The 576,716-nt window shown below is 39.0% G+C and overlaps 1 protein-coding gene and 1 long non-coding RNA gene across 2 annotated transcripts; one reads left to right on the top strand and one right to left on the bottom strand.

The window, feature by feature from the left end:
- Positions 1-229,301: 229,301 nt before the first annotated feature.
- LOC149249744 (uncharacterized) lies at positions 229,302-233,159 on the top strand. Its single transcript, XR_016266797.1, has 3 exons — positions 229,302-229,436; positions 231,872-231,939; positions 232,521-233,159. It is a non-coding gene; the product is annotated as an uncharacterized LOC149249744 (long non-coding RNA).
- On the bottom strand, positions 229,430-501,410 carry LOC149249743 (DNA (cytosine-5)-methyltransferase DRM2-like). The gene is made up of 11 exons (XM_089458777.1): positions 501,309-501,410; positions 501,149-501,195; positions 500,860-500,956; positions 500,691-500,737; positions 500,313-500,409; positions 500,143-500,189; positions 499,923-500,042; positions 431,016-431,118; positions 390,327-390,442; positions 229,812-231,309; positions 229,430-229,677 (listed from the first exon to the last, which is right to left on the bottom strand). Exons 1-10 carry the CDS (start codon positions 501,352-501,354, stop codon positions 230,020-230,022), a joined length of 2,010 nt encoding a protein of 669 aa, XP_089314903.1. The 5' UTR covers positions 501,355-501,410; the 3' UTR covers positions 229,430-229,677; positions 229,812-230,019.
- Positions 501,411-576,716: the final 75,306 nt, after the last annotated feature.

Genomic DNA, 576,716 nt, shown 5'->3' with positions numbered 1-576,716 from the left:
CGCTCTGTTTTTTCATCTATCTTCACTTTGACATGAATCTGTATGCTTTGTAACTGTCTTCCCTGTTGTTTGTCTTCATGCTAGCTGCTTTACTTGACTTGGTCTTCAATCTAATACTCTTTAACCCTGATACACTTTGACTATTATTTACTGTGTCCTTTTACCTTCACTATATATTTTAGGTTTTTACTGTCTATTTCAACAGTAAATCATTTAATTTCATGTTTCCTCTACCTGTCTCTTAAATGTATGTTTATTTTCCATCTTTGTTTGAATAGATTTGGTAACAATCTCGGAGTAAATGGGTATGATGACTAGTATTAAGACTGTTTATCCAAGGTTGCGGTCTTTTGATCGCCTGTAAAATAAAACAAACTATTAGGAAAATGTTGGGTTGACAGGGAGGGTCATTAATGGCTTTATCGAGCTTTATAGGTCTATGGAGTGAGTCCAAAGTGCTTTTGGGAGGTAAACCATGCTTGAATTGGTTAGCAGAGGCTTCAGGTGGCACAAAAGGGTTACACATGATTTTACTGCACAAACAGGCGAAAATGAGCAAAACTGGGGTTTTTGTGTTAAACGGGTAAAGGTTTGATTTTTTTTAATTTTGGCGCAAAGTGAATAGTAGATGGTTTTGTCATTTAGCGAGAGGGAGGTAAGCGGTTTATTTCGCACCACTTTTGTGGGCTTGGTGGTATTTGGGAGTGGTCGCTCGATTCCATTCATTGGATGACACGTAGCATTGGGGGCTCGTGGACAAACCACTTTATCAGGCAGGTATCGTTTGGTGGATGGGTTGGCCCAATATGGATAAGGGCTGTCGGATGTGGAGGGGAGCGTTTGCACAGTGATCGGGCGGAGAAACTGCACGGAGGCTAGTGGGGGGCCCAACAGGTGCTTAAGTGCGGCGGTATCGAGGTTAATGATGGATTAAGGTGGGATTAGGCCATCAGGGAGATTAACGGAGGGTTTAAATGGCGCTTTGCCTAACATAATCGCAGATCAATTAATTAGTGAGTTTTCGGTCGGTGTGACTATATATTATAGTTTATATTTAATCTAAGGTGTGTAGGGTTAATTAATATGTAGGAGTTATATATATACGGGGGAATGGGTTTTATTATCGGGATTTAATATAATAAATTAGTAATTAATATAAATGGGCAGAAAAGGGACACAACAATAAGTAAATGTTCTTTTGTGAATTTGATGTTTTCACATATTAACATTAATACTTAGGGTAATGTGTTTTTGTGGGTTTTCGGGAAAAAAGAGATTTTTCATGGGGGTGATTACTTTCCCTAGGAAAATAGTGTTTTAACCTTAGGAAAAGGGGTTTTATTAGGGAAATGAGGGGGAATGAAGGGAGATGAATTTTTGATGAGGGGGAATCTAGTACTTGTTGTCCTTAAGTCATTACGCTGAGCGTCCGATTCCTCCAAAAGTCAGAGAAATGCTCGTAGCCTCTTTGACTTAAAGGCTTTTGAGCACTTTGAATTTATTTATGGGAAATTAGTAAAGTAAAGGGGTGAAATGAATGGGGGAAGTTAATTAATTGACTTTGTAAACCTTATGCATGCTTAATTTCCCATTCACATTTGAAGTATATGTTGAAAGATAATAAATGTGCTTTTGTCTAATCAATCAACATACTTCTGCAACCTTTCTTCTACTTACCCATCTACTCATCCTACCATTTTTTCTTCATTTTATTTGGGTGCATTTAGGCTAGCAAACCCTTATCCATTTTCTTTTAAAGTAGGAAACTGTCTAATTCTAACCTTATATCATCCAAGGGCTTAGATTAAACTGATGAGCTCCTTTTATTTACTCTACCTATCTAATGATATGCCAAGATTAAATAGTTTGGTCAGATTTTATTCTCTAACTATCAACATGAAATTTAAAGCATTGCATAATCAAGATTAAATGGTTTGATTATCATGGATTGTGGCATGAATAACACGCTGTACACAATCATTATTATGCATAAAAGTAAATAGTAGTGGCATTTTGACTTGCACACTTTTATGGTCTTTTGTTCTTGGGGTTCATATTTTTCACTTTTTTGGACCTTTTCTTATTCTTTTTTGTCCTTTGATTTTTCGTTTAGGACATACCCTCTTTTCATTTTTTGATTTTTCAATATGGAAAACATTTGCAGAAAGCAAAGGTATGTGCATATTACAAGACTTAACCTTAGCCATTCAAAATTATGACTCCTATTGGTATAGGAACCTAACACCCCCAACTACCCATTGGGGTATATTATTATCTCTACAAATTGAAGTTCTAATTTTTTCCCTTAAACTCAGTTCATACACTTCTAATACCACAGTGGAAATGCCCCAACAAGCTTCAATATCAACCAAAACACTAATTATTTGATTTTTCATGCATAACAATATAAACTATCAAATGGGAACTGTACCGAATACTCGTTTTTTTGAGGTAGCAAAAAATCATGTGATTTTGAAAAGCGCTGATTCAAAATACACCTTTTTTTAGCATATGTTTGATAATTTTAATTTTCTTATATATCAAGTATGAACATTTTTTTTTAAATGTTAGTGATTTTCATGTTGATTTTGAAAAGTGTTGATGTAGCATCAACCATTTTTTTTAGAGGGCTTATTTTTTACACTTCAAGTTTTCTTATGTATCAAGTATGAACATTTTTTAAAAAAGGTTAATGATTTTCATACTGATTTTAAAAAACATCCACACTATTTTTTTTAAGACATATTTTTGACACTTTAAATTTTGTGTAGATCATCTTCTGGATTCATCTCACATTAGGCTTGTTTTTATCGACGTTTTGAACAAGCAACGGTGGTTCATCTTCAGGATATGAAAGATTTAGTGGAAAAATGGTCTTCTTATAAATGGATGTTTGAGATGCACTGCCAACTTTAAATTTTCTCTTGTCTCAAGTATGAATACATTTTTTTAAATGTTAGTGATTTTCATACTGATTTTGAAGAGTGTTGATGCAACATCAGCGCCTTTTGTTAGAGGGCTTATTTTGGACACTTAAATTTTTTAATGTATTAAGTTTAATATTTTTTTAAATATTGGTGATTTTCATGCAATTTTTTTTTAATAGTAATGAGTACATTCCACTAGACACAATCAGCAACTTTGTAGAAACGGCTACCACTATTCCAGCATTAGAAGAACTATTTCATAAATACCGCATGAGCCAACATGTCTTTGGAGACTTGAACCCATGCTACTTGGGACACAAATCGTGAACCATACCACTTGAGCTAAGTTCCTTTGACTAATTTTCATGCGCATTTTGAAAAGCATCAACATTTGTTTTTTTTAAGCCATATCTTTGACACTTTAAATTTTCTTACGTCCTAAGTACGCACAATTTTTTTTAAAAGTTGATTATTTAACTATTTTTCAAGTTATCTTATTCCTTTTCTTGTTTTTCGTCCTAAATGTTTGTTTTTCAAGAATTTTCCAAACTTGTGTTTTTTGTTTTTCTTTACAATGTTTTTTTATAATAAAAATTTTAAATTTTTTTGCAAAGTTCAAAAAAAATTTAACATTAATATTTTGAGGTTATGATTTTTTATATATTTATAAATAAAATAAATAAAAATTAAAACATCAACAAAATAAAACAAAATAATAAATAAACATATAAATAAATAAAAATGAAAAATACAAAACAAAACAAAAATTAAAACATTCAAAAAATTTAAAGCTAAAAAAAGACAAAAGAAAACAAAAATTTTAAAAAATAATAAATAAAAAAATATATTAAAAAAACAAAAAAAAAACAAAATTAACTAATAAAAGATACAAAATACCAAAAAAAATTAAAAGAATAAGAAATATACAAAATAAAAAACAAGAAAATATTTAAAAAAACATAAATATAAGATTTCATTTCATTTTGATTTTTGATTTTGATTTTTGATTTATTTTTTTAAATTAACATAATAAAAAACAAATTGAATAGATTTTTTATTTATTTTTTTAAATTAACATAATAAAAAACAAATTGAATAATAATAATTATTATTTTTAAGTTAAAATAATAAAAAAAAAACATTAAAAAATATTAAAAAATTAAAAAAATCATTAAAAAAATTAAAAATAAAAAGAAATCGAAATAATTAAAATAATTAGTCCATGGGGTTTTAGATAGACGTTCATAAGGTGTTTTATTAAGACACTCCTTGATGTGAAGTTACTGGTTCAATTTCTAGCCTTGATCAGGGTGTATTGGACATGATGAAGATGTAGTACTGCCAAGCTTACAAAAAAAAAAGAGCAAAAAAAAAAAACATTAAAAAAAATAAAAATAAACATTAAAAAAATTTAAAATAAAAATACATTAAGAAAATTAAATTAAGAAAATACATAGGCATTGGCTCGCAACCCCTAGGGCACCTTGGATGAGCCAGGCCCACCCAGGGGGGCCTGATGGGACATGGGTCAGGGCCCTGCCCACCTTGGCCAACGACACCTCGGGCCCCCTAGGCAAGCTTGAGGGGGTTCTAAGTAGGGCATACAAGACTCTCGGAATCAGCAAGGTTCGCCGAAGGGGCTTGATGGACCAGTGTCCATGATGGGTGAGGCTGCATTGGACAGGCCTAGCCAGGGCAGGCGAGGCCCTGGCCTATGACAACTTGGGCCCCCTAGGCGGTCCACCCTGATTCTGGGAATCGGCCAGGCCCGCCTTGGGGGCCCGAGGGGCCGCGAGCCAAGGCTTGTGTAATTCTTTTTTCTTTTTAATTTTAATTTGTTTTAAATGTTGTTTTTTTATTTTTTATAATTATTTTTAATGCTATTTATTTATTTTTGAATTTTAATATATATATATATATATATATATATATATATATATATATATATATATATTTAATTAATGTTTAAAACAAAATTTATGTTTTTTTATCATTTTTTTTTTTTTTTTAATTTTCCGATTCATTTTTTTATTTTTGTTTAATTTTATTTTTTAATTCTTTTCTTAAATTATTTTTTTTATATATATATATATATATATATATCTTATTTTTATTTAATGCTTTTTTTGTTTTTATATATTTTTTATGTTTAATTTTTTTTGTGTGTTTTTTTAATATATTTTATTACATTTGATTTCTTGTAGGGTAATTTTTTTAACATTTTAGTATATATTTTTATTTGCTTTTTATTATTTTTTTAACTTTTTTTTATAGTTTTAAATTTTTTGAATATTTTACTTTTTGGTTTGTTTTGTATTTTTCATTTTTATTTATTTATATATTTATTATTATTATTATTATTTTTGCAAGGTTCATGTCAATCCTCGACTAACATTCCACTCTGTCAATTTGATAGTTGATTTTAAAGTTTTCATTATAATGGATTAAGTCTGCCCCTACAATTTGTCAATTTTATAGTTGATTTTTAAGTTTTCATTGTAATGGGTCGAGTTTTCCTACACTTCATGTCAATTTGATGGTTTATTTTTAAATTTTGTTGAAATATGTCAAGTTCTCTTAGACTGTGATTTTAAAATAGCTATACTTTTAGCATTTAAAAAATAAATTACCCTTGGTATAATGACTCTTTCATTCAAGTGTTCATTTTTAAAGTTTTTTAGCCATATAATTTTTCTATCATGCCATGGTTGAAATATATTGAAAACTTAAGGTTTTCTATAGTCGTAATCTTCGGTTTTAATTCCATGGTTGAAAAATTGTCAAAATTTTAAGGTTTTTTCTAAATCATGATATTTTATCTTTAATGTTATGGTTGAAAACAGTTATAAATATTTTATCTTTAACACCATGGCTGAAAATTGTTGGAATTAGACGTGATATTTTATCTTTAATGCCATGCCTAAAAATTGTTGGAATTTTAAGATTTTTCGGAGTTATGATATTTTATCTTTAATGTCATTGCTAAAAAAATGTTGAAAATTTACCAAAAAAATGACATTATTTCAGCATCAACACTTTTTTGTTTTCATGGTGTTTTTTGCACCAAAAAAAGGTTTTTATTGCCTTTTACTGTCATTTTAAAAAAATGTTGAAAATTTACCCTTAAAAAAACATTATTCTAGCATCAACACTTTTCATTTTCAGGTTGTTTTTCATGTTTTTTGGGGGTTTTTTTGTTAGAGTTCTTGTTTTGAGTTTACGGTTCTCGTTTGATAGTTTACTTTGTTGCATGGCTAGTGCATACTATTATGCAACATGTACATAACCATAAAATCATGATAAACATATATAAACTCATTAACCTTGTACAACACATAAATACATGAAGTAAACGCAATATTAAACATTAAACATAATAGGAAATACACATTTTTTAAAAGAAAAACTAACTAGATACAAACCTTAAACATTCCCCCTTTCAATATATTGGAAAATATAACTAGATTATGTCTTCATAATGACTTTTATAATCATGACATTATATATTTTATATATATAAAGAGAAAAATACTTTTTATTTATTCAAGCATGGGTTTCATGTTCAAAGTTTAGGTATGTTCTTCATGCTTCTAAGACTTGTTGAGTCAAAGAAGAATTTTTATCATGTATTATAGTACTATTTGGACATGTTGTAACAAAAGAAAATCATTATTTTTTAGTGTAGAAACTCAATTTGTCCTCCGAGACCAAGTCGGCCTTACCAAGAAGAAGTCAGCCTAAAAGAGGCTTATTCGATCTCTTGAGAAGAGTATAAATAGAAGGGACTTCGACTCATTTGAGAGAATACGCACAAGTTCAATCTATAATAGAAAAGAAGGAATTTCAAGAGTGAAATTCGAGGAAAGAAGGAGAATTCAAGCACAAAGGAAGAAGACCTCAAAATCATATCTTTTATGTCCACATGTGCGAGTTCAATAGGGCTTATGTGTGAGTTGCAAGGCTAAAAATTTTGCACGCCAAATTGTAGACCTGAAGTTGCAGACCAAGACTTTGACTAAGGAAGATTTTGGAGAGTTTCACCTTCGTTGATTTTGGAAGACTTTGACTTTTTTAGAGGAGATCTGATTGGAGGGCTGAATTAGTGCTTAGGAGGAATCTTGACTTTGGTATTTGGTTCTTAGAAGTCTCATTCTATTTTGATTCTATAAAAAGAGAAGTATTCTTTATGGGTTTTTCCTTTGGAGGGGTTTTTCCTTGGCTTGGAGCCTATATCTTGTGTACTTTGTATCTTTGCGATCTTCATTATTTTGGTAATTGCATGATGAAGAAGAAATTAAAGTAATAAAAGACCAACTAATATCACAAGTAATTATCAAGTAATAAATTCAAATCTAAATTACTAATACTTTTATTTTCCAACATGGTGTCAGAGCTAAGGTTAAGGAAGGAGATTGAAATATCATGTCTTTGTTGGTAATTTTGTTGAGGAGCAATCTAGAAGAAAGCATCTACTCTTTTTTCTCAATGGAAAGCTTTATGAAGAAAGGTCTCATGAATCTTGGTAGCCTCCTTGTAACTATCAAATGATACATCTTGAAGTACATTTCCAAGCTAGCAAAAGAAGTGATGGATGGAAGTTTCTTCTCCACTCTCTCAGAAACTTTTAAGGATGATAATATATGGATTATTGATAGTGGAGCTTCCAGACATATAATAGGTGTGTGCAATCAACTCCAAACTTTATCAAAAGGGATCTATTCTCATTCAAGCAAACTTGGAGACAATAAGAGATACCCTATGAAAGGAGTTGGATCTACTTCATTGGAGCTAGAGACCGGTGGAAGCATTCATCTCAATAATATACTCTATGTTATAGGTTTGAAGCAAAATTTGTTTTCTATTTCTTGTCTATAAGATAAAGGTGATATGATTGCTTTTGTTGATGGCAAAGTTTTGGTTCTGAGAAAGGGCTCCAATATTGATCATGCTATGATAATTGGGATTTATAAGGGGACTTTGTATAGACTTCTTACACCTCTTCCTCAAGCTCTAGTACACTTCGATGTTAGCCATTATGAATTATGGCATAGAAGGTATGGCCACCTTCACTACAAGGAATTTCCATCTCTGAATCAAATGGTCACTGATATCCATGAATTAAATGAAGAACATGAAGAAATATGTAAGGGATGTTCTCTAGGAAAGAATGTGAAGAAATTCTTTGCAAGAAGTGATACAAGATCCGAAGAAATCTTAGATCTCATATAATCTGATGTGTGTGGACCTATGGTAGTAAGATTCCTTGGACGAAATAAATACCATGTAACATTCAATGATGATTACTATAGGAAAACATGGATATACCTCCTCAAGAACAAATATGAGGTATTTGAGAAATTTCAAGAATTCAAGAATGAAGTAGAAAATATGACAAAAAGGAAGATAAAGACCCTAAGGTTTGATAATGGTGGAGAGTATACCTCTAAAGAGCTTATATCATTTTGCAAGGAAGCAAGAATAAAGAGGGAGCTAATTTTTCCTTATAACCCTAAAAAAATGGTGTGGCCGAAAGGAAGAACAGATCAATTGAAGAATATGTTAAATCCATGCTTCATAATCAAGATCTCCTTAAATTCTTATGGGGAGAAGAATTTGTAACAACTGTCTACTTGCAAAATTGAAGTCCTCATAAAATTCTCAATAACATGATTCTAGAAGAATCATTTACAGGAAAGAATCCTAATGTGGATCATCTTCGTATATTTGGATTTCCAGTTGACATGCACATTTCAAAGGACAAGAGGAATAAATTGGATCCTACAAGTACAAAAGGCATAATTTTTTGTTATAGTTCTTCATCAAAAGTATACAAAATCTACATTAAATAAGATCATTGCATTGAAGTAAGTAGAGATGTCATATTTGATAAAAATGTAGCTTATAAGAGATCCGAAGATATCCCTATTGGTTATGATGAAAAAGAGATGCCCATTTTTGAGGAAATATGAAAGGATGACAATGTTTAAGATCCTACATCTATTCATGAGGATGTTGAAGGACCTAGTGAACCTATGCAACCTATTGTTATTCCAAAAACTTGTAAGAGACATGTTAGGTTGAAGACAACACTACAAGAGGTAAAGGGACATGCAACAACAAAGGGAACTTTTAGAGAAAGTAAAAGACCTAAAAGGTATTCTAGTTATGCAGTTTATATGACTAAGCTCATTGAGGTTGAAACCTCCTGCTATGAAGATGCAGCTAAACATCAATAATGGGGGAATCCATTGCAAGAAGAATATTGATCGATCTTGAAGAATGATGTCTAGGAAATTGTTCCTAGACCAAGTGGAAAATATGTTGTCACTTCCAAATGTATATTCAAGATCAAACATGCAATGGATGAGAGATTGATAAGTATAAAGCTATATTTGTGACAAGAGGATTTTCACAAAAGGAGGTATCGATAATGAATAAACCTTCTCTCTTACAACAAGATATACAACTATTAGATCATTCGTCTCTTTGGCTTCCATTATGGGATGGAACATTCATCAAATAGATGTTAAAATGGATTTTCCGAATGGAACCATTGATGAAGAGGTTTATATTGAGGAACTTCAGGGATTTGAAATCCATAAGAGGGAGACACACATATGTAGATTGAAGAAGAATTTATATGTCTTGAAACAAGCACCTAGAGCATAGTATGCTAGGATGGATGCATACCTATTGAGACTTGGTTTCATCAAGAGTTCTACAAATCCTAACCTCTACATCAAAATGGTCAAGGTTTAACCTGTGATCATACTTTTATATCTAGATGACTTACTTGTCACAGGTGTGGAGAATCAGATACAAGAATGTAGAAACAATTGACATTCAAGTATAACACGAAGGATCTTGGGCTTATGCGTTCTTATTTGGAACTATAAGTTTGGAATAAACTTGGTGAAATATATCTTGGTCAAGGAAAATATGAGATCAAGATATTATAAAAATTTGGAATGATGGATAGTAATCCAATGAAAACTCCTATGATTACTAATCTAAAGAAGTTGAGGAGTTCAAAATCTAGTTTGGTAGATCCTACATGCTATAGATAGTTGATTGGCTCCTTAATGTATCTCATGAATACTATACCTTATATTTTTTTTGCAATAAATTTACTTAGTCAATTTCAGATGTATCCAAAGGATGACCATTGGATATGCTGGTAATGAGATTCAACTATTGGGATATGCAGATTCTGAATGGGGTTGCAGTGAGATAGATGTTAGAAGCACCACAAGTGGATGCTTTATTTTGGGATCTTCTATGATCTCATGGATGGGAAAGAAGCAAGATATTGTTGCTTTGAGTAGTGCTGAAGCTGAGTATGTTGATACAAGTGAAGTTTTTAGAGAGGTTGTTTGACTTAGAAAGTTGTTATCATATTTATTTGAAGGATCATTAAACCCTATAGTTAGACATTGTGACAACCAAAGTTGCATAGGGTTGATTGAGGACCTAGTTTTTCATGCTAGGAAAAAGAATATTAACAATAAGTACCACCATATCAGAAGCTTGGTACAAGATGGGGTCGTGAAGCTACATTATATTTCTATAGATGAATAGGTAGTTGATGTTCTGACAAAGGAACTTCCAAACAAGAAGCTTGAGTACTTAAGAAGCAATCTTGGTTTGGTAGATATCTCCTCCCTGATTGAGAGGGAGTGATGATGGACATTATATTCTCTTATTTATGTGTCATGCACTAGGCCAAGACTAACAACCATATGTCTAAGTGAAGGCCATAAAGGGAGAATGGGGTCAAGAGGATTGGATAAGAATATGATATTAATACTTATTTAGGATTGGGAGATCTAAGATAGAATTAATCTCATAGACAAATACTCCTTGAGGATGAGGTAGGGAATCTAAGACAAGAGAAGTCGAAGAGGACTAATATTATTTGAAGATGGGTAATCCAAGATAAGAATAGTCCTAAAAGGACATACCTAGTGAACATCTAGATGGGGTATGTGCCTTAAGAGGTAGTGTGGTGTCTCACGTAAATCATCCCAACATTATGCTCTAATATAGATAGAGCTTTTCAGTTAAATACCTTGCTATGTTGACAATGTTGGTTATGACATTGATGCTTAAAATATGGCTTATCAATCAAACTCTTGTTATGAGAATACTTCAATTTGAGAATCCTTGTACCTCATGATGGGATTATGAATACCTCCCTACTTAAGAGGGAGTGTTGGAAAATGTAACTAGATTCGGTCTCTATAATGATTTTTGTAATCATGACATTGTATATTTTATATATAAAGAGAAAAATAAATTTTATTTATTCAAGCATGGGTTTCATGCTCAAATTCTAGGTCAAAGCATGTCCTTCATGCTTATAAGGCTTTTTGATTCAAAGAACAATTTTTTGTCATGTATTATAGTCCTATTTGGACTTGTTGTAACAAATGAAAATCATTATTTTTTAGTCTAGAAATTCAATCTATCCTCCAATTCCAAGTTGGCCCTGCCAAGGAGAAGTCAGCCTAGAAGAGGCCTATTCAACCTCTTGAGAAGTGTATAAATAGAAGGGACTTAATCTCATTTGAGAGAATACACACAAGTTCAATCTACAATAGAAAAGAAGGCATTTCAAGAGTGAAAGAAGGAAAAGTCAAGAGTGAAGGAACAAGACCTCAAAATCAGATCTTGTATGTCCACACATGCGAGCTAGCTAGGGTTTTTGTGTGAGTTGTAGGGATGAAAAGTTTCACGCCAAATTGCAAACCTGAAGTTGCAGGACTGAGACTTTGACTAGGGCAGATTTTGGAGGGTTTAACCTTTGTTGGATTTGAAAGACTTTGACTTGTTTAGAGGAGATTTGATTAGAGGACTGACTTGGTGCTTGGGAGGAATCTTGACTTTGGTATTCGGGTCTTGGAATTCTCATTCTGATTTGATTCTATAAGAAGATAAGTATTATTTATAATTTTTCCCCTTGGAGGGGTTTTTACCTGGCTTGGAGCCTATATCTTGTGCACTTTTTATATTTTTGATCTTCATTATTTTGGTAATTACTTGATGAAGAATAAATTAAAATAATAAAAGGACAACTAATATCACAAGTAATTATCAAGTAAGGAAAGTTAATTGTAAACTACAAATACTTTGATTTTCCAACACAATAGACCACACTACTTATAATCTCTAGGCAGTGGGTCACCCTAGAGCTGGGGTTATGACTCCACCAAGGAAAAAGGATTCCTAAGCCCAATTAAGATCTGTCGGTCACCAAAAAAAAGATAAAGGGCCAAGGTACCAAAATAAAGTAGCATGCAACTTATAATCTCTCATCCTCCATTAACTCAACCTAAGGTAGTGTACCCTCTTCTATGGATGTGCAATCCCTTAGGTTGTTCCACCGCACTTCTAGGGATCTGATATAGGTTGACGAAGGAGTCTTAGATCCCTATGGATTCACGAGTTCCAACTATCCTTGAGAATCTCTAAGTTCCCTCTAGGCCTCACACTAGAGAAACCTATCCCTACACTTCTCCCTTTAGTGCTTTAGCCTAACCCATGGCAAAGTGTACACCTAGATCGTGTAATGATGTTCATAAGGCCACACCCTTATTTTCCTCTAGGAAGTGCAGTAATCCCCATGGTAAGAATGATGGAATAACACTAAATCTCCCACGTTTTATGTGCATTTGCCAAAAATGACAAGTGGCTTAATAGAAGTTACTTTAAGGACCAAGGATAAAAACATGTTTTATTTTGAATTTGGGCTCCTTTTAATAAGGTCTCAACCTCCTAGGCTTAAGCCCCTCATCACTTAGTCCTTAACCTTTTTTCCACTTGTGGAGTCCTACCCCCGCCCCATACTCTCTTTTCTAAATCAATCAACAATAGTGATGTATTATTATTAATATGAGTGTGATTGCATATTTTTATAACCAAGCTTGTTCGATTTTTAGCATATAAGATCACCAACCTACATTCACATAAGCACTCCAACCTCAAAACATATAAATATAGACATGTTGGCTTGAACACATATGTACATGGACAAGTAGGCATCAAAATATTTCCTAGTTCGTTATCCCAAATGTGATATATATAGATACATTGGGGGTATGAAATTCCCATCTTCCTTATTTATGCACTATCCTCTATGCATTGTATACATGTCTACAATCATTAATATTCAAAAATATGAGGGTACTCCTCCTTCATGATGTCTTCATGCTACAATGTAGCAAAATTAGGATTGAAAGGCATCCACTACACCTTTACTATGGTGATGGCTTAGTTCTCAAGCCCTTGATGTTATTATCGAAAATGTCCACTTCTTGACCCTGGAAGTCTCCTTATGGCTCAACATGAATCATATTCTAATTAATGGCATGATTGTAATCAGGAACATAATTTTTATGTAAAACAATATGAGACACATTATGAACATGCATGGATGTTGGAAAAGCAATCCTATATACAACTGGCCTTTGATCCTTTCTAAGATTTGAAATAATAGAAAAAATCTAGCTGCCAACTTTGAACATCCATCCAATTTTAATGAAATCTTCCCAACCTTCACTTTTAGGAAGATATGATCACCAAATTTGAGTCCCCTATTTGTCCTACTCTTATCTGGATAGTTTTTCTACCTATTTTGGTAAGCATTCAAGTTTTTCTTGATTTTCACCGCTTGCTCTTTCATTTCCCTAGAAAATTTAGCCAACAATGGCCTTATCCATTGGTGTTTCCAATTCATAGGTGTGTTTCATTTCTTTCCATAAAATGGCTCAAATAGGCTCATATCCAAAGATGTTTGATACCCATTATTATATGAAAAATCCTCCACGTGAAAATACTCTTTCCATTTTGATGGTTTGTCCATCACAATATCTATATAATATCTTCAATCACTTGATTCACCCTATTTATATACCCATTTAGATTTGGATGGTATGTTGTACTGAAGTTCAAATTGGTTCCAAATCCATGAACAAACCTTTCCAAAAGTTTGATGTAAACTTGGGATCTCTATCTGAAATAATTGCTTTAGGAACACCACATAGCATGGAAATTTCATTCATATATATTTTAGCAATTTTTATTTTCTTGTGTGTTGACTTCATTGGAATAAAATGGGCAACCTTAGTGAGCTTATCCATCACTGCCATAATGGAGTCATGTTTCGTTACAGTCCTAGGAAAAATTGTAATAAAATCAATTGAAGCAATTTCCAACTTTCACTTTGGAATGGGTATTGGTTGTATAAATCTAGATGGATTCCTATGCTCAAACTTCACATTTTGGCATTCCAAACACTTATTTATGTATTCAGACACTTCCTTTTTCATATCTAGAAAAAAATATTGACATTTTTAGCTAAAATTGTTTTTCAGTACCTTGGGTGTCCAGCATAGGGTACATTGTGCATTTCACTCAACACTATATTTTTTATCCCTCAATAATTTTATGCATAACCCTAACCTTGTACACAAGGATTCCATTTTCTTTCAACCTATAGAATTCTAATTTTTAAATTAGTTACATGCATTTATGTCTATAACATGCATTTCATGCCTCCTTTCTACTGATTGCATCAACCATCTTGTTTTCCTTCCCCTTGATGTACTTGATTTCAAAATCCTAGTTAGCTAGAAATTCAAACCATCTAATTTTCCTGGAATTCAAAATTGGTTGTCCAAATAAATGCTCTAGACAATTGTGGATTGTTCTCAGTTTAAACCTCTTTCCCATGAGTTAATTCCTACACACTTTTAAGGCATGAATGATGGCTACCAACTCCAAATCATGAGTGGAATAATTCCTCCCATGCTCCTTAAATTTTCTTCATTCATAATATATCACGTGCCTATTTTTCTCGACAACTCCTCCAAGCCCTTCCTTATATGCATCTATGTACACAACAAAATATTCATTTGGATTAGCTACCCTCAATATTGGTGCACTTGTTAATAATTTTTGCAAATGTTGAAATGCTTCTTCACATTCATGAGACTATTCAAATTTCACCACCTTCTTTTCCAAATATGTGACATGACATGATATTCTTGAGAGCCTCTCAATAAATCTTTTATAGTAGCTTGCTAATCCCATTAAGGATATGGCCTCTATCACATTTCTAAGTGTTGGCCACTCACTAATAGAGTTGATTTTCTCTAGGACCATCACCACACCTTCCTCTGAGATGATATGACCCAAATAATGAATCCAATTTTGGTAAAATGAGCATTAACTTAGCTTTATTTTCCTTGAGTACCTACATGACCATCCTCAAATGTTTCTTATGCTCTTCTATAATTTTTTAGTACAAAGGACGTTATCCAAAAAGACAATGATGAACTTGTCTAAGAAAAAATTGAAAAATTCTATTCATAAGGAACATAAAGACACTTGGTGCATTGAATAGTCCAAATGGAACCACTACAAACTCATAATGACCATATAGAGTTCTAAATGTTATCTTGTTGATTCCCACCTTAATTCTCACCTAATGGTGCCTTGACCTCAAGACAATACTAGAGAACACCATAGCTCCCCTCAATTGATCAAACAAGTCATATATCTTGGAAAATGATACTTGTTCTTTATTGTCACCTTATTTTGTTTCCTGAAGTATATGCATAATATCAGTGTGCCAACCTTATTTTTGACACAAAGCACTAGGCCACCCCAAGGTGACACACCTAGGCATATGTACCCATTCTTTAAAATCTCTTCCAATTGTATTTGTAATGCCTTAAGATTTGGTGTGCTCATCCTATGTGTTGTTTTAGCTATTGGGGCAACTATATGTACCAAATCTATGGATAAATCAATATCTTTCTTTGGTGGTAATCCTAGAATTTCAATAAATACAACTTCAAATTGCTTTAATATTTGGTAGTCTTCAAGGCTTGGTACCATGTCCTTAGTTACCTCTTCCATGCAAGTTCCACAAATTTGACACCCTTTCTTAAATTCCTTTTCAACTGCATGGTTGATATCTTCCCAATATAAATTAGCCTTTGAATTCCCCCCATTTTCCTTTATTTCCCTTCTTCATCAAGGAAAGTGAATGCCTTGTTATAACATTCTAGTACAACATGTGGCTTGTTCAACCAATCCATATCAATTAGGTAATCTAATGAGTTCAAAGGTATTATGTTTAAATCTTCCATTTTGCATAACCATTCATGTCAATTTGACATTCTTTCACTAATTTAGTTATGCTTCTCTTAGCCCTTGTAGCTATTTGAACCAATGAAGTACTACAATTCTTGGTTCTTGTTACGCCTCCTCCCACATTTACCCACTTTTACAAGTTCTACAGGGTAAACATGAGTTGAGTGTCACTATGATATGAATCGACCTCCAAGTTCATGTTATGGAAGTGAGGTCTACAAACCAAAACACATATTGACATCCCTTAGAGACTACAGACCACTCAGGAGCCTCAAAACCACCCTAGGTGGTCAATCCCTAATATGGAACTCATTTTATCTAGCTTAACTCCACAACCACATGCATAACACAACATCCATTCAGTTGGGAGGCTATAACCACACCCACAGGCCTATCTCCATGTGGTTATGACCCAACATCCCCAGTTTTGTGCATGCCTTCAGACCACTACCCAAAACTATATATGACTTTATAGAAACATAACTAAGATGATACCAATTACAACCATTCAAAACTTGAGCAATATCTTGACCTAGACATGCCTAATACATGATAGAAATTTCTTCAAACATATGATAAACATAAAAGCTATAGGTCATGAATGCATATCTGATCATAAAATTTTGAACTTCATCTTAGAATCACCAAGAGGCTCAATTCCCTCTCGAGCTAGTTACAACAACACTTGTTAGCCCATGCATTCATCAACCATCTAATAAGTTATCAAATCATGAACAAGAGCCATAGCTAGAGCACATCATAAAAACATGAAAATAACCAACATATAATCATAATAGAAACCATGTCAAATCAACCATAAAATCACCATAATAACTAGTACAAGTGCTCATATATCAAAATAGGAAAATAACTCATATTAACATATGAAAATTCCAACCAACTCAGGGACTTCCATGCACCGCCCAACCATTGGGTTGAACCACATCTCTCTTTCAGGCGACCACCCCCACGGCATATTCCAAGCATGAATGTGGTATCATAAAGGTTAAACCAAAATAAAACTAACTAGGGATTCTAGAGGCCAAACCCCGTCAACCCTCAAGCATAGTGATCTCACCTATACGGTCTAGAAATCACTAACATCAACCAGATTGGTCTTTACCCAAGTGGTCCAGGGCTCTAGGAACTAGTAACTCAACCCACAACCTCCAGGTAACCCAAGTTGTTACAGGGCTCTAGATATCTCCCATCTCAACCCACGACCTCTAGGGATCCAAGTTGTTTCAGGGCTCCAGAGAATTTTTCCCAACCCACAACCATAAGAAACCTGAGAACCAATAAAAAAACCAAGTGGGAAACCCACTACATCATGTCTATCTAGGAAATGGCAAGAAAAGGTTGAAACCAATATCAATCTATGCAAATCTCCATGCCAATGAAAAAACATAACCAAGGAATCACATGCATATACCATGCATCCAAAAACCAACAAGGAGATCACAAATGAAACATGTTACCTGCAAAGTAAGCATGTTGTAGCTGCTAATCCAACTGTCTCCTTGCACTTTCCTGGTTTCCTTTGTTTTCTTTCTCCAAATCCAAGTGGAAGCTAGAGTGCTTCAAAAATACTCTAAGTGTGAAAGAGTGTAAGAGAATGAAAAAGAGATAAACTCAAAACTGTAAAAAAGATAACAACTAATTCTATGATGCCTTTTTATCATTGATGTCTCATTTTTTATCATTTTCCTTCATTTTCCCTCTAATTTCCCTTTCATGGAAATTTGTGTATCTTCACCTTCCTTTTCTCCTATTTTCCTTTATTTTCATATTTGAATGCCATTTATTGCCTCTTTTCCTTTACCAATTTCCATAGTCATTATTAAATAGCAAGTGATTTCCCACTCTAATGTTTGCCCACCATTCAACTTGGAATGTGTGTCCCATGACCTTGGTCTTATTTTATTTACTTGGAAAATCAACTAGGGGCTATTACAAACCCCTCCCTCTTTGGGGAAGACTGTCCTGATGTTCAATGACTCTTATAACCAAAAAAACATGTTACCCATGGAGCTTTATAACACAACTCAATGGAACATTTACATCATACCAAACTATTGAAACCATGAACATCGTACTTCTTATTGGAGATTTATAAACCCAGCTCGATGCAATATTTACATTGAAGACACATGTACTTATGCAAATTTTCTTCGACCAACTAATAATCATATTGTCTATGCAGATTTATAACACAACTCGTTACAATATTTACAATAATATACACATGCACATTTTCTCTAATAAGAAAATAAAAGGATATGATGCTCAAATTGGCAACAAGGGAATCTAGAGGCTCACAACTCCACCCTCAAAGTAGTACTAGGATTCACCTACTTCCCAGGAAATAGAATCCACTGTTAGAATCAAGTCTGCATCCAATTTCTAGTGCTAAAATCCTTGTGCTACTTATTCTCTCAATGAACAATTACTCTCTCATTATTCCTGGGCACACTCCCAATTTGCTTTTGATTCCATTTGGTAAAGCTAATGACCAAAAAAAAGCTATTCCCTGGCCTTCCCTTCTCTTCTTCCCAGTCCCTTGGGCAATCCAGTCACCCCCCTTTCGTGTAGTCAGTCACCTTTCAAGTTCCCTGGCATCACCTTCTCGGGCGATCCATTCCTTGGCAAGGTTTCCTCGCATCAGAAGATAAAAAAAAAACAAGGCTTATCCTTGCCTCAAAACCATAATTTTGGTCATAGCATGCTCATGGAAATCAATGGACACTATTGGGTACTATTGTTCCATAATGGCCCTTCTCCTAAAGTGCTTTACCAACATATTGTTGCATGTTCCAATTCTTTTTACTGTTGTTGCTAATTCTCTTGCAGTTAGTTTCAACCACCCAAACTGGGCATTTTCATGCTTTCTTGTACCAAACACATAATTTCCATTAGACTAAAAAAGAATTGAAATTATTTCAAATCATATCTTATTGGTATCTCATAGATAAGGTACACTTGCAATTTTGTTTACTTCCTCTCACAACAAGTCAAATTAGCTTTTTAATCAAGTCATCATGTATAAACATATCACATCTGGTTAGCTCAAAACTCAACTATCATAAATCATAATTCTAGATTGTGTGCATAATTAAAACTGAAATAAAATATTGATACTTATATTTCAAATGGTTCTTTGCTTCTGCCTTTGTTCTTTTTCCTTTCTGTACATAGACTGGATTAGTTTTCAAACCCAGAAAACACACATTACCTTATCTTCTCTTAACCATGTACACACACTAGATTGGTTTCCAAATCCGACAAGAACCCAATGGCTTCTCTTCCATATGTAGTATCAGCAAAAAGGGTATCCAAAGACTATACCGCTTCCACCCTCAATATCAAGAACTCAAGATCGGTCTGATCCAAACTGTCTAGGGCTCCCAGGACTACTATCTCAACCCACAACCTCTAGGAAATCCCAAGATGTTACATACTCCACCCACAGACTTTAGGGGACCCAAGTTGTTACAAGAATCCAATGCACAACCTCTAGGGCACCCAAATTGTTATAGGGCTCAAACCCATAGCTTCCAAGAAACCCAAGTTGTTACAAGGCTCTAGCCCACAACCTCCAGGGATCCAGAGAACTAATCCCCAACATGTATGCATACACATAATGTACAACACAACACATACACCTACACATGATGTACAACTTAACACATACACCTACACATGGTATACAACTCAACACGTACACCTACACATGGTGTACAACACAACACATACACAATATACATGACACAGTACCACATGTACACAACAAAACATGTATGACATGTATACTACACAACATATACGCAATAGTAGTACTGGAAATCCAGATGCCACACCCTCTCTACCAAGAAACCTTGCCTCTAGTTTATTTCCCATGCCTTACTACGTGCATCCGCAACCAAAGTCCTAGGTCTGTGGCTCTTTCCACTATCCATGTTTGTCCAACATGTCGTAGATCACATTGCTCTCATTCCACTAATGTACTTCAACATTGACCGCCATAACATAAACATAGGCATAGTTATAAGCACATAATATCAGAATCATATCCACATGATGCTAACCTCATAGGTCTTCCAAGGTTACTCTTCCCACTTGATTCCTCATAAACAGGAACCTTTTCATGCCATTCACATGCATAAAGAAATCATTCTTCCACAAGAATGATCTCTGACGATCCCGTCAGACAAAGGCATACATACATACATACATACATATATATCATGATCACAACACAATTACCAGTGTTCATAAGGTCAAGGTTAAGAGAACTTCCTTTACCCATGCACAATGCACACAAAATTGAGAACAATAATTCCCAACATAGCCAAGGCGTCTGATGCCTCAAATCCATTTACTTTACTTTTCTGTTACCTTTCTCATGATTGTTCTGCCACTATCCATTTACCCCAATGGACTCAACCAACCCAACTGATTACCATATTATTTCCTTCAACTTCCCTTTATTCATGCACCAGGCTTCATCTGAGTCTTATATTACTTGTTGGGTTTCATTCAACTCTCCCCAAGCTCCATTAAAATTCCTCTTTCCCTAACCAATTCCCAAGGCCCTCAAAATATAAAAGGCAAGAACAAGAAGGAAATATAAAGAAAACATGGAAAACCAAACAACAATACAACACCACAAACAAAGTGGCATGGCCATGCACCAAACACAATCAAAACCATAAATTAGGTACAATCAAATCAAAAAACACCAAAGGCAAAAAGCTCTCAACAGACATCACCCCTATGGTTCCCAATGCTTTGAAGGGAAAGCTCAACTTGATACTTCTTCAAGATTTCATGGAAGTTTCTTTTACCATGTAATTCCTTGTGTCATATTGCCATAAATACATAATTGTCAGTGCAAAAATAAATATAACAATATACCAGTTACCTTGCCCTGTTGTACTCAACACATTGCCCTGCCATTGAGAACTTGTACATATCATCTCCCAAAGGATTATGATTCTCTTGATGAATCCAGTTGTAACTAGAAACCAAATATCATACCGACATCTAATAAGCCATCTTCCACATAGATTCCTCGGCCCAAAGTTCCCTCACACACTTTAACTTTCTCTATTACTCGATCTTGAAGCATGAGCTCTTTCCACTATAGGATGCATTGAGACTCTTCCTAGAACTCTCCCCCTGGTTCCACCTTCCATCTCTATTATGTGCAAAATTATCTTCTGTGGACAAAAGGGAACTCTCTAGATCTAGTGGCATGATCTAGAAATAACGAGGGAAAAAATATCTATGTTTTCCTTAGAGAAATTGGAGTATGAAAGAAAGACATACCTAGAATGTATAGAAAGCCCTCCTCTTCTCCTTTCTTGTAAGCTCCAAATCTAGCTCCAAGTGTTATAAATGGAACCTACAAAATGACTAAAACAAGCAAGAGAACTACAATATCCACATAGTATAAACTAATGTCTCTAATCAATGAGTCAAAAGTCATTGAAATACATAAGCATCAACGCGACATAAGTATAAGAAAACATAGTGCTTTTTGTATTAATAAATGAAGGAGAGATTTACAACCAATTATAGATGCTTGACTTTATACATGTCTCCCCAATTATCTTGTCCTTCCTTTCCAAAAAGAAAATCTTCAACATCAACCCTAATGCATAAATGGATGATGATTCCTTAAGCTCAAAGTTAGCAGCATGAGGGCACTAATAACCGCCAAAATCCAACACAGACTCTATGGGAGGCAATGAATTTATAGGGTAAAAGTGGTAGTTTAGGATATACCAATATAGGCTTGAGATCCACATATGAAGGAGGATAAGCTCTAATAATAAGAGATAAGACCTCTATAGTGGGAAATCAAGATCTATCAAAGGTAAATGGTTAAAACCACCTTAGAAGCTTCTGGAAGGAGAAGTTTCGTAAATATTTTTTATTTTTCCCAAAATTATAGAACCATCGCACCTGCAAAGGAGAGAAACTTGCATTGGTCAGTGCAGGTGCTCAGTTATGCAACTTACAACCATTGCAGGTGGACTGAAGTGCAGAGTGCAGTGAGGCCAAAAACATAGTTTTTGAGTTGATTGACCCAAAAACTCATAATTTTTGGAGAAGTAATTCTTATGGATTTTCAAAGGGATAATGAAAAATTGTTAAGGATGTTGATTTATTTGGGTTTTTAGGCCATTTAATTGGATGCGACAAAATGACATGTAACAGATTGCCCTGTAAAGTACAAAGTTAGAAGTAGTGGCTAAGGACTGAAGTGCTTTACCTTGTGACAAGTCTGTATCAAGAATAGATTGGTCAATATCATTCATCTGTTACAATACATATTATCATCATCGTATCATTGTTAAGGGAGGCATACCCATACTCAGCATATAAGCCAATATACATGTACAATAATCAATAAGTCCCGTCCACCGATGGAAAAATGCGGAACTATGTTCGGATGACTATATGAATGATCATAGCCATCATACTTTGTAATCTTGTATGAATCCTGAAATCGTAGCCCAGATGGATGAATCTCGGTCCAAGGTCTTCTACCTCGTCACTCGATAGTACGATTCTAGCCATGCAAATAAATGAGTTGGAGTTGAACATGGTAGACACCATCTGATTACCTGCCAATGATGTAAGCCATTAACAAATACGAGATAAACCACCAATAATGATAATGGGTCTCAAGTTACTATAGTACAATCTATCTGGTGTGAATGAATGAGATGAAGTCTAACACCGCACAAAATCTCTTGGTTGAAGGCCAATGATAAAAACTTGTCACCGAAAGTGAGGAAACTTGCTATTGAGTTATGCAAGATCCAAGGAATTGAAGGGAGTTTCTAAGTCAACTTCCTAGATAATGAGCTGATGTTGACAGGAAGTGACTCATTGTAGGATGGCCTTGTTGTATCCCCCATCAATGACACAAAATGGGTATCAAGATTTGAGACAAAATGATTCTAATTCAAATCTAGTTCAAAAATGGAAGACATGAAAGAAGGCTTAAGAGTATTTTAATAAATGTCAACTGAAGGACTTTTCTTGAACATATTGGCATCACATTATGGAGTTGGCAACATTGACTCAAAACTGATTACAAGGGCTTTTAATATGGTTTGATTAACCAAAGAGACAAGCTGATTTCCCAACCCAACAGTCACGACGGTGGAGTGAAAGAGTTTCATGTTCACGAGTGACTCACTAACATTAATAGGTTTAGTACCCTATTTTCCCAATTTCCCAACCATTTTTGGCTAGTACCTCTTTATTTTTGATAAGCTTGAGGAGGATAACATATGCTTGATTTATAATTTCATCCTTTAGATGATTCCTTATGAGTATATATAACTAACCCTGAGAAGGAGTGGTTCGGTCTCGTCATGTTTGAAGAGTCCAACATTGTTTGATGATCTTACGAGTCTAGCGAATGTGTACTTTACTTCTTTTTCATGTTTAGAGAGTTTGAAAAAGAGGCAGAAAAGAAAACTCCAAAGGGTTCCTTTTCATTAATTTAGTCTCGTGAGTCCGAAAAGGCATAAAATGATACTTAGGAGAACCTTTAAGTTATGTTCAACTAAAGTATTCATTTTTCGCAAATAGTCTATCCCAGACTAGAAAAGGGTTAAACTTATATTGGGTAGACGTATTTTCATTTACTTTAACGAGTTCGAAAAGATAAGTGCTCGAAAATATTTTCATGTTCTGGGAGTCTGAAAAGAGTTGAAAGAGAACTCTAGGGGGTTCCTTTTTCGTAAGTCTACAAAGCCCAAAAAAGCGATAAAAGTGTGCTCTTTCATCAAAATGACCTGTATTCAACTTAAAATCTGCATTAATGTCAGGAAAAATACTGAGAAAGGGGGGGGGGGTGAATCAATATTTTAAACTCACTTCAACTTTTAAATTTCTTATTTTTAATTATGTACACTATTGTTATTTAAGAAACCAATGTATGTATGCGACTTCACTGAAAGACAACCACGTATATACAGTTAATCAATTCTTCATAAGTTCCATCATGCCTTTATCTTTAACCAATGCATTATTAATTTCATCAGACATAAGTATGAAATAAAGAGCAGAATGAATCATCACAAGTAAGTAACACAAAAACACATGAGGAAACCAGGATTTTTAGGTGTAAACCCAGTGTGGAAGAAAGCCAACATTGTCGTCATCTATGTCTTCTTTCTTACTATACGAAGAAATTATTCTTACAATCTTATACTAGCACAAAACTTTACCAGTATGTAGGAACCCACCTGTAGAAGGCTACAAACTTCTCTCATACTCCATCACCCACTGGAAGGGAGCTACAACCCCCTGATCTCATTTACCAACTCCTACTGGAAGGGAGAAACTACCCCCTGCAAAAATTTACTAGCTACCATTGGAAGAAAACTCCAACCCTTAGCACCTCATATGGACCACGTTTCATAATATCTCATACTAGATCCACCTTAATCAAAACATCAAACATGTACGCCACTTTTCATCATATTTTGATAATGGACCCACTTCCAACATTAATTCCAAACCAAGTAAAAACTTTGAAACCAAATACTAAAACAAATCATCCAATCACTGAACCAATTGAATCACTATAACATCAAAAAACTAGTCACTGAATCTCAACCAACTATCGTAACCAAATCAAACAATCATAACTAGGCCATACAAATGCACAACCATTCATAAATATACCAAGCCATACTCTATTCATCACATAAACCAGTTGTTGTCATAGCAAACCCTAATCAGACATACATCAGAATGTATACGCTATTTTTCTTAAGCACGCCGGTGTATATACATGTTTCCTCTAAAGAAGACCTATATACAGATCTCAAATCACTGACTGTTGAATCTAAATCACAGTAATACTGAAAAAATCATTGCATCATGTACGAAATCAATCATATATCACTAAACCAATTATAGATCACCATATTGTAGCATCATTACTAATCAATATTCCATTCCATAACCAATTCAACCCAATCAATAATGTTAAACACAGATTATCATGATAGAGACTTCATCGACAAACAACAACAAACAAAATAGAACTCGTCAAATTGTTGAAAATAGCAACAAGAAATGATAAAAATAGAATCCAGAATATTCCAATTTTAATTTGTCTTTGAATTAAAATTGTGAATTAAAATTCGAATTTAGTCTCACCAGCTGCTTGGAATTAAGTAATTAATTCATTATGGATTAATTAGTTGGAGAAATTAAAGTTAGAAGTCTTTCTACAGTAATGCAACTGTTATCCCTTAAATTAAGGAGATTATCCCTTACTTAAGGAGATAATATTGAGTTATATTTGAGTTGTAATTAGTTAGCTCAGTTTACTGAGTTAAGTCCAGTTAAATTAGTTCCAAACTATTTGAAGAACTTATTGTGAGTTATCAGTCAGTTCATGCATGCATGCGCTCAACAAGTGTACTCCAGATAACTGAAGATTCTCTCATCAGAAACTCATGCATGTCTATTCTAAGAATGACCCATTTGAGCTAAATGTCAAGGACAGGTTACTATCAGTGGCATGTGTTTTCCTATAAAGGAAACTCATCCATGCGGTCAAGGTAAGGTTTCTTAAGGATTGTACAGTTTTGACAGTGTGTTAGAGCAGTGTGTGACAAAAGTGTTACATTGGGTGAAGGAGATCATCCCAAAGGTAACTGCTCAAGGATATAGGAGCTTGTAGGGCAGAGGAGAAGGATTGTGAGAAGCTTTGTATGCCTGTGAGCATCCAGGAGGATTGTACTAAGAGTTGGCTAGCTGTGAGAGCTAAGGCTTTGTATAATTCTGATGTATTTCCACCTTGTATGATAATATAGATAGTGGGGATTTTAGTTGAGGCTTTTCCCTGAGTATTTTCTGTGTTTCATGTGTATTGATTCTTCTTCTTCTGGTTATAAGTGTTCTGCTCTAATTCAGCTTGATCTTTCAGTTTCCACAAGTTTGATAGTAGAAGTAGATTATAGTATTTTTCTTTGGTATATTACATTATCGAGTTAATCTACAGTCAGATTTTCTACATAGATCTCAGAGGTAGATTTGTAGAGAATTTGTAGAATTTCTACATGGTATCAGATCTAGCTGATCTATAGAGAAATTTCTACATGGTATTAGAGCTAGCTGATCTACAAAGAAATTTCTACATGGTATCAGAGCTAAGTTTATCGGAGCTGTGAACAGTATATAGAGAAGAGAATTCAAAGTTTGAAGTTTGGGGTTGTAGGTTCAAATCGAATTCTTATCATACTTCAAGGTTGGCCAATGGCATTCTATGGCTTGAGACTCAAGTATGCCTTGGAAGGAAGCTCCAATTACATAGCATGGAAAGATCGCATGGAGGCTGTATTAGAAGACAACGGCTTGAAGGATTTCTTTGATCAAGAAATCCTAAAGCCAGGTTCAACTAATGCAAAAGAGTTGGCTGAGTGGAAGAAGTGTGTGGTGAGGGTGAGACGGATCATCCTTGAGGGAGTTCGAGACCATATTGTCTCAAGTCTCCATGGGAAGGATACTCCATATTCGATGTGGAAGACATTGAAGGACCTCTACCAGAACAATAGAAACCAGAGGAAATTGGCGCTCAAGGATAAGCTTCGAAGAATCAAGATGGAGAACGGTGATATTATTTCCACATATCTGAACAAGCTCACCACCTGTAGAGATGAGATTGGAAGTGTGGGAATAACTACTGCTGATGATGATATGGTGAGCCTTGCTCTCCTTTGCCTTCCAAAGAGCTGGAATAGTTACCAGGACTTTGTGAATGGAAGGGAGAAACTACCAGATTGGGAATGATTGTGGTCAGATCTCATGCAGGAGGAGATCAGGAGGAGCACATGAGATGGTTCTTCATCCAAGGATGATGATGAATAAAATCTAGCCTTAGAAAGTAAGGCAAGGAAAGGGAAGGGGAAGGCATCCCATTCCGAATCGAATTCTTCTCATGGAGGGAATAAGGTTGACAAGTCTAAAGTGAGATTCTTTAATTGTCATGAGATGGGTCATTATGCGACTAATTTCCCATCGAAGAAGTCCAAGAAGGGATCCTCAAATGGATCGAAAGGTGAGGTATTAGCCTCTCAGTTCGAAATGGACTTTACCCTCATCACTTGCATGGTGTCATTGATAATGGGTTGTGGTTGGTATCTTGACAGTGGAGCTTCATTCCACATGATCAGTGATAAAAGTTTATTCAGTACCTTGGAGGAGAAAGACCTCAAGATGCACATAGAGATGGGTGATGACGAAAGGTTTAGTGTTTCAGGAGTGGGCATTGTTTCTTTTCAGAGGGAGCATGGAGCTTCTATCACCTTGACAGATGTGAAGTATGTGCCTGGACTGAAGAAGAACTCGGTATCGGTCGTGATGTTAGAGCACAAAGGCTACGATGTTGCCTTTAGTAAGGGAAATGTTTCCTTAGACACATCACCACGAGACAAGTGAAACAGATCGGTTCACGAGTCAAGAAAATATATGCTCTTGAGGTTCAAGATGCATGCAAAACCTTGAGGAGCAAGGAAAATGTTAGAGACTTGGTGGTTGAGAGGGAGAGTAAATTACCCTCTCAACATGTAGTCCCATAAGAAGTCTCAGACAATTGTGGAGGAGCCACAATTGGAGAAGTGGGTAGAGGGATCACATGCAGCCGTACCTCCAGGTGTGAGGTGGGGTGATATGAAGTGATAGTCTCAAGAAGGCTGAAATTGGGCAGGGTCCATTGAGAGGTTTTATCTCATGGATCGTACCTTGCTACGGAAGCCCAAAGTATATAGTAGTGGGAGGAATCAGTGGGATTGATGCAGTCAGAGATCAAAGTGACAGAGGCTAGAGTAGTCAGATACTGAAGAGTGCAGAGAAGGATTGACAACAGTGCAAAAAGGCAGAGTCAACAGAAGTGCAAAGTTTTTAGTCGATAGAGGCAATAGTAGTCAGATACTTTGATGACAAAGGCATCATTCTGATTCAAGTTAGATGTTCTTTTTGTTTCTGGAGTTGCTAGAGCAACAACACTAGAGAGAAGTGCTGCATGCAGAACATTCCAAAGGTTCAGGATCAGGATCGAGTTTAATTCCTTTCTTGTTGATCCAAAATAGATTTTGGATAGACTCCTAAGTCTAAGTGTTCCTCATAGAGGAAAATGAAAGACCAAGGAAGTTCTTGGAAATAGCCCCATGGCAGAGATCTTTTCATTCTGAATCTACTGCAAGTTGAATGGGCTAAAATGGACTTAGGATGCAGAAGTTATCGCATAAAGAAGATGCCCTTTGTTCTTTGGAAAAAGAGGCCAAAACCCCTAAAAATGGAAAAAAACCCTTATAAAGGGAAATCGCATCAGAGAAAGGCAAAAGGCCCAACTTAAGAAAAGGTGGAAGAAACCCTGATCCAATGTATCGGATCGGAGGCAGACATATATGCGATATCGAGACCTTGGACCTTGTGATTACGATAATGCGATACGCCGATTGCCGATGATCGGATCAACGAATCGGCATTGGCGATGGACAGAACCCCTAGGCCGTGCCAAATGCGATGTGCGATAGTGATTGCGACGAGCAATCTCAGCAGTTGGATCATGAAAGGAACAGACGGCCAGGATTAAATCGACGATTAGCGATTTCCGGACCCGATGGATTTCATAAGTGCAATTCATAAAATTTGAAATCCGATAAAAGGGATTTTTTGTGTATTAACATTTTTCGGTGTAGAAACCAAAATACAAAGGAAAATGCCTGAAGGTGATAAAACAGACCCGAAGGGGAATTCTAAGCCCGATTGCATAGATTTTGAGTTCCGTAAAAGGTGGATTTCGGGCGGGCCTCAAGCAGTAAATGGTTTTGGGCTGGCTTTGCCTGATCCCACACACTGGTCGACACGTGGTTGGCAGAGGAGAGAGGAAAACTGCCTTTTCAGGTGGGTAACCTCTGTACTCCTAAGCCACCCGAAAGTGCATGATGACCATTGGATCAAATATTAGATCGATGGTGGAGATTGCGATAGCAGCCAAAGGTGGACCCGATGCGATATTATGGTGGATGTGATAAGTTTTCAAGTCCGATAAAAGGATTTTGTCGGGTTTTTTAGTTTTTCCCATGTATTGGGGATTTCGCCCAATACGCTAATGCGATGCGATATAACGCCTAATGGCGGACCCAATAGGGATTTAGGGGCGATTGAGTGGAGTTTCACGTCTGAAAAAACATGCCCGATAGTGTATTTTCCAGAAAATGCCTGTGTAATGGGATTTTCTCAATTTTTCGGTTATTGCCTGGAAAATGGCCTTGATCCCTTGTAACAGCTCCTAATCATCATTCCATGCTACAAGCGGGTGTTTTTGGTAGACGATGAGGCGTTTGAAAGCCACAGAGCTACAAAGCCAGATGGCTAGTTGAACAGACAGCGCAGAGAAGCGACAAAGCCGCAGGGGAATGATTGAACGTAGGGAAACGATTGGGGAAGCCGAAAAGCCAGGAAAATGCCTCAAAGGAGACCAGAGAGCTCAATTGAGAATAGAGGAGAGCAAAGGCAGAAGCAAGAGAGCAAAGAGAGTGAAAAGCTACTGCATAGAGCAGCTGAGGGAGCCTTTGGGATCACGTGGAGATCAAGTGAAAAGCTAGAGAGCTAAAGGTTGCAGAAAGCCAAAGCTAGAGCCAAAGAAGCCAGAGCTGAAGAGCCAGAGCCAGACTGAGAGCCAGAGCCAGAGCCAAGAGCCAGAGCCATGAGCCAAAGCCAAGAGCCAGAGCCAGAGCAAGAGCCAGAAAGCCGAGAGCTTCAGAGCCAAGGAGAAGATGGTGTTCTAAGCCCACTGAGTTCTGTGTAAACCAATGGAGTTGAGTGTGGAGCTTGTAAAAGAACTCAAACCATAATCCCAGAGAGCCTAGTTGAGTTGACTAGAGCTCAAGGAGATGTAGCCCAAGAGTTTTGGGTAAACTCCATATTAAATTGTTGTCTTATGTGTTTGTTAGTTGCTGCACTGTTTCACTGTTATATGTTTTATATCAGTTTAAGAAAATCAATTTACAGCACATAAACAGTTTAAAATAAACACAAGCATACACTTATCTTCAAGCATATTTAATTCTGCATTGGTTAATCATTTGTGACTTGGGAATATATAATCTTTGGAAGTGGGAGAGGTTCTTGTAAGTTAGACAAGAAGCCTAAGAGCCCCATTTTTTGATCAGGTGGTATCAAAGCCTGAGATTGATTAACCACACCTTCAAAGAAGGTTACATCAGAATGCTTAATTGATAGAGAAAAGGTTGCTTGTTTTAAAGGTGTTTAAACAGTCAGAGGTTGATTGTATGCTTGTTTGCAGACTGACTATTGTTTGAGTTTGTAGAGGAAGAAGGGTTGGAGACATTCTTCTATCCCAAAGGACCTCAAAGCAATCCTTGGAGCAAAAGAGGTTTGTTGCAAAAGGTTGCTGAATAAGCTCTTTATTAATCTTGTTTGAAGTTTTTTTTGTTCATTGGCATAATGACAACTTCTACGAGTGAGCCCTCAAATTCTTCTTTCTTCATCACAGGACTCTTTGATGAAGACATGAAGCAAGACTTGTCCACCATGATGGATATGGTGAGAGAAATGTATGAGGATGGAAGGAAGAGCAGCATACTTAGAGAGTAGTTGAACTCGATGAAGGAAGAGAAGCAGTTGCTTTCTGACAAATTGAAGGAAATGGAGTGGCAACTTCATATTGCAAATATGAACCTGAGAAGGATGCTTGAGTTGGAGACACAACTCTTTGTTTCCCAAGAAGCCTTAATCAAGTATCAGCTTGAAGAAGAGGTAAACCATTCCAGTTTGTCTTCAAATTCCTCTGAGAATGCTTATATTGGTTCTTTTGAAAAACATACTAGAGGCATAGGTTCCAAGCTAATGTCCAAGATGGGCTATGAAGGAAAGGGCTTGGGAAAGCATGCACAAGGTATTGTTGAACCAATAATGGTTGAGGAAAGGCCAAAGTATTTGGGTTTTGGCTCTGGACAGTCTTATGGAAAGAGTTCCAAAGCTACCATGAAGGCCATTGAAACAGCTCCAAGAAGGGGTTGCATTGCAGAGTCTGAAGATTATATTCAGGAGGAATGCAATGGATTGAAACATTATTTGCAGGATGCAGGGGTTCAAAAACACACACTTGAACCAGAGAGTTATGGAGACTATGAAAGCCTTGAGGAGATTGATGGTGTTCTAAAGGGAGCCACTTCTTCATTTGCTTCACCTCCTCATGAAGGCAATAAAGGTGAAAGAGGCAGGTATAAATCTAGTTCTAAACATCTTCCTTTTGATTTTGCGAAGCATGATAAATTTCCACATAGATATGGGAAAAGAATTGCATGTTCCTTCTATGGTTTGGATAACCATAATGTTTCTAGATGTTGGAAGAGAATGGCCACACACAAGAAACTTTTGAAGGAAAAGAAGCAAGAACCCAAAGGTCCATTAGACAAAGCAAATCATGCTGTCAAGAGGAAGCACATGTAGTGTAATTACTGCCATAAGCAAGGGAATCTTGCTGAAAAGTGTTGGACTCTGAATCCAGCCATGCTTCCACAAAAGTTGAAGAAAGTGGAAAGAGAAGATGGCATAAATGGAAAGGAAGATTCCATGAATGATGTGTCTTAGGATGATTCACATGGTGATGCTGATGTGCAGACAAAGGTAGTACCTTTGAAAGGGATTGGTAGGAAATGGTTAGAGTTCTTATCTGATTAAGATTGCATGTATATTGATGCATCTACATTATATTTCATTTCATCTTCGAAAGTACAGTGTGCTTAAGTGAAAGTTTAAGGATGAAATGCATGCATAAGCTTGATGTGCATGAACACATGGATGTTGATGATTTCCTTGTTTTTGAACATGTATTGATTGCTTTGACATGCATGTGATTCCATGTTGACTTGGAAGAAGTTAACTTGGTCTCCAAATGGAGATAATGATGAAGTGTTTCATCTTTTGAAAAAGAGTCTTAATGGTCTTTTTCTACATGCTTGACTTGAAGGGTCATTTGTTTTAAAAGCATGTTTTGTGGGCTTAGTATCTAGTCCATCATTTGTATGCAGATGTAAGACATGGAGGGGTTCACCAAATGTGGAATCTGTTTCTTTGTTGAAGCAGGAGTTTAAGCCATCTAGTTGTTGTTTGTATTTCTGTTGTTGTTAACAGTTGTTGTTGACAACTTGTCAAACAGGTACAAATGAAAGTTTTGTGAAGCAGATGTACTTCACATTTGTTTGAGTCACCTTTGATCAATGATCAAGGCAGAGAAGTTCAAACTACCTTATGTGACCGTCTCAGTATAAGTTCTGCATGAGGTCAAGAAGAAAGACAGGTCTTCCCAGGAGAACCAGCACATCCAAAAAGGAAAGTGGTCAGAGACTTCGGTCCAGAGGCACTATGCAAGGCAAGTGTATGGAAGCTGAAAGAAGAGGGTGTTGTTACTCTCATTTACTATTCAGATCAGTATATTAGTCTTTTGGAGACCAAAAGTTCTTTAGTGGGAAGGCGTGATCCAAAATGGATTTTGGATAGACTCCTAAGTCTAAATGTTCCTCATAGATGAAAATGAAAGACTAAGGAAGTTCCTGGAAATAGCCCCATGGCAGAGATCTTTTCATTCTGAATATACTGCAAGTTGAATAGGCTAAAATGGACTTAGGATGCAGAAGTTATCGCATAAAGAAGATGCCGTTTGTTCTTTGGAAAAAGAGGCAAAACCCCTAAAAATGGAAAAAAAACCCTATAAAGGGAAATCACATCGGAAAAAGGCAAAAGGCCAAACTTAAGCGGAGGTGGAAGAAACCCCGATCCACTAATCCGATGTATCGGATTAGAGGCAGACATATATGTGATATCAGGACCCTAGACCTGGTGATTGCGATCATGCGATACGCCGATCACCGATGATCGGATCGGCGAATCGACATCGGTGATGGATAGAACCCCTAGGCCGTGCCAAACGCGATGTACGATAGCGATCGCGATGAGCAATCTTAGTCATCGAATCGCGAAAGGAATGGATGGCCAAGATTAAATCAACGATCGGTGATTTCCGAACCCAACGGATTTCATAAGTACAATTCATAAAATTTGAAATCCGGTAAAAGGGATTTTCTGTGTATTAACGTTTTTTGGTGTGGAAACCAAAATACAAAGGAAAATGCTCAAAGGTGATAAAACGAACCCGAAGGGGAATTCTAAGCCTGATTACATAGATTTTGAGTTCTGTAAAGGTCGATTTCAGGCAGGCCTTAAGCAGTGAATGGTTTTGGGCTGGCTCCGCCCGATCCCACACACAGGTCGACACATGGCTGGTGGAGGAGAGAGGAAAACCGCCTTTTCGAGCAGGTAACCTCCGTACTCCTAAGCCGCCTGAAAATGCATGATGACCATTGGATTGAAGATCACCCAGATCCACAGTGGAGATTGTGGTAGTAGTCAAAGGAGGACTTGATGCGATATTAGGGTGGATGCGATAAGTTTTCAAGTCCGATAAAAGGATTTTGTCAGGTTTTTCAGTTTTTCCCGTGTATTGGGGATTTCACCCAATATGTTAATGTGATGCGATATAATGCCTAATGGCAGACCAGATAGGGATTTAGGGGCGATTGAATGGGATTTCATGTCCGAAAAACACGCCTGATAGTGTATTTTCTGGAAAATGCCTGTGTAATGGGATTTTCTCAATTTTTTGGTTATTTCCTGGAAAATGACCCTGATCCCTTGTAACAGCTCCTAATCATCATTCCATGCTACAAGTGGGCATTTTTGGCAGATGATGAGGTGTTTGAAAGCCACAGAGTTGCAGAGCCATATGGCCAGTCGAACAGACAGCGCAAAGAAGCCACAGAGCCACAGGGGAATGATTGAATGTAGGGAAATGGCCGGGGAAGCTGAAAAGCCAGTAAAATGCCTCAAAGGAGCCCAGAGAGCTCAATTGAGAATAGAGGAGAGCAAAGGCAGAAGAAAGAGAGCAGAGAGAGTGAAAAGCTACTACACAGAGCAGCTAAGGGAGCCTTTGGGGTCACTTGGAGATCAAGTGAAAAGCCAGAGAGCTAAAGGTTGTAGAAAGCCAAAGCCAGAGCTGAAGATCCAGAGCCAGAGTGAGAGCCAGAGCTAGAGCCACGAGCTAGAGCCACAAGTTAGAGCCAAGAGCCAGAGCCAGAAAGTCGAGAGCTTCAGAGCCAGGGAGAAGATGGTGTTCTAAGCCCACTAAGTTTTTTGTAAACCAGTGGAGTTGAGTGTGGAGCTTGTAAAAGAACTCAGACCATAATCCCAGAGAACCTAGTTGAGTTGACTAGAGCTCAAGGATATGTAGCCCAAGAGTTTTGGGGGAACTCCATATGAAAATATTGTCTTATGTGTTTGTTAGTTGCTGCATTGTTTCACTGTTATATGTTTTATATCAGTTTAAGCAAATCAATTTACAACACATAAACAATTTAAAATAAACACAAGCATACACCTATCTTCAAGCATATTTAATTATGCATTGGTTAATCATTTGTGACTTGGGAATATATAAGCTTTGGAAGTGGGAGAGGTTCTTGTAAGTTAGATAAAAAGCCTAAGAGCCCCATTTTCAGATCACATGTTGAGAGGGAGTGTTGAAAATAGCAACAAGAAATGATAAAAATAGAATCCAAAATATTCCAATTTTAATTTGTCCTTGAATTAAAATTGTGAACTAAAATTCGAATTTAGTCTCACCAGCTGATTAGAATTAATTAATAATTCATTATGGATTAATTAGTTGGAGAAATTCAAGTTAGAAGTCTTTCTGTAGTCATGCAACAATTATCCCTTAAATTAAGGAGATTATCCCTTACTTAAGGAGATAAGATTGAGTTATATTTGAGTTGTAATTAGTTAGCTCAATTGATTGAGTTAAGTCCGGTTAAATTAGTTCCAAACTGTTTAAGGAAATAATTGTGAGTTATCAATCAGTTGATGCATGCATGCACTCAACAAGTGTACTCCAGATAACTGAAGATTCTCTCATCAGAAACCCATGCATGTCTATTCTAAGAAAGACCCAGTTGATCTAAATGTCAAGGACAGGGTACTATCAGTTGCATGTGTTTTCCTATAAAGGAAACTCATCCATGTAGTCAAGGTAAGGTTCCTTGAGGATTGTGCAATTCTGACAGTGTGTTAGAGCAGTGTTACACTAGGTGAAGGACATCACCCCAGAGGTAACTACGCAAGGAAATAGGAGCTTGGAGGACAGAGGAGGAGGTTTGTGAGAAGCTTTGTTTGCCTATGAGCATCTAGGAGGATTGTACTAAGAGCTGGCTAGCTGTGAGAACTAAGGCTTTGTATAATTATGATGTATTTCCACCTTGTATGATAATACAGATAGTGGGGTTTTTAGCTGAGGCTTTCTCTTGAGTATTTTCTTTGTTTCATGTGTATTTATTCTTCTTCTTCTCGTTATATGTGTTATGCTCTGATTCAACTCGATCTTTAAGCTTCTGAAAGTTTGATAGTAGAAGTAGATTATAGTATTTTGCTTTGGTATATTGCATTATCAAGTTAATCTATAGTCAGATTTTCTACATAGATCTCAGAGGTAGATTTGTAGAGAATTTGCAGAATTTCTACACAAATGTCATCAACAAGCCATACTGGAAAACCCTAGAATATATATACTTGACTTAACAGCCGCGTATAGATCTTAACATACAGTATAAATTCACAGAATTTATACGTGATCCTGTAGAGACAGATTTGCGTATGTACATGACCATTCAAAGGAAAAACAATGTATGGATCTAAAATAACTGAATTATACTTTCATTGCATAACACAACATCTGAACCCAAATCTCGGAATACATATTTTTACAGTCACACATCATTATATGTAGTGTCATACCATCATCATATATCTATTAAAACATAAACATATCAAGAAATATGTATTCATTTCAGATCTATCAGATCCGATCCATCTCCATGCTCCCTGGTGCACACTTGTTTCAGATCAAATTACTCTTGTATAACTCATAACTTGCACACTTAATACCTCAATCTCCATCTCATATAGATATATCCTTAACCAATAACTTAGGAAAATCCCTTGGTAATGTTAAATAACTATTGTCGCACCAATTACTATGGGCCAATACCATGGTAAAGACCCCTGGTAATCAAATTACCATGGTGTGGATTTTGCATGTGACTTTCCCTTATAGGACCTATATATGTACGCGACCTTACTTCTCATGACCCACATATACTTTCTCAAACTTTACCTTTACCATCCGTCTGTTTATGAACTAACATTCCTTTTTCCATATCACCTGTAGCATATGTATCACTCTGCATAAATGTCTTGTTATCACAATGTTGACATATTTATCGAGTAGGTTTCCATCAAGGACAACACATTAGCCATAATGCCAACAATATCCCCCTCTGGACTTTATGGAAACCACTTTGTTGTGTGGTCACCACCTATAATCACTTGCAAACACACCTACAAATACCAAATCTTCTCACCAAGAATTCTTCTCAAAACACTAAGCTTCTCGCCCCCTTTGACATCAAGGACAAAGGGTTGAACAATACTGAATGAAGGCTTCTTTCCCCCTTTGTAGAGAGGATCACTGTAGGTCTGATCTGCTGAATATAAAACATGAAATCTGCATATTGACCATGGTCCCCCTGAGCCTATGTTGGACCCTCTAAAGATATACAATAAAAGAACAAGGATTTATGACTCAAATAATTATGACAATTCCTATCACCAATGATTTAAGATTACATCAATCACCCAACACAGTCGGGTTACATATTTGATCCAACTTTACATCAATTTCCCAAAATAATGGGATGACATACATAGCCCATACATGACTAAATTTTACAATGACTACAACATGGGTCTTTTCATGACCATTAAATTAAGATACAGATAAGACACTTGTAACCAAAAAAAGGAAACTCCACCATGAGGTAGCAAGACCATGATAGTCATCAACAACCACCATACACCATATAGGAACCTGCAACATGAACATCTGATCGCAGCAACATAGAATCAACATGAACATCCTCATCATCAAGAAGCTATGTAAGATAAGGAAATGTAGCATCAATATTTCTAGCATTATCAGGCCGTGACCAAATATGAAATGCTTCTAAGCATCACCAAGAAACTATAGTAGAAGCATAAGATAGTGCAATAAAGTTTTGTCAGAAACTCATCCCATTGACCTCATATCATCGAGGTCAACATGCTCTTTCAATTTGTAGGAAGATCCACAATCCTCAAGTACCAAAGACATATCAATTTCTTGTATCACAACACCATAAGTAGCATATACATATTCTTTCAATGCACCAACAACATATGTGAGAACCAAGAGTACCTTCAACATCACAAGACATAGAATTGAGCAGAAACATCATCAACTAACATCTTCAGTGACATATGTATCTTTCTTATCATTGTTTGACAACAACAAATTTTCACATGTAGCTCAAGCAACATATATGCATCATCCATAACTTCACCACATGCAACCCAAGCATCATTGATGACATAATGATAACAACATATAAATGTCAACAAACTGTGAGTGAGTCATAAACTCATCACTATCAACCAACAACCATATCATACACATCATCTTCATCAAGTGTATCAAGTAGGATTAACAACTTGTTGTAGCGTCTACAACCACCCTCCAAAATTTTTCCTTAGCCTTGTTTTGGAGCCTCCCTTCCAACCTTACACAACACGTTGTATTGCTTTGTCAAGTACTCAAGCTTCAGCGTTTTCCTCGCACAAAAGCAGCCTGTCGATCATAGTTGATCAATTCCCCTTACAGGATGCTTACTTGGACTTGGTCCAGCTACAGGCTGAGCAACTTCCCCTTGAAAATTGTGCATTCTTGCAGGGAAACCAACCTTCCCTCCAGGAATTGTGCAATCCTCTCTAACAACTTCCTGGTCTCTAGGATTGCGCAATCTTGCCAGCCAAACATCCCAGCAGGATTTGCACAAATTTTCCTAGCAGCAGGCTGTTCAACCCAGGATTTGCGTAAATCTGGGCAGCGCTCAGCTGCTCTGGCCAAAAATTAAATAATACCCTTGGGCAGTTAGCCTAGCTTATAGTCAGGAATGCGTATTTTTCCCAAGCAGTTGAGCACTGGCATGCATGGACAGTCCGGTTGACGAGTTCCGCTTGGGACCAAGGAAACTTGATGCATGCATGCCTTGATATTCCCGGAATAGCAACTTACAATATGAAAAAGGCATCCCAAGATTCAGGGAGCTATTTTTAGTAGCTGGGGGTTACATGCAAAGTTGTTTTAGAAGTTTCCCTCCAAGTGTCACTTTTTCCTATATTTGTGGTATGCACGTCTTGAGAACAAATTTATTTATTCGACGCATCAGAGCTCATTCATTCACATTAATCTTGGAGCTCTGACATCCCACAACACATCCAGGAGTCTCCGACACACTCGGCTCAGCTATTCATAGGTAAGTGGACTCAACTTGTCTTTTTTAGCATTTTTGTCGTTTTTTGTGTATTCACTTGCATAAGTGTTGTTTGCTTGATTTATTTGAACGCATACTGTCATTTATGTATATTCTAGCTTGTCCTAGATCTCTTTCAATTTTCCTTGCTATCTCACTCCTCTCGCATGCATGAAACTGTTTTGCACGGACATTCGCCCAACCGACGAACGGCCTCACCCACATGCATGTTGGTTTGTTTTCTCAATCTTCCATTCATGTTTTGCATGCACTATTTATCACTTCTGATATCACATAGTGTTGCCATGCATTTCATCAACATACTTGCTTTTAGTTGCCCTTTGGCGAGTCGGGCCAACCTTGGCCCGGTCTCTACCTTCACCAAGGTTGCATTGTGCAATCTAGATAAGGAAGGCTCACCTTCCTCTCCATAATTATGCATTCTGGCCTAGCACTGGCCTCCTGGACTGAATTGCATATTTCTGGAGGTCAGTGGCTTCTTGGCCCAAAAATTTGCGCAAATCTATCCCTGGGCCAGCAGTCTTTCCCAGCTAGAATTACGAATTGCGCAATCCCAACAGCCAACTGTCCAACTGGATTGCACATTTTGTAGATCAAACAGCCAGTCCAGCCTCCCAGATAGCCCAAACTTCCTTTTTCATAGTTTTGGAAACCATTCACTCAGCCTCCCAGTGAAATTTAGATAATCTTTCTCATAAGTTTCCCAGGTATGTGTTGTGTCCTTCCCCCGATTTGCTTTGTTTTCAATGACATATTTCTTGCCATGCATGATTCTTGTTTCCAGATCTTCCAGGTGTTCGTCTATCTCAATGGCTTCTAAGAGAGCACGATCCCAAGACACTGATGGTTTTGCAGTTGGAACAACTGTTGAACAGGTGTCCTCTAGCATGCCAATCTACGAAGATACAAAGTTGTATCTAGACAAAGACATCAAACTGAAGTTGCAAGAGGTGAATGAAACATTCGCAGGTACTTTTAGGGAAGACCTTGAAGACCATTAGGTGTACGTGAACATTCATAAGTCTGGCCTGTACCGGATTTCATGCAGATACCCCGTGTTCCCATGTCCGGATATGATTCACTGGATTGTCTCTCACACTGACATCGATACGATGACCTTGAGCAGTGTCAGTGGGACAAAGCTTGCAACCTTTTGGGCACGAGAATACAATGATATGTATCAGATGAACGAGCCCATGACTCTCATGACTCCTCCATTAATCTTTCCCAACAACAGAGGTCACTCCAGAGACATTTTGAAGGATTGGGTAAAGGAGAAAACTCGTTTCAAGATGACCCCTAATCGGATCTATAAGACGAAGATATTGAGGAAGGCATACCAATAATTGGTAGTATTTGCATGTCGATTGAGTGGCCAAGTGAGAACTTAGACCTTCCCTCAAAGTTGGGTGGTCGCGCTGGACCAACTGGCTAGAGAAGGAAGACCATGCAACTGGTGTGGCATACTGGCTCATTAGCTGCAGGAGCAAGTCATGAAGGCTCGACAGTCACCCAAAGGCATGAATTCAAAGATTTATATGTCCGCCTACATTCTAGATGCAGTTTGCGATCGACATAAGTTCGCGGGCTTAGAGTGGGCATGGTCACTGACAGAGATTGTTGTGATCACGTATTTCAAGTTATTGTCTAAGTGCAGCTTCAGAGGAGTGATCATACGACTGTCTGACCATCTTGTCACCCCAGTGTATAGGTTGATATTCGAACATGATCCACCCTGCATGTCAAAAGAAGTGATGAAGGCATTGTTAGGCATTGCGGATTGGTATGCCTCACTGGACAACATGTTCATCAGAGTGTTCAGTCCGGAGAAGCCTTTGCATGTTCTGCCAAAGTTTGCTCTAAACGTGCTTGTCATGCATGAAGTAGAGTATCATATCTCAACAGGATTAACAGCTAGGCTGCAGTGAAAGAAGAAGGCACCTTGGCCCACTCTTCCATTGAGGATTGGGTTATATGAGATCTGGAGCATCAATCAAGCAATTTTCGAAGCTGAATAGATGAAGAAGTACCCATTCAACCTCCGAAGCTTCAACCCGTATGACCCACATTACATTGTGAAGGATCACTACATGAGAGTTCAATTCAATTGGATCCATGGGGTATGTCATTGGGCCAAGGAGGACTCATGGAGGTATTTCTTTAATTCCTCCAGACCCAATGAACATGTCGGTTTCACCGTAAAGTGGTTAGCACAATATCATGAAGCAGCATCACGGATAACACTAGTAGCAGCAGTGGAAACAACATAGCCAAGCATAACTGTACGCGACAAAGGGAAGAGAAATATTGTCGATTGAATGGAGGAGGAACAAAGCTACAAGTTTCGAGTAGATCCACTTGTAGAACAAGCATCTAAGGCTATTCAGGCAAAGAGGTAGCAGCGCAATAGGCGTATCACACAAAGGAAGAGGGAGAAGAAGAGAATGGAAGAAGAAGAGAAGGAGTTGCACGAGCTGAGAGAGAAACTTCAGAGAGAACAAGAGATGCGCCAACAGGAGAGTGAAGCACATCAGTAGCAAACATCGCAGGGGGCACATCATGTGTAGAAAAACGAAGCAGCGCCTGTACAGGTAGTTGATTCTTCTGAACAACTGGCATTAGGTGAATAGGGTGAGCCCTCACAGGGGCAAGACTTTGCTCATGAGATAGAATAGGCTCTTGAATAATTGGATGCAGACATGGAGTAGTAGCAGTTGGAACAAGATACCGACCTCATGCCTCACCACAGAGAGGTCGACTTGCCCACTTCAATTCATCCTGATGATGAGCAAGTTTAGAATGACCAAGGAGGCACTGAGATCCTTGGTGGTCAGCCAGAAGCAAAGATGCACAATATCTCCTTTGATGAGTCTCAACACAAAGTTGTGCAGCCTGACAAAGTACCAACTCTGGAGGACCAAACATCCCCTACACAAGTTGAAGAACAAGTGATCGTGACCGATGTGCACAAGGACCTAGCTACTTTGGCCGATGCAACTAGAGTGTATGCCAAAGCCACTAGCTCTAGTGTTCGCTTCCTCATAGCTGAGAATGAGTGAATGGCAAAGAACTATAGGTGGCCAAGTAGGGAGGTGACTTGGTGACAATGTTCGCCCGAGTTGAACTGAAGAAGGAAATACTAGATGAAGTATTGTCCCTTGACACAATCATGCGAGCATTATACTCCAAGTTCAGTACCATGCATCAAGCAGTTGTTCATCTTCACGAATGGCATCATCGATGTGTGAGAAGAGCTCGCATCTTGAAGAACATACATGTTGCTGTTGACAACATGCAGGCATGGACGATGAAGTACAAGGGAGCCCTACTTCATTTTCCCAAGATGATGAGGGCCAATGTAGTTGAGTTTCAAGCAAGTATCCAGAGTCAGATCCAGAACTATGAGGACCTACCGCAACTCATCACGACATATAGGCTTCCCACGCATGAGTATTCAAGAGCATGGAGGTTGTGGTGCACACACATGTGATTCCATCACTTGGGACTCTCACCCAAGTGAAGGCTAAGAAGCATGTCCAACAGGAGTTTGACTCGTAATTCGATGATTTGAGGAATGTCGCCACTAGTTTAGACTTGCCTATTAGTGCAAACATCATGCACAAGTATGTTGCTGGTCCAGCCACATTGAGGACAATGATGTGCATGCTTTAAGATGAGTTGAATAGAGGAGCCCAAGTAGTGTACCCGGATGCCATGGAGGCAAGGTTCAGGTTCTAGACAGATGTCACAGCAGAACACACGGACAATATCAGAGACTACCAATCTTGGCACCAATATGTTACTGATGATCAACATGAGGATGTTGAGCAGTTGGACTTCTATAGTTATCTAAGTCAGATTGGTGTCTAGTTTGGCTTGTTCAAGCGTTGTTCATATGGGTACATGTGCATTGTAATGTTGAGTCATGTCAAGTGTAAGTCAAGTGTCAAGAGTGAATGTAACAGCCATAGAGTAGGTGAAGAGTCATGAGGGTAGTTGAACGGTCACAAAGGGGAATGTCAAGGGTCACCCCACCCTTTTCTATAAATAGTCCCTCATAACTCATTGTATAGGCTTTTGGTCAGCCAAGCTTCCACTACGACTATATTGAAGAAGACTTGGACAGTATTGTAATGCTCCTTGGCTAGTACATCTCTTTGGAGGAGCAGGTGGATGGCTAGTACATCTTTTCATGCATATGTTGTTATTGTAGTTGCACTGTTCAAGTTGCCTTAATGATATATGTTGTTTAACTTACGTACTTGTATATGAATTGATTTGTATGTAATTATATGAATCTTGTTGTTAATGTTGTCACCGTCCGTGTCAACTACTCTTCTGGACATAAGATAGACCTTTCTCATGAACCTTGCTATATCAACCATCACACTCATCTCGAACTGATCCATGAGTGTTGTTCGTGTTATCTTACCTTGTTTTTGTGACTACTGCATCTGAGTGGACTGCTCTACCGGAAGCTGTGCATGTCCTTTGTGTGGTGTGTTCCTAGCTGAGTTGGGACTGATCCCTTTCAACCTAGAACTCACCTTCACCTTCCTCTCCCTTTGAAGTGTTGGAACCTCTCATACACATTCCTTGACTCTCTGCATCAGTCACACCCTTGCTACTGACAAAGTTATCTTACTTGCCTCTGTGCGACATCGCGGTCAAGGCATTACCTTATGACCCACTGCTGGGACTCCTACACCAAATGGTTTGAGGTCTAATTGGGACTTCTTACCGGGGAGATCCCCTTGACATGTTGGCGAGTCCAGCACCGTCAACATTTCTAGCGCTAGAAGGAGGGCCTGATGACAAGCAGTGTTCTCTCATCCAGTTTTGAACCTCTGCATATCTTTCATGGAGTCTTGCATTCTTCTTCCCCCGAGGTGTTTTTCGAATCGTGAATATGTCTCCATCTCGGGTAAGCTTTTCAATCTCTTATCCACTCACACGTATGATGGTGAAGGTGAAATGTCCTGGCCTGAGCACTTACATAACTTTCTTTCCATGATTTATGAGGAAGATGAGTTTATTGACGAACAGGCTGGGTTGCTGCTTGCATACACACTTCACGAATCTCCATTTCGTTGGGTGCTCAACCTACCGGCTGACACTATGCACTCATGTGAGCACTTTGCTGATCTTATTGAAGACACACTCTATCATTTTGATCATGACCATCTTGACCGGAAATTGTTACATCAATGGAGGGCTCTGCATGAATCTATTATTGACTTTTGGCAGCGCTTATGTGACTTGCAGTTTTAGGCTCTAAGGAGCTAGATGAAGTTCGGTTATCTTTGAGACTGTTCGAGTATTGTCTTAAGGAATCTGCTCGTCCCAAGAGGAAGCTTGATGTCAAGCCTCGCTCAACCTTCTTCGTTGATGGAACTGCGCAATCCCATGTGGGAATAGGCACTGTATCAATAGACTTTCTGCCTCCCTCTCATTCAATAGTTCCACCATCGCTCAGTGATGTTGAGGATCATGTCCGCACATCTGTTCACCCTTCACACCCTCCCAACATCACTTCACTCAATTTTCGTGCAAAGTTGGTTGTAAGTCCTTTGAGTTCCCATATGCATTATTTTCTTTGACCTCCGTCTTCACACCCAGTTGTTCCTCTGGATGATGTTGTCTTGTCTTTGTCCATTCCGAACTCTTCACTTTTTGTGAACGAGGAACAACCCACTGACGGAGTTGGTGTTGCACAACCAACATGCATCATCATTCATGAAGAGTATGAGTGGGATCTTGAACATCAAAGCTCGGCGAAGGATGACTCCCTCCCATCCAAGCCCCCACTGTTCCTTCCTAGCTTCTTTGGTGAACCTATCAGCCATGATTTTTCATGCGTGTCTTCATCCATGGATGCACCCATTGTTGATCACTCGCAGGACTCACTAGATGCTAGTCCATCATTCGACAATGGAGAGGATAAGTTATTCATTGAAGATCCACTTGATCCTTCATCTATCTTTTCTGGAAACACAGAGGATGAGTTCATTCGCTTTTCATCTACCCCTCTGTTTGATTCATTTAATCATGAGGATGCCCTAGAATTCATTGATTCTTATGATCGTGGTGGTCGTGATCCATTTGCTTCCAATTTTTATCACAATCATGAATCTATCGCAATTGATTTTTTGAAGCCACTAATTTATGATGATCTACTTGATGATGAAGTTGAGACACCCAAGACTATCAAGGCACTTTAGCTCAAGCTGATGGTTATGTCAAGCCCTCACTCTCTTGGGGTTAGTCTCACTTCCGTTCATGAAACTATTCAATCACCCAAGGCTCCTCATCACTCATCTATATGCATTGAAGATCCATCTCACACACAGATCACACTTCCTCCACTCAAACTGCATGATCCCATTGCTCATGCATTGGACGAGTTTTACATTGCAAGCACTCATTCACGAAATAAAGTTATCTTTGTTTCTTTCGTTTGCTTGCATGTCTCAGTCAAGAGTGTGATTTTGCTTCAAAGTTGCACGTAGTGTCACACAACACCATGATAAGTCCACAGACTGTCTGTCATGCACATGCACTCACTTATGTCCCGTGGGCACTTTGAAACACAAAGTGTGATTGTCTTCACTGTTATATCTTTCTTGTATGCTGGTCCGCACAATTGGGTTACTCGCGGACCAAGCCTTCACCCACATGGGTCTACCAATGCGCTGGTGGTTGCATTGGAAGTATCACTTCACGTGATCAGGCCCATGCACCGTTAGTGTAGGAGTAGGAGTAGTGTTTGCTTTCAGTTGTTTGCTTGCATGCTTGTTTTCTTTCATGCTTTGTTTGCTTGCTTTGCTCTCATTTTTTCTTCTGCTTTTGCTTGGATTTATTGTTAGTTCATTCGCTTGTTTCGTTCATAGGTTAGTTCACATGAAACCATGTGTGACTTATGAAATGAGCTAGGTAAAGTATAAGAGGGTTTATACAACTATCGCTACTTGGTTATCTGTCATCTTACATCTGTATGATGAACTTGTTACTCTTAGTCCATGATACGTCAAAGGAAAATACATACTCTTTGCAGTGAACCTTGGTGTAAACACAACGCTTGCACACTAAATAGTGTCACCTTCTCTAGTCAATTTTTTTTGGGTTAACCCTTGTCAGCTCAGTCAAGTAGAGTAAGGTGAGGAGGGAAACCTTAACAGGCACGTTAGAGATATAATAAACTACTTCTCTACTGAAACAACCTCCTATGCTCTCAATAAGTTGAGATCCCTCTTTTGCCTCTGAAATGAATAAGTGATATGCATAGTGAAAATGAAAAATGAAAAAAATAAAAATGTCAAAAAATTGAAAATGAAAAATGAATAAGGCGAAAGAAGAGAAAGGGTTCCTGCGTAGGGAGGTGATGCAAGAAACTCCACCGAGGTGCTAACTAGGCTTGCTGGTAGCGGAGCCATTCTTGTGTTCCTATGTGACTCCACCGGGATACTGTCCAGGCCTGCTAGCAGTGGAGCAACACCAGGGATGAAACTAAGACTCTGACGACTATACTGCTTATGCACCTATATACCCCTCAACCCCGATCGAAACAACTGTGTTGCCTTGGCTTGGAATGTGTGTCAATCGCCCAAGAGTCTGGCAGACGCTACATCTTACATCAAGCTAGTGTGAAGCCAAGATGAGCTAAGAACTGAACAATACTTCTGGAGGTGTTAGACTCGTTTTCACGAACAAGGTCTATGTAGAGAGTTTGAGTTCTACCAGTGTGTTTCCAAGTGTTGTAGCGGCTACAACCACCCTCCAAAATTTTGCCTTAGCCTCATTTTGGAGCCTCCCTTCCAACCTTACACAACACTTTGTCTTGCTTCATCAAGTATTCAAGCTTCAGTGTTTTCCTTGCACAAAGGCAACCTGTCGATCACAGTCGATCCATTCCCCTCACAGGCTACTTACTCGAACTTGGTCTAGCTGCAGGTTGAGCAGCTTCCCCTTGAAAATTGCACATTCTTGGAGGGAAACCATCCTTCTCTCCAGGAATTGCGCAATCCTCTCTGACAGCCTGCTGGTCTCCAAGATTGCGCAATCCTGCCAGCCAATGCTCCCAGTAGGATTTGCTCAATTTTTCCTAGTAGCAAGCTATTTAGCCTAGGATTTTCACAAATCTAGGCAGTGGTCAACTTCTCTACCCAAAAATTGTGCAATCCCCTTGGGCAGTCAACCCAACTTATAGTTAGGAATGCGCATTTTTCCCAAGTAGTTGAGCACTAGCATGCATGGACAGTTCGGTTGACTAGTTCCACTCAGGACTGAGGAAACTTGACTTGCATGCATGCATGCCTTGATCTTCCTGGAATAGCAAGAGAAAACATGCAAAAGGCATCCCGTGATTCAGGGGGCTATTTTTAGTAGCTGGGGGTTACATGCAAAGTTGTTTTAGAAGTTTCCCTCCAAGTGTCGCTTTTTCCTAGATTTGTGGCATGCGCGCCTTGAGACCAAAATTATTTAGATGCATCAGAGCTCATTCATTCACATCAATCTTGTAGCTCTGACATCCAACAACACATCCAGGACTCTTCGACACACCCAGCTCAACTATTCACAGGTAAGTGGCCTCAACTTGTCTTTTTCAGCATTTTTGTCGCTTTTTGTGTATTCTCTTGTGTGAGTACTGTTTTCTTAATTTCTTTGAATGCCTACTATCATTTACATATATTCTAGCTTGTCCTAGGTCTGTTTCAATTTTTGTTGCTATCTCACTGATGTCTCATGCATGAACTTGTTTTGCATGGATGTTCGCCCAACCGGCGAATGACCTCACCCACATGCATGTTGATCTGTTTGCTCAATCTTCAATTCATGTTTTTCATGCATTGTTTATCACTTCTACTATCACTTAGTTTCGCCATGCATTTCATCAAATTACTTGCTTTCAGTTGCCTGTCAATGAGTCAGGCCAACCTTGGCCCAGTCTCTACCTTTACCAAGGCTGCATTGTGCAATCTGGAGAAGGAAGGCTCACCTTTCTCTCTAGATTTGCACATTCTGGCCTAATATTGGCCTCCTGGACTTAATTGTGCATTTTTGGAGGTTAGTGGCTACTTGGCCCAAAAATATGCGCAAATTTGTCCCTGGGCCAGCAGTCTTTCCCAGCTAGAATTGCGCATTGTGCAATCCAAGCAGCCAGCTGCCCAATTGGATTGCACATTTCATAGATCCAGCAGTCAGTCTAGCCTCCCAAATAGCCCAGACTTCCTTTTTCACAGTTCTCGTAACCAGTCACTCAGCCTCCCAGTGAAATTTGCGCAATATTTCTCATCAGTTTCCCAGGTATGTGTTGTGACCTTCCCTAGATTTGCTTTGTTTTCACTAACATATTTCTTGCCATGCATGCTGCTTGTTTCCAGATCTTATAGGTGTTCATTTGTCTCAATGGCTTCCAAGAGAGTAGGAACCTAGGACACTGATGGTGTTGCAGTTGGAAAAACAGTTGAACAGGTGTCCTCTAGCATGCCGATCTACGAAGATACGAAGTTGTATCTAGATAAGGACATCAAACTGAAGTGGCAAGAGGTGAATGAAACATTCGCAGGTACTTTTGGGGAAGACCTTGAAGACTATCAAGTGTACATGAACATTCATAAGTCTGGCCTATACCGGATTTCATGCAGATACCTCGCGTTCCCATGTGCAGATATGATTCACTCAATTGTCTCTCATACTAACCCCGAGACGATGACCTTGAGCAGTGTTAGTGGGACGAAGCTTGCAACCTTCTGGGCACAAGACTACGATGATATGTATTCGATGAACAAGCCCATGACTATCATGACTCCTCCATTTAGCTTGCCCAATAGCAGAGGTCACTCCAGAGACATTCTGAAGGATTGGTTAAAGGAGCTAACTTGTTTCAATATGAACCCTAATCGGATCTATAAGATGAAGATATTGAGGAAGGCATACCAATACTTGGTCATATTCACATGTCAAATGAGTGGCCAAGCGAGCACTGAGACCTTCCCTCTAAGTTGGGTGGTCGCACTGGACCAACTAGGTAGAGAAGGAATACCATGCAACTGGTCTGACATACTGGCTCATGAACTAAAGGAGCAAGTCATGAAGGCTCGACAGTCACCCAAAGGCATGCATGCAGAGCTTTTTATGTCCACCTACATTCTCGATGCAGTCTATGCTCGACATAAGTTCTTGGGCTTAGAGTGGGCATGGTCACTGATGGAGACTATTGTGAGCACGTATTTCAAGTTATTGTCTGAGTGTAGCTTCAGAGGAGTGATCATACGATTGTCTGACCATCTTGTCACCCCAGTGTACAGGTTGATATTCGAATAGGATCCACCCTGCATGTCAGAAGAAGCGATGAAGGCATTGTTAGGCATTGCGGATTGGTATGCCTCACCGGACGACACATTCATCAGAGTGTTCAGTGTAGAGAATCCTTCGCATGTTCTGCCAAAGTTTGCTCTGGACATGCTTGTCATGCAAGAAGTAGCATATCATATCTCAGTAGGATTAACAGTTAGGTTGCAACGAAAGAAGAAGGTACCTTGGCCCACTCTTCTGTTGTGGATTGGGTTATACGAGATCCTAAACATCAATAAAGCGTATTTTGAAGCTGAACAGATGAAGAAATACCTGTTCAACCTCTGAAGCTTCAATGCGTATGACCCACATTGCATTGTGAAGGATCACTGTAAGAGAGTTTAGTTCAATTGGATCCCTGGGGCATGTCTGTTAGGTTTTAACCCCATACAGAAATTACCTACATACGAATTCTAAAACACAGAAAATAAAGAATGCGAGAAATAACACATAAAACACATATACACAAAGATTCTCCCCTGGATCCCAAAACTAGGACTACTAGCTTGATTTTTCATTATGTTCCTTTCAATGTTACAATACATATTTATACATGTCAAAGCATCCAATACCATGGACCGAAAACCATCGCATCCAAAACCATGGACCAAAAACCATCGCATCCAAAACCATGTGCGAAAAATCATGCAAAACCCCCTATGACTCCCCTCTATATGCAAATGGCGCAACGAAGGGGGAGCTCCACCCCCCTTCTAACCCCTCGGTTAACTATGTGGGCTAGTCGTGGAAAGAATATAACACAACCCAACATTCTCACACTTGTTGTTTTCTTTCCATAGAGGGCCACAAGAGAGCTTAGTCATTTATCCATCCCTGCAACGCCCATTGTTTCTCTACACCAAGAGAACTTCTCAGAGCTCACAGATTTTGTCAATGCATCTGCAGTATTCTTCAAAGTGTCCACCTTTACCAGCAACACCTTTTTGTCTTCTATCATATCCCTCACAAAGTGATACTTACATCAATGTGCTTTGTCTTTGCATGATATGCAGGGTTCTTTGCCAAGAAAATTACACTTTGGCTGTCACAGTCTATCCTTATAGCTCCCTGTACTAACCCCATACTTGAACACAATCTCTACAACCAAACTGCTTCCTTGCTTGCATGAGTGACTGCCATGTATTTTGCCTCTATAGTTTATAGTGCCACTACAGATTGTTTCTTACTCATCCAACTGACTGCACCTCCAAATAAGTCAAACACATACCCACTTATAGATCTTCTTTGATCCAGATCTCTAGCCCAGTTTGCATCAAAAAATCCACGAATATCCAAAACTCTATCCAATCCTGGTCTTCCTTGGTAGCACAAACCATAATCACTAGTGCCACGCAAATATCTGAAAACCCACTTCACTATTGTCCAGTGCTTCTTCCCTGGTTTTGACATAAACCTGCTCAATACTCCCACTACATGTGCAATGCTTGGTCTAATACAGACCATCACATACATCAGGTTATCGACTGCACTTGCATATGGAACACAGGACATTTCCTCTTCCTCTTCTTATGTCTTGGGGCATTGTTCAACAGATAAATTTACACCTACAAGAATAGGAACCTTCACTGGTTTACTATCTTGCATATTAAACCTCTGCAATATTGTATCAACATACTTCCTCTGGTTTAACCAGAGCTTCCTCTTTGTCCGATCTCTTTTAATTTCCATGCCCAAAATATAGTTTGCAGCACCAAGATCTTTCATGTCGATTTTGATGGACAAATGGGTCTTCAAATCCTGGATAATTTCTTTGTCATTTCCAACCAGCAATATATCATCCACATACAAGACTAGATAAATAACACGGTCACCAATTAATTTAAAATACACACAGTGATATGCTTTTCTTCTAGTGAAGCCAAATCCTCGTATAAATGTATCAAATTTCTGATACCACATCCTTGGTGACTGTTTTAACCCATACAGAGACTTCTTTAACTTGCATACAAGTTCTTTCTTACCCTTCACCACAAAGCCTTCAGGTTTCTTCATGTAGATCTCCTCTTCCAAATCCCCATGAAGAAATGTTGTCTTCACATCCATCTGTTCTACCTCAAAATCAAAAGCAGTAACAATAGATAAAAGTAATCTAATAGAAGATACCTTGGCAACAGGGGAAAAAATATCACCAAAATCAATTCCTGGCACCTAGGAATAACCTTTTGCTACCAACCAAGCTTTGTATTTCTCCACCTTTCCTTTTGCATTTGTCTTCTTCTTGAACACCCATTTGCTACCAATGGGTTTCCTTCTAGCCGGCAACTCCACCAGATCCCAAGCCTCATTTTTGTGCAAAGATGCCATTTCATCAACCATGGCCTCTTTCTAGAGTTTTCCATCCTCTGAATCTACTACTTCCTTCATAGATCTGGGATCATCACGAGTAATAGATAAAGAAAACTTTGAACAGAAAGTAGATGGACTATACCTTTCTAGTTGCCTTCTTTCTCGAACTGATCTTCTCACACCCAGAGTTTGTGGCTCTTCATCTTCTGATTCCTCCTCTGCTGTAGAGTCTGATTCTTCCTCCTTTAGCTCAAACTCTATCTTCTCAGGTTCCTTTGGTTGGACTTCATGTTTAATAACATCTTTCACCTCTCTGAACACCACATCTCAGCTGTACACAACCTTCCTTGTTACTGGGTTCCAAAGCTTATAACCCTTTAAACCATCCTTATACCCAATAAAGATGCACTTTTTAGATTTACTATCCAACTTGGTTCATTTCTCCTTTGGAACATGTACATATGCATCACATCCAAATACCCTCAAATGTGAAAGAGAGGGTTTCTTACTAGTCCATACCTCTTGTGGAGCCTTATCCTCCAACACTGATGAAGGTGATCTGTTGACTAGGTAACATGTTGTGTCCACCACCTCTTCCCATAATTCTTGTCCTAACCCGGCACCACTGAGCATGCTTCTTGCCCTTTCCATCAACATCTTATTCATTCTTTTTGCAACTCCATTTTGCTGAGGTGTATATGGAGTAGTCTTCTGCCATGCTATACCACACTTCTTACATAATTCTTCAAAATCCTACTGCAAAACTCTCCGCCGTTATCTGTCCTTAGTACCTTTATCTTCTTCTCTGTTTGGTTTTCCACCAAAGCCTTAAATTATTTAAACCTGTCAAAGACTTTAGATTTCTTCTTAAGGAAATATATCCATGTATTCCTTGAGAAGTCATCTATAAATGATACATAGTACACAAACTTACCCAGTGATGGAACCTTCACAGGTCCAAACACATCACTGTACACAAGCTCTAATATCTATCTCGCCCTCTTACCACTAGAGGGGAAACTCACTCGATTCTGCTTCCCATATACACAATTTTCACATAAATCAAAATCCAAAGAGATATTACTCATACCTTCTACCATAGGTTTACCATGAAGTGTTCGAAGGCCCTTCTCTCCAATATGTCCAAGACTTTGATGCCACAGCATGGTCTTCTCTCCAGAGACCACTAGATTTTCTGCTCCACTTTTAGGAACCATGAAACTGTTGCACCCATCAATGACAGTGCTACCTTGCAACTTGTACAAAGTTCCAATTCAAACTCCCCGCATCAATACTAGTGCCCCCCTAACCATCTTGTAGGTATCCTTCTTGAACATTGTTTTTACACCTACATCATCTAGCTTGCTTACAAAAATCATATTTTTGGGTAATGCAGGAATATGTAGAACACCCAAAAGTGTTCTAACCCTTGCACCTTGCAACTTCAACTTTACTTTTTTGCGACCAACGATTCTAGCCTTCTTGTCATCCCCCAAGAAGACATCACCACCATCATATTTCTCATACTCGTAGAACCACTCTCTGTGGGGAGTGAAGTGAAAGGATGCACCTGAGTCAATTAACCATGCCTCATGATCTACATGTGTACTTGAAGAAGCCAAGTACACATCCCCACCTTCATCTGAGTTGGTTTTTGCCTCTACAGAAGGAGCATAATCAGATCCCTTTCCTTTATCAGGAGATTTAGATTTACAGTCCCTTTTGTAGTGCCCTTCCTTTTCGCATTTCCAGCACACCACCTTTAAAAGTTTTCCTGGAGATTTAGATCTCCCTCTAGATTTAGATCTCCCACTCAATGACTTATTTTTGCTTCTATTCTGGGACCATCCTTGTACAGACAAGGCATCACCATTCTATCTTTCCATATTTTTCCGTCTCATCTCCTCCATCAGCAAGGATGAGACTATTTCATCAAACTGCAAGGTAGTTGTATTGCTACCTATTGCAATTACCAGCTATCCCACGAATCTGGTAGAGAACACAACAAACTAATGCACTTATCTTCATCTGAAATTTTAATATCAATAGATAATAACCTACTTACCACAATATTAAATGCATTCAAATGCTCTGTCACTAAGTCTCCATGTTTCGTCCTCAGGTTATATAGCTTTTTCCGCAGGAACAATTTATTCACCAGAGACTTAGATTGGTACAAAGTCCCTAACTTTTCCCACAAAGCCTTAGCCGTAACTTCCCTTGATACATTCAGCAATACTGAATCTGAGACACAGTCGTATTGTGCTCTTTGCCTTCTGATCTAACTTCTTCCATTCTTCATCGGACACTCCCATTGGTTTAGTACCTGGATCTACCATGATCCATTGATCTTTATCCACCAACATATCCTCCATCTTGAGTTTTCACAACTCAAAACTCTGACCATTAAATTTCTTGATCTCTATCTTTCCACTGCCCGCCATCTTCTTTCACCACCAGAATCGATCTCGCAGATCTCCCAGTGAATAGGGTCTACCACAGGCCCAAGCGAAACCCCTCAGCAACAAAGGCGTCCCCTTGAAGCCAAAACAACTCTGATATGAAATGTAGGTTTTAACCCCATACAGAAATTATCTGCATACGAATTCTAAAACATAGAAAATAAACAATGCGAGAGCATAACACATAAAACACATATACACAAAGATTTTCCCCTAGATTCCAAATACGAGACTACCAGCTTGATTTTTCATTATGTTCCTTTCAATGTTACAATAAATATTTATACATGCCAAAGTATCCAATACCATGGACCGAAAACCACCGCATCCAAAACCATGTGCGAAAAATCATGCACAAAACCATAGGTAGGTCCGCCCAACCTAATATAGGGTCCAAAAGCAAAATTTTCTGGGGAGTTGCCCCGGACCCCATAAAGTGGGTTACCTGCAGCCCTCAAAACCCCTGTGACTCCCCCCACTACGCAATTGGTGAAACGAAGGGGTAGCTCTGCCCCCCTTCTAACCCCCCAGTTAACTACGTGGGCTAGTCGTGGAAAGAATATAACACAACCCAATAATGTCATTGGGCCGAGGAGGACTCATGGATGTATTGCTTCAATTCCTCTAGACCCAATGAACAGGTCGGTTTCACCGTAGAGTGGTTAGCACAACAACGTGAAGCAGTATCACGAATAACACCACCACCACCAGAAAAAACAACAGAACCAATCATACCTGCGCACGAAAAAGGGAAGAGAAAGATTTTCGACTGCATGGAGGAGGAACAAAGGTACAAGTTTCGACAAGATCCACTTGTAGAACAAGCAACTAAGTCTATTCAGGCAAAGAAGCAGCAATGCGACAGGCGTATTGTGCAAAGGCAGAGGGAGAAGAAGAGAATGGAAGAAGCAGAGAAGGAGTTGCATGAGCTGAGAGAGCAACCTTGGAGAGAACAAGAGTTGCGCCAATAGGAGAGAGAAGCGCAGTAGCAGCAGACACCGCAGGGGGTGCATCATGTGCATACAGATGAAGCAGCGCCCGTACAGGTAGTTGATTCTTTTGAACAGCTGGCATTAGGCGAATAGGGTGAGCCCTCGCAGGGGCAAGACTTTTCTCATGAGATAGAATAGGCTCTTGAACAGTTGGATGCAGACATAGAGAAACATGAGTTGGAACAGGATATCGACCTCATGCCTTGCTACAGAGAGGTCAACTTGCCTGCTTCAATGCATCCAGATGATGAGAAAGTCTCGAATGACCAAGGAGGCACTGAGATCTTTGGTGGTCAGCCGGAAATAGAGATGCGTAACAACTCCTTTGATGAATCTCAACACAAAGTTGTGCAGCCTAACAGAGTACCAACTCCGGAGGACCGAACATCCCTTGTGCAAGTTGAAGAACAAGTGATCGTGACCGATGTGCACAAGGACCCAGCTGCTTTGGCTGATGCAACTAGAGTGTATGACAAAGCCACTAGCTCCAGTGTTTGCTTCCTCATAACTAAGAATGAGCAAATGGCGAAGGAACTACAGGTAGCCAAGCAGGGAGGAGACTTGGTGACAATGTCCACCCAAGCTGAACTGAAGAAGGTAATACTAGATGAAGTATTGTCCTTGGACACAATCATGCGAGCATTGTACTCCAATTTCGATATCGTGCATCAAGCAGTCATTCATCTTCACGAATGGTGGCATCGATGTGTGAGAAGAGCTCACATCTTGAAGAACATACATGCTGCCATTGACAACATGTATGCATGGATGATGAAATACAAGGGAGCCCCGCTTCATTTGCCCAAGATGATGAGGGCCAATGCGGTTGAGTTGCAAGCACATATCTGGAGTCAGATATGGAACTATGAGGACCTACCATAACTCATCACTAGCATACAGGCTTCCCATGCACAAGTATTCAAGAGCATGGAGGTTGTGGTGCACACACATGCGATTCCATCACTTGGGACTCTCACCCAAGAGAAGACTAAGGAGCAAGTCCAACAAGAACTTGACTTGTACTTCGACGAGTTGATGTGCATTGCCACTAGTCCAGGCTTGCATATCAATGTAGACATCATGCGCAAGTATGTTGCTGGTCCAGCCACATTGAGGACAATGATGCACATGCTTTCATATGAGTTGGATAGAGGAGCCCAAGCAGTGTACTCGGATGCCATGGAGACAAGGTTCAGGTTCCAGATAGATGTCACAGTGGAACAAATGGACACTATCAAAGACTACCAATCTTTGCACTAATATGTTACTGTTGATCAGCATGAGGATGTCGAGCAATTGGACTTCTATAGTTGTCTAAGTCATAGTGGTGTCTAGTTTGGCTTGTTCAAGTCATTTCTCACATGGGTACATGTGGATTGTAATGTTGAGTCATGTCAAGTGTAAGTCAAGTGTCAAGAGTGAATGTAACAATCATAGAGTAGGTGAAGAGTCGTGAGGCTAGTTGAATGGTCACAAAGGGGAATGTCAAGGGTCACCCCACCCTTTGCTATAAATAGTCCCTCATAACTCATTGTATAGGCTTTTTGGTCAGCCAATATTCTACTAAGACTATCTTGAAGAATACTTGGACAATATTGTAACACACCTTGGCTTCTCCACTGCACGGAGCTAGTACATCTCTTTGGAGGAGTAGACGGATGTGGCTGTAACATTGCACTGTTGGGGCTAGCAAGTTTACATGGTGTATTGTATGATTGTGACTTACACTTCTTTAATAATAAGAGCCAATACATTTTCATGCATATGTTTTTATTGTAGTTGGACTATTTCGGTTGCCTTAATGATATGTTATGTTTAACTTACGGACTTGTATATGAACTAATTTGTATGCAATTATATGAATCTTGTTGTTAATGTGTTGCATATGTTGTTAATGTTATCACTGTCCATGTCGACTGCTCTGCCAAACATCAGATAGACCTTTCTCATGAACCTTGCTATATCAACTGTCACACTCATCTCGGACTAATCTGTGAGTGATGTTCGTGTTATCTGATCTTGTTGTTGTGACTGCCACATCCGAGTGGACTACTCTGCCGGAAGCTGTGCATATCCTTTGTGTGGTGTGTTCCTAGCTGAGTTGGGATTGATCCCCTTCAACCTGGAACTCACCTTCACCTTCCTCTCCCTTCGAAGTGTTGGAACCGCTCGTACACATTCCTTGACTCTCTGCATCAGTCACACCCTTGCTACTGACAAAGTTAACTTACTTTCCTCTGTGTGACATCGCGATCAAGGCATTACCTTACGACCCACTACTGGGACTCCTACACCAAACGGTCTGAGGTCTAATTGGGACTTCTTACTAGGGAGATCCCCTTGACATGTTGGCAGGACCAACACCGTCAACGCAATTTCACTATGTGCAACTCAAGCATCATCCATGACTTAATGATAGAATGAAAACAACATATGTATCTTCAAAAATAACAACAGCAACAACTATACAACACAAATGATATGTACTCATCATAAACTGCATGCAATAAGAAATGCTCAAGAAGCCATAATGCCAACAATGGACCATTAGAGGCAAGAAGATGCTCCCCATGAACCTATGCCAACTATTCACTTTCAAATATGATATTATATCCATCTCATCAATCAACGATGACATCAAGAATATTTTCAACAACAACAATATAGAATTTTGCAATTACTCATAAACTCATCATGAAACAACACCATTCCTAAGTAACATTTGAGCACCATCAATATACTGTAACCAATCAATGTAGGAACCAAAAAGGCAATAATAACTAATGGAAGCATATAAGAGGCTCCCCCTAAATTTGTGTCATCTTTTCTTCATCTGAGAGAAACATACACAACTGTCTAGATCAAAGATCATGTATATATCCAACTTTCCTTCATGGGATCCATGTACAGAAAGTAAAATATTGATTTTTCATAACTACAACTCCTCCTGAAGATGCCCTACCTATTTCCTATTCACATACTTTTCATCAAATGCACTATCAGTAATATAAACATCACCAAACATCATAGAGAATCATAATCTAGATACACACGCATAACATCCCCTGAGATCATACACCAATGATCCTATGGACCTGATAATTATCACTTGTTCTCCATGAGGTTATGTACCTCACATTAGCTTTTGCAGTCACTATTAGAAGTATGCTTTTAAGAGCAATGGACTGCAGTAGAGAAATATTCCCTACATCTTTGATTGTTGTTCCTTCCTCAAAATATGCTTGCAATTTCTAATCATGTGATGAAACTTATCCCATATTCTGTTTCTATTCAAAATTCTTGACCTACAATTATTGACCTTATGCCCAAATGAGTTACAAGAGAAAAAATATCCATGAAACCATACATTATGCCTAGGAACTATTATGAATTATTATGAATTATGCATGCTATTGTTATTTAAGCAACCAACATATGTATGCAATTTCAGTGAAAGACAATCACATATATCCAGTTAATCAATTCTTCATAAGTTTCATCATATATTTATATTTAACTAGGGCATTATTAATTTCATCAGACACAAGTATTCAGTAAAGAGTATAATAAATCATCATAGATAGGAAACACAACAACACATGAGGACATCAAGATTTTTAGGTGGAAACCCAATGTGGGATAAAATCACTATTGTTTTCATCTTTGTATTCTTTCTTATTATATAAATAAAATATTCTTACAATCTTGTAATGGCAGAGGCTCTTACCAGTATGCAGACACCCACCTGTGAAAGGCTACAAACTTCTCTCATTCTCCAACGTGCACTAGAATGGAGATACAATTCCCTGATCTCGTTTATCGGCTCCTCCTGGAAGGGAGCACCTACCCCCTACACAAATTTACTAGCTACCACTACAAGGAATCTCCAACTCCCTTACTGAAGGCTCCAACCCTCAGCACCTCATGTGGACCACATTTCATAATATTTCATACTGGATCCACCTGACTCAAAACATTAAACTTGTAGGCCATTTTTCATCATAATTTCAGATTGGGCCCGCTTCCAATATTAAGCCCAAACCAAGTAACAACCCTAAAACCAAATAGTGAATCAAATCATCCAATCATTGAACCAACTGAATCACTATAATATAATCAAACCAATCACTGAATCTGAACCAAATATTGCAACCAAAATCAAATCAATCATAACTAGATCATACCATTGCACAACCTTTCATAAATATACCAAGCCATAATGTGTTCATCACATAAAAACCAATTTTTGTCACTACAAACCCTGATCAAACATACATCAGAAAGTATATGCTATTACTCTGAAGCACACTCACATATATACATGTTTTCTTTGAAGAATGCCTGCGTACAGATCTCAAATAACTGGTTGCTAAATCTGAATCACTATAATACTGAAACAACCACTGAATCATGTATGAAATCAATCATAGATCACTAAAACAATTACAAATCACCATATTGTAGCATCACTACTAATCAATATTCCATTCCAAGACCAATTCAACCCAATCAATACTTTCAAACACATATTATCATGATAGAGGCATCATCGGCAGAAAACAACAGATAGAACAAAACTGATCAAATGTCATCAAAAATCCATACTGAAAAACCCTAGTATATATATACGTGGCTTCCACAAAAGATATCAATGTATGTACGTGAATACCATGCATAACACCTGCATATATGTCTGAACATACAATATAAATTCACAGAATTTATATGCGACCCTATAGAGACAGATCCGCATATGTACACGGCCATTCAGAGCAAAACTAACGTACAAGTATAAAATCACTTAATTATACTTTCATTGCATAACACGACATCTATAAAACCCAAATCTTGGCATACATACTATTACAGTCACACATCACTATATGTATTTTCATACCATCATCATAGATCTATCAAAACATAAACAGATCAAGAAACATGTATTCATTTCAAATCTATGAGATTTGAGACATATCCATGCTCCCTGGTACACGCATGTTTCATATAAAATTACTCTTGTATAACCCATAACTTGCACGCTTAACACCTTGATCTCCATCTCCTTATATAGCTTTAGCCTTAGCCAATACCTTAGGAAAATCCCTTGGTAATGTTGTTAGTATTCTTTGATGGGATCAAACAATCGTTGTTGCGCCAATTACTATGGGCCAATACCATGGTATTCAAATTACCATGGTGCATATTTTGTATGTGACTTTCCCTTATAGGACCTACATATATATGCAGCCTTGCTTCGTAGGACCCGCGTATACTTTCTCAAACTTTACTTTTACCATCCATCTATCTCTAAACTAACATTCCTTTGTCCATATCACCTGTAGCATCTATATCACTCTGCATAAACATCATGTTATCACAATTTTTACATCTTTACCAAGTAGTTTTCCATCAAGGACAACACATTAGTCGTAATGCCAACAATTATATCCTTCAATTAACTTTTAATCTTCTCATAAAAACAAAAAAAGAATAAAGATATATGATATATGGTAAAAATTAGGTCAAAATATTAAAAATATATTAAATAATGACTAATTGACCATAGATAGGAAAAAATAAAAAAAAAATCTTACTATTTTTATTTTTACCTCTTTTGAGTGAGCTCGGAGTGCATTTTACCCTCAATTTTCAATAGGTGATTGCAGCCAATCTGGTCGACCTTTTCCAGTGCCATCAGTTCTAGGTAGAAGATCTATCCTTTCTCTTCTTTTTCACGGTATTTTTTTCATTTGGTGAAAGATCTTGAGAGTTTTCAATGGTTTGGGGTCTAAAATTTTTCCCTAAGCCCATCACACTCTCTCTATATCGAAAGGTGCATTGGGTCTGCCTAATATACACTGGGAAGAGAAAACCAGCGCACCTACCAAGAAGGAAAAGTGTGTTGGGTCACTTTGTCTATTGAAAGGCAGGTGTGAAGGGCACCGTTTGGGAAAAAATATTATGTTTTTGAGTTAGATTTCTCCCAAAATTTTCAGAAGGAATATTTTAAGTGTTCTTCTTGTGATTTTGCAGTTATTCACAAGAGAAAAAATGGTTTTGAGTTGGAGAGAAGGATAATATGAATCTCAATATTCAGTTGCTGCAAATGACCCAACAACAATACGAGCTCTAAGGAACTTCGAGCTCTTTAAAATTTTCTTGATTCTAGGCATAAAATCCCAACTTGATTTACTGGAATAATTGGTCAGAGCACGGGATATTCAAGGAAATTTCTTTGGGATAAAAGCACATAATGTCACAATAGAGGTGGAGTATATATATTTCTTGATAGGGATTTCTTGGAGAGGAGCTCCTATCTCACTAACTGGCATGACAAGAGGTGGTAAAACTGAGAAGGACTACATAGCTGCCCATTGTAGGTCTCTTTCTCAAGAAAAAAAGGATGGGAAGATATAAATCAAATATGTCATTCAAATTCCTCTTAGGAAAATCCTCTTTACTATCACTCAATTGGCTGGTAGTGCCACTTTTCATTTGGCTACCAAGTCCCAAGTGCAATATGCATTGGAGTGCATAGAACCTACTGTCTTCAATTGGTGTGAAGGGTATTGAAAAACCTGAAGGAACAACTCAACTGAGCAAAGGATGGATGGTTGAAAAACTTTGGGTATGGTTATATTCTAGTATCTCTCGCTCTAGAGAGGATACCATTACTTCATCCTCAACGGATCTCTTATGAAATTCTGGGACCTAGGGTTCCATGGATGAGGAAATGGTTAGATCTCATGTCTCATCATGGGGGTGCACCTTCGATAAGTTTTACCCCTACTTTCTTTCGATGGTTTTGGGTACAAGTTATCATGATCGAAGACTATCCATACGCTGAAGTTGATTTCTGAGGAGACCTAGAGATTGTTTTACCTGAAGGCGAGCAATGGAGTGATGCAGGTATAATAAGGTCACTTTGATTTTTTTTTGGTTTTTTTGGTTTTACAATTTTGTTTTTTTTGTTTTGTTTTTTTTTTTTAATTTATCAAAGACTAACTATTGGTTTCACATGCATATATTGGACTTGTGCAACCAGTAGGTTCATCATATCTTCAAAGATGGGGAAAACCACAACTTACACAGATTAGAGTTGTTGTAGGGGCAAAGGAGGAGATTGATGATCCCAAAATCGCTGAGACTCTTGCCGAATTTGAGCATCATGTTGAGGGTTTGACCCATAGCATGTCAAATACCAATATCAATGATATCCATATTCGATTACAGCGGTACACTATTGGAGTGTCAGAGTGCATCAGTCGACTATTATGCAAAGTTTCTCGCATGATTGTGTGTTATCTTAAACATCATCCGGATTAGTTGATTAGGAGGCCTTTGAGCCATATTTTGTCTACATATACATTTTATATTATAGATCATATGGCCATATGTGTTTCGGACACAGTTTTTGTAGAAGCAAACTCTATAGATAGTTATCTATCGATGTTTCCTATTTTCTTTATTCTCTTGTTCACTCCATGATGTTGATTGCATTATTTACATGTGTTGCAAATTTATGCCTAAAACATAATTGGCTAATGCCTCAGTTAATGTAATTAGACTTATAGGAATATGTTGATATTTAATGTAAGCAAAATGTCGTTCTATAAGGCGAACCCTTAAAAACCTGTGTAGTATAGTTGGACTTTGTACTGAATAAATGTTGTTTAGATGTAGTACTATGAGTTGTGAATCAATTATGACTACTAAATGGTGAATTCCATGATAAATAACATCGGGCAATAATTCGATCAATGCGCTATACTCAATGATATTACTAGTTGAGTTACTGATACAAATTCCTTGTAAACTCACTAACTTTCCACTAGGAGCATAGATAGCCCACATTGCGAAGGAAAGGTTTCAAGTACTACAACTAGCGCCATCAGCATAACCAATATATGGCCGAGGGAACATCGACATCTACAAATCAAATGTAATTCAATATTAGTAGAGGCAGTAGAAAACTCTAAAGGAAACACATTACAAACACACTAACACACCTATGTAGTATGTACATAGTGACTATGCAAAGGAAATCTAGGCATAGTATTTTTTCAGGTACATCCCATTTTTGGGCTATGCCAAAGGGATTCCTTTGAAATAAATGAGCTCACAAGGCCCTTTTTCAAGTACACATTTGACTATATACAGGCCTATCCACATCAGCTTGAGCTTCCCAGCTCCTAATTTGTTAGCTTCTTGATCATATAAAAGGACCATATCGCCTTTTGAGAAGGCACAAGGTTTAATATTTTTTTCATATTGTGATTTGATGCATTTCTTGTGGGCCTCATTGGCCCTTGTGACATTGTGTTGGGTCTCATATAAGAGAGATGGATGCAAAAACACTCTTATTCTACGAAAGTTACAGAAAGAAGCTCGATGGCAAGCTTTAAAGATGTAATCTCACATTCAATCAAGTGAAGTGCTTCTATACGATACAACAATTGAAAGGGTGTGAATCCAATTGTAGTTCAGACAGATGTTCGATATGCCCACAAAGAAAAAAAAAGAATGAGGTGCCAATTCATCTTATGAATCCCTATCATCCATTGTAGCATCATTTTCAAAACCTTATTAATGGCTTCTACTTTCCCATTGTCTCATGGGTAATAGGGAGTTGAGTTGTCATGCTAAAGGCCGAACTTGGCAATAAGTTCAGACATCATGTAATTTCAAAAAAATTTACCATGGTATGTAACAGTGGCTTGTGGCACACCAAATATGGAAATAACATGGTTGAAAAGAAATAATGCAGTTGTTTCATCATTGTTGTTGTATGTAGGCATCACTTTGGCCCATTTAGTAAAATAGTCTACAACCACAATAATGTAGCCATGCCCCTTGGCTGAATGAGGGTTACAGGTCATGAAGTCAATGCCCCATTTCACAAAGGTCCAACAACGATAACAAGATGAATAGGAGTAGGTGGAGCATAATATTTACAGCTATAAACTTGGCAAGTATGACACTTTTGGATTGCAAGAATGCAATCTTGAAACATGGTTGGCCAAAAGTAACAGGGTCGCAAAATATTTTGGGTGGCAACATAGCCAGACATTTGTTCACCATATGCTCCAATGTGACATTCATTCAAATATTTCTCATCCTCCTCATGAGTGAGGCACCTTCTGAATATCGTAATGACACCATGACGATATAAGGTGTCACTAAGTATAATGTAATTTCAAGCCTGGTATCGAATTCATCATTCATCAGAGCGAGAGGTGCTAGGCTGGATAATTTGGGTCTAGAGATAGATGATGATATCTCCAAACTAGGGATCACAGGAATCAATCATAAAAAAATATTCATCTAGAATAGAATCATCAAATGTTGACTCAGTTTCAAATGAGGGAAGGTCGCAAATCAGTTCAGTGAAGACTAATGACTTCTTAGATTTGGATTTGAAAAATTCCAAATCAAACTCTTTAAGAATAATGATCCATTTAGAGTATTTCCCCCCTGGCAATTGACGTGACAAAATGTAAGCCATTGGGTTACAATTAGAAACTACCATTGTCTTCTGAAGCAGAATATAATGGAGAAATATTTGGACAGCTTGTATAGCTTCCAAAGCTAAATTTTCGATGTGAGCGTATTTGATTTCAATGTCATTTAAATTTCAACTAAAATAATATATAGGATGTTTGTCTCCTAGGTCATCTTCTTGGACTAGCACCATATCAATGGTGGTAAAAACTACAACGAGCTATAGGAAATGGTCTCGTTGATAATCATGGGGATACAATAATGATGCTTGAACTATGACATATTTCAAGGAATAAAAATCCTTTTGGGCTATTGTTGTTGCACTAAGAAGACTTTATAAATCAATCTTAATCCTACATTAATATGTCAACTTGGGATTCATCTTTCTATTTCAAGGTCGTGAGCACTGTTTGTGTGATAACAATTGGAGATTGGGATGCAGGTAATTAATCCTAAATCCTAACCAATCGTTGTAGAGATAAGAAATTTCTTAATAAACTCATTGAATTTGGAAATTTAAATGTAAAACAAAAATTATTCTATGGTTTGAAATTGGAAAGATAAATCAATTGAAAACTACTTTCAGACAAAGATCTCAATCTAATATTCTAAATTCCAAAAAGGAAATCAACTGAATAATCAAATCCATGCATATTAAAGGAAACTACTCAAATCACGCTAATCACAAGGAGCATCCAAATATAGAAGTAATTGTAGAAAGCATACACGGAGAGAAAACAACAATCAAATACAAGACTTACTTCACTAAGAATTATAAAAATGACATTAACCGAGATATAAAACTTAATCTATCTCAACCTATAGAAGGAACAACAATATAAATCTTAACAATGAAGAATAATTAACATAATACAATGAGCAGTAGATCTTCCAGTGACCAGGCCCAAAGCCTCTCAAAGGAACCACTATAGAAGCTCAATACACAGATTTAATGTGAAACTCCAAGTTTTTCATTAACTGTCAAAAAGAAATTACAAAATCACTACAAATGTTAAGGTTGAATCTGCATTCACAGTCTTACTGGAAATTAATAATGATTACCAAATTTACAGTTCTTTTTCATCTACTAGCGTTATATATTCTCTATGAAATGCTAGAAAAATCAGAGCTTATCCTAAGGATTAGAAGATCCTCAGGATTGCTTGGCTAAATAATCAGATTTTCCACATCAATTCCGTGTTTTTCCTCCTATCTTTAGCTTGGCCCGTGTAGCTAGAATAACGAGATATTCCTTTCTTGGCATTGTTGTATTATCCAAAGGAACAACAGTTGTCCAATCCAATCATCCTATGGCATAAACAAGCGAAAACTTAGGATTTTAATGCTAAAATCATGTAACTTGTTCAACACTTCTTTTTATTCGTTTTTCACGGTATTACTTTGAGAATATGTTTAAGACGAGAGAAAATTCATGAAAACCATATGATTAATCAAGTAAATGAGGAGGAAAAACATACCTTTTCCATGACCCAACATACTCCCCAGCTAACCTTTTTTCATGTCCTCATGCAATAAGATAATTAAGATGCAACTGAGTCAGAGAATATGTAGGATATGTTTCTTTGTTGTAGAACCAAAAACCATTTTTATTTTTTAAGTACTGCAAAGGCTCAACCTTCCTGATATTCTAATAGCTCATAATCACAATGATACCCATCAAGAGGATACCAAATAATAGGGGTTCTGTAACGACATCCAATCCAAGTAGGACCCTCACTTAGGACAATGTTACCATAATAGACGAGTCTAGTTGCAGCTAATTTAAAGTTTCTATAACCAAAGGGTTCTCAATTTCTGACACTATTGGGAGAAGTTGTCCACCTTTGCTTTGCATCCAGGAGATCTGATTCTCTAATGTCCTAAAAATATTCCAAACCTGACTTGATAATGTTTGTGTGGATGGGGCCCAAGGTAGACACAACCCCTTCCTATTCCATGAACCTTTTATGTTGTATAAAGATCTGCAGGGGCCTTGTAGGTTCACCTCTTACCCAAATATCCAATCCACTTTCTCTCCTCTGGAAAGTATCATGGGCCTTAGCCCATTTGAGTTGGTTTTTGGCGAAGGAGATGAAAGCCTAGAACTGGACATCCCCGATGAAGGGGCTAGGATTGGCATCCCTTTCATCTTCCAGAAAAAAGTTGTGCAAATATAATTCACAGAGAAAATGTTTTACATCCTCAGTCTGTTTTTGGCAGCATTTAATAAAATCAGGAGTAGAACTAAACTCAAAAGGTTGACCTGCTCTAATAGCCTTAACTTTTAACAACAACTATCGTTCAAGCAGAAGAAGTGCATAGTTTGTAGTAGGCGACCTACAAGCTAATGCAATTGATCAGAACAAATAATTTTGATTTTATCCAAGGCTTTCTGAAACTGTCCTTGTACTTCCTCCACTTTCTTTCGTTCTACTCTGAGACTAGCATAGGTCTCATCCTCTATTGTAGTTAAGTCATTTTATTTTTTCAGTGACTCCTGGTATTCATTTAAGGGCACAACTTCTTTTTGATGTTGTTGTAGAACTTGTTGTGACTCTGCTAGTTCTGTCTTCAATTTTCAAATAATAGCCTCTACTACCAAAGGGGTGTAAGGAGGTATGTCCTCCATCTGAGTAGTCTTGTTGCAAGTTTCTACCGAATCAGTTTGAATGGCTATTTCCATTGTTGCCACAGGAACACAAAGGTTTATTTGAAGATCTGTTTGAACAATTGTTTCCATTATTGACACAAGAACACAGAAGTTTGTTTGAAGATATGTCCGAGTAGCTATCTATATTAATTCTACAGAAGAACAAAAATATGTCTGGGTTTCTATAGAACTAGTACAAACATACTCTATTTGAGTCCCTGCTGCACAAGAACTAATGTTTTCTGCTAGTATTCCACTAGAATTAATAAAATTATCGCTTTGTTCCTATTGATTTTGACTCTACTTTGTTCTTATAAGTTTTCTTAGAGTCTTTTAGCCATTTCCTAAGCTGCTTGATTTTTCTTTTCAGTTTCTTATTTTCCTTATTCATTAGTTCCAACTTATGATCATCTCTCTTCTTTGTTCTTACAATGGGTTTCTTCACTGGGGAAGAAGGACCAACAACAACATTTTCAAAAGTAGGAGAAGTTTCAAAATCGTTAGGATCACGTTCGAGTAAGACTGTGTCTCTTGAATTGGCTTTTTACTCCTCAACAATGTCAAGGTCTGGTTCAAGTAATGTTGTGTCTCCTGAATTAGCTTCCTGCTCCTCAACATTGTTAGGTTTTTGTTCAAGTGAGGTTGTACCTCCAGAATTAGCTTTGGGCTCCTCAACATTATTAGGGTTTTGTTCAAGTGAGGTTGTATCCCTTGAATTAGCCTTAGGCTCCTGGGTTTTAGCTACAGAAAAATTTTGTCCTTCCAATTCCTGTGTATCTCTGTCATTTCTGGAAGAAGGTAATATTTCTGTTTGGTGAGAACTATGAGGAGAAGTAGAAGGGATAGGAGTAGGGACTTGTTCTTTTGGATTCTCAGATTGGCATATCTCCTAAAAAAGGGTTCCCAAATTTTCCAAGACCCGATTCGCTTCTTCATAATCATGAGGAAAATTGACTCATTGGCTATTAGGGGACCCATGGGGTGATCTCATCTCATTTGTGGATACATTAATTCTTCTCTATTGGATTATTCACTTAGACCATCTTCATTTAATAGGAATGGATGCCAAGACAGGGGCTTTCCTTTTTCGTCTCCTTTTTGGGGCTTGTACCTCTATAGTCTGATGTTCTTCCTCAGGCTGGGCATTTTCAGGGATTCCTTCCAGGGGTGGCACATTAGTACTTATAAAATTGTCTAGGTTAGTTGCAACTGAGTTAATTCCTTGGTGACTATAAATTTGATCAAACCATGATGACTAACTGTAGCCTGTGGGTTTTTAGATTTCCTCACTCTACTAGCAATTTCATGTAATAACGAGTTCAGGAAGAATGGAAAATTGATTACTATAATTTTTTTTAATGTTTCTAACTAATTAAGGTTCCTAGGGCTTACTACGTCATGGTGGTCATCACATGTGATGTATTTCTGGATGACCTTTTCTAGTTCACACCATGGCTCGCTCAGAGATGCAGGACAAAGACCTTTGCCTTTCCGAACTAATTCCTCACCAGGATCCTTGAATAATTCTACAACTTCATGGAGTTCCATGTGATTTTCTACCCATTTTATGCCTTCTGTCGGTAGGTCTGTGACCTCTGCCAAAATGGATTCAATTACTACTATGGTCCTGCCTTTGACAGTTGTGCTCTTGTTCTGTAGATTCTGCAAGAATTCCAGAGCGATATCATCATTAAACCCCTACAGTCGAGCAAGATATTGTGCCCATCCTGCACGTTCTAGAATATCTTAGGCTTGCGTGGTGATTTGTAATAGTGTAGGCTCACTACGAATAGAGGTGCCACCCATACCTGCTATTTTCCTGAGAATAACTGCAAACCTGCATGCAGTATTGAGTCCCACACTTCTCGTAATGAAACAACATACGTTAAGATACATGTAGGAGTATAAGGAACGAAAACTAAGTACAAACTCTTAGTTATAATATCCTATAACATCGACAAGTATGGCAGATATTCGTTAATCGTGCACTTTCACATCATCATAATGTATGACTGCCCCCCTTTAATGAGAAAAAGGGCAACCGCGACCTTTGAAGCATGTGGAAGGGAAAAGGCATGCGACATCAACATAAAGTTTATGCTCATATTGCCGCGAGAACGGAACAACAGGGTCAGCTACCTGCCCAACCCCAGAATTACATGTCGTTACTGTATTAATAGATCTTGTAATGAGAGTATTTATTACTTAATGATTCAAGAGTAGAGCTGGAGATGGTAAACCGTACAAGTTACCGATAAAATACTCATCTCATATTTCGGAAATGAATAAAAGGTCCAGCGTATAGAGAGGACCTTACCGTTGGAGAAAGAACCATAGAAACGATGAAACCCATGATTTTTTCTCATTCTCAGTACAAGGTCCCAGTCCTTGCCTACCAGGAAGATGCCTATCCAAAGGGAATTATGGTTGGGAAGGTTGCAGTAGCAAAAGCCATTGGAACTTTTATTTTCTAAATAAGAAGAATCAGTGTTATTCTCAATGGACCAAACAAAACAAATGACTAACCGAGAAAAATATTAGCGATTCATGAGAGTAAACTTCAATGACCAGAGTGAAACATGGATATATAGCTCGAAAATGTCGGAAAAAAATTCTTGCATTTGTATCAGGCTCTCGAGGGGCCCATTCGAAACTTTTTCGAACTGCTAACCAACGGAAAGCTAGAGCCTTAGTTTCCACCCACCGAGATAGAGGTAAACACAAGAGAGATCTTCGTCATTTGTGGATTACTCGGATCAATGCAGTACCTTGTGCCAATGGGGTTTCTTATAATAGATTCATCCAATATTTGTACAAGAGGCAGTTGCTTCCAAATCGTAAAACACTATTAATATAGCAAAAAGTGGTCAAAGCAGTCATATGGAAAGAATTAAATGAAATTAATGCACAACCATATGATTGGTCAAAAAATATCGTAAAAAATAAAGCGTATGAAATATACATCATGGAAATTGATTTGCCTTTTGGAGTATGTGCGATGAAATCTGACGAAGCGTTGTTTTAAATTTATTACTACTAACGTCGGATGATCGGATAATGATGACGTGGTTCACATAATATAAATATTCTGCCCATACGAGTTATTAAGGATATAATCACTAATCAAAGGTGTTTTCTCCCTTTTTATTTAGTAAATAAGAACTAAGGACATAGTAAGAGTTTGGAAACTTCAAAGTATACTTCAATACCATAGGCAGACTTGGTTTAGCTGGGGGATACAAAATAATATTCTTCACAACATCTCCTTGAGTGATAGTCATGCTACCTGCATGAAATCCTATATAAGCATGTGTTGTTGCTAACCAAGGTCTACCCAATACCAAAGGATGTCCATCTAGCCTACTTCTTGGGTTGATGAATAGAAATTCCACAGGCTATTCCTAGGAGTTAATAGAAACAGTCACATCTTGTAAGGTTCCTTCAGGTCTTACTATTGATCTGTCATCAAGTTCTAATAAGGTTGAGGTGGTTTCTAAAGTTGTAATGCCCAGAACCTTGTAGGTTTCAAAAGTCAGAATATTAATGGCTGCCCCAAGATCTACTAGTGTGTTTGGAAAGGTGCAACCTTGTATCTGAACTATTACTACAGGATTTCTTGGGTCTTTATATTTAATCGGTGCTTTTTCAGGTAAAGTTCCTACCCCATGTACTGTTGGTGGATTTTTAATGTCTTCCCAGGCTTCTTCCCAAATAATTCCTTAATTGTCTTTGCATAAATCGGGATGTCCTGTATGGCCTGAAGGAGCAAAACCTTTATATACAAACTTTTCAATTCCCCAAAGATATCAAAATCAGGATAGACTACAGGTTTAGCAATCTCTAGTCTCTCAGGGAATGAGGGAGAATAAATTATAATTTTGTTAGGATTCTGATGCTTGACTTTGTCTTCTCCCTGTTTTATTTCCATGGTAATCACAATTGAAGGATTTAATGCGGGTTGTTTTTCATTTTCAGTCTCTTTATTTTCTTATGTAGTAATAATGCACCCTAACCTTACCCAAAGCTCATTGCATTCTATTGGTTCTGTGTCATTATCTGAATTCTCAAGAATATGTACATATTGAACTGGTCTATTATTAGGATTCATATTTGGTTGAGCTAGCAACTGGGGGCGTACTGAAGGTTGAGGGTTCTGAAATCAACTTGGAAATGTGGGTTGAGGTTGATAACCCATTTCCATGGGTAGATTTGTCATCCCCATAGTGCGCTGCCAGTTTTGAGACCAATTCGGGTTCTATGAGGTGGAAGTAGCCCATTGTGAAGGTTAAGGATTACTAGCTGAATTTTTATAGAAGGGGGCAGAGCATGGTGAATTTGGCTAGCCAGCTCCTGGGAAGGGTTGGTTTGGCTAGGGTGACATGGAATACTGTTGGGATTGTGTTATAGCTCCAAATCTCACTCTTATGGTTTGTGATGCTGTACTCATGGCCTAGGGCAACCCCTCCTTCCAGACCTGGTCCTAAAATTTTAAAAACAGTGTTTTATTCCTTATACGCGACATTGCCCTGAGTTAAATGCGTGTATACGCGGGTTTGTGTATATCCAACCCGCGTGTATGTATTAAAACACTTAAAAAAATATAAAATTCCTTCTTTTCGGGCGGAGATCGTAGGTTTTACCTGCTGATCACCTGTTAGTGCCCGTGGCCCAACTGTTCCCAACCAACTCCTAACTAAAAAACTACTTTGGAGATGGTATAAAAAGACCTCAAAGGGAAGGCCTAAGGAGGAGAGAGGAGGAGAGAAGAGGAGAGAATAGAGAGAAAGGTTATTATGCTGAGATTTTCCCCTTGACCAGGTCTGAAGTCCCTTGTGCCTTCTGCACTTCCCCCATTTTGTACAGGAAACCTTTGTTTCCTTGTGTGTTGATGTTCATCCACCATTTATGACATCATGGAGAGAGTCATGGAAGGAGTTTTGTTAGAGGCTTGAGGCTGGAACGGATCCGGAAGGAAGCTTTGCTTGGAGCCTGCTGAAGGTGACTCAGGTGAACATATTCCTTTTTATGTACTTTATTTGTCTATAATAAAAAGAAACACATGTCTTGGTTCACGAATTGAATCTTCTTTATGTTAATGATATTCATGTTTTGAATTCATGTGTAAATGGTTTTTTGGATTTCATAACTAACTCCCTTTCTTTATAACATGAAGATGGTTTCTTTATGAGTTTTTGTCCATGTACTGCTGTGTTCTTTGAATTGTTGGTTTTGCAGGACAAAAGAGAAGAAGGGAACTCCAAGAAGGGTTTGGACCCTAAAGGCCTTCTCGAACGTAGGACTGAAGGTACGTACCCTTATCACAGTATTTGCTTATAATAGCATAATGGCTGTATGAATGCATGTTTCTTTGAATAGACAACTTTCAGTCTGCTAGGGTTTCACCAAAAAAGCCCTAGGGGAGTAATTCCCTCTATCAAAATTGGCGACTCCACTGGGGACAACACTCTTGTTGTTCCTAGTTTGGGTGTTTTTCAAGCCAATCAGGGCTTAGCTGCCTTGTCTGCTTGCTGTTACTGTCTGGTCTGTTCTTGAACTTTAAGCTTTGCCAGTTTCTTCAGTTTGTCTTTTTTATTTTTCTTGAAGCTTTTCATATACGTTGTTTTTCTTAGATACAGTAGCGTATATACGCTTGTTTCTTTGAGTGAACCCGCGTATACGCAGGTTTCCTCAAACACAGTCGCGTATACACGCAATCTGTACTACAGTACAGTCGCGTATATATTCCAATTTTCAAGATTTGTAAATCTTTTTTGCCTCTGAAGGTTTGTCTGGTGGTTTGAGTCAGTATGAAACAATCATTTTCCAGTATCAGTTATTTGTTTTATAGCGAGCATCTCGTTCTGAATTCTCTCTGATTATAAGGAGTGTTGGTCTTGTTTTTTGTTGATTGCAAGCGTCATCGTTTTTGGCTAAAGCACGCAAGATTTCTTGCTATGAATCTTGGCTGCTCTGTTTCATCAGGATAGGAAGATTGAATTCAATCTTTGTGTTAATCTTGCATTTGGTGACTTTTTGTTTGCTTGACAAAATCACTTTTTGTGACCATCTACTTCTTTGTTTCATGAAAGTTGTTGTTTGACACTTTCTTGGAATTTGTCTTTTTGATCATTTAGGCTTTCATTGCTGCTTTTGATTGTTAAGAGTGATTTTAAACACATTTATTTTTGTTGGGTTTTCATCCATTAAGTGGTGTTGATTCGCAAAAGTGTTTAATTGCCTATTCTTCAATCACAAGTTTCAGTGTTGTTGAGAGCATTTTTTGAAAAGACTTTTTTGTTTGTTGCTTTGAAGAAAATCTTTTGAAAATCCTAGTTTTGCTTTCTTGAACTTGCTTTTCATTTGGTTTCCTTTTAGTGAAGTGAAAGTGCTTTATGTTTGTCTTAGTACTTGTTTTTAGTGTTTAGACGAAATGGATGGTAACATCTCATATTCCATCTAGGCATTTTAAGTGGCAAGATAGAGATTGATAAGCAAGCAACTTTCATTTTTTGCATCAGCATATAGTTGTTGCATTAGGATAGATTTGCATCCCTTTTTAGGCATCCATAGTTTTGTTAACTTTTGTGAGTGTGGAGTTTGAAAAGAAAAGAAAAATTTGTTTTATTAGAAGTTCCTCTGAACCCTATAGAAATTGCTCTTCATCGAAAAACAAAAAAGTGCATGTGCATGTAGTTAAGTTTTTATTAATTTCTTTTGCGTCAAAAAACACCACTAGTTTCACTTCCGTTACCTTGTGACTTAAAGAACAGCCTAATAAAATCAAGCGCTAACTAAAATTCACTAGAACTTTTTGTTTTAGTCAGTTACACCAACAAGATTAGGATTTTAGGGCCTTGGATTAGGCGAGTGGAGAGTTAACTCTCCAAGGCCATATAAACGTCAAACATAGGAGTTTGAATAACGAGAGAAAATCCAATAGCGTTAGGAAGACCAGGAAAGCTCCAGATCTGGAAGTTAAGCACGAGGGTCTGTGAAGACAGGGAAGAGAGATACCCCCTATTCTACTTGTCTGAACTTACCTCACGACTGTTCCACCTGGCTTCTGCGACGAGTTGGTATCCATAGTTGTTGCTCCTAGGGAACTACACAGGTGGCTGCGGAGGGGAATCCCGTGGCACCTGAGGTTGACGTTGCATCACTCTCAACGGTACTACTGGAGGGCACCCTTGCGAAGCTTGGGGGCTTGCACCAGCGCAGGCTGTTGTTAGGAGGTCAGCGTAACTTCCTCTGTTACCTTCGCTGATAGGACTGAGTTGTCATTATCCCAGACTATCTTCAGAAGGCCCCTGACTCCACTTTCTTGTATTTTGGTGTCCGGTCCTCATCACCCGGAGCGGAAATACTTGGAAGTTGTTTGACTGGCTGATATCTTTAGGGACTTTTTAGTGAGTGCTCTTTTCTCCTTGTATATAGTTGGCTTTAGGTATTTTTGTCTAGTCACGTTTGGACTTTGTGTTCTGAGTGACTGGCTTACCACTCTACCGATCTTGAAAGGCTTTTGGTTGTTCTTTCAGAAGTTGTGGAGTTGCCTCCTCAAGGGCAAAGGTTTTGATTGCTTATCCATATTCCTTTAAAAGTTATTTCTATATTCTTGTAAGGGAAGGGTCTTTGGATCAGTTAGATATGGCCAATATTCCCGTGGAAACCAACCAAGGTGCCCTCCCGAAAGGGGATCCTTGTGCTTTTCCTTCCTTTGGAAACGTTGGTACTCCCTTGATGGCCACTTTGAATATTCCTGGGTTGAATGTTGGACTACCCGTTTGGCTATGGTCCACTCCGAATATTCCAAATGCTCTTGAAGCTTCTCAGTTGAATGCTTTATTTCAAGGGCATCACATGGGTGCTCATTGTTCATCTTCTCTCACAGAGAAATATGGGGTTCCTTCTTCTCCTCCTTCTTGTCACAAGAAATCTAAAAAGAGGAGAAAGAGGAAGTCAAAGAAGAAGAATAATTCTGTCCCTTCATCTTCAACCTCTGCAAGTCATGTTGGAGATGAGCCTTCGGCCACTGCTAGTCATGCTAGGGGCACAAGTCTAGTCATTGCGAGTCACACTAGCACTTCACCATCAACCTCTGCGAGTCATGTTGAAGATGAGTCTTCAGCCGCGGCAAGTCATGCTAGGGGCACAGGTCTAGTCACTACGAGTCATACTAGCAAAGAGTCACCGACCTCTGCAAGTCATGTTCAGGACTCTCCGCAAACCACTGCTAGTCATGTTGGTGGAATGGAGGTTGATAAGACACCTAGACGTAGAAGTTTTAAACCTAAGTTCCCTTGTAAGATATGCAAGGGAGACCATCTTACTCATTTATGCCCTAGTATTCCAGAGGTTCAAAGGATATGGTCTGAGTCTGAAAGTACTTCTACTCCTAAACCTGATATGGTTTCTCATCAATCCCATCAACCATTGATTGATAATGTGGTAGAGCCAGTGCAATCGCTGGCTGATTACACTCCTCTTTTGGGGGGTGAAGGGCCTAACAAAGGAGTTTGTTTGATCTCTAGTACAGAGTCTTCTAGTATAGGGGGCATTTCGATTACTTCGAATGTTCCCCCTCCAAGTGCTAAGAGTGTTTCCTTTGATTGGGATAGTCTTGTTGAGCCTCGTCTTCCTTCCGCTGCACCTTTTCAAATAAAGGTCAGGGTTAATTCCACAAATGTCTATCGATGTATGGTGGATGAAGGATCCTCTGCAAGTATTATATCCTCTTTGACTTGGAAAGCTTTGGGTTCCCCAAAGTTGTTGACAACTCAGAGTCAATTGTTAGCCTATGATAGAAGACCTGGTAAATCTATGGGTGTTCTTCCTCAATTGCCTATCACTTTAGGTGGGAAGACTGTCTTAATCGATATGATGGTGGTTAATAGCCCTTTAGACTTTAATATGCTACTTGGGCGTGATTATGTCTATGCTATGAATGCTGTGGTGTCTTCACTCTTTCAAGTAATGTGCTTTCCTCATAATGGTAGTATTGTCACTATTGATCAACTTGCATCTAATAATCACCACCCTAATTCGACTTTATTACAGAATGCCCCTTGGTTTGTTCCAAGTGTTCAAGTAGACTCTACCCTGCCACGGGTCAATTATGTGGCATTGAATCCTCAATGTTCAATCGCTTCTAAGAAGAATCCTTTGACCTATTATTCTCCTTCTTGGGACTTGGTCTCGGCAGTTGACCGAGAGATTCTTCCTATAGGGACATGGGACCCTTTAATTCCCTCTTTCGATCCTTGTAGTTCTCATGATTTCTCAGATCTTGTTTTGCCTTCACAAGAGGAACTCTTTGAAGCCATGAGTTATGACTACCAAAGGAGTCCTTGGCCTGAGCCCTGCAAGGGGTTTGTTCAGCAGAACTATTATGCGTAAGCCGCAAGGCTACGTGGTTCCCTGTACCATATTGTATATATGAGGTACGCATTTTCAAGTCTTGTATTCTATAACACAAAAATTTTATATGAAGTTTATGTGTGGGATGTATTAACTTCGTGTCTAGTGTTCCTATTTATGTTTACAAAACTTGGAAGATGTCTCCTTTGGAAGTTTATGGTTGGTCCGTTCTGACAGGTATTGGTTCTCGAAACTGGCATATAGGTTAGGTTTTTTCGCCTGCATTGTGCACTTATCAGTTTCCTTTCCCATTTGGCCCTAGGATCGACCCCACCAAGTTATGGTGCGGAACCTTCTCATTGCTTAGAAGTATCATGACTTGTGTGGTAGAGCCTACCTTATCATGGGTGCCCTAGTTAGTACCTTGTTGTCACTTGGCACTCATGCTGATTTTTTGTCCCTAGGCTCGGGATTCCTCTGTAGTCCCGCCATGACTTAAGCGTTGAAGACTCATTCCTCTTAGATTCTCCGCTTTGTTTTGGCCTTTTACCCTAGAGGCTCCTTTGTGTTGAGTTGTACTACTGCATTGCATGTTGACCACTTGCACCTTTTGGCCTGGAGCCGGCTTCACTTGGACTCGTGTTTAAGCCAACTTTTGACCATGACGTCTGCAAAATCAACCTTGACCCGTGGAAGGAACATACCTTTGAGTGTCACTGACCAGTTTTCACCTCCCTGCATTGAGCATAGGAACGTTCCTTTCCCGGGAACTAGATCATCTGTTTCACCGACACTCGTTCTTTCCACTGTACCATAGCATTCTTTTATTCTTTTTCCGGCTTAACAGAAAAAGACAAAAAAAATTAAATATTCCAAAAAGAGCGGGAACGGGACATTATTTCCATTTATTGTTGGCAGCTAGAGTCAGTCGTGTCGCCCTTGAACAAAGCACTCAAAACAAAGTCTCCTCCGCATGGGTGGGATTTAGTTTGACTTAGGTACGCCATAACCTTGTTATTGAGTCAGTTCTCCCCCGATTGGTTATCTCTTCCAATCATATGGAGGGTTCGTTTGTGCCTCCTGCATGGTGAACTTATACAGAGTCATCATATGCTGCCACACAGTCACATTTGAGTCGTGCTTTTGTTCAAGGGAAGTTAGCCTGATTCGGCCTCTCTACGGTGTCTCTTGACTCATTTTTCAGTCGGCCATCCCTGGTTGTCAGTGTCATGTCTATCATCACATCAGTTATATTGGTCCTTTACTCGTGCCGATTTGAGAAGGTCCCCATTGACTTCTTGCTGGCGGGTCTTGTCCTTATCGACGACGACACCTTGCTCTGAGGACAGGCCTAGAGCTGCACCCTGGCCCTATTTTCATTATTGATAGGTTACCTTGTGCTCAGCATCGATCAGTATCATGGGTCTTTGACTGAGTGGTTTCCCTTGTGTTCGACATCAGCTTACATTATCACACATTGGGATTCGTGCAGTACCTTGGTTTCCATTTGACCCTATTGGTGGATACCTCGCCTCTGTGTCAGCTTTCATTATTGGTTGGTTCAGAGGGTTTCTGTCGTGCGCTAGCCACATCTTGTGTACGCTGGAAACGTACTTCGGTTGGGTTACTACATCTTTTTTCGTCCGATTCCTTCCACATTATTGGCCTACGGGTTACACTCGCGCTAGATTGATGGAGGATGCCTTAATGCCTTCCTTCTAGCGGATCTTTCCCTATCGACTCCGACTCATTGCTCTGGGGCAAAGATCTAGAGTCCATTTGGCAGTACCTTGGGGTTTGCAGTCATTAGTGGCAGATCCTTCGCTATCGACAGTGGGAAACCATCATTGTCTCCTAATCGATAGATTCTTACAGGTGTTCGACTCCAGCTCATCTTTTCACACTTGTTAGATTGTACTGGGTACCTTGACGCTCATTATCATTATCGGTGAGTAGTCTCGCGTTTGTTAACGGTATACATCAATGACCGGTAATCAAACGATTTCTCACATGGTCGACTTCAGATCATTTATTCCCATGGTGTAGAAATGTACCACGGCGGTCGGTTAAGACCTCAGGTTGTATCAGCATTCATTGGTTCACTTGACAGTTGCTCCTGTTGCTGCTAGTTGATACCACTCCACTTTATATGTTGCAGTCAGTCATGGCGACATTCTATATGCTGGCACCTGAGTTTGCAGTGTAATACCATCCTATTCCATCATGTTCAGTTGGTACCTTTTGGGATCAGTTTTTGATATCAGTGATCCGTTGCATCTTTCAGCATCATTGACAGTCTTATATGTGATATTCAGACATGTACTTGTTCATTATGATCAGATGATCCATTATGTATCTTTCAGTCATTTATACTTGTATACTTAGTGGACCCGCTTGTATTTGATATGCGGACATGCTTTACTTTTTCTGAGCATGGGTATGCCTGCCTCAGACAGTGTTTCTTTCTGATCTCCTTTGGTGGCTTGGCAGGCTGAATTCTGGTGAAGTCCTCCTCAGTTTTTGACAGACTTCCTTTCCATGTACTCGCATAATATATTTCGGCCATCATGTACCCCTTCTGACCTCATATATTAGGGGGCATCTGTTATAGCTCCAAATCTCACTCTTATGGTTTGTGACGCTGTACTCATGGCCTAGGGCAACCCCTCCTTCCAGACCTGTTCCTAAAATTTAAAAAATAGTGTTTTATTCCTTATACGCGACATTGCCCAGAGTTAAACGCGTGTATACGCGGGTTTGTGTATATCCAACCCGCGTGTATGTATTAAAACACTTAAAAAAATATAAAATTCCTTCTTTTCGGGCAGAGATCGCGGGTTTTACCTGTTGATCACCTGTTAGTGCCCGTGGCCCAACTGTTCCCAACCAACTCCTAACTAAAAAACTACTTTGGAGATGGTATAAAAAGACCTCAAAGGGAAGGCCTAAGGAGGAGAGAGGAGGAGAGAAGAGGAGAGAATAGAGAGAAAGGTTATTATGCTGAGATTTTCCCCTTGACCAGGTCTGAAGTCCCTTGTGCCTTCTGCACTTCCCCCATTTTGTACAGGAAACCTTTGTTTCCTTGTGTGTTGATGTTCATCCACCATTTATGACATCATGGAGAGAGTCATGGAAGGAGTTTTGTTAGAGGCTTGAGGCTGGAATGGATCCAGAAGGAAGCTTTGCTTGGAGCCTGCTGAAGGTGACTCAGGTGAACATATTCCTTTTTATGTACTTTATTTGTCTATAATAAAAAGAAACACATGTCTTGGTTCCCAAATTGAATCTTCTTTATGTTAATGATATTCATGTTTTGAATTCATGTGTAAATGGTTGTTTGGATTTCATAACTAACTCCCTTTCTTTATAACATGAAGATGGTTTCTTTATGAGTTTTTGTCCATGTACTGCTGTGTTCTTTGAATTGTTGGTTTTGCAGGACAAAAGAGAAGAAGGGAACTCCAAGAAGGGTTTGGACCCTAAAGGCCTTCTCGAACGTAGGACTGAAGGTACGTACCCTTATCACAGTATTTGCTTATAATAGCATAATGGTTGTATGAATGCATGTTTCTTTGAATAGACAACTTTCAGTCTGCTAGGGTTTCACCCAAAAATCCCTAGGGGAGTAATTCCCTCTATCAGATTGCCAGGAAGATAAGGGTAGTTGAACTTTCCATTATGTTCTAGGATTTTGTTGTTGATTATATTGCATAGGAAAGAAAAAAGAAGGGTCTTGTGGCATACCTGAGGGTCGTGCTTTCCATTGTCAACGTTGAGCCATTAAGTATGTCGGCTCTATTCCTTCCTCGACTTCTTTGAGCACTCTTTTTAATCCGGGAAGTGATGGACATTGATCTGTTGCATGGTCCTTGGTGCATATAGAGCACGTCTGAATCATGTCCAAATGGCATTCTCTTTGACTATGCTTCTTTTGACAGCATGGACAGAATATGGCTAGCATTTGTTCTACCTCAACTTGTCTTTGTCTGGCATGTAAGACATCTAAATGTGTAGTCAGTGTGCCCAAGATATCTGTCTTGAAATATTCCAAGAGGCTTTCAATCTATGTTCTCGTCACGCCTCCGTTGGGAGGTATGCTTCCTCTATTCATGGAATCTCTCCTTCCTAGTCCAATGTGTGTACTACCTCGTGAATACATGATGCACAATCAAACAATTTCTTCATATTCCTCCTGATAAATGTCACCTTTCCGCATCAGATTTAAAGTTAATACCCATTCTTCTCTCATTCCCTTTATCAAAATGGCTTTTAAGACTTCTTTTGGTAATGTGGCGTGGGGGGATCTCTGCAAATTATATTGAAACCATTCAACATATTATTCTAAAGTTTCATTGTCCTTCGCAGACATTTTAAAGATTGCATCCTTTAGATCCCTAGTCCTGCAAAGTCCTAGTACTTGGTGAGAAAAGCATTCTTCATTTCATCCCAGGAGTTAATGGTACTTCCACCCAAACCCATAAACCATCGCAAAGATGCTCCCTTTAAGGTAGAGGGGAACAAATTCAATTTCTGAGGATCAATGGTGTAGTCATATCCTCTACACAGGACATCAAACTCAAATAGAAAAGCATCTGGATCCTCTGAGGTCATCTCATGAAAGGTTGGGATATTTTGTAAAGGAATGGCCTTCATCGGGGCATTGGCTACTGGGTCGACGATAGGGTATTCCAATGTTGAGGTCTAACCTTGATGTGGTTGATTTTCCATTTGATCAAAGATTTGCAATAATCTTCAGGGATTTCTTGGTTAGGAGATGTTATCTGGGCGGATGGAGTATTTAAAATTCAAAGGGGATTTACTTCATTACTAAGATCTAGGATATTAGGTACTTCTTTTTCATCCAGGGTCACAGGAGATTCTAATTTAGATGGTTGTGGGTTTGCTTTGGCATCTCCACTACTTTCTCCCTCTCCTTCTTTCAAATTACACGACTTTCCCTCTTGTGAAGGACTAGAGTGTAGATTATTTGTATTTTGAAAACTTTGCTCAGATCCTTTAGTTTTGCTATGGATCTCGGCGTAAGATGCAGTTGGTGATTTTACTGCTTGAGGGACCAAAGTAGAGCCCTTTCCATATATTTTCTGGGGTCCTACTTACGCCTGAGATTCAGATCTCCGAATGATTTTTTCTATGAAGGTTGGTCTCCCAAGGGTAGTTGATCCCTGGGATTTGGTGGTTTTCGGTACTGATTTATGATCTATTGGTGTCTTTCTTCTCCTAGTCATTCATACCTACACAACCTCTGCGTATCTACTAAGAGCGGGCACTAGGAACAAGATTTTTTCTTGTTGTGTACGCAAGTTCTTACCTCTCGTTTTCAATACCCAATTCTCTTTAGAGATACAAATTAACTATTATCCTGATAACCTCCACGACAATGGCGCCAAAATGTTGGTGCACTAACATGACTTTATAAATCAATCTTAATATTACATTAATATGTTAACCTGGGATTCATCTTTCTATTTCAAGGTTGTGAGAATTGTTTGTATGATAACAATCAGAGATTGGGATGTAGGTAATTAATCCTAAATCCTAACCAATCGTGGCAGAAATAAAAAAATTACTCAACAACTCATTGACTCTAGAAATTCAAATGCAAAACATAAATTATTCTATGGTTCGAAATTGGAAAGATAAATCAATTGCAAACTACTTTCAGACAAAGATCTCAATCTAATATTCTAAATGCCAAAAGGGAAATCAAACTGAATAATCGAATCCACATGTATTAAAGGAAACTACTCAAATCATGCTAATCACAAGGAGCATCCAAAGCTAGAAGTAATTGCAAAAAGCATATACTGAGAGAAAACAAAAATCAAATACAAGACTTAATTCACCATGAATTATAAAAATGACATTAACCGAGATATAAAAATTAATCTATCTCAACTTGTAGAAGGAACAACAATATAAATCTTAACAGTAAAGAATAATTAACATAATACAAATGAGCAGTAGATCTTCCAGAGACCATACCAAAAGCCTCTAAAAGGAACTACTATATAAGCTCAATACACAGATTTAATGTGAAACTCCAAGTTTTTCATTAACTGTCAAAAAGAAATTACAAAATCACTACAACCCTTAAGGTTGAATCTGCATTCACAGTCTTGCTGGAAATTAACAATGATTACAAAAGTTACAATTCTTTTTCATCTACTAGTGTTATATATTCTCTATGAAATTCTAGCAAAATCGGAGCTTATCCTGACGATTGGAAGATCCTCGGGATTGCTCGACTGAATAATCAGATTTTTCACATCAATTCTGTGTTTTTCCTCTTGTCTTTAGCTTGGCTCGCACAGCTGGAATAACAACATCTTCCTTTCTTGGCGTTGTTGTCTTATCCAAAGGAGCAACAGTTGTCCAATCCAGTCATCTTATGCATAAACAAGAGAAAACTTAGGCTTTTAATGCTCAAATCATGTAACTTGTTCAACACTGCCTTTTTTTTCGTTTTTCATAGTCTTACTTCAAGAATATGTTTAAGGCAAGATAAAATTCATGAAAACCATATAGTTAATCAAATAAATGAGGAGGAAAAACATACATTTTCCACGGCTCAACAACTATATCATCGTAATGGAAGGGAACCCTTTTTTCAATAGGCAAGCAAATCCTTTCGTAAGTTCTACATAGTTTGGGACAAATCTTTGTAGAAAGTTAGCCTTCCCTTGGAGGTGTTGTAACTAAAAGAGTGAGGAAGGTGCAGGAAAATCAAGAATCGCATGTACTTTGAGTGGATCAACGCAGATTCCTTGTTTTGACACAATAGACCAAGAAGTCTATCGTTTTGGACACAAAATACACACTTGCGTGGATTTAACATTATGTTTTAATGTCGAAAACATAGGAAAATTTCTTTAAGATGCATAGGATTATCCCCACGATGTTTTGAGTGGGCAGGTAAATCATCTAAGTAAGCTTGTACTATATGCTTCATATCATGGAAGGCATAATTCATGCCCCTCTGGAAAGTTGCACCAACGTTCTTCAGACCAAAAGGAAGTTTACGATAGGAAAATGTGGCCCATGGAAAAATAAACTTAGTCTTATGTTGGTCTGATGGGACTATGCTAATTTGATTGTAACTGGAAAAGCCATCCATAACTTAAACAATTTCGCTTCCGACAGAGTCATTAACAATTTTCTCGATGAGCAGGGTTCGATAATTATCTTTAGGACAAGAATGATTAATATCCCGATAGTTGACACATACTCGAATCCTTCATTGTTTCTTCATCATAGGGACTATTTTTGAAACCCAATCGGTGAGAGGAATAGGGTAAATAAAACCAATAAGTGATTTTTTTTCAACTTTTGCTTTGATTGCAACAACTTTCTTAAGGTTAACCAGATGTAGGCAATGTCTAACTAGCTTAACATTTGGATAAGTTATAATTTCATGCACTACGATATTCAAATCAACACCTAACATCTCCTCGTATTTCCAAGAGAAAACATCACAAAATTCTTGAAAAAAGGCTTTATAAATCTTAATCTCATCGGAAGAAAAAGATGCACCAATATGGACATTTTCAATAACTTCGGGTTTAATTGAAATATTGAGAGGAATGGTCTCTTCAATATTTACTAAGTTCTTCTCAGAATTGACATCATGGATGCATATGGAATCCTTAAATGTCTTAGTAATATTGGGTGAATAAACATCTCCAAGATTATTTTCAAGAGTTTCGGGTAATGAGGAGCGATGATGATTATCGTCCCATGGTGCTTTGTTTGACATCATGATCTCCATGATGCATTCATCAGTGGAGAATATACTGGTGAAAGGGTCAAAAGTCAAACCATAATCTTTGGAATGATCAGCCCAATTTATTGACGAATTGTTATCAGAATTTGTCGAACAAGCCAAATAAATCACTTCATATTCAAGCTCAATGGGACTGAGCAACATATGGTCACCAAATGTATCAATGTTAGAAATACCAGGTAATATCTAGGGATCTTATGGAATAGTACAAGATGAAATCATATTAAGGGAAACTGGATTAGGAGTCTCGGGAGGAGGGAGCGAAAAAAATTCCCATTAAGGATTGTTCTTTAAGAAATCCTATTCCAACATGTTGATAAAGATGTGGGGATTCACCCACAAGTGGAATGCTTCCAATAATTTGAGAATTACTAGAAAAGAAGGCAATTTCATTGATGGCCACAATGCCCCCCTCGTGAGGGAAAGAAGCCATCCTAAAATAGGTTGAAGCCATGGCTACCATGGCATAAATCCATGTCCAACCCAGTAGGAGGTTATAATCCAAAGGTTGATTTATGACTTCAACCTCTACTGAGACCATTTTTCTAGCTAATTCTACTTGCAATGAATTCAAAATCCCATAAATATTGAAACCTCTTCCATCAAAAGTATTATGAGTGATGGGTGACTGATTAAGTTGTGGAGAACCAATATCCTTCCAACATGAAAGTGTCATGATATAAGTCAATGCACCTTCATCTACGATTGTTCAGTTAATAGTTTTACTTCGAATGACAACTTGGATCATGAATGTCAGTTGGGGAAAAAGTTTAGGAGTATGATTCTCGTGATTAAAGAAGACAAGATTCAAATACGAAGGATATATCCCTCCAATTGTTGCAAGTAAATACCTCTTTTGAGTAGGAAAGTTTTGTAATACCTTGGGAATTGACATAATAGAAGGAGCTTGAGCCAAGTCCTCAACTATGTTGAAAAATGTAGCAAGAAATTCTCAATTTGATTTTGCCTTGATTAAATTGAGAAAATTCAAATTTCCACATCAACGGACAACTTGGATGCAGTTAACTTGTGTGACATGACTTGTCTCACCTATTTTACTCAATAAATTCGAGTTGGAGGATTTAGAGTTTAGTTAAGCATGTGTGATTGCTAATTTGTAGCAATCAAAGTCAGTTATATCAAGTTGTTTTCAACTAAACTAGTTCCAATTGTTGGAGGAACTAGTGGAAGGTAAGTTGTGTAGTGGGAATTCATTCAAACTCGGTGATCATCCAGTTAATTGATCAACCAACCCAAAATAACTAGTGCATGGCAGAATTCGAGTTACCCATTTGAGGTGGAGATTCCAAGGGAGTGTAACATTAGTTGTAGATTATTCCAGAGTGTATAGGTATTGCATGCAACCTAATGATCGACCTGAGGAATTGCGTTTTCCATTTTGAAGAAACTCCTAAATAATAGGGGCCTAATTTCTCAAGGAATTACGCAAGGAAATAGGGGCTCAAGCAGAGGCGGAAATTGACTAAGTCTGGGTCAAGGCTTCTCAATGAGCAGAGAGATAGGTTATGCACTTGCAAGTTGTGCTCAGTTGAGCAAATAAATTGTAATGCATCTTTATTCATCATATTAATGCAAGCAAGCTTTAGGGTTTTAAGAATATTTCTTTCCCCGGGAAAGATATTGTGTGCATGCATGTTATTTCTTATTTCATGTCTAATTTTTTTGTTCTAAATTGTGAATTAACTTCCATAGAGCAATAGAGTAGGTCTGTGTCTTGTGATTTAAATTAAAACTTCATGAGTAGGTGTAAATATACACCATAATTTCTACATGGTATCAAAGCAGGATTCAAATTAGAGTAGGAATTCTAAAATTGTTTCTCGGGAGGTTCGAATTTGGAGTTAAGTGTAGTAGGATCTCTTCAAAGATGATAAGATGGCCTTCAATGGACTAAGGCTAGAGTATGCCTTGGAAGGCACCTCTAAAGTTTTTGCACGGAAGGATCACATGGAGGTGGTATTGGATGACAATGGATTGCTAAAATACATCAAGACAGGTGTTGCAAAACCACTAGAATCTGATGCACAAAACCTTGCTCATTGGAAGAAAGATGTAGCCAAGGTGAGGAGAATAATATTGGAGGGAGTATGAGATCACATTGTCTCAAATCTCCAAGGTAAAGAAACTTCGTTTGTAATGTGGAAAGCACTAAGATAATTTTTCGAGAATAATAGTGACCACAGGAAGCTAGTGCTCAAGGATAAACTTTGAAGTATCAAGATGCAGAAGAATGACACTATTTCACAGTATTTGAGCAAGTTCACACTATGTCCTGATGAACTTGGTGGGGCCAGTGTTAATGTTATTAAAGAAGAATTGGTAAGCCTAGCCCTTCTTGGCCTTCTCAAGAGCTAGCATAGCTATCAATATTTAATGAACAAGAGGGAGAGACTACAGAATTGGGAGCGCTTATGGTATGATTTGGTATAGGAGGAAATAATGCAGAATACCAAAGATGGGACTTCATCCAAGGGTTAAGATGAATAAAAATTTGCATTGGTTGGAAAGGAAAAGAAGGGAAAAGGGAAGAAATCTCAATCCAAACCAGAATCCAGTCAAGGGGGCAAGAAGAAATATTTGTCCAAAATTATAGGCTTCTATTATCATGAATTCAGGCACAATGCCACAAAGTTTCCATAAAAAAGAAAGCAAGAATACCTTAGGAGGAGCAGCAGGTGAATCCTTGGCTTCATAGTTTGAGCTTGACTTTACCCTTATCGCATGCATGGCCATCACAGTGATGGGGAGCGTGTGGCACTTAGACTCAGGTGCATTGTTCCACATGACAGGGTGTAGATACTTTTTTAGTGACCTGGAAGAAAAATATTTGCAAATGCACATTGAGGTGGGGGATGAAGGAAGGTATAGCGTGATTGGGATTGGTACATTCACCTTTCAGAGGGATTCGGGCTCCTTGCTCAGGCTCAAGGATGTCATGTTCATTCCGGGCCTAAAGAAAAATATCGTCTTTGTTGCAGTTTTGGAGGACCATGGTTATGATGTGATCTTTAGCAAAGGAAATGCATTCCTGAGACACATAGCCATGGGAAAGGTGAAGCATATCGAGGTTTGTGTGAATAACTTATAGAAGCTAGATGTGGAAGATTGTGCTACATTAAGCACTAAGGTGGAGAAAGTGCAAAGTCACGACGTCAGTGAACTTTGTCACAAAATACTTGGCCATTTGCATCATGGTGCCTTGAGGATTATGAAACAAATAACCATAGGCCTCCCCAAAGGATCACTTGAGAAGAAGGATGTATGCAAAAGATGTACTTCTAGGAAGTACACAAAATCCACATTCCATGATCAGGAAAACAAAGCACATGCAGTATTGGAAAGGATTCACTCTGATGTTTGTGGACCTTTCTTAATAGCCTCCACTTCCAGACACAAATATTTTGTCATTTTTATTGATGACTTCACACGGAAGTGTTGGATATTCTTCATGTGGAAGAAAGATGAAGCTTTCTCCAAGTTTGTAGAATTCAAGGCACTGGTTGAGAAAGAAATTGGCAAGAAAGTGAAGTCTCTTAGGAGCAATAATGGAGGTGAGTACATGTCAAATGAATTTAAAAACAATTGTGCAAAAGAAGGCATTCAACGAGAGTTGACATCACCCCACAACCCACAACAGAATGGGGTGGCTAAGTGAAAGAACCGTAGCATTGTGGGAGAAACGAGGGCGATGTTGCATGACTAAGGCATACCTCTGCACTTGTGGGCTGAGGCATGCAACACAATAATCTATTTTCAGAACCAGAGTCCTCATCAGATTCTTGGCATGATTCAACCGGAGGAGGCTTTCTTCGGGAGGAAGTCAGAGGTGTCACACTTTAGGATTTTTGGAGCCTCTGTTTACTTCCATGTCTCCAAAGAATCAAGGAAGAAGCTAGAGCTGACAATAGAATTGGGGGTATTTGTGGGTTACAAAGAAACTCCATACAACTACTATGTGCACTTTCCATCCCTGAAGATGATATTTGCGCGAAGGGATGTAAATTTTGATAAGGAGAAAGTGATGTAGTGCTCTCTTGATGTGGGTTTTAACCCTATACAATAATTACCTGCAAACAAATTCTTAAAACAGAAAATATACAAGCAAGAACATAATACATATACACAGAGATTTTCCCTTGGATCCCAAAACTGGGACTACCAAATTTATTTTTCATTATGTTCCTTTCAGTGTTACAATATATATATATACACACACACACACACACACACACACATGTCGAAGCATTCATAAACCCCAATCAATTAACCCTAGATTAGAACATAATTGTAGCTCCCTTGATTGGATCTACAAAATACCATAGGAATAAAACTATCATGCCCAAAACCATGTGCAAAACCCATGCACAAAACCATAGGTAGGTCTGCCTACCTATTATAGGGTCCAAAACAATTTCTCGAGGCGTTGCCTCAATGTTGGGTCCCTATAATACTAGTGATTACCCCATTACTATTGTAGTTGTATCCCTTATTAATATTTTTTTGCCCCTATTGTCCCCATATTGTTATTACTGTGCCCCATAGAATCCCTCTATTGTTATTTTTGTGGCTTTATATTGTTATTGTTAGGTCCGCTGCGTTATATTGTGATTCCTTAGACTCCTATATATAGAAAGGAGGTTTTGTCATTTGAATCATCCAAGAATTTCTCATTTATGTAATGTAAAGGAGGTTTCCCCCTTGAAGAGGTTGAATTATAAGGCGTGGATCTCTCTTTTCTATCTTTTTGTGAGCTGGTTTCATAACATTTGGTATCAGAGCTTTGGATTCTAGGGTTTCGCTGCTCCAAATAGGTCATCGTGGAATTTTTGCTATAACTTTTTTTCTGTGATGTTTCAGAAGCTAAAAAAAAACCCATTTGAGAAGAAATCGTGTTGAATCTCGAGTCCGAATTTCAGAGCTTTTTGCGCTATATTTGCAGAGATATGATCTGAGGAAGTTGGTCTTTTTGTAGACTCCTGAATTACATTCCAAACAGGTGACCTGGGGAAAATCATCATAACTTTCTCTCTGAGCATCGGATTGAAATTTCATAAGAAGGTATAGAAAGAGGAAAGACTATAGTTTCTTGTATATCATTTTCAGATCCAAAGGTCGAAACAGTGACTCATGGCACATCATACAAGTTCGCTCTACTGAACTAGTCTATAATCGGGTCATCTTGGGAGATTGTGCATAACTCTTCCTTGGAGAATCCAACTTGGATCATACTAGTGGCATTTAAGAGAGGACACAAAGGGATACTACATATCACAATTTCAGAACTGGATGATTCGAAATTGCAGAGATACATCAGATTCAATATCAAGCTTCTACAAATTGAAAAAAGGTGTGTAGTTTTTTTTAAATTTTTGCATAAGCTTGGTTTGAAAAATTAGTTTGAATCGGTAATTGATGCCCCAGGGAAAGAACATGCAAACACCTAGTAGCAACCTGAAAGCTCTAGCATGACTTATGAAGAAGATGAAGAAATGCAACATGATATATAAAAATTACGAGACCAAGTGCAACATGTGTCACTTGCACAAAAAGCAACAGAATCTAAGATGGATGGTTTAAGGAAACATGTAGAAGCTAAGATGGATGGTTTAAATAAAGGTGTAGAAGCTAAGATGGATTGTTTAAAGAAAGGCGTAGAAGCTAATATGGATGGCATGGAAGCTAAGATGAATGGCATGGACGCTAAAATTGATGGCATGGATGATAAGATGGAAGAATTGAAGATAAATATGAATAAGTTGCTACAGGAAATGGTCACTAATGGTGAAAGGGTAGTAGAGGAAACTCATGATGAGAACAAAAGAAATGTTAATCATGATTCCATAGACTCTAATGTTGGATTGAAGACCCACCATATTCCAAAAATCGATATGAGGAATTTTGATGGCAAGGATCCCGCAACATGGATATTATAGATGGAGAAATTTTCCGATCTCAATAATGTGCAAAACACATAAAAGGTACGTATTGCAACTTTATATTTGGAACCAAATCAGTTTGTATGGTATCAATGGCTTTGCTCTCGTAAACAAATTATCACTTGGGCAATTTTTACAGAAGAATTGACAGCACATTATGAGGATACAAAAAGCAACACTTTTTTTAGCCAATTGATAAGTCTCAAACAAAAGGGTTCAATAATGGAGCACATTGAGGAGTTCCAAAAATTGAACATAAGGGTAAAAAAATATTCCAGAGGAGCATAGGATTGATGTGTTCATAGGGACTTTAAACGATAATATCCAACATGATGTTTGCCTTTGGGAACTTGATTCATTAGAGAAAGCATTTAGGTTAGAAAGAAAAATGGAAAGCAAAATTATGGCAACCAGAAAGTATACCACTCACAACTATGAAGATGGAAGTGTTGTTGCCCCTAGTCTTCCACAACCTATAAGGTTGACACCACAACAATTGGAAGAAAAGAGAGCAAAAGGGCTTTGTTACAGTTGTGATAGAAAATACACTAAAGGTCATAAGTGTGATGAGAAGAAATTATTCTACATAGATTGTGAAGTGGAAGAAGAAAAGGAGCAAGAAAGGTCAAAAGAAGAGGATATACTCCAGGAAAAAAGCCTAGATAAAGAAGAAATGAATCGGACCATATCTTGTAATGCATTGGCAGGAATTACCACTCCTCAAACCATCAAGATAGAAGGACAAATCAAGAAGAAAAAGGTAATAGTGTTGATTGATTCAGGAAGTACCCACAATTTTATTCATTGTAAGGTAGCAAAAGAATTGAATTGCTTCTTATATCCAGCACCAGAGTGTCAAGTGATGGTTGAAAATGGAGGAACAATAAATTGCTCTGGAAAGTGCCATAATATCAAGCTATCCATGGGAGAATATGTAATGACTAGCCCAATGCTTTCCATTCCAATGGGAGGTGCTGATGTTGTACTAGGAGTCCAATGGCTACAATCCTTGGGTACAATAGCTTTTAATTTTCAAGAACTTTTCATGAAATTTTCTATGGAAGGAAAGGAAGTTGAATTAAGGGGTATTGTAGGGAAACTGGGAAAGATAATCAGCTCTAACGGTATGACAAAGCTTCTAGAAAAGGAACAAAGAGGTGTAATTACACAATTATGTTCGCTAGATGTTTCCACATTGGAACCATCTATTTCTCTAGATCTCCAAAAAGTCTTGGAAAATCATTCCAAGGTATTTGAGACTCCCAAAGGTCTCCCACCTATTCGTGATCATGATCATGCTATTCATCTGATTCCAGGAAGTGTTCCTCCAAACATCAGGCCGTATAGATATCCCTATGCCAAAAAGAGTGAAATTGAACATATGGTTGCAGAAATTCTAGAGGCTGGTATAATTCAACCGAGTCAAAGTTCTTTCTCTGCTCCAGTAGCATTGGTGCACAAGAAGGATGGATCATGGCGCATGTGTCCGGATTATAGGGAGCTCAACAAGCTCACTATTAAAGATAAGTTTCCCATTCCTGTCATTGATGAATTACTGGATGAATTGCATGGATCAATTTACTTCACCAAGTTGGATCTTCGTTCAGGATATCATCAAATCAGAATGAAGACTGAATACATTCCGAAAACAACATTTTGAACTCATGAGGGTCATTATGAATTTTTGGTCATGCCTTTTGGACTTACCAATGCACCTTCAACATTTCAAGGTTTGTTAGTATTTTTTGATGATATACTAATCTACAGCAAATCTTGGAAGGATCATGTTGAACATGTTGACAGGGTGCTACAATTATTGGAGGAGAAACAATTGTATGCAAAAAGATCCAAATGTTTCTTTGGAGTACAAGAGGTGGAATATCTGGGTCATATTTGATCTCATGAAGGAGTTAAGGTAGACCCTAGCAAAATTAAAGCCATTAAGGAATGGAAAATCCCCACATCCATAAAGCATCTGCGAGGATTTCTCGGGTTAACAGGGTATTATCGCAAGTTTGTTAAGAATTATGGGAGAATAGGAGCACCTCTAACAACATTATTGAAGAAAGATGCATTTTCATGGACTCCAGAAGCAGCAAAGGCCTTCAAGCATCTTAAAGAGGCAATGTGCCAAGCACTGGTCTTAGCTACACCAAACTTCACAAAAACCTTTATTGTGGAATGTGATGCTTCAGGAAATGGAATTGGTGTTGTTTTAATGCAAGATGAAAGACCCATTGCTTTTGAAAGTTGTCCAATCAAGGGAAAGTTTTTACACAAAGCTATTTATGAGAAGGAAATGTTGGCAATACTCCATGCACTTAAGAAATGGCAACCCTACCTAATGGGAAGACACTTCAAGGTAAAAATGGATCATGAAGAGAAACAAAAGTGGGTCACAAAGATGTTGGGTTATGACTTTTAAATCATCTACAAAAAAGGGAAGCAAAATGTGGTGTCAGATGCACTCTCAAGAAAGGATGAGGATGTGGAAGCATTGTTGTGTGCCATTTCTATTATCCAACCAGATTGGATAAACGAAGCAAGGGAGGAATGGAAGAATGACGAAGAAGTGTGGGCACTTATTCGAAAGTTACAACAAGACTCCAGTACATCTGATACATTTAGCTGGCAAAATGATTCGTTATGGTACAAAGATCGCTTATACCTCTGTAAGAATTCCCAACTAAAACAAAAGATTCTTATGGAATTGCACACTTCTCCCTTAGGAGGCCACTCAAGATTTTTTAAAACTTACCACAAGGTTAAGAAGGAATTTTTTTGGGAGGGCCTTAAATTAGATATTCAAAAGTTTGAGGCAGAATGTTTGGTTTGCCAACAAAATAAAGTTGAAACAATTAAGACACCGGGTCTATTACAACCTTTATCCATTCCAATCCAACGTTGGGAGGAGGTTTCAATGGATTTTATCAAAGGTTTACCCAAGTCTGAGGGAAAGAGTGTCATCATGGTGGTAGTTGACAGACTTACCAAGTATGCACACTTTTGTGCATTATCACATCCATTTAAAGCCAGTACAGTTTCTACTGCATTTATGGAAACAATTCAAAAGCTACATGGAAACCCAAAGATTATTGTAAGTGATAGAGATCCCATTTTCACTGGAAATTTTTGGACAGAATTATTTTCTTGTCTTGGTACTCAGTTAGCTCATAGCTCATCTTATCATCCTCAATCTGATGGGCAAACTGAGATAGTAAACAAATGCTAGGAAGGATATCTTCGTTGCTTTGTATCTGATAAACAGACACAATGGGTCAAATGGTTGCTTCTGGCTGAATGGTGGTATAACACTTCCTTCCATACAGCAACAAAAATGACCCCATTTATGGCACTTTATGGATATCAGCCACCATCCATCACATCATATTTAAGAGAAAATTCTAAGGTTCAAGCAGTGGAACATCACATTGAACATCAACAACATGTCCTCCAACTCTTAAAGGATAACCTCGTGTTGGCATAGAATAGAATGAAACAATAGGCAGATGAACATTGCAGCGAAAGAAGTTTTGATGTAGGTGATTGGGTATTCCTACGGCTACAACCATATAAGCAAATGTCTCTCAAGCAACCTAAAAAGGATAATAAATTATCACCAAAGTATTATGGTCCGTACAAGGTGTTGCAAAAGATTGGTACTATGGCATACAAATTGGAGCTTCCTGCAGCTTCTCGATTGCACCCAGTTTTCCATGTTTCATGTTTAAAGAAGGTTATAGGTGACAAGCTCCCAGTTCAAACAATATTGCCAGAACTTGACGAGGAGGGAAAAATTATATTGGAACCAGAAGCAGTCACAGAAACAAGAACTCGACAGTTACGAAATCGATCAATTTCGGAGTATCTTATCAAGTGGAATAACTTATCCGCTGAAGATTCCACATGGGAGGATGAGAATTTTATACAGAAGCATCCAGAACTACTGAAGCGTTGAGGACAACACTTTTTTGAAGGAGAAGGGCATGTTCGGTCCCTATAATACTAGTGATTACCCTATTACTATTGTAGTTGTATCCCTTATTAATATTGTTGTGCCCCTATTGTCCCCATATTGTTATTACTATGCCCCATAGAATCCCTCTATTGTTATTTTTGTGGCTTTATATTATTATTGTTAGGCCGACTGGGTTATATTGTGACTCCTTAGACTCCTATATATAGAAAGGAGGTTTTGTCATTTGAATCATCAAAGAATTGCTCATTTATGTAATGTAAAGGAGGTTTCCCCCTCGAAGAGGCTGAATTCTAAGGCATGGATCTCTCTTTTCTATCTTTTTGTGAGCTGGTTTCATAACACTCAAACCCCATATAGGGGGCTACCACCCCCCTGTTATGCCCCACACAAAGAACAAGGGGGGAAAACCTCCCCACATCAATGCATCTGCAACATCCTTCAAAGTGACCACATTTAGTAGCAACAACTTTTTGTCATCAACCATATCCCTCACAAAGTGACATTGAACAACAATGCGCTTTGTCTTCAAATGATAAACATGGTTCTTTGCCAAGAAAATTACACTTTGGCTGTCACATCCTATCCTTATATCTCGTTGTACTAACCCCATACTTGAACACAATCTTTGCAACCAAATTGCTTCCTTTATTGCATGAGTGGTTGTCATGTATTATGCCTATGTAGTTGAAAGTGCCACTTGTAGATATTTTTTTATCCAAATCTCTAGCCCATTCTGCATCAACAAAGCCACAAATGTTAGAAACTCTACCCAATCCTGGTCTTCCTTAGTAACATAGACCATAATTACTAGTACCATGCAAATACCTGAAGACCTACTTCATTGTTGTCTAATTCTCCTTCCTTGGTTTTGACATAAACATGCTCAACACTCCCACTACATGTGCAATTTCTGGTCTAGTATAGACATTTGCATACATCAGGCTATCGAATGCACTTGCATATGGAACACAAGACATGTCCTCTTCCTCTCCTTTTTTCTTGGGACATTGTTCAACATATAACTTTACACCTACATGAATAGGAACCTTCATCGGTTTACTATCTTGTATGTTAAACATCTTCAATATTGTTTCAACATACTTCCTTTGGTTTAACTAAATCTTCCTCTTTACCTGATATCATTTAACTTCCATGATCAATATAGTTTGGAATACCAAGACCCTTTATGTCGAATTTGGAGGACAATTGGATCTTCAAATTCTGGATAATTTCTCTGTCATTTCCAATCAACAACATATCATCCACATATAGTACCAAATAAATAACATGGTCACCAATTAATTTAAAATACACTTAGTGATCCGCTTTTCTTCCAGTGAAGCCAATTCCCAGTATATATGTATCAAATTTTTGATACCACATCCTTGGTGATTGTTTTAACCCATACAGAGACATTTTTAACTTGCACACCAGTTACTTCTTACACTTCACCACAAAGCCTCTAGGTTGATTCATGTATATCTCTTCTTCCAGATCCCCATGAATAAATTCCATCTTCACATCCATCTGTTCTACCTCAAAATCAAAAGCAGCAACAATAGATAAAAGTAATATAATTGAAGCTAACTTCGCAACAGGAGAAAAAGAATCACCGAAATCAATTCCCGACACATGGGAATAACCTTTTGCTACAAACTGAGATTTTTATTTCTCCACCTTTCCTTCTACATTCATCTTGTTCTTAAACACTCATTTTCTTCCAATGGGTTTCCTTCTAGCCGATAAATCCACCAGATCCCAAGCCTCATTTTTGTCCAAAGATGTCATTTCATCAACCATGACTTATTTCTAGAGTTTTCCATCCTCTGACTCGACTGCCTCCCTGACAGTTCTAGGATCATCATCGGTAAAAGAGAAAACAAAATTTGAACATAAAGCAGATGGACTATACTTTTTTGGATGCCTTCTCTCTTGAACTGATCTTCTAAATGCTGGAGTTTGTGGCTCTTCATCTTCTGATTCATGTTCTGTTGTAGAGTCTGATTCTTCCTCCTTTATCTCAAACTCTATCTTCTCAGGTTCCTTTGGTAGGACTTCATGTTTAATAACATCCTTCACCTCTCTAAACACATCTCAATTGTACACAACCTTGTTTCTAGGTTCTAAATCTTATAACCTTTTAAAACATCCTTATACCTAATAAAGATGCACCTTTTATATTTACTACCCAACTTGGTTATTTTCTTCTTTGGAACATGTACATATGCATCACAACCAAATACCCTCATATGTGAAAGAGAGTTTTTCTTACCATTCCATACCTCATGTGGAGTCTTATCCTCCAACGCCGATGAAGGTGATCTATTAACCAGGTAACATGCAGTCTCCACCGCCTCTACCCATAATTCCTATCCTAACTTGACACCACTGAGCATGCTTCTTGCCTTTTCCATTAACATCTTGTTCATTCTTTCTTCAACTTCATTTTTCTTAGGTGTGTATGGAGTAGTCTTTTTTGGGCTATGCCACACTTCTTACATAACTCTCCACCATTATTTGTCCTCAACGCTTTGATCTTCTTCTCTGTTAGATTTTCCAACAAAGCCTTAAATTCTTTAAACCTGTCAAAGACTTCAAATTTCTTCCTTAGAAAATATATCCATGTATTCCTTGAGAAGTCATCTATAAATGAGACATAGTACACAAACTTACCTATTGATGGAACTGGCATAGGTCCAAATACATCACTATGCACAAGCTCTAATATCCCTTTCACCCTCTTAGCGTTAGAGGGGGAACTCACGTGATTATACTTCCCATATACAAAATGTTCACATAAATTGAAATCTAGAGAGTAATTAGACATACCTCCTACCATACCATTACCATGTAGTATTCGAATGCCCTTCTCTCCAATATGTCTAATCCTTTGATGCCATAGCATGGTATTTTCTCCAGAGACCACTATGCTTTCTGCTTCACTTTCAGGGACCACAGAATTGTTGCACCCATCAATAATAGTGCTACCCAGAAGCTTGTGCAGAGTTCCAATATGAATTTTGATGAGTCTCATCATTGAGTAATTATATGGGCCTTAATTGGCCTTCATTCACCCCCTAGCTTAGTCAAACCAACTATTCTTACAACTTATTGCATACTTTTGATTATATTTTTCTTATGAGTTGAGTTAGAGTTGGATATTTTTCTTTGTGGTCTAATGTGCATGTAATGCAAGGTTAAAAGGTAAAAGCAAGGAACTATGGTAAAAGACCTTGGTAAAAACTCGGATGAGACAAGGGAGAGGAATTACAGGAGGTAAACCCTCCTCATTTACTGCCCATCCATTTGAATATCCCTCCAACAACTAAAAGTATACACAGCCAAATTAGGAGTACTAAAAGACAGCCAAGCAAGTGGATGTACAAGCAGCCTCCCTACTAGAAGGCAGCTGAGCTAGTGAAAGTGAAAGGACAAGTTATCGTTAATTTGGGAGCTATACCTCCCTAATTTTGGGGGAAGTTGTTGAGACTTCAGATGTATAAATAAATAGGCTTAGGACCTCAATTTTTTTAGTTGGTTAGTTACCAGTCAGCTAGATAGTCAGTTAGTGAGTAGTAGGGATTTGAACTTCTAACTTGTAACAATTTTGATGTAATGTAGTTATTTAATTATGAAGACGAGTTTTGATTTGAGCCAGCACTAAGTTAACTTAGAGGGCTAAAGCTCTTGGGTTAGGGCCCAACCCTAGCAGCCAAAGCTCCTCTTTCTTGTATTGTATTCTAGCATAGAATCCTTCTTTCTGTTTATTCACTTAAGCATTTCATTTCCATTACAACACTAGCATAGATTTATGTTTGATTGCTCATTTGGTTAAGTAGGTGCATGTTCATTCTAGTGGTTCAACATAGCTTTCTGGTTTCCTGCTCATTGACTCAAGAAGTTTCTTGTTTCCTGTTCATTTGCTTGAATAGTTGCAGTCCATTACAGCAGGGTAGAACAGAGTAGTTGTATTTTAGTTTGTTCCATTTATGCTTTCATTAAATCAGTAGGTTGGCAAGAAAAAGATCCACAAGGTTTCTCACAGGTGTCTCGGCCTCACCTCCTCCCTCTGGGACCATGGTGTGAGGAAGAAACCCTGCAGCAACCCCAAAAACACAAGGTTTTGATTTTCATGGAATTTTGTCACTTAATACAGTCACTGAAGTCATTTTATAGTGCTCTGCCCTTTAATGGTCATCAACTTGTTCGCTATCCTTATGTCTCTCAGGCCTCACTCACATTCCCATGTCTTTTTCTTTCAACCTGAAACACTAGGCAAGAGTTGTGAATTCGTGTTTAAAAGGTTTTACCAATAAAGCACCTTTCACAAGCTAAATCATCCAATCACCACTCAAATCCACTTTTCTCATTTGACTTTCTGCCTTTTTAAATCTCTACTGTCGATCTGCCTTGTCAGATCCGATGGTTATTGTGCACCCGCTCACCAACATGCTCGGTCACCTCTCCATCATAGATCTGCTTTGCTAGATCCGATGACCTTCACGTCATATCGCATGGATTTTTGTCCGAACATTATCTAGCTCAGAGCACGTGAGATGGGCAGTTTCCCCATGCTATGTGTCGGTTGGGGAGGCTAATCGTGTGAATTTTCAAAATACCATTTATGACTTTGAGGCCACATGAGATACAGCTTATTGCCCTCCAAACCTACTCGTCATTTCCGCACGTTTCTTCGCGCACTCCGTTCTCCACTGTCAATTTTCCCTGCCAGATCTGATGGTTGTCACTTCACCCGATTGCCAATCGGCTTAGCCGATCTCTGCCGTTCATCTTCCGATTGCCTCCACAATATAATCCCAGTCGTCCATCCTATTAGTCCACCATGTCCGCCCATTTGCCTATGTACACTCCTACTGTCCGATCTCAACCATTTGTTTGCCTTTCACCCGCCTGATCTAATGGTCCTCAGGCACTATTTTTCCTTCACGTCCTCTTCTCACCATTTTAATTCCCGACCCTTCTTCCACTTAGAAACAGACCTAGCCTAGTTTCCATTGTTCAACCCTTAGCCTAGCTTTGATGCTTTTTGCCTTTGTAACTTAGATAGTAGCAGTAGGTTAGTGTTAATTTCTAATTCTGCGTAGCATAGTTGTGTAATTAGTTAGCTAGGGTTTAGTGTGAGTTAGGCTTGCATGTTGTTTTCTTCATTTCTATAGTAGAACAGCTCTCCTCTAGACTAGGTTTGCTCTCCTTCCATCAAATCAAGCTTCTTCTAACCCTATAGAAGTCTGGCTTGGAACCCCTGGGGTCTCTTGCTAGATGAGCAGTGACAACAAGTAGTACCTTCACTTCTACTTGTGTATATGGCATAGTCCCCTCCAAGTTTGTACGAACCCCGGGTTGATAAGTAAAGCTGGTAGCCCTGGGAGTTGCAACATTCTTGCTGCAATACCTAAGCTCATTACTTTTTGGCGTTGTTGTTGGGGAGGGGTGAGAGTAGTAGTGCTTACTGCTCTTTTCTTCTATTTTCTAGTTTCCAACTTTCTTCCATTAATTTATTTCTGCAAAAGTAATCTAGTTTCTTTCTTTCATTTTGTCATTTATCTGCTTTCCTTTCCATTCTGCAAGCTAATCTAGTTTCCTTTCCTGCAAATAGAATTTCGATTCAGTAAGTAGTTCTCTTTCTTCTGTCAGTAGTCTCTTATTCAGCAGTTTCAATTCAGCAAGTAGTTTCCTTTTGTTTGTGGTTTTCATTCAATTCAGCAAGTTCATTTTGCAAGTACTTCCTAGCTTTCTAGAAAAATCTCACCAAAACTCAAAAGAATTTCCTTTCATGCCTTGTAGGATTAGGGATACTTCAGGAAAATTCTTGCCAAACACCCCCACCTCATCCAACTGTCAACCTCCTTTCTTCTTCACTGACAGTGAATTGGAAGCCCCTTGGGTTGAGAAAACTGACATATTTGAAGAACCTATAGGGGAAGAAGAAGATGAATAACCCATTCCTACTGAACCAATGGCTGAAAACTTAAATGACAGAGGAAATAGAGGGAGAATTGGGAGTGCCTTCCCCATTAGGGAAACTAATGGGGACACTAAAATGAAGAACATAAGCCCCTCTGCTCTACCTAATTTCCATGGCTTGACCACAGAGGACCCTGACACTTTCTTATTTGAGTTTGTTGTTGTCTATCGAACCTATGATTACACAGATGATGAGAAAAAGTTGAAACTGTTTCCATCTACCCTCAAGGATGCAGAATTGCGCTGGTTCATGGGATTACCTGGAGATAGCATAACAACTTGGGCTCAGATGCAGCAAGATTTTAACAACAAATATAGGGATTACTGTAGGTCAAAGGACACTAAAGATGAAATTTTCAGGATGACCATAGGCCATGATGAATCCCTAGAAGACTATGAAGAGATATTCCAGCTCAGTTACAAAAGGGCTAGGTGCACACTTGACCCTGAGTCACTGAAGCTAGTCTTGCTTAGAGGAGTGAGGGAGGATATCCTAGACACCTTACATATGTTATCAAGAGGAGATATCTACCAACTACCCTATGAGGACATCAAGACTATCTTTAGAAACCATTCTAGGGTAGCTAGAAACAAGGGTAGAAGTAGTCAACCTATGGCTAGTACATCGTCCTCCAACTCATCCATCAAGGGTGAAATTGGAAATATGTTGGAGGACTTCAAAAGTGAGATGATGCAAACCCTTGCCTTACAATTGGATACCATGAATATCAGAAGAAATCAAGAGGAAGCAGAGAGAGCCCTAGCCATCTTCTATCCTAGGTGCACCAGAAGGCATCCTAAGAATGAATGCCCATTAAACTGTATTGAGATTTTCTCAGTCTGTGAAGAAAACCACTCCACAGACAAGTTCCCTTCCTTGCTTGGACTCAAAGTTGTATATCAAGGATCTGAAGGGGTCACTGAGCAACTTTGCTACATTAACCAAAGGAGACCTCTTGGGCCTAGACCATACCAATAGGGTATGTGGGGATCATCCCATGCATATTACAGACCCAACCAAAACACAACTACACCTTCTTGGGGACCCCCTGCTGATCCTTCCTGGTCTACACCCCCTCCTTGGTCCTATGCATCTCAATATCATTCCCAGCCACCTAACCAGTCATTTCAACCTTACAATCATCCACAACATCAGTGGAATACGCCACCCTAGGGGTGGAGGCCCCAATTCAATATTGTTCCAGCTCTATTACCTCCATCACCTACCTAACCGCAACTCCTGCACTCTGCTCCACCTAGGAAACCCCAAATGCCTGCCCAGCCAAATCCAAACGCAAACAATAGGTAGGCCCAAAAAACTTATGGTGGAGAGACATGATACCCAACTTATGTTGTTGAAATTCAAGAGATCAACCTATGATCTGGGATAATTCTCCCAGAAAACCAACCTCCCTCTCCACATAAGGAGGTTGAGGAAGAAAAAAAGGAAAGAAACCTTAAAATCCACTCTTTCCTGAAAGGATAGCCCAACCACACTAGCCTACCCCAGAAGAAACTGAACTTCTGGGGGAACTGGAAAACCTATGTGTAAATATCCCCCTTCTCCAAGCAATCAAAGATGTGCCTATTTACAATAAACTGATTAAGGAGAAGTGTTTAAAGCATCCAGGAAGAAGAAAAAGGGATGCCCCTACCATTAATGTCATTAGGAAGTTATCTGACTTAATGTTGGGGTAGGCAATATGTCCAAAATACTTAGACCCTGGAAGCCCTATAGTCGATGTCCACATCAATGGCACCATTGTCCCACACACCCTGATTGATCTTGGAGCTGCCATTAATTTGATGACCAAGGACACCATGCTCAAGGTTAACCTCCAAGGGTCATTAAGAAAGACCACAATAGTGTTGCAACTTGCAAACCGTTCCACAGTCACCCCTGAGGGAATTGTGGAGGATGTGATAGTCTCCATTGATTCATGGGAGTATCCAGTACATTTCCTAGTTCTCCAGCCCAAAGCTAAGCTTACTAGTTACCCTCTCATCCTTGGGAGGCCATGGTTGGCCACAACTAATGCCTACATTAGCTGCAGAGCTGGGAATATGACCATAAAAAATGGGCATATGTACAAACAATTAGTCCTATACCCTCTTGCTCAACCCTCCCCAGAACATGAATTACCTTTATGGTTGGAGGAGGAGGAAGAAGATGAGCTTTATTCTGTAGAACTTCATACTTTGGATGCCATCATAGGAGGAGGACAGTAGGATGAGGATGATTTAATTGAACACCTACTCCAAAGTCCAAATCCTAGTCCTTTATCACTAGAAGAAGAAGTAAAAGAAACATTGAACAATCATCAAATTGACTTATTCTTAGCTGATTCCAACCAAATCTGAGTCAAAACCATAGAATTTGGGCCAGAGAAAACCTTGAAGATTAATTCATCTCTTTCTACTTTAGAAGAGGAACAACTATGCAACTTGCTGAGAGAGAACCTAGAATCCTTTTCTTGGAACTACAAGGAAATGAAGGGGGTACACCCCTCGGTGTGTACTCACCACATATACATCAAGGAAGGTTGCAAGTCAGTCAAGAAACCACAAAGGAGGATGAATCCAGCCCTCAAAGACATAGTCAAAGAAGAACTGCAAAAACTATTAGATGCAAGGTTCATTTACCCTATCTCTGGCAGTGAGTGGGTATCTCCTTTGGTGTTAGTGCCCAAGAAAAATGGTAAGTGGAGGATTTGTGTCGATTATAGAGAGCTAAACAAAGCCACCAAGAAGGATCATTTTCCCTTGCCCTTCATTGACCAAGTGTTAGATGGCCTGGCAGGGAAGAAGTTCTTTTCTTTCCTAGATGGATTCAGTGGGTACAACCAAATCCCAATCTTCCCAGAATACTAGGATAAGACCACTTTCACCTATCCTTGGGGTATGTTTTCCTATAGAGTCCTTCCTTTCAGCCTGTGCAATGTTCCTTCCACTTTCCAGAGAGCAGTCCTAAGTATTTTTGCTGAATTAGTTCATGACGTTATGGAGATCTACATGGATGATTTTACACCTTATGGCTGTGAATTCCAAGAGGCCTTGACTAACTTAGGCAAAGTATTATGCCAATGCATTGAGATCAACCTATCCCTCAGTCCTAAAAAATGTGAATTCTTAATGACCAAAAGGACTGTGCTAGATCATTCCATATCTCAGTAAGGACTGCAGGTGGACCCAAACAAGGTAGCCATCATCCAAAGCGTCCCACCTCCACAAAAGAAGATAGATGTTAGGAGTTTCTTAGGGCTAGCTGGATATTACAGAATATTCATAAAATACTTCAGCAAGCTAGCCTCTCCTTTGCTTGGTTTATTAGCCAAAGATTCTAAATTTATATGGTCAAAGAACTGTCAAGAAGCCTTGGACATTTTAAAGGGTAAGGTAACCACTGCACCAATCCTTAGAGGTCCAAACTGGGCCCTACCTTTTCACATCCATGCTAATGCCTCACATAAAGCCATAGGAGCAGCCTTAGGACAGGTAGAAGAGAAATTTCCTTATGCCATCTACTTTACCAGTAAAAACCTGTCAAAGGCTGAACTAAACTATACTATGACAGAAAAGGAACTCTTGGCTATTGTGCATTCATTGAACAAGTTTAGGCATTACATTACAGGCTATCAGACATTTGTGCATACTGATCATGCTGCAATTAAATATTTAATGAACAAACTAGATGTAAATGCTAGAATCATCAGATGGTTACTTTTATTGCAGCAATTTGATTTAACTATTGTTGATAAGCCTGGTAAAGAAAATGTTGTTGCTGAATTTCTGTCTAGAATGAATCTTCCTGCAGGTGAAGAAGGAATGGTGGATGATCAATTCCCAGATGAGAATTCGTTTGCTATTTCAGTGCTCTCCCCATCGTTTTCTGATATAGCAAACTATTTGGTGTCAGCAGAGTTCCCACCAAACCTACCCTCCAGAGAAAAAAGAAAGATAATCAAGAAAGTGCCCCCTTCACCTGGATTAGGGGCAATCTGTTCAAACTTGGTCCAGATCAAATCTTGAGAAGATGTGTAAGGGAAGAGGAGGTCTTTGACATCCTTCTGACCTATCATGTTGGGCCTTGTGGAGGTCACTTTGCAGCAAAAATGACTACATTCAAGGTGTTGCAAGCAGGCTATTATTGGCCTACTCTTCATCAGGATGTGAAGAAGTATGTTGGTCAGTGTGATCGGTGCTAGAGGATGGGAAAGCCTACTCCAAGGGATGAATTTCCCCTTCAGCCTCAAGCGACTTTCGAGCCATTTGACAAGTGGGGCATTGACTTCATTGGACCCATCAACCCTCCTTCCAAGCAAAAACATCACATTATTGTGTGTGCCGATTACTTGAATAAGTGGGCAGAAACCAAAGCAATCAAGGAAACAATAGAAGAAAAGGTGGTTGAATTCCTAAGGGAAAACATATTCTACAAATTTGGTTACCCTAGAAAATTAGTCACAGACCAAGGCAACTAGTTCACCTCCAGCATGATCGAAGAACTGCTCAAGCATCACAAGATCAAACATGGGACCTCCACTCCTTATCATCCACAAGATAATGGGCAAGTGGAGGTGACCAAAAGAGCACTAGAGAACATCCTGACCAAGGTAGTGAACAGCAGCAGAAAGGACTGGGCTGAGAGAGTAGTTGAGTCCACTTGGGCCTGTAATACAACATGGAAGACCACCACTGGGTTTACACCCTATGAGCTGGTCTATGGGAAAAAGGCTTTGCTATCCACTGAATTCAAATATAAAACATTGAGGATGGTAGCCCAACTAGATCTAGATCTCAGTCATGCACAAAAGGAAAGGTTGTTCCATTTGAATGGCCTAGATGAATTCAAAATGCAGGCCCTCCTTCATACAGAGATAGTTCAACTTCAGAGAAAGATCTGGCATGACAAGCACATTAAGGAGAAGTTGTTCAAGAGGGATATTGGGCCTTATTATATGATTCAAGGTACAAAGACTTCAAGGGAAAGCTAAGAACAAAATGGCTTGGACCATATGTGGTGGAAATATGCCATGACAATGGTTCATTGTGAATCATGACTATAGATGAAGAAGCCATTCCATTGCTAGTTAATGGACCCAGATTGAAATTATACAAGAGGCATTCATCTAAACAAGAGTTCATTGACAGCATCAATAAGACAGTGATGATGGTGGAGCAACTTTCAACTCCTCCCTCATCAGGTCACTGAAAAAGAAAGAAAAAAAAGAATAAGGACTCAGGTGAAAACCTCCATGAGGTGCCTGAGTCCCATCTTTGGGTTGAAAACCTCCATGAGGCGGCCCAAGGATGAGAAAAAGGACAGAAAAAGAAGATCCCTGGGTGAAAACATTCCTTGAGGCGCCCAGGGCAGATACCTAGGGTGAAAGCCTCTCTGAGGTAGCCTAGGTGTTTTTCAAAAAAAAAAAAAAAAAAAAAACAAAATTGTTGTTTGCAGAAGGATGAGAAAGACAATCAAGGAGCAAAAAGAAGATCCAAAGGGGGCCCCGCCTCACATACGTTCATCTCCCCCACTCCTTACCATACATCCCTCCATAAATTGCATTGTTTTTCACTTCACTACTTCAATTTAGGAGAAGATTATGTTTTCCACAGCATTGCCTCATCCATTACCATCATCCCTGCCTTCACACACACTTCCACTCCCTCTGTACATGCATCAACATCTAATCTACAGTCGCAAACATCATCTGCAGATAGTAGAGGAAGAAGAAGAATAACCATCAACAACACCTCTGACATTTGACACGTGCAGCGTGGCATTAAGGCCACAGGTAAGTATCCTACTCACTCACTCATCTGCATCATTTGATCAAAAGTTGTAAATGTTAAGTGGTAGTTGGTTTGTGAGTAAAAAGGTGGCCAATTTCCTCTAAAAAGGCTATGCCCTCCAAAACCTCAAGATCCTTATAACATGGACAGTCTTCAATGACTTACTAGCAAAGGATGGCATCAAAATCATCCATGATGTTAGTCCTTCTGTTAGTAAGGAGGAGACAAAACAATAAAAAGAAGATACAGAGCTATATGGGGAGGAGATGGATACAAAAGAAACTAACACAGAGGGACATGATGAAAGAGAACACAAAGAAACATGATGCTGAAACATAAGAGCAAGAAGGCATTGAAAAAAAAAAGAACAACAAGAAACAAAAGAGCTAAGTGGCCTCAGGGACAGAGAAGCAGCTGAGCAGTCAAACCCCATGGCCCTAATCAACATCTAATTGCAAGTAATCCTCAGCTAACACTTAGATATCTTGTTGTCCAAGGGCAAGCAAGTACATATTTTGAGGATATGTTTAGGCTGGTAAGAAATGATAATATACATGCCTGCTAAAAGAGATGAAACATTGCCACATAGCTTGAAGATCAGAGAATATCAGTAGGAAGAAGAATAAAGGAAAGCAGGCTGCTATAAACAAGAATAAAGACCACAACAAAAGCATGAGATGTCAGAGAGGTTACAAGAGCCACTAAGTTGCTCAGAGGATGAGCAACATTTTCAGTAGGGGGGTGATGATGAGTCTCATCATTGAGTAATTATACGGACCTTAATTGGTCTTAATTCACCTCCTAGCTAAGTCAAACAAACTATTCTCACAACTTATTGCATAATTTTGATTATATTTTTCTTATGAGTTGAGTTAGAGTTGGATATTTTTCTTTGTGGTCTAATGTGCATGTAATGCAGGGATAAAAGGTAAAAGCAAGGAACTATGGTAAAAGACATTGGTAAAAACTTGGATGAGACAAGGGAGAGGAATTACAGGAGGTAAACCCTCCTCATTTACTGCCCATCCATTCAAATATCCCATCAACAACTAAAAGTACACACAGCTAAATCAGGAGTACTAAAAGACAGCCAAGCAAGTGGAAGTACAAGCAGCCTCCCTACTAGAAGGCAACCAAGCTAGTGAAAGTGAAAGGACAAGTTACCATTAAGTTGGGAGTTGTAACTCCCTAATTTTGAGGGAAGTCGTTGAGACTTCAGATGTATAAATAAAGAGGCTTAGGACCTCAATTTTTTTAGTCAGTTAGTTACCAGTCAGCTAGATAGTCGGTCAGTGAGTAGCAAGGATTCAAACTTCTACTTTGTAAGAGTTTTGATGTAATGCATTTCTTTAATAATGAAGATAATTTTTTATTTGAGCCAGCACTGAGTTAACTCAGAGGGCTGAAGCTCTTGGGTTAGGGCCCAACCCTAGTAGCCAAAGCTCCTCTTTCTTGTATTGTATTCTAGCATAGAATCCTGCTTTTTGTTCATTCACTTAAGCAGTTCATTTCCGTTACAACACTAGCATAGATGCATGGTTTGATTACTCATTTGGTTAAATAGGTGCATTTTCATTATAGTGGTTCAGCACAGATTTATGGTTTCCTACTCATTGACTTAAGAAGTTTTCTGTTTCTTGTTCATTTTCTTGAATAGTTGTAGCCCATTACAGTAGGGTAGAACAGAGTTGTTGTGTTTCAGTTTGTTCCATTTATGCTTTCATTTAATCAGTAGGTTGGCAAGAAAAAGATCCACAAGGTTGCTCACAGGTGTCTCGGCCTCACCTCCTCCCTCTGGGACTATGGTGTGAGGAAGAAACCTTTGTAGCAACCCCAAAAACATAGGGTTTTGATTTTCATGGAGTTTTGTCACTTAATACAGCCACTGAAGTCATTTCATAGTGATTTTCCCTTTAATGGTCATCATCTTGTTCGCTCTCCTTCTATTTCTCAGGCCTCACTCACATTCCCATGTCTTTCTCTTTCAGCCTAAAATTCTCAGCGAGAGCTGTGAATTCATGTTTAAACAATTTTACCAGTAAAACACGTTTCACAAGCCAAATCGTCCAATCACCGCTCAAATCCACTTTTCACGTTTGAATTTTTGCCTTTTTAAATCTCCATCCTCAATTTGCCTTGTCAGATCCGATGGTCATCGCACACCCACTCACCAACCTGCTCAGTCACCTCTCCACCGTAGATCTGATTTGCTAGATCTGACGACCTTCGCGCCATATCACGTGGATTTCTCTCTGAATGTTGTCGGGCTCAGAGCACGTGATATGGGTGGTTTCCCCATGCTATGTGTCGGCCGGGGAGGCTAATCACGTGAATTTTCAAAATACCATTTATGACTTTGAGGGCGTGTGAGATATAGCTTACCACCCTCCAAACCCGCCCGTCATTTCCGCATGTTTCTTTTCATGCTCCTTTCTCCACCGTTGATCTGCCCTACTAGATCTGATGGTTGTCGCTTCACCTGATCGCCAACTGGCTTGGTCGATCTCCGTCGTTCATCTGTTGATTGCCTCCATGATATAATCCTAGCCATTCATCCTGTTAGTCCACCATGTCTACCCATTTGCCTACGCACCCTCCTACTGTCCGATCTCAACCGTTCGTTTTCCTTTCACCCGCTTGATCCAACGGTCCTCAGGCATTGTTTCTCCTTCACATCCTCTTCTCACCATTTTGATTCCCAACCCTTCTTCCGCTTAGACACAGACCTAGCCTATCCATTGTTGAACCCTTAGCCTAACTTTGAAGCTTTTTGCCTCTGCGACTTAGATAGTAGCAGTAGGTTAGTGTTAATTTATGATTCTGCTTAGCATAGTTGTGTAATTGGTTAGCTAGGGTTTAGAGTGAGCTAGGATTGCATGTTGTTTTCTTCATTTTTGCAGTAGAACAAATCTGCCTTAGGCTAGGTTTTCTCTCCTTCCATCAAAGTCAAGCTTCTTCTGACCCTATAGAAGTCTGGCTTGGAACCCCTGGGGTCTCTTACCAAATGAGCAGTGACAATAGGCAGTACCTTCACTTCTACTTGTGTATATAGCACATTCACCTCCAAGTTTGTACGAACCCTGGGTTGATATGTAAAGTTGGTAGCCCTGGGAGTTGCAACATTCTTGCTGCAATACCTAGGCTCATCAAACTCCCCACATCAATACTAGTGTTCCCTGAACAATCTTGTAGGTATCTTTATCGAACACTATTTTTACACCTGCATCATCCATCTTGCTTACAGAAATCAGATTTTTGGCTAATGCAGGAATATGCAAAACACCAAGAAGTGTCCTAATCCTTGCACCTTGCAACTTCATCTTGACTTTCCTATCATCCCCTAAGAAGACATAACCACCATCATATTTCTCATACTCGTAGAACCACTCCCTATAGGGAGTGAAGTGAAAGGATGCACTTGATTCAATAAAAAATTCCTCATGATCTATATGTGTACTTGAAGAAGAAGCCAAGTACACATCCCCACCTTCATCTAAGGTTGTTTTCACCTCTGTAGAAGGAGCATCATCAGATCCCTTTCCTTTCTCATGAGATTTAGATCTACAATCCTTTCTATGGTTCCCCTCGTTTCCGCATTTCCAACATACCTTTACAGGTTTTCATGGAGATTTAGATCTCCCACCCGAGGACTTATTTTTATTTCTGTTTTGGGACTGTCCTCATACAGACAAGACATCTCCATTCTAGCTCTCCATATTTTTCTATCTCATCTCCTTCGACATCAAGGATGATACTATTTCATCAAAATTCAAGGTAGTTGTATTGCTACCTATTGCAACAATAAGACTACCCCATGAATATGGTAGAAAACACAACAAATTGATGAACTTATCTTCGTTTGAAAATTTTATATCAACAGATAACAACTGGTTTACCACATTATTAAAGGAATTTATATGCTCTGTCATCGAGTCTCCATCCTTCATCCTCATGTTATACATATTTTTCCACAGGAATAATTTGTTCACCAAAGACTTATATTGGTAAAAAGTCCCTCACTTAACCAACAAATCCTTCATCGTAGCTTCCCCTGATACATTCAACAATACTGAATCTGAGATACACAACTCTATTGTGCCTTTTTCCTTTCAATCCAACTTCCCCCAGTCTTTTGCTAACATTGTCGTTGGTTTAGTACCCGATTCTACCATGACCCACTAATCTTTATCCACTAGCAGATCCTCCATATTGATCTTCCACAACTTAAAACTCTCACTATTAAATTTCTCAATCTCTATCTTTCCATTTCTTTCCATCTTCTTTCACCGCAATAATCAATCCCATAGATCTCCCACTAAACAGGGTCTACCACATGACCGAAAAAAACCCTCAGCAACAAAGGCATCCCCTTAAATCCAAAACAACTCCGATACAAAATGTAGGTTTTAACCATGTACAAAAATTGCCTACAAATGAATTCTTAAAAATGAAAATATACAATGGCGAGAACATAAAACAAATACATAGAGATTTTCCCCTATATCCCAAAACTAGGACTACTAGATTGATTTTCCATTATGTTCCTTTCAATGTTATAATACATATATATACATGTTGAAGCATTCGTAAACCCCAATCCATTAACCCTGGATTAGAACATAACCATAGTTCCCTTAACCGTATTTACAAAATACCATGGGAATAATATAACACACACCCAACACTTGAGAGGGAGCTTTAGATACCACTAGAAGAGGAGAGTTTAGCTCCAAAGGAGGAACCTCAAGAAGTTGGGGAGCAGTCACAAATTGAGGAACAAAGAGTGGATATAACCACTTAAGCAGAACCATCCAAAGAAGGCACAAAAAGAACAAGGGAAGTTAAAACACTTGTGCAGGATGTGAGGGAGAATGTGGGTGCTCCTTCAAATCAGTGTAGACAAAGAAGGTTACCTGATTGGTACCCTAGCTACATGGCTCTAATGACTGAGCTTGTAGAGACTAAGCCATCCTCTTTCGAGTAATCAATAGAGAAACATGTATGGGTTGATGTAATGGTGGAGGAATATGAATCCATTGTAAAGAACAGTGTTTGGGAAGTGGTCCCAAGACTAGTAGATAAATTAGTTGTGGGTTTGAGATGGATCTTCAAGGTAAAGGATGTAGAAGATTGAAGAATAGAGAAGTATAATGCCAAATTTGTGGCCAAGGGGTACTTTCCAATTGAAGGGATTGAATATGAGGAGACCTTTGCTCATGTAGCAAGGTACTCATCCATTAGATTAATTCTTTCTCTGGCTACACAGATCGGGGGGAAGATCCACTAGATGGATGTAAAAACAACATTTCTCAATGGAGTTATTGAGGAGAGGTGTACATCGAGAAACCAGAAGGTTTTGAGACATTTGATTGAGATTCTCATGTTTGTAGACCCAAACGAGCATTGTATGGTCTCAAACAAGCACCCCGTGCTTGGTACACTAGGATTGTTGGCTATCTCACCATTTTGGGCTTCACCAAAAGTGAAGTGGATGCAAACCTATATCATATCTTTGTAGAAGGTAAATTGCTTATTATTGTCTTATATTTTGATGATTTGATTTTTCCTGGTGATGAGAAGTTGATCAGATCTTGCAAGGAGCACCTTGCAAGGGAGTTTGAAATGAAGGACATGGATCTCATGTGCTACATCCTCAAGTTGGAAGTATGGCAAGGTGATTGGGAATTATTTGTATCTTAAGGCAAGTATGAAAATGAGATACTATATAGGTTTTGCATGGAGATTTTCAAAACCATGGAGACACCTTTAGCAACCAACTGGAGGAAGGAGGATGCCGCTTTAGGTGAAGAAGTGGATGCTACCATTTATCAACAACTAGTGGGTTCACTGATGCATCTTGTGAAAACATGACCAAATATTTTCTATTCAGTCAACCAGCTGAGCCAAGCTATGGTTTGGCCAACCAAATTATTTTGGAAGGCACCTAAGCATTTTTTACGGTACCTTAGAGGCACTACCCAGTTTCGACTATGGTACAGATGAACATAAGGAGTGAAGTTGTGTGGATTCACAAATGTAGATTAGGTGGGGAGTCCATCAGGCTGAAAGAGTACATCAGTTGGGATTTTTAGTGTTGGGTTCGCAATGGTTTCTTGGTACAACAAGAAGCAAATATCTGTGGTGCTCAGCTTAGCAGAAGCAGAATACATGGCTACAAGTCAAGCAACATGTGAGGTGATCTAGATGAGAAAGATAATTGTTGGATTATTTTGTCAGATGATGATCCAACCATGATCTATTGTGATAATAAAAGTTGCATAAAACTCTCTGAGAATCTTGTATTTCAAGATTGATCCAAGCATATAGATATCTAGTATCACCATTTATAGGACTATTTACAGAGGCAAATAATGTTGCTTCAGTACATTCTGACAAAGGAACAAGATGTTGACATTTTTTGTCCAGAGGGAAGTTTGAGTTCCATAGGTGTAGGATAGGGGTGGTTGATAATCCCTTTCTTGCTAAGAAGGAGTGTTGAAAAATGTAGCAAGAAACTCTCACTTTGATTTTGACTTGGTTAAATTGAGAAAATTCGAATTTCCACTTCAGCAGACAACTTGGATGCAGTTGTGTGACATGGCTTGTGTCACCTAGTTTTCTGAGTAAATTTGAGTTGGAGGAGTTAGAGTTTAGTTAAGCATGTGTAATTGATAATTTGTAGAAATCAAAGTCAATTATCTCAAGTCGTTTTCAGATAAACTAGTTCCAACTATTGGAGGAACTAGTGGAAGGTCAGTTGTGCAGTGGGACTTCAGTCAAACTCAGTGATCATCCAATTAACTAATCAATCATCCCAAAATAGCTAGTGCATGTAGAGAATTCAAGTTACCGAGTTGAAGTGGAGATTCCAAGGTAATGTAACATCAGTTGTAAACTATTCCAGAGTGTACATGTGTTGCATTTGACCTAATGATCAACATGAGGAATTGCACAATCCATTTTGGAGAAATTCCTAAATAATAGGGGCCTAATTTCTCAAGAAATTGACTAAGTCTGGGTCAAAGCTTCTCAGTGATTAGAGAGATAGGTTATGAACCTACAGGTTGTGCTCCATTGAGCAAATAAATTGTAATACATCTCTATTCATCAAATTATTGCAAGCAAACATTAGGGTTTGTAGAAAATTTCTTTCCCCAGGAAAAATGTTGTGTGCATGTGTGTTATTTCTTATTGCATGTCTAATATTTTTTTTCTAAATTGTGCATTGACTTCCGCAGAGTAGTGGAGTAGTTTTGTGTCTTGTGATTTTAATGAAAACTTCATGAGCAGTTGAAAATATACACCATAATTTCTACAAACTATGTGTATTTTTGTGCATCTCTTTCACGAGGATTAAATGTCAATTATGAATGAATCCTTTAGGAGTTTTAATGGTTAATTCAACTGGTATTACACTTGGAGGATGATTCAAGGTAGATTAAGTGGAGCTAGAAGGTTTATCATTAGCCTTTCCAGTCGAAGGATTCAGGTTACCATAGTCTTTATTCCTCGTAGCCACCATGACATCGTCCTTATGTTTGGTAGAAGATAACATCATTACCTGGGAAGGAGAAGCTTGATATCGTGCAACCATATTTGTCTCCTGGTTTGGAAAGGGATCTATTAATATGAAATGCATGTTAGATGATTATTTTAGGAACTGATTAACTTCTGCCTGATGTGGGCAATCCCTAGTAAAATGTTCCTCATTGGAAATAAGGTAAGGATAACGAGGCTTACATTTTTCATTAGGAGATTGATTAGTTTGTTTTTCCTTTGATGAATTATCTTTATTCTTATTTATTTTACCTTTATTCTTAATTATAAATTGTTGAGACTTTCGTTTCATAGATTGAACAAAATTAATCTTGGAAGTAACTACAAGAGTAGTAGAGGATGGGTTTTGAGTAGCCATAATAGGAGATGAACCAGATAGTTTACTCAATTTCTGTTGACTAGTGGAACCAATCACACCATCAATGAAATGTGATTCATTAGTGGGAGAAGGTGGAAGAGTTATGGATGGTATTAGAGCATTAGGTATCGTGTTGTAGAGCGTGTCAGTTTGGGTATAAAATAAATCGAGATACTAAGCATGAGTAATTACTTTCTCTTCAGTGACAACGTCGCCCTTGGAAACATCTTCAATTATAGGAGGTAGTAAGGATTTAGTGAACCATTCCTCCAATAACTTATTAGGGATATAGGTTTTGACTAATCATCGACGACATCTCCACTCATGTATATGATCATAAATATGAGTAAAGTTAGACTGCTTTGAGGTCAAAATCTCGATACCTGTTTCATAGCAAATGGGTAGTTGAAATGGGTTAAAAAGGTTGTTTCCAATGCGCTAAAGTTGTTATATGAAGGTTTGGGTAACTTAACATACCACTTTGTTGTCATACTATTAAGGGTTCTTCAGAAGAGCTGCAAATGAATAGAGTCATCATTTAAGGAGTTGGATGAACATCATAAATAATATGTCAGAATGTGGTTCAACGGATCTTCGTTGAGATTTCCATTGAATTTGGGAATTTCACTTGTTAACTTGGATGGAATAACTGGCCACCAAGGATAATGTTGGATTGGATCATTGGTGAGCCAGGTTAAATCTAGTAATTCTAATGTTTCTATAAAAGGAAACTATCTGTTGAAGTCCGTTTGGGGTTGTTGATAACCTTGTGATGGAATGTTAGTTGTTGGTGCGAGGTATCTAGGATAGTATGGGATAGGTTGGGAAATTGGTATTTGCATCTCACCATGATACAAATTGTTTTGATTATTAGGATAATCCATACCAAGTTGTCTAGTCCCAGGATTTTTTTGATAGTTTGGGTAGACTTGATATTGTTGGGAATTTAGACCTTGGAAATACTGGCCTAGATAAGGTTGTTGTATTGTTGTTTTCTGACCAACAGGAGCTTTGGGTATTCCTTGTAAAGGTTGCCCTGATGGGATTTATGTCATTCCTAGAGTAGGATGGCCAATTTGCACCTGTGGAATGCTATAAATAGGTTGAATTACTTGCACCTGTGGAATGATTTGACCAAGTGGATTAGATATAGATTATGATGGACCCTGGATAGGCTGAGAGGAAAATATTTGAGAAGCTCCATGTACTGTTGATAAGGCCTGAACATGTTGACTTGTTTGCAATGTCACTTGGGCAGGTTGACTAATTGGGACAGGTTGGAAAGTAGGAAATTGTATCATAGTCTGATAAGGTTGACAGGTTGGAATTTGATTTGCACCCAAACTAGGTTGAATAGGAAAAGTATGATTCCAAGGGGTTGAAGCCATTCCTGGAAATGGAGGACCTGTAGGAAGAGGACTTGCATATGATGGAGCACCAAACTGTTCCATTTTGTTAACATATGGGAACATCCCAGCAACAGGTTTCCCCCCAACCGGAGGATAAGAAGGAAGAGGAGGCAAATGCCCCCCAGTGGGAGGGTATCCAGGATAAGATGGACCTGGTTTTTGTGATTTTCCTTACCCATTATATTGTTTTTCTCAAGGAATTTGAGGTGAAACAGGTGGGATAGGTTTTTGGATGCTCGACAAAGAGATACCAAATAATATTCTAGCAGAGGAAATCAAATGAGAGGTCCCAGGACTAGTCGACACACTAGAAAAAGTCCCAAACAATGAATGATATCTAGGTGGTATAGATGGACCACCATATAGGTGCATTTATGGAAAAGTAGAAAACATAGAAATTGTTTCCACTTCAATTGACTCACTCATTATGGAAGATATGGGTTGAGAAACTATATCCGACTCAGTCATGGTTAAATTACTCCAGGGGATACATGATTGTGGAGGATTTATAGGTGAAGTATAATGAGGTGTTCTATAAAAAGGAGCTCAAATTTGAGTACCGGGGATAACAAATGAGGATATTGGTAAATAATAAGGCCTCTCAAATGGGTAGGAGTTAAAGTCGCTCTTCTTTAGTAATCTCCTCAATATATATTAATGAGCTTGATGGAAGTTTTCCTTCATCAATTCTTGAAGATGACGGAAATGGGTGAGATAAAGGTAAAGAAAAATAGGTGATAATTTCTGAAGTTACTGGTTCATCAGGTTGAATCACCTTATGTTATAAAGTCTCCGAGTATACAATTTTAGGTTCAATGACTATAGCCTCTAATGTTTCAACTATTTCAGTTTCAATTTTACTAGTCTCTAAGGATGTGACTTCAGGTTTAGTACTAATAGGAAGTGACAACTCTAGTTGATTAATTTCGTATGTGGTTCCAGAAGGGGTAACTTCCAATGTACTAGCCTCGGTAGTTTGCGTTTTATTGTTCTTTCGATGACCAGGTGTTGCCTCAGGATGTAGAGGAGGTAATATTTTCATTCTATGCAAGGGATGAGGGTGTTGTTCCATGTTGATAGATTAATTTTAGAAATTAAAGACAAAAAATAAAAAAAAATGGGTAACTAGGCAGATAAGGATTACCAAGTCACTGTGAACCATGGAATACCATTTCCAGTACATGTAGGAAATCTTCCTAAATGTTGTGTTTGGTGTATTACAGATAACAAGGTGGCCGACTTGGTTACCTATAGAAAGATAACAACCTATAGGGGACTTCCAAAATATACCCAGAGGTACATGGAAGCATAGTCCATTGTAGTGTTTTCTAATGCATCATATACGATAGGAAGTATTCCAATATACTTTTCATATGTGGAGCACCATCTAATATAACCAAGGGTACGTGGAGAATGATCTGATATACTTACGTATGTGGAATACTGACTCCCCCGAGAATGTAATACAGACAAATAATGACAAATCCTACGTTTAAAGGCATTGGAACATGTCTCTAGCATAGACCTCTATGTCTGTCATTAATGTTCCAAATTCTCCTTAGGTTAATTGAATCAATTTTAAAGTTGATCTTCAATTAAGTTTCAATTTCAAGGCTCACTGTACAAATTCACCTAAATTCCCTATTATGCAATTAGCATGATAACAAGAACTCTTTCACTTTTTGATGAAGATCTATCTACAAGAAGGATGAGACAAACAATAATGCAACAAGAAATGACTAAACAAACAAAACTTCCTAATCAAATCTTTTGATGCAACTGCTCCAATTTAATTCAAAACCTTATATACAATGCAAGTAATGAAAAATGTTCTTTTCTTTTCTTTTCAATTTTCAAATGTAGAAAAATGAAATGTAGCTAAATTATGGATAAAATAATTCACACAGACTAGAACTATAATATGAAAATTCCTTTTAACCAATCAACAATCAATCCAAGTGTTCACAAAACCTAATTGATAAGAAGAAAGAAAAAATTAAACAAACTCTCATCAAAGGAAATCAAACTCAAATGTGAACATAATGATGGATTTACAGAGACACAAACAAGTTCAAAGACTCAAGAAAACTTTATGGATCAAATTAGAAATCAGAGCAAGTCATAGAAATGCAGATTTTTGCATCCTATAGGACCATCGCATGTGCAAATGGTTACCAGTGAAAATGATCACACTTACAGAGAAGAGAGACTGCACTGGGTCGCTTTGTCTCAGAACAGACATTGTGTTAGGGATAATTTTCTTAAAATATGACACAAAAATCATGCCAAGGTTAGAATTATGTTTTATTAAGGCCAATTACCGTCTAAACAAGTCAATTCTAGTCACTTTGAAGGGTTAAAAATGAATAGGCCAAGGAAACCTTTAAAGGGAAATATCGATCCTCAAAAGAGTCGCCAAGTTGTTATGTGGACAAATATCTTCTATGGAAAAAAGGGAACTCCCTAGATATAGTGGCCTATTCTAGAAACCACAGGGGAAAAAATATCTATGTTTTCCTTAGAGAAATTAGAGTATGGAAGAAAGACCTACCGGGAATCTTTAGTAAGCCCTCCTCTTCTCCTTTCTTGTAAACTCCGGCTCTAGCTCCAAGCACTATAAATGGAACGTTCAAAATGACTAAAACAAGCAAGAGAACTACAATATCTACATAGCATAAACTAATGTCTCTAATCAGTGAGTCAAAATGCATTGAAATACATAAGCATCAATGTGACACATATTAATTTTTCTTAGGGATATATTGTTCTTTTCTTTGATAAATTCATTTCTTCATTTTACACATTAAATTCACCCCATAACATCATAAAATTATTTAGATTTACATCATTATTCAAAAACATATGCAACTATGTAGAAAGAAAAATATCATCATCACCAATGTAGCAGAACATAAAGGAATAATAGAATAAAATCATTCACACATAGAGATACCAAGATTGGTCGAAGACCAGGGAAAACCCCACTATGGGGGAACCCTTTCAAATTCTTCTTATTATTAGGTTGTCATTGAATGATTAAGAAAAATAGAGTACAATTCCATATCTTCATCCATACAACTATCCAAAAAAATCAACTAAATAATATCCATGAGATGAACCCAACCATTCTCATACTCAAAAACCCTAATTCAGAATCCTGTAATGAACTATCATTGTTTGCGGTCAACTGTTGAACACTACGGTCAACAAGCAAAAACTTCAGTCAATAGAAAAACACAACTTTAGGTTCCAGTCATAGGGAGGAAGTGGGCATGTGAGCGACTGGGAGATTTCAGTTGCTCCCTTGAGCCTACAAGCCAGCAACCAATCAAATATATCCTTTGGAAAGTCTGCATCTGAGAAACAAAACCATAGAAAAAATACGCTTGAGTTGGAGACGCTGCAATTTCACCTTCGAGCAAACCTATTTCTTCGCGAACCTACCTTAGACCTTTGCAAGCCAAAAATAAGAAAGAGAATAGAAGAATGATCCATGATGATGTCCAAATGAGGCATAGGTCACTTGTATTTATAGCCTTCCAAGGGTGTCTAATTTACTTTAGGGTTGACCTGATCAAATATGCACATGTGGGATCATAATTCAAAAATATACTTTCCCTTATCCAAATTTAATGATATTTATGTTAATTTGGTCCTCTCAAAAAGAGGAATTCAATACAATAATAATCTCCATCAAATGAGTTGTCCAAAGTGGAATGTTTCCCTAGTTTCCATTTTTAACACTCCCTCTCAACTAGGGAGAATTCCGCCTGCATCATGTCATGTGTATCCTATCATCAAATCATCCAATCTCAAGTATCTCATCATCACTTATTAACTATTAATTTTGTTTTATCTCTTGCTTATTCTTTCTTATCTCTTGATTGTACCTCCTCATATGATGAAGATTCTCAAATCTAAAATAAGAATAATTTAACATCGGAGGGGAGCTCAATCTACCACCCTCTATCCATTAGGGAGCCACTGCTACCACCCAGAATCTCTGCCAGTGGGGAGCCCAATGCTACCACTTGGGAAACATCAATGGGGAGTCAAATATATGACCCACATCAACATCAGAGAACTTAGCTCAATCTAGAACAACATCAGGGAGCTTAATCTCAACCTGGAATCTCATGGGGGAGCTAAACATCTACAACTCCATATCGAGCAATAGGTTATATAGGGGAGCACATATCAACCCATCCTATTTCCTACTGATGTTCCCAACAATGAACCTCAAGATTCATTTGGTAGAACATCTGCATCATAATCAACTTGGGTTGTACGCCCCCAAGTACACTCTCAACCTGTTGGCCAGATGATGAGCGGTATTACCAACAAGCCCTACTTGTGGGTATGATGCCAACTGGGGTATACTATGCAAAGACCAATATAGGGGAGAAACATCTCCAACCATATGGGTAACATATAGGGGAGAAACATCTATGACCCTACTATCCAAAGATCCCTCAAACCTAGGAGCCTTCCATCTCAATTTCACACCCTGGGAGCTCAAACAGGGGGAAGAGTTGGTTCAGTGTCCTCAATCGATGATGCTCTTTGTATATCAACAACATGTTATTATGCTCATATCTAGTAATCATCATGTATCAATAGCAGCTATCTCTTGTTCATACAGGACATCAAATCAAATATCATATTAGAATAATATATATATAGATATATAGATAGATATATATATATATATATATATATATATATATATATATATATATATATATATATATATATATATATATATATATATATCATAAAAAGGATACCATATTCATCCTCCCTCTCACAGAGGTAGCAACCACAAGCTAAGCTTGTCTTGTAGAGCAACACTGTCTCAATATATGAAGGCATCTAAGTCCTAGTTATATACAAGATTATTTACCAATCGGTTTCCACTCTTTTTCATCACAATGTATCCATGTCATATCCAAAACCTGCTCAAACATCTCTCTAAAGAGATTCTTCATCCCGCCTCATAGCTAGCCATGCTAGCAACATCGTACTCAACCTCGGTCGTGCTTAAAGCTATGGAATTCTCATCCAAAACATCATGGTAGATCTCATACTAAGGAAACACCCAAATGTGCTTATCTCATCAACAAAGATCCCAAACAACATCAGTACATCCATGCAGTCACATATCACAGGAAGAATGTCTCAGACCAAAAATAGATCATCCCATGCAAATATCTCGAAGTGAGCTTGGCGGTAAATCAATGTGTATGAAGCAACTCAATCATGCATTGACTTAGAATATATAGATGGATGTTCACATGGAACATAAATGCCTCAATCAACTATCAATTTCCAAGTTAGGTTCAACAATACCTTCTTGAAGTTTGATCAGAGTGTACAAGGATTTTCATTTCCACTTTCTTTACTAGCTTCACTATATAGATTATCTTTTCCCAACTTCAAGACGTAATAAAGCATGCCATGATCCTTCATTTCAAACTTTAGAGGCCATCTGCCTCTTACTTTGATCATCATAGGCTCATTTCTTGTTAAGAATAGATCATCAGTATATAAAACCAAAATGAAATCCATATCTTGGACCAATTTTGAAGTAGAGGTTTGGATAGATACATCATCATGGCTTCACCAGATAACTATTAATGTAGACATATCAACATCATAGAGATTGCTTCATACAATTATTTCTGCAAACATAACACTTGACCAAAGCAATACATTTAGCCTTACACAATACAATATTGTGTAATCAAATCAGCTAAGTAAGCTTATCAAAATTTAGATGCCAGATCAAAACTAATATCAAACTCATCAATATCACTTTAAAAAATTATTTGGACCAAGTGACCGGTAGAGCTCATATCCAAATGTCAAGTTACAACACCTTTTTTTTTACCAAGCACTATCCAATCAAACTTTATCAATCCATACTCATGATCATAGCATGAGTCATTTATGCTACTAAATATGAATGGATACATCAAGGACAAGTCATATAAGTTTCATTTTCATCCATTCATAGTGAGACAGTTCATACTAAATCACAACTATTTAGTCTTCGACCAATGTGTCAAAGCTAAGGATGTCAACACATAATACCAATATAAGCCACTAAAATTCACTATGCGCATATAGCATTGTTATCAAGGAAAATAATCATTCATCAAATCAAATCATTAGTCATCAGCTAGAAACCCAAATTTTCTATCATAGTGAGATCTATAGCCCAAAACGTATCTCAACATCAAGTCAAAGTTATAAATCATTATCAAGCATCATGTCAAAACTCCAAACACTGCTTATCTATATCAATCAGCCAAATATAGTCAAACCCTTGCAACTGTTATCAAATACTATCATACACAAGATTCAATGCTTATAATGACATATTGATACACATATTATGGTCCCCTGCAAACACAAATTTAGTCAACACATTCGCATTCTCTATAGTAAGTCAAATATTCAAACTTCCCTGCTCATAGAACTTTTAGTTGGCAGCTCCATGTTTTTTATTTCTGGTAGCATCGGATGTGATATAAGCCTCCAAATTTGTAGGGAGGCTTAGACACATGTATTCCAGAATACCCAGAAATTATTTTGGGAAATTCCACCCAGAGATAGTTTTATTAAAATAATTAATTATTTTTAATGGGTGCCTAAGTCTAAACTTATGAAATTAAAATAATTAAAGGGTATTAATCAAACTGGGGGTGAAATTTATAGAAGAAGACGAGGATCAAGACAAAATGATCTAAGCCATTAATTAGAATCTAATATGGGTTGTTGGTTCATAATGAGAAGATTATAAGAGGAGGCTTGATGGGAATTTGAAAAACACATCGAGTGAGAGATCAGAGATCGAATTTCTCAAGAGAGCAGCGCACAGTAGTTGCTGGAGAGAGAAAGAAGTTATTTCTTGCAGTGAGGTTCAGGATTAGTTTCCAGAGGAAGGGTTCCTGGTATGGGAATACATTGTAGAGGAGGCAGAGAGAGATCTAGAAGAGGTAGTGCAAAGGCCACGCTGGGCAGCGTAGAGCCACGCAGAGGTAGCGCAAAGCCTAAGAGGGATCCGAAATTTGCTGGAGAGTCAAGTTCTAGAGTTAGAAGCCAGGGTGTGAGACTGGGAGGGCATAATTCAAGTTCCAAAAGAAAATCAACCAGCTAGAAGGAGTGACGCAAACCTTAGAAGCTGTGACGCAAAGCAGCACAGTGATTGTGCAAAAATTGCACAGAGGGAGCTAGGGGCTAGCCATTTAGTGGTTGGATCAGTGCTGGATCCCCAATGATAGTGTGAGGTATATCTCACTCATCTCTCTGTCAGTCAGATTCTCTGTATTGGATAGCCAACAAGGCATCCAATGATTTTATTTAGAAGTTATTGCTTAATAATACAAACCCTCAACTACTACACCGATTTTCCCACATTGGGTTTTTCCAAGGACATTGGTCCAAAAATAATGGTGTCACTTGTGTGTTATTTCTTTTTTTCTCAGATTCTTGTTTCCGCATATTAATTTAATTAGTGGAGGCTACAATGTATTAGTTTCTATATTTACTATAGAACACAGTAAATAATTTTTCTAGTTATTTGACAAATAGAAGAAACTTACTCAGTTGCTGCAGTAGAAATTTGGGTCTTCCAAATTTTCACATGGAATTAGAGCATAGGTGAATCAAGGGAGTAGACCAGAAGAGTGAACACTGAAGAGAAGGAGGGATATCAAAGTGTTTCGTAGGCAGCAAATCGAATCCCCAGATGGATTGTGCAATCCAAGCCAAGAGGGCAATATTTTCGTGGAAGATCTCTCTCTCAGTGAGTCGATAGAGAGGTAAGTTATCCATATTGAAATTTGTCAACAACAGAGGGAGAAATGCAACAAAAGATTTAGCACAGAGCAAAATTTGGTAAGACGTGGTTTTCTGCAGCAATTGCTAGGGTAGAAAAATGTCAGACGAGAGAAGGAGACACTATTTTGAGGGAATTCTTCCTCAGAAGACTTCCAACCAAGAAGTTTGAATTCTCATTTTTTGAGCAGAAGTAGAGAGGAGTAGATCTACTAACTACAATAGGGAGTGTGTAGGCCAGCCCAACAACAACGTAGAGAAGAGAGGAGGCAATTCGAAATTTTGTTGGTAGAGATGGCAGCTAACAAGCTGAGAGATCAAGATTGGTTGGATGGAGCATCCAACTATGTGATCTCGAAGGCTAGGATCTCATGCCTTCTAAATGAACATGATCTGAAAATGTACATCGATAGTGTGGTAGTTGTACTCGATGATGCAAATCCACTAAAAAGTACAAGGCCGAGATGGCAAAGGCCAAATGGTTGATCCTCGATGGAGTGAGGTATGACGTTGTATGTCACATTACTGGTAAAGGGACAACCAAGGAGATGTGGGGTGCCTTGGCTACATTATATCAAGGATCTTCCGAGCAGTGGAAGATGTACTTGGAGGGGAAGCTAAGAACAACTAGGATGGAGAAAGGAGAACAAATTGATTTGTTCTTGTCAAAGAGTCAGGAAGTCCGAGATCAGTTGGTAGCTGTAGGATCAACACCTCAACCTACAGAGATGGTAAGGTTAGCCTTGAATTCAGTTTCAAAAGAATGGCAAGTATTTGTCATGAGTATCCTGGGTAGAGAGAAATTTCCAGATTGGGAAGGAATGTGGGCCACTCTTTAGCAGGAAGAGATGAGGCAAGACTTAGTCAACTAAAAACTTGATGGTAGCAACAACAGTAGGATGAAGCCCAAGGAGGAGGAAGAGAATGCATCCCTTTCATCTAAGGGGTAGCACGAGCAACAAAGAAAGAAGAAGGATGTCTCAAAGATCAAATGTTTCTGATGTGGTGAACTTGGTCACTACGCTACGTAGTGTCCTCTCAAGAAGAAGGAAAAGGATGCGAAATATGATCTGCACGCTGCAGCCGCAAATATTGAGGACGATGAGTTTTCCATGATTTCCTAGATACCTCCAGGGGAGAGGTGGGGTTATCTAGTATTGTAGTTCGAAAGAGCTGCAGACGGGCATGATCCTTGAGGAGTCCACCTCTTGGATCATTACCTTGATACGGGAGCCCATATCAAAAGTAGAAGGATGAACCAAGATTAGTTGATGCAGAGGAGTGTCAGAGTGACAGTTGTTGTGGCTAGGAGCCCAAGAGTCTGAACAATGCAGAGCTAGTGTTGGCAGCATTGCAGTTGGCACAGAGCAAAGTTAGTAGCAGCACAGTGGCTTTGGTAACATCGTAGAGACTAGTAGCAATCAGAACTCTAGGAATAGATACATCATACTAAACACTTGTTCAGTAATTTTGGATGTTTTTCCGTTGTTGAAGCAATAGAAACAATAGTTGGAGAATGTTTCAATTCAATTGCAGCGTTGGCAGTGGTAGGGCAAAAAACAAAAAAGTTGCAGCATTTACAAGGGTTACAGTACAGATGTAGTGTTGGCAGTGGCAGGGTCAGCAGCAGTACAGATGCATCATTTTCACAGTAGTTGGTGGGCAGTGATGTCAAACATCAACAACATAGAGGGAGATGTTACAGAGAAGGTTGATGCTTCAGCGGGTTGCATTACAAGAGCACATTCCTTGCTAAGAGGAATTATTGATTTATGGTAGCATTAGATGTGACATAAGCCTAAAAATTTGCAGGGAGGCTTGGACACATGTATTCCAAAATACCTAGAAATCGTTTTGGGAAATCCCACATGCTTATTAAAATAATTACTTGTTTTTAATGGGTGCCTAAGTCTAAACTTAGGATATTAAAATAATAAAAGGGAATTAATCAAACCGGGGGTTAAACTTCTAGAAGAAGATGAGTATCAAGCCAAAATGATCTAAGCCATTGATTAGAATATAATTTTGGTTGTTGGTTCTCAACGAGAAGATTATAAGAGGAGGCTTGATGGGCATTTGGAAAACACATTAAGTGAGGGACCAGAGATAGAATTTCTCAAGAGAGAAGCACAACAATTGTCGAAGAGAGATCAAAGTGATTTATTGCAGTGAGGGGAAGGGATAGTTTTTGGAGGAAGGGTTCCTAATCCGAGAATACATTGTAGAGGAGGTAGAGAGAGATCCAGAAGAGGCAACGCAAAGGCTACACTGGGTAGTGTAGAGCCACGTAGAGGTAGTGCAGAGCCTAAGAGGGATCGAAAATTTGTTGGAGAGTCGAGTTCTGGAGCCAAAAGCCACGGTGTGAGACCGGCAGGGTATAATTTGAAGTTCCAAAAGCAAATCGATTAGCTAGAAGGAGTGACACAGGCCTCAAAAGCTGTGATGCAGAGCAGCATAGTGATTGCATAGAAACTGTGCAGGCAATTAGGGCCTAGCCATTTAGAGGCTGGATTAGTGCTGGATCACCAAAGATAGTGTGAGCTATATCTCACTCATCTCTTTGTCAGTCATATTATCTGTATTGGATAGCCAATAACGCATCCAAATATTATATTTATAAATCACTGCTTAATAATACAAACCCTCAGTTGTTGCACCGATTTTCCCACATTGGGTTTTTCCGGGGACATTGCTCCAAAAATAACAGTGTCACTTGTGTGTTATTTATTTCTTGCTCAGATTCTTGTTTCTACATATTAATTTAATTAGTGGAGGCTACAGTGTATTAGTTTCGATATTTACCATAGAACATGGTAAATAATTTGTTTAGTTATTTGACAAATAGAAGAAACTTAATCAGTTGTTGCAGTAGATATTTGGGTCTTCCAAATTTTCACACACGTCTGTAGGAGTACTTCCATCCTATAGGTGAACTTCTTATTTCATGCAAAAAACTTCACCTTTTTGTCCTATAGTTCTAAGCCTTCCTCTGTGCGGTTGAGGCTTAGAGTGAGGAAAGCTCTTTCTTCTTAGACCTGAACTTTGCTACAGACCAACAATATCAAATATTTGTCTATTCATGTCCATAAATCTTACTTCAACAATAAATAATATTCTATACATATAATACAAATGATAATAGGTGTAAGGATCTTATGGAGAGTTTCTCCCTCTTAATGAGTAGCCTCTTCAGCAATAAGTCATCAACCTGTCTATAATATTGTCATGCATCAATAGAACTATTAGATCATGTAATTGAACTATATCAGGTTCTAAAACATATATCCATCATATTCATAACATGTTAGCATCAACTACTTCATCCTTGCATCATGACACCAATATTTCATCAAGGGTTAGTGTCAAATAGCTAATAGGAGTATACTTCAAGAATCATGATCACAACATCACTTCTTTATTACATAACTCAATCCATCAAGTCAAGGCATTCAATTTTACCATATGTCATAATTACTAAGATCATCAAAACTTTACCATGGTCAACAAAATAACTTGAATATCAATACTCTATTAGCATGGTTATCATGCTTATCACAAGCATTATCAATAAAATCAAGCTACCATATATAAGAACCAATGTGCAAGCCTTCTTTATGGGATCATGATTCATCATGTCTAAAATGAAATATGCATGCCAAATATAGAGTATATAAAAAATCAATGTAGCTTTACCATGACTAGGATGTAAAATACTTGTCCAATACCAAGTGCACCATCTCATCATAAATATCGTGAATCAAACTTACCTTCATATGCATGCATGAGCCATTTGTGAAGGTGATATACTAATCATACCTTAGGGCTTACCTTTCCATCCAATATTGCAGCTAAAACATAACATTGAAACAATACACCATGCATACCTTTACAGTATTTAGATACTTGTGTATCCTTTTATTTAACATTGGATGTGAAGCACTTTGTCAACTTCCTTGTCTTGGGAAACTATAGCTCTTCTCTTTCCACATTAGTCATACTTTCCTACATCTTAGATGATCCTCAAGAAGGATCCACTTATCACATCTCATAAAGATGTTAGAAGTATCAAATACTCAAATATACATGCAAGAAGTATAAGTAATAATCAAAACAATAATCATATCAATAAGTCTAAACAAAATTAAAGACATAAGGGAGCACCATAAATAAAAAATACTTATTTTCCATGAGAGGTAATCATCTCTTTCTTGAACCAGCCTTCAAGAGCCATCATTGTCCATTGTCCTTCAATATTTCCACCAACTTTATTAGCAACCAAGCCTAATAGAGACTATCCCATCTAGGGCTTCATAAAATTTGTCACAAGTACTTGAGCATCTTCACATTTACCATGCTAGGGTTTCTAGATTTCATATCTAAAATGCTTTCCATAAACCAAGGTTTCTCTCAACCCATAACCTCATAATATCCATCAAACCCTAATACACAAAGTGCCTAAGGTTACCTTCAAACCTTAGTATTCTTTTAGGTCCCCACCATATTTTCTTGCTTCCATCAGAGGTGTCTCCATGGGGGTGATATTCAATGACTTTTATTTAGCCCATCTCTAATACCATGTTAATTTCTCTTAGGGTTATATTGTTCCTTTCTTTGATAATTTAATTTCTTCATTTACACATTAAATTCACCCCATAACATCATAACATTATTCATATTTACATCATTATTCAACAACATATGCAACTATGTAGAAAGAACAATATCATAATCATTAATGCAACAAAACATAAAGGAACAATAGAAGAAAATAATTCACACATAGAGACACTAGGATTGGTCGGAGACCAGGGAAAAACCCACTATGGGGAAAACCCTTTCAAATTCTTCTTCTTATTAGATTGTCATTGAATGATTCAAAAAAAGAGAGTACAATGATCCATATCTTCATCCATATAACCATCCAACAAAAATCAACTAAAAAATCCATAAGATGAACCCAACCATGCTCATACTCAAAACCCTAATTCAGAAGCCTGTAATGAATTGTCATTGTCTACGGTCAACTTTTGAACACTGCGGCCAACGAGTGAAAACTTCAGTCAACAAAAAAATACAACTTTAGGTCCCAGTCACAGGGAGGAAGTGGGAATGAGAGTGTTTGGGAGATTTCAGTGCTCCCTTGAGCCTGTAATTCAGCGACCAATCGAATGTATCATTTGGAAAGCCTACAACTGAGAAACAAAACCATAGAAAAAATATGCATGATCTTTAGACCCTGCAATTTCATCTTTGAGCAAACTCATTACTCTGCGAACCTGCCTTAGACCTGTGTGAGCCAAAAAAAAGAAAGAGAATAGAATAATGATCCATGATGATGTCCAAATGAGGTAGAGGCCACTTGTATTTATAACCTTCCAAGGGTGTCCAATTTGATTTAGGGTCGGCCTGATCAAATATGCACATGTGGGCTCATAATTCAAAAATATAATTTCCCTTGTCCAAATTTGATGATATTTAGGTCAATTTTGGTCCTCTCGAAAAGAGGAATTCAATGGAATAATCATATCCATAAAATGAGCATCCACAATGGATGTTTTTCCGTAGTTTCCAATTTAAACAACACAAGTATAGGAAAACATAGTGATTTTTGTATTAATAAATGAAGGAGAGAGTTACAACCATTTATAGATGCTTGACTTTGTAGATGTCTCCCTAATTATCTTTTCCTTTCCACAAAGAAAATATTCAACCTAAACCCTAATCCATCAATGGATAATGATTCATTAAGCTCAGAGTAGCAACAAGTGGGCACTAGTAATCTCCAAAATCGAACCCAAACTCTATGGGAGGAAGTGTATTTATAGGGTTAAAGTGGTAATTTAGGATTTACCAATATAGGCTTGAGATGCACATATGAAGGAGGATAATCTCTAATGATAATATATAAGACATATAGAGTGGGAATACAAGATCTATACCAATGTTAAATGGTTAAAACCACATTAGAAGCTTCTAGAAGGAGAAGTTTCGTAAATATTTTTTATTTTTCCTAAAATTATAGAACCATCACACTTTCAAAGGATAGAAACCTGCATTGGTCAGTGAGGTGATCAATTATACATCTTGCAACCATTGCAGGTGGACTGAAGTGTAGGGTATATTGGGGCCAAAAACATATTTTTTGAGCTAATTGACCTAGAAACTCAGACTTTTTGGGGAATTAATGCTTAGGGCTTTGCAAAGGTATAATGACAAAGTGTTAAGGATGTTGATTGATCTAGGTTTTCAGGCCATTTAATTGGATGCAAAAAAATGATTTGTAACAATATTGATAATGGATGCTTGATGATCTTCCTTCTTGTTATCCACCGTTGCAATGATATGAGGAATGTTCTGACCTACATCCCCAATTGTTTGTGCCTCCTACGCACTATAGATCTGAGGCCTGTCATGATCCCATTGTGCCACTCTGATACAAAAGGTAATCCTTCCTCTTATGATCTCCACCATAGGTCCAACATCACAATGGTTCTATGTCATTTCCTTTATATTTCTTCTCCACATGATAAGACTCATATCCTCTCTCATCCGCATTGAATTTCTCATGATGTCCCACATTTCCCTGTCACCTAAATCTTGAGATAACAAAATTCCTTGGCCTTTCCATCATGATATTTCTCAAACAGATACTTCTTCCTAAAGGTTAATTCAAACTCATCTCATGCAGTCATGCTTTTTGCATCATATGACTTAGTCAACTCACCATCAAAAGTAGAAGGCTTGGCTTTATTGAACTCTTCTAGCAAGTATCATCTCACACTCCTCCTATACAGATGTTGGTGGTAATGACAATGATATCTCTTAGAACTGGAGCTAGAATAAAATCCATGAGTGTTATCCTGTCTGTTAGGTGTATCCAAAGATTTGCCACCTCTTATTGTGTCATCCTTGTCTAACCTGTGTCCTCTATGAGACCTGCTGCCATATGCCCCATTTGCCTTTTCTTCCTATCCATAATTGATTCCCTAGTTGTCCTTACTTCTACAAATCTGTAAGGATATGAAGAATCACTGCATTGGCTTCTACTTGATTTAATCTTTAGAAAGTCTTTCATGTGCCTCAATCAATCATTATTATTAACTACCTTGCAACTTTTAATTTATGCCTTCAAACTTCTTAGAGTATATGTTGAATCATGAGAGTATTCTTCTCCTTGTTTCTCAACTGACCTTTCCCATTCCATATAATTCACATCTGACCTGTAAGGGGATTCATGTGAACTGTAGTACACCATTCTTATATTCATCCTTAGTCTTCTATTGTCTTGCAACATACCATGTTAGATAAACCAAATAGAAGACATAATCAAGATCATACTAAAAATGTATCTCAGGGGAGGATATTACATTTACACAAGTCAATCCATACTAGCACGATACATAATAATATCAAGAACTTAACCGTAATGGAAACACTCATCATGCATATGACCACAATGCATATAACAACAAGTTAACTACTAGGCATGACTAACCGATGCACATGCATATGTACACACTAATCAAGTAGCAGCTATCATGCACGTAACCCTAACAACAATAAAATGACAAGCATGCATATAATTTTGATGCATATAACAACCATTAACCATCATACATGCATGCCAATCATATAAACCTGTATTATGATATGATTTTATCTTGAGGTCCAGTGCTGTAAGCTCTCTTTGATATCACCCTGTAATGCCTCCTCCCGCATTAACCCACTTTTACAAGTTTTTCAGGGTAGACCTGAGTTGAGTGTCACTATGATATGAACTGATCTCCAAGTTCTAATTATAGAAGTGGGGCCTACAAATCAGAACACATACTGACATCCCTTAGAGACTACATACCACTCAGGAGCCTGAAAACCACCCCAGGTGGTCATTCCCTGAGTTGGAACTCATTTTCTCTAGCTTAACTCCACAACCACACCCATATCACAACATCCATGCGATTGGGAGGCCATAACTTCACCCACAATATTTTCTCCATGTGGTTATGACCCAAAATCCCTAGTTTTGTGCATGTGGGGGCGAGATCTATGCCACTTTTTCAAGCTAGCCTTCATACCACTACCCATAATTGTCTATGACTTTCAAGAAACATAACTAAGATGATAACAATGTTGGCATTATGGCACAGGTTTGGAGCTATGGCACAGGTGTTGTCCTTGATGGCAACTCTCTTTGGTAACAGATCTCAGTACAGGCTCTCAGAATGAAGGAAAAAGATATAAACGCATGTTCACCTAGACGAAGGAGCGTATACACGTGGGTTAGACGTTACAAAGGCGTGTATGCATATACACACACTTTCACGCAAGGAAAAGCGCGTAGATGTTGAGAACTTACTTTTGGTCCGTGGTAGTTAGTCCTTGGTATTTGAACCTATGGTTTTGGACCATGGTATCTCGACAGAAGTGTTGACCCCATGTATTGGGTCCATGGTATTGTTTTATTATGGTTTTGGACCGTGGTATTGTGAAAGGCCTAAGACTATAAAAGAGGAAGGAGATCATTTGGCAAAGGATTATTTGAATTAATTGAATATCTAATAAGTGCTAGATCTGAAATATTGGTGATTGGGTTATGGTGCAGATCTGGATATGAATGAAGGAGGAACCTTAGCGCAAAGATAAGGATAAGTTCTATTGATGGGTCATAATCTTTAGGCTTGAATGATAGTATCTTTGTATGATTTTGATCTGTTATATGTGGCACATGCTTGATCTATAAATCTGATAATCTGGGTTAATCAGTGTCTGAATATTTTAAAGAGTGAATTATCCTTTATAGATCTGTATGCAGGTTCAGTGAAGCGAAGGCGCGTATACACATTGGTTCAGTGAATAAAAACAACATATATGCAGGTTGGTCCAAACACAGATGCGTATGAACGCAGGTTTCAGGTATTGAAGGAGCCTACATATCTTGGTTTGGGTTCTAGCTGCTTCTGTTTATTGTTGTAGTGTTCTGGGTTTAGAATTTGGTGTGTGGTTACTGTTAATGTGCTTTGGGTACAGCTGTCAGAGAAGTATCTACTTGATTCAGTTATAATTGGTGAAAAGGAGATTGTTTGATGCAGAAATTTTTGATGAATGATTGATGTTCATGGATCCAGTCTGAAAATTTATGAAACGTCGTCCCTGGAAGAAAGAGAAGATTGTAGCCTTCTGTAGGCCAACACCTACGTACTAGTATCTTGGCTAGTGCAAGAGCTAAGGGGGTTGTAGCTCCCTTCCAGGAGAAGCTGGAGAACGAGAGAGGGTTGTAGCTCTCTACAGGTTGCAGCCTGCGTACTAGTAAAGGACTGCACCGGTACATTGTAAAAAGAATTTTCTAATTAAAGGAAGATAGAGATGAATTGCAGTAGGTGGTTTTCACCCACATTGGGTTTCCACCTTATATCTTGTGTTCTTGTGTGTGATTGTCTTCATATCTGTTTTACTGTTTCTGGTTACTGTTTATTTGATTCTAATACACAGATTAACGATCAACATCTGTAAGATAAATTAAAATTATAAGTCTGCATTGCATACGCAGGTTTCCTTCTCTGTAGTTGCGTATATACGCGATTTTATCTAACTGAAGTAGCATATATGATCTGGGTTTGGAAAAGAAAATAAGTGTCTTGATAATACTGATTCACCCCCCCCTTAGTATTATTTTCAACAACTGGTTTCAGAGCCGGTCCTTCTGGAGAAGCTTGATCGCTTGAATGAAGATCCATCATCATGAGAAACTACGAGAGAGAAGCATCAATCAGGCCACCAATTTTTGATGGGACCAACTTCGTCTATTGGAAGGTAAGAGTTACAGCCTATCTTCAATCTCTTGGTATAGAAGTCTGGGATATCATAGACACAGGGTACACTTTTCCTTCAGCAACTCCTATAGATCCGGCTGGTAAGAAGCAATATGAAACAAATGCAAAGGCTGTCAATACTCTATTAGGTTGTCTATCTCAATCAGAATTCATCAAGGTTATGCAGTATAAATCTGCAAAAGAAATATGGGACAAGATTGTTCTAAGCTATGAAGGAGATGAACAGGTAAAACGAGCAAAACTTCTAACCCTCAGAATTCAGTATGAAAATCTCAGAATGCACAATGATGAAAGTGTGGCTAACTATTTCCTTCGTGTAGATGAGATTGTTAATTGTATGAAAAACTTGGGTGAAGAAATAAAAGAGGTTGTTTTGGTTGAAAAGGTTCTAAGATCTTTGTCCCCTAGGTTTGAATCTAAAGTTTCTGCAATAGAAGAAAAGGAGAATCTACGAAACCTTACCATGTCACAGCTGCACGGAATTCTGACTGCTTATGAAATGAGGAAAGGAGGACCATCAGACAAGAGAGAAGCTGCTTTCAAGGCTTCAGGCAAAGGAGATTACTATGAGTCAGGACACATGTCAGAAGAAGAGGAAGAATCAAATTTTGTCAAGAACCTTCAACGGGGTGTTGGAAGATTCAGAGGTAAGTTACCTTTCAAATGCTTTGCTTGTGGAAGAGTCAGTCACTATGCTGCCAAATGTCCTCATAAGGGGTCCCTATAATACTAGTGATTACCCCATTACTATTGTAGTTATACCCCTTATTTATATTGTTGTGCCCCCATTGCCCCCATATTGTTATTAATGTGCCCATAGAATCCCTCTATTGTTATTTTTGTGGCTTTATATTATTATTGTTAGGTCGGCTGGATTATATTGTGATTCCTTAGACTCCTATATATAGAAAGGAGGTTTTGTCATTTGTATCATCCAAGAATTATTCATTTATGTAATGTAAAGGAGGTTGCCCCCTCGAAGAGGCTGAATTCTAAGGCGTTGATCTATCTTTTCTATCTTTTCTTGAACTGGTTTCATAACAGGTAAGTTACCTTTCAAATGCTTTGCTTGTGGAAGAGTCAGTCACTATGCTGCCAAATGTCCTCATAAGGATAAGATTGACAAGGGTAAGGAATCTGTTAGATGGAACAAGAAACAGAATGTAAATAAGAAAAGCTATTACACTCATGAAGATAGTGATGGACTTTCAAATAGTGACGAATATGAACAAGGTAATAAATACAAACTCTTAATGGCTTTTGAAGATGGTGATTTTTTTGATGCTATAGATGAAGAAAGTCTTTATGAAGAGATTTCTAGACTCAAAATTTGTTTAGAAGAGAAGAATGTGATCATAGATACTCTACAATTTCAACTTGCTGAAAAGGAAAACATCATGAAAAGCTGGAATGTGAAATTGTGGGAATGAGAAAAGAGATTGAGAAAAAAAAAAGCTCTTAATCTTAGATTTGTTAAAGGATCTGACACGTTAGATGAGATTATCAAAGTGCAGCGCTCTCCACTAATCAAGACAGGTCTGGGATATAATGAAGAAACAACTCAAGTGCAGAAACCATCTACCTCCAAGAGTTATCTTGATGCCGCAAGGAGAAGTGAACAAAGACCCAATGAAAATCACTAGGTAAATCAGGGACAATTTACCTCAAGAATGAACAAAGACTACCAGGTAAATCGGGGGCAATCTACTTTAAGGACAAACAAAAGCTACAACCAGCCACAGGTAAAACCTTCTCAATTTGCCTCAAGAATGGATGTCAATAGGAACTACAATCATTTGGCTGGTAGATTTGATAATCACAAGAGTTTCTTCAATGGCTAATGTTTTTCTTGTCATAACTTTGGTCACAAAGTAGCTCAATGTGTTGCCTATAAGACAATCATGACTAGAGAAGCTCATAAACAGAGGAGTATGATTGGGATAATGAAAAGGAATTACAACAACTCTGCTCTTGAAAATGAAATAGAATGTTCTATTTGTAACAATTTCGGTCATGAAGATTCTGAATGCAGGAGCAGGTTTCGGCAGACAAATCAGAAGGAGCAAGCCTCAAGTGCCAAATCATGGAGAATAAAAGAACCCCATCCAGAAAGATGTGGTATAGCCCTATATGCGGAAGGGCAGGAAAATCAATGGTACATCAACAGTGGATGTTCGAAACATATGACAGGTGATAAAGAAAACCTTCAATCCTATAGTGCCTTAGAGAAGGAGAAGAAGGTTTCTTTTGGAAATGACACCCCTGCTCTCATAAAAGGTAAAGGTTCTGTTCAGTTGAAAGAAAAGGTCAAAGCTGGAAATGTCATGTATGTTGATGGCTTAAAGGATAATCTATTAAGTGTCAGCCAGATGTGTGATCAAGGAACTGAGGTAATATTTCGATCAAATGGATGTAGTGTTCGTGATCTTGATATAGGAAAAACAGTGATCAAAGGCGTAAGGACTCCAAATAATTTATACATATTCAAAGAAGGACAACATCAATGCTATCTGAGCAAGAATGATGAACACTGGCTATGGCACAAAAGATTGGGGCATCTTAGTTTCTCACAGATAAGGAAAGCATGCAAATACCAGGCAGTTCGTGGTCTTCCAGACATCAGAATCCCAGACAATACAATATGCAAATCATGTCAGTTTGGTAAGAAAACCAAAACTAACTTCCCTGAGAAGGAAGGATCAACCAGCAGGCCGCTTGAACTTTTCCATACTGATGTATGTGGTCCAACTAGGAAAAGGTCACCTCGAGGAGAAGAATACTTTATATTATTCATTGATGACTATTCCAGGATGTGTTGGATAGGACTTATGAAGCACAAAGACGAAGCCTTTGAAAAGTTCAAATCATTCAAAGCCTTGGTGGAGAACGAATCAGATCTCAGAATCAAATGCCTCAGGTCTGATCGAGGAGGAGAATTTACCTCGAATGAATTTTTCGATTTTTGTGAAGAACATGGAATAAGAAGGGAATTCTCTACAGCTAGGACTCCTCAGCAAAATGGAGTAGTGGAAAGGATGAACAGAACGGTTCAACAAATGACTCGTGCAATGCTTGATGAGTCTGGAACTCCTGAAACTTTATGGGGTGAAGCCGCATTTGCTGCAGTTGTTATTCTCAACAAGACAAATTTCCGGGTGAAAAACACTCAAACTCCTCATGAGCTCTGGTATGGTGAGACTCCTTCGGTAAAATATTTCAAAATTTTTGGAAGCAAATGCTATATTAAAAATAATGATGAAAATCTTGGCAAGTTTGAACCTAGAGCAGATGAAGGCATTCTTCTTGGTTATTCTCCCCACAACAAAGCATATAAGTGTTACAACAAAAGACAAGTTGTTGACAGCATTGATGTAGTGGTTGATGAAGAAGGAAACATTCCTAGGCAAGTGAATTTTGAAGACTTCGAAGATGATGAGGACTATCCTTCAACATCAAATCAAAACTATGATGAAGAAGAAGCTCAAGAGGCACCAGAAGAACAGATAAGGATAGAAGATAAGACTCCATCCAGGTACGTTCAGAAGAATCATCCAGAATCTCAAATTTTGGGGCAGAAAGAGGCAAGTATACAAACAAGAAGAACAATTGCAGAAGCCTCAAGCTATTTGGCTTTGCTCTCCTCCACTGAACCACAAAATGTAAAAGAGGCATGCAAAGATGAATGCTGGGTCAAGGCAATGGATGAAGAACGTGAGCAGATCGAAAAGAATAACACTTGGGAGTTGGTTCCTAAACCAAAAGATAAGAATGTCATAGGGACAAATGGATCTTCAAAAACAAGTTGAATGAAAATGGGGAAGTGATTAGAAACAAGGCCAGACTTGTCTGTAAAGGGTATTCTCAACAAGAAGGAATAGACTTTGAAGAAACCTTTGCTCCCATTGCTAGACTTGAGGCCATCAGAATGTTCCTTGCTCTCTCTAGCTTTCAGAAGTTCAAAGTATTTCAAATGGACGTGAAATCAGCCTTTCTGAATGGAGGCTTGAAAGAAGAAGTGTACATTGAGCAACGAGATGGTTTCATTCTTGGGAATGATCCAAATATTGTATGCAAACTCAAAAAGGCTCTCTATGGTCTTAAACAGCCTCCAAGGGCTTGGTACTACCGTTTGGACAAATATCTTCATCAACAAGGTTTTTCAAAAGGATCAGCAGATAGCAATCTTTATATAAAAATTGAAAATGACAAATTGCTAATACTTGTTGTGTATGTAGATGATATTATCTTTGGCAGCAATGAAGAAGCTATGAGTCAAAACTTTGCCTTGGTGATGCAGAAAGAATTCGAAATGTCATTACTTGGAGAGCTGACATATTATCTTGATCTACAAATCCAACAAAATGAAGGCGGTATATTTTTGTCTCAAACCAAGTATCTCAAGCAGATCTTGAAGAAATATGGCATGGAAGATTCGAAACCAGTATGTAACCCTATGGTTACAGGATGCAGCCTCAGTGCAAATGATGAATCAGCAGCAGTACATCAACCAACCTATAGATCCATGATTGGAAGTCTGCTTTATTTGACATGTACACGACCAGACATCATGCATGCAGTGGGAATAGTTGGAAAATTTCAGGCAAATCCAAAGGAAACTCATCTTCAGGCAGTGAAGAGAATTTTCAAGTATCTTCAAGGAACTCAAAACTATGGCTTATGGTATCCTAGAGATACAGATCTCACTCTTCATGCTTATACAGATGCAGATTGGGCTGGAAGCGTGGATGACAGAAAGAGCACAAGTGGTGGTGCATTCTTTATGGGTTCCAAATTAGTATCTTGGTTCAGCAAGAAACAGAGTTCGATTGCTTTATCTACAGCTGAAGCAGAATATGTGGCTATTGCATCTTGCTGCACTCAACTCCTTTGGATGATGCAAACCTTGCAGGATTTTCAAATCACTTGTACACCACCTATCTCCATCTTATGTGATAATACAAGTGCAATCAGCATTTCAAATAACCCAGTCATGCATTCAAAGACCAAGCACATACCGATCAAGTATCACTTTCTCTGGGAACAAGTGTTGGAACAAAAGGTCAAATTGGAGTATGTTCCTTCTAAGGAACAAGTTGCTGATATTCTCACCAAACCACTGCCCAGGGAAACTTTTCAATACCTCAGATAGAAGCTGGAAGTAGTTGATGCATCATCTTGCTGTTAAAACTTGTCTGTTTCAGAGAAAAATGGGTGTACGCAAGTTTCCTGAGGAGGATCCGCGTACATACACCGGTTGTGCAGAGACAATCGCGTATATGGAGGCTTGATGGATATCAGTAGGGAAAGGCTTTGGTTGAAGATATTCTGATATGCTGACAGAGACCATCCGGCACAGGTTCAGGGGGAGAAGATAAACTTCTAATGATGCATTGTTGGCATCATCTTAGAAGCTTTTGGTTCAAGGTCACAACTGTTGTTGGTTTCAGGTGGAACAAATGCAGAGGAAGAATAGAAGAAAAACATGGCTGCTGATCTGAATGGCGATTGATAGATGTTGTTGATATCAGTTATTGGTGACTTTCATAAGTCTTGCTCTAGATATTTCGTCTTTATGTCATGTATCTCTTTTATGGTGTCAAGGTCATGTAACGGCCTATTTTGGTTTTCCCACTATGCCTGGGATGAAGATGTAATGTACTTGGTTGTCATATGTAAATTTCTGATGTATCCCCACTTGGTTGGGTGGATGATCCCCACTTTGTTGGGTGATGGATGTATGTATTGAGTCTTTTGGTGATAGGAAGGTCTTTTATGATGTATAAGTCATGGTTCTTCTTGAAGAACATATTTTTGCAGATCTTGCCTACAGTCAAGGGGAGCATGGTTAGCACAGCAGGGCAGAGATTTCAGCATGTACTCAGGGGGAGCACAACCCTTTGCCCTTGATGACAAAGGGGGAGAATGACTTTGAGGATCTTGGGGTTGCCATCAAGTCCAAAGGGGGAGATTGTTGGCATTATGGCATAGGTTTGGAGCTATGGCACAGGTGTTGTCCTTGATGGCAACTCTCTTTGGTAACAGATCTCAGTACAGGCTCTCAGAATGAAGGAAAAAGATATATATGCAGGTTCACCTAGACGAAGGAGCGTATACACGTGGGTTAGACGTTACAAAGGCGCGTATGCGTATACACGCACTTTCACACAAGGAAAAACACGTATATGTTGAGAATTTACTTTTGGTCCGTGGTAGTTAGTCCTTGGTATTTGAACCTATGGTTTTGGACCATGGTATCTCGATAGAAGTGTTGATCCCATGTATTGGGTCCATGGTATTGCTTTATTATGGTTTTGGACCGTGGTATTGTGAAAGGCCTAAGACTATAAAAGAGGAAGGAGATCATTTGGCAAAGGATTATCTGAATTAATTGAATATCTAATAAGTGCTAGATCTGAAATATTGGTGATTGGGTTATGGTGCAGATTTGGATCTAAATGAAGGAGGAACCTTAGCGCAAAGAGAAGGATAAGTTCTATTGATGGGTCATAATCTTTAGGCTTGAATGATAGTATCTTTGTATGATTTTGATCTATTATATGTGGCGCATGCTTGATCTATAAATCTGATAATCTGGGTTAATCAGTGTTTGAATATTTGAAAGAGTGAATTATCCTTTATAGATCTCTATGCAGGTTCAGTGAAGCGAAGGCGCGTATACACGCTGGTTCAGTGAATAAAAATAGCGTATACGCAGGTTGGTCCAAACACAGATGCGTATGCACGCAGGTTTCAGGTATTGAAGGAGCGTACATATCTTGGTTTGGGTTCTAGCTGCTTCTGTTTATTGTTGCAATGTTCTGGGTTTAGAATTTGGTGTGTGGTTACTGTTATTGTGCTTTGGGTACAGCTGTCAGAGAAGTATCTACTTGATTTAGTTCTAATTGGTGAAAAGGAGATTGTTTGATGCAGAAATTTTTGATGATTGATTGATGTTCATGGATCCAGTCTGAAAATTTATGAAATGTGTTCCCTGGAAGAAAGAGAAGATTGTAGCCTTCTGTAGGCCAGCACCTACGTACTAGTATCTTGGCTAGTGCAAGAGCTAAGGGGGTTGTAGCTCTCTTCCAGGAGAAGCTGGAGAACGAGAGAGGGTTGTAGCTCTCTACAGGTTGCAGCCTGCGTACTGGTAAAGGACTGCACCAATACATTGTAAAAAGAAGTTTCTAATTAAAGGAAGATAGAGACGAATTGCAGCAGGTGGTTTTCACCCACATTGGGTTTCCACCTTATATCTTGTGTTCTTGTGTGTGATTGTCTTCAGATCTGTTTTACTGTTTCTGATTACTATTTATTTGATTCTAATACACAGATTAATGATCAACATCTATAAGATAAATTAAATTATAAAGTCTGCATTGCATACGCGGGTTTCCTTCTCTGTAGTTGCGTATATACGTGATTTTATCTAACTGAAGTAGCGTATATGATCTAGGTTTGGAATTGAAAATAAGTGTCTTGATAATACTAATTCACCCACCCTCTCAGTATTATTTCCAACAATTGGTTTCAGAGTAGGTCCTTCATTACTTGGAGAGCTGACATATTTTCTTGGTCTACAAATCCAAAAAAATGAAGGCGGTATCTTTTTGTCTCAAACCAAGTATCTCAAGCAGATCTTGAAGAAATATGGCATGGAAGATTTGAAACTAGTATGTACCCCTATGGTTACAGGAGGCAGCCTCAGTGCAAATGATGAATCAACAGCAGTACATCAACCAACCTATAGATCCATGATTGGAAGTCTACTTTATTTGATAGGTACACGACCAGACATCATGGGTGGATGATCCCCACTTGGTTGGGTGGATGATCCCCACTTTGTTGGGTGATGGATGTATGTATTGAGTCTTTTGGTGATAGGAAGGTCTTTTATGATGTATAAGTCATGGTTCTTCTTGAAGAACATCTTTTTGCAGATCTTGCCTATAGTCAAGGGGAGCATGGTTAGCACAACAGGGCATAGATTTCAGCATGTACTCAGGGGGAGCACAACCCTTTGCCCTTGATGACAAAGGAGGAGAATGAATTTGAGGATCTTGGGGTTGCCATCAAGTCCAAAGGGGGAGATTGTTGGCATTATGGCACAGGTGTTGTCCTTGATGGAAACTCTCTTTGGTAACAGATCTCAGTACAGGCTCTCAGAATGAAGGAAAAAGATATATATGCAGGTTCACCTAGACGAAGGAGCGTATACATGCGGGTTAGACGTTACAAAGGCGCGTATGTGTATACACGCACATTCACGCAAGGAAAAGCGTGTATATGTTGAGAACTTACTTTTGGTCTGTGGTAGTTAGTCCTTGGTATTTGAACCTATGGTTTTGGACCATGGTATCTCGACAGAAGTGTTTATCCCATGTATTAGGTCCATGGTATTGTTTTATTATGGTTTTGGACCATGGTATTGTGAAAGGCCTAAGACTATAAAAGAGGAAGGAGATCATTTGGCAAAGGATTATCTGAATTAATTGAATATCTAATAAGTGCTAGATCTGAAATATTGGTGATTGGGTTGTGGTGCAGATCTGGATCTGAATGAAGGAGGAACCTTAGCGCAAAGAGAAGGATAAGTTCTATTGATGGGTCATAATCTTTAGGCTTAAATGATAATATCTTTGTATGATTTTGATCTGTTATATGTGGCGCATGCTTGATCTATAAATCTGATAATCTGGGTTAATCAATGTTTGAATATTTGAAAGAGTGAATTATCCTTTATAGATCTGTATGCAGGTTCAGTGAAGCGAAGGCGTGTATACACGCTGGTTCAGTGAATAAAAATAGCATATACGCAGGTTGGTCCAAACACAAATGCGTATGCACGCAGGTTTCAAGTATTGAAGGAGCGTACATATCTTGGTTTGGGTTCTAGCTGCTTCTGTTTATTGTTGCAGTGTTCTGGGTTCAGAATTTGGTGTGTGGTTACTGTTACTGTGCTTTGGGTACTGCTGTCAGAGAAGTATCTACTTGATTCAGTTCTAATTGGTGAAAAGGAGATTGTTTGATGCAGAAATTTTTGATGATTGATTGATGTTCATGGATCCAGTCTGAAAATTTATGAAACGTGGTCCCTGGAAGAAAGAGAAGATTGTAGCCTTTTGTAGGCCAGCACCTACGTACTAGTATCTTGGCTAGTGCAAGAGCTAAGGGGGTTGTAGCTCCCTTCCAGGAGAAGCTGGAGAACGAGAGAGGGTTGTAGCTCTCTGCAAGTTACAGCCTGCGTACTGGTAAAGGACTGCACCAGTACATTGTAAAAAGAAGTTTCTAATTAAAGGAAGATAGAGACGAATTGCAGCAGGTGGTTTTCACTCACATTGGGTTTCCACCTTATATCTTGTGTTCTTGTGTGTGATTGTCTTCAGATATGTTTTATTGTTTCTGGTTACTGTTTATTTGATTCTAATACATAGATTAATGATCAACATCTGTAAGATAAATTAAATTATAAGTCTGCATTGCATACGCGGGTTTCCTTCTCTATAGTTGCGTATATACGCGGTTTTATCTAACTGAAGTAGCGTATATGATCTGGGTTTGGAAAAGAAAATAAGTGTCTTGATAATACTGATTCACCCCCCCTCTCAGTATTATTTCCAACAAACAATGCCGACCATTCAAAATTTGAGCAAGATATTGACCTAGACATCCTTAATACATGATATACATTTTGTCAAACATACGATAAACATAGAAGATACAAGTCATGAATGCATATATAATCATAAACTTCTGAACTTCATCTGAGAATCATCAAGAGGGCTCAATGTCCTCTCAATCTAGTGTGACAACACTTGTTAGCCCATGCATTCATTAACCATTGAGTAACTTATCAAATCATGAATAAGAGCCATAGTTAGAGCACATCATAAAACCATGCAAATAACCAACATATAATCATAATAGAAACTATGACAAATCAGCCATAAAAACACCATCATAACCAATACAGGTGCTCAAATATAACAATAGGAACATTGCTCATATTAACATATGAAATTTCCAACCAAGTCAGGGACTTCCACGTACCACCCTACCATAGATTGGGTTGAACCAAATCTCTCTTTTATCCAATCAGCCCCACACCATATTCCAAGCACGAATGTGGGATCATAAGGGTTAAACCAAAATAAAACCAACTAGGGATTCGAGAGGCCAAACCAACTCAACCCTCAAGCAAAGTGATCTCACCGATACAATCTAGAAATCACTAACATCAACTAGATTGGTCTCTACCCAAGCTGCCCAGGCCTCCTAGAACTAGTAACTCAATCCACAGCCTCCAGGGAACCCAAGTTATTATAGGGCTCCAAAGATCTCCCACATCAACCCACAGCCTCTAGGGAAGTCAAGCTATTTCAAGGATCCAAAGAATTTGTCCCAACCTACAGTCATAGGAAACCTGAAAGCCAATCATAAAACCAAATGGGAAACCTACTCCATCATGGCTATCCAGGAAATGGCAAGGCAAGATTGAAACCATTGTCAATCCAGGAAAATATCCATGCCAATGATAACACATAACCAAGGAATATCATGCATATACCATGCATCCAAAAACCATCAAGGAAATCACACATTCAACCCATTACTTGCGAAGTAAGCTTACTATAGATGATGATCCAATTGTCTCCTTGTGCTTCCTTGCTTTCTCCAAATTCAAGTGAATGCTAGAGTGCTCCAAGAATACTCAAAGTGTGAAAGAGCATAATAGAATGAACAAGATCTGAACTCAAAACTATAAAAAAATATAGAAATTGATTCTCTAATTCCTTTTTATCATTGATGTCTCCTTTTTCTTCATTTTCCTTCATTTTTACTCTAATTTCCCATGCATGCAATTTTTTGTCTCTTCACCTTCCTTTTCTCCTATTTTCCTTTATTTTCATAATTGAATTTCATTTATTGCCTCTTTTCCTTTGACAATTTTCATAGCCATTATTAAACCATAAGTGATTTCCCACTATAATGTTTTCCCACCATTCAACTTGGTATACGTGTCCCATGACCTTGGTCTTATTTTATTTACATGAAAAATCAACCAGGGGTTGTTACAATTCTCTTCAAATTAAATCTTTAAACTAGTTTAGGATCAATATAACTATGACTATCTCCATAATCAATTAAAATGACAATGAGATGATTATTTTTCTTTCCTTTAATTTCAATTATGTGAGCTTGATGATTAGCTTTCCTATTATGCAAGGTTGCATAAATTTTTGGCATACATTTGTCCATGTTCTCCATCGTATCGTCTCCTTCGTGAGGGAATTATTTGTACATATGATCTCCTTCACAATCCTAACACCTAATGAGATGAAATATTGGTCTTTTCCCCAATGAATCTACTCTATTTGGTTTAATTTGGGATGGTTTAGCTTGCTAGTTTGTTTGGGAACTAATTTTGAAAAATGAAGGTTTGTATCCCTTCTTCCTTTGCTCTACATTGGCTATATTCTTATCATCCCAATTTTCTAGATGGATGGATTATTTTTATTCTACTCATAGAGGTACTTTTCCTTCCTTATAGCTTCCTCCAAATTCTTGGGCTCATCAAATTTTATTTTGTCACTATAAAATGATGGTAAACCACTTTAAAACCTTTCTATTTTGATCTTCACATACTTAACCAACATACCTCAATAGTTTAAGGGATTTCCTTTCATACTCCTCCATTGTCATTCCCCCCAACTTGAATTCAAATAAATATTTCATTTTGATGTCATAATATTGCTTAGACAATTATTTCTTTTGAAAATACCTCTTGAATTTCTTCCATGAATCCTCTTACAATCCAAGTGTTTGACTTCTTTGATATGATCCCACCACATGGATGCTTTTCCCTACAGGTGATAAATTTTCATTACGTCCTTAAAGTTGGAAGAGTAGTTGTGCAACTAAAGACACTTCCTCATCCAAAAAAACCAAGGCTTAGCTTCCTCACCCATCTTATGCTCACCATCGAAGGTAGGAGAATTAATCTTCCAAAGTTATCCTTGCAAGTCATTCAATTCAGACCTCCTTCTTTGATGTTTAATAGTTGATATGATTAAACTACTTCAAAAATAAATAATCCCTCTTGGTTGAATTTCTTTTCAAGTGGTGACGATGCCTACCAACACTCTTAGAATCCATTAAACTTCTAACATCCTCCCTCTTGACTTAAGAGTTATGTTACTCATCCTGCCTTGAATTAGTTCCCTTGTCTATTTACCTCCACAAATGATTTAATATTTTACAAAATATGAGTATTAATATGGTGTTTCTACTCTTGGGTCCTGGTCAACCTTTTCATTCTCAGCCTTATGGCTAAGCACCTCCATTATGAGACTCCTCATGGTCTCCACCATGTTTCTATTCTCTAATATTCCCCTTCATGTCCATTTTATTTTTCTTATCATTACCCATGATAACATTCATGTGCTTAACTTACTCTTCATAGTTGTAGGACCCCTGAGAATCTTCCATACTACTAGTGCCAAAGTTGAATCTACTCCTATAGGCCACCAACGACCTTCTTTAAATTTCCTGAGAATATGTACTACCCAATTTATAATTTTAGGTTAGTAGGTATATTCTCCTCCTCCGTAGCTTTATGTTGACTATTCATTTTCCCAAATACGATTTTTGGGTTGAAAGTTATGGGTTATGGAGGTTTTGGCAAATTTCGATTTGCCCCTATTCTACTGCAACATTTTTCTTCTAAATTCCTAAGATTTTGTATACAAAAATATTAGTTATGATTCCATGACTATATTCTATTACATAATAATAAATTTCTATTGACTACTTATGTGTCCCAATTTGAGTTCTAGAGAGGGATTTGTGCCTCTTGGTAGTAAATTGGTGCTTGATTTATTTCATTTAGTATTTAATACATAACTCTCACATATTGTCTTTTTTTTTTGCATTTGTGATATCTCATTAGAAAGCTCTCTTCGATCTCTTTCATTTAAGCTACATATATTGTGTGTACCATTTGTACACATGGTTTCATCAGATTTCGACACCTAAAAATGTTGTTTAAGGCCTAAACAATTCCATACAAATTGATGACTTGAAAATTACGTAAAAATTCTAAGAAATTATTGAGTTTTTCTACTAATGTGGCACCTTAAACTAGTTAAAATCCCTGCAAACCCTAATTTGTAACTAATAGTAGGTATATTGGCTATCTTTATATGCTCCCCCTATTAGATAATAAGTACAAGTATATACATCCTTTAGTTTGCGTTGCACATGAACCTAGCATGCATGTCTTTCCTTGGAAACTTGGTACCCATGCAACTTATTTCATGCCCACTTTCTCTCTCTTTCAACCCCATACAAGCCCCATTGTGACTTGAAACCTTACTAACCTTTCCTGAGATGGTAGTACATGTGACATCCTTTCATTATTTATGATGACATACATGGTCCATTCCCCACCTTTTCCATGGCATGTGACTTGCACACTTGTAATATCTAATGGTCGAACTGTAGTGAAGATCAATAATCCATGATCCATGGTCCATACAAAATTGTAATGTTTTACAATAACTTTCTCTTTCTATGGATTAAACGGTTAACATAAATGCATATCAATGGTCCACAATCCATATTGGAAATGAACATGCAAGTTTTTACTTATTCACTGGTTATTTTAATGGTGCATGATGATCATGATCCAATAACCCAAACTAGATATCAAACCCAAACAATCTCACCCATTAGCACTCATCCATACTTCTGATAGGCCTAATGGTTGATGTTGATCTTATATCAATGGTCGAGATCTCATATCAAAGATGAATTTGGTTGTAGTTTATCATGAACATATGCATCTGATGGATCTAACAGTTAGCGTTGATCTTTGATCAACATATATGAATGCATATCAGATCAAAAGATGTGAGGGGCTTAACAAACCATCAATTTTGGATGAAATTCAATCACAACACTTTTCTACCGCTTGTCCTCCTCCACATTTCAATTTATTTTCCACTTGGCATCCCCATGTCATCACTGACATCAACAATTTAAAAATCTCAAATTCTTTCTTAATTACTAACTTGTCATGAGTTTTAGTTTCTTTAATTAAGTGATTGATTCTTGAAATTGTTTAAAATGCCTTCCTATAATTATTTATTTTATTCATTATGATAAAATGTGTTTTTAACTATTAATCAACCAAGAAATTTCATCTTTAATTTTTCCCACCTTTTGGTTGGAAAATCATATTTAGTTCTTGACATATCATTTGGAATGGACATTCATATTATTCACACATATGATTATCTATTTATGATGTAATTTATCTAATTTATCTTATTAACGAATAAACATCTTCTTAGAAAATTAAATATGCCTAACATTAGTTGTGATTTTATAATAATTATCTTAATCGAAGCTATACAATTTCCTTAAAGACTCATTTTCCAAAATATGTCATATTCTCATCTAAGGGAAGGGATCCCATAGAAGAGTTTTTTGTTTTTTGTTTTTTTGTTTTTTGTTTTTTTGTCTGTTTTTTTTTTTTTTTTTTAAGTCAATATTTATTTTGGAGTCATGATTTTAGAATAAAATTGCCACCTAAAGGTTTCATGTCACGATCATAGACTAGCCTCCCTTTCCTTGCAACAAGCTTCAAAAAATTTTCTTGAAAGAGGTTAGCATGTAATCCAACACACAAAACTTTATAGGAAAATTGATGGTACATATGCCTCCAGTGAAGGAATATATATGGACCCGCAACAAAACCTCAAATATGAGAGAAACACAATTTCTCATGTGACCAAGGGTTCATATTAGCTTAATTTTATAATCTATGGCACCACCAACTTACAAAATTTATTCTCATTTATATAACATAATTGATTAAAGCATGCCATTGATATGTTATTATAATAATGAATAACATATGAGGGATACTACTGTAAGCTCATGCTAAATTTAACAAATGTTATCCATAGAAATGTTCTAACAAAAATTATCATTTGTATTAAACAAAATTATTGGAGATGTGGCCATGTTTATGCAACTTGATCCAATGTAAAAGGGATAATTATTTTCTTATGATCTTTGACCTTCCACCCTTGATATAAAGTGGGGTGGGAGGAAATCACTTCCTTTCCTAAGCTTCTTACATTTTTTTAAACCATGATGAATTGGTAACTCGTCGGAATAATATGGGCAAGGCTCGGGATTAAACCTAGTGGCTTCCACTAAGATTATTACAGTGATTGACATAACAATTTCAACAAATTGGATATATAGAAATATGCATCGAAAGAACATAATTTTTAGATGGACCTTGTAAAAAGTAACCATATTTGGAAAGCGAACATTGTGAACCCAAGACTTTGTTTCATTCAATTTCTATTTCATATTCTTCCTTTTGGTTTTCCTATCCCTTGTCACTAATGAAGAGTTGCGCATTTGTTTAAAAACAACAACATATGAAGGAGTTTAGGGTTACCCTCTCCTACCTACTTTTCGTTTTCATTCAATAATTTCTTGTTCTCTCCTTTTTTCATTTCCCCCTCTTCCTTACACCTATCCCTATTAGCACAATATTCATGGGTCTCATCATGTACATGCTCTTCTAGTTCCTTTTCACTTAATACCTTAGAATAATTTGTGGAGGACTTGGATGAGGGAAGAGTGGGACCTTTGGACCAAATGAGAACATACGTAAATTTCATATTCTTCTTTTTATTAACGATTTGCATTGGTTGTTTAGGAGGATAAACAAAGGGTAATGAACCTTTCTTGTGATCTCTAATAAAGTGGCCTTACTCATGGTAGATATTGCAGGTGAATGAGTGTTGATCATATTCGAGCTCCTAGATATGAAACCGTCCATCCATGTTTGATGAAATGGATTCAAATAGCCTTTTCTGGAATTCTATTTCAACACAAATATATGTAAAGTATCCCATGGGATGATTCTATCCAAAAAAATTCCAATGTTGCTTCCTATGCACTAAAATATTATACAATAATAGAAGATTGGAAACAAGTGCTAAAGATAAACCCACATTAGAACTACCTTAGGAATGTATTCCTTAAGCTTGAAGTTGAGTATCCATTGGTTCAAATACAACATGAGGGAAACAAAGTATAGACCACTTCTTAATATAGTATCTATGTACTCCCTTAGTATGAAAAAGAAGGAATGTAACCCCATTCATTGATGAATAGTTTTATTGAGCCCTTCATAAGAGGGAACCCCAATTCTTATGCATAACTCTAAGACATTATTGCTCAACTAATACTTCATAAAATTATCTGTCAAAACTTTATTGATGAAGAGAAGAACCTTACACCTAGGAGATGAAGTAGTGATCTATATTTATGGGATTTCTGGGGGATTCCTCATGAATGAAAAATAGTCAATTTTAGGATGATATTTGTGCTTTCTAGTCTTGGTGATGAGGGCTCAGAATTCCACGAATTCCATTTCCAAGCTTGGATCATTTTTCAAATTTTCCATGGAGACTATCTTTAATTTGGGATGGGATTCATGTCTAGGGTCAAAACCATAGCCATATAAATAAGCTCGACGTCTCCATAGTTTCTTACAAAAAATTAAATTGCAAGCTCAATTTGAAAACAATATTATTCAAAGGTTATTGTCACCACCTTCCCTAGTTAATGAGAAATAGTAAATAGTAAAGGTAGTGCAAATGTAGTTCATGGTGACTATTTCTCTACCTTGGGCATACATTCATAATTTGTATACATACAATGTACACACACACACATAAGTAGAATCTTTTCTATGAAGATTAATCCTTGTAAAAAATAGTTCTCAATTTAAAATGCTTGTATTGATAGAATTCATCCATGGTATAGCTCTTCAAACTAAGGTTAAACTAAAATTAGGATCTACTATCAAATATCCATGGGGCTAAAATATAAGTACTTCTAGATATCACATGAGCCCTCTATAGTAGCCATAGTAATGACTAGATGAGAAACTTCATAGCTAGTGGATACTATTCATCAAATGAAACTAGTTTTTGGTCATAGGGTATGACCTAAAGCTACTTTTGATCTACTAAGAGCTTGTCTTCCTCAAATGTAAGAATACTAGTTAATGACTCAAGCCCGATAGGAATTTAGGAGAAGTGGAGGTCTATCCCCTTACAAACCACAAACAAGTTATTTTAGGTGGCCAAGTTTTGTCTACACATAATAATGTTGCTAAACTTTTAGGTTTTGAGATTGTATTAATAGAGGATTAGCCAATAGACCTTGTTTAGGAAAATAGGGTATTCCATACATGATGAACACCTTAAGTAACCACTCACAAAACCAGATCAAAGATCATAATGCTAATAATTTTAAATGGTTAAATCCCTCTAAAAGAATAACAATCCACTACCCTAGCCAATGTGGCCACTTCAGGATATTTTATTTATGAAAAGTAATTTTTTTACATAACAGAGTTCTCACAATCGATCATCGACCATGACCTTCCATTCTCTTTAGATATTATGGACCAATGAGGAGTTAAGCCATAGATCAATAGCCGTCAATATTGATGATAATATGATTCATCGTATCATTTTATGTCTAGAACATATCGTGACTGTCATATTACAATGCAACTTGCACACTAAAGAAACATACTAAGAAACACACTTTTACCTAATAGACACATTATACCAAGTTGAGATTAACTATATCTTGTGTGTCTAAATGTCTTAATATCACCTCTTACGAAAAACTTGGTATAACATTGAAGGATTTACAAATGTGACACAATAGGAGAAGGAAGGAGGCATAAGAGCCTATCCTAATGATAACTTCTAAGCTTCTAGCATAGATTGAAGTTTAAAAAACTTTTCTTATGCTGGAAATTTTGTGAAAATGTTTGCAACTTGATTATTTGTAGGGAAAAAAAACTAAATCATGAATGAGATTTCTAATGTAGCGTATTTGAATCTCATTGTATTTGTTGCACTGATGTTGAAATGGATCTTTGGTAAGCTTTATGGCACTTTTATTATCACACTAGAGGGTGGTCAAATGCTGCTATTGGAATCCAAACTATGAAAGAACCCATTGAAACCAAAATACTTCTTGACTTGCATTAATTTCTACTTGGTTCTCTAATTCTATCGAAGAAATAGTAATAAACCATTGCTTCTTACAAGCCCAATGATAGTTCTAGAATCAAGATTGAAAACATAGCTTGTAGTATACTTCTAATCATCAAGATCATCAAACCAATTTGAATTAGTGAAGCCAACCAACAAATGAGAGTCCCCCCTACATTATAATGTATCCAAAATTGAATTGTACCTCAAATATAATGAAGTATCATTTTTTTTTCTTTCCAATGACTTCCATGGGGTGTTTGCATATTTCGAATAATAAGACCAACAACAAAGGAAAAATTGAGATGGTTATGAGTCAAATATAAGAGGCTACAACTAACTAATGATACAAAGTAACATCAAATTCGAGTGCAGCACAAGTGGTATCAAGTTTTACTCCTTGTGGAAAGGGATAAATGATTAGTTTATAGTATTCCATGTGAATTTGACGAAGAATGTCACATGCATACTTAGAATGAGAAAGAGAAATTCCTTCCTTAGTTTGCAATACTTGAAGGCCAAGTAAATAATGAAAATAGCCTAAGTCTGTGATTTCAAACTTCTTCTTAAGGCTTGATTTCACATGGGTTAAAATTTTAGGGTCACTATTAGTGGGGATAAGGTCATCAAAATAAACAAAAAGGATTATGAGATGGCTTCCTAATTTCTTTGTGTAGACATTGGGGTCATCATGACATCTAGAGAAGCTATTATCAAGAATAAAGATATCCATTTTGGCATACCAAGCTCAAGGATCTTGTTTAAGATAGTAGGGATATTTCTTAAGGCAGAAAACAAGGTTGGAGTCACTGTGAACATAGCCAGGAAGTTGTTCCATGTATATTTGTTCTTGTATATCCCCATGCAAGAAGGGATATTTAACATTTGTATGATGGACCTCCCATCCATGTGAGGCAACATGAGATAGAACAAGGAAAATGGAATTCATTTTGGTGAAAGGGAAAAGGTTTCACTGTAGTCAATTCCTTCAAATTTAGAGAATCCTTTAGTAACCCACCCAACTTTATGTCTTTCAAAACGCTATTTGATGCATACTTAGTTCTATACATCCACTTACATCTGATAAGTTTTCTTCCTTTTAGAAGAGGGATAAGTTCCAAGTATCTGCCATCAAGGAACAATATTCTTCATGCATTGTCATTTCCTAATATGGAAAACTGAAGCTTTTGCAAATGCTATTGGATTACGAGTCTCTAAAACTTGAGACAAAGAGAGAGGAATCTTACTAGAACTATGAATGAGTACAATGTTGATATGTAGGATCATTAGCAAGATCACCAACTATTTCTCATGTTGAATTGATCCATCTAGGAAGCTATGGTGTTGGTGCAGGTTCATATTTGGTGGAATAATATTGAGGAAGGTGAGTAGGAAGAGGTGTATTTGCATCCTCATTTTCGCCATCAAAAGAAGAAACCAAAATATGAATAGAATGTGGCACAAACGCAAAATATGGTTTGCAGTCTAAAGAGGGAACAACCACTGAATTAGGCTCATAGGCCAACGGATTTTCATCAAATTTAGCATCTCCTTTAATTATTAGTTCATTGGATCAAGGTTGAATAAGTCTATATCCATTTACATCTTTAGAGTACCCAACAAAAGTACACCTCACTTTTAGGATGTAAAGATTTCCTCTTTTCATTTGGAATGTGATCCCATGCTAAACTACTAAAGACATGAAAGTGGTTTACATTTTGCTTAATGTTAGTCCATGCTTATTTCGATGTTATATTTCTTTAAATACCTTTTGGGAGTGCCATTTACCATGTAATTTGCATATTTTATTACATTTTCCCAATAATAAAGATTTAATCCCTTAGAATGAATCATATAATTAACAATTTCCTTTAACACGTGATTCTTTTTTTCAGCGACACCATTTTATAGTGGTGTATATGTAATGTAACAATCCCTTTTTCTACCCCTCTCATAAATGTCACTATGAATTGTAATTCATGTTAATAATGTGGAAAAGTAAATAATGAACGGGTTGGAGGAGTGGACACAGATTCAAAGGTTTGAGGTGGAGGAGTTACTTGTGTTGAGTGTACATGTAAGCCACTGCATTTATTTTACCACCTATATCCCTAATTAATTTATGGCCCTACTGGTGCAAGCATTGAAGTTTTTTATGGGTTGCTTGAGTGAAGGATGAGCCCATATTGTCCCTATTCTTGTGGGGAATGTCGGTGTGGTCAATATGCAAGAGAAGGGATGTGAAGCAAAGGATATCATTGAGAAATAGAATGTGGGAGGTACACAGAAAAAGAACACCAAGGGGAGATTTTGTAGTAGGAAGGCATGGAAAATGCATAACACAAAATAAAATATAGCATGGGAGTGGTAGTAAATGAGGATCTTCAAGGGAGAAATGGCATTCTCTAGCTAATGCTTTGTAATTGGGACAATGTTATCAGTGATTTATTTAGGCTGGTGGTGTGTGTCTATGATTGATTAGCCAATGAAGGTTTAGTGGAGGGTTGAATTACTTAGTGCTTGCTCATGGAGTTGATAAACCACTGGGGTGCTTGTTGGAAGGTTGATAAACCACTTGGTAGGATGAAAATCCCAAGTGCTTGTTGAAAAGGGGTTGATAAGCCACCAAGTGCTTGCCTTGGGGCTGATAAATCACTTTGCTCAGTAAGTTGATAAACCACCTAGATAGTGGGCTCTTGACTCTTGCAGTGCTTTCCTATAAAATTGAGCTAATAAACCACTTATATAGTGTATTCATTCTCCTAGAACTGAATAACATGGTAAATTTTAGGGGTGAAATTTAAGGAGTTTTTCATTTTAGAGGGGCGAAATTTTTATAAAACACCCATTTCATATATGTAGCCCAACTTTTATTTAAAAAATAATTATTTTTTTCATTTTAGCCCAAAAAAAGGGGTGGATAAACTATGAAAAGACTCATTTGACCCAATTCGCCTGGTTTGGGAGGTTATATTCCATTGCAATCGCCGGGATTTTTGCTTTGCAATGTTAAATTTGTTTGCAATCACCCATTTTCTGGTTTGGGAGGTGGTTTGGGAGGTTGTATTTGGTCCCAATCGCCCTAATTTCTTCTATGAATGGCTCCCTGTTTTCAAATCTGGTTTTCATCTATAAATAAAAATATAAATAAAGTGGAGGTATGGTAAATAAATAAAACCTCTTTTTATACTTACTCCAAAGGTATGGTAAATAAATAAAAATATAAATAAACTAGAGGTATGGTAAATAAATAAAACCTCTTTTTATATTTAGTCCATAACCTTCTTTCTATTTAAGAAGGCTCAAAAAAGAGGTTTTATTTAAGTGAATCCTATGGGCCAAATACCATATTTATAAAAGAGGTATGGTAAATTAATAAAAATATAAATAAAAGAAAGGTATGATAAATAAATAAAACATTTTTTATATTTACTCCGTAAGTCACCTTATATTTACGAACACACAAGGGTGTAAATAAATAAAAATATAAATAAAGTGGAGGTTTGGTAAATAAATAAAACCCATTTTTATACTTACTCCAAAGGTATGGAAAATAAATATAAATATAAATAAACAAGAGGTATGGTAAATAAATAAAATCTCTTTTTATATTTAGTCCATAACCCTCTTTCTATTTAAGAAGACTCAAAAAAGAGGTTTTGTTTAAGTGAATCCTATGGGCCAAATACCATATTTATAAAAGAGGTGTGGTAAATTAATAAAAATATAAATAAATGAGAGGTATGGTAAATAAATAAAACATTTTTTTATATTTACTTCATAAGTCACATTATATTTATAAACACTCAAAAAATGTGTTATATTTAGGTGAAGCCTATGGGCCAAATTATTATTAATACCATGCGAAAAAACATTATTAACCCTAATATTAGTATTAATAAAAATAAAGATGGCACATGGTATTGACCCATGGTATGAATGTAGCCTATTTAAATGTTAGCCTCACTCTCATGTGATGAAAACAATTATAAGTCCAAAACAATTAAATTAATTAAAATCAAGAAAGTTGGATTTAATCCTACCTTTCTAGATTGAGTTTGTTACTCATGGTTAGGAGTCAGTTTAGGCTTAGTTGGTTGAGAGATTCTCTCCAACTATTTAGGCTCCTAGATTAGTGTTTGGTTGAGAGATTTTCTCAACCATGGTGTCCAAGATAGATGTACTATCTTGAGACAAACTTCTTTATGTATTTATTTGTACTATTATCATTATTGTACATGGCATTGCATTATGTGAGGAATACAGTAAGGTTGAGGCCTTTTCCGCCATATTTGGTTTTTCTATGTTTCTGGTATTTTTTTATGTGTGTTAATTGTGTTTAACATCCTACATGTGGTATCAGAAATCAAGTGTAGAAGATTGTCTCTCCTTTCAGCTGACAAAGGGGGGAAATGATAATGGAATTAAGGGTGGTTGTCAGACTGAAAGTTTCGACAATATCATCAAAATAAGCTAGTGGGCATCTTCAAATCAGCCAGTGGGTATCATCAACAAATCAACCAGTGGGCGTTCATCAACATCAAAGCAGCCAGTGGGCGGTCAACGTCAAAGTAGCCATTGGGCGTTCTTAATATTTTGTTAGTGGAAAAAAGATGTTGATTACAAGAAAAGGACAGATGGATCCTTTTTCAGCTTGGCATGTGATGGAGTTGTTAAGAAAAATTTCATAGATGACTCAGACTTGCAGTTGACTCGTGTGCTCTTCTGATTGGAATTTTTTCAGCATCTAGCTTTGGTAGTTTTTCAGGCAGTATTTTTGAGGATCAACAGTTTCAGCATGAGAACTTGGAAGATGGTTCCTGGTTCTTATTTTGGACTTATCATTGAGGGGGGGAATGTTAGCCTCACTCTCATGTGATGAAAACAATTATAAGTCAAAAACAATTAAGTTAATTAAAATCAAGAAAGTTGGATTTAATCCTACCCTTCTAGATTGAGTTTGTTCCTCATGGTTAGGAGTCAGTTTAGTCTTAGTTGGTTGAGAGATTCTCTCCAACTAGTTAGGCTCCTAGGTTAGTGTTTGGTTGAGAGATTTGCTCAACCATAGTTTCCAAGATAGACGTACTATCTTGAGACAAACTTCCTCATGTATTTATTTGTACTATTATCATTATTGTACATGCCATTGCATTATGTGAGGAATACAGTAAGGCTGAGGCCTTTTTTTCCATCTCTGTTTTTTCTATGTTTCTGGTATTTTTTTATGTGTGTTAATTGTGTTTAATATCCTACATTAAAGGGCGGAATTAAACCAGCATAGATCCATCTTTACTCTGGATCTACTACGTGACGAGAGGGATCAAATATCGTGATATGCAAACTAGCATAGAGTGAAAAATATTTGATCCCTCTCGGGGCTTGGTAGATCAAGAGTAAAAATGGATCTTGTAATTTAATTTCACTTAAACATTTTAACTCGGTTAAAATAAAAATCAATTATTAATTTTACTAATTTTTATAAATTACTAATAATAGTTTTTAAGCTCCAGGTTTATGATAACCCATGGTATTGATCCATGGTAATACCATGGTATTCATGTGAGCATAGACTATTTAAAGGGGAAATTCTATCATCTTAGATCCATCTTAATTCCAAGTCTACCAAGTGCTGAGAGAGATAAATAGATTTCATCCCTCTAAGAGTGGTAGATGTGGAGTTAAGATGGATATAGGTTGGTTTTTATGATAATGAATATATTAAATAGACTTAGGAAATTATATTGTAAAAAACATCTTAAGGTGAATGGTTAAAGCTACATTTAGTCACTTCACAAAATTTAGTAAAAATACCAATATCTCCATTAATATTGGTTTTTCTGATTTAACAAAAAAAAAATCAAAACAGTGAAATCTTATCACTCTTTTCGTATCACCCTCGCAGAAGAGAGATAGTCGTTGCGCAGATTTCCCACCATTTTTCAAACATTCTCAATATGATATCTTCATGAAAAAGTTAAGGTACTGATGTTGGATTAGTTGTTTGAAAAATATGTTGGTTTGTACAACCTTTCATCTTCTCTATTATTCTTAGTTTGTTGTAATGATCTGTAGGGGTTGGGCCACTGCACCATATTGTCCTAAAAAGTGGAGATTGTGCACTGAAAAGGAAATTAATCCACATGTTACAACGCTATTAAAAAATGCCAGACATATGAAGGTAGTGAATTATGCTAATAAGCCACTTAGATTGGGAGAGACGTAATTAAATTTTTTTTATTTAATTCAAGATTTCCAATTAAAATAATAATAAATATACATTTATATATTTATGTATTGATTTGTAATTCAAGATTTCCAATTAAAATATTAATAAATCCACATTTATATAATTATATATTGATTGGAATGCTTCTGAAAAAGGTCACTTCTTTCCATCATATCCCATTCAGGCCTTTGGGATACCTACTATTTTCTTATATTATATAGTTGGGGCTTGCTACTTGTTGGTGTGTTGGGGTAAACAAACTTGATGTGTTTTTTTTATCTCGCAGTTGGAGTCTATGGAATAAGAAAGAAATTTGATTTGCATTTTCTCATCCTGATAGGTAAATGTTTGTAGATGAAGATTCCATCTTAGCAACTCTGTCACAAGGAAATTTTGTATATTTTGTTGTTGCTCAGTACAAAATCAAGAATTTTTTTTTTAAACTCAACATTGGTTGCATTTAGGAGCAAAGAGTTGTCTCCATGTCTTCTTCACGCAAGAAATTTGTATGGTCCAACGATCCTGCCATATGACTGTTGACAGCTAGCTTGCGGTACAAGGCTATCTTTGATGATGAAGCAGTAGTAGTAGCTTGGTGGTGGGGAAGATTTGGAAAGTTAAATCTTCAATGAAATCCATGATTTTTATGTGGTTGGCCCTAACAAATAATGTTTTGATGTGAGAGGTTCTACAAAATAGGGCAAGGTAGGGTCCTAGAATTTGTACTCTATGAAAATGTGAAGGGGAAACAATAGATCATGTGCTGGTGTTCATTTTTATTTTTTATCATGAGGTATGGGGTGTTATTCTCCCCTTATTTGAGGATAGGGTACTTGGCAAGAGGCTTCTTTGTTGGACTGTTTGATGATAGAGCACTCAAATAACATAAATCATTGCCCCTGATTGCCTCTAGAGCCATTTGGACAGGAAAGAAGGAATAACAATTTTGTAGACAAGGAGATCCCTCCTTTTCAGGTACATCATCAAATAAAATACCTATATGAAGGCATAAAAATGACTCCAAAGGTTAAAGTTCCAAGGTGGGTTGCAATCTAGAGGTTGATAAAGCCTATCCATTGCCTTTCTTTGTTGATGCTTTCCAAGGTGATATTCTTGCTATATATTATCTACGAATATGTGTGATATTCTTGTTCTATATATTATACATGATTCAAACCCAAGTCAGCTGCTCCTGCATGTGTGATATTCTTGTTCTGTATAATATCTACGATTCGAACCCAAGTTAGGAACGTGTAGGAGGCAAATTCGAACTAGTGCTACTTTTGTTGTCTTTCAGGTCTACCTCTCCCAGAGAATTATCCACAATACATCAAGTTCTGGATTCACATGTCTCTTGATATTTGATTATTTTTCACATTTTGAAGTGGGCACAGAGGATAGCTCTTGTTTCAGGTGAAAACATATTCATTGCACCTATGTTTGTTTCTTGTCACCTATGTTTACCTTAAAGTTTTTCGTTTCCTTGTTGCTATGCACTGCATCAACCTTTATTATTCTACAATATTTGTTTTTTTAATTTTTTTTTTATCATGCACGAGGAAATAGTGTTGCTCTTGTGAGGGTAAGAATGCAAGTGACAAGGGTTGATCATCTACAAAACTCTTCCTCAAATGAGGAGTTAAACCCAGTAGGTTTTTAAGAGCATAATGATATAAAAGTTGAAGAGCATATGATGTGGATGTTGAAGGTGGTGCTTCTGCATGAATTATAGTGCAAGGTGCAAGTTTAACCAAGAATATTAGTGTTAACAGAGGCCGCACTAAAGAGGATATGTTGAAGGAAATTGATGATGTTTACTTCAATGGATGCTTAATAAGAGTTTCAGTGAGAAAATATGGAACTCACCAGCATAAATACATTATTGGCTAAATACCTCATACAAGGAAGAAGAAGAAAGGGGTTATTATAGTGTTAATTGAACAAAAGGAGGAAATAGTTGATTGGTGTAGGGAGATACTTGAAATTGGCCATGACCTAGAGTTGATACAACTTAAGGCTAACTTTGCTCCACTTTGAGTCCATTCAAAGATGGATTTTGGGGAAATCAGGGCATGCAGGAGTTAAGAAAATATATCAAGAGTTGGCATTATGAACAATTGAAATCCGAAATGGAGACAAAGTTATGGATTTACACCCTACAATTATGAACAAGTTCTATTACACTCTATTCAAGGCATACAAAGATCATTCATACAGTTTACAAAATATATATGAAATTGTAACGAGTTTCCTTTCCAAGTTGGAAGGAATTGTGGCATGTGGATAAATGCTAAGAGAATGAGTGAAAATTTGCCAAAGTGTTTCCTAACAACAACGTGGATAACTATATTTTGTTGTGCAATTACAATTGGTTTATCAATGTCTAGGCTATATTTGTTTTAGGGAAATAAAAATATGAAGAACCATGTCAAGAATTGTGAGCAAGGAATATCTGTGGTTGCACATCCTAATGCATGGATGATTAAATAATTGTTTATTATTTGGCTATACCATTTTGTCACTTTTTACAAGGAGGCATCTATCTTACAAACATATACTTGTTAATCTTTTATGGCCATCACAACAACATAGTTTTAAAAACTATAGAGGCAAACACGATAGGCATACATAGTGTTGGCACTGCTTAGACATTACTCATAAGTTGCAATCCATAGAAGTGTGTTTGGGCCTTTTAAGAATTATTTAAGGTTTGAGAGAATAAATTGGATGGCAAAGAACCCATAGAGAGAGGTAAAAAGGTTTGAAATAGTTGAAATTGCTAGCATATCTATTGAAAGGACCTTGAAACCCTCTAATATTAATGTGGAATGTAGGTGCAATGGAATTTGGATAGTCAATTATGATGCTCTTACCAACGATGAGGCTTGTAGCCAAGTTTTTGAAATACCTAGTGATAAAGATGCAAAAGTTGTTATAAACATGTTGAGTCTACCTCAAGGATGTTATCATGTTAGGCCCCTATACTACTAGTGTAGCCCTTATTGTTATTAGTACAACCCACTTATTATATTGATGTACCTATGTAGTGCCCATATTGTTACTATTGTGCCCCATAGAAGCCCACTATTGTTATTATTGTTCCCTTACATTATTATTGTTATGTCGGCTCTAATTATGTTATGACCCCTTAGAATCCTATATATAGAAAGGAGGTCTTTTCATTTGTATCATCCAAGAATTGTTAATTTGTGTAATGTAAAGGAGGTTGGCCCCTCGAAGAGGTTAAATTATAATGCGTTTATCTCTCTTTTCTATCTTTTTGTGAGCTGGTTTCATAACATTTGGTATCAGAACTTTGGATTCTAGGGTTTCGCTGCTCCAAACAGGTCATTGTGGCATTTTCGATATCACTTTTTTTCTGCGACGTTTCAGAAGCTAAAAAGAAAACCCATTTGAGAATAAATCGTTTGAATCTCGCGTCCAAATTTCAGAGCTTTTGACATTATATTTTCGGATATATGATTTAAGGAAGTTGGTCTTTTTGCAGACTCCTGAATTACATTCCAAACAGGTGATCTGGGGAAAATCGTCATAACTTTCTCTCTGAGCATCAGATTGAAATTTCGTAAGAAGGTACAGAAATAGGATGGACTGTAGTTTCTTGTGTATCTTTTTCATATCCAAAGGTCGAAAAAGTGACACGTGGAACTTTATACAAGTTCGCTCTTCTGGAAAGGTCTATAATCAAGTCATCTTGGGAGATTGTGCATAACTCTTTCTTGGAGAATCCAATTTGGATCAGACTAGTGGCATTGGAAATAGGACACAGAGGACTACTACAGGTTGCAATTTCAGAACTTAAAGATCCAAAAGTATAGAGCTACAGTCGTTTCAATATCTAGCTCCTAAAATCAAGAAAAAGCAATATGAGTAAGTTTGATGGCAAGGATCCGGTAAATTGGATACTTCAGATGGAGCAATATTTTGATCTACATGGTGTACCACTGTTACAAAAGGTATGTATTGCATCTTAATATTTAGAACCGGATCAATTTTTATGGTATGAATGGCTTTGTTCTCATAAACAACTTGTTACGTGGTCAATTTTCACGGAGGAAATGGTAGCACATTATGAGGATACAAAGAGCAACACCTTCTTTAGAGCGTCACCACAACAATTGGAAAGAGTAAAAGGGCTTTGTGACATAGTGGAAAGCAAAATTATGGAAACCAGGAAGCATACCCCTCACAATTATAAATATGGAAGTGTTGTTTCTCCTAGCCTTCCACAACCTACAAGGGTTACACCACAACAATTGGAAGAAAAAGGAGAAAAAGGGCTTTGTTACAATTGTGATATCAAATGCATTAAAGTCATAAATGTGTTGAGAAGAAATTATTTTACATAGAATATGAAGAGGAGGAAGAAAAGGATCAAGAAACATCAAAAGAAGAGGATATACGCCAGGACACCGCCCTAGAGAAAGAAGAAATGAATCAGACCATATCTTGTAAAGCATTGGCAAGAATCACCACTCCTCAAACTCTTAAGATAGAAGCACATATCAAGAAGAAAAAGGTGCAAGAAGTGAAAGATCACATCGAGAAAGAAGAAATGAATCCAACCATATCTTGTAATTCATTGGTCGAAATTACCACTCCTCAAACTATCAAGATAGAAGGATATATCAAGAAGAAAAATGTTCAAGAAGTGAAAGATCACATCGAGCATCAAGAAATGAATCCAACCATATCTTGTAAAGGATTGGAAGAAATTGCCACTCCTCAAACTCTAGGGATAGAAGAACATATCAATAAGAAAAAGGTTCAAGCAGTGAAAGATCACATCGAGCATCAACAATAAGTTCTCCAACTTTTAAAGGATAACGCCACTTTGGTGCAAAATCAAACGAAGCAACAGGTAGATCAACATCGTAGTGAAAAATGTTTTGATGTAGGTGATTGGGTATTTTTACTACTACATCTCAAGCAAGCTATTTATGAGAAGGAAATGTTGGAAATACTACATGCACTTAAAAAATAGCGACCTTACCGAATGGGAAGACTCTTCAAGGATGAGGATGTGGAAACATTGTTTTGTGCTATTTCTATTATCCAACCAGATTGGATAAACGAAGCAAGGGATGAATGGAAGAAGGATGAAGAAGTATGGCCACTTATTCAAAAGTTGCAAAAGATCCCAATTCAAACAATATTGCCAGAAATTGAAGAGGAAGGAAAAATCATATTGGAACCTGGAGTAGTCACAGGGCAAGAACCCGACAGCTACGAAATCGATCAATTTCAGAGTATCTCATCAAGTGGAAGAACTTACCCACTGAAGATTCCACATGGGAGGACAAGAATTTTATACAGAAGCATCAAAAACTACTCAAGCATTGAGGACAACGCTTTTTGAAGGAGAGGGGCATGTTAGGCCCCTATACTACTAGTGTAGCCCTTATTGATATTAGTACAACCCACTTATTATATTGATGTACCCATGTAGTGCCCATATTGTTACTATTGTGCCCCATAGAAGCCCACTATTGTTATTATTGTGTCCTTACATTATTATTGTTATGTCGGCTCTAATTATGTTATGACCCCTTAGATGCTATATATAGAAAGGAGGTCTTTTCATTTGTATCATCCAAGAATTGTTCATTTGTGTAATGTAAAGGAGGTTGCCCCCTCGAAGAGGCTGAATTCTAAGGCGTTGATCTCTCTTTTCTATCTTTTTGTGAGCTAGTTCCATAACATATCATCTATTAGGTGATGATGATGAACATGACAATGCTACTTAAGAATATGATGGAGAAATTCAAGAAAAAATAATAGTTGTTGATGGCAAAAACCACATACAAATTTTACAAATGCTAATCAAAATGAAATTGTTGAAATGAATATGATTGAAGGTGGTCGAGTGATGGGAAGCATTAATGATAAATTTGCATTGCCAAGCCAAGCGACCCTACATGAGTGGTTAGCGGAAGCCATGATGAATATGAATTGAAATTATCTTTACAAAGACTAATGAATAAATCCTTAACATGCCTTCATTCGTGCTGGGCCATAAGGTGTTCAGGTGGTGGGGACTAGAGTTACATAAATCTTTTATTGTTGGTCTATTAAACTCCATAATTCAAGGTAGGAACCATTTGTTTCTTGGGTAAGCTACGACTATTCAGGTAAGAGAAAGGAAGGTCAGTAAGTAACGGGGGGTTGTTTCATTTTCCTACTTTCATAGAGTCTGCTTGAAGGGGAAGGACTTTAACACAATGACTTAAAACAGAAGATTGCATCGTAAGACCACAAGTAAGGTTCATGGGTAGGGGATTCCCTCGATTCAACACTTCATGACATGGTAGAATGACTTTCATAACTTATATATTTCTTGAAGAATAGAGTGTAATGACCAAATATCATATGGAAGGATGAACTACCTAAAGGTCGATGGCTTAAAAACTAGCTGGAGAGCGAATGAAAGTGTTTATAAATTGCCTCTGCAAATATAACAACTTCTCCTTACAATGAGGCTACAAATTTGTAGAAGCAAGAAATTCCTTTGTCACAGTTAGGCTGGAATTTGAGAAATTGGTTTGATATGGAATCAACAAGGTAGTGATGAAAACACTCAAGGAAACAAAATTTGGGAGAAAAGTAAAACAAAATTTGTACAAACATTAATCTCTCATAGCTTGACAAAAGTGGTATAGAAAATATTAATCTCTCCTACCTTGACAGAACTGGTGGTCAAGATCAACACCTACAAAAACTTTGTTATGGAATATTATCAAAACTAATAGAAGGATATGAAAGAGTGTACAGTAAGAACCTTGACAAACACATCCACTGAAACTTGCAACATTGTTTGTAGGAAGAGAAAATTATGTTTCTTTTTTCCAAACATGTATGTTAGTATATTACAGTTTAATGAATATGTTTTCCTATTATCATATATGGTTTCATACTTTAACAAAACATTTGCCAAGACATCGCAATGTTTTATTATTCAATGAAAGATTTTCCAAGATCTTACAAGATTTTATAATTCAGTGAAAGATTCACCATGAATTTACAAGATATTATAATCTGGTGAGAGATTTGCCAAACAAATTATATATACATATTATATTATTGATAAAATTTCGTCCCATTTTTCCTATGTATCATGGGGATTCACCCATTTATTATACATATAAATTTAGGGTGGTTCTTAAAATGTTTCCTATTGAATAATACTTTACTAAAGCTAGGGTGAATCCTTGTCATTTCAATTAGGGTAGAGGGTCATTATGGTGCTTAATGCTAGAGGCAGTCAACAAACCACTTGGATAATGGACTTCTCTTCATGATTATTTGGTTGACTAATTATTGGTGTGAATACCCTTGAGCAATTAAATCCTCAAACTTTAAATTTGGCTCGAGGTCAGTTAGGTGCAAGAAAGATTATAGTGTAGCTAGCTTATGGTTGGGTGGAGAGTTGAAGTTCCTCCCTTAGTTTCCAATTATTCAAGTTATATAGATAAGTTTATTTACTTGTATACATATATTTTGCATCATGAATGATGAATATTGCTTGATATATGTTATAGTAGTGAATGTGTCAACATTAGAGGAATGTGATATTCATGTTTGTCTATGATGGGATGCTTTATGTGTATGTTTTCATGATCATGAGGGGGCTTGGAGGCCTCTATGATTTTTTATATGTTCTTGAGGTGAAAATCTATTTATATGGTCATGTATGACTTCTAGAAGTGCTTGAATAAACTGCTATAGATTGTGATTTCTATTGTCTAAGGAGTTGTGAATAATATGGTTGTCTAATTGTTTAAATTTTGTGACTGTCTTTCATGAGAAAGGGATTTTTTGATGTAATGTATGATATATTATTGGACCTGATAGTGTTGTTTGGGATCCATGTTATAGTTTAATATGATGCTGCCATATTTGAATTTATACAGTGTTAGCTATGGCTTAACTTGTTTCAGTGTTTGATAGTATGCATGTTGATAGATCCAATGATTTTATTATGGATATGCATAATATTTTGAATGTTAGTGTTTGAATAAGGGTTTCATTCCTATAGAAGGTGGTGTTATGAGCAACACTAGGCTTCAAGGAAATCATTGGAAAAGCTCCTTGAAGTTCTTAGAATTTATAAGTTTGAGTATTGTAGAAATCAAAGTTGTATTCGGGGCCAGATAAGTGATTGGTAGAATTTTGTATCCAGGGTCAGATAAGTGATTGGTAGGATTTTGTATTCGGGGCTAGATAAGTTGTTGGTAGGATTTTATATCCAGGTTGAATGCACTTTAGGCCTAACAGATGTGTCCGAGAATCTAGACATTCAGTCGACTTACACTTATGGATTTTTGGGAATGCACTAGATTTGAAATAATCCATATATCTCATGAAGAAAGTAAGTAAGAGGTAATATCTAGTGAGGACCCTGCTTAGGCAGAGCCCAATGTTATATCGTATGGTATGTGAATCCAGGATGTGGGTGATCTGGGAGGTTGCACACAATGGAAAACTAATTGTGAGGCTGGATATGCATTGAGTAGAATTTGTGTTTTCGTGGATGTATCAAGGGTGGCACCCGACATGGTGGAAAGTTTGCAAGAGCCCAGAATAGCATTAAGATAGAATTCATAGAATGTATAGTACATTTGGGATAGGGCCGGTGTGGTGGATTAATCATGTGAGGACTAGACCTCCTTTGGAGATGTGTCAATCCAGAGGTTTTGTGGTCTCGGAGGTTTGCCAAAGTGCAAATTCCATGCACGCCTGAATATCTCCTACAACTACATACAAAGGAAATCGTTGCGTGGAACAAAAGGGTTGAATCCTATGGGACCGATGAACTAATATGAGGTGGTAGTTGCCACGAGTTTTTATGCCACATAGATGTTGACACTATTTAGGATGATGTGGCAGATGTTGAATTTTGTAGCTATGGCCAATGTTCATAATTTAGATTTTAGCCCTTGAAATATATAATGAAACTGTAAGACAAATTCTTAATGTCATTTTATTTGATTATCCCTTGAAAAGATTAATGTAAGACATGCTCTTCATGTAGGTTTCAAAAGAGAAAATTTTGAATTTTTGGCTTCAAACTTGTCAAGTCGGCTCTCCTTCAATCCAAGTCGGAAACAGTGAAGATACACCCATTCAAATAGGAAGAACACTATATATAAAGCACTTGGCCTCCTCCACAAGGAACCATTCGATCTCTCACACAAAAAGATATATTATGGGCATCCAAGTGAAGAAGAAGAAGGACGAAGAAGGATGAAGAAGGAAAAATTCATCTTTACCATTTCTCTCTCTCCATGACTTCGCACGAGTGACTTTCTAGGCATATTATGGGAAACATGTTGAACTTCTGGGCAATAGGACAAGTTTTTGGGCAAGTTCTAGGAGGCCAAATTTTGGCCTAGGAAGATCAGAGAGGGTCAAGGTTGATGGGTAGAAGATTGACTTAACAACATGGTAAATTTTAGGGGCAAATTTTAGCCCATTGGCGAAATTTAAGGGGTTTTTCATTTTAGAGGGGCGAAATTTTTATAAAACACCCATTTCATATATATATATATATATATATATATATATATATATATATATATATATATATATATATATATATATATATCATTTTAGCCCCAAAAAAAGGGGTGGATAAACTATGAAAATACTCATTTGACCCGATTCACCTGGTTTGGGAGGTTGTATTTGGTTCCAATAAATAAAAATATAAATAAACTAAAGGTATGGTTAATAAATAAAACCTCCTTTTATACTTACTCCAAAGGTATGGTAAATAAATAAAAATATAAATAAACTATAGGTATGGTAAATAAATAAAACCTCTTTTTATATTTAGTCCATAGCCCTCTTTCTATTTAAGAATGCTCAAAAAAGAGGTTTTATTTAAGTGAATCCTATGGGCCAAATACCATATTTATAAAAGTGGTATGGTAAATTAATAAAAATATAAATAAACGATAGGTATGGTAAATAAATAAAATATTTTTTATATTTACTCCATAAGTCACCTTATATTTACAAACACTCAAAACATGCATCTAAGCAGGTATGGTAAATAAATAAAATATTTTTTATATTTACTCCATAAGTCACCTTATATTTACAAACACTCAAAACATGCGTCTAAGCAAACTAGCATAGAGTGAAAAAATATTTGATCCCTCTGAGGGCTTGGTAGATCAAGAGTAAAAATGGATGTTGTAATTTAATGTCACTTAAATATTTTAACTTGGTTAAAATAAAATAAAATAAATAAAAATCAATTATTTATTTTTATAAATTACTAATAGTAGTTTTTAAGCTCTAGGTTTATGATAACCCATGGTATTCACCCATGGTAATACCATGGTATTCACGTGAGCATAGACTATTTAAAGGAGAAATAATATCAACTTAGATCCATCTTAATTCCGGGTCTACCAAGTGCTGAGAGGGATAAATAGATTTCATCCCTCTAAGAGTGGTAGATGTGGAGTTAAGATGGATATAGGTTGGTTTTTATGATAATGAAGATATTAAATAGACTTAGGAAATTATATTGTAAATGAAGATATTAAGGTGAATGGTTAAAGCTACATTTAGTCACTTCAAAAAAATTAGTAAAAAATACCAATATCTCCATTAATATTGGTTTTTCTGATTTAACAAAAAAAATCAAAACAGTGAAATCTTATCACTCTTTTCACATCACCCTCGTAGAAGAGAGATAGTGGTTGCCCAGATTTCCCACCATTTTTCAAACGTTCTCAATATGATATCTTCATGAAAAGGTTAAGGTACTAATGTTGGATTAGTTGTTTGAAAAATATGTTGGTTTGTACAACCTTTCATCTTCTCTGTTATTCTTAGTTTGTCGTAATGATTTGTAGGGGTTGGGCCACTGCACCATATTGTCCTAAAAGGCGGAGATTGTGCACCAAAAAGGAAATTAATCCACATGTTACAACGCTATTAAAAAATGCAAGACGTATGAAGGTAGTGAATTATGCTAATAAGAAATTTAGATTGGGAGAGACGTAATTAAATTTTATTATTTAATTCAAGATTTCCAATTAAAATAATAATAAATCTACATTTATATATTTATATATTGAATGGAACTGACAACGGTCACTTTTTTCCATTAGATCCCCTTCAGGCCTTTGGGATACCTACTACTTTCTTATATTATATAGTTGGGGCTTGCTACTTGTTGGCGTGTTGGGGTAAACAAACTTGATGTGTTTTTTTTTTTTAATCTCGCAATTGGAGTCTATGGAATAAACGAACTTGATGTGTTTTTTTTAATCTCGCATTTGGATTCTATGGAATAAGAAAGGAATTTGATAGCTTGACAAAAGTGGTAGCTTAACAAAAGTGGTAGAGAAAATATTAATCTCTCCTACCTTGACAAAACTGGTGGTCAAGATCAACACCTACAAGAACTTTGTTGTGGAATATTATCAAAACTAATAGAAGGATATGAAAGAGTGTACAGTAAGAACCTTGACAAACAGGACCACTAAAACTTGCAAAATTGTTTGTAAGAAGAGAAAATTATGTTTATTTTTTCCAAACATGTATGTTAGTATATTACAGTGTAATGAATATGTGTTCCTATTATCATATATGATTTCATACTTTAACCAAACATTCACCAAGACTTCGCAATGTTTTATTATTCAGTGAAATATTTGCCAAGTTCTTACAAGATTTTATAATTCAGTGAAAGATTCTCCATGAATTTACAAGATAATATAATCTGGTGAGAGATTCGCCAAAAAAATTATATATACATATTATATTATTGATAAAATCAACTCCCATTTTTCCTATGTATCATGGGGATTTGCCCATTTATTATACATATAAATTTAGGGTGGTTCTTAAAATTTTTCCTACTTAACAAGCGGGTTGGTTGACCAGGTTTGACCATAACATTGTAGGTTAGTTTGGCCATCATATTGACTAGAAAAATTAGGTGTATCTCTTGTTGGACTAAAGAATTTTTCTAAGGAAAAGGTGGTTGGGTTTTTCCCCAAGTGGGTTTTCCCAGGGTAAATCTTGGGTTTTATTTGTGCATTGTGCTCTCTAATATTAATGTACATTCATGGTTGAATTTATAAAATGTACTTACATAATGATAAATTGAAATTGCTAAAAGAAGATCTACATCATTATAAGTAATTATCAATATTTTCGAAAGTAGTGTTTATATCTATTGCACTTGAAAAATCGACAACAAATCCATATGGGCCACATGGAGTTTCCATGTGGTAGTGTCTGGTTGATATGGAAAGAGTTAATAGTTCAAAGTTTAAAATGGTGTAGCTCTCAATCCAAAGGTTAGATTGGAATAAAATTTATATTGTCGAAAAGCTCATGATGAGCTTGATGTGATGGTATTATCCAAAGTTAATTCAAGAAGTTTTGGAGAAGAAGGATTTTTGTAACCCCGTATTCATAGTGAGACCATGGAGGTTGGGTTAGTTAAAAGTAACACCTTTTATATCCCAGGAAGTGTAGGGGGTGGGATGGAGCATTACAAACTGGTATTAGAGAGAGGTTCTACACTAGGCCTTTGGAGATAAAATTTGGAGCTCTGATATAGAGTGGTATTAAAGCACCCAAGTTCATCACGGATACTGAGTGGGACTAGGAGGATAAGCTTAAGATATCTGTTACAGAGTCTGGCATTTAAAGGATGATTTTTTGTTGTGTGCAAACGTGTGCTAATTATAGAACCATAATTGATGATTGTGTGTTGTATGCATATATGTGTTGATATCATAATTGTGAAATGATAAAATGGTTAACACAATAGATTTTGTATGCTATTTTGTTTTCTAATTGGCATACTAACTTGAGATTTGATGTTTCTAATAGGCTCACATCAACATGCTTATTGAAAATATGCCAAGGTGATGGGTAAATATGTTTGTTTGTGATTTTGGTTGACTAACAGTTATATGTGTGTAACAACACATAAGAAGACATCAAGGAACAACAAGAGAGTAAAAGGATGGACGATAGAATGGTACAATACAACACTAGTAGATCCTATCATTATCAGGAAGAGGATTCAATCAGAAAGAGGAGAGAGGAAGACTCCCTTGGCTAGATGGACACCCTTATAAGTTTGAGGGTTGAATTGAGAATTTGAAAAGAGTATTATTAGAGATTAGGAAAATAAATTAAAAGTAAATGAAAGTGTACTACAAATCTTATCAAACTTGAAACGGAAGAAGTAACATGAGCTAAGTGCCAACTACCTAGGAAAGTATAAGTTTAGATAGAGTCCATCAGGACCATGGAAGCATGAATTAAGGATTGGTGTTGTTGATGGAAACCGATCTAAGAAAATACATAGGAAGGAAAGTGAAGATACAGTGAGAGTAGGAACTCCACTAAGTACATAAGAGAGGAGGAAAAACAATCATTAGCAATTGTCTAGTGATGCAACTAAGAGACATTGCCAACAACAAAGAAAAGAGAGAGATTTTATGCTAGAAAATTTTAAGAAGGAAAAACCTCCTACATTTGATGGGTAGGTGAAGAATATTGAGGAAGAAGAAGCATGATTATTCTAGGAATATGAAGGAAAGAATATCCATTTTCAACTTGAAAGGTAAGACTAATATCTAATGGGAGGAACTGAGGAATTTCAACAACATTAGAGAAAGGGATATGTCCTAGAGGAGATTTGAGAAATATTTCCAAGAGAAGTATCTATTTGAAAGGTACTATGACAACAAGGTCAAGGAATTTCATGAGCACAAATTAGGGAAATTGATAGTTGATGAGTACACCAATATATTCTTGGATTTTCTTAGATATATGCCTTACATGAAGGATGAGAAGATAAAGATCCAAAAGTATCTCAGTGGACTACCATAGGCTCACAGGGGACAAAATAGAGTTTGACAAGCCAAAAACCTTGGAGGACACCATCCAAAAGACAAATTATTTCTATGAATAGTCCAAGCATAAGGTTGAGCTTAGAACTGATTAGAAAGCAAGAGGTATGCCCAACTTTAGAGGAAAAGGGAAGAAAATTGCAGGACATCAACCGGGAGGAAGGAATGTAAAGTTTACCACTCCTACCAAGGTTGAAATTTAGCAAAAAGATACTATTGCTAGTAGAGATCTATTCTTCTAGCATGCAAGAGAGGAAGACGAGGGGTTCAAAAGAGGACCCATACAATGTTGGACATGTGGAGAAAACCACTTATGGAGGGATTTCCCTCATCAACAATAGAATGGTCCAAGGATGTATAATGTACAAGAAGAAGAGGCAATGAATGATGTGGCTTAGAACATGCCAGAAATTTATGTTGCATTGGACAACATGTAGGTCGATCACTAAGCTTCAATGGTTGAGATGGAAGGTATGGTCATTAACCAATATGTTTTGATTATGGTTAATCCAGGTTCTAATTTTAGCTATGTTAGCCCAAAATTCATGGAAAAGTGTGCATTACAGAAAAGTTCCCACAGGGAATCGTGGTTGCTTCAGCTAGCTATAGGAACCAAAAAGTGAATTATATATGTGGTGAGATCATGCCGAGTGATAATAAAGGATAAACCCACATCAATTGATTTGAATCTATTACTGATGGGTGCATATGATGTGCTAGTCAACATGGGTTGGCTAGCGGCCATAAAGCTAAAATCAATTGCTACGACGAGTCATTGAAATTTCTTAGTGATGTAAGGGAGAGAGTAATGTTGCAAGGAATAAATAAGCCTATTAATATTAGGAAAATATCAATGCTACAAGTGAAGAGGTGCAATAGAAAAGTATGTTCCTTGTATGCGATCCAAGTGACCATTAATCCAGAGGATAGTAGAGATGAAATGAAAGATTACCCAATGTTGAGAGAATATGGAAATATATTTTGAGGATATTCTAGGATAACCACTCATAAGAGAAATTGATTTCTTGATCGAGTTGTTGCCAGGATCAATGCTAATTTCAAAAATTCCATATTGCATGAGCACGCCATAATTGGTAGAGTTTAAATTACAACTGAAGGATATGCTAGACAAGGCATACATCAAGCCCAGTGTGTCACCCTAGGGATCCTTGATGTTATTTGTGAAAAAAGAAAGGTGGCACACTACAATTGTATATTGACTATAGGAAGCTAAATAAAGCCACAATAAAGAACAAGTATCATTTTCGTAGGATTGATGACTTGTTTGACCAACTGAGAGGAGATGTTGTATTTTCTAAGATAGACTTGAAGTATGGGTACCATTAGGTATGAATTAAGAATGAATACATCCACAAGATATATTTTAAAACTAGGTATGGGTATTATGAGTTTGTGGTGGCGCCATTTGGACTCATCAATGCTTGGCAACAACCTTTATGTGTTTGAGGAACAACGTTCTTAGTCCATATTTGGAAATGTTTGTGTTGGTATTTATAGATGACATTTTCATTTATTTTAAAACCAAGGAAGAGAATTAAGAAGATTTAAAATTGGTGTTGAAATTGTTGAGAGAGCAAAAGAATTATGCCAAATTCAACAAATGTGATTTCATCCAGTCACAAGTTCAGTACTTGGGACACATTGTTTCCTAGGAAGGAGTGGTAGTAGATCATGAGAAGATCAAAGCCTTCATGGAGTGGCCTACTCCTCAGAATGTGATAGAAGTTAGAATCTTCATGGGATGGGCCAATTATTACTGGAGGTTCATTAAAAAATTCTCAAGGATCAGACATCGAATCACAACATTCCAAAGGAAAGGAATTAAATTTCAATGGACATCAAAATGTGCAACCAGTTTTGAGCAATTAAAATATCTTATCACACATGCACTAACATTGATAATAATAGATATGAGAAAATATTTTGTGGTTTTCGTCGATTATTGTAAAGAGGGGCTCGGTAGAATCCTAATGCAAAAAGGACAAGTAGGTTTTTACTAATAGAGGAAGTTGAATGAGCATGAGAAAAATTATGTCACTCATGAGTTGGAGCTAGAAATAATAGTGCATGCATTAAAGATGTGGAGGCACTATTTGTAGGGAAGAAAGTTTATTTTAATGTCATATCATGGAGGGTTGAGGTATCTAATAGACCAGTTGAAGATGAATGCAAGACAGGCATTGTGGCTAGCCTTGATCAGTGAGTTTTATTTTGAAATAAAATATATCAAAGTCATGGAAAAAAAGGTAGAAAATACACTTACCAAAAGGCTACAAGTGGCTCACATGATTGCCATTAGTACTTGTGAAGTTGATATTAAAGAAAGGATCAAAGAATCATTGCTTCAGGATGAACAACACTAACAAGTGAAGAAACACTTGCAGCAAGAGCCAGGAGGAACATTGAGCAAGAATTACTCACTCACAGATGATGGTATATTGAAATTCAAAGGTAGATGGTATATACTTTACATGGGTGACTTGAAGAATCTCATCTCTAGCGTGTTTCATAAAAGACCTTATTTAGGTCATATTTCTTATAGGAAAATGATAACATCTATGAAAAACATGTACTATTGGTCGAGTATGAAAAAAGATGTTGCCGAGTACATTGTCATATGCTTGGAGTGTTAATAGGTGAAAGTAGAATACATACATTCAGAGGGATTGTTGCAACCAATCCCCATTCCTGAGCGGAAGTGGGAAGTAACCTCTATGGATTTCATTACAAGATTACTAAGGAAATCTATACAACATGATGCCATAATGGTGGTAGTGGAAAAGTTGAGTAAGGCAACTCATTTTATAGTTGTCAAGTCCACCCACAAGGAAATTGATATTACTCATATTTTCATGAAATAAATATTTATATTGCATGGTATAGTACCCAAGAATATCATCTCAGATCAAGATGCCAAATTCACTTCAAAGTTTTGGAAAGCATTGTTTGTTGGCTTGGGAACAAAGTTAACATTTCGTAAAGCATATCATCGTCAAAAATATGGACAAACTAAAGGAGTAAACAGGGTGCTAGAAGACATGATAATAATGTATATCATGCATTAGCCCAAGAGGTGGGAAGATTTTCTACCTTTGGTATAATTTTCTTATAACAATGGGTACTAGGAATCATTGAAGATGAGTCCTTTTGAGGCTTTATATGGAAGAAAATGTAACATTCCCATAAACTGGAATGATCCAGTGAACAAGGTGGTCCTTGGGCCTAATATGTTGAAGGAAATGGAACATGAGGTAGTTGTTATCAAGCAGAAATTGAAAGTAGCTAAGGACAGACAAAACAACGATGCAGATCAACAAAGAATGCATAAGGAATTCCAATTGGGGGAACATGTTTATCTCTGCATCAAGCCAATGAAGAGATCTATGAGAATATGATCATGTGCTAAGTTAACACCAATATTTTATGCACCATTTCAAATTTTGGAAAGAGTGGGGTCAATGACATACAAAATAGCCTTGCCACCCATAGTGAAAGCACATGATGTTTCCCAAATTTCTTTACTTAAAAAGTATGTGCATGATGCCAATTATGTTGTTGATTGGTCTGTGATATAGGTGGAATTTGAGGGATAATTCCAACCATAACCATAGTACATTCTGGATTGGAAGCAGATCATGCTCTAGAATTGAGTAATCAAATAAGTCAAGGTGTAGTGGAAGCACTTTGGACCAGATGAAACCACTTGGGAAATGGATGATCAAATGAGGGTATCTTACCCATTTTTGTTTACTTTGTAAATATATATAAAAGGAGCTATGTGTATATAAAGCTAGTTGTTCAACTTTTATGTTCTATTATAGAACATCGAGGACGATGTTCCTCTAAGGAGGGTGGGGTCTATAACAATCCTTTTTGCTACCCCTCTTGTAAATGTCACTATGAATTGTAATTCATGTAAATAATGTGGAAATGTAAATAATTATTAGGTTAGAGGAGTGAACATAGATTCAGTGGTATGAGGAGGAGAATTTTCTTGTGCTGAGTGTAAACCCAAGCCACTGTGTTTATTTTACTAGTTATCTCCTTGATGAACTTATGGCCCTACTAGTGCAAAATTGAAATTGTGTATGGGCCACATGAGTGAAGGACAAGCCCATAATGTCCCTGTTATCATGGGGCGTGTTGGTGTGGTCAACACATAAGTGAAGGGACATGAAGAAAAGGAGGCCAACGAGAGACAAAATTAAGGAGTTATGCATATAGAGAATGTGGGGGGAGAGATTTTAGTAGGAAGACACAGTGAATGAAGAACACAAAAGAACACAAGTGATGGGAGTGGTAGTGGACAAGGATCTGTAAGGGATAAATGATATTCTCTAGCCAGTGCTCTATAATTAATCCAACGTTCTTGATGATTTGTTGAGGCCAATGGTGTGTGTCAGTGATTGATTGGCCAATGAAGGTTTAGTGGAGGGTTGAATCACTTAGTGCTTGCTCATGGAGCAAGTAAATCATTGGGGTGATTTATAGAAGGCTAATAAACCACTTGGTAGGCTAAGAAACCTAGGTGCTCACTAAAAAGGGGATGATAAACCACTTATGCACTTGCTTAGTAAGTTGATAAACCACCTAGATAGTGGGATATTGACTCATACAATACTTGCCTGGAAAATCCAGTTGATAAACCATTTATATAGTGCATTCATTCTCTTGGAACTAAAAAATACTTTACTAAGCCTTGGGTGAATCCCTGTGATTGATTTCGGTTGGGGAAGAGGGTCAGGGTGGTGCTTACTACTGGAGGTAGTTGACCAACCACCTAGACAATGAACTTCTCGTCTTGATTATTTGTTTGACTGATTATTAGTGTGAATTCCCTTAAGCAATTAACTCCTTAGACTCTAAATCTAGATCAAGGGTGGTAAACTGCAAGAAAGATTGCATTGTAGCTATTCTATGGTTGGGTGGAGATTTGAATTCCCCCCCTTAGTTTCCAGACATTCAAGTTATATATATAAGTGTATTTACTTGTATACATATATTTTTCCTCATGAATGATGAATATTGTCTGATATATGTTATAACAGTGATTGTGTTATCATTGGAAGAATGTGATATTCCTATTTGTTTATGACGATATGATTTATGTGTATGTTTTCATGGTCATGAGGGGGCTTATTGTAACATCCTCATCCCACATCTACCTAAGTAACTGGACAACCGGGGTAAATATGCACAAAGAGGCCACTTTAATGGATTCAACCTCCTAAGTCAACTTAAGGAAGTGGAATCGATGGAAACACACCACAAAAACCTTCCACATCAGTGATAGAACTCCCAGGAGCCATCCCAACTACTCAAGTAACCAGCCCCTGAGACCAACTGAAATTTTAATGCATCAAACCCCTGGATGCTCTCGTGATGTGGAAAAGGGTGCGTCTTGGAGGCTCCAAATGCTCACACAACAATGCATGTGTGCGTATGGGGACTTTTCTCCTCATACATGTGCCTACGACTCTGTGATTTGTGCCAATTTTTCAGGCCCAGAACCCAAGTCACTGCCCATAACTCAATCACAGGTTCAAAAATGAATTTACATAAAAAAACAATGATACATTTGCAAAAACATTGACAAGGTCTAGATTGGACCCCCACTAGCCATGACAAACATTTCATCAAGCATGTCAGAAATATGTAATCTACATGTTTAAACAACATATCTGAGCATAGGGGTCTCATACTTATCTGAAAATCGTTAAGAAGCATTGTTCCCTTATATCATTAATTGAATTGTCATCTATCTGTTTATAGATACCTTATTCATTCATTTGCAAATCAAAACATGAGGAGAGCCATACATCATCACTGTCGTAATACATGCTTATAATCAGCATAATAACAACAAAATATCAAGCATACATCAATGATAGAATCCACATATAAACCTATACATTTACACATAATATACCAAGGAAAGAACCTCTTATTAATCAATGCAAAATCCAACCCGGTATGGGACTACCACATTCCACATCACCATAGATTGGCTGAGCCAAATCCCTCTTCATCCAATCATCCCCGTGTCATATTCCAAGCATGAATGTAGGACTCAAACCAAAAGAACCAACTTCGGCATCCCAAGGCTAAACCACCACACCGTCATCAATAGAAACCAGGCTTTATCGCAATCCACACCATATCACTAGGCCAAAATAATAAAAATGTGACGACAGGCTTTACCATCATCTCCACCAGATCATTAGGCTAAAACAAGCATGGATGCCACCGGATTTCTCCACCTACACCTTGAGGAATTTTCATGTCTCCTATTCTCTCAAGCTTTACCACAATCCATAATGGATCACTAGGACCTAAACCGAGACTCCGCCCTCTAGGCTTTACCGTATATCATGCCATTCAACGGCAAGGATTCCTACGCCTAATCAAGGGAAACCACCTATAGGTTTTACCATATATCCCACCATTAATCGATTGAGGATTCCTAGGCCCACCGAGGCATAAAATACCTGACTTTACCGCAACCCATGGTTTGGTTTAAGGGTCACTAGGCTAGTGGCATTGCAACAATCCATAGTCCGGTTCAGCAATCACTACGCCATGTGTTCTTTATTTTGGAAATCCACCTAAATTAGCTTTGAATCCATCCGGAAATCCAGCTCAACCAAAACATGAGAACCCCACCACACCATGGCTATTTAGAAATGGCAAGGCTAGGCTGAAAACACTGTCACACTTGGACAAACCCATGCCATGACAACAAAGAACCACATGCAATACCATGCATGCCAAATCTAGTAAGGAAAACACACATGTAAATCAATGCCTACTGTAACACCCTCCTCCCTCATTTACCCAAGTAATCGTCCAACCGGGGTAAACATGTGACGAGAAGTTACTATGATATGATTCAACCTCCTAATTCACCTTAAGGAAGTGAAACCGATGGAAACACACCATAAAAACCTTCCACATCAACAACAAGACTCCCAGGAACCATCCCAACATCTTGGGTAACCAACCCCTGTGTCCCACTGAGTTTTTGAACCATTACACTTGTGGACGCTCCCTTGATATGGGTATGCATGCATCCAGAAGGCTTTGGACACTCCCACATCGTGGTATGCTAGCTTCCAAGGACTTTTCTACCCAGTGTTTTGCATGCTTTGTTGGGGAAAAGTGATTGCCTATCATTTAATTTGTCAACCCAGGGGATTCGTAAACTTGTGAAGCATGTGTGCACTGTATGTGCTAGAAATTGTCTTTCAGCTTAGATCAATCTAACTACAAAATAACAAAAACCAATTCATCTAATCTATGAAATCAAATAATGAAAATGAAATTCAACTAACCTGTGAAATCAAAAACAACTAATGTATGCTTAGTTACTCCAACATTCAATTATGAAGTGTTACCTTCTTGAGATGATGTGTAAGCAACTATTTATACTTTAACTTCTAATGTCCTAGAAAAGCAAGTAAATTTTGCAGATAATAACTCAGTAATTGCATGTATCAAATATTCAACCATTCAATCTTGAAATATGATTAAACCAATTTCTTAGAATGATCTTTAGGAATATTAGTTAATGCAATTAAATGAGGATCTTAAAAGCAAATATAAAAGCACGAAAAAGTAAATCTCAATGATTGCATAGGTTGAACATTCAATCACCCAATTTGAAGTCACCTTCTTGGCCTGATCCTTTATTCAATTATACAATGAATTGATGGTTTAATCTAAGAAAGTAAATAACAGAACATGAAAGGAAACTAAATAACTATGAGCCATTGCCTCAAACTTAATTCAATTAGAAAATACATAAATCTTCCCTATTGAAATGTTTTTAGAAAAGCAAAGATTACACAGTCATTCTAAAACTAATACTAAGAAAGCAAATGAACTTTAATCTATAAAAGCAATTAAATCTCACAATCATTAGATGGCCATTCCAATGGTGTATGAGGATGGCAAGTGAAGAAGATCCATTTGCAAGCAAAACTAAATCTTCAAATTTCCAAGTATAAGCTCCATATTCTCTATTAAAAATGAGCATTTCTCCAACTTTACACATGCCTTTCAAAAGAGAAGGCTCTCCTATTTATACAAAAACATAAGAAGCTACCCTATTTAATGAGGATCCACTAAAATATCATATAGTTACAACCAAATACCTCATAATGAGACACATATCCCCTAAGTGTCTCATAGAGTTCTAATCCAAATAAGAAACAATGAGACACCTCATAGAGTTACAATCCAAATAGGACACATATCCTTCTTTGACCTTTATCCAAATCTCCTTTGAAGGGAATTCGAATTTGAGCATTGGAGGCCACATAAGGGTGCCTTAGAAGCTTCCAAATGACCTACACATGTCATGAAACTCAAGCCACATATATAGATACATGAAACCATGTTAATTTCCTAGTTTTTTAATCATAAATTCACTTTAAACACAAAATAAATAACTTTGGTAAATATGAATCCTAACCCATATATTTATGAAAATGGTGGCTAAAGAAAGGTTATATGGTTATGGAGTTGTGACATGTGAGTGAAATGGTGGCAATAAAGGTGAAAGTGGATGTCATTTGAAGACATTTTGGAGGCCCAACATGCGTCCCCAAGATTTGAGCCACTTTTCAAGCCCAGAGCTCAAGTCACTACCCACAACTAAATGACACCTTCAAAAGTGAAAGATAACAATGGAATGATGATACAAATGTAATTACTTGAACAAGCCCTTGACTGGACCCCTACTAGCCATGAGAGGCATTTCGTCAAACATATCACAAATATGTAATATACAAGAGTAAACAACATATATGAGCATAAGGGTCTCATACTTATCTGAGAATCACTAAGAAGCATTGTTCCCTTATATCATTCATTGCATTATCATCTATTAGGTCATGGATACATTGTTCAATCATTTACAAATCAAAACATGAGGAAATCCATACATCATCACTTTCATAATACATGCTTATAACTAGCATAATAACACAAAAATATCAAGGATACATTAGCCCTAGAATCCACATATAAACCAATATATTTATACATAAGATATCATGGAAGAACCTCTTATTACTGAATGAAAGATTGAACCCAAGATGGGACTACCATGTTCCACTTGACCATAGAATGGTTGAGCCAATTCTCTCTTCATCCATTCACCCCCACGCCATATTCCACGCATGAATGTGGGACTTAAACCAAAAGAACCAACCAAGGCATCCTAAGGCTAAACCACCTCACCCTCATTAATAGAAACCAGGCTATATTGTAATCCATCCCAAATCACTAAGCAAACACAATAAACATGTAATAATAGGCTTTACCGTGATCTCCACCAGATCACTAGGCCAAAACAAGCATGGATGCCACTGGATTTCTCCACCTACACTGTGAGGAATTTTCCTGTCTCTTAGTCTCTCGGGCTTTACCGGAATCCACACTCCGATCTAGGGATCACTAGGCCCTAAACGGAGGCACCACCCTCTAGGATTTATTGTATATACCACCATTCATCGGTAAGGATTCCTATGCCTAATCAAGGGAAACCGCCTCTAAACTTTACCATATATCCCACAATTAACCCATCAAGGATTCCTAGGCCCACCGAGGCAACACAAAATCTGGCTTTACCGCAACCCACAGTCTGATTCAGGGGTTACTAGGCCATGTGTTCTATTATTCAGAGATCCACCTCACTTAACTTTGAATCCATCCAGAAATCCATATCAACCAAAACATGAGAACCCCATAACACCATGGCTATCCAAAAATGGAAAGGCTAGGCTAAAAACATTGTCACACTTGGTAAAACCCATGCCATAACAACAAAGAACCACATGAAATACCATGCATGACAGATATAGCAAGGAAAACACACGTGCAAATCTATACCTACAAAGAATCTTGTTGTAGTTGCTTGATCCCAGTCTTCCTTGCTTGCTCCTTCCATCCTCTTGCCTTATTTTCCTTTCTTGATCCAATGCCAAAGTGCTCGAAGAAAAATTTGTGTCCAAAAGTGAGAGAAAGAGAAAGAATAATGAGAGAGCTCCAAAATGGAACTGAAAAAAAAGGTACTCGTTGATCCTGAAAATCCTTTTTCTCCATTAGGCCTCTATTTTCTTGATTTTCCATTATTTTCCTTCATTTTCCTCCGCACATGCAAACTGTTACCTTTCACCTTCCTTTTCTCCTAATTTCCATTATTTTCATAAATAAAATTGCCAAAAATGTCATTTTTCCTTTCCAAAGCCTTAGCCATTTCCTTTGCCAATTTCTTTAGCCATAAGAAACCAAATGAAAACCCACACTAGGATGTCTTGCCCAACATTCAACTTGGAATAAGTGTCCCATCAGTGTGGTTATTATTTTACCTTTATTAACTTTTATTACATGGAATTTTCTCTAGCATTGTTACAAAACCCTCCCCCTCGGGGAAGACCATCCTCGATGTTAAACCACACCTATACCTCAGCAAAATTGCTGATATGCAAACATACCTCACATGGATCTTTATAACATAGCTTGATGTAGTATTTACAATGATCATCTTGCGAAAAAGCAAACCAACATGACAACATTACAACTATATTGACATGACACCCATACCACTTATTTGATCTTTATAACATAGCTCATGACGGTATTTACATCCATATGCATATGTACATATACCAAACATTACCAAAACATATACCAAACATCATACTAAAACTTCTTTGCCTCAACAGGCAAACAATGAAGGATACATAGCTCGCATTTGATCTGCCATCTCCCCTGTAGCTTCATCGGGCCCAAATTGCTTCCATTGCACTTTAACCTGCTCGATTGGTCGGTTCTGGAGCATGATCACCTTTTTCTGCAATATACACTGAGGCTCTAGCTGGAATTCTCCATCTGGCTCCACCTGCAATACATACCATTCAATCACATGATCAACATCTTTAACATACTTCTTAAGCATGGACATATGGAAAACATCATGGACTTTCACTGTCGGAGGAAGTGCAAGTCGATAGGCTACAGGCCCAATCTTCTCAATAATCCTAAAATGTCCACAAAACTGGGGTGCCAGGTTGGCACATGATTCAATCTGTAAGGAACTCTTCTTTGGTTTCATGCATAAGTACACATGTTCCCCAACCTAGACCTCCTTGAACAACCTGTTTTGATCTGCATAACTCTTCTGCCTATCTTGTGCTACTTTCAAATTCTTCTTGATTACCTACATTTCCTGTTCCATTTCCACAAACATGTCCGGTCTAATCAACACTTTGTTAACTAGATCACTCCAACTGATGGGAGTATTGTAACTCTGCTCATACAATGCCTCAAATAGACTCATCTTCAAAGATTCATGATACCCATTATTGTAAGTGAATTCTAACAATGGAAGATACTCTTCCCACTTTCTTTTTTGATGCATCACGTACGTCCTCAACATGTCCTCCAATATCCTATTAACCCTCTCAGTTTGTCCATCTGTCTGTGGATGATAAGTTGTACTGAAGGCCAACTTTGTGCCCAAACCTGCAAACAACTCCTTCCAAAACTTGGAAGTGAACTTTGCATCCCTGTCTAACAAAATATTCTTTGGAACTCCATGCAATTTGACCACATCTCTAATGAATACATGTGCTACATCACTAGCTAAGAATGTAGACTTCACTGGAATGAAGTGTGCTACCTTTGTCAACCTGTCCACCACTACCATGATGGAATCATGTTGTCTCACTGTCCTCGGCAACCCTATGATAAATTCCATGGAAATTACCTCCCATTTCCACTCTGGAATCGCAATCGACTGTAGCAGTCCACCTGGATGCTTACACTCTGCCTTCACCTGCTAAAAATCCAAGCATTTAGCCACAAACTCTTCTACATCCTTCTTCATATTCGACCAATAAAAGAATTTCTTCACTGTGGTCAATGTCTTCTGGTAGCCTGGGTGACTAGAATATGGTTTCACATGAAACACCCTCATGATCACCTTCTTGAGCTCATTGCTATCTGGCACATATATCTTGTCTCTAAACCTGACCAATCTATCTGCTGTGGGAGAATAGTCCACACCCTGTGCACCTGCACTTGTACTTGTACCTATACCTGTACTCTGCTACAACGTATGCATAATCTCCATATACCTGACATCCTGCTGACCTTCCTACAAGATCCTACCCTATAGATCTATCCCATAGGAACTCATAGTTGTTATATGATTTACCTGTATCCGCCATCTAAGAGCATCTGCGACCTTGTTCTCCTTTCCTTTGATGTATCTAATATCAAAATCAAACTCACTGATCATGGCCAATCATCGAACTTGCCTACCATTCTGATTTGGTTGGTCAAATAGATACTACAAACCATTGTGATCATTCATCAATATAAACCTCCTTCCAAGAAGATAATGCCTCCACATCTTCAATTCATGTATGATCACTAATAGCTCAAGATCACGCGTAAGATAGTTTTCCTCGTGCTCATTCAATTTATTTAACTCATAACACACTACCTATTCTTCCTTAATAAGGACTCCACCAAGTCCTCTCTTGAAAGAATTTGTACATACTACAAACTCCTTGTCCAGATCTACAATCTTTAACACTAGTGCATGTGTCAGCAACTACTTAAGCTGCTAAAAACTGGTCTCACACTCCTCTGTCCATTCAAACTTCTTACCTTTCCTCTGCAACGATGTAATAGGATAATAAATTTGCAATAATTTCCTGATGAACCTCATGTAATAACCTACTAACCCCATGAAATATCTCACCTCATCTACATTCCTAGGAGTTTCCCACTCCATGATAGCTCTTATCGTCTCTGGATCCACAATTATACCCTCCTTGGAGACAACATGTCCCAAGTAATGTACCTCGGTCTGAAATAAACTGTACTTGTTGAGCTTAGCATACAACTGATGCTCTCTCTACAACCTTAGCACTGTTGCCAAATGCTCAACAGTTTTTCCTCATTTTTAGAATATACCAATATGTCATCAATGAACACAATAAAAAACTTATCCAAATAGGGATGCAACACACTATTCATCAAACACATAAAGTTACCTAGAGCATTAGTCAAACTGAATGGGACTACAACAAACTCATAATGACCATACCTAGTCCATAAAGTTGTCTTGTAAATGTCCTCCTCTTTAATGCGTACCTGATGATATCCGGTTCTCAAATCAATCTTTGAAAACATTGCTACTCCCTTAAGCTGATCAAACAAGTCATCAATCCTCGAAAATGCATACCTGTTTTTGATGGTCACTTTGTTCAACTTCCTATAGTCAATGCATAATATAAGAGTACCATCCTTCTTCTTCACAAACAATACTAGTGAACCCCAAGGTGATACACTTGGCCTAATGTATCCCTTGTCCAACATATTCTTCTATTGCAACTTCAACTCTACCAACATAGGTGTTCTCATCCTATAAGGTTCATTTGATGTTAGAGCTACCCCTGGCACTAACTCAATAGAAAATTCTACTTCCCTGTGAGGTGGAAACTCTAAAATCTCTGCAAGAAATACATCCTAAAACTGTTGTAGAACTAGGTACCTTCTCAAAACATCTGCATCCTCAACTTCCTTACCTTTGTCACTAGAAATATGCACTGCAAATAACACACACCCTTTTCTATGACTGCGCTTTTCTTGCATAGATGTCACCATCCTAACTGATGTGGCTTTCTTCTTCCCCTGTAATACTCTTGGTTCTCCATTTTCATCCACGCACTTAATGGTTGTGTCATAACAATACACCTTATTCTTATAAAGGTACAACAAATCCATTCCCAACAACATATTGTATGATCCTAACAGAAATACATTCAAAGGTGTTGCGGTACACATGCAATTCAACTCAAATGCACAAGCTCTTACCCAATGATGAACTCTTTTCTTTGTACCTATAGCCAACTGCACTAACTAAGATTCTGCATGCACTTCTTTATTCAAACAAAATCCACCAAGTTAGGACTAGCGTAAGTATAATTAGATCCAGAGTCAATCAAAATAGAAACAACTTGATCACAAATCTTACTGTCCATCTCAATGATATATGTCTGATATTATGCCTATCTATTATCCATTGTTGCATAGATACGAGGAACTCTCTGACCAACATCCCCAACAGTTTGTGCCTCCTGTGCACTATGTATTTGAGGCCTACCACCTTGATTCTATGGACAATCCCTCTTAAGGTGTTCCTTATCGCATGTCCAACACTCCAACCATCAAGTACCATCACCTCTATGATGTTGTTGTGACCCATGTCTTTGTCTAGTTACATTGAGCTTCTTTTGTGGTGCCAAATTTTCTTTATCTTCTGCATTCTGAGGCCTTGTTATTTTCGGATGCCATTTTCCCTTACCTTTAACTTTATCCTTCCCTTTCCATCCTTGATTGGATTCATTCTTATGCTTTGATTGTTCATAGCAATGCTTCAATTTCCCAATAACTTCCTCAATTGACCGAGGTTCATCAAACTCAATCCGATCTCTAAGTGCTAATTTCAAAGCATTGACAAATCGTTGAACTTTAGTCTTCTCATCTTTAAGATACGGTACATACCTCAATATCTCCAGGAACATCGTTGTATACTCTTCATCTATCATTGATCCCATCTTTAACTCATAGAATTATTTGGCCTTACTTTTGTAGTACCTTTCTAACAAGTACTACTTCCTGAAAATCCTCTTAAACTCATGCCAACTCAAGTCCTCTGTCCTGATGTCTCTAACCCGCTTCACATATTCCCACTAGATATTTGATTTACCTTTCAGGTTGAAGATAACAATTATGGCCTTCATGTTTTCCGTGTACTCATTCAACTCAAAGAAATTGTTCATCCCAAGTATCCAAGCCTATGCATCTTCTGATTTCTTCAAGTCTCCGTCAAAATTAGGTGGCTTTTATTTCTTAAACTCATCTGGAAAGTATCCCCTATCACCTCTCCTGTAAGGGTGATAACGATGACGATCATGATTCTTGTCCAAACCAGAACTAGAATAATACTTGTATCAATGACCTCTCCTATCCAAAGTATCCAACAATCTTCCATCAATAATCGTGTCATTTCTATCTTACCTATGACCACTGATGAGCCTAGGTATTGCAACAAGAATGCTACAACTCCTAGGGCTACCAACTTTACTTATCAACCTGGGGTTTATACAAACTTGGAGGAGACAATGCTATATGCACAAGTAAAAGTGAAGGTCCTACCTGTTGTCACTGCTCATCTGGCAAGAGACCCCAGGGGTTCCAAGCCAGACTTCTATAGGTTCAAAAGAAGCTTCATTCTTTGATGGAAGAATATAAAATCTATTCTAAGAGAGAGCTACTCTACTGTAGTATTGACGAAAACAACATGTAATGCTAACCCACACCATAAACTAATTAGCCAATTTAAACAACTATGCTAAGTAGAATTGCTAAATCAATCACTAACCTAATGCTGCTATCTAAGTTGTAGAAGTAAAGAGCATCAAAACCAGATGAAGGTGTAAGCAAGGAAACTAAGCTAAATCGGTTTTCAAGCGGAAAAGCAATCAGAGGTCGAAATCAATGAAAGGAGGACGTAAGGAAGCAGCAGTGCATAAGAACCGTTGGATCGATCAATGAGAAGAAGATGAATGATGGAGATCTTATTGCGGGGGCTTAAGTGAATAGATGGATGAATAGGGAATTGAACAGGATGAACAACGAAGATCTTATCACGAGCAATTTAGTGAATAGGTGAAAGAACAGGGTAACGAAGCAAATGAACGACGAAGATCTTATTGCTAGGAATTAAGTGAATGGATGGACGAACATGGTAACGAAGCAGATGAACGGAGAAGATCTTATTGCGAGGAATTAAGGGAATGGATGGATGAACATGATTAATTGGCAAATGAACAGTGGAGATTGTATCGCGGGAAGAAAACGTGCGGAAATGATGGAGCAGGTTTCAAAGGCGGTAAGCAGTTTCTCGCACACCCTCAAAGTTGTAAGTTGTATTTCTGAATTTCACGCGATTAGCCTAACTAAGCGACACATAGCATGAGAAAACCACTTTTCTCACGTGCTCTCGGGCGAATAATAGTCATGCAAGAATCTTCGCGAGATTGCGCGATAGCCATCGAATCAGGCTAGACAGATCGACGGTGGAGATTGGGGCACATAAAGTATTGAGGTGATGCGATACTTGTTGGATCAAGAGACAGATCAATGGTGGAGGTTAGAGTGCATAAAGTAGGTGGAAGACTTCGTGCGTGATGTTCGTTGGCTAAACTAATGAATCAGATGGTGATTGGTCAGGTTTGTTGTGGATCAGACGGTGAGGAAACAATGCATGAAGAATGTGCTGAAGGAGGTTTCAAATGAAAACAACTAAAAAAAACCAGTGAGGGTGAGGGTGGACCGAGAGTAATGGAAAAATACGACAGTGAGGCGTAACAAGTAACTGCATCAAACAAAAAACTCCAAAGCTCATGCAAAAACTAGAAACCTATGTTTTTTGGGTTGTTGAAGGGTCTCTTCCTTAAGTCATGGTCCCAGAGGGAGGAGGTGAGGCTGAGACACCTGTAGACAACCTTATGGTGATATTTTCCTCCTAGCTAACCTACTAACTAAAAGAAGGCACAAATAGAAGTAAACTAAAGCACAATCGATCTACTCTACACTACTATACTGGGAATGCAGTTGCTTAAGAAGATGAACAATTAAACCATAAATCTATGTTATACTGCTGTAATGAAAATGCAGCTACTTAAGCAAATGAAAAGAACTAGGAAGCTACTTAAGCAAATGAACAGAACCAGAAATCTATGCTATCATACATGTACAATAAAGAGGAGCTTTGGCTACTCAGGTTGGGCCCTAATCCAAGAGCTTCAGCGCTTTGAGTTAACTCAGTGCTGGATCAAAACAAAACTCATGTTTATTATAAAAACCATGGATTACATAACAAAACTATCACAAGTCTTGCAGCTCAGAAATAAAGTAGATTTTTACAATAAAAATCCAAATCCTACTGAGGTCCTAAGCCTCTCTACTTATACATCTGAAGTCTCTAACGACTTCCTTCCAAATTAGGGAGGCTTGGCTCCCCACTCAAGATAATCTAGTTTCTGTCCTTTTCACTTGCTTGATTGTCTTCTAGTCCTCATGATTTGGTTGTTTACACTCTGAGCTAATGGGGAATATTCGAATGGAGGGGTATTAAATGAGGAGGATTTACCTCCTATAATTCCTCTCCATTGTCCCATTCGAGTTTTGACTAAGGTATTTGCCATAGTTCCTTGCTTTTATCCTTTATTCCTGCATTACATGCACATTAGACCACAAAGCAAAATATCAAACTCTAACTCATCTCATAAACAAAATATAACCAAAAGTATGCAATAAGTTGTGAGAATAGTTGGTTTGACTAAGTTAGGAGGTGAATTAAGGCCAACTAAGGCCCATATAATTACCCAATGATGAGGCTCATCATCACCCCCTGCTGAAAGTGTTGCTCATCCTCTAAGAAACTTAGTCAATGTCCATGTCCTTCATGACTCTGGTAGCCTCTCTGACAGCCATGCTTCTCCTGTGATCTCTTCTTCTTGTTTGTAGAAGCCTGCTTTCCTTTCTACTTCTTCCCACTGCCTCTTTTCCTCTTCTCCATTTCTCCCTTCTAGCATCCCTAGGAGTAGTAGTGGACTGAGTTTTAGGCCTATCCAATTTGACCTTCAACCTTTGCATTGATTTCTTATACATAGTTGTCTTGTTGAGCACCTCTCTCAACCTTTGAGGGAAGTGATATTCTCTGATCTTCAAGTTGTGTGGTAGTGTGTTCCATCTCTTTTAGTAGGCATGTATATTATCATCTCTTAGCAGCCTAAACATATCCTTAAAATGTGAAATTGCCTGCTCTTGGGCAGCAAGATATCTAGGTGCCAGTTGAGGATCATTTGCAATTAGATTATGGGTGCTGATTAGGGCCATGGGATTTGATCGTTCACCTCTAATGAAAAGAGGTTCATTTTGCTCTCTAGCCAATATTCTTTTCATCTCTGCAGCCCTTGACTTCTCATGGTTCATCGATGATGCCAAAGCCATTAATTGTAGATCTCCTAGCTCTACATTAGGATCCCAAATATTCATGTCTGTGAGCGCCATGTTGTGTAAGTAAACTTAGCCATTTTGGCCCTATCCTCTAGTGCACTTTGATCACAAAGATCAATAAACTGCCTACAGTCCTGAAATGGCAGGGTGCCCCTTTGTGCTAGTGTTTTAATTTGAAATTACAGCCATTGTTCTCTGAGGTAAAGAGCATAGGATTTAGCTAGCATCCTACACTGGATGGCCTCCAAGGAGAGGCTAGCCATATATGCTAGTTGGTTTTCCCTTTCCTGCAGCTATCCTCTCAGGGGCCTCTGGAGACACCCTAGGTGACTCCTCCTTATGTTCTTCCCCTTCTGTTTCAATGCCTTCTTCCTCTCTATTTCAGCATCATCCTCCTTCTCTTTTGCTTCATCATGTTCCTCTATATTAGTTTCTTCTTCATCCATCTCATCCTCTGCTGGTAAGTCTCTGAAGACTGACCATTTTATAGGGATCCTGAGGTTTTTGGAGGGCATCCTCAATGAGGATCCTGATCAACCCATGGTGAACTAACTGTTGGGAATTTCCTTTCTTTAATTTGTTGCTGGAGTCCATGAGTGATTTCATCAAAAAATAGGGTATGTTGAGTCTTTGGTGAGCTGGTGTTTCTACCCCAAATCTTAATTCTTCAAGCATCCTAAAATGGTAGCCATAAACAACATTGTATCTACCCTCACATGAGATGTATTTGATGAGTTGGTAGCCTACCTCACTCCATGGGTATGGCAGACTATCCCTCTTTACTCCATTTTTATCCTCTATGGGTTCTTCACCTATTAAACACTCCTGTCATCTTTCTTGTGGGGCTTGAGGAGGAAATGAGAGGTGTGACATAAGAATTTTAAATTTAGGAGAAAATAGAGTTTCCTGTGTATGTAATCCACTAGATTTTAGAGCACTTCTAGTTCATTTGCTTGTAAATGGGGATGGATTTTTAGATCCTACCTCTTTAGAATGGTGATATTCCCTCTTGAACCCTTCTCTGCCTATCCTATAGACTGCCTCTGTAGACTGTTTCTGTAGGAATTCTTGTGCATGCTCCTGTAGAAATTCTCTTGCAGAACAATGGATCCTTGCTTCCAGTGGGTGGCCAGAGTTATGAGAGCTACTTGAGTGAGGGAGTTTCAAGGAGGTGGAATGCATGAATGCATGAAAATGATGTTTTGTTTCCCTTTATACCACCTCATCATTCCCTCTCCTCGAAATCAGCTCCCACAGTTGTTAAATCCATAGTTAACCACTTCTTGTCCTACTCCTCCTCTGTTCTTTGAGTTGACTGCAGCCACGTGTGAGAGGACACCCTGCTTTGTATGTGATGAATAAACGAAGGTGGCCAAGTTAACTGGCCACCTTTTCACTTACAAACCAACTACCTCTTAACCTTTACAACTTTTGATCAAATGATGCATATGAGTGAGTGAGTGGGATACTTACCTATGGTCTTGATGCCATGCTGCAGTTGTCAAAGATTAGAGGTGTTGCATTGTCTATTTGCTGCATGGTCATTCTTCTTCCTCCTCTACTATCTGCTAATGGTTTCTTGGCTTTTGGAGGTGTTTGTGACTGGAGATCTGATGTTGCTGCTGCTGTGTAGCTCCTGGATTACCACTTGGCAATGTTTGGTGTCTCCCTTAGAATTTCTTGACCATGTTGTTGGCTGGTGCTGTGAGGATGTTGTAATGAATGGACAGAGGGAGTAGGAGTGTGTGTGGATGCAGGGATGATGGTAATGGATGAGGTGAGGGGTTAGATCATGTCTAGAATGAATTTTGGGGACCTAACCAATCTACCATTCAGGGGATCCTGTAGAAAACATAATCTTCACCTGAATTGAAGCAATGAAGTGAAAAACAATGGAATTGATGGAGGGATGCATGGTAAGGAGTGGAGGAGATGAATATATGTGAGGCAGGGTTCCCTTTGGATCTTCTCTTTGCTCCTTGATTGTCTTTCTCACCCACCTGCAAATAAAATTATGCCATTTTCCTTTTTTCTTTTATTATTATATATATATATATATTTTAAAAACACCTAGGCTACCTCAGAGAGGCTGTCACCCTAGATATATGCCCTGGGTGCCTCAAGGAAGGTTTTCACCCAGGGATATTCTTACTCTTTTTCATTTTTTCTCATCCTTGGGCCGTCTCATGAGGTTTTCAACCCAAATATGGGACTCAGGCGCTTCATGGAGGTTTTCACCTGAATCCTTATTCTTTTTTCTCTTTTTCAGTGCCCTGATGAGTGAGGAGCTGGAACTTGCTCCACCATCATCACTGTCTTATTGATATTGTCAATGAACTCTTTTTTGATAGAGGCCTCTTATACACTTTCAATCGATGTCCATTAACAAGTAATGTGTATAAATTTTGAATAATTTAACACATATTCAACAGATATTATCCTGATCATGTACTATTGCGGAATACATACACAATACATAAGCTCCTCTATGTTGATCATCAATATAGTAGCATCAATAACAATAAAACATCAAGAGCATTCACACATTAACACAGTATGTAACCCGGGGAAAGCATCTCGCTAAAAACCCCACACTATCTGTATATTAATGATTGATAACATGTAACACTACAAAGTACAATGCTTATCACAAGCAATCCAGTACCAGCTCCACCTGTTACACACAATACAGCTCAGATCTGATCTCCAAATCTATTCCACTGCTTGCTTGCCTCTCCAGCTCAATACTTGCTCAAGAACTGATGAGAATGGTTTACCAAACTCGTATTTCACCTGCAAAGAATCACTCACACTGTGTTGGATGTGAGCACAGGCTACAATTCTTGATATTGGCCAATTCATTGGCATACTCAATCCCTCTGATTGTGCAAATCATCATGCACAACTATAGTCACAACTGATAGCAATCTGATCCTCTAACACCTGTCCCTGTTGAACTGAACATGCACTGACATGCAACTGAGTTAACTGATGTATTCTATAGTTGCATTATGAGTTAATAACTTGTGAATTAATTAATAACTAATTCACCCAACTCATCTCTAGTCTATTTTCCAGTTAGACTAAATACAACCAGTTTAACAAAGCTAAATTGAACACAACTCCATCAACTGCACCTCCAGTCCACTAAACTCAATTCACTTGAGTTCTAACTGAAGTCATGCATGCAAATATTAGTCATCCCATAGGTAACCACATATTTCCCTCTGGGATCTGCATGTACCACATCCGTAGCTCATCCTGAAGTGCTCCAAGAGAATAAGATCAAGTTTATAGTCCAAATATTATTATGAGACAATAATATTTGACTTTTCTATTTTTGACAGCCAGTCTAAAATAGACTTTGATCACTCATACTGTGATCACTCACACTGTGGTCACCCACACTGTGATCACTCATACTGTGGTCACCCACACTGTGATCATCCCTGCTGGGATCAAAAATAGAACTTGCGCCATAATTTGCCTGCGGGCCCACTTAGTGAAGGCGACTCTTTTCACTAAGCTCCATTATCTTGTTGCAATCTCAACACTCCCTCTCGACAAGATATGGATTATCAACAACCCCTATCCTACCTCAGTGGTACTCGAATTTGCCCCTGGTGAGAGCCTTCGTCAGAATATCAGCATCCTGATCCTCCGTTGGAATGTATGAAAGCAACATGATCCTCCGCTGCACACAATCTCTGATATGATGGTACTTGATGTCAATATGCTTAGATCTATCATGAAATACAGGATTAACTGAGAGTTTAATGCAACTCTGGTTATCACAGTAAATCACAGTAGGATCCAAATGAGAACCGAACAAACCAACCAGGATCTTCCTCATCCATATAGCCTCGCATGCAGCCAAACTTGCTGCCATATACTCGGCCTCCGCTGAACTGAGTGCCACAGATCTCTGCTTCCTAGTGTACCAAGAAACTGATGTCGATCCAATACTGAAGACCCCTCCTGATGTGCTCTTTCTGTCCGTTGGGCTCCCTGCCCAATCTGCATCCGTGAAGCCACATAACTTCACCTCATCCTCCTGTCTGTACCATAAACCATATCCCGATGTGCCTCTCAAGTAGCGCAATACATGCTTGCCCGCCTTCGAGAAGAGCTTGGTAGGCTTAACCATAGCTTGTGAAAGCTGGTTAACTGCATAGCATATATCAGGTCGTGTATTGACCAAATACATTAGTGACCCCACCAACTGTCAATAAACAGTGGCATCCACTTCTTCTCCCGAAGTGGCATCCTCCTTCCTCCAACCTCCAGGAAGAGGAGTATCAACAGGCTTGCAGCCATGCATGTTAAACTTCTCCAATATCTCCCGAGCATACTTGCCCTGAGAAACAAACATTCCACCACTGCGCTGCCATATTTCCAATCCTAGGAAATAGTGAAGGAGGCCCAAATCCTTCATCTCAAACTCTGTAGCAAGATCCTTCTTGCATGACAGTATCAACAGCTCATCACCCGTTAGAATCAAATCATCAACATACAGTACAATGATAAGCAACTTACCCTCCACCACAATCTGGTAGGTTAGGATCCGCCTCGCTCTTGGAGAATCCAAGTCCTATGAAATAGCTGTCTATCCGTGTGTACCAATCACGTGGTGCTTGCTTCAACCCATATAGAGCTCTCTTGAGCCTGCACACATGCGACTCGCTGCTGAAGACCTCAAAGCCTTCGGGTTGCTCAATGTACACCTCCTCCTCAATGACTCCGTTGAGGAACGCAGTCTTCACATCCATCTGATGAATGTGCCATCCCATCTGCACTGAGAGAACAAGAATCGTCCGTATGGAAGAATACCTTGCGACAGGTGCAAAGGTCTCCTCATAATCGATCCCCTCTATCTGTGAAAAGCCTTGGGAAACAAATCTTGCCTTGTACTTCTCCACACTCCCTTCATCTGCCTGCTTAACTTTGTAGATCCATCTCAAACCCACCACTAATTTCCCTTCCGGTCTAGGAACAATCTCCCATGCTATTTTTGTGACAATAGAATCATACTCTTCCACCATGGCGTCTACCCATGCGGGATCCTCCACAGCTTCCTCGAAAGAGGATGGCTCAGTCACAACACACTTGCTCATAAGAGCCATGCATCCAGTGTACCGATCAGGTGATTGTCTCTGTCTGCGTTGGGTTGTAGGTGGTCCTACAACTTTCTCTGCATCTTGAACCAGTCGCTTAGCTTCTGTCAAGCGCTTTCACCCTCTGATGGTTGGCGCTGCATGAGTGGTCTCTTCCACTCCATGAACCTCGTCCTGTGGCTGATACATGTCCTGAAGCTCATCCTTAGGAACTAATAGCTCCTCATCTGCATGCAAGTGTAGCTCCCTCTCAAGCGAACACTTCATGGCTTTCTCCTCCTGAAATTTTATATCCCATCACACGACAGTTTTACCACTGTCTGGCAAATACACACAATAGTTGTGGGGCGTATCAGTGTACCCCACAAATATCCCAACCTCTGCGGTCGGCTCCAACTTCTTCCTGGCATCCTTCGTCACATGCATGTAAACGTTAGCACCAAAAATCCTCAAATGAGAAAGATCAGGCTTCTTACCAGAATAAGCCTCCTCGGGTGTACTCATGCCAAGTATCCTATGAGGACAACGGTTCTACACATAAACTGTTGTATTGCATGCTTCCGCCCACAAGTGAAGGGGTAGGCCCTGATCATGCAACGTTGCCCGTGCAGCACCCACAATCGTTCCGTTCTTCCACTCAGCTACCCCGTTCTGTTGTGGGTTATGGGGAGCTATGAGCTCTCTTCGAATCCCTTCTGCCTTGCAGAAATCCTTGAACTCGTCTGAGATGTATTCACCACCATTATCACTCCTACGAGCCTTCACCTTCTTCCCCGACTCCTTCTCGACCAGTGCTTTGAATTCACAGAACTTTGAATATGTCTCGCTCTTCTTCTGCATGAAGAAGATCCAGCACTTACGAGAGAAATCATCAACAAAAATCACATAATACCTATGTTTTGTTGTTGAAGCAACTGAGAAAGTTCCACACACCTCTGTGTGAATTCTCTCAAGGATCGTCGTGGCGCAACTATCCTTCTCGTGAAAGGTGGCTTTCACAAACTTCCCCAAAGTACACCCCTTGCACTGATCTGACTGTGCAAGTGTGCCTTTAGGAAGCCCTTTAGTGATCTGCTGCAGTATCTTCAAGGCTCCATGGTGAAGGTGACCCAATCTCCTGTGCCACAACTCGCCATCATCCCGGCTCACCAATCCTTCTGCCTTGCTCGCCATTGCTGCGCATCCATCTACATGCAACTGATAAAGGTTCCTCACTCGAACCCCTATCTTCCGGTCTCACCAGTTGTCTTGCTGCGCAGGAAAGCCTTTCCCTCGCTGAAAACAACATCATACCCCTTGTCTTCTAACATCACCACTGAGATAAGATTCTTCTTCAATCCTGGAACATGCATGACTTCCTTCAATACGAAGGGTTTACCAGACTCCCTCTCAAAGGAAATGGTACCGATACCGGTCGCACTGTATCTACCATCATCACCCATCTCGATGTGCACTCCAAGATCTTTGTCCTCCAGATCAGAGAACAAATCTCTATCTCCCATCATGTGAAAAGACACACCACTGTCCAAGAACCACACTGATCCCATCACACTTGAAACCAAGCATGCGATCAATGAAAAATCAAGCTCAAACTGTGAGGCTAGAGCCTCTCTTGCTGAAGATCCAACAGCCTGCTTGTTCTTCTTCTTCTGCGGACAATTAGTGGCATAGTGTCCGTGCTGGTGACAGTGAAAACACTTCACCTTGGACATATCCTGCTTCTTGCCTTTCGCACCAGACTGAGAAGCTTTCTTGCTCTTCCCTTTCTTTGCTTTGGCAGCCAAAGCACAATTCTCTTCATCAGCTCCCTTTGACGAAGATCCGTCCCTGGTACTCCGCCTGATCTCCTCCTGCACAAGATCTGACCATAGTCTTTCCCATCCTGGCAATTTCTCCCGACCATTGACAGAGTCCTGATAGGAATGCCAACTCTTCGGAAGACCAAGGAGAGCCAAGCTCATCAATTCCTCATCATCGACAGTAACCCCCACACTTCCCAGCTCATCTCGACACTGAGTGAACTTCGTGAGATACTTGGGAATACTGTCACCCTTCTCGCATTTGATGTTTCTGAGTTTATCTTTGAGCGTCAGCTTCCTCTGATCGCTCTTGCTTTGGAATAATTCTGTTAATGATTTCCACATCAAATATGGAGTAGCCTTTCCATGGAGGTTGGACACAATGTAATCCTTCACGCCCTCCAATAGAATCCTTCGACATTTTGCGGTCTTCTTTTTCCAAACTTCTGCCTCAACTGCATCAGTAGGCTTTGGGATATCTGTATCTATGAACTCCTTCAGCCCGTTATCATCCAATACTGCCTCCATCCTATCCTTTCATGCAATATAGTTTGAGCTGCCCTCAAGAGCATACTCCAATCGCAATCCGTTGAAAGACATTTGCGTTGTCACCAAGAAAACACTGCTGCAAATTCGAATTCCACCAGCAACCAACTCAATCGCCTCGGATCTAAGATTCCTGAGAACACAATATTTCTCGTACAGAGATTGACTGTTTGGGCATTCACCGGATATCTCACCTTCCAAAGGAAGGATGAATCCAGAGGCTACCTGGCCTGATTACAGACTCTGCCTGAAGAAATAGAATGTAAACACTTCCTGAATAGTAGATCTGATGATCAATAGCTCCGATACCATGTAGAAATTTTGAATAATTTAACACATATTCAACAGATATTATCCTGATCATGTACTATTGCGGAATACATACACAATACATAAGCTCCTCTATGTTGATCATCAATATAGCAGCATCAATAACAATAAAACATCAAGAGCATTCACACATTAACACAGTATGTAACCCGGGGAAAGCATCTCGCTAAAAACCCCACACTATCTGTGTATTAATGATTGAGAATATGTAACATTACAAAGTACAATACTTATCACAAGCAATCCAGTACCAACTCCACCTGTTACACACAATACAGCTCATATCTGATTTCCAAATCTATTCCACTGCTTGCCTGCCTCTCCAGCTCAAGAACTGATGAGAATGGTTTACCAAACTCGTATTTCACCTGCAAAGAATCACTCACACTGTGTTGGACGTGAGCACAGGCTACAATTCTTGATATTGGCCAATTCATTGGCATACTCAATCCCTCTGATTGTGCAAATCATCATGCACAACTATAGTCACAACTGATAGCAATCTGATCCTCTAACACTTGTCCTTGCTGAACTGAACATGCACTGACATGCAACTGAGTTAACTGATGTATTCTATAGTTGCATTATGAGTTAATAACTTGTGAATTAATTAATAACTAATTCACCCAACTCATCTCTAGTCTATTTGCCAGTTAGACTAAATACAACCAGTTTAACAAAGCTAAACTGAACACAACTCCATCAACTGCACCTCCAGTCCACTAAACTCAACTCACTTGAGTTCTAACTGAAGTCCTGCATGCAAATATTAGTCATCCCATAGGTAACCACATATTTCCCTCTGGGATCTACATGTACCACATCCGTAGCTCATCCTGAAGTGCTCCAAGAGAATAAGATCAAGTTTATAGTCCAAATATTATTATGAGACAATAATATTTGACTTTTCTATTTTTGACAGCCAGTCTAAAAATAGACTTTGATCACTCATACTGTGATCACTCACACTGTGGTCACCCGCACTATGATCACTCATACTGTGGTCACCCACACTATGATCATCCCTGCTGGGATCAAAAATAGAACTTGCGCCATAATTTGCCTGCGGGCCCACTTAGTGAAGGCGACTCTTTTCACTAAGCTCCATCATCTTGTTGCAATCTCAACACAATGGAATTGCTTCTTCATCTATAGTTTTGATTTTCACTGAACCGTTATCATGAAATCTTTCCACCACATAAGGTTCGAGCCATCTTGTCCTTAGCTTGCCCTTGAAGTCTTTATACCTAGAATCATATAACAATGCCCAGTCTCCCTCTTGAAATTGCTTCTCCTTAATATGTTTTTCATGCCAGATCTTCCTCTGAAGCTGAACTATCTCTGTGTGTAGGAGGGCCTGCATTCTGAATTCATCCATTCCATTCAAATGGAACAATATTTCTTTTTGTGCATGATTGAGATCCAAATCTAGTTGGGTTGCCATCCTCAATGTGTTATATTCAAATTCAATGGACAACAAAGCCTTTTTCCCATAGACCAGATCATAGGGTGTAAATCTAGTGGTAGTCTTCCATGTTGTATTATAGGCCAGGTGGCCTCAACTAGTCTCTCTGCCCAATCCTTCCTACTGTTGCTCATTACCCTGGTTAAGATGTTCTCCAGTGCCCTGTTGGTCACCTCCACTTGCCCATTAGCTTGTGGATGATAAGGAGTGGAGGTCCTATGCTTGATTTTGTGATGGCTGAGCAATTCTTCAATCATGCTGGAGGTAAACTAGCTACCTTGGTCTATGACTAGATCTCTAGGGTACTGAAATTTGTAGAATACATTCTAACTTAGGAACTCAGCCACCTTCTCTTCTGTTGCTGCCTTAATCGCCTTGGTTTCAGCCCACTCAGTCAAATAATCAGTGCACACAATAATGTGTTGCTTTTGCTTTGAAGGAGGGTTGATAGGCCCAATGAAGTCCATGCCCCACTTGTCAAATGGCTCAAAAGTCACTTGAGGTTGTAAGGGCATTTCATCTCTTGGAGTAGGATTTCCCATCCTCTAGCACCAATCACACTAACTAATGTACTTTTTCACATCCTAATGAAGAGTAGGCCAATAATAGCCTGCTTGCATCACTTTGAATGCTATCCTCTTTGTTGCAAAGTGACCTCCATAAGGCCCATCATGACAGGTCAGAAGGATGTCAAACTTCCTCTTCCCTTACACACCTTCTCAAGATTTGATCTAGGTCAAGTTTGAAAGGATTGCCCCCAATCCAAGTGAAGGGGGTGCTCTTCATAACTATCTTGCTCTTTTCTTTGGAGGGCAAGTTTGGTGGAAACTGTGTTGATACCAAATAGTTTGCTATATCATCAAACCATGGGGAGAGAACTAAAATAGCAAACAAATTCTCATCTAGTTACTGGTCATCCACCATTCCTTCTTCACTTGCAGGCAGATTCATCCTAGATAGAAAGTCTGCAACAACATTTTCCTTACCAGGCTTATTAACAATAGTTAGATCAAACTATTGTAATAAAAGCAACCATCTTATAATTCTAGCATTTACATCTGGTTTGTTCATTAAATATTTGATTGAAGCATGATCAGTATGCACAAATGTTTGATAACCTGTAATGTAATGCCTAAATTTGTTTAATGAATGCACAACAGCCAGGAGTTCCTTTTTGGTCACAGTGTAATTTAGCTTAGCCTTTGACAGGTTCTTATTGGTAAAATAGATGGCATAGGGCAATTTCTCCTCTTCCTGAACTAAGGCTACTCCCATGGCTTTGTGTGAGACATCAATATGAATATGAAAAGGGAGGGCCCAGTTTGGGCCTCTGAGAATTGGTGCAGTGGTTAACTTACCCTTTAGAATGTTTAAGGCCTCTTGACAGCTTTTTGACTATATAAACCCAGAATCTTTGGCCAACAACCCAAACAAAGGAGAGGCCAACTTGCTGAAGTCCTTTATGAACCTTCGGTAATATCCATCTAACCCTAAGAAACTCTTGACATCTCTCTACTTTTGTGGAGGTGGAACCCTTTAGATGATTGCTATTTTTTTTGGGTTCACCTGCAGTCCTCGCTGAGATATTGAATGACCTAGAACAATCCCTTCAGTCATTAAGAATTCACATTTTTCTGGGCTGAGAAACAGAATTCATTTCAATGCATTTGTGTCAGGGCTTCTTGGAAATCACAACCATAAGGTATAAAATCATCCATATAAATTTCCACTGCATCATGTACTAATTCAACAAAAATACTCAAGGCTGCTCTCTGCAAAGTGGCAGGAGCATTGCATAGGCCAAAAGGAAGGACCCTATAGGAAAAAGTACCCCAAGGACAGGTGAATGTGGTCTTATCCGGGTCTTTTGGGCAGATTTGGATTTGGTTGTACCCACTAAATCCATCTAGGAAAGAAAAGAACTTATTCCCTGCCAAGCCATCTAGCACTTGGTCAATGAAGGGTAGGGGAAAATGATCCTTCTTTTCGGCTTTGTTCAACTCCCAGTAATCTACAAAAATCCTCCACTTACCATTTTTCTTTGGAACTAACACTAAAGGAGAGACCCACTCACTGTCTGAGATAGGGTAAATGAATCCTGCATCTAGCAGTTTTTGTAGCTCTTCTTTGACTATGTCTTTAAGAGTTGGATTCATCCTCCTTTGTGGTTGCCTGACTGGCTTGCAACCTTCTTTGATGTATATGTGGTGAGTACACACTGAGGGGTGTACTCCCTTCATTTCCTTGTAACTCCAAGCGAAGGATTCTAGGTTTTCTCTCAACATGTTGCATAACTCTTCCTCTTCAAGAGCAGACAGAGATGGATTAATTTTTAAAGTTTTCTCTGGGCCAAATTCTATGGTTTTGACACGGAGTGGGTTGGAATTGGCCAAGCATAAGTCAATTGGATGATTGTTCTGGGTTTCCCTTACTTCTTCTTCTAATGGTAATGAACTAGGAGTTGGACTTTGGAGCAGGTGTTCAATTAATTCATCCTCATCTTGCTATCCTCCTCCTATGGTTGCTTCCAAAGCATAAAGTTGGGCAGAATAAACTTCGTCTACTTCCTCCTCCTCCAACCATAAAGGTAAATCATGCTCTAGGGAAGGTTGAGCAGGAGGGCATAGGACTAACTGTTTGGACATATGCCCATTCTTGATGGTCATATTCCCAGCTCTGCAGCTAATGTAAGCATCAGTTGTGGCCAACCATGGCCTCCCAAGGATGAGAGGGTAACCAGTAAGCTTAGTCTTAGGCTGTGTTGATGCCTCAAAAATCGCTGCATCAACATTGGGGAAAAATGCAGCTTCTTTTCCATTTGGTGTGGTGGCTCTGACTGGATGTAATGGGACCAGTTTCCCAGTGATATATGAGTTGATGGGTGATTGGTTTGTAATGTATAACGAGGGTGATAAGTGCATTACTCTACAGTGCAAAAATATACAAAGATAACTAATCTATCCCAGGTGTTCTTCTAACAATGTGATTCTTGATTGTTTCTATTAACAAATAACCATAAAGATGACTTATTCATAAAATAGAAATATGCATTCATATGATGATTACTTTGTTTAATTAATTAAACAAAGTAATAATAAAAGAATTATCGCATTGATCATAATATATCACTGACATATATATATTCAAAATATAACAATTCTGAAACATTCAAAAGTGATAAGTTAAAGAATTGCTTTTAAAAACATATATACATATCAATAATAGCAAAGTTGATAAATGCTCATTCACATAAAGAAATAATACAAAAGCAAAGATAATAGTACCATATGCATTTGGATTCTCCCGATGTAAACAACATTCAAATTCTGCCTTCTAATTTGGGAATGCCTTCAAAAGACGCAATAGTGCAAATCTCATAAGAGCCTCTTTGTCAAAATGCAGAACTCTGGTCCAGTCTTTTATAAAAATATATATCAGAAGTACAGTAGTGTAACTTCCGAGTTAAGTTTTAATACAAAATTGAGAACCCTTTCTAAAAACATGAAAGGGTCTTTAAATACTAATAATGACAACAAACTATGAATTAAAATCGTTATGCGCTGGTATAACTAGAGACACATAAATCTGGGATTTTATCATGAAAATAACAGTACTGTGGTGGTCAAATGGATTCACTGTATCGGCTTCTTCTCCTGTGATTGCAATTGACAGATGATGAGCATAGGCTGAATTTCTGGTCGCTGACTCATCCTTGAGTGTAGCTGAGCTGTATAGGTGGCATCGGAGAGTTCGGTGACCATGTAGTTGATCACATCCGAGAGACACTTCATTGCCATCTGCTGACTGTGTGGTTTAACAAGGAAAAACCAGAATGTTTCCCATGTTAGGCTTTGGATTCCTCCGATTAATTTTTCCCTTTGTGCCAGCTCTTGTTTCCAATGTTGTTCCAACAATTTTACCTTTGGGAGTTTACTTGGAGAGCAATCTATAATCAGATTAGACATATGCAAATTGTTGTTTATCAATTCAACTAGATTATTTGTTGTGGCTCTGCATCTGGACATGGCTCTTTTAGCTTTCATTAATTGAGACTCCCATTCAGAAAACAAGATTTCCTTATGTGATTCTTGTATCCTTGGCAGATTGGTAGCTTTTCCTTCTTTTGAATCTTGCCATGATAGAAAATTGTTTAATTTTTCATCTGCCTTATCTAATTCAAGCCTAGCATCCACTGATTTTTCAATCATAGATGCAAAGATATCACATAAGGGAGCGGCCAATGATATATTATGACATAGAATATCCAATTGTTGGGACAAAGCCTTGGTCATTTCCAGGGCTTCTGTTCTGAATTCATTTACCTGTGGATATCCTTTGAACCATTCTATCTGGTCTTTCATTTGCACAATTTGTTCTTCATTTGATTTCTTCTCCTGCTCACTCAATAGCTATAGTCTGCTCAACTCCTGAGACAACTCCTATTGTTTATGGAGAGTCTGTTCATCAATCCTCTGCTTTTCCAGTTTTAATTGCTCTTTCAATTGTTCATTTTGTTGCCTCTGTTCTATCAACTGCTGCTTGAGCTGATCTATCTTTTGTTGTTGTTCTGCCAATTGTGCTTCCAGCTGGATGATTGTCTGGTCTTTTTCTTTCATCAGGTGGCTGACCTCTGAGGCCTTATCCATTGTCGTTGTTGTGTAATCTCCTGCATAATGTGACAGTTTTGTTAAATCCTCAGAGGGATTGACCTCTGCTTTCCATACCACGTTCATCATCTCTGCCTGAGGAGTCAAAAGAGGATTTTGATCAATTTTCCTCTTCTTCCTCTATCTTTTGACTACAACCCTATGCTTTGGATTGTAGAAGACATCAAGTGGTGGTATTTCTTCAATTTGTAGTACAATCTCCTCAGTGGGATTTTTGGGAATGATCTCTATGTCTTGCTGAAACCTGGGTGGGCCGCTTGTTCCTACAATCGGAATTGTGTTGACTTCTGGTTTTTGTACTATAGCCACTTCTGGTGTAGTGAACTCTTGGGTTTTATCGGGGTTACTGATGATTGAATCAAACTGTTCCCATTCCTTGATTAACTTGGGATCAATATTAATATCTGTATCAAGGGGTTCACTAGTTCTTACCTGCTTCTGCTCCCTTTCTGGTGTCTTCTCCTTCTTAGGAATCTTTTCAATTTCAGGAGTCTTCTCAGTAATTTTCTCCTCACTGTGGCCTTGAGGTTGTACCATAGAGGTTGTATTTAATAATTCTAGAGGTAAGGTTTCCAATCTTTGTGCCCTGAGCTTATAGAATTTCTCCAGTCCTTCTGATCCCAATTTGATTTTGGCCAAATTTTTGACTTGAGAAAATACTTCTGCTGAAACAAACAAATCATCGTAGCTATCCTTCTCATGATCAAATTTGGCAGTTTTGGTCTGAGCAGTAACATTATAGGCAACCGATCTAGGATCGTACTACCTTTTTGGGATAGTTGCGAGCTTTAACAATTTTATTTTCTCGGCTTCCTTCTCTGCATGTTTGAAATCATGCAGGGTAAAAGCACCGCATCGAAGGGGAAATGTCGGCCACATGTGCTTTTTAGAATCCCTAAGAGTCCTTGACATCCCTTCAACTGTTATTTGATGTGCTAATTCTCTGGCCAGTAGTTTATCAGGGATATACAGGGGAAGGACATGAGGGTTGGCAAGGCTGTTGAAAAGTCTTATGTAGGTGAAACTCTCTTCTCCAAACCAACTACCAATTGCAGTTAGGTCGACTGACACTTCCTCGGATAACCTAGGAGCAGGCCTATTAAATATGGCATAATACACAGGAAGGATAAAACTATGACAAATTCTATACAGGTGGTTTTTGTAATGGGATTTCCACAGTTCTTTATGATAGAGGTGAATGGGGTTGGGGTCCTGCAGAGTCCATTTCCATCCTAGAATGGGATATTCAGAATTGAAACAGATAGTGTCCATAATATAGGCACTCATGTAAAACAGGGGTATCACCTGGGTAGACACAACCCTGCTTTTTCTATATTCAAGTATCTGGTTGGCCAATTTATCAGACAAGATGGTTCCCCAATCCATGATAAAGCCATTAATTGCAGCCTCCATTAATGGTACCATCTCTATAGAAAATTTAGCAGAATCATGGACTCCAAAGAGTCTGCACATCATTGCACCAACATAACAATAAGGAGAGGCCAACGAATCTACGGAGTACATACCCGTTGTTTCATGCTTGTGCTTGGTTGGAAAATGCCTCCATTGTCTGATAGGGTCAGATTCGATGGCATTCTCCTTGGCGAAAGCCTCCAAAAATGCTTTGTTATAACGCTTCTCCGGTTGAGGCAAATGGTACATTTGTCTAATGTCTTCTGCTCTGAATGACCCAAACATTCTTCCATCAGTTGTGAAGAAAGTTCTGTCTGTGGTTGCGATGCTCTCAATAACCCACCTGACCACGTCATTATAGGGTAGAAATTTGGTGTGAGCTGCTATTCTATGAAGATATGAGCAGGCCAATTCCTTAAGAGTATTATTTGATTTACTCGTGCCATCTGTTGTTGCTTCGACCTCGAGTTCTTCAGGATCCTCTGCTTCCAACAAATTGTAGATACTCTCCCATGAAGCTTGGCCTAGACCGAGGCAAGTAGTATCAGATATCAAAACCTTCTTTGTTGGTTCTTCTTTGGCTACAACAGGAGCCTTTGGTTTCTTCACCTTCTTCGTCATTTTCTCTGGATTCATCAACTCAGAGTTTCTCTGCACAAACAATGAAAGAACGTAATAGAGAAATAAACCCATTCAAAGCCAATGTGAAATGAAAAGAGTTATGGTAATTCAAGCATGATAATCGAAATGTAATCAAGTATTACCACGGATGAAATCCTCGAAGGACTCAACCTTAACTTCTAAATTAATGACCTCCATAACTACCGATCATGATAATTAAATGTAATAATTATACATCACATTGCACATATGCATAATGGTCCTTTAAAACAAATCTTTTGGTTTTCTCGTTCAGCGATTAACGATAAATCGCATATCACAGATCGGGAGGTTCACTGGTTAAGCTTAACGTTTTCCATTGGTAGCCCCGATCGCAATAAAGGTAAGTAGTATAATAAGGCAGAAGGATAATCAACAAATCTATTGCTTTTTTGTTTATTATTGATTTAAAGTTTAAAACCTGCCAATATACGTTTAATGATCTTTTATTGCATAGCAGACTTTCCTTTATAATATCGCATCGGCAATTTCCAAAGGGCTTCGTTACGTGTCTCGTGGTATGTGTGATGGCCGATTGCGATTGTATTATTGCATCGACTATTTGGCATAGACCTTTAGAATGCTTCGTTGTTGAGCTTGCGATTTGCAATCTTTGATTGCATTATCACATCGGAGATTTGCTTATGAGAGCTTCTCAAAAGGATATGACATATTATATTACATTTGTTTTATCAAAAGGTTTTGGATATTATTTATATCGGATCGGACCTTTTGATAAGGATTTCCATGTGCTATGTGACTAAATCGAAGCATGCGATTATTGTTGAATTATTGAATTTAAGTCTTAAAAAAGGACCCATTTCTATTTAAAGTTTTTAATAAAAATTCTGAAATGGGGGGGTTGTTGTACAACACAACAGGCTGGAGAACTAGAAAATCTGTCGGGTACTCCCAGGAGTCAATGGAGACCATCACATCCTCCACAATTCCCTCAGGGGTGACTATGGAACGGTCTGCAAGTTGCAGAACTATTGTGCTCTTCCTCAATGACTCTTGGAGATTGAGCTTGAGCATGGTGTCCTTGGTCATCACATTAATGGCAGCCCCAAGATCAATCAGAGTGTGTGGGACAATGGTGCCATTGATGTGCACATCTACTACAGGGCTTCCAGGGTCCAAATATTTTGGACATATTACCTGCCCCAACATTAAGTCAAACAACTGCCCAATGACATTAATGGTAGGGGCATCCCTTTTTCTTCTTCCTGGATGCTTGAATCACTTCTCCTTAATTAGCTTATTGTAAATGGGAACATCTTCGATTGCCTGGAGAATGGGGATCTTTACACATAGATTTTTCAATTCTCCCAGAAGTTCAGTTTCTTCTGGGGTAGGCCAGAGTGGTTGGGCTAATCTCTTAGGAAAGGGTGGATTTACTTTAAGGTTGCTTTCCTCTCTTTCTTCCTCAACCTCTCTATGTGGAGAGGGAGGTTGGTTATCAGGGAGAATTCTCCTAGATCTTAGGTTGATCTCCTGGATTTCTACAGCATAAGCTAGGTATGATGTCTCTCCACTATATACTTGTTGAGCCTACCTATTGTTTGGGTTTGGATTTGGCTAGGTAGGCATTTGGGGTTGCTTAGGTGGATCAGAGTGCAAGATTTTTGGTTGGGTAGGTGGTGGAGGCAATAGGGTTGGAACATTGTTGAATTGGGGCCTCCACCCCTGGAGTGCAGTATTCCACTGATGTTGTGGCTGAACATAAGGTTGAAATGACTGGCTGGATATCTGGGAATGATATTGAGATGCATAGGACCAAGGAGGGGGTGTAGACTAGGAAGGATGAGAAAGGGGTCCCCAAGAAGGTATAGTTGTGGTTTGGTTGGGTTGTAATATGCATGGGATGACCCTTGCATACCCTTCTGGTATGGTCTAGGCCCAGGAGGTCTCCTTTGGTTGATGTAGCAAAGCTGCTCAGTGACCCCTTCAGCTCCTTGATATATAGCTTTGAGTCCAGGTAAATAAAATCACTTGTCTGTGGGGTGGTTTTTTTCATAGACTGAGCAAATCTTAATACAGTTCAATGGACATTCATTCCTAGGATGCCTCCTGGTGCATCTAGGACAAAATATGGCCAAGGCTTTCTATGCTTCCTATTGCTTCCTTTTGATGTTCATGGTGTCCAATTGCAAGGCAAGGGTTTGCAACATATCACTTTTGAAATCTTTCAACATATTTCCAATTTCTCCCTTGATGGATGAGTTGGAGGATGATGTACTGGCCATAGGTTGACTACCCCTACCCTTTTTCCTGGTTGCCATAGAATGGTTTCTAAAGACAATCTTGATATCCTCATAGGGTAATTAGTATATGTCTCCTCTTGCTATCATATGTAAGTTATCCAGAAGATCCTCCCTTACTCCTCTAAGAAGGACCAACTTTAGTGACTCAGGGTCAAGTGTGCACCTGGCCCTTTTATAACTGAGCTAGAATATTTCTTCATAGTCTTCTAAGGATTCATCCTAGCCTATGGTCATCCTGAAAATCTCTTCTTTAGTATCCTTTGACCTACATTAGTCCCTATATTTGTTGTTAAAATCCTGTTGTATCTGAGCCCAATTTGTCATGCTAACTCCAGGTAAACCCATGAACTAGCGCAATGTTGCATCCTTAAGGGTAGATGAAATCAATTTTAACCTTTTTCTCATCATCTCATAGGTTCAACATATAACATCAAACTCAAATAGGAAAGTTTCAATGTCCTCTGTGGTCAGGCCATGGAAATGAGGTAGAGCAGAGGGGCTTATATTCTTCATCTTAATGTCCCCATTAGTTTCGCTGATGGGGAAGGCACCCTCAATTCTCTCTCTATTCCCTCTATCATTTCGGTTTTCAGCCATTGGTTCAGTAAGAATGGGTTCTTCCTCTTCTTCATCCCCTATAGGTTCTTCAAATATGTAAGGTTTCTCACCTAAAGGTTCTTCCAGTTCACAGTCGCTGAAGAAGAGAGAAGGTCAACTGTTGGATGCAGTGGGGGTATTTGACAAGAATTTCCCTGAATTGTCCCTATTCCTACGAGGCATGAAAGGAAATGTTTTTGGGTTGGTTTTTGTAATATTTTCTTTAAAGATAGAAATTATTTTGCAGAAATGAAATTTCTGATTGAAGGAAAAACTACTGACAGAAAGAAAACTACTTGCAAAATGAAATTGTTGATTGAATGAAAACCACTAACAAAAAGAAACTACTTGCTGAATTGAAATTCTTCATGTAGAATGGAAAGGAAAGAAGATAATGAAAAATGAAGGAAATGAAGCTACTAACAAAGAAACTACTTGCTGAATTGAAATTCTACTTACAGAATGGAAAGGAAAGCAGATAATGACAACTGAAAGAAAGGAAGAAACTATATTACTTTTACAGAAATAAAATAATGGAAGAAAGTTGGAAACTAGAAATAGAAGAAAAGAGTAGTAATCACTTCTACTCTAACACCTCCTTGGAAACGGCGCCAAAAAGTGATGAGCCTAGGTATTGCAACAAGAATGCTGCAACTCCTAGGGCTACCAACTTTACTTATCAACCCGGGGTTCGTACAATTTTGGAGGTGACAATGCTATATGCACAAGTAAAAGTGAAGGTTCTACCTGTTGTCACTGCTCATCTAGCAAGAGACCCCAGGGGTTCCAAGCCAGACTTCTATAGGGTCAGAAGAAGCTTAATTCTTTGATGGAAGAAGAGAAAATCTATTCTAAGAGAGAGCTACTCTACTGCAGTATTGAAGAAAACATGTAATTCTAACCCAAACCATAACCTAATTAACCAATTTAAATAGCTATGCTAAGCAGAATTTCTAAATCAATCATTAACATAATGCTGCTATCTAAGTTGCAAAAGTAAAGAGCATCAAAACCAAATGAAAGTCTAAGCAAGGAAACAAAGCTAAATCAATTTTCAAGCAGAAAAGAAATCAGAGGTTGAAATTAATGAAAGGAGGATGTAAGGAAGCAACAGTGCATAAGAACCATTGGATCGATCAACAAGCAGAAGATGAACGACAAAGATCTTATCACGGGGGCTTAAGTGAATAGATGGATGAACAGGGTTAATCGAACAGGATGAATGATAGAGATCTTATCGCGGGCGATTTAGTGAATAGGTGAACGAACAGGGTAGCAAAGCAGATGAATGACGGAGATCTTATCGCGAGGAATTAAGTGAATGGATGGACGAACAGTGTAATGAAGAAAATGAATGATGGAGATCTTATCGCGAGGAATTAAGTGAATGAATGGATGAATAGGATTAATCAGCAGATGAACGGCGGAGATTGTATCGCGAGAAGAAAATGTGTAGAAATGATGGAGCGAGTTTCGAAGGCAGTAAGTAGTTTCTCGCGCGCCCTCAAAGTTGTAAGCTATATTTTTGAATTTCACACGATTAGCCTAACTGAGCGACACGTAGCACGAGAAAACCACTTTTCTCGCGTGCTCTCGGGCGGATAACGGTCGTGCAAGAATCCGTGCAAGATTGCACGATAGCTATCGGATCAGGCTAGATAGATCAACAGTGGAGATTGGGGTGCATAAAGTATTTAGGTGACACGATAGCCATTGGATCAAGAGACAGATCGATGGTGGAGGTTAGAGTGCATAAAGAAGGTGGAAGACTTTGTGCGCGATGGACATTGGGTAAACTAATGAATCGAACGGTGAGGAAACGATGCATGAAGAACATGCTGAAGGAGGTTTCAAATGAAAACGACAGGAAAAAATCAGTGAGGGTGAGGGTGGACCGAGAGTCATGGAAAAAGACAACAGTGAAGCGAAACAAGTAACTGCATCAAACAACAAACTCCAAAGCTCATGCGAGAACTAGAAACCTGTGTTTTGGGGGTTTTTGAAGGGTCTCTTCCTCAAGTCATGGTCCCAGAGGGAGGAGGTGAGGCTGAGACAACTGCGGACAACCTTATGGTGATCTTTTCTTCCTAGCTAACTTGCTAACTGAAAGAAGGCACAAATAGAAGTAAACTAAAGCACAACCGATCTACTCTACACTACTGTACTGGGAATGCAACTGCTTAAGCAAATGAATAGTTAAACCATAAATCTATGCTATATTGTTGTAATGAAAATGCAGCTACTTAAGCAAATGAACAGAACTAGGAAGCTACTTAAGCAAATGAATAGAACCAGAAATCTATGCTATCATACATGTACAATAAAGAGGAGCTTTGGCTGCTCGAGTTGGGCCCTAACCCAAGAGCTTCAGCCCTTTGAGTTAACTCAGTGCTGGCTCAAAATAGAACTCATCTTTATTATAAAAACCATGGATTACATTAAAAAATTGTCACAAGTCTTGCAGCTCAGAAATAAAGTAAAGTTTTACAATAAAAATCTGAATCCTACTGAGGTCCTAAGCCTCTCTACTTATACATCTAAAGTCTCCAATGATTTCCTTCCAAATTAGGGAGGCTTGGCTCCCCACTCAAGATAAACTAGTTTCTGTCCTTTTCACTTGCTCGACTGTCTTCTAGTCCTCATGATTTGGCTATTTTCACTCCAAGCTGATGGAGGAATATTCGAATGGAGGGGTAGTAAACGAGCAGGGTTTACCTCATACAATTCCTTTCCCTTATCCCATTCAAGTTTTGACTAAGGTCTTTTCCATAGTTCCTTGATTTTATCCTTTATTCCTGCATTACATGCACATTAGACCACAAAGCAAAATATCCAACTCTAACTCATCTCATAAACAAAATATAATCAAAATTATGCAATAAGTTGTGAGAATAGTTGGTTTGACTAAGCTAGGAGGTGAATTAAGGCCAATTAAGGCCCATATATTTACCCAATAATGAGGCTCATCAACCACCATGAGACCCACTGCCATATGCCCCATTAGTTTTTTCCTCCCGTCCATGGTTGATCCGAAGTAACCTCTGTCACTGCAATTCTGACAAACTTTGAAGGAATATTGCATTAAACTCTGCTTGTTTCTCTTGTACCTACATGATTTTGTCATTGTCTACCTTACAACTCCTTATTTCTTCCTTCAAGCTTCTCAATGTGTCTACTAAATCAGAAGAGTGCCCAACACCACGCTGCTCATCTGAATAATAGGGAGAGTCTTTGTAGTCTACCATCTTGCTAGTCATTTCTGATCTCTTTCCTGCAAGGCATACTATGTCAGCTAAACCAAATCACAATAAACCAACATACCTTAGCCAAATTTGAGGGGGGATATCATTTGCAAGATCAACCAATCAACGTAATACATGTATAACATAATAATAACATCATATAGACATATAATACATAAACATATAACCATGTAACCATCAGTCTAACTAGAGTCCAATCATTAACGCATGACCATATCAACTACACATTCCATGACTTCATGCATGAAATAACAACCATACCAATGTACACTGACAATACGCAAGCATAAAAATATGTCACCAATCATACACTCATGATGACACACTTCACAACAACATCCTCTTTCACATGGAGACATCACTATAACCATGATTGATACCATGCATATGCAACAAGCATATAGACCACAAGATGATTAACACATGTGCAACCGACATGAGTGCATGACCAACACACATTGTCCATCAATTCCAAGGGGTGAACCATGCTCTCATGCCACCCTGTAATACCCTCTTCCCACATCTATCCAAGTAACCAACCAACCTAGGTAAACATGTGACGAGAAGTTACTATGATATGATTCGACCTCCTAAGTCACCTTAAGGAAGTGGAACTGACAGAAACACACCATACAAACCTTCCACATCAACAACAAGACTCCCAGGAACCATCCCAACCTCTTGGGTAACCAACCCCTGGGTCCCACTAATTTTTTAAACCATTACACTCTCATACGCTCCTTTCATATGGGCATGCATGGGTCTAAAATGTTGTGGACGCTCCCACAGAATTGTATGCCAGCGTCCAAGGAATTTTCTTCCCAATGTTGTGCCTCCATCCCCAGTATTTGAGCCTTTTTTCAGGCCCAAAGCCTGGGTCACTACCCATAACTAAATGACACCTTCAAAACATAAAGATAAGAATGGAATTATTATACAAATGCAATTATTTGAACAAGCCCTTGATTGGACCCCTACTAGCCATGATAGGAATTTCGTCACACATATCACAAATATGTAATCTACAAGAGTAAACAACAAATCTGAGCATAGGGGTCTCACACTTATCTGAGAATCACTAAGAAACATTGTTCCCTTGTATCATTAGCTGCATTATCATCTATTAGGTCATAGATACATCGTTCATTCATTTACAAATCAAAACATGACGACAACCATACATCATCACTATCATAATACATTCTTATAACTAGCATAATAACAACAGAAATATCAAGGATACATCAGCCCTAGAATCCAAATATAAACCAATACATTTATACATAAGATATCAAGGAAGAACCACTTATTAATGAATGCAAAATCCAAACTTGGATGGGACTACCATGTTCCACTTGACCATAGAATGGTTGAGTCAATTCTTTCTTCATCCATTCACCACCGTGCCATATTCCAAGCATGAATGTGGGACTCAAACCAAAAGAACCAACCAAGGCATCCCGAGGCTAAACCACCTCACCCTCATCAATAGAAACTAGGCTTTAACGTAATCCATCCCGGATCACTAGGCCAACACAATAAACATGTAATAACAGGCTTTACCATGATGTCCACCAAATCGATAGGCTAAAACAAGCATGGATGCCATTGGATTTCTCCACCTACACTGTGAGGAATTTTCCTATTTCCTAGTATCTCAGGCTTTACCACAATCCACAATCTGATCCAAGGATCACTAGGTCATAAACCGAGACACCACCCTATAGCCTTTACCATATATCCCGCCATTAACTGATCGAGGATTCCTAAGCCCACCGTGGCAATACAAAATCCGACTTTACTGCAACCCACAGTCTAGTTCAGGGGTTACTAGGCCATGTGTTCTATTATTCAGAGATCCACCTCACTCAACTTCGAATCCATCCAACAATCTAGCTCAACCAAAACATGAGAACCCCATCACACCATGGCTATCCAGAAATGGCAAGGATAGGCTAAAAACACCGTCACACATGGAAAAACCCATGCCATAACAACAAAGAACCACATGAAATACCGTGCATGCCAAATCTAGCAAGGTAAACACACATGCAAATTGATACCTACAAAGAATCATGTTGTAGCTGCTTGATCCCGCTCTTCCTTGCTTGCTCCTTCCTTCCTCTTACCTTCTTTGTCTTTCTTGATCCAATGCCAAAGTGCTCTAAGAAAGCTCTAAGTTTCTAAGAGTGAGAGAGAGAGAGAATAATGAGAGCTCCAAAACTGAACTGACAAAAAAGGAAACCACTGATCCTCAGAATCCTTTTTATCCATTAGGGCTCTATTTTCTTCATTTTCCTCCTCACATGAAACCTATGACCTTTCACCTTCCTTTTCTCCTAATTTCCATTATTTTCATAAATAAATGTGCCAAAAATTCCATTTTTCCTTTCCAAATCCTTAGTCATTGCCCTTGCCAATTTCTTTAGCCATAATAACCAAATGAACACCCACACTAGGATGTCTTGCCCAACATTCAACTTGGAATAAGTGTCCCATCAACCGTGGTTATTATTTAAGAATCCTGTTGTAGCTTCTTGGTCCTGCTCTTTCTTGCTTGCTCCCTCATTTCTCTTGCTTTCTTTCCCTTTCTTGATCCAATGCCAAAGTGCTCCAAGAAAACCCTAAGTGTCCAAGAGCAAGAGAGAGAGAGAGAATAATGAGAGAGCTCTAAAACTGAACTGACAAAAAGTATTAACTAATCCTTAGAAGCCTTTTTATTAATGAGGCCTCTATTTTCTTCATGTTCCATTATTTTCCTTCATTTTTCTCGTCACATGCAACTTGTGACCTTTCATCTTTCTTTTCTCCTAATTTCCATTATTTTCATAAATAAATGTGCCAAAAATTTCAGTTTTCCTTTCAAAAGCCTTTGCCATTGTCTTTGCCAATTTCCTTAGCCATAATAAACCAATGAACATCCACACTAGGATGCTTTTCCCAACATTCAACTTGGAATAAGTGTCCCATCAACCGTGGTTATTATTTTTGTCTTTATTAACCTTTATGACATGGAATTTTCACCAGGGCTGTTACAGAACCCTCCCCCTTGGGGGACGCCATCCTCAGTGTTCAACCACACCTATACCTCCGCAAAATTGCTGAAAATAAAAAATATTTCCCATGGAGCTTAATAACGTAGCTCAATGTAGTATTTACAATGATCACCGTGTTGAAAAGCAAACCAACATGACAACATAACAACATGACACCCATACCACTTATTGGAGCTTTATAACATAGCTCATGGTGGTATTTACATCCATATACATATGTACATATACCTAAACATCACACCAAAACATATGCCAAAACATATACCAAACATCATACAAAAACTGCTTTGCCTCAACCGGCAAACAATGAAGGAAATATAGCCCGCATTTGATCTGCCATATCCCATGTAGCTTCATCGGGCCAAAAGTGCTTCCACTGCACTTTAACCTGCTCAATTTCTCGTTTCTGGAGCATAAGCACCTTTCTCTGCAATATACACTGAGGTTTCAGCTGGAATTCTCCATCTAGCTCCACCTGCAATACATACTAGTCAATCACATGATCAACATCTTTAACATACTTCTTAAGCAATGACACATGGAAAACATCATGGACTTTTACTATCGGAGGCAGTGCAAGTCGATAGGCTAATGGCCCAATCCTCTCAATAATCTTGAAAGGTCCACAAAACTGTGGTGCCAGCTTGGAACATGATCCAATCCACAAGGAACTCTTCTTCATTTTGATGCACAAGTACACCTGTTCCCCAACCTGGAACTCCTTGAAAATAGTATTTCGATCTACATAGATCTTCTACCTATCTTGTGTTGCCTTTAGATTCATCTTGATTATCTACATTTTCCACTTCATGTTTGCCAACATGTCCGGTCCAATCAACACCCTGTTAACTAGATCTCTCCAACTGATGGGAGTATTACAACTCTGCCCATATAATGCCTCAAACAGACTCATCTTCAAAGATTCTTGATACCCATTGTTGTAAGCGAACTCTACTAGTGGAAGATACTCTTCTCACTTTCGTTGCTAATGCATCACGTGCATCCTCAACATGTCCTCCAATATCTTGTTGACCCTCTTTATCTGCCCATATGTCTGCATATGATAAGTTGTACTGAAGGCCAAATTTGTGCCGAAACCTACAAACAACTCCTTCCAAAACTTGGAAGTGAAATTAGCATCCCTGTCTGATACAATCTTCTTTGGAACACCATGCAATTTGACCATATCTTTGATGAACACATGTGTGATTTCACTAGAAAAATACGTAGACTTCACTTGAATGAAGTGTGCTACCTTTGTCAACCTGTCCACCACTACCATGATGGAATCATACTGTCTCACTATCCTTGAAAAAATATCTGATAAAGTCCATGGAAATGACCTCCCATTTCGATTCTGGAATCACAATCGATTGTAGCAGTCCACTTTCATGCTTACACTATGCCTTCCCCTGCTGACAATTCAAGCACCTAGACACAAACTATGCTACATCCTTTTTCAGATTCGACCAATAATAAAAATTCTTCACCGTGGTCAATTTTTTCTAATAGCCTAGGTGACTTGACTATGGTTTCGCATGAAAATCCCTCAAGATCACCTTCTTGAGCTCACTGTTGTCTAGAAAACATATCATGTTTCTATATCTAATCAATCTATATGTTGTGAGACAATATTCCACATCATGTACACTTGCACCTATACCACTACATGTACCTGTACCTGTACTCTACTATAGCCTATGCCTAAGATCCATGTACCTGACATCTTGTTGACATGCCTCCAAGATCCTATCCTGTAGATCTGTCCCATAGGAACTCATAACTACTATATGATTTACCTGTATCCACCTGCTAAGAGCATTTGCAACCCTATTCTCCTTTCTTTTGATGTATCTGACCTCAAAATCAAACTCACTGATCGTGGCCAACCATCTAGCTTTCCTGGTGTTCATATTCAACTGTTCAAATAGATACCTCAATCCATTATGATCACTTATCAATACAAACCTCCTACCAAGAAGGTAGTGCTTACACATCTTCAATGCATGTATGATCTCTACTAGCTCAAGATCATGCGTCAGATAGTTCTGCTCATGCTCATTTAGTTTCTGTGACTCATAGCACACTACCTACCTGTCTTGCTTAATGACTCCACCAAGTCTTCTCTTGCAAGCATCTGTACATACTACAAATTCTTTGTTGAGATCTATGATCTTTAACACTGGAGCACGTGTCAACAACTACTTGAGTTTCTCAAAACTGGCCTCACACTCCTCTGTCCATTCAAACTTTTTACCTTTCCTCTGCAATGATGTAATATGATAAACAATTAGTGAGAATTTCCTGATGAACCTCCTGTAATAACCTGCCAATCCCATGAAGGATTTCACCTCATCTACATTTCTAGGAGCTGCTCATTCCATGATAACTCTTACCTTTTATGGATCCATTACTATGCCTTCCTTGGAGACAACATGTCCCAAGTAATGTACCTCAGTCTGAAAAAAACTACACTTGTTGAGCTTAGGATACAACTGATGCTCTCTCAACAGTCTCAACATTGTTGCCAAATGCTCGACATGATCTTCCTCATCTTTAGAATATACCAATATGTCATCAATGACACAATAACAAACTTGTCCAAATAAGGACCCAACACACTATTCATCAAATAGATAAAGGTAGTTGGAGCATTAGTCAAACCAAATAGAACTACAACAAACTCATAATGCCCATACTTGGTCCAGAAAGTTGTCTTGTGAATGTCCTCCTCTTTAATGTGTACCTGATGATATCCAGATCTCAGATCAATCTTCGAGAACACTATTGCTCTCTTCAGCTGATCAAACAAGTCATTAATCCTCGGTTACAAATACCTGTTCTTGATGGTCACTTTGTTCAACTGCCTGTAGTCAATGCATAATCTGAGAGTATCATCATTCTTCTTTACAAATAACACTGATGCACCCCAAGGTGATACACTTGGACTAATGTATCCCTTGTCAAGCATCTCTTTTAGCTGCAATTTTAACTTTTCCAACTCAGGTGTGCTCATCCTGCAAGGTGCTTTTGATATTGGAGTTGCCCCTGGCACCAACTCAATAGAAAAGTGTACTTACCTGTGAGGTGGAAACTTTGAAATATTTGTAGTAAATACATCCTGAAACTGTTGTAGAACTAAGTACTTGCTCAAAACATCTTCATTCTCAACTCCCTTACCTTTTTCACTAGAGATATGTACTACAAATAACACACACCCTTTCCTGCGACTATGCTTGGCCTGCATAACTATCACCATCTTAACTGATGTGGCTTTCTTCTTTCCTTGTAATACTCTTGATTACCCATTGTCATCCAAGCACTCAATGCTTTGTCATAACAATCTACCTTGGTCCTGTGGAGGTATATCCAATCCATACCCAAAAGCATGCTATACGATCTCAATGAAAGTACATTCAAATGTGTTGTTGTAGGCATACCATTTAACTCAAATGCACAGGCTCTTACCCAATGTTGAATTCTTTTCTTTTTACTTGTGGCCAATTTCACTAACCAAGATTCTACATGCACTTCTTTATTCAAACCACACTTATCCACCAAGTTAGGACTAACATAACTATAATTAGATCCAAGGTTAATCAAAATTGAAACAACTTGATCACAAAACTTATCGTCCATCTCAATAATAAATGTCTGATGGTCTGCTTGTCTATGTCCAGCGCTGCATAGATACAAGGAATGCTCGGTCCAACATCCCCAACAATTTTCACCTCCTATGCATGATAGATCTGAGGCCTACCACCCTGATTCTGTGGACAATCTCTCTTAAGGTGTTCCTTGTCGCATGTCCAACACTCCAACCGTCTAGTACCATCACCTCTATGTTGTTTTTGTGATCCATGTCCCTGTCTAGCTGCATTGAACTTCTTTTGTGGTGCCACATTTTCTTTCTCTTATGCATTCTGAGGCGTTTCTTTTTTCGGTTTCCATTTACCCTTGCCTTTATCCTTGGCCTTCCCTTTCCATCCTTGCTGAGATTCATTCTTGTGCTTTGACTGTTCATAGCAATGTTTCAATTTTCCAATAATCTCCTCAAGTGATCGAGGCTCATCATACTCAATCCGATCTATAAATGTTAATGGAAAACCACTGACAAATCATTGAACTTTAGCCTTCTCATCTTTAAGATACGATACATACCTCAATAGCTCCAAGAACTTGGTTGTATACTCATATTTCATCGATCCCATCTTTAGCTCATAGAATTATTTGGCCTTACCATCATAGTACCTTTCTAAAAGATACTTCTTCCTTGAAAAGCCTCTTGAACTCATGCCAACTCAAGTCCTCCGTCTTGATGTCTCTGACTTGCTTCACATCTTCCCACCAGATATTTTCTTTACCTTTCAGGCTGAAGATAACAATTTCGACCTTCATGTTTTGTATGTACTCATACAACTCAAAGAACGTTTTCATCCCAAGTATCCAAGCCTCTACATCTTCTAGTTTCTTTAAGTATCCATCAAAAGTAGGTGGATTTGCTTTCTTAAATTCATCTGGAAAGTATCCCCTATCACTCCTCCTGTAGGGGTGATAACGATGACGATCATAATGCCTATCAGAACCAGAACTAAAGTAATACTTGTGTCCATCGCCTCTCCTATCCGAAGTATCCAAAAGTACGCCATCTCTAACTGTGTCATCTCTATCCGACCTATGACCACCATGAGACCAATTTCCATATGCCACATTAGTTTTTTTCTTATGTCCATGGTTGATCCGAAGTGGCCCTTGTCGCTGCAATTCTTACAAACTCTCAAGGAGTATTGCATTAACCTCTGCTTGTTTCTCTTGTGCCTGTATGATTTTGTCATTGTTTTCCTTACAAATCCTTATTTCCTCCTTCAAGCTTCTTAATGTGTTTGCTAAGTCAAAGGAGTGCCCAACACCATGATGTTCATATGATTCATAGGGAGAATCCTTGTATTCTACTATCTTGCTAGTCATTTATGATCTCTTTCCTGCAAGGCATACTATGTCAGCTAAGCCAAATCACAATAAACCAACATACCTTAGCATAATTCAGGAAGGATATCTCATCTGCAAGATCAATCAAATCAACGTAATACATGTATAAACATAATCATAATAACATATAGACATATAAAAAATAGGTGTATGAACACATAAACATCATTCTAGCTAGATTCTAGTGATCAATGTATGACCATATCAACCAAACACCATGACCTCATGCATGATAAAAACAACCATACCAATGCACATTTGACAACAAGTAAGCACTGACACACATAACAATGCATAACCAATTATACACTCATGACAACAGACTTCAAAACAACAACATCCTCTTTCACATGGCAACATCACTACAACCATGATCGACACCATGCATATGCAACAAACATATAGACTACGAGGATGATTAACACACATGCAATCGAGATGAATGCATGACCAACACACACCTCCCATCCAGTCGAAGGGTTGAACCATTCTCTGATACCACTATGTAACACCCTCATCCCACATCTACCCAAGTAACCGGACAACCAGGGTGAATATGTGACGAGAGGCCACTTTAATGAGATTCAACGTCCTAAGTCACCTTAAGGAAGTGGAATCGACGAAAACACACCACACAGATCTTCCACATCAGCAACATCCCAACTACTCAGGTAACCAGCCCCTGAGACCAACTAAATTTTTAGTTCATCAAACCTTTGGATGCTCCCTTGATATGCACAAGGGTGCACTTGAGAGGCTCTAGATGCTCGCACAACAAGGCATGCGTGCATCTGGGGACTTTCCTCCTTAGACCTGTGCCTATGACTTTGAGATTTGTGCCACATTTTAGGCCCAGAGCCCGGGTCATTGCCCAAAACTCAATGACAGGTTTAGAAATGAATTTACGCAACCGAACAATGATACATTTGCAAAAACATTGACAAGGTCTAGACTGGACCCTTGCTAGCCATGACAGAGATTTCTTCAAACATGTCACAAATATGCAATCTATAGGTTTAAACAACATATTTGAGCATAGGGGGTCTCATACCTATCTAAGAATCGCTAAGAAGCATTGTTCCCTTATATCATTAGCTGCATTGTTATACTTTAGGTCATAGATACATTGTTCATTCATTTACAAATCAAAACATGAGGAGAGCCATACATCATCACTGTTATAATACATGCTTATATCCGGCATAATAAAAATGAAAATATCACAGACACATCAGCCATAGAACCCACATATAAACCAATACATTTACACATAAGATACCAAGGAAATAGCCTCTTATTAATCAATGCAAAATCCAACCCGGTATGGGACTACCACGTTCCACCCCACCATAGATTGTTTGATCCAAGTCTCTCTTCATCCAATCATCCCCGTGCTATATTCCAAGCATGAATGTGGGATTCAAACCAAAAGAACCAACCAGGGCATCCCGAGGCTAAACCACCTCACCCTTATCAATAGAAACTAGGCTTTACCGCAATCCACACCAGATCACTAGGCCAACACAATAAATATGTAATGACAGACTTTATCATGATCCCCACCAGATCACTAGGCCAAAACAAGCATGGATGCCACCAGATTGCTCCACCTACACCATGAGGAATTTTCCTGTCTCCTAGTCTCTCAGGATTTACCACAATACACACCGGATCACTAGGCCCTAAACCGAGACTCCACCCTCTAGGATTTACTGTATATCCTGCCATTCACTGGTAAGGATTCCTAAGCCTAATCAAGGGCAACCACCTCTAGGCTTTATTTTATATCCCGCCATTAACCGGTCGAGGACTCCGAAGCCCATCGAGGCACACAATACATGGCTCTATGGTCATGGATTCCAATTGGTTGTAACCCCATCAAACCCTCGCTAGTCGATGCAAATTGATAGGTAGCAACCTAGGTCAATTGCAAGTCAAGTGTTGTTTGGGTTACCAAGTGAAAATATCACATAACCAAACTGATTCAGTTCCTGCCTTATCACCACTCTCTCACCTGGGTCAGTAGGCCAGTGGCTTTCCCACAATCCATAGTCTGGTTCAGGGATCACTAGTCCACGTGTTCTTTCTTTCAGAGATTCACCTTCGAATTCATTCAACAATCTAGCAAAAACAAAACATGAGAACCCAATCACACCATGGTTATCTAGAAATGGAAAGACTAGGATGAAAACACTGTCACACCTGGAAAAACCCATGCCATGAAAACAAAGAACCACATGCAATACCGTGCATGCCAAATCTAGCAAGGAAAACACACACGCAAATCAATACTTGCAAAGAATTTTGTTGAAGTTGCTTGATCTTGCTCTTCCTTGCTTTCCCCTTCCTTCCTCTTTCCTTCTTTTCCTTTCTTGATCCAATGCCAAAGTGCTCCAAGAAAACTCCAAGTGTCCAAGAGTGAGAGAGAAAGAGAGAGAGAGAATAATGAGAGAGCTCCAAAACTAAACTGACAAAATGTACCAACTAATCCTCAAAAGCCTTTTTATTAATGATGTCTCTATTTTCTTCATTTTCCATTATTTTCTTTCATTTTCCTCCTCACATGCAACCTGCGACCTTTCACCTTATTTTTCTCCCAATTTCCCTTATCTTCATAAATAAATGTGCCAGAAATGCCATTTTGCCTTTCCAAAGCCTTAGCCATTGCCTTTGCCAATTTCCTTAGCCATAATAAACCAATGAACACCCACACTAGGATGCTTTGCCCAACATTCAACTTGTAATAAGTGTCCCATCAACCGTGGTTATTATTTTTGCCTTTATTGACTTTTATTACATGGAATTTTCACGAGGGTCGTTACACTTAGAGGCCTCTGTGATTGCTTATATGTTCTTGAGGTGCAAAGTTATTTGTATGGTCATGTATGAATGCTAGAAGTCCCTGACTAAACTGCTATAAATCGTTATTTCTATTGTCTAATGCGTTGTGAATAACATGGCTTTCTAATTGTTTAAAGATTATGACTTTCCTTCCTAATAAAGGGCTCTGTTTGGTGTAATGTATGACATACCAGTGGACCTAATAGTGTTGCTTGGGATCCATGTAATTTAATATGATGCTATGATATTTGAATTTACAAAGCAATGCTAGCTATAACTTAGTTTGTTTTAGTTCATGATAGTGGGCATGTTGATAGATCCAATGATTGTATTATGACTATGTATAATATTTAGAATATCAGTGTTTGAATAAGGGTTTCATTTCTATAGAAGGTGGTGTTATGAGCAACACTAGGCTTCAAGGAAAGCCTTGGAAAAGTTCCTTAAAGTTCTTACAATTTCTAAGTCTAGGTATTGCAAAGATCAAACTTGTATCCAGTTTTAGATAAGTTATTGACAAAATTTTGTATCTGGGTCCAAATAAGTGATTGGTAGGATTTTGTATATGGGGTTAGCTAAGTTGTTGGTGGGATTTTATATCCAGGGCATACGCACTTTAGGCCTAGTGGATGTGTTTAGGAATATGGTTGGCTTACACTTATGGAATTTTGTGAATGCACCGGATTTGAAATAACCCAGATATCTTGCAAAGAAAGAAAGTAAGAGATAATATCTAGTGAGGGCCCTGCTTAAGCAAAGATGGATGTTATATTGTGTAGTAAGTGAATATGGGATTCAGGTGATCTGAGATGTTGCACACAATGGAAAAGAAATTCCAAGGAAATATATGCGTCAAGCCAGATTGTCATATATGTGGATGTATTCAGGGTGGGGCCCAACCTAGTAGAATGTTTGTGTGATCCTGGATTGGCATTGAGCCAGATTTCGTAGAATGTATAGTACATTCAAGGTGGGGCTGACGTGGTGGATTAATCACATGAGGACTAGACCTTCTTTGGAGATGTGGAAATCTAGAGGTTTAGGGGTTTGGGAGGTTTTCCAAAGTGAAAATTCCATGCACAACTGGATATCTCCTAGAATAGGATACAAAGGAAATTGTTGCATAGCACGAAAGGGTCAGATCTTGTGGGACCCATGAACTAAGATGAGGTGGTAGGCGCCATGAGTGCACTACTATAGCCACGTGGTCTCCACGCAGATGTTGGATAAATTTAGGGTGATGTAGCGGAGCCATGTGGGCCACACGACAGTGTCCTGCTGATGTGGCAAGAGTTACTTGGTAAAATTTTAAAAAGGCATAACTCTCAATCTAGAGGTCAGTTTGGGATAAAATTTATATCACTAGAAATCTCTCGACGAGCTGATGTGATGGTGTTATCCAAAGATAATTCCACAAGTTTTGGAGAAGGAGGATTTTTGTAACCCCATCTTCATAGTTAGACCATGGAGAGTTAGTTAAAATTAACACCTCCCACAACTTGAGAAGAGCAAAGGGGTGGGAGGGAGCATTACATGGAACAATATGTAACATTTGAATACCTTGTTTAGTGCAGTGAGTTGTGAATTTTTTGTTCACATATTCACCTCCATTATCTATTCTTGACCTGTGCAATTGATATCCAAAATGACTTCTTTGCAAAGGCCCTGTAGGCTTAGAACAAAACATCCCTTAATAGTATATATTTTTTCCCATTTAAAATATATATATATATATATATATATATATATATCAAAAGACTTATTTTTATGTATTGAGCTTTGTCAAAAATTTCCCCAATTTGAAAATGCATGCATTGCTATCAATCCTTCATAATGTGTTAGATATACAATTTAGATATTTTTAAAGGTACTAATAAAAATAAAAAGTAATCTCACATGGCGTACAATAGATAGTGACAAGGTGTTATGTTAAGGCACTCTATGGTCTAAAGGTCACCGGTTCGAAATTCCATGAGGAAAATTCTAGTAATGCTAAGAGTTGATGTGGCTTAAGCCGGATGTGATCCCCAGGTGATTTGATGACTTAGATGCCCTTGGGTCACAACTACTCAAGTCATAAATTAGCCATACTAACCATTTTAGAACTCATATAAATTTGAAAACAAAAAATAAAAAATAACTTTTTATTTATGAAAATTAAATTAGATTATGGTGTGTTTTTATGCTTAATTTTACCTTTGGAGTTGACATCATTCTCTTGAATCCTATTGATTCTTTTGAAGTTGACCTCAAAACAAAAGATATACTATGAAAATCAACTTCAAAAGAATCAATAGGATTCAAGAGAATGATGTCAACTCCAAAGGTAAATATTTTTGGAGAGAATGGTAGAAAACCATTTTTCCTAATCATATTTTCAACATCTCCTTATAGGGGTACTCAAATGTTAGGTGTAGGATACAAAATTTTATTATGCATCCAACAAATGCCTACAGTTACATTTGAGTAAACCTATTAGGAAATGAGTCAAAAATACGATATCAAAAGTTGTTTTTTTGTTTTCCTTTAAGGAAGGTAGGACTACCGATGGGTTTTAAACCACTAACCTTAACATCAAAGAGGGTTTTGATAATACAAGTAGGCTCATGTTTTTTTAATTTTAGTTACTATTTTATTATTTTCATTAGGAGGCCCATTATAGACCTCAAATTTTCTCTAATGGAATCAATTGCTAATTTGGTGATCTTTCTTTGTTACTAGGTATACTTAATAAAAAATTGCATCTTTTTTTCATATTCATGTGGATGCTACAAGTTTATAGAGTTAGTATCTAGGTGTTCTTATTCCAAGATTTCAAAGTGAGGGAGGGAAGAACAAGTATTTTTACATTTGCCTCTATTTCAATGTTCGTTTCTATATTTGTGACTTGTACCAACGACCTTTTTACCCAACATCATGTTAACATATAGCAAAGGGTTGAGTCTAGCAAGAACTACAATCCATCGAAACAACATAAAATGCCATATTTGAGTACATGTGTTTGGTTGCTATGGCCCTAAGAGAAGATCACTGACCAAAGGTTACATGTAGAGATGAGATAAGTTTGATGAGTGAGATAGAGAAGCAATGGCGTTGCTTAATTTATTTCACATGAATAAAATGCTTCTTAAGGTAAAAAAAGAAGACTTCAATAGAGATTTGGAAGTATTTGAAAGGGTTGCATAAGACTTTAGGCGAACATAACCTTCTTCTTGTTTTCCATCATGATGGATGGGTGCATCATTACAAGGGAACTTACTCGAGATCAAGAATATTAAAAAACAATGGTCCATCATTAGTCAATTGAGACATGGTGATAATCACAATATGAAACTTACATGTGCTTATGAGCACTTTATTGAGACCGTAAACATCACTATGAATGTGGACCTAAAGTTTGATGAATTATGCAATACACTATTACAACAAGATATGTGGAAGAAACATTTTAGTAGCAATAGTAAGAAAAAGGGTTATAAATAGTGCTTTTTAGGCAACATTTAGAAATTATACCAGCCACAAGTGTTTTAAGAGGCAAAAGGGGTATTGGATGCAAGAAGGCCATGATAGCTAAACATGAAATTTTAATGAAAAGTCAAACTTGATATTTAACAACTCTTCACCAAGGAAGATATCCTTTCATTGCAAATGGGTATACAAGATCAAATACAACACATCTAACACATTTGATAAGTATAAGGCACAATGGGTTGCAAAAGGGTTTTCTCAATTAGAAGAAATTGACTATGAGAATACCTTTGTTCCTATAACAAAGATGAAGACCATACAATTAGTTATAGCCATGACAACACAATTTTGTTAGAAGGTACATTAGATGGACATGAAGAGTGCCTTACTCAATTGAAATTTCAAGTAAGAGGTCTATGATGTAATCAATCACAAGGGTTTCAAGCCATAAGGAAAGTGCATCTTGTTTGCAGACTAAAGATGGAATGATATGGTCTAAAGCAGGTACCTAGGGCATCGTACATTAAGATAGATATGTACTTGGATTAAGAAGGTTTCAAATGGATTCCTTCGTATTCCAGTCTATATGTCAAAAGCATTTATAATGGTATCATTCTATTGGTCATTTATGTAGATAACATTATTATTATAGATAGTGAGACAAGTGCTATTGAATAGATCAAATCTAGTATGAGTAAAGCTTTTGACATCATTGATTTAGGTGTCCTACATCATCATCTAGGTACAAAAGTTGGCAAAAAAGCTAGCAATATTTTTGTCTCATAAATAAAATCTTGTCTACACTTCTGGATAAATCCAGTCTACACTTGTGGATAAAGTGGTTGAAGCTTTCAACCAAGACCAACTCTAAGGTAGTTAATAAGACAATCTACAAGTAACTAGTAGAGAGCTTGATATATCTTACAATCACTAGGACTGATTTGAGCCATGTTGTGAACTTCATTACTAGATTTATGATAGCACCAAAGGTAGAGCATTAGACTATAATAAAGAGGTGTTGAGATGTGCAAAAGGGATACTTGACTTTGACATTTATATACCAAAAATAAACACCCTAAGCTATGTGGGTATACACATTCATATTGGTGGGTTATGTGGATGATATAAATCAATTTTAGAAATGATTTTAGCATTAGCACATGTGCATTCACATGGACTAGCAAAAAATAGAGTGCATTATCCCTTTCATTAACACAAGCACAATATGGAGGTGGAGGTGCAATGAAAGGAGTGCGCGAGGTAGTTTGGCTTGAGAGGATGCTGTCAAACATGAAAATGCTACAAAAACCAACTCACCTACTCTATAATAATCAAGGGGTGCTCAAACCAACCAAAAATATAATCTTCCACGAGGATACCAATCAAGTTGAGATGCATTACCACTTCATCAACCAATATGTAGAGAATGGATCTATCGCGCTACAGTACAATCTAAAAAAAGACCAAATTGCAAACATTTTCACCAAGTGGCCTAAAAAATATGTAAAAATGTGAAATAAGTTTCACGTGGTAGCAAATTGACCATTAAAAGAGGGTTTTAAAAACAAATTTCAAATTATAATGGTCAATTAAATATTAGATATAAGCATTAAAGCCACTTTGACTTTAGGTCATTCTTTCACTTTAGTGTGTTTCTCTGTGTTTCACATTAATAAAATGCACTACCTTGATTATCTTACAACCTTTTATAAGAAGATTTTCATTTTTTCAATAAAAAATCAATCTTCGTTTCCTTTATGTCCGTGTCTTCATCATAATTCTTATCAAAACACATTGAGATCCGAATTCCATACTTATCATACATGCCATGTATTTTATCTAAGATATTCCAATGCTTTCAACTCACAAACTTGCCTAAAGATACAATTTATATGGCATTTTTCAATAACCAGGTGGACAAGGCATGGATATGTCACATTTAGTGGTTACTTACTATTATTTTGGTGCAACCCTAACAACCCTTTAAAGCTAAAAGTTAGCTAAAACTTGTTTAGACACATATTGTGATGCAAATTAGATATTTATCATTCACACCATGTATTTAGTATGAGATTGCAATGCTCACAATTCATAAATTTACGTAAAGATATAACTCATATGGCATTTGAATGCTCCTTCACTACTAATATATCTTTCTACTTGTAAAAACGTATTTATTATAATTTTCAATAACATTAACGACTAGACCACATGAAGGAAAAAAATAGTGATTGTTTCGCAAAATGGGGCCAATAAAACCAATTGATCCATATATTTGATAGGTTCTGACCATATTGCACAAATTTCTCATAGACACTTGCATATTTTGGTTATTTGTAAACACTTTAGTTTTTTCATGTGGATCTATGAAGTCTACTTGCATACTTTTCTTTCGGTATTTGTAAATGTTTTCCTTTTATTGTGAGTAACTATGAACCCCACACTAGAATCCCATGCTATATTACATGGTATAGATTACATTTTCTTAGCATTGTTGCCTAAAAATGTCCTCCATGGGGTTTTCGCTTTCAACATGGATATCCACTAATAAATCCCATGACTTTCACGAATTCACCGTAGCTATGTTAACATCATAAACACAAACAATCACTTCCATATTTACTCACATGTAGAGTAAACAAAAACCAAATACAAATATCCAAGATTGTTGACAAACGACTAAACACATTTCCACAAATTAATTTTCATCCCATTCAAATTAGTATAGTACAAATTGAGTTATTATTAATTACATTTTTTATTATGCTTCTACACTAAAGAAATGCAACATACTTTACCTTAAATAGTAATAATGATAGTATAATTTTAAGATTATGGCCTAGCAAAACACCAAATCAATGTATGAAACCCCTTTGTTTGTGTATAATGTACCCAATCCATTCAATAATTTCAATATTTATTATATGGAAGTATTCTCTAGCACCCTTTAAATTTGACCATGTGATCTCTAAGGAAAAAACATATATTTTTAGCCATCAAACTCACTCAAAATATACCATAATACATAATACAAACATAAAAACTATAATTAATTATCAACACCATTATAATCTTATAAAGACACTTAAAAAGACAGACTTGAAAAACATCCATATAAGTCATAGCATTTGTCTAACATTTAAACTAAGAAACAGTGCAACTATATTATTTGCCATCGACACCTTTTAGAAAATGAGTTTTTCCCAACCTAAGAAACCATTCTGATTTTCTGATTTCTAAGGATACACCAAAAATAAAATTTATAACTGAATTCTTATACTATTAAAACTTAGCATCATCCAATCTCCAATCTTAAATTGCAAACTAGAAGATTTCATATATAAAATTCACCTAAAATAAAATTTCTAATATATTTAATGATCTTTTATTCTAACAGCATGGAAAGAAAATTCACATAAAATTTCAGCTAGAATCAGATATATATAATAGATGCAATGATGTTTAATTGAACAACTACATGTAAAGGGTATGTGTCAAGAAAAGAATTACAACTCATTAGAAGCCTAAATTGTTTAAAAAAATTAATGGAACTTCATAAATGAAAATAGCATTCGATATTTGCATGACAGTGCTTTATAGCTTATGAACATTGCCCACGGATTTTCACACCGTGACAGGGATCATTAATGTGTGTGTATCATTGTGGAAAATATGGCATGTAATAGTTTTGGTTAAAAGCATCGATGCGGTGACCCACTCTTGGATAATGTAAACCCGAAATACATGGACTGAAAAAGCACGTCATTAGGTGAGCAGAAAATTGCTCAGCACCAAAGCTAAAAGCAACAAAAATATATGGTGCATACTAGGTAAGCAGCAAGCACTGGTAAAATATGTAGTACAGCAAAATGCTTGATAAAGACACTTGTTAATTTAGATGTTCGGTCTAATGGGCATGTAGCCGATTTATAAAGACACCTGTTGATTTTGTTATTTTGGTCCAATAGGCCTGAATCTCTTTAGATGCACCAGGAAGGGAATCCTTGAACATTTAAACACAGAAAGTTGTGTACTCAATTTTTGTACCAATATTCCCGGTTGCAAAGGCACCTGTAACATAAAAAATGCACTCATCCATGTCAAAATAGTCTCCCGACACAGGCATGCACAAATCCAACTTGAGCAGAAAGAAAGGCGTTACTGTTAATACGGTGGATGAGTGTAGATATACCAGGCAATTTTACCTGTCGTTAGTGCTGTCCTTAAACATTTCCAACCATAAACCAAAACATATGAATGCAGCCTGCACAATATTCTTGTAGGGTGTAAAGCATTTTTTTGACAATTAAAAAATTTCTATGCTAGTCCGGACTCAAGGAGCTTGAGAAGGTCCCCATAAAACAAAATTGAAGCAGTAAGGTCCCCATAAAACAAAATTGAAGCCGTTCATCATCATTGAACATTATCTTTTGAACGCATTACATGTCTCACAAAATTCACAATCCTAGGAAATTCAAAGAAAATAGAGGAATGCTTCCCATCCAGCCCATCCCTTGTGCACCTGTTGCTGCCTGTCAGATTATTGCATGGGCTCCCTCCAATAATAAGATCAAAACCCCCAACTAAATCAATAAGATCTCTAAGCTCTTTCTCTGCCAGGTTCTGAACATCTTCCACCTCAATCAGTTTACCTTTCTGTTGAGTTTTTTCCCACCAGCTTCTGAGAATAAGCCTATTTTCTTTACAAATCTCTGCAGATACAACATATTTGAGTGTTATTCCCAAACGGTGCAAAGCCACTTCTGCACCCCCAATTCCAGAAAAAAGAGAGAGGACATTGATTCCACCAGGGAAAAGATGTTTCAGCACAGAAAGATGATACCCCACAGTGTCTGTCTGGAAAGCATTTCCAAGAGATCTTATGCGCTCTGTCCTACTAGACGAGCCACGTGTGTGGCCCACATCAAAGCCTAGAGCAACCTCTATCTCATGGGGTTCCAGTGGAGCCAACTGATCTGGACCAACCCAGACCAAGTTCCACTTTTTGCAGTGATCAAGTACCAGAGCCTGGTCATTGATAGAAGGATTCCCATGAGAACGCAGGACTATAGCCCGCAGTCTTTCGCATAATGGAGCACTTGCCCATCCAGTGTTGATGCAATTAAGCTTTTTCCTGTAATCCCAAGCAGGCCAATATTTCTGTGTGTCAGGAAATGCCTCTTCTATTGTCATAGGTGGCAAAGGCAAAATCTGAAATCGGTTCTCAATAGGGAGGTTATGTACATAACCTCGTTTTCTGCTAGAAACAGAAAAATATTTAGAATCTACAAACTCAGGCTCAATATCATATAGAAACCGAGATATAGTTGTCCAGACCCCTTTAGGTGTACCGGCAACATTCTCAAAGTAAAAATATGGTGGTCCTTGAGCAAATTCGTTAACTTGTCTTTGACATTGTCCCCCAGGTTGTCCTGGAACTCCGAAACCTACTAATCTCTTATCATAGTATGGTGAATGCAAAACCAAGTTTTCATATCCATGCTTCAAAGGCATGTGTTTTGATGACACCCATTTTACAATATTATGCTTCTTCGATAACTTCTCTTGAAATTGAGATGTTGATGTATGCAATATATTCTGATTTGACGACAAGTTACTTTCCATGCTCGCCTGGTTAGCTGTTTCTAAGTCCTTGCTTTCATGCAATTTTCTTGGTCGCACCTGCCCCGCTCTCTCCAATCCCTGTAAAAAGAATTATGCTAAGCTCAAGCTCTGAATGTAATAGAAGTTATGATCTTGGCTGGAAGCTACAACCATCCACGCCATTAGGCTTGTGCTGCTTGTTTAAATGAATTTTCTCCACATAGTTTGGTAATGTCTCATTTTCTGAATTCCACCAACTAAACACATGTTATCCAAGTTTTGTTGTGTTTGATATCAGTTTAAGATCAGTTTAATTAATGAACAGAAATGGATCAGTTGATTAAGTTGCAAGAAGTGTTCCATCTTTATGTTTGACTGAATTGACACTTTTTTGGGTCTTAAAGATTTTTTTGAGTAAAAAATCTTGCATATTTACATTCATGGCATTGATTACAGAGTCACATCTCAAAGGACAGTTTGAGCGATTCACATTCATTAAAGAATTATTGCCATTCAAAGGAATATCCTGTCTCAATTTTTGAGACTTTTCTCTCGAGTCTGAACTATTCTTCCAGTCGTGCTAATACTATAAAGTTTGATAATTCTACATGTATGAATACTATTTCCACAAATTTAAAGTATAATGTAGCATGGAATGCAGACTTTGGAATTAGCTCAAGACTGAATTCAAACCCAGATAAGGATACTGCATGGTTGAGTTCTGTCAAGGTAAGTTTTACTGACTTCATTTTATGGTTCTGTTTATTGCATCCTGTGTCTACTAGTTTTTAGACTCCTGGTCAAAATAAATAATGAAATGTTTTGAACACTATGTAAACCGAAATTGAGAATTTATCACTGGTGTTATAGAATTTTTTGTATCCTTTTATAGCATCTCTATGAAGAATTAATAAGCCTCTCAATTTTTTTTAGTAGGCCTTCTAAATTGGTGAGTGCTGCTTTTGCCCAAATTTGAAAATTGATGCAAAGAAGCACTTTCATAATCTTCTAGCATGACCTACCCAATGCTTTAGTTTTGACTTCTGAGAGCAAGGACATAGAGCTCAACATCGCCTAAAACTTACAGTTTGAAGCCCCTAGAGTCTAAGCTTCAGGATGTTAATACCCATTGGAAAAACTCCAAAAACAAAGAAAGTACTAGTTCTAACTATTAACTCCCTATAGTTCAGAAACTATTGTTGAACAAAATCACAAATGTCTTTCTTTCTACAGCATAACAATTGTTAATCCTAATGTAAAGCTTGATAATGCACCCATGCCATTTTCTGATTTAATTGCTACTTGTCCAGATTATTACAAAGACACTATGGAAGTGAAGAGAAATGTGATTAGAGTGTACACGCACAGACACACACATATATAAAATAATGTTTTCGGCAGCAAGTTTGAGAGGTGGGAGGAATCGAAATTCCAGTCAAGTATGAGAACATTGGAGCATTGGAAGCTTTGAAATCAATTATAAGAAAAACTGTGTGTAAGATGGGAACAAATGTTATTCATAAAGAGGATTTATGTATTTATCAGATATATTTCGGAAAAAATGATGGACAATGTTTACAAGATTCGGAGTTGTTTTCGATTAATTTTGGAGAATCTTGGTCAAATTAAACAATCAAGTGTTTTGAATGCTAACCAGGCTCAAATTAAGAAACCATCACTGATGTCTTGGAGATTTATGTCTTGCATTGCAACGTCTCTACAAAGAACATGGAAGCCTCTGAAAAGGTGTTTAATAGGGCTTCTAAATTGGTCAGTGTTGCTTTGACTTAAAACTGAAGATTGGTGTATAGAAGCAGTTTCCTGATCTTCTATATCGTGGCATGCCTGCTGCTTCTTTTAGACTGCTAAGAGCAAGGAGATATGGTAAGGCATTGTTCAAAACATAAAAAAACTAAACTCAAGATTCTAAGCATAAATATGTACCATGAGAAGACTATAGAAAACAAGGGAAGTTAATACATTTTAAATAGTAACTTCCAAACTTCAAAACTACTGTTAAACAAACTCTCTCTTTGCACAACCGTAACTTTTGCTGATCCTAAAGTAAAGCTTGAATGTGCATTCGTTGCTTTCAATGTTGATTCAAAATTTCAAATTTTTATAAAAACGTCATTGAAGTGAAGAAAGATGTGATCTAGTATATTTAAATATAAAGATCTAAATTACGAGGATATGGATACAGACCTGCCATATTTTTGAAAAGATGAGATCTAGGTAAAGGAGGGGATCACCAAGTACAAATAAAAATATTTGTGACCCTGGCCCTGGCCATCAAAAAAGGGTCTGAGCTTTGGGAGTTTGTTCAGCCTGCTAATACCGAAACCCCAGTTTCAAGATGGGTCCCTGCCCCGGATGACCATAGACAGCCTTCTCTTGCAGCTAGCATGGTCACTGTTTAGTATTTGCTATGCTTGTGCTTATACCCTTTGATGTTATGTTTTATGAACAATTTGTCTTTACTCCATGATTGTGGGTGTTTTGGATTTAATCCAGCACATGTATTTTATTTTTGCTACTCTATGCTTCTGGAGACTGCATGTTCAGCCTGTTCTTTGAATTAAAGCACTGTAAATATTATTTCTATCAATAGTCAAAGGAAGCTTTAATTCAAAAAAATCTACACCAGCTATTTTGGGATCTGATTTAGAATGTTGGGACACATTTCATGGGGGGTGGGATCTGTTTTCTTCCCCGTGAGATCTGCCTCCACGATAGATCTTGGGGTAGTCCCGACAGATCTGGATCATATCAATGGATCTTGCACACACGGATGACAAATTCGATAACCCAGATGATGATATAATTATGGCTTTAGAAATTTTGAAAGGTAAGAGGAATTAGCTGAAATTATATGTGAAGTCTGAGAATAAACAGTTGGAATTTTATAGGATTTTGCAGTCCATGATAGGGGAATCTGTTCCAGAATGAGAAGAAACAATATGGGTAGAAAATATTTTATTTGTTTATCATATAGAAATTGCCAAGGATGATGTACAATGTTTAGATGGATTCTCAAACTATGAAGAAAGAGAGGTGGGATAATAAAATTTGTTCAAGTTATGAAGTGCTATTTCTGCAAGAAAATCACCTTACGCAAGACTGGTATAATTAAATATCCTTTTAATGGCAGCTTTTGAGAACTAGCCTCCATTATGCACTAAATGACTTTTTTAAGAAGCTATAAATATAGAAGGAATGACTTCCAATCTTGAGGATATTCCATAGGCAGTAATAAGAATTTTCAATACCAGATCCATTGTTGCGTTTGCCAAAGAATTGTGAATCTTAAAGAGTTTGGCTGAGTCTTCTTAACGAGTTTGGCTGAGTTATTCTCTGAGTACTTGCCAAAAACTCACCATCATTCCAAAATTTATGAAACACAAGAAACTGGGCAAAAAATGACCAAAACTTAAGAAACTTGGCTAAAACTTGGAAACTCATTAAAAAATTACCAAAACTCAAGACACCAACAAAAAAGGATTAAATCTTATGTTGTCGTATTTGATGAGATGAATTGACAAGGAAACTGATGTTTTATAGATTTTATGGGTGTTAATGTCTTATTATCTTTTCATGAAAGTGGTGATCATTAGTCGAGTTGAATATTGGATCTGACACTCTACATTTATGTTATTTGCCTTGTTTTGCCATCATGGGTCATAGTCATCCCTTAGATAAGTGGTCACTCTTGGGTTGAGTTGTACTACTAGGGGACTTTGAAAAGTGTAGTGTGTTCATATCCCAATCATACTTGGCACTTTCCATCCTTCTGATTTTCGTTTCCTCACTCGTAGGCTGGTTTTCATATGTCACAAAAAGGTTCATGCTTCATAGTCTCCTGAGAAGGAGGAGCTATAAGCTTGAGGTCAATGTAGCTAAATAAATAAAAAGAAATCAAAAGTTAAAGCAATGCCTCATCACTATGAGGCCATTACCCCAAGTGCTACGGGACAAAATGCATATCTAAAAGAAGACTAAATGAATAAAAAAAGAGGACAACAAAAAGCAAAGAAAAAGGAAAGTAAAGGGGTAGTAAGAAATAGTACTAAGGAACAGGTTCCTCAATGCATAAGCACTCCCTTATTTTCAAAGGCACTCGTGTGAATGAATATCTTAAACAACCTCACGTGACTATGCAACGCAACTCATGAAGTTACTCGCCAAAACATACCATCTGTCACTATACATTTTCCTTGATTAGTTCTCCTAGGAACTACTTCTCCTCTTAAGTGTTCACACATGTAATAGGGGTTGACCATGTCCCCATCATATCTTAACTTGGCAAGTGATATAAATTCTACGAGTTATTGTAAAGTTAGAAGATGATACTTCATGTTTCTCTACCTAATGGCATTTGCATTTTGACATAGCTTACTTTTTATGTTGAATTGAGATTTTAGCAAATGTTTTGAGGACAATCAACTTCAGGAGTAGTTATCTTTTGACAAAATACTCAGAATTCCACCAAAACAATGCCATTAGATGTAGAATGGCCATCGGTTTCCAAAATGTGGTCATAATCAATGTTACATTTATTATTGTCAGCAATTTATCGCTGATTGTCTAAAATTTAAATTATCAGCAATATCGGGAAAATATTGGAAATTATCAGGAAGATTAAAAAATCACAAAAATCATCATTTTTTTCAAATTTTTTTCTTAATCAACATCAAAAAAACACATTGCTACATAAATATGGAAATAAAATCGATATACAAGATGTATAATATTCAAGAAGTACATCAGATATCGATAGTAAAATATGATATTTGTCCTTAGTCATAAGATCTGACATAATGATACAAAATCACATCGAAACAAAAATAAATGTATCTAATGAGATTAATCATGGCAATGAAAACACTAGATTTCCCCTTCTTTGCTTGACAGAAAATGGTCATCGCATTGATAGCAATGTTATCACTGATTAGCATTTGACCACAAGAATGGTCAATAAAAAAATACATAAAATATTCAAATCTTGTAAATAACATATAATTCATGTGCATACTTATGAATCCAAACTATTATACAAATATTCAAAATTTCTCATGTATATAGCAAGTAGGGGTGCATATAACCAGAATAGCAATGAGTGCAATCAATCTTTGAATAAAAACACATCAACATTGAGGCTCTAAATGGCCGCTAGAGTCCAAAAGAAAATCATGCTATAACAAATAGTTGTGTAACATCAAAATCATTGCCTATATTGGGATCGTCCTCATCAAGATCACCCTTTAAGCATTAAAATAAGATAGAAAAAGCTTAACATTTCTAATCAGTGATTTTGCTTGAGTAAAGTGTATATTTTTACTAGGGCGTGACAAAGGAGTTCAACCATCAATGCCACCAACATCGAGGTACATAGAGGGCTAGTTGTTCTTGATTAGATGTCAATTCCTTACCCTCATACATCACAAAATCCAGTAGATTGTTGCAATCTTGCCAATCTTGAAATCCTGAAAACAGCTCAAGGCTGCTGAATTTTGAATGGGATCTAAAATTATACCTTCTCCATATGAAATCCAATAAGGTTGGAACCACTCTCAAACATCCTGAAAGAATTAATGGTAATGTTAAAAATTCAAGTAAATGGGTGAAAATGGCTTCTACTTCAAGAATTTAATATTACCATTAACTATTAGGGTATGCATATCATGGGAAATGAAAACAATAGATTTCCCTTTGTTTTTTTGATGGAAAATAGTCATAGCATCCTTAGAGCTCAATCCCCTAACTCACTTCTAAAAAAAGGGGGTTAAATTTGGTTAATAAGTTGAAAATCACAGAGAGTGCAATAACTTCCAAATTATCATGATAATTACCTAAGTTATCACTCTAATTTCAAAGGAAAAATTATCATGATAAATACTACCGATATTATCCCCAAGGTTGGTTTTGGTAATATTATCGTGAGAAGTGACTCATAATAGATTTAGGTAAAAATTGACATAGTTATGGTGCTTTTAAAATTTGTCATGAGCAGATTATCAATAAATGTTTTATCACTCATGGGGCACCTTTGGAGGATGTCGTTGTGGCTTTTGAAGAGGTCATTCCACATGTTAAGGAGGACAACTTGGCACTTGAGGAGAGTTTACTTGAACTGGGTCATATTTGGGGTCTTTTGACTAATTGACTCATGTATCATGAATATCATTGTATAGGTGGCATAACCACCTCTTAGTTTGTATTTTTTACCATATCTCTAAGGTTTGTAAAGAGAATATGGTATTTTATATTTCTTAGGCTAAGAGCTAGGAGAATGTATTTTTCATATAATAAGAGAAGCACCTCTCATTTGTAACTCATTGCTAGAACTTGTGGAGAACACTATTTGTCTACTTCTATGATATTTTTGCTATGAATGGATAGACAGAGTGCTTGCTTGAAAATGGTGTTTTGTGGATGCTTTACAATTTTTTGGATCAAGAGTTTTGTGGATAAATCGATTTAATAAGTAATATCTTTTAGTATTTGTGGATTATATTTTTAGATAGTTGTAAGTGTGGTTGTTCTTCTCTAGAAGTGGTGGTGCACCCTCTTTCTCTTTTCTTGAATAAGTCTCTTCCTTAGAGCCTTTGCAAGATTACAACAAAGTATCTTCCCCTTGAATTAACTTGAATATTGTAACCACTAGTTGGATTTACTAGGGTTTGTACTGGAAAACCCTAAATATCACCCTAGTTTCACTTACACTTTCTCAAGAGCAGCCCCGGTTGATCCCTTCTGCCCAAAGTGTGAAATTTTCTAGTTACCCAGAAGGTGCTATTAACCCAGTTTATTATTTCTATTACTTATACACAACACATTTTAATCTTCGATTGAAATTAATAAATAAAAACATGAACACCATTCACCAAATTAAAATCGCTACGAAAAATGCGAGAAACCAATCACAATTAACACAAGTATTTTTGGACAAATGTCCCTGGAAAAACCCAATGTGGGGAAAACCAATTTTTCAGTCTAAGGGCTTTATTATCATCTTTAGCAAAAACTGCCATTGAGAAAATACAACTACTTGCATATCACTAGCAAAGCTCTGACAAAATAATTGATATCCACCTTTGCTAATCAAATCGACCAAGTAAATATCCCTTCAATCCCTTCCTGCAAAGTGCACTTGCTCCAGCAACTCACACTAGCACTTTGGAAATTCACACTGGCTCTTTGGCAAACTCGCACTGCTCACACAAGCAGCCTTCTGAACCTCGATATTCCTTCCTAGAAACTTGAACTGTCTTCCGAGAAATTCGCACTGCCTTCTAGATAACTCACACCTCCTTTGGAAAACTTGCACTTGCTCCAGAAAATTAACTCGACCCTCTCTACAGAAAATAAACTAATAGCAAAAAACCTCCGAAATTCTTCTTCCAATCACTATTGTTGAAACCGTCCTAGTATCTCACTGAAAATCACCCACTATATGTGTCTCCAAGGCTAGCCATTGATTCCCTTTAAAATCTTTCATTCACAAACGAATGACCATGATTAGAAGTTCACTTGATCCAATTGATGGCTAAGATCATCTTAGAAACCTTCCGCAAGCTTCTAGAGGTAAATCGATCTTATCCCAACTAATGTCAATTAATTATCCACTTTCCCTAAGTTTAGACTTAGGGAATATCTAAAAAATTACTAATTGACATAGCTAAGATATTTTCCCTAGGTTAAACTTAGGAAAAATTACATGGGCTTGGAGATAATCAAATCCTTTGTGTTCTTCGCCTTAATGACACCTCTCAACACTAGAAGCCTTGTTTGAGCTACAATATTTAACAAAAAAAAATAGTAGGCACTACTCTTTTCTTATCTAGTTGATCTTAAATTCAAATTCCAATTTTATTTTTGTTTTAAGATAAATTTAGGGTTTTGCAACTTGTAACTAATTTCTAAACATCAAAACCCTAGATGTCTAGGATTTTCTTGAATGGATTTGACCCAAAATTATTTTTATTGGAAAACCAACCTAGCTAGTTCAATTTGCTACCATTTTTATGTGAAAATTTGTCAAGTCTAATTGTAGCAACTGGAAATTTATTCTTCTAACTGTAAACTAATTAAGTAGTTTATTTGCTGCAACAAATAACGAATATATAATGCTGCAATTTTTCACCATAAAAATACTATGGAAAATAAAATGTTGGAATTTGAGGAAAATGCTAGCACACACAATAATTTTGACACAATTATTTTTGGATAATTGTCCCCATAAAACCCAATGCGGGAAAACTGATACAGTAGATGAGGGTTTCTTTTATTATGCAGTAGCAATAATTTTGAGTACAATCTATGGATACCCAACTAGCAATTCAATCTGAGAGAAATACTGGAAAAATATCTGTGAGGCAAATAACTCAACACCGCAAATGATTTTGCTCCGAAATATAGCCAAACTGGGTTGTATGAACTACCCCTATGTAAGCCTTTGTGCATGCTTTATCTGCTCTTCCTCTAGAACTCACTGAATGTTGAAGTTTCTAAGTTTACTTAGTTAGAAACCCTCCATGCACTTTATTTGATTTATTCCTACCTACTTGTTATTTTCCTTAACAAGTTATTTACAATGTAAACACTGAAAATAAACACTAGTGCATGTTCAACATATTACAAATAAGCAACTAAAAGAAACAAGAAAAAACACACCATATGACACCATTATTTTTGGACTAATGTCCCTTGAAAAACCCAATGTGGGAAAACCGGTGCAGCTATTTGAGGATATTATTATTAAGCAATATCAGAGTACAATCTGGGTGCTGAAACTGGCCTACCCAACAAAGAATTTCCTTGGCAGTAATACCTCTCAGTTTCTGACAAATCTATTGGCTGAAACCCCGGATAATCCTTCCAGCAGCTACTCAACACCAATCTGCCCCAAAAAACCCAGCGTCTACCCAATATGGACTGCATCAGCCTCACCTAGCCCAGCGTTGGCCCTATGTTAGCCTCTCTTGGCCTGCGTCAGCCCTAGGAGGCCCTGGGTCAGCTCTTTGGTGCTCTGTGACAACTATGCTGGCCCCTTTGGTGCTCTGCGCAACACTTAGTTGCCTCTGCGTGGCCCTGCGTGAGTACTGGCTGCTCTTGCATCACTCTTTCTGGCTGCTTTGTTGCTCTCTCGGCACTATCTTTGCCTCTCTGTCTCTCTGTACTCAATGCCCCTCAGCTTCTCTCCGATCACTAATTCTATCTCTTTTAGCAAACCCCGCTCTAGAGAATAGAATGACTGTTCACTTTGGTGTGTTCTCCAAGTGACCCTCAAGCCTCCTCGTATACTTTTCTTGTTGACATCTCAATGGTCGAGATTAAGTCCCTAACGTCTCGACCAAATTTCGTGGCTAGAGCACATCCGATGCTACCCCAAATCAACACTTCGTCTTAGCGAGGACTGTGCTCTAGCAATACTCCTCACTGAGTATTACTCTAATCATCCGGCATCGGTACCTGTGCTAATACCAAGCCTTCCTGCTCAACATCCTTTGCATTGTTGTATCCTGTACTGCTGCCCATGGTTCTGCCACTGCCACTGCTGCATCTGTACGACATCTCCCTCTGCGTCCGTGCTGCTGCTGGTCTTTTCTCCCAGCACTACATCCGCATTGCACCTCCTCTCATCATGTTGCATCGTGCTACCCATTGTTGCACTGCAACTCAGTTACTGAGAAGTAAGTAACTGATCCCCCAATCTGACCTCCTTGTTGAGCTAGAGACACCCACTGATGCTGAAGCTCCCTCTGCTGCTGACAAGTGCTCCCTCTTTGACCTCTGCGCTGCTGCAACAACTCCCTGCATCTTGCACCGTTGCACACCTCTCTGTGCCATCCTACACTTGTGCAACACTCCTGTGCCTCGCGCTGTCTCAGGACACCTGCACTGTAGCTCTCTCTGCCACTCTATCCGCATCCGTCTCTACCCGACTCAGCCAGTCCTGCTACTCCTCTTTGGGGCTCCCGTAGCAAGGTCTAATCCAAGAGGCTGGGTACCTCAAGGATCCCACCCCTCATCGCTTATAGTCCGCCTGACTACAGCTCGATGTCTCCCCACTTTCGCTCAAGTGGTGCGTGTGCACTCATGGCACAATGGCACAATCATCGTTTGTCAAAACTTCCTTCTCTGCCCGTGCTGGCGCTGCCTTAGTCTTGGAAGACTCTCTCTTACTCTTCTTTCTTGGACACTGGGTCGCATAATGGCCTAGCTCCCCATAGTGGAAGCACTTGACCTTGGAGCGATCTTTCTTCTTCCACTTCTCCTGCTTTCCCTCAAATGCTAGGGTCACATCTTCCTCCCCCTGGTTGACTTTGATCCCCTCGCTGTTGCTACCCGTCTTCGACTGTTGTCTGATCTCTTCCTGGCGAAGAGATGCCCACATCTCGTCCCAAGGTGGAAGTGTCCCTCTGCCCAATATACTCTGGACAAATACTTCCCAATCTTCTGAGACAACATTCAGGGTTGTCCTCACCATTAGCTCCTGATTTGGTGTTGCTCTTATAACAATCCACTGGTCTCAGATCTCATTCAGTCCTCCGAGGAAAGTGTCAATCGATTCTCCCTTCTTCATCTGATATGACCTCATCTGATTCTCCAGCAACATTCTTCTTTGCACAAAAGTAAGCTAGTACAGCTTCTTGAGAGCCTCCCACATCTCAAATGCTGTTTCCTTCTCGGCTATATGTGGTACTACATGATCCTTGACCCTGTCAAGGATAATGCTCTTGGCCCTCGCCATCACCTCCTCGTACTTGTCATTATCACTGGGTCGACTGGGACAGCTATTACCTTCAAGGCGAAGTTCTTGACACAATTCTTGTCAAGCACTGATAAGATTTTGGGTTTCCAGACTGCGAAGTTCGATGCTCCGTCCAGTCTATCCTAGTCTCTTACCCCGTGTAGTGCCATAATGCTCCTCTACTTCCCTCCTAGAAGTTCTCTATTCGACTCCTCTGTGTCTCTACTTCTCATCTGGAAGTTTTCTTCTGGACTCCCTTTGAATCCTGATTTCCCTCCTGGAAATCCTTCTATCGCTTGTCGAGATGCTCCCTACTCTAATCGTCTTGTGCAACTGCACTGCTGATTCGAGTTCGTCGGCTAGAAACCCTCAATAACAACTCCTCTGGCCTTGCTCTGTCGGGTACTGTTCTGACTACAGTACCTCACCAGCTCCACTCTGCAATATTCTTGCAACCTTCTAGACCCTAGCAACTGCCTCTCTGCATCACGCTGGCCCTGCGTCACTCCGGATGGGTCTGCGTCAGCCCTTTGGCTCTCTGCATCAGCAACGCTGGCCTCTCTGAGACTCTGCCCAACTACTGGCTTCCTCTGCATGGCCCTGGCTGGCTCTGCATCACACTCCTCGGCTTTTGTGCTACTAGAAACGACTTTTGTCACCTCGAGACAACGATTTTTTGCTGCTATTGCTCTGCTCGGCTGATGTCTTTTAGTCCTCCTATGATCTGCAATCACGCTCTGATACCATGTTGAAGTTTCTATGTTTACTTAGTTAGAAACCCTCCATGCACTTTATTTGATTTATTCCTACTTGTTATTTTCCTTAGCAAGTTATTTACAATATAAAAACTAAAAATAAACACTAGTGCATGCTCAACATATTACAGATCAACAACTAAAAGAAACAAGAACAAACACACCATATGACACCATTATTTTTGGACTAATGTCCTCAGAAAAAACTCAATGTGGGAAACCCAATGCAGCTATCGGAGGGTTTTCTTATTAAGCAATATCATCATACAATCTGGGTGCCAAAACTGGCCTACCCAACAGAGAATTTCCTTGGCAGTAATACCTCTCAGTTTCTGACAAATCTATTGGCTGAAACCTCGGATAATCCTTTCAGCAGCTACCCAGCACCAATCAGCGCCAAAAACCCCACCGTCTGCCCAATCTGGACTGCGTTAGCCTCACCTAGCCCAATGCTGGCCCCACGTCAGCCTCTCTTGGCCTGCGTCAGCTCTCTGAGCCTCTGCGTCAGCTACGCTGGCCCCTCTAGTGCTCTGCGCAACACTTAGCTGCCTCTGTGTGGCCCTGCGTGAGCATTGGCTGCTCTTGCGTCACTCTTTCTAGCTGCTCTCCCGACACTATCTCTGCCTCTCTGTCTCTATGTACTCAATGCCCCTCAGCTGCTCTCCAATCACTGATTCTATCTCTCTTAGAAAACCTCACTCTAGAGAATAGAATCACTGATCACTTTGGTGTTTTCTCCAAGTGACCCTCAAGCCTTCTCTTATACTTTTCCTGTTGACATCTCAACGGCCGAGATTAAGTCCCTAATCAATGGCTAAGATTAGATCTGGCTTGATCCATGTCTTTTAGACCATTCTAACACAGATTCATATTAATACACATTAATATTTTATTTCCCCTAAGTTTAGACTTAGGGACTCCATTAAAAATATAAATTATTTTAATATCTCTTGATCTGTTTAGAATCTGCCCAAACCCTTTCTGAGTATTGGAGATCTCGGGGATCCCAACCTCTCCACCAAATTTCGTGGCGAGAGGACATCCGATGCTACCCCAAATCAACACTAAATCCTGCAAATATGCTTGTCTTTGCCTCAAAAAGTGACTCGCTTGGCCTTCTAGAAGTTATCCCAGCCCTCAACAATTGAATCAACTCCTCCTTTGGTTGAATCAAAGTCTCCTCTGAAGTCCTTCTACGCAGTCCTTGCACAGATCCTTGAGGAAATTTTGTCCTCCTCTTAACTAACTCTTCTGGATTTGGAATCCTCCTTCAGAAATTTGCTACTGATCTCCCTCTAGATTCTGCTTCCTCCTGGCTCGATTTCTTCCTGTTGAATGTTGCTCTTTGGAAAATTGATCTGTTAAGGAAAATCACTCTTCCTGTGTATTCTCTGTCAACCCCATCGACCTCCTCTTACAATCTCCAGTTGAGATTTCAACGGCCAAGATTAAATCTTAATCAATGGTCGAGATCATCACTAAGTCGATCCATGTGAGTTTCTAGAGAATTCTCACGTTTCTTAATTAGTTCCTATTAATTAACCAATCTTCCTAAGTTAGACTTAGGAAAAATTTAGATGATGGTCAATTAATTTAATTGAGCTATCTCTAAGTGGAATTTCGAGAAACGATTTCTAGGTTTTGGAGATCTCTTGTGTTTTAGCCTCTCCACAAAGTTTGAGACTAGAATACCATCTGGTGCTACAAAAACTATCACTCCATCTTAGCAAGGAAGGTGTGTTAGTGCTGCATTGCTACAACACCCTATCTTTGCATCATCCTTCCATACACGCTATTGATGTCTGACAATTGTAATTGCTTGCGATTGTCCATCAAATATTGCGTTAACTCTGATTCATTTGCCACTGACTGTAGTTGAACCATGCTGCATCTAGGATGCTGCTGACACTGCACTGTACAACCTGTACTGCTACCAACTTTGCATCTGCACTGCAACCCAATTTACACTCCCTCTCACTGTTGTTGTTGTTGCCGCAACTACTGCAACTGAGAAGCATCCAAAACACTAAATCCACTGTCTCTATGCCGCAACTGTCTCCTGAGTCTCAGATTGCTACTAGCCTCTGCATTGTCTACTAAGAAATCTACATTGTTGTTGGCTTTGTACTGTGCCTTTTGCACTACTATCAAAACTAGTCTAAAACTGTCACTCTGGAACTAAATGCACCAATTGACACTAATCCGCCTACCACTGAATATTGTGGACCCCTGTAGGAAGGGTAATGATTCATGTGAGGAGTAAACTACAACCGTTGCTCCTCTATGGACCCTTCCCAGTGTTGCACAACTCTCGAGTCTAGAGCTCAATGTCTCCCCACCTCTCACCTAGAGGTATAGCTGCACACAAAGAAAATTATTCCTCCAACTTGGAGGACAACTTACCTATTTCTGTCGAAGCTATTGCTTGCTCCTACTTCTCCTTCTTGTCCTTCTTCCTTGAGGACACTGAGTTTTGTATTGACTGAACTCACCCCTCACGAAGCATTTTATCTTAGACCAATTCTTCTTCTTCTTCTTCTCTCCTTGCGAGCCTTGTCCCTGACTCGGATCTTTTGCTTTCCCTTTTGATGCAAGGGCCACATTTTCTTCCTCCTTCACACCCTTCGATCCTTTGTTGCTACTGTTATTGATGGAGTTCTTTACTAGAGCTTGCCTCACCTCCTCTTGTGTAGGATCTTCCCATATCCGGTCCCACCTAGGCAACTATTCTCGTCCCATAATGCCTTGAACGAAGGTCTCCCATTCCTCGGTGACAGTGTTGAGGACCAAACACACAAGTTCTATAGGCGTAGGCGACTCTCCTACAACTGCAATCTCATCTCTTATATCCTAAATCCTGGTGAGATATGGGTTGATACCTTCACCCTTCTGCATTTGAACATTCTTAGCTTTTCCTTCAGGAACATCTTCCGCTACTCGGAAGGATTTAGGTAGAGTGATGCTAGAGCATCCCACATTTCTTTGGCCGTATTCTTGGAAACAATGTGTGAGACTATATGAACTTGAACTCCATCTAGAATCAACTACATCGCCTTGGCCATCTCCTTATTGTAATTCACTAGTTGATCAACATCTATAGGTATGGCTACAACTCGTTCTGCATATGTATTCATACCATATTCATCTAGCAGGAATGCCATCATGGCCTTCCATATAGAGTAGTTCGATGCACCCTCTAATTTGTCCCGATCTCAGAGTCTCGCTGAAGCCATCACTGCAAAAACTCGACTTGCGACGAAAATATCTCTCTTTCACCTGCTCGGTTGCTAGCACAACTACTCGTACTCCTTCCTGGAGTGAGAATAATTGTAATTCACTAGTTGATTAGCATCTATAGGTATGGCCACAACTCGTTTTGCATATGTATTCATACCATATTCGTCTAGCAGGAATGCCATCATGGCCTTCCATATAGAGTAGTTCGATGCACCCTCTAATTTGTCCCGATCTCAGAGTCTTGCTGAAGCCATCACTGCAAAAACTCGAATTGCGATGAAAATATTCCTCTTTCACCTGCTTGGTTGCTAGCACAACTACTCGCACTCCTTCCTGGAGTGAGAATATTTGCCTTTTGCTACTACCTACTACAACTGGAAATTTTGGATTTATGAGACTAGAAACCCTTTGAGAGAAACTCCCTCTGTGTGTGCAATTTCTCTTTGTTAATTTGGCAGCTCAGTGTCAAATTCTAACCATGGGATGAGATTCCTCTTTTTGAGAGGATCAATTGACTGTTGAAGCGCTCAATTTGGACAAGGGAAAGTATATTTTTGAACTAAAGCCCACATGTGCATATTTGATCAAGTCGGCCCTAAAGCAAATTGGACATTGTTGGAAGGCTATAAATACAAGTAACCTCAACATCATGGAGCATTCTTCTATTCTCTTCTTTAGTTTGGCTCACACAAGCCCAAGGCAATTTTGCGGAGATTGGTTGGCACAAGTTCGAAATTGCAGTGTTTGAAGCTCGCATCTCTATTTTTAGGTTTTTGGGTCTCAACCGTAGGCACGTCAAAGAGAAATTTCAACCGAAGCCTTTCATCCGCATGCATGACACATCTTCCCTGTGACTCAAACCTAAAAGTTGAATTTTTAAGTTAACCAAAGATTTTGCCAGTTGACCGTAGAGTTTGACAGTTGACCTCAATCAATAACGATTGATCACAGCCTTTTGAATAAGAGTTTTTGGATTATTGGCATTGTTGGATTCATCTCATGGATATTGTCTAGTTGTTTTTGCTTGATAGGTTTATGATTGAAGATATGGATCTTTGTACTTTCTTTTGTTGAATCATTCAATGAAAATCTAATAAGAAGAAGAATTTGAAAGGGTTTTTGTTAAATTATGGTATGTTCTATACTTAGAGCAATTTACTTCAATTCTTCTTATTAGCCCAATGTCAATTCTTAGTATAGCAATCACATCAACATACAAGTAAAATGCTGATAGAACATAAATCAAATCGACAGAAGACAAACCAAGACAAGAGACACAAGATGTGGCGGCTAGCCAGGGACAAACACTGATCCAAAATGGATCTTGGATAGACTTCTAAGTCTAAAGTGTTCCTCACAGAGGAAAATGGAAGTCCAAGGATGTTCCTGGAAATAGCCCCATTGCAGAGATCTTTTCCTTCTGAATCTACTACAACTTGAATGGACTAAATGGATTTCGGAGGCAGAAGTTATCGCAGAAAGAAGTTGCCCTTTGTTCTTTGGAAAAAGAGGCAAAATATTCAAAAATGGCAAAAGAAACCCCTATAAAGGGAAATCGCATCAGAGATGGGTCGAGAGGAGGTCTTAACATGGAGGCGGAAGGAACCTCCGACTATGACCTCCGACTTATCGCATCGGAGGTAAGCCTTCGCCCGATGACGAGACCCCGGGCCAATGCGACATGCGACTGCGATGATCGGCGGATCGGCATCGGTGATGCCACGAGGTAAGGGAAGGACTTCCGGGGCTGTGCGACATGTGATTGCGATATATCACATCGTATCATTGGTTTGCAGCGATATAAAGGGGCGATAAAATGCGACTTGCGATCGCCGGACCCGACGAATTTTATAAGTGCAATTTATAAATTTTGAACTCTGATAAAAGGGTATTTGTCGGGTTTTCTATGTATTAGCAGATTTCGATAGAAAAGCCGAAATACAAAGGAAAATGCCCCAAAGCAATAAAGTCGGACCTAAAAGGAATTTTAGAAGCAGCCCTATATTATTTGAGTTCCATAAGCGGGATTTCAGGCAGGCCTTAGGCAGTAAGTGGTATTAGGCTGGCTCCGTCGGATCCCATATAATGGCCGACGCATGGCTGGCAGAGGAGAGAGAGACACTGTTTTTTGGGCAGGTAACCTCCGTACTCCTAAGCCACCCGAAAATGAATACCAACCGTTGGATCGGAGATCACACAGATCAACGGTGGGGCTTGCGATAGCGACCGAAGGCGGACCTGATATGATTATAGGGCAGATGCGATAATATTTGAAGTCCGATAGAAAGCATTTTGATGGGTTTTTCAGTGTTTTCCCGTGTATTCGGGGTTTTGCCCAATCCACCTATGCGATGCGATATGCTGCCTAATGGCAGACCCGATAGGGTTTTTAGGGACGATTTGATGGAATTTCACGTCCGGAATTCATGCCTGACAGTGTATTTTCCAATAACTCTCTGTGTATTGGATTTTTCTCCATTTTTGGCTTTTTGCCTGGAAAACAGCCCCGATCCCTTTGTAACAGCTCCTACTCATCATGCCACGCGGCAAGTGGGAGTTTTTGGCCGACAATGATGCGTTTGAAGCCACAGAGCCACAGAGCCAGATGGCCAGTCGAATTGACAAGGAGCAGAGAATGCGCAGAGCCGCAGAGGGATGATTATACACAGAGAAAACGGTTGGGGAAGCCAGAGAGCCAAAAAAAATGCCTCAAAGAGAGCCAGAGAGCCAATTGATGAGGGGGAGAGCAAGGCTAACGAGAGCTAATGCGCAGAGCAGCTGAGGGAGTCACTTGGAGGTCAAGCGGATTACCAAGGCACACAAAGGCTAAGAGAGAGAGAGCTCATAGAAGCCAGAGCCAAAGCCGAGAGCCAAGAGCCAGAGTCGAGAGCCAGAGCCAGAGCCAGAGCCGAGAGCCAGAGGGCCAAGAGCTTCAAGAGCCAGGGATAAGATGGTGTTCTAAGCCCACTGAGTTTTGTGTAAACCAGTGGAATTGAGCATGGAGCTTGTAAAAGAAGTATTGCCATAATCCCAGAGAGCCTAGTTGAATTGACTAGAGCTCAAAGAGATGTAGCCCAAGAGTTTTGGGTGAACTCCATATTAAACTTGCTGTCTTATGTGTGATGCTCATTCGCTGCATTGTTTCACTATTATATGTTTTATATTCGTTTACGCAGATCAATTTACAACACATAAACAGTTTTAAAACAAACATAAGCATATACCTATATTTTCAAGCACTTATTAATCTCGCAATTGGTTAATCATAAAGACTTGGGAATATTTAAGCTTTGGAAGTGGGAGAGATTCTTGTAAGCTGGACAAGAAGCCTTTAGTGCCCCATGTTCAGATCAGGTGGTATCATAGCCTAAGATTGGTTAACCCCACCTTCAAGAAGGTGATATCAAAGCAGGTTATACCAGAGCAAGTGGTATCAGCTCAGAATGCTTGATTGACAGAGCAAAGATTGCTTGTCTAAAAGGTGTTTGGCAGTCAAGGATTGATTGTCTGATTGATTGTATGCTTGTGTGCACACTGACTATTGTTTGAGTTTGCAGAGGTGAAGGGAAAGCTATTGATAGCTCAATCCAGGAAGGACAAGAAGGAAGAAGGGCTGAAGGCATTCTTCTATCCCAAAGGACCTCAAAGCAATCCTTGAAGCACAAGAGGTTTGTTGCAAAAGGTTTCTTAAATAAGCTCTTTATTAATCTTGTTTGAAGTTCTTTTGTTCATTGGCATAATGACAACTTCTACAAGTGTATCCTCAAATTCCTCCTTCATCACAAGACTCTTTGATGGAGACATGAAGCAAGACTTGTTCATCATGATGGACAAGGTGAGAGAAATGTATGAGGATGGAAGGAAGAGCAGCATACTTAGAGAGCAATTGAATTCCATGAAGGAAGAGAAGCAATTGCTTTCTGAAAAATTGTAGGAAATGGAGAGGCAACTTCATATTGCAAATATGAACCTAAAAAGGATGCATGAGTTGGAGTCACAACTCTTTGTTGCCAAGGAAGCCTTGGTCAGGTATCAGCTTGAAGAAGAGGTAAACCATTCCAGTTTGTCTTCAAATTCTTCTAAGAATGTTTATATTGGTTCTTTTGAAAAACATACCAGAGGCATAGGTTCCAAGCTAATGTCCAAGATGGGCTATGAGGGAAAAGGCTTGGGTAAACATGCACAAGGTATTGTTGAACCAATAATGGTTGAGGAAAGGACTAAGTATTTCGGTCTTGGCTATGGACAATCTTATGGAGAAAGTTCCAAAGCTGCCATGAAGGCCATTGAAACAGTTCCAAGAAGGAGTTTCATTGCAGGTCTTCTACCTCAAGAGTGTGAAGATTGTATTCAAGAGGAATGCAATAGCTTGAAACATCATTTGCAGGATGCAAATGTTCAGAAGCACACACTTGAACCAGAGAGTTGTGGAAACTCTAACAGCCTTGAAGAGATTGATGGTGTTCCAAAGGGAGCCACTTCTTCATTTGTTTCACCTCCTCATGAAGGCAATAAAGGTGAAAGAGAAAGGTAAAAATCTGGTTCTAACCATCTTCCTTTTGATTTTGCAAAGCATGATAAATTTCCACATAAGTATGGGAAAAGAATTGCATGTTCCTTTTGTGGTTTGGATAACCATAATGTTTCTAGATGTTGGAAGAGAATAGCCACATACAGGAAACTTTTGAAGGAAAGGAAGCAAGAAGCCAAAGGTCCATTGGACAAGGCAAATCATGCTGTCAAGAGGATGCACATGCAGTGCACTTACTGCCATAAGCAAGGGCATCTTGCTGAAAAGTGTTGGACTCTGAATCCAACAATGCTTCCACAAAAGTTGAAGAAAGTGGGAAGAGAAGATGGCAGAAATGGAAAGGAAGATTCCATGATTGATGTGTTTCAGGATGATTTGGATGTTGATGCTGATGTGCAGACAAAGGTAGTACCTTTGAAAGGGATTGGTGAAAAATGGTTAGAATTCTTATCCAATTAAGATTGCATGTCTATTGATGCATCTATTTGCATTTCTTTGTTGATGAGATGCAAGTTGCAGGTTTTTACTAAGATGGTGAATGGAAAAAGGTTGAGTAGGAGACTCACTTTGTGGCTGCAACACTCTGTTCATTTCAGCTTCAACAGTACAGTGTGCTTAAGCGAAAGTTGAAGGATGAAATGCATGCATGAGCATAGGGATGTTGATGATTTTGTTGTTTTTGAACATGTATGTGTAATTAACTTGCAGGGTTGATTGCTTTGACATGCATGTGATGCAATGTTGACTTGGGAGAAGTTAACTTGGTCTCCAAGATGGAGATAATAATGAAGTGTTTCATCTTTTGAAAAAGAGCCCTAAAGGTCTTTTTCTACATGCTTGACTTGAAGGGTCATTTGTTTTAGAGGCATGTTTTGTGGGCTTGGTGTCTAGTCAATCACTTGTATGCAGATGTAAGACATGGAGGTGTTCACAAGATGTGAAATCTGTTTCTTTTGTTGAAGCAGGAATTTAGACCATTCAGTTGTTATCTGTATTTCTATTGTTGTTAACAGTTGTTGTTGACAATTTGTCAAACAGGTACAAATGAAAATTTTGTGGACTAGATGTACTTCACATTTGTTTGAGCCACCTTGGATCAATGATCAAGGAAGAGAAGTTCAAACTACTTTCTATGACCATTTCAGCAACAGTTCTGCAGGAAGGCAAGGAGGAAGGCAGTGCTTCCTAGGAGGACCAGCACATCCAGGAAGGAGAATGGTCAAAGGCTTTGGTTCAAAGGCACTATGGAAGGCAAGTGTATGAAGGTTGAAAGAAGAGGGTGTTGTTACTCTCATTCACTGTTCAGATCAATATGTCAGTCTTTTGGAGACCAAAAGTTCTTTAGTGGGAAGGCGTGATCCAAAATGGATCTTGGATAGACTTCTAAGTCTAAAGTGTTTCTCACATAGAAAAATAGAAGTCCAAGGATGTTCCTAGAAATAGCCTCATTGCAGAGATCTTTTCCTTCTGAATCTACTGCAACTTGAATGGGCTAAAATGGACTTCGGAGGCAGAAGTTATCGCAGAAATAAGTTGCCCTTTGTTCTTTGGAAAAAGAGGCAAAATCTTCAAAAATGGCAAAAAAAACCCTTATAAAGGGAAATCGCATCGAAGATGGGTCAAGAGGAGGACTTAACGCGGAGGCGGAAAGAACCTCCCACTGCGACCTTCGACTTATTGCTTCAGAGGTAAGCCTTCGTCTGTTGACGGGACCTCGGGCCAATGCGACATGCGACTGTGATGATCAACGGATCGGCGTCGGCAATGCCATGAGGTAAGTGAAGGATCCCCGGGACTGTGCGACATGCGATTGCGATATATCACATTGCAGCGATATAAAGGGGCAACAACATGCGACTTGCGATCGTCGAACCCAATGGATTTTATAAGCGCAATTTATAAATTTTGAGTTCCGATAAAGGGGTATTTGTCGAGTTTTCTGTGTATTAGCGGATTTCAATAGAAAAGCCGAAATACAAAGGAAAATGCCCCAAAGCAATAAAGCCGGACCCGAAAGGAATTTTAAAAGCGGCCCTATATTATTTGAGTTCCATAAGTGGGATTTCAGGCGAGCCTTAGGCAGTAAGTGGTATTGGGCTGGCTCTGTCGGATCCCATACAATGGCCGACGCGTGGCTGGCGGAGGAGAGAGAGAAACTGCTTTTTTGGGCAGGTAACCTCCGTACTCCTAAGCCACCCGAAAATGAATACCAACCGTTGGATCGGAGATGACACAGATCAACGGTGGGGCTTGCAATAGGGACCGAAGGCGGACCCGATATGATTATAGGGTAGATGCGATAATATTTGAAGTCCCATAGAAAACATTTTGACGGGTTTTTCAGTGTTTTCCCGTGTATTCTAGGTTTTGCCCAATCCACCTATGCGATGCAATATGCTGCCTAATGGCAGACCCGATACGGTTTTTAGGGACGATTTGATGGAATTTCACGTCCGGAATTCATGCCTGACAATGTATTTTCTAGTAACTTTCTATGTATTGGATTTTTCTCCATTTTTGGCTTTTTTCCTGGAAAATGGCCCCAATCCCTTTGTAACAACTCCTACTCCTCATGCCACGTGGCAAGCGGGCATTTTTGGCCGACAATGATGCGTTTGAAGCCACAGAGCCATAGAGCCAGATGGCTAGTCGAACTAACAAGGAGCAGAGAATGCGCAGAGCTGCAGAGGGATGATTATACGCAGAGAAAACGGCTAGGGAAGCCGGAGAGCCAAAAAAAATGCCTCAAAGAGAGCCAGAGAGCCAATTGACGAGGGGGAGAGCAAGGCTAATGAGAGCTAATGCGCAGAGCAGCTGAGGGAGTCGCTTGGAGGTCAAGCGGATTACCGAGGCACATGGAGGCCGAGAGAGAGAGCTCACAGAAGCCAGAGCCGAAGAGCCAGAGCCAGAGCTGAGAGCCAGAGGGACGAGAGCTTCAAGAGCCAGGGATAAGATGGCGTTCTAAGCCCACTGAGTTATGTGTAAACCAATGGAGTTGAGCGTGGAGCTTGTAAAAGAACTATTGCCATAATCCCAGAGAGCCTAGTTGAGTTCACTAGAGCTCAAGGAGACGTAGCCCAAGAGTTTTGGGGGAACTCCATATTAAACTTGTTGTCTTACATGTGATGCTCATTTGCTGCATTGTTTCACTGTTATATGTTTTATATCAGTTTAAGCAGATCAATTTACAGCACATAAACAGTTTTAAAACAAACATAAGCATATACCTATATTTTCAAGCACTTATTAATTCCGCAATTGGTTAATCATAAAGACTAGAGAATATTTAAGCTTTGGAAGTGGGAGAGGTTCTTGTAAGCTGGACAAGAAGCCTTTAGTGCCCCATTGTTCAGATCAAACACCAATGTGGGGAAACCCTTTGATCAATTCTTCTATATTCTTCAATAATTCAACAGAGAGAGAGAGATAGTACAATATCACAAAACTATGATTTACAACAACAATAGTATAATTCAAATCAGCAAGGTCAAAGCTGATCAAACAACTCAACAATGACCTTAAGACATCCTAGGAGAACTCGGCCTCCAACAACAAGTATATGCAGCCCAAAATAGGCAAAGTAAGATGGTCAAATCAGCAATGAATGCTACAGAAAACTGCAAATAGCCCTAACCAATCAACGTTGTCCCAAATCAACTGTCCAAAAGTCAACGCAGGTTGTCCAGCCCTTCGTCTAGCCTAGGAGAGGCTGCCCATACCAAGCCGCAGTCAAAGGAGGCACTATGTGGGTCAATGCAGGCCTAAACTTCTTGTTGCGCCTTCCTGCGTTCTTGCTGCCCTAACTGCGTCCTCCTTCAATGCTGCCCAAGAGATTTGTGTCCTCCTTCCTTCGTATACCCAAGACACAAGGAAGAGATGAGAGGATGAGATGAGTGCTCTAATGCCTCAAGGTATCCTCTATTTATATCCCACGTTGAGGTTTAGCTGAGAGTGTGCAACACAATTTTACATGTTGACCAAATTGTCAAGAATTACTAATAAATTCATATCTCCATGAATACATGTCAGGGATGATCTTTAGATCAATCCTACACCTCTCAACATGAGGAATCCAAAAAGAATATCAACTTCCATAAATAAGATGACCCACATGGAGTTTGGCCCTAGTTGCCAATTTTAACACTCCCTCTCAACTAAGGAAAACTCCATCTGCTAATCCATCTGTCTATCGGTACTATCTCTGCCATCAAATGCACTACCCTGCACTGCTTGGCTCTGCTCTGCTGAACTATGAAGAAGAAGCAATGATCGAGAATGTATCATACCATTCTCTACTGACCCGAAGTCAGTCCCATATAAAGAGAGTGTCTCATACCATTCTTACTTATCCAAAATCAATTCCAAATAGAGATTGTGTCTCATACCACTCTTACTGATCCAAAATTAATTCCAAATAAAGAGTGTCTCATACCACTCTCACTGACCCGAAGTCAGTTCCAATTGATCCCAGATCAATATCATCCTAGCATAGGGAGTATGGTAGTACACGATGTGTCCATCGGTCGTACTATGGTCCCTATCCTCATTTCCCTACTCATTGGCCAGATGAGAGGTACTTCCCATGAGTCCTAGATTGCATGGGTAGGATGTCTCAGCAGTAGAAGGATGAACCACTCATCCTGCCTACATGTCACCATGGGGTATCCCAGGGGAAGGCTGAACCACTCACCCTGTACACAACAAATCACTAGAAGAAGGTTGAACCACTCACCCTATGATTGTGTCTCAGTAGGAGAACGATGAACCACTCTTCTAGACTACATAGCAAACCACTAGGGGAAGGCTAAACAACTCACCCTATGGTTGCTCATCGCTCCAAGAAGTACCCCATGCCCCCCGAAGCTCCCAGAGCTTAATATCCATATCATACGAGACCCTCAGGAGAGGGTCTCTCCATGACTCCTAGTAATTTTCAGAAAGTCAAGAATTTGATCTTTCCTAGGGGCTTTGTCAAAATATCGGCGACCTGCACATCAGTCCCAATGTGTTGGAGCCTTCTTGTTCCTTGTTGTACCATATCCTAGATAAAGTGGTACCTGATGTCGATATGCTTGGAACGATCATAGAACACAGGAATCCTCAACAATCGAATCCCACTCTAGTTGTCATAGAGGATCACAGTGGTATCTAGCACATGTCCAAACAACTAATTGAAGAGCTTCCTCAACCAGACAGCTTCACACGAGACCATACTTGCGACTATGTATCCGGCCTCAGCGGTGGTCAAAGCAACCGACTTCTGCTTCCTGCTCATCCAGAATATCGAAGCAGAACCCAAAGAGAACCAACACTCAGAAGTGCTTTTGCGATCCTCCAAACTGCTTGCCCAATCAACATCAGAATAATCATGCAGTCTCACATATTCGGCAATGTCTCTCAATCCATGAGTGATTGTGCCCCGAAGATATCTCAGAAGATTCTTGGCACCAATCCAATGTGAGTGATGAGGCTCAACCATATGTTGGCTCAATATGCTAACTGCAAAACATATCTCCGGACAGGAGTTCACCAAGAACATCAATGCTACTATGAGTTGATGAAACTCAGAGGCATTTCCCAAATTAGGTATGGCAGCACTACCGTATAACTTCTTAAAGTTAGGCTTAGGGTAGTCACAGGCTTGCAGTCCACCATTCCAAATTCAGAATCCAACTCCCTCTTACTTTTGCAAATGAGAGGGTCTGTACCTGTCACAAAGGGGTTGTCCTCATAAGGTACCAGTATGAGAGGTCTATCATTCAGAACCTTAAAGCAATGATTTGGATCGACTTCACTCCTAGTGAATCTTAGCTTCATCAGATAGCTATCAATCCTCTCATACCCAGCGTGGGGTGCTTGCTTCAAACTATAGAGAGCTTTCTTCAACCTGCATACATGAGATTCCTGATCATGAATCTCAAACCCCTCGGGTTGTTCCACACCTGTGGCCTATTACATGAGGGGAATGGTCCCCTTGTAAGTTTTCCTTCGGTACATCTCGGACATGTACCTTCATGCTCTTCTTTGAATTCAGGCATCCCTGTCACCATCTGACTCACATCGAGTAGGGCCCCATAATGAAGATGGGTAGACTTCCGGTGCCATTAAAGAGATGTGTCACACGACATGGTCCCCAATGGACTTCCTGCAACTTGATACAAAGTGCCAACCCTAAACCCAAGAGTAAAAGCATCTTTAAAATTCCTTTTCCAAACACGTACCTTTCCATCAATGAATGCCACCTTGTAACCTTTGTCTTCCATTGCCGAAATGGACACCAAGGTCTTCTTGAGATCAGGTACATAAAAAACTTCTTGTAAATGAATCGAGTTACCCTGGTCCAATTGAAGAGTAACATTCCCTACACCCTTTACGAGATAGGTGGCATCTTCTCCAAGAATAATCTCCAAGTTTGTTTCCTTCTCTCTCAAATTAGAGAGAGCTTCCTTGTATCTGGAGAAGTTCCTTGAGGCACCACTATCAATAAGCCAATTTCCTAAATAGTCCGAACGAGAAGTAGTGGAGAGGGCCAATATAAGATAATACTCCTTTTCCTTATCAGAAACAACATTTGATTCTTCATACCTGAAATTCCTTACTTTCTTGGAGGGTCGACCATTTCCTTGATGTCCTGCATTCCTTTTTACTTTGCCATGGTACCTGTCATTCCTTCGATTGAAGTTGCCCCTGAAATGATTGTGATCATCATCATGTGATGTCTCCCTTCTATTTGGACATTCCCTTGCATGATCTGAAATCACTCCTCGGTGACCTCAGGAAATTAATGAAGGTATTACAGACTCATGTGCTAGTGTGTACCTATGTTATTTTAAGCAACAGATCGATAAGATTGCGAAATACATAGGCAATTGGAAACAGTAAGAGAAACATAGCAAGCAATGCAAAAACACAACAATTTAATAAGGAGTTCACCCAATCCTCTTGGGCTATGTCTCCTGGTTCAGCTTTTAGTGGTGGCCTTTTTTTATTGTCTTTAAGCAGAGTTTTTACAATGAGGAGCTCAATTTGAGTCTCCTATAGCAGATGATGCTTAGTAGGGTGGTACTTGGATCGCCCAAGCCACTAGAGGACACAAACTCCCCCTTACCAAATCTTGACCTCAATTGGTCTTAATGGGATGAGTCCAATCTGGTACTCAGTTCCCGACTGATATCCTCACAGGGATTGCTCGAACCTCTCAAGCCTTCTCGGTTCTGTCTGCTCGATGCTGCCTTAGCTCTGCAGGTCAGCTTGACTTCTTCTGTTCTCTGCTTCTTGCTTCACTCTCTATTCTGTCTCTTTTGTCCTCGCTCTGTTCTCTGTCTGTTCATGGCTTAAAGCCAATCCGTCCCTTGACTATTCACTTCCTCTTTTGGCTCTTCGGATCACCTACCTCTGTCCGCTGGAATTCCCTGCTTCTGTGTCATCGCCACTGTGTAACGTTTCATAGGAGGTGGCCACTTGTCTCCTTATGAACTGAGCGCCAACTCTTCCTCGAACGGCCATAGTTTCAGTTATGCCGTGAAATGATTCATCCACCAATTCAGCGGTCAAATCGGACTTCAAATCTTTATATGCCTCAGCTTATTCTTTTGCCAAATCTGGTCTCCCATCGGGTGCAATCTCCGCCGTTTGATCTGGGGCCTCCAGATCCTACGGTCATCGCTTTTATCACACAGGTGACTTGCTCGATCGTTAGCCTGCAATGAGAGTGGTTTTCTCTCTCATCCGCCAGACATGCATCATTCAGTGTATGGCATCTCTTGGTTCTCTGCCAAACCTGCTTACCACCCAAAACGCCTCCGATATTCTGCCGGTTTTGGAGCGCGGGACCCGCCTGTCGGTTTTAGCGCTTTTCCCATAGTTTTACTTGTTTTTCACATGACCGGGTGCCGGGGATTTTCCTTTTCTGAGGTTTTTATCCTGCGATGCGCGATTAGTGCCTTGCATCAGAAACGACCTCTGTTTTCTGATCTGGACTCCATATTTGCTAGTTTGCACCACTGTGCAGTCTCCATGGGCCAACGGTCAGCGCACTTTGACCGAGGGTCCTCCTTGTTCCGTGTTGGCTGCAACTGCCACTATCCAGAGGTCCTTCCTGATAGCTCACTATTTACAAGATTTTGGAATTTGACATAATTTGAAACAGTCATAGAACTCTGATAATTTTCAAGGATCCAATTCGGATCATGGCCTTCCCACTGAAAAAGCTTTTGGACCACCAAAAGCTGGTTTTCAAGCATCGACTAAGTGAGGATACAACTCTCTCATCTGTCCAATCTCTATCCATTTTTCACTGCTTGGCTTTGAACCCCTGAGCCCAATTCTGAGGTACTCAACATCTCCCCTACACGTCGTTGTCACCTTCCTGTCCAAAACTGTGTCTTCCTGTAGTTCATTAAGATATTCAGGTAGCAGGGCATCAATATAAAGCAATTGACTCTGCTCTTCGGGATCCTTAATTAGTGAAGGTTCAAACAATCTCAAGCTATCTGCATTGACGACTGAGTAGATGTGCATGTAAGCTGGTAGATCAAGGCGAAAAACATTCTCACCAATTTTATCAAGTATCTTGAAAGGTCCATACCTGATATGTTTTAGCTTTTTACCTTCACCTTGCATCCTATCCTTGCTGATATACAACCAGACTTGATCACCAACTTGGAAACTATGTTCCATCTGATGCTTGTCATGCTTTGCCTTGTATTTGACCTGGCTCTTTTCCAGCTGTTCCTATACTGCTTGATGGATCTCTTGGATTTGTTCAATGAACCTAGTTGCCTTGTCCACGTCGCTATGTCCCTCCACTGTTGTGTCCTTACCAAAGACAAAATCCAAAGGGGACCTTGGTGTGAAACCAAAACAAGTCTCAAAAGGAGATCTCTGTGTAGAAGAATGTTTGGCTCGGTTGTAAACATGCTGCACATAACACAAATGTTCATCCCAAAGCTTAGGATGCTTGCTGCAATATCCCCTGAGTAACTGGATCACTGTCCTGTTGACTACTTCTGTCTGGCCATCAGTTTGTGGATGGAAAGTTGTGCTTTTCTTCAGTTTGGTGTCCATCAGTTCCCACAGACTTGACCAAAACTTTCCCACAAATCGAGTGTCTCGATCAGATATAATGGAAGTGGGTAATCCAAAATGAACCCATACATGTTGAAAGAACAATTTTGCAGTTTGTTCAGCTGTAATCTGTTTATTATAAGGTATCAAAATATACATTTTGTTGAACCTATCCACAACAACATAGAGATAATCATGACCTTTCTTAGATTTAGGCAGTCCTCCAACAAAGTCCATGGAAACACTTTCCCAAGGATGAGAAGGGACTGGTAATGGAGTGTACAAGCCTAGTTTTCTATTGATGGGCTTGCTTTTAGGACACATAGTACACCCTCTTACATATCTAGAAACTGTCTCATTCATTTTTGGCCAATAACAAAATCTTTGCAGCTGTGCAACTGTTTTACGTACCACAAAGTGACCTGATATTAGAGAAGCGTGTGCTTCTCGAATTATCTTTACTCTTTCAGTTTGTGGAATGCATAGCTTCCCACAATGATATAAGAGTCGGTCCTTTACATGATAATCCAATTCTTCTATTCATTTGCCTCGACTTAAAGTTGCATATACACCTTTAAAGTCTATATCTTGAGGATATTGTTCAATGTAGCTCTCATGTAACACAGAATCATGCTTAAGTATAATAGATGCATTTATAATGGGTCTAGATAACATATCTGCAACTTTATTGTGTATGCCCTTTTTATATCTGATGATTAAATGAAACTGTTGTAGAAACCCATCCATCTATAGTGTCTTGATTGTTGCAACTTAGTTTTGAAGTGTAGATATTGAAGTGGTTGATGATCAACATGTATTACTGTCTCTTTGCCCATTAAGTAATGTTTCCACTTTTTCACACTCTGTACTAATGCATACAATTCTTTATCATATGTAGGATAGTTAATTACTACAGAATTAAATGTCTCAGAATGATAACATATGGGTTTACCGTGCTGTGTCAACACTGCTCCCATGGCATAGTTACTGGCATCCATTTGGATATCAAAGGGTCTTTGAAGATCAGGGAGTGCTAGTACTGGTGCTGTACTAACCTTTTCTTTCAAGGTGTCGAAGGCTTTCTGCTGTTTGCCTTCCCACTGAAACACCTTGTTCAATCCTGTTAAAGCATGTAAGGGAGCTGCAATTAAGGAAAAGTTAGAAATGAACTTTCTCCAATATTGTGCTGCTCCTAAGAAGCTCCTAACTTCTGTAGTAGATTTGGGTTTAGGCCAGTTTACAATGACTGCCACCTTAGAGGGATCTATCTTCAATTCACCACCCCCTACTATATGTCCCAAATAATTCAAGGATGTTTTGCCAAATTCACATTTTGAGAGTTAAACATAAAGTTTTTCTCCTTTCAAAACATCTAGTGTCTGCTTAACATGTTTTAAATGTTCTTCCCATGTTTTGCTAAATATCAGAATGTCATCCAGATATACAATAACAAAATCATCAAGAAAAGGTCTGAGTACATCATTCATTATCTCATGAAAGTAGCAAGAGCATTAGTTAAACCAAAAGGCATAACCAGCCACTCATACAATCCCTGCTTTGTTTTGAAAGCAGTCTTCCATGCATTTTGTTCTGCAACTCTGACCTGATGATATCCACTATGCAAGTCTAACTTGGAAAAATAAACAGCTTCTTTCAATTGATCTAATAGATCATCTATGCGAGGAAGGGGATAACGATTTTTTATTGTTATCTTATTTAGTGCCCGATAATCAATGCACATTCTCTACGAGCCATATTTCTTTCCCACCAAAACGATTGGAGATCCACATGGTGATGTGCTAGGTCTAATGAACCCCTTCTCGAGCAACTCCTGCACCTGCTTCTTGATTTCTGCATTCTCTAAAGCAGACAACCTGTACATCCCAATGTTAGGCAATGGAGCATCTTTCTGCAAATTAATATCATGCACTATTTCCTTTTTGGGTGGCAGACCTTTAGGTTTTTGAAACAAGATATCATACTCTGAAACAACTTTTCTAAATCAACTTGTTATTTAGCATCACAACCCTCATATACATTGGTTTTATCAGGTTTATTTTCCTTTACAACCATCAGTAAAAATTGTTTGAATGAATTTATCATTCGTTTCATCTGCCCTGAGTTTATGAGAGTGTAATTTATTCTTAAGCTTATGAGCTCTTACAAAGTATTCGATCCCATCTTTAGCGAGTAGATACTTGTTCTCGGCTCTATAGAAAATAGCTTTTCTGTCATACAAGTAAGGACTTCCTAAAACAATTCCACATATATCCAAAGGAATTATATCTAACTCAATCTCATCTACAAATGCTGACCCAAAAGAAAACATGAGTTTGCATTGTCTAGTCACTTGTAGTTGTGCTTTATCGCTTAACCATCCTAATGGGTATGGTTTCTTGTGAGCTGTAGTCAGTAATCCCAACTTCTTTACAATTGCTTCAGAAATTAAATTTACTTGTGAGCCACTATCAAACAAAGTATCAATCTTTTTATGTTTGGAAATAACTCGAATATGAAAAAGCTCATGTCTTTTCCTCTCATTTTCTTCATCAATAGTAGATTGTGCAAAATTACTATTAGATGCTTCAAAATTCTTACCTTTTATACCTGTGGCTGCAATGGTTGCTTCATCTCCGGAGTCCAACCCCAAATCTTTCTAAATAGCTGCAGCAGTCTTCTTCTTCTTGCCCTCGAACTTCTTAGGTCTCAGCTCCGGATGCAGAGTCCAACAATACTCATCATCATGACCATCCTTCTTACAGTGAGTGCATGAAGATTTGCTTTTCTGTGCAGTATTGGCCTTCCTTGCTTTCCATTTTTGTTTTCTTTTCTCCTTATTCTTGCTTGCAGTGGGTTGGGATGATCCCCCAACTTCTGGGTTCCCATTCTTTCCTCTAGCTTCTAGATGCGTAGCTTGAACAAATACCTCATCTATATTGGTGGGATTAAACATGAGGATAGTGTGCCTCATGTAGCTGTGTAGACCACCGATGTACTTCAACAGAGTCTCAAGTGAGTCTAATGAGATTCTTAAAATCAATGCTCTCTTCCTAAATTCTTGAGTGTAACCCTGTACACTTTGCCCTTTCAACTGACGAAGAGTTTGCCAACTCATCATGGCTTGCTGCATGTAGGCCAGAGGATAGAACTGCTTTTTGATTGCAGAAACAAATTCACTCTAGACAGAAAGAGTCTTACCATGTCTCTTCATGTCAGCTTGGGTCCTGCCTTCCCACCAAACCAAGGTAGTGCCTCCAAGGCATAAGCTGGCCAGCTGAATTTTTCTCTTGTCTGAATCAATACTCTGCACTCTGTAATAAACATCAATTTTTCTGATCCAATTGCCCAACTTTTCTGCATTCAACTCTCCATCATATATTGGAAAATCAAATTTAACATCTAGTTTAATCAAAGATGTCTTCTTTTTTATGTTCAGGGTTATTGGGAGGTGTGAGAAAGCTTTCTTCTTTCCCCTTGCCTTTTGAATGGTCATGGAGGAGAGACTCTTCTTCTCCTTTATCTTGTTTGGAGCCTGATGAATCTTCATCTTTGTGTTTTCTAAAGTCCTTATACATTTCCTCTACCATGGACCTTATGGCCAGGAAACTATCTATAAATTGAGGGTCTGGCCCCACAGAACCTTCCTTCGACATTGTCTTCTAAGGATAAACTCTTCCAATTTCAAGATTAGTTTCGACCAACTCTCCTCCTAATTTGAGCTTTGATCTAGTTAGCATTCAACAACTAAATCCAGTGCAAGCTTGTCTAACCTTAACAACCTATAGCTCTGATACCACTTGATCTGAAATCACCCCTAGCTGACCTCAGGAAATTAATAAAAGTATTATAGACTCATGTGTTGGTGTGTGCCTATGTTAGTTTAAGCAATAGATCGATAAGATTGCGAAATACACAGGCAATTGGAAACAGTAAGAGAAACATAGCAAGCAATGCAAAAACACAACAATTTAATAAGGAGTTCACCCAATCCTCCTGGGCTACGTCTCCTGGTCCAGCTTTTAGTGGTGGCCTTTTTTTATTGTGTCTTTAAGCAGAGTTTTTACAATGAGGAGCTCAACTTGAGTCTCCTGCAGTAGATGATGCTTAGTAGGGTGGTACTTGGATCCCCCAAGCCACTAGAGTACACAGACTCCCCCTTACCAAGTCTCGACCTCAACTGGTCTTAATGGGATGAGTCCAATCTGGTACTCAATTCCCGACTGATATCCTCACAGGGATAGTTCGAACCTCTCAAGCCTTCTCGGTTCTGTCTGCTCGATGCTACCTTAGCTTTGCATGTCAGCTCGACTTCTTCTGTTCTTTGCTTTTTGCTTCACTCTCTATTTTGTCTCTTCTGTCCTTGCTCTGTTCTCTGTATGTTCATGGCTTAAAGCCAATCTGTCCCTTGACTGTTCCTTCCTCTTCCGCCTCTTCGGATCGCCTGCCTCTGTCTGCTGGAATTCCCTGCGTCTGTGTCATTGTAACATTTCACAGGAGGTGGCCACTTGTCTCCTTACGAACTGAGCGCCAACTCTTCCTCGAATGGTCGTTGTTTCGGTTATGCCGCGAAATGATTCATCCGCCAATTCAGCAATCAAATGGGACTTCAAATCTTTATATGCCTCAGCTTATTCTTCCGCCAAATCTGGTCTCCCATCGGGTGCAATCTCCACTGTTTGATCTGGGGCCTCCAGATCCTACAGTGATTGCTTTTATCGCACGGGTGACTTGCTCGATCGTTAGCCTGTGATGAGAGCGGTTTTCTCTCTCATCCGCCGGACACGCGTCATTCAGTGTATGGCATCGCTTGGTTGTCTACCAAACCTGCTTACCGCCCAAAACGCCTCCGATATTCCACCCATTTTGGAGCGTGGGACCCCCCTGTTGATTTTAGCGCTTTTCCCATGGTTTTCCCTATTTTTCACATGATCAGGTGCCAGGGCTTTTCTTTCTCTGAGGTTTTCATCCTGGGATGCACGATTTGCGCTAATCGCGCATCAGAAACAGCCTCTGTTTTCTGATTTGGACTCCCTATTTGCTAGTTTGCGCCACTACGCGCTCTCCATCGGTCAATGGTCAGTGCACTTTGACCGAGGGTCCTTGTTGTTTCGTGCTGGCTACAACTGCCACTATCCAAAGGTCCTCCCTGATAGCTCATTGTTTACAAGATTTTGGACTCTGACATAATTTGAAACAATCATAGAAATCTGATAATTTTCAAGGTTCCAATTCGGATCATTGCATAGTGGCCAAACTTATTGCAAGCAAAGCATCTGCCTTTCCTTCCACCCTTAGATCTGGGCTTTCCATTGATGTGACCTAGAATTATTTCTCCTTTTAGCATGAGAGGAGAAAGCAGTGGGGTTGCCTTTGCTTGAAGGCATTTCTTGCTCTACCATCCTTGTCTCTTCTTGAATGCATCTCGCCATCAATTCCTCAAATCTCGGAATTCGATCATTGTTGAGAAGAGTGGTTCTAAATACATACCATTCGGATGGGAGCCCTCCAAGAGTAGTGATAGTCAGTTCCCTGTCAGCAATGACTTTTCCAATCGATAGGAGATCATTCTTGATCTCAATCATCCTTAAGAAGTAGGATTGAATATCCTCGTCTTTGCCCTTCTTAATATCCTTCAACTTATTTTTGAGGAACAAAACTTGATTTGCATCACTTACTTTAAATAGGCTTACCAGTCTATCGTAAATCTCCTTGGGGGTGTTCAGCGCAAAAACGTAGGCAACTAGACACTTGTCAATAGAGTCCAAAATGATCTTCTTTGCTTTGACTTCACCCTTAGTGTACTTGTTCCTTGTAGCAGCTAGCGCATTTGATGGAGGCTCAGGGATTTTACCCTTCAAATAATTCAACACTTGTTGCTCTTCCAATGTCAGATTCAAAGACATCTTCCATCTGTGATAGTCAAACTTTTCACAGAGCTTGTCTTCAGCCGAGAAGTGGGATGAGGAACCCATTGAGCCTTTTGAATTTTTCCAAGTGTCTTCGGTGATTGTTGTTGCTCTTGCTTGGGCTTTATCTTCACCACACCTCTGATACCATGTTAAATTATGGTATGTTCTATGCTTAGAGCAATTTACTTCAATTCTTCTTATTAGCCCAATGTCAATTCTCAGTATAGCAATCACATTAACATACAAATAAAATGTTGATAGAACATAAATGAAATCGACAGAAGACAAGCCAAGACAAGAGACACAAGATGTGGCGGCTAGCCAGGGACAAACCCCAATGCGGGGAAACCCTTTGATCAATTGTTCTATATTTTTCAATAATTCAGTAGAGAGAGAGATAGTACAATATCACAAAACTGTGATTTACAACAACAACAATGTAATTCAAATCAACAAGGTCAAAGCTGGTCAAACAGCTCACCAATGACCTTAAGATATCCTAGGAGAACTCCGCCTCCAACAGCAAGTATATGCAGCCCAAAACAATCAAAGTAAGATGGTCAAATCAGCAATGAATGCTACAACAAACTGTAGCCAGCCCTAACCAGTCAATGATCTCCCAAATTAGCACTCCAAAAGCCAACGCAAGCTGTCTAGCAATTCGTCTAGCCCAGGAGAGGTTGCCCATACCAAGCCGCAGTCAAAGGAGGCACTACGCTGGTCAATGCAGGCCTAAACTTCTCGCTGCACCTTCTTGCATCCTTGCTGCCCTAACTGTGTCCTCCTCTGCCCTAAATGCATCCTCCTCCAATGCTGCCCTAGAGATTTGCGTCCTCCTTCAATGCTGCCCAAGAGATCTGCGTCCTCCTTCATTCGTATACCCAAGAGACAAGTAAGAAATGAGAGGATGAGATGAGTTCTCTAATGCCTCAAGGTATCGTCTGTTTATATGCCACATTGAGGTTTAGCTAGGGCTGTGCAACATAATTTTACATGCTGGCCGACCTTGACAAATTGTCAAGAAATACTAATAAATTCATATCTCCATGAATACATGTCGGAATCGGATGGTCTTTAGATCAATCCTACACCTCTCAACGAGAGGAATCCAAGAAAAATATCAGCTGCCATAAATAAGATGACCCACATGGAGTTTGGACCTAGTTGACAATTTTAACAGTTTTCCCAATAATGGGTTTTGCCTTGGTCTTCGATCAGTGTTGGTGTCTCTATGTGTGAATTATTTTCTTCTATTGTTCCATTATGTTCCATTGCATTGATGATGATGTTTTTTCTATTGCATATGTTGTTGAATAATGTTGTAAAGTTGAATAATGATATGATGCTATGGGGTGAATTTAATGTGTAAATGAAGAAATGCAATTATCAAAGCAAAGAACAATATATCCCTAAGAAAAATTAACATGGTATCAGAGTTGGGCTGAAGAAAATTCATTAAATATCACCCCTATGAAGACACCATTAATGGAAGCAAGAGAAGATGAAGGAGACCTAAAAGAATACTAGGGTTTGAAGGAAACCCTAGGCAATTTGGTTGTTAGGGTTTGATGGATATCAAGAAGTTAAGATTTGGGAGAAACCCTAAATATGGAAAAGATTTGAGATATGCAATTTAGAAACCCTAACATGATTGATGTGAAGATGTTCAAGCACTTGTGACAGATTTGATGAAGCCCTAGATAGGATAGTCTCTATTAGGCCCGGCTATTGATAAAGTTGGTTGAAATAGTGAAGGCTACATCGTCATATGGATAAGAGATGGTAATGACTCTTGAAGGCTGTTTCAAGAGGAAGTTGATCTCCTCTCGTTAAAAGATAAGTACCTTTTAGATTTATGTTACCTCTTTGTGATTCTATTCCTGTCTGGATTTATCGCTTTGATTATTACTTATATTTCCTGCATGTCTAACTAGAGTCATGAGATGTGATAAGTGGATCCTTCTTGAGGATCATCTAAGGAGCAGGAAAATATGGCTATTGCAAGAACGAAAGAGCTACATGACAAGGAAGTTGACAAAGTACTCCCGCTGCCAATATCAAATAAGAAGATGCACAAGTATTTGAATACTACAAGGTATATATGATGTGTTGTTTCAATGATTCAGCTACAATATTGTGGCAAGGTAAGCCCTAAGGTATGATGAGAATGTCTCCTTGGCAAATGGTTCATGCATGCATATGAAGGTGAGTTTGATTCATGATGCACTTGGTATTGGACAAGTATCTTACATTTTATTGTCATAGCAAGGCCGCCTAGAAACATTGACTTCCGATATAATAGTATTGTTAGCTCTGCTACAGCTTCAGTGTTTAAAGGTTAAATTCAGGTTTGGTGGCTGGTTTGTGCCGAGAAAGCAACGTGCAGCAGTCTTTTCACCTTCCTCTCATTCGGTTTCCTTACATTCTCTTAACCTCTTGCTGCTTCTATTCTCCTCTAAATCCTTCCTAAACCTATATTCTCCTCCGCTCTCGCTTTCAGCTATCTCTGTTTCTTCTATGAAAATTTTCATGCTCCGCTATCCCTGTTTTCTCATGTAAAACTTCTTCATTTCTGTTTAAAACCCCGAAACCAGGCAAAGCCCCTGTTTAAGCTCCAGCCCCTAAGCGCAAAGCGCAAGTATTCCATAAGACCTGACCATATAACCATGGTGCTCTCGCCCCCCATCGCAGCCGTTGATCTGCCGCGATCAGATCTAACGGTCTCTGCATTTTCGGCCCGCACATTAAATATCGTGCATGTTCCCCTCCATTCGATCATCTATCACGCGATCGGACAGTAGTTGCAAGCCCTCATCCCGCAAGCCGCGCACGCGATAACCCGTGGGGAGAGCGCTTTTGCGCCCATCGCTCCGGCCACGTGTCGCTGTTTCATTGCATCGCACCCGCCCTGTACGTAAACCACCTTTTCCCGTGAGTGGTGCGGGGAAATCGCTTACCGCCATCCAGTACGGTCCCCGCCCACTAACTCTCTCGCATCTCTACCGCCTGTCAACTGTCGGATCTGCCCAACCATGATCCGACGGTCCACGTTCTTCTCACGCATATGTCTCCCGATAGCCTCCGTAATTCGATCTTCGTCGTCCAAATTGCCAGATCTAACGGCTAGCATTCTTTCTTAGCTCCTGGTTCATTGTCCATGCATTTTACGTGTTTTGGGGCCTGTCCTGTGCGCCCGAAGGTGGAAGGAGACTGCGATCCAGCAATCTGCGCTTTAAATCCGCAACTACCACATTCAAAGAGCAGAATGGCCGAAGGACAAAAAGGACACCCTCGAGCAGTTCAACTATTTATCAATGATGGAGCCTTGTATCAATCAATACGCCACCTGCTCAGAGAAGGACAGCAGAATATCCAGAAAGGCCGATTTTGTTCATTTAAACACTGAGATTGCAGCAGAAACCCATTTCAGTTTGTAAATGTGGTTGGTGGCCAGTTATGACCCCTCCACGCATAGCCTAGCAGAGCAATTTTGTAAACAAACTCTATATATACCCAGAAACAGAATGGTTGAGGGTTGATGAATGTTATTTTATTGTAAGATTCAACTTCTGGAGACTGTAACTACTGTGATACCTGCAGCGTCTAGTCTTCATTTTCAGCTAATGCAAGCTTCTTTTGTTGTTAATTGCTCACTTTCCACTTCTTCTTCTTTGTTCCAGGCTGTGCCTGTTGTGCATTTATTCATGTGCTGCTGATGTTTAGCATTAGAGGGGCTGTCATCCCACCTCTGTGTTGGAATTTAGTTAGAATTATTGAATATGTATGCAGGTTTCTGTTGTTTTAATGCCAGAGAGCTGTCATCCTGTCTGTGCATTACGAAATAGATTTACAGACCTTTTATCTGGTTGCAGCTGGCCATCACAGGGTCTTGTGCATCTGCTGGTGTGATCAGTATTCTCCATCATCACATTTTCTTTAAACTATGAGTAATTGGTGGTTTAAAGCCTTGTAGTCTGGGGGTGTTCACCCATGTCTGGGGTTAAGCATAGTAGAAGTGGTTCTCTGGCTTGAATATGCATCATTTCTTTCATTCATCCACCATTTATCCAACATTTTGTTGAGTTTGTAATGTTCCCGAGCATCTCTGAAATAAAACCTAGGAGAGTTTCTTGGGGTGATAACATTAATTGGTGCCATTGCCGGGGGGAGGAGAATTGAAGCTCAGCTTCCCTGGGAGAACGACACAACTTCAAGCTTTGATGATAGACAAGGTTTGAACACAGTTTTTGGTTGTAATCATCTATCTGGCGACTCCATTGGAGGAAGACCATCCTTTGGCGACTCCACATTGCAGTTCTGGTGCAGTTGGTGAGGCATGTTCGGAGATATCTTCAGAAACCATCAGCTGAACCAGTGCCTAATCCTGAGAAGATTGTTCAGCAGAAGAAAATATTGCAATAAGGAGCATCAGAATCAGGTAAGCCTTGGAATTTTTATGTATCTCTGCTAGTGTAGAAATATCTTCAGAGATTCATACAACTCCTTAGTCATTCATTTCCCTTTCGGATCTCAATTCAAAGAAGCATCCATGCTGTCCATCGTATTCCTCTGTTTCTGTCATACTTTTCATTGATTCATACCAATCAGCCCACCAGTATCCTTTCATACACCCGAGCCATGGCAAGTCAGCAAGCCCTTACAAAGATAGAAAGAATAGTTGCTGCTAGGTATGGACCCTTGGTCTTGCCTGTTCCTTTAAATGCCATGCCTGCAGGAGATTATCAAGAATATATGCCTAAGTTTACTGGTGCAGAAGGAGTAACAGCTGAAGAGCATTTAGAAGCCTTTTATAGCTATGCTGATAACCTGGATATCAATGAAGAGGATGTTTGGATGAGGGTTTTGTTCAAAGCCTAGATGGGGAAGCTAGAAAATGGTTCAGAAATTTACCCCCTAGGTCTATTGCAGACATTGAGGCCCTAGATGATGTATTTTTAAAGCACTGGGGGAATAATAAAGATCTGCTCTATTATCATACTGAATTCGGGAACTTGCAGAGAGAAGATGGTGAGCTGCTGTCTGATTTCAATATCAGATTCAATCATATGTACAGCAGAATGCCAGCTGAAGTAAAGCCTACCCCTATTTCTGCCATGCTTACTTATGCTAATGCCTTCGATACTCAGTTTCACCTGCTGTTAAGAGAAAGAGGATGTGCTTCTTTGGTTGATATGCAAAATGCAGCCTTTGAAGTAGAATCGAACATTCTGATTGCAGAAAGACTTGAAGGTGATGCTGAAAGGAGAAGACAGGGAGGTGAGTTCTCATCATCCTCAGAGCCTGAGATCGATGAATTAGCTAGGATGATTGAGTTTTAGGCCTCTGAAGTTTCCAAACTAAAAGTTGAGCAGTATTCTGAAGAAGTAGGAGCTCATTGTTCCTTTCCTCTTCCAACTCCAAATCCACATAGAGGAGCACATGAGCATTTACAGATTTTGCATAGAAACAGAGATGCAAATGAAGATAAAGGGGTAAAGACCCTTTTACATAATATAGTCATGGAAGAAGAGCAGCCTGAAGAAGAAGAAGAGGTCCATGGTTTGGAAGGTGCTCCTTTCCTAACCAAAGCTGCATATGAAAAAGCATTATCAAGAAGCACTGCTTGTCAGTTTGTTGTGCCTGCAGAACAACAAGCTTATCAACAGCAGCGATCAGCAGAAGGCACCTTCATCCTCCAAGAATCTGTGCTCGATGCTGGCTAATCTTCCCATGATTATGCAGATCTACAAATATGCCAGTGTGCTATTATCCCCAGCCCAGTGATCAATAAGGGAGAAGAAAGCTCTCCATCATCTTTTGTCCCTCTGTCTGCTCAAGTGAAATTCCCTCAAAGTTGCCCCTTGAACACTGAGGCAGAACAAAATTCAATGCTCAAGGCTGATAATGATCATTTCAGTCTTGATATTCTGAAGCCTACTCAGATGGCCTCCACACAGAATGAAAAGGCAGCTTGTCAGAGGTCAGAGGAAGAGGATGTACAGTTATGGGACTCCTCCTTGGATGAGGATTCTTCAAAGAAAAATAAAGGAGCAGATGATGTCTCTGTGTCTTCTGCGCAAGAATACACTAGTTTGCCATTCATATTAATTGTGCAGGCCACATATGACAAAGACAAGTACACAGCAACAATGATTATTCAGCAGGTGTACAGAGGCTCCCATGAAAAACATCGAAGGGAAATGAAATTTCATCCATATCTACCTATTAAGCTCAAATGTCCTAAAATCTTTGAGGTAGATGATCAAATAAATCCTGTTTTGCAGCGCTATGATGAAGGGGCCGAAAGCAGGAGAAACAATTTTGATGGCCCATTAGTTGGCCAATTTTTGAATGATTATGTTGTCTTTGCAGGGCTATGATGAAGGGGCCGAAAGCAGGAGAAACAATTTTGATGGCCCATTAGTTGGCCAATTTTTGAATGATTATGTTGTCTAAGGTCCTCTAGCCTTAATGATTGTAAGCAATTGTTTTTAAATTTTAGTATAGGCTTAGCTTGACTCCATGCCCAATGGATACTAAGCACAGTTTTTAAAACTGGTTTTGCATGAAGGCATTGGTCTGCAGGTTCTTGAGAACTGACAAGGAGGATCTCATCCCCAGAAGGAGCCAGTGTTAGCTCTGCTACAACTTCAGTGTTTAAAGGTTAAATTCAGGTTTGGTGGCTGGTTTGTGCCGAAAAAGCAGCGTGCAACAGTCTTTTCACCTTCCTCTCATTCGGTTTTCTTACATTCTCTTAACCTCTTGCTACTTCTATTCTCCTCTAAATCCTTCCTAAACCTATATTCTCCTCTGCTCCCGCTTTCAGCTGTCTCTGTTTCTTCTATGAAAATCTTCATGCTCCGCTATCCCTGTTTTCTCATGTAAAACTTCTTCATTCCTGTTTAAAACCCCGAAACCAGGCAAAGCCCCTGTTTAAGCTCCAGCCCCTAAGCACAAAGCGTAAGTATTCCATAAGACCTGACCATATAACCATGGCGCTCTTGCCCCCCATTGCAGTGGTTGATCTGCCACGATCAGATCTAATGGTCTCTGCTTTTTCCGCCTGCACATTAAATATCGTGCATGTTCCCCTCCATCCGACCATTCGCCGTGCGATCAGACAATAGTCGCAAGTCCTCATCCCGCAAGTCGCGCACGCGATAACCCGCGGGGAGAGCGGTTTCACACCCATCGCTCTGGCCACATGTCGCTGTTTCATTGCATCACACCTGCCCTATACGTAAACCACCTTTTCCCGTGAGCGGTGCGGGGAAATCGCTTACCGCCATCCAGTACGGTCCCTGCCCACTAACTCTCTCGCATCTCTGTCACCCGTCAACCGTCGGATCTGCCCAACCATGATCCGATGGTCCACGTTATTCTCACGCATATGTCTCTCAATAGCCTCCGTAATCCGATCTCTGCCGTCCAAATTGCTAGATCTAACGGCTAACATTCTTTCTCAGCTCCTAGTTCATTGTCCATGCATTTTACGTGTTTTGGGGCCTGTCCTGTGCGCCCGAAAGTGGAAGGAGACCGCAATCCAGCAATTTGCGCTTTAAATCCGCAGCTACCACATTCAAAGAGCAGAATGGCCGAAGGACAAAAAGGACACCCTCGAGCAATTCAACTATTTATCAGTGATGGAGCCTTGTATCAATCAGTATGCCACCTGCTTAGAGAAGGACAACAAAATATCCAGAAAAGCCGATTTTGTTCATTTAAACACTGAGATTGCAGCAGAGGCCCATTTCAGTTTGTAAATGTGGTTGGTGGTCAGTTATGACCCCTCCACGCATAGCCTAGCAGAGCAATTTTGTAAACAGACTCTGTATATACCCAGAAACAGAATGGTTGAGGGTTGATGAATGTTATTTTGTTGTAAGGTTCAACTTCTGGAGACTGTAACTACTGTGATACCTACAGCGTCTGGTCTTCATTTTCAGCTAGTGCAAGCTTCTTTTGCTGTTAATTGCTCACTTTCCACTTCTTCTTCTTTGTTCCAGGCTATGCATGTTGTGCATTTATTCATGTGTTGTTGATGTTTAGCATTAGAGGGGCTGTCATCTCACCTCTGTGTTAGAATTTAGTTAGCATTATTGAATATGTATGCAGGTTTCTGTTGTTTTAATGCCAAAGAGCTGTTATCCTGTCTGTGCATTAGGAAATAGATTTACGGACCTTTTAACTGGTTGCCGCTGGCCATCACAGGGTCTTGTGCATCTGCTGATGTGATCAGTATTCTCCATCATCACATTTTCTTTAAACTGTGAGTAATTGGTTGTCTAAAGCCTTGTAGTCTGGGGGTGTTCACCCATGTCTGGGGTTAAGCATAGTAGAAGTGGTTATCTGGCTTGAATATGTAGCATTTCTTTCATTCGTCCACCATTTATCCAACATTTTGTTGAGTTTGTAATGTTCCCGAGCATCTCTGAGATACAACCCAGGAGAGTTTCTTGGGGTGATAACAAGTATATTCGATATTTGGCAAGCATCTCAGACATGATGGATTTCCTGATCTAAAGAAAGCTAGCACATTGATACTAATATATGGTAACTTGATATTATTGATAATGTTTGTTGAAAATAGCAATAAGAAATGTTAAAAATAGCATCAAGAAAAATCCTAATTTAATTTGTCCTTGAATTAAATTGGGAATAAAATTGTAACTCCACATCTCATGACAACTTGTAATAGTTAACTAAGTTAATTTGACTTAGTTAGCTCAGTTAATTTGAGTTGAGGGTCTAACTAGAGTCATGTAGAGTGTCTCCTACAATTAGGAGCACTAGTTGAGTTTATTTTGAGTTGTAATTATTTAATTTAGTCTAACTAAGTTAAAGTCAGTTAAACTAGTTCCAACTGATGGAGGAATTAGTGGGAAGTCCAGTAGTGGGGTGCTGCATGTAGAACAGTGGGGTGTTTCCTGTCGAACAATGGGGTGCTGCTTGAAGTGTAGTGTGGTGGTGCCTCCAGTGATCAACCAATAAACTGAAGACTCACTAATAATTAACTCATGCATGTCATATCAGAGAAAGACCCAGTTGAGATTGGAGTTCAGGGACAGTGTACTATCAGTTGTAAAATCATCTAAATTAAATAGATGGTGCATGCAGTCAAAGGAAGACCTATGAGAATTGCGCAATTCATAATTGAAGAATTTCCCCATTAAATAGTGGTTAATTCCTTGAGGAACTATGCGAGGAACAAGGAAATTGGAATCTTGGAAACTTGGCCAAACGCAGTGAGTTAGGCAGAGGATAGAAAATACTTGTGCAAGTTGAGCTCAAGGTTGAGTAGAGCAAATTGTAATCATCCAAATTCTTTGACTAATGCAATATACAAATAACAACATTTTTTCGCTGTGGCTTTCCCCAGAAAATCATTGTGTTATGTGTGATTGAATTCTTTTTCTTGTACACTTCATGATTTCCCGATCATTAATTGTTTCTGCAGTTGGTAGAGTAGATTCAAGTCTATTGTTTTAGTAAATTACAATTAGCAGTTTGAATCTACAAGGAATTTCTACATGGTATCAGAGCTCGATTTGTAGAAATTTGTTGAAATCATGATAGAAGAGAAGAATTCAAAATTGTCCTTGCAGATTGATGGAGCTCTAATTCAGGGTAGTTCCAGAAGACTCTATGTGTAGACTTCTTAATGGAGCTAGAAGGCTACTAGTGGGAAAATCAACGAGCCAATGTTTAATGACAGAAAAGGGAGTTGTGATCATTGATATAGCAAAGAGATTTCCCACAAGGAGATCGAGACTCAGAGGGAGTCCAGTTTCAGATGGATCAGCCTTATGGAAGATAGTACTTCAAGATCTAGGGAGATCAAACTCATTATTGCAGTAGATGCAGCAGCATAGCAGTGGCAGCAACAATATGAGTAGATCATATTTAGCTCATGCATGCAAAGCCTTGAGGAGCAAGGAAAAGGTTAGAGACTTGTTGGTTGAGAGGGAGCATGAATTACCTCTCAACATGCAGCCTCAGAAGCAGCCTCAGCAAGTTGTGGAGCAGCCACAATTAGAGAAGCAGAGAGGAGGCTGAGTTGAGACATCCACTCAAGCAGAGACCTCCAGTAGGGGGAAATTTTGAGCCAAGTGGGCAGAGGGAGCACATGCAGCAATACCTTCAGGTGTGAGGTGGGGCGATATGAAACCATAGTCCCAAGAGTGCAGAAATTTGGGCAGAGTCCACTGAGGTGTTTTTCCCTCATGGATCATTACCTTTCTACGGGGGGCCCACAATATTCAGTAGTAGGAGGATCAGTGTCAGTCAGATACTGAGGAGTGCAGAGAAGTGTTGACAGCAGAGTAGGAGGCTCAGTAGCAAAGTTAGTAGCAGCACAATTTTCCTAGTAGACAATCGCGGACATAGATGATTCATTTTGTTTTGTTTGGATGCCTTTTGGTTGCAGATGTTGCAGTATCAACAACAATAGTGACAAGAGTTGCGTGCAGAACATTCCAAAGGTACCGTATCGAGATAGAGTTGAATTTATTTCTTGTTGAGAGGGAGTGTTGAAAATAGTAATAAGAAATGTTAAAAATAACATCAAGAAAAATCCTAATTTAATTTGTCCTTTAATTAAATTAGGAATAAAATTGTAACTCCACATCTCATGACAACTTGTAATAGTTAACTATGTTAATTTGACTTAGTTAGCTCAGTTAATTCAAGTTGAGGGTCTAACTAGAGTCATGTAGAGTGTCTCCTACAATTAGGAGCACTAGTTGAGTTTATTTTGAGTTGTAATTATTTAATTCAGTCTAACTGAGTTAAAGTCAGTTAAACTAGTTCCAACTAATGGAGGAATTAGTGGGAGGTCAAATAGTGGGGTGTAACCTGCACTAGTGGGGTGTAACCTATAGTAGTGGGTTGCTTTTTGTCGAATAGTGGGTTGTTGGCTAAAGTGCAATGTGGCGCTGCCTGCAGTGATCAACCAGTAAACTAAAGATTCACTCATAATTACTAATGCATGTCAGATAAGAGAAATACCCAATTGAGATTGGAGTTCAAGGACAGTGTACTATCAATTGTAAAATCATATAAATTAAGCAGATGGTGCATGCAGCTAGAGGAAGGCCTATGAGGATTGCGCAATTCATAATTGAGGAATTTCCCTATTAAATAGGGGCTAATTCCTTCAGGAACAATGCAAGGAATAAGGAGCTTGGAGGCTTGGAAATTTGGCTAAGTATTGGCCAAAGGTAGTTAGTCACGCAGAGGATAGAAAATACTTATGCAGGTTGAGCTCAAGGTTGAGCAAAGCATATTGTATTCATCCAAATTCTTTGACTAATACAATATACAAATAGCAGTGGTTTTTTGTTGTGGCTTTCCCTAGAAAATCATTGTGTTATGTATGATTAAATTCTTTCTCTTGTATGCTTCGTGATTTCACGATCATTAATTGTTTCCACAATTGGTAGAGTAGATTCAAGTCTATTGTTTTAGTAAATTACAATTAGCAATTTGAATCTACAAGGAATTTCTACAATGTTTGTGATAAGCATGGTAACCTTAATGATGAAAGTATGACAATAAGATTGATATATAGGATCTCCTTTTTGACCTTGGTTAGGTTTTGATAAACTTAGTGATTATGTCATATGGTAAGATCTGGATGACTTGACTTGATGGACTAAGCTATGTAAGTGATATTGTGTTCATGATCTTCGACATATGATGAATCACCTGTCTATTGCCCTAATCATAAGACTTTAACTCTTGATGAAAGTTTGATGTCATGCCCATATATGATAATGAAGTTGTTGATGCTGACATGTTATGGATATGATGGATATATGTTTTAGAACTCGATATAGCTTGATTTTATGATCTAACAGTTTTGTTGATGCTTGACAAGTATTTTCATAGACAGGTTGATGTTTTGAATTATGATGACTGAAGTGGCATAGAAGATTCCTTATTGTTGAATTTTTTTGACATAAATAGACAAATTTCTGATGTTGTTGGTTTGTAGCAAGTTCTAGTTTGAGAAGAGAAGGTTTCTCTTAGTCTAAAGCCCCAACTGGACAGAAACAAGCTTATTAGTGGGGTTATAAGCTTCGCAACCACAGGGAAGAAAGTCTATGGGTGCAGCTATGCTTGTAGGTCACAAAAACTGAAGCTTTATGCATAAAATCAAGGGTGCACCAGGAGCATGACGCTCCTACAAACATGGGGCAGGCAACAGAATGTCCTATGAGCAAAGAAGTTTGAATATTTGACTTACTATACAGATTGTGAATGTGTTGACTAAACTTGTGTTTGCAGGGGATTGAAATATGCATTGAAACTAGTATATGACATTATTTGATAACAATTGCAATGGTTTGACAAGAATTGGCTTATTGGTTTAATATAAATGAGCAACATTGGAGTTTTGGCATGGTGCATGATAATTCATAAATATGTTTTGGTTTATGGATTGTTTGAATTCACAATGATAACAAATTAGAGTTTTGATATGATTTGGTACTTGATAATTGATGATTTGCCTTGACGAAAGTGCTATGTGGGCATAGTGACTTTCAAAGACTAATATTGGTATTCAATAATGGTTTTGTATTGGTCTCATTGTCTTTGGCACATTGGTTGAAGCTTAAACAATTGTCATTTAGTATGAAGTAATATCATGATGAATGGATGGAATTTGTATGACTCACTCTTGGTGTATGCATGAAACTTATATCACTTGTCCCTAATGTATCCATTCATATTTAGTGGCATAAATGATTCATGCTATGATCATTAGGATGACTTGATAAAGTTTGATTAGATAATGCTTGGTAAATAAAAGGTTGTTGTAACTTGGTATTTGGATATGAATTCCATGTGACATTTGGTCTGAAAAGTTTGTCACAAGAATATTGGCCTAAACTTTTATGATTTTGATATTAGCTTTGATCTAGCGTCTAAGGCTTGATAAGTTGACTTAGTTGATTTGATTGCACAATATTGATTCATGTAAGGGTGAGCATATTGGCTTGGTCAAGTGTTATGTTTGCAAAAAGCATTATATGAAGCAAGCTTCCCGAACCTGGTATGTCCGCATTAACAGTGATCTGGTGAAGCCAGGAAGATGTGCCCATCCAAACCTCTACTTCAAAAGTGGTCCAAGGTATGGCTTTGATTTTGACCTTATATATTGATGGTCTATTCTTGACAGGAAATGAGCCTTTGATGGTCAAAGTAAGAGCAAGATGGCCGCTGAAGTTCAAAATGAAGAATCATGGCATCATGAATTATGTTCTGAATTTGGAAAAAGAAAATCTATATTGTGAAATTATTTAAGAAAGAGTAAATGCGAATCCTTGGACACTTCGATTCAATTTCAAGAAGTTATAAAGAGATATCTTTGAACCTGACTTTGCAATTGAGTCGCTTTATACACATTGAGTTGCCATTGAGCACCCTTCAAGATATTTGCATGGGTCAGTCAAATTTTGGTATAAGATATTCTTCCTATGATATGTGACTGCATGGATGTACTGATGTTGTTTGGATCGTTATTGATGAGATGAGCACATCTGGGTGTTGCTTTAGTATGAGATCTGCCATGATAATTTTATGAAAGGTCCATAGCTTTAAGCACAACCAAGGTTAAGTATGATGTTGCTGGTGTGGATAGCTATGAGGCAGGTTGAAGAATCTCTTTGAGATCCATTTGAGCAAATTCTGGATATGACAGGGATACATAGCGATAATATTGAGTGGGATCCGGTTGACGGAGAATCACGTATATAGTTGGGACAAAGATGTCTTAATATATTGAGACAGTGTTGCTATACGAGACAAAATTAGGCTTGTGGTTGCTGCCTCCATGAGAGGGAGGATGAATAAGGTATCCTTTTGTGATATATATATATATATATATGTTCTAATATAATATTTGATTTGATGTCCTACATGAACAAGAGACTGCTACTATTGCAATATGATGATTAAGACAATACCAGATATGGGCATGATGATATGTTTCTGATCTATAGAGAATAGGATGTCTTGCATGAACAAGAGACTGCTACTATTGCAATATGATGATTAAGATGATACCAGATATGAGCATGATGATATGTTTCTGATCTATAGAGAACAGGACTGATTAAGAACACTGAGCCAACTCTCCCCACTATCTGAGCTCCTAGGGTGAGGAATTGAGATGGAGGGCTCCTGGGGTTGAGGGATCTCTAGACAATAGGGTCGTAGATGTTTCTCCCCTATCTATTACACATAGGGTGTGTGTGACCATTGTCTGTTTTGACAAGTCAGGTATCTCCCCCTATCTTGGTCTTTCTAGAGTATACACCAGTTGGCATAATACCCACAAGATGGGCTTATTGGGATTATCCCTCCCCATCCAGTTAACGGGTTGAGGAGGCTTCGGGGTGTGTGATCCTTACCTTTGGTAAGTCGGGTATCTCACCCAAGCTCGGATTATGATGTAGGTGTTCTACCACATGACTACTGAGGGTCATTTTTGGGAAGATTATTGGGAAATAGGATGGTTTGAGATGTGTTCCCCTATACCCCCTATTGCTCGATATGGAGTAAAAGATGTTTTTCTCCCCCATTAGATTCTGGGTTGAGATGTACTCCCCAATGTGATTTTGGGTTAAGATGTGCTCCCCATGAGATTCCAGGTTGAGATGTGCTCCCCGATGTGATTTTGGGTTGAGATGTGCTCCCTTATGTGGTTCCATGTTGAGACTAACCTCCCCGATATGGTTTCAGGTTGAGATGTGCTCCCTGATGTTGTTCCAGATTGATCTAGGCTCTTCGATGTTGATGCAGGTCTTAGATTTGGCTCCCCGCTGATGTTTCTCGGGTGGTAGCATTGGGCTCCCTACTGGCAATGATTCCAGGTGGTAGTAGTGGCTCCCCGATGAATAGAGGGTGGTAGCTTAAGCTCCCCTCCAATATCAAATTCTTCTTCTTTTAGATTCGAGAATGTTAAGCATATGAGAAGAGGCAATCCAGAGATAAGCAGGAATAAGTAGAGATGAACCAAGATGAGAAGTGTTGACATTTGATGTTGAGATACTTGAGACAGGATATGATTTAATACTTGCGATGATTACATGATGCAGTTGGAATTTCTCCCTAGATGAAAGGGAGTGTTAATTTGGCAGCTCAATGACAAATTCCAAACATGGGATGAGATTCCTCTTTTCGAGAGGACCAATTTTGACTATTGAAGTGCTCAATTTGGAAAAGGTAAAGTGTATTTTTGAATTAAAGCTCACATGTGCATATTTGATCAAGTCAACCCTAAAGAAAATTGGACACCCTTGGAAGGTTATAAATACTAATGACCTCAATCTTATTTTGAAAATGTCATGGGAGAATTCTTCTATTCTCTTCTTTGGTTTGGCTTGCACAGGTCTGAGGCAAATTCGCGGAGATTGGTTGGCACAAGTCTGAAATTGCAAGGGCCGAAGCTCACGTCTTTGTTTTTAAGGTTTTGGGTCTCAACCATAGGGATGTCATGGAGAAATTTCGACTATAGTCGCACGCATGTCATGGACAAATTTCGACCGAAGCCTTTCAACCGCATACATGACACATTTTCTCTATGACTAGGACCTAAAATTTGAATTTTTTAGTTGACCAAAGATTCCGCCAGTTGATCGAAGAGTTCAACAGTTGACCTCAGTCAATAAGAGTTGATCACAGGCTTCTGAATTAGGGTTTTTGGATTATTGGAATTGTTGGATTCATCTCATGGATATGGTCTAGTTGTTTTTGTTGGATAGGTTTATGATTGAAGATATGGATCATTATACTCTCTTTCGTTGAATGATTCAATGACAATCTAATAATAAGAATAATTTGAAAGGGTTTTCCCCACGGTGCGTTTTTCCTTGGTCTCCGACCAGTCCTGGTGTCTCTATGTGTGAATGTCTTTTCTTCTATTGTTCCTTTATGTTCTACTGCATTGATGATGATGTTGTTCTTTCTGTATAATTGCATATGCTGTTGAATAATGTTGTAAAACTGAATAATTATATGATGCTATGGGGTGAATGTTGGAATTTCTAAGTTTGACACGTTAGAAACCCTTCATGCACTTTACTGATTTATTCCTACCTACTTGTTTTGTTAATTAACAAGTTATTTACCATGTAAATACTGGAAATAAAGACAAATGCACGCTCAACACATTACAGATCATCAACTGAAGGAAATAGAAACAAGCACACAAGTGACACCGTTGTTTTTGGACTAATGTCCCCGGAAAAACCCAATGCACGAAAACCGATGCAGCTAACTGAGGGTTTGATTTATTAAGCAGTTTCAAAATACAATCTGGGTCCCAAATCCGGCTCACCTAACAGAGAAAAATCTTGGCAGTAGTATACCTCTACTCGGAAGCAGATATTCTGGCTGAAACCCCAAATAAACACTCTGGCAGCTCCATAGCTCCAACCGCCCCACGAAACCCCAACGTTAGCCTCTCTCTGGCCCAGATTTAGCCCAACGTCACTTTGGCTTGGCCTGCGTCAGCCTCTGGAGACACTACATCAGCCCTCTGACCCTCTGTGTCACCCACATTGGCCCTCTGATGCACTACGCAGCTCCTGGCTGCCTCTCTAGCTACTGCGGTGATCCTCCTGATGTTATCTTTGCCTCCCGGCTTCTATATTCACTACCCCTCGACTGCAACTCTGATCACTCTCTAAACTTTCTCAGCAAACCCAACCCCAGAAAGTCGAAATCTTTATCTCTTGTTGTGTTCTCCAAGTGACCCTAAAGCCTCCTCTTATACTTTTCTCGTTGACAAATCAACGGCCGAGATTAAGTCCCTAATCAACGGCTAAGATTAGATTTGGCTTGACCCATGACTTTTGGACCATTCTAACACAGTTTTATATTAATTCACATTAATATTTTAATTTCCCTAAGTTTAGACTTAGGGACTCCATTAAAAATATTAATTATTTTAATATTTCTCAAACTATTTAGAATCTACCCAAACCCTTTATGGGTATTGGAGATCTCATGTGCCTTAGCCTCTCGACCAATTTTTGTGGCTAGAGCACATCCGATGCTACCCCAAATCAACACTCCCTCTTAGCGAGGATTGTGCTCTAGTAATACTCCTCACTGAGCATCACTTTAATCATCTGGCATCGCTCCCTATGCTGATGCTAGGTTTGCTGCCCAACATTCTCTGCACTATTGCATCCTGTACTGCTACCCATGGCCCTGCCACTGCCACTGTTGCATCTGCACTGCAACCCCTCTCATCATGCTGCATCCTGTTGCGCATAGCACTACCACTGCTAACTGTTGCACTGTAACTCAATTACTGAGAAGTAAGTAACTGATCTCCCAACTTTGACATCTTTGTCAGACTAGAGACACCCTCGATGTTGAAACTCCCTCTGTCGCTGACAAGTGCTCCCTCTCTGACCTCTGTGCTACTGCAACAACTCCATGCATCTCGCACCGTTGTATACCTCTCTGTGCCGTCCTACACTGGTGCAACATTCCCATGCCTCTCGCACTATTGCAGCTTGCTAGCCTCGCACTATCCTGGGAATCCTGCACTATAGCTCCCTTTGTCGCTCCATCTGCATCCGTCTCTACTAACATCGCCAGTACTGCTACTCCTCTTCGGGGCTCTTGTAACAAGGTCTAATCCAAGAGGCTGGGTACCTCGAGTGTCCTGACCTTCATCGCCTGTAGTCCGCCTGACTACAACTCGATGTCTCCCCACTTCTTCTGAAGTGGCATGTGAGCACTCATGGCACAATCATCATCTGTCTCCACTTCCTTCTCTGGCCTTATTGGTGTTGCCTTGGTATCGGAGGCCTCTCCCTCACTCTTCTTCCTTGGACACTGGGTCGCATAATGACCCAACTCCCCACAGTGGAAGCATTTGAACTTGGAGAGGTCCTTCTTCTTCCGTTTCTCCTGCTTTCCCTCAGATGCTAGGGAAATACCTTCCTCCTCCTCCTTCTTGATGCTGATCCCCTTGCCACTGCTTCCTGCCTTGCTCAGCCTTCTGATCTCTTCTTGGCGAAGAATAGCCCACATTTCCTCCCAATCTGGAAGGGTCTCCCTGCCCAGTATGCTCTGCACAAACACCTCCCAGTCTTCTAAGACTACGTTCAGGGCTTTTCTCACCATCAATTCTGGATCTGGCGTTGCCCCTATGGAAGTCGACTGATCCCGGATCTCCTTTAATCGACTGAGGAATGGGTCGATCTGTTCTCCCTTCTTCATCTGGTATGATCACAGCTGATTTTCTACTAGCATCTTCCTCTGCACGGAAGTATGTTGATACAACTTAGTCAGGGCCTCCCAGATCTCTTGTGTCGTGTTCTTCTCGGCAATATGTGGTACTATATGATCCTTGACCCCGTCAAGTATGATACTCTTATCCCCAATGTTTTACAACTCGGACTCGGACTCCGACTCGGCCGAGGATCGACTCCGACTCCGACTCCGAAACGGCAATGACTCGGCCGGCTCGATTTCAATGACTCGGTCGTTGTAAAAAATACATTAAATATTTATTTTTTTATTAAAAAACATAATTTTAAATATTTTAAACATAATTTTAAAGATTTTCATTCATGTTTCCAAAGTTCAAACACACAGCATTATAATATAGATGGAAGACAACATATGATCAAAGTAGGCTCATGAACCAATCCACTATATCAAAATGGTACCCAATGGCAATACATTATTACATAGTCAACTGTAATAAGACAGTCCATCAAATCTATATAGCTATATTGAATAGACAAAGGAGTTGATTATGGGATAACTTATTTGAAATGATGCTTACAAACTGAGGTTAATTAGTACATGATCAAGGATCTAACACTATGAATAGTACTTTTCTTGTTTCTGTTGCTCAATACATATTCAGTAATTATTTTAAACCGCTACTCACATTTTTATACAATTCAATAATTCAAATAAACAATGTGCATATCACCAATGTCCAGGTTTATCGATTCACATGCATATTATTTTCTCACAATTTATGGTCCATGTTATTGTGGCCAACAATGCTGTTTACAACATTGTCTGAGCTTCTCCCTCTGGCAGATTTCAGGTTCTAATAGGCTTTAAAAATCAGAAGTCGTAATTAAAAGATCCAACATTTTTAATCTGAAAGTGGAAAACACTATTACAAGGAGAATTTTAATTCTTACAAGCATGTTTGCATCCCAAAATGTTATTAAGACAATTAACCCTGTTCAGCAATTGTGTGAATATACTACAGACTCAATCACAAGAAGAAAAAAAGGAAGTGGCAGTACCAGATACTCATTCCACACTGATATCTCATCAGAACTGGAAGAGGTGGTTGGATCAGTCAGATGGGATATCTGCATGGTGTCTTGTTTGTGAGGAAATGCTCTTGACTCCTGAGGTACTTGAAAAGCACTTGGAGAATCATCATGGCTTCCAAAGTATGTCTATGAAAAGGAAACATCATTGTCTAGATTCTGCACTTGAAGCAGGAGAAAAGTGTAACTGTTTTGAATGTGAAGTTTGTTCTGTCGTTTTCAAGAATGCATTTTCTCTGATAGTCCACAAAGCCCTTCGACAGCATCATATTCAACAAGCCCTTATGTCAAATGATGGCATCTTATGTCGTTGTTTCGATTGTGGAATGCGAGGAAGTAGAGCCTCAGAGAACTCAGAAAACTAAGTTGCCAAAAATTGACTGTGCAAGTAGTGATCTGGAGGAGAATATGGCCAGTGTCAAAAATCATTGTAGTAAGGGGTGCATTTCAGAGGCCAACAAAGAAACTTCTGTCAAGAGTCCCAACAGTGGTGAATGGCAGAGTCATAAATCAAGGAAGCTAAACAATGACTCGGACCCGGCCGGGTTGACCGAGTCACACATGACTCGGCCGAGTCATTGGATGACTTGGCCGAGTCATGTGTGACTCGGTCAACCGGACCGGTTACTTGTCCGAGTCAGTCCTCCAGCTAATGAAACGGTTCGACTCGGCCGTTTCGGTTTCGAAACGGCCGGTTTGTAAAACACTGCTTATCCCTCGCCATTGCATCTTCGTACCTGTCGTTATGAGCTGGGTCAACTGGGATAGCTATCATCCTCAAGGCGAAGTGCTTGATAGGATTCCTGTCTAGTACGGATAAGATTCTAGCCTTCCAAACTACGAAGTTTGAGGCTCCGTCCAGTCTGTCTTGGTCTCTTACTCCGTGTAGTGCCATTTTGCTACTCCTTTACTTCCCTCCTAGAAGTTCTCGATATGACTCCTCTAAGCCTCGATTTTCCCTCCTAGAAACCCTTCTACCAATGTTGAGATGCCCCTCTCCAATTGTCTGTGCAACTGCAACACTAATCTGGATTCCTTGGCTAGAAATCCACCTTGCAAGCAACTCCCTCTACCTTGGTCTTGCCCTGTTAAGTACTGTTCTAACTATAGTACCCCACCAGCTCCACTCTGCAACTTACCTACAGCTTCCTAAACCCCAGCAAACTGAAGGTTAGAGCTCCTAGGCTTTGCGCAATCCCAGCATCGGCAAATCAACCTCCTCAACCAACTACGTCAGCCGTCCTGGCCTTTGTGTGAGCCTCTCTTTTCCTCCCTCAACCTCTGCGTTTCCTCTTGTTGGCTCAATATTGATGACGCAGGCACTACGTCACCTCTTCCTTGCTGCTACTCTGCTAGGAACAACTTTTGTCACCCAAGACAACTGTTTTCTGCTGCTGCTGCTCCGCTCGGCTGATGTCCTCAGTTCTCATGTGAACTGTAACCACGCTGTGATACCATGTTGGAATTTCTAAGTTTGACACGTTAGAAACCCTTCATGCACTTTACTAATTTATTCCTACCTACTTGTTATGTTAATTAACAAGTTATTTACAATGTAAATACTGGAAATAAATACAAATGCATGCTCAACACATTACAAATCATCAACTGAAGGACATAGAAACAAACACACAAGTGGCACCGTTGTTTTTGGACTAATGTCCGTGAAAAACCCAATGCGGGAAAACCAGTGCAGCTATCTGAGGGTTTGATTTATTAAGCAGTTTCAGAATACAATCTGGGTGCCAAATCCAACTCACCTAACAGAGAAAAATCTCGGCAGTAGTACCTCTCTACTTGGAAGCAAATATTCCGGCTGAAACCCCGGATAAACACTCCAGTAGCTCCACAACTCCAATCTTCCCCACAAAACCCCAACATCAGCCTCTCCCTGGCCTAGCGTTAGCCCAATAGCACTCTGGCCTAACGTTAGCCCAACGTCACTCTGGCTTGGCCTGCATCACCTCCTAGGGGCACTGCGTCAGCCCTCTAGCCCTTTGCATCTCCCACATTGGCCCTCTTAGGCACTGCACAGATCCTGGTTGCCTTTGTGTGAGCCCTCGCTGCCTCTCCGTGAACCCTTGGCTGCTTTTGCGTCCCTCTCTCCGGCTACTACGCTGATCCTCCCAGTGCTATCTCTGCCTCTTTGCTTCTATATTCACTGCCCCTCGACTGCACCTCTGATAACTCTCTCAACTTTCTTAGCAAACCCAACCCAGAAAGTCAAAATCTTGATCTCTTGGTGTGTTGTCCAAGTGACCCTCAAGCCTCCTCTTATACTTTTCTCGTTGAAAAATCAACGGTCGAGATTAAGTCCCTAATCAATGACTAAGATTAGATCTGGCTTGATCCATGACTTTTGGACCATTCTAACACAGTTTTATATTAATTCACATTAATATTTTGATTTCCCTAAGTTTAGACTTAAGGACTCCATTAAAAATATTAATTATTTTAATATCTCCCAAATTCTTTAGAATCTACCGAAACCCTTTCTGGGTATTGGATATCTCATGTGCCTTAGCCTCGCCACTAATTTTCATGGCTAGAGCACATCCGATTCTACTCCAAATCAACTGTGAATTTAATGTGTCAATGAATAAATGCAATTATCAAAGCAATGAACAATATAGCCCTAAGAAAAATTAATACTCTTCCACCCGGCACTGATTTTACTGCTATAAACTGCTGCAAAACCCTACTGCACACAAACAATAAATTTGCTCTACTATAATACTAAGTTGCTCACCTACTGCATGCTAGAATCGCTTCTCGGACAAATCAACCCTTGTTGTAATCTACAAATTGAAATTCGACCCCCTATCCAATAATTCGCACTGCCTGGATAGGGACTATGCAAGCCCTGGGAAATTAATGCTGCTGCTCCCACTGAGCCACGAAATTCTCCCTCTTCATCTCTGAGAATCCTATCTGTCAACTGTGCTATAATAGCATGTGAAAATTTATCAAGTCTAATTGTAGCAACTGGAAATTTATTCTTCTAACTATAAATTAATTATGCAATTTATTTGCTGTGATAAATAATGAATAAATCTCACTGCAATTTTTCACTGTAAAAATACTGTGGAAAATAAAATTATGGACTCAGATAAAATGCTAGCGCACAATAATTTTGACACAATTATTTTTGAACAATTGTCCCTGGAAAAACTCAACGCAAGAAAACGGGTGTAGTAGATGAGGGTTTCATTATTATGTAGCAACAAAAATTATGAGTGCAATCTATGGATGCCCAACTGGCAATCCAATCTGAGATAAATACTGGAAAAATATATGTGAGGCAAATACCTCAACGCCACAATTGATTCCGCTCCAAAATCTGGCCAAACGAGGTTGTAAGAATTGCCCAAGTTGTGAAAATTCCTACACTCAAGGAACCCCTACTACAACAAAACTGAATTTACTTCTCCTACTTGATTTTAATATACATTATCAAGTTATTTTCTAAATAATGAATTAAATTACTTTTGCAACCTACACGACTTTAAATTTGATTACATGAAATAGAAAACTGAGCAAAGAACAAGATACATACGGCAATTATTTTTGGACAAAATTGTCCCTGGAAAAACCCAATGCGGGAAAACCGGTTCAGTAGCTCTGAGGGTTTTATATTATTAAATAGTAGCTCTGAATACAATGCTGGATGCCCTCCCAAGTCCCGACAATCCAGTGACAGAGAAAAATATAATGGTGGAAAATTGAGTGAGATTACCTCACTTCCCCTGGCTGATTCCTGCTGATCCGGCAGCAAAACTGGCTAACCCCGACTATCTCTGCACTGGCCCTGCGTCAGCCTTATAGGGTCTGCATCAGCTTCTGTGTTGTCTCTTCTGCCTTTTGCGTCAACCTTCCTGGCTGTTCTGATAGTTTTCGGCTTTCTGCGTGAGGGCAGCCTCACTTCTACGCTGGCCCTTCTGGCTCTGCATCAAGCCTACGTGGGCCCAGATTGGCCCAGTGTCAATCCTTCTAGTTGTTGCGCTGCCTCCACCAGTGTCTCTCTGTAACTACCTATCTATAATATAGAGAACACAAGAATATTAGCATGCATATGATAGCTACATATTCATGTATCGCATGCACTGCACTAGTATTTATATATTAAATTAACTATAAGTATTAAATATCATGACACTCCAAATAGAAGTTATATTCACCCACCAACACCCATATTGTTTAATGCATCATGATTAAGGGGCAAATACCAATGATATAAATTTAAAATGTATAACGTAAAAACAATTATAAAGAGATAGATGTTAAAAATTAAGCTAATCTTAAAAGATGGTTATATAATTATATATCTTAGAATATTAATAAATTATATTAATAAATTAATAAAATGATAAAAAAATAAATTAAAGATAAGGTACCTAGTATGAACCTAGGACCTTTATATTAAAAACAAACAAAAAGAATATTAAACCAAAACTCATAATATGTATCAATATACCTTTAAAAAGAAATACATATCACGTGACATGGGAAGGGTGTCACCATAAGGAGAAGCGGTGGGTTGCTAGTGGAGGGGGTGGCCACTGCCAAGAAACAGCATATAGGGGGCAGGGAACAGTTTTGGAGGGGATCGGGAGCAGAAGAAAGAACCAAGGGAAGAGACATACTGAAGAGGGGCGAAATTTATAAACCGGAGTTACCAACAGAAGGAGAGCCTTGTTGTTCTGAGGTTTCTGGGCACGGGGGAACAGTCTGCTTCAATTGAGAAGCTTACTGGACTGAGTATCGAGGTTATGCTCAGTTTGGTTGGGTGGTTTCGGTCTTTTGGTAACAGAAGCGGGAGCAGCTTGAGGCATCATCAACCGCAGGAATACAGGTAGGTACTCCATACCAAACTGAGTAATTTAGTTATATGAATGTTGGTTAAGTCATTTAAGCTGCAAACAGATTTGAAGAAAACACATATTATGTTTTAGAGCTTTACATTTCTAGTTAAATGACTCAGAGCCTTACACTCTCCGCGTCTCTGTCCAGTATTCCCGAACTATCCTTGCCCCTTTACTGCAGAATGATCACTCAGTTCGAATTCTCAATTTCCTAGCCCCATAAATCGAACTCTAAATCAATTCGTTCTCTACGTGTGTGTTTCTAAATGAACCCCAAGCCTCCTCCTTATACTTTTATCATTGAGACTTCAACGACAGAGATTAAGTCTCTAATCAACGGCTAAGATTAAAAACTTGACTTGATCTACTTTCTAGAACATTCTCACTGATATTTTGATTAATACCCATTAATACTTTAATTTTCCTAAGTTTAGAATTAGGAACCCCATTAAAAATATTAATTATTTTAATAAAATACAATCCGGTGGAATTTCACCAAACGGTTTCTGGGTTCTTTAGAACTCATATGCCTTAGCCTCTCCACCAGTTTTCATGGCTAGAGCACCTCTGATGCTATCAAAAACTAACACTCCTTCTTAGTGAGAAAAGTGCTCTAACAACAATGTCCAACTGCATGTTGCTCAATCTCTCAAGTATCTCCTTTCTGCACTGTTGTTGCCACCAACACTGTGTTCTTGTTGCTATTGTACTGTTTCCCATGACACTGCCATTGCCACTGTTGCATATGTACTACAACGCACTCTGCATCTGCTGCTAACACTGACACTGCTAGCTCTGCACTGCATAATTTTCCAATTGCTGCTGCTCAGCAATGGAAAATCATCCCAAATTTCTGAACTAACTGTGTTCAGCGTAATAGCATGTGAATGTTGGAATCTGAATACTACTAGCCTCTGACCCTCTGAATCTTCTGCGCTGCTAAAGGCTTCTGCACTGTGATATCCGCACTGCTGCCAACCTTGCTCTGCGCTGATCAGTCTCTAGTCTCAAGCTACTGCATCTGTCTCTCCAACCAACCCACTACATCATCTGACACTAAGTCCATCTCGCTATTGTTGAATCTTGGGCTCCCGTAGCCATGAATTGATCTAAGAGGTGAACTCCTCAAAGATCCTGCCCACATGTAGTCCTCGCAACTACAGCTCAATATCGCCCCATTTTCCTCCTAGAGATGCATTGGCACTCATGGAAAACTCATCTTCGTCAATTTTTGGTGGAGAAACCTTAGCATCATGTTTCTCATCCTTATCCTTTTGCTTCAAAGGACACTGGGATGCAAAGTGGCCCATCTCGCCACATCTGAAACATTTCACCTTCGAAATGTCCTTATTCGGCTTCGGCTTCAGCTATCCCTTTGATGCTAGAGCTGCGTTCTCCTCCTCCTCTTTGGTCTTCGTGCCACTCCCACTGCTGCGATTGGGGTTGACTTTAAGCAGATCCCTCCTTAATTCTTCTTGTTGAAGAGCTGCCCACATCTCCTCCCATGAAGATAGTCTTTCCCTACCCAATATACTTTGGACGAAGACTCGCCATTCATCCGAGACTCCATTCAGGGCCGTCCTTACCATCGCGGTATACTGAGAAGTAGACCCCACTGCAGCAAGTTGGTCTCTGGTGTCCTGAAGACATTGAAGGTAGGAGTTAACCCCTTCACCTTTCTGCATCAATGTCCGCTGCAACTTTTTTCTAAGTACATCTTTCGTTGTTCAGAAGAACCTTCATACAGTGAAGACAAAGCTTCCCACATTTCTCGGGCTGTATTTTTGTCCTACAAGTGTGAGACCACATGATCTCGAACTCCACCGAGTATTAACCTCTTCGCCTTCCCTGCTCGGCCTTATACTTCTTCTTTTGGTCATTGTCCGCAGTAACAGCCACAACACTCTTGACGTAAGCTTCGAGATCATACTCCTCCAGAACAACGAAGATTTTGGTCTTCCATATGACATAGTTGGAAGCTCCTTCCAACCTGTCCTGATCTTTGAGCCCATGTGATGCCATCTCACCCAAACTGTCAAATTGACTCCTCTACTCACTACACAACACTAGTCTGCTGCCCCGACAGAAATTGTGCCCTTCAAGCACTGCACTGAGGCTCTGTGTCACTCCCTTTGCCTCTACAAGCTCACAAACCTGAAATTGTACCTCTTTGTTGACTCTCTCAGAGAGAGATTTCTTCGAAATCTCGGCTTTCTTGGTAAGGACTGCGCAATCCCTTCAAGGGGATTCAAATTGGGCTCAGCGCTAGATCTGTTCTTCCTATTTCAAAATCAATGCTCCGATACCATGTGAAAACTCCTACACTCAAGGAACCCTAATGTAACAAAACTAAATTTACTTCTCCTACTTGATTTTAATATACATTATCAAGTTATTTTCTGAATACTGAAGTAAATTACTTCTGCAGCCTACACTACTTTAAATTTGATTACATGAAGCAAAAAACTAAGCAAAGAACAAGATACATAGGACACAGTTATTTTTGGACAAAATAGTCCTCGACAATACCCAATGCGTGAAAACTGGTGCAACAACTCTTAGGATTTTCTAGTATTAAGCACTAGTTCTGAATACAATGTTGGATGCCCTCCCGACAATCCAATGACATAGAATAATATAATGGCGGAACACTGAGTGACATTACCTCACTTCAACCCGCTGATTCTGGTTGATCTGGCAGCAGAACTGGCTAACCCCGGCTATATCTGCGCTAGCCCTGCGTAGGCCCTACGTCAGCCTTACAGGCTCTGCATTAGCTTCTGCGCTGTCTCTTCTTCCTTCTGCGTTAACCTTCCTGACTGTTCTGGCAGTTCCTCGACAGTTTCCGGCTTTCTACGTGAGGGCAACCTCAGTTCTACGCTGGCCCTTCTGGCTCTACGCAGGCCTGCGTGGGCCTAGATTGGCCCAGCGTCAATCCTTCTAGCTGTTGCGCTGCCTCCACTGGTGTCTCTCCGCCTCTCTGTCCAGTATCCCCGAACTATCCCTGCCCCTCTGCTACAAAATGATCACTTAGTTTGAATTCTTAGCATCCTAGCCCCAGAAATTGAACTCTAGATCAATTCATTCTCTCCGCACGTGTTTCTAAATGAACCCCAAGCCCCCTCCTTATACTTTTCTCATTGAGACTACAATGACCGAGATTAAGTCTCTAATCAACAGCTAAGATTAAAAACTTGACTTGATCCGCTTTCTGCTCTTCTTTTATCATCATTCTCATACCCTGATGATGGATCCCATTTGGGATTCGAAACGTTGGTGTAAAAATATTCTTACTGTGGACTCTCCGGTCAATAATTCAAAACCATTAATACCTTAATTTTCCTGGGTCTAAGTTTAAACTTAGGAACCCTACTAAAAATATTAATTATTATAATAAAATACAACCCGGGTGGAATTTCACCAAATGGTTTCTGGGTTCTTTAGAACTCATGTGCCTTAACCTCTCCACCAATTTTCATGGCTAGAGCACATTCGATGCTACCAAAAACTAACACCAGTGTGAGCCTCTGCACATTGCTTGGGCAGGTTTTATACACTCTACCTTCGGAACTCATTGAATCCTACAACTTTGCTTGTCTCTGCCTCGAAAGTGACTTGCTTAGCCTTCTGGAATTTTTCTCGGCTCTTAGCAACTAAATCAACTCCTCCTCTGGATGAATTGAACTCTTCTCTAAAGCCCTTATGTGCAGTCCTTGTGCAACTCCCTGAGGAAAACTTGTCATCCTCTCAACTGACTCTTCTTGATCTAGAATCCTCCTCCAGAAATATGCTATTGATCTCCCTCTAGATCCTGCTTCCTTCTAGCTCGATTTATTCTAGCTGAATGCTGCTCTCTAGAAAATCAATCTGCCAAGTGAACTCACTCTTCTTGTGTGTTCATTATCACTTCATTGAGCAATTTGGAGCTGGAGCAAGAGCATTGGAGCGAAGAGCAAGTGCTGAGGAGCGAGGAGCAACTGCCAAGGAGCGAGGAGCAAGCCTGCAGAGGTAAGTAACTTAGTAATCTAGTTAGTTTAGCTGGTTAGGTAGTTAATTTAGTTGATTTAATTTAGTTGTTTGAGTTTAATTGTTTAAAAATCATGTATTTAAATTAAATTAATAAATTAAATGAATTAATCCCAATAAACTAAATTAATTTGCAGATTCAAGACTCAAAACCCTACAAACATCAAACACCATGGACCTGGGGATATTTATTGGCATTTTCCTCTTCCTAGTCCCTTTTATGGTTATTATGGTGGTGGAGAGTAGGAAATGGAGGGGGCCTAAAATTGAAGAGGTGGATGAAGAAGTCGGAGGAAGTCAAATGGGTGAAAACCCCAGTGAGGAGGAGGTGGAGGGTGAACATGACCCTCAAAAAACTAGACAAGAGCAAACTCCATTGTGGAAATATGTTCACAGGGCTGAAACAAGGAGAGGGGGTGGAACCACTAAATTTCATTGCCCCCATTGCAACACTGATTACACAGGCTCATACACCCGTGCTAGAAGACACCTCTGCGGGAAAAGGCCATGGGATGGAGAGAAACAAATAGGAATCAAGGGGTTTCTTTGAACCAAGCTCACAATCACAAAGAACTCCTTCAGCATCCTCCCAAGGCAGTGGATATGGACATGGAGGCACAGGGTCATCATCTTTTAGGCGTAGAACCATATCAGATTTCCTTGATGAGGGGTGTAGGAATGATGTGGATTCAAAAGTTTACAGGTTCCTCTATGCATGTGGGATACCATTCAATGTTCTACGCTCACCTTATTGGCACGAAATGGTTTCTGCCATAAATGATGCCCCTAAAGGATACAAGAGCCCTGGGTATGACAAGGCAAGAACTATTGGCCTTGATCATGAAAAAGCAAAAATATCACATTCTTTGAATAAAATGACAAGTTCTTGGACTGACAATGGGGTGTCCATTGTATCTGATGGATGGACAAATGTAAAAGGCAAGCCATTCATAAGTGTTCTTGCTGTGTCTGTTAGTGGTCCCATCTTTCTAGCTGCACATGATTACTCAGACAAGTTCAAGACCGCTATCAACATTGCAGAAGCATTACTTGAAGCAATTGAGCGTATTGGCCCATACAATGTCATCCAAGTCATCACTGATAATGCTCCTAATTGTAAGGCAGCGGGAGCAATTATTGAGGATAAATACCCGAACATATTTTGGTCTGGATGTTTGGTTCACACATTGAACCTTCTGTTGCATGATATTGTCAAAAACAAAAATGAACAATACCAATGGATTGGTGATTTGTACAAGAAAGGAAAAAAAATGATAAAATTTATTACAAATCATAGCAATACCCATGGCCTTTTCCGCAGTCACTCGAGATTGGAGTTGCTGAAGATTGCGAGGACTAGATTTGGTAGCTATTACCACACCTTCAGGCGCCTTTTGAAGGTAAGAGATGCATTAGCTAGCATGGTATCAAGTCCACATTGGCAGGTGTTAAAGGAAAGAGCTACAAATGTAGCTGACATGGCAGGTTTTGAAACGGTGGAGGAGGCCGCTCTTGATGGGCAGTTTTGGACAACTGTGAGGCAGGTATTGGATTTCACCAAGCCAATTTATAACATGATTCGGTTTGCAGATACAGACAAACCAGTGATTGGCGAGGTGTATGAGCAAATGGATACCATGTTGGGGGAAATAAAAGACATTGTTCATAATAGAGATCCCAACTTGTACAAACTGATTCATGATTGTGTGTGTGAACGGTGGAATAGGCTTAACCTTCCACTACATTGCTTGGTGTATATCCTTACGCCAAAATACTACTCAGCATCTTGGTTGGGCCAACCTGCAGTAGGGGGTGGTGTTAGGACCAAACCCCATTTAGATCAAGAGGTAACCAAAGGATATCTATAAGCATTAGAAAAGTTGGTGCCTGACAGGGAGGAATGTGCAGCTGTGCGCCTTGAAATAGGTAGATACTTCAGTGGCAGTGGTTTGTATGGTAACTTCCATGCAATGGACGACAAAGATAAATTTGATTCTCTCACATGGTGGGAAACATATGGCAACCACGGACTTTTGCCAAAATTGGCAAAAAAAGTTCTTTCACAGGTTGTAAATTCTTCTTCTGCAGAGAGGTGTTGGAGCACCTACAGTGATATACATAATGTGAAAAGAAACAGACTCAACGAAAACCGAGCAGAAAGCTTGGTTTATGTGCACTACAACTTGAGGTTGTTGAGCCATTACTGTGATCGGGCTAATGAAGATCCCACATATAAAATTTGGGACAATCACCCTGAGGACGACAATTTGGAGGATGGCATTGTACATATTGAAGAACTAGAAGAGGAGCTTGTACGGGATGAAAATGAAGCAGCTGCAGCAGCCATGCCACCTCCACCTCCACCATCCAGTAGCAGTGCTCGAGGCCCGAGTCTTGTTCCATTGCTGTCGCCACCTCCATCGACACCCTCGCGTGGAGGTTCTAGTTCTGGTCGTCGGTCTGTGCGGGAGACTCCTCGAAGACCACCACGACCTGCTTATACTCCTGGAGACTCTCGTGGCAAGGGCCACTTGTAGATTTACAGTTTACTTGTCTTTTTTAGTTTCTATTAGACTTTAGTTTTCATAACTGTTGAGTTTTGAGTCCTTGACTCTTGACTCTTGACTCTTTCATATCATTATGACATTATGATATTTTTTGTAAACATTATATCACTATGACAATGAAAATTTGAAGTTTGAAGTTGGGCCTTGGCAATTATAACTCATTGGTAATGATTGTGAATTATGAATATGATGCTTTGTGAAAGACTAAAGTTGTTTCATTTCATCTCATTATTCATGTTTCATTTTATAAATTTTTAACATTTCATATCATGTTAACAGTTAGAAGTTAGGACTTAGAAATATCTTCGATATTACTTCTTGTAATGGTTAAACTTGGCTTACAAGTACAACTTTGGTAATCAATGATGATAAATGTTATTGAATTTTCAATTCTGAAAGCTTGAAGTTGAAACTTTAATATTGAATTTGATGAATCATGATTTATAAGACTCAATATGTTGCAGTTGTAATATGTATTTTAGTAACTTGTGTACATGGTTGATGACGATTATAATTTCTAGATGATTGATGTGATATGGTTCAATGATCAATTTATGTTTTTTAATGTTTTTTATGTCTATTTCATCATTCTACATGTTTTTGTTGACATATATGTATCAAAAATTAAAAAATATAAAAAATATATATATTTTTAAAAAATCGCTCCCAGATTCGCTCCCAAACCGGGAGCTTCTAAAAATGGTCGCTCCCGCTTCCGCTCCCGCTCCCCGCTCCCGCTCCCAAGTAACATTGGGATGGCCAACGTTTGGATGAACAGCAGAAGAAAAGGCAAGGGATTGATGGTGATGAAGAGCTTGAGAGCAGTGTGAGGGTTAAGGAAAGGGCAACGGTGGGAGTTGCGTAGACTGAGGGATGGACATAGGGTAAAGCAGTAAATAAAGATTGCGTGCGGAGCAAAGGAAGGAGTTGAGCAAAAAAAATCGCAGGGAAAGGGAGCAGCGGGGCAGCATTGAGGAGAATGGTTTGTTGTGGTGAGGAAGGTAGATACAACTGCACGGAGTAGAAAGCTGGATGAAATTAGCTCAGCAAAACGACGGCAGCGAGGGTAAGGAACAATAGAATGAGGGCTTGATTGAGTAGCGGATAGGAGAGTTGCAGGATGGTCTTAGGGAATGAAGGACGCTGGTAGATTAACGAATATGGACAGCAATGAGGAGAAGAAAAATGCATTGGCAGCATTGAGAAAATGATGGAGGATTGTGGATCTGATGGGTAGCGAAAACAACGACGGTTTTATAGAGCTTGCCCAAAATTTTCGAAATTTTCCTGCAACAAAAAATGAAAACCCTAGGCAACAACAAAGCGGTGGCCCAGAAACCCCTTTGAAGTCTTTCTGGAAATTTTAATTAAAATTTTGAATTCACCTACTGCAAAATTCCTAGATCTTACAAAATTTTTCAAATTTGAAGCTCTTAAAACCCTTAGACAGTAAAATTAATTGAATAACCTCCCTGTAGAATTATGCTCAGGGATCCAAATCTTACCCTCCATGGCCTATATTTGGAGTCTGGACAGCTTTCAGCTTCATATCTGTAGCTGCAATATAACAGAAAACACCCAAATGATATAGACAATGACCAAAAAAACACTAACACCCCGAAAACCCAAATCAGAAAACTAAAATTAAATATAGATCTATGTACATAAATGGCAGATCTATCAAATCTAGAGAGTGTGAGTCTGACTCCGCTCCCATATCTGATGATTTGAGGCTCTCAACAGCCAGATCTAACGATTTAGCACAAAAAAATTAAAATTTTTTGAATTTTAGAGGAGGTATTAAGCTCAAAACCCTTCATGCATCACCCATAAAAATATCTTATGATAAGCCCGGGATTAAATTCAAACTGGGCTCTTCAGAAAACACAAATCGGGAGTTGGCTGGTTCAACCGAGAACTTCTCTGAATGCCCGATGATCTAATAATCAAGGATTTTCCTGCAAAACTCGATTCAGCCGTCAACATAGAGCGAGAAAACAATAATAAAATTCAGATCTAATAGAGATACCTGCTATTATATTCAAAAATTAAATTATCATTCAAACCCCAACGACTGAGCAAGATACCTGTACTCAAATTGCTCTTCAGAAGCTATTATTAATGGCAAAAAAGAAATTACGCACAAAAATAATACATCTTACAACTTTTCCATGAAGAGTAACACCAGCAAAAATTTAACCCCAAAGTCTTTCTTTATTGCTCATAAAAAGATTACAAGAGAGAGCTTTTCACTTAGTACACAATCAAAAAATCGGATGACACTGACTAACAAATGACCTCCTATTTAAAGATAAATCCCCCAACGGCTAGTTCGAGTGATCCTTGTCAAAGTGATCTCGACCGTTGATGAGGATCAAAATTTCTTTTAATCTCATCCATCGAAATTTTAAATATAGAGGAAATTTCGAATTTTTCAATTAAATGCATTTTAATAAATTCAAAAATTAAAATTTTGCATTTATTTCCTCAAAAGTTCGACTTTGACTTAACCCCAGGGACCCAAGGCATAAAATTTAGCAAAATAATCAATTAACCTTAGTCCCTGGACCTGTTAAGATTTAATTTTTTAAAGGATCCACGAATTTTACCTCTGGAAAACTTAAATTTACCTAGGACCTAGGACTTATGAGGCGATAAATTATTTTTCTAACCTTCAAGACACTTTACATCATGATATTTTACATTTTTACATCTCAAGGGGGAAAACCCATTTGCAAAAGACCCTCACAGACTACCTAGTTCTGCGACACAAATATAATCTAGCAGATCAAGCGATTTGTAATAAAATAACCTAACCAAATAGTTAGGAATATTCCCAAATCACTTTTACATAGACTCTATCTAGAACACTAGGACTCCCCTAAGATTCCAGTGACAAAATCCATTCTGGCTTTCGGGTACGCTGAAAGAAAACTCTATCGACCAATCCGAGAATGGATCGGTGAGACAAAAAACCTCCCGGAATGTAAATCGTTACCAGAAAACTAGGTTTACCTAGGTGATTACATACACGACATGGATCTGCTGAGATTATTTACATTATACACATGCAGACTGGGTTTACATTATAAGATGATCCTCAGGCTGACGATGATCGCTGAATGGCAGGAACACGTTGATCAGGCGCTATCCCTTCTGCAAAAAAAGGGGTGTACTGCTATGGGTCATTGACACGTAGTGGTCAACACTACTCATTCTTCAAACAAGGATGAGGAGGATGTTCAAGATGATGATTATGATGATGACATTGACAATTAGCACATGTAGGTTGTAGTTGTAGTATTGTAGACTGTAGTATCACACTATCATGTTATATTGGACTATAAAGGCCTTTTAGAGCTTGCTTTTTGATGTTCTTTGGTTCAACGATGTTTTGCACCAAGTGCTATTTTTGTTTTATGCACTATTACTTGCTATATAAATGATAAATTTTGCATATTTGTGTATAAATGGTTTGGACTCATATGGATGCAAATGAATATATATGTTTTTTCTTTAAAATATGAATATTCTATGTGTTTTTGGTAAAGCAGGTTTTTTTCTGGTTCCGACCAGTTCCCGGTCCGTATGGTTTTTCAGTTCGATCACCAGTACAGTTCTGATAACAATGGGGTAGACATTATTGTAAAATTTTAGGGGACCCTATCTATCACACTTCAAGTGAACAAATTTCATATTTTGATTCCTTTGGACAGCCTAACACATTAGAGGAAAAATCATAAAAATTTCATAATCACTTCCTGCCACATTTGTACACTAATGTTGCAGATTTTGGCAACATGAGGATACATTTACAGATTTGTTTCTGCCTTCTAGAGGTGATTTCTTACACCTTTATCATGACAATTTCTACCCATGCTCTATCAGGTATGATACATTATATTTTGAGCACTTGAAGCTATTTCATGAAGGCCAAAATTCAAAAAATAACAGCCACCCTTATGTTTAGATTTTGGTGAAAATTCATATGTGAAATCAACATTAGGGTATTCTTTTAGAGATGTAATTCACACAAGGCAGCAAGTATTTTGTAACAAAAATTTCCCAATAACCTTTTCTTCATCTTTTCCCCAATATTTCATAGAATAATCAAGATACAACTGAGAATTAAGTTTTCAGTGCTAAAATATCTATGGGAAAAAAGTGGTTTCAATTTATGACTTCTTACAAAACTTTCCAACCACATATAGAAGGGAAACAGACCCTAAGTTGAGAGTATCATTTTTCCAACATTCGAATTTACACCTTATTTTTCATCTACATTTTTGTTCAGAAACCATGAGGTATATTTCAGATTTCTTATGATTCCATCTCAAGCTTTGTGGAGTGACAATGTACATGAAAGTCAAGGAGGCCATTTCTTGAAGAATGTGGATCGTGTTGAATTTGAAACAATGTTCAGGCTTCATAATGTACTTTTTGTTACTTGATGTAATGATATTTATCATTGTAAAGCATATTTCTAAATGCTTGAGTCAAAGGAAAATTTATTTTGAGTCAAAGTCCCATTGCGACTTTTAAAAGATGTAAATTTGAATTTTTGAAATAAATTTTTTGGCTGCAAAAATGACAAGTCGGCTTCCCTCCAAGTCAAGTCGGCCTTGGCTAAGAGATGCGTCCATTCACCTTAGACAAACCACTATATAAAGGCATATTTAGCTCCTCATTTGGGCAATTCGCATTCCTCTATCAAGATAGTTTCTGGACATGTGAGCGAAGGACAAGAAGGACGAAGAAGAAGGTTGAATTTTCTCTCTCCCTCTAACAACTTTCACGTTTGAAGGAATCTCTCTATGTGATTCACAGTTTCTGGGGCCGCTGTTGCAGGGGGCCAAAATTTTCTGGGTCACTGGGGCAACTGTTGTAAGGCCGAAATTCTAGGAAACTAGTTATTTCAAGAGGGCCGAAATTTTGAAAGTGCAGGTTCAATTGGGTGACTTGACTTGGAGGAGAAGACCAGGTTCGACCATACGTCTAGGTGTGTTTCTCATTGAAAAAAAAGAATTTCTCTATCGAAAGGGTTGTTCGGTTTTTCCTATAGTGGGTTTTCCTAGGGCAAATTTGGTCTATCTTTGTGCATTGTGATCTCTACTATTCTATTTTTCTTTATTGTTGAATTACTAAAGTATAATTGTTGAATGATATATGGAATAAATTAAAAGAAGATTTACATCAAAAGTAATTATCAGAATTTCAAAAATACTACGCTAACCCTAATTGCACTAGAAAATCAACATGGTATCAGAGCTTTGGTGAAGAAAAAAAGGAACATTGAGATCACTTTAAATTGGTTTCAGTGGCTACATCTATGAAATCTAAAAACAAGCTAGAGGGAGCATCAAACTTCAGAGCATGGAAAGTTAGAATAGACATTCTTGTTGCCAAGAACAAGGTTTTGGATATCATTACAGGGAAGGTTACTGAACCAGAAGATGATGCAGGAAAAGAAAAGTTCAAGGAAGATGACATCAATTTTATGATCATCATAGTAGACTCCATTAGGGATCATTTGGTTCCCTACACTGCAAATAATGATACTTCCAAGAAGATGTGTGATGCCCTAATAAATCTCTACACTATCAAGAATGTTGGTCAGACCATGAGTTTAAAGCATGAGCTCCAAGTACAAGGATGACTAACGACGACATTGTGGCTTCATACTTCATGAGGATTTCACGTATAAGAGATCAAATTCTAGCTATTGAAGAATTAATTCTCGATCAAGAACTTGTGACTACAACACTTAATGGCCTCCCTAGATATTGGGATGCATTTGCAGTAGGTATAAGTAGTTGGAAAGAAGCTCCTTCATTTGAACAATTATTTACATCCTGTGCTCAAGAAGAAGCAAGGTTGATGACTAGAGATCATCAAGATGAAGTAGTTCTAGCCTTTGCAGCTCATTTCAAGAACAAGGGAAAGAAGAAGTTTGGACCTCAAGATAAGAAGTCAAGAAAGGGATCTTCTTCCTGTAAGAAGAAGAAATACTTATCAAAGATACGATGCTCTGGTTGTCAAGAATATGGAAATTTCAAGAGAGATTGTCCTAATATGGCTAAAAATAAAAGAAAAGGGAAACAACATGCTTCCACAACAGAAGTTGAAGAAGATGAAAAGATGAAGGAGTTCAAAGGTCAAAAAGATTTCTTCTACTATTCTACTTTCATAGGTTCCTTTGCAGATGATGGTGACATGTGGCTAGTAGACAGTGGGTCATCAAGACACATGACTAGAGAGCGTGGAATTGGAAAGGCATCCATAGCGATGGAATCTGATAACAATGTCCATCTCAACAATGTCCTTTATGTACCAGGTTTGAAAAAGAATATTGTCTTTATTTCTTGTTTAGAAGATAAAGGAGATAGGGTTGCTTTTGTGAATGGAAAAGTACTTGTCTTGTCAAAGGGCTCTAGTATAGATGATGTCGAGGTTATTGGGATTCGTGATCGAAGATTGTATAGACTTGCGAGTCAACCAAATCAAGCTTCAGTACATGACGAAATAGATCCAAGTGAGTTATGGCATCAAAGGTATGGGCATCTTCATTTTAGAGCATTTTTCTGAATTAAGTGAAATAGTGTCAGAGGTTCCTGAACTACAAATAAAGAACGATGGTGTATGCAAAGGTTGCGATCTTGGGAAGAACATAAAGAAACCATTTCCAAACAGTGACAATAGATCTAAGGAAACTTTGGACTTGATTCATTATGATGTATGTGGTCAGAAGCCCGTAAAATCGCTTGATGGTTCATTATAATACGTGACATTCAGTGATGGCTTCTCCCATAAGACAAGGATATATCTCTTGAAGACAAAAGATGAGGTATTCGACAAGTTTCAAGAATTCAAAGATGAAGCGGAGAACTAGACGAGTAAAAAGATCAAGATACTAAGATCTGACAATGGAGGAGAATACACCTCAAAGGAGCTTGTTGCTTTCTATAGCATGCTAGGATTAAGAGGGAGCTAATTGTCCCCTATAATCCACAACAGAATGGTGTATCAGAACAAAAGAACGGATCCATTGACGGATCTATCAAGGCCATGATGCATGATTTGGACTTGTTGTTGTTCTTATGTGGTGAAGCATCATGGACAGTTGTGTACATTCAAAACAAAAGTCGTCATAGAGTTCTGGAAGGTATGACTCCTAAGGAAGCCTTCTCTAAAAGAAAGCTAGAGGTCGGGCATATGAGAATCCTTGGTTGTCCTATATATATTCATGTTCCTAAGTATAAGAGGAACAAACTCGAGTCGTCAGGAACGAAATGCATATTTGTTAGAGATAGCGAATCTTCAAAAGCCTACAAAATATACATTCCAGAGCAACAACAGATTTAGGTCAACTAAGATGTCACCTTCGATGAGAAGGTGGCATATTGGAGGTGTAAGGAAGTCTCTGTACATTCCTTGGAAGAAGTAAAGCAGGAGGCCTCAAGAGAAGAGCATTCAAGTTCTACAGAATGTATCGAAAGGCCAGAAGGGCCTCAAGATCCAACAAAACCAGTTATAGTCCCTGAGATCGTGAAGAGAACAACAAGGCTTAGATCCACATCGAAAGAAATGGAAGGATATACAACTCTTGATGGCACATCTAGAGACGTGAAGAAACTTAAGAGGTTCTCTAGCTATGCATCTCTCATGACAAAACTCATTGATGAAGAACCTTCCATGTATGAAGAAGTAGCTACCCAACACGTGTGGAAGGAAGCAATGAATTAGGAATACCAATCGTTTATGAAGAATGACATCTGGGAGATTGTGCCAAGCGCTGAGGGGAAGTCAGTAGTGACTTCCAAGTGGATATACAAGATCAAGCATGTTGCAGAAGGAAGTATTGACAAATACAAAGCACGGTTCATGGCTCGAGGATTCTCCCAAAAAGAGGGAGAAGACTATGATGAGACTTTTGTTCCAGTTTCCAAGTACACCTCCATTAGATCCATCATTTCACTTGCTACCTCTATGGGATGGGAACTTCACTAGATGGATGAAAAGACTGCCTTCCTCAATGGAGTAATGGAGGAAGAGGTGTACATAGAGCAACCTCTGTTGATTTGGGGTAGCATCGGATGTGCTCAAGCCATGAAAATTGGTGGAGAGGCTAAAGAAAATGAGATGTCCAAAACCCAGAAATGGTTTGGACAGATTGTACCCGGTTTGGGAGATATTAAAATAATTAATATTTTTAATGGAGTTCGTAAGTCTAAAACTTAGAAAAAATAAAATATTAATGGGTATTAATATAAAACTAGGTTACAAGGTTCCAAAAGTCATGGATCAAGCCAAATCTAATCTTAGCCGTTGATTAGAGATTTAATCTCGCTCGTTGAAAGACCAATGAGAAAAGTATAAGAGGAGGTTTGAGGGTCAGTGGGAGAAATCACCAGAGTGATCAGTGATTCATTTTGCTAGAGCGGCGTTGCTAAGCAAAGTTGAATTAGTGATCAACAGCGAGTGGCAATGAGTACGAGGCAGAGAGGCAGAGACAATACTGAGAGACCAGCGCGGAAACAGAGAGAGTGAGAGCAGCAACCAGTCTAGGCTACTTAGAGCCCAACTACGTCATCCACGCAGAGGCTGCTAAAGTGATGCAGAGGGTCCCAGAGGCTACGCAGTGCCTCGAAAGGTTGACGTAGAGGGTCCTGGGGTTGATGCAGGTTAGCAAGAGGCTGACACAGAGGCCAAAAGGGCCAACGCGGACCTTCAGTTGTGCCAGAGAGGGTTTTGTGGGACAAGGTCTCTAAATACCTATTTTCGCATACAGAGGTATTGCTGTGGTGTATTTTTCTCTGTTGCGTGAGCCGGTTAGGCACCCAGTTGTACTCAAAAAGACTGTATAATAATATAACCCTCTAAATAGCTGCAACGGTTTTCACGCATTGGCTTTTTCCGGGGACATTTGTCCAAAAATAACAGTGTCACTGTCTGCTTGTTTTCTTTCAATTGATGATCTGTAGATGTTGTGACTATATTGTGTTTATTTCGATATTTAAATGTTTTAAATAACTTGTTCATAATTTAAACAAGTAGAAGAAATAAACCAACATAATACAAATTAATTTTCTAATGGATAGACTTAGAAAATTCAACATGGTATCAAAGTGTGCTTGCAGAGCATAGGAGAACTGAAGGCATCAGCTGAGTAGAGCATTTGTAGCAGAATCAATTGTCCTAAGCGACAGTAGCTAATCCTTGTAGAAGCGACAGAGGAAGGGTTGACGCAGAGGGACCGCGTCATCAGTCTGGGCCAGCGAGAGGCCAACGCAAATGCTGAGGAGGGCAGAGAGAGGCTCACACAGAGGCCAGGAGGGTTGACGCAGTTGGCTAAGGGAGCTGATTTGCCGATGTTGGGATTGCGCAAAGCAAAGAGGCTTAATCCTTCAGTTGTTGGTGTGAAAGACGTTGTGGATAGTTTGCAGGAGCGAAGCTAGTGGGGTACTGTGGTTAAAACAGTACCTAACAAGGCAAGACCAAGGTAGAGGGAGTTGCTGCCGAGGCGAATTTCTAGCCAAGGAATTTAGATCAATGTTGCAGTTGCACAGACGATCGGAGAGGAGCAACTTGACAATTTGCAGAAGGATTTCCAGGAGGGATGTCAGGACTCAGAGGGAATCCAGAAGAGAACTTCCAGACGGGAAGTAGAGAGACTCAACAGGAGTCGAACCGAGAACTTCCAGATGGGAAGTAGAGAGACTCATTAAGAGTCGAACTGAGAACTTCCAGGCGTGAAGTAGAGAGACTCGGAGGAGTCGAAAAAAGAGCAACGAGATGGTCATGAATGGGCTGAGAGATCAGGACAGGGTGGACAGAGAGTCCAACTTTGTGGTCTAGAAAGCCAGGATCTTGTCCATTCCAAACAAATATCATATCAAGGGCCTCGCCTTGAGAGTGATGGCTATACGATTTGACCCGGTAGTTAATGAAAGGTACGAGGAGGCAATGGCTAAGGCAAAGTGTATCATCATTTATGGGGTCAAGGATCATGTGGTCCCACAAATTTCTGAGACAAAAACGACAAAGGAGATGTGGGACACTTTGAAGACATTATACCAGCATACTTTTGTGCCGGATCAGGAGTTGACGGTAAGGACTGCACTTAACATAGTCTCCGAGGATTGGGATGTTGATTTGTGGTAGCATTGGATGTGCTCTAACCACAAAATTTGGTGGAGAAGTTGGGGCACATGAGATCTCCAATACTCAAAAAGGGTTTGGGCAAATTCTAAACAGGTAGGGAGATCTTAAAATAATTAATATTTTTAATGGAGTCCCTAAGTTTAAACTCAGGGAAATTAAAATATTAATGTGGATTAATATAAAACTGTGTTAGAATGCTCCAAAAGACATGGATCAAGCCAGATCTAATCTTAGCCATTAATTAGGGACTTGATCTCGGCTGTTGATATGTCAACGAGAAAAGTATAAGAGGGGGCTTGAGGGTCACTTGGAGAACACACTAGATGATCAGTCATTCTATTCTCTAGAGTGGGGTTTGCTAAGAGAGATAGAATCAGTAATCTGAGTTGCAGCTGAGGGGCAGTGAGTACAGAGAGATAGAGAGGCAGAGATAATGTCACGAGATTAGTGGAGGAGCCAGAGAGAGTGACGCAGTAGTAGTCAGGGCTCACGCAGGGCCACGCAGAGGCAGCCAGGAGCTGCGCAGTGCTTTAGAGAGGCCAGCGTAGTTGACGCAGAGGGCTAGAAGGCTAACGCAGGGTTTCCTGTGGCAGACCCAGGCCTTTAAGGGTGACGCAGGGCCAACGCTGGGCAGAGAGAGGCTGACGCAGTCCAGAAAGGCAGACGATGGGGTTTGTGGGGCAGATTGGAGCTGAGGAACTGCCGAAGGATTTATCCGGGGTTTCAGCAAGACATTTGTCTCAGACTGAGAGGTGCTACTGCAAAAGGCATTCTCTGTTGGGTAAGCCGGATTTGGCACCCAAATTGTACTCTCAAATTGCTTAATAAGAAAACCCTCAGATAGCTGCATTAGTTTTCCCGCATTGGGTTTTTCCAGGGACATTGGTCCAAAAATAAAGGTGTCATTTTGTGTGCTTGTATCTGTTTCCTTCAGTTGATGATCTGTAATGTGTTGAGCATGCACTAGTGTTTATTTTCAGTATTTTCATTGTAAATAACTTGTTACGTAATGGAACAAGTAGCTAGGAATAAATCAGTAAAGTGCATGGAGGGTTTGTGACTAGTAGACTTAGAAACTTCAACATGGTATCAGAGGGTGGTTGCAGATCACAACAGAACTGAGGACATCAGCCGAGCAGAAGAATAGCAGCAGAAAACAACTGTCCCGAGTGACAGAAGTTGTTCCTAGCAGAGCCGCAACAAGGAAGGGTGACACAGTGCGTGCATCATCAAGAGTGAGCCAAGAAGAGGCAGTGCAGAGGCCAAGGGAGGCAAAGGGAGGCTCACGCAGAGCCACACAGAGGGCCAGAAGGCTATGATGCAGTTGGCTAAGGAGGACGAGTTGCTGGTGCCGGGATTGCGTACAGCCTATGAGCTCTCACCTTCAAGTTGCTGGGGTTTAGGAGGTTGTGGGAAAATTGCAGAGTGGAGCTGGTTGGGTACTATAGTCAGAATAGTACTTGGCAGGACAAGGCCAAGGAGGAGGGAGTTGCTACAAAGGGTTTCTTGTCGAGAAATCCGGATCAGTAGTGCAGTTGCACAGAGGATTAGAGTAGGGGGCATCTCGACATTGGTAGAAGGATTTCCAGGAGGGAAATCGAGACTCAGAGGGAGTCACATCGAGAACTTCCAGGAGGGAAGTAGAAGAGCAGCATGGCACTACACAGAGTAAGAGACCAGAACAGACTAGACGGAGCCTCAAACTTCGTAGTCTGGAAGGCCAGAATCTTATCTGTACTTGACAGAAATCATGTCAAGCTCTTGGCCTTGAGGACAATAGCTATCCCAGTCAACCCAACTAAGAACGACAAGTACGAGGAGGCAATGCCAAGGGCCAAGAGCATCATCCTTGACGGGGTCAAGCACCATGTAGTACCACACGTTGCTGAGACGGAAACGGTAAATGAGATGTGGGAGGCCCTAAAGAAATTGTACCAGCATACTTCTGTGCAGAGAAGGATGTTACTAGAAAACCAGATGAGGTCATATCAGATGAAGAAGGGAGAACCGATTAACACCTTCCTCGGAGGACTGAATGAGATTCGAGATCAATTGACTTCCATAGGAGCCATGCCAGATCAAGAATTGATGGTGAGGATAACCCTGAATGTAGTCCCAGAAGACTAGGAGGTATTTGTCTAGAGTATACTGGGCAGAGGGACACTTCCACTTTGGGATGAGATGTGGGCAGCTCTTCACCAAGAAGAGATCAGACGCTAGACAAAGGCGGGAAACAGCAGTAAGGGGATCAGAGTCAAGGAGGAGGAGGAAGATGTTGCCCTAGCATCCTGAGGGAAAGCAACAAAAGTAGAAGAAGAAGGATCTCTCCAAGATCAAGTGCTTCCACTATGGGGAGCTAGGTCATTATGCGACCCAGTGTCTAAGGAAGAAGAGTAAGGGAGAGTCTTCCGACACTAAGACAACGCCAACAAGGGCAGAGAAGGAAGTGGAGACAGACGATGACTGTGCCATGAGTGCACACACACCACTTGAGCGGAAGTGGGGAGACATCGAGCTGTAGTCAGGTGGATTAGAGGCGATGAGGGGTAGGACCCTCGAGGTACCCAGCCTCTTGGATTAGACCATGCTATGGGAGCTCTGAAGAGGAGTAGCAGGACTCGCTGATGTGGGTAGAGACGGGTGCAGATGAAGCGGCAGAGAGAGCTACAGTGCAGGAGTCCCGAGACAGCGCGAGGCTAGCAGGCTGCAACAGTGCGACAGGCATGGGAGTGTTGCACCAGTAAAGGATGGCATAGAGAGGTGTGCAACGGTGCAAGATGCAAGGAGTTGTTGTAACAGCGCAGAGGTCAGAGAGGGAGCACTTGTCAGCAGTAGAGGAAGCTTCAGCATCAACAAGTGTCTCTAGCCCAATAAGAGAGGTCAGAGTTGGGAGATTAGTTACCTAATTCTCAGTAATTGATTTGTAGTGCAGCAGTGGGCAGCACTATGAGAGGAAACGCAGTGCAGATGCAGCAGTGGCAATGGCAGAGCCATGGGCAGCAGCACAGATGCAGAGGGAGTTGTCGTACAGATGCAACAGTGGCAATGGCAGAACTATGGGAAGAAATACAAGAAACAACAGTGTAGAGGATGATGGGCAACAGGCCTAGCATCAGCACAAGGACCGATGCCAGATGATCAGAGTAATACTCAGTGAAGAGTATTGCTAGAGCACAGTCCTCGCTAAGAGGGAGTGTTGATTTGTGGTAGCATCGGATGTGCTCTAACCACGAAATTTGGTGGAGAGGTTGGGGCACATGAGATATCCAATACCCATAAAGGGTTTGGGCTTCTAAATAGTTAGGGAGATATTAAAATAATTAATATTTTTAATGGAGTCCCTATGTCTAAACTCAGGGAAATTAAAATATTAACGTGGATTAATATAAAACTATGTTAGAATGGTCCAAAAGACATGGACCAAGCCAAATCTAATCTTAGCCATTAATTAGGGACTTAATCTCGACTGTTGATATGTCAACGGAAAAAGTATAAGAGAAGGATTGAGCGTCACTTGGAGAACACACCAGATGATCAGTCATTCTATTCTCTAGAGCGGCGTTTGCTAGGAGAGATAGAATCAGTGATCTGAGTTGCAGCTGAAGGAAAATGAGTACAGAGAGATAGAGAGGCAAAGATAGTGTCAGGAGATCAGCACAGGAGCCAGAGACAGTGACGCAGTAGCATCCAAGGCTCACGCAAGGCCACGCAAAGGTAGCCAAGAGCTGCGCAGTGCTTCAGAGAGGCCAACGTAGCTAACACATAGGGTCAGAAAACTGACGCAGGGCTTCCTGAGGTTGACACAGGCGTATTAATGGTGATGCAGGGCCAGCGCTAGGCAAAGAAAGGCTGATGCAATCTAGAAAGACAAACGCTGGGGTTTCTGGGGTAGATTGGAGCTGAGCAACTGCCAAAGGGTTTATCTGGGTTTCAACAGGGACATTTGTCTCAAACTGAGAGGTATTACTACCAAGGGCATTCTCTGTTGGGTAAGCCGGATTTGCCACACAACTTGTACTCTGAAATTGCTTAATAAGAAAACCCTCAAACAACTGCACTGTTTTCCCGCATTGGGTTTTTCCGTGGACATTGGTCCAAAAATAACGGTGTCATTTTGTGTGCTTGTATCTGTTTCCTTCAATTTATGATCTGTAATATGTTGAGCATGCACTAGTGTTTATTTTCAGTATTTACATTGTAAATAACTTGTTAAGTAACGGAACAAGTAGGTAGGAATAAATCAGTAAAGTGCATGGAGGATTTCTAAATGGTAGACCTAGAAACTTCAACATGGGAGACATTAATCCAAAGCATACTGAGCAGGACAAGTCTTCCAGATTGGGGAGCACTGTGGGCAGCTCTTCATCAAGAAGAGATCAGCTGACCAAGGCAGTGAGTAGCGGCAAAGGGGTCAGGATTAAGAAGGAAGAGAAAGAGGATGCGACTCAAGCATCTATAGGAAAGCAGGGAAAGAGGAAGAAGAAGGACCTCTCCAAGGTCAAGTGCTTCCATTGTGGGGAACTGGGTCACTATGCGAACCTGTGTCCTAGGAAGAAGAGTAAGGGAGAGGCTTCTGACTTGAAGGCAGCACCAATGACGGTGGAGAAAGAAGTCGAGGAGGATGACGATTGTGCCACTTGAGCAGAAGTGGGGAGACATCGAGTTGTAGTCAGGAAGACTACAGGCGATGAGGGGCAGGATCTTTGAGGTACCCAACTTCTTGCATTATACCTTGCTACGGGAGCCCAGAAGAGGAATAGCAGGACTGGCAGATGTCAGTAGAGACGGATGCAGATTAAGCGGCGGAGAGTGCTACACTGCGGGTGTCCTGGGGCAACGCGAGGCTAGCAGGTTGCAACAGTGCGGGAGGCACGGGAGTGTTGCAACAGTGCAGGATGGCACAAAGAAGTGTGCAACGGTGCAAGATGCAGGGAGTTGTTGCAGCAGTGTAGAGGTCATTACAGGGGGCACTTGTTAGCGGCAGAGAGAGCTTCAGCATCAAGAGTGTTTCTAGCCTGATAGGGATGTCAAAAGTTGGGTGGATCAGTTACTTACTTCTTAGTAACTGAGTTGCAATGCAGTAGTACGATGCAGCATGATGAGAGGGTGTTGCAATGTAGATGCAGTGTTGGGAAGATGGACCAGCAGCATCACGGATGCTGAGGGAGCTGTCGTACGGATGCAACAGTGGCAGTTGCAGAGCCATGGGCAATAGTATAGGATGTAGCAATGCAGAGGATGTTAGGCGGGGAGGCCTAGCATCAGCACAGGAACCGGTACCGGATAATCAGTGTGATACTCAGTGAGGAGTATTACTAGAGCACAATCCTCACTAAGAGGGAGTGTTGAATGGCGTAGCATCGAATGTTCTCTAGCCATGAAAATTGGTGGAGAGGCTAAAGCACACGAGATCTCGAAAACCCACAAATGGTTTGGATAGATTGTACTCGGTTTGGGGGATATTAAAATAATTAATATTTTTAATGGAGTTCCTAAGTCTAAACTTAGGAAAAATAAAATATTAATGGGTATTAATATAAAACTGGGTTAGAAGGTTCCAAAAGTCATGGATCAAGCCAAATCTAATCTTTAGCTATTGATTAGAGATTTAATCTCGCCCGATGAAGGACCAACGAGAAAAGTATAAGAGAAGGCTTGATTGTCAGTTGGAGAATACACCAGAGTGATGAGTCATTCATTTTGCTAGCGCAGGGTTGCTAAGCAAAGTTGAATCGGTGATCAACAGCAAGGGGCAATGAGTACGAGGCAAAGAGACAGAGACAATACTGAGAGACCAACGCAGAAGCAGAGAAAGCGAAAACAACAGCCAGTCCAGGCTACATAGAGCCCAGCAGAGGCAGCGTAGAGGACAGAGGGACTGCGTCATCCACGCATAGGCTGATGGAGTGATGCAAAGGGTCCCAGAGGCTATGTAGTGCCTCAGAGGGCTGACGCAGAGGGTCCCGGGGTTTACACAAGTCAGCAGGAGGCTGACACAGAGGCCAAAAGGGCCAGCGCTGAGCTTCGGTTTTGCCGGAGAGGGTTTCGTGGGACAGGTTTTCTGAATACCTATTTCCAAATATATAGGCATTGTTGCTGTGTATTTTTCTCTGTTGGGTGAGCCCATTATCCACCAAATTGTACTCAGAAAAACTGCATAATAATATAACCCTCTGAATAGCTGCACCAATTTTCCCGCATTGGGTTTTTCCAGGGACATTTGTCCAAAAATAATGGTGTCACTTGTGTGCTTATTTTCTTTTAGTTGATGATCTGTAGATGTTGTGACTGTATTGTGTTTATTTTGGTATTTAAATGTTTTAAATAACTTGTTCAGAATTTAAACAAGTAGAAGAAATAAACCAACAGAATACAAATTAGTTTTCTAATAGATAGACTTCGAAAATTCAACAACCTAAAGGATTTGAGGTATATGGAAAGGAGTCTCATGTTTGCAGGTAGAAGAAAGCCTTGTATGGACTCAAGCAAGCTCCAAGAGCTTGGTATGCTTATATTGACAACTATCTGACATGATTGGGATTTACCAAGAGTGAAGTTGCTCCAAACCTTTACTTTAAGGTTGTAAAGTATGCACCTATGATCCTATTATTATATGTTGACGACCTGTTCCTGACAAGTGCCAAGCCTCTTCTCATTCAGTGCAACAAGCAGTTGGCTTTTGAATTTGACATGAAGGATCCTGGGTTGATGCATTGGAATTTGGGATTAGAAGTATGGAAGAAACCTAGTGGGCTTCCTTGGTCAAGGAAAGTATGCGTTACAGGTCCTTCAGAGATTCAGTATGATGGATTGCAAATCCATGGTGACTAACTTGAAGAAATTATGAGGCTCTGACTCCAGATTAGTAGATCCATCTATGTACTGGCAACTAATTGGTCACCCTTGGTCAAGGAAAGTATGTGTTAGAGGTCCTTCAGAGTTTCAGTATGATGGATTGCAAATTCATGGTGACTCCCATGGTGACTAACTTGAAGAAATTATGTGGCTCTGACTCCAAATTGATAGATCCATCTATGTACCGGCAACTAATTGGCATGTTGATGAATTTGGTTAACGCCAAGCCATACATATGCTTTGCTGTGAACACCTTAAGCCAGTTCTAGGTAGAACTGAGACACAAGCATTAGATTGCAGCAAATCACATCTTGAGATATTAGTGTGGTACAATGAACTATGGCTTAAGGTATGTTGCAAACAATGATGTACAACTTCAGGGACATACAGATGCTGATTGGGTAGGAAGTGTTGAAGACAAGAAGAGTACCTCTAGAGTATGCTTTGGTTTAGGATCCGCTATGATATCGTGGATGAGCAAGAAGTAGAGGTCAATCACACTAAACACTATTGAAGCAGAGTACATCGCAACCAATGAGGCTTGTACGTAAGCAATATGGCTCCAAAAGTTGTTTGCAGGATTGTTTGGCCAAGAATTAGAATTAATAGTGATACACTATGATAATCAAAGTTGTGTAAAGCTTTCACAGAATCTTGTATTCCATGATAGGTCAAAGCATGTTGAGATCAAGTACCACTACATCCGTGACATAATGTAGAGGACAACAATAAGGCTCGAGTACATCCCCATCAATGAGAAGACAACTGTTGTTTTAATGAAGCTGTTGTCGAGGGACAAGTTCATGTACTTTAGTGACAAGTTGGGGATCATGGAGATCACCCCTATCATTGAGAGGGAGTGCTGATTTGTCTGTAGCACGGATGGACATTCTCCCCAAAGGGAGAATGGGTCCAAGAGACCCAGAGGACTCAACAAGTTGTGTTGAGTGAGTTTCTCTTGGAGGAGGACCGTGGTCACACACCAAAAATGGTGGAGTGAGGTACTGGACCCTGATCACACACCAAGAATGGTGGAGTGAGTTCCTTCAACATTTAGACCTCGATCACAGACCGGAAGAGTGGAGTGAGGTCCTGGACCATGATCACACATCAGACAGGGTGGAGTGAGGTCTTGTTAAACATCTACACCCGATCACCAATCAAGCAAGGGTTGAGTGAGGTCTTGGCCCAGAGTGCTCACCAGGAAGTGTGAATGTCTGCTTGCTAGTTGAGGGTCTCGTCATATTGGCCTAGGTAGTGGCCATGGGATTAGAGAACTGATCACTTTGGAGGAGTGGGTCCTGTATGCTGATGACATTTCCATGGGCTTGGTATCACCCCGGATATGGCCACTAGCAGATGTTGAAGATAGATGATTATTCTAGTAATAATAGATAACCTTTTATTTAGAGAAATTTGTTCAATTTGAGAATATCTATGACAATGAATATGGATACCTCCCTGGTTAAGAGGGAGTATTGAATTTGTAACTATGGTCGATATTCATAATGTACTTTTGGTCACTTCATGTAATGATATTTATCATTGTAAAGCATATTTATAAATGCTTGAATCAAAGGAAAATTTATTTTGAGTCAGTCCCATTGTGACTTTTAAGAGATGTAAATTTGAATCTTTGAAATGAAATTTTTGGCTCCAAAAGTGACAAGACCGTTCCTTCAAAGTCAAGTTGGCTCTGTCCAAGTTACACGTCCATTCACCCTACACAAACCATTGTATAAAGGCGGGTCAAGCTCCTCATTTGGGCAATTCGCAGTCCTCTCTCAAGACAGTTTCTGGGCAAGTGAGCGAAGGACAAGAAGAACAAAGAAGGATGAAGAAGAAGGTCAAATTTTCTCTCTCCTCTATCTCTCTAGCAACTCGCACGTGTGAAGGAATCTCTCTTTGTGATTCGCAGATCCTGGGGCAATTGTTGCAGGGCGCCGAAATTTTCTAGGTTACTGGGGCAACTACTATAGGGCCGAAATTCTAGGAAACTGGTCATTTCAGGAGGGCTGAGATTTTGAAAGTCCAGGATCAAGAGCAAAGTGAAAGATCATTTGGGTGACTTAACTTGGAGGAGAAGACCAAGTTTGATCATAGGTTTAGGTGTGTTTCTCATTGAACAAGAATAATTTTTTTATTAAAAGGGTTGGTGGGTTTTTCTCCATAGTGGGTTTTCCCAAGCTAAATCTTGTCTCCCATTTGTGCATCGTGACCTCTACTGTTCTACTATTTTTTATTGTTGAATTTCTGAAGTATAATTGTTGAATGATATATGGAACAAATTAAAAGAATATTTACATAAAAAGTAATTATCAGAATTTTAGAAACACTGTGCTAACCCTAATTGCACTAGAAAATCAACGAATCAACCTTATGATATGCAAAGGTTGCACCATAGAGATCCTACTTGGAGCAAAGATGAATCATCTTTGTCATATTGCAGCCCCATTCAAAGATGAATAGAGAAATATTGTAGGTGCACATGTAAAATTTGGCATGATTTTGGTGCTCTTGTCCATCATGGGTTGGATTCCATCATTGTAATGTTGTACTATTTGTACCATCTCATGATTATTTTATACTTGATACATCACTATTTTGATTCATAACCAAACACAAGGGTAGGGTTTTAAATACTGATGAAGTGTTAGCTTGGCTCCATCGATTGTATGATTATAACTGGCATTTTTTTTTCTTATGCCATATAGAGTAGAGTAGGATGAATAAGTTTCTCTAAAGCAATAAGTCAATTTTTGTGCCTCCATGCATGTTGATTATGCTTTCTTGCTTGCTTGTTTTTAATTATTGGTTGACTTTGTGTACTATTAGTTAGTTGCATTTGATTTAGTCTTGTCTAAACAAAGGGAAGAAAAGAAAAATTCTTTGTCACACTTCTTTTCATTTTTCATATACCTTTTTTAACTAATGGTTTTATGGTCAGATCTAGCATGTTTTGTTGATTGATGTAGAGTGTAGGTCTTGGAGTTCCAGATATCTCTGCGGTTCTCATGCACTCTAAAGTCAAAACATATGTTAAAGCCAGATATTACCCCTTTGACAAGTAGGGGTAACTACAGGAGATTTTTTCACCTATAGATAGTAGTTCCAGGTGTGAGATCTATGGTCATTCCATGCAAACATTGTAATGTCCCCATTTTCAATTTCCTTTATAATACAACGAAGATGGATTTCCAGGGTGTGTAACGGCCAGGTCAAAAGAGCCAAAATACGTCACAGAGGTCCTGAAGGGATTCTGAGGAGTGTGAAAATTCCTACACTGAAGGAATCCCTACTACAACAAATCTAAATCAACTTCACCTACTTGATTTTTAAATTACATTCATCAAGTTATTTTTCTGAATATTGAAGCAAATTACTTTTGCAGCCTACACTAATTAAATATTTGATCTCATGAAACAGAAAACAGAGATTCCCAGAAAAACCCAATGCGGGAAAGCCAGTGCAACATCTCTGAGGGTTTATTATTATGCAGGAGAAATATTTGAATACAAATCTAGGATTCTCATCTAGCAATCCTTTGCAGAGAAAATACTGGCGGAAAATCGTAGTGAGTTTTACCTCACTTCACCTAGCAAAATTCTGGCTGATCCAGCCAACAAGACTGGCTAACCTCGGCTACTTCTGCGCTGGCCCTATATAGGCCCTGTGTTAGCCTTTTAGGCTCTATGTTAGCCCTGCGTTAGCGCTTCTTCCCTCCACATCAACTATCCCGACTGTTCCAGTAGTTCCGCCTTCTGCGTGACAAGCAACTTTCCCTTCTGCGCTAGCTCTTCTAGCTCCATGTCAAGGTTGCGTGGGCTCAGACTGGCCCAGCGTCAACTCTCCCGACTATTGCGCTGCCTCTCCACAAGCTCTCTCCGCCTCTCTGTCAATATTCTTCGGAAAGTCCTTCTCCTGGATTCTCACTACCCCTCTATTGTAGAATGATCACCTAGTTCGAATTTCTCACCTTCTCTCCGTGTGAGTTTCCAAATAAACCCCAAGCCTCCATTTTATAATTTTCCTGTTGAGTCTTCAACGGCCAAGATTAAGTGTCTAATCAACGGCTAAGATTAAAACATGACTTCATCCGCCTTCTAGTTATTCTCACCCATTAATATTTTAATTTCCCTAAGTTTAGACTTAGGAACTCCATTAAATATATTAATTATTTTAATAAAATACAATCCGGGTGGAATTTCACCAAACGGTCTCTGGGTTCTTTAGAATTCATGTGCCTTAGCCTCTCCATGAATTTTCAAGGCTAGAGCACTTTTGATGCTACCAAAAACTAACATGGAGTTTGATGGGCATCAACGGGGATCGCTTATTGCATTTCATCATTAGGGTCAATTACGCACAACTTATTCTTGGTTCTGCTACATTCCAATGATTTCCATAAAATGAGGTCGTAATGAGCATATTGTAATTAAAAAAGCTAAAGGTGTTGTTGCAAGAAGAATATTTCAAAGAACACCTTAGTGTAATAGCTCGTTGGAACCGGAACGAAGAAACATTCGGGATGGGATGGTGAGAACTGATTTCCAATGGCTGGAGGAAGGATGATGGCCGATTAATCATTTCCCAGGATTAAAAGTGACTTTAATTAGTCACTTAAGTAAATAAAAGAATGAGAAAAATGGGAAAAATGGTTAATTAGAGAAAAAGGCCAAAGTGACTTGAAACAAAAAAAATCAAAAATCACTTGAATAAAGTAATGGGGGGAATCTTCTAGAATGGAAATAAAATAATAAAATAAACCATTTTCTAGAAGGTTGTAAAGGGATCCATTAGATCTTTAAAAGGAAGGGAAGCAAAACATTTGGGACATCTTGGTTGGTTTGTAATTTCTGATTCGTAAGGTTTGGAGAACCAGGTTCTCAGAGTCGGTAGCCCCAGGACAAAAACCCTTTGGTGATTTAGTGAAAGTGGTCAAAAGCCCATCTCATTCCTTGGTGAATTCATTCAGAATGCATAGTAGTGCTTATTGGTTGCACTTCTAGTTTGGATGTCAGATCCAGTGTTCTAATAGATATATTTTGAGGCCAGATCCAATTTGTAGCAGGTTAAAGAGTTTTATCTCAACATTCTTCCATTAATTGTATGGGCATGTAATATCATATTTATATTAATTCAAATACGCTGAGATCCACTGCATTTGTCTAATATTGTAATTATCGTGTTTAATATTAATTTTTCTAGAGTTAAAGTAATTATTAATTTCTTAGTTTTTATGTTGGTGATTTCTCTGGTATAAATTGATAAATTTTCATGGTATTTCTGGATTAGATATACAACATAATTTTCTAAAGAAAATTTCCTGTAATAGTGTAAACAATTAAAATGGGATATTACAGTGGCATCAAAGCAGATTTTTCCACCTATAGATAGTATTACACAGGTGAGATCTATGGTCATTCCATGCAAACTTGGTCAGAGATGATTCCTACATTTGCTTAGCTCACTCACATTTGATGATTATGGTTATGCAAACTTGGTCAGAGATGCTTCCTACATTTGCTTAGCTCACTCAAATTTGATGATTATGGTTATGCAGCTTGATATACGTGACCTACATTATTTCATTACTTCATATTGGGTGTAAATACCTTATGTTTTTTTCATGAAAGTTGTGATTATTGGAGTTGGATAATGAATTATAACACTAAAATTATGTTATTTGCCTCATTTTTCTGTAATGTTCCTTTTTTTGGTGTTCCTTGTGACATGGTTAGGATGGACTTTTAAAGTTGGGGGGCAGACAGGTCACAAGTGTATGTTGGTGTCATCAGTGGGCCCAAGAGATTTTGGAGGGGTTTTGAGGAGTTTTTATGAGGTTCGATGGCGTTTGCTTGGTATATACCCTCATCTGCATAGTTTTCCTTTCGTTCTGGCACATTCCAACAACTTTTAGAAAATAGAGTTATTATTGGGCCTAACTCAATTAATTAGCTTAAGGTGGCATTCCGAGAGGAATAATTGATAGAACACCTTAGTTTAATAGCTCGTTGGAACCGGAACAAGAAGATTTGTGTCCAAATTCAAGCTTTTGTGAACCATTTTTTGATTACTTGAAAACATTTTCGGAATAACTCACATTGTTAGATTCAGGCCGATGCGTTCCGAACCAACCAGTGTGGTTCATCATCAAGAAAAGATGAAAAATCAAATCATAGCGGCAAGCTACATCTTTTAAGGAATGCTAGATCTGATTTCATGTTAGATACCTGCAGGAAAGCTTGTTCAAAATGATGAACTTTTAAAGAAATGTCCCTTCCGTGCAAGGTAGTGATATCCAAATTCAAGCTTCTGTGATCCATATTTTGATTATTTGAAAACATTTTTAGAATAAATCACATTATTAGATTTAGGAATAAATCACATTGTTAGATTTAGGCTGACGCGTTTCGAACCAACCAGTGTGGTTCATCATCAGGACAAGATGAAAAATCAGATCATAGTGGCAAGCTACATCTTTTAAGGAAAGCTAGATCTGATTTCATCTTAGATACCCACAGGCGAGCTCGTTCAAAATGATGAACTTTTAAAGAAATGCCTCTTCCGTGCAGGGTAGTGATATCCAAATTCAAGCTTCTGTGATCCATATTTTGATTATTTGAAAACATTTTTGGAATAAATCACATTGTTAGATTTAGGCCGAGGCGTTTCGAACCAACCAGTGTGGTTCATCATCAGGACAAGATGAAAAATCAGATCAGTGCGGCAAGCTACATCTTTTAAGGAAAGATAGATCTGATTTCATCTTAGATACCCGTAGGCGAGCTCGTTCAAAATGATGAACTTTTAAAGAAATGTCCCTTCCGTGTAGGGTAGTGATATCTATGTGATGGGATGGTTAGATATGAGTTTCAGTGAGCTGAGGAGACATGATGACCAATTTACAATTTTCCCGCATTAAAAAGAATATTTTATTTAAAACAAAAGGGGGAAAGTGCTCCATGATTAAAATAATAATAAAATAGAAGGTTCTAGAGGGGTCCGTCAAATTTATAAAAGAAGAGGAGGAGGCCATTAGGGGACATCTTGGATCTGATATTGTTTCTTGTATGAGAGATTGAAAACCTGGTTCTCTACTCCATTGGTAGCCCCTGGACAGAAACCCTCGGGTGATTTAGCGAGATTGGGTGAGCACCCATATCCCCTTAGTGGATTCATTCAAAATCTACAGGTGTAGTGATTGATTTCCTGTTTCAGTTTGGAGGATGGTATCAGTATTATTACATATTTTGGAGGGTCATTCCTAGATATCGTATTGGCATATATTTCTATAATAAAGTTGGATTTGTTGCTACATTTCTCATTGTTCTTCATGTTGTTATATTTTAATGAGATTTTAATGCAATTTATGGATTTATGGTTTGGGTTTTACATGGCAATCTTCTATTACATAGATGATAATTTTATGTGAAGTGCTTGTTCCAAATTTTCTACATTTGGGACATTACAGTGGTATCAAAGCCTTGGTCTTGGCTCAGCCTGAGGGTTTTATTGCAAATCAAGTTATCTTGTTGGAGCCAAAATTATGAGAACGTGAAATCTATGCTGAGAGGGTCAATTTTATTTGTCTGAAGCAAAAACCCTATCTAGGGCCAAAATATCACTGTTGATTTCTTGATGCACGTTGAAATTGTAGAAGGCTAAGATTATATCTCCTTATACCAAAAGAAAATGTGGTTGTTGGAGTGGTACATATCTGTTGTGATGAGAATTTGAAAGAGAAGACATTGAGCCATGTGCACTTGTAAGACAAATGTTTGCACTCTTGTAGATACCAGTGTGCTAAATTAGAAAGCAAATAGCAGAGATGATTGTGCGCACACAGGGAATATTGAAGTAGTCAGTTGGGATGAAAATATCTAGTCATACGATGAGAAGAACCTAGCCTGAGCACTATACGACCCAATTGCTACAATAACCTGCTGGTTACAGTGAATATTGGCATACTGGACATGTCAAATTCAGTGCCAGTTCAGATCGGTGCAATTTTAATTAGCAACCCAAATTCAAGTGCAATTCGATGTTGTTTGACATACCACAGAAGATGAGATGTTGACAAATATTATTGGGTATGCTACGCGTGAAGTACACTGACTGATATCGGTGATCGTGGAGCATCGTGGCATGCAAACAAATCGTAGAGTGTAAAGAGGCCGAGTCACCTATTCTAAACTGTTGTCGGGCGTAATTTGTTGCCAAATCGTGTGGCCTAGTCCAGTGAAGTGGAAATCATGGAGGGGCTGCTTTCAATTCCCAGCATAATTGTTGTGCCTTGGGATGGTCGAATACACTGCTGATGTGATACCAAGTTCTGGTTACCGATTAAGTTACGTGGGCCAAGTTGTGTTCTTTTGAGAGTCGAGTCCCATTTTAATATATGCCGAGAGCACTACTTCTCATAGGCCGAGAATATTCTCATGGGTACCAACACAGATAGTGATTGTCGTTTGGGTGGAAAACAACTTGGGAGTGCTTGAGATAATTGACCTGTGCCACCATGGACACTAACGTTGTTCTGCTTGGAATAGCTGACAAGAATTTAGGCCATGTTATAATGGCAATATGCACATGAGAATACAATTGGAGCTGCGAATTATGGAGTCAATTGTACCTGTGTATGAATAGTTGGTTGATTGTTGTATCTCCAGAACGTAGTCGAGAGAGACGTAAGGTGGCGTAGTAATCCAACTGCAAGCTTGTTAAGTTATGGTATGTTCTATGCTTATAAAAGTTTACTTTTTTTTCTTATTATATTCCACAGATTAGCAATCACATGTACATAAAGTAAAGTGTAGATAGAACATTAAACGATCGACAGAAAACAAGCCAAGACAAGAGACACACATGTGGTGGCTAGCCAGGGACAAACCCCACAATGTGTGGGGAAACCCTTTGATCAAATCTTCTTTTATCTTCAATAATTCAGCAGAGAGAAATAGTACAATAAATATGATGTATATCAACGTTAGCAAACCCTAGATCAACAGCATCAGCATTAGCGGCTTCATCATCAAAACTAGGGCAGTCAATATCTCACAAACCGTCCATTAGATCGACTTGATTCCACCACCAAAAGTTGCAGCCTTCAGAGGAGGTTCAGATGAACCTACAGTGCAGTTCAGATGAGGAGATCTTCTAGTCCACGCAGGTCAAACTTCACTGTTGCAGTTGCAGCTTCAGTTTCAGCAGCTTCCTTCAAACTAGGGCAGTCGATATCTCGCAAACCATCTGTCGAATCGACTTGATTCCACCACCAAAAGTTGCAACCTTCAGAGGAGGTTTCGATGAACCTACCACGTAGTTCAGATGAGGAGATATTTTGGTCCACGCAAGTCAAACTTCACTTTTGCAGTTGCAGCTTCAGTTTCAGCAGCTTCCTTCAAATTAGGGCATTTGATATCTCGTAAACCGTCCGTCGGATTGACTTGATTCCACCACCAAAAGTTGCAGCCTTCGGAGGAGGTTCAAATGAACCTACAACGTTGATCAAAAGAGGAGGTTTGATGGTCCACACTGGTCAAAGTTTGGATCTGCAGTTGCAGCTTTAGTTTCAGCAGCTTCTGGCTTCACATGTGTGAAAGAGAGACCCTTTTCTACGCAGTAGAGAAGAGACTATTTTCTGTGCAGTAGAGCGAGAGAGATGTGATGAGATGAGTGAGTGCAAATGAGGAAAAGTCCTCCTGTATTTATACACAACTGTTGATGTTTGAATAGATGCGACTGTTGGGCTTCCGAGCCTACATGAGTTGTAGGTCAGCTTGATAATAATTCCATAATCAAAATAAACTCATATATCCATGAATACGTATCGGAATCGGATGATCTTTAGATCAATCCTACACCTCTCGACGAGAGGAATCTAATGAACATATTATCAACCATGAATAAGATGACCCACATGAAGTTTGGCCCTAGTTGCCAATTTCACAAGGCTGCCTGAAACCTTTAGAAGCGGAATTAAGCCAGAATCAAAATAGTAAGCAAAACCTGAGGATTGAGGATTGTATCCTTCGTGGAGCCTAAGTTGTACACATAAATGGAGTAATTTATATATAGTGGCTACTTTTTCTAAGGAATCAAAGCATTGTTGATATTTGGGTCTGCGTAGCTGTTGAAGTTCTCATTCTTTGCTAGAAGCATTTACCACATTAAAGGCTGATTTTTGTACTCTCAGAATTTTGTGGCTGTTGGACAACTCTTGGGTCTTCAAATCAAGTTCTTTATACTTTCTTTTCAGCCCTCATACTAGTCTCAAATCTTAATATGTATTGATTATTTACGCACAGTAACTGTATAAGTTTTGAAATACGAAATAAATGAAATCTTTTAAGGGTTTATTTATCATTGCGTCTGAGCACGTACAACAATTTGTGAACCCACTACCTATCAAAACACCACAATAAACCAGACTCTATAAACTCATAACTTTGTGGGTCCATATAACCTTGTATTGACATAGTTGGGGCTGAAGTTGAGTCTTTGATGTGGTTGGGTATGTTAAGTGAAGGATTGATGAATTTATGCATTACAAAGATAGAGTTGAATATTGTTACCGTTTGGGGATTCTTGAGCTTAGTTGTTGCTAAGTGTTGAGAGAGTGTCATTAACTACTGAGACCATATGTGTATTGTCATAGCAAGGGTATTACTGACCACATTATTGTATGATGTTGAGTGTTTCGTATGGCTGAGTCTAAACCAATATATTGTTAGTGAGGGGTCTTAATAGTTTGTCAACCATAACAGTGGATGTACTTAAATTCATTGGACTAAACCATGGAGGAACTCCTAAAGGAATTAAGAAGATTGAACACAAAAATTAGTTCCTTGAACCAACCATGCATCATTGGACCAGAAACCCAAGCAAGTCAACAAACCTCTCTCAAAAGAGATCCATGCCATTCTTACCCATGAGCAACCAAGAGATTTGCAGAAGGAGCCAAAGATTGGACACAACATCCTAGCACTTGGAACAAATTTGAAACACATGAGGGTCACATTGAAAACTCTTTTCAAACTGGATGAATTAGATGCACTCCTCTCCAAAGTAAGACAATTAGAAGGGAAGAGACTAATTTGGGCTCTAAAACAAGCTATGTTTTCTCTCATACAACACAAGTTCTTAGACGTGTTGATTTGGAGTAGCATCAGAAGTGCTCTATCCATTAAAATTGGTGGAGAGACTAAAGCACATGAGATCTCCAAGACCTAGAAATGGTTTGGACAGATTGTACCCGGTTTGGGAAATATTAAAATAATTAATATTTTTAATGGAGTTCCTAAGTCTAAACTTAGGAAAAATAAAATATTAATGAGTATTAATATAAAACTAGGTTAAAGGTTCCAAAAGTCATGGATCGAGCAAAATCAAATCTTAGCCGTTGATTAAAAATTTAATCTTGGTCGTTGAAGGACCAACAGGAAAAGTATAAGAAGAGGCTTGAGGGTCAGTTGGAAGACACACCAGAGTGATCAGTCATTGATTTTTCTAGAGCAAGGTTGCTAAGCAAAAGTGAATCAGTGATCAACAGCGAGGGGCATTGAGTACTGGACAGAGAGGCAGAGACAGTACTGAGAGGCCAGTGCAAAAGCAGGGAGAGCAAGAGCAGCAGCGAGTTCAGTCCACGCAGAGCCCAGCAGAGACAGCGCAGAGGCCAAAGGGACAGTGTCATCCATGCAAAGGGTACTGGAGTGATGCAGAGGGTCCCAGAGGTTGCGCAATGCCTCAGAGGGGTAACGTAGAGGGTCCTGGGGTTGACACAGGTCAGTAGGAGGCTAACGCAGAGGCTAGAAGGGTCAGCGCTGAGCTTAGTTGTGCTCGAGAGGGTTTCGTGGGACAGGTTTCCTGAATACCTGTTTCCGAATAGAGAGGTATTGTTGTCATGTATTTTTCTCTACCAGGTGAGCCGGTTAGGCACCGAGCTGTACTCAAGGAAATATTACATAATAATATACCCTCAGAGTAACTGCACCGGTTTTCCCGCACTGGGTTTTTCCGAGGACATTTGTCCAAAAATAACGGTGTCACTTGTGTGTTTGTTTTCTTTCAGCTAATGATCTGTAGATGTTGACACTGTACTTGTGTTTATTTTCAGTATTTATATGGTTAAATAATTTGTTAAGTAGTTAAACAAGTAAGTGAAATAAACCAGATAGTGCAGGAAGAATTTCTAATGGGTTAGAATTAGAAATTCCAACATGGTATTAGAGCGTGGTTGCAGATCACAGAGAGCTGAAGGCATCACCTGAGCAGATCATTTGCAGCAGAATCAATTTTCCCAAGTGACAGTGGCTAATCCTTGCAGAAGTGAAAGAGGAAGGGTTGACGCAGAGGGATTGCGTCATCAGTCTGGGCCCGACAAAGGCCAGCGCAGAGGCTGAGGAAAGCAGAAACAGGCTCACGCAAAGGCCAGGAGGGCTGACGCAGTTGGCTGAGGGAGTTGTTTTGCTGGTGCCGAGATTGCGCAGAGCCAAGAGGCTCAATCCTTCAGTTGTTGGGGCAAAGGACGTTGTGGGCAGTCTGCGAGAGTGAAGCTGGTGGGGTACTATGGTCAAAACAGTACCTAACAGGGCAAAACCAAAGTAGAGGGAGTTGCTGCTAAGGCGGATTTCTAGCCAAAGAATATGGATCAGTGTTGCAGTGGCACAAACAATCAGAGAGGGGAAACTTTACAGTTGGCAGAAGGATTTCCAGGAGGGAAATCGGGACTCAGAGGGAGTCCAGATGTAAACTTCCAGACGGGAAGTAGAGAGACTCGGAGGAGTCGAACCGAGAACTTCCAGACGAGAAGTAGAAAGACTTAGTTGGAGTCGAACCGAGAACTTCCAGGTGGGAAGTAGAGACTCGGAGGAGTCGACAGAGAAGAGCAGAGAGATGGTCATGAATGGGCTGACAGATCAGGACAGGTTGGATGGAGCTTCCAACTTTGTGGTCTGGAAGGCCAGGATCTTGTCCATTCTAGATAGACATTGTATCAAGGGCTTCACCTTGAGAGTAATGGCTATCCCAGTTAACTCGGTAGCTAATGAAAGGTACAAAGAGGCAATGGCTAAGGCAAAGTGCATCATCCTTCATGGAGTCAAGGATCGTGTGGTCCAACATATTGCCGAGAAGGAAACGACAAAGGAGATGTGGGACACTTTGAAGAAATTTTACCAGTATACTTTCGTGCAGAGGAAGATGATCCTAGAGAATCAACTAAGTTCATACCAGATGCAGAAGGGAGAGAAGATGGATGTTTCCTCGGTCGATTGAAGGGGATCCGTGACCAACTGTCTTCCATAAGGGCCATGCCGGATCAGGAGTTAATGGTGAGAACCGCACTTAATGCAGTCTCCGAGCAGTGGGGGACATTTATCCAGAGCATACTGGGCAGGGCGAATCTTCCAAATTGGGAAGAATTGTGGGCGGCTCTTCGTCAAGAAGAGATTAGACAGCTGACCAAGACAGGAAGTAGCAGCAAAGGGGTCAGGATCAAGAAGGAAGAGGAAGAGGATGTAGCTCCAGCATCTGCGGGAAAGGAGGAAAAGAGGAAGAAGAAGGACCTCTCCAAGGTCAACTGCTTCCATTGTGGGGAATTGGGTCACTATGCGAACCAGTGTCCGAAGAAGAAGAGTAAGGGAGAGGCTTCTGAGTCTAAAGCAGCGCCAGCGAAGGCGGAGAAAGAAGTCGAGGAGGACGACAATTGTGCCATGAGTGCTCATGTGCCACTTGAGAAAAAGTGGGTAGACATCGAGCTGTAATCAGGAGGACTACAGGCGATGAGGGGCAGGATCCTTGAGGTACCCAACCTCTTGGATTATACCTTGCTACGAGAGCCCCAAAGAGGAGTAGCAGAATTGGTAGATGTAGGCAGAGAAAGGTGAGGATGAAGTGGCAGAGAGTGCTATAATGTAAGAGTCCCCGGGTAGCGTGAGGCTAGCAGGCTACAACAGTGCTAGAGGCATGGAGAGTGTTGCAATAGTGCAGGATCGCACAAAGAGGTTTGCAGCAGTGCGAGATGCAGGGAGTTGTTGCAGCAGTGCAGAGGTCAGTAGAGGGAGCACTTGTTAGCGGCAAAGAGAGCTTCAACATCAGGAGTGTTTCTAGCCTGACAGGGATGTCAGAAGTTGTGTGGATCAGTTACTTACTTCTCAGAAACTGAGTCACAGTGCAGTAGCACCATCCAACATGATGAGAGGGGGTTGCAGTGCAGATGCAGTGATGGGAGAAAGGACCAGCAGCAGCACGGATGCAGAGGGAGTTGCCGTACGGATGCAGCAGTGGCAGGGCCATGCGCAGCCATACAGGATGCAGCAGTGCAGAGGATGTTGGGCGGGGAGGCCTAGCATCAGCACAGGTACCGGTGCCATATAATCAGAGTGATGCTCAATGAAGAGTATTACTAGAGCACAATCATCGATAAGAGGGAGTGTTGATTTGGGGTAGCATCGAATGTGCTCTAGCCATGAAAATTGGTGGAGAGGCTAAAACACATGAGATCTCCAAAACCCAGAAATGGTTTGGACAGATTGTACCCAATTTGAGAGATATTAAAATAATTAATCTTTTTAATGGAGTTCGTAAGTCTAAACTTAGGAAAATAAAATATTAATGGGTATTAATATAAAACTGGGTTCGAAGATTCCAAAAATGGATCAAGCCAAATCTAATCTTTGCCATTGATTAGAGATTTAATCTCGGTCGTTGAATGACCAACCAGAAAAATATAAGAGGAGGCTTGATGGTCAATTGGAAGACACACCAGAGTGATTAGTCATTCATTTTGCTAGAGCGAGATTGCTAAGCAAAAGTGAATCAGGGATCAACAACGAGTGCTAGATAGAGAGGCAGACACAATACTGAGAGACCAGCACCGAAGCAGGGAGAGCGAGAGCAACAGCCAATTCAGGGCACGCAGAGCCTATCAGAGACAACGCCGAGGCCAGAGGGATTGCGTCATCCACGTAGAGGCTGCTGGAGTGACGCAAAGGGTCCCAAAGGCTGCGCAATGCCTTAGACGGTTGACACAGAAGGTCCTTGGGTTGACGCAACTCAGCAGGAGGTTGACGCAGAGGCCAGAAGGTCCAGCGCTAAGCTTCAGTTGTGTCAGAGAGGCACCCAATTGTACTCAAGGAAATATTGCATAATAATATACCCTCAGAATAACTGCACCGGTTTCCCGCATTGGATTTTTCCGGAGACATTTGTCCAAAATAATGGTGTCACTTGTGTGTTTGTTTTCTTTTAGTTGATGATGTGTAGATGTTGAGATTGTACTTGTGTTTATTTTCAGTATTTACATGGTTAAATAACTTGTTAAGTAATTAAACAAGTAGGTGAAATAAACCAGATAATGCAGGAAGAATTTCTAAAGGGTTAGAATTAAAAAATCCAACAAGAGGAGCCTTGTGAAGGGGTTAGACTTCCAGTTGCATCTTGTCTCGGTAACATCATGAGACTAACCGCCCCTATAGCTCCTTACAATGATGATGATATGAGGATAGTTTTAAGACTGATGATAGAAACTTTTCGATACTTGGACAACATTGCAGACTCTACCTTTGGGAAGAAGCTTGAGATTTTAGGAGTTATGGCCATGACTAGAACTTACGAAGTCATGATTGATCTTCAGTATGATGATCTTATCTTGCAGATGTTCAAATGCTTCTTCAGCTTTAGGAAACATCATTGTGACATAGTCATAACACACATGCGGTCCATCTTGTCATCATGTATGAGAGGTCATGATGCCATCTGTCGGGAGTTGCAGCCTCGATTGTTGTTTGTTTGGAGGAGAGAGCAATTGGTCTCACTTGCTGCTTTTGAGCTAGCTGAAAGGTTGGTTGAGCAAAACATTGGGCTGTTCAAGGGATAGTTGACTAGGGAGAAGCTACTCTCGTTTCGAGGATCATGCAGTAGGAATAAGCTGAGGAGGAAGGGTCTCTGGTTCACTTCCAAGGGACCTTGGGGGCTTGATCACTCATGCTTGAGTGACACTAAAGAGATGACAGAGGTAGAGCAGAAGGAGATCCCTTCTGAATTTCAGGGGGAGGTTCCTTCTTTTGACGAGTCCATGGGTTCATACGATGATACCTCTGAGGAGCACAAGCAGTCATGTGGAGTTGATGACAGTAGCCCAGATATGCATCCATGTGTGGTAGAGGAGTATGATGAGCAGTCGATTGATCCCATGAGGGAAGGAAATCATAGAACAGATGAGCGACTGATGATTTAGCATAGAGATCACATACAGGAGCATGAATCAGATGATACACAGTGTGCGGGATGGGCCATTTTTGCAGAGCCAACTAGTGGCTCATGTTGAGCCCGTGATAGAGGATGAGCAGGCACCCTTGGGGCCATCCATTGGAGTGGAGCAGAAAGATGTGCAGCCAACCTCCAGGGTGGAAGTATTTGCAGACACTTGTCCTCAGGAGATGTTGGAGATTGACAGGTTAGTGTTGTAGGAGGCTAGTAGACAGCAGGAACATGGAGCCTACAATTAGAGGAGGGAGGAGTTCTTGGAGATGGTGGTGTATCCATCTTTGGGCCGACCAATTGATGAGGTGCAGATAGGTGTAGTGGCAGACAACAGAGATATAGTGTTTTCGGGCAGCAACCCTCTTTAGGAGTACATAGACAGGGCATGTAGCTCAGTTTGGCTACTCGTGCCCATCGTAGGGAGAGAGACAAGGCTCTCTTATTGGATATTGTCGATTGAACAGGTAGAGCAACATGGGTTGAGTGTGGATCAGCATCAGCATAGTATACTTGTTCCTTACATCAGATTCCATGTCCTAGATTGGCGGGAGATCATGAGTTGGTATCATATTGATGGAGTGGTATCCTTAGTCAAGTGCATAGTAGAGCAGAGACGCCCAGACATTTTAGAGACTACATGCTCTAGTTGGTAGTGGGTTATAGGTTGACAACTCTTCAACATTCCATCACGGCATCAGGAGGGAAGGATTATCATTGGATTGAATCAGGGATTGGACTAGAGAGAGGTGATGAGTTGGTACGCAATTGGTGGGACAACATTCGCAATCAGAGCTTTAGCACAACAAGAGCTGCGGAGCATTGATGCTCGTTCTTGGTGGCTCTGGGATCCAGGAGGATTTGTTGATGAAAGGTTCAGTTGGAGACTGGTCTGGGATCCGAGCATTGAGGGATCCGTTCCTGGTGGGTTGACACAGAGGCCTAGCATCACCCAACAGTTTCTATGGGATCCAGGCATTGGGTCTCAGTTGCATTAGGCCACCAATATGGTCCACAGTTTTGGATTGCTTGAAGGCAAGCAAACTTGGCACAGGAGGATTTTTAATGGTCCTTTTTCTGGTGTTCCTTATGGCATGGTTAAGACAAATTTTTAGAGTTGGGGACAAAAAGGTCACAGGTGCAGGTTGGTGTCATCAGTGGGCCCAGGGGCTTTTGCAGGGGTTTTGAGGAGTTTCTATGAGGTCCGATAGAATTCGCTTGGTATATTCCCTCATCCACATAGTTTTCCTTTCATTCCGGAACTTTTCAACAACTTTTAGAAAACAAAGTTATTATTGGGCCTGACTCAATTACTTATGCTTAAGGTGGCATTCCGAGAGGAATAATTGATAGAACACCTTAGTGTAATAGCTCGTTGGAACCAGAACGAGAAGATCTATGTGATGGGATGGCTAGATATAAGTTTCAGTGAGGTGAGGAGACATGGTGGCCAATTTACCCTTTTCCCACATTAAAAAAGAATATTTTAATCAAAATAAAACGGGGAAAAGTGTTCCATCATTAAAGTAATAATAAAATAGAAGGTTCTAGAGTGGTCCATCTAATTTATAAAAGAGGAGGCCATGATGGGACATCTTGGATCTGATATTGTTTCTTGTATGAGAGGTTGAGAACTTGGTTCTCTACTCCATTGGTAACCCCAGGACAAAAACTCTAAGGTGATTTAGAGAGATTGAGCGAGCACCCATCTCCCCTTGGTGGATTCATTCAGAATCCACAAGTCTAGTGATTGATTTACTATTTTAGTTTGGACACTGATATCAATATTATTACATATCTTGGAGGGTCGTTTCCAACGATTGTATTGGCATATATTTCTATAATAAAGCTGGATTTGTTGCTGCATTTCTCATTGTTATTCATGTTGTGATCTTTTAATGAGATTTTAATGCAATTTATGGATTTATGGTTTGCGTTTTACATGGCAATCTTCTATTAAGTAGATGATAATTTTATGTGAAGTGCTTGTTCCAAATTTTCTTCATTTGGGACATTACATTTTCCATGGTGGGTCATAGTAATCCTTTAGATAAGTGTTGTCTCTCTTGGCTTTAGCACCCTGATGTGAAGAGGGAGCAATCGTGTAACCTGAATTGCCCCTTTCCTCAACCAATTTTTACCACCATGTTAGTTTTTGTACCATCAGATATTTTCTAGTCACGAAACTTGGTGGAGAGGCTAGAATACATGAGCTCTCCACAACCCAAAAATCATTTCCGAAAATTCCACCTAGAGATGGCTTAATTAGATTATTAACCTATTTCTTTTTTTTTTATGTTTCCTAAGTCTAAACTTAGGAAGATTGGTAAATTAATTAAAATTAGTTGAGTCAAGGTGAGAATTCTCTAGAAACTCATGTAGATCGACTTCGATATGATCCTAGCCCTTGATTAAGTTTTAATTTTGGTAGTTGGAGCCCCAATAGAGGATTATAAGAAGAAGTCGATGAGCACTTGGAGAACACACTTGTGAGAACCACAGAGAATTCGATTTCCTTGGAGGGTTCGATTTTCAGAGATCCAACAATGTTGGAAGAATTCGAGCTTCAGTAGGGAAGCAAAGACAGTGAGGGACGGGGACAGTGAGGCTGGAGGAAGTTTTCTATATCCAACGAGTTCCTACGCAGTCGCATAGAAGCCTCATAAGGCAGTTCAATTTGCTAAGAAGGGAAGACGTCTTTAGTTCAAGAGGCTGGGAAGGAGTCCCAAAGTGTTGGAGAAGCATTTTCCCAACCAGCTATAAGCAGGACAACTTGATTAGCAGACGATTCAAGCAGCAGTTGCAGCAGGCAGCTTCAAGTTGATGCAGGGCCTATTACCCAACATTATGTGGGTAATATCCCTAGGAGAAAATTTTTCTCCAACATGGTCCTCAACTAGCAGCTAGCAGCCTCTTGCAACCATCAACTAGCTCATTGTGCCATTTCTCGACCACCTGACCCAGCCATGTGGTCCATCACCCATCTGCCATGATCATATATTTGAAGGTAGGCCTCCCAAATCTAAAGATATGACTTGTCATTTTGAAATTGAGTATTGTAGTTTGCTTATCATGGACACTTCTGGGCATGGATTAATGGAGGGATTTGGTGGAAAGAATGGGCTAGGTCTATGCTTCTGTCCCCTAGACCCCTTTTAGGAATTGACCTTGAATTCTAGTCTCGTGGGATCTTTTTACTGACCATTTGGTTTCAGGAATGGAATTTCCCAGGAAACCCCAATTTTGGTTGCATGGTCCCACTCCTATATTTGCTTATATACCCTTTTTCCACTCATTATTATCTCATCCATCATTTTTTCCACCTAGGTCCACATTCCTCCATTAGGTCCACATAGGCTTATCCTGCCCCTTCCCCTTGCCCACTCCTTGGGTCATGGCCTGGAATGAAGCCCAAAGGTTGATGCAGTTAAAAAGTAAAAAGCATATATGGCCACATTCAACAGGAGAAGTACCACAAAATACAAAAGATGGCTGGGACAAAAACATTTAGCACGTGGGAAAAATCCAATACATGAGCTCTACCCCATCATCATGGCCATCACACTGGTTCCAACAGGTTCTATGAGCTTTCTTCATCATATGGGAACCCATGATTGTCCCAACCCTTGGTGGACAATGAACTGCCCCACCTTAAAGGGGGGAATTCAGTGCTATATCTTATACATCATGCTCTAACTCCTTGAACCCCGAGCAGTTAATCAAAGAAAATCATAAAAAGGCAAAAGACACATAAAGAAGGGTGGAAAAATCAAGGTTGGGGCACCTCATGTACCACGATTGCTCCCTCATACACCTTCTAAATCCAAGTGTGGGCTTCCCTCTTATTATCTACCCTTGTACCCCAGCATGTGACCCACGGCTGCCCCTTCTCATTCCCTACCTCATTCACCTATCTGCCACATGCCACCACATTTTGACGGATGTACCTTGACTATATTATCCCCTTTAGAAGCAGAAAACACCTAATAGGGTTCTTGCTTAATCCCATTGGGAGTTTAGGAGACATTGGCACATCTCGAAGCCCATTATGGAAGGGCGGGCCACAATGAAGTCCCTGCCTGTGGTCCGTGATTAGGTTAGCTCATTTGCTTGATCTCTATAATGACTTATTGTATTGGAAGCCTTAGGGGCACATTAAATCTTATGCAAGATTGCAGATGGTTTCCATTTGGGGTTTGGTCTCCCTATACGAGGTCCTAATCCTCCAGAGGGCTACATCGGCACATATAGAGTGAGCGTTGAGATCCATGGGCCTCCACAGTAGCAGATTGCACTTCATGGATCCCCACAACCATTCAGATATTTTTCGTGGTTCACTTATTGGACGAGGAGGATGCACCTGATCGATCATGCCCAGCTGGCCCCAGATCTACACCATACAATTTGCAGATTATCCAAGACTTCTACAATGATGTGGCATCTCCTACATTATCATCCTAGCCCTTGAGGGTGATCTACAGGCATCCTCGATTTGTTTGGAGACCCATGAGGACACTTGTGTGCCCCCACAATCATTTGGAGCACCACAAGTTATTACAAGGGGCCAACGCCTTGTCCACTGCTTTTGAGGGTCCTATCCTTTATTGTGGCATGCATGGACCTTATTAAGCCTCTTGGAGGGCGTTACGACATGCATAGATTATTATTTGACCCCTTGAGAGGCTTACTTTTTATTTGTGAGCTAGTTTGGTGGGTTTGTCACCAAAAGGTTGTATTAGTAGCACATTATTTTATTTTTGGGGCTTATGTAGCCCAAGGAAGCTAATTCAAACTCCTTAGATGTCAATAAATACAAGTGAGGTGAGATAATTTCTCATCATCACTCTCTTCTTTATATAACTTCACACTTTTTGTTGGAGGATGAATTAGAGCATTTATGGATGGATTTTGATGTATGGTTATTGGTTTATATTCTCTTGGAGCTTCTTTATTGTCATTTGTGAATGGTTGGATATAATCTATTGCATGTAAGTACAAAATTTTGATGCTATTATTTGTTACTTTTGTCATATATGTTCGATGGGATTTTCATTGTTTTAAGGCTAATTGTTGCATGCAAATTATTGCTTAGTATTGTAGGATTGTCTCTATTATAATGTTCTCTCCATGCATTGGCCACTGTAGTATGAGCGAAATCTCCTAGAGGTAAAATTTGACAGTGACAAGCCATTCCTCTTGTACATTTGAAGTATAGAAGCTGCAAGACTGCTTTCACTTGACCTAGAGGGTTTGTGAAGTAATTCTGAGGCCTCCTTGACTGGAAACCAAGAAATCTTACACATAATCAACATAGAATCCATTCTCCCAAGTACTAAGGCACTGATCTACCAAGGTTGGTCACCAAAACTCATATTCATTCACCCTCTCCCAAGTCTAGCCACATCGGGTACCTAGGGAATCAATTTCCGAGCAAGTTAGCCATTGGAAAAGTTCGATCTCGTAGGATCCCCTGCGCAGGGCTCTCTTCTATCCATCCTCCAGATTTGAAGACATTCTGACAAAGGAGTTTGGAGAAAAGCCAAGCCCTAGTTCCGAGACCAAAACTTGCCCTGCCATCCCTAAGGCTAGCACTTCCCAGGATCAAAACAACATCATTGAGTGAAATACTTTCTTCGATCCTTCCCACCTTGTCTAGGGTAAGAAAATCATTGATTATTTCATACTTTCCTCATACCTTAGACAAGGTCCATTTGGCCCAGTGTGGTCCCACTCCTTCAAAGAACTATTCTTCAAGAACCATTCGGGATACCATCTTTAACAAGAATTTAAGATGCGGGAAACTCCTTTCAAAGTCTATTCTCATACACCTAACCCCAAAAATCATCCTCCTTTCGTTGGAAGCACATAGTCCCTTGCTTAGAAAGCAAGTAAGCCCCACTTTTCAAAACCATCTCGGAAAAGCTCTGGGTCACTCATATCTCTTGACTTGTTACTCAATGGTGACTCCACACATATAGGATCTCCTCCCATCAGTGAAAGTCTGTAAATAGAAGGGAGCCTTAACTGAGGTGACAATGGTCTAAGACTCCATTTGTTGCCCTTAGCCTAGCATTTGCCCTTTAGGGATTTCCCTTAGGTCCCGTGCTAGTTTGAGTGATAACATTTTGGCGCCATTGTTGGGAAGGAAGCAAATCTACCTCCCTACTGAATGATTGAGGAATTGATTCATTGACGACATTTATAAATATTCCTCTTGCGATTCCAGTCATTGTCCAATCCCCTAGTTTACATGAAGGCGACAACATTCCTCCTTTGACTAGGGCTACTGCAAAAAGGAGAAAACGATCTCTGTCACCTGTTGGAACCTCCCCTCTCCTTGAATTCGAAAAATTCAGTGATCAATCTCTAGAAATGGCATCTACTTCAAGCACAGACTTTGAAAGGGACCAACCCAGGATGACCAAGAGTGAATGACACTTGGTTAGTGCCTTTTCCCCTTTGAAATTAAGTAACGATCCCAAGCCATTACCTGAAAAATTTAACTGATGGTTGCCCAAATTCAAAGGGGATGCTACTTGGACTGCGCATGGTTTTATTGAAGAATTCTACTAGCAGTTGTCCCTTAGATGGATATTTGATGAAGATAGGATCTTGATGCTTTTTCCCTTATCACTTGAGGGACAAGCAAGAGATTGGTATCTTAGCCTTCCCCCCAGGTGCATTAAGGACTCTGATGAATTTGAGGAACTATTCATGAAAAGGTGGCCTTGCAATGCCCAAGGGACCTTCAACATTGAAAATTTCTACCAAATAACCAAGGGAAGGGAAGATGTGCAAGAATTCATTCAAAAGTTTGACAGGGTAGTCAAACATATACCTGATCATTTGAAGCCATATGAAGCCAACATCCTTGAAAAATTCATAAAATCCGCAGGTGGCCACCTCACCTATGTGTTGAGGGATAGGAAACCATCCACCTTGGCCGAGGCTAAGGAAATGGTGATGGAAGTTGAAGAAAACTTGCGAATTTCAAAGGTTGATATCAGTGACCACCCTAGAGCTAAATTTGAAACCAAGAAAGAGAAGTCCAAGGATCATCATGAAGAAATTCTCCTCGGTATTCTCAAAAAGATCGATAGGTTCACCGAAGAAGCCAATGCTCTTGACAGGGTTGTCATGAATAAAATCACTTCCTTGGAAAGGGCCCAAAAACCGAGTTATATCCCTAAAGGAAATCCTTTTCCCAAAAAGCAAAATGAAGAGGAGATGCTGAGCTTTTCTCAAATCCCAAACACATTGGCCCCAACTAATGTTGTTGAACCAAACTCGTCATCGAATGATGACGAGAATGAAGAGGATGAAAGTGAGGATGAGCAAACAAATGAGCAAGCCAATCTCATGGAAGTTGATATCTTCAACATTTTGCTATGAGGATCATACATGCATCCTCCCATTAGTGAGGTCACCCTCAAGGAAGAAAAGGAAGAATCCATTATTAATGTTGGTAGCCAAGGAAGATTCAAAGGGGTCCAATATTCCTAAAAGGAAAGGGACAAAGACCCCTTACCTCATAAGTAACCACGTAAGGAAGATACTTCACCTAAGCAAGCTCCTCCTAAAGAGTCCATCACCAAAGACCCTCCCAAGAAGAATCCTCCAACAATAGTCAATCAAAAAAAGGATCCTCCTAGGAAAGAATACAAGAAGGAAAGGGGAAGGAGGTTAAACTTAACATAGATATAGGGGTTGCTGTGGGAAAGATGAAATACCTGTCCCCCTAAAGGAAATGTTTAAGCTTCCCGAGCAACAACAACAACTCAAGTCATCCCTTGGGATTCAAGATGACGAAATTCTTGAAGAATTGCAAAACATTCACATCCCTCATCGAAACCTAGGATATATACCTTTCTTGATCACTTTGGCTATCAATGACCTCTTCTTACAAAATTGTATGTTAGATTCCGGTGCTTTTGCAAATATCATGCCTTTCACTATTATGAAGCAATTGGGTCTCAACATCACTCGGCCATATAAAAGGGTGTGTGGTTTCAATTCCAAAACTATGGAAATAAAAGGCATCATTAAAGATCTTAAGGTCTCTTTAGCTAAGAATCCCGATATATCCCTCCTCATGGATGTTATCGTCATTGATATACCTGATGTGTGGGGCATGTTGTTATCCTGGAAATGGGGAACTATCATTGGGGGGCATGTTCAAATGGATTTATCATACGCAACCATTCCCCAATCCGATGGCACCCCTTTTATCCCTTATAGGGAGCCTGCTTATTCGCTGCATGTGACAAAGCTTGGACCATATTATACATGCGAGAGCAAGAAATGTTCCCATATCCTCCTTGCCCAGGAAATTTGAATCCTCAAGCGACCAATCTCTCAAACAAGCAAGAAGTGGAAGCCTAAGAAAGAATATAAGGTTGGGGACTTAGTCTTGGTAGATAAGGATCTCGTACCCATCAGGATTCATGGAAGGGTTGGGGATGACTATTACTACATTGCTAAACTTAATGATGAACTTTGGCCTGAGCTGGTCAAATTTAGTCATATCACCTCCTTTCTTGAGACTTGACATTGTATTATATGCATGATAGAGTAGGATGCATTGCACGGTGATGTTTGCATTAGAAATAACGTCATATGATATTTCTCATGGTAGATGTTATTTCTAATGCAAACATCACCGTGAAACGCTTAGATTATTATTTGACCTCTTGAAACGCTTAGTTTTTCATTTTTGTGCTAGTTTCGTGGGTTTGTCACCAAAAGGTTGTATTATTAGCACATTATTTTATTCTTGGGGCTTATGTAGGCCAAGGAGGCTAATTCGAACTCCTTAGACGTGTATAAATACATGTGAGGTGAGATCATTTCTCATCATCACTTTGGATTGGATCTCTCTCTTCTTTAGAAAATTTCGCACTTTTTGCCAAAAGATGAATTGGAGCCTTTATGGATGAAATTTGATGTATGGTTATTGGTTTATCTTCTCTTGGAGCTTCTTTATTGTCATTTGTGAATGGTTGGGTATACTCTACTACATGTAAGTACAAAATTTTGAAGCTATTCTTTGTTACTTTTGTCATATATGTTGGATGTGATTTTCGTTGTTTTAGGGCTCATTGTTGGATGCAAATTATTTCTGAATATTGTGGGATCGTCTCTATTATAACATTCTCTCCATGATTGACCCTTGTAATATGAGTAAAACCTCCTAGAGGTAAAATTTGACCTTGACAAGCCATTCCTCTTGTACGTTTGAAGTATAAAAGCTGCAAGATTGCCTTCACTTCACTTAGAGGGTTTTCGAAGTAATTTTGAGGCCTCCTTGACTGGAAACCAAGAAATCTTACACATAATCAACATAGACTCCATTCTCCCAAGTACTAAGGCGTTGATCTACTAAGGGTGGTCACCTAAACTCCTATTATTTCACCTTCTCCCAAGTCTAACCACATTAGCAGCCTAGGGCATCAATTTCCCAACAAGTTACCCACTAGAAAAGTCCGATCTTGTAGGTTCTCCTGCGGTGGCCTCTCTTCTAGCTCTCTTCCATATTTGAAGACATTCTGACGGTGGAGCTAGGAAAAAAGCCAAGCCCTAGCTCTGGGACCAAAACTTGCCCTGCCATCCCCAAGACTAGTACTTCCCAAGATCAAAACATCATTGAGTGAAATTCTTTCTTTGATCCTTCCCACCTTGTCTAGGGTAAGAAAATCATTGATTATTTCATACTTTCCTCATACCCTAGACCAGGCTCACTTGGCTCCATGTGGTCCCACTCCTTCAAATAACTATTCTTCAAGAACCTTCTGGGATACCAACTTTAACAAGGATTTAGGGTGCGGGAAACTCCTTTCAAAGTGTATTCTCGTACACCAAACCCCAAAAATCCTCCTTATTTCCTTGGAAGCACATAGTCCCTTGCTTAGAAAGCAAGTAAGCCCCATTCTTCAAAACCTTCTCGAAAAGGGTCTGGGTCACTCATATCCATTGACTTGTTACTCATTGGTGACTCCACATATCAGGTCTCCTCCCATCGGTGAAAGTCTATAAATATAAGGGGGCCTTCGCTGAGGTGACAATGGACTGAGACTCCATTTTTTTCCCTTGGCCTAGCATTTTCCCTTTAGGTATTCCCTTAGGTCCCCTGCTAGTTTGAGCAGTAACAGGGCCTACGCAAACCCAGTTGGACAACTTTCTTTCAAAGGAAGTCTAGTGTCAGAATTGCCCGGAGTTAGGGTAATTTCCCTCTAGATATTTTTGCCAGTATTTTCTCTGCATTATAGCCAAATTTCGACATCCAGATTAATGTACTCAGGATTGCTCATTGCTGGATAATTATAAAACCCTCAGTTGTTGCACAAGTTTTCCCGAGTTGGGTTTTTCCGAGGACATTTGTCAAAAAATAACTCTGTAAATTTTATGTGTGCGTGTGCTAAATTTTCTTAGTTTCTAGCGCTATTTTCTTCCGCAGTTTACTTGTGAAAATCACAGTGTGAATTATTTGATATTTTCCATAGAAAACAAAAGATAAATTGTTAAATAAAATAATAATTAGAAAAATAATTTCTAGTTGTTGTGATAGATGAAATTTTCACACACCCCTCTTGTGTGTTTTTCTCCATTGATCTTTTTTGTGGAGATTTAGCTTGGTTCACAAGCTTTAACTCATTTGTCATTGATTCACTAAAAATGAAGCATTTCATTTGTTCATTAGGGTCAAGATAATAAAAATTCCTCTAATGTAGATAGCTCACTCTTTAGCCAGGAATTGGGTGCGAGCTAATGAGAGGGGGGGAGGGGTGGCGTGGGGTCTGGTGGAGTTGAAGTTAGGATTTTGTCTATCTACTTTTATATATTCCTCCCAATATTTTGCATTTTATCATTATGGCACATGCCTTTCCTTTTATTTCTACTACATCAACCTCTCAAGGCAAACGGGGGGCGACGTAGAGCTCAAATTAGGCTTTTATCTACGTACTTTTATCTATCCCTCCCAATATTTTTCATTTTATCATTATGGCACATGCTTTTCATTTTCTCTCTACGGCATCAACCTCCCAAGCCAAAGTTTTTACGATGAGGAAAACAAGGAACCAATACTAGTCATAGATAGCAATCAACCCAAAGATGGGATGTGGATACAAGGGATAGATGGAAAATGTCAAGTATGGGTTACTATGGACATACAACATCAATTAGAGCCTTCTATTGTGCCCTTTCTAGACAATGGAAAGAAAGACCTCAAAGAGGGTCACGTTGGACTGAGGCCAAGTGATAACCACCAAGATGAAGCACAGGAAAAAGAATACAACCAAAAGTGGTCTACCATCCAACTCAACCTATGATCCATACAAAATGCCCTTAGTCATTAAATGAAGGCAATTCAGAACAAAAATGATTAATCTGCATCATATTTGATGACCTGCGTTCAGTGGATGAGTAGGCTAGATTAATATAGGCACCAACCAATGCAAAGATGGGAGGCATGTAAGACTAGCTATCTACGGATCGTCATAGGATTTCTTGTTGGCAAGTAGAAACAATAGGAGAAAAATTTTCTCCAAGGGGTGACCCACTTGGGTGGGTAACAAGGATCATTACTTTCTCCCATACTCAACATTTTTAGCAAACAAGAGGCCATTGCCCATTCGCTCCGTCTTCTACGAGATTGTTTACCTTATATTTTAAGAGTTACATTATGTGGAACCCTTAGGATCCTAACCAACTGACCACTCCTAGTCCATGTCACTCTCCAAATGAAATTTTCAACTTTCACTCAATTGGAAAATTCGTAGTGATATATGGAAATACAAGCTTCCCTCTAGTTCAAATACTTATTAATGACCATATTGTCTCTAGCCTCCTACTTTTGGTTTTGGACAACTTGCTTTCTTCATTGAGGCGTGATTTTTCTTTGTCTCCCTTTCAGAGGCTATACATAATCATTTTATTGTTCAGGGGTTGGCCCTTCTAGGATTAACCCTATTTTTTATCATTAAATTTTCATTTGTTTTTTTATTAAAGAAGAAGAAGAACTACACACTCCTTATTTTTGTTCTTATCTCATCTACTTTAAAGCTCCATTGACCTATTCTAGTCATGAGTGTAGAATAATAAAATTCCATTTCAATTAAATTCATTTACAAGGGCCTACTACTTGTAGAATTTGGAAATAGAAAAAACTTGTCAAGAAGTACAAGGTTGCAAAAATCCCAATTTTGAATTAGGAACTATACAACAAGACTAGTAGTATATAGGTATGTCAATGAAGACCAAAGAATGGCTAAGAAAACTCTACCTACGTTAGTATGTCCAAAAGTGCACGTTGAAGTTGAAGCACAGGATTCTAGTCACACCACTTGTAGATCAATAGGGGATTATTCAGGATATCATAGATATGGTAGATATAGAATTTTGTCTTAGATCCATTTTAGAACTTGTTGTCGCGTGGATTGGCACGACAACGCTCAGACCGGGGGCTGTCACTCTGATCCCCGATCCCTCCGTTTAAGCCTGTCTCCCGCGGCTAAGGGGGGTAGTCCCTGTGAGATAATGAGACCAACTGTCGACCAGTTGGTTGGGAGACACGAGATACGATATAAAAAGCACTCGATGGATTTGATTAATTTAGCAGACCAGTGCCTTAGGAGATTGTTATTAAAACGATTACTTGTTAGATGATGTAGAAAAATAAACCGTGAACAGCAATCATATGTCATCACAAGATATCAGCGAAATCACAATGCTCTTGGAATAATCAAAACGACATCCAGTCAACTGAGAATCTTGAAAAGATGAATGCTTTAAACCACCACGAGAATCATGAATTATTAACCAGATATCATTTCGCATCTCCACTTGAAAATTTAGATCTCAGCATGAAAGATACGACAATTCCCGAAAATAACTGGATCTGACGAAGAAAATTTTCCACAAAATTTTTTTTTATACTTTTTTCGAAATTTTTTTTTTTTTTTTTTTTTAAATAAAATCTAAAAAATGAAAATTAGAAATCTAACTAATATCTAAAATCTAAAGAAATTTTTTTATTTTTTTATATTTTAAAACAAAACCAAACTTAAAATCTAATTAGAACTAAAATCTAAAAAAGTTGAAAAATCTAGAAATAAAACCAATCTAACAAACCCTAAGAAAAAAAAAAACAAAATTTTATAAATAAATCCCTTTTTTACTTTTTCTCTTTTTTTTTTTTATAATTTTAAAATTATATAAAACTTAGACCAAAGACTAATTAAAAAATCTACTTAATTAAAATTCTATTTAAAATATAAAACAAAACTAACAAAACATAAAACTAAGATTTAAAATTAATAAAATCTAGATCAAAACATTACAAACTCTAAACTAAAATGAACCCTTACGAAACTTTAAAGATTAAAATCTAAACGCATTAAGAAAAAATAAAAATAAAAGAAACTAAATTCTAAATTTACGCTACAAAGAAATCGTAAAACTCTAGTCTAAAATATAACCACGCATCTGCATATTAAATGGAAAACCAACCACAGCAATGAAATCGTGACTTGGCCCGGCATCAAGACAGAAGGATCAATCGCAGAAAAGAGAGAAATACGAATTTGAGCACTGAACATTCCGAAGTTTTCAATACATTACCTGAGTGCTGAACAATCCACGCATTACCTGATTTGATTTGCCATAAGAGAATACGCCAGCGGGTACCTTGTTTCCACGTAAATCCACGCTGGAAATAAACCGGCTTTGTGTCAACAGGTTCTGCTACAGCTATATGATGACGCTGGCGTGGATCAATGCGTGATATGCAGTGATTGACTGGCGTTGAATGATCCCTCACATTGCTTCATCGATATATGTATTCCCTTTTTTTTTATTTTATAAATGTATTCTGAAGAATTTCTGTTTAAAGACTTCGACTGGATTCGGATGCTAGCCGTCAGATTAATCGCGTCGAAATCATGATGCAAAACAACTGCAATCGGGATCCTCAGTTGTTCTTTTCTGCCGCCGTCAAATGCTTACGCTGGAGGGTATCCACGTCTGGATTGGGGACGCTTCTTCTGACGGTGTCGGCGGCTTGAAAACGATGTGGAGTAACCCTTTATGGCCGAAATGATGCCTTGCAAGCTTGCATCTGATATCTAGCTGAAACTTCTCATAAAAACGTCTGATCAATTGATGCTGCATGGAAAGAGACGTATTCAAGGTCTTCACTAATACAGGCGATTCACACCAGCAAATCAGGATACAAGATGGCTCTCTCCTTAAAGAACCCTGCCCATGTAACAACAACGTGGCCTCTTGCGAACCCAAATGGATTCTTCCAATAATTCTGATACCGATAGCAGCTATTCAATCTCGGGCAAAGTAATATTAGCTTTCCAATGGCTGTGAACAAGTTGAAACCCCGAACCTCTAGATCGCGTGACCCATTATTGCAAAGAGACAAAACCCTATGCCTGCAATCACAAAAGAAAACAAAAACCCAAATGAAAAATCTGTGTAAAGCAGAAATTTAAAACCCTAGGATAGCTAATTAATGTACAGATTTGGCCCCTTAACAGGCAGATTCATCAATAAGCACAGAAAAAAAAAGCACAAATTTCAGACTGTCACTGTGAAGAACTTCAAAAAATCTCTCATGCAAATTAGAAAAATAAACCGAATGATAGACCCAGGATCAAATCCAACTGGGCTCAGCAAAAAATGCTTGCGGGAGTTGGCTGGTTCAGCCGAGAACTTCCCCGAACGCCCACAAAATTCCTTCATAAAATGCTTTCTGCACAGCTCAAAACAACCGTCAATAAAGAGGGCAAAAATGCTGCTAGATCTCAAACAGTAATGGAGATACCTGCCATTACTTCAGAAACCCTAACAGCACCCAAACCCCAGCAAGTGAACAAGATACATGTGCTCACAATACTCTACAAAAAGCTATTATTAATTGTTGAAATTTGGTACCGGAGGACAGGTGGTTCCCTTAGGCTTTGATCTTTGGCCCAGGGAAAAGTGTCCAAAAACTTTTAATTTTTCTCCTAAAGTGACTTTATAATTTTATAAAGTTAAATCTAATTTAAAAGTGACTTTAAGTGATAAAGTTATTAAGTCTAATTTTAAAGTGACTTTTATAAAGTCAATGAAAAATTAGAAAGGAAAAGTGACTTTGGAAATAAATGACTAAGTGGGTCTTTATTAAAGTGGGGTGAATTAAAAAATAGAAAGTGAGATTTAAATGAGCATTTAATCTCAACCATTGATCTAAATCTATTTCAGCCATTGGATTTAGAGATCACCCAAAAGTCACTTGGATCACCCAAAAGTCACTTGGAGTTATATTAAAGGAGGAAAAGGAGGAAAAGGTCATTCATTTCTTTCATGAGCAAATTGGGAGAAGGAGAGCAAGAGAGCAAGAGAGATTTCTGAGCAGGAAGGAGAAGGAGACAGCAGCTTGGCACACATTCCAAGGCAGCAGTTGAGCAGATTTGTACAGCTGATTCAGCACATAGTGAAAGGCAGATTTTTGCACAAAAATCGAGGAGCAGTTTGCTGATTTTTCTGCACACAAAACGGAGGTCGTACAACATTTATTGCTGTCCTGTTTGCTGTAATTTCCAGATTGTTGTGAGGCACGGGAAATGAGATAAGTTGTAAATTTGCTTGCTGATTTTTTGCTGAATAATTCTCACTGTAAAAAGACAATTTTCAGAAATAAAGAAGAGCTCTCAAACTGGTTTTCCCCAAGAGTTGTAGGGGGTTTTTCCAGGGTCAAGTTGACCAAAAATATCAGTGTTTTAATGTGTTTTAATCGCTGTTTTTAATTGCTGATTTTTAATTCTGCAATTTCCAGCATTCTGAAAAATTTCCAGAATTTGTGTTTTCAGCAATATTTATTTTTTTCAGTCTGTTAAATGTATGGTTATGGGAATGGACATTTAACTACATGGGAGAAATAAGGAGAAACTGAAAACCGGGGTGGGAAAACAGAAATTTTTACATTAATGGCTGAAAATAAAATATGCAGAAAATTTAAACAATCTCACAGCATTTCAAGAGAGTAACACCAGCAAATATGGACCCCAAAGTCTTCTTTTATTAACTAGAAACAGATTTACAAGAGAGCTTCTTCAGTATCAGACTCACAGATCGAATGATCTGAAATGACACCCTAAGACCCTATATAAAGGAAATGATCCCAACGGCTAGTTCGAATGATCCATGTTGAAGCGATCTCGACCGTCAATGAGGATCAAGACATCTCTTGATCTCATCCGTCGATTTATTCACTTAAAATATTATTATTTTATTAGTTAGGGTTTTTGCTTTATTTTTTTAATTTTTTATTATTTTTTATTTATTTCATTTTTTAATTTTTATTTATTTTGTTATTTTATTATTTTTATTCATTTTTTAATTTATTTTTTAATTCATTTTAAAATGGATCATCGAACTAAGCCTTCGGAAACATCACCTAGGACCTAGGACTTAGGACTCATGAGGGGATTTAAAACATTTCTCGACCCTCAGGACACATTACATCATGACTTTTACAAATCACATCTTAAGGGGACAAACCCCTTTAACATAGACCCTCACAAATCACCCAGTTCTGCGACACAACTATAATCTAGCAGATCAACACACTAGGATTCTCCTAAAATTCCAATGACAAAATCCATCCCGGCTTTGGGGTCAGGTTTGAAAGAAAACTCTGCCGATCCATAGATCGGTGAGACGAAAAACCTTCCGGGACGTAGATTACCACTAAAAAGTTAGGTCCACTTAGGCAATTTACATACATGACTCACATCTGCTAAGATTATTTACAAATTATATATGCAGACTGGGTTTACAATAAAAAATGATCAAGTTGCTGATGATTGCTGGATGGCACGGACACGCTGATCAGGTGCTGCCCCTTCTTTGCAAGAAAAGGGGGTGTACTGCATGGCTAGTTGACCAGTAGAGGTCAATAGAACTAAAGAGAGAAATCTAAAGAAAGACAAACTCAAGCAAAAGTGAATGAATTTGAACATTGTTTTTAGTTGAGCTCCATTGTGCACAATGTTCTTCATGTTGATTGATTTTCTCACCTCAATTTCATTGAAGAGAATGCATCAACCTAGCCTTGAGTAAAGTGTCTGCATCAAAATCGAATCAGACATGAGCTTCCAATATTCTTAGTAAGCCCTCAGAACAATAATGATGTAGAAATTCAACATTGATATGATGAAGATGAAAGAATCAATTCATTTGATGATAGGTAGAGTGATTGTCATTCATTGTATGTATGCTCTAGAGTGACGAGACACTCAATTATACCTTATTGTTTACCTATGATATCCTAACGCTAATGTAAAATCATTATTTTGATTTATATTTTAAAAATATATCAATGGTAATTTCTATGTTTCATTATAAATTTTATGCATGTATAATTTACATATGTTCTTTTATATATGACGTATCCTTAAGTATCACACCCAACATTTTCTCAAAATATGTTATCTTTGTATCTTTGATAACATAGAAAAATTCAAAAGATAAAATACAACCTTTTTAAATCCATTTGTTCAAGCTTTCAAGATCATGTTTATGGATGAAACAATAGTGCAAAACATGCTTTTCCCATACTTCTTCGCAAATAATCAATGCAAATTACAAAATTACATGTTTGAATCCAAGATGTTGATTCAATTGAATAGAATACGAATAACACCGCCAACTTTTCTTTCTAAGTAGAAAAAATATAATTTATCTTGAATTTTGTAAAGTAATGTATAAGCAAAGATCGAAATCTTTTTAATACAAGTTCATAAAATAGGACTAGCCAATAATTATTATTAAAAGTATTATTACAAAATGTTCTAATTTAGTATATTTAATTAAAAGGCGCAAAGTTTTGAGACATGGAATTAGAGGATGCACTAAATTCCCATAGTGTTTTTTCAAGTGCACTTTGGATAAAAGATATGAGAATATATTATGCAAAAAAGTAACGTTGAAATTTATGATGTGATTCAGAAATCTAATCATCTCTACGAGTCACAATCCACAAAATTTATGAGATGTAGACTAACCTGATAGATTCAAATGAGGGTCAATGCGGTTCAGAAAGTTGCACAAGGAAGAGGAAAAGGAAAATCCTGGAATGTAAGAAGATGACATACTAGCTACAAAGAAGTTGAGTATTCTATTACACCTTAGATTCACTTTAGTGTGCCTCGTATTTTCTCACTAGATATGACCCGTCATATGAGCATATTATTTGTACAATTGTATCGTGATCAACCAAGAGTGTGCCTATCCTTGTAGTCATGTATTGTATTGATCTTCTTACCCACCAAAAGTGGGTAACCCCTACGAGATTCTCCTCATTAAACAGTGAACCAACCAACGACCCAATGATGGACAACACATAGCACTATGCTAGGAATTCTCCACCTATTGCTCCAATCATATCTCTCTCCCATATGACATTTCTTTTTGAAGTAAGGTGGGTCATATCTTGGTAGGTACTCTAACCATTCTTGCAATCATGTGTTTTCATTTAATAATATGGGCATATTGATATGCATTATGGGAAAAATTGGAAGTTTGACCAATTTTGATAGTATTCTTGTTCCCACACTTCACTTGGTAGGTTAATATTTCACTCTAGTCTAGTAGGACCTCCTTTGAGGCCTTCTGATTTTGGAAGAGCACTAGGCACTGATTGATATAGCGTGTCCAAGCTAATCCATACTTACGACTTTCCATCTCTCTCGATTGTCCCTGTCATTTATTCGAGTTGGTAGCCATTGGTCTTTAAGATTGGCACCCTTTATCCACATCCTCGAGTCAAGGCCCGAAAACTTGACCTCAGAGGCTGATGTAGTTGAAAGAAAGTTAAAAGCATATAAAGCCACAATGAAAAAAAATGTAAATAAATACAACTAATTAAAGGTCACACAAGAGGGGTGGACAAATCAAGCCAAGCAAAGGGGTAACTCGTGCCTCCATGATTGCTCCTTCCTTACATTAATACACTTAGCATGTTGGACCCCGCTTACCTGGTCTCATGACTGTGGCACCTTCCTTGAAGTCTCTCCCACTTCATCGCCACCATTATCACACACACCTATGCATTGATGGGCTAACCTAGGACATGTCATTCCCCTTGGGGGTTGGAAACACCTAATAGAGTTGATGACCTAAGTACCCTTAACATAAGTGAGGAAACTTGCTTACAAGTCATGATCTAGTTAAACATTTGAAGGTAAGTTTTGCGTCAAGTATTCTTGTTTCTTTAGCACCAGATATGGTCCACTAGGATGCTTTGATGGTTTTTATCCTTAATGATGTTGATCTCACTTGATCTTGAGAGGCTTTTTTCAGCTAGTGTTCTCACAGCAACAAAAATCCATTGTGGGATGGACTTGACCCTCTTTAGCACCACTCCAAAGGATGTTTTGACCGTATTACCTATGATTTATGGTAGCATCGGATGTGCTCTAAGCCTCAAAATTTGCAGGGAGGCTAGCACACATGTATTCCAGAATACCCAGAAATGATTTGGGAAATTCCACCTGAAGATAGTTTTATTAAAATAATTAATTATTTTTAATGGATGCCTAAGTCTAAACATAGGAAATTAAAATAATTAAAGGGTATTAATTGGGGGTGAAACTTCTAGAAAAAGACAGAGATCAAGTCAATATGATTTGAGCCATTGATTAGAATTTACTCTGGGTCATTGATTACTCAATGAGAAGATTATAAGGACTTTGATGGCCATTTGGAAGACAAATCGAGTGAGATCAAGAGATCGATTTCTCAAGAGAGCAGTGCAAAAGTTGTTGGAGAAGTCATCGAGGAGATTTCTTGCCATGAGGGGCAGGGATAGCTTTCCGGTTGGAGAGTTTCCTGATGCGGGGATACATTGTAGAGAAGGCAGAGAGAAACCCAGAAGAGGCAGCGCAATGCCATGCAAAGGTAGCGCAAAGCTTCATAGGTAGTCTGAGATTCAGCTGGGAAGTCGAGTTCCAGAGCTAGGTGTTGGGGTGTGAGACTGTAGGGCCAGAGGAATGAAGTTCCAATCAGCAAAAGACCTGTGGAAGAGATGACGCAAACCCTAGAGAGGCTGACGCAGCCCTGCACACACTGATGCAAGGACTACGCAGAGCCAGCGTGGGTCTAACCATCTAGGGCCTGGATTAGTGTCTTCGCCAGTGATAGTCTACGGTATTTCTCACTAAATTCTCTGTCAGTCAAATTCTTTATATCGAATAGCTAGTAAGTAATCCAAATATTGTATTCAGAAACTACTATACAATAATAAAAACTCTCAGCTGCTGCACCAGTTTTGCCACATTGGGTTTTTCCAGGGACATTTGTCCAAAAACAACAGTGTCACTTGTGTGTGTTATTTCCTTCTTCTTCAGTTCTTGTTTCTGCATATTATCTACGTTTTGAAGGCTACAGTTGTATTTATTTCAATTTTTACTATATAATACAATAAATAACTTGATTTAGTAGGAGAAATATAATCAGTTGTTGCAGTAGTAATTCGGGGATTCCGAATTTTCACATGGTATCAGAGTGCAAGTGAAGCAAGAGAGCAGACCAGAAGAAGCCCAACGTTGAAGAGAAGAAGGGAGATCGAAGTGCTGTGTAGGTATGTAATATCCCATGTCAGGAATATACCCCAAACACAAGCAAACTCCAACCAGAGATGGACTTGGAGGGCATTTACTAGATATGTTGCCTCTAAAAAGAGGACGAGATCCGGAGGCTACCTGGCCCTTTCTAGACTCTGTCTAAGAGTATAATAGAAACACACAAGCAGTATAATAGCCGAGAATGCTCACAGAGATACAAGTAACAATGATACTATATATATCAAATAAACCATAAACAGATACATAAGAAATGCAGAGAGAATGCTAAGCCATTTTATTATAGTGAGTAATAAAATGAGTACAGGAGGTGATCAGGAAGATGGTACCTCTACTTCCACAAGGCAAGTGAAGAAATACACTCAGAATAGCAAAGGAATGGCCCCCTCTCTGATCTGCGTCCAAGCTACGGGGAAAACTGTTGCGTTGCTGCTGCTGCTAGAAATCAAATGAGGATTTGGCACTGCTCCCCTCCTCAGAAAAAGCTGAAACTCTGGAATCAGACTCTACTCAAGAAACCTAGAAAAACCCAGAAATCTTTCCTGGAATGGCCGAACCCCGAAAATCACCCCCTTGGGGTTCTACACAGTTCCCCACTGCTCTGCGCTGCCACTGAATAGAACCCTTCGAAACTCAACCCAGAACTCTGCCAAACCCCTCCAATATGCAAGAGCTGATCTCTTGCTCAATCCCACGGCTCAAATCCTCCACAAACCCTCAATCCAGACTGCTCCCAAAAAGAACTGCATCCCTCTCCCAGTGCTGCACAGTCCTCCAGAACACTGTTAAAACCACTGCTGAAATGCTAAAGATACTGTTGCTCAAATGCCAACGAAAATACCTTCCCTAAGCAGGCACTCGAAGTCCCCCGGGGCTAAGGGTGAGATCTCCGAACGGAGACACTCAATGCACTAAACAGTGCCGCAGACTAGCTAAACAGCCAACATGCTCTAAGCCAAAATGACTATCACAAATGCACATAAACCGAACGATCAAAATGAGGGGGCTCCTCTCTCTTTTATAGCTTCTGCCACTCTCAATCCCAATGCTCACCTTCTCCTGCGTGATTCCCCTTTTGCCATTTGTTCCTCCCCTCCTGCGTAGTCCCTCCATGTGTCTGTGTGGGCTCCAATTTTGCATCCCCCTATTGGCCCCCTTGGCTCTCCCTTTAAGTCACAACGTTGTGCTACTAGGCAGTGACTTTTATTCTAAAAGTGAGTTATGTCCCCCTTTCTCACTTTTTCATTTACAAAATAACTATAGAAGGCAAAATTTGGCAAAATCAAAAATTCGAATTAGCTGGGCCTAATTAGGAATATTACAAGGTAGGGAATAGAATCCCCAGAAGGATTGCGCAGTCCAAGCCAGGAGCGCAAGATTCTCAAGGAAGATCTCTGTTTGAGTGAGTTGACAGATAGGTAAGGTTTCCAGATTGAGATTTCTTAGCAGTAGAGGGAGAAGTGCAGCAGAAGATTCAGCACAGAGTAGTCTTCAGGTGAGACGCAGTTTTTTGCAGCAATTGCTGGGTCAGAAAAACGTCAGAAGAATGAAGGAGACACTTTTTGAGGGAATTTCTTCCTCAGATAATTCTTAGCTAGGGAATTCAATTTCTCAGTTGTTGAGCAGCAGTAGAGAGGAGCAGATCTACTAACTCCAACAGGGAGTGTCTAGGCGAGCCTAGCAGCAACGCAGAGGAGAGAGGAGGAAGTTTGACATTTTGTTGGCAAAGATGACATCTAATGGGCTGAGAGATCAAGATCAGTTGGACGGAGCATCCAACAATGTGATCTGGAAGGCTGGGTATTCCTACCTTCTAGATGAGCATGATCTCAAAGCCTATGTTGATAGTGTGGTAGTTGTACTCGTTGATGCAGATCCACTCAAGAAGTACAAGGCTGAGATGGCGAAGGCCAAGCAGTTGATCCTCGACGGAGTGAGGGATCATGTTTTATGCCACATCGCTGGCAAAGGGACGTCCTAAGAGATGTGGTATGCCTTGGCTACATTGTATCAAGGATCTTCTGAGCAGTGAAAGATGTACTTGGAGGAGAAAATGAGATCCATGAGGATGTAGAAGGGGGAATGCATTGATCCGTTCCTACCGAAGCTTCAGATAGTCTGAGATCAGTTGGCAGCTGTAGGATCAGTGCCTCAGCCTACAGAGATGGTGAGGTTGGCCCTGAATTCAGTCTCAGAAGAATGACAAGTATTTGTCAAGAGTATCCCGAGCAGAGAGAAGTTGGCGGATTGGGAAGGGATGTGGGCCGCTCTTAAACAGGAAGAGATGTGGCGAGACTTAGTCAACTGCAAACTTGATGGCAGTAGCGACAATGGGACGAAGACCAACAAGGAGGAGGAGAATGCAACCCTTGCATCAAAGGGGCAGTAGGAGTAGCAGAGGCAGAAGAAGGATCAAATGTTTCCGGTGTTCTCTAAGATCAAATGACCACCTTTTTATGAACAGGTCTTCAAATTCATTAGAGTCTTATATGCATGCAGGGGGAAGGCTAAGGTACCAATCTCTTGCTTGTCCCTCAAGTGATAAAGAAAAAAGAATCACGAGCCTATCTTCATCAAAGATCATTCTAGGGGACATTTGCCAATAGAATTCTTCAATAAAACCATGAGCAGTCCAAGTATAATCCCCTTCGAAATTTGGGTCACCATCATTTATATTTTTCAGGTAGTGGCTTGGAATCATTACTCAATTTCAAAGGGGCAAATATACTTACCAAGTGTCTTTCACTCTTGGTCATCTTGGGTTGGTCTTGTTTTGGGTCAATGTTGGAACTAGATGGCATCTTTGAAGATGGATACTTGACCTTCCCAAATTCAGGGAAAAGAGCGGTTCCAACAGGTGATGGAGTTCGCTCTCCCCTTTTTGCAACAACCCTAGTTAAAGGAGGAATGTTCTCGCCTTCAAGTAAACTAGGGGTTTGGACAATGAGTCGAGTCGCCAGAGGAATGCATTATTGATGTCATCAATGAATCAATTCCTCAATGATTGACTATGGAGGTAGACCTTCTTCCTCCCCGACAACGACACCAAAACGTTACCGCTCAAATTAGCAGGGGTCATAAAAGGGATTCCTAAAGGGCAACGATGGAGGCTTAGCCCACTATCACCTCAGCTAAAACTCCCTGCTATTTGTTAGGATATTCCGACACATAGGAAATAGTTAAGTACAACCTTGTCTAGTATAGAGTTAGGTATAGAGTTAGTTAAAGTGTGTTTCTTTAATATGTACATTTTGTAACTTACAATCCGACGGTCACGATATGTAGTGATTCGATGGTTCATTCTCTCCTCGGTATTACCGACACTTGATCCGTGGCTTAACACCCGATTGGTCCATGATCTCTATTTAAAGAGCATGGAGGGTCATTTGTAGGGTAATCCGTCTATGAGAGAAGCATATGTAAATTTTCATTCTTTTATTAATAAATTGCCTGAAGTGGCCGCATTGGCTCAGGCCGTGGACTGTTTCCCTCTTTGAGGGTTTTAACCACGTCAAAAGTACTGGTGTATTCATCTGCGATCTGTTTGTGAGTGGTGTCCTTTGGTGTTCTGTCTGAGGAACTTACCCTGTAAATTCCTACATCGTATCAGAGCTATTTGAGGGCCACGTCCGTTGGTGATCCAAATCTAAAGCCGGTAGAACTGCATCCGACTACCGTTTCCTAGATCTACTATTTCTGACTACTTTCGGGCCGAGAGGACTGCTCTGTTGTGTTGGGAGCATCTGTTCCAGTGAGGAACCCCTTTAGTTTCACGCGAAAAGGTTTCCAGTAGCCCTAGCTGCGTCAATTTTAAGATCTGGAGGTATACAGTGTTTATTTGCAGTTTACAATTATTTTCTCTCTGTTTATTTCGGTTTTCGGTTTATTTAACTTTTTTTTATTACCGGATCTATACCTTTCATTTCTGCGTATGCTCTTTGCCCTGCGACTCTGTGCGATCTGGGCAAATCAGAAACAGAAAGGAAGGATTTTTCTCATGCGTATGCTCTTTTCCGCTGCGCCTTAGTGTAATCTCGGAAAATCAGAAACATTGAGGAAAATATTTAGTTTCTGGCTAAAGCTAACTTCGAGCCGTAAGGTTCGTTTTTTTTTGTATGTCCATGTTGGGTTTTCTGTTTTTTGTTTTGTAGGGAAAAAGAGCTTTCTCAAAGCAAGCACGCAACCCAAAGCATTCACCCCCCCCCCCTCCCTCTCTCTCTCTCTCTAAAACTTTTTGTATAGCTCACTTGGTCCAAAGCTAATTTACGAGAGTAGAGGTCTTGGGTTCAAGTCTCCATTTTGTGGGGGCGGATTTTTCATTTCCGCACATTCCCGCACTTCGTCGGCGACTTCATCAAATTTTCTTCAAAAAGCCATAACTTCTTCATCCGGAAGTCGTTTTCAGAACCATTTTTTTTAAATAGCCTAATTTTTCGAGATCTTTCCATTGCAACACTTAGTTTCAGCATCTATAGCTTCAGTTTTTTTTAAATGGAAAGTCCATGCCAAGTTATTCTTGACAGCACCAACTACTACCAATGGTGGTCCTACATTGTGGATTTACTTAGAAGTAAAGGTCTTTACAGAATAGCCACAGGCCAAGAGACCAAACCGAAAGATGAAGACAAGGCAGCGAAATGGGAAAATAGGCAAGACCAAGCACGTGGGTTGATAGGGATGTCTATTTCTCCAGCTCTTAGATTCCATATTGCAGAACTTGATACTCTTGATGAAGCAATGAAACAGATTACTAAAGTCTTTGGAATGAAAAATGAACTTAAAGCCCATCAACTTGAAAATGAATTGCTTACATTGGACCCCAATAATTTTTCTTGCATTGAAGATTTTTTGTCCAAGTTCAAGACCCTTAGACTTCTCTTGGAAGGTGTTAAGGTTAAGAAAGAAGATAGTAACCTTATCTACTCCATTATTACTAAGTTGGGACCAGCCTATTCTGTGTTTGTTTCCACCTTCCATTCTACAAGAGAAGCCTTCATTTCTCAAAGACAAACCTACAAGTCCCCTTCCTTCGATTCCTTTTGTGATTCTTTAATAAGAGAACAAGAAAATCTCTTACACCTTGGTCTTCTTCATCTTGGAAACTCTTCTAAGAAAGCGTTAGCCGCCCAGCAGCAACCAAATCCAAAGAATCCTAAGAAGTTGTATCCTAAAAAGAATGGTCATAAAAAAAACAAGGGTCCTAAGCAATTTCAGCCTCAAAATGAAAAATCATTTCAACAAAATGATAAGACATAAAAACAAAGGGAAGAAGACTGATAAACATTGCAACTTTTGTAATCGAGATCGCCACTTAGAATCCAAATGCTTTAAGAAGATGGAAGCCTTGGAAGCAGCAATGAAGAAGCATAACATCCATTTGGAGCACTCTTCAACTTCAACTTCAACTTCAGGAATGGCACTTTCTGCATGTGGTTGTCAAGCATCTCGGTCTGGCTATGCACTAAATGTATCTTCTTCTTCTCATTCTCATGAGTGGCTCATTGATTCTGGAGCTTCTTATCACATGGCCAAAAACAAAGCCATGTTTTCTTCTTTAAATGATTGTAACACCAAAAATATATATGTTGGTGATGATAGATCTCTTAGTGTTGTAGGGACTGGAACTGTTCATCTAGACAATGGTCAGTTTAATGATGTATTATGTGTTCCAACCTTATCCTGCAACCTTCTATCTGTATATCAGATAACCCATTCAGGTGAAGGTAAAATCGTTGAATTTTCACCTCACGATGTTGTAATTAAGGACCTAAGAGATCCTAGACAGATTTTAGCTACTGGCATCGCTGATGTTTCTACAAGGTTGTATAAGTTTCACATCTTTGGGTCATAAAATCTTCCCTTAGTATTTGTTGCTCATAATGATGAAGTGAGCAAACTTTGGCATGAGCGATTTGGTCACTTAAACTATCGCTCTCTTCAGAATCTATGTAAAGAAAATATGGTGACAGGTCTTCCAATGGTATCTTGCAGAGATGGTGTTTGTTCCGGATGTGTACTCGAAAAACATCATCGGGACAGTTTTGAAAAACGTGCCTCTTGGCACGCCTTAGCCCCTTTACAGCTCGTGCATAGTGATTTATGTGGTCCACTTCCAGTTGCTTCATTCTCTGGCTACAAGTATTTCTTAACTTTCATTGATGATTTCTCCAGACGCACTTGGGTATACTTCTTAAAACTCAAGAGTGAAGTATTTAACATGTTCTTGGCCTTTAAGGCCTTTGTTGAAAAACAATCTGGACATCAAATTCTTAAGCTAAGATCTGATAATGGCGGAGAATATGTTAAAAACACATTCATCAACTTTTGCACTGAGAATGGAATTCAAATGCAACATACTGTTCCATATACTCCACAACAAAATGGTGTAGCTGAAAAGAAGAATCCCACCTAAAAGGAAATGGCTAATTGTATGCTTCAATCTAAAGGACTTAGTCTTAAATATTGGGCAGAAGCAATTAACTCTGAAAATTACATAATAAATCACACTCCTACTAAGGTTTTAAAGAATATCACTCCAGAAGAAGCATGGAGCTCAATCAAACCAGATGTAAGTCACTTTCATGTTTTTGGAAGTGAACCATGGGCCCATATTCTAGATGAGAAACATAAAGCTTTAGAACCTAAGAGTGAAAAATGTATTTTTGTTGGATATTCTGAAGATGTCAAAGGATATAGACTTATTCCACTTAAGTCCAAAAATGTTATCATTAGAAGATATGTAAAGTTTGCTGAAAATATATCGGCCTGCGAGCCTAGTTCGGCGGATGTGCCACCTCTCCCTATCTCTTCTACTTTTGAAAATATTTCTTCTTCAGATGATGAAAGCGAGGATGAAAATCCTCCCCCACCTTCTCAGGATCCTCCTTCAGCTCCTTAGCTTCCAAAATGGTTCCGTGCTACTCGGGATGCAGCAGGTGATCTTGCCGGTGATCCTACAGATCAGCGACGTACACGTTCTCAGTTCGAGAGAGCCTCTTCTTTACTGGCTCAAGCTTCAGTGAATTATGATCCTGACACCTTTGCAGAAGCTTCAGGCCATCCAGATTGGGAAGCAGCTATGAATGAAGAATATCATTCATTATTGGCAAATGATACATGGGATCTTGTTCCTCTACCAAAGGGACGAAAACTTGTTAGATGCAAATGGGTTTACAGAACCAAGTATGGACCAGATGGGAAAGTTGATAAACATAAAACTCGTCTTGTTGCTAAGCGTTTTTCACAAGTCGAAGGCATTGACTACACTGAAACCTTCTCCCCTGTTGCCAAAATGAACTCTATCTGCCTTGTTCTTTCCCTTGCTACCTCTTTCAAATGGGAAGTCCATCAGATGGATGTTAAATCCGCCTTCTTGCATGAAGAAATCTATATGGAACAACCTATTGGCTTTATACAAACAGACTCCAGCCTTGTATGTCGCTTAAGAAATCCCTTTATGGTCTCAAGCAAGCTCCTCGAGCTTGGTATGCCAAAATGGATAACTTTCTTTTAGAAAATGGCTTTTCTAGGTGTCATTCTGACAATACTGTCTACACCAAGAAAGTGGGCAAGTCTCTTATTATTCTTGTTCTTTACGTTGATGATCTTATCCTCACTGGTAGTGATCCCAACCTTATCAACCATGTGAAGTCCAACCTTAAAAAGAAGTTTGAAATGACAGACTTAAGACACTTACATTATTTTCTTGGTCTCCAAGTCTTGCAATCCAAGGAAGGTATTTCCCTTTCCCAATCCAAGTATGTCTGTGATATTCTACGCCATTTTCACATGGAAGACTGTAAGCCAGCCCCTTCTCCCTTTCAGTCTGGAGTCAAACTTTCAGTCACTTGTACTTCTCCTGAAGTCGATGCTACCTTATACCATCAACTTGTAGGAAAACTTTTGTATCTAACCCATACTCGTCCTGACCTTTCCTTTGCTGTTGGCCTTGTTGCTCGGTTTATGCAAAACCCACATGAAAGTCATTGGAAAGCAGCTAAAAGAATACTTCGTTATGTTCGAGGTACAGTTCAGTTTGGGATTCATTACAGGGCCGAAGCAGCTCCTCTATTGGTTGGTTATGTGTTCACTCTTGGTTCAGGACCTATTACATGGGCTTGCAAGAAACAAGGTGCCATTTCTCTTTCTTCAGCAGAAGCAGAGTATCGTGGTGCCGTAGAAGCTAGTAAGGAAGCCTTGTGGCTTCGCCAGATCCTGTCAGAGTTTGGCTTTCAGCAGCAGCATCCAACTACACTTTGGTGTGATAATCAAAGTGCCATTCAGCTATGCAAAGATCCAGTCCAACATCAGCACAGCAAACACATTGAACTGCACATGCACTTCATCAGAAAGCTTCTTCACGACCATGTTCTTGAAGTGCAATATTGTTCAACAGATGATCAAGTTGCAGACATCTTTACAAAGGCTCTCACAAAGGTGAAGTTCACTAAACTTCGATTTATGGTTGGAGTTCAGGAAGTTGTCATTAAGGGGGGATAGGCTCTAGTGCCTCCTTCCTTTTCCTATTGTGTCATATTTGTAAACCCTTCAATCCTATCCCAAGTTGTTCTTAAGGGGGGATGTTAGGATATTCCGACACATAGGAAATAGTTAAGTACAACTTGGTCTAGTATAGAGTTAGGTATAGAGTTAGATAAAGTGTGTTTCTTTACTATGTACATTTTGTAACTTACAATCCGACGGTCACGATATGTAGTGATCCGACGGTTCATTCTCTCCTCGGTATTACCGACACTTGATCTGTGGCTTAACACCCGATTGGTCCATGATCTCTATTTAAAGAGCATGGAGGGTCATTTGTAGGGTAATCCGTCTATGAGAGAAGCATATGTAAATTTTCATTCTTTTATTAATAAATTGCCTGAAGTGGCCGCGTTGGCTCAGGCCGTGGACTGTTTCCCTCTTTGAGGGTTTTAACCACGTCAAAAGTACTAGTGTATTGATTTGCGATCTGTTTGTGAGCGGTGTCCTTTGGTGTTCTGTCTGAGGAACTTACCCTGTAAATTCCTACACTATTTACGGACTTTCACCGATGGGAGGAGACCCAGTATATACAATAGTTCTCTTGACAAGGATAAATCGACCAATGGATATGAAGTGACCCTTATAATCCCTTTCCCAAAAGGGGTTTTAAGGATAGAATATTCTTGCTTGTTAAGCAAGGTACGAAGATTTCTAGGAGAAGGAGATGAGGACTCGAGGGTTAGGTCTAGAGGAATATGCCTTATGAAGGAGTTTCCAAATCCTAAAATCCTTATTGAACTTGACTTCCGGAATGGCTCTTGAAGATTTGACCTTTCAAACGTGCAAGACCACACGAGACCAAGTGGACCCAACCTAGGTTAAGGGGCAATAATTTAGAAACCAATGATGTTCTTAACCCAAACAATAAGGGGGAAAATATCAAAGCAAGAATTTTCACTTAAAGGTGCCAAATTGATCCTATGAGGCACTAGCCTTGGTGATGTCAGGGCAAAGTTTGATCTCGGAGCTAGGGCTTGGGTTATCTCAAAATTCCACCATTGGAATGGCTTCAAAATTCGAGGAGGCCTTGAGGACACACCAACGCAGGGGAAGCTAGTAGATCGAACTTTTTGGAGGGCTACTTTGTCAGGGAAGTGATGCCCCAGGTGACCCAACTTGGCTAGACCTAGAAGGTGAAAAAAAGAGTTTATTTTTGAATGACCACCTCTTCGTAGATTAGTGCCTTAGTCTTGGGAGAATGGAGTCTAGGATAAATATGAATGAGGACCTTGTTTCTTGATAAAGGAGGCCTTAAGACTACTTTTCTTGTCTTATAGGGAAAAGGGAAGAAACCTTACAACTTTATACTTCGACTCGCAAAAGGTGATAACTTATCAAGATGAATTCGGTGATAGAATTATCCCTAGAAAATTTCATTCAAAATTACATGTCCCATACATTGAGAGATGCTATATAAAGACAAAATTCCACAATTTAAGCAATAAATGCATGCAACAATTAGCCCTAAAAATAGAGAAATTCCCAATCCAATGTATATGAAAAAGTAAAATAAGAATAACATTAAAATCTTGTACTTACATGTAATAGAACATATCCAACAATCAACAATTTGACAATAGAAAAGCTCCAAGATAACACAAATCAAATCCAAACATCAAAATTCATCCTCCAAGAAAAAGTGTGAAATTCTCTAAAGAGAAGAGAAATCGAACCCATAATGATGATGACAAAATGAACTCATCTCACTTGTATTTATACACTAATGAGGAGTTCGAATTAGTCTCCTAAGCCTACATAAGCCCCAAAAATAAAATAATGTGCTAATAACCTAACTTTTGATGACAAGCCCACCAAACTAGCTCACAAATGAAATAATTAGCTTCTTAATAGGTCATATGATAAATAATACATGTCGTAGGGCCCTACAAGAGACCTGATGAAATCCATAGGTGCCATAATGAAGAATATGACTCTCGAAAGTGATGGACAAGGGGGTGGCCCCTTGTTCTCCAAACAATAAACCTGTGGTGCTCCCAGTGGGTGTGGGGGCACAATAATAACCTCATGTGTCTCCAAATGAGTCGATGACGCATGTAGATCATTTGTAGGGGCTCTGATGATGGTGTAGGTGATGCCACATCATCCTACGAGTCCTGGGTCAATTGCCAAGTGCATGGTACATTTGTGGGGCTCGCTAGGCAAAGGTGAACCATGTGCATCTTCCTTGTCCAATAGGTGAATCTCGAGCTATCTCTGAACATCCTCAGGGATTCATGGAGTGCTTTCTACTACTATGGAGGCCCATGGCTCTCAACGCACACCCTACATGTGCCAATGTAGCTCTCTGGAGGGTTAATACCCCGTATAGGGAGACCAAACCCAAGATGAAGATCTTCTACAATCCTACATAAAATCCAATGCGTCCCCTAGCATTCCAGTACAACAGGTCATTAGAGAAATCGACTAAAAGAGCTTACAAACCATGGACCACAGGTGGGGATTTCATAATGGCCTAATGGGGTTAACCAAGTATCCTATTAGGCGGTTTCTACTTCTAAAGGCGATAATATGTTCAAGGTACATCCTTTGAAAGGTGGTGGTATGTGATAGAGAGGTGAATGAAGTAAGGGATGAAAAGGGGCAACCCTGGGCCACATGCTGGGGTACAAGGGTAGCTAATAAAAGGGAAACTTCGCTATATAATATATAGGAAGGTGCAATCGTGGTACATGAGGTGCTCCGACCTTGATTTTTCCACCCTTCTTTATATGACTTTTGATTTTCCATGATAAACAAACTACAGTACTTAATTACCAAATGACAAGGCATACCTTTACGTTCAAAAGGCCCACCTTCAAACATACAATCATGGCAGATGGATGAGGAACCACATGGATGGCTTAGGTGGCAGAGAGATGGCACAATGAGCTAGTTGGTGGCTACAAGGAGTTATTCGTTGCCGGCTAAGGACCATCTTGGAGAAAAAAATTCTCCTACGGATATCACTCACAAAATGGTGGGTAACAAGCCATACAAGGTAAAATTTGAGATTTCTTGTGGTAAATTTTTGTGTTTTCCTAACTCTATTTATGTTTGCAAGGGTCCGAAGTTTTTTTAAGGCCTCCAAGGTCTAGCCGAGCTCCTTTTCTCACCTGCCATGAGCCCTAAAGGGGCTTCTCTGCTGACGTTTCTAAGTATTACCCATTAGAAATTTTATCTGTATTCTCTGGTTTATTTCTCCTACTTGTTAATTACGAACAAGTTATTTAAACATATAAATACTAAAATAAACACAATACAGTCTCAACCATCTACAGATCAACAACTAAAAGAAATAGAAAAACACACAAGTGACACCGTTATTTTTGGACAACACATCCCTGGAAAAACCCGACTGGGAAAACCCGTGCAACAATTCTGAGGTTTATTTTATTATTTAGTCTTTCTGAGTACAACTGGGCGCCAAACTAGCTCACCCGATAGAAAAAATAATCTAGCAGTAATACCTCTCTATTCGGAAGCAAATATTTGGAAAGTCTACCCCACGAAACCTTCTCCAACACAACCTGAAGCACTGCGTCAACCTGAAACCCTCTGCGCCAACCCTCTGAGGCTCTGCGCAACCTCTCTGGCTCTCTACATCACTCTTACAGCCTCTGCACAGATAATGCAGGCCCTTCTGGCCTCTACGCAATCACTGCTGGCCTCTGCGTGGCTCCCTCTGGCTCTGCGTCTACCTCTCTGCTTCTGCGTTGGTCTCTCGACACTATCTTTGCCTCTCTGCCTCGTACTCGCTGCCCCTTGCTGCAACTCTGATCATTGATTCGATTTCTCTTAGCAAACCCCGCTTTAGAAAATCGAGTGACTGATCAGTGAGGTGTATCTCCAACTAACCCTCAAGCCTCCTCTTATACTTTTTTTGTTGAGTCTTCAAAAGCCGATATTACATCTCTAATCGACGGCTAAGATTAGATTTGGCTTGATGCATGTCATTTGGAACCTTCTACCCCAATTTTATTTTAATACCCATTAATATTTTACTTTTCCTAAGTTTAGACTTAGGAACTCCATTAAAAATATTAATTATTTTAATATCTCCTTAACCAGGTAGAATTTGCCAAAACTATTTATGGGTCTTGGAGATCTCATGTGCTTTAGCCTTTCCACCAATTTTCATGGCTAGAGCACATTCGATGCTACCCCAAATCAACACTCTCTCTTAGCAAGGATTGTGCTCTAATAATACTCCACACTGAGCATCACTTTGATTATAAGTCACCGGTACCTGTGCTGATGCTAGACTTCCCTGCCCAACATCCTCTGCACTGTTGCATCCTGTACTGCTGCCCATGGTTCTGCCACTTCCACTGCTACATCCATACGCTAGCTCCCTCTACATATGTGTTGTTGCTGGTCCTTTCTCCCAACACTGCATCTGCACTGCAACCCCCTCTCATCATGTTGCATCGTGCTACTGCCAACTTCTACTGCACTGCAACTCAGGTACTGACAAGTAAGTAACTAATCCACCCAACTACTAACTTCCCTGTCAGGCTAGAAACACTCTCGATGTTGAAGCTCTCTCTTCCGCTATCTCATGCTCCCTCTGCAATCTCTCCACTGCTACAACAACTCCATGCCTCTCGCACCACTGCAAACCTCTCTATTCCATCCTGCACTGTTGCAACGTCCTCCGTGCCTCTCGCACTACTGCAAGCCTCCCTGTGCTGCCAGGGACTATTGCACTGTATCACTCTCTGCCGCTTCATCCCCATCTGTTTCTACCAACACCCGCCATCCTGCTACTTCTCACTTCGGGGCTCCCATAGCAACGTATGATCTAAGAGTTTGGGTACCTCAAGGATCCTGCCCCTCATCGCCTGGTGTCCTCCTGACTACAGCTTGATGTCTACCCACCTCTTCTCTAGAGGTACATGAGCACTCATGCCACACTCGTCATCCTCCTCTACCTCCTTTTCCACCTTTGTTGGTGTTGCCTTGGAGTCAGACACCTCTCCGTTATTCTTCTTCCTCTAACACTGGTTCGCATAATGCCCCAGTTCCCCACAGTTGAAGCACTTTTTCTTGGAGAGGTCCTTTTTCTTCCTCTTCTCCTTTTTCCCCACAGATGCCAGAGCTGCATACTCTTCCTCCTCTTTCTTGATCCGGGCTCCTTTACTGCTACTTCCCGTCTTGGACAACCGTTTGATCTCTTCTTGGTGAAGAGCCGCCCACAATTCTTTCCAATCTGGAAGATTTGCTCTGCCCAGAATGCTCTAGATGAATGTCTCCCACTCCTCGGAGACAGCGTTTAGAGCGGTCCTCACCATGCACTCCTGATTCGGCATGGCCCCTATGGAAGTCAGTTGATCCCAGATCTCCTTCAATCTACCGAGGAAGTGATCTATCTACTCCCCCTTCTGTATCTGGTATGACCGCACTTGATTCTCTAGTAACATCTTCCTCTGCACAAAAGTATGTCGGTACAACGTCTTCAAGGTGTCCCACATTTCCTTTGTCATCTCCTTCTCAGCAATATGTTGGACCACATGATCCTTGACCCCATCAAGGATTATGCATTTCGCCATGGCCATTTCTTCCTCATACTTTTCATTGTCAGCTGGGTCAACTGGGATAGCCACTGTTCTCAAGGCGAAGGCCTTGATGCGATGTTGATCTAGAATGGATAGGATCCTAGCCTTCCAGACGACAAAGTTGTACACCCCGTCCAGCCTGTCCTGATCCCTCAGTCCATTCTTGGCTATCTCTTTTCTCTTCCTTTCGACTCCTCCAAGTCTCTACTTCCCTTTCGAAGTTCTCTCTTTGACTCCCTCTGAGTCTCTACTTCCCGCCTGGAAGTTCTCTGCTAGACTCCCTCTGAGTCTCGATTTCCCTCTTGGAAATCCGCCTGCCAACTGTCGAGTCGCAACTCTCCGATCTCTTATGCACTTGCAACACTAATTTGGATTTCTAGGCTAGAAATCTGCCTAGGTAGCAACTCCCTCTACCTTGGTTTAGCCCCATTAAGTACTATTCTATCTCGGCAGCAACCACTCCCCACCAGCGTCACTCCCGGCAATCTGTCCACAGCTTCCTATGCCCCAACAACTGAGCCTTTAGGCTCTGCCCAATCTGGGCACTGGCTGAAATGCTCCCCTAGCCAACTACGTCAACCCTCCTAGTCTCTACGTGGCTCTTCGTGAGACTTTTCCGCCCTCCTCAGCCTCTGCGCTGGCATCTCTCTGGCTCGAACTAATCACGCAATCGCTCTGCGTCAACCCTCCTCCGCCACTTTCTGCTAGGAATAGCTTTTGTCACTCAGGACAACTGTCTCTGCTACAAATGCTCTGAACCAGCTGGTGCCTTCAGCTCCCCTGTGATCTGCAATTCTCTGATACCATGTTGAAATTTCTAAGTATTACGCATTACAAATTTTATCTGTATTCTTTGGTTTATGTCTCCTACTTGTTCATTACGAACAAGATATTTAAACATATAAATACCGAAATAAACACAATACACTCTCAACCATCTACAAATCAACAACTGAAAGAAATAGCAAACAAACAAGTGACACCGTTATTTGTGGACAACTCGTCCCCTAAAAAACCCAACTAGGTGCCAAACTGGCTCACCGGACAGAGAAAATAACCTGGCAGTGATACCTCTCTATTCGAAAGAAGATATTCGGAAAGTTTTCCCCACGAAACCTGCAGCACAATCTGAAGCACTCCTTCAGCCCTCCTGGCATCTGCGTCAGCCTGAAACCCTGTGTCAGCCCTCTGAGGCTCCGCGCAGCCTCTCTGGCTCTCTGCATCACTCCTGCAACCTTTGCGTGGATGATGCAAGCCCTTCTGGCCTCTGCGCAGTCACTGTTGGCCTTTGTGTGGCTCCCTCCGGCTCTACGTCTACCTCTCTGCTTCTACACTGGTCTCTGCCTCGTACTCACTACCCCTTGCTGCAACTCTGATTTCAATTTCTCTTAGCAAAAACCTTGCTCGAAAAGATCAAATCACTGATCACTTTGGTGTATCTCCAACTGTCCCTCAAGCCTCCTTATACTTTTTCTGTTGAGTCTTCAACGGCCAAGATTACATCTCTAATCAACAGCTAAGATTAGATTTGGCTTGATCCATATCATTTGGAACCTTCTAACCCAGTTTTATATTAATACCCATTAATATTTTATTTTTCCTAAGTTTAAACTTAGGAACTCCATTAAAAATATTAATTATTTTAATATCTCCTTAACCGAGTAGAATCTGGCCAAACCATTTATGGGTCTTGGAGATCTCATGTGCATTAGCCTCTCCGCCAATTTTCATGGCTAGAGCACATTCGATGCTACCCCAAATCAACACTCTCTCCCTTGTGGTTGCCTCTAAGAGGCTTGTTTCTAAGTGCCATAAGCGATAAGGCCTATTCTTCCCTCTCGGCAGCCCTAATTGGGCCTCCTCCTAGCCACCGCAAGCCTATAGAGGCTTTTCACCCTTGATGGCAACCCCTACCCTCCACATTTTAGTATGTCGTAGGCCCCAAGGGCCTCTCTCTACCTTGTAGGAGGCCTATAGGCCTCTCCTCCTTGCTGCTGCAGGCCTTATTAGGCATTGAACCCTATGTCGAACCCTCATTCATCACTCTTACCCTCATCACTGCCACTTTTCTACCCCTAGTTTATCCCTCCTTGTCTCATCTTGATCATAAGCATTGGTTTTTTTGGACTGACACATATTTTGCAAGTGTTCCAAGTTGTTTTGGAGTTGATATTTTGGTTGCAGGTGGAAACATTCATTGGAGGATCCCTAAAAGTCAAGCTGGTCACCAACAAAGGCCATAAGGCCTAGTGGTTTGCTTCCTCAACCCCTTTTTTTCTCATCACTATTTCATTACAGCCTCAAGATATATTTTTTGCAGTGACATAAATGACATAACAGTGGCATCTAAGCTTGTTGGTCATTCCTTCTAGGTATCCCTTGCATCTTAGGTAATGGTCTTGTTGTTGAAAAAGTAATTTGATTGATTGTTGTGAATGCTTGGTTGCCCCATATCACTCTTGCATTTCATTATTAGCTTTTGCATCCATCTACTACACCCTTGCATCATAAGTAGTTTATTGTTAGCAATCTCATCTAAATTGACAAGTCAATACTCTCAATAAGAAGATAGATGTGTGAAAAATTCATCTATTGCAGCATCTGGAAATTGTTCTTCTAATTGTTAATTTAATTTAACAGTTTATTTTCCCATACAAACAACGAATAATTCTCTACTACAATTTTCACAAATAAACTGCGGAAGAAAATAGTGCTGGAAACTGAGAAAATACTAGCACACACACACAAAAATGACACCGTTATTTTTGGACAAATGTCCCCGCAAAAACCCAACTTGGGAAAGCCAGTGCAATAGATGGGGGTTTTATCATTATGCAACAGTGAAATTTGAGTACAATCTATGGATGCCCAACTGGGAATCCAAACAACAAGTATCTGACAAAAATTCTTTCACTCCACAAGCAATCCTGACACTGGCTCCTCCTGAAAATCTAGTTGTCCAAACCCCAACATAGGCCCTCTGCATAGTCCTTGCGCTGCCTCTCTCATGTGTGGCTTACATCAGCCTCCAAGCAAGTCGTCTTGCCTGCCTCTACTGCTGGAAGGGACACTCCGGCCCACTAATGTTGATTTTTGGTAGCATCGGATGTGCTCTATCCATGAAAATTAGTGGTGTGGCTAAAGCACATGAGATATCCAAAACCCAGAATTCGGTTGGAGAAATTCTATCCAGATGAGGAGATATTAAAATAATTAATATTTTTAATGGGGTCCTAGGTATAAACTTAGGAAAATTAAAATATTAATGTGTATTAATATAATTTTGGGTTAGAAGGTTCCAAGAGACAAGGATCAAGCCAAATCTAATCTTAGTCATTGATTAGGGACTTAATCTCAGCCGTTGAAAACTCAATAGGAAAAGTATAAGAGGAGGCTTGAGGGTCAGTTGGAGATACACAAATTGATCAGTCAGTTCGATTTTCTGGAGCGGGGTTTGCTGAGAGAATCGAGCTAGTGATCTGTTGCAGTGAGGGGTTCTTCGGCAGAAGACCGACAATACATAGCAAAGAGGCAGAGATAGTGCAAAGAGATAGCGCAAAACCTAGGAAGGTTGATGTAGAGGAAACTGGGACTTACGCAGAGGCTGAAGAGGCCAACATGGGTGACGCAGAGGGCCAGAGGGTTGATGCAAAGAGCCAAGTGGCTACTGCAGGGGCAGCAATAGCTGCGCAGAGGCTAGCAGAGCTGTCGTAGGGCCAAGAGGCAACGGTGGAGATTTCTGTGGGGCAGACTAGAGCTGAATGGGTGACGCAGTCCCTGGAGAGTGACGCAGAGCAGTGGAGAAGCTTGGAGCAGCTTTCATCGTCCAAGTAGGGAGCTGCTGCAGTTGCTGTGGGATCAATCATCTGGAAGCTGATCAGCTAGAATATCTGTCTCCGAGGAGAGGTACTTCTGCCAAGGAAATTCTCTTAAAGGTGAGCCATTTCTGGCACCCTAGTTGCATTCAGAAAACTGCATAATAATAAAACCCTCATATCTGCTGCACCGATTTCCTGCATTGTGTTTTTCCGGGGACATTTGTCCAAAAATAACGGTGTCCCTTGTGTGATTGTCTTAGTCATTTCAATTGTTGATCTGTATATGTGATGAGGCTGCATTTGTGTTTATTTCGATATATTTATAAATAACTTGTTAATGAAAAGAACAAGTAAGAGATAATAAACCAGATAATGCAATAGGAATTTATCACGTGTCAGACTTGGAAATTTCAATACTCTTTCCTTCTCCTCAGTTGTTGCTCTGCTATTTTCACTCCTTTCTGGAGTGAGAAGATCTGCTCACAATGACTGCTGATCTACAAGAAAAAATCTAACTTCTTGAGACTAGAAGCTCCCTAGTGAAAATTTTCCCTTTGTGTGCTTTTCTCTCTTCCACCCCGATGTTGCCTCTGCTCTAGTGAGTTGCTGCAAAAACCACTGCATCTAGCTAGAGATCTACTCAACAAACAATCTGAGCTGCTCCCTCTGCCTCTAAAATCACTCGATTTGGTAGGATCAAATTTTTCTGCCCCACTCAGAAAAATCGAACCTCCACAAGTAAATCAGCCTCCTGGCATAATGACTGTGCTGGCCTTGGGAATTTTGCCTTGCTGCCCACACTGAGCTGCGAAATTCCTTCTTTACGCCTCTGAGCAATAATCTGAAGAATTTGCAGCAGCAACAGCGTTCCCGAGAGACAACATTGTTCCAGAGCAGAAGTAGCTAGAGAGGAAGTGATGCAGAGCCTCCGTCATCATTTCAAGCCAGGAGAAGGGTTAGCGCAGAGGCAAAGAGGGGCAGATCAGACATACACATTGCCTGGTCCCAGAAAGGATCAACGTTGTGGCCAAGAGGTGCAGATTCCGCTGTTGCCAGGATTGTGCAAAGCCTGAAAGGCTCAGTTTCTTTGGTTGTTGAGGCTTCGAAAGCTATGGGCAAATTTTGATTTGACGCACTGGTGGGACATTGTATTTGTTGAAGCAGAACAATGTCTAAGAAGACAGAACCAAGGTAGAGGGAGTCGCTACCTTTACGGATTTCCAGCCCAAGAAATGCAGATCCAAGTTGCAGTTGCAAGGAGGATTGGAGAGGAGCAGTTCGATAGCTGGCTAGAGGATTTCCAGGAGGGAAATCATGACTTAGAGGGAGATTTCCAGAAGGGAAGTTGAGACTCAGAGGGAGTCCAGAAGAGGAGCTAAAATGGCAGTGAACGGACTGAGGTATCAGGACAAGTTGGACAGGGCTTCCAACTTTGTCATCTGGAAGGCCAAGATCCTGGCAGACTTGGATCGACATCGCATCAAGGAATTTGCCTTAAGAACCGTGGCTATGCGTGTTGACCCAATTGAGAATGAGAATTATGAGGATGCGATGGCGAGGGCGAAGTGCATGATCCTAGACGGGGTCAAAGATCATGTCATACCACATATTGCTGAAAAGAACATAGCAAAGGAGATGTGGGACTCCCTAACCACCTTATACCAGGGCTCTTTTGTGCAGCGGAAGATGTTATTGGAGAATCAGCTGCAGTCGTATCAGATGTAGAAGGGAGAGCAGATAGATCCATCCCTTCTCAGGTTGCAAGAGATTCACGACCAACTTACTTCCATGGGGTCTACACCGGATCCAGAATTTATGGTCAGGACTGCCCTGAACGCAGTCTCCGAGGAGTGGGAGACATTTGTCTAAAGTATTTTGGGCAGGGTTACTCTTCCAGGTTGGGAGGAGATGTGGGTAGCTCTTTGCCAAGAAGAGATTAGGAGGATGACCAAGGCGGGGAGTAGTGGCAAAGGAGTTCGAATCAAGAAAGAGGAGGAGGATGCGGCTCTAGCATCGGTGGAACAACAAGGGAAGAGGAAGAAGAAGGACATCTCCATGGTTAAATGCTTTCATTGTGAGGAGTTGGGACAATATGCATCACAGTGTCCCAGGAAGAAAAACAAGGGAGAGGCTTCTGATTCAGAAGTAGCTACAGCTAAGGCGGAGAAAGAGGTCAAGACTAATGACGATTGTGCCACGAGTGCTCATCCACCTCTAGATAAGAGGGGGGGAGATATCAAGTTGTAGTTAGGAGGACTACATACTAGGCGCAGGATCCTTGAGGTGCCCAAACTCTTGGATCACATCCGGCTACGGGAGCCCTTAATGACAGTAGCAGGATGACAGAGGTCGGGTGGAGCAATGAGGCAGGGCTTGAGTGCAGAAATCTGAGGCAACACAATGGAGGTTGTAGCAGTGCAAGAGGCACAGAGGTGTATGCAGCAGCGCAATGGTAGTAGAAGGAGCACAGGATAGTAGCAAAGGCAGCTTCAACATCACGAGGCTTCCAGACTAACCAGGATGTCAATATTTGGGAGAAGTGAGTTACCTACTTCTCGATAACTGAGTTGCAGTGCAACAGTTACCAGTGGCAGTGCTAGAGGCAGCATGGGTAGCATATTGAGAGAGAGTTGTTGTACAGATGTAGCAGTGGCAGTGGCAGTGTGTCATGGGTAGCATTACAGGAAGCAGCAATGCAGTAGATGTAGGGCAGCAGGCCCAGCATTAGCACACGTACTGATGCGGAAGATCAGTGTGATGTTTCTATAGTGAAACATTACTAGAGCACATTCCTCTCTAAGAGGGAGTGTTGACTTTCGAAGCATCAGATGCACTCTAGCCATGAAAATTGGTGGAGAGGCTACAGCACATGAGATCTCCAAAACCCAAAAATCAGTTGAAGAAAGAAATTCTACCTAGAAGAGGAGATATTAAAATAATTACTATTTTTAATGGGGTCCTAAGTATAAACTTAGGAAAATTAAAATATTAATGTGTATTAATATAATTTTGGGTTAGAAGGTTCCAAGAGACGAGGATCAAGCCAAATCTAATCTTAGCTATTGATTAGGGATTTAATCTCAGTCATTGAAGGCTCAACAGGAAAGGTATAAGAGAAGGCTTGATGGTCAGTTGGAAATACACCAAATTGATCAGTCAGTTTGATTTTCTGGAGCGGGGTTTGCTGAGAGAATCGAGTTAGTGATCTATTGCAGTGAGGGGCAGTTTGGCAAAAGGCCAAGAATACATAGCGGAGAGGCAGAGATAGTGCCAGAAAGAGAGCGCAGAGCCTAGGAAGGCTAACACAGAGGCAACTGAGACTTACATAGACGCTGAAGAGTTCAGGATGGGTGACGTAGAGAGCTAGAGGGTTGATGCAAAGAGCCAAGTGGCTGACACAGAGGCAACAGTAGCTGCCGAGAGGCTAGCATAGCTGACGCAGGGCCAAGAGGCAACGCTGCAGATTTTCGTGGGGCAGACTGGAGCTGAGAGGGTGGCGCAGAGCAGTGGAGAAGCTTAGAGCAACTTTCGCTATCCAGCTAGGGAGCTGTCGTAGTTGTTGTGGGATTGATCATCTAGTGGCCGATCAGCCAGAATATCTGTCTCCGAGGAGAGGTACTTCTGCCAAGGAAATTCTCTTAAGGGTGAGCCATTTTTGGCACCCTAGTTGTATTCAAAAAACTGCATAATAATAAAACCCTCATATCTGTTGCACCGGTTTTCCCGCATTGGGTTTTTCAGTGGATTCTTGTCCAAAAATAACAGTGTCCCTTTTGTGATTGTCTTAGTTATTTCAGTCGTTGATCTGTATATGTGTTGAGGCTGCATTTGTTTTTATTTCGATATTTATATCTATAAATAACTTGTTAATGGAAAGAACAAGTAGGAGATAATATACCATATAATGCAGTAGGAATTTCTGACGTGTCAGACTTAGAAATTTCAACAACTGGAAGACTTTCTCACCCTCTGCAAGCTAAATCGACTTCCTCCACAGCTAAATTCAATTGATCTGCTTCAGCTACTACGTAGTCCTTATGCTACTTTTGCATGGATTACTTATGTCACTCGTTGTTGCCTCTCTAGATTTGGAAATCGTCCTCTGGATCATTGTCCCTTCCCTTCACTGTCTTTGCTTCGATCTCTGGCTCACTGACAACTGTTGCTGCTCTCTGGAAATCGATCCGCCAAGGAAATTGCACTACTCAAGTGTATTCTCCATCACCACATTCATCCCTTCTTATATCTTCCTGTTGGGACTCAACGGCCAAGATTAAATCTTAATCGATTGCTCAGATTGTTTCTAGATCGATTTGTGTAAGTTTCTAAACTATTATCATCTTGACTTAATTAATTTTTATTAATTAACCAGTTTTCCTAATTTTAGACTTAGGAAACATTGAAAGATAGGTTAATAATCTAATTAAGTCATCTCTAGGTGGAATTTCTAGAAACGATTTGTGGGTTTTGGAGATCTCATGCATTCTAGCCTTGTTGACCACTACGTGTCAACGACCCATAGCAGTACATCCCCTTTTTTCGCAGAAGGGATAGCACCTGAACAATGTGTTCGTGTCGTCCAGCTATCATCATTAGCCTGATTGTCAGGTTATAATGTAAACCCATTCTGAATATATGTGATATAAATAATTTCAGCAAATCTGTGGCATGTATGTAATTGCCTAGGTAAACCTATTTTTTTGGTAACAATCTACATTCCGGGAGGTTTTTTGTCTCACCGATCCATTCTCGGATGGTCGACAGAGTTTTCCTTCAACCTTGCCCCAAAGCCGAAATGAATTTTGTCACCAGGATCTTAGGCGAGTCCTAGTACTATAGATAGAGTCTGTGTAAAAGTGATTTGGGAATAATCCTAACTATTTGGTTAGGTTATTTTATTACAAATTGCTTAGTCTGTTGGATTATATTTGTGTCGCAGAAATGGGTAATTTGTGAGGGTCTATTTCAGATGGGTTTTCCCCCTTGAAATGTAAAAAATCATGATGTATAGTGTCTTGAGGGTTAAAAAATAATTTATCCCTCATAGGTTAATTAATTAAATTTTCTGGACAAAATTAATTAAAACCCTAAGCCAAAAATTTAATTAATCATAGGTCCTAGGTAAATTTAAATTTTCCAAACAAAATTCGTGGGTCCTTTAAAAATTAAATTTTCAGAGGTCCAGGCACTAAGGTTCATTGATTATTTTTCTAAATTTTATGCCTTTGGTCCAGGGGTTAAGTCAAAATTAAAATTTTGAGGAAATTAATTCAGAAACTTAATTTTTGAATTAATTAAAATGCATTTAATTGAAAAATTCGAAATTTCCTCAATATTTAAAATTTTGACGGATGAGATTAAAAAAAAATTGATCCTCATCAACAGTCGAGATTACTTTGACAAGGATCACTCGAACTAGCCGTTAGAAGATTTATCTTTAAATAGGAGGTCAGTTGTCAGTTGAAATAATTGGATCTTTGTGTCATGTGCTAAGTGAAAGCTCTCTTGTAATCTTTTTATGAGCAATAAAGAAAGACCTTGGGGTTAATTTCTGCTGGTGTTACTCTTCGTGGAAATGCTGTAAGATGTGTTATTTTCATGCATAGATTTCCTTTTAGCCGTTGATGATAGCTTTCTGAAAAGTGATTTGAGCACAGGTATCTTGCTCAATCACTGAGGTTTGAATGGTAATTTAAATTTTGAATATAATAGCAGGTATCTCTATTAAATCTAAATTTTATTAGCGTTTTCTCGCTCTACGTTAATGATCGAATTGAGTTGTGCAGGAAATTCTTGACTTTTAAGATCATCGGGCGTTAAGGAAAGTTTTCAGTTGGACCAACCAACTCCCAATTAGTATTTTCTGAAGAGCACAACTGGATTGGATCCCAAGCTTGTTGATGCATGAAAGGTTTTGGGCGAAGCACCTCCATTTAAATTAAAAAATTTCAAAACCTTTCTATGCTAAATTGATAAATCTGGCTCTAAAGAGCCTTAGACTATCAAATCTGGGAGCGGAGTTGGACTCACACTCGCCAAATCTGATAGATCTGTTGTTTCTATGCATAGATTTGTAAAAAAAAAAAATGGTTCTTCTGACTTGGGTTTCTAGGGTTTCATTTTTTTTGGTATATCAGGATTCTGGGTGTTTATGTTTTCAAGAACAAGTTGCAGATCTGAAGGTGAAGTTTGATTTTGAAGCCAGATCTAGGCCCTGGAGGATGAGATCTCGCTTCAAAACCAACTTTTGCAGGGGCATTGTTTTGTAGTCCAAGGTTTCAGATCTTTTCTAAATTTGGAGAAAATTTTTAAGGGTTTTATTAATAAATCTTGAAGCAGAATATAACATTTTAATCTGGAAATTTCGGGGTTTTATTGGGCAGCGCTTTTCCATTTTGCTTACTGGCTGGGATTTTTCCAATAGAATTATTTTCGGAATTTATTAAGGGTTTTGCTGCCGTGTGTTTGATTCCTCTCCCTTGCGATCCGAAAGTGTCTATCTCTCTGCCACATCCGCTGATATTTTCAAATTTTGGATTTTTCTGCTCCACCTAGACCCTTTCATCCTTCCACTGCCCATACACTCAGCCCGCCTCTCCTTTACGCTGCTCCAGACCTGTAATACACTGCCAGCATTGCCCTCAATCTGCAAAAGTTTGATCTCTTACCTATAGTGCATCCTACTCCGTATTTCTTTTCTTCACTCCACACCCCGAAAATCACCCACGCTGTCCATTTTTCCCGCATGCTCCTCTAGAGTTGCGTCTTCCTTCACGCATTCCTCCCGTTGTCTGCTGCGTCCTCTCTTCTCTTTGCTGCTATTGCCTAAGCTTCACGTTCTACTCCCATCCATCTTCTCCCTCATTTTCCGCTGCCTCACACTGCCATACCATGTCCTCACTGCAGCTCCCCCGCTCCCTTTCTCATACCTTCATCCCTGTCCATCGCTGCTCTCGCCTTACCTCGACCTGCATTACCTGCAAAAAGAGCAACACTATCAACCCGCAGCTCCTCCATTCTATTGTCTAGCCTGCGTATCCCATTCTTCTCCCTCCAATCATCCAGTACTCTCCTTGCTGCCATCTTCCAAGCTCCCACAGACCTGCAAACAAAACAACAAGCTCGTATGCATATAGTGTTTACTTTAGCGTTTTAGATAGTTTTTAGCATTTTTTATTTATTAAGATAGGTTTGATATATTTTAGTTTATGATTTTGGTTTGTTCACAAATCTTCCTTTTTTTTCCTTTTTTTTTTAAATAAATAAATAAAAAGGGGAATTATATTTGGGTTTTGTTTTATTTTTGTTTCTTTTATTTCGTTATATTTTTATTTTAATTAAAAAATCTAAAAAACTTTTTAAAAATATAAAATTAAAAAAAAAAAAAAAAAAAAAAACATTAAAAAGTTAAAAAAATCCCTAAAAATTTAAAAGGGACTTCACATAAATTTTATTTTATGCGACTTTGAGACATCCTAAATTTTCTAAATCAAAAGTAAAATTTTAGCTTTAAAAGATATTTTTTAAATTTTTTATGTGGCCTCTGGCCCATTAAAAAATTTAAAATATATTTAATCTTTCGATTTGCTTTGATCACATTAAAAGAAAATCTTGATTAATCATTTACTGCACATTAAGTCTTGCTTAGCATATTGAGAAAAAGATTTCCTAAAGGACTAACTAAATTTGTCAAACTTTTAATTCCTTCTTGGTGTCTTTTGTGCTAAGGATAAAGTCTAAAGGTGAATTTTTGTGGTATTAGTATTTGTCATTTCTCTATAGTTAAATGTGCTTAAATTTTTCATATCTAAAGATTAATTATTGGAAAGTGGTGATTTTCCTAAATTGGGGTCACTAAGCATAATCATTTAAAATCTAGGATCGAAATTGGTTAGCATTTAAATTTCATGGTTGTTTAAAGTATTTGTATCTCTTGAAATTTAATTGCTAGAACATTGTGCATCTATAAAAATCTCGTCATTGCTTGAATTATTTAATGCTTGTGACAAGTTAGACATTTCTCAAATATTTTCTAGCGATTGTTAAAGAATTTTGTCGTGGAATTATAATAGATCACATATCTCTATTTCCTAAGCAATAGTTGCTAATTGATTACTTGGTCTTCATTTACCTAGCAAGATCATTGACTCCATAAGGAACTGGTATTAACCATTTAAAATCTAATCAAATTCTAAGTCTTGCTAAATATTAATCAAGTACTTGATCGTCTCGCTGTGTCTCCGAACTGGTTGGTTCCCAACTAGTTCTTCTTCATTCCATTTTTCCATGGGGTCTACCTCCCTTAGCTTGTTGTAGGGAGACAACATAAACGGAGAGATTGGGGATTAGGATGACAGCCCCCAATCTGAGCGTTGTCGCGGTGCCTAGTCATTCTGTGCGACAACAAGCCTCTCCACAAAATTTCGTGTGTAGAACACATTCGATGCTACAGAACTAACAAGATGCTAATTTCTTGCATAAGATAGGCTTGCTACTCTCATAAGTTTGCTCTTGCTCTTTTAATGTCATTAACCTCAATTAAAGAGTAATATTTTTTAGTAGTTCTAGTTGCAATTAGTAAATGTTATGCTTTCTTCCTTTCATTGACATGGAAAAGCATTAGTACATTGTGTTGTCTAAAGGATTGCTAACATTTTGTGACATTGGTTTTAAAGGAATACTATTGCTTGTCATTGCTATCATTTCCTAAAGAAAAATGGTTATTCGATAAGTGGTTACATCGCTTTTCATTATCATATTGGAATAAGAAGTCTTGAGAATAAAGTGCACTAACATATTGTTTTGCAAGTGAGCATCATATCTAAGAATCATAATCTTGCAACATTGAAGATAACTCACCCTTAAAGCGCTTGATTGATCACCATATTGATATTGGGATAAGAATAATCTTGAAGACATCTAAGTAATCTCAAAATTTGCTAATTGCGGTGACATCTTGTTGAGGGATTGGCATTATCCAATTGGCACATTAACATTGTTAAACATTAGACTTGTGCATTTTCATTTATTTTTATTTGATCAAAGCAATTGTCCATTATGAGATTTTTAATCTTGAATTGCCTTACACTCTTCTTGTCATTAGATAATATAATTTATAATCAAAGAGTCCATTGAGCACTACTTTTGGTGAATATTGTTCTTGTAATTGTTAAGTACTTTCATTTATTGTTCTAAATGTTGGCATTATGATACAGGTGTTGTCCTTGATAGCAATTCACTAAGATGACCGATCACAGTTCGGACTCTCAAAATGAAAGAAAAGATATATACGCAGGTTCCCCTTGACCAAGCCACGTATACACGCGGGTTAGTAGTACCAAAGGCACGTATGCGTATACACGCACTTTCATGCAAGGAAAGGCGCGTACAATTGGTTTTGGTCCGTGGTATTTGGACCATGGTATTGTAATCTGTGGTAATGGTCCAAGGTATCTTATCCGACGTATTGACCCCAGGTATTTGGTTCAAGGTATTGGTTCTAAGTGGTTTTGGACCATGGTATTGAGTAAGGTCTATGACTATAAAAGAAGGTGAAAATCATTAGACAAAGGCATTCAAAAAGTCTCGAATATCTGATGAAGTATGAGATCCACTATGCAGGTTATGGGTTCATGATGCTTTGCTTGATCTGAGCCAAGGAGGAATCTCAATGGTTGATGGAGGACAAGATCTAAGGATAGATCAGGATCTTATGGCTTGGAATGAATCATCTCTATATCGTTTGATCATGCTTATTCTAGATCTATATACGGACGCATGTAATGTTCTATAAATATTATGATTTGGGTATAACTCAAGTTTGGAATAGCTTCAAATCATGAATGAATATTTACAGATGTATACGCTAGTTGACTTCTATAAAAGCGCGTACATACGCAGGTTAGATACATCTAAATAGCGTATATCATATAAACTATGATGTTTGAAGTTACAGGTGGTTCTGGTTGTTGATGCAAAGTTCTGACTTCTGGGGACTGTTTACTGGTGTCAGTATTCTACATATTCAGATTGGTTGATTGTGTTTAACTTCAGTGTTGATGGATGAGATCTAATAATGGATCAGGATCATAATGACTTATCTTTATGTGATCAAATGGACTAGATCTGATTGCTAACACCCATATTATCCTTTTGTATGTAATGATCTGGGTATGTCTAAAGTTTGGAAGTGCAGTGAAGTTATAAGCAAGTATCTGATGACATATACGCTAGTTTGCTTTGGTGAAGTTGCGTATACACGCTGGTTCTACTCTTCCAAGTAGCATATGCACTCTGATGCATGATTTTTGATGATACAATTGGCTCTGAACATTGTTGCAGAGTTCTGTGTTATGCTCTATGTTCTAGTGACTGTGTTTTGTTGACAAGGTTTCAGTGATTCAGTGTTGAGTGATTCCAAGATTGATGATGCAAGTGGTGATTGATTTTGTGCTTCAATGATATTGATGGGTCCAGCATGAAAATTGGATGAAACGTGGCTTTCGGATTATGATGTTGTGTTCCATGAGTATCCAGTCTGAAAATATATGAAACGTGGTACCTGGAGGAAGAAAGAGAAGGTTATAGCCTTCTATAGGTTAGCACCTACGTACTAGTACATCAGCTAGTACAAGAGCTAAGGGGCTTGTAGCTCCCTTTCAAGAGAAGCTGGAGAACGAGAGAAGGTTGTAGCCTTCTGTAGGTCAGCACCTATGTACTAGTACATCAGTTACTACAAGAGCTACGGGGGTTGCAGCTCCCTTCCAGGAGAAGCTAGAGAACGAGAGAAGGTTGTAGTCTTCTGCAGGTAGAAGCCTGTGTATTGTTATAAGACTGCACCAGTACAGAAATATTGTAAAAACAAATTTCTTATTAAAAGAAGATAGAGACAAATTACAGCATGTGGTTTTCACCCACATTGGGTTTCCACCTTATACCATGGTGTTCATGTGTGCTTCTCATGTGATGATCTGTTTTGTTTTACTGCACCTGTTTACTATTCATATGGTTAATGAAGTTCTGATACATTGATTAAAGATCAACATTTAATGGATTAATTGAATCATAAGTTTACTGGACATACGCTAGTTGCATTAGACAAAGTTGTGTGTACACGCAGGTTCCTTTAACTGAAGTAGCGTACATGAATCTAAGTATAGAAAAGAAAAATATTATTGATTTGCTAATACTGATTCAACCCCCCCTCTCAGTATTATTTCCAACACTAAATCTAATATTATTTGGATAATTTGTCTGAAAGTACTTAAAACATTTAACAATCTCACCTAAAGCTAATCACTCATTTTTCACTTACATTCTAGGAGTATCGGTGCATTAATTAATTTACCTCCAGGCATAAGCTTGGTTGAAAGACAATGGGACTACCTTTCTCACCCAGCTTGCGAAGTTTAGACCCTCACTTGTGGTTAACACAATGACCTTGCAGTTGTCAGAGCCACAATCTCTGCAACGTCAGAGGCATTCGGGTGGTTAGAACTCCAGGGGAGGTATCACTAATATAGCCATTTCTATCTTCCCCTGGGTTTCTCTCAACAACCTACACTTGAGACTAACTTCAAAACAATTGAGAGAAAGGACTCACTTAGATAGGCATCTAATCTAAAATTAACCAAGAGCTTGCATTTCACTTAGTTCTAGCTGTCGCAACTCGCATCTAATATACGATGGTGTGCATCCTAAGAAGCGATTGTTCATTTGGTAACTTGGTAACTAATTTATATTATGCAAGTGATTTGACGCCATAAAGCACTAGTCTCTCAATAATATAATCAAATTGTGCTAATAATCATTAACCAAGTTCCTAGGCCATTCAGTGGTGTCTCCCGAACTTGTTGATTCCTGACAAGTCTTTCATCCTCACATTTCATAGGGACTACCCTCCATAGCTTGTTGTAGGGAGACAACTAGAACGGAGAAGGCAGGTATCAGAGTGATAGCCCATTGTGAAAATTTCTAAATAGAAATCCAACTGCAGTGACTGATATTATTTCTTCTACTTATTATTTCATAAATAAGTTATTCACAGTGTTTCTACAACAAATATCAAAATAAATTCTACTACAGCCTTAATAATTAAAATATTGTGAAAAATAAATGCAAGGAAAAATACTAGCACAATTATAATCATAATGACATAGTTATTTTTGGATAATTGTGCCTGGAAAAACCCAATGTGGGAAAACCGGTGCAACAAATGGGGGTTTCTTTATTGATATTCAGCAAAAATCTCATGTACAAGATACAACCAGCAGAATAGAAGAGGAATTTCAATGAGAAATATTACAGAAGATATTCTCACACTTATCAGCTAAATTCCGACTCTGGAGAGGACCTGCTACCCCCTCTGCGTCTCATTGTGTCAGCTTCTGCGTAGGGACTGCACAGTCCCAGTGTTATAGCCTCAGCGTTGCCCCTCCTTTGCTCTGCATCTTCTTTATGCTCCTGCAACCCTAATTTATGTTGATGCCCTCTCTCCTTCTCACCTATAACTCTCCCTCTATTTCGATTTCCTCTTGCCGAACTTCGACCAGTGAGAAAATCGATCTGACTTGGGTAACTGAGTATCTGCCCGGTGTGTTTTCCAAATGCCCATCGAAGTCCTTATAGTCCTCCAATTGAATAATCAATGACCCAGATTAGATTCTAATCAATGGCTCAGATCATATTGACTTGATCCTCGTCTTCTTCTAGAAGTTTCACCCACAGTTTGATTAATACCCTTTAATTATTTTAATTTCCTAAATTTAGACTTGAGAACCTATTAAAAATGATTAATTATTTTAATAAAACTCTCTCCGGGTGGAATTTCCCAAAATGATTTCTGAGTATTATGGAATACATGTGTCCAAGCCTCCTTGCAAATTTTTAGGCATAGGCACATCCGATGCTACCATAAAGCAACACTCCCTCTTAGTGAGGAATGTGCTCTAGTAATGCAACTTGCAGAAGCATCACTCTGATTCTGTGACATCTCCCTCTGTGTTGCTGATGTCTAACACCACTGCCCATCAACTACTGCACAAATGTTCTTTCCCAAAACGCTTTCTGGGTTCTTTAGAATACATGTGCCCAAGCCTCCCTGCAAAATTTGAGACTTAGAACACATCCGATGTTACCAAAATTCAACACTCCCTCTTAGCAACGAATGTTCTCTAGCAATGCCTCCCAGTGAAGCATCACCCTGACTTCATAACATCGTCCTCTATGTTGCTGATGTCTGACATGTTGTCCACCAACTATTGTGTTGCTGCTACAACTGTATTGTTGCTAACACTACCACTGTAAACACTGCATCCGTACTACAACTCCCTCTAAATTTCCACATCCGTGCTGGCACTGGCACTTGCACTGCCAACTGCCCCTGCACTGCAAACTGTTGTTACTACTGCACTAGCAACGAAAAACATCGCAAATTACTGAACACGTGTTCAACATAGATGCATCTCAATGCTGAAGATCTGGCTGTTGTTATTCCTACATTATCCATCTGAAGCCACTTCACTGTTGTTGCTACTGCATTGTGCCTCCCTACACTACTGCAACTCTGCACTACGCTGCTCAGACCTGGTGTTCTAGCCACCACATCTGTCACTCCAACACTCTTCTACACCATCTGACACTTAGTCCATCCTGCTACTTCTAATCTGGGCTCCTGTAGCAAGGAATTGATCCAAGAGGTGGGCTCCTCAAGGATCCTACCCATATGTAACTCTTTCGAACTACAACTCTAAATCAACCCACCTCCCTCTTGGAGATCTCTCAACTGTCATGGCAAAATATGATATAGTCATACTGCGGCTGCTACTGCTCTGTTGATGCTTCTGCACTACTGCTGCAACTACTGCAATAATGAGTTTGATCTCCTCAAATCTAGAAGTACTAGCTTCCATAGGGCTTCTCCCTTTGAAACTAGACTTCCTCTAAGTCTTGATCTCCCTATGGGAAATCTCTTTGCTCCTTCCTGGCAACTCACACAGTCCTCTTGCTCTGGAAACTAGACTATGAAGCTCTGCACTAGGAATCTCCTGGCTGGAACTGCTCTTGCATACTGCAACTGCAAAATTCACACTGCCTTTGTCACTGCAACTAGATCTGCAAATGTCTACCGGAAACTAACTACAACTAGCTATGCAGCTGTCATTTGAATGACTGGCTGCATTTGTTGACAATGTGATCCTCCTGCTAGTGATTATGTTGGGCTCCTGTAGCAAGGATACTGATCCATGTGTGAAATCTGCAGCAAATGGATCTAATTTGCTGCTCTTCCATGGATCCTACGCATCTGTGGCCATCTCTGCTAAAATGTCGAATTGCTCCCTCTCCTCTACTCAGCTGCTGGGCTATCCTACGTACTCCCTGCTAGAGTCAATAAATCTGTTGCCCCTAACTGCTGCTCAGCTCGTGAGAATTCGAATTCCTTGGCTAGGAATTCTCTGAGGAAGAAATTCCCTCAACTATGCTTCTCCTCTCTTTTGACGATTTTCTACCCAGCAAACTGCCTGCAGAAAAAACTAAGTCCCACCATCTCTTCCTCACGCTGAGGCTTTAGTGTTGCTCCCTTTGCGATGGAAGGATTTCAATCTGGAAGCCCTTCTCTTTGTTGACTCACTCAGAGAGAGACTGCCTCGAAATTCTACCCTCCGGCTTGGATTGCGCAAACCCGTTTGGGGATTTGAATTGCTGCCTTCTACAGCTCTTTCGATCTCCTTTTTTGCTCAACGCTGGGTTTTATTGAACTGTTCTTCTTGCTTCACCTACACTACTCCGATACCATGTGAAAATTCCTTAAACCGGAATCCCTACTGAAGCAACTGATGATATTTCTCCTACTTATTAGATTTACATGAACAAGATATTTACAGTTTCTTACAATAAACATTGAAATACATACACTGTAGCCTACACCAATTAAATTATATGCCGAAACAAGAGACTGAACAAGAGAGAAAGATACAACACAAATGACACAGTTGTTTTTGGACAAATGTCCCCGGAAAAACCCAATGCGGGAAAACCAGTGTAGTAGATTTGAGGGTTTTTATTATTAAGCTAAAGTATTTATGAATACAACTACTGGATGCCTTCCCGACAATCTAGTTACAGAGAATATCACTCGGAAGAAGAAATCAGTGAGATTACCTCACTCTACGCTACAAGTCCCAGCGGATCCGGCAACTGAACCAACGAGTCCTTGGCTACTTCTTCATTGCCCTATGTGTGCCCTACATCAGCCGCTAAGGCACTACTTCACCTCTGTTGCGAATCGATTTTCCCTCTGGAGCTAATTCCAAAACTCCCACCCTAGAATATCCATCTGCCCAGCAAATTCCGAACTTCTGTGTATTAGGCTCTGCGCTACTCTATGTGGGCCCTGCGTGAGCCCTTCCTGGCTCTGTGTCACCCTCTCTAGCCTCTACGTTGCCTCCTCTATGTGTCCCTATGCCTCCCTGCTGAGTATCCTTGGCTCCAAAGAAGATCCTCACGCCAAAACCTCCTCTGCCCCTCTCTGTGTCATCACTACAAATCATTGCGCTGCCTCTAGCTTCAGCAATTCGATCTAACTGATCAACTCTCTATATGTCTTCCAAATAACCCTCAAGCCTCCTTAAATAATCTACTCATTAACATTCAACGACCCAAATTAGAAGCTAATCAATGGCTAAGATATTCTACTTGATCCTCGTCTTCTTCTAGAAGTTACACCCACAGCTAGATTAATACCCATTAATTATTTTAATAAAACTGTCTTCAGGTGGACCGTGGAATTTCCCAAAACGTTTTCTAAGTTCTTTGGAATACATGTGCACAAGCCTCCCTGCTAAATTTAAGACTTAGAGCACATCTGACGCTACCAGAAATCAACATATCCTTCATGTCGAATTTTGCTTCAAGATTCTTCTTGTAGTCCTTTATGAGTCTTTATGACCCTGTTAGAAACAATTCATCCACATATAACACTAGAATAAGTGGCTCATTCTTCACCATTAGATAGTAGAGATTGGGATCAACATTACTCTTGACGAATCCCAACTACCGCAAGTAAATATCAATCCGACCATACCATGCTCTGGGTGCCTGCTTGAGCCCATACATGGCTTTCTTTAACGTGCATACATGAGTTCTCTTTTCACGAGTTTCGAAGCCTTCAGGTTGTTCTATATACACCTCTTCTTCTATCACCCCGTTTAAGAATGTTATCTTGACATCCATCTAGTGAATCTCCCATCCCATTTGAGCTGCTAGGGATATAACAGATCTGATCGAGGTCTATCTGGCTACTAGGGTGAAGGTCTCCTCATAGTCTATTCCTTCCTTTTGTGCATACCCCTTAGCCATGAACCTAGCCTTGTATTTCTCTATGCTTCCATCTACAACATACTTGATCTTGTAGATCCACCTTGATCCTACCACTGATCTATCCTCTAATTGAGGTACCACTTCCCAAACATCATTCGTCATGATAGAACTATACTCTTCTACCATGGCATCCACCCAAACTTGGTGTTGCACGGCTTCCTGAAAGTTGTAGGGTTCCTCAACCTGTGCTACTAAGGTTTGGTACCTGTCAGGATGTCTATGTTGCCTCTTCTCGATTCTAGGAGCTCTGATAAACTCCGCTGCGTCCCTCAGCATCTATCGTATTTCCCTACTAGTTCTACCGCTGGTGGTGGGAGGCTCAATCAAATCCCCCTCCTGTTCCTGTTGTTCCATCTGCTGAGAACTGCCTGGATTTCCTACTTTTGAGGAAATACTGGTGCTGGTCACTGTGCTCAATCCAGGTGTCTGTCCTCTTGCTTGTCCTCCTTGTTTCCCCTGCTGCTGTTGGACTAATGGAACATCTACTCGCTGACCTTTTGCTGACATCTCCCGATATTTCCTGAAAGCTCCATCCTCCATGAACTTTGAATCCCATATTACTACGATCTTCCTGCTGCTAGGAATGTAGATTCTGTATGCCTTAGAAGTCTCGCTATATCCTACGAGGTACCCCTTTTTTGCAATTTGATCCAGTTTACTACGCTTCTCATTTGGAATGTGACAATATGCCACACTTCCGAATATCCTAAGATGACTCACCTATTTCTTCTTCCCTATGAAGACGCCTTCAGGAGTTATCTTCCTGAATGCTCTGTGAGGAGTTCTATTCTCGATATACACCATTGTGTTGCAAGCCTCTGCCCATAAGAATCTAGGCAATTCTTGGTCATACAACATAGCCTTTGCCACCCCAAGAATAGTTCTATTCTTTCGCTCTGCTACCCCATTCTGCCCTAGATTATATGGAGTTGTACATTCTCTTTTGATGCCCTCCTTTGTGCAAAAATCTGTGAAATATTTGTCTGTATACTCTCCACCATTATCTAAACGCAATACCTTTATATTTTTTCCTGTCATGTTATCTACGAGAGCCTTAAACTCTTTGAACCAATCAAAGACCTCATCCTTGGTCTTTAAGAAATAGATCCAGGTTTTTCTAGAGTGATCAACAATAAAATTGACTAAGTATTTGCCACCACTAAGAGCTCTTGTGGACATTGGGCCACAAATATCTGAGTGTATCAATCCCAATACACCTTCCGCTCTATTGTTACTTTTGGAAAAAGCTTCTTTAGCATACTTCCCTAGTATGCATCCTGTGCATACATCATCATGCTCAGTAGTAAGGACTGAAACTCATGTAACAGTCTCTTTGAGCATCCTCAGTGCTCCATGGTGTAAGTGTCCCATTTTCCTGTGCCACGGTTCATTCAATTCTTTCTCACCATTATGATTTCTACCTATTAGTGCCATTGGAAACTCGAGTTGTAATCTATACAATCTATTGCTTCGAGCTCCAATTTGTCTCTTCTTCTTCCAACTTGGATGTTCGATGTATACTTTCCTTCAATGAAGTATACATCGTATCCCTTGTCCTGTAACTTGGACACTGAAATCATATTCATTCCTAACCCGGGCACATCCAGAACATTAGTGGCTCGGATATTGGTTCCTGCTTTCGTCTAAAATGCTATGGTGCCTCTCCCTACTGGAGTACACTTCGTTCTGTTTCCCATAGTAATCTGGAAGTCCATTTGCTTTTCTTGATAGTTCGAGAAATATTCTCGTACTCCAGTCATATGGGCTGAAGCCCCGCCATTAATATACCAAAAATAAGTTGATGCTGAACTTGACAAGCATGCGAATTCTTCTTCCAATCTGGAAGATACAAGAGAGACATCTTGATTTTCCATCCTTCTTTGTGTTATTTTTCCTATCGATTTCTAGTGCTTTTTTGTCCCAGCAACTGCTGCAGAAAAACTGAGTCCTCACCTGAAGACTGCTCTGCGCTGAAGCCTCAACGCTACTCCCTCTGTCACTGGAAACCTTTGATCTGGAAATCTTCATCTCTGTCGACTCTCTCAGAGAGAGATTTCCCTATGATAATTTTTCCCTCTTAGACTGGACTGTGCAATTCCTCTGGGGATTCGATTTTCTGCCTATGCAGCGATTTCAAATTCCCTTCTTCTCTTCAACGTTGGCTTTGATACCATGTGAAAATTTCTAAATAGAAATCCAACTGCAGTGACTGATATTATTTCTTCTACTTATTATTTCATAAATAAGTTATTCACAATGTTTCTACAACAAATATCGAAATAAATTCTACTGCAGCCTTCACAATTAAAATATTACGAAAAGTAAATGCAAGGAAAAATACTAGCACATCTATAATCACAATGACACAGTTATTTTTGGACAATTGTCCCCAGAAAAAGCCAATGTGGGAAAACCAGTGCTGCAAATGAGGGTTTCTTTATTGATCTTCAGCAAAAATCTCATGTACAAGATATAACCAACAGAATAGAAGAGAAATTTTTGTGAGAAGTATTACAAATGATATTCTCATGCTTCTCAGCTAAATTCCGACTCTGGAGAGGACCTACTGCCCACTCTGCATCTCACTATGTCAGCTTCCGCGTAGGGACTGCACAGTCCCAGCGTCAATCCTAGCGTCACAGCCTCAACGTTGTCCCTCCTCTGCTCTGCGTCTTCTTTCTGCTCCTACACCCCTGACTGATGTTGATGCCCTCTCTCCTTCTCACCTGCAACTCTCCCTCTGATTCGATTTCCTCTTGCCAAACTTCGACCAGTGAGAAAATCGATCTTACTTGGGTAACTGAGTATCTGCGGTGTGTTTTCCAAATGCCCATTGAAGTCCTTATAATCCTCCAGTTGAGTAATCAACAACCCAAATTATATTCTAATCAATGGCTCAGATCATATTGACTTGGTCCTCCTCTTCTTCTAGAAGTTTCACCCACAATTTGATTAATACCCTTTAATTATTTTAATTTCCTTAGTTTAGACATAGACACCCATTAAAAATAATTAACTATTTTAATAAAACTATATCCAGGTGAAATTTCCCAAAACGATTTCTGGATATTGTGGAATACATGCGTCCAAGCCTCCCTGCAAATTTTGAGGCTTAGAGCACATCCGATGCTACCATAAATAAACACCCATGACCTGAGTTGTCGCATTTACCTATACAATTTGGACGACAACGCATCCATTACTTCTTGTCTTCATTACTGGTCTGATAGACAAAAGGAATACAGTGCCATCCCTCTGTATATCTTCAGGGGTATCTGGGGCTGCATTTTTGAGAACTCTGTCCCAGATTTGAGAGCGACTACTCTCAAAATTGTGACAAACTTTATGGAAATCAGCCCTTGGAATTCTTCCTGCAGTAGGCATAGCTGGTCTTATAAAACGCTAGACCACTGACATCCTATCGGTTTCTTTGATGGTGCCTCAGTGGGGGGTTTGTGCAGATGTGGCGCCATCATCTTCCTAAATCCATTGCTGACTTTCCACTTTTATTGGTCCGGTGGTAGAGGTACCGATATGAGAGCAGAGGTGTTGGTCTCTTGGGGAGTTTTGTGTTGTGCCTCATGGCTTGCATTGGACGAAATCCACATTTTTGGTGACTCAAAGGTGGCCATTGACTGGGCATTGGGGAATTTCTCTCTTTTGGTGCTTTCCTTATTCCACTGACTGGAGCAGATTTCATCCTTGAAGGCTTGTTTCTCCTATATATCATTCTGTCACATCTTTCGGAGACAGAATACTCTGGCTGATCAGCTTTCCAAGTGTGGTGTTTCTGTTTTGACAGGTCTGCTACATTTTGAATGCCGGCTCCAGGGATTGGCCACCAGTTCCAGCTCTTTCCCTCTCTCATGGTGGCTCTTTTCCCTCTCTGTTTTTACCTTGTCTTCTCCCTGTACTTTAGTTTTGCTTCTCGATCTTTTCTTACTCAGTTTAGATTGGAGGCCGTTCTCGGATTCCCCTGTCTGTTCTGTTTTTTGACAGTTTTGCATGGGTGTGTAACTGTGGTCTTGCCTGATTTTGGAAGAGAGACTTTTCTCTGAGTTTTTCTATCTATCCATCATCCTTTGACATCTTGAAGCTTTATTTTCTCCTACATATGGTTGTAATAGAAGCAGTATGAACTCAGATATATGTAACCTCTTTTGTTTTGAAATGAAAGATGTTATTTGATCTCAGACTTTTGTGATCCATATTTATTTTTGTAACTAGCTTTCGGATAAATCACATCGGCAATGTTTGAAAGATGTTTTTTCTACTGGAAAACAAAAGAAACTAGTAATTAACTGGTTAGCAAGCCATTGACCGTGAAATAACTCGGAGATTAGGAAACAGGAATAATTATGAACTATTACTTTATTGATAGGACTTAAGGAAATGCCCACCTCATCCCTGGGTGTTATGGACATTAAGAATAATCTGGAGATAGTCAAACAGAAGTTTGCCAAGAAAGTATAGATAACAGGAAAATAAAACAGGCCATGCATCTGTTTTATGTGAGTAGAAATCATCGTGATGCATTTCAGAGATGCATACATTTTTAGGACTCTGAATGCACACTTTTTTGCTCTAATAAATGAAAATTCTATGACTACACTTCAAAGATCAATATTCAAACTCAAGGGTTAATTTAATTTTTCAATACGCTTTGAATTTCAAATTATTAGAAACTTGTGAATCTAAAATTTTCAATATTCCTGTTGTTATTATTAGATTATGTTTTTGGTACACCCAAAAAATTCAAAATGTTCAATGTTTCATTTAGAACACCTAGCTTGAGTGTTTTTGCTATTGAATTATCTAAAAAATGAACATAGTAAACTCTTAAATTCTTTTCATAAAATTAATTAATACTATTACACAAAATTAGCTATTGCTCATATTCTCTGTTAAGAAATGGATAAACTAGCCAATTGGCAGAAAAGAGTACGTAATTTCATCCTAATACAAAATTTATTTGTATTTTGAATGTAGCAGTTAGCACTATATGTTGTCATAACTTCCACATAATTTATAAACATGAATTGTTTACCACTGATTATTATTTCCACCTTGCATGCAAACCTATGTTCATTTCATCCTTCTTGTATTGTTACAATAGCACCAACACACATAATCATTCAAGCACTACATATGTTTTAATCAATTTCAATACCCATATCTACAACGTAGAAGGATTACAATATACATGGTGTTTAAGAAGCGATTAAATGAATGTTTCAATTAAAGTAGATACCTTCGTGGCAATATCCTGGAGACTTGTATTAGCACGTGGTTTAATACAATAATGAAAATCTGAACTTTCAGACACCAATAAAAGGTGCAAGAGGAGAGATAACTTGTGCAACTAGGAACAATAAAACTAAAAAGGTCCATCGTATATTCTTCCCCCCAGTCCCATTTCCAACGTCACATCCTCAAGCTGATTTCATATACACAATGACTTGTGAGAAAATATCTTTGCTGTTCTTCGTTTTAGAAATTTTACATAGGAAGTTGATGGAATAACATCACTAGAGAATAGGCATGAAATTGAAATTTTTCTTTGCTCTTCTGCTAATATACGAAAATGTCTCTCTGGTTATATCAGCAACAAATCGATGATGCAAGCTAGTCTAGCCAAATGCACACTTATCTTAGGATATATTTTAACTGATTGGTTGCCAAAGCCCTTGCACAGTTTTCATGTGGTCTTGGATGTTTTTTCTTTTACGGTTCTATACATTCTTTATTGTCATATACTTTGAATGTGACTGAATAAGTGCGTGAATATTTCCTTGAAATTTGTGTATGGTGGCATCTCTGTGTGTCAAAGGGAGAGAGAGAGAGACAGAGAGAGACAGAGAGAGAGAGAGAGGAACCTTATTCTTCAATGGGAGATAATTATTTGGATCTTCAAAATCTTCATTACTTCCAATCTTACCAAAACGAGTAGCATATATTGAATCTATCAATATATGAACTGGAGTGTTTAAACCTGCATACCCAACCTCATAGAAATTATCTCACTTGAAATTATTCATAGGAAAATAATAACACTACAATTTAATGTCAGACAAATCAACTTTTAAAGGCAGTTGTTAGTGTCGAGTATAGATTAAATGAGAATAACTCCATTTTAAAAAGAGAGGAGATAAAAGATGATTAGCACTTTTCATCAATGATCCAAGTTTATTCTCTTTGTTCTCTTCGTTTCTTTCTAGATGACGATTCAAGTGTATACATTTGTATCTTGGTTGTTGAATTTGTAGCTTTGGAAGGTCTTATGCATAGGCATGTGTCTAGCAAGCAAGATAAGTCCTCATTTGGTGGTTTTGTGAAAGGAGTAACTAATATGATCTCCTTCCTAAGCTTTTTTAACTTAGGAAAAGTATATTGATTAATTATTTAATTAACGTTGAATTTGGGCCAATGTTTATCTAAGGATAAATATTAAATTATTTAAATGACTTAGATGTAATCTCCAATGTTGATCTAAGAAGGTTTGGATTTAATCTTAGCCATCTATCATTTTGGAGATTAGGGATTTGGCCCATGGAGAAATTATAAAGAGAACCTATGGGAGATGATGAAGTGTAATGTCCCTTTTTCCAAGCATTGGGAGCAGAGACTAACTCAATAGCCTAGCCATTCCCATAGGCTACAAATTAAAAGTAATCATGTAATACCTGGGAACTAATTAATTTAAAAGTGACTAAGAAAAAGAATATTGCAAGTCACTTTAATAAAAGAAGAAAAATACCCACGGTATTTGGATGACCCATTTGTATTCAGATAATCCATGATTATTAAAGAAGAAGAGAGCTCAATCCTTAGGTATGCATTGGGATTACTGTTTTAGAGTTGTTGAGTTGAGCTCTTGGCGCTTGTCCAAGTGAGAGCCCGTATTATGTAGAAGGTAGGTTAGTTTCGGTGGTAAGTGATTCACCCTAACTAATCCAATCAAGAGGGGGTTTGGTATTGAGAGATATAACATAGCCACTCAAAAATGGAGGGACCAAATCAGATCCACTCACTGGCCTTAACATGGAGATCAAGAGGAGAGGTCAATAAGATGTCTCATAGGTGCATAGCTTTGGAGGAGACAGCGTCAGCGATATAGATATCTTGCAAGTGTTTTAACAGGTTCTTAAAACCTTATTTGACATGTATTTCCATATCCATATTTACTATAGTCAAGCTGAGTTATGCTGCTATTTCTCATGTTAACTTGAGTTGCACATTTTGGGTTTCACATTGCAAAATTTATTTGTTGTGTAAATAATTTAATGATGCAAATCATGCAATTTGATTGAGTTTTAAATAAAGAAATTTATAGTCTAAATTTTTGAAGCAAAATTTTGGAAAAAAAATTCAAATTATTTTTTTGGATATTACAGTGGTATCAAAGTTGTTTTTCCTGTCAGCGTGAGGGAATTAGGAGTGGAACGTTTATCATTTGTTACAAGAGCTTGAAATTTTGATGCAGGTTGAAATTGTAATGTTCCTAAACAGGAATGTAAGTAGTATACAAAGCATACAAACAATCCAACAATCAGAAAAACGAAATATACATTAAGCACCCATGGAAACACTTGAAATAGAGAACTGCTGAGCCATTTTATTACTTCTTCAGGAGCAAATATAATAGTAAATTAGAATGGTGCACCTAGGATTGTCTCAATGGACAAGCATGACAAAACCCACGTGAGAAAATGTTGAATTGAAGGCTGCTACAACTGCTGCACCACACTGAATTGCGCTGCCTCAGAAAACTGCTCTGTCTGTTGACTTCAAAGGGCTAGAATCACTGCTTCCCATGCTTAGAAAATTATGAGATTTCAACTCCTTTCTCCTTGGCTTAAACCCAGAAAAGCCCACAAAGGAATTGGCCAAATGTTGACTTCGGAATTTTGGCCCAAATTCCCCTTAGCTCCTCTAGTTGCTGGCTGAGCTGGGACCCCTGTTTGACCCCTTCAATCTGTCCAGAAAATTCTATAATTTAGGACTGTGATCCTTGCCCAAAACCCAGAAAAGGTTTCCCTTTGTTCCAACCTTCAAAAATTGACCCTTCACAACTTGGCCCTCCTCCATTTTCGAATTCTATTGCTATAACTGATCATGTCAATCTCTGCTCTCCCAACTCTAGTAATCCTCCTCAAATGGCCCTCCAAGTGATCTCCTACTTCTCTCGGCCAGCTCCAACTCTACAATTCCTTCTTCCAACTCCCACGTGAGCCTAGTGATGACTCTCTGCGTAGGCCCAGCGAATTGTAAATTGAACTACTGCAACGCTAGCTCCCCTAGCTCCAAACTCGCAAGAAAGGCTGGCACTCTGTTGCTCTCCCAATCCCCTAACTCTCCCAACAAATGCTTGATCACTGATGGCTCCAAACTCCCCTTGCGTGTTCTCCAGCTAGCCAAAAATACACACTCCCTATTGTGGTTGTGTTGTAACACACTCCTGAAACTCCTGAAATACTTATGGAACTGCCTCTCTAGGGCGAGCACAGATGGTCCCCCGAAGTACAGGTTGAATATCTCACTTGAGAGATTCCTGGCTAAACAACTAGTTGACTCAGCTAAACAGCAGAGTGAACAGTGAAGTGATTTTGATTGCAAGGTGTAAGAATGAATCCAAAATGAGAGCTACTCCCTCCTTATAACTCCTTGGGCCACCCTAGCCTCACATGGGCCCCTCCATCCACCTATTCGACTTTCCCTCCAAACTATTCGAATGGGCCAATTCGAACTCCCATGTGGGTGGCCCCCACATTCCACTAGCAACCAAATAAAGTCAAATTACCTCCTAAGTCTGTTAACTTTTGGTATGTTCTATGCGAGAGGAATTTATTTAAATTTTCACAGTTAGAAATCACATCAACATTAAAGTAAACTGCAGATAGAACATAAATATAAATCGCAAAAGACAAGCCAAGACAAGAGGACACAAGATGTGGCGCTAGCTAGGGACAAACCCCACAATGTGGGGAAACGCTTGATCAATTCTTCTTTTATGTTCTTCAAAATTTAGTAGAGAAAGAGAGAGAGAGAGATAGTACATTTACAATAGAAGTCAACACTTTGACTTATCTAGATCTAGCATAGATCATTTTGTATAACGATGAGATCAGTTGAAGACATTCTGCTTCAACTGATTCTCCAAGGTGACTCCTTCACCTATCATCGTGCTGCATCTAGTTCTCTTGCTATACCACTGCATACTGCACCATGCTGCACTAATCATGATTATCATCATGCTGCCCATGTCCATGATCTTATCCATCATCATGTTGCCCTTCATGTCCATGATCTCATCCATCATCATGCTGCCCTTCATGTCCATGATCTCATTCAACTTCATGCTGCCCATGTCCATGATCTTATCCAACTTCATGCTGCCCATACTAATGTGCATCATCATCATGCTGTTGTCCTAACAGATGGCATTCTATCACTACTGTTCATTGTGATAGGGCTGCTACAGGTATGCCATTCTATCACTGTTGTTCATCATTTATGCCTCCTAGTTACGACTGTACCTCAGAGACATCTCTATGTTGAGATTGTCTATTTGATGACCTTGCTCTTCTCTATCACCCTTGAATGTTGGTCCCTGTACCCGAGTTCAATTCACTTCTTGACTGCAGCTACTATACTTGGAGGCCAAGTGTTACATGTCTCCTTTGACTGCGTTTTACTTCTGGACAGCGTAGTGTATAAGGCTTTTGTACAATGTGTTAGGGCCTGTTCATAAGGCTTCTTGACAGTGTGTTAGCGCTTGTTCATAAGGCTTCTTGAACAGCGTATACTAGGCCTCTCTTTAACCACATTGACAATGTTTAGGAGCTCCCTTGACTCCAGCTAGGGCATGGCTTGACTGTAGCCAGAATACTCCTTGTTGGACTACGGATGAGGGCTCTTCAAGAGCAGTAGGTCAGGCCTGCAGTTAGGGCACTTAGGACTGCGGACACGCCTCCCTTTACTGCGTGTAAGAGCCTCCTTTAGCTGCATAAGGAACACTCCTAGACTGCAACTTTGGACAGTGTATGAATCTCCTTAGACAGCGTATAGTTGTCTTTGTTTGCTGCGTAGATCGACCTGCGGCTAGGGCATCACCATTAGGCCAGCGTATAGTTGTCTTTGTTTGCTGCATAGATCGACCTGCGGCTAGGGCATCACCATTAGGCCAGCGTAATAGTCTTGGTGTCTCACTCCTCCAAAAACCCAAGACGTGGAGAGGAGGAGATCACCTCAAGAATGTGTGTTGCAAATGACATTAAATCCTCTTCTATTTATACCAAAAACATATAGGTTGAATAGACATGACATTTGTGCTTCTTGAGCCTACATACGTTGCTGGTCGGCTTGATAATAATTCCATAATCAAAATAAATTCATATCTCCATAAATACTTATCGGAATCGGATGATCTTTAGATCAATCCTACACCTCTCAACGAGAGGGATCCAATAAAAATATCAGCTGCCATAAATAAGATGACCCACATGGAGTTTGGCCCTAGTTTCCAATTTTAACACTCCCTCTCAACTAGGGAGAACTCCATCCGCTGATCCATATGTCCAACTGTACTATATCTGCCATCAGTGCCCTGCACTGCCCTGTTCGGCTCTGCTAGCTCTGTTGGCTCCGCTCTGCTCTACTCAGCTCTCCTGGTTCCGCTGGCTCTGCTCTGCTCAGCTCTGTTGACTCTGTTCTGCTCTGCTCAGCTCTGCTGGCTCTGTTCAGCTCTGCTAGCTCTACTGTCTCCGCTCTGCTCTGCTCAACTCTGCTCAGCTCTGCTGGCTCTGCTCTGCTCAACTTAGCTCTGCTGAACTATGAAGAAGAAGAATTGATCGAGAATGTCTCATACCATTCTCCACTGACCCGAAGTCAGTCTCAGAGTGCGTACCACTGGGCCCAGACCAGTCTCAACCAACCCAAAGTCAGCATCATCGTGGGTACCACTCCTACCACTGGTCCCAGTCTAGTATCATTAGTCTCAGAGAGTGTACCACTGGTCCCAGACCAGTCTCAACCGACCCGAAGTCAGCGTCATAGTATGTACCACTCTCACTGGTCCCAAACCAATCCTACACTGACCCGAAGTCAGTCTCAGAGTATGTACCGCTGGCCCCAGACCAGTCTCAACCAACCTGAAGTCAGCGTCATAGTGGGTACAACTCCTACCACTGGTCCCAGACCAGTATCATTGATCCCAGATCAATGAAGGTCATCCTAGTGTAGGGAGTATGGTAGATACAGCGATGTGTCCATCGATACTATTATGGTCCCTAACTTCATTTCCCTGCTCACTGATCAGATGAGAGGTACTTCCCATGAGTCCCTAACTGCATGGGTAGGATGCCTCGACAGGAGAACTTAATCAATCCCGTCCTCACAAGAGAACTAATCATCCTGCTACAATTTGTCATGGAGAACACATCATCCATACCTCACAGGAGAACTAATCATCCTACTACATTTTGTCATGGAGAACACATCATCCAGACCTCAAAAGAGAACTAATCATCCTGCTACACAGGAGAGCGAATCATCCTGTCCCACAAGAAAGCAAATCATCTTGTCCCACAAGATAGCGAATCATCTTGTTCCAGTGCACACCACCAGGGGAGGGTGAGTCACCTTGTGGCCGTATGTTGTTCCAGTAAGAATCGCAAGCCCCCAGAGCTCCCAGAGCGCAATGTATGCAACATGCAAGACCTTTCTACAAGGGTCGCTCGATGACTCCAAGTCGTACGGGAAAATCACAGATTTGATCTTTCCTGGGGCTTTGTCAAAATGTCAACGACCTGTACATCAATCTCAATGCGAAGGAGCCTCCTTGCTCATCTTCTTACCATATCCTAGATAAGACAACATCTGATGTTTATCTCCTGGCGTAATCATCGAATACGGGATTCCTCTATAATTGAATCCCACCTCTAGTTGTCACAGAGAATCACAGTGGTATTCATCATGTGTACAAACAACTCACTGAAGAGCTTCTGTAACCAGACTTCCTCTCAAGTAGCCATGCTAGCAGCAATATACTCTGCCACGGCGGTGCTCAAAGCCACAGACTTCTGCTTCCTGCTCAACCAGGACATCGAAGTAGATCCCCAAGGAGAACCAGCACAGAGAAGTGCTCTAGTGATTCTCCACACTGCCTGCCAACTCAGCATTTGAAATATTTCAGGCAGTGTATCTCAATCCATGAGAAATTTTGCCCTGAAGATATCTCAGAAGATTCTAGGCACCAATCCAGTGAAGCTCAACCAAATATGAGCTCACCATACTAACTGCAAAACATATGTTCAGACGAAGGTTCACCAAGAACATCATATACAAATGAGTTTATGAAACTCGGAGACATTTCCCAAATCTGGTCCGACGTCACTACCATATAACTTCTGAAAGTTAAGATCCTCGAGATAGTCACAGGCTTGCAGTTTATCTTTCCACATTTGGAATCCAACTCCCTCTGTCTCCTACAAATGAGAGGGTTTGCACCTGTCAGACATAGGTGCCAGTATGAGAGGTCTATCATCCACAACCTTCAAGAAATGGTTTGGATCGGTTTCACTCCTAGTGAATCTCAGCTTCATCAAACAGCTATCAATCCTCTCATACTACGCTCGAGGTGTTTTGCTTCAAGCCATAGAGGGCTTTCTTCCACCTGTATACATGAGATTCCCGATCATGAATCTCAAACTCCTCGGGTTGTTCCAAACCTGTGGACCTACTATATGAGGGGAATGGTCCCCTTGTAACATTTTCCTTCGGTACATTTCAGACATGTACCTTCATGCTCTTTTTGAATTCATGCATCCCTGTCACCATCTAACACACAAACCTCCGGTGCTATGTCAATAGACATGGTCCCCAGTAGACTTCCTGCAACTTGATACAACCCTAAACTCAAAAACATCTTTGAAAAATCTACGTACCTTTCCATCGATGAGTGCTACCCTTAAACCTTTGACTTCCATTTCGAGATGGACACCAGGTTCTTCTTGCGATCAGGTAAATAAAAGAGATTTTGTAAATGAATCAAGTTACCCTTATTCAATTTAGGGGTAACATTCCCTACACCCTTTCCGGGATAGGTGGTATCAGCTCCAAGTATAATCCCACGATTATCTATCCAATGAAGTGCCGGGGGTTCCTTGCTTTCTTTGAAGAGTCGACCATTTCTCCTTGATGAACTGTATTACCTATCATTCCCTTGACCCTGGAATGATTTGTTTATCTTTATCAAGAGAAGTGTCTCTGCCATTCAGACACTCCTTCGCATAATGGCCGAACTTATTGCAACCAAGGCATCTGCCTTTCCTTCCACCCTTAGATCCGAACTTCCCAATGAAGTGATCTTTAGATGGGCCATCAGAAACTTCCACTACGCCATTCTGATAATATTCTCTTCTTCGACTTCACCCTGGGTGAATTATGAGGAACCCATTGATCCTTTTGTTCTGTCCCAATTGTCTTCCATGATTGCTCTTTCACTCTATCTTGGGCATTGTCTTCACCTTAGCTCTGATACCATGTTAACTTTTGGTATGTTCTATGCGAAAGCAATTTATTTAAATTTTCATACTTAGTAATCACATCAGCATTAAAGTAAATTGCAAATAGACCATAAATATAAATTGCAGAAGACAAGCCAAGACAAGAGGACACAAGATGTGGCGCTAGCCAGGGACAAACCCCACAATGTGGGGAAACCCTTGATCAATTCTTCTTTTATGTTCTTCAAAATTCAGCAGAGAAAGAGAGAAAGATAGAGAGATCATACATTTACAACAGAAGTCAACGCTTTGACATATCTAGATCTAGCATAGATCATTTCGTATAACGATGAGATTAGTTGAAGACATTCTGCTTCAACTGATTCTCCAAGGTGACTCCTTCACCTATCATCGTGCTGCATCTGGTTCTCTTGTTGTACCACTGCATACTGCACCATGCTGCACTAATCATGATTATCTTCATGCTGCCCATGTCCATCATCTTATCCATCATCATGTTGTCCTTCATGTCCATGTTCTCATCCATCATCACGTTGCCCTTCATGTCCACGACCTCATTCAACTTCATGCTGCCCATGTCCATGATCTTATCCAACTTCATGCTGCCCATACCAATGTGCATCATCATCATGTTGTTGTCCTAACAGATGGCATTCTATCACTGTTGTTCATCATTTACGCCTCCTACTTACGACTGTACCTCAGAGACATCTCTATGTTGAGATTGTCTATTTGATGACCTTGCTGTTCTCTATCACCCTGGAATGTTGGTCCCTGTACCTGATTCCAATTCAATTCTTGACTGCGGCTACTATACTTGGAGGCCAAGTGTTACATGTCTCCTTTGACTGTGTTTTACTTCTGGACAGCATAGTGTATAAGGCTTCTTTACAGTGTGTTAGGTCCTGTTCATAAGGCTTCTTGACAGCGTGTTAGGGCCTGTTCATAAGGCTTCTTGAACAGCGTATATTAGGCCTCTCTTTCACCACATTGACAGTGTATAGGAGCTCCCTTGATTGCAGCTGGGGCAGGGCTTGACTGTGGCCAGAATACTCCTTGTTGGACTACAGATGAGGGCTCTTCAAGAGCAGCAGGTCAGGCCTACAGTTAGGGCACTTAAGATTGCAGACAAGGCCTCCCCTTTACTGCGTGTAAGAGCCTCCTTTAGCTGCATAAGGAACCCTCCTAGACTGCAACTTTGGACAGCGTATGAATCTCCTTAGACAGCGTATAAGTGTCTCTGTTTGCTACGTAGATCGACCTGCGGCTAGGGCATCACCATTAGGCCAACGTATTACTCTTGGTGTCTCACTCCTTCTCCAAAAACCCAAGACGTGGAGAGGAGGAGATCACCTCAAGAATGTGTGTTGCAAATGACATCAAATCCTCTTCTATTTATACCAAAAACGTATAGGTTGAATATACATGACGTTTGGGCTTCTTGAGCCTATATATGTTGTTGGTCGGCTTGATAATAATTCCATAATCAAAATAAATTCATATCTCCATAAATACTTATCGGAATTGGATGATCTTTAGATCAATCCTACACCTCTCAACGAGAGGGATCGAATAAAAATATCAGCTGCCATAAATAAGATGACCCACATGGAGTTTGGCCCTAGTTTCCAATTTTAACAAAGTCCCTAAGTCGAAAATGATGCGTTCTTTCCTTAACCAAAATTGTGCAAAATTGTGTAGCAGCACCCTGTTACAAATGTGTTTGAGAAGGGACATGACAGAAACCCTAGCTTAATTTTCTCTAGAGGTTGAGTTCAGTTCATGGCATCGAATTAGAAAGGGCTGCACTGAATTTCGAATTTATTTTACAGGGCCAAATTTATTTTACGAGCCCGAATTTAACCAGTTGGGACAAATTTTTTTTATTGGGACGAATTCATCTTGTTGTGCCAATTCGTTTCTTAGCCCAAATTTCTCTTATTGGGCCGAATTTGTTTTAGTAGGCTGAGATTATCCTATTGGGTCGAATTTCTCTTGCTAGGCCAAAACTATTATGTTGGGCCAGATCTATCTTCTTGTGCCAAATATCTCCTGCCAGGTCAACTTTCTCTTGTTGCGCCAAATTATTTTGTTGGGGTGAATTTATTTGTGGAGAATTATTGCAGCAGTTGAATTTATTGGTGGAGAGGCAAAGTTTTCTGTCCAAATTTTTTTGGAATTTATTAAATTTTTCGGCAAAATTACTTCTGTAGAATTTATGAAGAAATCTGATATTAAAAAAAAATTCAACTAAATTAAAAGGATTGCCATCATGATTATTTGCAAAGTTGGAATGTGAGAATTTCCTCATGGATGATAGATGGTAACATGCCTTAGAAGGCCTCACAAATGCTATGAATTACTTGACCGAAGGGCAACAGTAGTTGAACAATACTTCAATGTGTTCTTTGGGTAGTCACATTCTTATGGAGCAAAAAACAGACAAATCAGCAAAACCTTTTTCTAAGGAGTTCAGATTACTCTTCAGCAAAAGCAGTCGAGCGATCTGCAGCAAGAAAAGGAATTGGGACAAATTTTAAGTTGATAAAGACAAGGGATGTCCCCTCGAAATTAGAGGAATTAGACACATGCTTGTCCAAAGTAGCACAATCTGATTGGAGGATATTAAGTTGGGCAATGAAGTCATCAATGCTTGCCCTAATTCAACAGAGATTTATGGAAAATCCTTGTAAGGAGGTAAGACTTCTAGTTGCTTATTACCTCTATGAGATCATAAGATAATTGCTCCTATTCCCCCCTACAACAATGACATTCTAAGAAGGGTGCTACAGTTGATTGTGGAGAGCCTCCATGGATTGCAGGATTTCAAGGACTTTACCTTTGGTAAGAAACTCAAGACCTTGCTTATGGTTGCCAGAACCAAAATGTGTGTCAGTATGTTCAATCTAGATTGTAGTAATTTGATTTTTCAAATATTCCATTGTTTCTTCACCAACATCAAAGAACATCATCTTAGCATGTAAAAACCTGCATGCAAAATGAACTCTCAGCAAGATTGATCGAGTTTAACCATAAATGGTTCAAATGACAAGTAACTCAAAGAGAGTTAAATTCAATGGATTTATAGGTCACACATTATGCCAACAAGGGTAAAAACCGGAAAGGAATGAAGTGAAATTATCCATCACAAAAGGGAAGGTGGACAACTAGTCATTGGGAGGAATTGATAAAAGGAAAAGATTCTTGTAGTCAAATGGTGCTAAAAACAAAGGAGCAAATGGAACCATGGAGCATGGAGTCAATGCCACACCTTAAGAAGAAAACATGTCAACTGATTCTTAGTCATTTACAGATGCTATAGCACAGGAGGATGACAGTAGCATTGACACTCAAGGTCTGATGAGTGAGCTAAATGTTAGTTTTTGTAGCATCGAATGTGTTCTAGTAAGGGAACTTGGTGGAGGGGCTAGAATACATGGATTTATTTTTCGCAAGGCATGGATTTACTTTTCGAAAAATAAAAGTCAAGCAATTAATATGTTTAAAGTCTAAAGACTACAAAGCTCTAGTAGAAAAACAAACTCAAAAGCATATCAAAATCTTCAGATATGACAATGGAGGAGAGTTCACTTCCAATGATTTCATTGACTTCTACAAAGAAGCTAAAATTAGGAAAGAGACCACCGTACGATATAACCCAGATCAAAATGGTGTGGCCGAAAGAAAGAATAGAACTATAATGGAAGTAGTCAAAGTTATGTTGCATGATCAGAAATTTCCAAAGTTCCTTTGGGGAGAAGCTGCTAACACAATTGTTTATGTCCAAAATAGATCTCCTCACTGTGCCCTAAACAATAAGGCTCCTGAAGAAGTATTCACTAGTGAAAAGTGTGACGTTGGGCTCCTGAGGATATTTTGTTGTCCTGTCTACTTCCATGTTCCAGAACAAAAGAGGAACAAGTTGGAAGCTTCAGGTAAGAAAGGTACGTTTGTTGGTTATTGTGAGAATTCTAAAGGTGATAGAATATTCGTACTCGGTCAAAGAAATATAGAGTTTAGCAAGGATGGAATATTTGATGAAGATGCAACCCTTGGAAAGGCAAGAGACACTCCTCTTCCCCCTGCTAATGTTAATAGACAAGATGATGTATTTGAAATACAAGAAGATCCTAAGGCTGAAACTAATCTTGTTGATGAACCCATGGAGCCTATGGACCCCTTGGATCCTCCTCCATGTGATCCTCCTATTAGAAAAAGACCATTATGGCTTCATGACTCTCTACAAGATGTTGATAAAGATGTTGCCCCCAGAGGAACCTTCAGAGATAGAAAGAAACCATGTTGGTTCCAGGGATATGTTGTAGCCATGAGCAACGTTATTCAAGATCAAGCATGCACTTTTGAAGAAGTTGTGAAAGATCAAGTGTGCAAAGATGCAATGGCTGAAGAATATGAGTCCACCATTCATATTGGTGTATTGGAAGTGGTTCCAAGATCCCAAGGTAAGTCTGTTCTGTTTTCTACATGGTTGTATAAAATTAAGCATGGTGTTGATGGCAATATTGAAAAATATAAAGCTAGATTTGTGGCCAGAGGTTTCTCTCAGAAAGGGACTAGACTATGATGAGATTTTTGCACATGTTGCCCGACACACCACCATCCGATCTATTGTGGCTCTAGTTGCTAGCCAGGGATGAACTCTTCGCCAAATGGATGTGAAGACTGCTTTTTTGCATGGCTTCCTCAAGGAAGAAGTATTTGTGGAGCAACCACAAGGCTTTGAAGTAGATGACCAGAAAAGTAATGTGTGTAGACTAAAGAAAACCCTCTATGGTTTGAGGCAAGCTCCAAGAGCTTGGTATGGTCGCATTGATAGCTTCTTGATGACACTTGGTTTTACTAGAAACAATGTTGATCCAAAAATTTACTTCAAAACGATCCAAGGTATGCCTTTGATTTTCGTATTATAAGTTAATGATTTATCTTTGACCTGTGGTGAACCTCTTATCCTCATGTGTAAACGGGAGTTCGCTTCTGAATTTGAAACGAAAGCTCTTCATTTCATGCACTACTTTCTAGGCCTAGAAGTATGGCAGAGACCTGCTGTAATTTTCCTTTCTCAAGGAAAATATGTTTTCAAGCTTCTAGAAATATTTGGCATGACACAATGTAAGTCCATGAATACTCCAATGAAGATGAATTTCAAGAAGCTATGTGGTGAAGTTGTAAGACCTAATTTGGCTAATCCTTTTTATTAAAATTTCAATATATCACAACAACTGGAAATTATTTTTCTAATTGATAATTTATTTAACAATTTATTTGTTGTCTGCTACGGAAAATATCAAATAAATCACACTATGATTTTCACTAAATAAACTGCGAAATAAAATAGCGTTGAAAATTGAGAAAATACTAGCACACACACACAAAAATATGACAGTGATTTTTGGACAATCATCCCTGGAAAAACCCAACTTGCAAAAACCGGTGCAATAGCTGAGAGTTTTATTATTATGCAGTAGTGAAATCCGAGTACAATCTATGAATGCCCAACCAAATGTTGATTTGGGGTAGCATCGAATGTGCTCTAGCCACGAAATTTCGTGGAGAGGTTGGGAAACATGAGATCTCCAATACCCAGAAAGGGTTTGGGCAAATTCTAAAGAGATTAGGAGATATTAAAATAATTAATATTTTTAATGGAGTCCCTAAGTCTAACCTTAGGGAAAATAAAATATTAATGTGTATTAATATGAATATGTGTTAGAGTGGTCCAAAGGACATGAATCAAGCCAGATCTAATCTTAACTGTTGATTAGGGACTTAATCTCGGTCATTGATATGCCAATAGGAAAAGTATAAGAGGAGAGTTGAGGGTCACATGGAGAATACACCAGATGACCAATCATTCTATTCAATAGAGTGGGGTTTGCTAAGAGAGATAGAATCAGTGATCGGGAGAGCAGTTGAGGGGCATTGAGTACAAAGGAACAGAGAAGGCAGAGATTGTGCCAGGAGAGCAGCGCAGCAGCCAAGGAGAGTGATGCAGAGCTAGCAAGGGCTCACGCAAGGCCACGCAGAGGCAGCCAAGTGTTGCGCATAGCACAAGAGGGGCTAGCGTGGCTGACACAGAGGCTCCCAGAGCTGACGCAAGGCCTCCTGGGGCTGACGCAGGCCAAGGAAGGCTGACGCAAGGCCAACGCTAGGCTAGGAGTGGCTGACACAGTCCAGATTTGGGTAGACGCTAGGGTTGCAGAGCAGTTTTGTGCTGAGGAACTGCTAGAAGGGTTTTCCGGGGTTTCAGCCAGGAGATTTCTCTCAAATTGTGAGGTATCGCTGCTAAGGAAATTCTCTGTTGGGTAGGCCAATTTCGGCACCCAAATTGTACCCTGATATTGCTTAATAAGAAAACCCTCAGATAGTTGCACCAGTTTTACCCCATTGGGTTTTTCCGAGGACATTGGTCCAAAAATAATGGTGTCATGTGGTGTGTTTCTCCTTGTTTCTTTTAGTTGATGATCTGTAATACGTTGAGCATGCACTAGTGTTTATTTTCAGTATTTACTTTGTAAATAACTTGTTAAAGAAAAATAACAAGTAGGTAGGAATAAATCAAAAAAAGTTCATGAAGGGTTTCTAAACTAAGTAAACTTAGAAACTTCAACATGGTATCAGAGCACGATTGCAGATCACAGGAGGACTAAAAGATATCAACCGAGAAAAGCAATAGCAACAGAAAACAACTGTCCCGAGGTGACAGAAGTTATTTCTAGCAGCGCAAAAGCCAAGAAGTGTGACATAGAGCTAGCTAGAGCCACGCAGAAGAAGCCGAGAGCTGCGCAAAGCCTCAGAGAGCCCAATGTTGCTGACACAGAGGGGCATAGGGTTGACGCAGGGCATCCCAGGGCTAACACAGACCCATATGGGGTGACGCATAACCAACGTGAGGCAGAGAGGGGCTAACGCAGTTCACAGAGAGGCAGTTGCTAGAGTCTAGAAGGCTGCAGAAATATTACAGAGTGGAGTTGATGAGGTATTGTAGTCAAAATGGTACCTAACAGAGCAAAGCCAGAGGAGTTGTTACCAAAGGTTTCTAGCCGAGGAACCCAAATCAGTAGTGCAATTGCACAAGACGATTAGAGTAGGGGGCATCTCGACAAGCGGTAGAAGGATTTCCAGGAGGGAAATCAGGACATAGAGGGAGTCCAAAAGAGAACTTCTAGACGAGAAGTAGAGACTCAAAGGTGTCGAACAGAGAACTTCTGGGAGAGAAGTAGAGGAGGATCATGGCACTACACGGGGTAGGAGACCAGGATAGACTGGACGAAGCATCGAACTTCGTAGTATGGAAGGCCAGAATCTTATCATTGCTTGACAGAAATCGTGTTAAGAACTTCGCCTTGAAGGTAATAGTTGTCCCAGTCGACCCCAATGATAATGACAAGTACGAGGAGGCGATGGCGAGGGCCAAGTGCATTATCCTTGACGGGGTCAAGGATCATGTGGTACCACATATAGCCGAGAAGGAAATGGCAGTTGAGATGTGGGAGCCTCTCAAGAACCTGTACCAGCATACTTCTGTGCAGAGAAGAATGTTGCTCGAGAACCATTTGAGGTCGTATCAAATGAAGAAGGCTAAAACGATTGACTCCTTTCTCGGAGGACTGAATGAGATCCGAGATCAGTTGGCTGCTATAAGAGCAACACCGAATCAGGAGCATATGGTGAGGATGGCCATAAATGCTATCTCAAAAAAATGGGAAGTGTTTGTCCAGAGAATCCTGGCCAGAGGGACTCTCCTACCTTGGGAAGAGATGTGGGCAGCGCTTCGCTAGGAAGAGATTAGAGGGCAGTCAAAGACAGGTAGCAGCAACAAAGGGATCAAGGTCAAGCAGGAGGAGGAGGATGTGGCCCTAGCATCTAAGAGAAAGCATGAGAAGCGAAAGATGAAAGATCTCTCCAAGATCAAGTGCTTCCACTGTGGGGAGATGGGTCGTTATGCGACCAAGTGCCCAAGGAAGAAGAGTAACGGAGAGTCTTCTGAGGCTATGGTAGCGCCAGCACAGGCAGAGAAGGAAGCTTTGACAGACAATGGCTATGCCATGAGTGCACATGCTCCACTTGAGCGGAAGTGGGGAGACATCGAGCTGTAGTCAGGTGGACTACAGGTGATGAGGGGCAGGACCCTTAAAGTACCCAGCCTCCTAGATTAGACCTTGCTACGGGAGCCCCGATGAGGTATAGCAAGACTGGCTGAGTGGGTAGAGACGGATGCGGATGGAGCAGCAGAGACAGCTACAGTATAGGAGTCCCAAGACAGCATAGAGCTAGCAGGCTGCAACAATGCGAGAGACACAAGAGTGTTGCACTAGTGAAGGAAGGCACAGAGAGGTGTGCAATGGTGCGAGATGCAGGGAGTTGTTGCAGCAGCGCAGAGGTCGGAGAGGGAGCACTTGTCAGCGACATAGAGAGCTTCAACATCAGTGGTTGTTTCTAGCCCAACAGGGAGGTAAGTTGGGAGATCAGTTACTTACTTCTCAGTAACTGAGTTGCAGTGTAGCAGTGAGCGGCACGATGCAACTTGATGAAAAGAGGTGTAGTGCGGATGCAGTGTTGGGAGAAAGGACCAGTAGCAGCACGGATGCAAAGGGAGTTGTCGTACACATGAAGCAGTGGCAGTGGTAGAACCATGGGCAACAGTGCAGAGGATGTTGGGCAGGAAGGCCTAGCATCAACATAGGTACCGATGCCGGATGATCAAAGTAATACTCAGTGAGGAGTATTGCTAGAACACAATCCTCGCTAAAAGGGAGTGTTGATTTGGGGTAGCATTGGATGTGCTCTAGCCACGAAATTTGGTGGAGACGTTGGGGCACATGAGATCTCTAATACCCAGAAAGGGTTTGGGAAGATTCTAAACATATCAAGAGATATTAAAATAATTAATATTTTTACTAGAGTCCGTAAGTCTAAACTTAGGGAAAATAAAATATTAATGTGTATTAATATGAATCTATGTTAGAGTGTTCCAAAAGACATGGATCAAGCCAAATCTAACCTTAGTCGTTGATTAGGGACTTAATCTCGGCCATTGATATGCCAACAGGAAAAGAATAAGAGGAGGCTTGAAGGTCACTTGGAGAAAACACCAGATGATCAATCATTCTATTCTCTTGAGCAGGGTTTGCTAAGAGAGATAGAATCAGTGATCGGGAGAGCAGTTGAGGGGCATTGAATACAAAAGAACAGAGAAGGCAAAGATTGTGCCAGGAGAGTAGCGCAGCAGCCAAGGAGAGTGACGCAGAGCCAGCAAGGTCTCACGTAGGGCCACGCAGAGGCAGCCACGTGCTGCGCAGAGCACCAAAGGGGCCAGCATGGCTAACGCAGAGGCTCCCAGAGCTGACGCAGGGCCTCCTGGGGCTGACGCAGGCCAAGGAAGGCTGACACGGGGCCAACACTAGGCTAGGAGTGGTTGACGGAGTCCAGATTGGGCAGACGCTGGGGTTGCAGAGCAGTTTTGTGTTGAAGAACTGCCGGAAGGGTTTTCCGGGGTTTCAATCAGGAGATTTCAATCAAACTGTGAGGTATAGCTGCTAAGGAAATTGTCTGTTGGTAGGCCAGTTTCGGCACCCAAATTGTACTCTGATATTGTTTAATAAGAAAACCCTCAGATCGCTGCACCGGTTTTCCCACATTGGGTTTTTCAGGGGACATTGGTCCAAAAATAATGGTGTCATGTGGTGTGTTTGTTCTTGTTTCTTTTAGTTGTTGATCTGTAATATGTTGAGCATGCAATGGTGTTTATTTTTAGTATTTACTTTGTAAATAACTTGTTAAAGAAAAATAACAAGTAGGTAGGAATAAATCAAAAAAGGTGCATGAAGGGTTTCTAAACTAAGTAAACATAGAAACTTCAACACCAAACAAGAAGTATATGACAAAAATAATTAGAGACAAGAAATTCTCTCACTCCACTAGCAATCCAGGCACTGACTCCTCCTGAAAAACTAGTTGTCCAAACCCCAACGTAGGCCCTTTGCGTAGTCTTTGCGCTGCATCTCGCACGTGTGGCTTAGATTAGCCTCCAAGAAATTTGTCTTTCCTGCCTCTGTTGTTGAAAGTGACTCTCTGGCCCTCTGCAAGTTGAGTGGATTTCCTTCCCAACTAAATTGAACTGCTTTGCTTCAGCTACTGCGCAATCCTTGCGCTACTTCTGCGTGGATCAATTTTGTCACTTGTTGCTGCCTCTCCGAATCTAGAAATCTTCCTCTAGATCACTGTCCCTGCCCCTCACTGTCTCTGATTCAATCTCTAGCTCTCTGGCAACTGCTGCTACTCTTTGGAAATCGATCTTCCAAGGAAATCGAACTGCTCAAGTGTCTCAATTGTATTCTCCAAGTGTACATCGACTTCTTCTTATAATCCTCTGTTCGGGCTCCAACGACCAAGATTGAAACTTAATCAAGGAATAGGATAATATCAAACTCGATCCATGTGAGTTTCTGGAGAATTCTCACCTTGACAGAATTAATTCTGATTAATTAACCAATTTTCCTAAGTTTAGACTTAAGAAACATTTAAAAATAGGTTCATAATCTAATAAAGCCGTCTCTAGGTGAAATTTCCAGAAACGATTTATGGGTTATGGAGATCTCATGTATTCTAATTTCTAGCCTGTCCAACAAGTTTAGTGACAAGAACACATTTGATGCTACAAAAATTAACACTACTGCACAACTCTGATGCTACATTTGTGCTGCTGTTGACACTTCCATACTGCTTCCAACTTTGCATCTGCACTACAACTCCCTCTCATCTATTGTTGTTGCAACTACAACAACTGCAACTGAGAAGCATCCTAAATACTAAATCAATTGTGTTCAATATGATGCATATGTCTCTCCCGACGCCTAACTGCTACTAGCTACTGCACTAACTACCAAGGAATATGCATTGCAACTGACTCTGCCACTGTGCCACTCTGCACTGCTGGCAACACTGCACTGTGCCCCTCTGTACCTGACTCCTACCTGTTTGCAACTGTCACTCTGGAATCTGACTGCATCAACTGTCACTGATCCATCCTGCTACTGAATATTGTGGGACACCATAGCAAGGTAATGATCCATGAGGAGGACACCTCAAGGATCCTACCCAATCTCTGTAGTTCTGGACTATAGCTCCATGTCACCCCACCTCACTCCTGGAGGTATCGCTGCCATCATAGCGAAGTCTTCCTCCATCCTGGAGGACAACTTGTATATTTCAACTGACACTGCCGCCTGGTCCTGCTTGTCCTTCTTTCTGAGAGGACACTAAGCACTTTAGTGACCGAGTTCACCACATGTAAAGCACTTGACCTTTGACAGGTCCTTCTTTTTCTTGTTATGCTCCCCCTATACCTGATTGGGACCCTTAGATGCTAGGACTGCATTTTCCTCTTCCTTCTCACTCTTCACGACCTTGCTACTACTACCACTGATCGTGCTCCTTACTAGAGCTCACCTCAACTCCTTTTGCCGTAGATCGGCCCACATTCTGTCCAAACTAGGCAAAGTGTCTCTGCCCAAATATGCTCTGGACAAACACTTTCCATTCCTCTGAGACATAATTTAGTTCCAATCGTACAAGCTTTGTGGGTTGGATTGCCTCCCCAATGGCTATTAGCTAATCTCAGACCTCTTGAATCTGAGTGAGGAAGGGACCTATGCCTTCACCCTTCTCCATCCTGATGGTTCTCAGCTTCTGCTGGAGAAACATCTTCCGCTGCCCGAAAGAACTCTGATATAGCGTGGAGAGTGCTACCCACATTTCCCTACTAGTATTCTTGCAATAAATATGTGAGACTATATGATCTCGAACTCAATCCAAAATCATTCGCTTTGCCTTCACCATTTTTTTCTATACTCCTTCAACTGATCCACATCCTGGGGTACTGCTACAACATTGTCCACGTAGGTTTTCAAGCCATATTCATCTAGAAGGAAGGACATCATAGCCTTACAGATGACATAGTTGGAGGTGTTGATTTGGGGTAGCATCGGATGTACTCTAGGCCTCAAAATTTGCAGGGAGGCTTAGACACATGCATTCTCCAATACCCAAAAATCATTTTTGGAAATTCCAACAAGATACAGTCTTATTAAAATAATTAATTAATTTTAATGGGGCCCTAAGTCTAAACTTAAGAAATTAAAACAATTAATGGGTATTAATCTAAACTGTGGCTGAAACTTCTAGAAGAAGACAGAGATCAAATCAAATGATCCTAGCCATTGATTGGAATCTAATCTGGGTCATTGATTGATCAACGACAGGATTATAAGATGAGGCTTGATGGGGCACTTGTTGAATACACCAGAGGCAGATACTCAGTTACTCGAGTAAGATCGATTTTCTCACTTGTTGAAGTTCGGCAAGAGAAAATCGAATCAGAGGGAGAATTGCAGGTGAAAAAGGAAGAGAGGGCATCAACATATTCAGAGAGTGCAAGGCATCAAGACACAGAGTAGGAATAGGGTGTCGTAGAAAGAGGCAACGCTTTTCTCACTGGTTGAAGTTTGACAAGAGAAAATCGAATCAGAGGGAGAGTTGCAGGTGAGAAAGAAAGAGAGGGCATCAGCATCTTCAAAGAGTGCAAGGCATCAAGATGCAACGCAGGAATAGGGTGACGCAGAAAGAGGCAGCGCAGAGGAAGATTGACGCAGAGCCCGCGTGGGCAACTAGATGCTGGGCCAGTGTGAGAAGTTTGACGCAAAGGGATGCAGAACTATTCCGGGGAAGAGGAGTACTTCACCTGGACCCAAAAGTTGTCAGGAAGTGTCTGTAAAATTTCTCACTCCTGTTTTGCTAGTTGTAATTTGTACATGAGTATTCGCTGAAGAATAATAAAACCCTCTTCTGCTGCACTAATTTTCCCACATTGGGTTTTTCCGAGGACAATTGTCCAAAAATAACTATCATTGTGATTGTATTTGTGCTAATGTTTTTCTTTACATTTACTTTCTGCAACATTTTAATTATGAAGGCTGCAGTAGAATATATTTCGATATTTGTTGTAAGAACATTGTGAATAACTTATTTGTGAGATAATAAGTAGAAGAAATAATATTAATCACTGCAGGAGGACTTCTATATAGGAATTTTCACATGGTATCGGAGCTAAGGGAAAGCAGAAGGAAGAAGCCAGAAGACCCAGTGTTGAAGGAAGAAAGGAATTCAAAATTCCTGCAAGTGCAGTAATTCGAATCTCCAAGGGGCTTGCGCAGTTCAAATCCAAGAGGATTAGATTTCGTGGGAAAACTCTCTCTGAGTGAATCGACAGAGAGATAAGTCTTTCCAATTGAAATTTGTCAGTGGTAGAAGGAATAGCGCAACAGAAGATTCAGCAAGATGGGTTGTCTCAAGTGGGACGCGGTTTTTCCTGCAAAAATTGTTGGGACAAGTTAGCGTCAAAAATTGGCACAACATGGATACTCAAAGTGTCTCAGATTTATCTACCAGATTAGATGAATAATTCGCAAGCCTAGCAAATTCAACGTCAGTAGATGTTTGGTACATTGATAGCGGGGCTTCATTTCATATGACTGGAGTACGAGAACATTTCTCGAGCTATCAAGAAGAAAAAATGGACTTCCAAAACACTATGGGAAATAGAACGAAATGTACTCCAGTAGGGAGAGGCACCATAGCGTTTCAGATGGAAGCAGGGACCAACATCCGAGCCACCAATGTTCTACATGTGCCAAGATTAGGAATTAACTTGATTTCAATGTCTCAGTTACAGGACAAGGGATACGATGTATACTTCATGGGAAAGAAATATACGTCAAGCATCCAAGCTCGAAGAGGAAAAGCAAATTATGGTTCGAAGCAATAAGTTGTATAGATTGCAGCTTGAGTCACCAATGACACTAATACGCAACAACTGTAATGGTGAGAAGGAGCGAAATGAATTATGGCACAGGCGAATGGGGCACTTACACCATGGAGCACTGAGGATGCTCAGAGAGACTATTACAGGAGTACCAGTCCTTATTAGTGATCATGATGACTTATGCAGAGGATGTGTACTAGGGAAGTACGCTAAAACAATTTTTTCCAGAAGTAACAATAGAGAAAAATGTGTATTAGGATTAATACACTCAGATATATATGGTCCTATGTCCACAAGAGCTCTTAGTGGTGGCGGATACTTCATCACCTTTATCGATGATCACTCCAGGAAAAAAAACTGGCTATATTTCTTAAAGACGAAAGATGAGGTCTTTGATCCTTTTCGAGAGTTTAAAGCTCTTATTGAAAATATGACAGGAAAAAAGATAAAGGTATTGCATTCAGATAATGGTGGAGAATATATGAACAAAGACTTCACATATTTCTGCACAAAGGAGGGCATCAAAAGGGAGTGGACAACTCCATATAATCCGGAGCAGAATGGAGTAGAAAAACAGAAAAATAGAACTATTGTTGGGTCAGCCAAAGCTATGTTGTATGATCAGGATCTACCTAAGTATCTCTGGGTAGAAGCTTGCAACACAACAGTGTATATCCATAGTAGAACTCCTCATAGAGCATTGGGGAAGAAAATGCTTGAAGGGACCTTCACAGGGAAGAAGTCGGAACTCAGTCATCTCAAGATATTTGGAAGCGTGGCTTATTGTCACATTCTAGATGAGAAGCGCAATAAACTGAATTAGACTGCAAAAAAGGGGTGTCTTGTAGGATACATCGAGACCTCAAAGGCATACAAAATCTACATTCCTAGCAGTAGGAAGATTGTAGTGAGACGAGATGCAAAGTTCACGGAGGATAGAGCTTTCAAGAAATCTCATGAGATGCCTGCAGAAGATCAGTCAGGAGATGTTCCATTAGTCCAAGAGCAGTAGGGACAAGCAGGAGGACAGACACCTACATCGAGTACAGTGCCCAGTACCAGTATCTCCTCAGAAGTAGGAAATGCAAATAGTTCTCAGCAGATGAAATGACAGGATCAAGATGAGGAGTTGGTTGAGCCTCCCACCACCAGTGGTAGAACAAGCAAAGCAGTACGGCAGACACTGAGGGATGCAGAGGAGTTTGTTGGAGCTCCTAGAACCGAGAAAAGCCAGCGTAAACAACCTGACATATACCAAGCATTGGTAGCTCAGGTTGAAGAACCCTCTAGCTTTCAAGAAGTTGTTCAACACCAAGTATGGGTGGATTCCATGGTAGAAGAATACAACTCCATCATGATGAATGATGTATGGGAAGTAGTACCTAGACTAGAAGATAGATCATTTGTAGGATCGCGATGGATCTACAAGATCAAGTATGTTGCAGATGGCAGTATAGAGAATTACAAGGCAAGGTTCGTTATGCTTAGAAAGAAGGAATAGACTATGAAGAGACCTTCGCTCCAATTGCTCGATATACCTCTATCAGATCCGTTATATCCCCAGAAGCTCAAATGGGATGGGAGATTGACCAGATGGATGTCAAGACAACATTCTTGAACAAGGTGATAGCAGAGGAGGTGTATATAGAACAGCCCGAAGGCTTCGAAACTCATGAGAAGAGAACTCATGGTTGCATATTAAAGAAAGCCATATATGGGCTCAAGCAGTCACCCAGAGCATGGTATGGTCAGATTGATAGTTACTTGCAGCAGTTGGGATTTGTCAAGAGTGATGTTGATCTCAATCTCTACTATTTGATGGTAGAAAATGAGCCACTTATTCTGATATTATATGTAGATGATCTGTTCCTAACTGGGTCATCCATGCTCATCCAGGATTGGAAGAAGAATCTTGAAGCTAATTAGAAATGAAGGACATGGGGTTGATGCATTATTTTCTAGGGTTGAAAGTTTGGAAAAAAATGGGGAGATCTTCCTTGGACAAGGAAGATATGCTACAAAAATTCTAAAGAGATTCAGAATGTAGGATTGTCGACCCATGGCTACTCCCATGATCACCAATTGGAAGAAAATATATGCATCAGGAGACAACGAAGTAGACGCCACCTTGTACAAGTAGCTCATTGGATCGCTCATGTATCTGGTCAACACTAGGCCAGACATTTGCTTTGTTGTCAACACTCTCAGTCACTTCATGGTGGAACCAAAAAGGGTGCATTGGGCAACAGCTAATCACATTCTTAGGTATGTGTGCAGAACAGTCGAATATGAATTGAAATACTCCCAAGGGGAGGACGTCAGATTGACCAGCTTCACAAATGCAGATTGGGCGAGTAGTTCAGTAGACCGAAAAAGTACCTCAGAGTACTGCTTTAGTGTTGGATAAGGGATGATATCCTGGTGCAGCAGGAAGCAAAAATCAGTGGCTCTGAGCTCAGCAGAAGCAAAATATATGGCAGCGAGCACAACTACGTGTGAAGCTATATGGCTCAGAAAATTGCTTGTGAGTTTGTGCAGAAAAAGGATGGAAATGACCAAGGTTTACTATGATAATTAGATTTTATCAAACTCTTTGAGAATCTAGTATTTCATGATCAGTCGAAACACATAGATATCCGTTGTCACTTTATCAGAGACTGTGTTCATCGTGGGGTAGCACAGCTATAGTATGTCCCCACAGGAGAGCAGGTAGCTGATATACTCACAAAGGCTCTCCGGAGAGCTAAGTTCACTCAGTTCAAAGAGCAAATGGGTATGCTAGAAAATCTGTTTCAGTAGCAACAGTAGTCTGCAGTGCAGGAACAGTTGGCAGTGGTAGTGCCAGCAGCAACACAAATGCAGAAATTCAGAGGGAGTAGCGATACGAATGCAGTGTTGACAGTGGCAGGGTCTACAATAGTCCAATTGCAATAGCAGCACAGTAGTTGGTGGACTTCATGTCAGACATCAGCTTGTAATGTAATTTACAATCTAGGTGAAGTAGGTTTAGTTGGTTGCAGCAGGATTCTTCAGTTGGTATTTAATCATCAATAATATCATTAATATCATTATTATTATCCTTATGATACTATAATATTATTATCTAAATGGAAATACATGTCACCCTTCCTACTTGGCACTCAATCATGCCTCTTCGCACCTCTCTCTCTCTCCTTGATGGCACTCGTACCCCTCTCTCATTTAATGATGCGTTACTCTCTCTCTCTCTTGAGGGATTCGTTGCACTCCTCTTACACTCTCATATATGCATTAAAGACTCGTCATGAAAGATTCATCTTACGCACTCAAAAATGTATATGTTACACTCTCTCCTTCAAAGCTTGTGTATCCCTCTCTCTTTATGGCACGAGTTACAAGGCATGCGTACCTCTCGCTTTATGCCATGAGTTACAAGGCATCCATACCTCACTCCCTAAATTGGCATATGTTACTCTCCCTCAAGGCATGCGAGTTAATCCTCCTTTATTGTTGATTTCTGGTAGCATCGAATGTGCTCTAAGTCTCAAAATTTGCAGGGAGGCTTAGACACATGAATTATCCAATATCTGTAAATCGTTTTGGGAAATTCCACCCGTAGACAATTCTATTAAAATAATTAATCATTTTTAATGGGACCCTAAGTCTAAATTTAGGAAATTAAAATAATTAAAGGCTATTAATCTAACTGTGATTGAAACTTCTAGAAGATGACGAGGATCAAGCCAAAATGATCTAAGCCATTGATTAGAAGTTAATTTGGCCTGTTGGTTGTCCAACAGTAAGATATAAGAAGAGGCTTGAGGGGCACTTGGAGAACTTATCGAGTGAAGATCAAAAGATCGATTTTCTAAAGCAAAGCAACCGCCAAAGAGAATTTCGAAGTGATCTTTTGCAGTGAGGGGTAGGGATAGTAGCCAGTGAGGAGTTTTCCTGGGCCGGACAGTTCAAGGCAGAGAGGACAGAATGACGTTCACAGAGAGGCTGACACTGGCCCATGCAGTGCTAACATAGTGGCAGTGCAAAGCCTAGAGGGAGATTGAATACCTGCTAAGGAAATCGACTTTCAGAAACCAACAGCTGGGAGGCTGGAAATTGAAGTTTCTAGCCAGCAAAGGGTCTGAAGGAGGAGGAGCGCAATCCCTAGTAGAGGTGATGCAAAAACTGCGTGGGGTTGACGTAGTTCTGCGCGGAAGTTGACATAGAGCCTCTATTCTAGCGAGATCCGAGTCAGATCTTTCCAATGACAAGGTGAGAGCATCTCAGTAGTTTTGTCCAGTTTCTCTTTGTATAGGATAGCCAGTTGGGCATCCAATGAATTGTACTCAGAATTACTAGTGTATAATAACAAAACCCTCAGCTGCTGCACTGGTTCTCCCACACTGGGTTTTTCCGGGGACATTTGTCCAAAAATCACTGTGTAGATGTGTTGTGTATTTCTTTCTTCTTCAGTTTCTTGTTTCTGCAATTTATTTTAAATGGTGAAGGATGCAGTGTATTGGTTTCAGTGTTTACTGTAGGAAACAGTAAATAATTTTGTTCAGTAATTAACAAATAGAAGAAATGTAATCAATTGTTGCATCAGAAATTTGGGCATCCAAATTTTCACATGGTATCAGAGGTGCAGGTGAAACAAAAGAGCAGTGCCGGAAATGTCCAGCATTGAAGGAAGAAGGGAATTCGAAATTCCTAGAAAGGCAACAATTCAAATCCTCTGAGGGATTGCGCAGTTCAAGCCAGGGAGTAAGGATTCCCGTGGTAAATCTCTCTTTGAGTGAATCGAGAGAGAGATAGTTGTGAAAATTTGGATGCCCAAATTTCTACTGCAGCAACTAATTATGTTTATTCGTTAATTACTGAACAAAATTATTTGATGTTTCCTACATTAAACACCGAAACTAATACACTGCAACCTTCACCATTTAAATAAAATGCCGAAACAAGAAATTGAACGAGAAAGAAATACACAACACATCTACATAGTTATTTTTGGACAAATGTCCCGGGAAAAACCTAGTGTAGGAAAACTTATGCAGCAGCTGAAGGTTTTATTATTATCTAGTAATTTATGAATACAATCTTTGGATGCCCTCTTGGCTATCCAGTACAGATAATATCATTGACAGAGAAATAAGTGAGATTACCTCACACTATCACTGGAGATCTGACTGATCTAGCCACTTAATAAATGGCCCCTGGTTGCCTCCACGTTGTCACTACGTCGCTCAGCGTCACAACCTCTAGGGACTGCGTCACCCCTTCTGATGATCGATTTTCTGCCCAGGAACTTCGATTTTCACCTCCCGGTCTCACACCCTGGCTTCTGGCCTCCAAAATCGATTCCTCCAGCAAATTTTTGGACCACCTCAAGGCTCTGCGCTGCCTCTCCCGAATCTCTCTCTCCCTTCTCTGCTGAGTATTCCTGAAACAAGGGAAATCTCCAACCAGAAATATCCCTGCCCCTCACTGCAAAATCTCACTTCGAATTTCTCACCGACAGTTGCTTTGCTTCAAAAATTTGACCTTCTAAACTCTACTCGATGTGTTCTCCAAGTGCCCCTCAAGCCTCTTCTTATATCTTTCTGTTGGACAACCAACGACCCAGATTAACTTCTAATCAATGGCTTACATCATTTTGGCTTGATCATCGTCTTCTTCTAGAAGTTACACCCATAATTTAGATCAATTATTTTAATTTCCTAAGTTTAGACTTAGGTTCCCATTAAAATAAGTAATTATTTTAATAAAACTGTCTCCGTGTGTAATTTGTTGAAATTTATAAGTATTACCCGTTAGAAATTTTATCTGTATTCTTTGGTTTATTCCGCCTATTTGTTTAATTACTAACAAGTTATTTAACCATATTAACACTAAAATAAACACAATACAGTCTCAACCATCTGCAGATCAACAGCTGAAAAAAATAGACAAACACTGACACCGTTATTTTTCGACAATCGTCCCCGGAAAAACCCAAACTTGGGAAAACCAGTGCAGCAGTTCTGAGGGTTTTACTATTAAGCAACTTTTCTGAGGACACTGGGTACCAAACTAGCTCAACCAACAAAGATAAACAAATCTAGAAGTAATACCTCTCTTCGAAAGCAAATATTCTGAAAGTCTGCCCCACAAAAACCTCTCCAGCACAATCTGAAGCACTGCGTCAGCCCTCCTGGCCTATGCATCATCCTGAAACCCTCTGCGTTAGCCCTATGAGGCTCTGCGCAGCCTCTCTGTCCCTCTGTGTCACTTTTGCAACCTCTGTGTGGATGACGCAGGCCCTTCTGGCCTCTGCGCAGTCACTGTTGGCCTTTGTGTGGCTCCTTCTGCCTCAACATATGCCTCTTTGCCACTACGTTAGTATTCCGGCAATATCTCTGCCCCTCACTGTAACTCTGATCACTGATTCGATTTCTCCTAGCGAACCCCACTCTAGAAAAATGAATGACTAATCACTTTGGTGTATCTCCAACTGACCCTCAAGCCTCCTCTTATACTTTTCCTGTTGGTCCTTCAACAACCAAGATTACATCTCTAATCAATGGTTAAGATTAGATTTCGCTTGATCCATGTCATTTAGAACCTTCTAACCCAGTTTTATATTAATACCCATTAATATTTTCTTTTCCTAAGTTTAGACTTAGAAACTCCATTAAAAATATTATTTATTTTAATATCTCCTTAACTGGGTAGAATCTGCCCAAACCATTTCTGGGTCCTAGAGATCTCATGTGCTTTGGCCTCTCCACCAATTTTCATGGCTAGAGCACATCCGATGCTACCCCAAATCTCCACCCCTCTTGGCGAGGACTGTGCTCTAGTAATACTCCACACTGAGCATCACCGTGATTATACGGCATCAGTACCTGTGCTGATGCTAGGCCTCCCCGCCCAACATCCTCTGCATTGTTTCATCTTGTAATGTTGCCCATGGATCTGCCACTTCCATTGCTACAATTGTAGGACAGCCCCCTCTGCATCCGTGCTGCTACTGGTCCTTTCTCCCAACACTGCATCTGCACTGTAATTCTCTCTCATCATGTTGCATCGTGTTACTGCTATTGCTGCTGCACTACAACTCAGTTACTGAGAAGTAACTAATTGATCCACCCAACTACAGACATCCCTATCAGGCTACAAACCCTCCCGATGCTAAAACTCTCTCTGTCGCTATAATGTGCTCTCTCTGCTGTCTCTACGCTGTTGCAACAACTTCGTGCCTCACGCACCGCTGCAAACCTCTTTGTGCCATTCTGCACTGCTGCAACCTCCTTTCTGCCTCTCGCACTGCTACAACCCTCTCTACACTGCCTTGGACTACTGCACTTCTAACACTCTTTATCGCTTCATCCACATCCATTTCTACCGACATCCACCATCCTTCTACTCTCACTTCGAGGCTCCCGTAGCCAGGTATAATCCAAGATTTTGGGTACCTCAAGGATCCTGCCCCTCATCGCCTATAGTCTTCTTGACTACAGCTCGATGTCTCCCCACTTCTTCTCTTGAGGTACATGAGCAATCATGGCACAATCGTCATCATAATATACCTCCTTTTTCGCCTTCGTTGGCGCTACCTTGGAGTTAGACGCCTCTCCCTTACTCTTCTTCCTCGAACACTGGTTCGCATAATCACCTAGCTCCCCACAGTTGAAGCAGTTTATCTTGGAGAGTTCATTTTTCTTCCTCTTCTCCTGCTTCCCCGCAGATGCCAAAGCTGCATCCTCTTCCTCCTCTTTCTTGACCCGGGCTCCTTTTCCACTCCTTCCCACCTTGGTCTGCCGTCTAATCTCTTCTTGGCGAAGAGCTGCCCATAGTTCTTCCCATCCTGGAAGAATCGCTCTGCCCAAAATACTTTGGAGGAATGTCTCCCACTCCTCGGAGATTGCTTTAGGTCGGTCCTCACCATTAATTCCTTATCCGGCGTGGCCGTTATGGAAGTCAGTTGGTCCCAGATCTCCTACAACCTACTGAGGAAGTGATCTACCTGCTCCCCCTTCTGCATCTAGTACAACCGTAGCTGATTCTCCAGTAGCATTTTCCTCTACAAAGAAGCGTCTTGATACAACTTCGTCAAGGTGTCCCACATTCCTTTTGCCGTGTCCTTCTAGGTAATATGTTGGACCACATGATCCTTGACCCCATCAAGGATTATGCATTTCATCTTGGCCATTGCATCCTCATACTTTTCGTTGTCAGTTGGGTCGACTGGGATCGCCACGGTTCTGAAGGCGAAGGCCTTGATGCAATGTCTATCTAGAACGAACAAGATCCTGGCCTTCTAGATCACAAAGTTGGACGCCCCGTCCAGCATGTCCTGATCCCTCAGTCCATTAATGGCCATCTCCCTGCTCTTCTTTTCGACTCCTCTAAGTCTCTACTTCCCCTTGGAAGTTCTCTCTTCGACTCCCTCTAAGTCGCTACTTCCCTCCTGGAAGTTCTCTGCTAGACTCCCTCTGAGTCTCGATTTCCCTCCTAGAAATCTGCCTGCCAACCGTCGAGTCGCACCTCTCCAATCTCCTATGCACCTGCAACACTGATCTGGATTTCTTGGCTAGAAATCCACCTAGGTAGCGACTCCCTCTACCTTGGTTTTGCCCCGTTAGGTACTGTTCTGTCTCGGCAGCAAAAACACCCCACCAGCTTCACTCTCTCGGATCTGCCCACAGCTTCCTATGCCCCAGCAGCTAAAGAACTAAGCCTCTAGGCTCTGCGCAATCCTAGCAAGGCTAATTTGCCCCCTTGGCCAACTGCGTCAACCCTCCTGGTCTCTGCATGGCTCTTCTGCCTTCCTCAACCTCTGTGTTGGCCTCTCTCTAGCTCGAACTGATGACACATGCCCTCTACATCAACCTTCTCTGCTGCTTTCTACCTAGGAACAACTTCTGCCACTCGGGACCGCTATTTCTGCTGCAAATTCTCTGATTCAACTAGCGCCTTCAGCTCTCCTGTGATCTGAAATGCTCTGATACCATGTTGAAATTTCTAAGTATTACCCATTAGAAATTTTATCTGTATTCTCTGATTTATTTCGCCTACTTGTTTAATTACTAACAAGTTATTTAACCATATAAACACTAAAATAAACACAATACAGTCTCAACCATCTACAAATCAACAGTTGAAGAAATAGACAAACACACAAGTGACACTGTTATTTTGGACAATTGTCCCGGAAAAAACCCAACTTGGGAAAATCGATGCAATAGTTCTAAGGGTTTTATTATTAAGAAACTTTTCCGAGTACACCGGGTGCCAAACTGGCTCACCCGATAGAGATAAACAAATCTAGCAGTAATACCTCTCTTGAGAAGTAGATATTCTGAAAGTCTGCCCCACGAAACCCTCTCCAGAACAATCTGAAGAACTGCATCAGCCCTCTTGGCCTCTGTGTCAACCTGAAACCCTCTATGTTAGCCCTCTGAGGCTTTGCGCAACCTCTCTGGCCCTCTGCATCACTTCTGCAGCCTCTACGTGGATTACGCAAACCCTTGTGGCCTCTGCACAGTCATTGCTGGCCTCTGCGTGGCTCCTTCTGCCTCTGCGTCTGCCTCTCTTCCTCTGCGCTAGTATTCTGGCACTATCTCTGCCTCTCTACCTCGTACTCACTACCTCTCGCTACAACTCTGATCACTAATTCGATTTCTCTTACCAAACCTTGCTCTAGAAAATCGAATGACCGATCACTCTGGTGTATCTCCAACTGGCCCTCAAGCCTCCTCTTGTACTTTTCCTGTTGGTCCTTCAACAGCTGAGATTACATCTCTAATCAACGACTAAGATTAGATTTGGCTTGATCCATGTTATTTAGAACCTTCTAACCCAGTTTTATATTAATACCCACTAATATTTTATCTTTCCTAAGTTTAGATTTAGGAACTCCATAAAAAATATTAATTTTGTTAATATCTTCTTAACCAGGTAAAATCTGCCCAAACCATTTTTTAGTCTTGGAGACCTCATGTGCTTTAGCCTCTCCACCAATTTTCATGGCTAGGGCACATCCGATGCTACCCCAAATAATAAAATTTCCCAAAACGATTTCTAGGTATTGGAGAATTCATGTGTCTAAGCCTCTCAGCAAATTTTGAGACTTAGAGCACATTCGATGCTACCAGAAATAAACACTCCCTCTTAGCGATGAATGTGCTCTAGCAATGCACCCTGCTGAAGCATCACTCTGTTCTATAACATCTCCTTCTGCGCTGCTAATGTATGACATCATGTCCACCAACTACTGCGCAAATGTTGCATATGTACTGCTACTGACCCTGCCACTGTCAACATTGCATTTGTACTGCAACTCCCTCTCAATTCTGCATTTGGGTTGTTGTTGCTGGCACTACCACTGCCAATATTGCATCTGCAATGCAACCTTCTCCAACTATTGTTGCTACTGCATTAGTAACAGAAAAGAATCCCAAATTACTGAACAAGTGTTCAGTATGATGCATCTCGTTGTTGGAGTTCTGACTGTTGCTAGTCTCTATGCTGACCCTCTAAAGCCTTTGCGTCGCTGCCGACTCTGCTCTATGCCAACTATACTGTTGTAAACTCTAGCTCTGTGCTTCTTAGTCTCTGGCACTCCTAGCCACTGGAACTATCACTCTGGCACTCCTCTACAACTCCTCTTCACCAACTTACACTGGTCCATCCTGTTACTTCTGATCTAGGCTCCCGTAGCAAGGAATTGATCTAAGAGGTGGACTCCTCAAGGATCCTATCCAAATGCAGTCCTTTTGAACTACAGTTATAGATCTCCCCACCTCCCTCCTAGAGATGTGTGGGCTGTCATGTCGAACTCCCCCTCCTCGATCTTCACGGTTGCAACCTTCGGATCATGCTTCTCATTTTTGTCCTTCTTCCTCAGAGGACATTGTGTTGCGTAGTGACTGAATTCACCACACCTGAAGCATTTGATCTTCGAAACATCTTTCTTCTTTTTCCGTTGCTCCTGTTGCCCCTTGGATGCGAGGGCTGCATTCTCTTCCTCCTCCTTGGGCTTCAACCCACTGCTGCTACTTTCGTCAAGTTTACACTTGACCAAGTCTCTCCTCAGCTCCTCTTTATTAAGAGCTACCCACATTTCATCACAGTTTGGCAAAGTCGCCCTGCCCAGGATGCCCTGCACAAAGATTTGCCACTCCTTAGAGACTGAATTTAGGGCCAACCATACCATCTCGGAACCTTGAGGTGTTGAGCCCACAACTGCAAGCTCATCTCGAGTCTCCTAAAGTTTAGTGAGGAACAGATAAATGCGTTCCCCCTTCTGCATCTGCAAGTATCTCATCTTTTGCTCCAAGTACATCTTTCATTGCTCAAAAGATCCCTGGTATAGCATCGACAAAGCATCCCACATCTCCTTGGCAGTGTCTCTACCAACGATGTGACAGACTATATTATCCTTTAATTCGTCGAGGATCATTCTCTTTGTTTTCCCCATTTCTCCCTTGTACTTCTTGAGCGGATCTGGATTTGTGGGCTCCGCTACCACACTGTCAACGTAGACTTCGAGAAAATGCTCATCTAGGAGGCATGACATCCTTGCCTTCCAAATCACATAGTTGGATGCCCCATCCAACCTATCCCGATCTCTCAGTCCACTGGCTGCCACCTCTGCCAATCAAAATGTCGAATGACCTCCTCTCTCTTGCTACTGCTCAGCAAATGAGAATTCGAATTCCCTGGCTAGGAATTCTCTAAGGAAGAAATTCTCTCAAGTGTCTCTTTTCTTCCTTCTAACGTCTTTCTGCCCAGCAACTGCCTGCAGAAAACTACGTCCCTGTTATCACCCCAAGAAACTCTCTTAAGTTGTATATCAGAGATGCTCGGGAACATTACAAACTCAACAAAAATGTTGGAAAATGGTGGATGAATGAAAGAAATGCTGCATATTCAAGCCAAATAACCACTTCCACTGTGCTTAACCCTAGACATGGGTGAACACCCTCAGACTACAAGGCTTTAGACCACCAATTACTCACAGTTTTAAGGAAAATGTGATGATGCAGAATACTAATCACACCAGCAGATGCATAGGACCCTGTGATGGCCAACTGCAACCAGTAAAAATGTCTGTAAATCTGTTTCCTAATAAACAGACAGGATGACAGCTCTCTAGCATTAAAATAACAGAAACCTGCATACAAATTCAATGATACATGCTAGATTCAAACACAAAGGTGGGATGACAGCACCTCTAATGCTAAACATCTACAGCACATGAATAAATGCATAACAGGCACAGCCTGAAACAAAGAAGAAGAAGTGGAAAGTGAGCAATTAACAGCAAAAGAAACTTGCATTAGCTGAAAATGAAGACCAAACGGCAGGTATCACAGTAGTTACAGTCTCTAGAAGTTGAAGCTTACAACAAAATATCATTCATCAACCTAATTACATTCTGTTTCTGGGTATATATGGAGGTTGATTACAAAAATCTCTGCTAACCTATGCATGGAGGGGTCATAACTGGCCACCAACCGCATTTACACGCAGATATGGGTCTCTGATACAATTTCACTGTTTTAATGAACAAAATGACCTTTCTGCTGCTCTGCTGTACTTCAAGAACAGGTGAAAAGCCGTGTTTATCTGCTCAAGGTTGTCCTTCTCATCCTTGGCCGTGCTGCTCTTTGAATGTAGTAGCTGAGGATTTAATGTGCAGGTCGTTGGATCATGTCCTCCTTCCTTCTTCGCGTACACAGGACAGGCTCAAAACACGGAAAATGTATTGAAAATGGACGATGGACTGGGCATGAATATTAACCGTTGGATGACAAAATGGACGGCGGAGATCAGAGTATGCGGGCTATCGGGAGAAAGCGTGAACAGATGAACGATGGTCGTTGGATCATGGCGGGAATGATCCAACCGCTGACGGGAGTGGAAGATGTGCAGGAGAAGGGTACGGACAAAAACTGAAGCAGACAAACGAGGGTCGTTGGATCGCGGGCGGGCAGATCCAACGGCCGACGGGCGCGCGAGCTGCACGAGCATTAACAAGCGGGAGAACGGTTTTGGGAGGCGGGCGGTATTCCCTGCACCACCTTTGGACCCATGGCGGTTTCTGTATACAATGGCGCGATCCCGTAATTGCGCGACACGTGGCAGCCCAAAACCACCGCCCCCGCGGGTTAACGTGCGCACAAGTCGCGCGATCGGGGGAAGCGTCCACCGTTAGATCTCGCGATAGACGCGATCAACAGTGGAGAAACGATGACGAGTTAGAGAGTGGGAAATCCAATGGAGACCGTTAGATCGGGGGAATCAACGGCTGAGATTTCAAAAGCGACAGAGGGTTAAAATGGCGCGGGTTCATGTTTTAAACGCCCGAGCTAAATAAACATGGGTTTACACGGGTTTTATAGTGTTAAAACAAAAAACGCCCGGGAGCCGGAAAAAGGGCTTAAGCGGCGTTTAAAGGAGAATGAGGAAGATTAAGAGGAAGGAGGAAAAGGAGGTGGCGGGAGTTATAAGGGCATAATGAAAATGAAGGAGGAAGGATCCAATAGACTGCTGCGAGCTCCTTTGCAACCAAAATCAGCACTGCCCAACCTATTTTATCCATCAAATGTCAAAGAACATAGTAGAGCTAACAGTGCCACCAAAACCCCTCTTCGTTGAAGCTTCTGTTGCGTTGCTCCCTCTGCCACTAACGGATTTCGATCTGGAAATCCTACCTTTCTATCAACTCATTCATAGAGAGATTTACCACGAAAATCTAGCCCTCCTGGCCTAAACTGTGCAATCCCTCTGAGGATTTGAATTGTTGCCTCTGCAGGAATTTTGAACTTCCTTCTTCCTTCAACGTTGGGCTCTTCCGACACTGTTCTCTTGTTTCACCTACAACTTTGAATACCATGTGAAAATTTGGATGCCCAAATTTATACTGCAGCAAATGATTATGTTTCTTCTATTTGTTAATTACTGAACAAAATTATTTATTGTTTCCTACAGTAAACACTGAAACTAACACACTATAGCCTTAACCACTTAAATAAAATGTGGAAACAAGAAACTGAACAAGAAAGAAATACACAACACATCTACACAGTTATTTTTGGACAAATGTCCCCAGAAAAATCCAGTGTGGGAAAATTGATGAAGCAATTGATGGTTTTATTATTATGCAGTAGTAATTTCTGATTACAATCTTTGGATGCCCTCCTGGCTATCCAGTACAGAGAATATCACCGACATAGAGATAAGTGGGATTAACTCACACTATCGCTAGAGATCTGACTGATCCAACCACTGAATGAGCGGCCCCTGGCTACCTCTGCGCAGTCACTGCGTTAGCCCAGTGTCACACCCTCTAGGGACTACGTCACCCCTTCTGTTGATCGATTTGTTGCCTAGGAACTTCAATTTTCACCTCCCGGTCTCACACCCCGACTTCTAGCCTCTGAAATCGATTCCTCCAGCAAATTTTCGGACCTCCTCAAGGCTCTGCGCTGCCTCTACATGACCCTGTGTCACCCTCTTCTAGCTCTACATTGCCTCTCCTATATCTCTCTCTGCCTTATCTGCTTTAGAAATTCGATCTTCTGAACTCTACTCGACCTGTTCTCCAAGTTCCCCTCAAGCCTCTTCTTATATCATTCTGTTGGACAACCAACAACCCAGATTAACTTCTAATCAATGGCTTAGATCATTTTGGCTTGATTCTCGTCTTCTTCTAGAAGTTATAGCCGCAGTTTAGATTAATACCCATTAATTATTTTAATTTCCTAAGTTTAGACTTAAGGTCCCATGAAAAATAAGTAATTATTTTAATAAAATTGTCTCCGGGTGGAATTTCCCAAAACGATTTTTGCGTATTGGAGAATTCGTGTGTATAAGCCTCCCTGCAAATTTCGAGACTTAGAACACATCCGATGCGACCAGAAATCAACATTGGAGAGATGGAGCAACAAAGATTTGGGAGCAGAGATTTTGGAGGAAAATTTTCTAAGTATTTCCAGTGTCTAGGAGGCAGCAAAGAGGAGGCTGAATTATCTACAGAGGAGGTCGTACAGAGTAGTGAGAATTAGCCAGATTCCCAGTGCGATTTTCCATAAGGAGCATTGTTTCAGTGGCTAATGCCCGAACCTATTCCCAGGAGGTAGAGCAAATTGTTTTCAAAGGCAAAGGAAGGAAGGAAGACTCACCTAGAAGGGTTTCTTGGGTTGTACGAATTTCCAGAGGCCAAATTTGTGCATTCCCAGTTCAGCATTGCGAGTAGATGGGAAGTGTGAGTGGCAAGAGAGAGGCCAAGTTGGATAGAAAAGGGAGATATTTTATCTCTAGTATATTTTGTCAATTGTGATTAGTATTTGCCAGTGGATTTCCCCCATAAGGCATCTAATTGATTGTACTCTCGAATTGTTGCATAATAATAAAACCCTCATCTGCTGCATTGGTTTTCCATTCGAGGTTTTTCCAGGGACATTTGTCCAAAAATAATTGTGTGAATTTTTGTGTCTGTGCATCTATCTTTAAATTATGTATTTATATTTCCACAACATTTTTATTTTGAAGAATGCATCAGTGATTTAATTTTTATTTGCTGTTAATAAATAACAAAAGGCAAATAAATACTAACAGTTAAAAGATTAAACTACATTTGTTGTGTTCAAGTAAATTTCACATTGAACTCATAATAGTGCTACCTCCCTAGGTAGGAGCCGCTAATAGACCACTCTATTAGGTGTTTCCAGCCCCCAAGGGGAAGTGATATATCCTTGATCCACCCTTCAATCGATAGGTGTCATGTGAGTAATGATGAAACGGAGGTAAGAAGACTTCATGGCCAAGTGCCATGGTCAAGTGACCAGCTGTGATGGGCTCCTCATCCTGTGTGTATAGATGTGGGGAGGGAGCAATCGTGGATGCATGAGATACCAACTTAGCCTTTGTTTTTCTACCCCTCTTGTGCACCTTTTACTTTTTCTTGATTTTTCTTTGTATTACTGCTCATAGCTCAAAGGGTTAGAGTTTGATTTCTATGATGTATAGCAATTATAATCCCCTTATCGGTGAGGCAGCTCATCACCCACTAGGGGATGGGATATGCAAGGGTTCTTTCTAATAATATGAAGAGAAACGTGTGCTCAGAAACTGAGTGATGGTCATAATGAGTGAGGTAGAGCCCATGTTAGGATTTTTCCCATGTGCTAATGTATATGTCTTGGCCATCTTTAGTATTTTGATATTTTTTTGTTTTTACTTGTAGCCATCATATGCTTCTTCTTGTTCTATTAGCTGCATCAACCTCCCAAGGCCAAGTTTTGGGCCCTACCCAGGTATGCGGATATACAGTGCCAAATCCCAAAGAATCAATGGTCAGTTGAACCCGAACAAAGGAGCTGGAATATAGGGCTCATAATGTAGGATGGAAAGTGGTAAGTATGGAATAGGGAGAGATGGGACTATACTATCTCGATCAAGGTTTCCCAAGTTCCCAAGTAGTTCCCCTCCTATACCCATTGGCCCATTAGGGGAGGTCCCATTGGACTAGGATGAAAGATTAACAACCCATTTAAGGTGAGGGAACAAGATCATGATCAAAACCCCTCTTCCTTCCAGGTTACCCAATAATCCATGTCAAATGCCCAAAATACAAACAAGCATAAGCACCCAATTACAAAATGAATAAATTACCTTTTGATCGAAAGCCCACCTTCCAACATGTTCACTTTCCAAATGGTCAAGGGAACATATGGATGATTTAGGTGGCAGAGATATGAATGGCACGTCTCATCGGCTACTAGCAGTTGTCAAGGGTTGTTGGTTGGACGGTTGGAAGAGATGATGGGAGAAAATTTCTCCTATGGGCTAACCCACTTTTGGTGAGTAACAAAAACTTTACCTTTAAGTACAATTTGGAATGTAACAAACCCCATATGCCCTTTATATTTCTAGCTCTTGTCTTTGCCCTATTAACCACCTTAAAAAATCAATCTAAATAACAAAACAAAAATATGTTTCATCAAATACCTCTTCATTTCACCTTGAGCGATGATGTTATTTATCTTAGTTATATATGCTATAAATACTCCCATCGTACTAGAGGAGGGCCAATCTAAAGCAAGAACAAGATTGTGACGTGGCATTGGCACCATCTCGATTTACCTTTAACCTTGCAACCAATATTCGGGCTTCACATTCTAAGTGCAAGAATTATAGGTAACATCCTTTATAGTGGGATTACTCAATTACTTGCATGCTTCTATCAACCCATCTTAGCGACAAATGTGGTCAAACATGCAACTAGTGGAGACGTTGTTGGTACAAACAATGATAGATTAGTGAAATGATGCACCCCCCAACATGAAATCCCACAAGGCCACCTCCTCTTACTTCTTTCCATTCTCAGTATAGAGGGATTGGTACCTTACCTCATTGTTAGCACAAATCTCATAAATAGATGCCCATCACCAAGTTTCTTCCCTCCCGGACAGATTTGCTAGCCTTGTATGTTATTGACGTACAATAAGGTGTCCCCTACTTCCTCCACTGATGAGTACAACTAGGTCCTCTAAGCCTTGGCCATTCTCCAAAGTATATTATTAGGATCAGCTTTGGCACGCTTGCATTTTTTAATGATGATGGCTCTTCTTTTGATTCGAATAGTGGCCAAGATGTTCCTCTTCCTTGGCCTCCATTGTCTTGGCAACTTTCTAGAGAACCTATCATGGCACAATGTTGTCACTAGGATCCTTTCTTTCTCCTCGAGTATTATCTATTTCACTTTCCAGACTTACCAAAGGGGTTCCCTTCCTTTTTCTATTTTATTGTCTACTCTTTCTTTATTCCCTTCTATATTTAAGCTTAAGTTTTAGACTACTTAGGAGATGCTCTAGCCACACATTAGTGTTGTTGCCAAATGTTGCGCTTCATAGTCCCATTGACTTATTTCGGTCATCCATGGACATTAATAGAATTTTATTTCATGTCATTTCATAATTTCATCTCTAAGGACGCAATCTTGCATCACAAATACAAAAGTAATGCTCTAATATGCAGGTTCAATGTCTTTTGGCCTACTATTATAGCACTCGAGGACTGGATTTGCAAGAATTGGATAGAGTACATGGTAAGATATTCCTCAAAGGCTTTCTTTATTGTCTATTTTGATACTACTGAACATAGAATATGACCCATGGAAACCGTGCCTTGCTTCAAGGGTTGAACTATTTTTTCTTGAAACCATGGTTTCCAAAATTTTAACCCAGCCATAGTGATAATTTCCTAGACCACGATTTGGGTGAGGCTTTCAAATCTCCCTCTTTACTTATAAGATGAGAAGATCTTGGAAGTAACCGGAATTCATTGGCTAGGCATATTAAATCAGATGTAAACAAGAAAGCAAAAGAAATTGGCACTTGTGCGAAAATGTGTAGAACTTGACTCAAGCAAAGGATTGTCATGCAAGGTTATCCTGGAATGTGAAGGAGTCCAATGCCATTGGATTAAAAAAAATACAATCTACAGGTGTAGACATTGCCAAGAGATAGGTAACCTCATGGATGCTTGTCCTCAAAAGGCATAACAACAACAACAACAATCAAGGACACAATTTCCACAAGGATAAACCTTGAAGGATTCCAACATATTAAGAGGGGGAAGAAGAAGACTAACTGGAAACCTGGAGGATAAAAGCTAGATACAGGAACAGAAATAACATCTAAGGCCAAAGGACGTGAATCCAAGTACTTTCCCAGAATTCCTATTAGCCAAACAAGAAATATTTCAAAGATTTAGGAGAAGGCAGCACCCTAGCCATGTTGGTGCATTAAAAAATTGAAATAAGGCCTTTGAAGTTTGAACATGAAGGTTTCACCAACAAATTCATTTCAGGACAAAGATTCAAAGAAGAAACCATGCAAAAAGCAAGGATGAAACTCGTGAGATAACAACCAGCCTAGAAGTGCAAAAATCTAAGTGCTGCATGAATTCGGATTCTTTTCAGAACTGTGAACAGATGCCCTTGTTGATTATTTCTTAGAATTTCCTTGCAATTAAAGGAACAGCGCTCCTTTGTGAGCATGAATTAATCACTACCGATTCATTAGGCAATAGGAAATTCCGATTTTGGAACCTTATATTCTGTGGTAACTAAACAAAAAAGATAAATGTTACAAGAAATATCTGGTTGATAGTACAATCCGTCATACATTTCACTCTGAAAACATTGATTCACAGCATATCAAACATACCAAATCTTTCGATGGATGAATACACTTCTTCTGCTTCAAATCCCATTTCCACTAAGTGGCCTATAACATTGAGTTCCCGAGAACTGTCTGCCTCTTCCCCTGCCTATATGCATTTTAAAACAAGTAAATCACATCATACATACTACAAAATTTTGAAACAAAGTAAATCCCCACTATAAGTTTCCAAATAAAACAATCTCTACTGAACTTAACGTAACTTTACGAATCCAAACATCAATTAAATAAAAAGCAGGGATTTCAATGGTCGCAGTTTTTAAATCTCTTCCAGTTTGTCACTAAAGCCAACACTTTGACTGAAAAGAGTCTCTCTCTCTCACAAAAGCACACACAAAAGAAAAAAGAAGGGAGAGAGAGAGAGCAAGGATCCCTCCCTGATACTCTTTCATTCTAATGCACACATGCGTCGAAACATAATCATATTTTCCAGGTTATCACTCCTTTTTTGGCAGGTTCACAACCCAAGATGACATTTGGGAATGGATACACGATGCATCATGAACCCATGCATCCATAATGGACCCACATCCTGTTGCACACCATAAATCTCCTTAACCAAATACCACCAGAGAAACTACAAAGGTCATCGATTTTGACCATGTTACCCTTTCAGGGTAACTACTTCTGGAGACACCCTCATTTAGGTGTGGCATTGTTCCTTGGATGAACCTTCCTGGTCGTTTCTTTAAATTTAGGTTTGTTCTTCCAATTCTTCCATCATATACATGATGATCTAGCCTCACATCACTCGCAAGTTCTTTCAAATGACTCTGCCATGGTATATGAGCTACTATGACTTCACGCATGACCTTTATTTCAGTTGATGTGCTATAATTTTGTGTGTGGATTTCTTGCTTAGACATGGGGTGATGGTCTCTCACCTAGTCACGAACGTGGTAAACATTAGGTGAGATCTAATAATACTTCTGAACGATAAAGATTTTATTAGTTTGTCTTGTTATGCCATGAGAAGACATATTTGTCCTTAGAGAAGTGTCATCAAGACTTGGGCCAAGTCTAACTACTGAAAATCTAGTTGAGTTAGCAATGTACATATGCTAACCATACTTACGCTTTCCATTTTTCTATGTTCGCTCCCATCTCATTTTCATGAAAAATATATTACTCCCACACATGTTTGGTTTATCATATGTCGTCCAACAAGGTTTAGTCAAGCAAATTGAAGAATAATGTAGGTTTAAATCAAATAAAGCCAAAAAATATGAGGTGAAAAGCATGAAAGCTAAAAAGACAATAAAGCTGGACCTATGCCACCTCATTAAAAAGGCCTTCACCCCAAGTGCTCTGCTCAAAATGCATATCTAATGAAAGAACTAAGAAATCAAAGAAAAAATACATGCTCTACTAAAAAATGCATATCTAATGAAAGAACTAAGAAATCAAAGAAAAAATACAAGAATGGGTAATAGAATAAAGTGCCATGGTGATAACTCTAAGAAATGCTCCCTCTTAAAGGCTTGCATATGCAAAATAATGAAGATTCCTAATTCTTGAAAGCTAGTTGAACTAGTTAAAAGACCTTTTACATCATCATATATGACTTTGAGGGTCAATGCATGAAGCTTCCTTCCCCTTTCCATAAGTTATTAATCATTTTTACGATCTCTAACCAAGTGACTTACGAAATAATTCACCTTAGAAATTTTTACATGTAATCAGGGTAAGGTTTTCCTACCATTGTAACCTTAGGCAACATATAAAATTAAGTTATGTTATGATGTTAGACCTGACTACTTAGTGTGCATTGCCTAATGACTTGTGTCTTGAGACTAATTCACCATTATAGGTGCGTGCCCCATATTGGGATCTATGCATTATCCCTCAAGACCCATATACTTGAATTGGGATCTATGACGCTGCCTTGGTATTCATGTACATGCATACAGAAAGATATATCTACATTAAGATCCATGCCATTTTTCTTGAGATTCATGACAATGTGTCAAACAATGACGAGGACCCCACATCATCGTCATGTATGACTCGAACCATTTCTTAAGGTTGTTGAGGTGTTTAGAGCTCATTTTTTAAATTGGCCAACTTCAGGGGCAATTATATTTTGACAGAGTGCGCATACTTTTGTTAGATCAATGTCATTGGATGCAAAATGTGTGCAGTATTTCCAAAATGGGCTTATAATAAAAAATCAAACAAAATTTGACCTAGTTATGATGATGTTAGAACCCCGTCTTGCAAAAATTATCACCGCATTTTCACCACTCAATGTTGACACATGTTCGTTGTTAAAGAATCTTGTTGAGCACATCTCATATCTCTAGGTAATGCACACACATGTTTGAGTTGGTTGAGATGGTTAATTTATGATATATTATTTTATTGAGTCAATATGGTTCCATAGTATTGAGGGTGACTCCTATTTCAGCCCATGCTTTTGCTTGAGCACATTGTATTGGCACAGAATATTGTAATAGCACATGGTTTGATACTCATGGTTTTGTGAGGTGAGGTGGCTTATCTATATAAGGAGGGCTCCTTTCTCATTTCTCTTTGTTGTAAATCAATTGGAAGGACGTGCTTGCTCATTTTGTTGTGAGATCTCTATATTTTCCCTGAGTGAATATTTTAGATCCATAGGAAGTGTTTGATATTGTAGGTTTTTATGAAGAAGGAGCTATTGCAAATCAGGCAATGCAAATTAAGATATAACTTCTGAGTTTATTTATTTCTTTATGACGTTCTCAACTAAAATATATTGTATTGTATACTAAACTAAAATATATTGTAAGGATTTTACTTCCTTACACTAGATTTATTTTAAACTTTAATTTATAATACTCAGGTTAAGTTTCCTAGCTTAGAATGCTGTTAATTCTAGTTTGTTTCTGTTGTGACATAGATACAATCTTTAGCATTTATAACTAAGTAAAAATCTTACCTTTTGACCTCATCTAACTATGGGGGGACATAACTATCCTCAAATAAGTGTCTTGGCCTAGAATGCCACTACGTACTACTAGAGATCAAGGTAGGTAGCATAATCATATCACCTCCATACTTAACACATTTCACAAATTCCCTTACAATTCCATCTCATCCATAGAAAATTTTCATCCCCAACATATGAATAGCTTATCAAATGTCATCGTAAAGGGTTTGGATGAAGGATTCAAAGGAAATAAAATAATACAATTCTCAATCAAATCAAGCCAAAATAAAAGGATGAGAGCTAAAGAGTCAAGAAAATGAAAGAAAAAAATTGTACTACTTCAATAAAAGGCCCACCCCCCTAAAATTCCTAGCGTTGAATGCCCATCTAAGGAAAAAATAACTAAAAAATTAAAGAAAATTAATAATGACAAAAAGGGGAAGAAAATCGTACTAAAGTAACAACAAAAATGAATAAAAAAGGCTCCTTGTCAAATGTTTGCAACAAATAAATGAAGACTCCTAGTCAAAAAAGACTAGTTGGACCAAAGACAAATCTTGGACATCACTTCATGATTTTGACGGTTATTTCATTAATTTTCCCTAGTCCCCTTCCACAAATTACATCACTTTTGCCTATTCCTAACTAAGAAACTTAAGAACCAATTTAAAAAAAAATACATAAAATAACTAATTTTTTATAGAAGAAATATTTTTAAGATTTCGAACGATTAAAGACAAAAAATGTTATGTTTTCTTATCTATATACCATGTAAGGGTGAATATATCAAAATGGCACCAATTGCAATACATATAAGCAACAAAAAACATAATCAATGAGGCTCTAAATGGACTCTAAGTTCAAAAAAACATGGTACAATCCATTGGGCCATTGGCCTAAAACAAATCACTAACCAACATAATCAATCATCAAACTCATCACCACTACTAGAAGTGGGATCATCAGCAGAAGCTACATAAACATCACCTAGCATAGAGTCTTAAGACCATTGTAGCGAACATCAGGATTGGGATAAAATCAGCAAGGGTCTGCAAAAAGAAAAAATCGTAAAAAAAGGGGGGGAAATTGGTAAAAATACAAAAATATTTATTTTTTGCAATATTTTTGGTATCTAAAGAATCCACAACATAAAATAAATGCATTGACACATAAATATGAAAAAAAAATATAAAAAATGTGTAATATGTCTAGTGCTATATCATACATAACAATGAATCATGTCATGAATCTTGAGTCCTGACACAGCCACAAAATATTAACAAAAAATATAATAAATGTATCTCATATCACGAGTCATATACAATGAAATGAACCACTAAGTAAGTTACAACTTATAACTAATAATTTCCTTTGCCCCTTTTGCGAGAAAATGTAATGGCTTTTCTTCTAGATGAAGAAGGCCATCGGGCTAGCATTGGACTCTGATGTCCTCTAGAAGTAGGAGGAGGTATACCACGTCCTCTACTGGTGACCATGGTAGGTGGTTTCACCGCCTCCTCCTCCTCTACCACTCTCTCCTCTACAACTACTACCTCGTCCACTACCTCGTCCTCTAACCAATCAGGTGTTGATTCTATGACAGGCCTCTCGGCCTCAACCCTCCATGCAACAATGGTGTCAATCCCATCCATTGAGATGGCATCCACATAGGTGTCTTCGGAAGTTGCCTCACCCACAATCGAAGATTGTACTAGACGTAGACCATGTCATTAAGGCACCGGGGCTTCAACCTATATGAGGGTCATAAATTATAAAACTAATAAATTATCATTTTCAATGAATTCGAAATATTGATTTGAAAATTTTTAACTTGTTGCTCTTCTTGGTGTGTGTTTTTTCAAACACTCCATTTGTCCTTGCATTCAGAGGGGCTACATGTTTGGATAAACACTCAAATCGCAAGCTTTTGGAGATTGGGCACTCTACCACCATAACTTCTCCACCATGCATCTACAACAAATAAGAGAAACATAAGAAAGAAATTGAAATTTGAAAGTTGAAGCAAAGTATGAAGAGACAATGAAATTTGAAACTAAAGCTTACCTAGCATTTTGTTCTTCCTATCTTGGATAGCCATGTCAAAGCTAAATGTGCCACCTTCCATCCTCTATATCTCCATTTCTTTAGATATTTCTGCACATGCTGACACAAATGACACCATCTTCTGAACACAAGTAAAGAATCCATCCATGACCTCAACATCAAATATAAAACCAGAGGAGTAAGAAAATGTGGGCTTCAGGTAGATCCCTGAGCATGAATGGGATGATTGAGTGTATTTTTCCATCGCTCATTAATCAATCTCCATATCAGTTGTTGTTTCTCAAACTCCTCATCCCCCTTATCCTCATAATAGCTATGAATGGATTCTTTGGCCCTATCCATGGCCTCATACAAGTAGCCCATTGCGGGCTTGTCTCTATCAACTAATCGAAGAACCTATACCAAAGGTTAGGTAATCGTACACACCTCCTGTACTCTTACCCAAAATATTTCCTAGTATGAAGCAAACTTGCATATGGCCTCTCCCTTTGGTTTGTGGCTAGATGATAAAGCAAACCATTCCTTTAAAAGAAACATCCTCTTCACATCCCACATAGAATTCAAGAGAGATTGAAGAGATATGAAGCTAGTGCCAAACCGTGTAATAGCAGAGTACACCAACTCCTTGTTATTGGCGAATGTTCTCATCAAATGAAGCACAAGTGCATGATTATATATAAATTTTGTTATTTTTTTTATGATTCAATAATATCCTTGACATAAGGAATTTTTCCTATGTCCTCTAATCCCTACTGCAACAACTAATGATATTTATCCTACTTGTTAATTTACATGAACAAGTTATTTGCAATTTTCTACGACAAACATTGAAATACATACACTGTAGCCTACACCATTTAAATAATATGCCGAAACAAGAAACTGAACAATAGAGAAAGATACACACAAATGACAGTTGTTTTTGGACAAAAGTCTCCGGAAAAACTCAATGCAAGAAAATCGGTGCAACAGCACCAAGGGTTTTATTATTATGCAGCAGTAAATCTGAATACAATCACTCGATGCCCTCCCAACAATCTAGTTACAGAGAAATGTCACTGGCAGAAGGACAAGTGAGATTACATCACCCTATCACTAGAAATCCTGGTTGATCCAGCCCTTGAGTGAATAGCCCCTGGCTACCTCTACGCAGTGTCTGCGTCAGCCCAGCGTCTCACTATCTAGGAACTATGTCACTCTTCTCGGTTGCTTGATTTGCCTCTCGAAATCTGATTTCCGCTCTCCCGGTCTCACACCCCGGAATCCAGCCACAGAAATCGATCTCCCAAAAGATTTTTAGACTTCCTCTTGGCTTCTGTGCTGCCTCTGCGTGGACCTACGTAACTCTGCGCCAGCGTCTCTTCCGGAAACCAGCCACAGAAATCGATCTCCCAACAGATTTTTGGACTTCCTCTTCACTTCCGCGCTACCTCTGCGCCAGCCTACGCTGCCTCTGCGTGGACCTGTGTAGCTCCACGTCACCCTCTCTGGCTCTACGCTGCCACTGCTGGATCTCCCTCTGTCTTCTCTGCTGAGTATTCTCCGACCGAGAAGAATTCCCTTAGGATACTATCCCTACCCCTCACTACAAAACCTCACTTTGAATCTCTCTCCAGCAGCTGCTCTGCATCAGATATTTGATATTTTGAACTCTCTCTCTGTGTTTTCCAAATGCCCCTCAAGCTCCCTTAAATAATCTCCTCATTGACATTCAACGGCCCAGATTAGAAGCTAAGCAATGGCTAAAATCATTTCTGCTTGATCGTCATCTCCTTCTAGAAGTTACACCCACAGTTAGATTAATACCCATTAATTATTTTATTTTCCTAAGTTTAGACTTAGGGTCCCATTAAAAATAATTAATTACTCTAATAAAACTGTTTTTGAGTGGAATTTCCCAAAACGCTTTTTGGGTTTTTGGAATACATGTGCCTAAGCCTCCCTACAAAATTTGAGACTTAGAGCACATTTGATGCTACCAGAAATCAACACTTCCTCTTACCGAGGAATGTGCTCTAGCAATGCCTCCTACTAAAGCATCACCCAGACTTCATAACATCGTCCTTTGTGTCGCTGATGTCTGACATGTTGTCCACCAACCACTGCGCAAATGCTGCATCTGTACTGTTGTTGACCCTGTCACTATCAACACTGCATCTGTCTTGCTGCTGGCACTGCCACTGCCAACTACCCCTGCACTGCAAACTACTGTTGCTACTGCATCAACAAAGGAAAAACATACCAGATTACTAAACAAGTGTTCAGCATAGATGCATCTTGATGCTGAAGATCTGACTGTTGCTAGTCACACGCTGTCCCTCTGAAGCCACCGCGCTGCTGCTGCTACTGCACTGTGCCTCCCTGCACTGCTGCAACTCTGTACCACGCTGCTTAGACTTGGCGTTCTAGCCACTACATCTATCGCTTCAACATTCCTTTGCATCATCTGACACTTAGTCCATCCTGCTACTTCTGATCTGGGTTTCCTTAGCAAGGAATTGATCTAAGAGGTGGGCCCCTCAAGGATCCTACCCATCTGTAGCTCTTTCGAACTACAACTCCAAATCAGCCCACCTCCCTCCTAGAGGTATCTCAGCTCTCATGGCGAACTCCTCCTCCTCGATCTTCGTTGGTGTAGCCTTCAAATCGTGCTTCTTATCTTTGTCCTTCTTCCTGAGCGAACAATGTGTTGCATAGTGACCCATTTCACCACACCTAAAGCATTTGATCTTCGAGACGTCCTTCTTCCACCTCCATTGCTCCTGCTGCCCCTTCGATGCAAGGGATGCATTCTCATCCTTCTCCTTGGGCTTTGATCCACTGCTGCTACTTCCGTCAAGTTTACACTTGACCAAGTCTCTCGTCAGCTCCTCTTGCTTGAGAGTTTCCCACATACTATTCCAGTCTGGCAAAGCAGCCCTGGCCAAGATGCTCTGGACAAAGACTTGCCACTCTCTGAGTCCGAGTTCAGGGCTAGTCTCACCATCTCGGAACCTCAAGGTGTAGACCCCACAGCTGCTAACTCATCGCGAGTCTCCTGAAGCTTTGTGAGGAACAGATCTATGCGCTCCCCCTTCTGCATCTGTGTCAATCTCAGTTTATGCTCTAAGTACATCTTTCGTTGCTCAGAAGATCCTTGATACAACATAGACAACGCATCCCACATCTCCTTAGCAGTCCCTCGATGTGACAGACTACATGATCCGTCACTCTGTCAAGGATCATTCTCTTTGCCTTCACCATTTCTGCCTTGTACTTCTTTAGTGGATCTAGATCTGCAGGCTCAGCCACCACGCTGTCGACATATGCCTCGAGGGAATACTCATCTAGAAGGAATGACATCCTTGCCTTCCAGATGACATAGTTAGATGCTCTGTCCAATCTATCTTGATCCCTCAGACCATTGTTTGCCATCTCTTCCACAAAAACTAACGAACTACTCCTCTCTGCTTCTTACTGTTGCTGCTCAGCCAATAAGAAAATGGACTTCTTGGCAGGAAGTCTACTGAGGAAAAATTCCCTCACTGTGTTTCTCCTCTCTCTTACGATGCCTTTCTGCCCAGTAAATGGTCTGTAGAAAGACTATGTCCCACCAGATCTACCTCACGCTGAGGCTCAACGTTGTTCCCTCTGGCACGGTAAGGTTTCGACTAGAAGCCCTTCCTCTCTGTCGACTCACTCAAAGAGACACTGCCTCAAAATTCAGCCCTCCAACTTGGACTGCGCAAACCCTTCTACGGATTCGAACTACTGCCTCCTGCAGCTATTTCGATCTCCTTTTCTGCTCAGCGTTGGGTTCTCTAACATTGTTCTTCTTGCTTCACCTGCACTTATCTAATACCATGTGGAAATTCCTTAACCCGGAATCCCTACTGCAGCAACTAATGATATTTCTCCTACTTGTTAATTTACATGGACAAGTTATTTGCAATTTTCTACGGCAAACACTGAAATGCATGCACTGTAGCCTACACCATTTAAATAATATGCCAAAACAAGAAACTGAATAATAGAAAAAGATACACACAAATGAAACAATTGCTTTTCAACAAAGTCCTCGGAAAAACACAATGCGGGAAAACAGGTGCAGCAGCCCTGAGAGTTTTATTATTATGCAGTAGTAAATCTGAATACAATCACTGGGTGCCCTCTCGGCAATCCAGTTACAGAGAAATGTCACAGACAGAAGGATAAGTGAGATTACTTCACCCTATCACTGGAAATCCTAGTTGATCCAGCTTATGAGTGAACAACCCCTCGCTACCTCTGCGCTGCCTCTGTGCAGCGTCTGCGTCATCCCAACGTCTCACTATCTAGGAACTGCGTCACTCTTCCCAGCTACTCGATTTGCCTCTGGAAATCTGACTTTTTCTCTCCCGGCCTCATACCCCAGAATCCAGCCACAAAAATCAATCTCCCAACAGATTTTTGGACTTCCTCTTGGCTTCTGCGCTACCTCTGCATAGCTCTGCGTCAACCGCTCTAGATTTGCACTACCACTATTGGATCTCCCTTTGTCTTCTCTGTTGAGTATTCTTCGACCAAGAAGAATTCCCTTAGGATACTATCCATACCTCTCACTGCAAAAGCTCACTTCGAATATCTCTCTGGCAACTGCTCTGTTTCATAAATTCGATCTTCTAAACTCTTAGTGTGTGTTTTCCAAATGACCCTCAAGCTTCCTTAAATAATTTCCTCGTTGACATTCAACGGCCCAAATTAGAAACTAATCAATGTCTAAGATCATTTCTTCTTGATCCTCTTCTTCTTCTAAAAGTTACACCCACAGTTAAAATAATACCAATTAATTATTTTATTTTCCTAAGTTTAGACTTAGGGTCCCATTAAAATTAATTAATTATTTTAATAAAATTGTTTCTGGGTGGAATTTCCCAAAAAATTTCTAGGTTCTTTGGAATACATGTGCCTAAGTCTCCCTGCAAAATTTGAGACTTAGAGCACATCCGATGCTACCAAAAATCAACATACAACATTAGGTGTCCAAAACAAGTTAAGATGCCTCTCCATAAGCATCCTGCCAACAACAACATAATTTGCAGCATTGTCCGTTATGACCTAGAAAACATGTTGTGGACCTACCTCCTGAATGAACACATCCAACAAATCACATAATAATCATGCATATTTGATATGTGCAGATGCATCAACAAATTTCATAAACATTATCCTTGTTGCACACATTTTGTCAAAATTCCAAGGAAACGGTTGTACCAATTTTTTTCAAAGGTAAGGATCATTAGCCAATAGCTTTTTGAGTCATTATAAATCCATTCTGCAAATTGTAATGTAAATGATGCTAGTAAGACCGTGAATTTATGTAACAACCTAGGTAAGCCTACTATTTTGCCAACAAATTTCAACCTAGGAGGTTTTTCATCTCACTGATTATCTTTGTTTCTAAACACGAATGATCATTAGAGCTTTTCCCTCGAACCTCACCCCAAAGATAGGGTGGAATTTATTGTCAAATTCTTACGTGAGTCCTAGTGTTCTTCTAGTCGAGTCTTCTGTAAAAGTGATTTGGTAATAATTTAAGCTAATTGGCTAAATTGTTTTATTACAAGTCACTTGGTCTACTAGATGATATTGTGTCACAGAATTGGTAAGTTATTTGAGGGTCTATAACGAACTTTTCCTTCATCTTCACATTTCCATAGGGACTACCCCCCATAGCCTAGTTTTGGGAGACAGCTAGAATGGAGAGGTCGGAGTGAGAGCCCCCGACCTGAGTCGTTGTAACAGTGCATGTACAATCTGAGCAACAATATTTTCTGGCACTGTTGTCGGGGATAAACTTTTTTTGTCCTTGGTCATCACAACAAAATTTTCAATCTTTCATCTTCATCCTTCATCCTTCATCTTTGATCTTTTCATTTTGCTGACAACACCAAAACATTTTTTGGCACCGTTGTCGGGGACCAATTTATCGGGCTTTAGCGTTACAATAATTATCATCACTCTTCTTAATATGCTAATAAGTTTCATCTTCCTTATCTGCCAATGCCACACAACATTTTTTGGCATCGTTATATCTCTTCATCTTTTCATCACCTTATTTTTCTTCCTCTCACTAATATTTTCATCTCTTCTATCTACACCTTTAGCACCTGGACATTTAGGTTGGCTTCCTGTTTGGTTGGCTTCTATATACAAGAGCTTACTCTAGAAGAAATCCTGGTAGCTTGCTCAAACTCGCTCTTAGAACTTGGTTGAACAAACTAAATTCTAGTAAGCATCCATTTTTTCTCAAGCAAGAAGCCCTCCTTGATATTCATGTGCTTCTCCCTGACTAACTTTTCAGTGTTTGCCTTTTGGGTTTTAGCGTTAGATTCATGTTCGAGTCGTGACTCCATTTCTTTCTTTTCTTACAAGAATTTATGTTGGAAGCTCGCTTCTTGTGGATCTCTTTTTTTTCTTGAATAAGGATCTTTCTCCGAAATCCATTAGCTCCTTTTCCCCTTAAGCAATTCATCATGGATGACCTATTCGCCCCTTTCCATTTAACTAACATTCCTCATCATATTCTGGAAAGGTCTATTGATAGATTACCCTCTTTCACGGGTAATGATGCAACCATTCCTACAGATCACATCAAAAGGTTCACAACTTTCCTGCAAAGATATGCTCATGCGACTGCATACAACCATGAAGACATCAAGATGCAACTTTTTGTCCTTTCCTTGAAAGGCGATGCTAGAAATTCGTTTTGTGATTTTCCTAGCAGTTCTTTTGATTCCTTAAAAGCCATTGTCAATGCTTTCAAAAATAGACATGGAGATCATAAGGATTCACCTTGTGCCCCTATTACTATGTAGAAAGATGAAAGTGATCCTATAAAGGACCCAATTATCAAAGAAAGATTTCAAGAAAATACACCACATAAAAATGTGCCAATTGCAGACATTCTGACCATTCTCATGATGAATCCACTTGTGTCGTTGCAAGAAGAATCCTCGATAGTGGGATGGAAGGGACGAAGGATCAAATTAATATTGATGATGAAAAGGAAAATAATAATTATCTTATCAAGGAACTAAAGCAAATGATTAAAGACATGCAATTCAGTCAAGCACAGTTGATGAAAACCATGGAACTTAATCAAGAAAGATTAATAGCAGATCACGCCAAGGATATGAGAACCATGTATACCAAATTATTGGCCATAGAAGAAAAACGTGATGAGGAGCTAGAAATCATGAAATTTAATCACTCCAATCAGATGACCACCATGCAAAATTATTTGATCACTATGGAAGAAAATCATAAGGAAGAAATGAGTTATATTCAAATAAATCATGATAAAGTGATAAAGGACATGCAAGCCAGTCAGATGGCTCTTCAAAACAGGTTACAGGTTATGGAAGTTACGCAGTATAATCAAACAATCACCTTTCAGAATATGATGGATACCATGGAGGAGAATCATGCCAGAGAAATCAATGCTATGAAGGATGAGCATTCTAATCAAATGAATGCCATAAGAAGCAAACAAATCATTCTTCAAAATAAGCTGCAGATAATGGAAAAATCACAGGTTCAGGAACTCTAGCCAAGACCAAAGGATCCAAAACACAAGCCTCCCAGCTCACAAAAGCAACCTTCATCTTATTATGAAGAAGTCATTGATTCCATTGAGAAATGGTTAAATGAAGATGATCCAGGCAGGAAGGAAATTGATAAGAATCAGGTTGATGCTTGCAAGGTTGATCCACCAGTCATAACAAATCAAGTTCATGAAAATAAAGAAGAGCAGGTCACAAAAGTCTTGGACATTCCAAATTTTCTATATGAACGTTGTCCAAATCAGATAGAAAGTTGCACACCGATTACATCAACATCAACATTGCACCCTGTTGAGAGCAAATGTAAAAAGCGAAAGAGAAGAAGGAAGAGTTTGATGCATCCGATGGTCGGGAGCAGCTCGATATTCGGATCAGTGTTGTTAAAATCGCGATTTTATCGGAAAATCGCGATTTTTTCATTTACCCGATTCAAATCGCGATTTTTATGCATAAAAATCGCCACTTTTTTTTATAACGATTTTTATCGAAAAAATCGCGAGTTTTTGAAAATATCGCGATTTTTTCGAAAAAATCGCGATTTTTTGGGTAAAAATCGCAGGGCACGGGGGCAGCGCTCTTTTTATATGCAAAATCGATTTTTATTATGTCATTTTGCTGTTTGCGCGCGGAGGAGGAGGAGAAGAGGTGAGGGAGAGGAGCTGAAGGGTTTCCGTCGGATTTGGGAGCGAATCGAAGCGTTTTTAAGAGGAATCCAAGCCTAGATCACCAATTTGTCCATAAAAGAGGTATGTAGATTAATTTTTTTTGGTTTTGCTTCTATAAAAACTTTGGTTTTCATTGTTTTTAAAGAATTTTTTGAAATTTTTCATTGATTTGGGATGGGTAATTTGTTATGACTATGAGAACCAATTTGTTATTTTTATTTTCTCATTTTTTTTAAACATTGTTTATTTTTTTTGAATTTTCATTGTTTTTTGGCATTTGGTTGGGTAACTTGGGTTTAGAAATTGGGATTTTGGAAATAATTAGCTTGTAATTTTGCAAATGCTAAATTGTAATTTGTATTATCATTTATGTAATCCTAAATTCCTATTTCCTAATCCTTATTTTTCCATAGATTTGCAAATTCAAAATTCAAAAACAAACATGCCAAGGAAATTGGATCCTTTCTGGGAATATGGTGACCCTAAAACTCCGAATGATAGACAAAACTTGTATTGCAAGTTGTGTGGAAAGGAAATATTCGGGGGGGTGTACAGGTTGAAGTTCCACCTTGCACAAATCCCTGGACGTGATGTGGGGCCCTGTCTAAAGACAAATGCTGAAATTATCCAAAAAGCCATGAGAGCATTGGGAGAATTAGAGCACACTAGAGACGCCAAAGAAGAACTCAAAAGGCAACTAAAAAGGTCAGCTGACGGAAGTGGGCCAAGTGGCACAGGTTCTACTGCAGCGTCAGTCAATCCGGTAGCTGCATCATCATATTTTGTTCCTCGAACCACACCTGGTTCACAACCAACTATTGGTTCAATGCTAAAAAGAACTGAAAAAGAAAAAGCTGACAAGTTGATGACAAAATTTCTCCTCTGGAGTGATATTCCTTTCAGCATTATAAGGAATAATCCATTTTTCCAACCTACTGTTGATGCTATTGCCAGTGTTGGCCCGGGGTACAAACTCCCTTCTCTTCATGATTTCAGAGGCCGGCTTCTTCAAGATGAAAAGCGTGACTGCACCCAAAGATTGGAGGATTTTAGGGCATCATGGGCACAAACAGGATGCACTGTTATGTCAGATGGTTGGACTGACCAAAAGGGGAGAACCCTTATAAACTTCTTGGTTAGTTGTCCCAAGGGGACTATGTTTATCAAATCTGTTGATGCAACTCATCAAATCAAAGATGCAAGAACTTTATGTGATTTGCTGGATGTGTTTATTTTGGAGGTGGGTGCAGAAAATGTTGTCCAAGTCATAACGGACAATGCTGCAAATTATGTTGCTGCTGGTAGAATGCTTATGGACAGGCATCCTGCTTTATTTTGGACACCTTGTGCTGCCCATTGTATTGATTTGATGTTAGAGGACATTGGGAAAATTCCCTTTGTCAAAGAGGTTGTTGACTCATCAAAAAGCATCACAAAATTTATTTACAATCACACATCTATGCTTAGCTTGATGAGAAGATTCACCAACAACAAAGAGTTGGTGCGCCCCGCCATTACACGGTTTGCGACGAGTTTCATATCTCTTCAATCCCTCGTGAATTCTATGTGGGATTTGAAGAGAATGTTTCTTTCAGAGGAGTGGCGTGCTTCGTCAATGAGCCGCAAACCAGAAGCAGAGGCCGTCTGCAGACTAGTTTCATACCAGGAAGACTTCTGGGCGGGAGTGCAGGAGGTGTGCGCTGTTACAGAACCTTTGGTAAAGGTTCTTCGGTTGGTTGATGGTGAGAAGCCCGCAATGGGCTATTTGTATGAAGCCATGGACAGGGCCAAAGAAGCCATTCGGTCCTACTATGATGACAAGGGAGATGATGGGTTCCAGAGACAACTCCTTCTATGGAAGGTCATTGATGAGCGATGGAACAACACACTCCATCGTCCAATTCATGCTGCGGGGCTTTTCCTGAACCCTGCATTTTCTTATGCATGTGGGTTTAATTTTGATGTTGAGGTCGTGGAAGGATTATTAACCTGTGTCCAGAAGATGGTGAGATCTTCAGAAGAACGTATGGAGATCTCTAGACAAATTGAGCAATATAAGTTGTCAGGTGGCACATTTGGCTTTGAGATGGCTGTCATTGATAGGACGGTTAAAATGCCAGGTATTTTTTAGTTTGTACTTTGTAACTTTGTTTCAAATTTCATTGTTTCTTCAAATTCCATTTTTTTCTTATGTTTATTTAAAATTTTATTTGTAATTTTGTTGTAGACGCATGGTGGAAGATGTATGGTGGCAGAGTACCCCTTTTGCAAAATCTTGTCGTACGCATCCTCAGCCAAACATGCAGCTCCTCGGGATGTGAGCGCAATTGGAGTGTATTTGAAAAAATACACAACAAGAAGCGCAATAGGTTAACACTTAAACATTTAAAATATTGCAAATTTCCAAATAAATTTTTGAATTCATTAAAGTTTTAAACAATATTTTTTTTATAATATTAATTATTAATTATTAATTTATTATTTCATGAACTTTGTACAGGTTGGAGTCCCATAGACTTAATGACATGGTCTATGTCTACTACAATCTTCGATTGTGGGTGAAACAACTAGAGAAGACACCTGATACGGAAGCCATCTCATTGGATGGGATTGACACCACTGCTGAATGGAGGGTTGAGACCGAGAGGCCTCTCATGGATCCCACTGAGGATTGGTTAGTGCAGGAGGAGGAGGAGGAGGAGGAGGAGGAGGAGGAGCAGGAGCAGGAGCAGGAGGAGGAGGAGTTGGAGGAGCAGGAGGAGGAGGTGACACCGCCTACCCGGGCTACCCGGGCTACCACTACCAGAGGACGTGGTCTCCGTCCACCTCGGCCTCCTGTAGCTGCTACTACTAGTTCTTCAGCTTCTAGAGCACGTCAGACTCCACTGCCATTTCCACCACCACAGGCACCAGCTTCTACATCTAGAGGGAAAGAGAAAGTTGTGCCATTTTCTCGCAAGAGGGGCAGAGGAAATCAATAGGATTAGACTTTCATTTTATTGTATATGACATTATGACATGATGAGATACATTATCATATTTTTTGTTGATATTTTGAGGCTGAGTTGGACTTGGGACTCAGGACTTACTATTCAGGACATGATTCAATGTTATGTGTGATTTTAGCGCTAGAAATGATATTAAACATCTTATATATTAGTTTTTTTATCATATTTATGTGTCAATGTATTTATTTTATGTTGTAGATGGTTTAGATATTAAAAAAATTGAAAAAAAATGAATATTTTTGTGCCAAACGATTTTTTCCCGCTTTTTTCCGATTTTTTCCCGATTTTAACGATTTTTTCCGCTTTTTTCCCGGCGCCGATTAAATCCCGATCGCGATGTGTGCAACACTGATTCGGATCAGACAAAGTCCTTCGATATTCAGGATCGGGCATGCCACATCCGAGAAGCAACCACAGACTTTTCGGAAAGTCGGTTGATGCTCAGTATGCACTATGTTGAAGACATTTGATGCCAAAGGGCATCTTTGTATAGTATCTCTAACCTACTCCTCTTCATTTATGTTATTAGTTTTATTTTATGCACTTATGTTTTATATTTCAGTTTGTTAGAGTAGATTTGTTCTATTCCAGTAGATATTCTATATACGCATGATGATTTTGATTATGAATGGATATCTATTTGATGGACTTCTGTTTTCTTGGATACAGGATTTTGGGATTCTCACGTTACTTCATGGAAGCAACGTGTCCCCATATGGAGCCAGGTGTTGCACACATTTTGTCAAAGTTCCAAGGAAGCAGTTGTGCCAATTTTTTTCAAAGATCAAGATCATCAGCCAGCAACTTTTTGAGTCATTATAAACCCATTCTGCAAATTTGTAATGTAAATGATGCTAGTAAGACCATGTAATTATGTAAAAACCTAGCTAAGCCTATTATTTTGGTGACGAATTTCATCCTAGGAGGTTTTTTGTCTCATTGATTATCTGTGTTTCTAAACACGTATGATCAACAAAAGTTTTCCCTCGAGCCTTACCCCAAAACTAGGGTGGAATTTATCGTCAAAGTCTTAGGTGAGTCCTAGTGTTCTAGTCGAGTCTTTTGTAAAAGTGATGTAGGAATAATTCAAGCTAATTGACTAAATTATTTTATTACAAACCACTTGGTCTACTCGATCATATTGTGTCGCAAAATTGGGTAAGTTATTTGAAGGTCTATAACGAACGGGTATTCCCCCTTTGAGAGTTGAATTACTGTAAAATCTTATGTAAAAAATATTTTTGTGCATGGTCCCTCAAAAGGGATCACCCAATCCTACAATATTTTAGCCATTGTCAAGATCTACAAAAATTCTATTTTTCAAAAAAATTCTCAAGCATTGTAGATTTGTATATAATTTGTAAATTATTTTTGTAAGATAATTTTTTGTAAATAATTTTGTCTAACCTTTGTTTTGCAGTAACTGGGGTTTGGGGTTTTTATTCTATTTTTTGTATATATTGGGTTTTTTGGGATTTTTTTTATATTAGTACAGGAGAAATCTCTCAAGGGATCAAATATGGTTCAACTTTGGATCAGGTATGGTTCTGTGGTGCAGCAGGAAGAAAAAGTCGGTAGCTCTGAGCTCTACAGAAGCAGAGTATATGGAAGCAAGCACAGCGACGTGCAAAGCTACATGACTTTGGAAGCTGCTAGTAAGCCTGTTTAGGCAGAGAATGGAGGCAACCAGAGTCTATTGTGATAATCAAAGTTGCATCAAGCTCTCTGAGAATCCAATGTTCATGAGTCATGACAGGTCGAAAAACATAGATATTCGGTGTCATTTCATCAGAGATTGTGTACAACGTGGGTCGATCCAACTACAATATGTTCCCACAGAAGAGAAAGTTGCAAACATACTCACAAAAGCTCTAGGGAGAGCTAAGTTCGTCTATTTCAAAGAACAAAAGGGTATGGTGGAGAACTCGTTCTAGTAGCAAGGACAAATTTTCGGATGCAGATGTTGCAATTGCAACAACAACAGATTAAAGGGAGTTGCAGTGCAGACACAATGTTAGTAGCAGCATAGATGCAACATGAGAGTTTCGCAGTAGTTGGTGGGCAGCAGCAGCTAGAGATTAGCAGCATGACAAGAGATGATACAAAGACATAGTGTTGTGGCAGGGTGTGCAGCACTAGAACACATACCTCGCTAAGAGGGAGTGTTAATTTTTGTAGCATCCGATGTGTTCTAGCCACGGAACCTAGTGGAGAGGCTAGAATACATGAGATCTCAAAAACCCAGAAATTGTTTCTGGAAATTTCGCCTAGAAGTGTCTCATTTAGATTATTAGTCATTTTTTAAATACTTCCTGAGTCTAAACTTAGGGAATATGGTTAATTATTCAGTGTTAATTGAGATAAGGTGAGAATCATCTAGAAACTCACATGGATCGATCTAGCAATGATCTGAGCTATTGATTAAGATTTAATCTTGATCTTTGAGTCCCAATAGGAAGATATAAGAAGGGATCGATGCGGTGATGGAGATCACACCAATGCAGATACTCAGTTGCCCATGCAGTTTGATTTTCTCAATGTCAGAGATTCAGCAGAGAAGATAGAACCAGAGGGTGAGTAGCGGGTGGTAGAGGAGGTTAGTAACATTCCAAAAAGAAATATTCCAGTCCCAAGAAGAGGCATTGAGAGGAAGGCTGAAATCCCCAAAGGTTATGCACAAGCATTGCGCAGACTGTAACGCAGAAGGTTTAGTGTGTGGATAGGGAGGCAATTTTGGTGGCATAAATTAGTTTTGGGGTGAGAGAATTCTCACAATAATTTTGCTAGTATTTTCCTCGGATTAGATTGCCATTAGAGCATCTAAATTATTGTACTCAGAATTGTTGTTGAAAAATAATAATAAAACCCTCATCTATTGCACCAGTTTTTCCACATTGGGTTTTTTAGGGGACAATTGTCCAAAAATAACTATCAAAATTCTCATGTGTGTGCTAGAATTTCTTAGTTTCCAGTGTTTTATTTTCCGCAGTATTTTTTTATGGTGAAAATTGCAGTTGTGATTTTATTCATTGTTTTCCGTCGCAAATAAACTGCATAATTTAATTTACTGTTAGGAGAGTAATTTCCAGCAGCTGCAATAGATGAAATCTTCACACATCATGGGTTTGGTCTCCCTATACGGGGTCCAAGTCCTCCAAAGGGTCATATTGGAATTTGTAGAGTGAACAATGAGAGCCATGGGCCTCCACCATAGCAAAGAGTAGATTGCCACATAATGGAATCCTTCAACTCCACTCATTGCTTGATCGTGCTCCATTTATTTGACGATGATGATGCACCTGGACCACCTTGCCCAACCGACTACACACTTGCACCACACACTTGGCAGTTGATCCAGGGCCTAGATGAGAATGTGTCTCACCATGGGAGACAAAGGGAGGGCTTGCATCATTCTTCTAGCCCTTACAGATGGGATAAAAGCAGTGAAACCGGATTCATTGTTTTTTCCTCAAGTATCTGAATCCTACGAATCAAATTCGATTCGACCTAATTCGAATCCGTTTTTCGGGACACGACATGTCCGAACGGGACATGCTCGAATCCGAGTTGTGTCCCATTAGGGCACATCGTGTCCTGAAAACGGGATTCGAAACCCGCAGGCCATTAAAAAGGGCGCATTCCTATTTTTCTTTACCATTTTCTCTCATTCCTTTTGCAAATAGTGAGTTGTGGGTTTGTTGTTAGAAGTTTGGAGCAAGGAGCCAAGGGTTTGGAGCGCTTTCCAATGAGATTCAAACACCAGGTAAGTGCATTTATCTCTATTTTTTTGCATTTGTATTACAGTAGTTTGTATATGCATTTCTTTTACAAATTTGTGCATGTTTTGTTTTTTTTACAGTATTCATGGCTCAATCAAGGGCAGCAGGTAGGGGACAAAGGAAGGGGAATAATGTCCCCATTGGAGATGCCCCTCCTCCCCCAATATCATCAGAGTCTGCTGTAGGTAATGTTGAGGGAAGACTTCCTCCTAAAGGTAACATTGAGAAATATCCCTTGTGGAAATATGTCACAAGAGAGGATGGGCCAAACAAGAAGGGGAAGGGAGGATGCAATGTGCATTGGAGATGCAATTTCTATCACAATACTTTCACAAGCACATATTTTCGTGTGAAAGACCTTTTGTTGGCTTTACCAGGTTGTGGAGTTGGAGCTTGTGCACAAGTTCCTTTACAAAAGAGGAAAGAAATGGAAAAAGAGTTCACTGTTGGTATGGCAAATGTGGCTGCAAAATCAAGAAAACCAAGAATGATTACCCCTTTCCATTTTTCAGGAAAGGCACCACCAAATTGCCATTTGAGAGTTCTATTTGGGGACAAGGAGCAAAAAGAAAGGTAATTTCACTTGGTCCAATGGACAAGATTTTTCAAAAAGAGAAACAGGAAGAGCTTGATCTCACCATTGCCTTCTTTTTCTATCAAAACTTCATATCCTTTAATGTTGCATGCTCACCTCTATTTATTGAGATGTGTCGAGCTCTAACTCACGAGTCTCCATCATGGTATGTGCCTCCTGATTCAGAGAAGCTTAGAACCACATTGTTGGCGAAGGCAAAAAAAAAGTGCAAAAAATGCTTGAGCCTATTAAAGCATCATGGCCAACATCTAGGGTTAGCATTGTTTCTGATGGATGGACAGATCCAACTCGACAACCACTCATCAACTTCATGGTATCTTCCTTGAATGGTCCAGTTTTCTTGAAAGCAGTGGATACACTTGGAGAATACAAATTTATGGGTGAGTTGTTTATTGAAGTTACTGAAGATGTAAGTGTTGACTCTTGTGTGCAAATCATTACAGATAATGCACCTGTTTGCAAGGCTGCTAGCATGATTATGGAAGCTAAATATCCACAAGTGTTTTCGACACCTTGCATTGTCCATTCATTGAACTTAGCGCTGAAATCCATTGCTTCCGATGTGCTTTGGATTCATAACATTATTGAGGATGCACGAAATATCCGTAACTTTGTGCAAAATCATACAAATGCCCTCACTATCTACAAGGAGTACAACAATCTATCATTGTTCAAGATTGTTGATACACGGTTTGCCTATTCATTCGTCATGTTGAAGAGGTTGAGGGAGGTCAAGACTGCTCTTGGGGCCATGGTTATTTCTGAGTTTTGGTCTTTTTGGAGAAAGACAGATCAACTAGCCTCTAAAAGAGTGAAGGACACAGTGCTAGATGATGCTTAGTGGGAGAGGGTAGATCTAATTATTCAGATCATGGACCCTATCATTTCTTTGCTTCGATTTGTAGATACAGACAAACCCATCCTAGGAGAGGTTTATGAAGGATGGGATTCCATGATTGAGTCCGTGAGGAGCATTATTCTACAGAGTGAGTGCCCCGAGTATGCGACATCACCAGAGGCCTTTTGTGGTACTATACAGGATATTCTTGTCAGCAGATGGGACAAGAATTGCACACCTTTACATTGTTTGGCTCACTCATTGAACCCAAAATACTACAGCCATGAGTGGCTGAATGGTGGACCTTCCCACAGATTCCTTCCTCACATGGATGGTGAAATCTCACAGGGGACGAAAGATGCATTCAGGCGGGTTTCTCAAGATAGAGCATTGCTTGATGAGGTGGAGGATGCCTTTGCAGAGTTTTCCACTGGCACTGGTTGATTCAGAGGATATGATGTGATTAGAGATAGGGGGGCTAAGAAGCCCTATTCTTGGTGGGCAAATCATTGGGAAACAAGACCTCCTCTTCAGCAATTAGCCATGACGCTCCTCTCTCAAGTGACTTCATCCTCTTGTTGCGAGAGGAATTGGAGCACATATGGGAATTTGTATAGTGTGAAGAAGAGCAGGCTTGAACAGTGCACGGCAGAGACAATGGTGTATGTGCACACCAACCTTCGTCTTATTTACAAGCAGAGGGAAGAGCGGTTGAAGGGAAAGACAAATATGTGGGATGTCTTTCCTGATGATATGGGTCTGGACTGCAGTGTTGAGTTGGCATTGGCCAACATGGATCTCAATGATCTAGTGCTAGAGCCTGTTAGATTTGATGACGGTGATATTGTAGAGGGGTTATCCTTCACACCAGCAGATGCAGAGGCGACTATGGATACAGGGGAGGAGGAGGATGCAAAGGTGAGCAGTGGTGACCATGATGATGAGGACAATGATGCTGATTCTGATGATGACAATGAGGATTGATGACTCATGAGTCATGGGCTACCTGCTACCTTGAGGCTTGTATACCTGTAGTTGTTTTGTATTTTCTATTTCTATTTGCCATTGGCATTGCACTACCTATGTAACACATTTTGATTTGATGACTTAATGAGAAAACTACCACTGTCAATGCCTTTATCTTACTATCTTGTCTTTCTCCTATTGGATCATTGATGAATTGAATATGTATTATGATTTATCATTTACAAATATAGATTTTATGATTCATTGATTTATCATTTATGATTTATGTGACATGTATTTGAATTTTGTATGTACTATGCATGCAATAATGTTACTAACTTACTTTGTAAACAGTAAAACTTACATCTAGATGAAGATCTATGTTTGAAATCAATGAATTTGTATCATTAATGAGAATTTGCATAAGAAATATCTGATTTTTAATAAAATAATATATAACAAATCCTACGTGTCCTATTCCGGGGGGTCAACGTGTTCGAATCCGACACTCGAATACCCGTATCCTATGAATCCCGAATCCCCATGTCAGGTTACTTAGGATAAAAGTATGTTCGATCCATTTGTTGACTCATGAGGATGTTTTGTGCCCTCATAGACACCCGTGGGCACCACAGGTCATTTGCTTGGATATCAAGGGGCCACCCTCTTTATCACTATATTTGGAGCTCATTATTTCATTTTGGCGCATATTGGACTCCACCAAGCCTCTTCAATGGCCCTTTGACCCATTGTGTCTATCATTTTGCCCACTTGAGAGGATTACTTTTGTATTATGGAGTTATCTTGGTGGGCTTGTCACCAACAAATGTTATTTTTACACATTATTTCATTGGTTGGGGCATCATTAGGCCTAATTAAGAAAATTGAACCCCTTAGGGGAGGATATATATTGATGTTATGATCATTTCATTTGATCATCACTTAGATTTGAAAATTTATCTCTTCTTGAGAATTTCGCTATAGCTTTTGGAGGACTAATTGGATACCTTTGATGCATTTTGATGTTTGGAAATCTTGTCTTGGTCTTGGAGCTTTGGTTTTTGTCTCTGTTACTGATTGGATCATTTCGCTATACTTGTAAGTGCCTTTTCCATGATCTATCTCTTTTTTTTATGTCACATGTATAATGTATGAAAATTTTTGCACATGAAGATGAAGTTGTTGTTGATTTTTGGTAGCATCGGATGTGCTTTAAGCCTCAAAATTTGCAGGGAGGCTTGCAAACATGTATTCCATAATACCCAAAAATAGTTTTGGGAAATTCCACCCGGAGACAGTTTTATTAAAATAGTTAATTATTTTTAATGGGTGCCTAAGTCTAAACTTAGGAAATTAAAATAATTAAAGGGTATTCATCTAACTGTGGGTGAAACTTCTAGAAGAAGGCCATGATCAAGCCAAAATGATCTAAGCCATTGATTAGGATCTAATCTAGGTCGTTGGTTCTCAACAAAAGGATTATAAGAGGAGGCTTGAGGGGCATTTGGAAAACACATGGAGTGGAGATAAGAAGATCGAATTTCTGAAGCACAACAGTTGTCGGGAGAGAAATTCGAAGTGATCTTTTGCAGAAAGGGGTAGGGATAGTTCCAACTAGAGATTTCTCCTTATCCGAGAATGCTCAGCAAAGAAGGCAGGGAGAGATCTGGGAGAGGCAGAGTTGACGCCACAAAGATCTCGCATAGGCTGACACAAAGGTAGCAGAGAACCTTGAGGAGGCCCGTAATTTTGTTGGAAGGATCGATTTCAGAAGCTAGAGGCTGGGGTGTGAGACCGAGAGGTGGAAATCAAAGTTCTTGGGAGGAAAATTGATCAGCAAAGGGAGTGACGTTGTCCCTAGACACTGTGACACTAGGCTGACATTGTGACGCTGGGCTGATACAGTGACTACACAGAGGCAACAAGGGGCAAGCCATTTTGTAGTTGGATCAGTCAGATTGCTTGTGATAGTGTGAGGTACTTCTCACTATTATTTTCTCAATGATATTCTCTGTATTGGATGGCCAACAAGGCATCCAGAGATTGTATTCAGAACTACTACATAATAATAAAACCCTCAGTTGCTGCACCGGTTTTCCCACATTGGGTTTTTTCAGGGACGTTTGTCCCAAAATAATTGTGTAGATGTGTGTGTTGCTTATTTCCCCCCTGTGTTGTATATAGTTTCCGCAATTTTATTTGGTGTAGGCTCCAATGTATATATTTCAGTATTTGTTGTAGAAAACTACAAGTAACTTGTTCAATTAATTTAACAAGTAGATGAAATATAATCAGTTTGCTGCAGTAGGAATTGGGTAACCGATTTTTCACATGGTATTAGAGCACATATCGTGATCAAAAGAGCTCGAAAGAAGGAAGCAAGAGGATTTCGAAATTACTGCAAAGGCAACAATTCGAAACCTTAGAGGCAGCACAGTCCTTGGGCCAGAAGGTCAAAGTTTTGAGGAGAAATCGATTTCTCTGAGTGATTCGATAGAGAAATTCGATCTCTAGATCGAAGCTTTCCAAAGGCAGAAAGGAGCAGCTTAATTTTCCTTGCAGAGAAAATTTTCAATTGGGACGCAAATATTTTGCAGCAGTTGCTGGCAGAATAGCGCGAGTAGGAGAGAGAGAGACGCTTGAGCGAATTTCTTCCTTAAAGAATTCCTAGCCAGGGAATTCGAATTCTCATTTGTTGAGCAGCACCAAGGAGCAGCAGATCTACTGACTCCAACAGGGAGTGCGTAGGCTAGCCCAGCAGCAACACAGAGGAGAGAGGAGGTCTTTCAATTTTTTTTGATTGGCAGAGATGGTATCCGTGGGTTGAGAGATCAGGATCGATTGGATGGTGCATCCAGCTATGTGATCTGGAAGGCGAGGATGTCATGCCTTCTGGATTAACATTTTCTCATGACCTACATCGACAGTGTGGTATCTGAGCCCGCAGATTCAGATCCACTCAAAAAGTACACGGGAGAGATGGCGAAGGCCAAGCAGATGATCCTCAATGGAGTGAAGGATCAAGTAGTATGTCACATCTCAGGCAAAGGGACTTCCAAGGAGATGTGAGATGCCTTGTCCATGCTATATCATGATTCTTCCTAGCAACAGAAGATGTACTTGGAGCAAAAGATGAGATCCATGCAGATGCAGAAGGGGGACCGCATTGATCCATTCCTTGAAAGATTCAGGAGACCCGTGATGAGTTGGCAACTATGGTGTCAAAACCTCAGCCTACCGAGATGGTAAGGCTGGACCTAAACTCAGTTTCAGAAGAGTGGCAAGTACTTGTCCAAAGCATCCTAGGCAGGGAGAAATTTCGGGACTCGGAAGGAATGTGGGCCGCTCTTCAACGGGAAGAGATGAGGAGAGATTTAGTCAAGTGCAAGTTGCCAGTAGCAGCAGCGACAGTGGGTCAAAGCCCAAGGAGGAGGATGAGAATGTAGCCCTCACATTTAAGGGGCAGCAGGAGTAGCGGAAGAAGAAGAAAGATATTTCAAAGATCAAGTGCTTCCGGTGCGCTGAACTTGGTTACTACGCTACACAGTGTCCTATCAAGAAGAAGTTCAAGGATGAGAAGCATGATCCAAAGGTTGCATCCGCACAAATCAAGGAGGAGGAGTTTGCCATGATCGCCCAGACGTGGGGTGATATAGAACTCTAGTTCGAAAGAACTGCAGATGGGTAGGATCCTTAAGTAGTCCACCTCTTGGATCAATACCTTGCTACGGGACCCGAAATCAGTAGTAGCAGGATCGACTAGGTCAGTTGATGCAAAGGAGTGTCAAAGTGACAGTTCCAGTAGCTAGGAGCACCAGACATTGAGCATTGCAGAGCTAGAGTTGGCAGCAATGCAGCAGAGTCAGCAGCAACGCAGAGGCTTCAAAGAGTCAGTGTAGAGACTAGCAGCAGTCAGCGCTCCAACAACAGATGCATCATGTTGAACATTAGTTCAACAATTTTGGATGTTTTTCCGTTGCTGATGCAGTAGCAGCAATAGTTGGAGAAGGTTGCAGTGTAGATGCGATATTGGCAGTGGAAGTGCGAGCAGCAGCACAGATGCATAATTTGAGAGGGAGTTGCAGTACAGATGCAGTGTTGGCAGTGGCAGGGTTAATAGAAGTACAGATGCAGCATTTGCGGAATAGTTGATGGGCAGCAATGTCAGACATTGGCAGCGCAGAGGGAGATCTTACAGAGCAGGATGATGCTTAAGCAGGTTGCATTACTAGAGCACATTCCTCGCTAAGGAGTGTTGATTTCTGGTAGAGCATCGGATGTGCTCTAAGCCTCAAAAATTGCAGGGAGGGTTGGATACATGTATTCCATAATACCCAAAAATTGTTTTGGGAAATTCCACCTAGAGACAGTTTTATTAAAATAAAAATTATTTTTAATGGGTGCCTAAGTCTAAACTTAGGAAATTAAAATAATTAAAGGGTATTAATCAAATTGTGGGTGAAACTTCTATAAGAAGACGAGGATCAAGACAAAATGATTTGATCCACTGATTAGGATTTAATCTAGGTCGTTGGTTCTCAATAGAAGGATTATAAGAGGAGGCTTGAGGGGCATTTGGAAAACACATGGAGTGGAGATCAAAAGATCGAATTTCTAAAGCACAACAGTGGTCGGGAGAGAAATTTGAAGTGATCTTTTGCAGTGAGGGGCAAGGATAGTTCAGGTTGCATATTTCTCTTGATCTGGGAATACTCAGCAGAGAAGGCAGAGAGACATCCGGGAGAGGCAACGTTGAGGCCACGCAAAAGCATCGCATAGCCTTGAGGAGGTTTGTAATTTTGTTAGAAGGATCGATTTCAGAAGTTGGAAGACGGGGTGAAAGACCGAGAGGTGGAAATCGAAGTTCCTAAGAGGCAAATCGATCAGCAGAGGAGTGACATTGTGACGTTGGGCTGACGCAGTGACTGCGCAAAGGCAACAAGGGGCAATCCATTCTGTGGTTGGATCAGTCAAATCGCCTGTGATAGTGTGAGGTACGTCTCATTATTCTTTCGTTAGTGATATTCTCTGTAATGGATAGGCAATAAGGCATCCAAAGATTGTATTCAATGCATAACAATAAAACCCTCAACTGTTGCACTGATTTTCCCGCATTGGGATTTTCCGGGGACGTTTGTCCAAAAATAATCATGTAGATATCTGTGACATTTATTTCTCTCGTGTGTTGTATTTAGTTTCATCGGTTTTATTTGGTGTAGGTTGCAATGTATGTATTTCAGTATTTGCCGTAGAAAACTGCAAGTAACTTGTTCAATTAATTTAACTTGTAGATGAAATATAATCAATTTGTTGCAATAGGAATCAAGTAACCAATTTTTCCCAATGGTCGCCCTAATGGAAATGCAAATTTTTGAATCTCAACTTTGTGATGATTTTTCATATGTTTCATGTTTGGTATAATGAATAAATGTCCTAAACCATATGATCTTCAAAATTGCCTTGATAAATCATCAATTGTAGCATCAAAGAAGTATAAATTTTCCTAGTAATCTAATTGTTGCCTTTAGGGCTATGCGAAGTTGTTGGCGATCTCCTTGATTAGGTAAAAGATGTTCTAAACATTGAAATATCATTGACTCCATTCTCCCAATAGGCTAGGCATAAGTCTAATCCTCAGTGATCGCCAAAACAAAGATCATTTTCACCTCCCTTTCTCCTTTTCTAATCCCTAGCCCTAGTGTCTCCTAAGGCATCACCCGATATCAATTGTAGCCACCAAGATTGATGAAATTTGGTCTAGAACTGCGTTGGTGTGTCCTTGACAGGTCCTTTGATTTTGAAGCCATTCCGACGATTGAATCTCAAGTTTTGCCAAGCCCTAGCTCGAAGACCATTTCTCCCTAGGTTTCCTTTGGTTAGTGGCTTCTTCAAGGATCATTGCATTGAAAATTCAAGTCAAATTTTATCTCTTTGATCCTCTCCTTCTCCCTCATTTGGTCAATTCCTTTTGTCTGAGGTTTCACCCCAAACTCTTGACCTTGTTTGGGTCCACTAGGGTTTATTTGTGGTATCGCAACCTTATCACTCCAATTCCACAAGGATTACTTAGAGAACCCTATTCACCTAGGATTCTTGGGTCTAGGGCACTTCACATCAAGGAATACTCCTCATCCCTAGGTCTAGGTTTCCCCTTTAGCCCTTCTTGGAGAGCTATTCATCTTGCTTCTTAAGCAACCAAACCCTATCACTAGAGCCTTTCCTTTGAATAGGTTATTGAGATCACTACCTCCATTTATTGAATAACATTCTTAGTGATTTCATCTATACTGAGACTCCTCCCATCTGTGAAAGTCTGTAAAGCACAAGGAGCTTTCGCTGAGGTGAAAGGGGGATATTGCTCCATTGTTGTCACTCAACCTAGTAGTTTCTTGACAGCAACCCCTCCTAGGACCCCTGCTACACTGAGCGGTAAAATTTTTGGCACCATTGTCAAGGACACAAGACATCTGTCTTATTCCCTTACATCATTGATATATCTTTTGGCGACTCCATTGGAAGAACAAAGCCCTAGTTCTTCATTGAAATTTAAGGTCAATGCTTGTAGGGTGAAGCAAGCATCTCTCTAGGCATCTCTAATTTCACCCGAGTGACTCCATTTGATTCTATATGTGAAGATCTTAGAAAATGGTCTACGAGTTCCCTCCATCTCCTTATGATAGCCTTTACCCTAAAGAAGTCCCAAGGTCGTTACATCAAAATCAGTGGATTAAGTATAGCTTGCCCACATTCAAAGGTAATCCTGATCAAGATGCTAATGTCCACATAGATGATTTCTTTTGGTACCTGGCCCCGTATAGAATCGAGAATGATAATACAATTATGATGTTATTCGCTCTATCACTTGAAGGTCAAGTTAAAGATTGGCATGACGATCTCCCCCCTAAAAGTGTTGTTGAGTATGATAAATTTGAAGATATCTTCCTAGAAAGATGGAGCAACATCCCATGCCAAGAAAGTGGTCTCGCTATCCAAGAGAAAGAAGCTCCCGTTCTAGGAGATCAATTAGCCCCATTTATGAATGATCAACATGAGCCAAGTAATGGGACAAGCAATCTTGAAGGGGATCAACAAGAATGCCAATGAAGGACATGCCTTCAAAGAAGAGGATCCTGGTGTCCCTTCAATCCCTAGGGATAGTCTCTCTCTTATTACATATGACAAAGCCCCAAAGGAAGAGTATTACTTGCCTAGTAATAAGGATGATTTTGAGGAAAACCAGGATGGGCAAGCAAATGGAGGATTTTTGGAAAATTCTGATTTAGGAATTAGTATAAATGAAGGCCCCATTAAAATCCACAAATATGAATGTGATGAGGTACGGCCTCTCATTCAAGAAAGGACGCTAGAAGATATGGTCATTATGAATCCCTGTGACATCAACATTTCTGAATTCTTCCACATAAATGAGGGAAAATGGGATACCAATCATCATTTTGACAAGGAGCCTATTTATGATAATGAGGTTGAAATTTATTCCCCTTTTCTCCAAGACAATACTCATAATGATATATCTACTCACACCATTGAAATGAAGGATCATTGTTTTGCCATGCGTGAAGAAGGCTCATTGGAAGTTGGCCCCTTCAATGACACTGATCATAACACTAACAAAGACCTTACCATCCCATGCCTCCTCCAGGATCTCGATGACATGGCGACATTACCCATGAGCCCTTGCCTTGCCTATTTTCATGCCATCACTAATATTGAGGAGCCTTTTCCCCCTCCTGAGTATAATGTCAAGGAAGAACCCTTCATTAGATATATTTCTCCTTCCAAGACATACCCTCAAAATCATGAACACACAATCATTGCCCCTATCAAATGTAACCACCAAATTGAGCAACTGATTTGTTGTGCCCCTTCTTTTCCGCAGTCACCTTTCCCTTCCCACCATTACTTTGTGGCATCCACAAAACATAACATCAGGAACAATGGTCGTGATAGGGGGTGCTTGAGTTTTGTCATTCATTCATCCATTATGTGTTTGCAAGAAAGACCCCGGACCTATAAATTGGTACCTTTCCCTTCATCCAGGACTCCTTTCTGCATCATATGGATTTCATATTTTCTCGCCTCCCCTATGCATCATCCTCCATGTGATTGTGTCTATGTTGGATTTGGGATCTATTGCATGAGTAATCATATAGACATGCATGCTCATATTGATCTAATGATATGTTGATTGCACTGGCTCTATGATTAAACTTAGTATTTGCCTGAAATGATATGCATGTTAGGGTAGGATGCATTGCATGATCGTTTCACATTAGAACTAACATCATATGATATTATCATGCTAGATTAGCTGCATATAAATTGCGTTTAGAGTAAATTTTATTTCTTGTTGATTTTTATGGTCTAATGTTAAGCATGGTGATCATGAGACACCAAAAAAACATGTTTCCCCTTGAGCTTGGTCTTTGAATGTGTAGGTAACAAGTCTGCAGTCCCAAGAGATTGTTGGTGTTCTCATGACCTCCTCGTTCGAGCATGTTTGTGCACTCTTATGCGAGATAATGTCCCAGTTGGAACCAGATGTTACCCACCACCTGTGGGTGACACCCATAGGAGAAATTTTTCTCCTATATTGTCTTCAGTCAGTCACCAACAGTGCCTTGCAGCCACTAGATAGCTCAATCCGCCACCCAAGCCAGGGATTATGTGCCCTCGCCCATATATTATGATCATATGTTTGAAGGTGGGCTTTCCAAACCCGAAGGTATTGCTTTTAATTATGTAATTTGTTAGTTTTTGTAGCATCAGATGTATTCTAGCCATGAAATTTGGTGGAGAGGCTAGAATACATGAGATCTCCAAAACGCAGAAATTCCTTCTGGAAATTCCGCCTAGAAATGACTTAATTAGATTATTAACCCAATTTTAATATTTCCTAGGTTTAAACTTAGGAAATATGGTTAATTAATCAGTATTAATTAAGTCAAGGCGAGAATAATCTAGAAAATCACATGGATCGATCCAGAGATGATCCTGGCCATTGATTAGGTTTTACTCTTGGTCGTTGGTGCTCCAAAAGAGGATTATCAGAGCAGGTTGATGTGGTGATGGAGAAGATACACTTAAGCAATTCGATTTCTTGGTAGATTGATTTCCAAAGTAACAGTAGTCAATTGCTGGAGAAAGAGCTAGAGATCGAAGTAGTGAGTGAGGGGTGGAGACACTGAGGCTGGAGGATGCATTCAAAATCCAGTGAGTGCATTTGTAGATAGGCAAAAGAGCCACGAAGAGGCTGACACTGGGGTAGCGCAACAGCCTCTAGAGGCAAGATCAATTTGCTAAGAGGGACAGATGTCTTCTATTCTAAATCTCGGGAAGGAGTCCCAGAGTGATGGAGAAACATCTTTCTAGCTAGCAGAAGACAGAACAACTTCAGCAAAGACCAGTCAGAGGCTTGACGTCAGGCAGGGTGCACAGATGCTGACGCAGAGGGTCAAAGGGCCGAGTTTCTAAAGGAAAGTTATGCTGGGAGATTACCTGTGGGGTGAGGAAAATTCCTCACTAGATTTTTGGCAATATTTTTCTTTGTAGGATTGTCAGATTTCGGCATCCAGTTGTACTCAAAATTTCTCACTACTGCATATTAATAAAACTCTCAGTTGTTGCACAGGTTTTCCCAAGTTGGATTTTTCTAAAGCCTTTTGTTTAAAAATAATTGTGTAATTTTTTATGTGTCTATGCTAGCATTTCTCAACTTCCAACGTTTCATTTTTTCCGTTGAATTTTATTTGTCAAGCTTGCAGTGTATTTATTTGGATATTTGTCGTAGCAGATAAATTGTTAATTAATTAAAAATTAAGAGAAATAATATCAGTTGCTACAATAGGATTCCAATTTGGAATTTTCACATGGTATCAAAGCACAGTTGATCAACTGGAGAGATCAGAGGCGAAAAGAAGGAATTTCACTGCTTAGGGTGGGCAGCAGGCTGAAATTCCCAAGGGCAAGGCAGTGTTTTTGCCAGGAGACCGAGTTGCTTGAGCAGGTTCGTTTTTTTCTAAGCGAGGGGTAGAAAAATTCTATCCTTGTAAATCAAGTGATTCCATAGGCAGAGGGAGTAGCTCAGATTTTTCGTTTAGTAGATCGCTAGCTGTACGCAGTGGTTTTTGCAACAGTTCACTAGAGCAAAGCCAGTGTCAGGGTGGAAGAGAGGAGCACAAACAAAAAGAAAATTTTCCTCAAGGAACTTCTAGTCTCAAGAAGTTCGATTTTCCTTTCAGATCGACAATAGTTATGAGCAGATCTTCTCACTCTAGAAGGGAGTGCGAATAACAAGGCAACAGGCGAGCAAAGGGACAGGCGAAGTTTTCGACAGTTCGTTGAGATGACCACTGTTGGGCTTCGTGATCAAGACAGGTTGGATGGAGCTTCCAACTACATCATCTACAATGCAAGGTTGTCCTTCCTTCTAGATGAATATGGCCAGAAATCCTATATTGATGTAGTGGTGGCAGTTCCTTTAGGATGCAAATCGGCTGAAAGAGTACATAAAGGAGATGGCGTGGGTGAAGTGGTTAATCCCAGATGGAGTCCAAGATCATATAGTCTTGCATATAGATGGAAAAGATACTTCCAAACAGATGTGGGATACTCACGCCACGTTATATTAGTGTACTTCTGAGCAACAAAAGATGTACCTTGAGGAGAAGTTGAGGCTCAACCAGATACGGACAGGGGAAGATATAGACACCTTCCTCACCAAGATTCAAGAGGTCTGAGACCAGTTGTCAGTTGTTGGGGCAGCGCCTCAACCCATAGAGCTAGTGAGATTGGAACTCAACAGTGTCTCTGAGGACGGGCAGGTCTTTGTCCAAAGCATATTGGGCAAGACAAGTTACTAGAGTGGGACAAGATGTGGGGTGACTTGTGTTAGTGCTTGTAGCATTGGATGTGTTCTAGCCTTGAAACTTTGTGCAGAGGCTAGAATATAGGAGATCTCCAAAACCCAAAAATTGTTTCTAGAAATTTCGCCTAGAAATGACTTAATTAAATTATTAACCAGTTTTTGAATATTTCCTAAGTCTAAATTTAAGGAATATGGTTAATTAATCAAAATTAATTAATTCAAGCCGTGAATCATCTAGAAACTCACATGGATTAACTTAAAGATGATCCCAACCATCAATTAAGATTTAATCTTCGCCATTGGAGTCCCAACAGAGGATTATAAGAAGTCAATGGGCACTTGGAGAAGACACTCAAGCAGTTCCATTTCATCAGTAAATCGATTTTCAGAGTAGCAACAGTCAGTTGCTGGAGAGACTTAGTGAGATCGAAGCAGTACAAGAGGGGCAGAGATAGTAAAGCTGAAGGAAGTTTTCCAGATCTAGTGAGTGCATTTGCAGAGAGGAAGTAGAGCCACAGGGAGGCTGACGTTGGGGCAGCACAGAAGCCTCAAGAGGAAATTTTGATTCTGTTGGGGAAAGACCCGTTTCGGTGCTAGAAGCTAGACAGAGGCTCTAGAGGCTAGGAGATAAATTTTCCCAGACAATGGCAGACCAAACAACTTGAGGAAAAAGCTAGTTTGCACTGAAGTGAGGTCTCTAGTGTCCTGAAGACGCTGAAGATAGAGGTTCGCCTCTTCTCCTTTCTGCATCAAAGTCTACAGCAACTTCTGCTCCAAATACATCTTTCGTTGTTCGGAAGAGCCTTCATACAGAGAAGACAAGGCTTCCCACATCTCTCGAGCTATATCCTTGCCCTGCAAGTGTGCAACCACATGATCTCGAACTCCATCGAGAATGAGGCTCTTTGCCTTCCCCTACTCGGCTTTGTACTTCTTCTTTTGATCATTGTCAGCAGGAACAACTAGAACACTATTGACGTAGGCCTCGAGATCATATTCCTCCAGAACAACTAAGATTCTAGTCTTCCATATGACATAGTTGGAAACACCTTCCAACCTATCTTGATCTCTGAGCCCATGCGATGCCATCTCACCCAACTATCGAACTGACTCCTCTAGTCACTGCGTAGCATTACTCAGCAATTGAGAAATTCAAACTTTCAGGAGAAAAGTTCTCTGAGGAGATAATTCCCCTTCTATGTGTCTTCATTCTTTTCCAGCGGATTTCTGCCCTGGCAGAAACTGTGCCCTTCAAGCACTACACTAAAGCTCTATGTCACTCCCTCTGCCTGTGCAAACTCCTGAACTGGAAATCGTACCTCTCTATCGTCTCACTAAGAGAGAGATTTCCTCGGATCAACTTCCCGACAAGGATTGCACAATCCCTTCAAGGGGATTCGAATTGCTGCCAAGTGCAGCGTTCGGCCTCACTACTGAACACTAGATCTGCTCTTCATGTTTCAAAATCAATGCTCTAATACCATGTGAAAATTCCTACACTCGAAGGAACCCCTACTGCAACAAATCTGAATCCACTTCACCTACTTGATTTTTAAATTACATTCATCAAGTTATTCTTCTGAATACTGAAGCAAATTACTTTTGCAGCCTACACTAATTAAATATTTGATCTTATGAAACAAAAAACAGGGAAAAGAACAAAATACATAGGACACACTTATTTTTGGACACAATAGTCCCAAAAAAACCCAATGCGGGAAAACCGATGCAGCAGCTCTAAGGGTTTATTATTATGCAAGAGAAATATTTAAATACAAATCTAGGTTGCTCGACTAGCAATCCTTTACAGAGAAAATACTGGTGGAAAATCTAAGTGAGTTTTACCTCACTTCACCCCGCAGAATTCTGGCTTATCCGGCACAAGACTGGCTAACCCCGACTATTTCTACGTTGGCTCTGCTTAAGCCATGCATCACCTTCTCTGCTCATTGTGTCTGCTCTCCCGGCTGTTCCGGTAGTTCCCGGCAGTTTCGGTTGTTCCAACAGTTTTTTATTCTGCGTGACAAACAACTTTTTTTGCATTGGCTCTCCCGACTATTGCGCTGCTTCTGCATCATCTTTCTAGGCTATTCCAATAGTTCTTGGCAGTTCCGCCAGTTTCGGCTGTTCCGAAAGTTCTGTATTTTGCGTCATAGGCAACTTTTCTGTGTCAACTCTCCCGGCTTATGTGTTGCCTCTCTGCAAGCTCTCTCCTCCTCTTTACCAATATTCTCCAGAAAGTCCTCCTTCCAGATTCTCTCTACCCCTCTGCTAAAATATCTCCACAATCAATTTTCCTCCTTAAAACTTCCCACCTCAGAAAATCGATTTCCTCAATCTCTCTATGTGTGTTTCCAAATGAACCCCAAGCCTCCATTTTATACTTTTCCTGTTGAGTCTTCAACAGCCGAGATTAAGTCTCTAATCAACGGCTAAGATTAAAACATGACTTGATCCGCCTTCTAGATCATTCTCACCCATATTTTTATTAATACCCATTAATATTTTAATTTCCCTGAGTTTAGACTTAGCAACCCCATTAAAAATATTAATTATTTTAATAAAATACATTTTGGGTGGAATTTCACCAAACAGTTTCTAGGTTCTTTAGAACTCATGTGCCTTAGCCTCTCCACCAATTTTCAAGGCTAGAGCACTTTCGATGCTACCAAAAACTAACAATTAGTCCAAAAATAACGGTGTTATTTTATGTGTGTGTGCTAGCATTCCTTCCAACGTTTATTCTTCCGCAATTTTATTTGTGTAGGTTGCAGTGTGATTTATTCAGTATTTGTTGTAGCAAACAGTAAATAAATTGTTAAATTAATTTAACAATTAGGAGAATAATTTCCAGTCGCTGCAATAGGTTTCTAGTTTGGAATTTTCACAACTTGCAGCAGGAGGAATTGAGGTGAGCTCTTCTAAAGAGCTCCATTAGTGGTAGTAGCAACAATGGATCGAAGACAGTGAAGGGGGAGGAGAATGTGGCCCTCAAATCTAAGGGTCCCAATCAAGGGCAAGGGGAGCAGAGGAAGAAGAAGGACCTGTCAAAGGTCACATGCTTCTGGTGTGGTGAGCTTGGTCACTACAGTACCCAGTGTCCTCTCTGGAAGAAGGACAAGGAGGAGAAGCAGGACCAACAGGCAACTTCAACAGATATTGATAAGCTTTCCTCTAGGCTGGAGGAAGACTTCACTATGTTTTCTAATATACTTTCAAGAGTGAGGTGGGGAGATTTGGTGTTGTAGCCCCAAAGAGCTACAGAGACTAGGCAGGGTCCTTGACGAGTCCACCTCATGGATCATTACCTGGTCATCGAGGCCCATAGTATTCAGTAGCAGGATGGATTAGTGGCAGTTGATGCAATCAATACCAAAGTGACAGTTGCAGACTAGTAGCAATCTAAGTCACCTGACATGGGGATTCAGGATTCGACGGATACAGAGATTTGAGTGTCGGATACGGACACGTTGACCCCCTGGAACAGGACACGTTTGGATACGTTATATATTTTATTAAATGTATATATATATATATATTAAAAATTAGATATTTCTTACACAAATTCCCATTCATGATACAAACTCATTGATTCAAACATAGATCTTCATCTAGATGTAAGTTTTACAAAGTAACATTACGCATACAAAATTACAAATACAATTGTGACATAAATGATAAATGATAAATTATAAATTTATACTACATATTCAATTCATCAATGATCTAATACGAGAAAGACAAGACAGTAAGATAAAGATATTTTAGTTTTCTTATTAAGCCATCAAAATCAAAATGTGTTAATGTTAAATTGGCAACTAGGGCCAAACTCCATGTGAGTCAGCTTATTTATGGCAGCTGATAATTTTATTGGATCCCTCTCGTCGAGAGGTGTAGGATTGATCCAAAGATCATCCGATTCCGATAAGTATTTATGGAGATATGAATTTATTTTGTTTATGTAATTATTATCAAGCCGACCAGCAACGACTTAGAAGCCCAAAAGACATGGCTATTCATCACCTACGTTTTAGTATAAATTGAAGAGGACTTGAGGTCATTTGGGCATGCACATTCTTCATGTGCTCTCCTCTCCACGTCTTGGGTTTTTGGAGAAGGAGAGACACTAATGAAGGATGCCCTAAGATGATGCCCTAATGGAGAACGTTGTCATAACAACGCAGGATTTGGCAGCGTGGTTTAAGGATCTATATGCAGTCGTGAAGGAATAAAATACATTGCTCATCAAGACCTAGCCGCAGTCAATAACCATATCACGCAGGCCCTAGATCTGGCAGCGTAGTTTAAGAGATACGTGGATATATGTATACGCAATCATTCTGGCAGCGCAGTGGAGACATATATGTACGCATAAACAGAAGTCATAATCCCGCAGACATTGAAGACATCCACGCCGTTCCTATACGTTGAGCACGCAGATTATACGCTGGAATGAAGGACCTTATCCACGCAGTCCATACGCTGTAATGAAGGCTATATATATGCACAGTATGGTAACCTTATCCACGCAGATTATACGCTAGAATGAAGGACCTTATCCACGCAGTCCAAACGCTGTAATGAAGGCTATATATATGCACAGTATGGTAACCTTATCCACGCAGTCCATACGCTGTAATGAAGGCTATATATATGCACAGTATGGTAACCTTATCCACGCAGATTATACGTTGGAATGAAGGACCTTATCCACGCAGTTCATACGTTGTCATAAAGGCAATATATACGCGCAGCATGATAATGGAAACCTTTATACAAAGTTAATGAAGCCGCAGTAAAAACCTATGTGCAGTCACGGAGACAGTCATACGAACTCGGATACTTCTGATGTTTTGAAGAGTAGTTACAAGATAAATGTCGAAACTCTGTCCACTATAATAATCATAGCGTTAAGGGAATGAAGTAGCATTGGAGCCGCAGTCAAGGTTGTCAAAGCCGCAGTCATGTTAATGAAGCTGCAGTCATAGAAATGAAGCTGCAGTCATAGAAATGAAGCCGCAGTAAGGACAATGAAGCTGCAGTCAAAGGAAATGAATCCACATTTCTATATGGGATAAATCTAGGGTTATGTTGTGTCTTCGAATATAAGGAGCAGAAAAATCTAGGTCAACCTCCTCTCGGCATACCTATAATAAAAATGATGACCTCAGATGGATATAAAAGATAAGTCAGTGTGTGATCTACTACTGCCTTCACTATGACATACCTGTAGCAGCCTCAACAAGATGTATTGCAGAGCCATGGAAGAAGTTTCCATCATAACAAAGATTCTTGACATACACAAAGAAGGAGACTATATCATCACAACATGAAGCAGTCTCATCATACTTCAAGGAACAATGATAATGATCATAGTCTAGATCATGACTGAAATTGATCATACATAGATGTGATCTCATAGTCTCGGAAGAACTCAGTGCAGCATGATGCGTGGGCAGCATGAAGCATAATGATGTGTGAGCAGCATGAAGCAACATGGACATGGGCAGCATGAGATCATGGAAATGAAGGGCAGCATGATGATGGATAAGATCATGGACATTAGCAACGTAGTATGGTGCAGTATGAGTGGTACAGCAAGAGGACCAGATGCAGCACGATGATAGGTATCAGTTGAAGCAGAACGTCTTCAACTGATCTCATTGTTATAGAAGATGATCTATGATTAGATCTAGACAAGTCAAAGTGTTGACTTCTGTTGTAATTGTACTCTCTCTCTCTCTCTCTCTCTCTGTTGAACTTTGAAGGTAAAAGAAGATTTGATCAAAGGGTTTCCCCACACATTGTGGGGTTTGTCCCTGGCTCGCGCCATATCTTGTGTCCTCTTGCCTTGGCTTGTCTTCTGCATTTTATATTTATGTTCTCTCTGCAGTTTATCATAATGTCGATGTGATTGCTAACTGTGAAAATTTAAATAAATTGCTCTAGCATAGAACATACCAAAAAATAACAGTTACTATTTACATAGGTAGTGCAATGCCAATGGAAAATAGAAATAGCAAATACAAAACAACTACAACTACAAGTCTACAAGTATACAAGCCTATACAAGCCTCAAGGCAATAGGTAGCTCATGACTCATGAGTCATCAATCCTCATAGTCATCATCAAAACCAGCATCGCTATCCTCATCATCATGGTCACCACTGCTCTCCTCTGCTGCATCCTCCTCTGTATCCAAAGTCATCTCTGCATCTGCTGGTGTGGAGGATGACCCCTCTATAGTATCACCATCATCAAATCTGACAGGCTCTAGCACTTACTTGTTGCTTGAATCTCCTTGAAAATGCTCCCACACCCTTTGCTCCTTGCTCCCAAACACCCACAACAAACTAAACAAGTGAATGTGCAAATAGAATGGGGAAATACGCCTTTATAACGCTGCGCGGGTTCTTGATTTCCGGATTTGTTTCCGAAAATCAGGACACCTTCCGCATTTGAAGTGTCTTGATCAGGACAAGTTCCAGATTCGAAGTGTCCCGATTTTCAGACACGAATCCGCTCGAATTGTGTCCGACTCGTTGGATTCAGGATACGTTGGGCCTGGGGGACGAATCCAGTTTCATAGGTAGCAATGAGATGCTAAGGAGCGCAGTGCAGTGGTGATAGCAGAGCAGTTGGCATAGTGCAGACTCAACAACAGTGCAGATTCCTCAGTGACAGTGCAGATGCTAGTAGCAATTAGAGACTTGGGAAACAGATGCATCATAATGATCATAGTTGATTCAATATTTTGGATGCTTTTCAATTGCAGATGTTGAAGTTGCAATAACAACAGATGAGTGGGAGTTGCAGTGTTGGCAGCAGTATGGCAGTGTTAGTAGCAGCACAGATGCAGCGTACATCAAAGTTGCATAGTGGTTGGTGGGCAGTGTGGCCAGACATCAACAACATGACAGGACATGATGCAAAACCAGTTGTTGTGGCAAAGAGTGTAGCACTACAACACATTCCTTGCTAAGAGGGACTGTTAGTTTTTGTAACATCAGATGCGTTATAGCCATGAAATTTGGTGGAGAGGCTAGAATACATGAGATATCCAAAACCCAGAAATCGTTTTTGGAAATTCCGCCTAGAAATTACTTAATTAGATTATTAACCAATTTTTAAATATTTCTTAGGAAATATGGTTAATTAATCAGTATTAATTAAGTCAAGGAGAGAATCATCTAGAAACTCAGACGGATCAATCCAGAGATGATCCTAGCCATTGATTAAGTTATAATCTTGGTCGTTGGCGCTCCAACAGAGGATTATAAGAGGAGGTCGATGTGGTGATGGAGAAGACACTTGAGCAGTTCGATTTCTTGGCAGATTGATTTCAAGAGTAGCAGCAGTTAGTTACCAGAGAGAGAGCTAGAGGTCGAAGTAGTGAGTGAGGGGTAGAGAAAATGAGGCTGGAGGAGGCATTCTAGATCCAGCGAGTGCATTTGCAGAGAGGCAGAAGAGCCACAGAGAGGCTGACGCTGGGGAAACACAGTAGTCTCTAGAGGAAACATCGATTTGTTGAGAGGGAGAGATGTCTTCTGTTATAGAGGCCGAGAAGGAGTCTCATAGTGCTGGAGAAGCATCTTTCCAGCCAACAGAAGGTAGAACGACTTCATTGGAGACCAGTTAGAGGCTTGCCGTCAAGCAGTCTGCGTAGAGGAGCGCAGAGGTTGATGCAGAGGGTCAGACGGCCGAGTTTCTGAATGCAAGTTGTGCCGGGAGATTGCTTGTGGGGTGAGGAAAATTCCTCACTAGATTTTTGCCAGTATTTTTCTCTGTAGGATTGCCAGATTTCGACATCCTGTTGTACTCAAAATTTCTCACTGTTGCTTAATAATAAAACCCTCAACTACTGCACCAGTTTTCCCAATTTCGGTTTTTCCACAGATTTTTGTCCAAAAATAATTGTGTTATTTTTTATGTGCGCTAGCATTTCTCAACTTCCAGTGTTTCACTTCTTCACTTTTTCAGCTGCTAAAATAGGGTACCAGTTTGGAATTTTCACATAATTAGGTATATTTGCTTACTTATCATGGACACTCCTTCTGAACCTAGCGTAGGCCCTACTGACCTCTGCGTCAGCCTACTGAGGCTCTACACAACCTCTCTGGCCTTCTGCATCACTCCTACAGCTTCTGTGTGGATGACGCAGGCCCTTCTGGCTTTGCGCAGTCTCTGCTGCCTCTGCGTGGATTCCTCTGGCTCTGCGTCTGCCTCTTCCACCTCTGCGTGGATTCCTCTGGCTCTGCGTCTGCCTCTTCCACCTTTGCGCTGATCTCCCGTTTCTATGTTTCATACTTGTTGCCTCCTGACTGCTCTCCAGACCATTGGTTCAATTTCTCAGCAAACCCCGCTCCAAAAATTGAAGTGACAGGTCTCCCTCAGTATATTCTCCAAGTGACCCTCAAGCCTCCTCTTATACTTTCCTCTTTGATAAATCAACGGCCGAGATTAAGTCCCTAATCAACGGCTAAAATTAGATCTGGCTTGATCCAGGTCTTTTGGACCATCCTAACACAGTTTCATATTAATACATATTAATATTTTATTTTCCCTAAGTTTAGACTTAAGGTCTCCATTAAAAATATTAATTATTTTAACATCTCCTATTGAAGTTTCTAAGTTTACTTAGTTAGAAACCCTCCATGCACTTTATCTGATTTATTCCTACCTACTTGTTATTTTCCTTAACAAGTTATTTACAATGTAAACACTGAAAATAAACACTAGTGCATGCTCAACATATTACGAATCAGCAACTAAAAGAAACAGAAACAGAAACAAACACACCATATGACACCATTATTTTTGGACTAATGTCCCCGGAAAAACCCCATGTGGGAAAACCAGTGCAGCTATTTGAGGGTTTTCTTATTAAGCAATATCAGAGTACAATCTAGGTGTTGAAACAGGCCTACCCAACAGAGAATTTCCTTGGCAGTAATACCTCTCAGTTTCTAACAAATCTCTTGGCTGAAACCCCGGATAATCCTTCCGACAGCTACTCAGCACCAATCTGCCCCAGGAACCCCAACATCAGCCCCTCTCTGGACTACGTCAGGCCCTCTCTGCCTCACGTTGGCCCTACGTCACCCCGGATGGGTCTGCGTCAGCCCTCTAGCCCTCTGATTTAGTCACGCTGGCCTCTCTGAGGCTTTGCGCAGCTCCCGGCTGCCTCTGTGTGGCCCTGCGTGAGCCCTGGCTGGCTCTGCATCACTCTCCTTGGCTACTGCGCTACTCTCCCGACACTATCTCTGCTTCTCTGTCTCTCTGTACTCAAATGCCCCTCAGCCAGGGAAAATTTTAAGAACCACCCTAAATTTATATGTATAATAAATGGGCAAATCCCCATGATACATAGGAAAAATGGGAGGCGATTTTATCACTAATATAATATGTATATATATATTTTTTGGCGAATCTCTCACCAGATTATATTATCTTGTAAAGTCATGGCGAATCTTTCACTGAATTATAAAATCTTGTAAGATCTTGGAAAATCTTTCATTGAATAATAAAACATTGTGAAGTCTTGGCGAATGTTTTGTTAAAGTATGAAACCATATATGATAATAATAAAACATATTCATTAAACTGTAATATACTAACATACATGTTTGGAAAAAAGAAACATAGTTTTCACTTCCTACAAACAATGTTGCAAGTTTTAGTGGCCATGTTTGTCATGGTAGGAGAGATTAATGTTTTCTCTACCACTTTTGTCAAGCTACCACTTTTTCCAAGCTATCAAATTTCTTTCTTATTCCATAGACTCCAACTGCGATATAAAAAAATAAATAAATAAAAAAACACACATCAAGTTTGTTAACCCCAACACACCAACAAATAGCAAGCCCCAACTATATAATATAATGAAGAAGTAGGTATCCCAAAGGCCTGAAGGGGATCTAATGGAAAGAAGTGACCGTTTTCAGAAGCCTTCCAATCAATATATAAATATATAAATGTAGATTTATTATTATTTTAATTGGAAATCTTCAATTAAATAATAAAATTTAATTATTTCTCTCCCAATCTAAATTTCTTATTAGAATAATTCACTACCTTCATACCATTTTTAACAGTGTTGTAACATGTGGATTAAATTCCTTTTTGGTGCACAATCTCCGCCTTTTAGGACAATATGGTGCAGTGACCCAACCCCTACAGATCATTACGAAAAACTAAGAATAGTAGAGAAAATGAAAGGTTGTACAAACCAGCATATTTTTCAAACAACTAATCCAAGATCAGTACCTTAACATTTTCATGAAGATATCATATTGAGAATGTTTGAAAAATGGTGGAAATCTGGGTAGTGACTATCTCTCTTCTGCGAGGGTGATGCAGAAAGAGTTAAGATTTCATTGTTTTGAATTTTTTTTGTGTTAAATCAGAAAAACCAATATTAATGGAGATATCGGTATTTTTTACTAAATTTTGTGAAGTGACTAAATGTAGCTTTAACCATTCACCTTAAGATTTTTTTTACAATATAATTTCTTAATTCTATTTAATATCTTCATTATCATAAAAACCAACCTATATCCATCTTAACTCCACATCTACCACTCTTAGAGGGATGAAATCTATTTATCTCTCCCAACACTTGGTAGACCGGGAATTAAGATGGATCTAAGCTGATAGAATTTCCCCTTCAAATAGTCTATGCTCACATGAATACCATGGTATTACCATGGGTCAATACCATGGGTTATCATAAACCTAGAGCTTAAAAACTACTATTAGTAATTTATAAAAACTAATAAAATTAATAATTGATTTTTATTTTATTTTTTTATTTTAACCAAGTTAAAATGTTTAAGTGACATTAAATTACAAGATCCATTTTTAGTCTTGATCTACCAAACCCCAAGAGGAATCAAATATTTTTTCACTCTATGTTAGTTTGCATATCACGAGGGTTTTCTTATTAAGCAATATCATAGTACAATATGTGTGTTGAAACTGACCTACCCAACGAAGAATTTCCTTGGCAGTAATACCTCTCAGTTTCTAACAAATCTCTTAGCTGAAACCCCGATAATACTTTCGGCAACTACTCGGCACCAATCTGCCCCAGAAACCCCAGCATCAGCCTCTCTCTGGACTACATCAACCCCTTTCTTCCTCACGTTGGCCCTGCGTCACCCTGGATGGGTCTGCGTCAGCCCTGGGAGGCCCTGCATCAGCGCTCTAACACTCTGCGTCAGTTACGCTGGCCTCTCTGAGGCTATGCGCAGCTCCCGGCTGCCTCTGCGTGAGCCTTGGCTGGCCCTACGTCACTCTCCTTAGCAAATGCACTGCTCTCCTGGCACTATCTCTACCTCTCTGTCTCTCTGTACTCAAATGCCCCTCAGCTGCATCTCCTGATCACTAATTCTATCTCTCTTAGCAAACCCCTCTCTAGATAATAGAATGACTAATCACTCTGGTGTACTCTCCAAGTGACCCTCAAGCCTCCTCTTATACTTTTCTCGTTGACATATCAATGACCGAGATTAAGTCCCTAATCAACGACTAAGATTAGATCTAGCTTGATCCACGTCTTTTGGACCATTCTAACACAGATTCATATTAATACACATTAATATTTTATTTTCCCTAAGTTTAGACTTAGGGACTCCATTAAAAATATTAATTATTTTAGTGTCTCTTGATCTGTTTAGAATCTGCCCAAACTCTTTCTGGGTATTGGAGATCTCATGTGCCCCAACCTCTCCACCAAATTTCGTGGCTAGAACACATCTAATGCTTCCCCAAATCAACAATTTTCACATAATTGGGTATCTTTGCTTACGTATCATGGACACTCCTGGACATGGATTAGTGGGGGGATTCAGTGGAAACAATGGGCTTTGGTTGGTACTCTTGTCCCCTTGTTTAATTTGATGGTTAACCTTGTATCCTGGTCCTGTGAGATCTCCTTTATGGGATACTAGCTTCAAGGGTTCCACTACATGGGAAATATCGATCTTGGTTGCACGACACTGCTTCCCAAGACGACATACATCATTCACCTCCACTCATTATAACCCCTTTTCATATATTTCCCATCCAGGTCCACAAGGCATTAGCCTACCCTTCCCCTTGTCCACACTCTAGGGGGCTTGGAGCAACGCTCCAAAGGTTGATGCAGCTGAAAAGAAAGTTAAAAGCACAATTCAAGTACTATCAATAGGAAAAGCACCATAAAATGCAAAAAATGGTCAGGACATACAAATTTAACGTGTGGGCAAAAGTTAACATGAGCTCTACCCCTATCATTATGGCCATCACCCTGGTTCCTAAGGCTCCTATATGAGCCCCCTACATTACTAAGGAACCCATGATTGTCCCAACCCCTGGTGGGCGATGAACTGCCCCACCCTAAAGGGGTATTCACTGCTGTATCATGCACTTCATGCTCTCATCCCCTGGAGCCATGAGAAATTACAAAAGAAAAATCAATAAAAGGCAAAAGGCATATGAAGAAGGGTGGAAAAACAAAGGTCGGGGTAACCCATATACCATGATGGCTCCCTCCTATATTCATACAACCAAGTGTGGGCTTCCCTCGTTACAATTACCCTTGTACTGTGGCATGTGGCTTGGACCCTTCCCTAATGCCCCACTCTATTCCATCATTATATCACATGCCACTTGCCATTTGATAGATCTACCATGGACATGTCACTCCCCTTAGAGGTTGAAACCACCTAATAGGGTTCTTGGTTAACCTTTTTCTTAAACTTGGAGACACTTTTACGTTCTAAATCCCATTATGGAAGGGTATACCACTATGAAGTCTCCACTTGATTCCATGGTTTGTATGTTTATTTACACTATTACATTAATAATTATTTGTACTAGAAGGTGAGGGGACGCATTGGATCTTATACATGGTTGCAAGTGGGTCTTCATCATGGGTTTGGTCTCCCTATACGGGGTTCAAGTCCTCTAGAGGGTCATATTGGCATTTGTAGAGTGAGTGTTGAGAGCCATGGGCCTCCACCATAGCAGAGAGAAGATTGCCACATCATGGTATCCTTCAACTTGACTCATTGCTTGCTTGTGTTCCATTTTTTTGATCATGACGATGCACCTAGACCACCTTGCCTAGCCGGCTACATTCTTGCACCACACGCTTAGCAGTTAATCCAGGGCCAAGACGAGGATCTATCTCACCATGGGATACAAAGGCAGGGCTTGCATCATTCTTCTAGCCTGTTAGACTCCGTCTCATGTCAGAGATTGATTCTTCTTCAAAACCCTGTTTTGAAGAAGAAATCATTAAAAGTGTTGTGTAATTTATTCTCCAGCTCTTCAAAGGGCGGCGACTTCCAGCTCCTATCTCTACAAAAGCACAAAAAGAACATCATCAGCAATCATGTTCATTTCTTTGATCTGGTCTAGAAGCTGTCTTGTTACAGTTGTCATTTGGTTATGCAGCTCACCATACATTTGGTTATTCAGATCTGGTTACTTAGTCAAGGAATCGCTGGAATGAAAGGCATACTTCGATCACTTGACAAGCATATACCTGCGGCCTTGTTGCTTAACCTCTGCTGCAGACTTCTTGGCACATGGATTTACATTATGCAGGGAATTCTTGAAGCAGTTCTTGATCTGAAGGCTCGGCCCCTCTATTAGAGCAAGATTTGAAATCATTCTTTAAAGATATGTTGTTATCTGGCGTGGCTGAAAGTTTTCTTTCATCCATGAGGCTAGGCCTACAGATAAAGATTTAGCTTTTTTCATGCAGACATTGTATGACCGTGTCATAAGTCACATGGTTGGTGGAGATTTATTTTTGCGGGGACTTGCAGGAATATATGCACTACATTGTCTTTATGAAACACAATTGTTTGATAGACCATTTAAAATCTATTTATCTCCGAAGGACTTGGTAAAGCTTAATGTTCCTGTGAAAGGGAGAACGAAATTGCAGGATCGGAACATCGACCATGGGCAGAATTCCATTAAGAGTACTGGGTCGAAATTTCCATCCTCATGTGAAATTGAATCACTGCTGGACCGAGTTTGAGCGATATTTCACTCACTTTCATTAGGCCAAGGCTGTGGTTTGGAATCTATTAGTGGTCGAATTCTCTGTTGTCGCTATATAAGTTGTGGTTGTATTACACAACGATCAATGAGCATTGCTTTGGCCAAATTGGTCTTTCTGTGGCTCGATTGATGATATGTGCAGAGGTTAGACAGTGTGCCAGCGCAATAAAAAAAATGAATCTCTGATCATGGGTGGAATTTGCAAATGCTATGGCCGTGAAATCGAATCAGTCACTGTTGTGATCTCAACCCAGTCGAGCACATAATTTGTCAGAGAGCCGAATACCCTCTTTCTTATGTTGGTCGAGATGCTTGACTCAGGGCTGAATCTTGTTGAAAAGGACGAGTTCTACTTCTGTGTGTGGTTGCTAGTCCCATTCCGGAATCGATTCCTTTCCCACTGAGCAAGACCGAGTACCTTCAGCTGGAACGAGCTCATTCTTGTTGACTGGTCGTGGTCACATTCCAAGGCAAAGACTATTGTGGAGAGGAGAACAGAGCGGATGGGTAAAGGATACAACTCCCTTTGTGTGCATCTTTCTTGCTGAGTATTTCACTGGCCATAAACTCGTGGAGCGCTGGTCAAGGGTGGTAGTCTCCAGGGAAAGTTTGTTGATGCAACTCCATTTGCAAGATCGGTGAGGAATCAAGACAATACATCAAAGCATACATCAGACTCTACTGTTGATGAATTTGGTCAAGTTTTATCTTCATATGGTTTCAAATATCATGGCACAGAGGTTCTCTACAGTGGCACCCTTGGTACAGAGCTTACTTGTGAAATATTCATTGGTCCAGTTTACTATCAACGACTTCGTCATATGGTTTCAGATAAATTTCAGGTCCGTTCCTTGGGTCCCGTTAATCCAGTTACTAGACAACCAATTTCAGGAAGCAATTTCCTACAGCCAAGATCTTGTTTATCTGAACATGAGAAAAAATCATGATGGATGAGATAGTAAATACACAGTTTTCGCTTCAATTATTTCACAAGATATGTATGCGCTGATATTGGAAACTATATAGCGCTATTTTTATTAAAGATTAGTTCTTATTCGAAGACAGAGTAAAGTCAAACCCAAATTAAACCCGGATTACCAACCTGAGCAGAAAAATAGGAACAAATTTGCCTATCTTTGTCTTCAGTTAATGAGTCAAAAGGATCTGCGCTCCAGCATTTATCTTTTAATTAGCCAATGATCAGAGGATTTTTAGGGACACGGTTCTGTTTTAGAACAGATGAAAACGCTCTTTCCTATTTTTGTAATGGCAGTTGAAACAGCACCTTTGTTGTTGGGTCGATTTGTTTTTTCCCTTAGCAGCATTTTATTTATTGTATTAAAAATTCATTTGTAGTGTAAGAGTTAGAGAAGGGAGAGTTCTGAGTGCTGAGAGCTGGTGGAGAACAAAGCTTTCAATGTACAGTTTTTGGCAGGGATTTTTAATGAAATTTCACAGCTCTGACTTCTGAGATTCCTGTGGTATGATAATTTAGCATAAGTTTTTCTCTTGTTTCATATGTAATCTGTTATGTTTCATTTCACTACATGATCATTTCTAACTGAACAAATGAAGTGTTTAGGTAATAATTCATGCCTGCCATGCTCTGCCTATAAGTTTGTTCATGTTTAATGTTTTCCTCTGTTTGACAAGGATTCATCTCCTATGCCCTTGTCAGCTCCTCACCAGTCTTGCCATCCCATTTAAATCTAAATTTGGTGTTAAATTTCTTGCCTACCTTGTCTCAGTCGATAATCCGTGTTGTTCATTATATTTTTCTGTTCAAGCTGTGATTTTGCCCATGCAGCTCGGAAAAACCCCGTCATTTAATTAAAAACCCCCAAATCAACCTTTATAATCAGTTTACTAGCCTAATATCAGTGTTACCTTGTTGGTCATCTCATCCATCGAAGATCTACCGAGATTGACCGGAGAGAGCCTTCTCCTGCCCCGTAGGGCTAGCTACGAGGCTGAATGGTTTGATGTTGCCTTGAGGTTTGCCTTTCTCAGCCTGAGGTGAAATTTCAAGCGCTAACATAGCCCTTACAGATGGGATGCAGGCATGTTCGACCCATTTGGAGACCCATGACAATGCTTTGTGCCCCCACAGCCACTTAGGGCACCACAAGTCATTTGCTAGGATATCAAGGGGCCACCCCCTTTATCAATATGTTTGGAGCTCATTATTTCATTTTGGCACATATTGGACTCCACTAGGCTTCTTCAATGGCCCTTTGACCCATTGTGTCTATCATTTTGCCCTATTGAGAGGCTTATTTTTGTATTATGGAGCTATCTTGGTGGGCTTGTCACCAAATATTGTTATAGTTGCACATTATTTTATTAGTTGAGGCACCATTAGGCCTAATTAGGCAAATCGAACCCCTTAGGGGAGGATATATATTGATGTGATGATCATTTCAATTGACCATCACTTGGATTTGGATCTTTATCTCTTCTTGAGAATTTTGCTATAGCTTTTAGAGGACGAATCAGATATCTTTGATGCATTTTGATGTTTGGAAATCTTCTCTTAGTATTGGAGCTTCGATTTTTGTCTCTCTTGATGATTGGATGATTTTGCTATACTTGTAAGTGCCTTTTTCATGATCTATTCTTCACATGTATAATGTATGAAAAAATTCACTCATGAAGTTGGAGTTGTTGCCCTACTGGAAATGCGAATTTGTTGAATCTTGATTTTGTGAGGGTTTTTCAAATGTTTCATGTTTGCTATAGTGAATAAATGTCTTAGGGGTATATGATATTGATAATTGCCTTGATAAGTCATCAATTGCAGCATCAAAGAACTATAAATTTTCCTAGTAATCTAAGTGGTGCCTTTAGGGCTATGCGAAGTTGTTAGCGAACTCCTTGATTAGGTAAAAGAAATTCTAAACATTGAAATATCATTGAATCCATTCTCCCAACAGGCTAGGCACTGCTCTAGTCCTTCGTGATCACCAAAACGAAAATATTTTTCACCTCCCTTTCTCCTTTTCTAAGCCCTAAACCTAGTTTCTCCTAACGCATCACCCGAAATCAATTTTAGCCATCCAAGATTGATGAAATTTGGTCTAGGACTGTGTTGGTGTGTCCTTGAGAGATCCTCTGATTTTGAATCCATTCTGATGGTTGAATATCATGTTTTGCCAAGCCTTAGCTCGAAGACCATTTCTCCCTAAGTTTCCTTTGGTTAGTGGCTTCTTCAAGGATCATTGCATTGAAAATTCAAGTCAAATTTTATCATCCTCTCCTTCTCCCTCACTTGGTCAAGTCCCTTTGTCTGAGGTTTCACCCCAAACCCTTGACCTAATTTGGGTCCACTAGGGTTTCTTTGTGGTCCCACAACATTATCACTCTAATTCAATAAGGATTACTTAGAGAACACTATTCTCCTAGGATTCTTGGGTCTAGGGAACTTTACATCAAGGAATACTCCTCATCCCTAGGTCTAGGTTTCCCCTTTAGCCCTTCTTGGAGAGTTATTCATCTTGCTTCTTAAGCAATCAAACCCAGGGCTACTTCACTCAAGATAGCTCGTCTAGGGCTACTTTGGGCTATCAACATGTTGCCCTCCACCAGACCAATGATGCCCAATACTTCACTGTAGGTTCTGCTCCTAAGATGGAATTTTTACCTCCACGAAAAGTCCTCCAAATGGCACCCACACGCTGCAAGGTAAACTGATCCAAATGGCACCCACTAGCTCACTGTTTTAGGGTACTTTGACTGCTGCAATTCTGGACTGGTTCGAGCACCCAACCACAGTCCCTAACAATCCTCAAATCTGGCCCATAATTTCTTCCTCTTTTTGTGGTTGCCTCTCCACGCTACTACTTTAGCGCAGTTTCAACCCCTATGCATAGACTTGTCTCTCCAAAACAACAACGGTACCCTACAGGTCCTTAACTAGGCCTGCGACAACCTCTTAGGAGGACTGTCCACCCTCCAGCAAGACCCTAAAACAGTCCCCTTGGTTGTGGCCTTCTTCCAAGGGACCTCGACCCTTTATCCCTGCACTTGGTCACCCAAATCAGACTCCAAACAGCCCTAATAACCTCCGTTGTTTTGTTCCTTTGGTTGTTGTGGCTCCATAGAGATATCTAGGCCTTCAATGAGCTTTTTCTCAAGTGTGAGTGTTGCACAATGGATGAGGAATAGCCTGACACTCACCTTCTATTTATACCATAAATTAAGGGCTCCAAGACGTTATATTTTGGGGGCTTCTAACTGTCACATGCCTAAACTCACCATAGGCTAACCTTGATACTTATGGTGTCAACCCCAAAAATAACTTCAAATATTCATATCTCCACTTCTACAACTTGAAATTTGACAATTCTCGAAGCGTTGGATTCTCCTTTCTGCCCTTTATCATCTCGTGCCATCACATGTAGAAATGTGCTCATGGAAATGCTCAAAACACGATTTGGTGCAAATCCCCATACTTGGGTTCCAAGCCCACAAGTGACCCTCGTGGTGCTTTGCCCTCCAAACCCTGAACCCTAGGGCTTGGAGTACCTCCCAAGCTACACAAATCAACACTCCCTCTTAGCGAGGGAGGTACTTCCAAGACTAGGAAGTAACTCATCATCATCGTCACTGCTTGCAACACTTGCACAACTCATGGCGCTCACAATCGCAGCAATCCCTGTTCTATGAACTTTGCCCTTCTCGAAAGTGTTGTTGTCACTGGAAGAAACCTGCTTCTTCTTCTTCTCCTGTACTGCTTTCTAATCCCTCCATGATTCCTTCTTGGTAGTTTTAGGATCACCCTTGCTCCCTACTGACCATGCGCTCTTCTTGGGCTGCAAAGTCTCCCTCTGAACTTGCAAGCTCCCTCTCAAACTCGACTCCCTCTGAGTCTCTGGAACCTGGATCTTCTTCTCAGGAAAGTGTACCTTCTTCTTGGGAACCCGTACCCGCTCCTCTAAAGCCTGCACCTACACCTGCTCCACCTACTTCTTTCCATGATCCACAAGCTTGCCCGTCAACCTGTAGAGACCATGCTCTCTAAATCCGAGTACAATCCCGTCAAACTTAGAACCTTTGGGTCTGAGTCTTGCCTTCCCATCCTAGAACAAGACCTCAAACCCCTTCCTCTCGATCATTGAGATGGAAATCACGCCATACCTGAGTCCTGGTACATACTAGACCTGCATAACACGTCCTATCTCCATCCTAAATGGCACAACTCCCGATCCTCGGATCTCGAACAAACTCTTGTCGCCCAAAACCATGTGCAACTTCAAGTCCCATTCAGCTAGGGTCTCAAAAACCTTCTGTGACCCTATCATATGTTTCATCGCACAATTGTCCATGTACCATCCATCCTCATCGATAGTTCCCTGCGAGAAATGAGAGATCATGGCAAATTCCTCCTCCAATCTCTTGGTGAGATCATCTATCTTAGCAGAAGTGGCAACACCAGAAACCTGCTTTCCTTTCTTCTTCTCGTCATCTCCCTTCTTCTTCATCCGACATTTTGACGAAAAATGACCCATCTCGCCAAAGTTGAAACACTTGACCTTACTCAAGTCCTTCTTCTGCTTACCCTTCATTCGCGCTACAAGTGGCATGTCATCATCGAAATTCTTCTTCTTTGGATGAAGATCCTCATCTCGCAACTCTTCCTGAATGAAGTCGTCCCACAGCCTATTCTAGTCTAGCAACTTCTCTCTGGAAACAATCCCTTTGATGAAGGGCATCCATTCCTCAGTGAAACCTTTCAAGGCAATCCTCACCATATCTCCATCTAAAATTGTCACACTAATGGCAGCAAGCTCATATTTGACCTGAGACAATCTTGTCGGATACGAAGTCACGCCTTCACCCTTTATCATCTTGGTGGACTTCAACTTATCCTCCAACACCAATACCCAATTCTTGTTCTTATTTTGGAAGAAATTCTAAAGAGCCATCCACATCTCATGTGCAGTGTTCTTCCCAGAAAAATGAGGTATTAGTGCATCCTTCACTTCACACCATCTAGGATGATCAATCTCGCCCTCGTATCCAAATCCTTGTACACTTCCAGTGCCTTTGGGTCAATTGGCTTCTTGATGGCTTTCTCGGCAAACTCCCAGATCCTGTTGACCTGCAAGACCAACTTGATCCTTTCCATCCATGGACTATAGTTGGACAACCCCTCCAACCTGTCCTCATACCGAATACCATCCTACAACTTTGACATTGTCATTTACAATGTGACCAACTCCCTCTTAAGTTGTACTTCATTGTGCACAACTCTGATTCACTAACTTCCAAAGTAGCTTAGACACGCTCTGATACCATTTTTAATTTCCACGATCTTGGGTCTAGGTTAGAGTCTTAAAATATCTTATGCTACCAAACCAACAATCTCAACCATAACTACTTTGCACAGCGGAAATTATAAAGCAGTAAATCACATATGCACAAGTATACATAAGTTTTAGCAATATATTAGACAATAATGTACAACCCAATCTTCGTTATATTAAACCAATCTGAATAATACAACATTCTATGGTATACAAGATACAATGAAAAACTTTGCTGCAACTTCTTTGTCGTATCTTGTCTTGTCGGTCCTTCGCTTCCGTACTGCTCAATAGCTGCCCCTTATTCCTTAAGAGGAAAACACAACGAGACTCCAAGAGGGTTTCCTCCTAACACTGCTGCAAGTCACTTTTGTAGCATGTACACGGGCAAATCCAATCTTCTATCTAAGTAGGCCTATTTCCCAAGCTCCAAACTACCAGGGCTAGCAGTCACCTTAGTCCATCAAGGTGCGGTACTTCGGCACCAAACTTCACCCAATCTTTAGCTCATCTTCGTCACTTCATGAGAGCTCATTTAGGGCTACTTTGGGCTATCAACACGCTGCCCTCCACCAAACCAATGATGCCCAATACTTCACTGTAGGTTCTGCTCCTAGGATGGACTTTTCACCTCCACGAAAAGTCCACATGGCACCCACAAGCTGCAAGATAAACTGATCCAAATCTGGCCAACAAATTGTGACCCAACACACATAAGATGCACTCCAAAATGCATGCACTAGCTCATTGTTTTAAGGTACTTTGACTGCTGCAATTCTGCACTGGTTAGCGCACCCAACCACAGTCCCTAACAATCCTCAAATCCGGCCTAGAATTGTTTCCTCTTGTTTTGTTTGCCTCTCCATGCTACTCCTTTAGGGAAGTTTCAAGCCCTACACATTGACTTGTCTCCCCAAAACAACAACAACACCCTACAAGTCCTTAACCAAGCCAGCGACAGCGTCTTAGGAGGATTGTCCACCCTCCAGTAAGACCCTAAAACAATCCCTTTGGTTGTGGCCTTCTTCCAGGGGACCTCGGCCCTCTCTCCCTGCACTTGGTCACCTAAATCAAACTCCAAATAGCCCTAAGAACCTTCGTTGTTTTGTTCCTTTGGTTGTTGTGGCTCCACAGAGATATCTAGGCCTTCAACGAGTTTTTTTCTCAAGTGTGAGTGTTGCACAATGGATGAGGAGTAGCCTCACACTCAACTTCTATTTATACCATAAATGAAGGGCTCCAAGACGTCATATTTTGGGGGCTTCCAACTGTCAGATGCCTAAAATCACCTTAGGCTTACCTTGACACTTATGGTGTCAACCCCAAAAATAACTTCAAAAATTCATATCTCCACTCATACAACTCAGCGTTCAACGATTCTCGAAGCGTTGGATTCTCGTTTCCACCCTTTATCATCTCATGCCATCACATGTAGAAATGTGCTCATGGAAATGCCCAAAACGTGATTTGGTGCAAAACCCCATACTTGGGTTCCAAGCCCACAAGTGACCCTTGTGGCGCTTTGCCCTCCAAACCTTGAACCCTAGGGCTTGGAGTACCTCCCAAGCTACACAAATCAACAATATCCTAGTCTCATGGGATCTCTATTATTGGCTACTAGCTTTAGGGGTGCCACTACATGGGCAACCTTGATTTTGGTTGCTTGGTCTTGTTTCTTGGCACCATATACATCACTTCCCTCCACTCATTATAACCCCATTCACCATATTTCTATTATGGGTACACATTTTTCCATTGCATCCACAAGGAGTTAGCGTCCCTCTTCCCTTGTCCACACTTTGGGTCGAGCCTGGAACGATGCCCCAAAGGTTGATGCAGCTAAAAGAAAAAGAAAAAACATAATTAGAACTACTCTCAACAGGGAAAGTACCATAAAATGCAAAAGATGGTCGGGACATAAACATTTAGCACGTGGGCCAAATATCAACGTGAGCTCTACCCCTTACATAGGGCCATCACCCTGGTTCCTATGGGCCCTATATCAACCCCCTCCGTCATCAACGAACCCATGACTATCCCAACCCCTGGTGGGCGATGAATTGCCCCACCTTAAAGGGGTAATCACTGTTATATACTACACATCATGCTCTCATCCCCTGGAGCCCTAAGCAGCTGTGAAGAAAAATCAATCAAAGGCAAAAGGCATGTGATGAAGGGTGGAAAAACAAAGGACAGGGTAACTCATGTCACACGATTGCTCCCCATTCCGTTCCACCATTATATCATATGCTACCTACCAAGTGATGGATGTACCATGGGCATGTCACCCACTTTAGAAGTAGAAACCACCTAATAGGGTCCTTGTTTAACCCCCTTATTGAGCTTGGACACGCCTAAATATGCTAAAGCCCGCTATGAAAGGGCATGCCACCATGAAGTGTCCATTTGATTCCATGATTTGTAAGCTCTTTTACACGATTACTCTAATGATTTTTTGTACTGGAAGGCAACGGGATGCATTGGATCTTGTACAACATTGCAGGTGGGTCTCCATTTGGGGTTTGGTCTCCCTATATGGGGTCCAAGCCCTCCAGAGGGTCTTATTGGCACTTATAGGGTGAGCATTGAGAGCCATGGGCCTCCATCATAGCAAAGAGCAGATTGCCACTTCATGGATCCCTCAGGTCATTCGTTGATTGCTCGTGTTCCACCTTTGGATGAAGATGATGCACCTAGACCACCCTACCCAACCAACTTCACACTTTCATCACACACTTGGCATATGTTCCAGGGCCCAGACAAGGATGTGTCTCACCATGGGATACAAAGGGAGGGCTTATTTCATCATTCTAGCCCTTACAGATGGTATACAGGCATTATTGCTCCACTTGGAGACCCATGAGGATGTCATTGTGCCCCCACACCATTTCAGGACACCACGTTGGATTTGGTTGGATATCAAGCGCCTCCTCCTACCCTCCCCCCTTGACTACTATGTTTGGAGCCTATTCTCTCACATTGGCACACTTTGGACTCCACTTGGCCTCCCCATTGGCCCAACGACTCATTGTATTTACTATTTTTCCCTCTTGAGCTATCTTGGTGGGCTTGTCACCAAGTCATGTCATTATTGTATATTACAACATTATTGGGGCATTATTAGGTTGATTAGGCTAGTCGAACCCCCTTATGGATTGTATATATTGATGAGAGGCTCATTCATTTCTCTCATCACATTTTTGGATTGGACTATCTCTTCTTGAGAATATCGACCAACGTTTTTGATGGATGAATTGGAGATCTAATGCATTTCGACGTTTAGAAAAGCTTGATTTCTTGTCTTGGAGCTTTGATTTCTTTGCATCTTGATGATTGGAATAATTTCACTATATTTGTGAGTACCTTTTCATGCTTATTTGTAATTTTGTTTCATAAAATTGTCTACGGAATATTTTCGTTCATGAAGTTGGTGTAGCTGCTCTTTATCTTATGTGAAGTTCATGGGCTTGTCTTTGTGAGGGATTTTTGATATGATCATGTGAAGTATGGTGAATTATTGTCCTAGAGGTACATGAATGTCCATGATTTCCTTGATAAGTCATCGTTTGCAATATAAAGAAGTATAAATTTCTTTTGTAACCTAGTTGTTGCTTAGGCCATACGAAGTTGCTAGGAACTCCTTGGTTGGAATTAAGCCTACCTAAATGTTGATTTCATTTTATTCCGTTCTCCCAATTGGCTAGGCACTAGTCTAGTCCAAAGGTGATCACAAAAAGAAAATTCTTTTTCAACTCCTTCCTTCTTTTCTAAGCCCTAACCTAGAAGTCCATCTAGGGCATCCCACGAATTCTATTGTAGCCATCAAAAATTGGTGAAAATTGGTCTAGAGATGCGTTGGTGAGTCCTCTATAGGTCCTCCAAATTTGAGGCTATTCCGACAGTGGAATCTCGAGATATCCCAAGCCCTAGCCCGAAAACCATTTCCCTAGTTTGCCTTTGGTTAGTGGCTTCATTAAGGATCATTGCATTAAATATTAAAGTCAAATCCCATCTCTTTGATCCTTTTCATCTCCCTTACTTGGTCAAGATCCATTGCTTGAAGCTCCATTCTGAAACCTTGACTTTGTTTGGGCCCATTTGGGTTTCTTTGTGGTCCCCTAACTTTGTGACTCAATTTCCTCGAGGATTACATCGAAACCATTTCTCCTTGGGATTATTAGGTCTAGTATACCTCTTGTTAAAGAATATTCTCCAAACCTAGGTCTAGGTATCCCCCAACCCTTCTTAGAGAGCCAATCACCTTGCTTTCAAAGCAAGTAAACCAATTATCTGAGCCTCTCTTGTGAATAGGCTTTAGGAATCACTCCACATCCTATCATTGATGTATCTATCCTCGTGATTCCTCTCATTTCAAGACTCATCCCATCAGTAAAAATCCATAAAGAGAAGGGAGCTTTAGCTGAGGTGACAGTGGGTTATTGCTCCATTGTTTCCACTTGCCCTAGTAGTTTCTCTATAGGATCCCCTCCCAAGACCCCTGCTAGTTTGAGTGGTAACAGTTTTGGCATCGTTGCCAAAGACACGAGACGTGTGTCTTGTTTCCCTTACAACATCATTGATATATTATTATTGGTGACTCCATTTGAAGAACAAAGCCCTAGCTTTTCATTAAACTTTAAGGTCAATGCTTGTAGGGTGAAGCAAGCATTTCTCTAGGCATCTTTAAATTCACCCTGGCAACTCCTACATAATTTACATGTATATCTCAATAGGATGCCTTTCTTTGACGATTTTCCCACTTTGGACGTCGCTATCATCCCTGGGCACCCTAATCATGTCACAGGAAGGATGATACGTGGGATGCCCATGTATGACGCTGATCCACTCTCCGCAATTGATCATGTAGAAATATTTATTGCACATGCTTCAAAGGAGAAATTGTTCCACCAAGTTGTCCTTATACTATTGTTCATGAGCTCTCTCCATGGACATAACTCATGGTTGCATAATCATGAACCTAGGAGCATATCATCTATTGAGAAGTTTGTTGAAGGCTTTCTTAGACATTTTCAAGTATGCCCTGCATTAAACATTTAAGAGGAAGCATTCATTGAGCATCATCATGAGCTTGGGAGTCTAGATGATGGGCACAAAAGAGGGTGCTCCCTAGGTCTACATGACGAAAATAAGCATGATGATAATTCCGAAAGCACGTGATAGGGAGAGTGAGTTTGTAGAGAATGAAGTTAAGGTTAACCCTACCTTTTCCAAGGATACTATCTCTGATGATCCACCCTTTGAAGACCTCGGAGAAGGTGATCCCATAGCCCCTTCAAACATTGATATCAACGATTACTTACATATTAAAGAAGGAAAATGGGAGCTCTATGGCAATCGTTTCGACAAGGACACTATCTATGACATCGATGACGATGATATCGATAGGACCCTTATCTTTCCTCACAATTCTGGGGTTGTAGTTGAGTCCCATGTGGACACCTTCCTCAACCCTTCTTATATTATCAATGAGGAATCCTCCATCTCCCCTAAGTGTGATCATCGTGGAAAACCTACTTGTTATGTCTCTCCATCTCATCAGTCTCCTTTTCCTACTAACCCTAACCCTATGGTGGCCATGAAGCATGACATAAATGATAAGGACCATGATGGAGATGATATGCCTGAAGTTGCTAACCATCAAACATTTATGACCCTGATTGTTGACATCTCTATATTTTGGTTAGAAGACAGGATCTCGTGGAGTAGCTTACATCCCTTTGTCCCCTCTTCTCCCGTGATCCTCCATGTGTAGGAATTCTATTGTCCCACCTCCCGCCCTGGTGACTCTCTAGATGATTGTTCCTATCCTTTCTTTTGTATTTGTTGCATAAGTAATCACTGGGAAAAGTATTTTGATATTGATCTGGTGATGTCCTGGTTGCACTGCCTCTGTTATTACACTTAGTACTTGTACGATGTAATATGCATCTTAGAATAGGATGCATTGCATGCTTATTTTTCACATTAGAACTAACATCATATGATATTATCATGATAGATTAGCTCCATTGAGATTAAATTGCATTTAGAATAAATTTTATTTCTTGTTGGTTTATGGCCGTCTTATCCTTTCGCTGCCTGTGCCCTGCTCACCCCGCCATCAAGAACTGGAAAACGCAGGATATCCACAGCCGGGCAAGGTAATTGCTTCAAGTACCTGCGTATCATCATCTCCAGGTATGCTTGCGTTTTTATTTTTCAGCGTCGGTAAGTCAGCTCGCATCTCAGGGTTTCGATGTCATTTTCGTGCCAAGTTTTAAGCGTTCAGCGTTTTAATCGTAAAGAAATCGGAATTCAATTTGGCTTATTTTGATTTGGATTTAGGTTATGGTTTCATGCGTTTAGGTTAGCATCGATTTAGTTTTTTTTTTTTTATTTGTTTTATTTAGATTGTAATTTGTTAGATTTGTTTTATAAATTTTTGATTTTGTTTTAATGTATGATATAACAATAAAAAGTCCATTTTTATTCAAAGTTAGAATTTAGATTTATTTCTTTTATTAGTTACGTTGTAGTTTAAAAATTAGCTTTTTCATTTACGATTAAATATTGTTAATGCTTTTTAGTTTTGACTTAGATTAGATTTTAATATAGTTTTTTTTTTAATTTTCTTTTAGATTTTTAGTTTAATGTTTTAATTAAAAAATCATTGAAAAATAAAATAAAATAAATAAAATAAAATAAAAAAAAAGATTTAAAAAAATTCGAAAAAATATAAAAATTTCGTGAAAAATTTATTTTTGCCAGATTCAGTTGTTTTCATGTTACATCTTTCATGCTGAATTTTCAAGTCGAGATGCGAAATTGATATCTGGTTAATGGTTTATGATTCGTGGTGGTTTAAAGTATTCATCTTTTCGAATTTTTAGCTGCTGGATATCGTTTTTGTCATTCTGAGAGCATTGTGTTTTAGCTGATGATAGATGATTGCTGTTCATGGTCCATCTTTTTATATCATTCAACAAGTAATCATTTTAATAACAATCTCTCAAGGCACTGGTCTATTAAATCTCTAAATCCATCTAGTGCTTATCATATCGTGTATCGTGTCTCCCACCCAACTGTTTGGCAGTTGGTCTTCACATCATCTCACAGGGTCTACCCCCCTTAGCCGCGGGAGACAGGCTCAAACGGAGGGATCGGGGATCAGAGTGACAGCCCCCGGTCCGAGCGTTGTCGTGCCAATCTGCGCGACAACAAACCCCCTTATTGAGCTTGGACACACCTGTACATGTTAAAGCCCGCTATGGAAGGGCATGCCACCATGAAGTGTCCATTTGATTCCATGATTTGTAAGCTCTTTTACTTGATTACTATAATGTCATTTTGTATTGGAAGGCAAGGGGATGCATTGGATCTTATACACGATTGTAGGTGGATCTCCATTTGGGGTTTGGTCTCCCTATATAGGGTCCAAGCCTTCTAGAGGGTCTTATTGGCACTTGTAGGGTGAGTGTTGAGAGCCATGGGCCTCCACCTTAGCAGAGAGAAGATTGCCACTTCATGGATCCCTCAACGCCATTCATTGATTGCTCGTGTTCCACCTTTTGGATGGAGATGATGCACCTGAACCACCTTGCCCAGTCGGCATCACACTTGCACCACACACTTGGCATGTGTTCCAGGGCCCACACAAGGATGGGTCTCACCATAGGAGACAAAGGGAGGAATTATGTCATCATTCTAGCCCTTACAGATGGTATACACGCATTATTGATCCACTTGCAGACCCATGAGGATGTCATTGTGCCCCCACACCATTTGGGTACACCACATTGGGTTTGCTTGGATATCAAGCCCCCCCCCCCCCTTTGATCACTATGTTTGGAACCTATTCTCTCACATTTGCACACTTTGGACTCCACTTGGCCTCCTCAATCGCCCAACGACTCATTGTATTTATTATTTTGCCCTCTTGAGAGGCTTTATCTTTGTATTATTGAGCTATCTTGCTGGGCTTGTCACAAAATCATGTTAATATTGCGTATTATTTTATTATTTGGGTCATTATTAGGCTATTTAGGCTATTTGAACCCCCTTATGGATTGTATAAATTGATGAGAGGCTCATTCATTTCTCTCATCGCATTTTTGGATTGGACTATCTCTTCTGGAGAATTCCGCCTAGCCTTTTTTTTGGATGAATTGGAGATCTAATGCATTTCGATGTTTGGAAAAACTTAATTTCTTGTCTTGGGGCTTCGATTTCTTTGCATCTTGATGATTGGAATAATTTCGCTATATTTATGAACACCTTTTCATGATTATTTGTAAATTTGTCTCATAAAATTGTCTATGGAATATTTTTGTTCACGAAGCTAGTGTAGCTGCCCTTTATCTTATGTGAAGTTGTTGGCCTTGTCTTTGTAAGAGATTTTTGATATGATCATTTGAAGTATGGTGAATTATTGTCCTAGAGGTACATGAATGTTCATGATTTCCTTGATAAGTCATCATTTTCAATATAAAGAAGTATAAATATCCTTTGTAACCCGATTGTTGCTTAGGCCATCTTACTGCTCAAACTAGCATGGGGTCCTAGAGGGGCATTTTCTAGGTCAACAAAAACAATGAAGCTAAACCCCACTGTCACCACAGCTAAAACTTCCTACTCTTTGCAGACTTTCCTGATGGGAGGAGACCTGATATATGGAGAATCACTTATGAAGGATATATCAACTAAGATGGATGTGAAGTGATCTCGAAGACCCTTTCCTAGGGGAGGCTCAAAATGGGACTTGGTTGCTTCTTAAGAAAGGTACCAAGATTTATAGGAAAAGGGGATGAGGATTTGAGAGCTCGGTATAAGTAGTGTGAATTGTAAAGGAGCTTCCCAATCCCTAAAATCCCAACGAAACTTGGTTTCCCAAGTGGTTTTTAAAGAATTAATTTTGATGAGGTATGGGACCACACAGGACCAAGTGGACCTAGGCTAGGTCAAGAGTAGGGAGTTTAGCAACCAATGATGAACTTGACCTAGACAAGGAGGAGAAGGGGATCAAAGAAATGATTTTCACTTAAAGGTGGAAAATGATCCCTATAGGGAACTAGCCTGGGGAAACTTAGGGCAAAAACCAATCTCAAGGTTAGGGCTTGGGATATCTCACAACCCCACTATCATAATTTCTTCAAAGTTGAAGGAGGCTTAGGAGACACACCAGCGTAGTAGAGGCCAAGAGATTGGAGTTTTTATATGTGCAGTTTGTTGGGAAAGTGATGCCCTAGGATCCCTAATGTGGCTTGACCTAGAATAAAGAAGGAAAGGTGAAGAAAAATGGCTCTTTTAAGTAATCACCTTATGGTAGACTAGTGCCTAATCCTTTGGGGAGACTGGAGTCAAGAAGAATATGAGAATGGACTTCGTTTCTAGGTCAAGGAAGCTTCAAGATCAACTTTGCTTATCATTACGACAAAGGAGAGTGACCTTAAAAGCTTTTATACTTCATTTTGCAAGATGAGATGTCTATCAAGATAAATTCAACCATAGAATTATCCCTAGGAAAATTCGTTCAACATACATGGTCCATACATAGAGAGATGCTATATAGAAACATAGTTCCACAATTTCACAGTAAAAACATGCAGCAATTAGTCTTAGTATAGAGAAAATCCCATCATCAATGCATGTAGAATAGCATTAAATTTTGTACTTACATGTAAGAGAATATATCCAACCATCAACAAATTGCTAATCAAGAAGCTCCAAGAAAAAAAGAGATAATCCAAACATCAAAATTCATCCGTGCTCCAAAATTTCATCCACCAAGAAGTAATAGCGAAAATCTCAAGAGAGATACAAGTCCAAACCAAGTGATGATGAGAAATGAACTCTCATAATTTGTATTTATACACTCTTAATGAGTTCGATTTAGCTACTTGAGCCTACATTAGCCCCTAAAATAAAAATAAAGTGCAAATAACTAACTTTGGTGACAAGCCCAACAAAATGGCTCATAAACAAAATAACAAGCCTCTCAAGAGGTCGAATGATCAGTAATACATGTCGTTGGGCCCTCTAAGAAGCCTGATGAAGTCCATAAGTGCCATAATGATGAATAGACTCCCAAAAGTAATGGACAATGGGCTAGCCCCTTGTTCTCCACATAATAAACCTATAGTGCTCCCAATGGGTGTGAAGGCACACAAGTGACCTCATGGGTCTCCAAGTAAGTCAAAGATTCCTGTAGACCATCTATAAGGGTTTAGATGATGGTGTAAGTGATGCCACATCAACATACAAGTCCTAGGTCATCTGCCAAGTGCATGGTACAACTGTGGGGCTAGTTGGGCAAAGGTGAACCAAGGTGCATCTTCCTCGTCCAATAGCTGAATCTCGAGAAACCTATGAACATCCCTGGGGATACATGGAGTGTTGTATACTGTTGTGGAGGCCCATGTCTTCTGTCCCCTAGACCCCTTTTAGGAACTAACCTCGGACTCTAGTCCTGTGGGATCTCTTTTATTGACCATTTGGTTCCAGGGATGGTATTTCACGGGAAACTTTGATTTTGGTTGCGTGGTCTTGCCCCTTATCTGCTTATATTACCCTCTTTCCATTCATTATTGCCCCATTCATCATATTTCTCACTTGGGTCCACATAGGGTTAGCTCGCCCCTTCCTCTTACTCACACCTTGGGTCATGGCCTGGAATGAAGCCCGAAGGTTGATGCAGCTGAAAAGAAAGTTAAAAGCATATATGGCCACACTCAACAGGAAAAGTACCACGAAATTCAAAAGATGGCGGGGACAAAAATATTTAGCACGTGGGAAAAAGCCAATACATGAGCTCTACTCCATCATCATGGCCATCACCCTCGTTCCTACAGGTTCTATGAGCCTTTTTCATCATATAGGAACCCATGATTGTCCCAACCCCTGGTGGGCGATGAACCGCCCCACCTTAAAAAAGGGGATTCCACTGCTATATCTTACACATCATGCTCTAGCCCCTTGAGCCCCAAGCAATTAATCGAAGAAAATCATGAAAAGGCAAAAGGCATATAAAGAAGGGTGGAAAAATCAAGGGAGGGGCACCTCATGTAGCACGATTTCTCCCTCCTACACATTATAAACCCAAGTGTGGGCTTCCCTCTCATTAGCTACCCTTGTACCCCAGCATGTGACCCAAGGTTACCCCTTCTCATCCCCTACTTCATCCACCTATCTGTCACAGGTCACCACCTTTTGACAGATGTACCTTGACTACATTATCCCCTTTAGAGGTCGAAACCATTTAATAGGGTGCTTGGTTAACCCAGGTCCCATTTCAAGTTTAGGAGACACTGGCACATCCCAAAGCCCATTATGGAAGGGCAAGCCATTATCAAGTCGCCACCTATGGTCCATGACTAAGTAAGCTCATTTACTCTATTTCTCTAATGACTTTTTGTACTGGAAGGCTAGGGATGCATTGGATCTTATGCAAGATTGCAAATGGTTTACATTTGGGGTTTGGTCTCCCTATGGGGTCCTAATCCTCCAGAGAGCTACATTGGCACATGTAGGGTGAGCATTGAGAGCCATGGGCCTCCACAGCAACAGATTGCACTCCATGGATCCCCACAACCATTCAGAGATTGCTCGTGGTTCACTTATTGGAAGAGGAGGATGTATTTGATCCATCATGCCCAGTTGGCCCCAGATCTACACCATACACTTGGCAGATGATCCAGGACTTCCACAATGATGTGGCATCACCTACACCATCATTCTAGCCCCAGAGGGCGACCTACAAGAATCTTCGATTTGTTTGGAGACACATGACGGCACTTGTGTGCCCCAGATGTCATTTGGAGCACACGTGTTATTACAAGGGGTCAACCCCTTGTCCACTGCTTTTGAAGGTCCTATTCTTCATGATGGCACCCATGGACCTCATTAGGCCTCTTAGAGGGCTCTACAACATAGATTATTATTTGACCTCTTGACAGGCTTACTTTTTCATTTATGAGCTAGTTTCGTGGGCTTGTCACCAAAAGTTGTATTATTAGAACATTATTTTATCTTTGGGGCTTATGTAGGCCAAGGAGGCTAATTCGAACTCCTAAGTTGTGTATAGATACAAGTGAGATGAGCTCATTTTCTCATCATCACTTTGGATTAGATCTCTCTCTTCTTTAGAGAATTTCGCACTTTTTTCTAAAGGATGAATTGGAGCATTTATGGATGAATTTTGATGTATGGTTATTGGTCTATATTCTCTTGGAGCTTCTCTATTGTCATTTATGAATGGTTTGATATTCTACTGCATGTACGTACGAAATTTTGATGTTATTCTTGTTACTTTTGTCATATATGTTGGATTGGATTTTCGTTGTTTTAAGGGCTAATTGCTGCATGCAAATTGTTGCTTAATATTGCGGAATTGTCTCTATTATAACGTTCTCTCCATGTATGGGCAATGTAGTGTGCACAAAATCTCCTAGGGGTAAAATCGAACCTTGATAAGCCATTCCTCTTGTGCATTTGAAGTATAAAAGATGCAAGATTTCTTTCACTTGACCTAGCGGATTTGTTAAGTAATTTTGAGGCCTCTTTGACTAGGAACCAAGAAATATTACACATAATCAACATAGACTCCATTCTCCCAAGGATTAAAGCACTCATCTACCAAGGGTGGTCACCAAAACACTTATTCTCTCACCTTCTCTCAAGTCTAGCCACATTGGTGTGCCTAGCGCATCAATTTCCCGACAAGTTAGCCACTGAAAAATTTTGATCTCCTAAGGTCTCCTGCGGTGGCCTTTTCTCGAGCCCTCCTCCAAATTTGAAGACATTCTAACGGTGGAGTTGGGAGAAAAGCCAAGCCTTAGCCCCGGGACCAAAACTTACCCTGCCATCCCCAAGGCTAGCACTTCCCAGGGTTAAGGCATTATCATTGAGTGAAAATACTTTCTTTGATACTTCCCACCTTGTCTAGGGTAATAATATCATTGATTGTTTCATACCTTCCTCATACCCTAGACCAGGTCCACTTGGCCCCGTGTGGTCCCGCTCATTCAAATGACCATTCTTCAAGAACCATCCAGGATACCAATTCTAACAAAGATTTTCGTGTGTGGGGAACTCCTTTCAAACCCTATTCCCATACACCTAACCCCCAAAATCCTCTTCCTTTCCCTAGAAGCTTAGTACCTTGCTTAGAAAGCAAGCAAGCCCCATCCTTCAAAACCTTCTGGGAAAGGCCCTGGGTCACTCATATCCATTGACTTATCATTCATTAGTGACTCCATACATATTAAGTCTCCTCCCATCGGTGAAAGTCCGTAAATAGAAGGGAGCTTTAGCTGAGGTGACAGTGGGCTAAGAATCCATTTGTTGCCCTTGGCCTAGCATTTTCCCTTTAGGGATTCCCCTTAGGTCCCCTGCTAGTTTGAGTGGTAACAGGCCCATTAGGGTTTCTTTGTGCTCCCGCAACTTTGTGGCTCAAATTCCTCAAGGATTACATAGAAACCATTTCTCCTTTGGGATTCTTAGGTCTAGGAATTATTTGAGCCTCTCTTGTGAATAGGCTTTAGCCTTTAAGAATCACTCCAAATTCTATCATTGATCTATCTATCCTCGTGATTCCTCTCGTATCGAGAATCCTCCCATCGGTGAAAATTCGTAAAAAGTAGGGAGCTTTCGCTGATGTGATGGTGGGCTATTGATCCATTGTTTCCACTTGACCTAGTAGTTTCTCTATAGGATCCCCTCCTAAAGCCCCTTCTAGTTTGAGCAGCAATAAGACCCCTACTAGATTGAACAGGTAACAGGCTGGATGACCTGTACCTTTGCCACACATAACTGAACCTGCACTATTGATGTACCTACCTGCCCAACTTCTGATGCAACATTATGGATTTCCTCTTCCCCTGCTTACCTATTCTTTGTGCCTGTACCTACAACTGTACTTCAGGTGTCATTAAAGCTTCCGTACAGACTGCTGTAACCTGCCATTGTACCTTCTCTGCATCTGCTCAGGTCTTGGACACCTTCAGAGGTACCTGCTGCATTGACAAGAGCATCCAGGACGAGAACACTTACAGGTACAAACTCTAAGACAAATGTGGCCTATAAATGGTTTTTATATGACAAATTTAGGAATTGCATCTTAGAGATGCTTAATCACTACATCTCTTCTATTGGTTTAGGGACATACATGGCCAGCTTTCCTAGCTCTGCCCATTTTTAAACAAATTTATTTATTTTAGGCGCTTGTCAAAGCTAGATTGGTTTAGGCACTTTCAACACGCCCTAAATAGAATTACAATTTGTGTGTAAACATGTTTTCAAGATAACTTTACCAATTCTATGAAACAGTGGTTGTCTTTGAATGTTGGGGTAAACTTCTAGGGAAACAACCTAGACAAAAACAGAAAGGATGACTTTCATTTTATAAAATATTTAAATGACATGTAGCCATACACACTTATCAATGAACCTTGAATATGATAAGCCATGACATGTACATGCACACACACACATGAACCTGAAACTATACATATGTGTGTGTGTGCCTGTCTCCAATACAAGAAATTCATCTCACAGCATTTGAGCGTAGAATTACTTCAGCTCAATATGCAGCATCTCTGTTTTTCTAACTCTATTCCAAGTTTCACTTGTAGAAAGTGGGGAGGTCAATTTGCAGATGATATCCAAAAAGACTGTCCAAAAATTTAATCTCGAATCACTAGCAACAATGGGACCATTCAAATGTATAGTGCTCAGCAGCTGAACTAGAGTTGGATAAATCCATACATGCTCTCTAAAATTCAAATAACTATCTGTGCAACAGCCTTCCTGGCAGAAGTCACATTCTGTGTTTTGATAAATATTACTTTGAAGGAAAAGCCCTTTGGGTTTGCTCAATTAGTAGAGATGTTATTGTGCAAAGTCCACAGAGGTCTTCAGTTCAAATCCATCCAGTCCATTGGGCTTACCAGCTGCCTATGCAGCTAGCAGACTTATCCATCCAAAAATTCCAGGGAAGAAGGGAGCCAACTCCATGAAGGCTGGCATGGTAGCAGCACCCCCATTCTTAACCTAAGTGTGTGGCGGTGGGCTGAGATTATTTCCTCGGGAAAAAAGTGTTGTTTTCAAGTACAAGAAGAATCTGGCAATTGGGGTGGGCAAGTGTATTGGAAAAAGGAATAGCAAGTTTAACATGAGAAACTCAAAATAAAGGTAAAGTAATTCAAACTTTTCAATCCAAAATATGATTTGGGTGGAATACCTCATCAACTTGACCATCATATGCAGCACTATCATCGACATCTTCAACCATATCCCTGCTGTCTGAGCTATATGACTTAGTGAGGAAATCCCGATGATTTGAACTCAAGTCCTCTAATGCCTGCCAACAAAATCTCGTAATGCAAACAAAGAAAGAGAAAGATTGTTTCTTTTGTGACAGCATCTAAGAAATTTGTAGAGAGAACAGATAAATGAACTACCTGATAAGTCAAGATGGACTCTAATATCGCAGTCTCGTTATCTGTGCCTAAAACAACATAACAGCAAGCACTAGCAGGCGAAATCAAAAATTACAATTAAAAGATTCATGTGTTACAAACTAGAGCACAATGTTATAATTAACATATATATGCTGAAATTCGACTCATACCACATTCTTCAATTGCTTTGTCCACTATAGTAGAAGAATACCCCATATGCACAAAGTAACTCTTTATTGAACACGACGATGAAACACATGGGGTTTCCTGAAAACAAAGTAGTTTATTATATGATAGTATTTGCTACAATCTTTGAAAGACATAGTTTCCATATTTCTATCGTTACTTAATGATAGAACATGACTCCAATTTTCCAATACCTTGTCCAAAAAAAATTGATAGATGATCAACATTGCAAAGTTCATAGAGCATATGCTCTTTGTATCAGTCAAAAGCAGCAGGGAAGTCACTTGATAATTCAAGACAACTTTTATTTAATTTGTAAAAGCATATGGCAAATCGACATGGAGGAGAAACAAATAGATTACCTGATAATTCAAGATAAACTCTAATATTGCAGTTTCATTCTCTGCACCTAACACAACAAAATAGAATGCAATGATGAAAGCAATCAAAGATGACAACTGAAAGATTCATCAATTTCTATCAGAGCATAATGTCATGATTCAGAAAAATATGCTGAAGGTGTAATCATACTGCATTCCTCAATTGCTTTGTCCACTATAGTAGAAGAATACCCCATGCTCACAAAGTGAGTTCTAACTGAGCACCATGAAGAATCAGACAGGCCTCCCTGTAAAGAAAATTGATGTTATACGTAACCACAATTGCCTAAATATTGCTTGTGTAGACCTTCTTCCAAAGTTCATTAGTGATTGACTTTTGGACTTAATCCCACAGAATTTAATGGACGACCAACATCACCATAGAGACTATGCTTTTGTAACAATTTAAAGGAAGCAGAGAAAAGAAGGAACTCACTAACTTGATTATTCAATATATATTCTAATATTGCGCTCTCATTCTCTTGGCCTACAATAACAAGGGAAAGAATATGAGAACTTACACTGCAATAAAATTGAACATGGAGCAAATCAATGTTTAATGTCACAATTCACAGGAATATGAAAAAGGTGTAATCATACCACACTCTTGGATTGCTTTTTCTACTATAAGAGTAGAATATCCCATTTCAATAAAGCGATTTTTTATTGAGTTCCAAGGCGAATTTGAAGAGCTTGCCTGAGAATTAGAGAAAAGAATAAGTAGAGAAACGAAGTTTTCAAATTTCATTTTTGTAATTTTAGTCAATTTTTTCTAATCTTCACATTCAACAAAATCCCTTGAATGATCGATCTCACCAACTCCAAGCTAAATATGCCTAAACCATTCTGTCACCAGTACCATAAGTGCACAATATCCTGTTTCAGACCTTGGATAAATATATTCCTTATGTTTCATTTCAAAAAGTAAGAAAGCATAGAAGCATTTTCAATAAAAATATATATTTGTAAATAAGTAAAGTGGAACCTTTCAATTTAACAAATTCAACCAACAGCTATTTCTATCATATACTGCATTGAAATTCAGTTGCTCTTTTATAGCTAGTATCCTATTGAAGAATAGTAAGAAGACCTACGAGTGCACATTCTCTTTCATAGGGAAAGAGCTAACTACTGGAAATACTTTCTGCTACACTTTATATTGTACGAGGTTCCAACTTCCTACCATTGTGATTTTTATCGCATTGATGGAAATTTGCTGCTGGTTCCTTGGAGCTTTTGGACCTGTTACCACAAAATATAGCAGGCCTAAAAAACATCACGAGGCAACCTAGGTCTTATGTCAACAAGAGATCAACCACCACAGTCATCTCAATGGCCTCTCTCCATCTGTTATCCCCATAAGGGAGGCTTCCGTAAAGAAATCACCAACAATATATTCAACAGAGGGTTTGAGGGTGATATAAGGCCTAATGATTAAAAAGAAAGGTATCGACCAAACCTTGAAAAGGCTGAGATAAGAGTTGTAAGAGTTCAAGTACACTTTCCTAAGACCTTTTATGATTTAGAAAAAAGCTGTTATAAGTTAAGGTTTTTAAGATATGCAGACTTAGGGCATACAATGGTATATAACAGCTTGAGAAATAGCCTATCAACGATCAGATCAACAAAGGAGCAAAGACTAGCAAAGAGGCAAGCAAGGGTTAGATAAATAATGAAGTTTTTGTGGCTGAAAATAAATATGTCAGCAATAAATACGTAAACATCAGCCCTAATTTTGGGGTGAAAATATGCAATTAATGCTAGATTTCGCCTTTATATATTTATTAAACGCAATCCCTACCAATAGGGCAAAAACAAATAGACATAAAATTGTTATAAAATCCAGAATTAAGCTAACCCTACCCCTACTTACCATGGATTAAGAAAAAGAAATAGGAATTAAGAATGATCACCACAATTAGTTTAGTTCCTTCTCTCATTTAGGCAAAGGAGTCAATAATGGTGAGTTCAAACATAGAGGGGCTTGTATGAAGATGGTGGGGGACCTAAAATCTTCTCTCAGAAACCCCAACAATTTCTTTAAAATGGAGATTTAAGATCAAAGGATGAATTTACCATGTTCCTTTGATGGATTCCTAAAAGACAAATTTTGCAGAACATATAGAAACGAGATTTTATGAAAGATTTTGCACTCTTTAATATGGAACAATAGATGTTAAATGAAGTTAGAGGAGGAAGGGTTCTACCATATTTAGTAGTTGCACTAAATTTGGCGAAGGGACCCACAAGTGGGACCAAGGCGCAATTTACCTTTTTCTATTTTTTTTTTTACTTGGGAAAATTTAAATTTTACTATAGTCAAAAATTAGATCGATCTTAGTTGTCGAAGGAGATCTAATCTCAGCCCTTCGTGGTAGTGGTGGGCCCAAGTCGAATTCTAAGAGGGAAAAAGGGCATAGAACTTGGTCATTATGAACAAGACATCTTGGTGTCCATCTCAACAAGAGAGAGAATGGTTCAGCTCAATGCTAGGGTTTTACATCAATTTGAAAGCGGCAGAGAAAGGAGGTTGATTCAATCATAATCACTTCGAGCCATTCGCATACCTCTCGAGGGGCTGAGATAATTGCGCATAGGAGGTTGTATAGGTAGTGCGAGTCCATACTAGTGCGTAGAAAAGAGGTAGATCATGTTTGCAGTGCGCAGACACTAATAGAGGGCTTGCCAAGAGAAAGAGGGAAGTTTTCCCTCTTGAATGTGATATTTTCCTTAAGCAGATTTTCCTGAGTTGAACAATAAAACACTAAGCAATGGGCCTCCAACTTGTTATGATTTTGTTGATGAAACCATCCATTTTCGCATCACTCTATTCACCCATTGTTAGCATTTTTAACCATATTTCTCCATAAACTGACCAAATTTCCGCATACATGTTTACATGGTTTATTATTATTATTTCTATTATTTTTAATGAATTAAGAACTTTGCTTGGTTTTACTAATGATAGTTTGGCCAATTTAAGTTTTTGCAATTTAGTCAAGTATCCGTAGCTATCTCCATGGTTGAGGTAGTGGCACCACTCTAGAAGGAAACTTGACACTTGGACTTGGTTTCTAGAAGCTCCAATATGGATTTGTACTGGTCAAACTCCACCCAGCTTGCACGTGTGAACCTACAACAAAAAATCAAAGGAAAAACGCAGCAGTTTTGACCAGTAAAATTCAAACATGTTTTCTCAGCTAATGAAAATGAATTTCAGAAAACGATAACATGTGTTGTTTTAGGACGGGCCCAATTAGGTTTTTTACTAAGCATTTTCTCAAATTCGTTACCATTTGAGATATTTTTGGGGTTCTTTGGAGCCCTATTTTGCATATTGCGTGAGCAAACGGTTTGGTAATTTCACAATCAACGCCCAGTCACCAAAAGGATTGGAACGAGCTGTTCTTTAGAAAATTCGTGGCAAGGAGATAAGTGTGATCAGATATGGACTGATCTTTGATCCTAGAAACCTTCAAAATATATTTTATTTTATTTTCAAACTGATTTACTGAGATCTCATGACCAAAATTCATGCAATGAAATTCTGAGTTTCTTGTTGCTTCAAAACTCTATAAATTGCAGTCTCTTTGATGAGAGGGGGAATCAAATGTCAATGATGAATATTAACTTGTAATTGTTGCTGCTATTTGAAGAACTCTGTTTTTTTCCCAATGAATGTAATCTTTGATATGGCGCAACTCTGAATGAAATTGGTGATTTGAATCAAGTGATCTAAGTTTATAATTCCTCACACTCACCAGAAGGGCCCCCTGTGGAGTTGTGAGATAGTATAGTTGTCATTTTAATGTCATTTTTTCAGTATTTGCTTCTATTTAGTTTTTAATCTCTTTAGATGTTTGAATTCTCTGATTTCAATATAGTTTGCTTGTTTTTTTTTTTTCTGTCTGTTACAAGTTGAGTACTCAATATAAACTTAAAAATCCAAGAACACTTTCCTTAAAATATTTTCCAAGAATTGCTTTCATTTTCATGTTTGTTCTAATCATCATTTTGATAAGACATGGAGACTCTTTCACTTGAAATTTTGTCAACATATCATTGTTTTTCACTACTTTCTAAAATAGCTTCCAATTCCAAGTTTTGTAGAATAGTTGTGCTTTTAATTTGATAGTTAGACTTGTTTATTTTGGGTAGCATCAGATGTGCTCTAGCTCCAAAATTTTGTGAAGGGGCTAGAACACATGAGATCTCCAAGACCCAGAAATTGTTTGGAGAAATTCCACCTAGATGAGGAGTTATTAAAATAATTAATATTTTTAATGAGCTCCTAAGTCTAAACTTGGGAAAATAAAAATATTAATGGGTATTAATAAAGATATGGGTGAAAAGCTTCTAAGAGACGAGGATCAAGTATGTTTTAATCTTAGTCGTTGATTAGAGACTTAATCTCGGTCGTTGATTCATCAACAGGAAAAGTATAAGAGAAGACTTGAGAGTCATTTGGAGGCACACCGGGCAAATACTCAGTAACCCGAGGAAAATTGATTCTCAAGGAGGAGTTTGTTCAGAGAGAGAGTTGAGGGGTGAAGGAAGAGGAGGGTATCAACCGCAGTCAGAGACTGAGGAGGAGGTGACGCAGGGCATTCAAGAGATAGCGCAAAGGGTAGTTTGATTTTCTCCAAGAGGTTGCACAAGGGCTGAGCAGTGCCTCAAGAAGATTAGTTCGATTTAGCTGTGGGGAAGTTCACTTCTGTTTCCACAGGCTGGGAAGTCTTCCAGAAGGCCAGGAGGAACGTTTTTAGAGCAGCAATAGGCAGGACAACTTGTTTTGAGACGGTTTGTCAGCCACATGTGTGGAGGCCAACGCAAAGGATCTACACAGAGGTTGGACGACTAGCCTTTCAGAGGAATTCATGTGTCGGGATTTATTAGAGAGGAGGGTAATTTGCCTCAATAAATTTTTCCGCTATTTATCTCAGATAAAAAGTAGTCAAAATTTCATTGTTGCATAAAAATGAAAACCCTCAACTGCTACATCGGTTTTCCCACATTGGGTTTTTATGGGGAAAATTGTCCAAAAATAACGGTGTCATATTTTATGTGTGTGTGTGAGCATTTCTCAGTTTCCAACATTTTTAATTCTATAACATTTATTTTTTATGGTGAAGAAATCACAGTGTGAAATGTTCATTATTTTACCGTAAACAAAATAAACTGCATAATTAATTTATCAATTAGAAGAATTATTTCTAGTTGTTGCATTTCAAGCAACTTTTCACATCTCCCATCTCGAATACTTCTTGAAGGAAGGTGGGTCATCTATCAAATGTTACACTAACCATTTTTGTAATCATGTGTTTTCATTTAACGTTAAGGGAATTCTAATATGGATCTCAAATTGAGTTGGATTATTGACCACTTTTGATTGTATCCTTGTTCCCACACTTCACCTAGAGGCTAGGAGGTTATCCTTTGCCCCTAGTCCAGTGTGACCTACCCTAAGGCCTTTTATTTCCACTGTTCAAGAGGGGCACAAGTAGGAGGCATTGATTGATAGAGAATTCCCAAGGTAATCCATATTTGTCACTTTCCATCTATCCTTATATCCATTTTCATTCTTTGGGTTGATTGTCATTTGTCACTAGTACTAGAACCTTTTATCTGCATCTCTGAGTCCAGGCCTAAAACTTTTCCCAAAGAGGTTGATAAAGCTAAAAGTAAGAAAAAATCATATATAGCCACAAATGAAAGAAAATGAAAAATGCAGAAAATGGTTGGGATTAATAGTAAGCACGTAGGAAAAAGCCTAGCTCAAGCTCTACCCCCATCATTAGCCATCACCCAATTCTTCAACATATCATGCTTTATCTAAATCAAAGGAACTTATAATGTTTGAACCTCAACGAACAATAAACCACTAAATCTTTAAGGGGTATTAAACAAGCATTGATCAAGTTGGTCATCCAAGCTATGAAAGAAACAAAAGAAAAGATCATTGAAGTAAAAAGCACACCAAACAGGTGGAAAAAGTAGGCCGAGGATATGGGTAAGTCAAACCTCCACAGTGTCTCCTTCTTATCATCATTACACTCAATATGTTGGACCTCTTTCAACTAGCACAAAGGCGATGGCATCTTCCTTGAGTATTTCCCATTCCATTTCCACATTTATCACATGCAACTGTGGATTAATCGGCCTACCTAGTAATTGTCCTTCCCCTTGGGGTTGGAAGCACCTAATAGGGAAAATTGTATAATCATCGCTAACACAAGAGTGGTAAATTGCTTAGATATCATCAGCTAGAAAGATATTTTAAAGCAAGACTTGTGTGAAGTATTTTTGTGCCCCCGACATTGAATATGGTCAACTATGATACTTTAAAGGTATCTTTACTTAATGATGTTGATCTCACATGTTCTTGAGGGTTTGTTTTAGGTGGTTTCTCCAAGATGTGCCAAATATCCCTTGAGGGATGGATTGGCCCTTTTGCAGCACAATTTAGAAGTACATCTGGCCCAACATAAGAGCACTTAAGACCTTGCATTCCTCAGTGTTGCCCCTCCAAAGGTGAGAATTGACCTTGAGTGGATGCATGAAACCTTCCACACCACTAGATGTTGAAACACTGAGCTAATAAGTCAAGTTGTTGGAAAGATTGACGATGTGCCTCAAAGGACCTGTTGCACTCATTTTATTAAAGTTCCGAGGAAGCAGATGCACCATTTTTTTCTTCAAAGGATCGAGATCATCAACCATCAGCACTGTGTTATTGTAAACCCATTCTGCAAATTTTTTATGTAAATGATGCTAGTAAGACCATGAATGTATGTAACAACCTAGGTAGGCCTGTTATTTTGATGATAATTTCATCCTAGGAGGTTTTTCGTCTCACTGACTCATCTGTGTTTCTAAACACGAATGGTTGGCAAAGTTTTTCCCTCCAAACTCACCCCAAAGGTAAGGTGGAATTCTTCATCAAAGTCTTAGGTGAGTCCTAGTGTTCTAGTCGAGTCTTATGTATAAATGATTCGGGGATAATTTAAGCTAATTGGCTTTTATTACAAATCACTTGGCCTACTAGATCGTATTGTGTTGCAGATCCGGGTATGTAATTTGAGGGTCTAAGTCGAACAGGTATCCCCCCTTTGAAGGTTGAATTTGTAAAAATCTTATGTAAAAAATATTTTAGTGCATGGTCCCTCATATTTAGACACCATGGCTAAAATATTAAAGCGTGGAAAAAATATTTTAATCCCCTCAATTGTCAAATAATTAAACTAGTAAGACCATGAACGTATGTAACAACCTAGATAGGCCTATTATTTTAGCGATAATTTCATCTTAAGAGGATTTTCATCTCACTGACTCATTTGTGTTTCTAAACACGGATGGTTGGTAGAGTTTTTCGCTCCCACCTCACCCCAAAGGTAAGGTAGAATTCTTCGTCAAAGTCTTAGGTGAGTCCTAGTGTTCTAGTTCAATTATGTAAAAGTGATTCGAGGATAATTTAAGCTAATTGGCTAAATTATTTTATTACAAATCACTTGGCATACTAGATCATATTGTGTCACAGAACTGAGTATGTAATTTGAGGGCTTAAGTCGAATGAGTATCCCCCCTTTGAAGGTTGAATTTGTAAAAATCTTATGTAAAAAATATTTTAATGCATGGTCCCTCATACTTAGACACCATGACTAAAATATTAAAGGGTGGAAAAAATATTTGATCCCCTCAATTGTCAAATAATTAAATTTTCTGGCAAAATTAAATTAAAATTCTAAGCCAGAAATTTAATTAATTAGAGTCAAAATTAAAAATCTAGAGAAATTAAATTCTCCACAGTGGAAAATTTCGTGGATATAAAAAGAATTAATTTTTAGAGCTCCCCACCAAGGGAATATTGAAAATTTCAAGAAACAATGGACCCTTGGACCTTGGTGGTTAAGTCAAAGTCGATTTTTTGAAGAAATTAGCTCAAAATAATTAAATTTGAGCTAATAAAAAAGGGATTTAATGAGAAATTCGAAATTTCCTCAAAATAAATATTTTCAACAGCTAAAATTAAAAAATCATCAAAGATTTATCAATGGCCAAGATTATTTTCACGAGAATCAAGTCAACCGTTATTTTTCAACTTGGAGGATTTATCTATAAATTAGAGAGTCATTTGTCTCAAAATCCATCTGATGTCTGGCTAAGAAATTGCTGCAGAAGCATTGATGTAACATTATTGTCCCGCTGAGAACGTTTATTTGAATCATAATAAAGACTTTGGGGTGCAGTTCAAGGTGTTCAGTGTTCGTTGATTTGTGGTATGTGTTGGGTACGGGCTTTCCTATATTGTGTTGATTAATGTTAAAATTTGTTTTTCATTAAATGGGGATAAAGTCATTCTATTGATATATTTTGGGTTTATCTTAGATGATTTGATTCGCCATATGTCTAACAATTTTTTTTAACAAATATATATAATGTTTGCAAGTTCCTCAGTCCTTTGTCTCCAAGTTCATAAACTGTGGGCATGAACCGACTTTGTTTGGACTCCAAATATTTTATGGGTGATTTAAATTCGCTAAGGCTATAGTGAGCATTAATTTTCCAAATTATTATTAGCCATTTATGAAATAAAATAAAATAAAAAATATTTTAAAACCCTTGTATATTTGTAAATTATTTTTACTAATTGGGGTTTTAATATTTTTTTGTATATATTAGGGTTTTATGTATTTGTAAACTTATTTGTGCAAGTGAAATCAAGTGGAGAAAGTTGGAATAGAGCTAGATCTAGGCCCTTGAGATAAGATCTAGCCTCTACAATTGTTTGCAGGGCCAACCATTGAAGAATTTGTAGAAAAAATCATATCTGAAACAAATAAAATTTTCTGAAACTGGGTTTTTGAGTTTTAGCCCTCTCGGGCCCAAATCTAGCCTCTCCAAGGCCAGAGTTGGCCTCTATTCCCCTTGCGTTAGCCTTAAATCCCTCTTTGTCAACATTTTCAGGCCTTTTAGGGCAAAACGTAAGCCCTAGAGGACTTAGCCTCCCTCCCTAACCCCAACGTTAGGGTTTTTAGGCATTCTAAGGCCTATCTATGGGCCCTAGGCCACTCATCTCCCCTCCTAAGCCCTAGGCAACCGCCTTGAGGGCTAGTTGTGGGCTTTTCAACCCTTTAACCCTAGCCACAAGCCCTAAAAGGGCTTCCTCCTCCCTACGTCAAGTCTTTCTAGGCTTGCTCCCTCCTTTTTAGGCCTCCTCCTTGAGCCGCTAGCCTTTCTTGTCCTTTATGCCTCTTCCGCGGTCTTCTTTGGCATTTTTCCTTAGCCTTTAACCAATGTTCCACCAAGGTTCCGAGACGAGGGGGCAAGGGAGCGAGGATACGCCCTAAAAGGGATTCCTCCTCCCTACGTCAAGTCTTTCTAGGCTTGCTCCCTCCTTTTTAGGCCTCCTCCTTGAGCCACTAGCCTTTCTTGTCCTTTATGCCTCTTCCGCAGTCTTCTTTGGCATTTTTCCTTAGCCTTTAACCAATGTTCCACCAAGGTTCCGAGACGAGGGGGCAAGGGAGCGAGGATACGCGGGAGCGGCCTATGCAAAAGCTCCCCACCAATTTTTAGGAAACGTGGGGGGGCGTCAAGGTCTTAAAAACTTATAAATATAAAATATAATTTATAAATTGAGTCCACTATGACTATTGGGTTTGAATTGAAAAGTTGCAAAGCATGATCATTAATATGAATATCATTATCTAATATCATATAAATTTAAAATTCTAATTTATAATCATACATTATGATTAAAGTTTAAACCATATTGATGTTCCACTTCCTACTATGAACATTGAATACTGAACAGTGAATATTGACATAAAATTATAAAAGTCAAGTCTGATACATCATACATCAAGAATCAAAATTTTATAGAATTATAAAAGACTAAAGTCAAGTCTGATACATCATACATCAAGAGTCAAAATTTTATAGAGTCAGAGTAACATAAGAACATCAACATATCAAAAGATAAACGAGCATAATTTTGCTCAAGCCTCAAGGTAATGCCCCGCTAGTCTCTGCATCCAGTTGTTGCATGAATAAATCAGGATCAACCATATCACCATCTAAATCTGAATCACTAGCATTCTCAAACATGCTAAGTGGCACACCAACCAACCCCATCTGTCTCTCATCAAGTCTCTGCTCCATATCTACCTGTGCATCATCCTCTGGATCAACATCCCATTATGTTGTTGGTCGCTTCAAATACTCAGGTGTCTTCCTATGCTCAAGATGTAGGACACTATGCACAGCGACTAACTTCTCCGCTCTTTTAGAGGTAAGCTTGTTCCTCTTGATAGAGTGGATGAAGCTATATGTGGACCAATTCCTCTTTGTTGCAGAGGAACTAGGAACGTCTTGCGAATGGAGTGAGGGGTCGGGCAAATAATGAATTAAATTTATAAAAAAACGAATTGAAACCCTAAAGTATTAAAACTAATGTTAAATTTTAATTATAAACAAAATTTTATTTAAAAAAATCAAGCCCCTCGACCCCCCACGACCCCCTTTTCAGAAACGACCCCCTGGCACGTCCCCCCACAACCGCCCCCCCTCGACCCCTCACGACCCCCTTTTTGGAAACGACCCCTCAGCACAAGGAAACGACCCCCTAGCACGTCCCCCTGTGCACCCTATTTTTTGGGAGCATGGAGTAACGACCCCTTCTCGTCCCCAAGTCCCCAGAGCGTGGGGGAGCTAGGAAACTAGACCCCTTGGGGGCGGCGAGTCCCCGTGGAACACTGCCTTTCACCCTCTCCTAGCCCTAATTTGACCCTTAGCCATTTTTTAAGTTTTCAGGACTGACTACTTGGTGGGTTTTGCAAAAATTTGACTCAAAAAGTTTGATTTGCAGGTGGCAACTTCATTGCAAATTTTTCACTAGTTTGGGCAAAGTGATCTTCAAGGCCTTGGGCCTAGAGTTTGTTCTTTAAACCCTAGTTTCTCACTGTATTATTATAGTTGTAAATTCTGATTCATAACAATGATATAAGTGCCCTAATTGCGTAACAATTTTTTCCTAAATTTTTGGCCACTTGGGTATTGCATATCTAGCCTAGATCTAATTTTTTTCTTGCTGGAATTTCTGTGCATGATTGAATAATCAGATCTGATTTTTTCTGAATAACAAATCTAAAAGGGCTCAAAAATTGATTTTTTTTAGTTTGGCAATTTTTTTCACTTGTTGTAGCATCAATAGTTTACTAATTTTCTGTTTTACTTACTGCTGTAACAAGTTTTCAGATCTGAAATTTTTTGAATACACCATATTAAAGTGGGCTTTACTAATAATTTACATTAGGCAAAGTATTGGGCATCTCATTGAGCATCTTTGGTTATCATAGGCTTGTTGTTTCTTGGGTCTATATTGATTTACTGTTGTTCTAATCTCATCACAAGTGTCTTTTTCATTGTAGTTTGTTGTTGTTAATCTCTAATAATTGATTATCTTGAGTTAGATTTGAGAATTCATTAACTTGGCACTTCAAACAGTTAAACATATAAGTTCTAATATTGTTGATAAGTTAAGTCAATTTGGGCATTAGAGATCTAATTGGCCTTGTGATAAGATATCTTGAGTAATTGTGATTGGAATCTTGAATCATTGGCTAATTGATAAGTGGATAATTTTCTCTAAGTTCTTGTTATCAATTGGTGTTGAACATTGGCACTTGCATCATTAAGCAATTGTTCTTGTTTAAGATTGTCTTTCAATATATTTTTAAGTACTCTTACTATAAATTAATCAACATTAAGTACTTAAATCATATAAACAATCTTAAACTAAGAAACTCACTCATAATCTTGCATTTCATCTTAAGTGTAGTTGAATTAATAACTTACCTCCAAGCATAAGCTAGGTTGATAGACTCTTAGGACAACCCTCTCTCATTTAGCTTGAGGGATTCAACCCTTCTTAGTGGTTAACACAGTGACCTTGCAGTGATTAGAGCTGCAATGTCTGCAACGTCGGAGGAACTGGGTGGTTGGAACACAGAGGGAGGCATTGTTAATCAGGCCTTTGTTTCCTTCCTATTGGCTTCCATCCCAAAACCTAACTTGAACATAGTTTCTCAAAGCCATGAAGAGAAAGGTTCCATTTAGATTAAGCAGATGATCTAAAATTAACCAAGAGCCTTGCATCACACTTAGGTCTTAGGAATTGCATCTCATATAGGTTAGTCTATCATATAAGCATCGATTTTCCATCCGGCTACTTAATTTTCACCAAGTAGCTAGGCCACTCAACTCTGTCTCCCAGGGACTACCCCGATAGCCTGTTGTTGGGAGACAACTAGAACGGAGTGGGCGGGAATCAAAGTGATAACCCCCGCCCTAATTTGTTGTCGTGGTGTCTGTAGAATCCGAGCGAAAACATTTTCTGGCGCCATTGTCGGTGATGTTTTATTCTCGGCGCTTCAACGACAGTTTCTAAATCTTCTCACCCTTCATCATTCTTCATCTTTTCATCACCTTATCCTTTCTACTCTCACTAATCCTTTCATCTTGTTCATTCACACTTTTAGCACCTGGACATTTAGGTTGGTTTCCTATTTGGGTGGAACCTCCACTTATTCATCCATTCACAAAAGCTTATACTAGAAGAAATGCTAGTAGCCTACTTAACCACGCTCTCAAAGCTCAGTTGAACAAATTACAGTATATTAAGCGTTCATTTTTCTCATACTCGAACTCCACCCTGATATCCATCTGCTTCTCCCTAACTAGCTTTTCAATTTTTGCCTTTTGTATTTTAGAATTAGGTTCATGTTCAAGTGGCGACTCCACTTCTTTTATTTCTTACAAGAATTTATGCTAGAAGCTCGCTTCTTATAGACATCTTGTTTTTCTTGAACAAGGATCTCTCTCTGACATCCATTGGCTCCCTTTCCCCTAAAGCAGGTCATCATGGATGACTTTTTCGCCCCTTGTCGTTTCACTGACATTCTTTATGATCTTCCAGAAGAAGCCATTAATAATTTTCCTTCGTTCACGGTAATGATGCCATCACTGCTATAAATCATCTTGAAACGTTCACTCATTGTATGCTGAAGTTCGGTGGTTGGGCATATGACAAGCATGAATATGTCCAAATGTGACTTTTTGCTTGTTCTTTGGAGGATTATGCTCAGGATTGGTTTTTTGGTTTTCCTAACCATTCTATTGATTCCTTACCAGCCTTCATCAGTGCCTTTAAGGATAGATATGGGAATCAAAAGGATTTATCTTATGTAAATTACAATATAAAGGAAGATGAACCTGTAAAGAACTTAACTGACATCCAAAGTGTTCAAGAAGATGCTCCTCGTCAATCTTTGCCATATTGCAAATCATGCGAGAAATTTCATGATGAATCCACTTGTGCCGTTGCAAGAAATCCTTAATAGTGGAAATGTAGGGACAAAGGATCAAATTAATATTGATGATGAAAAAGAAAATGATAAGCATCTTATCAATGAGTTAACTCAACTGATGGAAACCATGAGACTTAATCAAGAAAAATTGATAGTTGATCATTCTAGCGAAATGAGATCCATGCACATCAGGTGGGTGGATATTGAAGAAAAGCATGTTGAAGAGTTAAGTTCCATAAAGGAAAATCATAAGGAAGAAATGAGCTCTATTTAGGACAGGGAAGTCAGTCTTTAGAATAAGTTATTAGCCATAGAAAAACAACATGTTGAGGAATTGAAAACCATGGAAATTAATCATTCTAATCAGATGGCCATAATTCAAAATTGTTTGTTCATCATAAAAGCAAATCATAATGAAGAAATAAGTTATATTCAAGTAAATCATGCAAGAGTAATTATATGGAAGCTGGTAAGATATGCCTTCAGATTAAGTTGTTTACCATGGAAGAAAACCATGCCAAAGAAATCAATACTATGAAGGATGAACATTCTAGGCAGATGGATGTCATGAGAATTGAAAAGATCACTCTTCAAAATAAGATGCAAAAGATGGAAAGATCAAAGAAGCAGGACTATCAACATAGATCAGATGATGAAAGAAACAAAGAACTTTCGATAGATCATAAGCCTCCCAATCCGCCAAAGCGACTCTCATCATGTTAATTTTTGCAACTAGGGTCAAATTCCATCTTGGACAACTCAAATGATTGCATTAAATTCCTCTTTTCGAGAGGACCAAAATCAACCTAAAGATCACCTATTTGGACAAACAAAAGTTGATTTTTGAATTATTTTATCTATTCATGTATATTGGAATAGGTTGGCCCTAAGCACATGTACAATTGGACAAGTCAACCTCAACATCAAGTGGACCCTCATGGAAGCTTATAAATAGAAGAGACCTCAAGCTCATTTGGACACATTAATCAAGCCATCTTCTACTCTCTTCTATTGTCTTGGTTTGCACAGGTCTGATGAAGGAAGTTCGCTCAAGGGTCCGAAATTACAGAGGTGAAGCTCACACGGATCTAGGGTTCATGTTTCTTAGTCGCATGCATGTAACTTAACATTTTCGTCCCCAGACGCACGAACACAGTGGCTAAGGGAGCATCCAAGAAGTCTCAGACGCTCGCACAAAATCCTAAAGGCAGCATCCAGGGTTTTTGAAGCAAATCGAACGATGTTGGTCCTCGAACGCACGCACACAGTGACTAAGGGAGCATCCAGGAAGTCTCAGACGCACACACAGAAGCCTGAAGGGCGCATCCAGGGTTTTTGAAGTAGATTGGACGGTGTTGGTCCCCAAACACACGCACACAGTGGCTACAGAGCATCCAAGAACTCTCAAACGCTCACACAGAAGCCTGAAGGGAGTGTCCAGGGTTTCTAAAGCAGATCAGACGATGTTGGTCCCCGGACGCATTCACACAGTGGCTAAGGGAGCGTCCAGGCAGTCTCAGACGCTTGCACAGTATAGCTGGAAGGGAGCGTCTAGGGGTTTGAAGCAATTCTGTGTGTGTGTTTGTCCCCGGACGTATGCATACAGTCTTCCTGGGAGCATTCGGGTCAGTCACAAATCAAACACTCACACAGAAGCCTGAAGGGAGTGTCCAAGGTTTCTGAAGCAGATCAGACGATGTTGGTCCTTGGACGCATTCACACAGTGGCTAAGGGAGTGTCCAGACAGTCTCAGACGCTTGCACAGTAGCTGGAAGGGAGCGTCTAGGGGTTTGAAGCAGTTCTGTGTGTGTTTGTCCCCGGACGCATGCATACAGTCTTCCTGGGAGCATTCGAGTCAATTATAGACGCTCGCACATAGCAGCGAAGGGAGCGTCCATGAAGTTTCAGACGCACGCAGTCTGCCTTGCTGGAAGCATCCAAGGTTTGGATCTAGGGTTTGACAGTTGCCTTCAGTTGGCTTAAGTGGTCTGGCGGATAAAGGGTTTCTCTCTATTGTTCTATAGTTCTGCACTCTGATTTTGTTCTGTAAATCTGTGCTGCAAATTTACGTATTGGGCTCATTGTACTCTCTGCTGAATTTTTTTTATGATGATCTAATAAAGAAGAAGATTTGAAAGGGTTTTCCCCCTGTGGGGTTTTTCCCTGGTCTTGGACCAATATACTGTCTCTTATGGTTGTGTTGTTGTCTTCTTTGTCATTGCATATATTGTTCTATCTTCAGTTACAGTTTATGATTGGTTACATTGTTAATAATTGGATGCATTGTTAAATGAAGAAGTGAATTGGGCTAAAGTAATTGATACAACATAGAAGAATCTGAAAAATTAACACATCTCATTCCGAGGAGGTCACTTGTCCCATTAAAGATAGGTTAACTAGAAGTGCCATGGTTGAAAAGAAAAATTGGAAAGATCAAGCCTAAGTGTCTCCATTTACAGAATATATCCAAGATAAAATTGGGCATGCCTCAAATTTTTCATCCGAGCAGTTTCAAGATCAAGAAAAAAAATCTACGTTAGTCCCATTATTAGCGTCATTACTGGCCGAGAAGAAAAGCGAAAAGAAGAAAAGAGAAAGGAAGATATTTGATACGTCTAATGGCTGAGAGAAGCTCGATATTCAAATGAGCCAAAGTCTTAGCATTTTCAGAATTCAGCATGGCACATCTAAGAAGCAGTGCACAAACTTGCCAGAGAGTCGGCAGATGCTCAGTATGCACTATCTTGAAGATATTTGATGCCATGGGCATCTTTTGTATGGTATACCTAATCCTATCCCTTTTTATTTCATGTCATTTGCTAGTTTTTTTCACGCATTTATGTTGTCTTTTATATTTTAGTTTGTTAGAGTATATTTTTCTATTCCAACAGGATTTACTATGTATACATAATGATTTTGATTTTGAATGGATATCTATTTGATGTACTTCTTTTTTCATGGATGCAGGATTCTAGGGTTGTGGTTCTCACGCTACTTCATGGAAGCAACGTGTCCCCATATGGAGCCAGATGTTGCACTCATTTTGTCAAAGTTCCGAGGAAGCAGAAGCACCATATTTTTCTTCAAAGGATCGAGATCATCATCCGTCAGCACTATGTTATTGTAAACCCATTTTGCAAATTTTTAATGTAAATGATGCTAGTAAGACCATGAATGTATATAAAAATCTAGGTACGCCTTTTATTTTAGTGATAATTTCCTCCTAGAAGGATTTTCGTCTCACTGACTCATCTGTGTTTCTAAACACGGATGGTTGCCCAAAACTAGGGTGGAATTGTTCGTCAAAGCCTTAGGTGAGTCCTAGTATTCTAGTAGAGTCTTATGTAAAAATGATTTGGGAATAATTTAATCTAATTGGCTAAATTATTTTATTACAAATCACTTGGTCTACTAAATCATATTGTGTCGTAGAACTGGGTATGTAATTTGAGAGTCTAAGCCGAACGGGTATTCCCCCTCTGAGGGTTGAATTTGTAAAAATCTTATGTAAAAAATATTTTAATGCATGGTCCCTCATATTTAGACACCATGGCTAAAATATTTGAGGGTGAAGAAAATATTTAATCCCCCAAACTGTCAATTAATTAAATTTTCTGGCAAAAATTAAATTAAAATCCGAAACCAAAATTTTAATTAATTAGAGTCAAAATTAAAAGTCTAGAGAAATTAAATTTTGCAACTAGAAAAATTCGTGAGTATCAAAAGAAATAATTTTTGGAAGTCCCCCACTAAGGGAATATTGAAAATTTCAAGAAAATTTGGACCCGTTGACCTTGGTGGTTAAATCAAAATCAATTTTTTGAAGATATTAGCTCAAAAAATTATTTTTGAGCTAATAAAAAAGGGATTTAATGAGAAATTTGAAAATTCCTCAAAATAAATATTTTCAACAGCTAAGATTAAAAGATCATCAAGGATTTATCAACGGCGAAGATTAATTTGACGTGGATCGAGCCAACTAGCCGTTATTTTTCCACTTGGAAGATTTATCTATAAATTAAAGAGTCATTTCTCTCAAAATCCATTTGATATCTGGTTAAGAAATTGTTGTAGAAGCATTGATGTAACACTGTTGTCCCGCTGGGAACGTTTATTTGAATCATAAAAAAAACTTTGGTGTGCAGTTCAAGGTGTTCAATGTTCGTTGATCTGTGGTATGTGTTGGGTACATGCTTTCCTATATTGTGTTGATTAATGTTAAAATTTGTTTTCATTACATGGGGATAAAGTCATTCTATTGATATATTTTGGGTTTATCTTAGATGATTTGATTCACCATATGTCTAACAAATTTTCTTGAGAAATATATATAGTGTTTGCAGGTTCCCCAGTCTTTGGTTTACAAGTTCACAAACTATGGGTATGAATAGACTTTGTTTGGACTCCAAATATTTATGTGGTTGATTTAATTTCGCTAAGGCTATAGTGGGCATTAATTTTCCTAAGTATTATTAGCCATTTATCAAAGAAATTTTCAAAAAAAAAAAATCTCAAAATTTGTTTTAAAACCCTTGTATATTTGTAAATTTTGTAAATAGCTTGTAAATTATTTTTACTAATTGGGATTTTAAGAATTTTTTGTATATATTGGGGTTTTGGGTATTTGTAAATCTATTTGTGCGTGTCAGGCCAGGCAGTAACTCCATTAGGCAGAAAAACTGATTCGTTTATTTCATTAGGTAGCTATTGTTATATACATGAATGTGACTAATCAGTTCATCTTCTTGATGACTGTTCACATTCCAAATTCACCCAATCGCAGAGGATTAGGTGTCAACATTCCCCCCCTAATCTGAAGGGATGTTGGTGAGTCCAAGCATCGTTCTGAATCTTTCAAGCTTTTCTCTTCCAAGTGCTTTGGTGAAGATGTCTGCAATTTGCTCATTTGTGGAACAATGACGGAGATGGATTGTTTTGGCCTCAACATGATGTCGAATCAGATGATATTTAGTATTGATGTGCTTTGTACGATCATGGAACTTTGGGTTCTTGGCCAACTTTATTGCAGAGGTGTTGTCAATCATGAGTGGAGTTGATTGTACTTGTTTTACCTGCAAATCTTCAAGAATTTTCCTGAGCCACACAATTTCTTTCGTTGCTTCAGCTGCTGCCACATATTCTGCTTCTGTTGTGGAATCTGCTGAAACTGATTATTTGCGTGATCTCCAAGAGACAGCTCCTGATCCAAGACTCATAACATATCCTGAAGTAGATACTCCAGTTTCTTTGTCTCCATCGAAGTCTGAATCAGAGTATCCAATCAAGCTGAAGTCGTCCACCTGTGTATACTTGATTCCAAGGTCTTGAGTTCCCTTCAAGTACCTTAGAACTCTTTTTGCAGCAGACCAATGTCCCTCACAAGGCTTTTGCATGAACCTGGAGAGGATTCCAATAGTAAATGAAATGTCTGGTCTGGTAGTAGTGAGGTAGATGAGACTTCCTACAAGCTATTTATACCTTGTTGCATCCTCAAATTCCTTTCCTTCAATAGATGTGAGATTTAAGTTTTGTTCCATTGGAGTAGAAAGAGGATTGCACTCTGTCATGCCAAATCTGTTTAACAAATCTCCAATGTATTTCTTTTGAGAAAGAAATATGGATTTTGGATGTTGGGTTACTTCAATGCCAAGATAGTAATGAACATAGCCCAAATCAGTCATTTCAAAACTTTTTCCTAATTCTTTCTTTGTGGATGCAATATAGCTTTCATTGTTCCCTGTCATTAAAAGATCATCTACATATACCACAAGATATACAACTGTTTTGCCAACTTTCTTGACAAATAAAGTTGCATCATCAAGATCAAAATGATTGAAGTTGAATTTCAGAAGATGCTCAGTTAGTTTTTCATACCAGGCTTGTGGTGCTTGTTTGAGGCCATACAAGGACTTCACAAGTTTGCATACTTTATGTTCATGTCCTTTCACAGCAAATCCTTCAGGCTGGGACATAAAAACATTCTCTTTTAGATCTCCATTCAAGAATGCAGTTTTTACATCCATTTGATGGACTTTCCAACCATTCTGAGCAGCTAGTGCAAAGAGTGTCCGGATGGTGGCCCATTTTGCTGTGGGAGCAAAAGTTTCCTCATAATCGACCCCTTCCTTCTGTGCAAAGCCTTTTGCCACAAGCCTAGCTTTGTGCTTGTCAAGTGAGCCATCAGCTTTGTATTTGTTCTTGTAGACCCACTTGCAGCCAATTGGTTTGGTTCCAAATGGAGGATCAACCAGCTTCCAAGTGCCATTCTTTATGAGGGAATCATACTCCTTTTTCATCGCTTCTTTCCATTCATCATGAGAAGCAGCTTCTTTGAAGGAAGTTGGCTCAAAATCTGTAGACAAGTTCAATTCACAATCATAAGTAACATCCATATCAACAGGTGAATTAGAGTCATCTACATCACCTCCATTTTGTCGGTTTGAATTTCTGGTTCCTGTTTTTCCAATTTCATCAGGATGAACACTTTCAAGTGTCTTTGTCAGCCACTTTGGGGGACCTTTCTAAGATGGTCCAAGCTGCTCTGTTGATTGAGTTGGGACTGAATCAAGATTGAGTCTCCCAATTCTATCAATTACATCACTTAAAGCATCATCCGTTGTTGGAGTTTCATGCAGGGGAGATTGTTCTTCAGAAGAAAATTCCACATGTTGATCTAGTATAGGAATCCCCCCTTCAAGATGTGGAATCTGATTATCAAATTCTTGAAATGATTTCGTTTTTATTCAAGTCTTTGTGAGCACCATTATCTGAAAAAAGGAGGAGCACTGCAGGATAGCCTCAACTCCAAAAGATCTATCAAAAAAAAATTTGCAATTAAAGCTACAGGATTGAATTTGGTAAATAATGCACGTCTGGACAACTTTTCACACGCATATATATGAACAGTTATATATGGGACACATTTTAGGATAGTCTGTATCATTGAGAAAATTCATATTAAAAATTATCTCCAGCCAGCTTTAAGCGTATTGCTTAACCAATCCAATCCTTCACAACAGGCCTTCACCCTTTATTGCTGAAGTAATGAATATAGCCCATTGCCGACTTTTTATCTTGTGCAGTTCGAGAGCCTTAATTACTACAGCATTGTCGACAGAGACCACCACGCTTCGAACCAGGGCGCAAAGAACCACGGGTATGCAGGAGAAGATGACTACAGAAATGGATGAGGCAACCCTGAAGCAATAGCATTAATGCCGCTTAGAATTGAACAAATTCCTCAATCGTTGTTCGGCATTCAAGACGCAGCGACGGCAACCAAAATTGATGAGAATGCCAATGGAATCGAACAAAGCAGCAGGTCCGATGTCGATCATCCAAACACCGCAACACCTCAACACAATGTCTCAACACAGAATACGACCCCTTCAACACATCATGCAGTGACAAGCTTCAACGGATGTATTCAGGAATGAATGAGATTTGTAGAGTTTCGACAGAGATTTTAGCATAGAAGCGAAATGAGCTCGGCCATCATCAGGACAGAAGGGAATATGGAAGTGGCAAATCATTTCAGGACATAGGCAGAGGAGCGCTCAGTGGACAGAATGACAGAGGCGTTTGAGGACAGAGCTCAGGCCAGCGTACAGCCCACAGTAGCAAAACTGAAGGGAGTTACAACTATTTTTAAACTTGGCTCTGATACCATGTCAGGCCAGGCAGTAACTCCATTAGGCAGAAAAACTGATTCGTTTATTTCATTAGGTAGCTATTGTTATATACATGAATGTGACTGATCAGTTCATCTTCTTGATGACTGTTCACATTCCAAATTCACTCAATCGCAGAGGATTAGGTGTCAACAGTGCGGGTGAGATCAAGTGGATAAAGCTAGAATAGAGCTAGATTTAGGCCCTTGAGGGTAAGATTTAGCCTCTACAATTTTTTGCAGGGCTAATCATTGAAGATTTTGCAGAAAAATTCAAATCTGAAGCAATTATATTTTTTTTAAGCTGGGGTTTTGAGTTTCAACCCTCCTGAGCCCAAATCCGACCTCTCCAAGGCCAGCGGTGTCCTCTATCCCCCTTGCGTTAGCCTTAAATCCTTCTACGTCAGCATTTTCAGGCCTTTTAGGGTAGGCCGTAAGCCCTAGAGGCCTCAGCCTCCCTCCTTAGCCCCAATGTTTAGGGTTTCAGGCCTTCTAAGGCTTAGTCGTTGGCCCTAGGCACTTGGCTCCTCTCCTAAGCCCAAGACAGCTGCCTTGAGGGCTAGCTGTTGTCTTTTTAGCCCTCTAACCCTAGCCGCAAGCCATAAGAGGCCTCCCTCCTCCTTGCGTCAAGTCTTTCTGGGCTTTCTCTCTCCTTCATAGGCCTCCTCCTTGAGCCACTAGCCTTTCTTGGCCTCTTTGCCTCTTCCGTGGTCTTCCTTGGCATTTTTCCTTAGCCTTTAGCCCTCTCCTAGCCCTAATTTAACCCTTAGCCATTTTTTAAGTTTTCAGGACTGAACACTTGGCGAGTTTTGCTAAAATTTGGCTCAAAAAGTTTGATTTGCAGGTGGCAAATTCATTGCAAAATTTTGACAAGTTTGGGCAAAGTGATCTTTAAGGCCTTGGGCCTAAGATTTGCTCTCTAAACCCTAATTTCTCATTGTTTTATTACAACTGTAAATTATGATTCATAATAGTGATATAAGCGCCATAATAAATATTTGTTTGGTCAAAATACTCTAAAATTGCATAATAAAATTTTCCTAAATTTTTGGCCACTTGGGTATTGCATATCTAGCCTAGATCTAATTTTTAGCTTGCTATAATTTCTCTGCATAATTGAATAATCAAATCTCTATTTTCTGAATAACACATCTAAAAGGACTCAAAAATTGATATTTTCAGTGTGGCAATTTTTTTCCAAGTTTTGGGCTTAATTTGAAACAAGTTTTCAAATCTGAAATTTTCTGAATACTGCATCTTAAAGTGGGCTATACTCATAATTTACATAAGGCAAAGTATTGGGCATCTCATTGAGCATCTCTGGTTATCATAGGCTTGTTGTTTCTTGGGTCTATATTGATTTACTTCTTGTTGTTCTAATCTCATCACAAGTGTCTTTTTCATAGTAGTTTGTTTTTGTTAAGCTCTAATAATTGATTATCTTGAGTTAGATTTGAGAATTCGTTAACTTGGCATTTCAAACACTCAAACATCTAAAGTTCTAATCTCATTGATAAGTTAATTCAATTGGGGCATTAGAGATCGAAGTGGCATTGTGATAAGAATATGTTGAGTAATTGTGATTGGCATCTTGAATCATTGGCTAATAGATAAGCTGATAATTTTCTCTAAGTTCTTGTTATCAATTGGTGTTGAACATTGGCACTTGCATCATTAAGCAATTGTTCTTGTTTAAGATTTTATTTCAATGCATTTTTAAGTACTCTTGCCATAAATTAATCAACATTAAGTACTTAAATCATATAAACAATCTTAAACTAAGAAACTCACCCATAATTTTGCATTTCATCTTAAGTGTAGTTGCATCAATAACTTACCTCCAAGCATAAGTTTGGTTGATAGACTCTTAGTACAACCCTCTCTCATTTAGCTTGAGGGATTTAGCCCTTCTTAGTGGTTAACACAATGACCTTACAGTCGTCAGAGCCATAGTCTCTGCATTGCCGAAGGCACTGGGTAGTTGGAACATAAAGGGAGGTAACGTTAATCAAGTCTTTGCTTGCTTCACATTGACTTTCATCCCACAACCTACTCTGAAGATTGTTTCTCAAAACAGTTAAGGGAAAGGTTCCATTTAGATTAGGAATATAATCTAAAAAATTAACCAAGAGCCTTGCATCACACTTAGGTCATAAGAGTTGCATCTCATATAGGTTAGTCAATCATATAAGCAGTGGTTGTCCATCCGGTTACTTGGTCATAATTTATAATAAGTAAGAAATTTTGAATCCATAAAGCTCTGGTCTCAATTTTAAATCTAATCGAATCCTTAATCTTGCTAAATTTTCACCAAGTAGCTAGGCCACCCAACTGTGTCTCCTGGGAAAGTTGGTTCCCAACTTGTTTTCCATCATCTCATTTCCATAGGACTATCCCCCATAGCCTGTTGTTGGGAGACAACTAGAATGGAGTGAGCAAGGATCAGAGTGACAACCCTTGCCCTAAGCCGTTGTCGCGGTGCTTGTACAATCCGAGCTACAACATGACCCCAGACGTCCCCAGGATGGCATTGTACCTTCTTCATGGATGTTGCCTTGTTCCAGAGCCCATATGAGGATGGTCATCAATTGAGACACGTTGGGAGGGCTAACACACCTATTTTAATGCTAGCGACATGCCCTAGGTTTGCCACATCACCTATGCAAACCCTATGAAGGTGACACAACGCTTCTCGGTGATAACTTCTTGGATGAGGAGATGTGGCTTGGAGATGCACCCTTTCACTCTGATTAGGTGTCTTGGACTGAAGAACACTCTTGGACCCATTTGTTACTTTGCTTAATGGAGATGCTCATTAATTGAGGGTGACATGTTGGAAAGCTAATTCTCCCACACGTGTGGGGAAAATGTCTTTTTATCATGTTTTATCACTATGTGAAACTTATCTATAGGTTGGCTTGTGACCTATTAGTCTTGTCAAACTTATCTTACCTCTAGGTCTTTATAGTATTGCCACATCACCTATGCAAACCCTATGAAGGTGACACAAGGCTTCTCAGTGATAACTTCTTGGATGAGGAGATGTGGCTTGGAGATGCAACCTTTCACTTTGATTAGGTGTCTTGGACTAAAGAACACTCTTGGACCCATTTGTTACTTTCCTTAATGGAGATGCTCATTAATTAAGGGTGACAGGTTGGAGAGCTAATTCTCCCACACGTGTGGGGAAAATGTCTTTTTATCATGTTTTATCACTATGTGAAACTTATCTATAGGTTGGCTGGTGACCTATTAGTCTTGTAAAACTTATCTTACCCCTAGGTCTTTATTGTATTATATTTCAATATCTATAGAAAGGCACTTCCACATAATAAAGGCTTAATTACTCTTTAATGGTAACATGGTTTCGTTAAGTGTTTCCCCTTGTATTTGAATACTTTTTCATTTCACTAGTTTATAAAATAGAGTATTCTAATTATTAGATATCTTTGGTTTTTTTTATTTAATGATACAAAAAAAAATTGTAAGATTGTGAATTTTAATTATTTAAATGTGTTTTTAAATTCATAAATAAATTTAGCTCCTTGAAAAAAAAATTAAAACACTCAAATTTTACAAATTATATATAATTCAAAAGCTCCGGTAAAATTAAAAACAAAAAACAAAAACAAAACATTTAACAATTAAATAACACACTTATATCATTTCACTGCTGAGACCTTCGTCCATATATTTGGGTTTGCAATAACAATCCTTTTGGGTCTGCACATGCCCATTTTTCTTTTCTGCTTTTGGCTCTCATGTTACTTTAAGCTTTATTTCTATCAGAGTTTCTGCCACTATTTTTAGTTATTTGTATATTTTGCAATATAATTTGCCATTTTGAATACAAGGACATGCAGGTTGGATTGTAGTTTTAGATCTGGGCAAACGGCGAGACGAGAATGTCGAACAAGCAACGTCAAAAACGACTAAAATGAATATTTGATCGAGGGATGCTTGAATTATAGGTTCCCGAAGTTCTATGAGGAAACGTTGAATAGGATAGCTATGTAAGGACTGTTGTTAAGATTCAACTAGATGGACAAATTTCTTGTACAATTTTATCAAATTAAATGTAATTGCGTACCTAATTCTCCCATATGGTGTCGGTCCATGTTGCTCCGAGTTTTCTGGTTCCATTACCAAACCAACCAATTCCTCCCTACCTATCTGGGATCAACCTTTGCGGTTCCCAAAACCAAAGAACTTCGAAATGGAAGTCCACTGGCCCCCGTGCCCAAAACTCCAAGAACAGTTCAAAATTTCCCAATTTTCAGTTCAAAATCGAGCCCCTGGCTCATCCCTCAGACAGATTGATTTTCCATCACCATTTTTTGTATTACCTCCTCCTCGCACTATATTCCAAAGGTGAAGGCAATCCTTTGTTTTCCCAAAACTGAATTTCCCCCCTCCCCTACTTCTCCTTTAGATTTTTTTTATATAGAGAAGGTTTCTTCCCTCCGAAGAAACCCCACCTCCCTTTCCTCCAATCCATCTTAAGATTTAACCTTATCCATTAAGATATTATTACTTGACTTGGTCATTATACATTAAATGAGATTTTTAACTTCGAGAAGAGGATTTTCTTTTAAGTACCTTAGCATGCATTGCCCAAAGATTATGAAGTAAAATAAATCTTGTCCATTGTAATAATAAGTATTTATTATTTAAATAAAATTTTATTAATGAAATTAAAATAATATATTTTATTGTACTACTTAACAAATAAGGTATTAATTAATACTTTTAAAAACTAATTCATTTTCTTACATAGACATTTATATAATTAAATTAGTATGTATACTAGTACAATGCCTGCGATGCATGTGTATGTAACTATCATACACACGTCTCGTAAGCATGTTAATAATCAGTAACTCAAGTTGGGTCACTACAAACTATTAGTACTACTTTTCATTAATGTTGGAAATATTGGATATGATAGCTATCAGTGTTTTTCATCTTCCAATCTCAAAAAACTTATTGCTGGAAATCCTTTGGTCCTCTTCCAAACAGTACTTTAATCATAAGTGCCAGTGTTCTTCCCTGCGTTCTTTTCTGCCTATCTGTTCTTTGTATTTAAAAGGATCGTTCATCTCCCATTAGTGACTCGAGAGATGAGAAAGCAATTCTAAACTAAGTAGGTGGGTGATTCAAACATCAAGAGTTGTTACTTACAGACATACATATTGATCAAGGTTTCCGCTTGAACGCACGAAACACTTCGAATTTACAGGTGAAAAAAAGAAGGGAAACTGCCTAATGAAATTAGCGTATTCCGAGAGAAATAGAGAGATTTACTATCCTGAAATATCGAAACTAAGATATCTTCCTAGAAGATATTTCCAGCAATACTATTTTGGCATGGTTAGAGTGTCACACCTTTTTGGCTTTTTCTTTCTTTTCTTTACTCTTTTTTTTTTTTGGTTCCATTGAGATGATTTGGAATGAATGTTTCAAGCGTGTAATTTGTAGTATTTAAGTGATCCAGGTTTATCAAGGTATTGAATTTATTTCTATTTTCAAAAACTAATAATTTAATAATCTATCAAATATTAATAATTTAATAATTTGTCAAATTTAAATATATTAGATTTATTTCTACATTCAAAAACATATAATTGGTAAAATTCAAATACTTCGATAGAATGTATTTTAAACAATTAAAATTTTCTTTGTTTCTACATTCAAAAACATATAATTTATACAAACACATATAATTTATAAAATTCAAGTACTTCAAATTTTCTAGAACAATTTCATTCATACAATGTATTTTAAACGATTAAAATTCACAATAAATTATAACAAAAAAGAGACCTCCTAATACTACTCCCATTAACTTTGAATTGATTACAACAACATTTACATACTCCCATTAACATTTACCTCCTCGTTAACATATTAACAAGTCAATAAAACATACACACAAAATTATAGTGATTAAGATCAGTTCCCACCTAGAAAGGTAAAATGTTCCAAAATAATTTTTTTCCCTTTCTTCGAATGTAGTAAGCGACAAAGCGGAGGGCATAGACGGGCTTCAAGCTGACTTTCTAAAATGAGGGTTCAGCTTCTTGCTGCTCTTGCCCCTCACATAAAAGAAATTTTCAAAGGGGTCATCCGGAATGGCTTTCTCGGAGAATAGACTGACAATGTGGTCATTTCTCTTTTTAAGAATGGCGATATCAATAACTCTTATAATTATGGCACCCCTTTATGGGAAAGTTTTTTGGAAATATGATAGAGCAAATAATCAGTAGTTGGGCAGAAGATGATGGAAAAAGGGCAAAAGGGCAAGTGGGTTTCAAACCTAGGCACTCTACTATTGATCATTCTTTCACCTTTAGACATTTGACAGAGAAAATTGGGGACAAACAAGGTGAAACATCCTATTGTTGTTTTGTGGACTATAAGAAAGTTTTTGACATAGAGTCTAGAGACAAACCATGGAATAGAATGGAAGAGTTGGGTATCTCAAATACATATAGAGCAGCAATTCATAAACTTTATGATTAAGGTTAGAGCTAAAATCAGAACAAGTAAAGGAATGTCTAATTGTTTTGGTAGTGATATTTGCATTAAACAAGGATGTCCTCTATCCCCCACTTTGTTTGGTTTATAACTTTATACATTGATAGGTTGGGACTCGGGACCATTGTTAAGCAAAATGGTTGGAGAGGGTGTCCATTTAGCAAGTTATGTGGTGAAGGTCCTTTTATACGCAGATAATCTTATTCTAATTTTAAAAACAGAGCATGGATTAAGAGAACACTTAAAGGCCTTAGAGCACTTTTGTCAAGAGGTCAGGATGCAAGTGAACATTGCCAAGACCAAAATCATGATATTCTCTTTAAATAGAAAAGACAAACCAATCACCTTTCTTTTCAAAGGCAGCCCATTGGAGATAGTGAAAGAATACAAATATCTTGGGATTGACTTCCAATATAAGCTCAGTTGGGAAACTTGTACAGCAAAAAGTATATAGGGAGGATGGAAAACCTCATGCTTACTCCAAAATAGGTGCTGAAAAGTTGAACATTGGGATTGGAAAACACAAAAAACCCTTTTTGGTTTGCTGGTTACACCAATTGTTCTCTACAATTGTTAAGTATGGGGAAGCAGCATGCCAAATTGCAACTGGAGACAACTAAAAAGAATCCAGAAGCAACTAATTATTAGCAATCTCAAAGTTAAAGCCACAATCCCATATGAAATTATTTTAGCTGAAGCAGATACTTTCCATTGGAGGCAACAACAATAATTAAGTTAATAATCTATTTGAAGAAGGTTGAAAACATGCATAGCTAACGCTAGTCCAAGATTTCCATGGTGGAGGAGTTACATTGTAGGAAGAAAACAAAGATGAAGCGAAAAAAAACTTGTTAACTAAGTGGAGTATCAAACTGCGTAAATGTCCTAACACCAAAAATAAATAAAAAATTCCGTGTTTGAAAAATTTAGGATCGCCATGTGGACCAATCACAATGGGCGTAAAAAAACATATTATATCAAAGAGTTAACCCAACTTGTCACCATGGTGAGAAAACATATTTAGGGGCAGCTATTAAAGGAAAAGAAAGGTTTTTAATTGCACAATTGAGGATGGGATCACATCACCTTAGATGTGAGACCAGTAAGTGGATGGTACCCAAGGAAGTTTGGGAAGAGAGAACTTGCATGTTCTGCAATAAGGGTGTGATAGAGACGAAATGGAACTTTGTCATGGAATGTGTCACCTATGAGGATATCCACATTAAATATTGAAAACAAATTAAAAGTCGACAACATGCACCATCTATTTGATGAGGATAAGATCAACCAAATTGCTAGCCCTCTAGTCAAGATTCATTGCAAAAAATACGACATCAAAAAGGGCATGAAGATGACCTAAGGTTGTTACTCTCTTAGTCTCTTAGGTTGTTTAGCCTCGTGGACGTCATTAAAATCAATCAATCAATAAAAAAAAGCTTTGTGGGAGCAAAGTAGTTCCAGAAACATGCCCCAAGCACTGCATGGGATAACACATGGTCTTCTTTCGATTTAGATGTCAAGTATCAGGTTTCAGGCGTATCTATTTCACCAAATTTTCTAGGCACTTGCACTGCACCTGGGTTCATCCTCTTTTAGATGGCATTCTAAAACCACATCAAGAACGGAACTCTAGATAGCGGCTGAAAACTGTGTCTAGCTCTCTAATGAACCATAAAGGTAGTTGGGTGCGTGCTATAGAGGGGAAGTTGGGGAAGTTGTGTCTTTGAATACGAGAATATACACAAATGCTATTAAAAGGAACATCCTCACCAGCCCACCACTCACCCTTTGAAGATATAAAAAAAAATGCACATCACCCGGTAGTATAGATGATCCACAAGTTCACCCACAAATACACATCTTCACCTACGCAAATGCATACCCTAACCTAAGGAGACAAGATGATGGGGATCAGGGCGTGCATGGCAACACACCCAAGGAGTAGGGTGGGTGGTTAGGATCTGACGAAGGAAACTTCCTATCAATTTTTTTAAGTTTCTTCTTGCAAGGATAAATGTTTCTTTGAAATATTTTCAAATATTCTAAGTTTCTTTTCCAACTAAATGAGGTATAATCCTTGTGTGTAATATCCCATTTCAGAGATATTCCCCAAACCCCAGTAAACTCCAACCAAATACATTTGTAATAATCGGGAAGCTCAAAGTGATGGAAATAAAAATGGTGCAACATATAATAATATAAACATGGAATATAAGCAGATACTCAAGAAATGCACAGAGAAATGCTAAGCCATTTTATTATACTAATGGAATGAGTACAGGAGGTGATCAGAAATATGGCACCTCGACTTGCACAAGGCAAGTGAAGAAATACACTCAGAATAGCAAAGGAATGGCCTCTCTCTGAACTGTGTCCAAGCTGCTGGAGAACTGCAGTGTTGTTGCTGCTACTGGAAATCAAATGTGGATTTGGGGTTGTTCCCCTCCTCAGAAAATGTTGAAACTCTGGAATCGAACTCTACTCAAGAAACCCAAAAAAACCCAGAAAGCTTTTCTGAAATGGCCGACCCCCGAAAATCGCCCCCTTGAGGACCCACGCAATCAAAATAGCAAAGGAATGGCCTCTCTCTGAGCTGCGTCCAAGCTGCTGGAGAACTGTAGTGCTGCTGCTGCTGCTGGAAATCAAATGTGGATTTGGGGTTGTTCCCCTCCTCAAAAAATGCTGAAACTCTGGAATCGGACTCTACTCAAGAAACCCAGAAAAAGCGAGAAAGCTTTTCTGAAATGGCCGACCCCCGAAAATCGCCCCCTTGAGGACCCACATAATCCCTTAAGGCTATGCACTGCCACTGAATAAACCCCACCAAAATACTGCCTGAAACTCAGCCAAACTCCTCCAATATGCAAGGGTTGATCCCTTAATCTCCCAGCACAAATCCCCCTGCAAAACCTCAATCCAGAACTCCTGCCAGAAAGAACTGCGTCATCCCTCCCAAGACTCCGCAGTCATCCAAGATGCTCAATCCTCCTGCCAAAATGCTAATAAAACTACTGCAAAAATACTGATGGAAATACCTTGCCCGAGCAGGCACTTGAAGCCCCTCGGGGCTAAGGGTAAGAGATCCGAACGGAGACACTCAATGCACTAAATTGTGCTGCAGACTAGCTAAACAGCCAGCGTGCTCTAAGTCGAAATGACTAGCTCAAATGCTCATAATCGAAAGACAAAATGAGGGGGCTCCTCTCTCCTTTATAGCATTGGCCTCTCCCAATCCCAAGGCTCAACTCCTCCAACGTAATCCCCTCTTGCCACGTGTTCCCTTTCCATCTGCGCAGTCCCTCCAAGTGTCTGCGTGGGCCCCATCTCTGCGTGGTCCTTTGGCCCCCTTGGCTCCCCTTTAAGTCACAACGTTGTGCTACTAGGAAGTGACTTTTTATTCTAAAAGTGAGTTATGTCCCCTTTTTCTCACCTTTTTATTTACAAATAACTATAGAAGGCAAAATTGAGCAAAATCGAATATTCTAATTAGCCATGGCTAATTAGGAATATTACAGTCTCCCCTGGCAAAATGTTGCTTATCCTTAAGCAACTGAAGTGACGGATGCTGCAAAATTTTCTCACTCTCCCAAATGGCATCCTCATACGGTAAATTCTTCCACCTCACCAAGAATTCCCGGACCGTCCTGCTCCACAGCTGCCTCTCCTTGGTATCAATAATAGCCTCTAGCTGCAACATCAAATGCCCCTCATCATCCGTGGGTGGTAGCCCATCTGTCACTGTCACATGTTGTCCCAACGCCATCTTCAGGGATGATACATGGAAAACGTTATGAATCTTGCTGCCTTGGGGCAGCTCCAACTCATATGCTACCTGTCCAATCCTGCGTATCACCCTGTATGGCCCATAAAAGCGGGGTTTGAGTTTTTCAGCCCCCTTCTGCTTCAGTGACGACTGTCGGTATGGCTATAATCATAGGTAGACCAAGTCTCCTACCTCAAACTGTCTCTCCACCCAACCCCTGTCAGCATACAGCTTCTGCTGGTTCTGCAATGTAACCATGTTATCCTTGAGAGCTCGGAGAATATCCTGACTCTCTTGGATCCAAATCTTGGCTCTCGAAGCCTTGCTAGCACCAAACATCATGTCAGCAAAGGATAAATGATGATATCCATACAAAGCATAGAATGGTGACATACCAATGGACATGTGATGTGTAGTGTTGTAGCAGTACTCCCTCAGATTCAGCCACTTCAGCCATGCTCGCTGTTGTCCACTGACATAGTTACGCAAGTAGCCCTCCAGCCACTTGTTAACTATCTCTGTCTGCTTGTCTGTCTATGGGTGATAACTGGTACTCGATGTCAACTCCATTCCCACGAATCAGAAAATATCCTGCCAAAATCCGCCCATGAAACAGCCGTCCCTGTCACTGGTGATGGTCTCGGGAAGACCATGTAACCTGAAAATCTCTCTGAAGAACAACTCGGCCACCTGCGCTTTTGTGTAGTGTGCGGATATGGCGAAAAAGTGCGAGTACTTTGTCAGCCGATCAACCACGACAAAGATGCAATCCTTGCCCTGTACTACGGGCAACCCTGTGATGAAATCCGTCGAAATACACTCCCATTTCCCCTCCGGAATGGGAAGAGGCTGCAATAGTCCTACTGGATGGTTCATCTCCCCCTTATTCCTCTGGCAAACATCGCACTCTCGGACATGCTGGAGTACGTCCTCCTTGAGGCCCTTCCATGAGAACCTCTCTCTAATGGCCCTGTAGGTTTTGGTAAAACCCTGATGACCTGCCAATGGTGAATCATGTGACGCCTAAAGTATCATCTTCCTGAGCTGAGACCCCTCAATCAAGATCCGGTCCCTGTAGTAGATGATCTCATCGACCACCTTGTACCTGTCATCCGCCACCTACCCATCCAGAACCTCACATGCAAATCTATTCTTGGAGTACTCTACTAAGAGTCGAGCCCTCCAGTCTGCGTCCAAGCTCATAAGAGACAACGTGGCTGGCCTACGTGAAAGGGCATCTGCTACCACGTTGTTCTTACCCTTGACATACTCAATGTCAAAGTCATATGCTTGGATCTTGCTGATTTACTTCTGATGCCTCTCCTGTAGCTGCTTCTGCTCCAAAAAGAACTTGAGGTTGTTGTGATCAGTCCTCACTCTGAACCTGTTACCCACCAAATATTGCCAGTACTTAGCCAATGCATGCATGATGGCCAGCATCTCCTTGTCATATATAGAATACAACCTCTCGTGCGGAAGGAGCTTCCGGCTCTCAAAGGCTATAGGGTGACCTCCCTACATCAACACTGTGCCAATCCCCTCTCCCGACGCATCACACTCCAAAACAAATGGCTGCGTAAAATCTGGCAACACAAACACTGAGCAGCTACTCATAACCTCCTTGAGCCTGTCGAAGGCTCGCTGCACTGTATTCGACCAACTGAATGCCCCCTTCCTTGTCAAATCTGTCAGGGGTGCAACAAGCTGTGAGAAACCCTTGACGAACTTCTGGTAGTAAGTACAATTGCCAATGTATCCTCGAAGTTTCGTCACGTTTCTCGGCTCCGACCAATCTCTGATGGCCCTGATCTTCTCCTCGTGGACCCTCACTCCGTCCACTCCCATGATGTATCCCAAGTATAACATCTTCGTCAACCCAAACTCACATTTGGAGAGCTTGGCATAGAACTACTGCTCCTCCAAGATGCGTAATATTGTCTCAATGTGCTGGAGAAGCTCCTCCCAAGTCCTACTGTAAATGAGGATATCATCAAAGAACACCAACACAAACTTCCTTAAGTGACTGCGGAAGATGTGATTCATGCAAGACTAAAATGTAGCTAGGGCATTGGTTAGCCTGAAAGGCATCACCAAAAACTCAAAGTGCCCATAGTGACACCTGAAGGCGATCTTGGGAATGTCCTGCTCCCTCACGCAAATCTAATGGTACCCAGATCTCAAATCAATCTTTGAGAAGAACTGTGCTCCTCTCAACTCGTCCATCAACTCATCAATCCTGGGTATGGGGTATCTGTTCTTCAGGGTCTTCTTGTTCAGGTCCTTGTAGTCAATGCACATCCTCAATGTGCCGTCCTTCTTCACCAACACCACGGAAGAAGCAAAAGGACTCATGCTCGGCCAAATGTGCCCAAGAGCCAGCAACTCCTGAATGGCCTGCTCAATCTCATCCCGATAGGCCTTGGGATGCCTATAGGGGCCCGGGGTAGTAATCATTGCCTGTATGCCCTGCTCAAGCTCAATGGTGTGCTCAAACCGCCGGTCCGATGGCTGTCCTAGCAGAATCTCCCCAAATACTATGGCGTATCGGTCAAGGATGGACTGTATCTCTGGGTGCATTGTCTGCCCTATAGTCCCTGCCTCTGATGCACGCAGCTCCACTGCCCACTCTACATCTCCCTTCTGGAAGACTGCCTCCATCCAATGAGCTAAAACACTCTGAGGCGGGTATGTGTGATGCCCCCGTATCTTCTCACGTCTCCCTGTCTTCTCATCATCCCACTCCATCTCTAGGGCCTTCCAATCTGTAGCAACCTTCCCTAGAGTGACGAGCCACTGAACACCCCATACTATGTTGGTGTCCGGAATATTGACCACGAAGAAGTGGTCAATCAGTGTGTAGGTGCCCATCGTCACTGATAACTCTGGAACATAACGAGCACACACCATTGTCTGATCTCCTAGGACCAAAACTGAAAATCCATCGAAGCTCTCTATCGGTATACCTTTCCGCTCAACCATCTATGCATCGATGAAATTGTGGGTGGCCCCACTGTCAACCAAAACTGATACTCGCTGGCCACGTACTGTCCCCCGTATGCATAGCATCAAATACTTGGGAACTCCTCGCAATGCTGCAAGGGCCCCTCCGGTAGGTGCAAAAGCTGCACCACCCGCTGCTGGTGGTGGAGGTGGCAAACGATCCTACGCGGCATGACTACCTCCTGCCTCCACATCATCCTCCTCATCCTCTTCCCCGCTGCTCTCAGAGAAGACCTCAATAAAATGTGTTTTGCCAGCAGCACATTTGTCCCGGTGCCCACGGCTCCTGACAAGTGAAGCGCAACCGCTTCTTCTTCAACTCCCTCCTGGCATCATCATCAATCTGTGCTCGTCCTAGAATCCCCTTCGGAGGCGTAATCCTCACATCCTTCCCCTTAGGCTGAAAAACCTGTCGCTGGGGGTAAGGTGTTCGGGTCCTGGGTAAGACATCCTGTAAGTCCCGGGTCCTAATAGCATCCTGAAGGGTGGTTGGTCTAGCGGATCTGACTAGACCCCAAAGCGGCTCTGCTAACCCCTCAACATACATGTAGATCTTCTGTGTCATGGATAGATCTAGCACCATCACTGAAACCCTCAAAAAGTCCGCAATGTATGTCTCTGGGCTCCCTGTCTGTTTGAGCCTCATCAGCTCAAGAAAGTGCTATTTTGAATCCCTCCGGTCAAACCTCTCCATCAATCTCCTGGTGAACTCGGCATACGTCGTCACTGTGGAATGCCCGAGTGTAACCATCCCATGGAACCACCAATCCTGGGCCTCACCATCCAAATGTAATGTCGCCACCTTGATGGCCTCTATCTCTGACCTCTGATTAAGCTGGAAATAGATGTCCAGCTTCTCCACCCAAGACCTTGCCGAACTGTTTGATGAACCATCAAACGTAGGCAAGTGGAATCTACTAGCTGTGCGATGGGTGTCTCCATCGTGATAATGTCGGTGTCCTCTGTGATGGTCGCAGGGTCTACTATCCCGCTGGAGTTGAACAAAATCTCTGAATGAAAGAGCATCCCTGAACTCCTGCCCATAGGCCTGGTACTCTACAAAATAATCGCCCATATGACCGGGCTCTGCCTCCTGCTAGGCTCTGACCCCCGTGTTTGCTCCTAGGAAAGTGGGCATGGTAGAGCGCATAGGGGCATGTGAGGCCATCTGCGAAGTAATATCATGTTGAGTGGCACCCTGCTCTGGAAAATGGTGAGATGTACCCAATCCCTCACCAACGTGGAAAACTCGTGGGTTTTCACGCTGTCTAACCTCAACTGCTATGAATCTCTGCCCCATCACCTCAATCTGCCTCGACAGATCTTGCACTGCTTTGAGGAGCATGTCCGCAAATCTCTTCCCGTCCTCATCTGCCATCGAATCCTCCTGCTCTGCATCCACTACAGGCTTCTTCTATTCTGTGTCCCCCACAGGCTCCCCCAGTTCAGCGTCCACCACCGAAACACAGTCTCCCTCTCCGTAGGTGTTCTCCAACCTACACCCAGTGTCTCTGTATCTCCTACCTCTGTAACAGATGTAGGGTTTTCCCCCCGATGTCATAGATTGCTAGCTCCACAAGTTGAGCCAAATCTATGCTCTGATACCACTGTAATATCCCGTTTCAGAGATATTCCCCAAACCCCAGTAAACTCCAACCAAATACATACAAATGATATAATAACCGGGAAGCTCAAAGTGATGGAAATAACAATGGTTCAACATGATAATATAAACATGGCATATAAGAAGATACTCAAGAAATGCAGAGAGAAATGCTAAGCCATTTTATTATACTGAGTAATATAATGAGTACAGGAGGTGATCAGAAAGATGGCACCTCGACTTGCACAAGGCAAGTGAAGAAATACACTCAGAATAGCAAAGGAATGGCCTCTCTCTGAACTGCATCCAAGCTGCTAGAGAACTATTGTGCTGCTGCTGCTGTTGGAAATCAAATGTGGATTTGGGGCTGTTACCCTCCTCAGAAAATGCTGAAACTATGGAATCGGACTCAACTCAAGAAACCCAGAAAAACCCAAAAAGCTTTCTGAAATGGCCGACCCCCAAAAATCACCCCCTTGAGGACCCACGCAATCCCTCAAGGCTCTGCGCTGCCACTGAATAAACCCCACCAAAATATTGCCTGAAACTCAGCCAAACTCCTCCAATATGAAAGGGCTAATCCCCTACTCAATCTCCCAGCATAAATCCCCCTGCAAAACCTCAATCCAGAACTCTTGCCAGAAAGAATTGCATCATCCCTCTCAAGACTGTGCAGTCATCCAAGACGCTCAATCCTCTTGCCAAAATGCTGATAAAACTACTACAAAAATACTGATGGAAATACCTTGCTCAAGCAGGCACTCGAAGTCCCCCGGGGCTAAGGGTGAGATCTCCGAACGGAGACACTTAATGCACTAAACAGTGTTGCAAACTAGCTAAACAGCCAACGTGCTCTAAGTCAAAGTGACTAGCTCAAATGCTCATAATCGAATGACAAAATGAGGGGGCTCCTCTCTCTTTTATAGCATTGGCCTCTCCCAACCCAAGGCTCACCTCCTCCAATGTAATCCCCTCTTGCCACGTGTTCCCTTTCCATCTGCGCAGTCCCTCTAAGTGTCTGCGTGGGCCCCATCTCTGCGTGGTCCTTTGGCCCCCTTGGCTCCCCTTTAAGTCACAACGTTGTGCTACTAGGAGTGACTTTTTAATTCAAAAAGTGAGTTATGTCCCATTTTTCTCACGTTTTTATTTACAAATAACTATAAAAGGCAAAATTGAGCAAAATCGAATATTCTAATTAGCCATGGCTAATTAGGAATATTACATTGTGCAAAACTTATCGTTTTTAATTGCATTATTAATCATCTTCTCATCATTAATCAGAATCTCACACATAAAAAAAACACCAAGAAATACTCTGAGAAAATCCCAATTTGGGGTAAAAATAGCGTAACAAAATTCAATTAATCCCTAGTCAAAACCTTGCCCAATTCTGTCAGGGATCCAAACTTGCTCAACTCTTGGTCCCTTAAACTAGCTGGGAAGCCCAAACATGCTAAACACCTGACTCATTACAATGGAGACTAATAAACTTGTTTATAAGCTTCTTTCCAACCAAATACAACTGCCATAATACCATGAGCCACAAAACCTAATTCCCCAAACCACTAGCTATAAACTATTGGTACTAGCTATTAGTCCGAGTTAATCCTAACATTACAAATAAATCATAAAAGAAAATGCTTCGTTTCTTTCCAAGATGGTTCGACGCAGTGTGCAAAAGTTATCATTGTCAAGATCATCATTATTCATCTTCACCTTTTGCAAACATTTTTCCTATCCCAAAAGAAAACAATAAAGAGACTCTTAATTCACCTCCTCCATCAAACATTTACAATATATAATCTCTTCTTTGTCTTCTGTAATATTCGTTGATGTTGAAGTTGCTGCAGAGGAGCACTGTATTTGCATTTCCTTTTGCATTTTGTCTAAAGAATAATAACAATCCCATAAGGAATCATTATCATCATCATCGTCGAAATTCTAATCTACAGAATGCATGAAGTATCAAGAATGCCTACAAATATAAAAGCTCCCCAACCATGACAACAGACAAGAAGCAGCCATCCAAAAAAATTGTTTACCATAATTAGCTAGGGAGTATTTCACACAAATAGTTGTCTTTAAACTCTGTAGTGTAAGCTGCAAAATTTTCATCACGCATTTCGCGCTTGACAGGGAAGATGCACTTTTCTCTCTTTCTTTCTTCCGAAATGTTAACCAATTCTTTCAAGAACACTCTCGAATTCACTGCATGCCGTAAAAATCGTCGCAACTCCAACCTATTGTCTCAGACGGCCTCCACTACCTCTACAATGATGGTTGGGATATGAGTGGGATGCCTGTCGTGGTAAGCAGCATATGAAATGTGACAAATGGCTATTTATCACATAGGTGACAGGATACATTGTATCCATAGAAACCACGCGCTTATCAGTCTAGCACCTTCACTCTTTTCGATGTATGTATGCATGTAGGTTGATAAAGCTAAAAGAAAGATAAAATCATATATAGTCACAAATGAAATAAAAGAAAATGAAAATGTAAAAAATGGTTAGAACTTGGGATTAATAGTAAGCACGTAGGAAAAAATCTAGTCTGAATTCTACTCAGTACCTCATCATTAGCCATCACCTAATTCCTCAACATATCGTGTTTTTCTAAATTAAAGGAACTTATAATGTTAAAACTTGGATGAGCAATAAATTGCTACATCCTTAAAGTATTGAACAAGCATTGAGTAAGTTAGTCATCCCAGCTATGCAAGAAACAAAAGAAAAGATCATTGAAGTAAAAGGCGCACCATATGAGTGGAAGATGTAGGAAGTAGGCCGAGAACAAGGGTAACTCAAACCTCCACCATTGCTTATTCTTATCATCATTACACTCAAGATGTTGGACCTCTTTCAAGTAGTAGCACTAAGGCAGTGGCATCTTTTTTAAGTATTTCCCATTCCATGTACACATTTATCACATGCACTTATGAATTAATGGGCCTACCTAAAAATTGTCCTTCCCCTTGGAGCTGGAAGCACTTAATAGGGATTGGTATAATCATCCCAAACACAAGTGTGGTAATTTGCTTACAAATCATCAGCAAAAAAGACATTTTAAAGCAACACTTGTGTGAAATATTTTTCTGCCCCGACATTGAATATGGTCAACTATAATACTTTAATGATCTCTTTACCTAATGATGTTGATCTCACTTGATCTTGAGGGTTTGTTTTAAGTGGTCTCTCCACCCAAATATCCCTTGAGGGATGGCTTGGCCCTTTCACAACACAATTGAGAAGTGCATTTAGCCCCGCGTAAGAGCACTTGTGACCATACATACCTCGATGTTGACCCTTCAAAGGTGAGTGTTGACATTGAGGATACCTCACATGGATGCATGAAACCTTCCACACCACTAGATGTTGAAACGTTGAGCCAAGAAGTCGAGTCATTCGCAAGATTGATGATGTGCCTCAAAGGACCCAGACACCCAGGCTGACCTTGTACCTTTTTCATGGATGTTGCCTCGTTCCAGGGCCTGGATGAAAATGGTGATGGAGACACGTTGGGAGAGATAACACTCCTCTTTTAGTGCTAGCAACATGCCCTAGGTTTGCCACATCACCTACGCAAACTCGAACCCTAGGAAGGTGACACAAGGCTTCTTGATGATAACTTCTTGTATGAGGAGATGTGGCTCGGAGATGCACCATTTCACTTTAATTAGGTGTCTTGGCCTGAGGAACGCTCTTGGACCCATTTGTCACCATGCTTAATGGAGATGCTTATTAATTGAGGGTGACATCATGTTGAAGAGCTAAATCTCCCACACGTGTGGGAAAATGTATTTTTATCATGTTTTACCACACGTGTGGGGAAATGTATTTTTATCATGTTTTATCACTATGTAAAACTTATCTATTTGTTGGTGGGGAAATGTATTTTTATCATGTTTTATCACTATGTAAAACTTATCTATATGTTGGCTTGTGACCTATTAGTGTTGTAAAACTTATCTTACTCCTAGGTCTTTATAGTATTATATTTCAATATCTATAGAAAGTCACTTCCGCATAATAAAGGCCTAATTACTCTTTAATGATAACATGGTTTCATTAAGTGTTTCCCCTTGTATTTGAAAACTTTATCATTTCATTAGTTACATAGAGTGGTATAACTATTAGATATTTTTGGGTTTTATTAATTTAATCATATAATTTTTGTAAGATTGTAAATTTTAATTATTTAAAATGTGTTTTTAAATTTATAAATAAATTTAACTCAAACTCTAATTTTCCAAATTATATATAATTTAAAAAAATCCCTATCCACAACACACTTAAAATCATTCACTCAAGAGATCTTCGTCCATATATTTGGATTTGCAAGCACAATCCGCTTAGGTTTGCACATGCCCATTTTTCTTTTGCGCTTTTGGCTCCTATGTTACTTTGAGCTTTATTTCTATCAGATTTTCTGCAATTATTTTTAGTTATTTCTATATATTGCAATATGATGTCACTAGTACAGGTTGAATTGTATTTTAGATCCGGCCTGACAGTGAGACGAGAATGTCAAACCAGCAGCGTCAAAAACAACTGAAACAAAAATATATATAATCGAGAAATGCTTGAATTATAGGTTTCTAAGTTTTCTGGATAGCTATTAGTGTTACTTTTCATTAACCTCGAAACCATGAATAAAATAGCTATTAGTGTTTTTCATCTTCCAATCTCAAGAAAAATGTTGCTGGAAATCCTTTGGTCCTCCTCCAAACAGTACTTTAATCATAAGTGCAAGTGTTCCATGCCTATCTGTTCTTTGTACTTGAAAGGATCGTTCATGACTCGAGAGATGAGAAAGTAATTCTGAACTATGTAGGTGGGTGATTCAAACTTCAAGAGTTGTTACTTACACACATACATATTGACCAAGGTTTCCGCTTGCCTAAAACACATTGAATTTACAGGAAAAAGAAATGGGACCTGTATAATGGAAAAAGAAAAAGGAACTGTATAATGAAATCAGGCGTCGTCGGAGAGAAATCGAGAGATTTACTATCCTGAAATATCGGAAGTAACATATGTTTCTAAAAAATACTTTTAGCAATAGTAGTTTGGTGTAGTATATATGTTGGCATTTAGTTTTTGTGATAATTTATTTAGGGAACAGTTTGTGGAGAAGCTGGGAGCATTTATTTTAAGCTTCACAGAAAAAGGGCCAAATACATTAAGCAGATGAAGAAACAATCTGTCTCATAGCCTATCTTTTGCCTGGTAGACGTTAAAATTTCTTCTATCTTTCTTTCTTTCTTTCATTTTTTCTTCTTCTTTTTTCCGATTCGAAATGAATGTTTCTTTCCTTTTTTCTTTTTTTTCCAATTCGGAATGAATGTGTGTATATTTGTAGATTCAAGTTTGTCAGAGTAAACTGTAAAATTTAAGTGTATTAAATTCATTTATACATTCAAAAACATATCATCTATATAATCTGTAAAATTTAAGTACTTCTAATTTTTCTCAATACTAAATTCACTAATATATTTAGAAATGTATTTTAAACAATTAAAATTCACACTCAATTTTAACCCAAAAAAATATAATACTAATCCAATTAACTTTGATAGGATTACAACAACATTTAAACCCTTACTAACATATTAACAAGTCAGTAAATCATATACACAAAATTCTAAGATCAGTGCCCGCATAAAAAGTAGAATATTCCAATATACAATTTTCCTTTTCTCCGAATTTAGCAAGCGGCAAAGGAATTTTCAAGCTGAATTTCTAAAATGGGGAGTTGAGTTTCTTGCAGCTCATATAAAAGGAATTTTTAATGGGATCATCCAAAATGATTTTTCGGAAGAATTTTCTTCTTTAAAAATAAGGATGTTAATAACCTTATTAACTACCGCACTATTATGATCAGCACCATTTTCCTTTTCGGTAAGCTTTTTGGGATGATAGAAGGAAAAAATAATGATTTTTCGGAAGAATTTTCTCTTTTTAGGAATAAGAATGTTAATAACCTTATTAACTACCGCACTATTATGATCAGCACCTCCTTTTTTCTTTTTGGGTAAGCTTTTTGTGATGATAGAAGGAAAAAATAATAGTTGGACAGAAAATGAGGGAAAATAGGCAAAAGAGCAACTAGGTTTTAGACTTAGGATTGATCATTCTGTCGCCCTTAAACATTTGATAAAAAAAATTGTGAGAAACAAAGTGAAACATCTCATTGTTATTTTTTTGGACTTTAAAAAAGCTTTTGGCACAATGCCTGAAGACAAACTATGGAAAAAATAGAAGAATTATGTATCCCAAATGGACTTCATTACAATCAATCAATCAAAAAAGGAAAGGCTGCTACCTATTTTGTGGGAGGGAAGCAATTCCACGAACATGCCCAGGCACTCCATGGGATAACACAGTCTTCCTTCGGTTTAGATGCCAGGTATCTAGTTTCATGCATATCTATTTCACCAAATTTGCAAGGGACTTGCAGTGCACCTGGCTTCATCCTCTTTCAGATGGCATTCTAAAACCACAACAAGAATGGAACCTTGGATAGCGGCTGAAAATTGTGTCCAGCTCTCTAGTGAGCCAACAAGGTAGGCGGCTGCGTGATTCGAAGGGGAAGTTGGGGAAGTAGTGCATTTGAATATGAAAATGCCATTAAAATGCACATCCTCACCAGCCCACCGCTCACCCTTTTGAAAATATGAAAAAGGCACATCACCCGGAACGATAGATGATGCACAGGCTCACCCACAAATACACATCTTCACCTGCCCGATTGCATACCCCAACCCGGGGAGACGAGGCGGTGGGAATGAGGGCGTGAAGGATAGATGATGCACAGGTTCACCCACAAATACACATCTTCACCTGCCCAAATGCATACCCCAACCCGCGGAGAAGAGGTGGTGGGAATGCGGGTGTGCATGGCAGCACACCCAAGAAGGAGGGTGCGTGGGACCTGACGAAGGAAACTTTCTATCGTTTTTTTTAAGTTCCTGGCCAACTTTTTTCACTTCTTGCAAGGATAAATGTTTTTTTGAAATCTTTTCAAATATTCGGTTTCTTTCCAACTAAATGAGTTACATTGCGCTGTGCAAAACTTATTATTCTCAATTACATTATTAATCATCTCCCCGCCATTAATCATAATCACATATATAGAGAATATTAAGAAATACTTTGGAAAAATTCTAATTCCGAGGAAAAGATCAGGTTAACAGAATTTCATTTCCGTGGCCAAAACTTTGGCAAGCTTGCCCAGTAATCTAAACTTGCTCAACCCTTGGACCCATTATAAAAGAATAATAAACTTATTTATACAATAATACAATTGGCATAATACCATGATTCACAAAATCATGTGACCAAAACTACTAACAGTAAACTATCAGTCCAGAGTCGAGGTTAATCCTAACATTACAAGAAAATTACAAACATTTCTTTGCTTAAAAATAAGTCATAAAAAAAAATGCTTCCTAGGTTCTTTCCGAGATTGTTCGGCGCAGTTGTGCAAAAGTTATCATTGTCAAGATCATCATTATTCATCTTCACCTTCTGCAAACATTTTTCCTATCCCCCAAAAAAGCAATAAAGGCAAATCTTAAATTCACCTCCTCCGTCGACCCTTTACAATATATAATCTCTTCTTTGTCTTCTGTAACATCCGCTGACGCTGAAGGGAAAGCTGCTGCAGAGGAGCACTGTATTTGCATCTCCTTTTGCATTTTGTCTGAATAGCAATTCCATAATGAATCATTATTATCATCATCACTGAAATCGTAATCTACAAGACCGCCACTTTCCTGCCACAAGCAGAACGCACGAAATATCAAGAATTCCTACAAATATAAAAGCTCCTCAGCCATGACAACAGACAAGAAGTAGCCATCCGAAAAATTTGTTTACCATAATTATCAGGAGAGTACTTCACACTAATAGTGGTCTTCAAACTGTAGTCCAAGCTGCAAATTTTTCATGACGCATTTCACGCTTGGCAGGGAAGACGCACTTTTCTCTCTCTCTTTCAAAATGTTAACAAATTCTTTCAGTAACACCCTTGATTTCACCGCATGCCGTAAATATCGTCCAACCCCAACCCACTGCCTCAGACGGCCGTGATCTGCAGCATATGATTAACAAATGGCTATTTGTCACCCTGGTGACAGGATACAACGTATCCATAAATACCACGCTCTTATCAGTCGAATACCTTCACTCCTTTCTAGGTATGTTCTTATCTGTCTAATACCTTCACTCCTTTCTACGTATTTATGTATATTAATTATCAAATTTTTAATTATAATATTTTATGTATATTAATTATCAAATTTTTAATTATAATATTATTAATAGAATCAATATAATAAATATATATTATTATGGAGTAGTCTATATTGCGACTTTTCGGAGATGATGTGACATCGGAATGTATGTCATACATGCCCATTGACATCCGGATGCAATCGGATTTTTCTAATTTCCGTTAACCTAATATTCTTCGACGATTGTACCGTCTCCGTTTCCTGCGTAGCACTCCGACTTACCGTTCCCGTCCGTCCAGCGACACTTTGTGTCTCATAATAAGCCGATACTGAGACTGAAAAGAAATGGTACGTCATGGTACATCTACACTTGATTGATACAGCTACCGCATTCCTCCCGCGTGTAATTTTAAAATTTCATAAACTTGCTCTACGGCATTCCTCCTCCCCTCCTCCCGCTTGTAATTTTTTGAATTTTTTAAAATTTCATAAACTTGCTCTAGACTTTTTCCTCCCTCATCGAAATTTTGAATTTTTTTAAATTTGTGAAATAGAGATGGTCTTTCTATTCAACAGATATGAGAACTTTTCATTTATGCAATTCCTCCATATTTTCCTAAAACGGTGGTGTTAGTAATTCGCTCTGGATGTTATTAACGCCCCACGTAGTAATATAAGCTCTTTATGAATATGCAACTAATATCTGAATCAAGAGATTTATCCCACAGGGAGTATGTTATTTCATATTGGATATTTCAGGCTCAAAACGAATCGCTGCGTCATGGTTTGCTTCCTCTTCCGTCGAAGGATGAAATTTGTTGGGAGAGTTTCATTAAAGAAGAAAATTTTCTTATCAATATCGCATTATTAGGTTTCAAACTCTTTTTTCGTGATGATTTCATAAGAATACATACTTCATTGATTTGCTGTATTTGTCTCTTGCGAGGCGCAACGATTTAAGCGGTAGCACTTAAATAGTAAAAGAGTTGAAGATTTTCTGGATTGGTTGCGAGACTGAGGCGTTGGGAGTATATCATTCGTATGGACCGATGCGCTGTGATTCCAATATGTGTTGCAAGGTTTAGTTTTCTTAAACTGATACACGTTTATGTGTTGTGAAGGTGCTCAAGAAGAGACGATTGGGAAGGAGTTGATCTGCTCATGTTGTAGGTGCTCAAGAAGAGACGATTGGGAAGGAGTTGATCTGCTCATGTTGTGTTGGTGTTTAGACTGATACATGAATGTGTTTTGGAACTTTTTAGAGAGCCCAATCGGCTTTTATATTTTGAAGTGCTAGATTTTGTAATTTCGTAACAATGTTTGGGTAATGGTTCTGTGCTATATTTCATGATATGAATAAATCTCACTATATTTTATGAGATTAAAGTTATTTTTTTTTTTCCAGTTAAGACTAACCTAAGTACCCATGGAGGATTTGAACCAGTGACATATCACAAGGAGTGCCTTAACAAAGCACCCATTCACCGTCAATCCAAAGCCCGGTGGGCCTCCGGGTAAAGTTATTTTAATGAAATAAATTTTTGGTTATTTATTTGGTTATTAATTTTTTTTTTCCATTTAAATTAATATTTGTGACAAGTGATTTTTGCCTTTTTCAAACTATATCATCACGCATGTGTTTAGTTATAAATTTAAAATACATGAAAATATGTTTTCCATCCTGTGCGGGGAATCAGTTACTAATGTGGGTAGTTGTAGTTAAATATATTTACACAGGAAAATATGTTTTCCATCGTTTTCCATCATCATCCTTTGTCTAGAATCAGTAAGGAAAGTGTATAGTTGTAAATTTAACTTATTTTATTCAAAATAAATTTTTAAAATATAATTACAAATAGTGTTATAATTTATTGACTTTTGTTATTTTAATGTATATAGTTTAAACAATTTAATAATGATTTAATTTAATAATAATTCTGTTATTACTGGCTTAATAATCAAGAATATTTATTTTTTAAAATTATACATTAAATATGCATGGTTTTTTAAATTTTAATATTCAAATATTTATATAAAAATAAAAAATTATAATAATTTTATTACATTAAAAATGAAATAGTGATAATGATAATAATTTATTATTATTTAAATATAATTTGATTTTTTTTAAATAGTAATAATGATAATAATTTATTATTACTTAAATATGATTTAATCTATTTTAAAATAATAATAATAATAAAAAAAAATTATTATTTAAATATGATTTAGTCTATTTTAATTTGTTATATCATTTTAAGTTATTTTAATTATTTTTCAAATTTTCATAATTTAAAAACTAATGTGGAATAAAAATTATAATATTTATTTAATATATAATTATATATTTCATGAATATTAATACGTTGTTGTATTTAACTCAAATATGTATTATTTGTTATTTAAATATTTGAATTTGTTATTAGTGTGTTTTTGAAAAAAAAAAAATATAATAAATAAATAATAATTTTTACTAATTTATTTTATTAATGGTATATAAATTAAAAAGTAATAGAATATGATATTAAAATACTTACTGTATTAAGATGAAGATTTCAAATTTAATTTTTTTAAATTAAAATAGTTAAATATTTTTGTATATAAAAATTGAAATAGTAATAATAGTAATAATATATTTATATTTAACTTAAAATATTTATCTAATTTTGACTTATTAATTTTAATAATTTTATACCTTAAAATTTGTAATTTATTTAATCAATATATAAAATATTGGGCATTACTTCATAAGTTTTAAAATATAAATAGTAAGAAATTTTTAATTCAAATTATTTTAAAAGGAAAAGGAAAAACAATCCAAAAAGAATGTGATTTTAACATGTTTTCAATATATTATTTATTTATTGGGTAATACTTTTTCATTAAAATATAATGATTATTTTTCCCCTTAAATTCAGGAGGATTTTCAACCTTTATGCATATTTAAGAATTGTCTAAAATTTGAGTATGATTGCTAATATTCACAAAATGAAAATCATGAAAATTAAATTTAAAAGAATAATATAATACTTAGGTATATAACAACTAACAGTATTTTGAGGAATTCAAATATATTTTGGAATTCATAACACAAATTCAACTAGAATTATGGCATTTTGAATAGGATTATTAGAGTTTGGAAAGTTTATTATGGATATCAAGGAAGTTTTGAAAAAAGATATAGCATATTCAAACAAATTAAATTTCCAAATTAAAGGAAACATCTTATTCTACTGTTTTTAGGGAAGCAAATCATTTCCTTATTTAGAGCATGGCTATGACTATGTATCTACTGTATAATAAAAGGTTAAACCACATGGACAACATTGACTTTCTAAAATAGCTTCAAAGTCTAGCCACAACCACTTTTGAATCAAGTGGGATGGTATAAGGAGGCAGTATCTTGGTTAGACCATGGAGGGATAATGGAAGAGATCATTTTGCACACTAAAAGATAATATTAGAAATTATGGTGCCATAAGGAGTTAGAGATATATACATTCTTAAAATAAGAACAAATTTTCATGAGCTTAATTCTCAAAACCTTTGAGTAAATCCAATTTTGAAAATATTTGTCATGCTTTCAACCTTTTTAACTTTTTAATTATGAAAAACTAAGTTGATGTTGAAATTTTTTTCTTGATGTATTTAAAGCATAGATAAAAACTTGTAAATAATTTCAAGTAATATTTTACTTACATTAAATCTAAAGTTCAAAACAATTGTTGCACTTTCAATTTCTTGACCTTTTAATTCAACAACACTATGACTATCTTGAAACACTTTTGCTTAAAGTTTTTGAAGTATAGAAACAAACTTCTAAAGAATTTCAAGTAAAAATTTATCTTCTTAAAGTTCCATAAAACATTTTTGTTCTCAACGCATATTAATCATACTTGCCATCATATATATTAGATTCATCTTAACTTGGATCTTTCAAACAGTGTGAAGAATATAACTTTTTAATCTAGAATCATTTAATTTTATGTTGCTTATTAAGAAATTTGACTAGTCTTTGTACTAGATAGATTAAGGTCTTGGTTAAATAGATTTAGGGTAATCTTTAATTATATTAAATGTTGTTACATATATTTTTAAAATAATTGGAAATCCTATCAGAATGCAGTTTTCAAACCAACAATGGGGACAACCATCATTGGCTACTATCCACAAATGCAAGTTGACTCATTATTGTTGTTCAAGGAAAACCATGCCACCTGTATTAGCCTATTGGTGGTCCGTAATGTGGCATGGTTTCACTCCTTCCAGATGCCTCTCAGTCTTGGGCATATGTGTTTTCTTTTTCTTTTTTCCTTTCGGTTTCAAGAGTTCTTTGAAACTTGTGGTCGTTGGGCACCATGTGGCTTTGTTTATAGTTAAGGGTGTTGAGACGTAAGTTTATGTGGCAGGTTTCTCCACGTCTCAGGGGAAATTACTTTGGAATTCTTCTTGTTTTAATGGTTTTTGTTATGAGTGTTGGTGATGATGTTGTGGGATGGTGTTTTAAGTCTGGGGGAGACTACTTTTTGTGTTGTTTTTTGTTTCTTTATACGTAGAAAAAGATTTAGTAGCTTCCACAGGTGCACTCCCTCTATTGCTACCATGCTTCCCATGCAGCTTATGCATTGTTGCAGGGGGAGGTAGTAGTCTGTAGGGATATCAAAGGGTGAGGCTCTTCACTCAATATTTTTCTACTACATATATGTAGTGCCACCAGAAGCAAGAAGAGAAATACGTAAGTTGGACATTGAAACTGGGTTGGAGAGGAAATCCTATTTTGATTCTGAAATCATGGATGAAGTGTCTACTTAGATTTCATACCCTAAACAGACTAGGGGAAGACAACAGTATTTGAACTCAGTGGCTTTACAAATGCATATGAAAACTCTGCTAGGGCACAATGTCTTCACCACCTTGGAAGAAATTAAGAGAATGTTGAGGAACAAATGGTTCACCGTGGATAAATTGGATGCAAGGCTCGCCCATGTGGATGGACACTTCTATAGTGAATCTGATAATGATGAACCTCCAGGATCAAGTGTTAGAGCTCTAGCTACTATCTCATCTTTAAATTCTGGTGACTCGTTCTGTCTGTCATTTCTTTTAGTTTTTTTGTTATGTATATCTAGTTTTTTTTTTGGATAGCCAAAGAATTTAGCTTTTAGTATTCTCTATTTTTATTTGGATTTAGTTGTAATTTTGAGTTTTGGGGCCATGGATTATGTTAGGAAATAATTTTGTTGGTATCTGGAATCCATGTGTTATAGTTGCTACAACAATGTAATTATGATTTTTTTATAATACAAAGTATTAGCTTACAAAAAAAAAATCTATATGGATCTACTCAAAAGTATATACAATGGGCACCCATTGGATGCATAATTTAACTATACATCCAAATAGTTCCAACACTTGAAATTTGAGTAAATGTATAAGAAAATAAGACAAAAATACCACACACAAAAAATTATTTGTCTTCCTTTAAAAAAACATAACTCTTATTTTATAATATTTACTATTACTTTATTATATTCTTTAGGAAGTCCATTTTATACCTCAAAGTTAATATAATAGGCAGCTCAATATGGAAGATACCTCGATAGAGATCAATGGATATTTGGATACTACATCAATAGGGATGTCGATGAAACACTGGACTAAGTTGGATCAGAGGGTGAAGAGCACAATGTAGTTATGTCTCCCAAATTAAGTATCACTAATTTTTTTAGGAGAAGCTACAATGAAGGAATTGTGGAATAAGTTAGGGGCTTTGCATTAGTTTGTGTTCCTATTGAATAATTTTTTCTCAGAAAATACATTTTATTCCGTGAGAATGAAGGATGAAGATTTAATGATAGACCATTTGAACATCTTCAATATTGTAATAAGACAACTATTATCTATTGATATTAATATTTTAAATAAAAATAAGTGTATAGATTTGTTGTGTTCTTTGCTAGATTAGTTGGATATTTTAGTTGTTGTCATAGGTAGTAATGCAACTATTTTAAACTTTGATGAAATAGTCTCATCCTTCATATTTGAAAAGGTGAAATGGAAAAACATAGAAAGTCAAAATGCACATGCCTTATATAGAAGAGGACACTCCAAGGATATGAATAAAAATAATTCCTTATGTAGGAGATCGAAATCTAGAGGAAGACCTATATCTATTGGAAAATTTGTAGATGTGTGTTGGAGATGTGGAAAAGAGGGCATTACAAGAAACATTATAGATCCAAAATTGTTTAGAAAGGTAAGGGCACTGATGATACTCCTATAAAAGTAAAAACCTCTTTAGATCAAGTAGAGGATGTGTACTTGGATTCTTAAACCACGCATGTAAATCATAAGACATGGCTAGTCAACTTAGGTGCATCTTTTCATGTGACTATTCATAGGGAGTGATTTTGGGGCAATAAAAAGTATGATGGCGGTGATGTTTTCCTAGGATATTACTCAACAACCAAAATCATAAGGCGAAGAAAAGTCAAGTTGAATCTCATGTATGGAAGGATTAGAACACTCCTTAGTATTTTTCACAACCCATAATTAATCAAGAATTTGATTTATGTAAGCAAGATGAATGATGTAGGTGTAAAAATGGGGTTTGAAAAGGAAACCTATAGGATGGTTCGAGGAGAAATGTTGTGGGTGAGGAAAGTTTAGATTGGAACTCTATATGAGATGCTAGGAAACGTTATTAGTGATTGGTGCAATAGTTCCATTGATCCTGACAATGAGTTTGTAGAAGGAAAAACTAGGAAATATCATAGAGAAAGGCCCTTGAGTACTCAATGGTAAAGGTATGGTTAAAGATATGCCTAAATGCTCTCTGCATTTTGATTTATGTTAACAACACTATATGGGATGTTGAATCATGTAAGATTATAATGTGGTGCTATGAGGGAAAAATAATATTATTTTTGGTATAAAATGACATGTTTGAACCTATTTCAGTTCCATCATTTAGTAAATCTATATATTATATCTCATTTATAGATGATTTTTTTAGAAATACAGGGATTCATTTCATTAGGAAGAAATATAAACTATTTGACAAATTTAAAGAGTTTGAGGCTTTTGTGTATAATCAGGCAAAGAAGATAACTGAGTTTTTGAGGAATGATACTTGAAGATTATTTTGAAGGATTAATTTGAGGAATTTTATAATAAGTGCAATATACAAAAGAAGAAAGCTACTCCATACGCACCTCAAACAATGGAGTTGTAGAAAGGATGAATAGGACATCGATCGAAAAAATGAGCATTAGGAGAAGAATTTTGGGTAGAGGCAATGGATATTGCATGTTATCTAGTAAGTTGATCACTCTCACCAACATTGGATGACAAAAATCCATGTGATATATGAATTGGAAAGAAACTAGCCCTTAAACAACACAAGGTATTTGGCTATGATGCTTATGTATACATTCCAAAGAAAAATAGGAATAAGCTTAATAATAAAGGTGAGAAGTGTAGCTCTATTGGTTATAAAGATGGTTTGAAAGGTTATAACCTTTAGATCCTAAAAACTAATAATGTTGTGTATAGCTGAGATGTTACATTTAACACTAAGATTTTACCATGGAAATCCATAAACAAAAAAGAAAATACTTAAAGATTTTTCGATGTGTTATTTATATACAATGTTACTATGCAATATGTATATCAATAGATTTTAGATTTTTGTGGTGTGTATATTTCGCAACATCCATAAACCCCCAATCTATTAAATCCTATATTAAAATAAAATTGTAGTTCCTTAATTGTAATTGCAAAACAATGGGATGAAACACTATGCATTACAAAAATTCTAAAAGCCAAAACCGTGTGTTGAAAACCATTAAAACCGAATGCAAAAAATTACCCAAAAAAATTGTTGGAAGTAGATAGGGAAGGTTATTGTACTCCCTGTGAGTCTCATACTACATCCAATACATATGAGTTGTGTGTGGGATTATAACTTATAATATTAATATTAAAATCAATACACCTTATCCTACCCACCTCATAAAAATGAGCTTCTCCCCGACTAAGTGCATGACCATGGTTAGGTACTTAATGTAGAAGAATAAAATAAACAAAATGCATGACAAGAGGCTTCTTAAAATCACTTTCGAATAAGCATTGATGGCTAAAGCGAGGATGGCATCAAGACATCTAGTCTTGGTTTAATCAGTGGGGATTGAGGAAACTGTCATCATACAAGATACAAGAGATATTAATAATATTATTACATCTAAATTTAAATAGAATGAAGAGTTACAAAAGGAGAAAAACTTAAAATATACTACAAAGAAGTGGTCAACTATAATCTAAAATATTAAAAGTGTCTTTTAGTACTCACCAACACAAAGAGGAAAATCAACACTAATAAAATATGAACTAACTCTAATGAGCTACATACAAAATTTGGGCGTTGGAAAATTCTGAAAACACCATGTGATCGAAGAACCTCTTATCTTTGTGACACTAAGAGGGTTGGAGGCGAAAGACATTTCCTCTTAAAATGCCCTACATACACCCATATTAGAAATCAATTTAAAATATCTATTATGCCACTGACCCTCTCAATATTTAAAATGTTATGGTAATCTAAGTAAGTTTTACCTTTTTTAAAATCAAATGCACCAATTTTAATTTTAATCAACAATAATTATCAGTATTATCAATTTAATTATGAAATATATGTGAAAAGTTATGTGTCATAACATTAATTCAAAAATTATATAAATGGAAAATCATATTTGTAATAAAATTTAGTGCTAAGAAATTATATATATATATATATATATATATATATATATATATATATATATATTTATTATCATCATTATCAATTTAATTATGAAAAATATGTGAAAAGTTATGTTCCATAACATTAATTCAAAAATTATATAAAGGGAAAATCATATTTGTATTAAAATTTAGTGCTAAAAAAAATTGTATTTTATTTTTTTTAATTTATAATATAAATTATATATTTGAATATAGAGAGAAATCAAAATAATAATAATAATTTCTTCATAAAAAAGTTATATTTTTATTAAATTAAAAGATATTGCATTAAGAGTGGTGAGGCGTTTTACAATTTATTATAGGGTATATGTTGTACCATAAATTTTTATTGAAAATATTTAAAAATTAAATATAAATTAAATAAAAAATAAATAAATCACTACAGATGTAACAACATTATAGCCTGGATCATGCCCTAAATTTTCCTTTTCTTGGCTAAGAGTTTGTCTTCCTTGAATATAAGGAAACATGTTACAGACCCAAGACCTAGAGGCATTTGGAAGGAGTGAAACCATGCCCCCTTACCGATACAAGTGACATGCTTTTCCTTGAATAACAATGATGAGCCAACTTACATTTGTGGATAATAGCCAATAATAGTTGTCCCCAATGTTGGTTTGACAATTGAGTTCTGATAGGTTTTCCCACTATTTTAAAAATGTATGTAACAATATTTAAAATAATTAAAGATTACCCTAAATCTATTTAACAAAGAATCTATTAAGTATTGAGGCTAGAGAAATTTCTTAATAAGCAACATAAAATTAAATGATTCTCGATTAAAAAGTTATATTCTTCATAATGTTTGACAGATCCAAGTTAAGATGAATCATATATATATATATATATATATATATATATGATGGAAAGTATGATTAAGACCAAAAATGGTTTATGGAACTTTAAGAAGGTAAATTTTTACTTGAAATTCTTTAGAATTTTTTTTCTATGCTTCAAAAACTTTAAGCAAAAGTGTTTCAAGATCGTTATAGTGTTGGTTGAATTAAAAGGTAAAAGAATTGAAAGTGCAACAATTATTTTGAGGTTTAAATTTAATCAAAGTAAAATATTACTTGAAATTATTTACAATTTTGTATCTATTCTTGAAATACATCACGAAAAACATTTCAACATCACCTTAGTTTTGCATAATTAAAACCTTAAAAAGGTTAAAAGCATAACAAAATTTTTCAAATTTGGATTTACTCAAAGGTTTTGAGAATTAAGCTCATGAAAATTTGTTTGTAATTTTAACAATGTGTATATCTCTAACTCCTCATGGCACCATAATTTCTAATATTATTTTTAAATGTGCAAATGATCTCTTCCTTTATACCTCCATGGTCTAACCAAGATAATGCCTCCTTATACCATCCCACTTGATTCAAAAGTCGTTGTGGCTAGACTTTGAGGCTATTTTAGAAAGCCTCTTGTTGTCCATGTGGTTTTACCTTTTAATAGTCATGCTCTCAATGAGGAAATTCTTTGTTTCCATAAAGAGAGTAGAATAAAATGTTTCCTTTAATTTGGATTTTTTTTTATATTTTAAATCTACTATATCCTTTTTCAAAACTTCCTCGATATCCATAATAAACTTTCTAAACTCTAATAATCTTATTCCGCATGCCATAATTCTAGTTGAACTTGTGTTATGAATTCCAAAATAGATTTGAAATTCCTCAAAATATTGTTGGTTGTTATATACCTAAATATTATAAATGATCCTTTTTAATTTAATTTTCATGATTTTCATTTTGTGAATATTAACAATCATACTCAAATTTTAGAAAATTCTTAAATGCATATAAAGATTGAATATTTTCCTCAATTTAAAAGGAAAAAATAGTCATTATATTTTAATGAAAAAGTATTATCAAATAAATAAATAAATAATAATTTGAAAATGTATTAAAATCATATTGGTTAATTGTTTTTCCTTTCTCTTTTAAAATAATTTGAATTAAAATTTATATTTCAAAAATTCGATGAAGTAATGCCCAATATTTTATATTTTAAAATTAAATTAAAATTTTCAAAGTATAAAATTATTAAAATTGGTATGTAAAAATTTGACAAATATTTTAAATGAAATATAATTATATTATTATTGTTATTGTTAGTTTTTTTAACTTATATATACAAAATATTTAACTATTTTAAATTAAAAGATTTAAAGTTGAAATCTTCATCTTAATACAATAAATATCTTAATATTATATCCCATTACTTTTTAATTTATATATCATTAATAAAAATTAATTTTTTTATTATATTTTTTAAACACCCCAATAACAAACACAGATATTTAAAAAATAATAATTAAATAATAGTTGATAGATGTTTGAGTTAAAGATACAACAACATACTAATATTTATAAAATATATTATTATATATTAAATAAATATTATAAAAATAAACTTATGTAAATAACAATTGTTTTTATTTCACATTAGTTACTAGTTTTTAAATGGTGTGAAATTGAAAAATAATTAAAATAACTCCACATGATATAACAAATTAAAATATACTAAATCATATTTAAATGATAATAAAATATTATTATTATTATTATTTAATTTTTATTTTTAATGTAATAAAAATATTATTATCTGCATCTATTTAAATCTATAACTTTTATATATATATATATATATTATTAAACCCTTTAAATTATATACATTAAGATAACAAAATCAATAAGTTATAAGCATTTTTATATATTAATTATATTTTATGATTTTATTTTGAATAATATGTCAAGTTACAACTACACATATTTAAATCTATAACTTAAAAAAATAAAAAAAATTATTATTAATCTGTTTAAATTATATACATTAAAATAACAAAATCACAAATTATAAATATTTTTATATATTAATTATATTTTAATTATTTTATTTAAAATAACCTCATTGATTCCCGACCAAGAATAATGATGGAAAAAATATTTTCATTTATAAATATATTTTAAATTTATAACTGAACACATCCTTCACGAATTTTTGGCAGAAGACTTTGGTAGAAAAATATTATTAAATAAATATTGAGATAAACTTTAATGATATGATGTGAAAAAGCCAAAATATCCTGTCACAAATATTAACTTGATATTTATATGGAAAAAGCGATTAATTCATTAATTCTTTGGAAAAGAGTAAGTAAAAAATCTATAAGGCAGAAAATAGTCCACGAATAGCCCACCTAAGCGGATGCAGGATGCAGTTTAACTGAAGCGAATAAACCATAAAAAAATTTCGATTATTTCCATAGAACCATTACCACACGTTATTATGAAATTACAGAATTTGTGTCTAAGACGAAGCAGAGCACTTCAAAATCCAAAGACTATTAAGGCTTATGCTATCTAAAAAAATCTCACCAGAGGATTTCTTATTAAACCTCACATTTTGGCTCCTTAGATCATCCAAAAATTATTTCCTATTAACCCTGACATTTTAGCTCCTTAGATAATCCAAAAAAGATGGCCCTTGTTCAAACACATGCTTGTATCAGTCTAAACACCAACCCAATTTTCTCTTTTTTGAGCACCTGCACAACACATAAACGCGTATCAATTTAAGAAATCTAAACCCTGCAACACATATTGGAATTTGTAATTCATTAATTCATTACAAATGCTATGCTTCCAATACCTCATTCGCACAACCAATCCAGAAAATCTTCAACCCTTTTACTCTTTAAGTGCTACCCACTTAAATCGCTGCGCCTCGCAAGCAACAAATAGAGCAAATCAATGAAGTACGCTTTATTATGAAATCATCATGAAAAAAGAGTTTGAAATTTAATAATGCAATATTGATAAGAAGATTTCCTACTTTAATGAAACGATTGTCTGAACAAATTTTGTTTTACGAATTTCATCCTTCGACAGAAGAGAAAGCAAACCAGAACGCAACTATTCGTTTCGAGCCTGAAATATCCAATCTGAAATATCATACTCCCTGCGGGATAAATCCCCTGATTCAGATATTAGTTGCCCAAGCATATTCATAAGTGGGGGCGTTAAATCCCATCCCGAGCGAGTTACTAGCACCATCGTTTTATGTAAATAGGGAGGAATTGTATAAATTAAAAGTTCTCAAACCTGTTGAATAGAAGGACCATCTCCATCTTTTGAGATCTCCTGGCCACTAAGATAACTATACTAACAGGGATGCCAAAGAAAACGCAGAGCAGATTCACCAAATTTTAAAAAAATAAAAGATTAGACGCGGAAGGAAGAAGCCCAAAGCAAGTTTTTGAAATTTTTAAAAATTCAAAAAAAAATTCAAAAAATTACACGCTGGAGGAGGAACGCTGTAGAGCAAGTTTATGAAATTTTAAAACATTCAAAAAGTTACACGTGGGAGGAATGTGGTAGTTGTATCATTGAAGTGTGGATGTACCATTTCTTTTCAGTGTCAGTGTCGGTTTATTATGAGGGACGAAGTGCAGCTGGACGGACGGGAACGGTAAGTCAGAATGCTACGCAGGAAATGGAGGCGGTACAATCGTCAAGGAATATTAGGTTAACGGAAATTAGAAAATCGGATTGCACCCAGATGTTAATGGTCATGTATGACATACATACCGATGTCACATCATCTCCCAAAAGTCGCAACGTAAACTACTATAATTATTATTATTAATAAATTTCTAATTTCTAATTTTTAATCTCTATGATGTGATCCAATAGTACGGATTATACACATTCAAAACTTATGATATAATTTGAACGGAAAGTTTTATTTCCAATCCTATAGCATTTTAAATGCGGCTTGACATGACCGCTCGATACCCAGAGTATATTGATCTCGGTTTTTTTTTTCAATGGCAGTGGCATGGCGGCGTGTTATATCGAAGTATCGAGCGGCCATGTCAGGCCGCATTTAAAATGCTATAGGATTGGAAAGCCCTATTTCCAATCCTATAGCATTTTAAATGCGGCCTGACATGGGCGCTCGATACCCAAAGGATATTGAATATTGATCTTTGTTTCTTTTTCAATGGCAGTGACATGGCCGGTATCGAGTGACCATGTCAGGCCGCATTTAAAATGCTATAAGATTGGAAATAGGACTTTCCTAATTTGAACTAGTGTGCATTTACTTATTATCTTCTTATAGTGATTTTGATTTTGGTTTACCTCTATTAATAAGGTAACGAGATGTATTAAGAATGTGATATATTTTGCAGGATAGTGCATGATCTACGGGTAAATTCTATTTATTAGTCTCTGGTATCGGTAGGGTGTTATATTAAAAAGTTTAACATATGTGAATGATGATCAACGTGCATTGCCTTTACAGAGTAGTTTAACTAGGCTGAGGAATTGCCCAAAACCTCTGCCGGTGGGAAATTTTTTTGACTCCGGCCACCTGCATTTTTTTTTCCCTTTGCCCTTTCATTGTACTGCACAGCGTTTGTCATTTTTTACCCTTTGTCCTTTCATTGTATTGCACACCCTGTATCCGTACGTTCGCCTCCGTTCACCACGGTTCTAGTTTGTATCCGTACGTCCGCCTCCGTTCACCATGGTTCTAGCTTTTCGCCGGATCCCTTCTGAACGCAATGAAGGCAAGACCTAACAAGCCTGCGATCTGACATTAAATGCCCCTACGGTTGCTGGTTCACATGCATACTCCATACCCCGATTTGAAAGTCCATGCGGATTCATCGGCTATGACCCATACAACTGCATTCAATATGGACGGCGGCCAATCGATGGGCATCCCATCACGGACAAAGTGGTTTTTAATGCTTCCAAAGCGGAACGCGAGGAATTTCCAGCCGCCTCAGGTGTCACCGCCACCACCAGACCATAGGAATGTGTGGGTCCCCACGAGGGTATACCATACGGAGGGTATACTATACGGCATACGTTGATTTTTAAGTTTGAATTTGACAACCCGCTCGAAATTTGAAATTTGAATTTATATTTACTGCTCAGCCAATATTTTTTCCTCAGACATCGTGGAAATGAGATGACCAGTACCGACGTGTTTAATTGATAGCCGAAGCATTAAGGTTGAAGATATACGTTTAGTTTAGAGTTACTGGTTTTTCGGTGAATTCAATATTTAAGATCTCAAGAATCCCAGCAGCAAATCAGGTCGCCGAGCTTTGATATGCATTCGCAATTCTTCGGCGGATTCAATGTTTAAGATCTGCAAGAATCCCAGCATCCCAGCAGCAGCGCAGAGCTTTGATATGCATTCGTAAAATATCTGAGCGGAGAGAATGCATGAAACCGCCTCACAGGAATAACCCTTCCCTTGGCGGACAGGAAGTCGTGCGCAGTTGGATGCCGACGGAGTTCGGATTTTCTATTTAAATTTTGACATATTTCAAGTCAGATAGTGTAGATTTCTGGAACTGTCCATAAAATTTTCACCTCTGAGTTACGAAAACATCAAAATTACCAATCCCTATAATTCAGAAAATAAGGGAATACTGAGAGAGCTAAAACGCTAAAAAAACAAACAAACAAACTATGTACCATACAAACTTATCCTAACATTTTATAAAAAACCTGCAATGGAAGTAGATCTTTGATTTTTCGAATGAGATTGCTTTTAAATGTTTGAACGGTGTGTTTTTACTTTAACTTTTATGTGAAAGTCTTTGCTGAGTTTTAAGAGGAATGAATGTGTGCAATGGATTCATGCTTTTCAAAGACACTTTGCCCAAGTTTTCCCATGAATTCGCACTTTCCTTGGAAACGCTTTTATTTGTTCTCCCTCACTATATTCTGGAGTAGTTTAAATTGTTTTTTATTTAATAATAGCAGGTTATTTGTTGCCGGTTGCCATAACCTAGGAGTAAACTCGATAACACCGTAAATAATTACTTCAAAATCATTCATGCTTTAAACTCGATAACACCGTAAATAATTACTTCAAAATCATTCATGCTTTTCAAAGACACTTTGCCCAAGTTTTCCCATGAATTCGCACTTTCCTTGGAAACGCTTTTTTTGTTCTCCCTCACTATATTCTGGAGTAGTTTAAATTGTTTTTTTTTTATAATAGCAGGTTATTTGTTGCCAGTTGCCATAACCTAGGAGTAAACTCGATAACACCGTAAATAATTACTTCAAAATCTTCATTTTTACTGTTTTTTCGCTTTTACTTTGCTGGGTGACCCATGAGATTGGGTTAGGGTTGTTTATTAGTTTTCATTTTAAAAACAACATGTAATAACCCAACAATATGTCATTGGTTATTAGTTCTCATTATAAAAACAATAAGTAATCTCGTTTTCTTTTTCCATTCATCTTTTTGTATTTTTGCCATTATAAATCTTTCCGCAGATTAATCGCCCTAAAATTCGGGGGAGTGATGTTTGTAGAGGTTTCAAATAGCGTCGTTCAACTGCAAAAATGGAGCCAAAGAGTTTGCAAAATGGTGGACTTTGACTTTGTGTAAAAATTAGGAGTTAATATGATGGGTTATGTGTTGTATATATGTTCGCCAAAATATGTTGATAAAGTGTAAAGTATCAAACTATGGAATTAGCCATTCATGCCTTTTATGATTGGAAATATTTTAAGCTAAATGCATGGCAATAATTGTTTTTTTGTTTTTGTTTTGGTTGTTTTTTTTGAATAATTATTAAAAAATGGTAGAGATTTAAACTTCTTGAAATATTATAAAAGTTTTTTTATTAGTAGTTATATGAAAATCAGTTATAATATTTTAGATATGTGGTGGTAATAAGTATGATATAGATCTTATAATATTTTAGACATGATATAATATTAATCTGTGGTATTTTTATAAAGTCTATTTACAAGTTAAAAAATTTATAATAAAATGAGATAAATCTTCATAGTTGAGAATATTGTTACACATTTTTTTAAATGATATATGTTTGTTGATGATGATTATTATTATTATTATTAAATAAAGTTATAATTTAACTGATTTTTTTATCAACTTAGTTATATTAAATATATCATGAGATAAGTGTTTTTATTCTTATTTAAATTTAATTTATATGATTGACTAGTTATGAGATATTTTGAAAATAATAATAAGACATTTAAATACACTTAAGTAACATTTAATTATAAAGTATTTTGAATGTGTGTAATAGAAAAATATTTTATTATCCCTTGGAGTATGATTTTTTATTTTTTTTTACTTAGCTAAGAGATTATTTGCCTTGGATGTAAGAAAATAAGTTAACGATCCATGATTTAAGGGCATCTCGATTAGAGTGAAAGCCTACCCTGCTATGAACGACACATTTCAAGTGACATGGTTTTCCTTGAATAACAATCACGATGACGTGTGCATTCCCAAATAGTAGTCAACTATGATTTTCATCATTACTCATTTGACAGCTAAATTATGATAAATTTTCTTGCTAGATAAAAAAAATTTATTTAACTATTAAATTATAAAAATTAAAAATATATTTTATTGAATATAAATTAATATTTAAAGATAAAAATTAAAAACATATTTTATTAAATATAAAATTAAAAATATATTTTATTAAATATAAATTAATATTTCAATATATTTAATACTATGAAAATTTCATTATTACAAACTACTTCTAAATTTTCTAAATGAGTTTAGTTCTTCAATGAAAAAACAAAACAAAACCAACACATTTAACTAAACTGAAATTACATTTCGATTTTTTTATTATTCATTTAATGGAATTGTTACATGTAAATAATAATAAGTTTATATAGCCCACGGGGCTTTGGATTGACGGTGAATGGGTGCATTGTTAAGGCACTCCTTGTGAAAGGTTACTGGCTCGAATGGGTGCACTGTTAAGGCACTCCTTACTGGTTCAAATCCCCCGTGGGTGGTTACCTACCCAAAAAAAAATATGACATATAGAATTTATTCAAGATTAAATGAAATTAAAATTTATGATATATAAATAATATTAACTTTATATTATTGTAATTTATTAAGATTAAAAATATGTGCTTTTTAAATTATATATTTTATGAAGGTAAAAAAAGGTGCTTTTTAAATGATATATTTTTTTAAGGTTGAAAATAAATGCTTTTTAAATGATATATTTGAAATTGTGATAGTAATTTTGAAATTGTAAAAGTAAATTATATATTTACAGGAAAATTTAATAATATTATTTTTAATAAAAATATTATAGATGTATATGTGTGGGGAGAGGATTTAATATATTAATTAAATTTTATGTTTTGTAGGTTTTGGTATAGACTGCAAATTTTTATGAGGCTCCACATTTGGAGGACTTATAACTATTTGTGGATTGGATAAATAAAAAGGCTCAAATTTTCGCTCCATATTTTTTTTAGATTGAAAGCCAAATCACGAGACCAGAATGGTTCAACTCTCATCACATATATAGAGTTGAACACTATGGTTGATCAGTCGTTCATGATTGTTAGGCAGTTTTGGAAATCCATGAGTACTTTGAGGGATAGATCTTGGAGGTAGTAGCATTAGAAATATGATGATATTATGAGTTAAAATGATGATGGAAAATTGAGGACCTATCGTTCATGATTGTTAGGTAGTTTTGGAAATTCTTGAGTACTTTCAGGGATAGGCCTTGGAGGTAGTAGTATCCCGGGCCCAATATGGTCCCAGTAGCAATCCTTCGCCTGTTCGACAAGATCCTTGGGGCGAGCGCACAAATGAACCCCTTGCATAGATCGAAATATATTGAATTATGAGTTAAAATGATGATGGAGAATAGAGGACCTTTTTGTTTTGTGTAGATTAATATTTCTTGATCTTTTCAGGATTTATGCAAATATACTTTACATGATGTATATTTCTAGATGAAATATATATATATATATATATAGAGAGAGAGAGAGAGAGAGAGATTTGCTCAATAACTTTTGCTTCACTAACTACAACTTATACCCCTTTAATTTTAATTTGATTGAGCTTAGCTTTAAGAGATTTATTGCATTATGCTACTGAGAGATGATGTTAACATAACATTTAATAGAGTTATAATTTAAAAAAAAATAAAAAATAAAAAATTCACAAGTTTGTTTATGATCATGTGGATATGATTAGTTTGCTAAGCCATGATTTTGGAAGAGATGATAAGAGTTGTTGGAAAGTAAAATGGAAAGCTATTGAGTATAAAGGAATGAAACATACCCCTTTTCTCTCACTATACACACACAAATAATTTTTTGAACACTCTAATATTTTTGAGTATATGTCTTACATTTACATTGTGGGCTTTAATTCTTTTAAGATTTATTTAGAACTTATGCATTCTGGCACAAGGAATATTCAAAGATCAAAAAACTAATGATACTACAATAGTGATAAATATTACACATAAAGAAAGACAATAAAAATGTTGAATTCTTACTATCATTAACAATTTTTTAATTATTTTCCATATTCATATGATTAGAGATTAATTAAATAAAAATTCATTTTTTTTTAATGGTCATTTTATTTATTAAGACTAAAAGTAGAAAAATAACATAAAAAACAAAATAATACAATATTATAATTTATAATGTAATAAAAATGAAAGAAATTTAAAAATATATTATATATGGAATATTGAAAAAAAACATTCTAACAATGTATAGTTTTAAAAAAGATATTATTTATTTAAACATCTAACAAATTTAAACTATTTAATAAAACAATTATGTTATTAATAATCTCTAAATTGAGTCATTTTTTCTTGCTACATAGTCTGCAAAATTTGGTTTTGCAACTAAACCTTAGCCAATGTGTTTTTGGTGGCTCTCCAACTGCTCTTCCTATGGCTAATGCTAGTGGAGGGAGTGGATCTCCTCTTACAACAAGATTGTAGCAACATACAATTGTTCTGAACAACGTTTTACAATTGTTCTCAAGAACCTTTTGCTACTAAACCCACTGTTTCTAGTGAAAACCCTAATGGGAAACAACAAAATTTCTTACAACAAGATACAATCATTCTAGAAAACCTTTTGCTACTAAACCCATTGTTTCTAGCGAAAACCCTAATGGGAAACAACAAAATTAAACCCACTGTTTCTAGTGAAAACCCTAATGGGAAACAACAAAATTTCTTACAACAAGATACAATCATTCTAGAAAACCTTTTGCTACTAAACCCATTGTTTCTAGTGAAAACCCTAATGGGAAACAACAAAATTTGTTGCAGTCCAATACCCAATTAGGAAAATAAATGTCATTGTAATGTCTATCTATAGCAATAATAGACCTTAAATTCAAAATTCAATCTAGCCATATCAGAGAATATATCCAATACATGTGGGATCACACCCTAATTAGAAAATTTCTTGGCATCTAGTCTTCAGAGAAAGAAATTTCCCACTAGATCTAAGTTAAAATGGGAGCTTGGGGAAAATTAAAATGGAATTGGGAGACAAAGGTTTTTTCACTTTTCTAATATTCAAGATAGAACTTGAGTCTTTTAAAATGGACCATACTTGCTCAACTCGGTTGGGCTATATCTCCGCTTCTCAATGGGAGGATTTCTACCTAATAAGAAAAATTTCATAGTAGCTCTAGTCTAGAATATCATGTACTCGTTGTTGTAGGAATTATGGGATGAGAAAATTCTATCTAGTATTGGAAACACCCTTGGTGATTTTGTCAAAACTTAGGAAGCAACAAAACATGCTAGGTATATGTTTTATTCCTATATTTATGTTTACATGAATATCTCTAAGTTTCTCCTAGAATCAACAAATCTTTATTACTAGGATGAGCTTTGAAAGAAAACCTTACATTATGAGCATATCCCTCTTTGATGCTAAAGGTTCCACAAATATGACCATCCTTACTATAACTGCCCTCTTTTCGGTATAAATGATAACCTTGATTCTATCTCTTCTCCTAATGATGATGACTTCATAAAAACTAGAGGCAAGTGTAAGGACCCTAAAATCCCTCCCTCGCATCCCAACCCTTAAGGAACAAACCTTCCACTAACAATCGCTTTGACCCACTTTCCTCCTTAGAGTCACCTAATCCTCCCTTGACCTCGTTGTCACCTAAAATAATTATGCATGATTGAAATACACCTCCTCTATCCTCTTCAGAGCTACTCCTCTCTTCCTTTGCTTCCTCGCCTCCCCCTCCCCTTCATCAAATTAATCTAGAATGTGGCCTAGATAAATCCTTAGTTTTTAATGGTGATATGGGTTAATATTCACTATACCTTATAGAAATCACTAAATAATGGAAAGGAAAATACCCACAGACTCTCCCAAAACATCAAGTCAAGGTATGAAGCTGAGCATATTTCAAATCTCACCAACCTGCCTTAAAATTGGCATCAGGGAAATGTAACAAAGGATCATTCGAAGTTTAATCCAAGCCAATCAAGGGCCTTGTTAAACCCCACAAGGAAGTAAAAGAAAAATGTCGAGGAAATAAACAAATCCTACAAGGATTAGGAGATATGTTGGTCAACTTAGGATGAATCAAAGCAATTATGGAAGTTTTTGTCACTTCCATCATACCCTCGACATAAAAATTATCTATTGGAATACGAGAACCTCAATAGAAAAAGAAAATACAGACCCCTTTAAGAAAATTGGTACTCTAAAAACCCCATAGTCATGATGATTTAGGAAAATAAAACTTCAAGTGATGTAATTAGAAAACGAACAAGGAAATAAGGAAGAGATTGTAGAGAAATTTCTATTGATACTCAAGGAAAAACAAGAAACCTTGCCATTATATGGAAGCCTTCAGAAATTATCATTCTTAACATTTTTTCCTCCTTTAAAATTCTCACCTTCTAATTTCAGCTCATTGGCTCAACTAAGACTTGCGAGTTGTATAACATTTATGGTCTTCCATCGCCCAAGGATAAATCCCCTTTCCTCTAATCCATTTCTAGCACCTATATTTTTCTCTCTCCCTCTCCCTGGATGCTTGATGGAGTTTTAAACCTCATAAAAACCCTAGAAGAAAAGTGAGGAGGGATTAAAAGATGATCCAAATTCCATTTAGTTTTAGGAAGCAATGGTGTCTTCTCTCCTAGTCAATCTCAAAACTATAAATGACATTTTTTCCTGGAATAATAGAAATGGTCACAACAAGTGGTTTGTAAACTCAATCGTTTGAGTCATGGCTCACACCATTGGCCTATATGTCTAAATATTGACATAATGTCTTGAACTCATAATAGGATTTTTTTCCTAGGGAAGTTTTGGCTACACCATATAGAATTTCAAGTTAACATAATGAAGTGGTGGGAGGAACATATAACATTGTAAGATACATCAATGTATAACATCCATAAAAACTCAAATACATTAAATGATAGCTTAAATGCTAGAAAAAAAATAGAATTCAATAACATATTGGATGAAAAGTGCATACTGGCAAAATAGATGGAGGAAATGCAACATGAAGCCATCCTATAAGGACTCGATTTTAGATGTTAATTAAAGAACAAACCACCACTCTTACTAATATTTAGGACCTCCATGAGTAGGATGAACTTCTTTGGAAACAAAAAAAAGGTATGATGGCTCAAGGAAGGTGAATTAAACATAGCATTTTTCCAAAAATATATGTTTCAACATCTCCATCACAATCACATTTCCTCCATCAAAAATCCTAAAGGAGTGAAATTGCAGGGACATCAGGATATAGCTCAAAATCTAATATGTTATTATCAATATTTCTTTACATAGCCCATTCCTAATAGATAATAGGTGATCCAAAAAATCTCTAGGCACATCCCATCCATGGTAAAACAAGAACAAAATAGTTCCCTCAGAGAAATATCTTTTGAAGAAGTGCAAGAAACAATCAAATAAATTCTATGTAATAAATCCCCTACACTAGATGGCTTCATAATATAAATTTTTAAAATATTTTGGTCTGCAATGGGTCAGGATATTTGGTAGGCGATGGAGGAATCCGAAAAAGCATGATCCATCTTAAAAGAACTAGATGGAAATTTTCTCTCACTAGTGCCAAAGAAATATAAAGTGGAACACCCTAATGGATACATACCCATCACTCTTTACAACACCATTTATAAAATCATCACTAATATCATAGAAAAATTGCTCAAACCTCTCCTTCCAAATCTAATCTCACCAGAGAAAACAAGTTACATCAAAGGTCCCCAAATATTAGATGGAATCATGGTTACCCATGAAACCATACACTCTTTGAAAAAACTAAAAAAAACATGGTATGCTTCATAAGCTAGACCTTTCAAGAGATTTTGTCAAGATAAATTGGCAATACCTCGTCAACATTATTAGGGCTTTTGGATTTAATCAAGAATAGATAAACTACATTACCAATTTGTTATCATCAATCTTCTTCTCCATTCTATTAAATGGTTCCCCTACCAATCCATTTAAAAAATCTTAAGGCATTCAACTAGGATAATCACTCTTACCTTTCATCTTCATATTGGCAGTGGAATGGTTGGGGAGATCTCTTAAAGCAACAACTTCAAAGAATCAAATCAAAGGTTTACATTTATTCGGATTGAATCTCCCAATAACTCATCAAAAATCTATTGATGATACCATGTTTATGGGCACTCTCACCATTCTAATATGTAATGGATGCCTCTAGAGCTAATTTTCAAATTCGATCTTGGAGCTCTGGAATTCTTGAGGAGATCAAGGAACCTTCGATGCAATCGTCGTCTCATATCACCTCTCCACAAGGTTGTCAACAACACTGCATAGGAAGAAGAAGACACCATGGTCTTCTCTTCCTCTGTGGATCAGACTGTATGAGATTAAGAGCTTGAAGGATGCAGATGCCGAAGCTAAGGAGATATTAGGATTCAATTTTGGCACCAAAGACTTCAATCTGTGTGATCCTCACGTTATTTGCAAGGAACACTATGCGAGTGTACTTTCCATGGATCCACAAGACATTTCACTAGCACGAGGAGGACCCTTGGAGGTATTGCTACAATGCATCCAAAATCCACAATTTAGTCAGTATCGCAACAGCTTGGAAATCCTCTCTACAGATAATAGCAGGACAGGAAGCAACAACAACAGTCACAATAGGTAGAAATCAAGTGCAGGACAGGGGAAAGAGGAACATTTCCGAGAACCCAAAGGCTGGGCAAAGCTGCAAGATGAGAGCATATCCTATCACAGAGAAAGCAATTTTGGCAATAGAGGCAAAGAAGGAGAAACAGATAAAGAGAGTAGAGCGAAGGAAGAGATAAAAGCAGAACTTGCAGGTAGAAAAACTGAGATCACAGCAAGAAGAACAAGAACCAAAGGAAGGACGAGAGCTAAGGAGGAAAGAACAAGAGAGAATTAGAAGCAAGAAGAAGAACAAATGCAAGGCGTGATGACAGAGAAAATAATGCCAATACAGGTTGGTGAACCAGAATAACCAACAGTTGAGGAAGAGAGTGAACAGATGCAGGTTGCCTCACCAATGCTAAACACAAGAACCAATTTCGGCTACAAACTTATGAGTATGTGGAGCAGCTAATACGAGAGGCCACCAAAGAAGACTTGGAGTTGAAAACACGTAACATGCAACAGTACATCGGTGGTACATTCAAGGTTAACACCATGCTACACTTACTTCAAAACGAGTTGGATACATGTTCCAAGACCATGTACCCAGATGCCATGGAGGAAAGATTCCTCTTTCAGAAAGACACCATCATGTAGTACCAAGCTTGGCAGCGATATGTGACCAAGATACACCAAGTGGAGGTTGTCGAGTTGGTCTTTCCCCAAGCTTCAGAATCATAGTGTTTTGTCTTGTCAGGTTGTCTCTAGCTTATTTTGTCTCATATGGGTACATGTGGAAAATGTAATATTATTTGTAAATATGTTGTAAGTGAAATTCTAAGTGTCATTAGTGGAATGTGAAAGGTCATCATGTTATGTAATGAGTTATTTGTAAATAAGTTGAAGAGTCATGAGGGTATTCAAAGAGTCACAAAGGGGAATGTCACGGATCACTCCACCCTTTGTTATAAATAGAACCTTATAACTCATAGAATAGGCTTTTGGGAGTCAAGCTTTTATCTAGGCTTAGGCTTAGAAAAGGCTTGGGAGTATTGTGATGAGCCTTGGCTTCTCCACAACGTAAAGCGAGTATACTTCTTTGAAAAAGTAGGTGTTCTTGAATGTAATGTTCCACTATTGGGGCTAGTGGTTGTCAATGGTGTATGTATGGATGGAACTTTCACTTATAAAAATAATATCAGAGCCAACATGCTTTCATCCATATGTTGTTATTTTAGTTGGACTATTTTGGTTTCTTTAGCAATGTATGTTGTTTAACTTACGCATTTTCTTATGAACTAATTTGTATGCAATTGTACGAAACCTATTGAACGCGTGTTGTTGGATTAACATGTCACTTTAATTTGTGAACTATCCCACATTTTAGCATGTGATTTCATTCAACTCGTGTGTTCCTTTTAATTTGTGTACTATTACAGGCTTCTACGGGGCACACTTCCTTTTCCCCTTCGTGTGTTAGAACCCACATGCATCGTACTTGACTCTCTACAAGGTCACACACTTTCTCTCACCCAAATTTATCTTACATATCTCTGCACGCTATTGTGGTCAAGGCATTACACTACCACCCAATGTTGGGACTCCTACTCAAAACGATTTGAGTTCTAGTTGGCACTTCTTACTGGGGAGATCCCCTGAATGTTGGTGGCTCCAGCACTGTCAACAACTAGAAACCTAACCAATAACCATAAATTTATAGAAGAAAAACATAAGTGATGTTAATTACAACAAAAGTGAGGTGCATAATTGTTCCATCCAATGAGATATATATTGTATTAGTGGCTAAAAAACAAAATAAATACAAAAATAGAGTGCAAATATTTGGATCCTATGGTATTATGCTCTTGTTGTTCTGAATATTTTGTTCCTGAATGACTTGTGATAGAACTTTTATGCTCGTCGATTAAATATCTCCATTATACTCCACAATCCTTAATCCATCTCAAGGCCCTCTTTTGAGAGGCAATTTGTTGTCCTATTTCTCTCCTTGTAAATATGAGAACATGTAAAAATCAAGAAAGAGTCAACGAGTCACATGTATTCCTCTAGAATAGGCATGAGAATAATGTTCTTTCATACTTGATTTTTGTTAATACAATTAATAGTGAGCATAGAGTCCCCAAAAACATGAATCTGAGTGCATAGAGCGAATAACAACAATTTTTTACAAGCCAGGAGCTTCACCTGGTTGTTGGTCCCTTGGACAAAACCAATTTTAACCTGATAAAAGGGAGCCTCTATGAGAAAGAGGATGAGGCCTCCTCCAGTATGTTGTCCATTATTGTTTGAAGCTCCATCAAAGTAGGCCCACGACCTTGTTTGATCAATGATTTCTATCCTAATCACTCTAGGGGGGACTAGGAATTTTTCTTATGGTAAATGATTGAAGATAGTGAGGGATTTAATAACAATATGGTTAGGTACCAAAGGTTTGTACTGAAAAATGGCCTTTTTTTTGTCATCCACACCCTCCAACATATGATTAGGGGAAGGGGTTTAATAGCATGACAACTAGGGTTTGTGAGCCATGCCTTCCAAGACACCTCAAAGTCCTCTCCTTCCCATGCATTTGTGTGTCCCATTGCATTCATGTATTCTTTCCAAACCTGCTGATAGAAAGGGTAGGTCATGAATAGATGTGATGCATTTTTACCATTGCTTTTACATAAGGAACACCATCCTAACCTAACCATAAATATTCTTTGTGAGACGTTCCAAGTGGGGGCCTTCTTCTCCACTAGACACAACATTAGTAATTTGGATTTAGTAGGACACTTGGCTTTCCATACCAGTTTCCACCACAATATTTGATTTTCTAAGACTCTATCAACCATTAGGGAGATATATCCAAGCTTAGGGGTTTAGATTCCTATAGGGGAGATTCTCCAAATTAGTTCATCTTCTCTATATGTCAGCCTTATATGATGGTTTGGCAGTGCTTCCATGTAGTCTTTCCAGACATCTCTCTACTCCTCCTCTAATCCCATATCACTGGAAGATATCCATCCTTATCTATGTATAAATGAATTTACAAGGTTGGCAATGTGAGCGAGTTTTGAGTATCCTTTGTCACTTAGAATTTCTATTAGAGGGAGTGGCAATGAGTGACTTTGGGCGCTACTAGGCATGGGATTGAGGCTAATTCTCACTCTATCACCTCTGTTAACCCTCCATGCCAACCATTTTCCATTGATATCAAAATCATTGAGGACAACCCTCTAGACTACTCAAATATTGGCCCTTGGCTTGTCATCCCTTCTTATCTAATCTTCCAATGAGCACAGGGCTATGTATTTTTAGATGAATACCTATGATCATAAACTTTGCATTGGGATTAGCTTCCATCCACATTTGGAACTCAATACTTTTGAAAATAAAAATATTTTCTTTAGGCACCAACCTCCCAAGAGTTTTGGCATAGAAATTTATCCCATTTAACCCAAGGTAACACCCATGTTTATGCTTCTTAGCTTAGAGAAAATTTGATCAGATTCTTTTGATTTTTTCTAGGATACATTCAGGAATCCATGCAAGAGATGTCCAACAAACGGGGAAGGATTCTAAGACAAATTTGATCAAGAATATATGACCAACCTTAGAAAGCCATCTTAGGCACGAACTTTTCAATTGTTTTTCCACTTTGACAATGAGCCAATGCTAATCTTCCTTGTTGTAACAATTTGGTTTAAGTTGAAACCCCAAGTACTTCGCGCCTTCCCCTAGAGATTTAGATTCAAAAGGGAGGATCTGGGTGAAATGGAAAATCTCTTCATCTTCCAAATCGTGGTAAGATATTAGAGAATTGAGGTTGTTTATGGACATACCTATGGCTTTTCCATATAAGGAGAGAGTCTTTAATAGTATCTTTATCTCTCATAGAGACCCATTGTAAAAGATGAGAATGCCACCTACAAAGAGGAGGTGCATGATAGTTAGCGTTGGGCTAATGAGAGATCTTTGAAAGTCCCCGAGCATTTTCACATTTGTCAGAAGACACCTTCTCTATTAAAAATTTATGGTGGAAAAGTTTTTTACTCTAATCTTTACAATGATGACCAACAATCATATTTTGTTGTTAATATAACTCACACTTTTGTGATAATAAACAATTTTCAAATCCTATTTTTGAAAAGAAAATGTAATTTATCATATTAAATTAAAAAGTAACTCTCTCTCTCTATATGTGTGTGTGTGTGTGTGTGTGTGTGTGTGTGTCTGTTATATTTCATATCAAAATATACATCATGCAAATTATATTTGGATAAAGCTTCAAAAGATCAAGAAAGATTAATCTAGACAAAACAAAAAGGTCCTCAATTCTCCATCATCATTTTAACTCATAATATCATCATATTTCTAATGCTAGTACCTCCAAGGCCTATCCCTCAAAGTACTCATAGATTTCCAAAACTGCATAACAATCATGAACGATCGATCAACTAGAGTGTTCAACTCTCTATATATGTGATGAGTGTTAAACCATTTTGGTCTCTTGATTTGGCTTTCAATCTAAAAAAAATATGGAGCGAAAATTCCAGCCTTTCCATTTATCCAATCCACAAATAGTTATAAGTCCTCCAGATGTGGAGCTTTTTTGTCTCATAAAAATTTGCAATGTATACCAAAACCTACAAAACATAAAATTTAAATAAACTATTAAATCCTCTCCCCACACATATACATCTATTTTTTTATTAAAAATAATATTATTAATTTTTCTTTAAAATATATAATTTACTTTTACAATTTTAAAATTTATTATCACAATTTCAAATATATCATTTACAAAACATTTGCATTTATTTTCAACCTTAATAAAATATATCATTTAACAAGCACTTATTTTTTACCTTCATAAAATATATAATTTAAAAGGCACATATTTTTAATCTTAATAAATTCCAATAATACAAAGTTAATATTATCTATATATCATAAATTTTATTTTCATTAAATCTTGGATAAATTCTATATGTTATATAAACTTATTATTATTTACATGTAACAATTCCATTAAAGTAATAATAAAAAAATCTAAATGTAATTTCAGTGTTTTTAAATGTGTTTGTTTTGTTTTGTTTTTTTTTCATTGAAGAACTAATCTCATTCAGTAATCTCATTTAGAACATTGAAGAAGTAATCTCATTCAATCATCTCATTTAGAAAATTTAGAAATAGTTTGTAAAAATGAATTTTTCACATTATTAAATATATTAAAATATTAATTTATATTTAATAAAATATATTTTTAATTTTTATATTTAAATATTAATTTTTATATTAAAATATTAATTTATATTTAATAAAATATATTTTTTATTTTTATATTTAAATATTAATGTACATATTAAAATATTAATTTATATTTAATAAAATATATTTTTAATTTTCATATTTCAATATTAATAAAATATGTTTTCAATTTTTATATTTAATAAAATATGTTTTTAATTTATATTTAATAAAATATATTTTTTATTTTTATAATTTAATAGTTAAAAAAAATTTTGACACATTTATCATAAATGTTTAGTTCAAGGTAGGGTAGGCTTTCACTTTTACTAGATGCCTTTAAATCATGGATCATTAACTTATTTTCTTACATCCAAGGCAAATAATCTGTTGGCTAACTAAGAAAAATAAATTAAATCATACTCAAAGGCATAATAAAATATTTTTCTATTACACCCATTCAAAATACTTTATAACTAAATGTTACTTAAGTGTATTTAAATGTCTTATTATTATTTTCAAAATACCTCATAACTAGTCAATCATATAAATTAAATTTAAATAAGCATCGAAACACTTATCTCATAGTATATTTAATATAACTAAATTGATTAAAAAAACAGTTAAATTATAAAAAAAAATTAATAATAATAATAATCATCATCATTAAACATATATAATTTAAAAAAATATGTAACAATATTCTTAACTATGGAGATTTATCTCATTTTATTATGAATTTTTAACTTGTAAATAGACTTTATTACAATACCACGGATTAATGTTATATCATGTCTAAAATACTATAAAATCTATATCATACTTATTACTATCACATATCTAAAATATTATAACTGATCTTCATATAACTACTAATAAAAATCTTTTAAAATATTTCAGGAAGCTTAAATCTCTACTATTTTTTTAATAATTATTAAAAATTAAATTAAAAATTAAAAATCAATTCTTATTGTCCATATATTTAGCTTAAAATATTTCCAATCACCATATGAATAGGGGCATAAATGACTCATTCCAAAGTCTTGATAATTTACACTTTAACAACATATATACAACACAATATATATAATATACATGAATGACTAATGCATTATATAATATACATGAATAACTAATAGCTAATGTATGCATGAAAGACTTTCTATTTTAGCGAACATATAGACATCACATAACCCCATCATATTAACTCCTAATTTTTACACAATCTCAAAATCGCATTAGACAATCTTGCAAACTTTTGGCAACATTTTTGCAATGGAACGGCGATATTGGAAACCTCTACAAACATCACTCGCCCGAATTTTAGGGCGATCTATCTCCAAGAATAATTATAATGACAAAAATATAAAAAGATGAATGGAAAACGAAAACAAGATTATATATTGTTTTTAAAACTAGCAATTGTCCCAAAAGGTACAAAGAGAGGCCGATAGGATTAGTAAAAGGAAGAAACTTCTATAGATAGTCAAGCATATATAAAGCTTAGTAGTGACGAAGGCAATAACCACGTTGACCATCCTGTACTAGTACATTTGATATTAAAAGAACAAAACCAAAACCAAACCATTCATATCAATATAGTAAGTGTAGAACGCGTTCATACTTAAAGCTCAATAGATTCAATAGATTATTGGCAACACGCTTTTTTTTTAAATAAAAAGTAAATTACAACATTGTACATGGTAAATGAAAAGTGGAGAAATTTGTGATTTGCAAATATTAAAACAAATCACTTACATTACTGGTTGACACTACAACTAAAACATTAACATTATTAAAATTTTGAAACTGATTTTAAATTCATGTATTCTATTTTTCAAAGTATTTTGGGAAATCTTCTTAAAATAAGGAATGCAATTGCTAGTATAACCAACTTGTATATAAGATATTTTTTTTAATAAGTAATTGATTTTAGAATTAATATATTTATTACTTATTTAGCGTTATATAAACCCACGATAGCCTCATATCAACCTCAACAATTTGCAAGGAAACTTTGCCTTGTCGCCTTGTCTATAGATGAACCAAAAAGTAGTCTTGTGCAAATGGATATCTTTGTGTAGAAGGATGAATTCGGACCTTAGATTGTATTCTTTGAAGTCGAAACCCTTGGAAGGAAGTAGGGTAAATATGATAAGAAAGAGTAGGTGAGATATAAGATATACATGAAGCGAAATAGTAAGATATAAATTCCTTACAATGATAAGAAAAAGTGCACATCATTGGCACAATGGAACAGCAGAGAGAAGAAAGAGCAGAAGACTGTTCTATGATTTAGCAATGGGCAATGACAATTTTTATCACTACTAATAAAAAAACAATAAACAGACGCGACTGGTACATGAGAATAATAGAGTACAATTTTAATCTTGGTAAGATATAAATTACTTGCAATTATAAGAAAGAGTGCATTCTTAGATATGATAGAACAGCAAAGAAAAAACAGACAAAGAATGGTGCATTGGTAGCAAGACAAAAATCCCTCACAAGGAGAAGAAAAAGTACATTATGTAATGTGCATAACTTCTATGTATATACGCTTGCAGGGTGCCTAACGGATGAAGGTCTCTCAGTTTAATAGACAAATCCTTATGGGCAGTCATTCAATGATATGAAATTAAAAGTAGTCTGCAGTGAGTATAAATCCTGGAAAAAATATCAAACCTTGTTATCCAGTTCTATTTAATGTACTTAATCCTCATGCCACTCACTGGTGTGGTTTACTATTCATATGAATGTCATATGGCAAACAGTTGGTTTACTATTCATATGAATG

Source organism: Pinus tabuliformis, chromosome 7 (genome assembly GCF_031772625.1).
Source record: "Pinus tabuliformis cultivar Carrire ecotype Pingquan chromosome 7, CPIR1, whole genome shotgun sequence".
NCBI classification, from domain to species: domain Eukaryota; kingdom Viridiplantae; phylum Streptophyta; class Pinopsida; order Pinales; family Pinaceae; genus Pinus; species Pinus tabuliformis.
Note: the sequence above shows the minus strand (reverse complement) of the source record. Positions and strands in the feature narration are given on the sequence as shown.

Excerpts from the sequence above, each read along its gene's own strand:
- LOC149249743 (XM_089458777.1), bottom strand. The coding sequence starts at position 501,354 with ATGGGATATTCTACTCTTATAGTAGAAAAAGCAATCCAAGAGTGTG. Across the intron at positions 501,196-501,308 it reads AAAAGCAATCCAAGAGTGTG|GCCAAGAGAATGAGAGCGCA; the intron begins GTATGATTACAC and ends TTGTTATTGTAG. Across the intron at positions 431,119-499,922 it reads ATGATGGTCAAGTTGATGAG|GCAGGGGAAGAGGCAGACAG; the intron begins GTATTCCACCCA and ends AAATGCATATAG.